Source organism: Canis lupus, chromosome 1, assembly GCF_048164855.1.
Source record: "Canis lupus baileyi chromosome 1, mCanLup2.hap1, whole genome shotgun sequence".
NCBI lineage: Eukaryota > Metazoa > Chordata > Mammalia > Carnivora > Canidae > Canis > Canis lupus.
The window spans coordinates 18,355,962-18,897,040 of record NC_132838.1 but is presented as its reverse complement, the minus strand read 5'-3'; the positions used below and the strand labels follow the sequence as shown (position 1 = coordinate 18,897,040).

General features: G+C 44.8%; 1 protein-coding gene, 4 long non-coding RNA genes and 1 pseudogene across 16 annotated transcripts; 3 read left to right on the top strand and 3 right to left on the bottom strand.

The window, feature by feature from the left end:
* The first annotated feature begins 33,418 nt into the window (after positions 1-33,418).
* Positions 33,419-34,233, top strand: LOC140603330 (lipid transferase CIDEC-like; annotated as a pseudogene).
* Positions 34,234-182,284: 148,051 nt separating this feature from the next.
* LOC140631060 (uncharacterized) lies at positions 182,285-186,621 on the bottom strand. The gene is made up of 3 exons (XR_012028733.1): positions 185,939-186,621; positions 185,320-185,426; positions 182,285-182,433 (listed from the first exon to the last, which is right to left on the bottom strand). It is a non-coding gene; the product is annotated as an uncharacterized lncRNA (long non-coding RNA).
* Positions 186,622-187,399: 778 nt separating this feature from the next.
* NEDD4L (NEDD4 like E3 ubiquitin protein ligase) lies at positions 187,400-525,886 on the top strand. Of its 12 annotated transcripts, XM_072822120.1 has the most exons (31): positions 187,400-187,552; positions 296,695-296,768; positions 375,242-375,323; positions 377,998-378,036; positions 380,435-380,488; positions 444,367-444,417; positions 452,461-452,522; positions 452,674-452,776; positions 454,487-454,653; positions 460,698-460,830; positions 462,144-462,320; positions 464,768-464,842; positions 466,478-466,537; positions 471,589-471,720; positions 472,186-472,305; positions 473,386-473,583; positions 479,034-479,111; positions 480,586-480,640; positions 486,236-486,294; positions 493,151-493,216; positions 494,985-495,214; positions 496,785-496,906; positions 499,420-499,490; positions 501,044-501,139; positions 508,158-508,231; positions 510,703-510,763; positions 512,366-512,425; positions 513,867-513,974; positions 515,399-515,495; positions 516,096-516,168; positions 520,982-525,886. In XM_072822120.1, exons 1-31 carry the CDS (start codon positions 187,505-187,507, stop codon positions 521,082-521,084), a joined length of 2,928 nt encoding a protein of 975 aa, XP_072678221.1. In that variant the 5' UTR covers positions 187,400-187,504; the 3' UTR covers positions 521,085-525,886. The 12 variants fall into 12 exon arrangements, with proteins under 12 accessions (XP_072678221.1, XP_072678231.1, XP_072678222.1 ...); XM_072822130.1 differs by lacking the exon at positions 462,144-462,320; XM_072822121.1 differs by lacking the exon at positions 466,478-466,537.
* LOC140631049 (uncharacterized) lies at positions 273,986-277,716 on the top strand. Its single transcript, XR_012028730.1, has 4 exons — positions 273,986-274,549; positions 276,331-276,421; positions 276,883-277,008; positions 277,554-277,716. It is a non-coding gene; the product is annotated as an uncharacterized lncRNA (long non-coding RNA).
* Positions 383,548-401,817, bottom strand: LOC140631066 (uncharacterized). The gene is made up of 2 exons (XR_012028737.1): positions 401,572-401,817; positions 383,548-383,948 (listed from the first exon to the last, which is right to left on the bottom strand). It is a non-coding gene; the product is annotated as an uncharacterized lncRNA (long non-coding RNA).
* On the bottom strand, positions 396,704-400,133 carry LOC140631054 (uncharacterized). Its single transcript, XR_012028732.1, has 2 exons — positions 399,450-400,133; positions 396,704-397,607 (listed from the first exon to the last, which is right to left on the bottom strand). It is a non-coding gene; the product is annotated as an uncharacterized lncRNA (long non-coding RNA).
* Positions 525,887-541,079: the final 15,193 nt, after the last annotated feature.

Here is a 541,079-nt window from a genome sequence, read left to right as displayed (position 1 = left end):
GGCCTGAGTTCCGACGCCCACCTGGGGGCTCGAGGAAGGCTTCTCCGAGCGGGCCATGCCTAGGATGGGGCTCAGAGGGGCGCCTGGGGGGCTCAGTGGTTGAGGGTAGGGATCCGGGGGTCCTGGGATCCAGCCCCCCACTGGGTGCCCCGGGAGGAGCCTGCTTCTCCCTCCGCCTGTCTCTGCATCTCTCTGTCTCTCAGGAATAAATAAATAAAATCTTTAAAAACAAAAAAACGAGGGGGCTCAAAGTTCCAACCTTTTAGGATTCAGAGTTGGGTGGAGAGGATAGTCAAAGACTAGGCCACTGTTTCATCTCTAGGTATATGTAAGATTCAACCCATATTGTTAAACCCTAAACTGTGCTGAATTTTTCATTTTTCATTAGACCAGCTTGATTTTTTAAGTATTTTTTTAGATTTTTAAAAAAGATTTTATGTATTTATTCATGAGAGACAGAGAGAGAGAGAGAGAGAGAGAGAGAGAGACACAGGCAGAGGGAGAAGCAGGTTCCATGCAGGGAGGTCGATGTGGGACTCAATCCCGGGTCTCCAGGATCACACCCTGGGCTAAGGGCACGCTAAACCACTGAGCCACCCAGGAATCCCTTTTAAAGTAATTTCTAAGCCCAACGTGAGGCTTGAACTCACCACCCTGAGATGGACAGTCACATTCTCCAATGGCTGAGCCAGCCAGGCGTCCTGCCACACGTGACTTCTGACTAGGTGGGCTGGTCTCTCTGGGCCTCAGTTTGCCCATCTATACAATGAGACTGGACTGGATGATCTCAAACGTTTCCTTCCATTTTCTGAACCCAGCACCACAGCAAAGGTACAGAAGCCAGAAAACACGGGGCCCGGCGAGCAACGAGGGGGAACACCAGGTGGCTGGCAGGGCGGTGGTAATCCGGAACGCTGGAGAGGGAAATGGAGCCTTTGAAGGCAGGTTAGGGAGTGTGGGCTTCCTTTGACAGCACCTGCTAAGCACTGAAAGCTCTTGATCACAGTGGTGACATGATCCAGGTTGTGTTTTAGGGGAAGTAATGGGACTCGTTTGAAAGAAGATAGGACTGAAGATGAGGGTACCACTTAGGAAGATAGTCAAGCAATGTAATGTCCCGAAGGAGTTGCCACTGAAAGGAAGAAGGAGAAGGAGCCTTCAGGGACAGCAGCGGAGACGTGGCAGGGCGCAGTGTGGCCAGAATCTGCAACTGACTGGCAGACAGAAACGCAGACATGAGCCAAGTGCTCCGAGGTAGGTGCTACAGTCAGAAGGAAGGAAGGCCTCTGAGGAGACCTCTGCCCTACCAGGAGAAAGGCCCTAGTAAGCTGAAGAATCAAGAGATGACTCTAGACTAAAGGAAAGATTCTGTTCTTTCTTACAGATCTACCAGCCAAGGGCTCAAGCTGTCCAGGAAAACCTTGCATACAAGAGAGACCACACTAAGACACCTCCAGTGCGGCCTACACTCAGATCTGATCAATAACGTCGCTGTGGCTGTATTTAACTCCCCCGGGGACACACTGAAGGTTTCCAGCTAGTTTGTTTTTCCTACAGGTCACACAGAGTGGGGAAAGGTGGAGATAAGGGGACATAATGGGCATTATTTTAAAGATTCATTCATTTAACAATAGCACATAGTAGGCACTGTTCTAGTTGCTTGGATACATCAATGAACCAATCAGGCAAATTGTATCTTAGAAGGTGACAGATGTTCTGGAAAAAAAAAAAAAAAATAGAACAGGACTGGCTGGGAGGAGGCCGCTGAGGGAGACTTCTAGGATGCTATGAAAATCCTATATCTTGGGATGCCTGGGTGGCTCAGTGGTTGAGCATCTGCCTTTGATTCAGGGTGTGATCCAGGAGTCCCCGCAGGGAGCCTGCTTCTCCCTCTGCCTGTGTCTCTGCCTCCCTCTGTGTGTCTCTCATGAATGAATAAATAAAATCTTAAAAAAAAAAAAAAAAAAGTAAGCCCTATGTCTTGATCTGGGTGATGGTCATATGAGTGTACACATATATAAGAGTTCACTGACCTTTACATTTAAAAATAAATAATAAAAATAGAGCAGGGCTAAGAGATTAAAACAGTCCTCTCCCCTAGAACCCACCAAAGCATGTTCAAACCGTGTCCCACTGAGTTTCCCTCCCATGTCACCTTCCCTGTCATTGAGAAGACAACTCTCAGATCATGTCAGCTGCCATGGCTGAGAAAGGAAATAGATGACCTGGACGTCCTGACTTTTGTCCTCTCTGAAAGAACCATGCCAAATTTCAGGGTGCCTTGCCAGGTCAATCCCTGGAAGTGTTTAATGAATGCGACAAAGATTGATTTTGAAACGTATCTTACATGAGTCACTTCTTTGTCCTGGCAGCAGCCCTGATCCCACCAGCCTCTTCGTTTCTTTCTCAGCGCACCTTGATGGGATTAAATAAGCATTCTGGTTTTATTTAGAAGCCACTCCCATTCCCTTTACCTTGCAAGGGGAAAATAATTCCATGCAGGGGAAAATAATTAACAGAAACCATCATTTCTAAATAAGGGTAACAATGCTTTTCAGCTTTTGTAATTTCCTGTTTCTTTTTGGGATTTTTTTTCTCCTCTCTCTCTCTCTCTCTCTCTCTCTCTTCCCCATTTCTTGGCAACACTCCTGTGTATTTTCATGATGTGGGTAGGAAGGCTGGAGAGGTTGCCAAAAGATCTAGCTCATTTTACTGAAAATTCATTTCCTAGAATCTTTTTCTACAAGCTAGGAGCTAAAGAACAAAAGAAATGTTTAAAGGGAGGTGATACTGCCTGTATTCAGTGCTTTACTAAGCTCAGTGGTCACTGAAATTAAGTATTTAATGCCAGCGGAAAGGTATTTATGCCCCACTAGGTGCTATTGTAACCTGTGCTTGGCAGTCAGGATCAACTCAGTTGGAAGGCAAATTCTTCCCAGCCGTTTTCTAGACCAGCTCCAGAAGTCTAAACATGGTAAGAAGGTACCTCGTAGGTGAGCCTGTCTTTGCACTAAATGGAATTAGAAGCTTCAAATAGGGTGTCCCACTTTCTTTTAAATGATATTTAAGACAACAGATATTAATGATAAAGTCTGTTGTCTCTGCAAAGATAATTTTCCAAATTCCTTCTGATTTAATATGCTGGAATTCCACCTCCTTTACTACTTACTGACTTCTTTTTTTCTGACCACCGTTTTAAATGAAAAGTTGGATTGCAAAAGAAACCTTAAACATCAGGGAACTAAAACAAAACAAAACAAAACAAAAAACAGGTAACTAAGTGTGTCTCGGTTATTTTGTTACTGCCCATGCTTAACAGGCAAGAGATGTCAGGGAGGTAATATTTCTCAGCACTTGATGAAAATTCACGTCTCTTTCTTTCATATTCATGACTATCTAAATATATAGGGTTAGTCTGCAGTTATTTTTTTTCTACAAGGGGATGTTAGTTACCTACTGTTATATATGAAAATGTCATGAACATTATGTTGAACTGAGCTGATAACACCAGTTAAACTTAATCCATATAATTAATCAACAATTATCCAAAATACCATTGTTGGTATATGTAGCCATATTTTTGTGTGATTGAAAGAAGTTTGTGTGTATCGCCTTATGTTCTGTTTTCATAATTTACCGTTGTGTCATGAAAACAGTTCACTTCCCAACTTCATCCCTCATCTCTCGCAAACTAAGCTCCAGCTATCCCAAGCTGCTTGCAGTTCACTGAATTCTAAATAGCACTTGATGGGGGCGCCTGGGTGGCTCAGTCACTTAAGTCTCTCCTTTGACTTTGGTCATGAACTCTGGGTCCTAGGATTGAGCTCCCCCACCCGGCTTATACTTCAGTGGGGAGTCGGTTTCTTCCTCTGCCTCTGCTTCTCCCTCCCTCCCTCCCTGCTCCTCTGGGCTCTCTCTCTCTCTCTCTCTTTTTCAGTCTCAAATAAATAAATGCAATCTTAAAAAAAAAAAAATAGCACTTGATGTTTCCTCTGTACTCCTGATTCATCTGCCTGGTCTCCAGCTCCAAAGTAACTTTCTCGGGGTAATCCTTGCCCCAGACACCCCCAGACAGTAGTTCCCATAGCTAGGGAAGCTATAATCCATTGTATTTTAGCTGCTTACCTGTACTCATTCCCCACTGCACAGTGAGCCCTTTGAAACCCGGAACTGGGTCCTTATTCTTCTTGGTCTCTCAGAACATTGTTCTGGCACCTAAGTGTCTATCAGTTCTTGTAGAATGGTGTGCATAGTCATCACTCTCAACAGTTGTATTTTCTTCTGCTCACAATTTATTTAATCATTGCTATTCTTTTTTTTTTTAACTTTTAAAAAATATTTTATATATTTATTTATTTGAGATAGAGCTAGTGAGAGAGAGCAGGACCCCGGGCGATGGGTAGTGGGAGGGCACAGGGAGAGAGAGATGCAGGCTCTCCGTGGAGCAGGGAGCCTGACATGGGGCTCTATCCCAGGACCCTGGGATCACAACCTGAGCGGAAGTTGGATGCTCAACTGATTGAGCCACCCAGGTGCCCCCTAATCATTGCTATTCTTGAATATTTATGTATTAACCAGATTGGCTTCCAGAAATATCTGACCAACTACAACCCACCACTATTTAAGAATCTTTTAAATATCTTCCTTTTCTCTAATTCTTATTATTTAGTGGTTGTGATTTGCCCTTCTTTAATTGCTTCTAGGAACAGCGTGTTGCCAGTACAAGACAAGCTTGTGTTTTATTAGAATTAGGACATGATTAAGCCTTTGTTGCCATCACTGGAGCAACAAAAAGAACGGTATTCAAATTCCCCCATAAAGTTATAGCAGCCTATGCTGTGTATGAATACTGCCTTTTTATTTTTCCTAAGCTGCCAGCCAGCAAGAATGGTTGTCCCTCCCAATTAAATGCAGAAACAAAACAGTAAGAAACAATTTTTCACTGATGACACTGGCAGACAAAAAAAAGTCTGCACTTGCCCTGCATGGACGGTGTTTTTGAGGAAACAGGCATTCATAGGCTGTTGGTGGACACGTACACTGTGCAACTCTTTTGGGAGGAAATTCAGAAACATATATCAAAACATATGTGACTTGTGCCCCAAGAATCCACATCTCAGAATTTATCCTAGAGATGTATTTGAGCATTTACACAAAAGTAAGTGTACATAAATATTCATTGCACCATGCTTTTCACTGCAAGAGTCCAGAGGTGAGCTCAATGTCCATTAATAGTGGTTGCAGCCATATAATGGGATAATAATCAGCCTTTTCTTTTTTTTTAAGTTAGAGACATCTACTTGTGCTGCTGTTTGGAACATCTCCCAGATTTATTTTTATATAAAAATGCAAAGTACAGAAGAGTGCGTGTGTATAAATAAAATATACGTGTGATGTTTACAGGTTATCTCCATTTGTGTAACATATAAATAATACACGTGTGTTTCATATGTGTGTGATAGGTAGGTAGATGGATGGATGGATGGATGGATGGATAGATGATAGATAGATAGATAACCTGTAGGAATGCACAGGAAATTGTTGACAATGCTCATCTCTGTGGAGGAGACTATTTTTTTTCACAAATGTCATTGTACAATTGAAATTTTTTTTTTTTGCTATATTCCTGTATAATTTTTGAATTTAACTCAGTTTGGTCAAAGTAATAAATACCTATAGTTTAAAAGCTCAAGTAACAACTACAAAGTTGCTAATGAAAGACAATAATCCCCCTGCCCCACCACTTCTCATGCTCAATGATGTTCTCCAGAGAACTTCTGGTTGGTTCTTGCATTTACTTTCATAATACCAGTAACATACTTATATTGCCATTTCTGATGTTTTTCTGTCTTAGACATCATCTATGGCCTTCCTGCTATAGGGGAAGAAGAGTTAACTGTCATGCATCCTATTCCCAGCACCCTCACTCACTCTCTCTCCCATCATAAGTAGATTGCCATTTATAGTTAAATTGTGTTCAGTAGATACAGTATTATGACTATGGAAATATTGTTGGCATCTAAGCCACATGGTATTCTATGATTACATTCCCTTTCTCATAAAGTTTTTGGTTTTGACCTGGGTTAAGTATTGCCTCCCCTCCCCAACCCCCCATTTACTACCCCTCATCTTTTTCCTACCATTAATTCAGGGCCCAAATTGCTCACATAACCACAAGGCTCCTCCCAGGACTGTCAAACACATAATTCATCAGTTTACATTCTTCCCCCTTGGGATATCCCCTGCTGGAGCCTTCGGTCCCCTGTTCCTGTGTAAATAGATTGTTGTTCTGCAGGACTTCCCTTCACCATCCTTCTAAGACGTCCTGTTGCTTCACGTTTTCTTTTTAGTTGGACCTGCTAATTCTGGTGGAGCACATCTGAAAAAGGAAACATTGGAGAGGAATGTGTTGACGCTTACTATGTCAGTTAGGATGGCTTTAGTGTTCTGGAATACAGATGGGTTGTTTTATCATCATCATCATCATCAAATCTGTAAGTGTCTGGAGAAGAAGGGTTCACAGTGTGATTAGTGGCTCAGTGATTCCATCAAAGCCCAGGTATTTCTCATATTTCTGCTCTGCTCTCATCACAGTGGTGGCTATGTCCCTCTTTCAGGTCACAGGTGGCTGCCACAGCTAGCCAATTACATTTGCCAGAAACTGGCCACCTGGATGATCCTAGCTTGGTAGGAGACTGAGAGAATGAGTATATGGCATTATCAGTACTCATTGTGGGAACTGGTCTCCATCAGTAAGAATGGAGTTATGGGCGAGTAACTGGGATAGGCAATCCACGGGGCCTGTACATTTCCACTTCTGGAAATGTCTTTATATTACTTTCATAGTTTAACTGAGTATAGAATTCAAGGTTGAAGGAGGGTTTTTTTTTTATTTTTTTTTAAGACTTTATATATTTATTCATGAGAGACAGAGAGAGAGAGAGAGAGAGGCAGAGACACGTACAGGCAGAGGGAAAAGCAGGCTCCATGCAGGGAGCCCAACATGGGACTCGATCCTGGGACTCCAGGACCATACCCTGGGCTGAAGGTGGCATCAAACCGTTAAGCCACCTGGGCTGTCTGGAAGGGCTTTTTAAAGAATTTTTTAGAATTCCTTAGAGTCAGAGCACCCAAAAGTCTCAGTGGTTAAGCACCTGCCTTTGGCTCAGAGTGTGATCCTGAGGTCCTGGGATCCAGTCCCACATCAGGCCTCCCGCAGGGAGCCTGCTTCTCCCTCTGCCTGTGTCTCTGGCTCTCTCTGTGTCTCATGAATAAATAATTAAAATCTTTAAAAAAAAAAATTCCTTAGAGTCTAGACTCCAGTGTTGTTGTTCAGATGTTTGATGTTATTCTGATTCCCACTTCTTTGCGGGGGATAAGCTTTCTACTTTGGGGGAAGTTTTTCTCTAGTTCTAAACTTTTACTGGAAAGTGTCTTAGTGTGGAACCCCAAATTCAGTCTCTTACCCTCCACTGCCTCACTCCAACCTGTCCTCATTGCCTTTTATTTGTGTGCAAAACTAACCAAAAACCAATGCTTACCTTTAGAATCAGGGTAGCAGCTTTATAAATTAATTCAGAGAGGTATCAAGAACTTGAAATACTTCAATGAGCTGTCTTTCCATCAAACATATAGGCCTTTGTGGTCTTCAGTATTTTTATCCCATATGAATTGGTAAAAGGTGGGAATTTCACAATAATAACTGATGATTAAGAGTTCATGTTTCCCTCTGAAACTAATTTAAAAAAAGTTCATATTTTTTTACTCTTCAAATCATATCTCCTAATCAGCTTCTAACACACCCTTCCTTCCTTCCTTCCTTCCTTCCTTCCTTCCTTCCTTCCTTCCTTCCTTCCTTCCTTCCTTTCTTCTTTCTTTCTTTCTTTCTTTCTTTCTTTCTTTCTTTCTTTCTTTCTTTCTTTCTTTCTTCTTTCTTTCTTTCTTTCTTTCTTTCTTTCTTTCTTTCTTTCTTTCTTTCTTTTCTCTCTCTCTCTTTCTTTTTCTTTTTCTAAGATTTTGTTTATTTATTTATTCATGCGAGACACACACACAGAGAGGCAGAGACACAGGCAGAGGGAGAAGCAGGGAGCCCAATGTGGGACTCCATTATGGAACTCCAGGATCACACTCTGAGCTGATGGCAGACACTCAACCGCTGAGCCACCCAGGTGTCCCTCTCTCTCTCTCTCTTTTTTTTTAGATCCCTGATGCATTTGGAATTTATGTCTTATGTATGATATAAAGTATTACTCTAGGGATCCCTGGGTGGCTCAGCAGTTTAGTGCCTGCCTTTGGCCCAGGGCATGATCCTGGAGTCCCGGATCCAGCTCCTTGCATAGGGCCTGCTTCTCCCTCTGCCTTTGTCTCTGCCTCTCTGTGTCTCTCATGAATAAATAAAATCTTTTTTTTTAAATGTATTACTCTAATTTTATTTTTTCAAGTGGCTAACCCACATCCCCGATTCATTTTTTTAAGCCAACATGTGCCTTGGTTACTTGTGATAACACTTTTATCATATACTAATCAAACAGTTCCATCTGTTTCTCTTCTACCTCTGTTTGCTTCTGTACACCAGCACCACACTGTGTTAATTAGAAAGCCTTTCTAGTTTTATTTCATATCTGTTGGAGCCCATGCTCTCTCATAGCTTTTCTACCCCCTGCAACCTTTTGGAAATATAATTGACATTTGCACTGTGTACATTTCAGGTGCACAGTGTGAGGACTGGATACGCATATATATTACGAAATGTCTTCCACAATGAGGTCAACTAACACAAGTTCTCCTTTTCTTTTTACAAATTAAAATTGGGTATCAAGAAAGGGTTGAAAGGGTGGAAGGACGCCTGGATGGCTCAGTTGGTTAAGCGTCTGACTTTTGGTTTCAACTCAGGTCATGATCTCAGGGTCGTGAGATGGAGCTCTCTATTGGGCTTCATGCTCAGCATGGAGTCGGCTTCGGATATTCTCTCTCATTCTCTCTGCCCCTCCCACTTGTGGGCGCATTCTCTCTCTCTAAAATAAATAAATAAAATCTTTAAAAATAAATAAATAAAAAGATTCTCTCTCACTGTCTCTCTCCCTCTGCTCCTTCCCCTGCTCATGCTCTCTCTCTCTCAAATAAATACATAAATAAAATCTTTTTTTAAAAGGTTGAAACAAAAAAAATAAAAATAAATAAAAAATAAAAAAGGTTGAAACATGTTACATACCTTTATTCAAAGATACTACACATGGGAATGATACAAAACACATATTTTTCTCACCATACCAACAGTTGCCAGAGCCTATTTGTTGTACATTTGACGTTTATTTCTCCCATGATTGATGCCTCTGACTCATCCTGCAGCCTTAAGACACCCAAGCTTACTGAGGGTTACCAGGAATTGCTCATTGAAAGGCTCTATGGCACGGGACACCAGGGTGGCTCAGCGGTTGAGCGTCTGCCTTCAGCTCAGGTCATGATCCCGGCTCCAGGGATCTGATCTGATCGGCCTGCATCAGGCTCTCTGCTCAGTGGGGAGCCTGCTTCTCCCTCTGCCTGCCCCTCCCCTTGCTTGTGCTCTCTAGCAAATAAATAAATAAAATGTTAAAGAAATAAAATAGGGGCACCTGGGTGGCTCAGTGGTTGAGCATCTGCCTTCGGCCCAGGCGTGATCCTGGGGTCATGGGATCAAGTCCCACGTTGGGCTCCCTGCAGGGAGCCTGCTTCTCCCTCTGCCTGTGTCTCTGCCTCTCTCTCTGTGTCTCTAATGAATAAATAAATAAACTCCTTCAAAGAAAAAAAAAAAAAAAAGAAAAAGAAAGGTCCTGTGGCGGAGCTCTGTCTCCTGATCAGCATAGGCCTAAAGCTTTGGGGTTTTGGTAGTGTTTCCTTTCTTGTTTCCTTTTGGAACAGGATTTGACTAGTGGAAATGAAACCGGAGGTGTCAGAAAAATCATCTCTCCTATGTTTTCCCGGTTGTGACCCTCACCCACTAGTGCAGATCCCGCAGATTATATACCCCACCCCACCCCCAGCCCCCAGGGGCAGCTCGTGAGAACGCATAGGCGGACCTAGCAAAGTACCTTCCGTTTCTTTCCTGCTGCCACCAGTGGCTTGAAGTATACTGCGTCCACTGAGAACTGCTGCCTGCTGAGAACTGCTGTCTGCTATCAGGCACTTCCCGGCCCACCCCCCACCCCCCAGGCCCTGGATCCCAAAGCAACGAAACCTCCCCCGAGTCTGTAAGAAAAGAAGAGAAATACAATCACAGAGGAAAGGCCTCTCCTCCCTCCACCTTGTTCTACTCAAAGGAGGGTGGGAGCATTGACCTGTGGACTCCAATATCTTTTTTATTTTAAAAGATTTTATTTATTTGAGAGAGAGAGAGAGAGCATGGGCAGGGGGAGGGGGAGGGGCAGAGGAGAAGGGGCCTCTCCGCTGAGCAGGGAGCGGGATGCATTGCTGATGGGATGCATGGTGCATGGATGCATAGGACCCTGGATCATGACCTGAGCCCAAGGCAGCCACTTCACCCTCTGAGCCACCCAGGTGCCCCATGGACTCCAATATCCAACAGCGTTGCAGGATTTCTCTGCCTTTAGTGCCCACAGTTCTTGGTCACGCCACTTTGAAGAATGAAGAGTGGTGGGCAGCAAAGCAAAGTTTATGGAGCGATAGTACAAAGCTCCCAGAGAGGGAACCCCACCCCCACCCCCAACCTCCAGGGTTGCTCCTGGAGTTTGTAAGTTTAAAGGGTTTTAGGAGCTCTTTTGCGGAACTATCTTAAGCTATCAGGGTGCGCGGAGTCGTGCCAATCAGGGCTCTGGTCACATGTCTGTCTACCTGTTAGGTTAAGGTCCACATGCTGATGGTCTTTTTTGCTGGCACCTAGGGGCTCATGTCTTAACCGCCCCTTGCCTGTGAGATCAACAAATGCCTTGTGGTTAATTGCCTTATTTTGGGAGCTTTTGCCAAAGTCATTTCGGCAAAGGCTGCAAAGCAGAACCCTAGCACGGTCCTGTCTAAGCTGCAGAACAGGATGTTGGTGCTGTTTTATTTTGGCCGTCCTGACTCAGGGCCGTATTTTCTTGTTGGGGACCCTGGCCCTGACACCCTAACTGTCTGACTCACTCCTAACAGCAGTAATTTTAGAACCCAAGAATGATCCATAAGGTCAAAGCCTAGAGCTACCTGATAAAACCCATGCTACCCTCAGGACAGCCTATCCTCTAGATTATTAAGGACTTGATAGTACATAGAGCCTGTTGCTCCAACTTTCCTTAGGGTGAGGACCTTCCCAAGATGTCCCTCACATTCTCATGCATTAAGATTTCGAGCTGACTTTCCCTCCCCCATCCGCTAATGAAAACAAATGCCAGTATTTAGAACACATGCCCCGCCCCCACAAAAGACTTTTTAAGGTATGCTTCACTTAAAAGTAATGTTTAAACACCTGTGTATTAAAATCTAAATAATCTATGACATCTGATTGTGGGGCACGTGATAAAAAATTACTCAAATTCCATCTTGTGAGTCAAATGTTACTGTGCTTCTCTAACTCTCAGCACTTAAGTCCTACACAAGCATATGTCCTATGACTCACTTAAAATTAATTTCTCAAAAATGTTGACAATTAAACATTGGCAGGTGATTAGGTCTATGCCTACTAGTCCTAAGCAATGCCAAGTGAACCTAACACAGAGTGGTGATTTTCTGTTGTTGTTTTTTTAAGATTTTACTTTTTTTTTAATGAGAGACACACAGAGAGAGGCAGAGACACAGGCAGAGGGGGAAGCAGGCTCCCTGTGGGGAACCCGATGTGGGACTCGATCCCAGGACCCTGGGATCACACCCTGAACCCAAGGCAGCCACTCAACACCTGAGCCACCCAGGTGTCCCAGGAGCAGTGATATTTAAACTTTTTTTACAAAATTTTCTCTCTCTCTTTTTAACTGTAACACCTTAAAGCAGGAGCATCATGTGAGGAGCTGACCTGTTTACATCAATGATGGGACCCCAGTGGCAGGTGTACCATGAAGTTAATGGCTCTCAGACATCAGTGATCCTCAAAAGGCCTTGTGCCTAATTTTGTATTTTTAATTTTATAGTTTTTTTAAAGAACCCATCCCTCCACCCACTGTATAAACCTGAGGCCCACTCCTCAAAACCTGGTTCCACCCCTGGCCAAGCCCCTGCCCTGGAACCCCAAGCCTCTGGGGAACAAAATAAAAAACCATCCATGAGATGATACAATTCCCAGACTGTGAATGAGGCAGACAGTCTGAGGCCTGTACCTGCTACGGGCTGCTTGTGCGCCTTTGTCAGGCCCCCGACCTTTCTCAGACTGGGTGTCACTGCACATAAAATGGGGGGGTGTGGCCAGATGACCATCAAGGTACCTTCTTGATCCAAAGTCCATGTGCCCTGTCTCACACAAGCATCCATACTCAGGCTTGTACTTCCTCCCTGGGATGCTAGAAAACCTCATCCCAGTCTGCTAACATCCCAGGCTTGGCCCAGGCTCGGCCCAGGCCCACCTTCTGCAAGCAAGGACTTCGGAGAGCATGATGGGACTTCAGAAGAGCTTCCTCTTCTCCTGCTAAATGTCAGTTGAAAGAGAAAAATGACAGATCACAGACGCACATGTGAACTCTTCAGGATTATCTTCATTTTACATAGAAGTTAATGTTTTATCTCCATGACATAACTCTTGAGTGGTGAGACTTGAGGCAGCGGTGACAGCCAAGTCTGAGGAGAAGCGATTCTTCTTGACCTCTCAGAGCAGGCATTCTTTCAGAACTCCTTAGTCACAAGAGGCCACCTGCCGTTGTTCCGGAAGCAAGAGACCAACCCAGGTTGAAGGACACAAGAGTCCTGTCAACATGGGTAGAAGGAGAACTTTATCTCCCTTGGAAGGTCACATGCACTAACACAATTGTTGGGGCCACGTACTACTGCGGTAGAGACTGCACTTGCTGAGCTGAACGTTCATTCCTCACTTTCTCCAGAGTCACACAATCTGACATTACTTGGGGCAGAAACGTGTTGGCCAAAGGACCCAATATCCCCAGCTCCTTTCAACTAGATGTGGCCATGTGACTAGGTTCTGGCCAATGACGGGGAGGCAGGCTGTTGGATGGGACTTCCAGGAAGGCCCTAACAGTCAACACTCCTTTCTTCTTCCTCTTCTTACCTGCAAGCTGGTCGCGATAACTGCTGAGCTGGTTGCCTTCTTGGATCCGAGGGGAGTTTGAAGATGGAAGCCATTTGCTGAGGAGGGTGGACCGGGAAGATGCGAGGAGCCTGGGTCCTTGAGGACATCACGGCACCACCTCACCAGCCCAGACTGCCTCCCTCTGGACCTTTTTATGTGAGAAAAGAAGACTTTCTATGTTTCAATCATTATTTTTCACTTCTCTGTCACTTATAGCTGAATACAATTCCTCACTGAGGTAAGATAAGACTAAAGTTTCCATTTTTTTGAAAAAGAGGCCAGCAAGCAAAACTAGAATGTATCCTATTGATGAGGGAGCAGAAAGCAAGTGGAGGGCAAAGCACAGGCTGATACCCCGCAGCCCCCCATAACCCCTACTCCCAGGTGGCATATGTGTGACATTCCTCAGGCACTACTGGCTGCCCTAGAACTAAGGGAAGAAAAAAAACAAAAGGTTAACCAATAGAGATCACAGTCCTGCAAGATATGAGTCTCCATCAGTTGACAAAGGTCTTACTGATTTACAAAAGAAAAAAAAAAAGCATTCTTATGGGTTTCTGGAAGTTAGGTTTCTGGTAGACCCATAACTCAATTTCCTGGAGCCCTAATGTCACCCTCTCCCTCCACAGTGACGTGGGAAACAAAAGTAGAAGGGAAGGTAAATAAAATAAAATTTCCTAATAACCTGAAGCCCACTGACAAGTACTGGAGGCAGACAGAGTATAAAATTCCTCCAGGAAACTCCCAACTGTCTTAAGGTTAATGCTTTGCTAGAGGGAAACACAACCTAAGCTTGACAATAGCCAGGCCCTCAGGTCCCTTGCGTCTTCTTTAACACATCAAAGTCCTCTGGGACCCCTCCCTTACCTTCCCTGGCTCCCCAGTAGGTAATCAGCCACCCCTCACAACCCGCCTGCAGCCGCTCATCCTGCCCAGAAGTCCCGCCCCTGTGCTTTTAATAAAATCATCTTCTTGCACCCAAGATCTCTCAAGAATTCTTTCTTGGTATTCAGCTGCAGACCATTCAAAAATCGGCGTCACTGTGAGATGGGTCCTGGGGGGCTCAGTTGCTTGAGCATCTGCCTTTGGCTCCTATTGTGGCCCCAGCGTCCCAGGATGGAGCCCTACATTGGGCTCCCTGCTTGGAGTCTGCTTCTCTCCCTGCCCCTCTGCACAACCTGCCTCCCCCCCCACCCCACCCTCATGCTCTCTCTCTCTGAAGTAAATAAATAGGGCAGCCCGGGTGGCTCAGGTGGCTTGGCAGTTTAGCACCGCCTTCAGCCAAGGGTGTGATCCTGGAGGCCCAGGATCAAGTCCCATGTTGGGCTCCCTGCATGGAGCCTGCTTCTCCCTCTGTGTCTCTCATAAATAAATAATAAAATCTTTTTTAAATAAATAAATAACAATCTGAATTTAAAAAAAAACCTAACAAACAAAAGAACTTACATCACTATGAGATGTAGAAACAACCTTAAAACCCTCAACCAACCAGCCATTTTATGGAGGAGAAACTGAGGCCTCAGGGGACGGGATGGAAGAGCCCAGCACAGTTCACTTGCTCTTTTAAAGTAGGCAGGTGCAACTTGTTCCATTAAAACATCAATGAGTTTTATTTATTTTTTTTATTTTTCATCAATGAGTTTTAGCCATTAATAAGCCAAAAGACACTTTATTGAAAATGGGGGGGAGGGGTGGGCATTTTGAACATCCGCAGCTCTAAAGAAACCAAAATAGGTTGGTATATACCGTATTCCTAGGAGAGGGGAACCACTCAAGGAGACCAGGAATTTAAACCCTGAGTCCCAGAACTTCAGCCTGTGTGTTATGGAAAGGAAAAAAAAAAAAAAGGAATGGAAACACCTTTGTATCAGCACTGACGGTTTATTGTTCCTCCCCCACAGGGTGGAAGAGGAGAAGTTGGTCATACAAGTGTCACCTGTGTTCCAACCTGGAATTGTTTGGGGAGCAAGAGAGATTCCCAAAGCTTGAGCAACGCCAAAGCGAGCCCTGCTCGGGGAAGCATGAGGTCACCGGCACGCGTTGATTCATGCTCTCATGGGGCTCCGGCGCTTCCCTCTCACCAAGCTGTCTTGGCTGCTGTGGCTGCAAAACCTTTCTGCACGGACTCCGTGCACCTGCCCCAGCTCCGGGAAGCTGGGTTCCCATCCTCTCAGGAGTGGACTCAGGGCCGCGTGCGTTTCATTCCTTCCCCAAAGGCTCCCCGGACACGTCTATGCACGAGCCCCTGCAGCTGAGCTGGGGGTAGAGCCAGGCACAGGCCCCAGCCCGGCCCTGCAGGAGGTGACAGCCCAGGGGGACACGGGTAAGGATACAAGGGATCTGAACCCACCTGTAGGTAAGGTGGGTAGGATGGCAGGAGTGGCCCTGACCCCTCAGACATCACAGAAGGCTTCTCGGAGAAGGTGACATCTCAACAGAGATGTAGAGGGCGAGTAGGAGTTTGTGTCCTCCCCTTAGTCACTGTTGAGTGGCAGCTGCTGTCATGGGACAGCTCCTCACTCCAGGTCCATAGAGCCAAGTTGCAATGCGGTGGCTAGAGACCTAAAATGCCCTCCCTCCTCCTTCCCTTGAGGTCTGCAGACAGGACCATTTCATTAGCTCCAGAAGGAGCCAGAAGCCGGGGTGACAGTGGGGCTAAGGGCCAGGGATGCTTTCCTCCTCCGAGGACACGGAGTCAGAAGTGCCAACCTGAGCACCGGGGAGCTCGTGCCCTGGGCTGTTCTGGCTGTGGGCAGCAGTGTGTGTGCCCACGGGTCCTCTTCCCCCGTCTTGCTCCCACGTGCCCGTGTCTGTGACTGCAGCCGAATTATACGCGTATCACGTTGCATGAGCTTCAGATTAGCATCTGGGCCAATCATCAGTCCTTTTTTTGTTTTTTTAAAAGATTTTATGTATTTATTTATGAGAGATGGAGAGAGGCAAAGATACAGGCAGAGGGAGAAGCAGGCTCCCTGCAAGGAGAGCCTGATGTGGGACCCGATCCCAGATCCCAGGATCACGCCTGGAGTTGAAGGCAGACGCTCAACTGCTGAACCACCCAGGTGTCTCCAATCATCAGTCCTATACAAAAAATGCCACTGATTCATTGAGTTATTCTACAAACATGTGTAAAGCACATACCATGTGATGCCTACAGCTTTATGTCCCCAAAAGGTTTCCAACTCCTGCCCATGTCACCATCTTGATCACCACCACTGCAGTCTACCACCATCTGCCTGGCAAGAGAACCTGCCCAGAGTAAAAGGTTAGCCTTCAACAGTGGCCTCTTCACCCGCAATGGCTTCTCCTGGTCTCAGAATAAAGACAAAACTCCTGGGTGTGACCGAGTACCACCCCCAGCCCCAGGCTGGGCCTCCCTCACTGCCATCTCAGCTTCTCCCTGTAGGCTCCAGCTCCTATCTTCCCTGACTCTCTTACTTGCCAAGGACCCTCCGCCTGGAGGCCTTTCCCTGGAACAGTATTCTCCTGCCTAATACCTGCTCATCCTTCAGATCCCAGGCTGGTCGTCCCTTTCAAGAGAAACCCTTCCTTACAGTCACCTCCACACCCTGATAATTCATCTGATAGCACTCTGTATCTTTCCTTTGTCACAGAGCTTAATCCCAGGTCAACTGGACATTTATGGTTGTTCGATGAAGATCTGCCTCCCTTCTAGACTTAAGCTCTTTGAGGTCTAGTTTTGCTCACCTTGAGTCCCTGTGACTTAACAGTGTACTAGAAACACAGAAAGGATGTAGGTACCAAAATTTATAAAGTATGCCCTATAACCAGAAACTTCTACCAACTGTATCTCATGTATCCTTACACTAACTCTATTAGGAGGTATTGTTAGTTTTGTTTTACCGATGAGATCAATGAAGCTGAGACAATACAGATAAATAAGCTGCCAAAAGCTGGTAAGGGGCAGAGGATTCTCTCCTGGGCCTACAGAATTTTCAGTTCTAAGATTTTTTTTACCGGGTTGTTTCTGGAATCGAGAAGACAAATCCCTCCCATCCAAGAATTATTTAATAAGCCCCTGTTCACAAATACCAGTTAAACACAGAAAGAGAGCAACAGGGCAAAATGTACCCTCCAAGGAAAACATAAACCAAGGGTTGCAGAGCTCCCAGGGATATTCTATGAGGGCCTTCAGGGGGAAAGCTTCCTGATACTTGAGACTCAAAAAGAACCTCCCCACTGTTTGTCAGTTTTGTTCTTATTGGCTTACTGGAAGTCTGTTTTCACATTTCTAAATGGAGCTGAGTATTTCCTTTGGAATTTTCTTACATTGTTTTATTTTTGGGTGTCAACCTCTTTCGTTTTGGTCCGGCAAAGAATTCACTGTGCATTTCCTTTGGGGGATGTTTTTTCTCTTTTTTTAGGGAGGCATTACCACCACCAGGAAAAACTGGTTACCAGAGCCAGCCCCAGAGGTTGGCTGTCTTTGCATAGTTGTCACTGAGGCATGTAAAGGTTCTCCATCATTTTGATGTGGCCTCAGAGCATGTGACCCAAGGTTCATCCTTGATCACACCCTGCTGGACCTGGTCCAGCAGCTGCAAGCTTTGTCATCATAACTCAAGTGGCTGACTTCTTGATGACATAGTTATGTCATTAATAATTCTTTCAAATCAGGAATTTCTCAATTAATGTTAAATGGGCAGAGGATGGTCAGGCGAGGTCCTTGGCAGTAGGCCATCTTCCTACTACAAAGGACAGACAGCCCATTTAAGGGAGTGACTTTTGCCCAACGTAACAGGTTCCTTTTGCTCTGAGGCATGTTCTGGGTATGTTCTTCTGCAGCCAAAACTGCTGTTTCCAACAGAGATAAATTTACTAAAAAATAATGTGTCTGCACAGACAATTGAATATTATTCAGAAGCCTTAAAAAGGAAGGAAATTCTGACACATGCTATAAGATGGATGAAACTTAAGGATATTACGCTCAGTGAATTAAGCTGGTCGCAAAGGACAACTACTCGGGTGCCTGGCTGGCTCAGTCGGTAAAGCATGGGCCTCTTGATCTTGGGGTCATGAGTTCAAGTCCCACATCGCGGGTAGGGTTTACTTAAAAAAAAAAAGGACAAATATTATAAATATTATATGATTCCACTTACAGAGATTCCCAGAGTTGTCAACTTCACAGAAAGAGAAATCAGAATGGTGGTTGCCAGAGGCTAAGGGAAGGAGGGGAAATGGGCAGTGCGTTTTTAAATGGGTACAGATTTTCAGTTTAGGAAGATGAAGAAGTTCTGGAGGTGGATGATGTGACAGTTGCAAAAACAATGTGAATGTACTTAACGCCACTGAAGTGTACATTTAACATGATAAAAATGGTAAATTTCATGTTCATGTGGTATATTTTACCGCAAAAAAACAATGTGTCTGCGAATTTTTTTTTTGAAAGTCTTGGCTGTTGTCTTTCTAATTGTTCATCAGTTGCACTCTGGTGTAGCGTGCCTCCTACCGCCTTGAACCTTGTTTTTCAGAGTGAGGTCCCTGGACCAGCAGCCTCACCGTCAGCTGGGTGCTCAGGCTCATCCGGGACCTACTGCAGTGGACTTTGCATTTAACAAGATCTGTGGGTTTTGGGAGGCACTGCACATTGGAATCACCGGGGGAGCTTAAACATACTGATTTCCCTGTTGAGTATGGCCAGGCAGCAGGGTTTGCAAGTCCCCACCAGGGGATTCTAATTTGCAGCCAAAGCTGAGAAATACCCAGCCGGACTCTCTTCTAAGACTGAGCACTTCAGCATTTTCCTGATTTTCTTACCTCAGCCCTGGGACATTATTTCTGAAAAGAAAACTCTGAGATTCTGTTTGGAAAGTCTTATCATTTTGAGTTTTTTTTCATAATCTAAATTCATATGACAGAAAATCCTTGTGACCTCTTATCTAATTGAACTTATCAGTGGGGCATGAAAAATTTTATATTGCTCAGTTTTCTAGATAACCAAAACTTACCCCTTTTGTGACAACATTTTTCTAAAGATTTTAAATCATTTGGCTATAAATATTTCTCTCTTTTTAGAAAAGATTTTATTTGAGGGAGAGAGAAGAAGAGTACACAAGGTGGGGGGGCAGAGGGATAAGCAGACTCCCTGCTGAGTGGGGAGCCTGACTCTGGGCTTGATTCCAAAACCCTGAGATCATGATACAAGCTGAAGTCAGATGCTTAACCCACTGAGTCACCCAGGAACCCCTGGATATACATATTTTTAGAGTGAACCTATGTTTCCCTGATAGAATTATTTTCACTTATTCAATTATTTGTGGGTATGTTCAGGTCTTATTCAATATTTCTGGTGGTATTTTTTCATTATTAGCATTCCTAGGACTCTGAAAATCAGGAAAATCAGTGCTAATTAATAGAAAATATTCGGTAACAGAGATGTCATATTCAATGAGGACTTCATCTTGCTAGGAAAAAAATCCTGGGCAACTTTTAGTTAGCCAAATGCATTTGCCTCATTTGTCATGCCTGACAGCTGAGGTTTTCTCCAGGAAAACACAAATAGACCCATCTACTCCATGATAGTAAAGATCAAGGGGTGTATTGGTGAATTAGGAAGTCCTTATCCTCACCAAGATGCACTCCAGTTGGAGAGATGGACAATAAACAAGTTATCAATTCATTATCAGTATGTGTGTGTGTGTGTGTGTGTGTGTGTGTGTGTGTTGGGTATTAATAAGAGTCATGAAGGAAAATAAAGTAAATTAGGGCTGGTTTGGCGGGTGCCTGGCTGGCTCAGTCAGAAGAGCATGCGATGCTTGATCTTGGAGTTGTGAGTTTAAGCCCTAGAAACTGGGTGTAGAAATTACTTTCATAAATAAAATGTAAAAGAAAAAAAAAAAAAAAGAACAGATTTGAGAGCTGCCATCCATCAGTGAGTCTCAAACTATCTGTGGTTAATTTTTCTTTTTTTTCCCACTCTGTTTTGGGCCAGTTCTTTAACTCATCAGCAAAGATCAATTAATAGAAAAATTAAAAGTGGGAAACTCAAAGACATTTAAAATACAGGCTCAAAATCTGATTAGGGTCAGACATAAAAATTTTTTTTAACATTTTATTTATTCCTGAGAGACATAGAGAGGCAGAGACATAAGCAGGCTCCCTGCGGGTAGAGCCTGATGCGGGACTCGATCCCAGGGCCCGGGGATCACGACCTGAGCCAAAGGCAGACGCTCAACCATTCAGCCACCCGGGCATCCCATAAAATGATATTTCAATAAAGAAAATCAGACCAGGGGAATCCCTGGGTGGCTTAGTGGTTTAGCGCCTGCCTTCAGCCCAGGGCATGATCCTGGAGACCTGGGATTGAGTCCCACGTTGGGCTCCCTGCATGGAGCCTGCTTCTCCCTCTGCCTGTGTCTCTGCCTCTCTCTCTCTCTCTCTCTCTCTCTCTGTCTCTCATGAATAAATAAATAAAATCTTAAAAAAAAAAAAGAAAATCAGACCATAACATAAGGATAACAATTAGAAAAACAATGACATTTGTTGCTCCTTGAAAGGATGTGAGCAGGCATGATGGAGAATATGGAGAATCATCATTAAATCCAAAACTTGTTCTGCAAATATAAAACACAAAAAGCCACAGGGGAAATAGTGATTCGGAATATCAAATGTCTGTCAATAACCACACTTTGAATATAGATCATGGATATCTATCTGCTCTTAGAGTTTCTAATGGGACTAGTGAGATTGTTTCTTGTGTTTCAATTTATTTAATCTAGATGGGACGGATGCAGGAGATAATATGTTGAGATTGTTTCTATGTTTTGTATTGAGGATATTCATGGGAAACCATCTCATAGATGTATGGTGAGGGGGATAGAAGAAAAAATTTTAAAGCAACTTTATTAGGCTTAGGATATTCATTTTTAACTTTACTCCAGAAAAAAGATAAACTGTATTTTAAAATTTAGTTTTGAACACTTATCAGTAGACAATTCCAACAGCTCATCTTGTAAAGTTATAGGTCAGTTTAAATGATCTCTTATGAAAGAATTAGGTTCTAGACCCAAGTATTTCCTATTTGTGTGCCTTGATTTGATAGAAAATAAAATTCAAATCATTTTGTCAAATTCATAAACTATTTGGTGACACTGTTTCCCAGATGTGTAACATCAAGATGATCACCTATTTTATTGATAAATATGGACCACATCATCACAATGTATCATCATAACATCTATGGAAACTTGGTGCTGGGAAGCATCTAGCTTTCACTTTTGCCTTCTGCTGAAAAATATGTTGCATTCCTTTTTTTGCATGAAAGCATTAAAATTATTAAAAATCCTGAAGATATGGGGCGCCTGGATGCCTCATTGGGTTGGGCGGCAGACTATTGAATGCGACTCCTGGTCCTGATCTCAGGGTCCTGGGATCTAGCTCCTCAGCGGGGAGTCTGCTTCTCTCTCTCTCTGCTCCTTCCCCTGCTCTCTCATGCTCTCTCTCTTTCTCTCTAAAATAATAAGTCTTCAAAAAATGTTGAAGATATCAGACAAATATACATGTTTCATGTTCTAATTCATTCTTTAAAAAAAAAAAAAAAGATTTATTTGAGAGAGAGAGAGAGAGAGAGCATGAGCAGAGGGAGGAGCAGAGAGAGAAGCAGCCTCCCTGTCAGGCGGGGATCTTGAAGTGGGACTGGATCCCAGGACCTGGAGATCATGACCTGGGCCGAAGACAGACACTTAACTGACTGAGCCACCTAGGCGCCCCCTAATTAATTCTTTAAAATTTTGAGACCTACCTAGTTTCTCATCTTTCAGAGGCACGAAGTTTGTTTCTTAGTTCAAACATTTTTGACATAACTCCTCCTCTTGATAAGACTAATCTCAGTTCTTATTTAATTCATAATTTTCACTATGACACTAGTCATGCATTTTTTGTTTTTTTTTGTGGAAAGACTTTGATAAAGGAATGTAAATGTCAATTTACATTGTGGAGTAAAACTCTTAATCCATAGAATACTCCAGAAGTTTTCTGGTCATTACAGCTATGCCATCAAAACTCATTCCTGCATAAATCTTAAACTCCAAGCTTCATTTAATTGCCAATAACTCCCTCAGAGTTTTATATAGTTCAGAGCTAATTGTGTCTGTAGCCAACGAAGCTGAAAGAAATAATTCCCTTACAATACCATTGTGTTCAAAATATATTTTAAACATTATCATTAGCAATTTCTGTTCATTTATCAAGTTGCAATGAAAACATGAGCTCTACTTGTTCAGTTACTTGGTTTATAGTATTAGTTCCTGAAAACATTGAGCTATGGTAACCTAGAAAAATGGTTCTTGAACTATCTTCTTTGCCACACATTCACCTATTTCCAAGCAAACCTCTTTGATTCAGTCTTTTGCTAGCATCTCAGCAATTATAGTTTTTGAAATTTTATTTTATTTTAAAGTAACCTCTATACAGGGGCACCTGGATGGCTCAGTTGATTAAACTTCTGTCTCTTGGTTTTAGCTCAGGTCCTGATCTCAGGGTCATGAGATCAAGTCTGCTTCTCTCCCTCTGCACCCCCACCCCCACCCCAATCACGGGCTCATGGGCTCTCTCCAATAAATAAATAAATCTTAAAAAAAAAAAAAGTAGTCTCCACACCCAGTGTGGGGTTCAAACTCATGACCCCAAGATCAAGAGTCAGATGCTCCACAAACTGAGCCGGCCAGGCACCCCAGCAATCGTATTTTTTGATCTGAGTAAGCCAAAGTGCTACTTCATAAGACATCTGCAAAGTACCAGTGTTTTCAAGTGAAATACTGTGCAGCTACTTCCAACAGCTTTTTAATCTGTTACTCTTTCCTTAAAAGGGTTTTGAACTGTTCATGTTTTGCATGTAACTGCTGCTTGTTTGGGTGGTTCCATTGGTTCATCAGAATGTCCATTTCTACAAATAACACATCATCGTTTCAGCATTTTCCCGTCAATGATGCCTACAAAATCAAAACCAATAGACCAACAAGCATATCTGAGCCAAATTAGTATTACTATTCCAGTTCTCCTTTCTTTGAAGTAACTTCTGTTTTCATCATTTGGTTTCCTACTGCCACCGCTTTGGGAAAAAGTGTGTCTTTCCTTGACAGAAATAGTCCAGTGAGCTTATCTCACCATCAGTAAATTCAAGTTAAGAAATCGTACTCTCACACCAAGATCCTCAACTTAATCACATCTGCAAAGTCCTCTGTGCTGTTACACAGATCCTGGGGAATGGAACATGAATATTCTTGAGGGCTGCTGGTCTATCTACAGATGGACATGACTTTCAGGTGATGCACCTTGCAGAATGGAGTACAGATTAGTCAGCGGGGTCAGGGGGAGCCAGGTTGGATCATGAAAAGATTAACAACCACACATTGAAGATTACAGAGTAATCCAGGTAGGAAAGTGATCCCTGATACGACTGGGATTGCCATACGAGCTTGGACTTCCAGGTGTCAGAGAAATAAACCTCTACCTTACTTAAGTCCATATTATTTGGAGCCCTGTCTATTAGAGCAGTGGACCTGGTATCCCAATTAAGGATCAAAAGGAAAAAAGACCATCAAAGGACCATCAAAAGGAAAAAAGGGACAGGGGAGAGGAGGGGAGGGAATGAGGGACAGAGGATCAAAAGTCAAATTTGAGTCAACCTCATAGGTTGGCTCAAAAACCATGTCGACTATGTGTAAGAATGTGGCAACTAACTATAATTCATCAGAGAAATAACATTCCTCAAGTGACAAATGCCTTTACTTTCATTTCGTCTCTTGTGAATTGGTCAAGACTCAGATCCACGTCCCAATGGCCAGCTCATGTCAGTGACCTCTGCTCTCAGGGTAGAGTTTGGCAATCTTGTCCTTTGGTCTCTACCGGAAGGATAGATGCATGGCCAGTGTTTTCACTGGCTCAGGGGTTCCCGAATTCTCTCATCTCAGCATGCATTCCTTAAGTCTGTAGTGTTGGCCATCTTATGAAGCAGATAAGCCTTGTGTTTCGAGTGGGCTTTTTTCTACACGTGATCCTGCACAGTTTCACTCCAGGGTTGAGTTGAAGGTGAATGACCAAGAGCTTATCTGGTTGGAGTTCACATTCCACATGGCACTGCCAGGCGACTATGGAGGCTGAGTCATCAGACATGGTTTTTGACAAGGTGGTTTCAAGCCCCGCCTTCCAAAGCCTCTCTTCTCCTCGGGGGTCTGCTGTCAGGAGTGGGGAACAGCACGTACTGATTTCCTACCCCCTCTATCCTATGCTCTCCTAAGAGCAGAAGGATTGTACCAAGCGGATGGGTAGAAAGAGCTGCAGGTTCATGTCTAGCCCTTAAGCACTCTGGGGACATACAGACTTGACTTTTTTATGTACAGGAATCCTATCTCCACCCTTCTTTTATTTCTTGAGGTTTTCCTCCTGAAGTAGAGTCCTTAGGCTCACTTAGCTTTATAAGCTATTACCAAAATAACAATAGTAATAGTAGTATTAAGATATGGTGATTTTTGTGGCACCTGGGTGACTCACTTGGCTAAGCATCTGCCTTTGGCCCCGGTCATGATCTCAAGGTCCTGGGATGGAACCCCACATTGGGGGTGGGGGGGGTCCCTGCTCAGTGGGGAGCCTGTTTCTCCCTCTCCCTTTGCCCCTCCTCCCTGCTTGTGCTCTCTCTCTCTCTTGTTCTCAAATTAAAAGATAATAATAGCAAGATGTTTTTCCACATTTCTAAGGAATTTGCTATGAAACATTTAAGACATTTGTAAAGGGGTAAAAGGTGCTACAGAAAACATGCATGTACCCACCCCAAGCTGAAGTAATAACATATTGCCACCACTCCCATTTCTTTCTCTCTGAATTTAGCTTACCCTTAATTTAGGATGTATCATTCCCAGGCATTTCTTTATATTATATTTTTAATACGTATGCATGGGGGCACCTGGGTGGCTTAGTGGTTGAGCGTCTGCCTTCGGCTAGGTTGTGATCCTGGGGTCCTGGGATCAAGTCCCATATCAAGCCTGCTGCTCCCTCTGCCTGTGTCTCTGCTTCTCTCTGTGTGTGTCTCACATGAGTAAACAAATAAATAAAATCTTTAAAAAAAAGTATGCATGTATTTCTAAATGTATTATTTAATTTTATATATTCTGAATGTGAATAGAATAGGATAAGCATCCTACAGCAACTATTCTTTCTATTCAGCATTGAGAGGTCCATCAGCTTGATATGTGAAGCTCTAGTTCATTAACTTTTTTGCTGCTATTTAGTATGTGTATGAATATATACTACAATGTATTCTCCTGTGGATATGCTCATAAACATGTCTTTTAAAAATAAAATAAGTTTCTTTGTACACAGTGTAAATTGTGGCATCTGGAACTGTAGCCACAAACCATGTGTGGTTACCAAACACTTGAAACCTGCCTTGAAACCTTGAGATAGATGCCAGATATAGAAGACTTAGTTTAAGAAAAGGCAAGTAAGATACCTTATCAGGAATTTTTACATTGACAAACTCTTGGATATATTGGGTCAAACAAAATATATAATTATAATCAGTTTCCTCTTTCTTTCTTTCTTTTTTTTTTAATTTATTCAGAGGCAGAGAGAGAGAGAGAGAGAGAGAGAGGCAGGCAGAGAGGCAGAGGGAGAAGCAGGCTCCATGCCAGGAGCCTGATGTGGGACTCGATCCCAGGTCTCCAGGATCACACCCCAAGCTGCAGGCGGTGCTAAACCACTGCGCCACCGGGGCTGCCCCTTTCTTTTTTTTTTTTTTTTTTTTTTCTTCTTTCTTTAATACTTTTTAAAATGTGGCTAGAAGGGAATTTAAAATTCCATGTGTCAAAAATAAAATAAAGTAAAATAAAATAAAATAAAATAAAATTCCATGTGTCTCACATTTCTGGCTCACATTATATTTCTGCTAGTCAGTTCTGCTCTAGATGGCCGTTTGTGGCCTGGGGCCTCTCCTCTGCCTGGCTCATCACTGTAAACCCAGTGCCCAGAACAGCAATGGAACAAGGATGCACCTACTGAATAAATGAATGAATCAGCAAATGCCCACATGAATAAATGAAGGTGATTGCTTTCATAACGCTACTGGGTTAATCTTTCACTCTCAAGATTATACAAAGTTGTCTCAGAATGAAATTCTTCTAGAAATCTCCACTTGTCTGTTTTTGTCACTTGACTCCTAGGCAGCCCACGGATGGACGTAAGACCCTGCTCCTGCCCAGGAGGGTGGAGGTTGACCTTTGTCTCCGGGGAAGGTCCACCAGCCACAGCAGCCTGGTGCAGCTGTTTGCACTTGTGCTCAAGCCTGTTGCCGTGTGGTGTCACCAGGCCCAACTCTGTGTGTGGGGGGGGGGGGGGCGAGGTAGGTGGGAAAGTGGGGATGTCTTCTTGCAACAACTAAACTGTCAGAGGACCATCTCCTGGAATCTGCTGGTTCTTTCGTTCTCACGAACATTTCAGTCAAAAATTATACTTTTCCCTTTGCCTGTCCTCAAGTCATTCTAATTTTTTTAATACTAGTTTTTGATGCAACTTTTGGCAAGAAGATCAGTCCTGCTGCTCTCTCATAATTTCAGTGTTTTCAAAATAGGTGGAGTTCCCGAGCCACATGGGCAAAGGCATTCAACCTCTCCTTTGGGGTTGAAATTTGGTTTATTTTGGTTGATTATGGGGAGTGGGTGGCCGATCTACCATTCTCTTATTTTGCAAGATCTCCAACTATGAGTGTTCTTGCTTCCTATTGTAAAAAGAGTTCAAAAAAAAGTTCAAAACCAATGACTCTATCAGAGAACCTTGGGCAGACTCTCCTGTTTAAAACATCAAAATAATGACTATTCCTCTGAAGCTACTTTTAGATCCTTAAGCAAATAGTCAGTTATCTGCCTCACGAGCCAGCAACCCCCAGCACACCTGTCCCTTCATCTGTTTCACAGATGGCAATGTTTCAATACCAGGGAAGGAGGGTGTATGGCTGGAGAGGTGGCTGCCTGGACAGTGGTGTGCTTGGTGTATGGTGCTAGAGGGTTTGAATTTAAATTTAAATGTACCATGTAGGGACGCCTGGGTGGCTCAGTGGTCTGCCTTCAGCTCAGGGCGTGATTCTGGAGACCTGGGATTGAGTCCTGCGTCGGGCCCCTTGCATGGAGCCTGCTTCTCCCTCTGCCTGTGTCTCTGCCTCTCTCTCTGTGTCTCTCATGAATAAATAAATAAAATCTTTAAAAAATTAAAAAAAATAAATGTACCATGTAAATCTAAAAACTATTAAAAATGTACCATGTAAACTAAAAACTCCTCCTAGAAAAATAGGAGGAGATTTATGGAATCTAAGATTAGATGATGAGTTTTTAGACTTGACACTGAAAATACAATCCATAAAAGGGAAAAAATTGATAAATTAGACCTCATCAAAATTAAAAAGATTTGCTTTGTGGAAGAGAGGAAGAAGGCAAGCTATGGATTGGAGGAAAATGCTTGCAAACCACGTATCTAACAAAGGACTTACATCTAGTATAAGAAGTTCTCAAAAAACCGAAACAATCTAGTTAGAAGATAAACAGATATTTTACTGGAAAGCATATACAAATGATGAATTTATTAAAAAGCCAAACAATCCAATTAGAAAATAAACAGATATTTCCCTGCAAAGCATATACAAATGACAACGCACACAAAAAGATGTTCAATATTATGAGCTTTTATGGGAATACAAATTAAAATCACAATGAGATATCCTGACAAACTTAAGCAGAATCACTAAAATAAAACATACTGATAACACGAAATGCTGGCAAGGATATAGAGTCACTGGATAGGAATGCAAAATGGGCCAGCTACTCTGGAAAATAATTTGTCTGTTTCTTTCTTTTTCTTCTTCTTCTTTTTAAAGATGTTATCTATTTATTTGGGGCTCCCTCCCAGGACCCGGGGATCAGGACCTGAGCTGAAGGCAGATGCTCAACTGACTGAGCCACCAGGCGTCCAATTTCTCAGTTTCTTAGGGAACTAAACACGCCCTTCCTGTATGTCCCAGCAATTGTGCTTTTTTCCATTTATCCCAAGAAATAAGTTCACGCAAAACCTGTACACAAGTGTCTGTCGTGGCTTTATTCTTGGTAGCCGCAAACTGGAAACAGCCCAGGTGTCCTTCAATGGGTAAAACAAACTCCCGTGCCTCCATGTGGTGGAAGAGAGCTCAGCAATAGCCAGGCACCAACTGTTGATACACACAGCAGCAGGGGCCTAGGGAGTTAGTCTGAATGAAAGAAAGCCAAACTCAGAGTTACATATTGTATGATTTCATTTATAGAACATTCTCGAAATAACAAAATTATAGATAAGAACAGACTAGTGGTTGCCAGGGGTTAAGGCTGGGAGTTGGGAGGATATAAAAGGGAAACATGAGACAGCTGTGTGGTGATGGAACAGGTCTGTGTCTTTTTTTTTTTTTTTTAAGATTTTTAAAAATTTTATTTTTTTTAAAAAAAGATTTTATTTATTTATTCATGGATGACAGAGAGAGAGAGAGAGAGAGAGAGGCAGAGACACAGGCAGAGGGAGAAGCAGGCTCCATGCAGGGAGCCCGACGTGGGACTCGATCCTGGGTCTCCAGAATCAGGCCCTGGGCTGAAGGCAGGTGCTAAACTGCTGAGCCCATTTGGCTGAGCCAAAATTTAGGGGCTGCCCTAAATTTATTTATTTTTTTGACAGAGAAAGAGAGCACTAGCAGGGGGAGCAGAGGCAGAGGGTGAGGGAGAGGCAGGACTCCCCACCCCCAGCAGGGGCTCTATTCCAGGACCCTGGGATCATGACCTGAGCAGAAGGCAAATGCTTAACAGACTGGGCCCCCCAGGCGCCCCAAGTCTGTATCTTAATTGTACGGTGGTGGTTACATGAAGCTACACCTGCGATAAAATTGCACAGACCTACACACACAGAGGAGTGCTTATAAAATTGGTGACATCTGAATAAGCTCTGTGGATCATATGTGCAGTCAGTTTCCTGGTTTTGATACCATACTCTAGATGTTACCACTGGAAGAGGCTGGACAAATTTCTCTGAAGCTCTCTGTTTTTGTTTTTGTTTTTTTTTCCTACAACCTCTCGTGAATCTATGATTATTTCAAAATAAAAAGTTTTTAAAAAATTGTACTTAGGGGACACTTGGGTGGCTCAGTCAGTTCAGCGGCTGCCTTCGGCTCAGGTCATGATCTCTGGGTCCTGGGATCAAGGCCCAGCATCATCGCCTCCAGCTCCCCACTTCTCCTTCTGCCTCTCCCTCCATCGGTGCACAAGTGCTCTTTCTCTCTTCTCCCTCAAATAAATAAACAATATTTTTTAAAATAAAAAAATACATAGAAACTACACTTGGGTATGAAACAATTTTTTAATTTGGAATTCCCTCAGGTATATATTTATAGAACTCTATTTTGTATCTAATACTAATTTGCTTTGGTAAGTGTATCTACTTAGAAATCTATCCGGCCAGTCAGTGCCCTGTTCTGTTCTTTTAAACATAGTGTTTATGGCATTTTCCGTATGACAGTCATGGACTGTACTATGACTTCCTAGGTTTTTGCTAGCAGTATCTAGAAATTATATGCATGCACAAAGTGGGTCAACTGGTTTGAACGAACGTGGTTACCTTTGTAAACATCTCACGGTAGATCCAGTTAGAACACATACAGATTGTTTGCTTCCCCATGATGGTAGAAAACTTGCTTGGCCTCAGGGGGTTGGAGGGTTATGAGTATTTTTCATAACTACTACTTCCTCAACTTAACCTTTATTATATTTTCCATATTTGCTAATACAGGATATACTTGAAGTGTGTCTTTAAAATGGTGTGACTTTGAGAGGGCCTGGGGTGGCTCGGTCAGTGGAGTGCGCAACTCTTGATCTCAGGGTTGTGAGTTTGAGCCCCACTCTGGGTGTGATTATTTAAAATAAAAAATAAAAATAAATACATAAAATTATGTGACTTTTTAAAAGCTCATATTACCACTCTGGTCTCCTATTATGGGCCACTTTTTGCACATATTAGCTTATTTAGGACTCACTTTAATCCAATTGAAAATATGCTCTCTTCCTTTCCTAAAACATAAACATGAGAAGTTATTTATCTAAATAAATGGTCCATGAACATTGTTATTCCAGCAACACTATTTTTGCTCACAGCACCGTTGAAACTCTCCTTTGGGGCTTTTTTGGGGTAGGTGGACTCTGTGGCATATTCTTTCAACTGCTCTCAGTTGTGGAAAACTTTCACCTTTTAAAGTTTAGAACTTTATCTACCTACCTACCTAGATCTGTCACCAAAAGTAATTCAACACAAACTAAAGCGAGGTAGTATTTTCTACTTGTCGGCTTGCAGAAATTCATCTCCAGTACCAGCAAGGATGCTGAGAAGCCAGGAGCCCTCTGCACCACCAAGGACAGTATGACTTGCTACAAGCTTTTGGAACGAATTTGGCTATATATATATATCCAAAGCCTTTAGAAATATCCAGACATTTTAAGGAGGCATTCTACTTCTGGGCATGTATCCTGTATTTTAAACTTTATCCAAAGTGATGTCCACTGCCACAGATATCTAATAGAGGATAATGGAAACCTAGTCCATTGCCTACAGAATATGTTCTAACCCCCGATTTACTGTAAGGTTACTTCTGTTCTCCCCTGAGGAGTCCTGGGAGAGCCATCAAAGGCACCCATTATGCCCTGCTGCAGGATCTCAGCTAGAGGAGCTTGGGAAAAGTACACCACACCCACCCCACTGCTGGGGAATTTCATTTGCATCTTTAAGTAGGAGGTAGAGTCACCGCCAACTTCTGCTTTGCATGTGTAAAGAGCCTGGGGCACGTACTGCAGTAAGAGTTCAATAATTCTGGTTTCCAGCATGTTAATCATAAATGCTCACCTCCTAGGACCACTATTTTGGTGTAAGAATCATGTTAGTGTGTACACTCTCCTGTGCTCGTTTGCAAATCAATCCTATTCTTCAATGGCATTGTTAGCTTTTGCCTTTCCTTCTCAGCTGTTTCTGTTTGGAGGTTTTGTGGAGTTTTTTTGTTTGCTTGTTTTTTGTTTTGCTGACATCTCACCATTCTCTTCCATCCTGTCCCCAAATTTAGCCTATTTCAAGGGCTTAAAAGTATTTATAGGGACACCAAAGTGGCTCAGCGGTTGAGCATCTGCCTTTGGCTCAGGGCGTGATCCTGGAGTCCTGGGGTCTAGTCCCCACGGGGAGCCTGCTTCTCCCTCTGCCTTTGTCTCTGCCTCTCTCTCTGCTTCTCTCATGAATAAATAAATAAAATCTTTTTTTAAAAAAAAGTATTTATACTTTTAATACTGGATGCAAATTAATCCCTATACACATTTTAAAGGGATCCTATATATTTCAACATCGATTACTCACCCCCTATTGTTTATTGCCCCACCCCCAGCCCTGTACAATGTCCATCCCTGTTCCTCTCTTATTTTGTTAGATGTGTGAAATCATTCCCCCAAGACACAATCCCTTCTTAGGAATGCTTCTGTTCCCACAGGCCAGAAGCACCACTCCTACCTGCCCATTACTACAAACTAGACCCCCTGTGAACTGGATCCTGGTGAATGTAACCTAAATTGGAAGACATTGCACTTGTCCCAGGAATTTGGAGTTGAGGCGGGAAGGTTGTCTCTTCTGGATTTGGACATAGGGGCTGAACAAATGATCTGTGAAGGACAAGCTAGAAGACTAACAAGACGTGGGGTTAAATCACCACTTGGGGACAGTGCAAAGATGGGAGGCCAGGGAGGTGGTGGTGACCAGGAGAGAGGAGGAGAAACGGAGGGAAACCGCCTGGAGTTGATATTCCCAATCCTGAAGTTCAACTGGGTTCCTTGGGGCCTTGTTTGTCGGCACTAAAGCTCCCTCTACATGAACTAGCATAATGAGTTTTAGTTAATGACACCAAATAATCCTTGAATCAGATTCTCAGAGGAGATCTTCCAAACAAAGATTGTATAAACTAATGAATAAATAGTAACCATATTAGGAACTAATCCCATTCATTTTTCATCTTTTTCTGCTTTTAAAAAAATGAGAAATATGTCATCCATACAGAAGAGTGCACTCAATTTATATGCAGGGTTTGAAACAACCTCTGCTTGCGGAGCCTGGGTGGCACAGTTGATTAGGCATCTGTCTTCAGCTCAGGTCCTGATTTCAGGTGTCCCTTGGTACCTCCTGTTACATCCAGGGATTGAACCCCATGTCAGGCTCCCTGCTCAGTGGGAAGTCTGCTTCTCCCTCTGCCTCTCCTCCCCATTCATGCTCTCTCTCAAATAAATAAATACAATCTTTAAAAATAAATTAAAATAAATTAAAAAAATTAAACAGCCTCTGGTTGAAACTATGCACATGTTTTATAAATTCTTCTGGTCCAGACAGTAAATATTTCTGGCTTTGCAGGACATACAGTCTTTGTCAAAACATTTCTAGTCTGTCTGTAGCACTAAAGCACATAATTTATGTGGTTGTATTCCAATAAATTTTATTATAAAAAAGGCAGAGGGCTGGATTTGGTCTGTAGGTCATCATTTAAAGACTATGGCTTACAAAAGAATTATTATCCCAGGTTTAAAGAATTTTAAAGCAGGGGCACCTGGTGGCTCAGTTAGTTAAGCGTCTGCCTTCAGCTCAAGTCATGATCGCAGGGTCCTGGGATGGAGCCCTGAGTTGGGGTGGGGATGAGGTCCCTAGTCTACTGGGAGCCTCCTTCTCCCTCTCCCTCTGCCTGCCAGAGGGAGGCTTGTGCTCTCTCTGCTTGTGCTCTCTCTCATTCTGTCAAATAAATAAATAACATCTTTTTAAAAAAAGAATTTTAAAACAATGTTCTGTACAACCACCGCCCAGGTCAATAACAGATAACAGTGGAGAAGTTTCTGCGTGCCCATGCTAAACGATGGCCCTTAAAGGCACAGCCACCACTCTGACACGTGTGATGCACATTTTCTTGCATTGCCAGCTGTGTATGCCTTACTACAGAGAGTAGCTTCTTTTTGCCCGCTTTTGAACTTTTGATAAATGGAATCCTACTTAATGCATTCTTTTTCTTTTTTCTCTCCTCCTCCAGGATTACACAATCTCTCCCAGACATTAAGATGGAGGAAATGTTTCCCAGAGGCAGAACCATAAGGACATTAGGAGGCTGTGGGGGGTGGTACAAGGCACTCCAGCTGAAGGAGGATGGAATATGCCATGAAGTTCCTCAACTTTTACTATCTTAAGTCCCTCTCCAGGTGTGTGGAAGTGAGCACCTTGGTGGTGACCCTGTAGCCACTGCTGGAGCCCAGTCTGGGGCTCTGAGGCTCAGCTCTGCAGGGTAAGCACTGCCTACCAGAGTGTGCAGAAGGGCATCATGACACAGTCTTGAGGGTCTCCTTCCAAGTCTGGGACAGCCTGATGCTGGCAGACAATCCCTCTTCCTGCTGGAGGAAGACAGCATGAACCGTAAAGACAGAGGAGTATTTCCAAACCCTGATGGACAAGACAATGTTCATGGTCCTCCAGAAGGAGCAGAAATGGCAGTGTCCATCACGTGGGGTCCTACCTATTGGGGGAGAACATTGAAAGCCTAGAAGTCCTTAAGGGATGCTAATAACTACATCCCTGTCTTGATGCAAAAGACTAGGTATTAATTCTCCCTCTCCCATAAGTCTGCCAAGAAGATCAAGGTGGCCTGCAGAACCTTTGGCTTGGTCAAGGTGAGTCTACTGGACTTCATTGGTTGTTTGACAGTGAAGGCAACTCATGATGGCACATACTCCATTTCCTAGGATATGCACTGCTACGGGATAAGGTTTATCATGAAGGAAGTTCTTTATTGGCCCCTCTTCGGCATATAAACCATGTTTCTTGGCACCTTCTGTTACATCAAGCAACTCCTGGATGCCACAGAGGGAGGGCAGCCCAAGGACAAGACCTCATCCCTCATCTCAACCAGTCTGAAGACACTACAACGAAGGCCCAAGTTCTTGGAGGTCTTCCCAGCCAAAGACTAGACTGGGGACCTAAAGCTCAGCTGGTAGCATCCACAAGCCTGGCAGCTAGAGATCTTCTTCTTCTTCTTCTTCTTCTTCTTCTTCTTCTTCTTCTTCTTCTTAATAAAGATTTATTTTATTTTATTTTGAGAGAGAGAGAGAGTATGCGTGTGAGGGGGGGGAGAGCAGAGGGAGAGAGAGAGAGAGATAATCGTCAGTAGATTCCCCACTGAGCATGGAGCCCAATGTGTAGGGCTTGATCCCAGGACCCTGAGATCATGACCTGAGCCAAAATCATAACCTTGGATGTTCAATTGACCAAGCCATCCAGGTGCCCCTAGAGAGCTTCTCGCCTTCTCACGCTCCCTCTTCCCAATAAGACCACGAATTAAGAAGCAGAATGAAGGGCCAGAAACCTTGAGTAGGCAGGCTAATGGAGAACTGAGGATTCTTGACCTTGCCTAGTTCTCTCCTTCCCAGCATAGCTTAGCTGATCAAGGCTATGGCATAAAGTCTGCTCTTCAGCAAGCTGTCTTCACACTCTACATTTTCATTACACTCTCTACCTCCTGACCTTCCATGCAAAGTGCTCCTGAGTGAACTCTCAAGCCCACTAATGCAACGTTAGAATGTTTACAGTAAGTTACTTATGCTGGGGGAGAGCACCAGCTCTCCTAAAATGCTCACCTCATTTTATGAGCCTGGTATAAATTTGATATTAACATTTGACAATACACTGTGAGAAAGGATAATTGCAGGCTAATTCCCTCATGAACATTAGATGTAAAAATCCTATACAAAATATTTACAGATTCTAGCAAAATGCAAAAGGTCAATATACATCGTGATCAAGTTGCTTTTTTCCCTCAGGAAAACAAGATGTATTTAACGTCATAAATCAACCATTATAATTCTCTATATTAACTTAACAGGAGGAAAAAATTGCATAATCACCTCAGCAGGGGCAGGAAAACTTTTGATTAAGGTCAGCATCCATTTATGGTTAAAAAGAAAGCTTTTATCAATCCAGGGAGTGAGATTACTTCATCTCATTTTGAGCATCCACAAAAAAGTTTATAGGAAACACCATAATTAATAGTTAAATGTTGGGTAGCCCGGGTGGATCAGCAGTTTCGCACTGCCTTCAGCCCAGGGATTGATCCTAGGGACCTGGGATCGAGTTCCACATCGGGCTTCCTGCATGGAGTCTGCTTCTCCCTCTGCCTGTGTCTCTGCCTCTCTTTCTCTCTGTGTCTCTCATGAATAAATAAATAAAATCTTAAAAAAAAAAAAAAAGAAATTTCCTTTAAAAAATAGTTAAATGTTAAAATTTTTTTCTTTTGGTTTTGAGAATAAAGTGTTGACTAATCTCCAAGAAGCAGATGCCAAGATGGCTCTGGAAATGCAGCATATTTGTTGGAGGTGATACTTGTGAAAGACCAAGAGGGAGCAGGACAGGGCAGAGAAAGCCACAGGCCTCAGTGTGGCTCTGACACCCATGGCAAGGAGAGGGGAGGGAAGAACATGAGATAGAATTTAACGAACTAATTCTAAATATCTTATCAAATGCAAAGGTCTAAGAAGAGACAAGGTAGGGGGCACTAGCTGGCTTAGTAGGAGGAGCATGCGACTCTTGATCTGGGGGTCGTAAATTCAAGCCCCGTGTTGGGTGTAGAGGTTAGTTAAAAATAAAATAAAAAATAATAGACAAAATATTATTCAAAAATAAGGTGGGAGAGCATGCTTTATGAAATATCAAAACTTATTATAAAACTACAGTAATGAGGTAGGATAGTGCTGGTGTTAACAATGGATAAAGACTAATGGAAGAGACTGGATGGAGACTCCAAGAACAGACCATGCAATATGGACAATGGATTTATGACAAGGATGACACTTCAGAGCAGGAGGGGAAGGTCTTTCCAATCAACAGTACTGGGCAATTGGATCTTCATATACAGAAAATGAAACTTGACCTTACCTCACATCATATGCAAAAGTTAGTACAGGCTGATCATAGATTGTGCAAGGCAAAACAACAGTCTTTGTAGAGGATAATATAGACAATAGGGAAAGACTTTTTAAAGCAAGGCACAATGTTTTATTTTGGGGGGGGGAGATAAGAATTTTTTATTGTAACAAAAATAAATAATTTTAAAGTAATTTTAATTTTTTTAAAAAAGGCCAAGGTTATATGCAATCCTGATGATTTAAAAGATCTATTTTTGCAAATTTTGTAAGGAGTGAGACAGACGCATGAAAGGGTTTTACTGGTTATTGTTATTACAAACAGCTCTTTTTTAAAAAAGATTTTATTTATTTATTCATCAGAAACAGAGAGAGGCAGAGACACAGGCAGAGGGAGAAGCAGGCTCCATGCAGGGAGCCCGAAGTGGGACCCAATCCGGAGACTTCCAAGGTCATGACCTGACCTAAAGGCAAACGCTCAACCGCTGAACCACCCAGGCATCCTTAACAGCTCTTTTTTTAAAAAAAGATTTTATTATTTATTTGAGAGAGCAGGGGGCAAGGCAGAGGGAGAAAATTAATAAATTTCTTTGAGCACAAAAAGCCAGCCACAAAGTGGCAGGAAATATTCGTGACACATAACCGAGGAGAGCTTATAGTTGGAATACATGCAGAACACGGGTGCAGTTCCATAGGAAAAAGACAATAAAGGGGGAAATGGGCAAAAGAGGGGATATCCAAATAGCTAAGAAATGTGAAAATGTGTTCAACCTCATTAGTAATGAGAGAACCGCCAAATAAAACTACAATGCAAGGGCACCTGGCTGGCTCAGGTGGTACAGTATGCAACTCTTGATCTGGGGGCTGTAGCCCCACCTTGGGTATAGAGACTACTTGAAGATAGAATCTTTAGAAAAAATAAAAATACATAAAATTACAATGTAAATGAACACTACATGCACAGAAAGACGAAAATCAAAAGGACCAAGAAGAACACAGCATCCATTATACCATATCTTTTTTAGTTTTCATAACCTAACTTAATCATGAAAAACATTAGACAAACACCAACTGGGGGACATTCTACAGAATAACTATATTTTTCAACAATGCCAATATCATGAAAGACAAAAGCTGAGGAGTGGTTCCATTTTAAGGGAAACTAAGAGGAGGGGCGCCTGGCTGGCTCAGTCGGTAGAGTGTGTGAGTCTTGATCTCGGGGTCATAAGTTTGAACCCCATGTTGGATGAAGACATTACTTAAAACCTTTTAAAAAAAAAAAAAGGAAAACTAAGGGGACATAAAAGCCACATGTGTTGAGTGACCCTGGATTATATTCTACCCAAGAAATAAAAATTGTTATAGAGGAGGATTTCCGAGACAATTGGTGGAATTTGGGTAAGATCCATAGCAAGATAATGGCATGGTTCAAGATTCTATTTTTTTTTAGTATATGTGCTGCCGAAGCGAGCACAAGATTCTATTTTTGATTTTAATAATTGTACCACGATTACTTAAATGAATGCCCTTGTTCCTAGGAAATAATCTTTTCATCTTTTAGGATTAGGGCCTGATGTCCACAATTTAGTTTTATGTATGTTTAAAGATATGTATATATAAAATAATTATATATATTAATTTATATATTTACATATCATGTAACATATATATAATAAAATTAGATAGATGCATAATAAGACAAATGAGGCAAATGTATTCCATAGACTAGATTGATCAAAGATACTGAACAAGGCTTTTTAAAAAATATAACCTATAAGTTAATACTGATTTATACAAACAATGCTGTGAAATCCTACTCAGGTAAATGAGTGTCTTCAGATATATTGAGAGAAAAAGGGCACCCCACCATTGCTTCCTTAGCAATTCCCATAGATCTCTTCTATGGCTAGTTACCAATGGCCTTTTTAGACATTCTAGATGTCTAGAGAGCTCTCCCAACTCAGTCATCTCACTTTGGATGGTAGAAAGCACATTACGGAGGCTCAATAAACTTTGGCTAATGGTAGTGGCATTTGCAAGCCACACAAGAAGGCTGGTTGACGAATTCATTCTGGAGATTACATCTGATAGCTGTGTCTTGCTTTGCAAATTTAGTTTAATAATCTTGAGCCACAAGTTAAGGCTGTTCATTTATCATCAAGAAAAGATTAGAAGACATCATAGTCCACATGAAGGTAATCATTAATTCCTTCTTTTTGCCTGGGAGCTTATACTTCTCAGAGCGCTGACACATCCATCCCCAATTCACAGTAACAGATGCGTATTCTCTTTCTCAACTGAAGCGCAAAAAACTAAAGTTCAGAGTTGTATTTTAAACTAAAGGCACATCTATTGATGCCTAGCCAAGCATTGGTGAGTAAGCTGGACTATCTCTACTATTGCTAGAAAATTTAAACCATATAATAAGGTTCAGTATAATAATTTTTCTTACACCCAAAAGGGAAAAAATCCTGGAAAAAGATCATTTCCACAAGGTATGGTGTTCTTTAGATGATCCACAACTTAAAATACACATGAGGTCATGCATATATGCTTCTATTTGCCTAAAGAAGTTCTGAAAGACTATCCCTGAAACTGATACAAGTAATTAGTGACCTGTGAGGTCTCAGAGATGGAAACAGCACAGATGAAGGACCCAAACGTTTTCACTGTAAAGTGTTTCATATTTTTAAGTTCACGAAGTACGTGAATTATTTATCACTGAGAAAAGAAATCCATAGCTAACTGAGTGGACCCAACAAAGACACAACTTTGGCTTTGGAGTGCTGTAGTGTTCATTTTCTGCCCCTGAATGCCTCTTTTGTTAGCCCCAGCTCATCATGCAGGTGTTGGTGACAAAAGGGCACAGAATAAGCTGAAGTTTATGAGGTTATGTGCAAATAAAGGACACCTGCCCTCCTCACTGTTCCTCTGCAATCTTCCATCTAAAGATAAACTTGATACATTACAAATGAAGTTTGTGGCACTGCTCCAGAGGGATAGGAATAAATGAAATTTTCTCAGTGCCAAAAGGAATATTCTTTAACTTTGATTTTTTTTTAATCACATGAAAGAAAATACCAGAGTCTTTGTTATATTGCATTTCGGATTACAAAAAAAATGAAATAGAGATTGTTGTAGGAATTTTAGAATACCCAAAAATTAAAGAGGAAATTCACTAACATGGATGTCAGAGTTTAACAGGGGTAAAGTTAGCTTTCCTCCTTTAGAACACATTTATGAGTCAGAAAATGAATTTCGACTCAGCTGTGATCTGATAGTTTATTTTTTCCTAATATGGGATGTGATATATCAATCTGAGTGTTGGCAGGAACCGCAGCCTCTTATTAAAATTGGAAATCAGCTGTCTCAATTTATAGACATGTTGTGATCCCAAATCCACTTGGAATGCAAAACACAATTTTCTCATAGAACAACATAAAAATGATGGCAAGATTCAGAGGCAAACAACAGAAGTCCACATAATTCACAGTGACTCAGAAGGCCAACAGTGCTTTGTCACACTGAAGGGAAAGAGAATAAACCTTTCCTTTGTCTCAAAAAAAAAGTTTATACAGAAAGTATATTGTTACACTGATATGACAAATATATAGCAGGATACCCTTTTATCAATTATTTATCCAAAGGGTTTTTATGCAGGGATGCCTGCATGGCTCCGTGGTTGAGCGCCTGCCTTCAGCTCTGGATGTGATCCTGGGGTCCCAGGATCGAGTCCCACGTTGGGCTCCCTGTGTGGAGCCTGCTTCTCCCTCTGCCTGTGTCTCTGCCTCTTTCTCTCTGTGTCTTTCATGAATAAATAAATAAAATCTTAAAAAAAAAAAGGGGGATTTTATGCCTTCCTATTTGCTCCATTACTGTTGGCTTTAAAGCTTTCCCTGTCACCCTTGTTCACAATTACCCTCTTGTCTTCATTTTTAAATGCTTTCTCCATTTTTACTATCTTCATTATTGTTCATCTTAACTTTGAATTCAAATTATCTTCAATTTCACCCATGGAATTTCAAGATTGAAAAAAATCTCATGTCAGATTATATCAAGCTAAAGACCTTCTGCACAGCAAAGGAGACCACCAGCAAAATGGAAAGACAACTTACTGAATGGAAGAAAATATTTGCAAATTATGTATCTGATAAAGGGCTAATAGCCAAAATACATAAAGAATTCATACAACTTGATAGCAAAGCAACAAACAATCAATTAAAAACTAGGCAGATAGGCAGATGGGATCCCTGGGTGGCGCAGTGGTTTGGCGCCTGCCTTTGGCCCAGGGCGCGATCCTGGAGACCCAGGATCGAATCCCACGTCGGGCTCCCGGTGCATGGAGCCTGCTTCTCCCTCTGCCTTTGTCTCTGCCTCTCTCTCTCTCTCTCTGGGTGACTATCATTAAAAAAAAAAAAAAAAAAAAAAGCTAAGCAGAGGATCTGAATGGACATTTTTCCAAAGAAGACATCCAGATGGCCAGAAGTCACATGTAAAGTTGTTCAACATCACTAATCATCAAGAAAATGCAAATCACAACCACAATGGACAGACTTAAATAGAGAGAACAAGTAGATGGTTGCCAGCAGGGAGAATGGTGAGGAAACAGTAAAATAGTTCAAGGGGATTAAGTACAAATTTCCAGTTATAAAATAAATAAGTCACAGAAAGGACAAGGGAAAGCAATCAATAATATTGTGATATTGTCATATGGTGACAGATGGTAACTACACTTAATGTGGTAAGTATTGAGAAATGTATAGAATTGTGGAATCAGAGGGTGCCTGGGTGGCTCAGTTGAGTAACTGACTCTTAGTCTCAGGTCCTGATCTCAGGATTATGAAATCGAGCCCCACGTTGGGCTCCATGTCAGTGAGGAATCTGCTTGGGAATCTCTCTCCTTCTCCCTCTGTCCCTTTGCTTGTTCTTTCTCTCTCAAATAAATAAATATTTTTAAAAATATTTTAAAAAGTTGTTGAATCAATGTTGTACACCCGAAACCAACATTTTATATTAATTATACTTCAATAAGAAAAACAAACAAACAGGGCACTTGGGTGGCTCAGTGGTTGAGCATCTGCCTTTGGCTCAGGTCATAATCTCGGGGTCCTGGGATTGAGTTCCATATTGAGCTCCCTGCAGGGAGCCTGCTTCTCCTTCTGCCTGTGTCTCTGCCTCTCTCTCTGTGTCTCTCATGAATAAATAAATAAAATCTTTAAAGATACACAAATCAAAACCACAATGAGATACCACCTCCCACCAGTGAGAATGGCGAAAATTAACAAGACAGGAAACAACAAATGTTGGAGAGGATGTGGAGAAAGGAGGACCCTCTTGCACTGTTGGTGGGTATGTGAACTTGTAGAGTCACTCTGGAAAACTGTGTGGAGGTGCCTCAAGAAGTTAAAAATAGAGCTACCCTATGACCCAGCAATTGTACTACTGGGTATTTACCCTAAAGATACAGATGCAGTGAAAGACCAGGACACCTGCACCCCAATGTACATAGCAGCAATGTCCACAATAGCCACACTGTGGAAGGAGCCTCGGTGTCCATCGACAGTTGGATGGATAAAGAAGATGTGGTCTAGGTATACAATGGAATATTACTCAGCCGTCAGAAAGGATGAATACCCACCATTTGCTTCGACATGGATGGAACTGGAGGGTATTATGCTGAGTGAAGTAAGTCAATCAGAGAAGGACAATCATCATATGGTTTCACTCATACGTGGAATATAAGAAATAGTGAAAAGGATTATAAGGGAAAGGAGGGGAACTGAGAGGGAGACAAGCCATGAGAGATTCCTAACTCTGGGAAACAAACAAAGGGTTGTGGAAGGGGCAGTGGGTAGGGAGATGGGGTAACTGGGTGACGGGCACTTGATGGGATGAGCACTGGGTGTTATACAATATGTTGGCAAATCAAACTTAAATAAAAACAATGTAAAAAATTTTAAAATAATAATAAAAAATCTTTAAAAATAAATATTTAAAAAAAATTTTAAACCCACAATAAGATATAATCTCATATCTGTTAGAATGGCTGTTCTCCATAACATTCTTGTTTTCTAGAAGACAAGAAATAAGTGTGGATGAGGATATGAAGAAAAAGGGAAACTTTGTATACTGTTGGTGGGAATGTAAAGTGGTGTGATCATGGCAAACAGTATGGAGGCTTCTCAGGAAATTAAAAATAGAACTACCATATGATTTAGCAATTCTATTTCTGGATATTTATCTGAATAAAATTGAAACACTAATTCAAAAAAAGATATGAACCTCCATGCTCATTGCAGCATTATTTACAATAGGCGAAATATGGAAACAATCTAAGAGCCTGTTGATATATGATACTATCTATCTACCTATGTATATGATAGAATATTATTTAGCCGTAAAAAGATGAAAATCCTGCCACTTATAGCAACATGGATGAATCTTTCTTTTTTTTAAAGATTTTATATATTTATTCATGAAAGACACAGGAGAGAGAGTCAGAGACATAGGTAGAGGGAGGAACAGGCTCCATGCAGGGAGCCCCATGTGGGACTTGATCCCAGGACCCCAGGATCATGCCCTGGGCTGAAGACGGGTGCTCAACCGCTGAGCCCCAGGCGTTCCAATATGGATGAATCTTGAGGGCGTTATGCTAAAACAAATAAATCAGAGACGACAAACACTATATGATCTCATCTCTATGTGGAATCTGAAAAAGAAAAAAAAAAAAGAAAACAACCCCCAAAAAGAGCTCATAGATATGGAGAATAGATTGCCAGCAGTGGTTGCCAGAGGTGGTGGGGGCAGGGGAATGAGTGAAGGCCCTCTCTCCAAATTCAATCACACTGGGGGTTGGGCCTTGAACATATGAATTGGGGGCGGGTGAGGATACAGTTTAGCTGTATCCAGTAATATAATCCCGCCCTTTATCTCTACCCCACTCCCCAACCCAGACCCCTACTGTAGCTGGTGAAACACCTGACCTGTGCTGGGTTTTCTGGGAGTTTGGAATCAGGTAGAGATGCTGGCTATCTGTGCTGATTGCTTCCTGGGAAGAGATGTGAGACCGAGTTGGGACAAGCATGACTGGCAGGTCTACACAGCAAGAACACCCACACATAACTTCATATGCAGCCCTCCATGTTTAATATGTATAAGATTCTCATTCTTGCAATAATCCTATGAGGTATCATTATTATTTCCAATTTATAGTCATGCAAGTAAAAGAGAGAGAAGTGGAATAATTTACCCAAAGCCAGAATGTTAGCTTTACATAAAGACGCAGAAAAAAATATGAGAGAGAGAGAGATGAAGATTCACAAACCAGAAAAGGCAGGAACACATGCAGTCAGATGAAGAAAAAGACAGCTAGACAGACATTGGTACTTGGGGGAAATGGGTTTCCAAACTCCGGATAATATGGGAAATAATGAGACAAATGTCCTGGGTTGTATTCACAAGCTGTGGAGCCTGGACGTACCTGATGATGTGTGTGAAGTGCCTATCACAGCACCCAACAGAAAATGAACAATAAGTGGGTGATGGTGACACTAATACTATTGTCTTCCACTCTTCTCGAAAGCAAACATATTGGCTTCCACTTGGGAATCGGAAAAGCTCAGCGAATAGTCATTCATTTGACAAATACTAAAAATGAACACTGCGCAGGGCCCTGACCAAGACGGGGCAGTGACCAGTGAGGAAGACTGACACGTCCTCTGCTCACCCACCGAGCATCGGCATGTGGCCTGGAGGGGAGACAGAGGAGATGGGCAAGGACACCTCAGTGTGAGAAGTGCCATGCTGGCACAGGATGTGGTGGGAGCGTGCAGGTTGGCACTTCCTATGCTTTGGGAATCGTGGGAAGGCTCCCCGGTAGAAGGAACTGCATTATGAGCTGGGCAAGCAAGACATGTAGAATGGCCCTTTAATTCTGTCCATTAAATCTGTCCATTTAATTTTTATGCATTTCCAAAGGACCTTTTAAACCCAAGGCATTATGCTAAAGCTAGGAAGACAGCAACAACAGAGAAAGATGTGACCTTGCCCTCATGGTACTTACAAGGTATCAGGGGAGACAAACATTAAAAAAACAATTATACCAAGAGTAGGTGGGAGAGGGACCACTCCAGTCTACAGGACCTGCCGAAGCAGAGGTGTAGTGGCGAGAGAGTGTCTGTTGGAACATTCCATTGAGGAATGAGGGAGGATGAGGCTGGAAGGAGTGCCAGGGTGAGATGGCCAAGCACCTTGGAAGTCATGCTGTCAAGTGTGGGCTTCCTTCCGCTCCAGTGGAGATTTCTTGCAGGGAGTCATCAGATCTGTGTTTTTAAACAGTTCACTGGGGCTGCTGTGTGGGCGCTGGATTGGAGGAGGGGAGCCAGAGGGGAGTCCAGTCGGAACACTTGCCCCAGGCCTGGTACAGAGGGATGGTGGTCTGGACTAGAGTGTGGTCTGCCACAAAGGAGGGGACAGATAAGGGAGAGATCTTCAGGTTCTAAGAGAGGATGAGCGCCCCCATCCCTTCTCCCCCACCCCTGAAATGAATGGGTGCACTTAGGGAGGGCGGGGAGCGGAGCCCTGGGCCAGTAGAGGGACCTGGGCTTCATTTCCAGTGCTACCACCGTACGTCTCCTTGAGCCTGTCCCAACAACTGCCCGAGCCCTTGGTTTTCTCTGTGGTAAAGCCAGAGGCTAAGTTAAAATCCCGTAGCCTAGAAGCTAGATTTCAGAATAACATTTGCAGAAAAGAAAGTATCTTCTGAAGCTGTGTTTACTTTGAGGTTTGATAAAAAGAACATAAAAGGCTCTGATTGACACTATTTAAATATTTATCCCAGGACTGATATTTGCATTTAGGGTGAAATGAATGGATGGATACACATTTTTTATGATTAACTCTGAAGCTCAGGGGAAGAGGAATAACATATGGAGTCAAGAGGCAGTTAAATCAGCCTGATCATGAGTAAAATAAAGCCCTTGCTAGCAGCTCTTCCTCCTACTAGCTAACTCTATCTCCATCTTGCTTGTACATTTTCATGTGGCTCTGAAAACTTAATCTTCATTGCTTTCAAAGGTTCTACAACCCCTAGGGGGGAAGATGCATGAGATTGAACTACACAGTAAATAGTAAACACCAATGCCCACCCCCCCCCAATCCCCCCTTGAAAGGCTAATGGTCTTCGAGAAAGGTCTTCAACAGATTCCACTTAGCAGCTAATATTCTCCTGCTAATGGTCAATTCACTTTCAGCAATAAAGATCAGGGCAAATGACCTAATTTTTTTTAGAATAACAAATAACAAAGGGTACAATAAATGGGCTGCAACTTGCTCCTTTCTCTGTAAGCAACACTCTGGGGTAAAATTTCAGATTTCTAATGGCCAGAATACTGGATGAGTGGGGATTTTCCTACTGAGGGATCAGAGAAGGTGATGGAAGATAATGGCTTTCACAGAGAGGCTGGAAGCTAGGGGAATTAAGTCTTTGGGTCTGTGGCAAGATCTGATCTGTGAAAAGAGTTACGATCAGAAAATCGTCTAGCCTTCTCTGCATTGGCTGCATTGGCTGGGGAAAGTTCTGATTGCCGATTGCTTGTCTCCATGTTATATTGAGACCAGAATCAGATCCACCACTGCAACCAAAAATCCTGGATAAATGTAAAAGAATCCACCAATCTTCCAGGGGGAGTACGTGAAAATCACCTTTTTTGCACGTTGATTTGTGAAGAAGGGGTACACACATTTACACCATTCACATATTCGACTCGCCCAAAATTGCTTGATCAATACTACAGTTTTCAGACCCTGTCGTCACCTAGGTCAGGGCACAAACTAGTTCTTCTGATGGAATATGAGCAGAAGGGATGAGTCTTGGTCCCAGGCTAAGGTTGTTAAGCACCTTCTTTACCCTGCTCTTCCCCATCTGGCTGTGGGAGGATGGCCAAGAGTAACCTTGGAAGCCACTTTGCAGATGACAAAGCCTCTGTCAGCTGGGTCCCTGAATCACTGTGTGTAACAGAGCCCCTCTGATACCGTGGCCAAGAGCACCGCTTTGGTCTTGACATGAATGAGACACAAAAGTTTGAGATGGTGACAATTATGTGTGAAACTTCTTCTCACTGGTCACTCCTCCCCAACATCCTTTACGGTTTCCCCCTTCTTCCAGACCTCCACATGTTGGAGTGCTCCAAGGTTCAACTTTATTTTTATTATTATTTTTTTTAATTTTTTTTTCAAGGTTCAACTTTAACATGTACAAAACTTGGGTCTTGATTCTACTTCCCCAAATCTATTCCTCCTCCAGCATTGGGGGAAAGCATAGGCTGTCGTGCCAAAGGAGGAGCCTCTAACACAGGCCATAGTGGTAAGAGAAAGTTTTCCAGAAATAATGGCACCAGAGCTTCATCTTAAAAGAGACGCAGAATTATTGAAAGGAAATGGGGTGGTTGAGAGCACCCCCATCAAAAACCCAGAGGGAAGCAGGAAAGGTGAGTGTATCAGATGGTTTGGAGAGTAAGTTGTTTCAGGAGGAAGCTGGTTGTTGGTGGGGCTTTGGTCATACCCAACAGGCATATCATATCAAGATATACCTAGAAGGCCATACTGAGCCAATGGAAATTTTAACCAACAGTTTATTATATAATTCCTGATATCCAAGCAATGGTTGTTATATAAACTTGAACAAAATTGAGGATAAAAATTAATTCCCTGCACCCCTGTCATCCAAGTCAAGCTCCCGACTGCACGAGAAATGAATCCCACCCTTGGTGGGCAGTGGGCCATGTCAGTGTCTCACAAACCAGCCTGCCCATCAGAACCATTTAAAGGTTTTTTTTAAAGGTATACTCTAGATTCTGGGCCTTCACCCCTGACCTGCCTGCTTATCCTGCACCCTGTTCTTGGAAACCACAGAGCTACATGCCCCTCTGGCCATGATTCCATGATTCCATGGCTGACCATATTCCCGACTACAATTCCATGACATTATGGGTCTATCACATACAGTTGAGGGTCTGAGAGAACGAAGTTCCTGACTTTTCTTTTCATCTAACAACTTCCACACATCCTAAAGGGAGCTCAGGAAAAACTGCACAAAGATATGCCTCCTCTGCACAGATCCTGCCCCTATGCATGTGCCTCTTTGTCTAAACCATAGTTTTCTTGTCTAAGTAAACTGGGATCCTGCAGTAAGTGTGTGCATATGCATGCATGCGTGTCCTCTTTTCCCCAACTCCCACCCCGGTCTACACCACCATGCTGCAGGGGCCCAGCATGGACATCCCAGATGGCTCACCATTGTCTTTTATTCATTACTGCCCCTCTCCCCTCCTCCGGCTTCAGTCCCCAGCCAAGGAAGTCAGAGGAATGTAGTTCTCGTGGAGAGCTCCAAAAGCAGCATACAGAGAAGGAGCCTCGGGCAAAGGGCTGAGCAAGTTCTGGATTTCAGTTTTATCAAGTGTACAATAGGACATATAGGACACTTGGCCCAGATGCTCTCTAAGGAAACTTGTGGAGCTAAACTCCATGGGTAGTGTTTTATTGCTTTTTTACACTGGGTGTAAAATACACATAGTGAGTAGAGTTATGTAAAATTACGTATTGCCATTCAAAATGATAAAGGTACGTGACCCTGTGGAAAGTTTTCGCATTGGGCTATAAAGAAGCCTGGGCGAAAATAGTTTAAGTTGCGTAACTTGTTCTAAACGTTGTTTTAGTAATAAATATTTAAACAAATTGAAATGATAGTGGCTTAGATGGACAATGCTACACCAGGAGTTTTTCCTGGATATGCAGAGTGTGGGGAGAGACTGAGTAGTGTACATTCCAGTTACTCATTAACTATGACTGGAGCCCAATACTATCAATGCTGTTTGAGAAAAAGCTTTTTTTTTTTTTTTTTTTTTTAAAGAGAAAAAGTTTTTTGAAAGACATCTATTCTAATTCTCTCTCTCTCTCTCTCTCTCTCAGGCTGAATTTGGCTTATTCCAGTGTTCCTTTCTCAAGATTTCTTTTAATATTAATATTCTTTAAAAATTGTCAAAAATTTGTATTGACCATGGAATGAAGATAGATGCTCTGAAAGCACAAAATTGATTTTTTAGCAGTAGAGCGTCAAGGGTTTATCCAGGTTCATTTGGGGAGGGTTTGAATCCTTTCCCTTCTTCTCTGCGTCCCTAATTTTGAAAAAACTGGGGATATTTTGAAGTAGGCAACTAATCAAGCAGGAAGATACCTTGTCCACAGGGGCACTTGACACATTTCATATTCTCAGTAGTAAGAAAAACAAATGGCTCCGTAAATATTTGTTGAATGGATGGATGAAGACGTGGTATGCACATGAAGATGTGCAAGTGAATATATGGAACTATATGGAAAGCTTCTGTGGAAATGTATTTATCTAGTATCTGCCAGACTTTCTGAGCTTTGTGGTCATTGGTGAAATACTCATTTTTTTTTTCCTAATCTCACTTTTCACCTGCAAAACGAGGATGATAGAACATTCATCATTTATACAGTTCCAGTTGAGAGGACGTGGTACCTGGCATGTCATCTGGCATGTGATCGACATTGAGAGCTAGAAAAGAACTCCTTTTCCTGTCCATTCACAATTTAAAACTACGTATTTTCATAAGTGAAGGGGATCTAGCATTCTCTTTGTCCCTAGCCAACTGTCACATCAGCTACTGGAGTTGTGGACATTTTGGTAGGAGTTCTTTTTAACTCTGTAATTAATGCAAATCTCACAGTAATGCAGAAGTCTATCTTTCAGACGAGCCTGGTATATGCTAAAACCTGATAATCTTCAATCATTCGAGAATGATTTGTCCCTAGCTCTTTGTATTGAATAAGAATTTGGGGGGTTGGGAGGAGAAGTCTGTGTTTTTTCCATAGCTCTCTGGGGGATCCAGAAGCATAGCTGTGTTTGGAAATTCCCGGTCTGGCTTTGCATTTCACAGGTGGGGCCTGGAAAGAGTTGTCCACAAGTAGTCAAGGCCAAGAGTGGTTTCTTGTTGACCTTTGGTCCTCTGCCAGACTCACTAGATCGTTCATCCAATTTATCATCTTAGTGCAGATTTTAACCCTGTCTCTCGTACTTTCTTGTGATTTTGTTCCTGGGGCTGCTGTAACCAGGGAGGAGAGACACTCTCCTAGCTTTGAGGGCCATGGGTGGCCTGCACCTGGAGCTGGTCTCTGGGCTATGCAAATTTAGCTGATGACTCCAGGCCGGTAGTTAAATTCTATGAAAACAAGTCAACATCTACAGTTGGGCAAGACCCTTCCTCTGCCTACTCAAACACATGACCTTAGAACTCCTGAGCCAGAGACCAGTCACAGGCATTGTGAGTGCTGCTGGAGACCCTCAGGCAGCCCAAGGTGGTGGTTCAGAGCCCGGGTTCTGGAGTTGGACCACTGAGCCCATGTTCCAGCCCCTTCTTTACTTTCTCTCTCTCTCTCTTTTTTAAGATTTTATTTATTTATTCATGAGAGACACAGAAAGAGAGAGGCAGAGACACAGGCAGAGGGAGAAGCAGGCTCCATGCAGGGAGCCCAATGTGGGACTCGGTCTCAGGACTCCAGGATCACACCCTGAGCCAAAGGTAGATGCTCAACCTGCTGAGCCACCCAGGCACCCCATCCCTTCTTTAATATCTGTACCTCCTTGGGCAAGTTTTCTCCTCTATAAAATGGGGATAATAACATTACCCACCTCTTACAGTTGTTATGAGGATTAAATTGGCTAATACTTATAATGAACCTAGAGCAGTGCCTGGCATTCAGTAAGTAGTTGGTAAATGCTGGGTAAGTGCTTTATTAGATGCTTTTCAAGCACTTTCCACCTGTCTTGATAAGGGGTCCCTGATGTCTCTTAAAGGAATGATGGATTAGAATCTACCAAAACACATGCTGCTTTGAAACATGACTTTCTTTATTGGGTCCCTCTGGTATGTTGCTCTTCCATCCACTGAGAGCCCCTGACCCAGGCGCTGGTCTTCCTCTAGTGCGACAAGATGGGACCCAGCTTTCTTTGAAGACACCTAAGCTGTTATATTAGATCACATCCACCCTTTTCTACACTCAACTTGTACCAAACTGTGCTAGATTCAGGAGAAACTTGAGTCCTTAATGCCCTCTGTTACTGGACAGGTGCCATATGTAATGCTCTGGGTGTCCAAATGGCAAGAGCTGACAATGAAGCTCACATATTCTGCAAGTCAGTGTTGTTAAGTACAGTCCTTGTATGCAAGAAGAAAAGAGCCAAATTCAGGCTGCACCTGTGGCGCTGGAAAATTAATGTTTAATCAGACCAATACATCACATTTGACCTTCCCTAAGGTCCTTTAAAGCAATAAGAACAATTGTTCTTATTGTTCAGTGGGGAAATGGAAATCCTAAATTGTACTGGCTTATTAACAACTTCTTTTTTTTTTAAGATTTTATTTATTATTTATTTGAGAGAGAGAGAGATCATGGGTGCATGCAAGAGCACAAGCAGGGGAACAGTGTGTGCAGAGGGGTTATGGGGGGAGAAAAACAGACTCCCCACTGAGCAAGGAGCCTGATGCCGGGCTTGATCCCAGGACCCTAGGATCACAACCTGAGCCGAAGGCAGACGCATCACCAACTGAGCCACCCAGATGTCCCTGTTACCAACTTCTTACTTCAAAAAAGTAAGAAGTAACCACCATTCCAAATTTTAGGCTAATCATTCTTTTGCTTTTTGTTTTAGCTGTACCTGAGATGATATACCCTAACATCTATTTTTTTTTTTTTTTTTTTTTTAGTGTTTTGCATGTTTTTGAACTTTCTCTAAATGGAATCACAGTGTATGTGCTCTTTTGTGCCTGGCTTCCTCAGCTTGATGTTATTACTTAGTGTTCGCTGCCATGTGGCATCCCATCGTGGGTACCTCACTATCTATCTGCTCTGCTGTCGACAAAAATTGTGATTGTTTCCATCGTTTGTTTGTTTGCTGTTAGAGGTCAGATGCATCCCTACAGATCTTGCCTGAGGCCCTCGTCTCAGTTTCGTAACTGTAATTTTTACGAAGATGATAAAATCTAGTAAGTGGCTGCCCTCACATTCCTTCATTTGGACCTCAGCATACCTTTGTGTGATGGCTCTTCTCCCACTGAAGACGATGAAAGCTGGAGAGAACACTCTTCTCACCCTAACAATAGGAGAAAGTCGGGTAATCTACATCAGAACTTTTTTGAGTGCTTCACACAGCAAATGATGCAAGGCAGTTAAGTAGCTGGAATTCCAAGAAGGGAAAGGGTCCACCAAGTAGAGATAGATGCATGGACTATTCTATCTGTGGCAGAGCAGGGGAGGGAGAGCCACTGGACACTGAATAAGCAAGTAAGAAGAAATCAGCTAAAATCGCGGAAGGATGAGTATGTACTGGTATAACAGTATAGAACCTCTGAGAAACCCAAACACAAGGGAAGTTGGCACTCATTTATATAGCTCTTTTCCAGCGGCTTCCACTGGGTGCTCACAGGAACACAGGGGACTGGGTGGGAGACGAGAGAGAGGCACTGGTGTGGGCCTGTGAGAGGGGTTTGGCCACTACTGTCATAGGGCATTAAGCTTCCCTGCTGGGACTCTTCTGCATTATAGAGCAAAAATTTTAAGCTCCTGGGGAAGGAGTAAGAAACCTCTACCTCCAAGACCTAGATAAGGACCCATCACCTCTGGGGAAAGGAAAGAACAAATCTACCCCTGGAGGATGCATGGGAAAGAGCCCTGGTCCAAATCCTGTGCCATATTATTCCATGTCTCTCTCTCCCCTACTCCTTCACCAACCCCCCTGTGCAGACATAGAAAAAAAGGCCACTGAGGACACAGGGAGAGAGCAGCCATCTGTAAGCCAGGAAGAGAGCCCTCATCAGAAATGGAACCTCACCAGATCTTGATCTCGGACTTCCAGCCTCCAGAACTATGAAGCATCAATTTCTGTTGTTGTAGCCACTGGGTCTATGGTACTTTGTCATGGCAGCTTGAACAGACTAATACAAAATATAAATGTATGCTTAAAAATAGTTAAAATGGTAAATGTTGGGGCATCTGGGTGGCTCATTTGGTTGGGTGTCTGCCTTCAGCTTGAGTCATGATCCCAGGGTCCTGGGATCAAGCCCCACATCGGGCTCCCTGCTTAGTGGAGAGCCTGCTTCTTCCTCTCCTCCCTACTCATGCTCTCTCTTGCCATCTGTGTCATTATCTCTGTCTCTCAAATAAATAAATAAAATCTTTTTAAAAATGGTAGATATTATGTTATGTGTATTTTATCAATATGGTAATAGTTGCCAGCTAGACCACAGAGCTGGGTTGGACACTAAACAGTGTAGAAAGCAGGTACCCCCCACCCCGCCACTGCTGTTGAGAAGCAAGACATACAGCATGTCAACAAACCAGCTCCAAAGGAAGATTTTTTTGCTTCCAGAAATATAAAAAAATTATGCCTAATGGGTGGGTATATAAGAAAATGCACTAAGGTAGGTAGAGTTCTATTCAACAACTACACATTATGTAGAGCCGGTCTAATAGTATGATAACTATATATTTTGGGGACACCTGGGGGGCTCAGTCAGTTAAATATCTGGCTTCAGCTCAGGTCATGATCTGGGTCCTGGGATTGAGACCCACTTCGGGTTCCCTGCTTAGCAGGGAGTCTGCTTCTCTCTCTCTGCCCCTCCCCCTGCTCGTGCTCTCTCTCTCTCTCTCTCTCTCAAATAAATAAATAAAATATTTTTTAAAAAAGTATTTATCTGTTTAGGTGTAGGTACACACTCAAACATCAGTTGGGTTTGATCAGGGTTTGGTTTCCTAGGTGTACCAGCTAGGATGTTTTTGTTTGCCAGTAACAGAAAACCTCTCTCAAACCAGCTTAACAATAAGAAAATGAATTATTTAACTTAAAGGGAGGTTCAGAGGTAGGTCAAGCTCCAGGGATGGTTGATTCTGTGGCCCAGTGATTTCTTCAAGGACCCAGGTTCTTTTCACTCTGCTCTGCTGTTCACATATTGGCTCCTTCCTATGGCTTGTGTCTTGTGGTTGTGACATGATTGCAGCTGGCAATTCGGTCCACTTGCTTCCTCGTTAATGTGGAGCAGGAGAGAGAGAAAAGCTTTCACCAGTCAGGGAGCACAGGGCATTTTCTTCAGATCCTGACAATTACCATGGGACGAGGGCCATGGATTTACTAAATGGATTTAGACCTGTGGCTCTCAATGTGGGATTTTTAGCATTAATATCACCCGAGAACTTACTTACTAAGTAAATTCTTGAGCCTCTGTGGAGATCTTTCAAGTCAGAATAGGTGTGAGGGCCTGCTAGCAACCTGTGCTTTAACAAGCCTTTCAGGTGATTCCGAGGCACGGCAAAGTTTCTGAGGCATAGGCTTAGGATAGTGTGGTGAACTCCATGAACAATATGAGGGTTCTGCTAGAAGGGTGTAGCGAATAGACATCTACTAGAATCTGCTAGGCCAGATGAGCATCCAGAGGGAGACAGGGTCAGCAGACTGCGGGGTATTTACAAGAAAACCATTATAGGGATGGGCCCTGAAATCTAAATTGCTTGAGAAGAGAAAAGAGGACACAGAGGAATGATGGATAGTGGAGAAGTGAAGTTAGCAAACTTAAGAGTCAATGAGGCTGGTGAACAAAAATGAGCTGGAAGGATCAAAGGTGTGATGACCATGAGACTATATGCACAGATCTCCAACTACAGGGAGCATAAGTGACCCATGGCCCTGTGTTTGCCCCAAGACCACACTTACCGTGGGCTGTTCCTACCAGCAGATGAATGTAGCAAGGATACTAAGACTGGACCCTTTGGGAGGCACACACTCCTTAGATGGTGAACTTTGGCTACAGGACCTCCCCATCTCAGCTCTGATGAACCTTCCTTAGAAGACAGTCCAAGAATCTTCCACCCAACCTTCTTTTCCATTCTTCTTCACTCACCTTAGACTTATCCTAAGCTCCATCCTACAGCTCTCCCAGCCTTATCCAACTGCCATTTTTTCCTCACACAGGCACTTCCCCTGTTAAAATCCTTGCACATTTAATCCCAGCTTGGCATTTGCTTCTTGGAGGACCTAGACAAACACAGAGGTAATGGTTCTTGAGTTGAGTTTCAAACTGTGATTATGTGAGAGAGAAGTAGGAGATGAAGGGATCCCTGGGTGGCTCAGTGGTTTAGTGCCTGCCTTTGGCCCAGGGCGCGATCCTGGAGTCCCACGTTGGGCTCCCGGCATGGAGCCTGCTTCTCCCTCTGCCTGTGTCTCTGCCTCTCTCTGTCTGTCTATCACAAATAAATAAATAAATCTTAAAAAAAAAAAGAAGTAGGAGATGAAGATTCATAACTGATCATTGCAGGACAGTACAGGAAGATCTGTTGTAGGGTCTACCCCGGGCAGTCCCAGCCACCCTGAAGTTGACTTGGGCATCCCTTGAGGTGGAGGGAAAGATGGCACTTTTGGTACAATGGATATCCCACCAGCTGAAAACATTCCCATTAGTCTGGTGACAGGCCTGGTGTCCAATTGCCAGCCTCTGAGGGTTCCCCACAAAAGCCTGGGTAAGTATAGCTCAGCATTTCCACTGAACAAGCACAGCTTCCATGGATGTCACCTCCTCAAGGCATTATAAGTCAATTCCTACTTTTGTGTCCCTTCAGTGTCACCACCAGCAAATGGCTTCATGGGAAAGAAGAAGAGGGGCAAATGTTTTCTGAAGATTTGATTATGATAATCTGTCCCATATTTCCATTAGTGGCTGTCACCCCCGCATTGAGTGGTTCTGCCCTTCGTGATCACACCAGAGGGTGGGTGGGGAGGGGTCAGAGAAAATGCTGGTGAGCTACTCTGAAAACAGTAAGCAGCTCTAACATGCACGTCCTTATCTTACTTTGGCTACACACACACCTAAGGAGTGGAGCCAGCTGGTTCTAAGAAGGCGCTGCACTCCATGCTATGGGGCATATGGGACCCCCTGTAGATTCTTTTTTTTTTTTAAGATTTTTATTTATTTATTCATGAGAGACAGAGAGAGAGGCAGAGACATAGGCAGAGGGAGAGGTAAGCTCCATGTAGGGAGCCCGATGTGGGACTCGATCCTGGGACTCCAGGATCACACCCTGAGTCAAAGGCAGATGCTCAACTGCTGAGCCACCCAGGTGTCCCCCCACCCCGTAGATTCTTAACCTGGAATCTAGGGACCATGAATGCCTTTTAGGGAGACTGAATCTCCCACTTAGCGCGTGCACTTGTGTGTGTTAGTGTGTGAATGTGCATTTGAGGGGCAGAGGAGGGAGTCAGATCCATCGTTTGCACTATTTTCTCAAGAGTTTGTGACTTCAAAAAATATATATCAAGGGTAAGCCACTTCTTTTTAAGAGAAAAGTATTCAAATCAGATCTTAGAGGGTAAGGGTCTGGCCTCTGAAAACTTCGCCATCGGAGCAGATCTGTTGCTGGAGTTCCCATTTGGAAGGCCCCTCTAGCTTTGTGGTAATGCCCTTGGGACGCCTGGGTGGTTCAGCGGTTGAGTGTCTGCCTTTGGCTCAGGTCGTGATCCCGGGGTCCTGGGGTCAAGTCCCACATCAGAGTTCCTGCTGGGAGCCTGCTGCTCCCTCTGCCTGTGTCTCTGCCTCTCTCTCTGCATCTCTCATGAATTAATAAACAAATTAAAAAAAAAGACATATTACACACTGTACGGGATGGTAATAAGAGAGGGCTGCCTCATGGCACAAGGGGAACCAACCGATTTTTCTACTTGATGAATCCTGTGTCTTAAGAGGATTTTTACCTCCATAGAGCAGTCTTGGGAAGCTAAGAACAACAACAAAAAAGAAGCATTATAGTTTCTGTTTTCTTTCTTTTTTTGTAGACGGCTAGTCTCAACCATCCTACGTGTTCTTGTATCACCACGTGGAAGGTTTCATAAAGTGAAACCACTTCATACAATGGCTGATGGAAAATGCACGACAAGCCTGTGTTATAAAAATGCAAAACAGTTTCCACAGCCCAGATTTTTCCTGAGCTGAGAAGGGAAGCCCCACAAACAGTAGAGGGAGCTGCAAACCGCAGAGCCGGCTCCCTTCACCCGCAGGATCCCCTCCCGCACTGTTCCTTGGGTATTTACATTCATTGCACGGAAATAAGCAAAACTACAGAAGAGGAGGGCCTGGTTCCATCTGCACCCCTGTCGGGAGGGGCCCAGCATGACCTTGCAGGTGTCTGCTCAGGTCTGCAAGCTGCGGCCGCCCTCGGGGTCTCCTGAGCTGGCGAGGCGGGCGGCCTGTCCTGATGCCTTCCTCCCACTGCGCTTTCTCAGGGTGAAAAGCCAGCCACAGTTCCTTTCTTGACAGGTGACTAAGCTGGTAGATTAATAGACACACTAACAGATTAGTGAGCATGCTCAGGCACTGCTGCGCTCTATTAGGAGCTGGTCTACCAGGGGGAAATGATGACGTACGTGGGAGGCTGACATTGGGTTCATTTACTTATTTTAATTCACAATTTTCTACCACCTGCTCTATGCTGCACACTCAGTGGTTATATTTGAAGTGCCCTGACTCAGGCATTGATGGTAACTGGAGGGAGGTCTTTAGAGCCGGCCTTTGAGTGGTTTTTTACTTTTTTAATTGTGGTAAAGCATAACATAAAATTTGCTGTCTTCTGGGTTATACAAAAGAGACTAATTTACCAGAAAAGATTTCATCTGTATAAAGTATTTGTACTTGACTAATAAAAAAATCAAGTGCAAGGGCACCCGGGTGGCACAGTTGGTTAATTAAGTAACTGACTCTTGGTTTCAGCTCAGGTCATGAGCTCAAGGTCATGAGCTCAAGCCCCACTTTGGGCTCTGCCCTTGGTGGTGGGGGGGTCAGCTTGAGATTCTCTCTTTCCTGCTCCCTCTGCCCCTCCTCCCGCTTGTACTCTCTCTCAAATAAATAAATCTTTAAAAAATATAAAAATGTACATATGTATATAGATACACACACACACAGACACACACACACACACACATATAACCAGGTACACAGTAAAGAACTGGAGATCCTTGACTTACTAGAGAAAGATGTGGTAATTCTTAACAGCAGCCTAAATATGACTCGACATTGTGATGAATGAGCCTAGAAAAAATTGACTGTAATATTAGACCACATCAATAGGAACAAGCATCTAGAACATTGCTTCTAAGTCTTGGCTGCACATTAGAATCATCTAGAAGCTTAAAAAAAATATTGATATCAAATGCTCGAGGAAGCTGATGTAAATGGTCTCTGAGATACGATTTTTTAAAAGCTCCCAGGTGATTCCAGTGCACAGCCCAGGCTGAGCCCCCGAGATGTCCCTGTCATGCTGGGCTCAGGCCCAATCACACCTCCCGCTCCATCCATGTGCTCCACTTGAGGGAAATAAAGACAAGCCAGTTCCTATTCAAGGAGGAGTCAGAATTGTGAAAGAATAACAGTTTGTTTTTATAAGAGGAACAATTGAGAAAGTAAACATGAGGGCACTAGAGAGAGGGTTGGGAGGGAGTTTAGAGCTGGCATTCAGCATTTGAGAGCCTTTTCATGGAAGAGACTTCTTTGTCTGGCAGGCTTTGTGTGGTAGTAGCTATTATTATTTTATATATATATATAAAATAAATGTTTAAAACAACACTATTCAAAGATGGATGTTGCCCGGGGAAGAATGGAGTCCTGTTTTGAGGGGCATGCTGAAGGATCCCCCACCAGATCACAGGCAGGGATGCCACAGAGAGGTTCTGGAAGTAGAGTGGGTGACAGTTACAATCAAAGTGACCTAGTCCAAGCAGGAGCACTGACTGGCACTTTCGAGTGCCAGGCATTGTGCTAAGATACTGCACTCCCTTATTTTCAAGTTCACACTATTTCCAGGGAAGGGACTATTATTTTTCCAGTTCATACTGGGAGAAGTGGAGGCTCCAAGGCCCATCCAGTGTCACCTTGATGGATGGTCTTCCAGCTTGAACTCCTCTGATTCTAGAACAAACAATGTATAAATAACCAGAAATACAGGCCGAGCTTTAGCAATAATGAGGCAGTATTTAAAACAGCCTCCCTGGCATTGACCTATGCAGATGAAAGGTGGTATTTGAAAGCTTTCTCTTTAGAATCTCAAATGTCAGCGCTTCAAAGAAGGTGAGAGGCGACCTAATCCACTCCCCCATCCTCAGTTTACAGATGAGGAAACAGGCTGAGAGTCGGAGTCTCATCCCGGGTTACAAATCTAATATTCAGATCCTTTGAGACCAAGGAGAGCTTTCATGCTCTTGTGGCCCTAATTGAATGGTCCTACCTTTGCCCAAAACACTCTGGGAGCCCGGCTCCTCTCAGGGACTTGCTTTCAGGGCCAATTCAGCCAGCACACAGGAGAATCAATTTCTTCACTTTATTGATAGAATTTTGACTTTGATTCAAAACAGCATTACTGAGTCTCTGCTTTATGCTCCAGACTTGACTCTGAATGACTCATGGCTAATTTGCAAGAATTAAATCAGCCCACAAAGAATGCACATTGCCACCATTGAAGGATTTATAGAGAAAGATCTTTTGTTCTCAAACTGCTTTCAAAGTGATTTCTAAGGAAGAGTTGCCAAAGATGTACTGAGCAATGTCAGCATCGCTGACACAGGGCACACCTGCCTAGGGAAATTCCACTGCAGAGCCTAGCGGTCCCTTGATGGCCACATCTCAGGGTACTCGCCCCAGATGGGTCACACTGCTGCCACCCACCAGAGAAGCCACCCTCTGGGAGGGGGCTGTCAAGCTAGGATGACATTTCTCAGCACCCACCTCTATCCATCCACCCCAGACCTCACCAGTCTAGATCTTCACCAATGTAAATAGAGATGTGTGTCACTTCTGAGCAAAGGTGACTAGGAGAAGGGAGTGCCTCCTCTATTACTCTGGCACATTTCCTATCAGGAAGCTGAGTAGAAATGACTCTCATGCCCGCCCCTCCCCCCCGGGGGAGGGTGGAGCCACAAGAGGGAAAGAACTTGGGTCAGAACCAGTTTAACGTTTTATCTAATTAAGAAATCAACTTTTACCTATTAAGTTGTTAAAATATGGATATGGGGACGCCTGGGTAGCTCAGCGGTTGAGCATCTGCCTTCGGCTCAGGGCTGATCCCACGGTTCCCAGATCGAGTCCCACATTGGGATCCCTGCATGGAGCCTGCTTCTCCCTCTGCCTATGTCTCTGCCTGCCTCTCTCTCTCTATCTCTCATGAATAAATAAATAAAATCTTAAAAAAATATGGAGATATATCTGTCATAGCGGCTAGCATCACCCCAAGACAGCTGTCAAAATCAGATTTCACCAAAACCTAAATACATAAACACAGAGCCCATCGCAGTGCCTGGCACACTATAGGCACTCAGTAAATGCGCACTGGCTAAATGAATACATGAATCCTAAGAGCGTTATTTAATGGTATACTTTGTTGAATGGAAGTTAGGAAATGCTAATAAACAACTTTTAGGGGGTGGAGGGTGTGCCCCTGGTTCTTCAGCTGCACATAAGAATGAGGAAAATGGATTATAGCTAGCATAGAGAAAAAGATAGCCACAGCCCAGAATAGACTTCTTAGTCAAAGAAGGTCATCTCCATGCCTGGAGAGTTCTGAAAACAGACCACCAAGTCTCTCCCGTTAGGTGAATTGAAGGCTCTTGGCTGGCTCTTGGGTAGATGGACAGCCTCTTGAGGACACAGTGTAGCAACCTGGAAATGCTGCTTCCTAGAACCTCAGAGCTGGAAGTTGCCAAGTCCCTGAATAGTCCTGCGTGTTACAGACAAGGAAACCACAGCTCGGTGAGGTAGACAACTCACCCAGGGTCTCTCGGCCTTCTGCGGGGTCCACCGCTGGAGGTAGGATAGTGTGGATTAAGGGTGAGGACGCTAGGATCCAACTGCCCTGATCTGAATCCCAGCCACACTCCTTGCAAATTATTGAACTTCCCCAGGCCTCTACTTCCTCGTCTCTAAAATGGGGGTAGTGGGGATCCTTGGGTGGCTCAGCGGTTTAGCGCCTGCCTTCCGCCCAGGGCATGATCCTGGAGACCCGGGATCGAGTCCTGCGTCGGGCTCCCTGCATGGAGGCTGCTTCTCCCTCTGCCTGTGTCTCTGCCTCTCTCTCTCTCTCCCTCTCTCTCTCTCTATGTCTATCATGAATAAATAAATAAAACTTTAAAAATAAATAAAATAAAATGGGGGTAGTTTGAATAGTACCGACCTCACAGAGCCGTTATGACTATGAAATAAGCTACTATATTAAAAGGGCTCCACACGGGGCCTGGCACACAGTAAGCACCAGGGAAGGGTTAGCACTTGTCATATCATCATATTGAGTTCAGATTGCCTTGCCCTATGTCAGTGTTCTCAGGCTTCCAGAATGAGGTCGTTAAAATGATGAAAAATGGAGAATCATAATGAAACAGAGGATGCCAGGAAGTTCTTACCACATTTCTAGAACACCCAGCCTGAGAAACCAAAAGCTTACTGTGGAATAAAGCCTATGAATTGATACTTGGCACACATGGAATCATTCATTATGGGAATGAAGAATTCGGGCCTTATTCATGTCTCAGGAATGCTCTAATGAGAGTTTAAGTACATATTGTTCTTCAGTGTATAGTAAAGGAAAAGAAAATATAACGAGCGAAAAATTCATCCTAAATGAGAGACAGAAGAGGAGAAGCAGCCTAGGAAACGAACGTGGTCAAATACCACTTTTCTCTGGTTTGGGTGGTAAGATGTTGAAGACGTCAACCGTTACGGATTTCATATTGCAAGAAAGTTTGTCAGGTTTGGGGAAATCTTAGAATGTCAGGCTTTTTTTTTAGAACTGCCTAGAATCGGCTAGGGCACATATATCCTCTCATCAAGTTCCCCTGGCCCAACCCTCACTCCAGGGCGGAATTCCTTATTCTATCCACTGCAGATGGTCTCCCAGCTTCTGCTTGGATGCTCCTTGGTGGGAGCCCCAGGGAGCCTCGGGGCCGCCCACTCGTCACTGGGCAGCTTACACTGTTACTGAATCCTTCCCTAGACAGAGCCAACAATCTGCCTCCCTGGAATGTTGGCCCTTCGCCCTTACATTTATCTTCTGGTGTGAAACGTAATAAATCTCTTTGCCTTCACCCCCTTGATGGTGCTACCGTGGTGCTAGACCTCCCCAGGTGGAGCGCTGGCCTTGACATTAACTACTTACATGAGGGCTACGGGCCCTCATATAAGTTCCTGAAACTCTCATTGCCTTGATTTGCTTCTCTTTAAAGAGGGGCATTGACTTTTCAGAAGGTTCCTGTGAAGGTCAAAGCCAGTGAACACGATGTAGACAAAGCATGGAGAATAGAGTCTGGAATGGAGCAGTTCTCCAGCAGTTGGTACGGTTATGGGCCTTCCCCCATCCTCCACCCCAAGTCTTCTCTATGTTCAGTATCTCCATTTCCTCCAGCTGTTTGCACCTGCTTGGGGGCCAGCACCTGCCCCCATTCTGGGTGCCTCTTCAAATGCTGGTCTACAAGCTTTCTTTCTTCTTTCCTTTGCTCACTCTCCATTGGTCCTCGTCCTGGAGAGGCGGGCAATGAAGATAGACTCAAGCAAGAAGGTGTGCAGCTCTTCTGGAGTAAGAGGATTATAACTCTGGGAGCTGGGCCATGCTGGTGGAGGAGGTCTTTGGGGTGCCCAGGAGGAGGTCAGGTTTAGGGTCAAGGGAGAGGTGGCTTTTCCAGGATTCTGGTGTATGGAGGGAGAGAGAGCTATAGGAAGAGATTTGCTCCTAGAATGTTCAAGCCTCCTCCAGGACTCAGTGAAGATACCCTGCCCACAAATAAGTGACCGTGATATTGGAAGATACTTCCTTTATCTTGTGTCTCTCAAGACCCTGGCCTCAGTTAATGGGGTATAAGAGGGACCGTCTTGCTAAATTGGGTCTATTTATCACCCTCAATCTGGGCATTACAGTGTCATGCAAACAGCCTTAATTTGTACCCCCCCCCCTTTTACAGCCACACCTAATGATCATGTTACTCATTGACTAAGCTTTGGTGACTGAAACCCTTTTCCTTTTTTTTTTTTTTTCATAAGGACCAGTTTTATTTATTAAAACATTTTTTTCTAAGATTTTATTTTCAGGTCATCTCTACACCCAATGCAGGGCTCGAACTTACAACCCCGAGATCAAGAGTTGCATGTTCTGTCGACTGAGCCAGCCAGGTGCCCCATGAGAACCAATTTTTCTTTTTAAGATTTTATTTATTTATTTGAGAGAAAGAGAGAGAGTGTACGAGCAGGGGGGAGGGCAGAGGGAGAAACAGGCTGAGGAGGGAAGCCAGGACCCTGAGATCATGACCTGAGCTGAAGGCAGACGTTTAACTGACTGAGCCACCCAGACACCCTGACAACCACTTTTAAACAGGTTGTCCCCATCCTGAGCATCTATTGCTGATTTTGGAAATCAAACAGGAAAAGTGGATACGTAACTATCACAGTGCCTAGCCAGTTGTAAATGCTCAATAAATGACAGTATTTTATTAGCAATATTAGTATTATCGTTGTGTGGTTTAATTTTCCTGGTTTCAACAATCTAGGTTGTTGAAGTTAGGTAGTAATTCTATCATATTTACACACACACACGGACACACACATACACACCCTCCCAACTTAGACCTAAGCCTACATTGCCCAGTGTGCATCTGTCTCAGAAACTAACGTGATGATAGAATCTGATAAAGACTGGTATGCGAAGTATGCACCCTGGGGAAGGAATCCTCCCGCTCTGTTTCCCCCCTCCCAGCCAGAAATAGATCTCTCACCAGCATCCAACATTTTACAAGGAGAAAATCGTGCACTGGTGTGGCACTATCCCCCTATTATTCAAATTTAAGCTGCAAATATCTGGGAGGAAGCGCATATGAATCCCTTAAAACCTTAGACTGAATTAGTCACGAGCATGAGTGTCTTTGGTCAAGGAGGGAAGGCAAAAGCAGATGGAGGCAAAGACGAGACAAACCGGGAAGTAAGAGGCAAAGAGGCAGAGCACGGGTTTCATTTACATCCCACACTTGTTCTGGGAGGAAGTTTTCATGACACTCCACAGAGAGTGGAGTGAACTGAAGGCTGATTCCCTCCTAATTCCTGGAGATTGTGGCTATGACCTTTCTTGGAAAAGGGGTCTTTGCAGATGGTAAGTAAGTTAAGGATCCTGAGATGAGATCATCCAGCATTATCCAGGTGGACCCTAAATCCAATGACAAGGGTCCTTCTAAGAAAGAGACAGATGGAAATCTGAGACTCCAAAGAAGGCGATGTGATGAGAGGCAGAGGCTGGAGACCCAGCAGAACAGGGAGAGGCCAGGAAGGATTCGCCCCTGGAACCCTCAGCAGACATGTGGCCCTGCTGACACCTTGATTTCAGATGTGTGACCTCCAGATCTGTGAGAGGATACAGCTCCTTCTTTTTAAGTCACCAAGTTTGTGATAATGTGTTAAAGCAGCCACAGGAAACGACTGCAGAGCATATTTGTCCTCCCTAGGGAACGTGTCTCAGTCTGAAGGACCCCCCCTCCCCCGGAAGACATAAACCCAGCAAACCCAGCTCTCTGACATTCTCACAACAATGCAGAGATAGGATGAGAGCTTTAATATTAAGTGGACAAACCCAAACAGATGATTCAGGAATGAATCTGTCACAAGTCAGATGATAACATCTAGGTGGACAAGAGGCATTCCTAGCTCAGAACCATCAAGGCCTGATAGGCTCTGGAGAGTCACTGACAGGTCTGGCCTGAAGGGAAGAAATGCTGCCTGGTTGACTGGTGTTGCCACCTTGGATCCCAGTGAGGTGGGAAGGTGACCAAGCTGGCTGGAATGTGCATGTGACTGGGAGTCACCCTACCTGGGACTTTCCTATTGGCCGGAAAGAGACATTTATCTTCTCTAGTCTTCAGCTTCCTGAAATGGAAAAAGAAATAATGATATTTCAGCTCTAAGAATACTTCTGTGGGCTAATCTATTCATGCTTGCAATACATGTAACTTTTTTTTCCAGTAAAGTCCCTAGTGTGGTTTCTAATAGGGCCATAAATATGGACAGACAACTCTATCATTTCCAGTCTACAGATGATTGGTTTTTTTGTGTCAGGATAGTCTGGATTATGCTGTGGTAACACCCCTCCCCCCAAATCTCAGTAGCTTAAAACAATGAAGGTTTCAAATTGTGTCCTTTCAAAATTTCACATGTTGAAGTGCTAACCCCAGGTACCTCAGAATGTGACCATAATTGAAGATAGGGTCTTTATTTTATTTTTTTTAAGATTTGATTTATTTAGTCATGAGAGACACAGAGAGAGAGAGGCAGAGACACAGGCAGAGGGAGAAGCAGGCTCCATGCAGGGAGCCCGACGTGGGACTTGATCTTAGGACCCGGGGATCACAACCTGAGCCAAAGGCAGATGCTCAGTCACTGAGCCACCCAGATGCCCTGAAGATAGGGTCTTTAAGAGGTAATTAAAATGAGATCATAGGATGGGCTCTAATCCAATATGACTGCTGCTCTTATAAGAAGAGAAAATTTGGACAGAGAAACACAGAAGAAAAACGATATGAACATAAAGAGAGAAGATGGAGAGAGTCTTGGAACAGATTTTTCCCTCTCGGCTCTCAGGGAGAACCAATGCTGCTGACACTTTGCTCTCAGACCTGTAGCCTCCAGAACTGTGAAAAAATACATTTCTGTTATTTAAGTCATTCAATCTATAATTTTTTTTATGATCGCCCCGAGAAACTACTGAAAGGCTTATTTTTTGCTCATGCTAAGCATCCACTGGGGACTGGCAAGAAGGCTTTGCTAATCATATGGTCACTTGGGAGCCAGAGTCAATGGGGCAGCCACCATCCTGAACTCACAAGAGACGTTGTTGGGTTAGAGAGCTCAGGTGGTCTTGACAACTAAATGCTCTAGCTTAGAATGGCACACATCACTTCTGCTCACACCACTCACTGGCCAGAAGGAGTCACAAGGCCCCCTCCAACCATCAGGCTGAGGGAGGAATAGGAGATACAATCCAGCGTGTATTGGGAGTGGTATTATAGGAGCGCACGGGTCCTGGTCTAAATGGGAAATGTGGCTGCTATGTATGGAGCCCCTCTGAGCTGGTGAATAGATTCAGTTCACAAATTCCTCCAAAGAGAGAGATGATTCACTTTGCTCTGCTTTTCATAGTCATTACAATACTCAAAGCCTGCATTTCCTGTAAATAACTTTAAAAATATTTCTCAAACTGTCATCCATGTCCCCTGCATTTTCTAGGAGTAATTATACGTTCTCATTTTGAGGAGAGCCTATAAAAATAACATGAATACAATGTATTTCATCTTGATTAAGAGCTATCAAGTTTTTCATATAAAGGGCCAGACAGTAACTATTTTAGGCTTTTGGGACCATGTGATTTCTATTGCAACCACATAACCCGGCCTGGAGTACAAAGGCAGCCATCGACAACACATTAATGGCATACGTGAATGGATATGGCTGTGTGGCTGTGTTCCGATCAAATTTCTGTCACAAAATCAGGCAAAAGCCCAGATTTGGCCCATGGGTCATAGTTTGTTGATCCTTGATCGATGTGATTTCAGTACAGAGTGCGCGATTACATTTTTAAACTATTTTAGCCCAAGAAGCCAAATGGCAGAAACTTTGATGGGTGGATGGATGTTTCTCAGTTGTTCCAAGAGAGAAAATTGGTGAAGAAATGGAGTCATGGCAGGGCACCAAGTGTAATCATCAACCCAGATTATGAAGTACCTACTTTGTGGCAGTTGGCACCACATTCGATGGCAGTATCATGGTGGGGATTCGGACTGCACCTCTGGAGCCAGACTTACCCGGGTTCAAATCCCTGCTCTGTCACTTGCTCTGTGTCTGATCTCAGGTATATTAGCTGCTGTGTCTCAGTGTCCCTTCATCTATAAAGTGAGCCTGGCAGAAGGACCTGTTTTGAGGGGTTGTTGGAGGCTTGGCTGAGTTGATTTACTCACTTAAAACAGCTCCTGGTACTTACTAAGTATTAACAACTGTCATAATCACACGCTAAGATGCTTATTGTACTTCTTTATGCATATCAATTGTCAAGACAGTTCATTAGGAATAACTATGGTAGTAACTAGAAAAATATTTTCTGCTCTTAGTACCAGCAGTATTTGGAAAAGCTACCATTCAATGCTGAGTTTAATAATTCAAGTTGGCTAGCCTTATCTTCGGATGCGTAAGATAGTTTTACAGAATAATCAGGTGACCCACAACTAAAACTGGCATTTGAAGTCTGCTTGCAAGACAGCTTGGTAGAAGTGTGAAGTCTTAAATCCTAAACTAACGAAGTCTTGATCATATTTATGTAATTCTTCATGGTACACTTAATCATTAGCATTATTGAGGTTAAAACATAGAAAAAAAGACAAAGTATAGAATCAGATTTCAGGCTCTCTTTAAACCCCATGAAGTCAATTTGAATTTAGCACAATCATGTAACTTGCCTCATGAAGTTGCAGTGTTCATTTGATCAACTTTGTAGCTTTGTAAAAATCTGTAAATGCATTTTGGTCTTATAGTTCACATACAGCTTATGTAAGAGCTAAAAGCGAAAGGAGGTAAAGGAGATTGGATATGTGCTTGTATGTGTTCAAGGTTATTTATCCTTGACTAGGATGGGGGATAGAGATTTTTGTCTTTTTTTGGCCATTGCCTTCTCTCAGGACCTTAAAAGAGGATTATGTTCTAGATGCTTAATAGATGCTTAAGAAATATTTGCTACATTGGGTTGAATTAGCGTTATAATAAAAATATGAAAGTCAACAATGGATATTTGTGAGGATAATATCTTCAATGGATATCTTCAAATGATTTCTCTGAAATAATCATTACTGGGGCACATCAGTGGCTCAGTAGGTTAAGTGTCTGACTTGATTTTGGCTCAGGTCATGATCTCAGGGTACTGTAATCAAGCCCTGTGTCAGGCTCCTCACTTATTGGAGAGACTGGTTGAGATTCTCTCCCTCTCCCTCTGCCCCTTTCCCCCACCTCCTCTCTCTTTTTCTCTCTCAAATAGATAATTTTTTTTTTTAAGTATGAAGTAATAATTACTGACGTGGGGAGACCCTGCTGACTTGTGTCACTGAGTCCTTGGTGTAATTGGCTGGAGTTGTGTGTGGCTCCTGGCCTTGTCTCTTGCCCATGGAAGATAATCCATGCCTGTCTGGGCTCTTCGGGATATTAAGTGACAAGAACCCAACCCAATTCAGTTTAGAGAAAAAGAAGGATTTTTTTTTTTAAGGAATTGAACAAGTCATAGTAAGAGTAGGGGATCCTTCTGGGGCTCAGAAATACCTAAAACCTGGGATTTCAATAGCACCAGGGATAATTGCTCACTCTCTCTCAACTCTATCTGTGCTTCTTTACAACTTCCCTCTCTCTTACTTTCTCCTACTGTAGACCAGGTTCCTCCAGACAGCTCCCCCCTGACTGCTGGATCCTCTTCTTGGTTCTAATTTGGGAAACACTGGAGAAACACTCTGATTGGTTCACCTTGGCATGGCACCGCTTCTGGCCCAATCCACTGTGGCCAGAAGACTGACTTCTCCAGCCCAAGTCGCTGGGGTGTTTACTTTGTCTCTTAGCTGTAGGGCTGTTAGCTGCAGTCAGGGGGTAGGGTTGTAGAGCACAGGCAGGGCCACTGGCTGCCATCTTTTCAGTATTCATTGAAAGAGAAACTAAGAACCCACCACAATTTATGTTTACAAACAGACCCTTCCCTTTACTTGGCTTCCTGTTCCTGCTTCCAAGTGGATTCCTTAATCACCCACCACAGCCGGCTTACAGTAACTGACCTCACTGTGCCTTCTGAACCTCGTCAAGAAATTTCCTAAACTCCCAGAAGTGTCTGATCCTAATACAAAGCCTGTGCCCACCACGGGCTAGACACATCTAGGATTGGCAAGACTCAGGGCTAGGAGAAGAGCCACATCTCAGGTTGGCACCCGGTGGGCCTCATACACAGTGTTTAACAAAAGGTCAGAGCAAGAGCCATGGCCATAGAGCTCCCACTTTTTCAGGTGGGACCCGAAGTCTGGGTCAGCCCATTATGTCCTTAGGGAATTTCTCATTATGCCCCACTCTTCCTCCAGTACACTATCATGGTTGAACTCTATGGATGTGGGGCTGTGGGGCTGCCCCCTCATCTCCTCCCCACTCCATGAGGACAGGCATTCTTCTTTTCACACCTTATGCCCTGCAGGGAGCACACTGCCTGCCATATTAGATACTCAGCTGAATGAATACATGAGTGGGCTGGGGGGTGATAAGAGCCTGGGAGTGCAGCAGGGGAATCTACACTAGACTCAAGGGGCAGGAAAGACATCCCTGGAGGAATGACCTGAAGGGTGGGCCCTGACATATAGGTGAGGAGAGTCTGGTAGAAGGGTGAGGCACCAACTCCAGGCAGAGAAAACCACCGGGTCAGTCCCATGAGCAGAGAAGTCATGTGATAAATTAGAACCAGAGCTAGCCCAGAATTTGATTCTGCACTCCCTCTGATGGTCAGGAGAGCCCCAGGTTCAGGTCTGTTCTAGAAGGATTGCTGTAGGTCACTATTTTTTCAGCTCCAACATGATTAAAATCATTACCCAGACACTTGCACCCAATCAGAAGACTCTTAATATTTAATATCCCCTTGATTCTCAAGAGGGAACTGTGATTGCCTATTAGTGGTGTCGCAGCTGGTGTCAATTTATGAGGGACAGCACACTCTGTGGTGCGTGTATGTGTGTGGTGGGGGGGCTGGGAGGGATGCAGAGATGGATAAAGGAAAAGCCAAAATGGCTTGGAAGTGTTGAGAAAATAAATAAGTAAAAAAGATGAGCAGGGAAGAAAAGCACAGAGTCGTTTATTCAAATTATTTGATTGATTCAGAATGGACTAGACACCACAAATATGCTCCTAAACCCACAGAAAACCCTTTATCCACCGTCGGTGTTGGTTTAGAAGAGGTCAGTGCTAACCAAAATACAATGCGAAGCTGCCCAAATTAGAGCCATAGAGTTCTTGTGTAGCCCATGCCAGGTTGGAATGAAATCTATAATTGACCACCTGAAGTTAAAAATGTTTTACATGGCCGAAGCCCTTCTTTCTCTAATGGAAACACCAATGCATTAACAAATATTCATTGGGGGCTTACCACGTGTAACGTACTCACAGAGAAGTGTCCAAAAATAGCTGCCCATTTTTGTGGCTGTTCTGACATTTAATAAATAATCGCACCAATGCATCGAAGAACTGCCCCTCAGAGCTGTTGACCAGAAGCACCACATAGATGCTCTATCAAGGGGCACAGATTCTCCATCAAGATTTTGTAACATGTATTTTTCGCCCCTTGGCTTTTTTTCTCCAACAGCATCCAAAAAAACAAGTAGAAGCTCATGCTCCCCTCTGCTTCTCCCTGTTCCCTTCTTCTCTCTTTTCTCCCCAGATTATCTTGTCCAACTGGGCCCCTTTAAGAGTCATCCTATGGCCTAGAAAATTGTCACACGTCCACACAGAACCCCTCTGGGGACACCTGGGCTTCCAAGAATCCCTTGCCATTATAAAATGGCACACTTGGGATAGAGCAGTATTTGATGAAGGAGTCCCCTGTGGACTTATGGACCCACATCATTCCTTCCCAGAGCAAGTTTTGGAACCCATTGTCCTACTTCCATCCACACCTCCCTCTAATAACAAGTGTCTGGAACATTGTCCTCCAGATTCCTATCTCAGGCAGACAGCTGGAGTTTGAGGGGCCATCAAGCAAAGTGTTACTGGTAGTTGAAAGTAGCAGGACACATTAAGGAACCCAGAGGCCAAGCCTATAGGGGGATGCCTTAACCAGGGGCCACACAGTGGATGAGTTTCAGTTTCTAATGGACAGCTTCTTACAACCTGATTAACAGCACTTCACTAGGCGGGGTAGACTGTTTCCGGAGATATGAGGCCTTAATCCCCTAAACCTATAAATGTTATGTTCTTTGGAAAAGAGGTCTTTGCAGATCTGATTATGTTAAGAATCTTGAGTGGCGCCTGGGTGGCTCAGTCAGTTAAGCATCTGCCTTTGGCCCATGTCATCATCCTGGGGTCTTGGGATGGAGCCCCACATTGGGCTCCCTGCTCAGCAGGGAGTCTGCTTCTCCCTCTCCCTCTGCCCTACCCTCCCTCCTGCTTATGCTCTCTCTCTCTCTCTCTCAAATAAATAAGTAACATCTTAAAAAAAAAAAAAGAATCTTGAAATGGGAAGATTATCCTGGATTATCTGTGCCCTACAGGCTGTCACCGTTATCCTGATAAAGGGAGCCAGAGGGAGACTGGACACACACAAAGAAGACAATATGAAGAGGGAGGCAGAGACTGGAATGATGCAGGAAAAGTAAAATTGCATTTGAAACACATATCTCAATGGGCTACGTGAAGCTGTGTGTTTGTTTTCCTCCAGTGAACGCAGGCACATGAGCTTTAGCAATGATCGTATTCTTACCCTTCTCTGTATAGATTCAGGTGCTGGCAAAGGCTAGTTTACATAAATAGGGAGGTAGGAGCAGAGGATTTATCTCACAGTGGTCGCACTCAACTCCTCAAGCTCCCTCTTAGGCATACGCCAAAAATCATATTTTTCATCTCTCAGTTGACAGCTCAGTTAAATATTCCTTCAATTTTGCTCAAGGCAGAGAATTGGAAACCATCTGACTTGCAAAAGGATTTGCTACCTAGTGATTAGAGTCATTCATTTTTCTCCCTGTCTGGGAAGTACACCAAAAAAATTTTCCAAGATTTACCAAGTCACTCTTAATTATACCAGTTACCCTTACTTTAGGAGCATATTTGCATTCCTAACATGCTCAGAAAAGGTTGGACAAAGGGAAACACCATTAACTTTCAATTCTTGTTTAACAATATGCTTAAAATATACTATTTTTTTGTTGCATGCTTAAACATGTGGGGGTTTTGTTGTTGTTGTGTGTGTGTGTGTGTGTGTGTGTGTTTTTTCCCCCAAACCTAGGAGTTGCAGGTTTAGCTCATTCAATATACAGAAAATGTCTGCCACATAATCCAAATGACAAGGCCAGTCCCCACCATCAAGTCAGTCGGCCACATCAGACTTACTTTCCCCTAGAAAAAGTCCAATTTTATTTTTTAATTTATATCATCCTTTTAGCCTGTGTCCTCCACGGTGGCAACCTTGGATTTCAGATTCCTCCACATGAAAGAGATGGAGAGCTAAGGCGTGGAGCCTGCCGGGAGCACGGTGCCTGGGTGACAGGAAGGCTCCACTGCCATAACGAGCTTCTGTCCAAGGAGGAGAACCGTCTTGGACAAACAGGGTCGGTGTGTCACCTGGGTTCTCCAAGGTGCAGATGGCAAGATGGGCTTGAACGTGCAAAGACTTTATTAGGGAAAACCTGGATGAGAGGAAGCAGACAGACCTTTCAGACCTCATGAGGCCACATGAAGGAGAGCGGGTAGAAGTGTCCTAGGGGGCCGTGTAGTCTAATAAAGGATTGGAAGGCCATCAGAGAGTTCTGGAGGCAGAGCTGGGTCTTCCAGGACCAGGTCTGCCTCAGTATCCCGGTCACACCCAGTGGTTGGCGGAGTGCAGCCCATGGGCAGCGTGGCAATGGCTTTCAGAGCAGTAACGTCACTGACGGAGCCACCTAGAGTTGCAGGACCATGAGGGGGCTTCTTGTGGTCACCCCTGGAAATATTTATATGAAAACTGTCATTACTTCTCATGCCCCGGTCTTTAATAGATCAGAAACAAGAACATGATGGCACGGGCCAAAACACCCCATTTCTTAACAGCAATATGCTTAAGACTGGACCAGTCTCGAGCTCATCATGGTGGGGTTCAGGACACACGTCTCCAAAATAAGGCACCTTGACATATTGCATATTTTAAGTTGAAGGAATCTGAGAAATGGCAGGAGCAAGAAAGACTTTGTGACCTTTCCCCAAAGCAGGTCGTAGACCCTCGTGTGAGAGGTGTCCCGCCCCGCCCCCCCCCATATGTACCTGCGGAAAGGAGCATCCTCATCTCTGAGAGGGAGAGATGCCAGAGGAATTGGGACAAACAGGCCTCACTAACTGTCCCCAGTTTCTTACACTGGCTCATACTCTGTCCTGTCCTGTCTTGCCACAACTGTCCACACTTCTCCAAACCCAGCAATAAAAACTCTCAGGTTTAACCATTTTTTGGGGTCTTTGTTTCCTTATGAAAGTTCCCAAGTCACATAAAACTTACATTAAATACATATATATGCTTCTCTTCTGTTACTCTGTCTTTATCAGTTTAATTTTTAGACCCTAAGGAGTCAAGGAAAACCTTTGTCTCCCCTACAGGAGTGTGGTTTCTTGTTTTAAGATTTTATTTATTTATTCATGAGAGACAGAGAGAGAGAGGCAGAGACACAGGCAGAGGGAGAAGCAGGCTCCATGCAAGGAGCCCGATGCGGGACTCGATCCCAGGACCCCAGGATCATGACCTGAGCCGAAGGCAGTCGCTCAAATGCTGAGCCCCCCAGGCGTCCCATACAGGAGTGTGTTGATTGAAGGACATAAATGCTGATATTCCAGGTTGTCCTTTTGTTTGGCAGCTGGGACCTTTTAATGCCCTGGGGCAGAGTTCATAGTAAGATTCTGGGGGGGGGGGGAAGGTATCTCTTTATTTCGTGCAGTGGGAAAGGGGTGATTATGAGGAGGCAGATGGGAGAGGACCCCTTGTACGTACCCTGGGCTAGCCTTCCACAGACATTTGCCTGGACGTTCCAGAGGGTCTGTGTCAGGTTGGGCCCTTCCAGGAGCAGATGCCAAGATGGAATGAGCCGCCCAAGGGATTTCTTGGGGCCGTGTCTGTGAATGACAAAGGAGACAAGGAGCAGGGGAGGTGGGGAGAGCCTTTAGAGCAGGACTCTGATCTGGCACCTGTGAAAAGAGAGGGGACAGGGAGAAGGAGAAGGGAGGAGGGTGGCAGCTGGGCAGATGGGGAGCCCTGGGTCAGGTGTGACTGGCAGGGTGCTCCCACCAAGTGGAGTCATTGGCTGGTGGGAGCCTGGGGAGGGTGGTTGGTGGGAGGGAGGAAGCCCAGAGTGAGGCTGGGGCAGGTCAGGTCAGAAGATGTGGGAGCGGTGCCACGTGTGGCTGCCACAGGGTCCCCTCATGGGTACACTTTGGTCCTCCCCATTGCTTCCCCAGTTCCCCCATCCCCATGCCGTGTGGATCCTTCAATATCTCCTCTCCCTCTGGTCTCAGGAACCATCTCCTGAGCCATCTCACTCCACCCACCCCCTCAGTCTCCATCCGGGCCATGGAAGTCAGGCCCCACCCTGCTGCAGAAGCCACAGCTGCTGTGTGGAGGGGAAGGGGGAGACTTGCGCCTCAGGATGGAGGAGTAGAGAAAGGAAAATCAGATGGCCTTGATGCCACATGGCTCTTCCTGATTTGTGTGTGTGTGTGTGTCAGCTCTGGACATCTCCAGGCGGAGTGGTCCTCTGACACTGTGAGTGTCCATCTCCGCCACTAGCCCTCCCCAGCCCTGTAAGAGCTACGTCCTCCTACGGGTGGGACTTGCGCACAGCACGTTTCCAGTAGATGCATCATCTGCAGGCTGAGTTGCATTACAACGCTGTGTCCCGGCGACATAACCTTGGCAGGTGTCGTACTCGCTGCTGGGTATTTTTCCCTTGTGCGTAGCAGGTGTCATGGGGGAGGACTGCCTAGACTGGCAGCTTCCTCGAGGTCACACTAGAACTACGACTCCTGTCTTTGGGCTTTTAGATCACACCTCTATGCTGAAGAGGAAGAAGAAAGCAGTGTTTAGCACGACTGTGCCCTCCATAGCTCAAGAGGACAGTCTGCTCTAGGAAGAAGCTCAGGTTTCTTAAATATCAAGATCTGCTTGCAAGTCAAAGACCAATTAACATTTATTGTCTACAATAATATCAGATTTTTCTCATCCAAGGGTTTAATCTCTCTAATCATTATGTTCCATACATTACTCAAACCTGGAGGTGCCATGGAGAGAAGAAGATGATGAGCTCACACAGGGTGTTAACCCTAGAGACCTCTGGAGAGGTCCCTTAGCCTTTGGAGCAGGGGTTCTTTAGCCGACCACACACTAGAATCACCTGGGAAGTTTCTAAAAACCCTGAGGCCTAAGCCAGATCCAAGACCAGTTGCATCAGAATCTTCTGGAAGTGGAAGCCTAGCACTGGGAGCATTTGAAGCTCTCCAGGTGATTCCAACGCGCAGCCAAGAATGGGGACCAGTGCGCTAGTGCCCAACACAGAGCCACTAAGTAAATATGTGCCAACTAGAAGGGTGAAAAAGAGAGAAACAAAGTAAGAAGCGATAGATGGCCTTCCTCTGATGGAAGACCCTGTAGATACCTACAGCCTTCAGTTGGAAGTAGTTGCACTAACGTTAGTGCCCGGGCTTCCCAGGCCACAGCAAGATGACACAGGGAAGATGGGACTCTCAGAAGCAGATTCACCAACAGCAGCAAGCAAGAAAAATGTGGCTGAAAAGCCAGGAAGAAATACAAACCCTACAGAGCAGGAGACAGAACTCCAAGGAGAGTTGTCTGGGGCCATTTGATAGGGCAAGCTGACCCGCCCCGCCGTGTCCCTGAAGGCCCCGGATTAGAGCAGCTCGGTAATTCATGTCCATAACGATGGCTGAGTCATCTCACGAAGGTGCTCTTCTGTTTCGGGGGCAGAAGAGTACAGGGCACACCACTGGGCTTGATCACACCCCAGTAAAACAGGCTGCCCCCACTAGAGCCGTGTTCTGTTTTTGGAAACCTTGATGGGCATGGCAGCTGGTGAAAGCATCACTTTGAAGTTAGAAGTGGTTTCTACTTCCTAAGAGGTGGATATGAAATTTCCCCTTTGGGCAGGTTGTCCCTTCTTCAGAGAAACCCCTTGCTGAGTGCAAGGCAAACGTAGGGCTAGTGATCCACAGACCTCTTTGGGGGAAAAAAAACCTGTACTGAGCAAAGTGGTCCAGATACGGATTTCTCAGACTGCAAAGCTAAGCTTTTTTCTTGCTTTTGTGAACTTTTTTTTTTTAAAGTGGAGATTTGCTATTTTCTTAGAGGAGATTTTATTTTTCTCAGTAGGGAGTTACATTGTTCAAGTCTGTACTATATTGCCTATTCTTGAGAGTTGTGTGTTCTTGAACAAGCAGGAGATCCAGATCTGGGTTTCCATGGGAACAGGAGGGCTCTGCAAGACTTGGACTTGACCTCACATGAAAGGAAGTGGACATATGGTGGACGCAGGGTCATTCAAGTCTGAATGCCCCAGAGCATAGGGATGCTGGGCTGCCAATCTCTGGTATAATTTCATGCGTCCCACTCGAGGCCATAATACAAGCTCTTGTGGAGAAAGAGGGACTTCCCTGAGATATGTGGCCATTTTCCTTTCAACCCTACCCCAGGGACACTGGGTCAGGAGATGAGATCCTGAAAGGCGAACTTTAGACAGAGGGAGGAAGAAAAGTCCCTTTTCCCTCTGCAATTCCACATCAGTTTTTCTGGCCCCCATGTACTGCTTTGCGGGGGCAGGCAGGCACTCAACATTTGGAAGTAGGTTGAGAACCAAGCATGGTTTGACACTCTGATGGGTCCAGGCTGAAGCTCAGCAGGTAGCCACACCTACTTGAAGTTATCAGCTGTTCTTTGGGCTGCGTTTTCTTTTTTTCTGTCTCCTGAGTAACACGTGAGTGAAGCTGGGTTGAAAGTGAGCCCCTTGGGCTCCTGAAACGCCTCCGGAAGAATAGGGAAGGAGGGTCCCATTATGAAATGAAGCAGCCAAGGTGGCCAGAGGTGCTAAAATCAGGGGCCCCCAGCAGAGGGCAGAGGTGTGCAACAGCAGTGAGCTCTCCAGGGTGTTAGCCACTGAGGGTGGAGCGGGATGTGTCATCTAGGATAGGCAAAGTGGGGTGCAGCCCCAGGATGCTCACAGAACTCTCTGGAAGACACAGTGAAGGGTGCTAATTCCTGACGATTAGCAAGATAGGATCGAAGCCAATGTAATTTGAGTATTTGGTGGAAACAAACCCTAATTATAAACCACTGGGCTTAAACATTTGGGAGAGACTTGGAATCAGAAGACTGTTCAACAATACCGGCTATGTGATGTCAGGCAATCCACCCAGGGCCACTCAGGGTCGATTTCCTTACCTAGCAGGAGGGAGATCTAACATTTACCCTCCAGACTTTGAGGTTGTTTTAAGGATCAAAAGAGGTCAGCTCAAAATATTATGCAAAGCATTATTTCATCTTTGAAAGGTTTTCAACCAAAATAATGAAATGTTAAAAAATTTTTGCTTTTATTGATGAGCCGTGTCTCTAACAGTCACTCTGAGGGACTCGGTCCAGCAGGTGTGGGAAACACAGGTGGCACCTGTCCTTGGTTATTAGTTCCACTTTCCCCACCTGTGGCAGCATATGGACAGACGGGGAGGCGGAGTGTCTGGCATACTCATCCCTGACTTACAGGAAAAATAGAAGTTGCCTCTAAAGCAAATAAATAAAATACAGAAAAAACAGCTCGGCATATACCCAAGGTAACAGAGCCCAGAAAAATGTACTTTTTGGGCAGCCCTGGTGGCTTAGCAGTTTAGCACCACCTTCGGCCCGGGGCGTGATCCTGGAGACCCGGGATCGAGTCCCACGTCAGGCATGGAGACTGCTTCTCCCTCTGCCTCTCTCTCTCTCTGTGTCTCTAATAAATAAATAAAACAATCTAAAAAATATATACTTTTTGAATCATATAATGACAGTTTAAAGCATAGTAACATTTCGAGTAAAAATTCATGAGACTAAATTGGACAATTGATTAATCAACAAGATTTTATTCAATTAACCTTAGTTCACCAGTATTTGATAAGCAGCCCTTTTGGACAGGGCACTCTTGAAGGTACAATGTTAAACAGATGTCCACCTTGCCTTTGAGGAGCTACAACTTTATTTTATTTATTTATTTTTAAGATTTTATTTATCTATTCATGGGAGATACAGAGAAAGAGAGAGAGAGGCAGAGACACAGGCAGAGGGAGAAGCAGGTTCCATGCAGGGAGCCCGACGCGGGGCTCGATCCCGGGTCTAGGAGCTACAACTTTACAAAGGAAATACTCATGTGCAAAGCGGTGCTATGCCGAGCGCGAGCAGGAGGTCCCACATCATTGCCGGCCCGAATGCGAGCCAGCCAGGAGCCACATGTGGCTACTGAGCACTTGAAATGTAGTCCATGTTGAGAGGTGCCAGGTGTGTAAAATAGGCACCTGCTTCCAAAGCCCGGAACAGAAAAAGGAATGTAAACTACCTCATCAGTAAATTTCATACATGTTAGAATATCCTGGGGTATGATGGCTTAAACAAAATATATTCATAAATTTTTAAACTTGCTTTTAAATAGACAGGAATCCGTTATCTGATCATTTTATTTATGTGGGAGCCCTCACAACTGAATGATGTTTAATTAGATGTCACTGTGCCCGGGCTCAGTTTCATGCCATCCAGGGAGCACCATTCTCAGGAGCCCCCCTCCTGCTTGGCACACCTATTTCTCTGCCACTTTGCTGCATTCCTTAAAAGGGAGCTCAAAGACAGAGACTATTTTCACCTGAATTTAATCGAATTCTGATTCCCATCAAGCTCCATATAAAATGCTTGTTCTTTATTCTAGCATTTTCCCAGGCTCAGAGAGTGATACAAAACACATACCTACCAAGAAAAAAACAAAACAAAACAAAACAAAAACCCACATACCTACCAATGGCAGATTTCTGTTTCAAATACCCCCCGGGGGCCAGGGACACTTTGGTCACTATTTGGTTTCCTCGTGCAGTGGGAACTCCTTCTCCTTAGCCATCTGGTACGGACGGTTGACTCATTAGATCAAAACAGCCTATTTCGAATCTTTTAAGCTTCCTGATGCTGTGTACCGTGCAGTTGTACCTTTACCACGCTTCTAACAGCGCCGGACACATCGCAGGTGCTCAGTCAGTCGTTGCATTAATGAATCATAAATGTTGCTTTCTTTCAGAAAGCTCAAGTCCCCTCACAAAAAGAAGCATGAAGGCTACAATGTTCTCACTTTTAAACCGTGATGAAAAGTTAGCCCTTTGGAGATTTCGATTTCATTCTGCTTTTGCAAGTGGCACCAAGTTGAACTTCACACAGGGACAGAATCAGCCCTGTGTTGACAGAGTGCCGGTGCCCTTGTCACCACTTTCCCTCCCTCCTGGGCCGACCTGCTCTCCCTGCCAGCCCGTAAAACACCCACGTCTGGTCCCATGCAGGGGCCGAGGCTGTGAGCTCTCTGAGCCACACAAAGTGTTCTGGCAGATGCAGGCCTGTTCACTCAGCAGTTCTAGAAGATGCTTTGTAATAAGCAAGCAGAAAGCATGTAGACTAGCAGGGAAGGGGTTGGAAGACTGAGTCTTCAACTACAGGATGAAGCATTTGATATCTGGTCCTCCCCACATAAGAGAGAGAATGAAAAAAGCCTTGAATGACTGACCAGATGAATTTCATGCAAGAATTTTATTTTATTTTTTTAAGATTTTATTTATTTATTCATGAGAGACACAGAAGAGAAGCAGAGACACAGGCAGAGGGAGAAGCAGGCTCCATGCAGGGAGCCCTACGTGGGACTCGATCCCGGGACCCCAGGATCACGCCCTGGACCAAAGGCAGGCACTTAACCGCTAAGCCACCCAGGCGTCCGTCATGCAAGAATTTTAAAAAATGATTAGCGATTTGAGCACTTTGCTTGTGGCTTTTTTGGCCATTCATGCGTCTTTTGTGAAGTAACTGTCAAAGTCTCTAGCCATGTTTAATTGGATTGCTTATCTTTTTGTTGTTGATGTATAAGCATTGTTTATATATTCTGGATACAACTCCTTTGTCAGATATATATGTTGAGAGTATTTTTTTCCCAGTCTTGCTTGTCTATTCATTTTTTTTGATGGTATCTTTTCCTAAGCTGAAATTTTAAATTTTGATGAAGTCCAACTTATTATTTTTTTAACGGTTAGTGCTTTTCGTATTCTGTTCAAGGATTCTTTGCCCATCCCAAGGTCATTAAGTTATTATGCCTCATCCTAGCATCTTTGTGTCTGCAGGTGTTACATTTAGGTCCATAATTGATGTTTTTTAAGATTTTATTTATTTATTAATGAGAGACACAGAGGGAGAGAGAGGCAGTGATACAGGCAGAGGGAGAAGCAGGCTCCCTGTAGGGAGCCCAACGTGGGACTCGATCCCAAGACTCCAGGATCATGGCTTGGGCTGAAGGCAGGCGCCAAACTGCTGAGCCACCCAGGGATCCCTATCATAATTGATTTTCAATTAGCATTTGTCTATGGCGTGAGATAGGGATCAAGGTTCATTTTTTTCCTCTACATATATATCCGGTTGTTCTAGAAATATTATAAAAATTATTTTCTTTTCTCCATTGAATTAGTGCCAACATTGGAAAGAATCCAAACGTCAACTGACAGATAAATAGGTAAATAAACTATAGTATATTCATGCAATGGAATAAGACTTGGCAAGAAAAAATAACAAAGTATGAATACATGTAACAACCTAAATGAATTATTCAAAAACATTGAGTGAAAAAAAGCTAAATACAAAAAAGGTTATTACCATATGATTTTACTTATATGACATTCTAGAACAGACAAAGCTAATTCTACAGTGACGAAAAACAAATCTATGATTGTCTGGTTGAGGATAGAGATGGAAACTCTCTGGTGTGATGGAAATGTTCCGTATCTTGTTTTGGGTGTTGGATATATGTGCATTTACAATTGTCAAAATCCACCTATCTGAATAGTTGAGGGCCATGCATTTCATTGTATGTTAATGATACCCCAGTTTAAAATACATTAAAGAAAAAAAAATTAGAATATTAACCTCCCTGGACTTTGCCCAAGGAAAAGCAAAGTTCCTCTGTCTCTGCGGAGGCCTGTGAAAGTGGGAGGAACCCAGGCAGCATACTTTACCTCTCCCTGCTCCTGAGACTGTGGGATAGACTTTTCAAAACATTGGCTAGGAGAACTGCATTCAAAACCAGCTGAGTAAATAATAGGACTTTGGTGAGCTGTTTTTTTCCCTCTGTGTTTGGAAATTTGAGCCTGGTGTATCTTTCCCAAGCACATTTCATTTAGAAGATAATTTACATTTGCACGAAATCGTGGCTATAGCCCATCTGCTCAACAATTATGTAAAATCCAACACTCAATAGAATGTGACGTGCGTTGATCGTAATGAGCATAGGAACTCGAATGCTTGGGATTCAGGTTCTTCTAAAATAATCTCCAGCTCCATCCACACACCATAGCCTGTCATTTCTGACATTTTCTTTGGAACATCACACAGTTAATACCCATTTTGGGCAATTGCATCATGGCGGGTTGGGGCGGGCTTTAAATCCCCAATCGCTCCGCTGGATCTTTTACTGTAGTTGAACAAGATTGTGTTGGCAGTTGTGGAAGGTTGTGGCTAGAGGGGAGATGTTTGGTTATTTATACTTGATGGTTTTATCACCGAAGATGATTTGTAACAATGAAACAGCTGGAGCAGTAACATGATTCATATTAATGTATGCATGTAAATGGGTTAGGAATGGAATTAACATAATTTCTGTGCTTTGGTTTCCCCTCAGAAGTTGAGACTACTGGTTTATTTACAGTCTGCAGTATGCACAGCCAGGCAGCTATGTTGCTGCACAGATGGTAGGGAAGGGAAGGCCATGTGCTATGGATCAGTGGGTGAATGTTAACATTACAGTGTATGGGTACAGCTCTTCAAAGAGGCCAGAGCCCAGAGGACAGACGACGCAGATGACAACAAAGGCTCTTTCCTCTTGCAGAGTTCTTAACCCTTCCCTTTGGTTCCTTTGTTCTAGTTTCTCCTGCCAAGACTTTAGAGAGAAGGGGAATGGGGAGACACAGTGAAATCCCAGGACCAGAGTGGCCAAGACAGAGACTTATGGGAAGCAGTAAGCAGGGAAGGGGTCCCAGCCAGCAGGCTCCAGGGCATGAGGGGGAAGCGGGGCCTGTGATCCAGTGGGAAGGGGAGCTCTGAGATGCTGGCACCAAAGGATGGGCCAGAAGGGTCCACAGGCCTGACAGACTCTGAAAGCCGACATGGTGGTGGTGAGAAGGCACAAGAGTCATTCTGGTCTCAGAGTAGAAACGTGGCCAGGGAGACAGGAAGTGTCTCTGCTACTGAGAGGCAGCGCTAGGTCATTCTGGAAAGAACAGAATTCAGTCCCAACACTGAGAGGCCTATGAGTGGAAAGCAGGGCCTGGCCAGAAAGTAGGCCTAAGGAGGCAGCCCACAGGAAGTCTTCTGTTGGGGCACCTGGGTGGCTCAGCGGTTGAGCATCTGCCTTTGGCTCAGGTCGTGATCCCAGGGTACTGGGATCGAGTCCTGCATCAGGCTCCACCCAGGGAGCTTGCTTCTTTCTCTGCCTGCATCTGTGCCTCTCTCTCTGTGTCTCTCATGAATAAATAAATAAAATCTTAAAAAAAAGGAAGTCCTCTGTATTTTCCCCTCTCTGTCTCCTGTTATAATTCCTCTTCACCTCAAGGGTGCCTGGCTGGCTCAGTTGGTAAAGCATGCAAATCTTGAACTCAAGATCGTGAGTTCAAGCACCACATTGGGCATAAAGCCTGCTTTAAAAAATTTAAAAAAATTTTTTTGTAATAATTTCTCTCCTCAGACCAAGTTCACTCCCACTGCTGGAGAGGTAAGCCCCCTGGTATGCAGGGAGAAAGTGTCTACCCCCAGCCTAAGTCTCTCTCTCAGTTATGTATATATGTGTATTTATATGTATGTGCATGTATGTGTATGCATGTGTGTGTGTCTATGCATGTGTATCTCCGGGGGGAAAGTGCATAGAAAGATACCAGACGTCACACTGTTACACCAGTGGTTGTCTGGTAGGGAGAAAAGTTTTCCTTGACCCTCTCATAGCCCTGGATGGGTCTGAGAATTTAAATGACAAAGATAGACTAACAGGAGAACCATGTACAGGTTTATTTAGTATGAATTTTATGTGATATAGGAGCCTTTATAAGGAAATGAAGATCCAAAGAAGCAGCTAAGCTTGACTGTTTTTAGGCTAGATGTGATGAAGATTAAGCAGTCATGGTGGGATATGAAAGGACCAAGAGTATGAGGTCAGTGTAGTGAATGGGGGGAAACCCAAGGCCTGCTCAGCTTCTCCTGGGTGTTCCTCTGTCTTGGGAGATAAGGATGCTCCTTTTCTCTGAGTGTAGACGGGGAGGGCACCTCTTACTTACATGAGGCCCATGAGCTGCTCCAGAGGAAGACCAGAGAGTCCTTCCTGCCCCTGCCATGTCTCAAGTTCCTTCATCTTGGGATATTCAATATGCCAAGGCACCATATTGGGGTCATGTGTCCTGAACCCCAGCATCTCTCACATGGGAACATGAGGCAAGGGGTAAGGTAGCTTCAACCCCATCTGACAGCAGGGTCTCGAAACACGTTTTTTTTTAAGATTTTATTTATTTATTCATGACAGACACACACAGAGAGAGAGAGAGGCAGAGACACAGGCAGAGGGAGAAGCAGGCTCCATGCAGGGAGCCTGACGTGGGACCCGATCCCGGGTCTCCAGGATCATGCCCTGGGCTGAAGGCAGGCACTAAACCACCGAGCCACCGGGGCTCCCCAAAATACGTATTTGAATGGATAAACACGTCATTTAAGAGTATTTAGTAATATGTTTTCATTCTCTGTAGGCCATCTTTATAGCTCTATTTTTGTAATATACAAAATCCTCCTTTAAAAAAAAAGATTTTATTTATTTGTTTGACACAAAGAGGGAGAGAGAGCGCACAAGCAGGGGGAGCAATAGAGAGAGGGAGAAGCAGACTCCCCACTAGGAAGGGAGCCTGATGTAGGGCTTGATCCCAGGCCTCCGGGATCATGACCTGAGCCAAAGGCAGACACTCAACAGACTGAGCCACCCAGGTGCCCCCCAAATCCTCCATTTCTTGGGATAGAATCTGCTGTCTCCTAACTCTGCACTATTGTGAAATGCGTATGCTTTCACACCCAGTATAACCATCTTTGGAAATGGCCTCCACATCACATTGGATGTGCTTTCCTCTCCCCTGTTCTCTAAGCTCTACTGGGAGTGCCTGGGCCTATTCCTTCCTCAGGTCCCTGCTTCAGGCAGTAATCAAGCGGATTCGAGCATGCAGCTGTTCTCAAAGTACCTTAGCATCACCAATGGGCTCCTATGGCAGCTTCCATTTACTACTGAGCATCTACCATGGGCTGGCCACAGTGCTGTGCACTTTACAGATATGACCCCTTTAGTACTCCTGCCCACCTGAGAAGGTAAACATTATCCCCATTTTCATATGGAGAAACAGACTCAGGAAGCAAGAAACTCATTGGAGAGCAGAGTTGAAATTTATATTTAAGCTCTATTCCAAAATCTGTTCTTTTTCCACTATGCTCTTCAGATTTCTCCATCATAAAAGCCTTTTAGTTCTCAATAGTTTCCAATTAAAATTAAATGCTCTGGTACAATATGAAACCCTAAGAGCTGATGTCTTGGTTATGCCAACTGAAATACAGGCTGGCAGCCAATGGAGATAACGGTGTAGACAATTGTCAGGGGACAGCTGAGGGGCAAGGAAGCCATAATGGGGAGAAAGGAGAGAAACGATGATTAAAGTTGTTTTGTTCTAGCCTGCAGAAGTTCAGGAAAAGCCAAAAAATAAATGTGATGCTGCAAGAGTCATTTGTTCTTCTCTGGCAGCTTACCAACTGACCCATCTCCTTGTGTCGGGGGTTCTTCACTTACGAATTTGATCTAACAACCAACATGGAAGTTACTGATGTTCACTATTCCAGGCAGCTTTGCAGCTGAGCATAAGCACATGGCCTAGAATCCTCTAATTGGACACTCCACCCGAGGCACTAAATGGGGAACTTTCTAGAGTGGCAGCACGTTTGACTTCCCGGGGCCAACAGGGCACTCAAGGCACTGCCACATGCAGCCTCCAGGATGCAGGGATCAAGACTGGCTGGGCTTGGGGGACCAGTTCTGCAGCAGACTCTGGGCAATGTTCCCAGTGATTTGACCCTGAGCATGGTTCTCAGCACTTCCATAATTCTGCGAACCATCCCGTTTCTCTCTCTCTCTTTAAAATAGCTACATTGATATGAACTTTATATAGCATAAAATTTATTAAGGAATACAATTTGGTGGTCTTCAGAATATTTTCAGATCTGTGCACTCATCAAAACTATCCAGTGATAGGAACGCCTGGGTGGCTCGGTTGGTTAAGTGCGGGACTCTTGATTTCAGCTCAGGTCATGATCTTGAGGTCATGAGATGGAGCCCAGAGTCTGCTTGAGATTCTTTCTCTCTCCCTCTGCTCCTCCCCCCACTCACACACACACTGTCTCTAAATAAATTAATAAATATTTTTTAAAAACCTGTCCTATTATAGACAATTTTAATCATCTCCCCTGCAAATTTCATACCGGTTAGCAGTTTCTCTCCATCGCCCCTGCCCACAGCCCTTGACAACCACCAATCTGCTTTCTATCCCTATGAATTTACCTATTCTGGACATTTCATATAAATGGAATCATACAGTATGTAGCCTTTTGTGTCTGGTTTCTTTCAGTTAGCATGATGTTTACAAGGTTCATTACGCAGGAACATAGATTAGTGTTGTATGGAAAAATCAAAATTTGTTTATCTGTTCATGTATTGATGGGCATTTGGGTTATTTTCAGTTTTGGGCTATTACAAATAATGCTACTATGAACATTTATGTGCAAGTTTTTGTGTAGATATACATTTTCAAATCTCTCCTGTACGCACTGAAGAGTGAAATTGCAGACTCATATGGTAACTGTGTATTTAACAAGAACTGCCAAGCTGTTTCCGTAGTGGCTGCTCCATTTTACTTTCCCATTAGCAATGTGTAAGAGTCCTGATTTCTCCACTTCCTCACCAACACTTTTTCTTCTCTTTTTTCTTTTAGCCATCCTAATGAGTATGAAATTGTGGGTCTTATTTGCATTTCCCTAGTGACAAATGGGCTTCTTTTTATGTACTTGTTGCCCATTTGTAGATCGTTTTTGGAGAAGTGTCTGTTTAAATTATTGCCCATTTTTAAATTGGGTTATTATTTTTTTTTTGTTGAGTTGAAAGGTTTCTATATATATATTCTTGATACAAGTCCATTATCAGATACATGATTTGCAAATATTTACTCCCACTTTGCAAGTTTTTACCTTCTTGACAGTATCCTTTGAAGCACACATTTTTAATTTTGGTGGATTCCAGTTAATTAATTTTTTTCTTTGATTGCTTGTGCTTTAGGTGTCCTATCTAAGAAACCATTGCCTAGTGTTTTTTTTTAAGATTTATTTATTTATTTATTTATTCATTCATTCATTCATTTATTTGTTTATTTATTCATGAGAGACACACAGAGAGAGGCAGAGACACAGGCAGAGGGAGAAGCAGGCTCCATGCAGGGAGCCCGAAGTGGGACTCGATGCTGGAACTCCAGGATCACACCCTGGGCTGAAGGGAGACACTCAACGGCTGAGCTACCCAGGCGTCCCTAACCATTGCCTAATCTAAGGTCATAAAGATAGTATGGTTTCTTCTAAGAGTTTAATCGTTTTATCTTTTACATTTAGGTCAGTGGTCCATTTTTAGTTAATTTTTGTATATCGTGTGAGATGGGGTCAGAATTCATTCTTTTGCTTGTGGTTATCTAGTTATACTAGGACCATTTATTGAGAAGACTATTTTTTCTCCATTGAATTGTCTTTGTAACCTTGTCAAAGATAAGTTAACCATACGAGTCTATTTCTAGACTCTTAATTCTATTCTATTGATCTAAATGTCTATCCTTCTGCCAGTACCTCCTGTGAAGTATCAAGAGGCAAGAGAACAGCAACAGAAGGGTTCTTAGCAATGGGAATCCACCCAAGCATCCAATAGGGAAAGTCTCAGCATGAAGCCAGCTTTCCACGATACCTTTTTGAGACTCTAAAAAGTATCAGAAGAAGATATCTAGATGCATTATGGGAAGGCGATGGGAGACTTGGAAGGGAATAGATTGACTTTTTTTGTGCTCCCCTTACCAAAAAGAGGAGGCAAGCAAGCATCTGCACCCAACTCGGGTATATTAGTTGTACCCTACACAGTGTCAAATGGTATTCTCGTTACATACAGGATGAGTATAGGACCAGATTGCAGTGTTGCTTTGACTTTGGCTACCAGATACTTTTCTGATGCCCACTCTCCTCTTTTTCCAGCAGGTCTCAGGCTTGCAGTTTCAGCCTCTCTCTGACTCCACGTTACAGTGAAGTCCACAGTCCAGGCCTGCCTGAATACGTAATGGCTAATGCTTCTCACATGTTGGACCATTTTCAAATTGATATTTCCAGGTGTATTCATTTCCTATTCCTGCTGTAACAAATTGCCACAAACTTAGTGGTTTAAAACAACACAAATTAAAAATAAAATAAAATAAAATAAAATAAAATAAAATAAAACAACACAAATTGATTTCCTTATAGTTATAGAAGCCAGAAGTCCAAAATTAGTTTCACTGGACTGAAATAAAAACGTCTGTAGGGCTGGTTCCTTCTGGGGAGAATCTGTCTCCTTGCCTTTTCTGCATCTAGTGTGGCCTACATCTCTTGTCACGTTCCCTTCCTCTACCTTCTAAGTCAGCTTCACAGTATTTTGCCCCCATGGTAACATTACCCTCTCTCTTCTATGGTCAAATCTCCCTCCAGTCCCTCTTAATACCACTTGTGATTACATCTAGGGCCCACTCAGACAATCTAAGACAATTTATCTCAAGATCCTTTTTTATTATTATTATTATTTTTATTTTTATTATTATTATTTTTTTTAATCTCAAGATCCTAAACTTAATCGCATCTGTAAAAATCCCACTTTACTGCAAGGGAACATTCAGAGGTTCTGGGGATTAGGACGGGGACATCTCTGGTCACCGTTATTCAGCCTACCACAATGAGGTGTGACTGGTATGGCTGTACTGGCCGATTAGAGCTAGGGTCTCCTCTGACTGGTTGGGCCTCTGCCATTTGTCTGTATTTGGGCTATATTTTGACTCTGATCGGTTGCCAAGTATTCTGAATATCGTCCTTGTTTTCAACCTTCTTTGTTAAGATGATCAGTAAATATGACTTTGTAGGAGGTTGAAACTGACAGCTAGTGAGCTCAAAAATGTGTGAAACTGGTGCTCACCTGTAAGAAAATCAAGTGTGAGTCAAGGAAAACCAAATACAGGAAAAGTCCAGGGGTCGATCAGTGACATAGTTCTGAATATCAGAGACAATTCAGAGAAAAGCCACAGGACAGTAAATAATAACATTCTTGACCCACTGAGCAGGTATCAGGCAACTTGATAGAAGGCTTTCTGGAGTTTCAGTGTGATCTGGATCCCAACTAGAGAGGCAGCCTGGGAAGCAACCAGGAAGAGCTTGTTTCTGTGCAAGAAAGAGAAGTCAGAGTCCAGCCCAGGCCCAGATGTAGAACTCTAGATGGGACCAAACAGGAACAAACCAGAACTTAACATGCAAATACAGTGCACTTATTTCCTACACGGTTTCCTGAGCCAGTGCTACAAGCCTATGACTCGCCTCCCTCCTTCGGTGGCAATGCCTAATCAGCTGCACTGGAATCACTTAGTAAAATGCAGGATCTGGACCTCTTCCCATAATAATAGAAGTTTCTGGGAACAGAGTCCTGGAATTTATATTTTAATAAGAAGGGATAATAATTCTTAAGTGCTGAAGTTCCCAGCCAGGCAGGAGCATTATAGCTGGGATATTTGGGGAAGCTCAGGAACACTGTATTTTCATAGATATTCCACAGATTATTTTGAGCCACCCATGAAGACAAGTCAAGTCATCATGACCATCAACCAAGAGACCCCAGAATCATGGGAGACCCCAGAGGGCAGATAGGTTTCAATTCACTAACCAATTGTAATCGATTGGTAGTGGCTGCCTAGATCACAGTGTTGAGATAAATTCTGAGGCTTTGCCTGGGCTTTGACAGGAAGAGAGCAATGCTTGATTAGTAATGTCTGCCATGGCCACAGTGGTACACAGTATGTGCCTCCTGTTTGCTATTTTCTCCTAGAAAGACCTAGTTATTCTTTCTCATTTTAGGTTGAGGTATAGTGTACATACAAAAGACTAGATGGAAACATATATGTACACTCTAAAGAGTAAAAATAAAACACATTCTTTTAAACATTTTTCTAGATAGCAGCTTCCAAAATCTCCTTGGGTAACACGTGGCATTGTCTCACAACTTGTTAAATGTCTAATTTAAATAAATCCCTTTTGGCACAATGTAAGTCCAGTCCCTTTCATTCTAGCCTCAGAGAAAAACAGAACAGCTGCTCCTGCTCTCTTATTCAATATGCCTCCCTATTTTTAAGAATTCAGTTCTCCAGAAAAAAAAAATTAATGAGGCTCTTCTATTTTAATGAGTTACTTGTTTGGTGGTTTGGCATTTTTCTCCTCCCCTAAGCCCAACATTGTTGGTTACAGAGACAACTGAGAATAGGACATTGAGAATAGAAGGAATTTAGATACCATCCAACTCTTACTTCTCACAGATGGCGCAAGAGGCTTAGGGAATTGGAGGACTTGGCTTCCCACACAGCTAAACCAGAGCTAAGACTCAACTCTCCTACCTCTTAGTTCAGAGTTCTTTCCTATAGACCATGACATTTCAACAATAGGTGTATTTTGAAATGAAAGACAACACCCTCGGGGAAGCCCTGGGTGGCTCAATGGTTTGGCACCTGCCTTTGGCCCAGAGCGTGATCCTGGAGTCCCGGGATTGAGTCCCGTGTCAGGCTCCCTGCATGGAGCCTGCTTCTCCCTCTGCCTGTGTCTCTGCCTCTCTCTCTTTCTGTCTCTCATGAATAAATAGATAAAATCTTTAAAAAAAAAAAAAAGACAACACCCAGAACCGAACACATATTGGGGCTCACTTTCCACACACATCAATGGCTTCCTATCTCAAGTCCTATTTTTTTGCCCAAGAGCTTCATATCTGTGCCTCGGGCAGACCACAGAGTTGAGGGATTAATTCCTCAGAAACAAAACTTACCCATTGAAGGACTGGAATGGATGGATAAATAACCCTGTTTCCTCACCATTTCTGTAAAAGAACAATTCTGAGATAATCTGTTGCCAGTCTCTAAGGCTCCTCAGAAGACTGCGTCCTAGGTGCTCCACCAGTGACCCTCTCATTAATGTGCCCTTTATTTGCTTTCCTCCTACACTCTTTCACTGCCCTGCTCCCTCATTATGCTTTCTGTGATTATCTCCCAAATAAACTATTTGCACCCAGTTCTCTATTTCAGGATTTTTCTTTTGGGGAAAATCAAACCACAACCATGCTGTACAAGAAAAGAGCTTTACAAGAAGCTCAGCAAGAGCTGCGAATTCAGGAAATAGCCTGTAAGTGCATTTCCAATGATGAGTAATCTTCAGGGCCAGCTTTATAATTTATGGAGCCCAGCGCAACATGAAAATGTGAGGTGCTGTGTTGAAGAAAATGTACTAAGAATTTCAAGATGGAGACAGCAGAGTGTTAAACCAAGGACAGAGCTTTTTTGAGAGTAGGCTTGTGTCACAGGCCACACACCCATCAAGCTGGCCCTGACGATCTTTCTATGTAAGAATGACAACTGGCACCATTTGTTGAGCCCTTACTATATGCCCGGCAATATGCACCATGCCATGTATTTCTTGCGACAACCCCATGGAAAAGATATCATTTATTGGAAAATATCTTGTACAGCAGGAGGAATGTATGGTGAGATGCTGAGTGGAACTTGTCCTATGGTTCTAGAATCATGATTAAGATTGAAACCTACACACACAAAAAGGTACCAAGTATATCCACTACGGTAGGCAGAATAATGGTCCCTCAACATGGTCACATCCTAATCCCCAAAACCTGTGAATATTTACCTAACATGGAAAAAAGACTTTGCAGGTATAATTAAGGATAAAGACCTTGAGATGGGGATAAAGATACTTGATTATTCAGCTGGGCTCAATACGATCACATGAATCCTTAAGGGACCCTTTCCTTATGGGGGTCATAGGACTATGGAAGACTATCAGTGAGATGCAACACTGCTGGCATTCAAAGGGGAGAAAGGGAGGTTCATGAGCCAAGGAATGTGGGTGGCCTTAGGAAGCTGGAAAAGACAAAGAAATAGATTCTTTCAGAGCCTCCAGGAAAGAACTCAGCCCTGCTCTGTAAGGCAATAAATTTCTGTTATTTTAAGCCATTGAGTTTATGGTGATTTATTATAGCAGCCCCAGGAAAATTATACACTCACATTCTAAAGAAGAAAGCCAGCATTCCTGCAGATACCTCTCACTGAGCTCAGGAGGATGCTGTGAAGCGGACAGCATCACCTCCCCACACCAAGACCCAGCCGCCCCTTAGCCGTGGGGCTGGGGGAAGAGCCATGACCCCATGACAGGCAGGCAGGATTCCCACAGAGGGGAGGGGCTTGTCTTTCTCCCAAGGGGATGCTTTCCCTTCTCCAAACAAGTGAGGGGGAAACTTCCAGGGGAAACATTTTGCCCAAGCTGAGCTCCCAGGATGCTCTATGCTGCTTCATCCTGAGCCCCATGTCCACACTGTGCCTGGTTGGTCATAGTCCTGCTTCCTTGGCTGGCACCAGGACCTACCATCATGACCTGAGCTGAAGGCAGACACTTAACCATCTGAGCCACCCAGGCACCCCAATAAAACATATCTTTAAGGGCCCTTGGGTGTCTTTGTCGGTTGAGTGTCAGACTCTTGTCGAGTGTCAGACTCTTGTCAAGATTGGGCTCAGGTCATGATCTTTGGGTCCTGAGATCAAGGCTCTCTAAATAAATTAAAAAAAAAAAAGTGGTGCTTAGGTGGTTCAGTCAGTTAAGCATCTCCCTTCAGCTTAGGTCATGATGCCAGGGTTGTGGAGTTAAGTGCCACATCCAGCTCCCTGCTCAAGTGGGGAGTTGGCGTCTCCCTCTCCCTCTGCCCCTCCGCCTACCCTTGCTGGCACACTCTCTCTCTCAAATAAATAAATTAAAAAAAAATCTTATAAATCAGTGATAAAATCTTTTTAAAAAACAAAAATAAAAAATGTATCTTTAAGAAAGTTAAACCGATTGTTGATTTTTTCCCTGTAAATGATGTCTGCCCTCATTATGAAACTAACTCATTCATGCGCGTTTTCCAAAATATTTGTAGAGCACAGTAAAGAACATAAAATTCACCACTATGTAGCATCAGTCTGTAAATATTATGTTGTTTCTTTCTAGTCTTTCATTTACCATGTGATCTTACACATCTCCTTTTATCAAAACAAAGATGATATACGGCCTGTTTCATTGAACAATAATGTTAAATTACTATTTTCCCACATTAGGAAAGATTTTTGGAAGACTTTTTTGAGTAGCAGCTATCATTATCTGACATGTGGACAGTAATTTAAGAGATCTGTTTCTGTTTTTTTTTCCCAATGTATCAATTATGCTGTGATGAGGAGTCTTGCACTCCCACCTCAATATAAGGGCCTCACACCATATCTTTTCCTTTCTTCTTTTAGAGGTGGAAAGGTTATCTTTGGATATATCTATTTATCTCCTTTATCGATTTATCCTACATGCTGAAGAGTATATAAGCATATATGTGGGCTTAAAAGATGAAAATGAATGCTTGTATCTCATTAAATCACATATCGATGATAGAATAGTATTTATATCATTTATTTATTTAAATAGTATTTATATCATTTATTTATTTATTATATCGTTTAATTTATTTACTCATGAGAGACACACACAGAGAGAGGCAGAGACACAGGTAGAGGGAGAAGCAGGCTCCTGCAGGGATCTCAATGCAGGACTCGATCCCAGGACCCCGGGGTCACAACCTGAGCCAAAGGCACATGCTCAACCACTCACGCAGACGCCCCAAGATTTTTATCATTTAGAAACCCTCTTCGGATCTCTCTCTGATCACATCTGCCCACCCCCACCCAGGGAAACCACTACTGTGAATATTCCCTAAGTTTTCTTCATAAGTTGACCACGTGTGCATATCTGACTGAATGTATATGATTTTCTCCTCTTTGTGATCAGAATGCTATTTTTGGGTTCTTCTGTAACTCACTTACTTTGTCCCTGTGACATTTTGGTGGCCCCCTCTTGCCTGTCCGTGCTGCTGTGGGGCATTCTTGTTCATGACTGTCTGATACAGGCCAGCAATTTACCCTAGCTTTTTCAACATTGACATTATTTTTTTTTTTTAATTTTAGTCAGTTCCGTAGGTGATTATTTCAAGACACATGTAAGAGAGAAGTGTTGAGTCATGGTCCAAATTGTTGGAATAAGAGCTCCAAAAGGTGGCTATCTGAGAAGGAAACCACAGACATGTAACTAGTTTAATATGTGCATTATTATTTTTGAGATTTTATCTTTTTATTCATGAGAGACACAGAGAGAGAGAGAGAGAGAGACACAGAGAGAGGCAGAGACACAGGCAGAGGGAGAAGCAGGCTCCACGCAGGGAGCCGGACATGGGACTCAATTCCAGGACCCCAAGATCAGACCCTGGCCGAAGGCAGGCGCTCAACCGCTGAGCCCCCCAAGGATCACCTGTTCTAACTTCTTTAATCAGCTTTGAAAACTTTAGAAAGATTAGTCCTAAACAGTAGTAGATATTTTTTTTTCAGTTGTGCGATTTTCCATCCCTTGTTTTTTGTTACGTTATGTCTGAACGCCCTTCCTGGTGGGCAGCAGTGCCACTTCTGAGGCCAGAAGGCCTCTCTCCGTTTCGGGAGACAGAACCCCAGTATCCCCTGTAGTTGCTCCAAGGACAAGAGCCCGGGGTGTGAGCCGCTGGCCGGGGCAGCAAGGTGTCCGGCAGCCCAGGGGCACCCAGAGGTGCAGAGGCCCAAGCCACCTCGCTGTCAGCAGATCTTGGCCATGTGCCCGGTTGTTGGTGCCTTCTAGTCCCAGCCACTTCCCGAGCCCTGTTCCTCTAGACCCCGGGGATTCTGTGGGCACCTGTCATCCTTTCAATACATTGCTGTTCCTACTTACGTTTGCCAGAGTGACCTCTATTGGCTGTCACCAGGAAACCCAGACTGTCACACTTGTCAATTAGGGTGTTTACAACGATCTCTTTTTAAAACCAAGCAGCAGGCATTGATTAGGACTCTCTCCATTTCCTGTTAAAACTGGTTTGTAGGGAGAGGCGCCTGGGTGGCTCAGTTGCTTAAGCATCTGACTCCAAAAAAAAAAAAAAAAAAAAAAAAAAGCATTTGACTCTTGGTTTCAGCTCAGGTCCTGATCTCATGGGTCTGGGGACTGAGCCTCACAGGGGGCTCCATAATGATTATCTCTATTTTTGCCCCTCCTCCGTGTGTGTGTGTGCGCACGCGCGCACACGTGCTCTCAAAATAAATAAATCTTTTTTTTAAAAAAAGATTTTATTTATTTATCCATGAGAGAGCGAGAGAGACAGAGACACAGGCAGAGGGAGAAGTAGGCTCCATGCAGGAAGCCGGATGCGGGACTCGATCCCAGGACCCCAGGATCACACCCTGGGCCAAAGGCAGACGCTCAACCACTGAGCCACCCAGGCATCCATAAATAATTTTTTTAAAAGACTTCTATTTATTTATTTGACAGAGAGCACAAGCAGGGGGAGCTACAGAGGGAGAGGGAGAAGCAGGCACCCCACTAAGCCCGATGTGGGGCTCCATCCCAGGGCCCTGGGATCATGACCTGAGCCAAAGGCAGATGCTTAACTGACTGAGCCACCCAGGTGCCCCTCAAAATAGATAAATCTTTCTTAAAAACCTGTTTTATGGGGAAATAAGATGGACCCACAGCATGCTGTAAAGGATCATAACCCAGCATAAACACAGCCTATTTATGAACTGAAGTTTTGGCTTCAATATAAGTACAAAATTTCATTCTGTTGCTGCTGCCTGAATGTCTTTTACACAGACTACATTTTGAGAATTAGCCTTTAAAAAGGGAAAATCAAACCTGTGTCTTAGACTTTGTGACACCTTGGTGCCCACATCCCATGCTCAGAACCCTGTGTGCTTCTGTAAATTTAGCTTCCTGATTCTGCTGCCGGCTCCTAGGACTTTGACCACAGTGATTCTGTTCTTCCTAGCCATCGAGGATTTCTCTGAATTTAATCCCCTTCTACCAAGTGTCCCTCCCCTCTTCAAACCGGGTGCCAGGCCTGACTCTCCTGATAGCACTGACCCTCTTGACTGTGTGGTTTTCGCCCAAGCCTGGCATGGCAGCAATGACCAAAGAATCCTCTGTGGCCAAGTGCTTATGGGTTTATTACTAACTAAGTATAGATGTTTTATGAGCATTCTATCAGGAAAGGTTCTCCAAGAATTGGTCCTATGAGAGGGTATATCTGGAAGAACAAATGTGCACGAGCAGGATGTTCAGGAATTTTCTGAAAGAAAAGTAATGGAAGGGACTTGTCCTAGCAGCAATGATAATATCTGAGAAAGCAAACTAATGTAAAAAAAAAAAAGAGAGGTATCACAGTAATAAACAGGGCAATGGAACAGAGCTTGCAAAATGAGAACCAGTGTCAGGAGGGAAAGATGCATGACTTAATGGGTAGCATACGTGGATAATTGACCAGCCATTTGGGAAAAAAATTCAGCAGGCCCCACCCCAACATGGGAGCAGGGGGTGCTTGATGGGAAGATGCCAACAAATGTAGCCAAGGGTATATAAACTTTCTTTGATGGCAGTGATACTGAAATGTGTCTGAAGACAACAGAGCCATACCATGTGGCATTTAGGGCATCATGGTCCCAGGCGGATGCTTTCCCAGACCCCACGCCCCCCATGAGAACCCACAGATGCCTAGGACACCTCTGTCCTGGTGAGAGAAGCACGTACCCTCTTGTTCCTGGGGAGTCCTTATGCCCCGCCTGCTGAATTCTGCTAACTGTCCTGGAAATTCTGAGTCTGTGCCTAGTGTTCATCAAGTCTAAGTAACTTATTCAAAATGGCTCCTGGACTTTCCTGATTGTTCACTGCAAGACACGGTAAATGAAAGATCAACTTCCAGGCCTTAGAGACGTGACTATTCTCTGGCAGGACCAGACCTCAGGCCCATCTCACAACCCTTCCAATAGACCCACCCCCTCACTCCTTATTTTAGAACATCTTCCAGCCAGATCAAAGATCTAAATATAAATAATATTAGTAATAGTCCTAATGGAAAAGAAAAAAAAGCTCTGAGAGAAGCATGAATGACGCATTTGAAAAATGGACAAAAGATATGAAAATAATCCAAAGAGGGCAAAATGCAATGTCAAATACATGTACAGAGAGAGGCTGGAATTCTCAAAGAATTATTTCATGCGTTTCCAAACAATGAATCATAACGCGTAATGATCAGATTGGAAATGATGGAAAAGATTATCAACAATGTTGGGTAGGAAATAGACCCTCTTATTCACTGTTGGAGGGTGTTGGTATAGTTACCCTGGAGAAGAACTTGGTAATAAGTATCAGAAGTTTACCAATACACTGCTGGTAGGAACCAGAAAATGGTACAACCTCCTTGAGAAGTAGCTGCTTTCTTCCACAGTTAAACATATCCATCATATGACCCAACCTTACCCTCCTAGGCACCCCAGGAACACGAATGCATGTGTCCCCACAATACCATGCACAAAAATATTCATAGCAGCTTTACTCATTACAGCTCAAAACTGGAAACAAGTCAAACATCTCCAACAGATAAATATGTAAACAAATCACGGCATGCCCCTCCATCCTTTCCAACCACCAGAATACTACTCATCAATAAAAAGGAATTGCTATTACGTACAACAACGTGGATAAATCTCAAAGAAGCCCAAATACCAGAGTTCCTACTGTATAATTCCACTTTTGAAAAAAAAATCTAGAAAATGTAGGCCAATCTATACTAACAGAATGCAGATCAGTGCTTGCCGGGAGCAGACAGCGGATGGAGGCACAGATTGCAAACAGAAAAAAAGGGGGATTTGTGATGAAGGAAATATCCCTTATATTAATTATGAAAGTGGTTTCACAGATATCGATTTTCACAGGTGTGTGTATATGTACACACACATATATATATATAATTTGTTAAAACTCATTAAACGTTTTAAATAGGTCAACTTACTGTATATAAATTACATCTCAACAAAGTTGATTTTAAAACTTTGAGAATGCAGGGGCGCCTGGGTGGCTCAGCGGTTGAGCATCTGCCTTCGGCTCAGGGCGTGATCCCAGGGTCCAGGATCCAGTCCCACATGGCGCTCCCTGCATGGAGCCTGCTTCTCTCTCTGTGTCTCTCATGAATAAATAAATAAAATCTTTTTTAAAAAAAGTTTGAAAATGCATTCCCTTTGATCCAGCAATTCAGCTTTAGGAATTCTTTGCACACTTGTGCAAAGATGTATGTATAAGAATGAATTGCAGGGGAGATTGTAACCATGAAAACATTGAAAATGGCCAACATCCCCAACCACAGGGCAGTAGGTAAAGAACCAAATGTTGAGCAACTGTTATACCTCCAAGGGGCTGTTGTGAACTCCAAGGGGCTATATCGCCACGCCTTGCCCAGGGCCTGGCACTCAGCGCATGTACAGACATGGAAGGAAATTTAAGATATAGTAAGCAAAAAGGAAAAAAAATCAACTTTCAGGATTAGATGCTCCCACCTCGAGTTCCTTTGGGGTCTTTCAGGCTCTGTGTCAAGACTAAGGGTTTGGTAGCGAGATTGTTCTCAGGTGAGGCTGGGCCATCCCTGAAAGAGGTGAGGCAGGATGAGACCATAATATGTCCCAGGGAGATCCAAGGAAGAGTCACAAGCAGAGGGTGGGAGCTTAGCCCAGCAAGGGGGAGGGGGAGACACCATCAGTAGTTCCTGGGGACCCATGCCTTGCTCAATGCCGGGCCCCTCCAGCCAGTCCCCGGAGGTAGTGATGTGCCCTCAGGATTCCATATCTGCCATGCTGGGACAGGAGGCCTCTTGGAATCACAGTGACACAGGGCTGATGGCAAAGATGGGGTCCTACACCCCATCGCTGCGACCTGGTGCTGGTGGACCCTTGCAAGGTAGAGAAGGCGGTGCGGGCAAGGGCAACAGGATGAACCAAGTAGAGAGTACGGGACCCTGGAGCACCAGGGATGGTTCTCGTTGTCAGAAGTTCCCATGCAGTGGGCGGAGCAGGCAGCTGTCCCACGTGTAAATCCAGCAGAACAGGGCTTGGCAAGAGCTCGGGCTCCACGCTGCAATGAGGGAGACAGGAAATAGGGTCCAGAGGGGGCTCGGGGCACTGGGCAGGGCTGCTGGAAGTGCTGTGAGAGAGGAAGGGGGCTCAATCCCAGGTGCATGGGGAGTCAGCCTGAAGGGGGTGGGGAGCCCCCCTGGGCTCAGCCCAGTTCCTTGCTTAAGAGCACTGGGTGGTGTCAACAGGATTTCAGGCTTTAGGGACAAATTCAAACTCAGCCCTTTCAGGTGTGACTGAAGCACCTGATAGGATTTCTTTCTGGCCACAGCTGGTTAAGAAGCTGGGGCAGATCTAAGCCTCCAAGTCAGGGACATGAGTGTTCCCACTGGGAGGAGTTAAGGTCAGAAATAACAGAGGAAACGAAGCAGGGGGTGAAGAAGTGCATTCCCACCAATCCCCAGGGTCATGTCTTATTCTTCTTTTGAGGGATGGATTTCCTGCAAGAGAAATTTGGTGGGTTTTTGTTTGTTTGTTTGTTTTTGAGGATTTTATTTGTTCATTTGAGAGAAATCACAAGAGAGAGCATGAGCAGGGGGTAGAGGGGAGGCTGAGGGAGAAGCAGAATTCCCGTGAGCAGGAAGCCTGATGTGGAACTCAATCTCATGACCCCAGGGTCACAACGTGAGCCAAAGGCAGATGCTTAACTGACTGAGTCACCCACGAACCCCATGCAAGAGAAATTTGATTGGGAGACAGCATTCATCTCTTGCCAAGGTCCCTCCTCCAGTGCAATGCTGAATGGTTAGGGGAAGGACTCAGTGCCTTATTCCAGGCCTGATCCTCTGGATGGTGCCCTTTTTTTAAAGAAAGGGGGGGAGGTGCGGGGGACTGGAGGGACAGAGGCAGAGGGAAAGAGAATCTTAAGCAGCCTCCACGCCCAGTGTAGAACCTGACTCGGGGGCTCAATCTCACGACCCTGAGCTCATGACCTGAGATGAAATCAAGAGTGGGGTGCTTAACTGAGCCACCCAGGTGCTCCTTAGATGGTACCCTTTCTAGCTGATGAGGCACTAGAGTGGTCTCAGCTGGGAAGAAGTTGTATATTTCAAACTCCTATGTCCTTCATTTGCATGGAAGGTGATGGTTTGCATTGTTGGGATCAAATTATCATCCCTCAGAAAGCATTCTTGGTACATAAACTTATGGAGAAGCAATAATATATGTTGCTAGATTGAAAGCCTTAGTGCTAGAAGAGAGTCCAGGAACTTTTTGGAAGCAAACATAGAATAGAGTCCATTCTTGTCCATGACCTACCACTTTCAGAGGTTCCCAGGGGCTACTGTTTGTTGATTGGAGCTCTGAAGGCCACTTTGACCTATAACTTCACCCTTGAGATCACAGAATGTTCCAAAACATAGTTGTCCATGGCTGTGGCACTGACCCATCAGCTGGTAAAGCTTTTGGATCATGTACTGGGTTGAAGAGTGTGCCTCCCCTCCCCCACCCCCACCCTGATTCACGTTCATCTTCAACCTCAGAGTGTAACCTTATTTAGAAACAGGACATTTGGGATCCTTGGTTGGCTCAGTGGTTTAGCACCTGCCTTCGACCCAGGGCATGATCGTGGGGTCCTGGGATCGAGTCCCACGTCGGGCTCCCTGCATGGAGCCTGTTTCTCCCTCTGCCTGTGCCTCTACTTCTCTCTCTGTGTGTCTCTCATGCATAAATAAATAAAATCTTTAAAAAAAAAAAAAAAGAAACAGGACATTTGTAGATGTAATCAGGTTAAGGCAAGGTCATGCTGGATTAGGTGGGCCCTAAATCCAATGGCTGGTGTCCTTGTAGGGAGAGAGAGAGAGATCTGGAGACCCAGAAAGAGACACAGACACACAAGGAAGAAAGTCATGTGACAACGGAGGCAGAGACCAGAGTACTATGGTTACAATCCAAGGAAGGCCACAGTTGCTGGCAACCATGAAAGCTGCAAGAAGCAAGAAAGGATTCTTCCTAAAACCTTCAGCGGGAGTGGGCTCTGCCGGCACTTTGATTTGAAGCTTCCAGCCTCTGGCACTGAGAGAGGACACATTTCTGTTGTTTGAAGCAAATAGGTTTGTTACGGCAGCCCTGGGAAACTAAAGCACAATGCGTAATAATACTAATAGGTAATAAAACCATAGTTCTTGAGGAAGGAGGTATAAAGGATGACACAACATTATTTATAAGGGTAAGCAGTCGTCAAAACAACCTGAATTTTAAATTACTAAATTTTTGGAATAAGTAAGAATTCGTATCCCTCTGGGGTGTCTTCTAGTGTCACATCAGCAATCAGAGTGGAGTTATGGGTCTGAGGGACCTGGATTCAAGACCTGGATTTGTCACTTATCACCTGTGTGGCCTTGAGGACATTCCTTAACTTCTCTCTGATTCAGCTTTCTCATCTTTAAGTCTAGAGTTATCATAGTTCCTACCCAAAGGGTTGATGTGAGAATCAAGTAAAATCAAATCCATGGAGATTGTGTGGGCCTGGCCCCTTGAAAGTGCTGTAAATAGTAGTTCCTATTATGTTTGGGACACAGTGATTTTTCTTCAATAAGCCTGCTTCTGTTGCCACAGGAAAAAAAAATTTTTTTTTTGAACAGACCAGCTTGTGCTGGCAAACACAATCTTTTCTAGAATTCATGAGATTCCAAGACCCCTTTGTCAGGGCATTAATGTCAGATCCCAGAGATCCAATCCTCTCTTCCACCATCTATGCAGACCGCCACTTACTGCCCATAGACCCACCCAAAGAAGCAGCTAACAACTAGAAGAAGCCCTTTGGTTTTCTGCCAAGAACATCAACACCAGATTGCTCCTAAGTATCTTCATTCCATGTCTTAAGTGGTTCAGGCCCCGGCTGACTCTTAATACCACTTCCACTCAAATTGGAGAAGATGTGTCTCCACTGGACAGGTTCACTTTCATGTCTTTCAGTGGGACACTGACATTATTCCAGGGAATAATAATAATAATAACAGAAATATCTCTGCTCTTTGGAGATTGAGAATGCTCAGCCTCCTTTAGACTGCTGTACGGTGCCACTTCTTCTCAACATTCAGAACCCTATGGTGGGAAAGAGCCCTCCCTATACTGGTTTTTTAGCTTGTAATTTGTAGCTTCTTGCTTATCTTCTTTCTCCATTGGAATATGTTTTTCTACTGCCCATTGTTTTTTTATGCTGAATTTCCTAAACTCCTTTCTAATGCTTTTCCTCAAGAATTGCCTCTTTAATGAATCAAGTACTATTCACGTTCTCTGTTCACATTTGCCACCACCTACTGGGAAGATCCAGCCAGGCCCAGCACATACCCCCACTGGTTACTACAACACTTTCTCAGGATTTTCATTTATCCTGGATCTATATATAATTTAACGTCCCCTTGAGCTCAGAAAAGTATACATTCCCACCTGCTGACATGGTTTCCATGCAAGATGCAGGGCTCAGACCCTAGTTCTCTGACCAATTAACATGTAAGTATTAGCACCTTTTCTTTCTTTTGTTCATAATTGAAAGCACAGGAATTTACATGGCAGGCCATCTTTGTACCTAGGACCCAGACTTAATGCTTGTTAACATTTAGCCTTATTTGTTTCAAACATCACAGATCAATGGGAGCCCCCCCACTCTTGCCTCTGCATCTTTTCTTGCTCCCTTGGAGGTAAACACCTTTATATCCTGCCCAGAATTTTTTTTCCTGCACTTGGTGGCTGAGGGAATGGGGAATTGGAATTATATTCATTCACTTTTTCTCTTTTCCCCTTCTTTTGGGAGCATGGAGGGAGCTTTCTGAATGGGAAAAATAAACCCTAAGAGTCAATTACTAGAGATGTGGCTTATAAGGGTCTTTGTTCCAGTTGCAAATAGTCTGGATTTAATTTTAAAAAAGTACTGAGTTACAATAGATGGATCTGGTCCTTTTGACAGATCCTTTGAGTCCCCAGAATACTACCAATATCACATAAGTCCACAGGGACATGTATAATCCTACATCAGCCTTTGAAGAAAAGTCAAATCAATTCAAGCCCACAAGATTTTCTAGTGCAAACTCTGCTCAATTCTGGCTCAAGCACCCAGGGGGTTACAAGTAAATAGTGAAACGCCGTCTTTTGAGGAGCTGACATATGCATTAAGATAAAAACATTTTCTAAAGGGAACAGTAGGAGACAGGTTATAATCAAGCTTGAAATAGAGTGGGGAAAAATCTGAGAGCCAAAGGCAGTCAGAAGAGTGTGCTGGGCTGCAATCAGGATGCGAGTGGGTAATAGGGCAAAAGAGCAGCAGAGTGAGGAGGAAAATCAGGAATTGTGAAGGTTACATGATAGGTCTTTTGCTTTTATTTTGCTAAAATCCTTTCTCTGCTTCTCACAGCCCTTAGCAGAGTGTTATTTTTGTTTTTAGACTAATTAAATAAATATCAATTGTAGCAGCAGAAAATGTCATTAAGAATTAAAATGCTACTATTCTTAAGACATTGAACCTTCTTTCCTAATGTCATTTGGTAAGTGTTGTGAGTGTCCTGGATGGGGACTTTGGTGTCACAGAGCAAATCCTTCAACATTACCCAAACAGCTGCTGAATGGTGAGGGGGGGCCACTAGAGGAACAATTTTCTCCTCTGCCCTGCATCTCTTTCTTTTAGTTTCAAAGGCTCCTTTAGACAATTTTCATGGGACTCCAAATATAAACTTACATTGTAATTTTTACTGTTTCCCATCAACCCCTTCTTTTATAGTCACTAAAATTCCTTGTTTACCTTATAAATTTGACTTAAATTTCAGTAAACTAAATCTTATCATTTACCACCTCTTATAAAATTAGAGGAGCATTTCTTTGAAAAAATGCTTTTAAAACCTAGATTTGCAAACTGTATGTTCAGAATGATGAGTTACAGAGCTACAGATTGTGGCAAACCAACATCCTTTAAAATTAGCATTAACATTTTTTCTGATATTAAAAATGATACATGTAATTGCAGAAAGATTGAAAAATTTAGGGAATTACTTTATTTTATTTATTTTTAAAAAGATTTTATTTATTTATTCGTGAGAAACAGAGAGAGAGAGAGAGGCAGAGACACAAGCCGAGGGAGAAGCAGGCTCCATGCAAGGAGCCCGACGTGGGACTCGATCCCAGGTCTCCAGGATCACACCCTGGGCCTAAGGCAGCACTAAACCACTGAGCCACTGGGCTGCCTGGGAATTATTTTAAAATAATATCAAAAGTCACAAAATTTGTGAAAAGGAAAAAAGATATATAGATAACCATTTGTAATTTTCTCATATATATTGTGAAGTTTTTTTTTTTTTAATTAAGTAAGCCCTACACCCAATATGGAGCTTGAACTCATGACCCCAAGAACAAGAGTCACATGCTCTACAGACTGAGCCAGACTGGCGCCCCTATTTGTGTAAATTTTTAATATGGTTGCGATCATATTGTATGCATAATTTTGTTTCCTGCTTTTTTCACTGTTTATTATTTCATCATCACTTCCTACGTTTTAAAATATTATTTAAAACCATGATATTCAGTGACAGGATAACATCTTCTAGTATGGATATATAATTAATTTAAGTAAAACTATTATTGGGCATTTAGGTTGTTCCTAATTATTTGCTACAGCAAATATGCATATCCTTATCATAAATACCTTTGCAAAATCTCTGAATATTAAAAATCTTTTTTTTATTTGAGAGAGAGAGAATGAGTAAGGAAGCATGGATGGGAAGAGGAAGAGGGAGAAGCAGAAGCTGCTTCCCCAGGCACAACCAGGGGGAGCAACAGAGGGAGAAGGAGAAGCAGGTTCCCCGTTGAGCAGGGAGCCCTATGAGGGGCTCTATCCTGGGACCCTGAGACCATGACCTGAACTGAAGGCAGATGCTTAACTGACTGAGCCACCCAGGTGCCCATTTGTAAAATTTTTAACAAATAAAAATGATTTATATTTAAGATATACTACGTGATATTTAGACATATGTCTACATTGTGAAATTATTATCACATTCACACTAATTAGTATATCCATCACTTCCCTTAGTTACCGTTCTGAATATTTCTGTAATGTATATTCCTAGAGATGGGAATAGAGGGTCAAAGACTATGGACATTTTTAAGACTCAACAGGTATTACCAAGTTGAATTATAGAAAAGTTGTACTAATATACATTCCTGCCAACAGTTTGTAAGATGCAAATGTCCCTGCAGCCTTGCCACCAACAAATATAATTATAAAAGTGCTTTTCAATCCAGAACTTTGAGATGGCTCTAAGAGTTGGGGCTTCGGAGGCTGAATGCCAAGCTCAGCAGGCCTGAGTGAGGTTGTGAAAGGGGAGCTGGGAGCACACAAGAAAGGTTTAGAAGGGTTCTGCAGATACTCTAATGCCCCTGGATATCTTCAGAGACTTTTCATGAGCCGGCAGGTGAGCAGCATGTGCATAAGTCTGTTGGGCAAGCTTAGAGGTACAGAGCAGAGGCAAGTGCTATAGGCATTTCTTTTTGACATTTCTTCTTCTTAGGCTCTGCCTAATTTCTCTTGCCTTGGCCTTCGCTATAGTTACTCTCAGTGTAACCTACTGACAGCCTTAGAGCAACCACTTCTGCTTCAAGCCAGTCAAGCAAAGGCATGATGAACCCAAACATTCCATTGGAATTAACACCCACTCACATCCCCAAGAGTGGTGTTTCCATGTCACATCTTGAGTCACCTCCATTTCCAAGCAGATTCAGAATCTAATGCTCAGGGATACGGGGGAGCATACAGTGGTCTCCTGGTACTTCCCTCCTCTCTCTTTTCCACCCATCAGTGGTGCATTAGAACCGGCTTTTACCAGCTTGTGAGAGCTGGTGACTAAATGCTCAGGAATTCTGAGAGCCAATTGCTAAATATAGTTATTAGTAAAGAATTAAGGTATATAAATACCACCAAATACCATTAAAAACAAAGGTGATAAAGACCCAAAACCTACCACTTGGTTATCTTACTACATTTTTTTCTTATTTACATGTGTTGAGTCTGTATGGTGGCAATAACATATAATGGCATGCTACTGCCCAACCCTTTTCAACTCAAAGTTCAGCAATGTGACACTGGCAGCTCGAAGTAGGCTAAGGTGGAAGTGCTTACACTAAAGGCAGTGGCCAATGCTGTAAATTGGGACTTGATTTATTGTCTTCCCCATTGCCTAGATTTATGAAAGTCTAGATAGAGAAAATGTTAATAACTGAGGATTACATTTAAAAGTGCTTCCTTGGGGTTTCTGGTTGGCTCAGTTGGTTAAGTGTCTGCCTTCAGCTCAGGTCATGATCTCAGGGTCCTGGGATTGAGCTCCGCATCAGGCTCCCTGCTCGATGGGGAACCTGCTCTCCTTATCCCCTGCTGCTCCCCTGATTGTGCTCTCTTTGCCAAATAAATAAATAAAATCTTTAAAAAAATAAGTAAGTAAAAGTACGTGCTGTCTGTAGCTATTACATTGTGGATAGCACAAAAATATTAAGGAAATATTCTTCTGGTATTGAAAACTCTTACCTGATTTAGCAGAGGAGCCACTCATGCTATAATGAATGAATGAAGTCCCAATTTGCACTGATGTAAAGTATAAACTGAAAAATATGGTGAGCATTTTAGCTTAAAACTATTTTATTTCTAAACTGATATGACAGAAAATGGAAGACTCCTAACTCTGGGAAACGAACTAGGGGTGGTGAAAGGGGAGGAGAGTGGGGGGTGGGGGTGACTGGGTGGCGGGCACTGAGGGGGGCACTTGATGGAATGAGCACTGGGTGTTATTCTGCATGTTGGCAAATTGAACACCAATAAAAAATAAATTTATTATTAAAAAATAAAATAAAATGATATGAAAAAAATTATATGAAGAAACCATTGACAGAAAATTTTATAGTAACCTTCAGGTGGTATTGTGACTTTTTGCCAGTGTGACATACAATTACTTTTCAGATTCTAATACCTAAAATACCAAAATGACAGTGACATTGTAGTGAAGCTGGAGGTTTTACTGTAATTAATACAATGTTACAAGGCTGAGAGAAAGCTTAACAGTAGATCACCTATCAGAATTAATGAGAATAGGGACACCTGGGTGGCTCAGTGATTGAGCGTCTGTCTTTGGCTCAGGTCGTGACCCCGGGGTCCTGGGATCGAGTCCCACAGAGGGCTCCCCACAAGGCGCCTGCTTCTCCTTCTGCCTGTGTCTCTGCTTCTCTCTGTGTCTCTCATGAATAAATAAATAATATCTTAAAGAAAAAAAAGAATTAATGACAACAAACTTATTGGAAGAATTCTGATTTGGGGTGCAACTCCATGCAATCAGTGATGGCTGATTTATACCCAGGGGTCAACCATGGATATGAGAATTTGACAAAAACACGAATACTTTCGGTAAGCATCAAATAGTTATATGGAACTGCTAATAAGGAGTATTATATATATTAATGTTATTTATAAACTGTGTGCTACCCATCCTTTATATCAGCAAAATTTATCAGGTAAACATATATTTTTTCACAGAGCTCATTTTGAAACATTTACCAGTTTCCCTCTGCTTGTCACCCACCTCCAGCCTATACTGACCACACCCACCAGTAGGTTTGAGTTCTGTCCAGAGTCCCCCTCCAGGCCAATCATGCCGAATATTATAGGCACCTGCCTTTAGACCAGCACTCTGATACCAACGCTATCATAATTGGGAGAGGGCCGTGGGCATGTCTCGGCTCTGCACAGCGCCCTACTCTAGTTTTATCTGGGCCCCAGGGCCCCTCAGGTCCCTAGCTAGGTTCCTATCACTGCAGAGAGCATTTTCAAGACCCAGTTACTGTTCCCAAATGTTGGGTTCTGAAATCCCTGACTACATTTTAAAATAGTCGCACAAATGTCATACCACGTTTTTTTCCCCAGAAGGAGCTGCCAACTGTATATTTTCTAGCCTAGAGAATTCTTACATTAGATGTTTTAACTTGTTGTTTTGACAATGTTGACTTCTACCTAGATGGTGATCAAGTTGCTTTGTTTGTGGGATCGAGCAGGGTCTACTTAGCCCACAGGGGCAGGTAGGTGCTGGTATGAAATGATAATTAGTGAGAACATCGCTTCCCTGAGCCAGTATGGTTTTATCAACTTACTCCAACAGTTAAGTCTCATAGGGCTTGGTAAGAAATAACTACTCCGCACGATTGAGAGACTCTTAAGAAACGAGGAAGGCAGGAATAATCTCAGAGCCTTTATTTCAACCGCCTCTTCTTTAGCATTAAATTTAGCTAAGATCGTTGCCTTACACAACTCCAAACTTTATTTTATTCTTTTCACATGGACTTATTTCCAGGATCACGCATTCCCACGGGAAGCCCCAGGGAGCTGTGTTGGTGTTTTCAGAATTAATTTATGGGCCTCTGAGGGCACTTGACACGGTCTCCTTTGCCCAGGTAACGCAGGAACTGGCCAAGATTTTGTACGAGACAGATGTCGCCTGGAACATGAAGTGAAATGCCAGTGCCACAAAACAAACTCCAGGTCTGAACAAACAGAACAAACCTATCATTTAACCACGTACACGGCCCGCGGGGGAGGGGGATGGGGGGTGCAGAATTCATCTAGTTCCTGGACCATTCGCATATTATTTTTGTTTGGTGACTATATTAGCTCCGAATCATTTAATTTTTAAGAGTAGTGTGCATAAACCATCTTGGAGCTCAACCTGGGGGTACACCAAGCATCCTGAATAAACACGCACACCTGTCAGAGATAGAGAGCTCTAGATGAAAATTCAACACCTCTTCCCCCTCCATCTAGAATGTCAGGGAGAACTTGGAAGACTGGGAGGATAAAGTGTTGGCTAATTTCTGTCTCGTCTCAGTAATGGGATGAAGGTGACCAAAAACTGAAAGTGCGTGACACACCATGTAAAGAAAACAAGCCAGGAGTACAGAGTCTCAAGAAGGGAATCCTTGCAACGATTTCATTAAGAAAATTAGCCTCATTGTTAATACCACCTATTGGATCCTTCCTCATGTAATTCTTTTGTTGTTCACACAAAGAACTGCACATTCATACTCCCAAGCTGAAAAGAGCAAACAACATATGGTTGACAAAAAGCTCGTACCTAGAGCAAGATTTTTCAGAGAGAATGTTCCCAGCAAGCATGGTGTCGCGGTGGCAGTTCCAAATGCCTTAAGAAGATAGGTGCCATCGGCGTCAGGGCCAGGAAGCCCAGGGGCTGGTGCTCCCCCTGCCCATGTTTTTTTTTTGGGGGGGGGGCTTCTTTTCCACCCTTTCCTGTTGGATTCAGTGCCACTCAGGCCCTACTGACCCTTGTCCCATAAGTCACTGCCTATTGATCAGTGCTCATGAGGGAGATATTTCCAGCATTTGTTGTTGGGGTGGGTTAATAAACCAACAGGTGAGTGAAGCTGCTGAATGCATGCTAAAAATCAAGGTTTTCTGTCCTCTTCTCTACTTTGTCATCATATCCTGACACTATGCAAGGGTATCTGAAGGTGTGCACATGCTCACGTGCGCACACACACACACACACAAAGGTCAGTCTGGAGTCAGGAGCCGGGGCTTTTTGCTACTTCTCTGCCACAAACAGCATGGTTTAGAACACCTCGCACATCTGAGACCACTTTCCTCTTTTGTAAAGTGAGGGGGTGAGATTAGATGATCATGGGGTCCAGCCCAGCTCAAACAGCTCAAGGGCCAGACCCGCTGCACCTCATACCTATGAAAGGAGACAGACAGAAGGGCTCAGCAGTGGGGACAACGAGAGTACCCGTTCCACCCCACCGATGAACCATCGCCCTCCTGGCATGCAGTCCCCAAATCGCTCTTGCATTCTCATTTGGCCCCTCCTCTTCAGAGCATCTTCTGGGCCCGGTCCAAATGCCTGTGATTAATATCACAGCTCAATTAAGGTAGTTAGCAGATGGTCACAGAGGAAGAAAGGCATAGAAGTTTTCCTGGGAGATCTTTTTCAGGGTGATTTAAGAGGCTGAGGCCAGGGAAAATTAGAACAATTGTTCTTACTGGAATTTCCCAGTAAGGAGCCCAGGTACCTACCTCCCAGAGGCCTCTGTGAATCCCAGGGATGCCAAAAGGAAACCCAAGGGGAAAGGAAGGCCAGCTACTTTTCTGCTCACATAAAGAGCTGCTTATGTAAAAATAGATACCCCACTGTTCCAGTTATCTACTGTTGCATAGAAAGCTAGTCCAAGATGTACTGGCTTAAAACAGCAACCACTTTATCGTATTTCCCAATTATGTGGGTCAGGAATTTAGGAAGAGCATGGCTGCTGATTATTCCATTTCACGAGTCATCTGTAGAGGTCATTTCATTGTTGCTGGGCCGGCTGGTCTGGGCCAGGGCAGGAGGAGGGGTGCCCAAGACGGCTTCTCTTGCAGGTATGCTGCTTTGGTTAAGGATGGCTTGGCTCAGCTGGGACCATTGACTGGAGCAGAGTGGTCTAGGTTTCTTGATTTTCTTACTCAGCAATCATGGCTCCCACAGAGAGTATTTGAAGAGGCCAGGTAGAAAATAAAACTTATGATCTTAGCCTTGACGTTTCCAGAACATCACTTCCACTGCATTCCACTGATGAAGGAATTCACATGGCCAACCCAGATTCAAGGAGTGATGAACTAAATTCCACCTCTCGGTGGGAGGAGCAAAGAATTTGCAGCCATCTTTAACCTACCACACCCACCCCACACCCCAAAAAGAGAAATACCTATAGCAGGTCCATTGGGTTTTCAGCTACCATGCAGGATGCCTGCTTCAGTCAAGGGCACTGGGCCTTCACCTCCATGGACATAACACTTAACCCAAACGCTGGTGACTTAACTCTAATGACCAAATCCTGTGGCCTATTTTCTCTTTGCTGCTTGGCCCGTAGTATTTCTGTGTCTCCTCATTCATCCTTCTACTTTTTCTGTTAATAATAAATAATATGGTGTTTGTCTGAATTCCTTCAGGCTGCTATAACAAATATACGTAGACTGAGTGGTTTCAATAACATTTATTTCTCACAGTTCTGGAGGCTGGGAGGACCAAGATCCAGTGTCTGGCGAGGGTCTGCTTCCTGACTTGTAGACACCTGCCCTCCACGTATCTTTACATGGCAGAGAGAAAAAGATCATCTCTCTCATGTCCTTTCTTATAAGGGTGCTCATTGGATTCAGGAGGACTCCACCTTCTTGATCTAATTTTTTGGCAAAGGCTCCAGCTCCAAATATCTGTCACCTTGAGAGTTAGGCTGTAACATGAATTGGGGTGGGGGTGGGGGTGGGGATGGGGGCTGTGCCTTCGGCCCATAGCAGTGTTCTTTTTAATCACAAAGTAACACATGCTCACTGTAGAAAATAGAAGGATGAAAATGACTCATAATGCCACAATCTGGAGATAAGCACAAGTAACACATCCCTCCATTCTTTCTTCTGCGCATACATATTTACATTTGTAGCTTGCATTATATATAGTTCATATCTTGCATTTTCAATAAATATCTTGTGTCCACTTTGGTAAATGGTCAAATACTCCTTCCATTGTATTTTAATGCTCACAACGCTTCCATTACATGGAATGCCCATAATTTATTTAGCAGTTTCCTAATTGCAGTTCATTTAGGTTTTTCCCAAATTTTGACTTTGATAAATAATACTCCAAACATTCTCACATATCAAGCTTTGGCCATGTTTTATTATTTCTTTATGGGAGACTATGAGAAGTGGAATTCCTGGGTTGAATACCCTCACCCTGAAATTCTTCCTTCCATTGATTTCTGGTCACTTTTTCCTTCAGGATCCTATTATCTCTAGATAATCAGTCCTTAGCATAAGGCTTCGTCCTTTCCACTGCTTATGGCTGGTGGTTAAGTCCTAGTGATGTAGAAATTGTTGGGGTTTGGAGCCCACAGCCAAGAAAGAATTCTTGAGATGTCTTCGGTGCACAAAGGTAGCTTTATTAAAGCACAGTAATGGGACCCGTGGGCAGGAAGAGCTGCACTGGGGTCATGAGGGGTGGCCCATTATAGACTTTCAAGTGGGAGGGGGTTAGGGAGAGTGGAAGTCTCCCAGGAATTTTAGAAGCAAGGATTCCAGGACCTTGAGGGGCTAGCTATGGTTGGGAAAGGGTCATTTATTACTGTCTAGTAAAACCCTACTCCTGAAACCCTACAGATGTATATTGGTTGGTCAAACGCTTGGGGGATGATTGCCGACATGTATCTTGGGAAGTAGAGATAAAGGAAGTTTCCAGAGGAATTGTTATATGTTAAAATAGACCTACAGGATCCTGGGGGATTGGGCTAAGACCATCTGTTGCCCTTAGCAAATTGTCGATATCCAGGCAGCTGAGTTCCTAGAGGAATGTCACTCTGCCTGTTTCCAGGGCTGTAGGCAGTAAGGAAATCAATTTTTTTTTCTTTTGCCTTTGTTTTCCATACCACTGGGACCTGGTAAGAAGGGCCTGAGTTTAAAATCCCAGAAAAAGAAATAAAAATATTATTTTCAACTGGCAAAAATGTATTCTTAGTAAACCCAAAGAAGGAAACACAAACATTAGTAAATATTATTTAAAAGTTCATTAAGGGGGAGCCTGGGTGGCTCCGTTGGTTAAGCATCTGCCTTTGGCTCAGGTCATGATCCAGGAGTCCTAGGATCCAGCCCTGAGTTGGGCTCTGTGCTCAGCAGGGAGTCGGCTTCTCTCTCTCCTTCTGCCCCTCCTCCCTGCTCCAGCTCTTATATCCTCTCTCTCTCTCTCTTTCAAATAAATAAATCTTTTTTTTAAAAAAGTTCAACAAAATGTCTGGTTGTGAGAGTCATCTTCAACTTTTAGTACTATATGTAAAAAGAAACTATAATTAAAATAGTATAATTTTCATAAAGGCCAGCAAAAATATAAAATAGTTGAGAATCTACTGCCACTGGAGCAAAATACCATGTTTCTTAAAAGAGAGAGGAAACATGGTAATATAGCCATTCTCTTTAATTCTAAACCAGAGTTTTAACACTATTCTAATTAAAATTCTAATTGCATACTTTACAGACCTTAATATAATAAGCCTAAAATTCATTTGGGAAAAATGAAAGGAATAGTGATAAAAAGAATAGTGAGAGACAACTACCTTTATCTGAAAATTGATCTTTTTATAATACTCAAATAGTCAAAATGATGTTTTAGAGATTTGCTCTAAAACATAAGCCAACAGAACCAAAGAGAAATGGAATAGTTTTAATTTATGTATAAAATTTAATATGTAAGAAATCAAAACAAACCACAGAATTATTGTTCATATAACAATGGTTATCTGTGTGATTAAATATCAGTAAGTAGAAAAATTCATTTGAACCCACATTTCTCATAGAGGATATTAAAGAATAAGTTTTTATTTTAAATGTGAAGATTAACAAAAATACAGAAAATGATTAAAGAATTAATAAGCATTTTTCAAGCAATAGAAAAACTTGTCCCCCAAAAGGGACATTTTTAAAAATATTTTATTTATTTATTTGAGAAAGAGAGAGACAGAGCAAGGAGTGAGAGAGCAGGAGGCGGGGGTGGGGTGGGAGGAGGATGTCGAGGGAGACAGAGAAGCAGACACTCAAGGCAGACACTTAACCGACTGAGCCACCCAGGTGCCCCCAGCAAAGGACATTTTTAAACAAATTCTTAGAAGATCAGGGGAGAGGCCTATTCTATATGTTACTTTCCTTATGAAAGAATGTATTATTTCATGATCTGAAAGGTTCTGGAAATAACTATACCTCTGGGTTTCGGGGAACCATAGCTGCTTAGTTTCAGGGGGATGGAGTATATATAGGAGAGGTCAAAGCTGCCCAGGGACCTTCCCATTGGTGACAGGAAGCCTGTCCAACTTTAGGTACCAGCATCTGAAATCATCTCGGTGACCAGCTTAGCACCTGAGGCTTTCTGTTTCAAGATAAAGTGGCTACTCTCCGAGGAAAGGGAGGCACCAGCAGAGAGGTCTGTGAGTCAGCTTTTTGAGACATTAGCACAGGAGGCAAAAAAACAACAGAGAAACTTGTCTGTGGATACAGGGAGGGCCTTGGAGGACCCTTCTACAACTGGAAGTCAGGTTCGGGTTGTTTCTCCATTATACCTCTTATGACACACTGGGAGTGAGTCTGGACCTCAGGCAGTTAGCTGGGGTGGAAAACCTATGGCGAGAAGAGAAGCCCATCAGATCATCATTACCCAGGACTGTCAAGGAAGCCACGTGTTCGCTGGTTATCTTCCAGGAGAATCCTAGGGCTGGGTGCCAGCTGTGCTGGGAAGCGGGCTGTGTCATGCCCCAGTTGGTCCCAGCAATAACAGAACATTCACGCTTTGTCTATTTCCTTTATGGCCTGAAAGCGAAGAGAAAATACACCCTGTACCATTTCCCAACTCAACAGACATCTTTAAAAATGCAAGGGCCTCACTTGTAAGAATAACGCGTACTTTAGGAGACCTACCTTTATGTATCAGATATATCAGAGGCATTAGCACCGTGTGCTGTAAGAGGACATTCTAGTTTAAACACACGCAGGGGAGAGGGGCTGACTACATGAGGGAACCCTACGGTGAACCATTTGTCAAGCAAATAATCATCCCCGATGATCTCTCTCTGAATCTGGATTTTCATATTCCAGATCAGATTTGCTTGAAGGAAGTGCTCTCTACAAATTTATCTTCTGTTCAAATTAGAATTCGTCGGTATCCACGCAACCTTTAGAACAAGACTTCTGTGACGAGCCACCAAACGGGTGTGTCGTAGTGATCCAATGCCATCAACAACTTCAGCTCAGTTTTTGCCTTTTATCCATACTTCAGAAAATGAACATACCCTGTTGAACAGAGGTATATTCTGTTTCTTTGTAAAACTGTAGGGCTGACTCCACAACAAAAGAGGGATGCGAATATGCGCGGAGAAGCTCAGGCTCCCTAGCGATCAGAGAAATACAGATTAGTGTCCCCTGGACACCTGTCTCTTCCGGGTTTATGTTCTGGGTGAGGTGGCTGACAAGTTTGGGAAGCGAGGCCTCAGGGCAGGACAACCTCTCTGTCTCTTAGTGGTAGCCTGGACGGTCTCTGCTAGAACAAATGCTAAGTAGTTTTAATTTGTGGAAAGGAAATGTTATTTGGAAAAATAAAGTTCTTAGTGCTTTTACACTGTGCTAGGGCTTGGAGTGCTGGAGAAAGCACTTTGAGAACAGCAATCCAGCCACATTATTAGTAATTCATTTGCTTTAGCACATATGGGAGATAATGAGCTCCTTGGCCCTGTGGTCCAGGTGGTCAGCTCTGCCAGCAATGATCTGGAAGTGCTTCTGAGCCGAGCACCATGTGGGCCACTGCAGGGGGTGAGGGGGCCTCCCTCCTGCTGCAGCTGCTCCAGCAGCTGGGATGGAGGCTTATCCTTTTGTCTGGTTAAAGCAAGTGTCCAGGTTGAGCAGACAACCTGCAGTTCTGCAGCCCGGACCACTGAATGAATGAGGGAATGCTCGCAGATGCCCAGTGAGCCATTTCCGGTGCCACAGTGAGTTTTCCTTGTCCACATAGGACCTGATTGAGCCCAGCTCTTGCATCATTGAAAGTCCCCTGGTGTCAGGGCCCTCAGGTTGGGTGGGGCATCGAAGCTGTGCATTACATCCAGAGTGGATCCCTGTGTGTTTTCTGCACATTCTGTGCTAGACTGTGAAAATGAGCCCTCTACAGTAGAATATAATAATGCTTAGTAAATTCACGTGGAGCATGGATCTTAGCAATCTTAGGTAGACCAAACAGATAATATGCCAAATATCTACAATGGCTCAATGTCTCTTTAATCGTCAATGGTAAGGGAAGAGAGCAATACTATAACTTTCTTACTGTAAACCCAGATATCTAATGAATATTCTTCACTGGTTATTGTATGTATCCATGGTTGATAAAAAAAAAAAAAAGAAGAAGAGGAAGAAAAAGAAAGGAAATAACCCACTAGTTCATCTGTAGAGTGGGATTGCATGAAATGTTCTCTCACAGTTGGTGTGCCCTTCTTTTAATTGTGTTGCTGGGTTGGTGCTGAAATGAGCTTACATTTCTCAGTGTGCACTAATTAATGCTACAGAGAAGTGGCCAGGAAGTATGCTGCCTGAGAGAGGAATTGAGTTGGGGATTAGCATTTGAACAGCATTTGCTGGGGGAAGGCAGAGGCAGCTGGGTTTGTCGCCCATGCAGAAACCTGCTTTGCTTACATTATCATAGCACTTTGATTCTAACATGTAAAAAAAGTCTTTCATCCATTCTTTTGTATCAGTTCCCCTAACAGGCAAGCGAAAGATGTGATGTCACCATCAAGATGCCCTTTTCATGGTCACCGATTAATGGATCAATCAGGGACCAGTGCCATCCAAGTGGCCTATCAATCACCCCCACTGAAGGACAGGATTAAGATCATGCTTGTCCAATCTCTAGCTGGTGGAGAGAAAGGAAGAGACCAGAATCTTGATATGTCAGCCCTGCATTCATCAGGACCATGGGAAATCCAAGCCCTCTGTGAAGCTTCCCTAATTTATCTGGCCCCCCTAATGTCCTCCTTCTGTAATCTCTAACTGCACCTGTTGCATTGCACCTCCTCTCAACGTTTACTGCAGTCACATGGATCCCATAATGTTTCATGAGTGCTTGTCTTCACTCATTCAGTGGTGAGATACAACCTTGGATGGCATGGTCAGGCCCGTGACAGGTGAAACTGGGCTGATAGCTCCATGGTGAGTGTTGCTGGTCAGGTTCCTCAAGAAACAGACTCTGGATGGAAATTAGCACACAAGGCAATGATCACAGTGTGTGCTTGGGATCAACCCCCACAGAACGGAGAGAGAGGAAGCAGCATTGGCAGATACAATCCCATAAGGCCTCTGGAGCGGAGACGGCCTTTCAGAGTGGCCCCAAGCTAGGGCAAGAGGGACTGTATGGACTACTCCAAAAAGGAGAGGCAGCTCTCCTACTGGGGCAACTCCCAGGGGCACTGACGGCTGCTGGGCTATCTGCCCAGCAAAACTTTGAGCAACTTGAGCAGCAGGTCTTTCAGTTCTGAAGAGCCCTCTTCTCAGCAGGGGGAAACAGCATCCACAACAATGAACGTGAATATTTGGAGGAAGAACATGAACATTTCCGGTAGAGGAAAGAGCAAATTCAAGAGCTCACTCGGTGTGTAGAGCAACAGAAAGGAGGAATAAAAGTATACTGAAGAGAACATGGTCGAGGACAGGAGTGGAGAGGGAGGCAGGAGCTTCTGGGCCAGGAGTTCTGTGTCTATTCTGGTGGCAATGGGAGCCATTTCAGGTCTTAAGCAGGAGTGAAACGAGATTGATGTGTACTTCTGCAGATCACACTGTCAGGTATAAGTGGGCTGTGGGGTGAAGAGTGGCAGGAGGGAAGCAGTAAGGGGTTGTAGCAGGTTGGGTATGAGAGCACAGTAGCTTGGATTAGGGTTATGGCAGGAAAGCTGATGAACAGTAGTCAAAATCAGAATTTATCTTAAGAGTAGAGCCAATGGGTCTTGCTGATTGGTTGGGTATTGGGTTTGAGGGGGAAAGATAATTAAAGGGGACTCCTAGGTACCGTAGCCTGCCCAAGTGGGGAGATGGCTGGAGAGTAGGGTGGGGGAGATGGAAATAGTTTGGGTGTGGCCAGTTATGAGTGGAGGATAGAAGGGCAAATGAGTTAGGATTTGACTTGAATTGGTAAGTTTGAGATTCCCGTCTTAGTCTCGGTTCCCCAGAAACAAATTCTGAGACAAGAGTTTGAGTGCCATAGTTTAGTCAGAGAGGGTCCAAGGAAACACAAATAGGGAGAGAGGGAAGAGAAGGCAGCCCATAGGGTGTACTTTATCCAGCAAGTTACTGATGTAGAGACAACCGGAGCTTACAATTGCGAGTGAACTCTAGAAAGCAGTATAGAGCATGTTCTGCAGAGTGGTCCCACCCAAAAGGTAAGGATGCTGGAATATTTGTCGACCACTCTTATGTGTGCTCCTCAGTTATTAATTCCTTGGCACTTTCGGTCAGCCATACGTTTGAGCAGAGTGGTTTCTGTCAGCCAGAAGAAGTCCCCAGGCAAAGAGGCAGCTGCTGGCCACCAGAAGTCAGGCTGGTAGGTGCTGAAATGGTATATTGATGGGAAAGACTAGAAACAGAGTCGGGACCTAGTTAAGTCACCAGATAACACAGGTGCTAGTATCTAAGGGAGCCAAGCCAAAGGGCCAATTTCATAGTTGACTCTAAGGTCACAAAGAAAAAAGCACATAACCAGATGAGGCAGTGGTCTGATCCGAGTGATGACCAGGAACAGAGCTTATTAGCACTTGGCACAGCTTTTGAAGGTCCTAAGTCAATAGTAGTGGATGCCTCCAGTTCTGGAATCTCAGTAGGATTGAATGGATCATTAAGGGATGTCAGATTTGCTTCTCTGGGGAACTTGCTGCCTCAACACTGATTAGGTAACTTTCTCAAGGTCATCTATAGACCTGAAGTTCTAGAAATGTTTCTCTTCTACAAATGCTGAAGCCGAGGTGCAAGAAAGAGGAGGGCTTCTCTTAGACTCTCCAAGTTTGCCAGCGTCCCCAGCTAGAGAACACCGCACACATAAAAGCTCATCTCAGTAATTGTTTCCGTGAAGGAGGCGTGGCGATTTTATCAATATTCATGAAAAATGATTTCTTAAAGCTAATAAGCATGTCAAAACATCTCAAACCGGAAGGTCACATTATTCAGAATCCTTTTCTTCTCCTCGAGTGCTTTAATTGGGTGTCATCTTTCTGTGACAGTCCAGCACAAGTTCCCAAGCAGTAGCAATTACTCCACTACTTAATCTAAGTCCCAATCAATTAGGGACTACTGTCAAATGTAATCATCTATTTATTTTAAACAGGCTGTCTTCTCTTCACTAAAGTCACAGTCAATGGAAGTGTTAGAGTTTTCCTGAAAATGGCTGAATGTGACCTCATTGCTTTCTTTCCCAGCCCCTGGTCATCTTGTTTTAATGGATTTTCAAGGCAGGTGTCTTCCTTAACCAAAGGGGAGACAAGGGGTAGGGAAGGCAAGTGTTTTGCAATTTAAATCTCAGCAGCCTTCAATTTGGAGATGCTCCTGAAGCTTCTCCTAGGCACACGGGAGGAACCGAGGTCCCCTCAGGTCCGAATTTTGCTGTTAGCAATCTTTACTTGGGTCCTTCATGTTTGCTTGGTTTAAGTGTGCTCTTGAGAAGTGTTTATGATCTTGCCCAGACAAACTCCATCCTTTCAGTTCTCATTAACTCCCAGTCAGAAGTTCCTAACCTGAAGCCCATGGAGTCCTAAGAATTCATAGATTCGTTTCAAGGATTCCACAGACCATTTCAAATTATTCCAAATTTGATGTGGCTCTGCATTTAAGCTATTCCAAAGTAAAGATTTTTCTACAGCTTCTCAAAGAAACAGGTCCCCTGAAACAAGACTGAAAACCCACCTTTTTCAGTTTGCAAACAAATAATTTTCCTTTGTTCTGTGTTTTCCCTTTGATCCAGCTCTTCATTCAGGGCATCCATCAGGCGGCTCCCCCTTCATCAAATCATCCAAACTGCCTTCTACAATTATTTTTTTTATTATTATCCATGCAAGATTCCTCATAGTTATACTCCAAACCCATACAGTGAGGTAGGAAATTATTTCTTGCCTTCTGATTCTTAAAGTGGTTAATTTTTCCCCCCGGAACAGGCATTAAGATTTTGTTTTTTCCTCATTTATTTATAAACTGGAAACTTAGACTCTGCTCAAATAAAGATGTTTGAGGTCACCATGTTAGGGAACAGGAAAATTATTTTTTTTAAAGATTTTATTTATTTATGAGTGACAGAGAGAGAGAGAGAGAGAGGCAGAGACACAGGCAGAGGGAGAAGCAGGCTCCATGCAGGGAGCCTGAGTCTCCAGGATCACGACCTGAGCCTAAGGCAGGTGCTAAACCACTGAGCCACCCAGGGATCCCCTAAATAAGATCTTAAAAAAAAAAGTATCCTGAGATCCAGCCCAGCATCTGGCTGTCTGCCTAACGGGGAGTCTGCTTCTCCCTCTGTCCATCCCCCTGCCCACCACTCGTGCTCTCTCTCTCTCAAATAAATGAATACAATCTTAAAAAGGAAAAGAATCATTCCAAAGCTGGTTAGCTGCAGAGGATTATATATATACAAAAAAGGGGAAGGGGTGTATGTGTTTGCAAGCAATTCTCCAAACACTCGTGGGTCGCCAGGTATAACTTTTCCAGTTGTATAAACTAAGATTTATTGCTTTACACACAGATGCATGAAATACCCTTAAGTCATTGTAACACATTATGTTTTGATAATGATTATTCACAAGTATGGCCTGCATGCCTCTGCTTAACAGGTTTTCTGATTCTTATTTATGGATTCTCCTTGAAGTCACTTGAGATGGTTACAGAAGGCTGACAATAGTTTCCTATTTTCATGCATTATGGTTTTAGTGCACAAATGCTATGCATTTTATATTGCCCATTTAAAAGTGTTAATGTGAAAAGGGGTTCATAATATAAAAGAAATTTTAATTTAGAAGATGGGAGTTTCAAAAAAATAGAAAATGGGAGTTTCATAAAGAAAGATATCAAGACAAAATTAAAGAAACGAAAACAAGGAAAGATTTCCAGAACTGAAGGACATGAATTTCTAGATTGAATGGCGCCTCAGGGTGCTTAAACCAATACATGAGGATCCACATCAAGATCTGGAAAGTTGCAAAACCTATGTGATGAAAACCCCGAAAATCTTCCAAAGAAACAAAATAACTTATGAAGAACTGGGCAACAGGAATCCATTGGACAGCTCACCTGCAACACTGGAAACCAGAAGACAATGGAGCAAAGTCTTGAAAATTCTGAAGGAAAATTATCCGCAGTTCAGAATTCTACATGCAACCAAATTACCAATCTTAAATGATAGTGAGTGCACACTAAAGCCTCTGCTTCAGCAAAATGAAGGAAGAAATCACAAAAGTACAAGACAGGGATCCAGCAAACTGGTCATCCAACACAGGGGAGAAATGAGATTCCCAAAATTACTGAAGGGTAGTCCCAGATTAATATCTCTACAGCAGTTCTTCGGAGCATACAGGAGGATAAAGGGATTTCCCAGGAACAAATGCAAATGGTAGTTTACTTGATGTTTCAATATATTGGAAGATTTAATCTCTGGCAGAGATTGAAGGATAAATCAGTGACAGCTACTTTTCAAACAAAAAAGAAGGAGAGGGAAAAGAAAATGTTGTAGTTTAAAAACTATTTAGAAATGTGGAGATTAAATACCCAAAGAAACAGCTACAAGAATGGTTGTACAGAAGATAACAGAGCTTCCCCACCTTGGCGCTGTCACTATTGTGCACTTGGAGAACTGTTTGTTGTAGCGGGCTGGCTAGCCCATCCTTGAACTCTACCTAGTATATGTCCGTATCATCCCCCGCTTCTAACTGTGAAGATCAAAAACCTCTCCAGATACTATAGAGGTCCTGGGGGGTGGGAGGTAGGGTGCAAAATCATGCCAAGTTGAAAACCAGAATAGGGAACAGATGAGTGTTTTTGTTGTAAGTCTTGTGAAATTGACTTTCAAAGTCATGTCCAGGTGCTACTATGATAAAAATCAAAATTAAATTAAAAAAGTCAACAGTATTCACAGATTCCAATGATAACCAAGTATAAAAGTATATTGATAAGAGCAACAAAAATTGCTAGGTGCCCAATAATAAATCTCAAAGATGAACAAAACCAAAATGGAAAAAGTCATATCAGCTATTAATGAACACAGGAACACCTGAATAAGTGGACATACATCATGCTCGTATATGGGAAGAGAAAACTTCACAAAGATGGAAACCGTTCCAAAAGCAATTCATAAATTTGATTGAGTTCCGATAAGAATCTCTACAGGGTTTTTGCTGGCTCTACCAAGTTGATCTTAAAATTCATACAAGGAAGAAAAAGAGTTAAAAATGTCGAACTACTGGAAGAGAACAGAGATGAATGCACTCATATTTGAAACTTGGTTTGTGGCAGAGGTGGAATTGCAAACCTTTGGAGAATGGATGTCCCACTCAATAAACAGCCCAGGGAGAATGAGTTGTCTGTATGAAAAAGTAAAATTGGATCCCTATCACATATAGAAACCAATTCTGGGTGTATTAAAAGCCTAAATCTGAAAAGTGAAATCATAGATGAATAGGAAAATATCTTACCTATGTAAGAGCACATAAATCATAACAGAAGTTACAGGTGTTTGACTAAATTACAATTTAAAATTTCTTAAAGGGGGGAAAAATAAAATAAAATTTCTTATAATCAGGGATGCCATACATATATAAAAAAGACAAGGCCCTTTGGAAGAAGCCACTTGTAATCCATTAAGTGACATAGGGTAGTACCCAGTGTATTTAAGTAACTTTTACAAATCAGTAAGATTAGCTTAATTGGAAAGACGACAAAAGAATAAGCAGATCATTCCAGAACGGGGGAAATGGGAGTGGTCAATAGCTTATGATATGGTGCTTACCCTCATATTAGTCACCAGGGAAACACAAATTAATCACAATAGTCTACCACTTCATACTCATCAGAGCCTTGATTTTCTGCTAATGTCCATTTCGTGCCCCCAGTCTCAGGTAAATCATGGTTTAAAGCAATCACAGCTAACAAAGCCACAAGGCGGCATCTGCTGTGTGGTTCTAGGAAAGGTTTATGCACTCTAAGAAGAAAAGTCATGTAGGGAAGTAACAATCTTGGATATTTTGTGGTCTCCCAGAGATGCCTGGAGCTATAGCAGCCATCTTGTCAGGGTGTGTAGAGTGAGTTTTTTTTTGTTTTTTTTAAGATTTTTTATTTATTCATGAGAGACACAGAGAGAGGCAGAGACAGAGGGAGAAGCAGGATCCCTGCAGGGATCCCAATGTGGGACTCGATCCCGGGTCTCCAGGATCATGCCCTGGGCCAAAGGCAGATGCTCACCCACTGAGCCACCCAGGCATCCCAGTAGAGTGAGTTTGAAATGAAGACCCTGAGGAGCACACCGGAGAAAAATGCAAGAAACCTGGTCCTTAAGGATTTGGTTGAGTCAGCCCCCACCCTAGTAATGCCAAACCAGATTTTGTATGTGTTTGAGGGGGAGGGCTTTGAATAACAAATTCCCTTATTGTCCAAGACATTTTGAATTTGGTTTTCTAACAGTTGTAGCTTACATTATCCTAAGTGTCTCTGACACTAAACTGCAACTGACTCAAAAGAAGGGGTGTGTCTTGTTCACTTTTATCCTCTGTACTAAAAACCCTGCTAGATAGGGCTCAAAAATTGCTTAGATAAATGAGAGACTATCTAGTCAGGATGCAGAAGGTAAAGGAAATGAATTCTTAAAAAATATTCCTCTTTCTTGATCCCCCTTCTCATCTCTCCCCTCCTATATATTCCCACCATGCCCATAAGGCCCCCTATGTTCTTCTGATGCAAAATGACAGAAGACAGCATTTTTCTCCCCTTCTCCATGCCCCTTATATTGGCCTTCTCTCCAGAGTCCCACACACTGCAAACAATATTATTAACCAATTGCACCAAAATAATTAGTTCCTCAATTTAGATTCCGCCCAAATCACATATCCATTTTTACAGCTATCTGCAAATGCTCAACCAAAGAGGTCACTTGTAGGGTTCCCAGACCCAGTTCCAACATGGCGGGGGAGAGGGTTCCACCATGCAAGACACCAAGCAGTTTTCTCAGACATCCTACTGGTATCCAAGAATTCAAGTCAATTCTGATGCCATTTACCCAGAGATAGCATCAGATCCCACAGCTAAAGGATTTGGTCCCACAAGACTGCTCCCCCCCTTACAGAGGCCAGTTATAAGCCGTAGGCTGTTACTTGTGCTTCTGACCAACTGGCTTCAGATCGGCTGTTCCAACGACCTCCTCTTAGGTTGTCTTAATTTGCTAGAGTGGCTCACCGAACTCAGGGAAACACGTTTACTTGTTTACTAAAAGATAGAATAAAGGATACAAATCAACGGCCAGGTGAAGAGAGATGGAGCAAGGTCCTGAATGGAGGAGCTTCTGTCCTCAGTAGAGCTTGGAGCCGGCTTGGTGGCACGTGGGAGCCTTCGGGCTCTAAGAGTGGAAGTGCCCCGAAAATAAAAACGCTTTCCTCGGCAGTTTCTAAGGAGGCTTCATTACATAGTTGTGAGTGAAGTTGTGGCCATTGCCTGATTCAACCTCCAGCCCGTCTCCCCCCAAGAAGGTCTACGGGGTAGGCCTGAAAGTTCCAACCCTCCATCCGTGGTTGGTGCTCCTGGCAACCGGTCTCCACCCTTGGGTGGGGTCCAAAAGTCACCTTCACTAATAAAGAAATGCCCACGTCACTTCTCCATTAGAAGCACATTCGGGAACTGTGGATGAAGACCAAATACATCTGAATGACCAAATATATATATTTCTCATAATTGATTATATCAAAAGACCAACAGCGGGAAGACGGAGCCCAAGGGCAAAGTTATAAGATATTGGGGGTGTCAGGGTGTTTTTCCAACACCTCTTCACACCCACCCTACAGACGGTTGTGCCTCTGGCTTTCCTGTGGAGCTCACCACATACAGGCCAGCTTCAGCACATGACCGAGGGAGTGACCCAGGCATCTCCACCAGAGACCTCGTGAGGAGTGAGACAGGCCGACCTCATGCTATACCCAAGGTGGTGGAACACTAGCCTGTTTCTGCTCAGAGGGATGATAAACGTGAAACTAATCATACATCTGATTTGGGCCAGCACTTGAACCGTGGCTGACCAGCTGTCCATGTCCAGGTGGCACCATTCACAGGGAGTTCTACTCACAGGGGAGCCTGTCACATAAACCAGGGTGAACAGTGCCCCCTGAAGTTGTGTGAGGTTGTGCTACTAGATTGGACTCAACAATTAAAATAGACATGCTGGCCTAGAGATGATCTCTCTTCACTCAGTGAGAGGAAGAACCCTCTGGGAACTTCCAGCACAGCCTCTTGCTGGAAGTCCTTTCGTGATGAGACAGGACAGCCAGGGGAGCCATGCAGAGTAGAGACTAATACCAGGACACATCCCTCTGTGGCCAAGGTCTCAGCCCTGGCTGCATACTGGAATCACTGGGATGCCATGACAACACTGAAATGCGAGCTGGAGCATCTGGGATATTGAAATGACCCCAAGGGAGCCAGTGAGCAGCCAGGTTGTGAACTCTTGCTCCAAATCTATTTTTGCTGGCAACTCCCACCCCCACCCCCAAACCAGTACCCAAGCCCCAAACCCCATCTTGGACCAGGTTCATGTTCTCTAATGCTGTATACTCATTACTTAATCTACATGATGTGCTTGTAGGGCAAGTCAAGGCAAGTTTGCCCCCCGTTTTTAAGTAGGCTCCACACCCAACATGGGGCTTAAACTCAACTCTGAGATCAAGAGTCACATGTTCTGCTGACTGAGCCAGCCTGGCGCCCCACTGTTTGCCCGTTCTCCATAGGAAGTAATGAAATTCTGAGAACACACTGCCCAAGTTAAGGATTTACAAAATGCCTTTACTTCTAGGAGATCTTTGAGATTGTTTTTTTTTTTTATAAATAACTTTTTTTTAAGATTTTATTTTATTTATTCATGAGAGACACACAGAGAGAGGCAGAGACACAGGCAGAGGGAGAAGCAGGCTCCTCGCAGGGAGCCCGACGTGGGGCTCGATCCCGGGTCTCCAGGATCACACCCCGGGCTGAAGGCGGCGCTAAACCGCTGAGCCACCCGGGCTGCCCATCTTTGAGATTGTTAAAGTGAAAATGTTCTTTCTGCCTATTCCTTGAGGGCAGGGAGATAAGGATTTGAGTCTAGCACCAAAGGGTATGGTGATTGGCATTGACAAGTGGGATTGTTAAATGTGGAAACGGCTGTGTTTAGGGAGACGTGAGTCTTATTTTATAGAGACCTATATTTTAGTTCAAGATACTCATATTAGGGTAAGAGAATTGACCAAATAATCTCTCATGGATTTTTTCCAAATCTTTGAATTACGAATGCTACACATACAGTTTCTATGGCTCTCTGTGTTTCTCTCCATAACACATTTGCTATGTGGGAGTCTACACATATCTGTTTGTATATGCGTGGGTCTGGACTTGTGTGAATGCTCTTTTAATGCAGCAATTTCAACCATTTACGACAGCATCTCATACTCACCCCAGGATTATGTCTTTATATCACTGAATGCCAAACCTCTTATTTTTTTTTGATGTTATTCTTTTGTTTTTTTTTATTAAAGATTGATTGATTGATTGATTGATTGATTTGAGAGAGAGAGAAAGGTGGGGGAAGGACAGAGGGAGAAAGAGAATCTTGAGCAGACTACATGCCCAGCACAAAGCCCAACACGAAGCTCGATCTCACAACCCCTGAGATCATGACCTGAGCCAAAACCAAGAGTGGGGAACCCAACGACTGAGCCACCCAGGCACCCCAGACCTCTTATGTTTTAAAGCAGATTGACAAAATCTTGCACATACTGTGTAAGACAGATATACTTAATTATGAGTTAGAGATGCTTATGTATAACAAAGGTGATCAAGAAGAAGAGTTAGGGAGGTTTGATGAACACAAAACAACTTTAACTTTTTATTTGGAAGTGATGCCAAACTTAAAAAAGTTGCAGAAATAAAAATGTCCCAGAGTAGCCAGTGTATCCTTTGCTCAGATTCACTGATTGTAAACCTTGTGCCCTGTGTGCTTTATCATTTGCTCTACTGTTTCTCTCTCTACACACACACACACACACACACACACACACACACACTATTTTTTTCTGAAGGATTTGAGGACAAGTTACATGTCATGACCCTTTACCCCTAAATACTTCAGTGCGATTTCCTGAGGTTAGGGATATTGCATTATGTAATCATAGCACAGTTATCAGCTTGATAAATAAATTTTCACTGATCCAATACTCCACCATTCGTGCTCCAGTTTCATCAGTTAACCTAATAATGCCTCTAATATGCCCCTTACTGCAAGATCCAGGCTAAGGTCAGTTATTCCATTTAGTTTTTATGTCTCTAAGCCGCCTCGAGTCTGGAGCATTTCCTCTTTCTTTCTCTTTCATTTTTAAAAAAGATTTTATTTATTTATTCATGGGAGAGAGAGAGAGAGAGAGGGAGAGAGAGAGAGAGAGGCAGAGGCAGAGGGAGAAGCAGGCTCCCTGCGGAGCTGAGAGCCCATGTGAGGCTCCATCCCAGGACTGTGAGATCAGGACCTAAGCCAAAGGCAAGTGCTTAACTGACTGAGCAACCCAGGTGCCCCTTTCTTTCTCTTTAATATTATTAACATTTGTAAAGAGTATAGTTACTGCCTACCTCCCCCCCTCCCCCCCGTTGTGTTTTTTTTTTTTTTTTTTTTTTTTTGATAGCACATTCCACATTTGGGGTTTGCTTGATGTCTCTTTAGAATTAGACCGAGGTTACGTACCCTTGGCCGGACCACACAGATGATGCTGTGTCCTTCTCTCCTTCTCAGAGCATCATACTTGTGATGTAGTTTTTGGAATGTTGGTGACGTCCAGAGCTGATGGCCAAGAAAGAATTCTTGAGACATCTTTGGTGCAAAAAGGGTGATTTTATTAAAGCAACAGGGACAGGATCCGTGAGCAGAAAATGCTGCTGCACTGGGGTTGTGAGGGGTGGCTGATTATATACTTGGAAATTGTGGGAGATAAGGACAAAGGGAGGTGTCCAAAAGGACTTTCATCTGCTACAGAAGTCTCAGGATCCTGAGGGCCTGGCTATTGTCAAGCGGAGATTGTGTTTCCCTCTAGCAAAACATTAGCATTAAGACAGCTGGGAGCTTCCTGGGGGAACATCACACGTGTCCCACCCAGGGGTGGGGGTGCTCAGGGTGTCAGCTTGTGCTTTGTCCGCAGCTTGCCTTCTGCTCCTTCATCACTTGGAGGTACAAGGCACCCCTCTATTTCTCCTTAGTGAGACTGGTCTTTCAGTCTACGGTTGCCTGAAGTTTCCAGTATAACTTCTTCCTTCCTCCCGTAACTATGACAGCTTCTCTGGGAAGACGCTCTAAGGCTGTACATCTACTCCGCTCCTCATCAAAACATCCCCCTGGCTTTAGCATTCGTTCAGGATTCATGTCTTTCCCAATCTTCACCTTGGTGCTTGTGAAACGCTGATTCCTTAGAAGACATGTTCAACTTCAGCACTCTCTCCACATTTACCGGTTGGCCTATAGCCCTGCTCTTTTTTCCTTCCCTTCTTTCTTTCTTTCTTTTTCTTTTTTTCTCTACCTAGATTCACGAATTCCTGTTTTTTTAATGGTTTATAAACTGTTACCTTGCTTAACCATTTTTGTGCTCAGATTGGGAGACTCTTCAAGCTGGTTCCTGTATCCTCATGATATGCCCACCGTTGTTTGGAGCACTTTCTTACTTTCTGGCATAAAGGAATGTTCTAGACCAGTACTGATGTGGGAAACAAGGGCAGAAGGAAAATTATTAAATTTCCATACTACCTACTGCCTATCAACAAGTCTTTCAAACAGGCAGAGTGACATTCCTCTAGGAACTCAGCTGCCTAGATGTTGGTAGTTTGCTAAGGGCAAAAGGCAGTCTTAGCCCAATCCCCCAGGATCCTGTAGGTCTATTTTAACATATAAAAATTCTTTTGGAAACTTCCTTTATCTCTGCTTCCCAAGATACATATTGGCAATCATCCAAGCGTTTGACCCACCAACATACATCTGAAGGGTTTCACGACTCAGGTTTTATTAGACAGTACTAAATGACCTTTACCGAAGCATAGCTAGACCCCTCAAGGTCCTGGAAACCTTGCTTCCAGGGTTTCTTAGAAACCCTGAAAGTTTCCAGTATATTATAGGATATTATATTATATATTCCAGTATATTATAGGAAGAAAATTTCTTAGAAACTTCTGCTCTCCTTAACCCCCTCCCAGCCTGAAAGTCTGTAATAGGTCTCTCCTCATGACCCAGTGCAGCACTTCCTGCCCACGGGTCCTGTCTCTGTGCTTTAATAAAATCACCTTTTTGCACTAAAGATGTCTTAACAATTCTTTCTGGCCCTCACCTTTGAACTCTAACATCCTTCCTACATCAGTAGCATCCTTAGACCCAGGGAAGCTCCAGGTCAGGGCTTTAGGGGGTCATGTGCTTTAAGGCCACCATCTTCAGGGGCACCTGGGTGGCTCAGTGGCTGACCATCTGCCTTTGGCTCAGGTTGTGATCCTGGGGTCCTGGGATCAAGTTCCATATTGGCCTCCCTGGAGGGAGCCTGCTTCTCCCTCTGCCTGTGTCTCTGCCTCTTTATCTGTGTCTCTCATGAATAAACAAATAAACAAATCTTAAAAAAAAATCACAATCTTCAAGCTTTTCTAAGTTCTCCTCTGACTCCTAATGATCTGGAAAATAAATGTAAATAAAACGAAATGCCCTTGTAACCAGCCCATTGACAAATACTTGAGATAAGCAGAATATAATCTTCCTCCTAGGAAACTCCCAACTCTTCTAATATTAATGTTTTGCTTGAGGGAAACACAACCTTAGCTTGACAATAGCCAGGCCCCCAGGTTCCTGAGGGTCTTCGTTAGCATATGAAAGTCTTTTTGGACACCTCCCTTTTCCTTACCCGGCCCCCCACACTCCCCACATATAATCAATGTCACCCCTCACAACCCCAGGGCAGCATCTCTTTCTGCCCACAGGTCCCATCCCTGTGCTTTACTACCCTTTTTGAACCAAAGATGTCTCAAGAACTCTTTATTGTCATCAGATTTGGACCCCAACACATTTCAAAAACTCTATCACTAGAATCTCCCAGGGCCAGCAGTGCAGGCTTGGGCAGAGTACCCTGTCTTATTTCTTCCCTGTGTTATACTTCCCCAACCTCAGTCTCATCTCTTCTTACATCCTTCATGGGGACACTCAGGATTGGGCCACAACATGGTGCTGACATGCTGATTTGGGGTGACACGCACTCATTTGGACACAGGTTGAGTTCAGAGATGTGGGCTACCTACTGTCCCCTGCAGGCTCTTGGGCTGAAGCCTGATGTATGCGCCTGGGCATCAGCTCCCACCCACCAGGTTCTGATCATGGGCCTTGCTTATCCCTGAGGAGGGTTTTTGAGACCCTTGCCCTGTAATCAGAGTTAGCCAAACTGCAAGTTCTGAGGGAAGTCCCCACAAGACTTCCCTCACTTCTGACACCAACTGTAAGTCTAAGAAGATCCTATAACCACCCCCATGTTTGACAATCTAATAGAAGGGCTCAGAATTCACTCAAAACTATTATATTTGTGATTAGTTTTTTTAATTTTTTTTAAAGATTTTATTTATTTGAGAGAAAGAGAAAGAGCACAGAAGGAGAGGGAGAGGGAGAGAGAGAAGCAGACTTCCCACTGAGCAGAGAGCTCGACATGGGACCTGATCCCAGGACCCTGAGATCACCACCCAAGCTGAAGGCAGACGCTTAACTGACTGAAGCACTCGGCACCACTCATGGTTACAGTTTATTACAAGGAAAGGATACAAATTGAAGTCAGGGAAGGGGAGAAGCCCAGGAGGGATCCAGACATGGAACTTTGGTCATTTTCTCCCCGTGGAGTCCTGGGCAGCATGGCCTCCTCCCAGCCGTGATGTGTGACGGTCCATCTAGAGGATGCCAACCAGGGAAGGTCACTTGAGACTTCAGTGGAGGGAGTTTGTGCTCATGTTCGGTCACACACTGCCCACACGCTGACCTTCAGTCTCTCGTTCCTCTAGAGGTAAGAACTGGTACGGCACAGCCCAGAGCCCCTTCCACAGATCCCATTGTTAGAGTGTCCAGCAGCCAAGGCTCACAGGTAAACAGACACTCCCAGCAGCCAGGACATTCCAGAGCCCCAAGATCACCTCCCGGTAACCGAAGGGAAAGGCTGCCCTCTCCCAGGGTGGGGTTAATCCTTCACTACACACCCCAGTGACCATGAGCCTCTCTACCCTCTGTCATTCCTTGGCCTCAAGGGCGTCTCAAGCTGTTCTAGAGCACGGATAAGCATTTCTCGCATGAAAGGTGCTGCTCTTCTTACTCCACCCATGGACTCTTCGTGGACCCACCTCCTGTTGATGGTGTGTGCAAGGCAGCGGTGCAGGCTACACTGAAAGAGCAAATTCCAGGAATGCTGAGGGTAAGGCCTGAGGAGTTCAAGCGATGACATAACAGGAAGACATGTTATTCGACCTCATTCTACATTCTACAAAATTCAGAATGGAAATTTAACATGCCCAGAATATATAAAATAGATCCTATTTCTCTGCACACTTCAGGCATCATGAACATCATCAACAGAGCATCTTTGGAGGAATCACCAGAAGTCAGTATTCACGGGCTTGCTCAATGGATGATCCAGCATCAGCAGCAAATGGTACCAGGGAGATACAGAGGCAAGAAAATCTATATTAAAGAAAAAAAAAAAAAAAAAAGAAAATCTATATTGTTTCAGTAAGAACAGGTTCTAAAGAGCCATGGCTCTTGCATTTATGGGGCTACCTTTTATCTTGTGGTGAGACGCAGGAGTTTAGCCAAGGAGAGTGCTTTTGGCAAACAGGAAGAGATGGTGCCCAGATCCTAGGAAGGATCTTCCTGTGTGTTTTGATCAATCACACAAAGCTAACAACCTCTTTTCTATCAGTTAGCCTAAATCCTCATTGAGAAAGCACCATACCTTATGTGGTCTTCTGAATTTTGCAATACATTTTTTTTTAAGATTTTATTTATTTATGCATGAGACACACAGAGAGACAAAGAGGCAGAGACACAGGCAGAGGGAGAAGCAGGCTCCATGCAGGGAGCCCGATGCAGGACTCAATCCCTGGATGCTGGGGTCACTCCCTGACGCTCAACCGCTGAGCCACCCAGGTGCCCCTGTAATACATTTTTTAACCAAAATTTTATATAGACAGCCCTCAGCACTGACTGGCCTGATGCTCCACATACTGGAGGGCAGCCTGTTCCTGGCCACCTTGCTCCTGCTCTGCTCGAGCCCTGGAATCAGTCTCCATAGCAGAGACCCAGATCTCAGCTTTAGTTTGTGAGCTTGATAAACAGAAAACTTTGAACTTGGGGTTAGAGTTAACAGTTTCTGGTCTTTCATCAGACTCACTATCTGCAGGTAGTGAATAATTGGCATTTTGGGCAGTTCAGCATCCAGCCCTCTCTTCCTCCTGCTACTACCCCATCTTCTGTGGGCTGTCTCTGTTGTGTATAGTTAGTGGGAGGTGGTGATATTATCACTTTATCACTAATGGAAAGGGCCATTAGCTCCTCCTTATTCCCAGAGAACCACATGATTAAGCCTCAGTCCCTCGGATGCTTTCCCCTGTGAGTTTAAATCCTGAGCAGATACTGATCACAGGAACATAGACAGCTGGAGGTGATCCCCAAGACAAGAGTGTGCAGTGCAACTTCTCCTCGGGTTCTGCTTGTCCCACCCTCCTGAATCCCCTTGGCTTTTTACCATCTCCCAAGATAAGTTTCATCATTCACCTGTTGATTTTCTGAGACTCTTCTGAGCCTTCTTGCAATAAATATTCTTTTTTTTTCTTTTTGCATAACCTAGTATTGGTTTTGTTTCTTAAAACAATGACTCCTGACTGAATCAGCATACTACTTATTTCTGGTGGTTTTTGTTGTTGTTGTTTGGTATCAAGAGGGTTGCAATATTCAGTTAAGTTTTGTAAATGGTAGTAATTTAACAGCTTGTCTTGCAATCTCAGGATACACAGAAGTCTTCCAAAAGCCTGAGCGTAAAGTTAGAGGAAATTTCCATTTCAACATGGAAGCATGTAGCGTATCTAAGAACAGCTCATAATCCTTAGTTGGTGATTGTTTAATTTTGAAAGTGTTAATGAACAGCTTTCTCAACCACTTAAAATTTTTGCTGTTCATAAAAAATTCTTTCCAAATATATCTTATAACATGAAATGTTCAATGATATAAATGAAAAGAAACTCAAAAATCGCAAGGTTCGTTCGTGACTCTTAAAAGTTTTAAAACAATTACATTTATTTTGTCTTTCCGTATTAAATTTTATTTCGCTTTTTCATCCTTGGTGTATTATTTACACTTATAGGCATATAATAAAGAGATTGGGGTCAGCACGAAACAGTTCAGCCTTTTGGCACAGCTAACACATTGGCTGCCTCCCTTATGTTTAAATCTGTGTCTGTCACATTGGAGTATATGCAAATGTGTGCTGATACACTTCCAAAAAAATAGTAGGAAAAAATCCATTGTGAAAAATAAAATTTGGATCATAGGCTTCTATGAAGAATCCTAAAAAAACTGCTGGAAACAACAGGTCTGCTGGGAATACCCTCCCTGTCCTGTTTTTTTTTTTTTTTTTTTTCAAGTCCTATGTTTCTAGGCCAGGAAGGGCCTCTTTCCTGACTTCTTCTCTATGCTCAGCTCAAAAGAAATATTTCTTGGGACATCTGGGTGGCTCAGTGGTTGAGCATCTGCCTTTGGCTCGGGGCGTGATCCTGGGTTTGGGGATTGAGTCCCACATCAGGCTCCCTGTAGGGACCCAGCTTCTCCCTCTGCCTGTGTCTCTGCCTCTCTCTGTGTGTCTCTCATGAATAACAAAATTTTTTAAAAAAGAAACATTTCTCTTCCTGGGTGATGCAGTCAGTTAAACATCCAACTCTTGGTTTCAGCTCAAGTCATGATGCCAGGGTTATGAGATCCAGAGCCACATCACACTCCACCCTCAGTGTGGGGTCTGCTAACGTTTCTCTTTCTCTCTTCCTGCACTCACTCTCTCTCTCCAAAATAAAGAAAAAAATCACTAAAAAGAAATAACTTGAGGGGATCCTTGGGTGGCTCAGCAGTTTGGCGCCTGCCTTTGGCCCAGGGTGAGATCCTGGAGGCCCGGGATCAAGTCCCACATCAGGCTCCCAGCATGGAGCCTGCTTCTCCCTCCTCTTGTGTCTTTGCCTCTCTCTCTCTCTCTGTCTGTCATAAATAAATAAATAAATAAATCTTAAAAAAAAAAAAAAAAAAAAAAAAAAAAAAACAAAGAAAGAAATAACTTGGGATCCCTGGGTGGCTCAGCTGTTTGGTGACTGCCTTTGGCCCAGGGGATAATCCTGGAGACCTGGGATCGAGTCCCACATCGGGCTCCCTGCATGGAGCCTGCTTCTTCCTCTGCCTGTGTCTCTGCCTCTCTCTCTCTCTCTCTCTCTCTCTCTCTCAATCTCTGTCATGAATAAATGAATAAAATCTTTTAAAAAATTAAAAATAAAAAAATACAAAGAAATAACTCTCTTCTATGTGCTTAAAGCAATTATTTCTCTCCTATAGAAAAGAAGAAGCAAAAAAAATAATAATATGTTCCCAGATGGTTATGGGATATTATGACATGTGAATGCCTCCAGGTCTGCACTAGGGACACTGAATGGATGAAGGAAAATCTTGCAAATATCTATATAGTTTTGAGGAATGAGGTGGTAGGATTTGTATATTTTTGTTCCTTTCATATCAGATCTTTCACATTTTTCTTCTCTTTTTTTTAAATATTTTACTTGGGATCCCTGGGTGGCTCAGAGGTTTAGACTGCCTTCTGCCCACGGCGTGATCCTGGAGACCCGGGATTGAGTCCCACTTCAGGCTCCCTGCATGGAGCCTGCTTCTCCCTCTGCCTGTGTCTCTGCCTCTCTCTCTCTGTGTCTTTCATGAATAAATAAATAAAATCTTAAAAAAAATAAAATATTTTACTTATTTATTCATGAGAGACACACAGAGAAAGGAGAGACACAGGCAGAGGAGAAGCAGGCTCCCCATAGGGAGACCGATGTGGGACTTGATCCCTGGATCGGTGATCATGCCTTTAGCCAAAGGTAGACACTCAACCGCTAAGCCACCCAGGCGTCCCTTCACATTTTTCTTTGATGATGTCAAGAAATAAAAATTTTCCTTTATCAATAACAAACACTTATTTTTGTGGTTTTCACAAAATTAAGTTGTTTTTTGCAAATAGTACTATGTTTCATTCTCTATGTGTTTCTGCAAAGTATCATTAGTTCAAACATTCAAAATAGGATGTCACTTTTCAGAGACTAATATTTTTATTAGTAAACTGTGTGAAAGACAGAAAGACCTGTCTTTCTGTCTTAGAAGCATTTTTTAAAATTTTGTTTAACTCCTTACAAACCTATGGAAATCTGGCCAAGCAAGCATTCAAACTATGTATATTTAAATTCTCTTTCTAAAACCTCCTTCTTCGTTTACCGTTTTTCCTGATGTCTTCTTTTTTGTTTTATTTTTTAAATTTATTTATTTCAGAGATGCCTGGGTGGCTCAGCAGTTGAGTGTATGCCTTAGGCTCAGGGAGTGATCCTGGAGTCCCGGGATTGAGTCCAATATCAGGCTCCCTCTGCCTGTGTCTCTGCCTCTCTCTCTCTGTGTCTCTCATGAATAAATAAATAAAATCTTTAAAAAAATTATTTATTTCAGTTTTTATTTGGAGATAATTACAGACTTACAAAAAGTTGCAAAAATAATACAGAGAGGTTCTATGTACCCTTCACCTAGGTTCCCCCACTAGTAGCATCTTGCATACTCATAACGCATTATTAAAAGGAGATAATTAATTCCTTTCTATCTTCTTTAGGTTTTTAGTTTCTTTTTATGTTTGATTGCATCCAAAAATTACCATTTGGTAACAATTTTTTTTTTGTACTTGATTTGGCTCTTCTCTCTTTCCTAAATTAACAAATGACAAAGTCAATAAACTTGTCACAGCACTCATCTGGAATTACAAGTTTACTAAAAACTTCTGTTTCAGCACACTTAAAAGGAAGTAATTTCTAAGATTTCTGTGCTTTTTTTTCATGCCATGTCATTGTGCCCTGATACACCTGTAAATATATGAAGAAGAAGAAGAAAGAAGAAGAAGAAGAAGAAGAAGAAGAAGAAGAAGAAGAAGAAGAAGAAGAAAGAAGAAGAAGAAGGGAAAGAAGAAGAAGAAGGGAAAGAAAGAAGAAAAGGAAGGAAGAAAGAAAAGAAGAAAGACATGGTCTTCTCTGTTCACATTTGGACTTGGGAGACATTTATTTAATTCTATTTTCATATATAATGCCTTATTGTCTCAAATATATTTTAAGCTCCTCAAAGTCATGAGCCAGTTCTTGCACAGATATTTGTCACTTGACCAGTATTAAATTCCACTTTTGTCCTTCAGACTCATTCTCATCTTCTTAGTGGAGTGTTTCCCAAGTCATGTCACCTGCCACCTTTCTGATATTAACTCATCTTCATGCCACAGATGCTATTTTAATAGACTTTTTCTGTGAATTACTCCCTTTTTAAATCTAAATTAACTTAGTTTTTGAAGATTTTATTTATTTATTTGAAAGAGAGTAAGAGAGAGAAAGAAAGAGATAAAGAGCACAAGTAGGGGGAGGGGCAGAGGCAGAAGCAGACTCCCCACTGAGCAGAGAGCCTGATGCCGGGCTCAATCCCACAAATCTGGGATCATGACCTGAGCCAAAGGCAGATATTTAACCAACTGAGTCACCCAGGCGTCCCTAAGTTAATTTATTTTAAAAGGAAGCTTTCTGGGGCACCTGGCTGGCTCAGTCAGAGCATGTGACTCTTGATCTTAGTGTTGTGAGTCCAAGCCCCATGTGGGTATAGATATTACTTAAAATCTTTAAAGGGCACCTGGGTGGCTCACTCAGTGAAGCCTCCAACTCTTGACCTCAGCTCAGGTCATTTATTTATTTATTTATTTATTTATTTATTTATTAAGATTTTATTTATTCATTTGAGAGAGACAGTGCGCATAAGTGCAGAGGAAGGGCAGAGGGAGAAGGAGACTCCCTGCTGAACAGGGAGCCAGACATGGTGCTCAATCATAAGCACCATGAGGACCCTCTGATCATGACCTCAGCCATAATTGGGTCATGAGTTTGATCCTCATGTTGGGCTCCATGCTGGGCAACAGCAACAACAACAATAACCCATAAATCAACAAATAAATAAATAAATAAATAAATAAAGTAATCAATCAATCAATTAATTAATTAAAAAGCTTTCCATAAATAGGAAACCAGTATTGTTTGAGCCAAATTGAAGGTAACAAAAAAACTATGTTTCTAGAGCAGCACTTATTTCCTAAACTCTAGCTGGCTACTGCTGCCTTTGGGCTTTGAGGCCAAGGAAAAAAGGAAGATCAGTGAATGTTAGAGCCATTTTTCCTTAACTAATCAGAGGGACTTGGAAAGAACATTACAAAGGGAGTCCATTCTTTGTCACCATGGGACTCAATGTTATTGAAGTCATCCATATCATCTAACAGCATCCTGTGTACCATGGGAGGCAGACACCCACTAAGTTGAGAAATACGAACAGAAAGAGGGCAGTTGAAGAGTAGTAAGAAATGTCTCCTGCTCCGTGTTCTTGCTTTGTGAGTCTCCACAACTCACTCTACAAGTTCTTCTCCACTCTTGCTTGCAGGATGGGACCGCACGGTGCATTTCTCATTACTGACTGAGCCATAGGTTCTTATCTATCAAATAAGAGAATTCTATCAGATGCTCTTTCTGGAGGCTTCCAATCCTGACTTTACCAAAGTTATAATCACTAGGTCATAAGCATTCGTGGAATCTGGGACATGCACTCCCGTTTGCCATCACCACCCAGCGATTGATCACTATTTACCAAATGTTCAGCATTGGCTCAGTCATCTTCACCAGGAAGGAGGATGGTGGCCATTATCCTCCTCCTTGACAAAGGACCAGAGTTAAATACAGGACAGATCCTTTCTCCCCAGAAAAGCAAATGCTCAGGGAATACAGAGAGCTTTGAGCTTGCTCTACCCCCTAGAGTTTCCATTGTTCCAATTACTCTGACTCTCTCACATTTTATTTCCATAAAGGGAAGGGAATCATCCACAAGCTAAATATATTTTAGCATGTAATCCCAGTTTAAGTTAGCTAAAGGGCAACGGAGCTATAAAATCATGCTGAAATCACCCAGAAATCAGTTTTTAAAAGCAGAGTTTGGGGGCCTAGTAGAGTTGGTGAAAGTCAGAATTTGCAGATCATAGACCTGGTCTTTCCCTCTTATGGCAGCATGAACTTCTGGAATCCCCAGCTTCTCTATCCATTACATGAGGGATCTGGGCTTCACTAGATTACCTTCATTCTGTCTCCTAGCAATTACCTTAAACATTTTCAAAAATTCTAGTACTGAGAAAAAAAAAATCAGGAATCAACTTCATAATTGGCCCTAAAACCACTAAATAGTACAAAATGCAAATAGGGGTTAAGATTTGGATGGGGTGCCTGGGTGGTTCAGCAGGTTAAGCTCCTGCCTTCAGCTCAGGTCATGATCCCAGGGATCTGGGATCAAGCCCAAAGTTGGGCTCCCTGCTTAGTGAGGAGTCTGCTTCTCCTTCTCCCTCTGCCCCCCATGGTCTCTCTCTAATTCTCTGTCTCAAATATATAAATCTTAAAAAAAAAGATTTAGAAATTATCTTTTATATAATAGTTAACAAAAAAAACTTAGTTGAAAAAATTAATAAGAATTCTTTATAAAATGGAGAAAATGGAGGTGCCTGGATGGCACGGTTGGTTAAACATCTGACTCTTGGTTTTGGCTCAGATTATGATCGCAGGGTTGTTGTGAGATCGAGCCCCTTGTGGACTCCCTACTCAGTGGGGACTCTGCTTAAGGTTTTCCTTTCTCTCCCTCTGCCTCTCCTCCTCTCTCTGTCTCTCTCTCCAAAATAAATAAATAAATCTTTTTAAAAGATAAAAAAACCGGTTTGGCGCCACCTGCAAACTGGGGTGTGATCCTGGAGACCTGGGATCGAGTCCCATGTTGGGGTCCCAGCATGGAGCCTGCTTCTCCCTCTGCCTGTGTCTCTGCCTCTGTGTGTGTGTGTGTGTGTGTGTGTCTCTATGAATAAATAAATAAAATATTTTTTTAAAAATTAAAAAAATTAAAAACATAGGAAATGTACCTCTCCATCATGGTATATGTTAATACATACCAGTCATCATTTCATTTAATGCAACCTCTGAATGAGCACCTTACATTTTATTCCAAGCAATATTAGTAATAAAAATATTTGCCTGCAGATATGTATTGGAAAACTGTTGACTATTTGTCAAAATATTGTCCACACTCAACACTTAAACCTACAAGCCTAGTTGGGAATATGTCATATTTCAACACTAAACACTTAGGCCAGCTCACCTGCCTAGCCTTTAGCCAACAGGAAAGATACAGGGGCAGTTTGCAATCATGCCAGCAAAGGTTAAATACAGAATTTAGATACAAACTACTGTGGGGAAGGGGAAAAATCTTTTCCTTCTACCCATCTAGGTTCTCAGCTGGGGCTCTGTAACAAAAGACAGGGTAATAGGAGAAAGGCCTATGCATTTATTTAATGTAAGTTTCACGTGATACTGGAACTTTCCTAAAGAAATGACCCCCAAAAATGGTTCATCCTGGGTGCTTTATACTAGGTTAGATGAAGAGTGGGAAGTGGTGGGAAAATGTGAGGGGACAAATAAGAATGAGCTAAATGTAGTAAATTGAGGACACTTAGCAAAGCCTATTTGTCTGGATTCCTCTTGGAGTCCCTTGTTCTGGCAGGTTAGGATGTTCCTTTCCCCCAGGTACGTTTACGGAGGGTGCCTCTCACATGAGGGTCTATGACCTGCATCAAGAGAAGGTTGGACAGTCCTTCCTGCACCTGCTGTTTCTCATATTCCTTAAGCTTAATTATATTTGATATGCCAAGGAGCCATATTTTGGGGCAGCATGTGGTCCAAACGCAGTCACTACGTAGTGTGTACACTCACCACCCTAGGAACGTTGGAGTGTTTCAACAAAAAGCAAGCCTCTGGAGTTCTTAGGCCAAATAAACTCCTGAGGGAGGAGTGAAGCTCTAGCCACTTCTACCGTTATGGGAAATGAGAGTCCAGGCTTTTGTTACCGACTCTCATGTTACAGTTTCTGATGGAGAAGGCATTTAGAAAGAGCAGAGACTGTAATTTTATCTAATAAAATTTGTCCCTGGGCAGGAGCAGCTTGAAGTCCATCCGCAAAATGAAGCAGGCTTCCTATGACTTTTTCTCTTGCCGTTTTAGTCTTCCCAATTAATTAGAGCCAAAAAACTGGTTTGAGTTATACATACTTTCTCTCCACTTCAGGAAAACCTTACCAAAAATATATGTATTTCATCAAGCAAACGAATAAGGTAAATAGCAAAGAGGAAGCAGGAGGAGGAGGAAGGTGGGAATTTTAAGGACTATAGAGAAGCAAACTTTGATTACTCTAAAGTGCTTTTGAAGCACTAACTTCTTTTAAAGACATCGGGACACTGACCTTCTTTGTTTGTCAAAATGGATGAACTATGGGATTACTGTTCTCATTACTAAAGACTCACGCACAATTCCTAGAGACATGGGACACGGAAATGGAATATAACTGTTTAAGAATCTAGTCGAGGCATCGAGGGAGGGGTTGGTACATTTTCTGTGAGGTGCCAGATTGCCAGAGGGGATAGTAAAAAGCTTGCAGAGATGATGTGATCTCCTGGGATCTGAGGTCTCTCCTCCAAGGCGACCTGGAGGCAGGAGGAGTGGAAATACGGGATATGAATGAAACAAGATTGGTAAAGCGTTGATCGTGGTCGAAGGGCTGATGAGGACCCAGGGGATCAGCATATTATATTCGACACCCATTTGAAATTGTCCATAATGACATGTTTAAAAGTCCTTTAAAAAATCTCCCAGAGGAGACCCCTGGATGGCTCAGTGGCTGAGCATCTGCCATCGGCCCAGGGCTTGATCCTGGAGACCTGGGATCGAGTCTTACTTTGGGCTCCCTGCATGGAGCCTGCTTCTCCCTCTGCCTGTGTCTCTGTGTCTCTCATAAATAAATAAATAAAATCTTTAAAAAAACATCCCATAGAGGACAAATGGTCAGGAAACTGAGGCGGACAGCAAAGATACAGACAGCAGTGTGGCTGAAGGGAAAGCTTGTGTTGAGGGAGCCAGCAGGTCAGCTGGGCAAGCATGGGCAGCGACTCGGTTGGTGTTTGAACTTGCATTTTTTTTTTCCCTCCATGGCAGGAAGGAGTGACCAGAAAGTGTTTGCGATGCCTGCCCTGAGTCAGACTGTGAAGCCTTCCATGCTCCCTGAAAGGCTCTGTCCTGGAGTCTCCCTTCGTCCTTGCAAGACTGTGTTCTCCATGCACATTCCAAGGGCACCCCCTTAGAAATCCCCTCGCAGAGAGACTTCTGAGCTCCTGACATTAATATTTTTAAGAAACATGATGGTTTTTTTGCATCTTTGTGTTTATGACCTTCTCCCTATTGACCTATCTGTACAGGCACTGGGGGGGAGGCGGGAGCGAAGGAGGTGGGATTCTAACCAGTGGAGGGGGTGTTACAACAGAAGTGGAGAGAGAGGTGTTGTTCAGGTTCTGGCATCTGAAATAGGATTTTTGCCCAAGTGCATAGTGTTACAAGCCACGTTGTGTTAAGAAATATGATTCATATTTTATTTTGTTTCCTCCAAGAGAATACCAGGAGCCTGGCCCCTGGCACCATAGAGTTTTAGGTTAGAGAGCTCCCACCAGCGTGTAGGGGAGAGGAGAAAGCCTGTCCCTTCCACCCCAGAAGAATGTGGGGGAGAAGTAAGGGGATACTCAAGGTAGAGCCGAAGGCAGAAGCTAAGATCCTCATTTTTTCTTCCTGCCCCCTCAAGGAATAGGCTGGAGGCAGCTTTAGAAATATCTAGAAATGTTTTAAAAAGCTGGAAGGCAGCAGGGCATCTGGCCTGCTTCCCATTTATGGCTGTAGGCTGCCTGCTTTTTCCAATTTGGGGATTGTTTCATCAAAGTGAACGCAGGCAGGATGACAGGGTCCAGCAGAGGGAGGGAGGATGTAGGTACTAATGGAGCCTAGAAGGCTCCACCTGTATGGGAGGCTGAAGGGGGGAAATTAAAGCTTAGAGAGTTTAAGTAACTTGACCCCAAATAGTAAGGGGCGGAGCTGGACTTTCAGCCCTTAGCTCTTAACCCCCACAACAGCTTCCACTTGCCTCCCCTGCAGCTGCGTAGAACAAGAGCAGGGCTTGCCCGGTTGGTTGAAATGTCTTCCAGGGTCCAGCCAAGCGAGTCCCCTGTTGCCCCCTTCGTCCCACAGCAGTGGTTGCTGAAGTCCCTGCATGTCTCACATCCTTTGTCATGCTTCTTCCACCCTTCCCCTCACAGTCATGACTCAGATCACAGACATCACCTCCCGGTTTGTAGAACTTTCTATGGCTCCCCATGGCAGTGACTCGTTCCCTGCTGTGTGTTCCCATTGCATCTCATATGGAAACATAGTTACATACTTAGAGGACAATCACCTGAGCTGGACTGGGCGTCTTTAGTGACAGGGAAATGCCATAAATCATCTCTGAGTTTCTAGCCCGGACAGGGAGGGGTGGACTGTGGGCTGCCTTACTTACGACTCTTCATACTCTCAACCACTGTGCCTCCCAGTACAGCAGAGGCCAGGAAGCAAAAAATGCCATTCAAAGTTAGGTTTCCCTGATTAATTTGGGTCCTGCCAGTCATGTATTCATGTGAGACTCTGAATTAAGACTATGTTTTGCAAAAGGCAAGGGGCAGGGCTGGGGTGGATTTTGGATTTTAAATCATGACACCGATTCCCTGAGTCAGAGATCTATACACAGATGTAATGTAATCCACACAAATTTGTCGTGGGGAATAAAAGAATAGACTTAATGAAACTGCTCCCTCAAAGATTGCCAACAACCTCGAAGGATCGATATCAGTCCCCCTCTGAATTACCTGGTTAACCATAACCTTCCCGCTTGTCTTTTCAAAGAAAGCAGGCTTTGTGTTGTATTTGATCCAAGTCTTTTGGAAATTCTGTTCAATTTGCCACAGATTCTAGCTGTTGACAAGAGAATAGGAAATAATAAAATAGAACAACAGTGTAAGCAAAACAATGAACAACAGTAAAAGATTATTACTGGCAGCAAAGTCCACTGAATTCCCAAAAATCACACCAAAGGGATATGAATAGAAGCTTCTATGGAGCATCCAGCCTTGAGTTTTATTTATTTAACTTCGATTATATTTCTTTCCACCTTTGGGATTCTATGCTTCTTCAACATCTATGATTTACAAGCAAATTATAAAATACACCAGGAAAGCTGTGGGCATGGGGGTGAGGATGGAGTAGAAAGTCTTGGTAGAATTTTACCAAAGGGAAAGAGAGGCTCAGTGATTTGGTGAAGATCCCAGTGAGTTGGTAACCAAAGCAGTTCTCTTTCTACCATGCACCCTTATAAAGTGGCTGTGTTTTCGATAAACTTCTTGGTAGGAGTTGAGAATGGCTGCAGCAGTCACCCCAAAGCCAAGAGGCCATGCCCAGTGGAATCCTGCCAGGCTCCAGCCACAGAACTAGAAAGGGCAGCAAGTTGTTCATGGCCTTTGGTGCCTCCCGAAGAACAATGGCGCCAGGGATGAATGTATATTTGTATGAATCTTAGTTTAAGAATCATATGGACCAGCAAGGATTGGTCCTTTGCGGCTCTATACCCAACGCTAAAAATACAGTCTTAGTTTCAAAGTGGTGCAGACCTTCTGCACTGGTATGCAGGGGCCTCTCCTGGGTGTGACCACGCACATTGTGTTTTCAACACCACTCTCAGAGGCGCTGTAACAAGCAATTGGGGTACTGAAAAGATACCCGAGTACCCACACGGGGTTCTTTCTTCAGTGTTAACATGCCAGGAGCAAGCCCTATGGCCTCTTCAATAATACAGCAGCCTTTTGTGACCTCCTCTTCCTTAGTCAGCTCTGGACACCAACTCAATGATCAGGTTAGAGCTTCAAGGAACATTTCAGATGCTACTCAAGTATTCATCCTCCACCTCACCCCCACAAATGATATAAAGGGAAATAATAAAAGACACAATTTTAGAAAATATAAAGTAGAACAGATGGTTCTATTTTAGACCGTTAAGTGAAAGTGGATTAATGTTTTTCTTTTTTTTTTTTTTTTGTTCAAGTTTAATTTGCCAGCATACAGTATGCCCATGGGGCTCATCCCATCATGTGCTCTCCTTAATGCCCGTCACCCAGTTACCCCATCCCCCCACCCAGATTAACATTTTTTTTCTTAAAACACATTTATTTGAGAATTTCAGATCAATTCCTGCATCGCTGCCTGGTACTGAATCTTGCTTTTTTTCTAATCTTGTCTCTCCAGATTCACATCCTCTTCTTTAATCGCAGTCACTGCCGTGGGTCTGACCTTGTGTGCCTGTCACTGGACTAGGTAACAAACATCCCCAGGAACAGTGTGGAGTGGAAATGTTTGAATGTCTTGATACCCCTCCACATGACCATGACCACATGCCTACCATCATTGCCCCACACCATGCCCATTGGCAATACCTCACCCCTTCCCAGGACCCTGCTGGTCAGCACCTGGGACTACCCACTCTCTGCCTTCACATCTTTCCCATTGCCTGGGTCTTCCCTAACAAGGTCAGTGCCAAGGACTTTGACTTCCTTAGGCGTGTCTACATTTTAAAAGTAAGATGTGGGTCACCTGCGCGGTTCAGTTGGTGAAGTAACCGACTTGATTTTGGCTTAGGTTATGATCTCAGGGTCCTAGGATCAAGGCCTGCGTGGGGGCTCCCACTCAGCGGGGAGTCTGCTTGAGGATTCTCCTTCTCCTTCTCCCTCTGTCCTTCCCCCTGCTTGTGCTCTCTCTCTCTAAAATAAATAAATAAATCTTTAAAATAAATAAATAGATAAATAAATAAAAGTAAGCTGTTTATCCAGAGAAACAAAAGGCAACAACCCAGAAATGTATTTAGTTATAAAGGTAATGAATCAATAGTAAACAAAAGCTTTTTCAGTAAAAAGAAAACATCCTCCTCTCCTTTCCCCATTCTCCATCCTGCTGCTCAGGAAAGCTGCCCTTGACCATTTGCTGTTGTAAAGGAGGAAGTACCCCCATAACTCTATTTTTTTTAAAGATTTCATTTATTTATTCATGAGAGACAGAGAGAGAGGCAGAGACACAGGCAGAGGGAGAAGCAGGCTCCATGCTGGGAGCCCGACATGGGACTCGATCCTGGGTCTCCAGTATCACACCCCGGGCTGAAGACAGGCGCCAAACTGCCAAGTCACCTGGGCTGCCCACCCCTGTAACTCTAAATAATGTGATATACTCCTGGTTCCTGATTTATCCTCTAAATAGCATCTTCTGACTTCTCATTATGAAAATGAGGAGTTTACTTTGTCTTTTCTCCTTTTCCTACTTCACCAAAGTTTTATCATATTTTTATCTTTTGGTCCTTCTATGAGTCAACTGTGGAAATAAGTGAAGACCAACCAAATGAGAAAAGCAAAGGCTATTTATTCTGAGCTTGCTCTAGCAAGGGAGTCAGTCACCATCACTTGCATTTTGGCAGAAATTCAAAGGCAGCCAGAGGAACAGTAACGCTTTATAGTGGAAAAAAAAGAGAAGGCTTCAGAAGCGTCCTGTTTGGGGGCTGTTGGTCTGGGAAGCTGTCGGTGAGCCAACTAGAAGTGGGGCATCCTATACAATTGGTTAAGGATGTGTTTGGCTTCTTCTGATTGGTCTTAAATTGAACAGAGGGCTAAAATTAGGGAAGCTATCAGTTATTAATCATCCTGGCCATTTTGAGCTGATAGGTACAGAAGTTATTGGGTCGCACCCTGAATTATTACTAGAGATAGGACTCTGGCTTCCTGCAAGCTTAACTTATAGCGGGCTGGCTTCCTTATCATAAATAAGACATTGGCTCCCTAGGCTGCAGGTTGTGGATCTAATTTTTTTTTCTTTCTTTCTTTCTTTCTTTCTTTCTTTCTTTCTTTCTTTCTTTCTTTCTTTCTTCTTTCTAAAAAGATTTTATTTATTTATTCATGAGAGAGACAGAGAGCGAAGCAGAGTTGCAAGCAAAGGGAGAAGCAGGCTCCCTGTGGGGAGCCTGATGTGGGACTTGATCCCAGGACCCCAGGATCACAACCTGAGCCAAACGCAGATGCTCAACCACTGAACCACCCAGGTGCCCCTCAAATTTCTATTTTTACATATGGTCTGCCCATTGTCCAATTTGTATAATCAGACTCTCAAAACTTGTATCTTAAAATAGAATTAAATTTCTATTTCTTAATCCTTCAATTGTAAACAGTCTCTCTTTCTCCCCTTCCCTAATCTCATTCCTTCCACCTTTTGCCAGCTATGCTATTATTTTTATGAAATAAAGATTTATAATATTTTGATCTCTTTCAGTATGTGTAAATATCCTATAATGTATCTGCAGGTCAATTTTGAAAATCAAGAGCCAATAAGCAACATTTACAATACTATAATTATGTGATGAAAGTATAAATAATACATAATTAGATAACATAAATATTCTTTGCTACTTGGGGATCCCTGGGTGGCGCAGGGGTTTGGCGCCTGCCTTTGGCCCAGGGCGCGATCCTGGAGACCCGGGATCGAATCCCACGTCGGGCTCCCGGTGCATGGAGCCTGCTTCTCCCTCTGCCTGTGTCTCTGCCTCTCTCTCTTTCTCTCTCTGTGACTATCATAAATAAATAAACATTTAAAAAAAAATATTCTTTGCTACTTGAAAAAATATAGTGAGATTCTATCCAGAAAGAAGGAACAGTGGTTTTACGTCTCTAAACCTAGGTCAGGATGGTGTCTTTATGCTTATTATTCTGGAATCTCATGAGGATGTATCTAAGAAATTCTTTTGGATGAAAGTCTGAAATCATCCTACCAGTTATTTTGCCTGTGACTAGGGCTGGCCCTCTTACCAAATTATCAGAATCTTCCAGAATCTCCTCCCTTCAGACAAAGAATCTTTAGATTTTAATCACTAAGTTTGCCTTGGAAGTCCGTGCTTTGACTATGCCATTCACATTTCAAATAATTCCTCAAGAGACAGCATGCTGGGGCACCTGGGTCATGATCCTGGGGTCGAGTACCGCATCAAGGGGAGCCTGCTTCTCCCTCTGCCTGTCTCTCTGTGTCTCTCATGAATAAATAAATAAAATCTTAAAAGAAAGAGAAAGACAGCGTGTTATAGCAGAAGAACTATGTTAGAGTCATGGAAACCTGAGTTCAAACCACAGCTGTGTCTTCCTACTGCCAATTGGGTGTTTTGGGTTTTCCATCCCTGTAGAATGTTCCCCAGTCATTTCTTCAATCCTTCTAGCTAGTTGAAGAGATGAGTAGAATAGATACATAAGGTGCCAACATTAGTGTTTCTGCTTCCTCCTCATTCTCAATCCCCAGTGTTGGGGTGGGTCCCATTTAAGGCTGGTAAGAAAGGATGGTAGTCTGTGTTGTCAACATAGAGCTAGGTGTTCAACAAGTTTGAGGTTCCTCCTGTCTCAGCTGCTTACTCCCTGTGTCTTCGTAAGAAAAAGTTACTTGATCTCCCCAAAACTTCATTTTATCATCCATTTGATGAAGATAAAAACTCTCTTTCTTAGGGTTGTGGTGAAGCATAAATTAAATGAGAATTTGCATCCAAAGCACATATCGCAACCAAGAGCTGTTGATTTTTGTCATCAGGGTAGATGTCCTATCTGCTCAATAGAGTTAGAGTCTGACACTTGTCATTGGGACCATGTGTAAAATGGTAGGAACAAAATGCTCATAAAATACCCATTCCCCAAAAGGATACATCTATAAATATAAAAACTGGCCCAGTAGATGTCCTTTTATAAATGGAAGAAAGCTTAAGTATGGCATTTCTAAAGGGCAGAAGAAGCTCCCCAGAATGATTTTCAAAAGCGCAACTGAAGATTGTAGAGCTCCAACCAGGTAGAAATGGATAACTGAGCCAGATATAGGCTAAGCAGCAAAAACTATCATCTGGGCCAAGTGTGAGCAGATGGTGTCTGGGAAGGTGCATGGACCTTCTTTGGAAAAACAAGCAAGAGAAGAAGGTGAAGGAAAGTGGCATTGAGAGAGAAATGACCTAGGAGACTAATGAGCATGTCTAAGCAGAGAAGAGCTAAGATAGGGAGCATAGCATGCTTGTGTGTGTGCATGTTTCTGAATGTGTCATAGGCCAGGTCAAGGGAGGAAAGGAAATAGTGATGAAAGTAATGAGTGATGACAGATAAAGTCTGAAATGGATTTTGTAGTTCTGAAACATAATTGATAAAGTGGTAACTAGGAGCTTTTAAAAATTTTTTATAAAGGAAAATTTCAAGCATATGCAAAATTATAGAGAACAGTTCACCCCTCATATTCACCACTGAGCTTCAAAAATGATCAACTCGTATCCAATGTCAGCAATCACCCATTATTTGGTCTTTTGTGCCCGGCTTCTTTTACTTAGCATCATGTTTTTGCGATTCATCCAAGTTGTAGCATGTTCCATTATTGTATTGCTTTTGATTGGTGAATAGCATTCCATCATATGGATACACCACTTGTGTTTATCCATTCACCAGTTGATGGACCTGTGGATTGATGTCGAGTTTGGGGCAACTGTGAATAATGTTGCTCTGCACATTCACGCATAAGTCTTTGTGTGGACATATATTTTCATTTTTCTTGGGTAAGTTTCTTGAGTAAATTTGATAGTAGGCTTGTGTTTAACTTTTTTTACAAGCTATCAAAATTATTCTCTCCAGCAATGTATGAGGATTCCAGTTTCTCTATGTACTTGGTTCTCTCTCTCTCTCTCTCTCTCTTTCTTTTTTACTACCACACTCAAGCACCCTTGCTCCCCTGGTATTGTCTCTTTTTATTATAGCCAACCTAGTGGATATGAGGTGGCATCTTAAAGTAGCTCTAATTCCCATGTCCGTAATGATTAATTGTGTTGAGCATCTATTCATGTACTTATTAACCATGTGTATGTCTTCTTTGGTGAAGATCTATTCAAGTATTTTGCTCACTTTTAATTGGTTTATTTGACTTTTTAAAAAAAGATTGTATTTATTTATTTGACAGAGAGAGAGCACAAGCAGGGAGAGCACCAGGCAGCAGAGGGAGAAGGAGAAGCAGCCTTCCCACTGAGCAGGCTCAATCCCATGACCCTGGGATCATGACCTGAACTGAAGGCAGATACTTAACCAACTGAGCCACCCAGGTACCCCAGGCTGTTTATCTTCTCATTGAATTGAAAGAGTTCTTTCTATATTGTGAATACGAATCAGATATATGATTTGCAAATATTTTCTTCTAGGCTTGTCTTCATTTTCTTCATGATATCTTTTGAAGCATTAATTTAATAAACTTCAACATATCAAATTTTTTCCTTTAATGACTCATGATTTTAGTGTTGTATCAAAGAACACTTTTCCTAGCCCAGGTCACAAAAACTTTCTCCTATGTTTCCTTCTAGAAGTTTGTATTTTTCACTTTTCCGTTTGGTCTATAATCCTTTGTATATGGTGGAGGTAAGTGCCTAAATTTCCTTTCTTTTTTCTTTTTTTTGCATATAGATATGCAATTGTCCACCTATCATTTGCAGAAGAGAAATATCATTGAAGTGTTTTGGCACCTTACTGTTCCATTAATTTTTCTATCTTTTTCTATCTTTACATAAATATTATATTCTTAATTGTAATTTATAGTAACTTTTGAAATTAGATAGTATAGGTCCCCACATTGTTTTTCCTTTTCAAAATCATTATTTTGTGATAAAGTGATCATTAATACCAAGGTACTTTTTAACTTAAAAAAAAAAAAAGCTCGAGATCAAACACACTGTGATCGAGCCTTAACATGGATTAATTTCTCAACACAGAGACATTTACTTCTTCATCCACCAGATCTCTAGTGGACAAGTCTTCTCTGGGGGAAGCACAATAATCATCATATTGAGATTCAGTCTCCAATCTGCAGGGTTCATAGTCTCAGACAGAGACATGCATATTCACAAAAAAAAATATAGCACCTGTTGAAGTCCTAAAGTTCAAGTGCATACACATCATGCACAAAGAGCATAGGACAACTTGCTCCATTGGATATGGTCCCAGAAGGATTTACATAGACATGACAACTGAGATAGGCCTTGACAAATGGGTTGATTTTACCAAGATGGGCTGCAGAAGTTCATCCAGGACTGGGAAGGACATGGGAAGACGCAGCATGGGTTGAGGGCAGATCAGAGAGGGGTCATTTTGGAGAAGGAGCTAGGGACAGAGCACAGTGCTAGACAAACAGAGCCTGCTCTTGAGGCTCAGGAATCTCGGGCAATGTTTGGCATAATTGAGGGAAGCAGGGACTTAGGGGGATTACAAAGGAGCTTACCTGCTCTGGGCAAAGACAGTCTGCCCCTAACTCTGTGCAATCCTCTCAAAGAACAGACTCTTCTAGTAGTGAGGGGACAGGGAGAGAGTGAACAGCTGACACAAATCTGCTTTTACAGAAAAAAATAAGTAGAAGGCATCCTACCGATGTGAGTCATCAATATTATCTTTGGAAATAAATGAACAACATTTTCTTATTATTGTTTTTTAACCTGTACAACTGAAACCTAAAAGGTCTGAGGTTACTCAGGCCTGTCTGACCACAGGATGACGTTTGTGCCATCCCGCCCATACCTATCAACACCGCCTCAAGGTTTATGCTCTTCTCTATCTCCTTTGCAAAGTCTGCTGGATATTTTTTAGGACAAGCTGTTGCCTCTAGAACCTTCCTTCCAACCACTGTCTGGGGCCAGAGTGCTCACAATAAATGTAATCTCTCTCTTCTGGTAAATGTTCACTAGCTCTAGTCTAATACTGAATGGATTATGTGTGTTTTCTGAACCCTTGAGACCATTTCTGCTTGGACTGGAGACTGAGTCTATATTTCAGGAATGGCAGGCTCACAGAACACAGCCAGTGTCTTCATCATGGATTCATAGACCCCAGTTGGGTTCTGCTTGGTAATAAGGGCCCAGGCACGGGAGATCATCGATCCCCATTGCAGCCATCCGGGGTCCCCAGGGCCTATGCACAGCCTTAGCACTGCTAAACGAAGCTCCCCATTGGGGTAGCTGTGGCACAAAACGTTGAGGTCGGACTTAACTATGTAAAGAGAGGAATTGGGCAATGCTAGATCATCTTTCCTCCAATTTTATCACGTCTTCTCTCTTTTTAAAAATTTTTATTTAAATTTTATTTATTCATTCATTCATTCATTCACTCATTCATTCATGAGAGACACAGAGAGGGAGAGGTAGAGACACAGGCAGAGGGAGAAGCAGGTTCCCTGCAGGGAGCCCGACGTGGGACTTGATCCCGGGACTCGAGTTCATGCCCTGAGCCAAAGGCAGACGCTCAACCACTGAACCACCCAGGTGTCCCCATCTTCTACCTTTTGATCCTGTAAGGACTTTGAATAGAGTGAAATTCAGAATGTTTGTGATGTAAGAGCCTTTGAGGGTAAAGAGTTAGAATACTTATGGTTGACTGGTCAGGTGTAATACATATGGCTAAAACATCACCACTCCAGTCACTTTCTTCCTTGAGTTACTTCCTCCAGAGAACCTGAAAAGGGAGATCCCTGACTAGCTGACCATCCTTGCAGCTAGAGGCAGTCATGTGACCCAGCTCTGGTCAAGGAGCTATGCAGAAATGTGGGACAGAATCTTTTGCAAAACTTACTTTAGGAGCAGACATCTGAGGAAAAGTTCTTTTATCGTTAGTTGTTGCCTCTCCTCCACCGCTTCCTGTTTTGGAATTCTGTTGCAATGTTGGAAGCTGGAGCAACCATTTTGTAGTCCTGAGGCCTCAAGCACAAAGATGCAAAACCAACACGTGGAAGATGGTGGACAAGGCAAGACAGAAAGAGCCGAACTTCTTGATGCCATCACTGAGCTGCTCATCCAGCTCTGGTCTGCATTCCTTCAGACTTCTCATTCGGTGAGATGATAAGATGCCTTCATTGCTTAGTTCATGTTTAATAGTGTTTTCTGTTGCCGGAGGCCAAATATATCATAGAAGGTATGACCTGACTTCTTTCTCTTTCCAAACTTCCTTGCTTTTGCTTACACTAAAATGTACAGAACTCTTCTAGTCCCTGCCTGCAAAATCAGGAAAAAAAAATAGCCAAACTTCCAGGAAAATACCCTTGTGATAAATGATTAAATGATAAAGAGTCCACAATAGCATTGAAGAAGGAGAGTAAACAACTAGGGAGGGACCCACTGGGACAATGGCCCTTGTCCTGGTTATTTCATGAAGAAACAGAAGGACCACTGTTTTGTTGTGCCACCCTGGTAAGTGAGTGAGTTTAATAGGGACCAACTAGAAATATCCATCCCACACAAAGCGGAATGCCAATGTTTATAGAAGAGATGGAAAAAGAAAGTAGTAAGGGAGAAAGGATGGAGAGAACAAGGAAGGATGATGAGTGCGATACAGAATTGAGACTATGGGACGCCTGAGTGACTTAGCAGTTGAGTGACCGCTGTTGACTCAGGGCGTGATCCTGGGATCCTGGATGGAGTCCCACATCGGGCTCCCTGCAGGGAGCCTGCTTCTCCCTCTGCCTGTGTCTCTGCCTCTCTGTGTCTCTCATGAATAAATAAATAAAATCTTAAAAAAAAATAAGGGAAAAAATGACAGTAAAGGGGAGCAAAGTATGCCATCCCCCAATATGCCATTTTGGCTTAAAGATTATTCTGACCTAAAGATATTTGGAAAACAGGAGGTGTGGGAAGGGCACTCTGACGCCTCCCCCCCCCCCCCTTTCTCCCTGAAAGCAGGAGAGAAAAAACTTCCAGGAGAAAGATTTTCTTAGAAGGAAGGAAACATTCCTATCACCAGAGATGGGAGACAAGGCCAAAAAAAATCTGTACAAATAGACCTTGTTAAAATGTCTTTTTTTTTTTATTACTCTTATATTCCTATAGTCTCCCTATACATGTTAGTTTCTTTTCTATAATTGTTATTCTTTAATGGTATGGGAGCTCTTGGGACTACCCATTGGGGTCTCCGTTTTTCTATGGGGCCCCCATGTCCATGTAAGAATTTATTACTCTGTCCCATGTCCATGTAAGAACTTGTTACTCTGTCTCATATCAATTTCCTTCCCGGGCCCCATTGGAGACCCTCAGATGGGAAAGGTAGAGTTTTGCCTCACCTACAGGGAGAAGCAGGGCTGAGAGAGTGATGGGGCAACCAGGAAATACCAGGATTAAAATCAGAGGTGATAGAGTGAAATTTGGCCTACTGGGAAGTTGCGAGGATTGAAAGCAGTCACCTGAAGGGACAGGAGAGTCCCTTGCAATGGAATTTGTCCTGCAGGAGGCTGAAAATAAAAGAGAGAGTGCCTCGAAAACTAATTCACAAAAATCCTCTTTCTTCAGGATTCAAGGGCTTTGAAAAGCTCTAGCCTATTTGGGAAGGAGGCAACACAACCTGGAAAAGAAAATACCCAGTGAGGGACCAGGTGAGCAAAAAGTAGTCCCAGGAAGGAGTGATGTTAGTAACCAGCCGGAGCACCTGCCAGGTAGATAATCGTGCAAATGTGCCCTCTTTGCCATAGCACACCTCCCATCTGAGTTTAGAAAGAACGGGTGAATAACTGTAGCACCATGTAGGTTAAAACGCAAGCTGAACTGGGAACAATGTGGCCAACGACTCTGGGCTAAGGACAGGAAATTGGAAAGAACTGTCATTGGCAGACAGGGGTGGCCTAGGGGAAGGGGCGTAGCATCTCTGTAACCCTCATCAGCCACTTCCCTTCCCATGCACAACTGACTGATGCTTAGGTTCATGTAAAATGCTATCTATATTCAGCCTAGTGACGTCACCACCTAGTGACGTAGCCAGTTTTCTTAGAGCCAGTTTTCTTAGAGCAAACTGTATTCATTTGCCAGGGCAGAGGGAGAAGGACAAGCAGACTCCCTGCTGAGGAGGGAGCCTAACACAGGGCTCAGTCAATGTTTTCTTTCTACCTGTTTACATCTTTCTCTCTCGTGGTTCACTCACTCCTTTTGGGAGAGCACATCCTCTAGCGTAGCACGCTCCAATAGAACTTCTGCAGTGATGCGTTGGTTCTTCCTCTACACAGTCCAATGCAGTAGTCAGTGGTCACAAATGGCAACGGAGCATGTAAAATGTGAAATGGTGCAATAAAAAATTAAATTTTAAATTATATTTAATTGTAATGAATGTAAATTTAAATAGCCACATATGGCAAGTAGCTATCATATTAGACAGCATACCACTAGTAGTTTCCAGTGAAAGTGCCCTAGGGAGGTAATTTTTTGAGACCTTATACTCCAACAATTTCTCTCTCTCTCTTTTTTTAAAAGATTTTATTTATTTATTCATGAGAGACACACGGAGAGAGGCAAAGACATAGGCAGAGGGAGAAGCAGGCTCCCTGCAGGGCACCCGATATGGGACTCAATCCTGGGACCCTGGGATCCTGGGATCAATCACCTGAGTAAAAGGCAGACACTCAACACTGAGCTGCCCAGGTGCCCCTTCAACAATTTCTTTATTGTATCTTCACAGTTTATGGTTTGTCTAAGAACATAATTCTAGTTTAAAAAATAATTTTACCTTAAAATTGGGAAGATAATACTCCATATCTTTCTAGCTTCTAGCACTACTTTCATTGTGATCTGTTGTTGCCCTCTGAAAGTTTCAGGGTTTCATCTTCCTCCCAATTGTTTTTACACTTCCTGATGCGGTACTTTGGTTGTAGTTCTATTAGCAACCATTGTTCTGGGCACTTGATGGGCCCTTTCAATATGGAAATTCATGTCTTTCAGCTCTGAGAAATTGTCTTGGATTATTTCACTGATGCTATCTTTCCTTTTTTTTTCTGTTCTCTTTTTCTAGAAGTTCTATTATGCAAATGGTAGACATCTTGTAATTATTCTCTAATTTTATTATGTTATTTCCTCCCTTCCCAGCTCTCTTTTTGCTTTGCTTCCTACAAAAGGTTTCCAGCTCGATTTTCTAACCCTTCTATTGAGTTTTAGATTTATGCCCTCAATTTTTAAATTTCTAGCAAATATTTTTGTTCTCCACATGTTCTCCTTTGATAACATTCTGTTCTTATTACATGGTTACAATATCTCCCTTAACTCTATAAGAATATTGATAGATTTTTATTTTTTATTTTATTTTTTAAAGAATTTTTCATTTATTTTTAGAAAGAGAAAGAGAGTGCATGTGTGAGCTGGCAGAGAGGCAGAAGGAGAGGGAGAGAGAGAATCTCAAGCAGACTCAGCACCTAGCACGGAGTCTGACGTGGTGCTCAAACTCATGACCCTGAGATCATAACCTGAGCTGAAATCAAGAGTCAGATACTTAAATGACTGAGCCCCCCAGGTACCCCGATAGATCTTTATTTTTTTATTTTTTTATTTTCCTTAGATTTTATTTATTCATTCATGAGAGACACACACACACAGAGAGAGAGAGGCAGAAACACAGGCAGAGGGAGAAGCAGGCTCCATGAAGGGAGCCCAATGTGGGACTTGATCCTAGGACTCCAGGATCACACCCTGGACTGAAGGCAGTGCTAAACCTCTGAGCCACCAGGGCTGCCCCCAATAGATCTTTAAAAATAAGTTTTCTTCTACCTATATAGTTTCTGTTTCCTCCAAGTTGCTTTTGTTTGTTTGTTTGCTTAGGTCTCTGTCTTGTTTGAGGCTTTTTCCTGCCAGTCGATAATCCTTGGCTGTTGACTCAATGGTATTAGTTGGGACTAAAATGTTCTTAGAAAGCTCTGGGACATGCTTGGGGTTTATCATCCATTAACCTCACTGGGGAATGATCTGGTTGGACCATTTAATTGGAAAACCTGCTACATCTGTGTCTTGAGGTGTTTCTTCCTCCGCTGGTAAGATTCCTCACCCCAGACTCTGCTGCAGGTTCTCTTAGTCTCCTGTGGGAAGCCGCTGGCCTGGCTGTGATGTTTCTGGTACCCCAGAGGAGGAGAGCAGAGGGAGTCAGCATGCTTGGCTTCATTTAATCCTCCCACTGTTTTTAGTTCAATACTCCTGTCCTTAATCCAGAGACCATCTTCAGAGTAAAACCCCAAGTCTTCTGCTAGGATGGGCAAATAATGGGGCAAATCCATGCTGCTAACTGCTTTTCCAACAGGCGTTCAGGCCAGCCTCCTTACTTTAGCCACAGCTTTTTAGCCTTCAAAGGTGCCTGCTGCTGCCAGTTTTGGAATTTTTGAAGCATTCATTCTATATTATAAGTCAGGTTGGGTCTTAATCTTCCCCACTGCCAGCTTAGAATTTTTTTAAAAGATTTGAATCATTTATTTGACAGAGAGTGAGAGCGAGCACAAGCAGGGGGAGCAGCAGGCAGAGGGAGGAGGAGCAACAGACTCCCCGCTGAGCAGGGAGCCCAACAGGGCTCCATCTCAGGACCCTGGGATCATGACCTCAGCCGAAGGCAGACGCTCAACCAACTGAGCCACCCAGGCGCCCCCCTTTTATTTTGGTTTTCAAAGCCGCTCTACTGGCCATTTCTCCAACTTCCAAAATGTGCTTGCTCCTGTCTCCCGTCTCATGTTCCCTGTTCTGGTGGGTTAATGTCTTTTAAAAAAATCCCTCCACTGTCATTTTAATGAGGTTTCAAGAGGCAGCAAAAGTAGCTGTATAATCCCACATCCTTTTATACGCCAACCGGAAAATGAGTTTCTTTTCCCCCCTCATTGTCTTCCCCCCCACCCCCCGCCAGTCTAGCTGTTCCAAAGCACAGGACTTTAATTACACATTTACTGAGCAGCTACTGTGTCTCTGATTAGATCAAGGTCATCCAAATGAATAGACCCTGAATAGAGATTTGCTGAATGGCACTGCAGCAACATGGGAGTTCTAAAGAGAGAGACCCGGGCTCGCTGCCAGTGGGGGGTGGGGGTGTGTGTGTCTCCTGGTCTTTGAGTCAACTCTGACTCTTGCCCATTCCCCTCTGCGACCACACTTGGCTCTCCTTAGGCAGCAGCCTGTCTGGATTCTGGGCTCCATCCTACAAGGCATAGGACAGCCCCACAGCAACAAAGTATCCAGGCCAGATGTCACTCATGCTGGGAATGGGAAGCCAGGGTTTGGGGCCTGTTGATGTGCTAGTCACCGACTTGCTCAGTTAACGTAATGTCACCAGAAGTGATGTGTGTCACTCCTGGGTGAAAACTTTAAACAACACCATATTTCCTTTTTTCTACTTTGGCCATCCTGGAAATCTTGGAAGCACAAAGATGGAGCTTCTCCCAGCCTGGATCTTTCTGTGAGGATAAAGCAGAACAGAGCTCTTCGCATGACCAATGACAGGTAAGCAGGCTGAGCCACTAATATCCTATGTACTTTAAAGCCCCTAGGAGTTTGAGTTGGTTCTGTAGGTGGTTCTGTAATGTCTCAGATTACCCTGACTGATGGCTGCCATTTGAATGTTGGCACATACCTCCCCGTTGCATATAACTTTGCTCAGGCCCTTCTATTCTGGGTAGAAGGGCCCGAGCATCTAACCTGTGCCCGGGTTCCTCCTCAGGTGAAGGGTTTCCTGTGCCCCAACTGTAAGGCCTTATCACTCTTCCTGCATTAGGAGTTTTGCTTTGCCACTGAGCTAAACGTCTAGATTCCATGATGATGGACTTGTTTCCCATTTCACGTCATGACAAACTTCTGACATATGTTGCATAGTATTCATTGCCGTAACAACTGTGCAATTCAGATTTCCCAAGTTCTTTCACACACACACACACACACACACACACAGACACACAGACACACACTTGCTGTTCTTATCACACCTCAGCTAGCTCTGATGAGGTCAGAATTACCTTTGCAATATCTAGGATTACACAAACTTTAAATCCCAAGAGGTATGGGCGGGCTTTAATCATGGTATTCTACTTTATTCATAAAATTCAATGCTGAAGAAATTTAAATGTTCTGGTTTTACAATTTGTAGATCTTACTTCGTATGTCAAATCAATCTGTTTAGTGATGAATTGGAGTTTCACCCAGTGTGGACTGATACAGAATGAATTTATTATAGCACTAACAATGTAATGAATAATCCACCCTAAAATGTATTGTTTCCACTGACAATAAAATCTGGATACTCAATGTGAAATGGGTCTAGATTATAGAGTTGAGGCCACGCAAATAAACAAGTGCTTATGAATCCAGTAGCCATGAAAAGACAGTAGAAGCAATAGGCCATACCTACTACTTCTCCCTAGAAAAGAATTTCTGTCAGGAGCGTCTTTTTATGGTCTTTAAAATGCCAGTCTGCTCCTCCTCTCCACCCCTACGTAATTTTCTCCTCCTGTTCTCCTAGCTTGAAATGTCCTCCGTCTCCTTCAACCTCACCCAAACCCAATAAACCTCTTCCTAATGTCAAGTTCAAGTTTCTTCTCTTCTCTGAAGCCCTCCAAGCCAATACTACTCTCTTTCCTTTCATTTATAATTTGGGGGATGTCTTTTAATCCTGAACTGCAAGTTCTTCATGGGCAAAGTTCTTATTGTACAGATCTTGAATTTCCACATCGTAAGATAACCTAGATCTTTTCATTCATTCACGCAGCAGATTGAGCATCTATATCCTGAGTTAGATACAGAATTACAAAAGCACTGACCTGGAGGAACTCATGGTCTGATGGGGCTAATAGCTATGGAAATAGGTAAATACACGATGATAAATATCTAGAAGAAGTAAGACTGAGTGTCATGGGCTGTCGGAATCTTATTTGTGCTCTAAGAATGGTTCTGTTGGATCAAAGTGGGATTAGCATACAAGGTATGGGACACAAAGATAAGCCTGCCAGACTGGTAACCAAGATCCAGAAGCCAGAACACAATATCTAACGGGAATTCAATACCAAGAGGAAAGAAGCCATTCTCAAAAAATAAAAATAAAAAAAGCAAAAGAAAAAAGAAAAGAAAAGAAAAGAAAAGTCAAGGAAACGCACGAGCAGATAAAGTTAAGTGGGGAGCTGGTCTAGAAAATCACCTATACCTGTTCTGGTTATTATGGCTACATAACAAATGACTCCCAAATTTAGTGGCTTTAAATAACAACAATTTTATTATTTATTTTTAAAAATATTTTATTGGGGATCCCTGGGTGGCTCAGCAGTTTAGCGCCTGCCTTTGGCCCAGGGCATGATCCTGGAGTCCCTAGATCGAGTCCCACGTCAGGCTCTCTGCATGGAGCCTGCTTCTCCCTCTGCCTGTGTCTCTGCCTCTCTCTCCTCTCTCTGTGTATCTCATGAATAAATAAATAAAATCTTTAAAAAACAATTTTATTTATTTATTCATGAGAGACAAAGAAAAGAGAGGCAGAGGGAGAAGCAGGCTTCCCATGGAGCAGGGAGCCCAATACAGGACTCGATCCCAGGACCCTGAGATCATAACCTGAGCTGAAGGCAGACACTTAGCCGATTGAGCCACCCGGGTGCCTTAAACAGCAATTTTAATTTTTCTCATGAATCGACAGTTTTTTAAAAAAGGTTCTACTTATTCATTTCAGCCAGAGAGAGACCATGCAAGCAGGGGTAGGGGCTGAGGGAGAGGGAGGAAAAGAATTCCAAGCAGACTCTGCACTGCCCCTGAGATCATGACCCTGAGATCATGACCCCAGCTGAAACCGAGAGTCAACTGACTGAGCTACCCAGGCATCCCGTGAATCTACAATTTGGACATGGCTCAATGGGGACAGCTTGTCTCTGCTTTACTCAGTGTCACCTGAGGGGGCTCAAACTCTGAGAACTGGAAACATCTGAAGGCTCATTTACAAGTCTGGTGGTTGATGTTGGGAAGATGCAAATGGCTGGGGGTTGAAGCCGCTGAGGCTCCTCGGTCTGTCTGTTTATTTCCGTGAGGCCTTTCCATATGGTCTCTCCAGCATGGCGACTTCAGCATGGCCAGCTGAACTGGTTTCCTATTGCCGCAGAGCAAATTGCCGCAAACTCAGTAACTTAAACACACACATTTACCTCACAGTTCCCATGGGTCTGCATGGCTTAACTGGGTCCTCTGCTTCAGGTCTCACAAGGCTGCAATTGAGATGTTGGCCGGGCGGCACTCACATCTGAAGACTCAACTGGGAGAAATATGTGCATAAGCTCATCCAGGTTGTTGACGGAATTTATTTCCTTGTCCTATTTGACTGAAAGTCCTGGCTTCTGGCTGGTTGTCAGCTGGAGGCCATCTTCAGCTCCTGCTCAGATACAGGGGGAGGGAGAATAGATCCCACATCTCAATGGAAGTGGTATTTGTTGCCTCCTGAGAAAAGCATGTGGGAATGGGTATCCGTTGGCATGGCTGTCTTTAGGAAATACACTTTGCCCACTGCTTGCCTTCTGGCCACAACAATTCATGTGCCTCCCCCAGGCAAAATACACTTCTTTCTTCTGTTCCAGGCTTTGATTTGCTTTACCAAGATATGGCATGAGGGAGTACTGCTTCATAGTAACAGCCAATTGGGAAGCGCATTATGAACCTAATCTGGGAGAAAACCTTTTTTTTTTTTTTTTTTTTTTTTTTAATCTGAGCTGAATTTTGAAGTGGGAATTCGTTAGTGGTATATAGGAGCTTGTGAAGTGAAATTCCCTTTGGCACTGAGCATGTAGAGTCTGGTATGGCTTTCTGCTTTGTGCGCACCTGTTTCATCCCCCTGACCAGACCATTAGCTTCTAGAAGGAAGAGCCATTGTCTTTTGTGTCTTCTATATTCCTTGAGTATTGCTAGTCCCCAGAGAGGGACCCCGCTCATTGCTTCTAAATACCTGAATTCCTGAGGCCCCTGTGTCTAAACGATCACCAGTTCTTGAAAAAGTCTATTCTGAAAAGGTGTCTGTCAATCCTGCTATCACAACATCCTTTTACATCAAGATACACAGTATGATTTTGAGAAGGCGGCTGGATGTCTAATGAAATTTCTTCCTTTCAGGAACCCGTCTTCACGAGGAGTGGGAGGAATTAAGTCAGGAGACACAGGCGGGGGCATTCGGCTGTGCTCACGGATGCGCGTAGCTTCCAGGGTAGCTCTCTGGAAGGTTCGGTCTTGAAAAATGTGTTCAAGGGCCTCCTTCCTCCCGCCTCACCCCCAGCGGAAGAAGTTTAAAGAGTTGAACTGGTGAGAGGGATCAGAGAGCAATTCCATTGCTTCATTGTTTGGAAACATCTTTAAAGGGATATTTCTGAGCTGTTTTTTCAAGTATTTGTAAGTCAAAGCTAACCCTTAGCACAGCTTTGATAAAAAGGTTTTTCCCCGTGCTTTCTGCCTTCCCATTTGTGCTGTGTTTTTCCAAATTTACCTCCCTCCAGCACCACTCCAAAATTCCTTCTTGTGTTCAACCATAGGCTCTTCTCCTTCATCCTCTTAAATATAATCAGCAGTAAGCAAAGAAACTGAAATCGATTCACATGAATGTATGAATGACTGGTAGTCGCCCAAAGCTACGTTCTCAAACTTGACAGTGTGTGAGAATTACCTGGGCAGCTTGGTAAAAATGCAGATACCTGGCCCTAGCTGAGGTCCCCAAATGAGGTTCTGTGCCCTAAAGGGCCCACCCGCAGCTGCTCATGCTCCTGTAGGGAATTTCCTTTATCTTTCTCCACATTCCAGTTTTGCCTTTGAGAAGAACAGCAAACAAAGGGTAGGACTAATTTATGAGGATCTTTCCTGCTCTAGAATCTATGATTCTATTAATTATATCTGCCCACAATTCCCAAACGTTCAAAGCCTCCCTACAAGATTGGATTTTTCTCTTGAAACCAAACTCAGCAGCCACATATGTGTTCTAATTTCACAGGTTCTGTTCCCTGTGGAAACATCTCTGATTAAACCCAATTCCCCAGTCAAATTAAAAAGTAGCATTAGGGATTGAGATAAAAACTAAAGAGGATCCCAAATTTGCTAATTTTTCTCTCCTCTTGGGGTCCCTAGTACCATTATAGCTTTGCTAATAGCACCCTTCACTGACTCATCTTGCAAGCAGGGTAATCTGAACACCAATAGCTCAGGTGCTGAAAACACCTTTCACTGCCCTCTGGCCAGTAGCTTGTGTGCCATCCCCTGGAGATGTGAATCTCGTGGTCACCACTGCCTTCTGTGTGTCTGATTATTTCCTATTGTCCTATGCTAGGAATCACTCATTCATTTATTTATTGCACCAACTCTTCAAAGGATGATGAAGGGAAGGATGGAAAATAAAATATGTCTTTGTCTACAAGAGTTTATACATGCTCCATCCATAAAGCTAGAGGGTGTGGTGGGACCCATTCTCTTCATCATAGCTAAATACAGATGACTAGGGAGAAAGAAAAACTAGGTTCAAGAATTTTGTAACTGTTTCCATGTATTATAAGGATCAGTAGACCAACATGGATATAAGTGGCAATTCTGCAGGTGAAGAATCAGACTCAGAAAGATGAAGTGACTTGCCCAACATCATGCAGCCTATTTTCTCCAAATCTGTAACTCTTCCTACTATAGCAACAGGCAAGCCTAAAGAAGCCAGTACTTGGCTTATATTTACCAATCTTTTTCATCAAAATCTTTTTGGTTATCCATGGGGCACCCATGTGGTTTGGTCGGTTGAGCATCAGACACGTGATTATGACTCAGGTTACTATTGCTATCTCAGGGTCATGAGATCAAGCCCCATGTTGGGCTCAGTGCTGGGTGCTGAGTCTGCTTAACATTCTCCTTCTCCCTTTCCCTCTGCCTCTCATCACCCACCTGTGCCCATGAGCTCTCACTGTAAAAAAAAAAAAAAAAAAAAAAAAAAAAAAAGAAAGAAAAATGGCTGTTTTTTTTTTTAACTTTATATTTATTGTACCTCAATAACAGTTTTTTAAAAAGAGAAAACACAAAGAAATGAGCAGAGGACAATTTGGTCTGGTCATTTGTACTCTACTTGTCATTTGTACTAGTCTTATCATTTGACCCTACTAATTTGTCCCAGTCACTTTGCCTGAAACAACTTTGATCAGATAAAATATTCCCTTGGCAAACATTTCCATCACATTTTTTGGGGTAGGCAATGTAGGAGAAAAAGTGGTAATCATTACCAGCCATAAACTTCAGAATTTACGAGCCCCTCCAGATTATCTCTTCCAACCACTCCCTTTACAGATCCAGAACACAAAGCCCAGAGGGCTGGAGCCCAGACTCACACGGCTAGGCGGGAAGGGCAGAGGTACACTGGTGTCCAGGAAATCATGAGTCTAAGTACATGACACTTCCTCTCTGTTGTATCTGTGAAAAATACATCTCAGCATTGACTCAAAATATTTTCAAAAGACTTTGTCACTTTTTTTCCCTAAACTGTATGTATTTGTACCAGGCAGTGTTGTGTCTTGAGCTGTCAGATTTTCTACCTTAGTCCCAGTACATGGTGACATGTCTCGACAGTAAGCAGGAATGACATTAAAGGAAAAATGGCCTAAAGATACTTTAAAAATCTCCCTAAGAGATTATAAATTAATCTCTTAGACATTATTTCGGAACACAAGAGCCTGCAGCAGATTTAATACTTGGTATGATGTCACAACGAACTCAAAATCCACATACAGTGAGTGAGAAAGGGGCACCATGGATGGATGCCAATAATGACCCAGGGAGAACAATGTAGAGCACATAACACCGACAGCCCTTTTGCTCAATATGGTCAGAGGACAGCAGCAGCGGCTCACCAGAGCCTGTTAGCAATGCCAAATCTCGGGCCTACCACACACCTGCTGAATCAAACGTTCCTGAGGGGACTTGCATGCAGATAAAGTTTGAGAAGCACTGGGTCTGCAGCATTTTCCCATTAACGACAGAGCAGTGGGTGGCACAAAGGGTTGCAGAGTAGATGGAAAGCAGGGCAGCTCGGAGTCCTACAGATTTAACCTCACCTATTTTTTTTAAGATTTATTTATTTATGAGAGAGAGAGTGAGGGAGCAAGCAGGGGGAGGGACAGAGGGAGAGAGAGAAGCAGACTCCCCACTGAGCAGGGAGCCCAACACAGGGCTCGATCCCAGGACCCTGAGATGTAACTTGAGCTGACAGCAAGAGTCGGACACCCAACCGACTGAGCCACCCAGTTGCCCGTAACCTAACCTTTCTGAGGATCAGCTTTCTTAAGTACAAACTGAGGCTTTGGTTGATAAGCTGTTGTAACAAGCTTCTGACAGAAAGCTTTTTTCAGTCCAAATTGTGTGGGATTGAAGGGTGACTGACATGTACAGCACACATTTGGTACGCTCAGCAAATGCGGGTAATAAAAGTGTGAGTCACCAATTTTACTCCCATTTACTTCCCGTCTCAGGAAAGAAACTGTACGCATTGCACACAATTCGTTGAATTGGGCAGCTGGTGTCTACTCTTCCTTCTAAAAAAAAAAAAAAAATTCCTGAGAGCCAGTCCAGTGTCGGCTTCACCAGGAATCTGGTCAGGTTTCCAAAACTAACCTGTTGCCAGTAAAAGTCAACGTGTGATTTTTTCAGTTTCCTCATTACGTTGCTTCTATTCCGCCTTGTCAAGAGCTTCTTTAATCTGCAGGCTTTCAGCTCCACCTTTAAAGTTTTGACTTGAGTTATTGATCCCAAAGTAAATACTGACTAAGGTGGTGGCAAAGTCAACACATTCTTTGAAAGGCGAGTAATCTGGGTGTTGAATGAAATCAGACCGTGCTCGTTGTTTCGGTTCCATGATACAATGGGGTTTAGAAGAATTCCTTTCTCCGGGTAGCTACTACATGATACCAGTTCATCTGGAAGAGGAATGGAATCTATGTTTGGCAAGGACCGAAGAATATTTGACTTCATAAACCAATAACTATTCTCAAAGCTACTATTGACCTCTGATCAGCAAATCTAACAACGAGGAGAAGTTACGGCAACTATTTTCCTGGCAAAATGCAAACCTGTGGTTAAACATTTGCTGAAAGCCCTGCCAGTGATCTCTGATAAAAAATGAACCTAATTTGGCCATGTGTCCTTGCAGTGCTCTGGAACGTCGGGAGCACTAACTGCCAGACGCAACCCAGCCTAGCTCCTGCAGGAGAGATTCCTCTGGGCCATGAGCACTAGCAGAGAGAATTCTTTCCTCGGTTTCTTTCTCTATCAGGGGGCTCAAGGTAGTAGGATCTGCTAGGAGATTTTATTTTGTTTTTTTTAAAGATTTCGTTGATTTATTCATGAGAGACACACAGAGAGAGGCAGAGACACAGGCAGAGGGAGAAGCAGGCTCCATGCAGGGAGCCTGATGTGGGACTCGATCCCAGGACCCCGGGATAATGCCCTGGGCCAAAGGCAGGTGCTCAACCACTGAACCACCCAGGCGTCCCTCTGTTAGTAGATTAAATTTTTTTTTTTCCTTGAGGCACGTGGGTGGCTCAGTCAGTTAAGTGTCTGACTCTTGATTTCGGCTTAGGTCATGATACCAGGGTCCTGGTATCAAGCCCCAAGCTGGGCTCTGAGCTGAGTGTGAAGCCTGCTTGAGACTCTCTCTCTCCCTCTGCCCCTCCCTCTGCTTGTGCTCACTCTCAAATAGATAAATAAATAAATAAATAAATAAATAAATAAATAAATAAAATATTTTTAAATTTTTATTTATTTATTTATTCATGATAGAGAGAGAGAGAGAGAGGCAGAGACACAGGAGGAGGGAGAAGCAGGCTCCATGCCGGCAGCCCAATGTGCGACTCGATCCTGGGACTCCAGGATCGCGCCCCGGGCCAAAGGCAGGCGCTAAACCTCTGAGCCACCCAGGGATCCCCAATAAATAAAATATTTTAAAAAATTATTTTATTCTTCTCAAGCTTGCTCCTACCTTCACATGAAGGGTACAAGGGTTTACATTAGTCCTTCATCCCCCTCAATGTCTAACATAGTGCTTTCTACACAGTAGGTACTTAATAAATACTGTAAACAATACATTTTTAATTGTTTTTTAAAAGCAATTTTAGGTTCACTGCAAAATCGAAAGAAAGGTGCAGAGATTTTCCATATGTCCTCCTGGCCCCCATCCCCTACCCTTACCCAAAACACACAGAAATCTATAGCCTCTGCCATTACCAATGTCCCCCACCAGAGTGGTACAGTCTGGTACAGTCTATGAGCCCTACGGTGACATGTCATTATCACCCAAAGACCATAGTTTCCATTAGGTTCACTCTTGATGTACATTTTATGGGTTTGGACAAATGTACAATGACCTGTATCCACCACTAGAGTAGCATATAGAGTCGTTTCACTGCCCTAAGAATCCTCTGTGCTCCCCTTATACTCTCCTACCCTCCCCACCACAACTCCTGATTTTATTGTCTCCATAATTTTATCTTTTCCAGAATGTCATATAGTTGGAATCAGCCAGTATATAAATTTTTCGGATTGGCTTCTTCCAGTTCGTAACATGCATTTTGGTTTCCCTCGTGTCTTTTCGTGGCTTCCATTTACCTGCTGAAGGATATCTTGGTTGCTTTTAAGCTTTAGTAAATATGAATAAAATCGCTATAAACATCTATGCAAATAAATATTTTAAAAATGGATAGATTATACTTTCCACTGTGCTTCAACTATATGCAATTATCTATTTAAACACTACCATATTGAATTGTATTATCTATTTATATGTCTATTTCCCTTTCAGTGCTCTGTTTTTTGAAGAAAGAGTCTGTGTCTTATTTATCATTATTTCTTTTGGCACAGACACGATGGTTATAGGTTCAGCTAATCCTTTTGTTGTTGGGAAAGTGCGATGACAGATGAGAGCAGGATAACCCTGCCTACAAATATCTTAGTGATGGATTTAACAAGCTGTTCTTTATAAATAAAAATACAGTAAGACCTCAACTAAAAGAGCAAGATTCGGGATTTCCCCCATAAGAAGGAAAGTTAGGAAGTTAAACACTTTCAGCTTTATGGTAAAAGGAGAATTGGATCCCAAAGTTTAAAGGGATTCTATGAAAGCCTTTATTAATATTTTCCGTGTTCATGGAGAGAAAAATAGGCAGCCTGAGAGCATCCTCAATAAGAAAATACCGACAACACATTATACATCTTTAATTAGTGCTAATGGGTGCTATACGTAATTAATTCAAGTTATCATCCCTTCTTTAGTGGAAACATTTCCTTTCCTTGCGGTTTCCATGGGATGCCATACATGTGTCCTCATGTGCTGCAAATAAGATGCTTTGGTTTCCTGACTAGCAAGTATTTGCTGCCTTTCTGATCTTATGGGTGAGCGCTGGCCCTTGGAACTTTGACAGGAGAGTGACCCAGAGATTTGGATGTTTGGGGGAACTTTGGTTTTCTCTAGTTAGCCTAGTTCAGGAGACATTTCTCAACTCCCTTTTTCAAGACCTAGGATTGAGCAGATGTCACTCTGTTCCCACTAACTACGCAGGGACCCATTTCTTACCCAGAGTCCAGCTTCTCTATCCTGACAGACACCACAGTGAACTCCAACTACCTACTTTCCTTTCCTTTCATATAATTAGCACCACATTAACGTCTTTATTTTCTACCACCAATTCCTATTCTGAGGGTTGTAAACTATCTCAACCTTAACAGTCCCTCTTTCATAATTCTTAGGTTGAGTATTAACCACCATCTGTCTTTCACCAAAACGCATGTGACATAACGCATCAGCTGATGAAATGTCCAATTGCTCTCTTGATCAGAGACTTCAGACAAGGCACAGGGACAGGAACACGGCCATCTCTTGGATGTGATCATTAAAGAAAATAGCTTACATGTTCTAGAACGCAAAGCAATGCTCAAAATTGCATCACGTACTCCACAAAGATGGGAAAGAAGATGGAAAAGAAGATAAATTTTCTTTTCCACCCAAAATGTATTCAGGAGGCATGAGAAGAAAAAGAAAGCCGCGATGGAGGAAGACAATACAGAACTCAGCGTAAGGCAAAATCCAGGTCAAGAACGTAAAATGGCTTTAATCAATCCCCCATGAAATAAATAAACATGGATGTGTGTTATCATTTCTTAACAGTGTGACCTTTTGGCTGCCTACAGGGAAGAAAAGTCTGGAAATCTGACCTTTGCAGAAATGATGGAAAAATGTATCTGATATCACTTTTCTTTGGGAAAATCCATTTTCTAAAGTATATCCAAAAAGAAAAGCTTGCAACCCATTATGCCAGGCCCAGCACTGGGAATAGCCATACAGTGTCTCTGCGGGAGTTAGAAAAGTGCTGAGTCAGGTGTAACCCCTCATAAGCATCCTGGTAAATAAAACACAAGGCACATTTTAGCCCCTTTGCCCCCTCAGCCAGACACTTTTGAACAGCAAATAAACATAACCTTTTATAACAACCCCACTCAATGCTCTACTTGAAATCTTTCAATGATTATTGATCTCAAGATAAAATTCAGGTTCCGTATTATGGTCCCAATCTTGTCCTCCTCTCCTCTCAAGCTCTGATTAGACAAATGTGAGCTCTTTTACTCTGTCTTCTGTGTCTTTTAATTTCTTATTTATATTTTCCAGCTCTCTCTGTGTTACGTCCAGCATCACGTCTTCAGATCGATCTTCTAGCACATTAATTCTTTCTTCAGCCATGCCTAATGTAATGCTTAACATGTCCACTAAGTTTTTAATTTCAATCGTTGATTTTGCCTTTAGAGGTTCTAATTTTAAAATCTGCTGTTAGTTGTTCCCACCACCAGAAATTATATTTATGTGACACGTTAGTGTTAGCTAACACAACAATGGCAATCATATTGTGAAATAAACGTGTCAAATGAATATACTGTCCATCTTAAACATATACAGCATTACACATCAGTTATAGCTCAATAAAAAAACAAAATAAATAAATAAGAAAACAAAAAATCTGTCATTGTTTTGTTAGTGTTTCCTATTTCAAGCTTGCCTATTTCTCATCTAATAGGCATAGTGTGTTTACAAATAATTTTATTTTAAAACAAATAATAATTGCTCTTGGATAAATTTCAACATTTGAAATTTTACAAGTCTGTTCTGTCCTGTTTTTTTTCCTATTGGTTTTCACACATGGTACCTAGTTTACTTGATTGCGTGTGCATGCATTCATTTATTATTATAAGCTATGCGTTCTCCTTAAATTATTTGAGGGAATTGCTTGAGGCCAAGGATGAAAGCGTGGTTCCCTGAGATGTACATTTGCTTCTGCTGGGTTCCGAAGATACTAAGAGTCTGGGACAACTTTAAAATGAAGTCATTGCTTGAGGCTTTCTCAGTTCCCAGGTGATGTTGAATTTGGCCCACGAATCCATGAATCCACAACCCAGGAGTTGTTTTCTATCATGGCTTTTCTGGGCCAGGGATTTATTTCCTCCTGATATGCTCAAGCCCAAGAGGAATTTCCTAGGGGGGTGAGGGTGAGAGGGTTGAGTTATTTCTGACTCCTCATTAGGCATTAGGGGCATAGGTCATTAGGATCCCAACACGTGCAGATGTCCTGCTAGACTCCTGGGCTTTGTCTTTTGTGCCTTTTTATCCAAGAGTCCCTGACAACTGAAGTTGAAGTTCAAACATCCCCCACCAGTGAAAAAGCAGCCTCCATGTTCCACTTACTCATCTGGGTCTCTGCCTTTTCTTAGATTTTAGCTTAATAGTTCTTTTTGGTCATATCAGTTGTTAAATGTTTTCAAGAATATTTTTTTATGAACTAGGGGTGGTAGAAAGGAAGGTGGGCAGGGGGTGAGGGTGACTGGGTGATGGGCACTGAGGGGGGCACTTCATGGGATGAGCACTGGGTGTTATTCTATGTGTTGGCAAATGGAATACCAATAAAAAACAAATTTATAAAAAAAGAATATTTTTTAAATGTGTATTTTATTTAGGCTACTTTTATTTTTCATTTTTTAAAGATTTTATTCATGAGAGACACAGAGAGAGAGAGGCAGAGACACAGGCAGAGGGAGAAGCAGGCTCCCTGCAGGGAGCCTGATGCGGAACTCGATTCCAGGATCACGACCTGAGCCAGAGGCAGACGCTCAACCCCTGAGCAACCCAGGTGCCCCCAAGGCTATCTTTAGTTGTTTTCTGCAGGACGGCTGGTCAGAACTGCCATCAGCCTTGGTGCTGGCAATGAAAGTCTGATCTGAGTGAGCCACCTTGGGCAGGTTACTTAACCTATTTGTGCTCAGTCTGCTCCTCTGTAAATTGGAGACCATAAGTGTGCCTAACGCAAAGAACCCTTGTGACACACGCCTAAGATGACAAATGTATGATGCTTACAACATGCCTGGCACATAGTAAACACTCAGTGCCTGTTGTCTCCTGCTTTCCCAACCTCCGATGAGCTCCTCCACCGCTGTCAGCTGTTCTCACTTCTCACTCAACATTCCCTCTTGGCTTTTTGTCACAGTTGAAAGGAATGGCTTCTATAGCTCTTATGTAACATCTGTTCCCCACTCGTGTTTAGGAAGGAGGGCCCATGTCTGTCTGGAGTGCATATGTACAGTTTCTAGTGTATGGCATGACCTGTTTTAGGCACTCACCAAACATCTGTTGAATTAATGGACATGTACTTCTAGGTTTTTGAGGGAGTACATATGGAATGTGGACAGTCTCTACGTGGAGGGGGCTTGAATGGGGAGCTGCTAACTCTGGTTAAGCGTCTAGCTCTGGAATCAGGGCCAGGTGTGAAGATACTAACCTTTTGTATCTCAGTGTCTTAGTCTGTGAAATGGAGACAACAGCACCCATCTTGTAGGTAAATAAGCACCCAGTATGGAGCCCAGGCTGTAAGAACATGACAAATGCCAGCTGCAAGTATGTCCACTGTCCTTTCTTTTTTTGGTTACTCAAGAAAACAGTCCAGTGTAAGAAAGCATTGGCTAAAAGAAATAAGGATCAGGGATCACCCGTAAAGGTGGAGTATGGGCGATGTTTTAGCTTTTCTTGTTTCTGGAAAATATGGGTGACACGGTGTCTGGATGAAAGGCAGAAAAGTGTAGCTCATGCACCCATGCTGTTATTCTTTTCATTCTCCAGGGTGTTCATTTTAGCGCTTAAGCTAGAGACAACATACACACATTTATAGAAAGAGCTTGGGGCTTCTCTTATGCCATTGGGTTCCACCATTTGAATTACATTTAGTGAAATAGATTATAAACTTTTATAAAGAGTCACCAGAGCCAAATAATGGAGTGTCCTGAGGAACAGGAGGAAGAAAATACACTTCTTAGCTTGGGAATACACATGCCTCCCAGGCTTGTGGGGAATAAGACCCTAGTCACGTTAAATGCAAGCTGAAAATACTGTGGTTTGTCTATGTATCAGCCTCAGTCAGGTCTTATAAACTTACAGATCTAGGTTGGAGTTGATTTGCATTTGTGTGGACCTTATCATCATTTCAAATGTCATCGGTGTATATTGCCACCTCCGAATCGGGGGTTTCTGTGTCATATTTACCTGTTCAGGGATGTTATGCAAGTGAGTTCTGTCCTCAGGTGTATCTCAGACCAGCTTTTCCTACCTCAAGGTCTAAAGAAAAAAGGAGGAATGATATAAAGCAGTGATACTCTCCTGTAGTAAGGCCGGAATGTGGTGGTTATTTGAGTTGAGATGAGCTGCAATAAAGCCAAAAAAAAAAAAAACGAACGAAGACATGTTTTGCCCATGCTGGAGGAACACCCCCACGTACTGTGTCAGCCAGCTTGGGGCAACAATCACACTGCCAACGTGCTGCCAATCACAACCAAAGGGAAGAAATAGCATGCTTGTGGTTATTTGCAGAGGTTTCTAAAAATCCTGACTTTAAATTGATGAATCATGATATCCAAGCCAAATGAGGACTCACTGTCCTTAAAATTACTTGAGAGTAACACTTCTCACCTTAACTGCCCATCAGAGTCACCGGGAGGATTTTCAAATGTCCTGATGCCTGGGTCCCACTCCCGATGGGCTTAGATTAGAATTATAGAGGTAGCGCCCCTCCTTCCCATACTGACGTCCTTAAGTCTTCCCAGGTGATTGTAATGCGCCGCCAAGGCTGATAACTGCTGACCTAGCCTCTTGTTATTGTGAAGAAAATCTGAATCGCCTCTAGGCTTGACAAGCATTTTCCCAGCTGATGGTACAAGAGATGTTATGATCCCCAATTTACAGACGGGAAAACCAAGGTCCAAATTATCTACAGGTTTATTTAAAGTTTAGCTTACTCACTGCTCAGTATCAGAATGTGATAAATACCTTTGAGGAGAACACCCTTCCTTAATTTTTCCTTGGTCCTCAGTAAAAGACACTTGACTCACAGATCTTTTCGACTGGGCAGGACCTCATTTGAAGTAAGTAAACAAGGCATTGGAGAAGAGCAGGAGCTGATCTCAGCCACCCTCATGTCTCCTGCACTCCCTTGGACCATGCAGTAAGAAAACATTTGATAAGTGGGACAGGGTGACCAAGGCACACAGCCCCCACACCTGGCCTCCAGTCAATGGGTGCACTACACCTACTCCCTCATTTGGAGGCTGCATGTCCCTGTAAGTGTATGGGGATCACAGCTCCTGCATTGTTATGAGTGAGTCAAGGTTTTAAATGATTTGTCTCATTCTTCCTAAAGTACATTTATTTCTCAAGTAAGTAATGATTTTTTTTTAAGTTTCAAAAATACAGTAGCTATCTACAGAACAGAAATATTTGTTACTAAGTTAGGGTCCAGGGACATCTGGGTGGCACAGTGGTTGAGCATCTGCCTTTGGCTCAGGTAGTGATCCTGGGGTCCTGGGATTGAGTCTCGCATCAGGCTCCCCATAGGGAGCCTGCTTCTCCCTCTGCCTATATCTCTGCTTCTCTCTCTGTGTCTCTCATGAATAAATAAATAAAATATATATTTTTAAAAAGCACTCATTAAATTCCCCAAGTATAGATTTTTGTATTTGGTACTGAGATAAAAAGAGATTTACAAAAAGAAAAAAGAGGGTGTATATATATTGTGTATTTGGTTTGTATCAGCCCTGGGTGGCTCAGTGGTTTGGTGCCTGCCTTTGGTCCAGGGCGCGATCCTGGAGTCCCAGGATCAAGTCCTGCGTCAGGCTCCCAGCATGGAGCCTGCTTCTCCCTCTGCCTGTGTCTATGCCTCTCTCTGTGCTGTGTCTCTCATGAATAAATGAATAAAACCTAAAAAAAAAAAAGCCAAAAAATCCTAAAGCGAACTTTCTTTTACTGTGTTCATCTTATTATCTGGCAGTCCACAATAGAATGTAAAGATAGTTAACATTAATTATGGCCTTTGAGGGTCCCTTCTGAATTGTCAATATAAACAGCAATGTTCTATTTAGTATAGTTTATTAATTGTTGTCTTTATACTGAATTCTTATTGTTAGAAAATTAATAATTTGAGTGTGTTATATGATGTCTTCCTGCTTATTTGAATATTTAAGTAATCTGAAAGTCAAATTTAGGAACTGTGCTGAAGAATTCAGAGTTGCAAATATGGTTCCATTTTCTAAATCAGTGAAAAATGGGAGTAGAAGCAAGAAATGGAATCAGAGCAGGGATTCTGGGTGTTTCTCTAGAAGGCTCAAGAAATTTGTATGTTGTGACTTTGTAGCTGACAGGTTGTGTGTATGTGTACGTATTTCTTTTTTTAAAAAAATGTTTAAAGATGTATTTATTCATTCACGAGAGACACAGAGAGAGAGAGCCAGAGACACAGGCAGAGGGAGAATCAGGCTCCCTGTGGGGAGCCTGATGTGGAACTTGATCCCAGGACCCCGGGATCATGACCTGAGCCAAAGGGAGACGCTCAACTACTGAGCCACCCAGGCGTCCCTGTGTATGTATTTCTTAAACTAGGATTCAGGAGATACTAATGACATCACTTCAAAATGAACTCGTAGCTACTGAAATAAAGGATTTTAGAAATAAGAGCTAAAGTCCATAAATTACAGACCCAAAGTGGTCAAAGCACATTAGATTTTTATTTTTTATAAAACTGTGGTAATGACATTATAAAATTCTGCAGTGTTCTTTCACTTTACTACCTCAAAAAAAACTTTGCAATCATGAGCTAATAAATCTTAAAATCACTCCTATCAGGAGTGATTTATGACTATCAGGACCTCTATTTACTGCTGGGAGGATGGGAGATAGAGTGATTAAGTGATACATTTAATTAGGGGTCAGGAGTCTTGGATATTAGTCTTCGATATTAACTAATCAGAAACATTATTTGGTAAAAACAAAACAAAACAAAACAAAACCCCAAACAACTCTTGAATAACTTTTTTTGCAGAACAGTCTAGTCATCAAAAAGAATTCTGGCATTTTCTTCTCATCATAAAAACTGTTGCCATGGAAATACTTCAGTTCCCCATGTCCTTCAGTTGCCTGCATCTGAACAGGTCATAAACAAAAGCAGATTAACTGGGGTCCAAGCCGAAGTCTCTTATGATGGAAGGAAGGTTTGTAACGGGCTACACTGCAAAGCTTTCCCAAGTGCATTTCTTTAGGATCAGGAGAGAACGATGGGACTCTGTGAGGCTGTGTTCTCTCACCATGCTTTCTTCTGCTAACGCTTAGATCCCTGCCTCCTTCCAAACCAAATACACAAAATCCATTACTGTTTCCCATGCAGAAGTCTTATTTTATATTGATCGGCCAATAAATATGAAGTCCTATTTGCTAAAAAATGCCGTGGTATCTCTTAGAGACTATTTTCCCCAAACGTTGGGAATTGGTGATATTTTTCCAGGCAGTTGGGGCCATTGCTTGCTTTTTAATCAAATGATTTTGTTAACTGATAACAGGCGTTCATTTCATTCCTGGGGGACTTGATGACTGCAAAATTGGCTTTTGAGAGCGTGAATGCTACCTGTATCTTCAAGCTTATATGTGTGGGAAAGCAGGACGTGGGAAGGAAAGGCGCACAAATCTGTAGGCACACACGTACACGTGTGTACTCAGAGTTGGGCCTGGAGCAAAGCATGCAAAGGATCATGTCTCTGCTTGAAGACCAAGACAAGAAAGGTTTGTCTAAACTTGCAGGATTCATAACATGATAAATGACTCCTCAACGTCCTTCTAGTGCTGGAGCTGCAGGGTGAGGATGAAGAGCTCGTGGGCCCGGGTCACATGCTGACCCCCAAGCCCGTGGTCTGAGAGCGGCCCAGGAGGCCTATGCAGTGGGACACTGTCATTGCCCTCGTGCAATGAACTTGAAACAGTAAAGGACCCTGGTGACCTTCCCATCAGGTTGTGGTACTTGATAGGTGTTTGCTGTGATGGTAGAAGCCCCTCTTATCCTGTCCTCCACGCCCTCAATTAAACAATATCTGGAGTTTCTCTTCGTTCTGAGGCTGTATCACTTCTGGGGCTGAGTTTCAGAAGCTTACTGGCCATGGTGTCTAATATAAAATGACTTCGTTTATGCTTCAACAGGTGTTCTCTGGACGTGTCCTTTTGGGTGTTCTGAAATTTAGTGAACAGACTCATATCTCTCTCTCTCTCTCTCTCTGTCTCACATGTTCGTGATTTTATGGGTTTCACTCCTTTTAACTTGACCCTTTGTTTTTCCAGGCTGGAGACTCACCATTTTCAAGAGTAGGTCTTATGTAAAAATACATCTATATCAAGCATTTACACAATGTAATTATCACGGAGAGGAACGGGCCTGGATGTGTATTATAATAAGCACACCCTGAAGTCTACTGAGTGTTTGGAAGCTAAAAATACAGTTCAGCCTTCAGAAATACTATCTCATTTATTCTGGTAGCCTCTTTATGAGGCAGGAAAAGGATAGGCTTATGTTTAAGTGGTTGTTTAAAATCTTTTTCTTCGCTTTATCACTTCCTAGCACGCATACCCTCACAGATTTCCTTACAGCTCCTACATCTGGCTTTTGCATTCAGGCTTCTATGTCTCTGAGCATACTACTTGTTTGGTCTGGGGATTATTTGGGGGATGGGTTGGTGGGGGGAGGTGATAGGTTCAATGGGGTACATACTGAAATTTGAGACATCCTCCAGTGGTTATGCAGGCAGTTCATACATTCAGGTGTGGGCTTTTTTTTTAAAAAAATATTTTTATTTTTTAAAGTAATCTCTACATCCAATGTGGGGCTTGAACTCACAACCCCAAGATCAAAGGTTGCATGCTCTCCCAACTGAGGCAGCCAGGCATCCCTAATTTGTAGGGGTTTAAAAATTTTTTTTAGATTTTTTATTTATTTATTCATGAGAGAGAGAGAGAGAAAGTCAGAGACACAACACAGGCAGAGGGAGAAGCAGGCTCCATGCAGGGAGCCTGACGTAGGACTCAATCCGGGATCTCTAGGATCATGCCTTGAGCTGAAGGCAGGTGCTAAACCACTGAGCCACCTGGGCTGCCCTAAAAAAAATTTTTTTTTAAAGCATACACTCAGGTTTGGAGATCCAAAAGAAGGCCTGGGACAGGGACGTATATTTCAGAGTCTTTGGTGAAAATACAGTAATTGAAAGCAGAGGAGAAAAGGAGCTCACAGGGGACATCATATGGGGTACAAAGAGGGCCCAGCAGTGAGTCCCCTTGGGAGCTCACTGGCTAGAGGACAAAGAGCCCACGATGCAAAGGGAATAGGAGAAGCCGTAAGGGTTGGGGGGAAACCAGGTGAGTGCACCTGTCAATGAGCCCAGGAAGCATAACAGAAAGTTTCTGGAGGAAAGAAGAGCATCTGTGGTGGACGCCATTAAAAGAACAAATAAGAACAAATAAGAAAGATTAAAGAGTATCCAATGGCAGGTCTTTGTTGAAATTAGTAAGAACCAGACTGGAGGGGTCAGGAAATAAATGGTTGTGAGGAAGGGTAGACAGCAGGTGTAGACATTTGATAGTGAAGGGAAGAATGGAGATAAGCTGGTAATAGGAAGGGGAGGTGAAGTCCAGAGAAAGCTTTGTCTTTACAGTTTGGTTTGTTTGTTTGTTTGTTTTGAGTTTTTTTATTTTTTATTTTTTTTTTTGACGTTGGAAGAAAATTTAAATGATGATAAAAACGGATCCAGTAGGGAAAAGGGGATAACTGGGAGCCATGGGCTCTAGGCCTCATTGAGATGAATGATCCCTGACAGAATGGACAAGGAGGTGGTAGTAGGACCTGCCCGTGGATAAGGAGGTGTTTTCAGGTATGACAGTGAGGGCCCTGTTTGATGGTGTCTGTTTTCCCCTAGAGCCCTTTCTAAAACGCAAAGCAAAGCCATCCGCTGAGAGGGATGGGGTAGGACGGAAGTCAGGAATAGGGGAGCACAGCTGAGGCTGGCAACTGGGGATCCACAGGGCGGGGAAACTCTGGAGCTTCTTTACATTCTTCAGTGATTCTCAGCTACCCAGGTTTAGGCTGGGGGAAAGCAGAAAGAGCCGGGGACAGGGGGCAGACCCAGCTACAGCACAACTTGGACAGAGGGAAACACCCACAAGGGACTGGAATTTCAGCCAGACCGGGAAGGTGGGGCATGAAGCCCGGAGGTCTTAGAGCTAGCCAACAGTAGGCGGGACAACGGTCTTGATGATGTCTGAGGACTTGTGAGACCCCAGATTGGGGTGGGGGGAGGCTGAGAGGAGAGAGTTGGTCTGTAAGTCACTGATGTTTGAGGTGGAGTAGTTTGGGATGTTGACAAAATCTAGGATGTAGAGAAGAGAAGACTGTTTGAAATGGGGAGGTCAAGGACCTGAGAAGCCAGGAGATGGGATGGGGCATCTCCACAGCTATTCATTAAATCCCAGGAGGACTCTAGCCTGGGCACTGAGGGGATGCAGGCACGAAAGTCTTTGTTCAGTACAGATGCATGGATGGAGGGATCTGAGGCCCCCCTGGCAACAAGAAGGAAGAGAGACACAATGACACAGGCCTCAAAGAAGGGATTTACAATATTAAACTTTAATGGTAAACTACAAAATGTAATGGAATGTATTTTTAATGTGCTGCAGTTTTATTTATTTTTCATTTATTTTTAGATTTTATTTATGTATTTATGAGAGACACAGACAGAGGTAGAGACATGAGTGGAGGGAGAAGCAGGCTCCCTGTGAGGAGCCCAATGCGGGACTCGATCCTAAGACCCCGGGATCACAACCTGAGCAGAAGGCAGATGCTCAACCGCGGAGCCACCCAGGTGTCCCTGTGCTGCAGTTTTAACATAGGGTAAACTGGTCACAGATTTTAAAAATCACAGATTTCTGATTTTAAAAAAAGAACTTGAGTTCAGGTGATTGAGTAATTTATGTTGTAAAAGCACAGGAGATGTTGGTTTTCTAGTAATTGACGTTGAGGCACCATCGAGCAGATCCTGGGGGCCACGCAGAGCGAGTGGCCACTAGCTAGCGGGGCTTACTGGAATTAGCTATCAAAAGGTAACAAGGGCTTTTTCCCAGGCACGGTTTCAACCATGGGAAGCAGAAGATGTCTCTACCTGCAGTCCAAAGATGTTTGGTTTTAGGAGACAGAGAAAGAAAGGAGGAGAAACTGTTTTTTGTACAATTCCATAAAAGTAGTTTGCAAGCATGCTCTTCCTACTGGAACAGGTGCGGAGCCTCCGGTCTGAGCTGCTCAGCCATCACAACCTTTGGATGCCCAGGAATTCGGCTGTCACTTGGATGCTTTGCCAGTCTCTGTAAATGCTACGGTGGGGGCGGCAGCCTGTGACAAGGCTTGCTGGAGGCTCTCAGCTTGTCCCAAAGTGCTTCTGAGGTCATCAGCCTTCTTCCAATAAGCCACATCTGCCCCTTCCTTACAGCTTTCCATTACAGCAGCTGGCCCCAGAGAATCCCAGAGGCATCCACACCGGGGAGGCAGAGGGAGAGCTCTCTGGGTGTGAAACATAACACCCAAAGCTGTTTTGTCCTTGTACAGGCGCGGGTGCTGGTGTTTTGATCCCACTTTCACAGTTCAGTATTCACTTTCTCAATTCCTGCTTTGTTTCCAGGCAATAGGCTTCAGATTCCCAGAAAAATCTGGTAGGTGAAGTGGAGAAACCAGAAGCAAACTATGATGGAAACCCCAAATTAACTCAATAAATTGTTAGGAGTTCTTGCACATCAGGTTTGAAGAAACGTTTAAACAGCTGCTTCTATCTGATACCCCCAAGGGAAGGAGGCTCAGCTATTCCACAGAATTTTGAAATATGAACAAACTTTGAGAGGGTCTCTTCCCATTGTCTTTTTTTTTTTTTTAAGATTTTATTCATGAGAGAGGGGCAGAGACATAGGCAGAGAAAGAAGCAGACTCCTTGCAGGGAGCCCCACGCAAGACTCGATTCCAAGACCCTGGGATCACACCCTGAGCCAAAGGCAGATGCTCAACCACTGAGCCACCCAGGTGCCTCCCCATTGTCTTATTCTTAGAGGTCTGAGTCTCTAGTGGGCTTCTCTTGTCCTTCTGTGTTCAGTGGCCCCATTTCATTTGGGGACCTTCCCTGCCATCATGCCATCTGGTCCTGATGGGGCTGTTATCACTCTGTCCTCTTCTCCCCCTTGCACAGGGGTGGGCCTGTGACGCAGGCTGGGCCTTCCTTCATTGATTGATGAGCCGGGGCTGTGAGCAATCTTCTCATTTGGAAAGAACCAGACTGCACAGTAAAGCCAAGCAGAGCCAAGCATCAGAGCCCTGATGACATTATCTGTACTTCTGGACTCAGGCATGTTTTCCTATTTGCATATGAATGGTAACCCAGAATAAACACAGTTCTGCACTTTGGTTTTTTTTCCCCGTTTTTAGTTAAACAACATGTCCGTGAGATTACTCTATGTCAGTGTATGAATAGCACCCTCATTTATTCTGAGAATTACACAGTACTTCATTGTGTGGATGTATCAATCACTGATTCAATCCCTTTTCTATTGATGGACATCTGGGGGTTATTTCCAGTCTTTCAATATTTCAAATAAACAACACTTCATATTTTTCCAGTGCCTATTTTAGTCTTAGAAGTGGGATTACTGGATTCCTGAATCAGTGTAATTTTTGTTAAGACATGAACCATTTTTTAAAAAGATTTATTTATTTGAGAGAGACCAAGTAGGGGAAGAGGCAGAGGAGAAGCGGACTCCCCAGTGAGCAGGGAGCACGATGTGGGGTTCGATCCCAGGACCCTGAGATCATGACCCGAAAGGAAGGCAGGTGCTTAACCAACTGAGCCACCCAGGTGCGTCTATGAACCAATTATTCTCCACAGGGATTATTTTGCATGCTCACTAGCAACGTGGGAAAATTTTGTGTCTCTACAATCTGGTCAAGGGAGTGTGTAGTCGAACTTTTGGCTTTTTTCCTCTCCAGCATTTTTATTTTTTTTAATTTTATTCACTTATTTTTTTTTAATTTTTATTTATTTATGATAGTCACAGAGAGAGAGAGAGAGAGAGAGAGAGAGAGAGAGGCAGAGAAATAGGCAGAGGGAGAAGCAGGCTCCATGCACCGGGAGCCCGATGTGGGACTTGATCCCGGGTCTCCAGGATCACGCCCTGGGCCAAAGGCAGGCGCCGAACTGCTGTGCCACCCAGGGATCCCTTAATTTTATTCACTTATTCATGAGAGACAGAGAGGCAGAGGGAGAAGCAGGTTCCCTGCAGGGAGCCCGATGTGGGACTCGATCTCAGGACCCCAGGATCACGACCTGAGCCAAAGGTAGACGCTCAACCACTGAGCCACCCAGGTGCCTCCTCTCTCCAGCATTTTAATCCTGTTCTCTCAAGTCTTGCCCTCTTTAGAAAGGCAAGGCAGCTTCTCACCAACATCAACTTGATAAGACTATGGAACATTCACTGAGTTCTGTTCCAGAGATGCTGGCAAAGCAAACCCAGAGTGGGTTATCTGTGTTTTGGAGCAGATCGTGACCTAACTGTGATACTGCAGAGTAGCCTAGGACACTGGAAAGAGACTGGAGTAGAGGCCAGGAAAGTGGTGGCAGGGAGCACCACGGGGTTACACTGGGAGGTGAAATTCGGGAAAAATTGTAGAGAAAACATAAGATGTTTGCTCCCTGCTAATAGCTGTGCGAGTTGGTTTGGTTTATCTCCAGTGCTAACTCATCGAGTGTAAAACCACTGGTAATTTAAGAATATTTCCAGTATGTGAAATTGTCTTTCTCTTTTCCAGTCTTTTGGGAACTAGATCTTTTGGGAAATAATCCCAATGTCCCTTGTCCACTTCACCATTCCTCCAGCACACAGCAGAAGGCTGTATCAACATTGTTAGGGAAATCTTTGGCACTGCGGGTTGAGTTCAATGAGTTTGCCTCAATTTTCCTGTTTCTAATAAAATATTAAACGCAAAGAATGTCATTTTAGAAGCATACTTTTAAAATTTTATTAGTGGGGTAAAGGAGTTCTAAAATGAAACGTAACATTTCACCTTTTAAATTAAGTAGTTTTCAGGTCACTCAGGTTTGTTTTTTATTTTAAACAATCAATGAACTTGTTAAAATTGTTCATTAAAGCAGCTGTTTCAGACCTTCTACCACTGAGTTGAAGGACATAATTTATTTTGCTTCTGGCAAATGAAAATGCTAATGTAAGGAGGAAAAAAAATTATTCCTCTTTCTACCAAGAAAAAAAAATAGATCAAATAATTGAGCATTTGTGCCACCCAGAAAAGTTTAGACTGAAATTTATCACCACACTTTTTGTGGTTGGCTGAATAACTGCATCCAAAAATATCTAGGTCTTAATCTCTAGAATCTGTGAATGTTACCTTATTTGGCAAGAGACTTTGCAGGTGTGATTAAATTAAGGCTTTTAAGGTGAAGGGATTTTCCTGGGTTATTTGGGTGAGCCTTAAATGTAATCATAAGTGTCCTTTTAAGAGGGAGGCAGAGGGAGGCTTGACTATAGGTAGAAGAGTAGAAGGAGGCAGGATGATTTCAACAAAGAGGTTTGAAAATGGGGTGGGGTGGGGTGGGGCAACCCTGAGCAGAGGAAGTCAGAAGATTCTCCCCTTGAGCCATGGGAACCTTGGTTTCGGCCCAGTGCTACTAATTTCAGCCTTGTGGCTTTCAAAACTGTAAGAGAACAGATTTCTGTTGTTTTAAAACACCAAGTGTATGTGGTACTTCTTTTTTTTTAAGATCTTTTTTATTTATTCATGAGACACACACACACACACACAGGCAGAGACACAGGCAGAGGGAGAAGCAGGCTCCATGCAGGGAGCCCGACGTGGAACTCGATCTCGGGTCTCCAGGATCACGCCCTGGGCTGAAGGCAGATGCTCAACTGCCGAGCCAGCCGGGCTACAGGGGCCATAGGCAACTAATACACTTCCCAGTTTCTAGGAAATAAGAACTGGGTCTTATTTGGGTCTCTGATTTTAAAATTGACCAAATCAGTGGGCATGAATAAGACTGTAAAGGCATTATTTAAAAGAACAGATTTCCTTCTTTTAGGCAGAAACACATAACTATATTAAAATTTTTTAAGTGCTTCATTTGTAAATAAGGTGAGGAGCTTCCTCACCTGGCAGGATGGTTGTTCAGCTGCTCAGAAGGTTCTCCCTCCTATAAACTATCTTGACTATTGTGTTCTTATTTTTAGTTTTTTTAGAGAGCAGGGAGGGGCAGAAGGAGAGACAGAATCTAAGTAGGCTCCATGCCCAGCACAGAGCCAGACTTGGGGCTCCATCTCACGACACTGAGATCATGACGTGATCTGAAATCAAGAGTCAAACACTTAACCCACTATACCATTCCGGCGCCTCCTATCTTGACTTTTTAAGTGCATTGTTAGGCTGGCAGTTATAACATAAATTAATCCCCAAGGGTTCCATATATTAGCTTAGGCTTCAATAAAGATGTGTAGCAAAAATCTCAAAACCTCAGTGGCTATAATATTTACAATATTTATCTCTGATTCATACTGTATGTTGGCAGCTAACTTGAGTGACCCTGCCCTAGGATGCAGGTCAGTTTTAGGTCTGTTTCTTGAGTGTCATGATGAGACTGCGGCTTAGGAGCAACCCTCAGCTGAGTTATGATGTTCTCAATGGTGCAGGGTGGGAGCATAAAAGAACTGGCAAAGCCTCTTATCTCTGTTTTGAACTGGCTTTTAGATATTAGCAAAGCATAAAAATTAGTTATGACTTGTTTAATGAAAGCTTGGGACACAAACTATCAAATGATGAGGCTAATTAGAAAAAGAATTAGAACTTTTAGATATTAACAACAATTATTGAATAAAAACCTCAATTGATGGGCTATATGGAAAAAAAATAAACTCAACTAAGTAGTTATTTAACAAAGCAGAAGAGAGATCTGAATAAATCCCTCAGAATGCAGCACAGACGGACAGGGAGATGGGATAAGTTAAAGAGGGTAAGAGACCCTGACAATAGAATGAGAAAGTCTACATGTGATCATTTGGAATCCCAGGGGGACAAAGAGCATGGAGAAAGAGCAGCAGTATTTGAAGAGATGAAAGCTAAGCATTTGGCAGAAATAAATAATAAAAAAACTTTATAATAAGGTGCAAAATATATTAGGCAGGATAAATAAGAAAGCCATGTGTAATTTTTTTTTTTAATTTTGTTTGTTTATACATGAGAGACACAGACACAGGCAGAGACCCAGGCAGAGAGAGAAGCAGGCTCCATGAAGGGAGCCCAACGTGGGACTCAATCCCGGGTCTCCAGGATGACGCCCTGGGCTGAAGGCAGGTGCTCAACCGCTGAGCCACCCAGGCGTCCCTGTAAAAACAAATTATGAAAAGTTCAGAACACCAAGAATGGAAAGCAGCTAACTAAGACAAATGACCTGCAAAGGAAAAATAATTAAACTAAGAGCTGCCTATTCATCACTAGCAATGGAAGCCAGAAATCAGAGGAATAGTATCTTCAAAGTGCAGAGAATGAGACCATCATTTTACTTCGGAAAAGACAATATATTGAGTTTTTCTTTTTTTTTTTTTTCCTATTGAGTTTTTCTTAAGGTTTTTCTGTCCCCCAGTCACCGCAGAAATTATTCACAATCTTAAGACTTTAGAGTGGTGGGTTGATAAAATGGGTGACACTAGTCACACAGAGAACATAGATTTACATCTTTCTACATCCCATAACCACTTTGAGTCTGCTTCTAATGTATAATTTTCACCATCTTCCATGTATGGGGACATTTCAGATAAAGTTTATCACCAATGAACCTTTACTAAAAAAGTTTAAAAGTATGTTCCTCAGGAGAAAGGAAAATGATCTCAGATGAATGTCTAAGAAGCAACAAGGAATCCCTAGAAACGAAACCACAAAACACATTGCTAAACCTAAAAAAAAAAAAGTATAATATTAAAATACCTAATTTGGTGGTTTAAAAAAAATGACAGAACGAAACCGGATAGTAATATCATGGAAAAAGTCAATGAATAGTGTTTTAAGCTTCATTGTTCAGATGGGGGATTAAGATACCAACTTCTGATTTGTTAAATTAGGCACACATATTAAATGTTAAAAGTAAACAATAGAAATGCATCAATCGACATCCCAACTGGGAGAGGAGAAACAAATACAGTAAGAAAACAACAGCACATTTCAATAAAAAGATTCATTTAAAAGTAAGGAAAAGATAAAGTAAAAATGTGGAAATTTAGATATTTTAGAAATATTAAAAAGGAAAATAGCTGGGTGGCTCAGTTGGTTAAGTGTCTTTGTTTTTGTTTTTTTTTTTAAGTGTCTGTCTTTGGCTCAGGTCATGATCCTGTGGTCCTGGGGTTGGGCTCCCTGCTCAGTAGGGAACCTGCTTCTCGCTCTCACTCTGCTACTTCCCTTGCTTGTGCTCTCATTGTGTCAAATAAATGAAATCTTAAAAAAAAAAAGAGAGAGAGAGAGAGAGAAACAAAGAAAATAGCTAACATAGTTAAGAGGAAAGAGTTTAGTCACACTGGGGAAAAAACAGGAATCTAATATCTACGTCTCAGACATTTTTTGGAGCACTAGAATGAAGGGCACCTCGATGTTCAAGATGTGGTTCTTTAAAAGTTTAGCTATTTTTTTTAAATTTTTATTTATTTATGATAGTCACAGAGGGAGAGAGAGAGAGAGAGAGAGAGAGGCAGAGACACAGGCAGAGGGAGAAGCAGGCTCCATGCACCGGGAGCCTGATGTGGGATTCGATCCTGGGTCTCCAGGATCGCGCCCTGGGCCAAAGGCAGGCGCCAAACCGCTGCGCCACCCAGGGATCCCAAGTTTAGCTATTTTTATACAAAAAGGTTCATTATTTACACGCCCCTCGTTGCTATCTACCTCTATGCTCAGCAGTTTGAAGCATGGTTTATTTCCGTGTGTAATTGTAAACACCTTAAACGTGTAGGACTTCTCTATGTGTCAACGAACGCAGCCAAGTTCCAAGACGGCACCAGTCTTTACAGGTACGTGGCCATCTTCAAAAAGGCCTGTTTCACCAGCTTTCTTTTGAAAGAACCCAAGTCCCCGCAAAATGGAAGAGAAAAATGTCGTGGTATTTATATGAAATTTATGCAAATAGGTGTCACTGTGTTTTCAGCTTTGGGTTCTTCCCAGGCTCAATTAAGGTACACATAGTTAACTAAACCAACTCAATTTGTAAAGAGGCTTAGTATTAGAATGTTCCCTATTTGTGATCACCTGTTGTACTTTAAAATTGTTCTTGCTAATTTTTCATTTCTGATGACCTAATGAAGAGCATTCACCAAACACCCACGGTATCAAATCTTAGATGTTTAAAGGCAGCCTCCAAAGGGAACAAAACGGAACAAATTCTATGCTAATTGTTGGGTAGATGGGAACCTGACTGGAGGATGCAAGAACACTTTGGCTTTGGACGAGAATGCCAAATAGTTTCTCTTAAGGGTTGTCCTCCCCACACTACCTACCCCCCACCCCCCCAAAAAAAGTGGATTGCTATTCTGAGACTTCAGGGTGCTAGGGGGCATGTAGAACTGGGCAGTCCATAATAGTCCCATTAAGTACATATGTTTATATCCTACCTCCTTCCACAAAGGATGTATGTTTATAATATGCAGTTTTCTCTAAATTAAAAAAATCAGGATCATAGAAAATATGTAGAGAGTAGGCTAGAGATCCCTACATTTTGCTCTTAGAATCTCCTGGAGCGCCTCTATAAATCCTGATGCCCACGTGGCACCCCACATCAACCAGATCCGTGTATGAGGGAGGGAGACAGAGAACAGTAGTTCTAAAGATCCCCAGGTGTTCCCGTGTACAGTGAAGTTTGGGAACCACCGGCAGAGGCTGCCATTCTCAACACAAACATTAGCATCACCTGGGAAACCACTGGAACTACTGATGCCTGCACTCCTCCCCTGAACCAATGTTATCATAGTCTCGTATGCTGGCAGCTGAGCACTTGGTATTGGGCACTGGATCATTTTAAAGCTCCCCAGATGGTAACAATGTGCATTCAGCATAGAGAACCACTGCCTTGGGGGGAAGCCGATTCGTAATTACAACGGGTACTGATTTCAATTTTTTATAGGTTCTCTTATGGCTCACAGCCTTAAAATTGGTCCTGAGTTTCCTGGTGGCCAAAGTAAATAGAAAAACAATCATTTGAAATAGTTCTCCTCATCGTATGTAAAAGCTTACCAGTTCCTTGGAAGAAAGAAAGCTTTTCCTCATAGGTCTGAAATGTCTCGAGTCTTCTTAACAGGGGCCATTGAATAATGGTATGGATCATGGTTTTATAAGCACCCCTACAATAAATGACATATGGTCAGTCGCACATCGTAGTTTCTAATTGCCATCCCTGAGGGAAAGCCAAGGATATGACCCAAGAGTGCCAGTAGTGTAGGCTGTTGGGGTGGGGCAGGGGAGCAGGAATGATGAAGAGGGGATAAGGGAAGTATGAGACACCTCTATGGTTTCCAGAAGTTATGGCTTTCCCCAGAGATAAAGCCTGGACCTGTGTACCCCCAGGGTGCAGGAAAGGTGTCCTATATCATTAGAAATTACAATTCTCTATTTGAAAACTTTAAAATCTATTACGCCCCCTTCACCTCCCAGGGTACAAGGCTTGGCAAAGTTTTGGGGTAGTGAGGGTAAAGAAGCAGTGAAGCCTATGGGAGTCACAGGCACCATGTTAAAATTTGGGGGGGGGGGTGTATGTATGTGCACAGGTGTGCATGTTAGAGAACCTTTTGTTTATTAAAAGAAAAACAATCTAGGTCTGAAAAAGTGAAAAAACTTTGGCCCAAAAAGAACAGACCGGTCATTTCTGTTCCTCCATAAAGGTAATTTTCTTTTTTTCCCCCTCCGTTGGGCTTTTCTGGCATCTAAGTTCTGTTGACTAAATAGGACACGATTTGCAGACAAGAAGGCTTCGCGGGACAGTGCTGGCTCCACGGGGTTAAGTCTTGCAAAGAAACCCACCATACAGACCCATACAGACGCAGGGCACAGGGTTTTAAGCCACAGCAGTGTCACCGGGAGGCCTAGGTGGGGGCGGTAAGGTGGGGGATGCCCATTTTCTTTCGAAAACGATCTAGCAGGGCCCACAAGCAGATATTTTAGCAAAGTAGCTGGAAACAGGCATAAGGACGCTCATGGATCACGTGAGTTCTCCTTTCTTCCTCGAAACATTCTAAAAGCGCCCTGTTCATTCCAAAGTAGACATTCTGAGTGAGGCTTCTTTTCAAAGGAAAAATCGCATATTGTGCTTATAAAAAGACAAAAATTCGCAACTGCCTTTACCAGCTAAATTTAAGGAAAGGCTTCCCGGAAAAAGTGGAGGGATGCATTTCTTTCGCTTATTTAAAAGTCGTCGGTGGCGTCCCTATGGGTCTTGGGGGTGACCAGGAGGGGATGTGCTCCGGGAGGCACCGCGGCCGGGACGCGGGAGGAGCCCGCCCGGGTCTGCACGTGCGGGGGGCGGGGGCTCCCCGAGCTGCACGGTCTCCCGCGGGGGCGCCCGGGCGAGCGGAGCCGGCTTTGCTCAGGGGGGCGGGTGCGCGCCGGGGCGGCGCGGCCTCGGCCTCGGCCTGCGCCCCCGAGCCTGACCCAGGCAGTGGCGAGCGGCGGCCACACCGGGGCAGCCTCTCCCCCGCGGGCGGCCGGCCGAGGGGTCCGGAAGCATATGCCCGCCTCCCCCCCGGACCATCGCGGCGCGCTCGGGGCTCGGGGCGCAGGGAGCGCGAAGGGGGTGGCCCGGGGCGCCCCGGGCGCCCCGCCCCCGCCCCCAGCCCCCCACGCCCAGGCCGCCCCGGCCCCATTGCGCGCGCGGGGAGGGCCGGCTCGGGGCGCACCCCCGCTCCCGCCCCCGCCCCCGCCCCGCCAGCCCTCGAGCGCCGCCCCCGAGCCCCGCGGGTGGGGGGGGCCTGGGCCCCGAGCCCCGCCGCGCGGCCTCTGATTGGCTTGGGGGGCGCGTGCGCCCGCCCCGGCGAGCGGGGAGGGTCCCCCCGGGCGCCGGGCGGGGGCGGGGGCCGGGGCGGGGGCCGGGGCGGGGAGAGCGGGGGCCGCGGGGAGCCGGGCTCGGGCGCGCGGAGAGCCGCTCGGAGAGCGCCGGGGAGGGCGGCCGGCGGGCTGGGCGCGCTCCCGGGGCCGCCTGCCTGCACCGCCCCGCGGCCTTCCGGGAGGAAGCGGCGCCCGCGGCGGCCGGGGCGGGCGCTCGGGGCGGGCGCTCGGGCTCCCTCACCTGCCGGCGCCCGGGTCCCCCCGCAGCCCGCCCGCGGGACGCGCCAGGCCGGGCGCCGAGCCGCGCAGGAGCGCAGGAGCGCAGGAGCCGCCGGCCCAGCCGCCCGGGAGCGCCCCGCAGCCCGCGGGGGGCGCCGGCTCCATGGCGACCGGGCTCGGGGAGCCGATCTACGGACTTTCGGAGGACGAGGTGAGCGGCGGCCGCCCGGGTCCCGGCGGGCGCGGGGTCTGCGGGCGGGGTGCGCGCCGCCCTGGGCCGCGGGGACGGAGACGCGTGCGCCCCTCGGCCGCGCTCCCGGGCTCCCGGGCAACTTCCCGCCGCTCGGCCCTGCGGCCCGGGAGCCCACGCCGCGCGTCGCGGCCGGGTGTCGGCGGGACCTCCCGGGGCCGAGCGGCGGGCGCCCCGGGGCTGCGTGCGCGCAGGGGCAGGGGCAGGGGCAGGGGCAGGGGCCGAGGCCGGCGCGCCCGGGGGTCCCGGGGGTCCCGGGGCGGGGGCGCGGCCAGGGGCGGCAGGTGCCGCCGGAAACTTGGAGGGAGCCCGCAGCCCTGCCATGTCTTCTTTTCTTTTCTTTTCTTTTCTTCCTTTTTTTCCTCGCCCCCCCCCTCCCGGCTTCCGAGCCCGGCACCCCCGGGGTAGGTGGAGAGACAAAAGCTCAATCGCTCCCCCTTATTAATAAAGCAGATGCGGGAAGCCACGCCCCCGAGGCTGTGGCTGCGCGGGGTGAGCTTTGTTCGCGGCCTCCGAGGTGTCCCCGCGGCCCCCGCCCCCCCGCCCGCCCGGAGGGGACCCCGCGCCGGCCCCGGAGGGCGGGGACAGGTAGGGGGGCCCGTCGGCGGGGCGCGGGCGCGGGGCTCCCGGGGGCGCTTTACGGCCCTCGGTGCATTACTCAGCGGGGAGGTATTTCCTCTCCTGGTCGTGCGTTTCATGAAAAGTTGATGCCTGGAAATTCGAGGGTTTCGGGCTTTCTCTTTCTTCCCCCTCCTTTCTTTTCCGAGGTCCCCTCTTTCTCGGGTGCTGGGGGTGGGGTTGCTGGAGAGGCTGTTATCCGGACCTGCCCCGTGATGGCTTCTCTCTCTGCAGCTTTCCTGCCCTGGTTGGGGGTGCGTGTGTGTGTGTGTGTGCTTTGCAAGTGTGTGATGGAATCGTGTGTGTGTGCTTTGTGACTAATGGAATTGTGCGTGTGTGCACTTTGCAAGTGTGTAATGGAATCGTGTGTCTGTGCTTTGTAAGTGTGTAATGGAATAGTTACCTGGGGGTGGGGAGAGTGTTTGGGGGTAGGACTTTTTTTTTTTTTTCTTTCTTTCTTTCTTTTTCTCTCGCCAGAGCTACCTAAAGCTTGCCTCGGTATGTATTTTATCAAAGAATGATCACAATGCAAATAATGTGTGATTTACGTTTTCGATTATTTTGCCCTGCTGTGCTCAGGGCGAGGTAATTTCCCCCTTTTTTGAAGGGGGGGAGGCAGTTACCTGGGGATGGGTGGTGAAAAGGCTCCTTGTTGCTTTCACCCAGGGGTTTCTCCCCCTCCCCGGCTCCTCTACCCTTTTGAGGAGCTTTCCCTTTCATTCGGTACTTCTCCATTTAATTAGCAGCCCTAGATGGCAGGCAGTGAGCTTTTAGAAAGGTGCTGAGATACTGACATTCCTAAACAAAGGGCTTTTTGAGGTATGGTGGGGGGAAGACAGCTGCACTTCAGCTTTGGTCTCTCGTAAATTTTAAATTACATGATTCTTAGCGCACCAAAGAAAAATATATTAAGAGTGTTTGGAGAAATTCAACTTGATGAATGGATTCTCTGCGTGCCCCTGTTGTGTGTTCTTTGTTTACATTTATATCTAGTGTCACCATCTACCTAGGGCACATCCTGCCTCTTTAGTTAACTCAGATCTCCTTAACTGGTGTCCAGTGTGAAAGCGAAGGGTGGAATATAAACAGAATTGGTATGTGTGTGTATATACGTGTGTATGTGTATGACTGGGTTTACTCCTGCACGTCGCTGGACCGGTGTTTAGGGCTGGTGTGGGGAACAGCCCAAGGTGCTAAGGCCATTTTCTTGATTGAGTGATGGATATGTTGCTGGGACTATTAACTTCCTTCCGCACATTAGATTACAAAAGACAAGTGGCATCTGTTGTCTTTTTTCAGCTTCTACCAGTGGGGGGGGAGGGGGGGAATAAGGCAAGACTGTTTTGATGACTTCACATTTCTATGGTGTTTGCTTTTTTTATGGGAGGTATCGCACCGTCAGGTTAGCCTTTGGAAAATCAGGGAATGCCTTCGTAGAATATTAACAAATTGTTGAATTTGCACAGCTTGTTTTGTCTCCCTGAATTAGTCTGTGTAAGAAAACAAATGAAAGATCTTAACAGGCTCTTAAAGCAGACTGGCTCATGAAACCAATGGCAGGGTTGTTTTTCCAAGGCGTGTTAAGTATGAGTGCACTTCAGTTCACACACTTGGTGTGCTGCCGAACATCACACGTGAAGATATGTTGATTGCTACATAAGAGCTATCTTACACATCTCTTAGCAAACTAGGTGTCCTTATACCTAGCACATTTCTTAAAAGTGAGTTTGTATTTTCATTGGAAGTTGATGGAAAGCATTGCGTGTTTGGAGCGCACTTAGCTTTCTGTCCCATCTCAGAAAGATTTTTTAGCTCTAAGTACTACTGGTGATGAAGCATTGCAGGGGGATGCCAAGACAGGATCTTGCTCCCAGGTCTCTCCAGCTTGTAGAAAGAGAGGAATTAAATATGGGCTTTGCTTGTGTGAGTGCGTGTACTGTTTATTTTTTGTGTGTCTTGTTGAGGTTCCTCAGTGAGCTCAAGCTCCTATTTACTGATTTGAATCAGGTCACCTTAGGGAAACCAAATTTGAAATTGCCATCAGATGAAGGACTTTGGTGTTTGAGAGATTAGCAAATTAGCAAAACTTGTGACTCTGGGCCCAGCATCAGATTTGGTTTGGAATTAGAACAGTTGGACTAGTTGCTGCATCTGGCTTGGTTCCTGGGCAGTTTTTTTGTTGTGCTTTTTGTTTTTATTTATTTTGCTTATTTTTTTTGGCAATCTGTAGCACATTTTGGCAGTTTACTCCGGAGTGTTACTGTTAACCTTGTGAAGTCTTTTTGTTGGAACATCTTAGAAAGGTATCATTTATTGAAAAGATTTCTGGGTGGAATACTAAAGTCTGAATGACAGCTTATTAGATGCGGCAGTTTTTTGGTGGTTACATGAGACAGATGGCCGGGCTGATGTGGGATAGCACTTTGACAGCCTTCCTCTGCATTATATACAAACAAGAATAGTTGGCTAATGTTTCATATGCTTTCTCTGCATCTAGCACCGTGTTAGCAAACTTTATGTACTTGCTGTCTCGTGTAATCCTCACGAACCTCCTAAGAGGTGTGCCAGGATTTACAGATGAGGAATAGAGGCTCAGAGAGGTTAGGTGACCCTTAGAAGGACACACAGTAAGTACGAATGGAGTCAGGATTTGAACTCCATTCTGTTGATTGCACAGGCCTGGTTTGTAGCATTCTTCCTGTCTTCCAGGTATCATGAGATGTCTTCATAGCCGGGTTGTTGAAGTTAATTTGCAGTGGAGATAAACATCAGGGGTTGTAAACTGAAGACTTGCAGGTCTGAGTTGACCAGGAGGCTGGCTTAGTATGGTCTTCGCTGTGCTTTAAAGCTCGGGAAGTTTTACAGAAAATGGCAAAAATCTGACCTCACTGGGGCTCCATTCTCACCTGGCAACAATTGTGTCCACGTTGTGGGGACAATGGGGAGGTGGTAGCTGTGCTGCAGTTCCTGCTACCCCCTCTACTGCTTATCGTTTTAGGGTTCTTTGAACTCCAGAACAAACATTTAAGGTTAACCTTTGGCCTAGGTATATTATCTTGAAGATGCTGTCAACCTTAAGATGCACCATTATCTTCTGTACCTCTAAGAGAGAAAAAAGTTGCTGTTGCACTATGATACACCGCTCATTTTATTATTATTATTTTTTTACACTGTTCATTTTATGGAGCATCCTTATTTCAGGCTGTTGCTGAATTCCAGACTCTCGTTAAGGGCCAGCTCTCGGACTCGTACCCCAGTCCTTCACTTTGAAGTCAGTTGCCAGTCAGATCGCTGCCTTTCTGTTTCTGAGAAAAGGGGTAGCATAAGGGAAATGCCCTTCACTGGGCATTGGCGGAGAAGAAACAGGGAGCCTATGAGATAGGCCACCCGAATAGCCATCTGTAAGTAATTGAGGGTAGCTGTTAATTTTTAAAAAATGGTCCATGTCAAGAGATTCCTTGAGATCCTGCGTGCCATCTTTGCAGCTGTGCAAAACAATTGCAAGATTGCGTTTGGAAATTAGTTTAGATATTGTTTGGATCTATAGGTGGTGCTGAACAGTTTTGTAGAGGCAGGTAAGACTTGCCCAGTTGTTCCAACTCCAAATGCCTGAGTCCAGCCTTGCAGAGCTGGCTGATGTGCTTTGTGCCTAGGTTGATGTGCTTTACTCCAGTTACAGTCTGCATCGCGATTGCTAACGTTTAAGAAAAACCCTAAAAGGGGACTAGGTTTTGTTGTGACACTTAAAAGCAATTTTATAAATTGGTGAATATAATGTATTGTCTTAAATTCTACTCTTATTGAATTTTTATTTTCTTCAAGGGTCCTATGGAATTTATAGAAACTGACGTCTTAATTTATGTTCAGTTTTATTAAGTGCTTAATTTTCTCATTACTGAAAAACAGTTTCCTTAAAGAGTAAAAATGATTTTGTTCAAAGGGGTGAGGACCGTGGCAAAACGGAAATCCCCAGACGATCTTGGTTTCTTTACCGTAGCAGAACACAAGGGAACTGGTTGGACATCTCAGTGCAGGGAGGACCTACATCTCCAGGAAACTTCTTGCAAAGTTGTTTCATGATACTGGGAGCATCAACATGCTTGACATGCATTCAGGAGGAACCTCCAGGAAGACATCTGTGCTGTTAGAGAATGACGTCACACATCACTGCAGCAGTGCTTTTGGGTTCATATTGCTGTGAGGGAAGAAACTTGAGGCTTATTGCCAGTTTACTCGCCTTTCTGTGTTGTGCAGTTACTCAAACAACATAGGAGCGTGGCCATATGTGACTGGTGAGAGAAACAAATCAGTTTCTCTTGGACCGATTGAGATCATCCTAAAATTCTTATTTTAAGTTAATAGGTCTGTTTGAACAGATTTTATTGGTGCCCTTGAATTTCAGGTCCTAGATGAAAATGGGGAAAATGAGATTTTAACTTAAGTGTTTTCGAGTGTTTTTGATGCTGTAGGTGTTTGAAGTGGTTTTGCCTCACTGATCTGTTTAATTGGTAATAAAGCCAACTATGCCTTTGACGATCCATGTGAAAGAGGATCAAAATAATATACGAATAATGATGAAAGTAAGAATTAGGATAGTAGGATTGGTGAAGGCCACGAGGAAGGTGGCCAAATGTTACTTTCTGTTTTTCGTATTGTTTCTCTTCCAGGTCACCGTATCAACAAATCTATCTCACTTTCTGACTATAGGTGGCAATGTTTGTACTGTTTCATGATGCTACTCTTGTTTGGGAGTTGCCTGTTGGCGGAATATAGCAATGAGAGCTGAATTTAGAGATGAAGATAAAGGAACTAGATTTAGAAACCAGTATTTTCCTACAAACTAAAAAAAAAAAAAAAAAAAAAAATTAGCAAAAGCACCGAAAGTGATGTTTGTCAATGTGATATTTCAATCAAGAGACATCCTTTTATCCCTGGCACATTTAACTTGCAAGAACAATAGGCGTTTGGATCTAGGGGAAGAACCCCCACAAACGTGCACACAGAAACGTTCCTTTGAGAACCACGATCTTGTCCTTTGTTCTTGGGTGTGTCGGGACTTCTAAAAAATGCTAGTTCTGTGTGGACCATTCTGGAATTGCTGTCGTTGACTTTGAGAAGGTCAGTGACAGCAATTATCACCACTCCTGAGTATTTGATTGCTGGGGAACTTCTTGATTCCTGAGGGCAGACTGTGGCTCAGGCTCTATCTGGCAGAGAGAAAACCAGTGGTGGAAAGATCTGGGACACTTACTTCGTGAATACCTAGGGCCTCGTTATGGTTATGATGATTTGTTCTGAACCTGAGTGGCCTGGATGCCGGCTATGACTGTAAGCCCTTTAGGTGAGAAAGCTATGTTCCATTAGCAAATCTGGGGTAACTAGCTTAAATTTGCCCCACTAGTCGACTTTTTGTCCTTGACTCCAAAGTCCTGTATTGATTTAGAACTTGCCAGATTTCGTGGTGAGACTATCTGATTCCCTCGCTGTCATCAAATTCAGTGTTGGGTGACTTCTTGGCAGGCAGGCGGCCACTGAGAGATTTCATAGTTTTATACCTCCTAGTCACCAAGAGAAAGGGGCCATTCAAAAGTGACTTTGTTTTTAGTGTGAGAGGCTGTGATGTGAAATCCAAGATGGAATTTGGAAGGGCCTGTAGGGATAGTGGGCCCACGAAGAGGATGGACTCGCCATCACCGGTCAGGGTGCTGTTCCATCACCCGGGATGTGTCAGGGTGCTGGTGGACCAAGGCTCCCGGGGCACACTGAGTGATGTTGTGATGATGGCCTGGGGGGCTCAGGCCCGTGTCCACCTCGTGTCCCCTGGGAAGAGGCCGTGTACTCTTTCTACCCCAGAGGGGACGCTGTGGTGCAGTGACCAAGGCCAAGCTGTGTGCACCTGTGAGTCTTGGTCTTAGCACAGTTTGCACTCTCCCAGTTTCAGCTGCATTCAAAGCCTGCTGTCCTCGTTCTCCTTGGGTGCAGCTCTGGATCACCTGTCGCAGCGTGCCTTTTAGAGCACTTGGTGAAGCTGGGCTTCCGTTGTGCATGAAGCGTCACGGTGGTCCTCGTGGCAGGAGAGAATGGCCCTTGGGGAAGGTCGCCCACACCTGCCTACCTGGCAGGAAGTCCCACCAGGTCGCCTCTGCGGCACATCTGTTCAGAACTGACGCCTTAACATGCAAACTTGGCTGTGTTCAGTGATCTGTGGGATTTCACGTGTTCCATGTCCATTTTGGCAACGGTGTTAGAAGTCACCAGTGTGAGGACTCTAGTGGAGACAAGCTTGGGTCACAGGTAACGTAGAAGATGAGGATCTCTTTGGAATTTTTCCTGTTCAGGTGAATATGTTTATTGAATAGGTTAGTTTTATGTACGTGCGTAGGTCTTGTGTGCATGTGTGTGTGTTTTTTTTTCCCCTAAATATTACAAGTTGTTTTGGTCTGGTGTTGTACCCCCCACCCCCACCCCCCAACAGAAGCAAGCCTAAGCTATTTAGAGAATTTGCTTCGTAAGCTCTCAGTGTGTATCTCCTGGAATTAAAAGCTCCACATACTTACTCTCAAATCTCCCAGCTACCTTTGGAACCAGAGCATGAAAACCCGAGCTTACTTTTTTCCTAAGGCTCCATCTTTTTTCTCTCTCCAGTTAATAAGTGATTCATCTTCGGGTGCTTCTCCTGGTGCCAACTCCATCTTTGGCAGTTTGGGTTGGAAAGGGGAAGGAGTGTGTGAGGTTTAAAGAAAAAGCAAAACTGAGAATCTGTTTGCTTCCTTTTATCCTCCTCCACTTCCTTTTGTGCTTTGTGGCTTGGGTGTGAAAATTGGATGCAAGCACCAGTGGCAGTCAGGTCTTTTCTAAACTTTGAACCGGCTGTGTGTCCCCACCCCCCCCCCATTTGTTAATAACTCCAGAGGGTAAATGAATGTGACTCTTGAATTAAGCTCTGTCTGGAAGGAGCTGACCCCTGTGATTTTTGAGTTCTAGAATATGTTTATGCTGATATTGGAGAAATTGGTATGTGCCATGCTTGCCCACCTTTGGAAGGATGTCTTCATTTCACTGACTTATTAGCGAAAGAGAACACTTTGGCCTTGGACTAAGAGCTTTTCCTTCCCTTCTTTGAGAAGTGAGGTAGAGAGGCGCCCCTTGCAGCCATGGGGGGTGGCTGGCAGGGTGGGGAGGTATTGGAGAGTATTTAATACGTGGAGATGCCACTCACATCCCTGGAAAAGGTGGGTTACAAGATCGTGGCTGCAGTACAGTCCTCTTGTGGTTAGAAGTATATCTGGATGGAGACAAATGACTGGGCGTGTATCCCAGGATGTCCACGGTGGTTATCATTGAGCAAAGGGATTACAGGTGATTTTCATTGCCTTTTTATGTTTGTCTTCTATTTTTCCACAGGGAGGTTTTTCTTAATGTAAAAGCTAAGTTTCAAAGTGAGATGGAAAGAAACCTCCCAGACCCTTGTAGGACATCAGGCTTTGGGTAAAAGCGAGAGCACTTGCTCGGAACAGATGCTGATGGTGTGTGTGCAGGTGCGCAGATGTTCGTCAGGGGCCCGCTGTGTGCCCATTATTTAAGGGTATCAAGGTCTCGGGATTGCCACTTGTGCTTTTTCGGAGCTCCCCGCCGAGGTGGGAAGTGGAGGGACAGGTGAAGGATTGGACACTTTTCAGAGTGACCAGGAAATTAGACTTCTTTTCAACTTGCAGCTTGTAGGACAGAGCTTTCGTTTCCTCCACTGCGGACACTTAAAATTTTGTAGTTTCATCCTTCTGTGCATAAGAGTAATTTAAATCTTTCAGTAGCATTGTGTGTCCTCTGACCTTGTGCGTGTGCTGTGAAAACCCAACTGAAATCTGTTTTCTCTTTTTGTGTCTTTGGGTTTTGCTTTAGAGTCTTGGTGTATCCCTGAATGGTTTTAGATGTCAGCGTGGTACTTGCGCACACCTGTAGTCATTGCTGCAAATATCTGAGTGTCTAGAAGCTGTCCTTGGTTTTCCCTTGGAGCAGACCTGTAATCGGCGTGTCCGTGTTTCATGGCGGTCCCTTCTCGAACAAAAGGGAAAGTTATGTGTCATCTGACAATGGTCTCTGCGTGTGTCCTCTCCCCTCCCACTCCTGCTGCTCTTAATATTTCTGACCTAAGGATGTGTCCTAGGGTTGAGACGTGTGTGCCATGTGGCGTGAGTTCCTTGCACTCCTACCTGCTTGCCCCCAAAGGTGCAGCCTACAGAATTGTGGTGCTTGAGTCGTGGCCAGTGTTAATTTGTGCACTGGGGCAGCCTGTGTATTGTGGCGGGTTATTGATAGTGGTCATGGAGACGAATGTTATCTCTCGTTCAGTTACGAGGTGTCTGTTAAGCGCCCACCTGGACAATGGGAACATGCGTCAGCCCGGTGATGTCATTAAGGAATCAAGTTCCATCTACTCCACCGTCTAAAGTCTAGGCCTTTTCAGAGACCTTCTTGGTCTGAGGCTGGCTGCCAGTGGCCATCAGAGCCATGTTCTTTTTTCTTATTTGCAGAAGAAACAGAGTGGCTTCCTGGATCTTAGGATTATACAAGTTTCATTCCCAGAAACTTCGATCCCAGGCGATCTTGGTGTCACATTTGCCACAGAGGCTCCCATCTGCTTCTCTCTCAACTAGCCAGTGCCAGGGAAGGGATGGAATGACCTTCATTCTAAGGGTCTACCTCTTGAGCTGAGGTGAAGTCCATGATGACCCTACAGTCCACCCGTTGGATAATTCATCTACCTTCAGATCGATACACTTCAGAAATACCCATGGCTCTGTGAAATCATGCGCTCTCTTTCCCTAGGGAGACAACCCAAATATTTGTTGAATTATTGCGAGGATCTCTGGGTTACACATTGTCCCTTCTCTTATGTTTGAAAGTTTTTTTTTTTTTTTTACTGGTCTAGTGACTTACACCTAAATAGGTTAGGTTCCCCCCCCCCCCCCCAAACATTAGCCTACAGTAGTGAAGAGAGAGCAGGATACAATAAATCCCCCACTTGGAGAGGGGGAAAAAGAAGAAAACTGTTGTAGCTGGCAGCCAGGACTAGCAAGAAGTCCTTGGCTTGGTCGGCCAGTCTTGCAGCTCCTGGCTCTGCTGGATTGTACCCAGCATGAGACTCTCCCATGGTCCCTGTCCTTTGCAGCTGCCCTTGGATTGAACTGGCACTGGCAGACTGCCTCTTCTTGGGCCCTACTGGGTGTGAGTTTGGGGCTTTAGGGTTGTGTGTCTAGGGGTTGAACAGCCTTGGGCTAGTGTCATCTGACCTGAATATTTGGCAGTATTACTCCTGTGAAAACTTAGCATCTGAGTTTTTTGCTTCTAGTCAATTCCTTGGACTGGTAGCAAGAGCCAGTGACCTTATCTAAGCGAAGTCTCTGGTTCTGAGAATTTCTGTTCTTGGTAACTGGTCTCTCTGCCCTGTTCATTCCCATGGCTTCTACCTCAAGGCAATTTGAAAGTAGCCTTGAATGAAGAGGCACACGGTTTGGGTCCAGCAGCCAATCGGGCACTTGAACCCACTCTAGCTTTGCTCTGTCTATTCAGAATGACCAACTTCCCTAGACTGGGATTGTGGGGCCCATAGGACTCTCTACCTGCCCCCTGACTCAGCTATTTCATTTTATTTATAGCACTTCTTTTTATACAAGATCTGTTATAGTTAGGGCTCTTGATTGCAAGCAACAGTGACTAATTCTGGTGAATTTAAGTACAAAGGGATTTATTGAAGGCATTTTATTTTATTTTTTAAAGATTTTTGTTTATTCATTCTTGAGAGACACAGAGAGAGGCAGAGACACAGGCAGAGGGAGAAGCAGGCTCCACACAGGGAGCCCGATGTGGGACGCGATCCCAGGACCCCAGGATCACGCCCTGGGCCGAAAGTAGATGCCCAGCCGCTGAGCTACCCAGGCATCCCGGCATTTTAGATAGCATAGGAGTACCTGTCAAGCTGGAGACCCAGGCCTAGACAGCAGTCAGGGACCAAGGGAAGCTGGGCACCCCAGATCACAGCCAGAGAACCCCAGCTCCCTGGCCCTGAATGCCACCTATGACCCCATTCCAGATCTGTCTTAATGCCGTGTGGCGACACTCCTCTGGCTGGGGCTGCTCCAGGTCTCCTCTTTCTTACCCATTTTGGGGGTGCTCACAACCAGTTGGGTTCGGTGATTCAATAGAAGGACTCACAAGACCCAGAAACTGTTATACTCACAGTTAGAGTTTATTACAGTAAAAGGATATAGAGCAAAATCAAAAGGACCAGCTCCCTGTAGTGAGCAGAGGAAACCCCAGATTGCAAACTTCCAAGTGTCCTCTCCCAGTGGCGGCACACAGGATGCGCCTAATTTCCTCCAGTGGCAGTTGTGACAACGTGTATGAAGTGTTGTCTACCGGGGAGTCTCAGTAGACCCTCCGCGCCCAGGGTTCTTATCGGGGACTGCTCATGGAAGCTCCCTCTGCCCAGCACGCACGACCGTTCCCAGCTCCAGGGAAGAAAGTAGGTGTTCAGCATAAACCACATGGTTGGCACCGTGCGGCACGCTTCTTATTGAGGGAACATTTTGTATCTGTGGAGGGAACTGTTTACCATTCAAGGTCTTAGACACCAGCCAAGGGCCGATCTTGAAAGCAGGCCTTTCTAAGGAGAGCAGTCCGGGGCCTGCCGCACGAATCTGTTCTGCATCCCGCCTCCTGGAGGCCCTGGAGGCCCATGGCCCAGCCACCGTTGCTGGCAGGGGAGGGGATATGAGGGGCTTGTTCCTCCGTTCTTCAATTTTTGGTTTCAGTAGTGGGACCCGGGGCTGGCCTACCCGCCAAAAGTCACACTGTGGGGGATACCCAGACATAGGGATTATTTTCAGATGCTTCTTCCCAAAAGAAGACCCCACTAAGCATGAATTGGGCCCGTTATGAATGTTCAGTGAGTGGTTGCAGTAGTGAGGCGACGTGGTGTGTGTTTGGAGCATTTGCCATCCATGCATCAGGGAGATGCCTACGATGTGTTTTCATGTCCTTGTTGGGGGCTGAGTGCCCCCTCCTTCCTACCCCTGGGTGCTTAGAGGTTCTGGCCCTCTCCAGAGGCCTAGGGGTGATAGGGGATAGACGAGGGGTGGAGTTGAAACTGGATGAGGTGTTGCTAGCTCCTCGAGGTTTGGAGACTGACTATTCCAGATGGGGGCGCAGGGGTGAGGGGCGCTTAGCAAACATGAAGGCCCCAAGATAAAACCAAGCTGGAGGAACCAAAAGGAAACCAAAGTGGCTGGAGCATGGGGGCCTAGCAGGCGGTGAGACAGCAGATATAGAGGGAGGAGTTGGAGCAGTGAAGGGGTCAGCCTGGGCAGGGAGGTTGGCGTGATCCTGCTTTGGGGTTTCTGGGTCTGCATTCAAAGGCATCTTTGGCTGTGTAGGCAAAGGTGGCCCTTCAGCCGTCTCAGGCCGAGGAGGTGAAATGCTAACATTGTCAGCACTGTCCTCCTCCTGCCCGGCGAGGCCAGACGATGGTGGATGGAGGTCACGAGTGTAAGTGTCCTGCAGTTGAGGAGGCGCGAGCCCTGGGTCAGCCCCAGACGCGGTGGAGCTAGCACAGCGCTGGGCCCCGGAACCGGCCTGGGGCAGCCAGCTCCACGGGGGTACCCCTAGTTAATGCCTCCTGGATGAAATCCCAACCAGAGACTACAAGTCAGCACAGAGGGGAACTGAGAGAGGTTTTCCCACCTTTTAAATCTGAAGAGTACTATTCTAATGAGTAGTTGGTTGCCACAGTGCCCTTCCTGGGGTCTTCTGACTTTCTCTTTCCCCTGGCCCTGACTCTTTAAAACACCTTTATAGTGTTATATTTTATATATTTTTTAAAGCAACTGCAGTTTTGTTAGAATGAAGTTGGCTATTTATTTATTTATGAGAGCGAGAGGCAGAGACACAGGTAGAGGGAGAAGCAGGCTCCATGCAGGGAGCCCGATGTGGGACTCGATCCCTGGACCCCTGGGCCGAAGGCAGACACTCAACCACTGAGCCCCCCAGGCGTCCCGAGGTTGGTCTCAATACACAAAAAGGTTAATAATTGCAGGAAAGGACAGCAGTGCCCACTAATGGACAGTTTTATGGATAGGATGGGGGTGGGTGGGTTGGCAAGTCCAAATTCCATAATGTCCCTGTTGCTCCAGGAGGGAGCAACTGATGGGTTTCCCAGTCTTATTATTGTGGTGATTTTTAACTCCCAGGCAACCAGGACCATGCCCTTCTTTGCCAGGCAGCCTGGATTCTGGTGTCTGCAAAATGGTGTTTCAGGCAGGTGCTCCGGTATGGACAATGACAGTTGCAGCCTTTGTTTTTGCCCTTTTAGAAACTTGTGGAAAATAAAACCCAGGGTGTGTCGAACGATCAAAGGCGAGTCAATGGCCTTCTGTCGAATGAATTTGCCTCTTTGGGGCTTGAAGAGGCAAGAAGTCTTTTCACGTAGAATTTTGCTCTTAACCTCTTCTCCTTCCCCACAATTTGAAGTAATGGCATAGACTAGAAAAAAAGGGATAATCTCTGTGGCATGAACAAATTCGGGTTCAAAAAGATCTTAAAACTGATTTCTTTTTTTGGTAGCTGTATCTGATGAGATTGATGTGTGAGTCTTGGATGGAGCACACAGTCTCAGGGCTGGATGGTGTGCTGGGCCCGGGGAGGGCCAGGGAGGGCCCGTGGCCTGCAGCTCTGGCTCCCGGGAGGTGTCTGATCTGAGACAGGTGAGTAAACAACGACTGCACATGCTGCGGTCTGTGAAGCAGCAGAAACTGTGCAGGACACCGCTGTGGGGTCTGGGGTGTGAAGATAGGTGGAAAGGAAAAGCCAGGGTGTCCAGCCTCACACAGTGATCTTCTGAGCTGAGTTTAATTTTTTTATTTTTATTTTTTTAAAAGATATATTTATTTATTTCTTCATGAGAGACAGAGAGAGAGAGGCAGAGACACAGGCAGAGAGAGAAGCAGGCTCCCTGCTGGGAGCCCAATGCAGGACTCATCCCAGGATCCTGGGATCACGACCTGAGCCGAAGGCAGATACTCAACCACGGAACCACCCAAGTGCCCCCTGAGCTGAGTTTTAGATGAAAATAAGGGAACAACTAAAGTTTGAGCACTTTCCACCTACTAGGTGCTGATATAAAGGCCTTAGAAAAATGAACACTCATCTTCATGTCAACTCTTTGAGGTGGGTCCTTCTATCTCCATTGTACTGCAGCCAGGCGAGAAACTGAGGCACAGAGATGTGAACTGACTGGCTCAGAGTGTCACAGAGCTAGTACGTGGCAGAACCAGGACTTGTATCCAGGCAGTCCGGCTCCCAGGCCCATGGGTGGAACCAGCACGCTGTGGTGTCTCAGGGCACTTCATCAGGAAGGGGGAGGAGGATGCTGCTGAGGCCCTGGGGGCCAGGCCGAAAGGCAAAGAGGGGATGGCTGTATGTGGAGGCCTGTGCATCTTGTCCAGGAACCAGTCCTCTGGGACAGTTTGGGAAATGGTGTCGATTTGTGTTTGTCTAGCACTCCCCGTGCAGGGGGAGAGTGGATGTGAGGTGAGTAACGGTAGGCGGTCATGCAGCTGGCCTGGCCAGGGAGGTGGTGGGAATGAGGCCACCCCCCGGGGAGGGGAGCGCGGGGTGAATGCAGGAGGTACTTAGGATGCAGGTGGCATTGGATTGGTTACTGGTTGAGAAAAAGGAAGGACTCTGGCATAATCACCCACCTTTCTTGTTTCAGGGAGCTGCATGGATGGGAAAGGAGAAACCTACATTTGTTTTTTTAATTATTATTTAAAGATTGATTTATTTTAGAGAGTGCATGCGAATGGAGGGAGGGGCAGAGGGAGAAGGAGAATCCTGGAGCAGACTCCCCTCTGAGCTTGGGGCCCGAAGCGGGGGCTTGATCCCAGGACCCTGACATCATGACCTGAGCTAAAATCAAGTCAGTTGCTTAACTGACTGAACCCCCCCCCAGGCACCCCAAAATCTGCATTTATTTATTAATATTCTTTAAAGATTTTATTTATTCATGAAAGACACAGAGAGAGAGGCAGAGACACACATAGGCAGAGGGAGAAGCAGGCTCCTTATGGGGAGCCTGATGTGGGACTCGATTTCAGGACCTCAGGATCATGCCCTGAGCCGAAGGGTGATGCTCAACCACTGAGCCACCCAGGTGCCCCCGAAACCTACATTTATTAAATACCTACTATAAAGGTTCTAGACTGGGGGACTTGCCCTCCTCCAGCATTTTGCTGTGTCACGAGATATTTTTGGTTGTCACAACTTGGGAGGTGCTGCTGGCATCTAGTGGGTAGAGGCAGAGGATACTGTTACACATCCTACAAGGTGCAGGGCATCCCCCACAACGAAGAAATACCTGGCCCCGAAAGCCAGTCGTGCCCAGGCCGAGGAGCCCCCACCCCAGTGTGTTTCAGTTTCACATAGCTACCTAACTGACCCCATAACCAATCACAAGACCTTAGAAATCCCGTCTTTCACATTTTTCCAATGAGAAAACCAAGGCATAGAGGGAAACAGGGGCCTAAGCCAGGGAGCTAGCAAGTGCCAGGGTCGGAATTTGAACCCGTGTCTTCCGTATGTCAGAATGCAGACACGTCTTTTCGGTTCTCCCTGCTGCTTTCATTCCTCACACTGCTGTGTGTGGAAGGAAGAGGCACATCGGACCATGGGGTTCTTTCTCTGTGGCGCTGGCTCCAGACAGGAGGAGGCAGGAAGGAAGGTGGTTATTTATACTCGGCTCTGCCTAGGATCGAATAGCTCTGCATTTTCCGATGCTGAAGGTCTTACAGCGAGGGTTTCACAGAACTGTGATCATTTAGATGTTGGCTTCCCCTGCAGGTCTAAATATGGGAACACATACTATCTTTTCCCTTAAAAAGACTACTGTTAATTTACAGTAAGATAAAAATGCGAAAATTTAATTCCAAGCCCAGTTTATTGCTTGTGCGTATGAACTATCGCAGCCCCTCCTCTTAGTAATTTAATTACTAACTATCCCTTTGGGAAGGGATAACATGAAGAGGGGAATTTGGAAGACCCTCCAGGACTGCTCTGGATTTAGAGATAAATATAAAAATACATTGATTTGCCAGAGGTTAAGGAGCCTCTTTGAGAATCCGTTTTAGCATGGTCTAGAGTGACCAGATTGCTTTTGGTAGCTAAGGATACAGTGGCTAATTGCTAATTTTCTAATGGGGTTTCTAATTTTGCCAGGGGCTGCCCGTTTTCAGTGGTTATTATCCAGCTCCCAGGCAGATTTTGCATGTATTCAAAGCTGCCTTGGTAGCTTGTGACATTAGAGCTTTGAGACCAAGTTCTTACTGTTGAACCCTCCAGGATATCATATTATTGATATTTTCAAGGTTATGTATTTTAGGATACAGTCTTGGATGGTGATGTGAAGGAGGCTGCCCCACTGAAATTGGAATAGCAGCTTTTATGGGCATGAACTGTTTGTTTGAAACAGTCTTTGGGTTGTGTAATCTTATTTTTTGCTGGCCACACGATGCCCTAGTGGTTGGGCTGCTGGGACCGTTTGGTGAACATGAAGTCTCTGTCCTTCACCCATTGAATCTCTTGGCCTGAAGCAGATGGGGCTCTTCTGCTCAAGCTTTGGGGAAGTCCTATTTGCTGCACCTGCTAATCTGTTGTCGGTTCTGCCAGAAGTAGATGGTTAAGAGGGTACTGAAGGGTGAGCCTGTCCTGGAGTTTGGGAAGCCAACAGCAGAGCCACAAGCTTTATGTTGGGAGAGTTCATGTTCTCATGATGGCACCGATGGATGTAAAAGTGGGGGAAATGAGAAAAGGAGGACTTAAAACTTTATTGTTTGCTGCCATCTTCGTGTTAAGGGTTGCTAGCCTGGATTATACCACATTCAGCCTTGAACTCATGTAGTTTCTGCTTTTCAGACCCCTGGTTAGGTTCACAAGCATAATTCAAAAATAGAAGTAGGAAGTTTTGATAAGTTGAGGGCATGATCAGTGAAAGGAACGCTTATAAATTTGGCTCAATATTGAGGCATAACCATCAAGATAACAAACGTTTATTCACTATATTGACGTTAATATTATTCAGTGGTTAACTGGTGGGGCTTAGCTTTTTTTCTGCCCAACGATTTCCCCTTGAGGAAGACCTTATTCTGTATTCCTTGCCTTGGGAAGAACAATTAATTGTGTTTCCTTTTTGGGCTGGGAAGACCACAGGCAGCATGATACAGTATTTTTTAAAGCTTTTCTAAAGCCTTCCTTTATTTTTATTTATTTATTTATGAGAGACCCACAGAGGCAGAGACATAGGTAGAGGGAGAAGCAGGCTTCCTGAGGGGACCCCAATGCGGGACTTGATCCCCGGGCCCCAGGATCACGCCCTGAGCTAAAGGCGGATGCTCAACCACTGAGCCACATAGGCGTCCCTAAAGTAGACCTCCTTTAGAGAGAAAACATTAGTAAGAACTCCACGTTGCCTTAAATTAGTTTGTCATATAATGTTTCTTAAAATATGTCTAAACATCAAAGGAATAAACATGTTCGTAATGAGTGTATCACCATCATGATCCTGAAAACCAATGTACAGATTCATTACAAATCTAATTCTCAACCTAATTCATTTGAACTGTGATTTTTAAGGTGACAGGTGATGCTGTTTTGTTAAAACCACAGCTATCATCTGTGCTCAGGAAGTACTGGCTGCTAGGACAAGTTTTCCTTTCCTGACCTACCACATGTGGGAAGTTGGGGGGGGGTCATTACTTACTGTTTTCCTTTTTTCTGTTATTCAGACTTCTACTGTACTCTGTGCCGGAGCACGAAGACTTGGACTTAAACTTTGACTTCTAGTCCTGTTAGCTGGAAACACAGCAGAACTGCTGCCTTCTTGAGCATGAGTACAAGCACCAGTGGAAGCTCTAGAAACCATTGGGGTGCCCAGTTACACGAGGTGGCCATGTAGACGATCTAGAACGTGCTTGTATTAATGTACGAAGGTCATCATTGCTGGAGGCTTCTTGTGCAAGGTGTGATCCCTGCTCTCACGTAGGATCCAGCAGGGAGGGAATTCTTATGGTAGGCGGTGGGGCCTCTTTGGAAAGCTGATGTAGTCTGTTGGCTCTGCCCTTACACAGCTGTGATGGGTCAGAACGTGGAGGACTCTCACCTGGCCCCAGCAGCGTGCCTACACTGAGATTGCCAATTAGATCTAATACACCTTAAGCATTTGTTGCTGTTTGATCTTACACAGATCTTGCCTTTACTGGTACTTTACGTTTGGTACTGAAAATTTCCCTGGTAAAATAATTCATTCAGTCTCCTCTTTCCGTTCCTTTAGCAGCCTTTCTTCCACTGTCACCATCAGATGACCTTCCCGATTTTCCAAATAGTAAATGCTTTTGTTTTATTTTGTTTTCTCCAAGGCAGCCAAAAATCAAGCACTGGCTCTGGAGTCCCTTGCATGATGTAGCTTGGGTCTCTGTGCCCTGCATAGTGGTAGCTGAGGCACCAGCTACACACAGTTGCACACATTTCCTGAATAGTTTTGGTATTCTTAAAATAATTCCCCTCACCCTTGGCTTTCAAGCTATCTTTTTTTTTTTTTTTAAGATTTTATGTATTTATTTGTGAGAGACACACAGAGGCAGAGACATTGGTAGAGGGAGAAGCAGGCTCCCTGTAGGGAGCCTGATGTGGGACTTCATCTTAGGACCCCAGGATCACGACCTGAGCCAAAGACAGATGCTCAGCTGCTGATCCACCCAGGCGTCCCTCACCCTTGGCTTTTAACTAGGGATGACAGTAAGGAACATTTTCTTAACAAATATGCTGGATGCTGCTCATCCAAATGAGCATTGCCATTCAAGGTGGGTTCTTGGGAGGCCTCATCTTGACTCTTCACAGGTAACTGTAGGTCAGTGAATTTCTTGGTAATCCTCATTCTTTCAAAACTGCTTTCTCAGCCGGGTTACTGTCCACATCAGCCTCATTGCCTTATAGTAACACCTCATTAAAATGCTCTTAACTGGATTGAACACTCGTTTTAGTCTTCTATGGTTGGCTTTGAAGCTGTTTCTAGAAATTTAATTTATCCCCTGGGAGAAGCATACTTGTCCACCCCTCAGGGTGTTGGATATAACGGGATATGGGCTCTGATGGCAACTCCTCCAGTAGAGAAGGTCTGAGAAGGTGCTAAATGAGGACTTTCTATTGAAAAAAGTGTTCAGAGTCCCAGGGTGGCTAGGATGGCGCACCAGAGTTATTTGTGCTGTAATTCAGAAAGAACCAGCCACGTTCTTTAAGATGCATATCTTGTAGGGTTAGTATCAGGAAAGAAACTTCGCATAACTCTTTAACAAAAGTCAAAGCAAAAAAAAAAAAAAAAAAAAAAAACCAAAACAGAAAAACATCAAAGCAGAAACTACCTGATTCTTACACAGAAGTAAATACACATCCCCCCTCTGCCCACCACCCCCTTCCCTTCCCAAGTCAGTTCAGTTGTTTGTTTCCTGTTACATCTCATGATATTTTTGGAAGCCTTTTGTAAATCCTGTTTTGAAGCCTCTGTTTTCATAGAAGTTCAATGGTTCTTTGGGGCTTTACTTGGGACATTGATTTCTAGGCACTGGGAAATTCGGTAACTGGCTGAGAGAGTGCTTTTCTCATCGAGTGCTACACGCTTGTTTGGGGATTGGGTTGATTTTTGTGAGGTTTCTAAACTTAGATCCCTCATACACGCCCACGGTGGATTCAGAATTTGTCATCTTTAAATGATCCTCAGTACGCTCACCAGTGTAAGCATCTTAAAGCCCTTTCTTTTAAAGTGAACTTAAATGCATTTTAGTTTCTGCCAAGACCCAACAGCAGCAGAACAGGTGAGGAGCACGCACCACCAAGCGTGGCTCCGTGGAAGCAGAGTGGCATGGAGACTCTGGTGCGGCGTCTAGTCCTGGTTTACAACAGGCCTAGATGAAAGTCCAAATTCACATACCACACTTGCATGTGTTTGAACCCACCAGTGAGGATGTGTCTATGCAGCTGATGCCATGAAGGGTGACAATGAAGGGAAATGATAGAGTATCCTGGTATCACTGCTCAGCTCTCGGATACCCTTTGTTCTTGTTTGAGGGGTTTTCAGGGTATGAACTAAATTGAGTCAAAGCAGTGGCTAGAGGGGAGGGTGAGGTGAATCACTGTAAGGGCCTGTGGGAGCACACCTGCCTTCCCTGGTACCCTCTAGCACACCTGGTGGGGGCTGTGGGGGCTCTTAGGGGACATCTGGATCACCTGGTGCACTTACAGAATGGAATGGAGTGGGGTCTTTTAGCTCAGAAATGAGCCTGAGCTAGGAGGCCAGAAGCTCTGTGAGGACTCTGAGTGCTTTTGTGACCGCCCACATATATTGTTCTTTCTCTGATATCTAATTCACGTCCCATGGAGCTGTTGAGTAGTGGCAGCTGGAGAGAGAAGTGGCTTACTGTGTTATGCAGATCGGAGGTGAAGTGAGGTGACCTGGGCATTTGGCGCTTGTGAGCCAGGCTGGGAACGAGGATTCTAGATGACAGCTGGTGGTGGCAGCAGGGGAGTGCAGGCGGGCCGTGTCCAGGTGGGGAATTGGGCCCAGGGGGGTGGAGCTTCCTGTAGGCAAAGTGGGATCACACTGTTGGGCAACCAGGCAGCACAATTGTTAAACACAAAGAACAGAAGCATCCCCATGGCTGTTCTTAATCCTGTTTGTAGTCTTAGCAGAGAGAAAAATGATGGTTACTTGCAAAGTAGGGGGTGCTAGGTGAGGAAAAAAGAGTGAATAGGATTCATATATAAGTGATAAAGGAGATAAAAAGTTTACAGATTCTCTTATTGTCCTGTGTTAGGTGTTGGCTTAGAATGTCTGTATGAGAGACGGAAAGGAAACCTGCAGGGAAGATGGTCACTCCCCATTTACTCTCTTTTTTGCCCATTACTCCTCGAAGAAAGGTGGACACTTCAGAGAGGTCAGTGAGGTGGATGGCTGTGGACCAGCGTTGGGCCTGATGTGATGGCAGTGCCCAGTTGGTAGGAGACAGAGTGGGGCCTCCAGGAGCACTGGCTCTTTCCTTCTCCTTTTGAAAAGGATGTGTTCCTCTCCAGCTCCTGGTTACATTCTCTTCTCTAGAATGGTTTATCAGGAATTAGGACCATCTTCTTATGCCCTTCCTCAGCAGGGTTAACGGCATGAGGAGTACGACTGTGTGGAAGGCTCTATTTCCCCAGCTTTTCAAGTAGCTGAGCAGTAGCAATGTTAAGAGTTGCACTTGGGGCCATCCTGCCAGGAACCAACTCTCAGAAATTGAAGGCGATATAAATTTAGCAGTGTGGGAAAATTCTTATTAAAAGTACTGTAGATTCTAATCATTTTTCTCTTTCCTAAGCTGAGCTCTAGGAAGTGGTCGGTTCTAGGGAGTCGCCGGGAAGAAAGTTTTGCTGGATAGAAGGCAGTGATTATAAATTTTCCACGTCTTTCTTGTGCATACTTTTAAAAGTAGCAGTCTCCCAGAACACAAATAGGAAGTGTGAATGTTGTAATGCTGGGTGACACAGTTATACTGAGTTTTAAATGATGGTAAATACTCCGCTAAGATTTCATGCAAACATAAAGAGAAGGCCTCTGGAATTCCAGTATGGGCAGAGTAGGAAGGGCCTCTGAAAGTGTGTGCCACCACCAGTGCGTTGAGAACAATGGCAACAGCTATCAATACCAACCTTCTCAGGACTTAGCTAAAGACTTGCAACAATTTGAGGAATACTTATTCAAGAAAAACCATGAGATCTCTCAGCAGGAATAGTGAACGTCAATAGGAACGGTGGTGTTTTAACTTGTGCCAATCCCACTCCTCACCTGGCCTCAGCTGCACTGTGGCTTTGAAAGCTGACAGCCTTACGAGTGTGGTACTTGGGGAAACTTCGAGTAGCCACCGGATGGGGCAGAAAAGAAGGTTGGAGCTCCCTCAAAGCCTGCTCCTCCAAGAAATGTCCCGATTTGACTTGCCTGACAGCTTGCTTAAAAGCTCCAGTCTTGGGGATCCCTGGGTGGCTCAGCGGTTTAGTGCCTGCCTTTGGCCCAGGGCGCGATCCTGGAGACCTGGGATCGAGTCCCGCGTCAGGCTCCCTGCGTGGAGCCTGCTTCTCCCTCTGCCTGTGTCTCTGCCTCTCTCTCTCTCTCTCTCTCTCTCTCTCTCTGTGTGTGTCTATCATGAATAAATAAACAAAAAATCTTAAAAAAAAAAAAAAAAAAGCTCCAGTCTTAAGGCTTGTCTTTACTTGACCTGATTTAGAATTCCCTTTGTGTAGGGGGTGCTACGCAGTGTTTGTTGTCAACAGTCAGATGCAGTTGTTTAATCTCGGCTCTCTGAGATGGTCTTGCTGGTTAGGGGCAACAAGTAACTGAGCAAAATATGCTACAAGAAAAACCTGAGAGTGAAATGTCCATCAGGGACTTTGAAAAACTCCAGAAACCCAGTTTCTGGGAATTCACAAGGCTTTGCACGTGCCCAGGGAAGACCTGAGAAGGCCCGAAGTTCTCACTTGGGGCTGACCCTGATGCTCTGTGCAAGCAGAAGGGAAGACTAAGGCGGTTACAAGCTGTCGGACAGCACGGAAGGCACACCCCAGCAACATGCAGAAGCCCTTGGTAAAGGCTGGAAGGTTTTACCGGTTCAGAGTTGTCCTGTCATTGGCAAACCACTGAGAGACATCAGGAGCCGTGTATGACAAAAATACAGACTTTAGTGATTTTCTTAGACTAATTCTGTAAACAGCAACAATAATAACAAACTGCTGGATCTGTGATAATTCTGGAAGCTGATTTCCAGAATTGAAACATTATATTCTTGAAAGTGTTTAGGTTTCAATAGACAATTATGGGATATCCAGAAAAGAAAGGAGAATATGGCCAGTCCATACAAGAGGGGGAAAAAAGCAATTAATAGAAATGGTCCTGGAGGAAGCCTGGATGCTGGGTGGTCTGCACAAATCCTAAATCATCTATGATGGATATGTTCAAAGGACTATAGGAAACCATGTCTAAAGAATTAAAGGAAAAAAGTGGAGTGATTTTTCACCAGGTAGTGAATCTAAGGAAAGGTACAGATTATTTAAAAAATTCTGGAGTTGCAAAGTACAGTAACTGAAAAGTTCACTTAGAGGGACTAGCAGCAGATTTGAGCTGGCCCAAGAATGAATCCATGAATTTGAAAGCAGGTCAATTGAGATCTTCCAGTATGAGGAACAAGAAGAAGAAGAATAGAAACATGAACAGAAGCGTAGTGACCTGTAGGACATTGTCAAGTTTGTGTTCATGGACTGGAAGACTTACATCGTTAACATGGCAGTACTCCTCAAAGTCATCTACAGGTTCAGTGAAATCCCTATGAAACCCCATCTGGGTTTGTTGTTTTTTTTGTGTGTGTTTTTTTTTTGTTTTTTTTTTTTTGTAGAAACTGACGAGCTTGATCTAAGATTCACATGGAAATGCAAGGGACTCAGAATAGCCAATCTTGAAAAAGAAGACATGGTTGTAATCACAATTCTCAATTTAAACTTCCTACAAAAGCTGCAGTAGTCAGCCATATTGATCAGTGGAATAATTGAAAGTCCAGAAATAAATCCTTAGGTTTACGGTCTGTTGTTTTTCAACAGAGTGCTAGGACATGCATGAATAAACAAAATGTGTTCTCTCTGTGCAATGGAATATTATCCTGCCATTAAGGAGTACGCAACAGATAAATGGTACAGTACGGGCCAACGCTGAAAATACTATAGTAGATAGAAGAAGTCAGGCATGAAAGGCCACACATTTATTTGAGGTTCTATGTTTTTTTTTTTTTTTTTTTTAAGAGAGAGAGAGAGAGAGAGAGAGAGAGGGCTCATGACAGAGTGTGAGGGTGGGGAGGGGTGGAGGGGGAGAGGGATCCTAAGCAGGCTCCATCTCAGGACCTTGAGATCATGACCTGAGCTGAAATCAAGAGTCAGGCACTTAACCAACTGAGCCATCAAGGTGCCATCTCCACATTGATTTGACGTGATCATAAAGGCAAATCCACAGGGACAGGCAGGTGGTTTAGTGTTTATGGGAAGTTTCTGTAAAGGGTATAGAGTTTCTTTTGGGGTGATGATAATGTTTTGGGATTATCTAAAGGTGCTGGGTGCCCAGCTTTGTGAGTGTATTAAAAATCCATGAATTGTAGGGATGCCTGGGTGGTTCAGTGGTTGAGCATCTGCCTTTGACTCAGGGCATGGTCCTGGGATCGAGTCCTGTATCGGGCTCCCTGCAGGGAGGCTGCTTCTCCCTCTGCCTGTGTCTCTGCCTTTCTCTCTGTGTCTCTCATGAATAAATAAATAAAATCTTAAAAAAAAATCAATGAATTGTATACTTGAAAAGGGTGAACACTGAGTTAAATCTCCGAGTTAAGAGTAAGGGGACATCACATGCAGCTGAGGTGTCAGGAAAACAGTGCGTTAGGCTTCACTGTCTGGCTTGTGCACACTTTGGGCATTGTTCCTTGTGCAGAATTCTTAAATTTGCATTTTGTTTGCCCTGTCCTCCCTACTGCCATTGGCAGGGCCTGCTTCTGTGTCACTGGATTAAAGGAGCAGCGTAGCGATGTGCTTCCATTCTGCAGTTGAGAGGGACCTAGGGGCCGAGGGCCACTGGTGCACCTCTACCTAACACGTGAACCTGAACTGCCTTTGGTGTTGGATATAGTGATGTTTCTCCCCGTTCTCACTATACGTAGTGAATCATTCTGTTCTTAGCCTCCCCAAATCATGTGATACAAAAAATTAGCACAATGAGGAGGAAAAGCTGTAGAGATGGTCTTAGGTAATTTGAGGCTGTCAAAAAGCTTCTGCATGATGGATGCCATGAGACCCCAATGCTCAGCAAATGATTACAAAGTAAGCAAGGATCATTTTTTTAAAAATATTTTATCCATGAGAGACACAGAGAGAGGCAGAGACACAGGCAGAGGGAGAAGCAGGCTCCCCATGTGGAGCCCAGTGTGAGACTCAGTCCCAGGACCCTGGGATCATGACCTGAGCCGAAGGCAGATGCTCAACCACTGAGCTACCCAGGCGCCCCAGGATAATTTTTTTTTAAAGATTTTATTTATTAGAGAGTGTGACTGTGAGAGAGAGCGCACAAGCCAGGGGGATGGACAGAGGGAGAGGGAGAAGCAGGTTCCCCGTTAAGCAGAGAACCCGACATGGGCCTTGATCCCAGGACTCTGGGATCATAACCAGAGCCAAAGGCAGACACCCACCCAGCTGAGCCACCCAGGCACCCTGGATGATTTGTTTTAAAAACTAAAACAAAACAAAAAAACTGAAACAGATTCTTGTCCTTTGCTAGTTACCCTATGGGGAAGAAATGCTGCATATTAAGGCAAGGAGATGAAGCCCAAATGACAGGTACATAGAGGATCCAAGGATCTCCAGCCAGTATTGGCTGTAAAGTTTCAGTATGTGACACGTGGTTGGCTCAGGGACACATGGGAAATGTGAAAGCAGGAGGTGCAGGGAAGGAAGACTTCTCTACTGGTGAATTGTTGGATGGACAAACGGTTGGTAAGACATAATCAAAAACCTGCATGTATTTCCCAACCTTTCTGTGTGCACTTGAGAAGAAGGTGTTCTGCTTTGGATGGAGCATCCAGCGTGCATCTGTTACGTCCATCTGGTCTACAATGTCATTTAAAGTTGATGTTTCCTTAATGATTTTCTGTCTGGATGATCTATTGATGGAAGTGGGGTGTCAGAGTCTCCCAGTATTACTGTATTGCTGTCTGTTTCTATCTTTAGGTGTGTTAATATTTGCTTTATATATTTAGATGCTCCTAAGTTGGGTCCATAAATATTTACAAAATGTTATATTCTCTTGTTGGATTGACCTCTTGATCATTATGTAATGACCTTCCTTGTCTCAAATACCTTCTATTATGGGCTTCTCTTCCCCACTGCTCTCTTGGGAGGGAGAATGCTTTGCTCTGGTCCCCTTTATCCAACAGCATCAAGAGCAGAGAACATCATGGTAGCAGGGATTTCTTGTAGTAGACAATGAAAGGGCGATAAAGGGATTAAGACTCCAGGAGGTGGTTTTAAGAACTTTTTTCTCAGGTAGCTGATCGTGGACTTCGTTACTGTTTTTCCTCTGGTTGAGCTGCACAAAGTAATCAATCATCAGGTTGGCACAAAGCACCGTGGAAAATAACCATTGCTGTTACCAAGAGAAATGATTATGCCATTTGATAAATGTCAGGCACTAGATTACCAAAGTGTGTTTCCCTTGATTGCTTGAATTGTGGTTCCGTGGAAATGTTACCTGTCCGTCCACTTTTTTGTGGTCAGGATTTTTTGGTAAGTTGAGAAGCCCACAAGTATGTGAGCCTGAGATGGTGTATTTTGGGCCGAAGCCAGACTGGCGTGGTGTTAGTAATTTGAGTTGTATAAACTGCAGTGTGGGAGGCGGAGTTAGTGGCTAGTGTCTTATGAAAAGCAAACCCTTCCTTTCTAAAATTGAGGCACAGTGAAGGATTAAAGCACCAGTAGGCTGTGAAGAACCTGCCTCAGGCTTGGGGCTGTTCACTAGAAAAACTAAACAGAATTAGGAAAGGCGGTCAACCTGGTTCTGCTTTATATTATAATATTCCATTAAAATAAAAAGTCGCAGAGGGGAAAGGGCCAGCCGACTTTTAAAAATCCCGTTTGAGGTTTGGATCCACTTTTGTGAATTTCTTCAGTTACCTTGGCTTACTGTGTAATGAGTAAAGTGAGAGGTTAGATTAGGCCTGTGTCCTTCAACCAGAGAGAAGTTGGGCACACTTTGTATCAGTGGTTTTTCAAATCCTGCTGATCATCAGAAGTACTTCCGCACCCCCTGCCCAGCTTTTTATTATGAAAAATGGCAAGTCTGCAGAAAAAGTGAGAGAGTGTACATTCATATTCCCACTTTCTGGATTTTACAATTAACATTCTACTCGACCAGCTTTATTACTTATTTATGCCCCCTGTCCATCTTATTTATGGATCTATTTTACTTATTTCTTAAAAGATTTTATTTAGGGCAGCCCCAGTGGCACAGCGGTTTAGTGCCGCCTGCAGCCCAGGGTGTGATCCTGGAGACCCTGGATCGATTCCCACGTCAGGCTCCTTGCGTGGATCCTGCTTCTCCCTCTGCCTGTGTCTCTCTCTGTGTGTCTCATGAATAAACAAATGAAATATTAAAAAAAAAAGATTTTAGTTATTTGAGCGAGAGAGAGAAGGAGCGAGCATGAGTGGGAGGCAGAGGGAGAAGCAGACTCTGTGCTCAGCAGGGAGCCCGATGGGGCGGACTCGATCCCAGGACCCCAGGATCGTGACCTGGGTTGAAGGCCGATGCTCACCCGACCGAGCCTCCCAGGTGCCCCTTGTGGATCTATTTCAGGGTACACGATACACCTCAGTACACTGGACTCCTGTGTACTGCATGTGCTTGTCCGTAAGTACAGTTTGGTATTTGCTTATGGAGCTCTTCCAGGAACTTTTTTTTTCAGAATGAAATTCTCAGGTGTCAAAGCTTCTGATTTAGAAGGGTGAGGGCAGGCCAGGAATCTGTACTTTGAAAAGCTCCCAGGTGCTTCTCATGGTGAACCAGCCTTGGGGTTTTCTGCTCCAGGAAGTGCTTCCTGGTTACTTCAGCCTCCACCTAGGGTACGATTCTGGAGTATTGCCCTTTTCTTGACCATGCAGCTTCCATTTTTGGCTTCCTTGGGATCTTTTGCTTAAAACACTGGTTCTCAACCGGGAATGTTTTGGTTGTCCCACCTGGGGAGGGAGGAGCTGCCGGCATCTAGTGGGCAGAAACCAGGGATACTGCAGAACATTCTGTGCTACATGTGACAGCCCCCACAATGAGGACTTGCGTGGACTAAAATGTTAGTAGTACTGAGGTTGAGAAACTTTTTTTTCTTTTTTTGCCTAAAAGAAACTAAACCATGAGATGGATTTCAGGGTTGGGTGGGACCTTTGCAGATGGTATTATAATCAGCATCTACCTGTTGTCCACAGAACACGGATTTCTCCAGAAAGTTCCTAATTTAAAACCTGACTCCCAAAAGCTTGTTTCAAAGGTCAGTTACCTTGAGCTTTGAGTTTGCCTGAAAAAAAGTAGTTTTCTGTGGCCTTTCAAGTTTCCTTTAATCTAAAAATATTATAAGCAGAGAAAAACCGTGTTTTGGGATTGCAGTAATTAGCTTCAAACCAAACCGTTTTTGCATGTGGCTGCGCTCCAGGGCCTGTCATGCAGGTGGGCAGGGAAGTGATGAAGGTGGGTGAAGGAAGACTGGGTGGGGGCCGGGGAGGCATCTCAGTAGTTATTCTGGGGTTTCAGAAGTTGATGGGGCTGTTCTTCACAGACTCTAATTTGACTTCACAATGTTTCTTGGTAAAGATGCATTTCTAGACTTGCTCTGGCTCCTCATCTATATTTTACTGGTCTTCCAGAAAACAAAATGTAAAACAAAAAAAGAAGGGTTTTTAAAAAGCATGGGGGAGATCATTCCTTGAGGTGAGAATGCTTGGTCAGGTGAGAGACAGGACTTGGGCTGGCTCCAAGAAAGAGCGGGAAGATGAGGGTGAACAAGCAAGATGGGAGCCAGATGTTCCTTCCTGCTCAGTTTCCGGATCTGAGACAATATTGGCAGAAATGAAAAGCTGGCTGGGTTGGATTGAGTGAAACCCAGCTTTGCTTCTGGATGGGTCTGTTCATTTGACCACTTCACATCTACTTTGAGGAAAAAGAGCAACACTCTATGGCTGTTGCAAGATTAAACAGGATGTGAATGTGAGTTGATAAAATATACTTTGCTGGAAGTTCTCTGTGTCTGGGCAGAGGGAGCAGCTGGGGCTGTGTGGTTATGGACGAAAACTCTGTACCTGCAAGGTGTGTGGAAGATGTACCTGGGTCACTGTGGACGAATGATAGCCTGCTGGATGTGCTGCAGGGAGTGTTCATGAAGTTAACCCCCTGGGTATCTTGGCTCGGCTTTTTAATTATTTAAGAAATAATTAAAAAATAATCACGAAAAAGAGGGGAAGCAAGAGAGCAGAGGCAGAGGGAGGGGGCTTGATCCCAGGACCCCGAGATCCTGACCTGAGCTGAAGGTAGACTCTGAACTGACTGAGCCACCATGTGCCCCCCTGGGCTTTAATTATAGTGGGTCCTTGGGCAAGTTCACCTCTCTCTTCTTAACTTCCTTCATTTCTTCATATCTGAAGTGGAGGTACTTGGGACCATCCTAAAGATCATTTGTCTTTAGCGTGCTGTGGTGTTGAGCTTTCTGGAAGGAAAGCTTCTGGGAGTGGAATGGCAGTAATGACCAGAGTGGTCATAGATGGCGTGCGCATACACTTTCTCTTCTACTTAACACAGTACTTCCTGTGTTCCACACCCTTTCCTCAGGACTTTAGAAATATCCTTTTTAAAACTCTATAATGAAGGTATTACTGTTATCTCCATTATATAGATGAGGAAACTGAGGCTCAGAAGCTTATGACTCACTCCCGGTCATAGCTAGTCAACCACTGAGCCACCAGGCGCCCCTGCTTCTGGATCTTAAATACTTGGCCCTTTCCCTGCCTGAGGTCCCTGAGAAGGCTGAAGAGTTGGGGGGCCTTGTGAGCTTTGAGGGTGAGGGTTGATGGGGTGTGTGGGGGGGTGGGCGTGTAGAATTTGAGGAGCTGTTTTGCAGTGGGTGGGGTTATAGAAGTTATTTTTGTTTCAAGCTGGTTGAGGTGTGAGTATGTAGGTACTGAGAATGTGTCAGTGGGGAGGGGGATGGGGGGGTGTGGTCCCTGGGGAGTGGGAGGGCATGGGCTCCAGCCCTCCCTTTAGATGTGGGGGGGGGTGGTCCAACTTGGACACCTGGCTCCAGAATGTGCACAGCTGCTTCAGATGAGCAGCAAGGCTCCCTCAGGTTTCTGCGTTCTGGTAAGACCTTTAGGTCTGACGTATCATCTTTGAGATTTTTGGTTCTCGTGAAGTCGGATAGACTGAAGCTTGTGGGTTTGATGGGGAGAGTCAGGGGAGATTCTTTCTGTGAGCTCAGCTCCCCTAGAGACCATTTTGGTCTCAAAAGGTGTGAGAAGCCATATATGCCTTAGTTTGAGCCACCTCACGGGTAGCCTGTGGGAGAGACACAGCTGTGGGGAGACTTGTGTCCCTCCAGAGAGCAGAGCCAGGCGAGGGAGAGCCGCAGGAGCTGCTTCATCCTCATACCTGCTGCTCATTTGCAAAGCGGACCCCCACATGTTGATAGGAGGAGCCACGCTTGGCCCTCTCTTAAATAGGATTTTTTTTTGGTTTTGTGTTCAGCCATCAAGTAGAAGCAAGCAAGAAGAAGGAAACAGTCCTTTAGTAGCCAGTAGAGTGAGCTTTGGAGCTTGGGGGCTGACCCCTCACCTGGGCCAGCTGACCTGTGTGAGGGGAGATAGAAAGTTCTGGTGGCTGGCCTGGCCTGTTGGCGGGGACCGGAGGCAACTGTTCTTTCCCCGACTCTCCTCCCAACCTCTTGCAGGAGGAGAGAGCAACAGGCCTGCAGAGTGGGCTCTCAAGCTTTTAAGAAAAAAAAACAAAAAAAACAAAAAAAACTCTCCTTGGAGGTGGGTGGGTGGGAGCCCCGGCAGATGCCCGGGCTGTGAGCGGCCGGGCCCCAGGCCTGCTCACTCCCCGAGGAACAGCTGTGGGGGCCTCAGGGTCTCGGCCACCTCCAGAGGATGAAGCGTGTGGCGCATCGGCCACGGTGGGAGTTAAAGACAGTTGTGGAAAAAAAAAAAAAAAAAGAAAAAAGACAGTTGTGGATCAGCTTTGGAGATTTCATGTGTGTTTGGGGCAAATGGATTCCAAGTTTCAGATACCGAGAAGCTCACAAGGGAAATCGTGGAACACGGTGGGTGTTTGGGAGCAGGGGGTTTATCGCTATTTGTGCAAGAGGCCTTTTGAACAGGTGTGAGTCTGAATGCTGGAAAGAACAGGCAAAACAAAACACAAAAATAACCCATCCTGTCTCTCCGCTGCCCTGCTGTGAACTTCAGGCTTTGTTTATTTTCATTTTCCCACTTGCTACTTCTGAACCTGTGTGAACCCGTGTACCTGCCTCCGAGCCTTTGCCTTAATTATTAGAGAAACAATTAAGAGCTGGCTGACTCGGCTCAACTTGCGGCTTTTTCCAGGCTTTTCTCCCTCCCAGGTGTGTTTTGCGTAAAATTCGGATTGCCAGTTTCCCCAGTGACCCCTCACTTTATTTTTTTAATTTTTAATTTTTTTTAGTGACCCTTCACTTTGGAGTTGGTGGCGACCACCTAATCTAATCATCCCTCCTTGCATTGGACAGGCTGTTTATATTTTAAGAGTGAAGTAATGCATCTCATTTATTTATTTATTTATTTATTTATTTATTTATTTATTTATTTATTATTTTTAAAGATTTTATTTATTTATTCATGAGAGACACAGAGAGAGAGAGAGAGAGAGGCAGAGACACAGGCAGAGGGAGAAGTAGGCTCCATGCAGGGAGCCCGACGTGGGACTTGATCCTTGGTCTCCAGGATCAGGCCTTGGGGGCGCTAAACCGCAGAGCCACCCGGGCTGCCCAGTAATGCATCTCTTTGATGTTAGACAGGAATGGCACAGAAAATGATGGAGACCCAGGACTAAAAGTGCAGCTCGACATCTCAGCTGTTTGTTTAGCTGGATTTTGAAAAATGGTTTTAGCTTCAGCCCGGGGAAGTGTACTGTGCTCGTAATTTATCCATTTCCTTCCTTATCTCGGTATTGTACGTTCCACTGTTCTTTCTTGATTCTGTACATTCTGCTTTTCTCACGTTTTGTTCTATTCACTGTGTCACTTGGTGACCCATCATTTGGGAGACGGGACTTTTCCATGAGTGGGTAGCGCAGATTGGTCTTTGAGTTGAAGAGACCAGAGATGCGTTGTACAACACGCGGTGGTGGTTTGGTGGAGGGGGCGGTTGGTAATGTGGAATTTTTTGCTTAAATGTAAGAGGCTTTAGCATCACAGCAGAGACAGTAAGTTATGTGTCACAGTAAGTGGGGTAATTTTTCAAGCTTAAGAACTGGTTGATAATGCATTTTATTAAATGCATCTAGTGTCTATTGGGTGTATGTAGCTAGTAATATGTGCAAAGGATGAGGGAAACGTAATGACTTAAGTGGTGATGATTTCTGCCTTGAAGGAGATTACTTAAGCATCTTTGGACCTTTTACTGTAAAATATAATACACGGAGAAGTATATGAAACAAAAATTTCCAGCTCAGATGTGCCACGGTGACCTTGACCCCATGTGTCCACTGCCTGCACTTCTGTTGGGGTCCCATCCTGTTGGGACCTTTGCTCCTAAGCTTTCAGATTTAGATAGAACTCCAGTTCTAAACAGCCTGATGTTTTTAAGGGATATGCTCTGGAAAAATGTGAGAGGAGGAAAAAGAAGAGGGGAGGAAAAACCAACAACAAACCAGAGCCCATGGATGTTATCTCTCCTCTCCACCCCACCCCACCCCTCCCCTCCCCTCCCCTCCCCTCCCCTCCCCTCCCCTCCCCTCCCTTTCTTTCTTTCTTTTCTCTCTCTCTTTTTTTTTTAAAGATTTTATTTATTTATTCACGAGAGACACAGAGAGAGAGAGGCAGAGACACAGGCAGAGGGAGAAGCAGGCTCCATGCAGGGAGCCCAACATGGGACTTGATCCCGGGACCCCAGGATCATGCCCTGGGCTGAAGGCGGCGCTCAACCGCTGAGCCACCCAAGTTACAAGTTTTCAGTGCTTCTAGTATTCTACACATTGACATGCCTCTATTGATAAATTTTTCACATTACCTTTTTATAAAATCAGTGTTTAATAAACATTATTATAAATGATAAACTATTACATCATATGGATGTTCTCTTATTTACTTGTCTCTTACATATTCTTGGACTCTGGTTGTTTCTGGTATTTCCCATATTACAAAACAGGCTGTGGGAAGCATTTTTATTCATCATCATGTTCTTCCTTTTGGATATCCTTTATCAGTTTCTCTTAATAAGCCAAAGAGCATATTTATTTTTAGGAGGAACTTAAATTTGAAGTATAGTTGACCCTTGAACAGTACAGGGATTATGGGCACTGAAATGGGCACTGATTATGGGCAGTTTGAAAAGCTGCATGTAACTTTTGACTCCCCCTGGAACTTAACTCCTAATAGCCCACTGTTGACCAGAAGTCTTAACTGATAACATAAAGTTGATTAATAGATATTTTATATGTTACATGTGTTATATACTGTATTGTTAGAATAAAGTAAGCTAGAGAAAAGGTTACTAAGAAAATCATAAGAGAAAATAAATTCACAGCACTTAAAAAAAATCCTCCTAAAAGTGGATGCACGTAGTTTGAACCTGTGTCCAAGGGGTAGCTGTAGAAAGTAGCACATGGGGTGCCTGAGTGGTACAGTCAATTAAGTGTCTGACTCTTAGTTTGGGCTCAGGTCCTCATGGGTGGTGAGTTCAAGCCCTGCTTTGGGCTCTGTGCTTAGGGTGGAGTCTGCTTGAATTTTTCCCTCCCTCTGCTCTTCCCCACGTTCTGATGGTGCCAGTGTACCCTCTCTCTCAAATAAATAAATCTTAAAAAAAAAAAAAGCACACAATAGATTAAGATTTATAAGGGTAGTTAAGGCATCTGTTTTATTGACAATGTATAGATCTATCATGATGCTTTAATGTAGCAGGTTAATAAATAGCTTAATAAATGACTGAGTGGATGAATGAACCTAAGACAATGATTATATAGAGGACAATTGAATACAGGAAGTGCTGCAGTGGTTCATAATAGGATACTAGGTAATGCTTACTCTGTAACAGTTTGACACTGAATATTGACCAGTGATTTACATGTTGTCTTCTGGGATTTGGGGAACGGAGGGAGTCCACTTCTATTGTTCACATTCTAGGGAGGAAGCAAGACTTAAAAAAAATTAGATGGACTTAAATAATGGAAGCAGTGCAAATGTCTTTTCAGCTGTTGAATAGATGAACAAAATGTGGCATATCCATTCAATAAAATATTAGCAATGGAAAGGAATGAAGTACTGACAGTTGTTAAAGCATGGATAGACCTTGAAACCATTGTGCTAAATGCAAGTCAGTCACCAAAGGCCACATACTGTATGATTTTATTTATATGTGATGTCTGGAGTAGGTGAATCTATAGAGACAGATGAGTGGTTGTTCAGGGGCAGGGGAAGAGGGAAATGGGTACAGTTTTTATGTTGGGGGATGGAATGGTCTAAAATTATGATTATATAACTGAATACACTGAAAACCATTGAATTGTACACTTTAAATGAATGTATGGCATGTGTGTATACCATATAATCTGTATACTTAAATTATGGCATATTTTTGAAAAAAAATCAGGTGAGCTTTAGCATTATGGAAGGTAGGTGGGGATGGTTATATTAATTTGCTAGAGCTGACATGGACTAGTTGGTTTAAACCATACCGTGGACTGGTTGGTTTAAACAACAGAAATTAATTGCTTCCCAGTTCTGTAGGCTAGAAGTCTGAGATCAAGGGGCTGGCAGGTTTGGTTTCTCCTTGGCTTGCAAAGGCCAGCTTTTCCCTGTCAACCTCATGTGTCCTTTGCTTTGTGTATGCACATCCCTAGTGTCTCATTATGCCACTGAATTTCCTTCCCCCCTCTCCCCACCCTATGAATGCCAGTCAGATTGGTTGGGGCCACCCTATGGCCTTATTTTCATTTAATCATCTCTTTAAAGGCTCTCTTTCCCTATACAGTTGGATTCTGAGATGCTGGACATCAGAATTCCAGCATATGAATTTTGGAGGAGGGGACACAGTTCAGGCCATTACAGTGGTTACCAGGTTGAGGTGAGGAACCTATGTGAGTGGAGATGCAAGGAAAAAGGGGTATGGGCCAGTGACCTGGCAAATCTTTCTGGGGTCAAAGGATTGACAGTAGTAGCAGGGATGCATGGATGTAGGGCTAGTTGTGGGGGGCTGATTACCACAGTCAGCAGTGTGAACTTGGGTCTCCAGGCAGTGGGGGGCCAGCAAGAGGAGGATGAACCAAGGGTGATTTAGTAAAGCATACTTGAGACAAATCCGTGCTGCTCAGCAAGGTGTGCTGCAGAGGGAAGAGGCAGTTAAGTACAGGATGATGAGGCAAACATAGGAGAGGTACAAGGACCGAAGGCCTTGCAAAGGCAGGATTCAGTACCAAGGAGTCTGAGTTGACTTCAGAGTTTTAAAACTCGGCATTTGCAAACACAGTAATGTGAAATAGGGAAATGTGGGCGAATAAAAATATAGATCCCGTTGTCGATAAGGTATGTAAAAGGTTATTTCCTCAGGGTGGTGTTTGTACTTTAAAAACATAATAATGTAGAAAGTTTTGTTCCAGGCTGAATCTTTGCAACCAATTATTTCCTTTCTGTATTGAAAAGAAGGTCTTTTATTTTACACCAACCCCAGATTCTCCTAGAGTTTTCAGGAACCCAGCCCTTAGGGGTGGAATGGAGACCAGTGTATTTGTTATCACTTGCATTCATTAATGTGGTATAGTTGAGCAGATTTTGCAGCTGGTTCCTTAACAAGTGATAGTTAGCGTCACTCCTACTTTTTTTGTTTAGCCTTGTTTATAATTCTCAGAATGGGGGTGTTGGGGGAGGTATACTCCTTGGTTTGGGTAAGCTTTGCTGATAGCTAATGGGAGTTCGAGCTGTTGACTTTCATACATACTTCATTTTGACTTTTAATCCTTTAAAACATTTGACTCGAAGTGCATCAAGCACTGTAGAACATTCATCATCCAGATGCTTGTCAGAGTATAGAGCCTTGAATGGACAGCTCTCCACTAACTTAGAGTTCCCTGAGATGTAGAACAGTGCATAATAGATACTGCCTGTTTTGTCGGGAGAATATAGGGTGAGCTTGTCCTATTTCTATCTGTAAGAAGGAACTTTGGAAGCATTCCCAAGAAACCTGGCAGTAGTGGTCTCCTGTTTCGTGTGTGGGTGGGTTGGGGTTGGGGGCTGGCAGGATGGGGGTGAGGGTGAGAGGGATGTTTTGACAGTATATCATCTTACGTAGTTTTTTGCAACTATATGAATATACTAATTTAAGAAAACAATTTCACTTCTGAAAAATGTTATAGAGGGGGATCCCTGGGTGGCTTAGCGGTTTGGCGTCTGCCTTCAGCCCAGGTAGTGATCCTGGAGTCCCGGGATCGAGTCCCGCGTTGGGCTTCCTGAATGGAGCCTGCTTCTCCCTCTCCCTGTGTCTCTGCTGCTCTCTCTCTCCCTGTGTCTCTCATGAATAAATAAATAAAAATCTTCAAAAAAATGTTATGGAAAAACTTGAGTCCTTGGTTTTTAGTTTTCAGGTAGTTTTGTGTGTGTGTGTGTATTTTGGTTATATCATACAGGACAGAGGGTCACCTTCCTGATTTAAGTATGACCAGACTGTCTACAAATTCACTTATTGACTTTATTCATTTCTAATCAAAAAGGCATTTTTGAATCCAAGGGAGTTGGAGGAATAATCTTCATTCTATGTTTTGCGGAAAAGTAGATTATTAATATGTAATATTAAACAACCTCAAAATTTAGCATCTGAAAACAGTTATGTCCCATATCACCTTACTTTTCTGTAAAAGCCTCTGTTTCCAGCTGACTAGATTTTTTAGCTTCTTGCCAAAGGAATTTTATTCTGTACCGTCTCTGTGCCTTTCAATTCAAGCTGATGTTCCTGCAAGTATAATTCCTTTAAAAACATTGTGGATACCCTATGAATCTTATTGGGGTTCACTTGATTAGGCAAAAGCCACATCTGCAGATCTGCTGGAGAGACATAATCTGTTCTCTACATTGGGTTACTGTTGGGTGCTGGGGGCAACACTATTTTCTTTTTTAAGATTTTATTTATTTGTGAGAGGCAGAGACACAGGCAGAGGGAGAAGCAGGCTCCATGCAGGGAGCCCCATGTGGGACTTGATCCCAGGACTCTGGGATTACGCCCTGGGCTGAAGGCAGATGCTCAACTGCTGAGCCACCCAGGGATCCCAATACCCTTACTTCTTAGAACCTTTCTTGTTTGCCTGAGTGGCTCTCCAGGGTTGTGTGGGTGGTTTTATTTTTGAGTAGTTAAAAAGACTTTATGGGGGCACCTGAGTGGCTCAGTAGTTGAGTGTTTGTCTTTGGTTCAGGTCGTGATCCTGGGGTCCTGGGATTGAGTTCTGCATCAGGCTTCCTGGAGGGAACCTGCTTCTCCCTCTGCCTGTGTCTCTGCTTCTCTCTCTGTGTCTCTCGTGAATAAAATCTTAAAAAAAAAAAAAGACTTTATGGGGGCACCTTCAGCACTCAGCATGGATACCTCCTGAGGTGGAGCCCCAGGTTTCATTACATACATTTTCACTTTTCACACTACTGTAGGCAAGCAACAGTGTTGCTAAGCTTTCCAACAGTAGGTAACCAGGATTTCTTTTACTCCAGATTCTGATACTTCCCTCACTTGACACCATCCCTCACAGTTGCCTCAAAGGCCTGGAGGGCCATGCTTTCAGCTTTCTCAGGATGCTTCAGGCTTTTGCTAACACTGTCGGAGTCCTCCTAGCTTCCTTCCACGGCCAGGCTCCGAAGCCACTCTCGCATGTTAGGTTATGACAACAGCTCGTCAGCTGCAGCTGCCAGAACCTGTATTACTTGTTTATTGTTGCAGGAAAAATTAGTCCAAACCTCAGTGGCCTTAAACCATGGACCTCCTCATTTCACACTCTGTGCAGGTCAGCGGACGCGAGAGTGCTCCGCTGAGGGACGACGGCCGAGGGTGTCTCCCGAGGTGGTGATGTGGTGTGGTGCCCGGGCCTGGAGTCATCTGGAGGCTGGAGTGGGGCTGGCGTTCCCGCTTCCTCCCGTGCCTGGCAAGTTGGTGCTCCTGGGCAGGAAGCCTCGCTTTCTCTCCACGTGGACCTCTCTGGACTGCTTGGAGGTCTTTGTGGTGTGGAGGCTAGCTTTCCTCAGAAGGCAAGATCCAAGGGAGACAAAAGATGCGATGTGTTTTGTGATCTAATCTCCGAAGTCACACTTTGTCATTCCCACGTTATCCTCTTGGTTCTAGACCAGTGCTTGCCGTGGAAGGTGACCACACAAGGCCGTGAATTCACCTCCGCCACGGAGACCTCGAGATGATGATGTCAGCCTCGAGACCAACACCATTTCTGTGAAATCCAGTGATTGAGGACAGCTGATTGTGGAAATGTCTTGCTTTAAGCACGGGTCATCTAGTTTCTGTCATGTTACTTATAAGCCCAAAGCTTTTATGAATGGATGCCACGTGAAAGAAACCCATGAACTTCAATATTGCGTTTTTAATAAATGCAGATGAGCACATTGTTTATATTACTGGTGCCCATTGTAGATTGTATAATTACTGGTTTTCCCCCAGAAATCGATGTAAGCAAAAGCTTGATTTCCGTTGTTGCTCTGGCTGTGAGGGAACTAGAAGTGGTGTTTGTTCAGATGTGACAAGGATCTTGATCCTTACTTACTTGGAGATTTCTATTACTACTTGATGTTTTGTTGTGAGATATTTCAGTTTGTTTTTTTTTTTTTTTTTTGTAGGGTAAAAACCAGATACACTCTCTCTCTCTCTTTTTTAAAAGGCTTTATTTATTTATTTGACAGAGAGGGACAAGCAGGGGGAGTGTAGGGAGAGGGAGACGCAGGCTCCCTGCTGAGCAGAGAGCCCGACGTGGGGCTCCATCCTGGAACCCTGGGATCATGAACTGAGCCAAAGGCAGATGCTTAACTGACTGAGGCACCCCCAAACATGCTTAAATGTAACAAATCCCCCCCTCTCTCTCCTTTCCTCCCTCCCTCCCCACCAGAGAGAGAGGCAGAGGGAGAAGCTGATCCCAGGACCCAGGGACAATGACCCGAGCCAAAGGCAGATGCTTAACCGCTGAGCCACCCAGGTACCCCTGCAACAAATATTTCTTGAACTCCATTCATTTGCTGGACTGTGTTCCGGGAGCTGTGGATACGAAGTGTACAAGCAGATGAGGCTCCACTGTCCTCTGGCTCACAGTCCAGTAAGAAAAAATACAGCCTCCTGCGCTCTCGGAGGATTCAGCCTTAGAAAGCCTGATTCATATCTTGCTTTCTTATCCATTCAGCTGTTATTTCCTAATTCTATAGTTTGCTCATAGAAAACAACGATGGGAGAAAATTTAGCTAATACAAGTAGCTGATTTTGGACAAGGCTTTTGGAAGTGGCTGCCGGGTGCTGGATAAAGGGTGTGATGTTTACAGTAATGACATTCAGAATCTTTGGAGGTCCCAGATTTGAACGGTTTGCTGTGCATTTCAAGAAGGTAATAGGTAATGGGAGATACCATCCATTGAGAATAAGAGTTGCCACTGAGAGTCACTAGCCTTTGAAGAAGAACGTAAGACCTGTGGGATTTGTGCTTTGTTCCTGGCCTGTGACTCCCTTCATGCTCTTAGGATCACATGCCATTCCTTTTCCTCTGAGGCTGTTATACTTGGTGGTTGTTGGCCGTGGCTCTCAAGGCATATTGGTTGAACTGTATGTGAATAGTTGAGAAGCAGCTCAGCACAAGTACTGCTTTAAGTTTAAATCACTATGGCAGTGGGGGAACTTGGAAGTCCTTGTCACTGGATCGTGATGTGTATTGAGCACAGCTGGCACCACCTCTTCCTTTTCTTTGGCACATGAACTCCTGTGAACTTTGGTTGGTTCCTTCCATTCTCTTGGGTGAATAAGCCTTTCCCATCATGGTGATATTATCCAGATAACGCCCATGACTCATTGCATTTGCGATTTCCAACTTTGTCTCTTGTTCTTTCTGTAGGATTTTTTTGTACAGAGGTATTTTGTTTAAAAAACAAAACAAACAATAACCTAAAGCACACTGATTGCTAGACTTTGACAGCTTGGGTAAGAACCTAAAGATCTTACAGCCTAGCATCCAGACAGGTAACCTCTCCGTTAAGTGGTCATCTTGGTTATGTATGCTGCGGATGCTTGCGTTTCCCTGCCGACTGGGAACTTGCTACCTCCTGAAGCACCTTATTCCATCCTTGGAGAGGGGTAGGAGGTGAAAAAGGTCTTTTTTATTTTGAGGGGCGTTATGGGCTGAATTAGTCCTCTCCATCTCCTCTGTGCGTCCCCCCCATTGAAACTCTAGTTCTCAGTTTTTCTAAATTGTGACTGTATTTGGAGATAGGGGTGATTAAGTTATATATATATATTTTAAAGATTTTATTTATTCCTGAGACACACACACACATACACACACACAGAGAGAGAGAGAGAGAGAGGCAGAGACACAGGCAGAGGGAGATGCAGGCTCCCTGGGAGCCCGATGTGGGACTCAATCCCGGGACCCCACGATCACGCCGTGGGCCCAAGGCAGGTGCTCAACTGCTCAGCCCCCCAGGGGTCCCAGAGGTAAGTTAAAATGAGGCCATTAGGGTGGGTCCTAATCCAATCTGACTGGTGTCCTTAGAGGAAGAGACACTAGGAAGATTCAGAAAGGAAAGGTCCTGAGAAGATCAGTACAGCAAGAAGGTGGCTGTCTGCAAGCCCGAGACAGTGGTCTCAGAAGAAATCAACCTGCCGGATTCCTCTTGGACTTCTGTCCTCTAGAACAGTGAGGAATAAACTCCTGCTGTTTGAGTCACCCAGTCTGTGGAGTTGTGTTATGGTAGCCCTAGGAGACTGATACGGGGGCAGATCTACCTTCTGAAAACTTTACACACCAAACTCTAATCATTGTAGGAGCCAAAAGAGAACCAGGTTGAGCCTTTTGAGAACCTTCTTGCTCCCCTTGCAGTTCTCCCCATTGGAACTCAGGCCCCTTAACCATCCTCACTGCCCTTCACCAACTGGGTACCAGTTTGTATCTGTCTTCAAATGTGGTGATCAGTGCTTGGCATAAAAGGGAAGGTGCTGGAGCTCTGGGTGCAGCAGGGTAGATGGAGCTCAGGCCTTGGAGTTCCTTAGATTTTTGAGTTTATTTGCACTTTTTTTTTTTTTTTTTTTTTTTGCCCCTGGACGAATCTTTGAACCTTTGTGCACCTGCATTTCCTCATTCATAAAATGGAGATGAAATGAGATAAAGTGTGCGTGGTACCTTATGGGCACGCGGGTGCGGCTGGTGCCCAGTGTGGAAAGGCAAACAGCTAACAGCTGTTCTGGTCATTGCCTGGCTCGCTCTGTACCAGGTACTGCTGCTCAGGGCTTGACACGGATTTACCCTTTAATCTTCACTCCAGCGGGAGTATAGCTAGTAGACTTAGCCTCATTTTACAAATGAGGCATTTGAGTCTCCAAGAGATTATGTAACTTGTCCAGGCTTGTGCAGCTAATAAAAGGAGGAGCCAGGTTTCTGTATGACTGGAGGCCTCTGGGATCTGCTCCCCTAACTCGTGCTGTGTTTTACTAACAGACCGGGGCACCGGACTTTGTGTAAATAAACATGTGATACTGTCACGAACGGTGCCTAAGATCACAGAAGCTCTTTTGGCGACCACATAGGACAGTGGGCTTGTCCGCTCTTAGGAGATTCAGGCCCCTGCAGGCCCCAGGCCCTGAGTTACTCTCCCACTGCCCCCACACCACCGTGTTTTGGCTCAAGTACTGGATTTATCAGTTAAATGTCATCTCTGGAACTTGCGATTCTGGCATTCTGTGTATTAGGTGTTTTCTGTTGCTTTGCTCCAAGGTAAAGATGTGGATAAAAGAGGAGATGGCCTGGGACAGGGGTCCGGGCAGGCACTGTGACTTGCCACCAGCATCCTCCTTTCAGGGTGAGATCTTAAATCGGATACTAGCTGGAAGGCATTGGCAACATAGATAAAAATGTGGGTGCACCAGCTGCAGGTTTTGCAAGTAGGGATGGGCCACAGGACCACCTGTCACATGGGTCAGGTCTCCGTGTGGGGAGTTGGCAGGCCCAGGGTGGGGGGATTGTGTGTAGAGCCCAGGAAAGACTGCCGAGCATCTCGAATTTGGGGTTGGGATGCAGAGCTGGGTGTGGTGGGCCACCACACTCCTAGGTCCCAGGCACCCACGAGGTATAGCGGAAATGATGGTGCTGGCCAGGAGGTCAGGACCAGAAGGAGGACTGAGACTCTGACCCGGGATGGGGAGGGACAGACCTCTTATGGGAAATGCTGCTACCCTGCTTGGGACGGTAGCGGGGATTCCGGCCGCAACTTGGCCCAGCACTGTGCCTGGTGTCACGGCCAGAGGCGGAGGGGACTAAGGGAGAAGCTCTTGATCTAGAAGAGCTGACAGTTAAAAAGCATAAAAGCAATAGCGGTTTATTTTTCTTTAAGATTTATTTGAGAGAGAACGAGAGAGAGAACAGGAGCACATGAGCCGGAGGTAGAAGGGGAGCAAGAGAGAATCCCTGAGGTAGACTCTGCTGAGCGCAGAGCCCAGTGCAGGCCTGGATCTCCCAACCCCAGGATCACGACCTGAGCCGAAACCAGGAGTCAGACGCCTGACTGACTGCACCCCTTCAGCGCCCCTAAAAGCAATAGCACTTACCTACATGCTGTACAGATGGCCAGTGTTTCCACTTACGTGGAATTTAAGAATCCAGATTTTTACAAAAGTCCTCACCCCGGTATCAAAAGAAAAAGATCTCTGTATTTCCTCTTTTGAATGGGGTTTCAGAAATATATTCAGATTCACGTTTATTTTTTTGGTAAGATTTATTTATTTTAGAGAGCTCTAGCAGGAGGGGCAGAGGGCAAGAACCTTAAGTGACCTCCATGCTAAGTGCAAAGCCGGATGTGGGGCTCAGTCTCATGACCTTGAGATCATAACCTGAGTTAAAATCAAGAGTCAGATACTTAACAGACTGTGCCACCCCGGTGCCCCCGTTCAGATTTGGTTTGAAGGGCAGCCCGGGTGGCTCAGCGGTTTAGCGCCCCCTTCGGCCCAGGGTGTGATCCTGGAGACCCGGGATCGAGTCCCACGTCGGGCTCCCTGCATGGAGCTGCTTCTCCCTCTGCCTGTGTCTCCGCTTTTCTCTCTCTCTGTGTCTCATGAATAAAATAAATAAAATCTTAAAAAAAGATTTGGTTTAAGGCACATGGTGGAGGGGGGTTATAGTATGAGTGTCAATTAGGCAAAAGGACCTTTCAGAGCAATGGATATGGGAGTATGTTCCTTTATAAAAGGGTTGTAAGCTTTTGGGAACATGGACTTTGCTGAACATAGTGATTTAGTTTTTTTTTTTTTTAATTTTTTTTTTTTTTTAATTTACGATAGTCACACACAGAGAGAGAGGCAGAGACACAGGCAGAGGTGATGTTGTCTGGTGATGCAGAGGCCAAGCACTGTGTCACTACTCTCAAAATGTAATGAAATTTTGACACACTCAAGAAATCCTAGTATATATTATAAAGGAGAGTCCTTTAAAAGCTGATGCATGCTCCACACTCCACACCACGACTGAGAAGGACTCACAGCGCCAACCAGGCTGTGCTGTGGCACAGTGAGGTCTGAGCTGGCCTTGCGGGGGTGGGGTTGGAATTTGAAAAGTGAAAGGATGAGCCCATCCTTTGGGTTACTCATCCTTTGGGAGTAGCTAAGCACAGGCGGAAGGCCGGGGAGCGACCGAGGCCCTGCAGGGAATGGTTGACAGGGCGGTGGGGCTGAGAGCAGGCCTGGGCAGATGGTGGGACTGGCCGGCCGAGGCCTCCAGGGGCTCGCTCTGGCCTGGAGGCAGAAGGGCCAGGGCCAGGGCCAGAAGCTGTGGCACGAGGCCCGCCAGTGTCTACCTCCCTGAATCCCGTGGACTCCTCACCCTCCTGGACTTTGAGACTGTAAGGGCCTCAAATCCTCAGGGTTAGACATCTCTCCAGGCTCCCTGTAATTGTGTACATAATTTCTTCTGTTTCTTAGGAGCATTTTCTCACATTAAACCTAAAGTAAGGTTGTGCCTCATGCTTTAAATTCTACCAGAAAGGGGTGCCTGGGTGGCTCAGTCAGTTAAGCATCCTACTCTTATTTTAGATTGTACTTATTCATGAGACACAGAGGCAGAGATATAGGCTCCCTGTGGGAGCCCGATGCGGGACTCGATCCCAGGACCCCGGGATCATGCCCTGAGCTGAAGGCAGATGCTCAACCGCTGAGCCCTCCAGGAGTCCCCAGCATCCGACTCTTGATTTCGGTTCAAGTCATGATCTCAGGGTCTTGGGATCCAGCCGTGTGTTGGGCTCTGTGCTCAGCGTGGAGCCTGCTTAAGATTCTGTTTCTTCCCCTCCTTCCTCTGCCCATATGTGCATGCTCCCTCCCTTGGGGGAAAAAATTCTGCTAGAAAGCTTCCACTTACATGGTCTAGAGTTTTAGGCTGTAGGTTTTGCGGATTTGCCTTTTTGGTGTCTGCATTTTGGAGCTGTGTTTATTGGGATGCGCTCGCTTCTCCCCCAGTGGGCACTCCTCGGTAGACTCTAGCATTTGGTACTGTGTTCATCTGCGGGGGGGCTTTACAGCCGGCAGCTGTGTCTCTGAAAACATGGGAGAATGTTTTTTGAATCCTGCATCAGGGAGGTTTGATGAGAAGTCATTCTGTGGTGGTGCTTATCTTAAACGTACCTGTGCTTCCCTGTGAATCTAGATTTCACATTGTGGTTTTTGTTTAAAACAAGGAGTGCCAGTGAATTCAGAAACCAGGTCCATGCTTCCACTTGCTGTAATGGGTTTTTCCTTTACAATGGAAAAATACAATTGATCCGTCCTGAAGGCCCATAAATCCTGGAGTGCCGTGTGTCGGGATGTGGATTCTTCTAAGCCTTGCAAAGTCATTATCAATGTTGCAAATTGACATGTGGAGCAATAGCAGGTGGCAATTAGAAGTTCGAGATTTTTCTCCTCTACAGATTTTGCAATAGCCAATTAAGGTTCTAATCTTCAGACTAGTGAGGTCGGTGCTTCATAACATTTCAAACCAAGGGGTGCCTGGATGGCTCAGTCGGTTAAGTGTCTGCCTTCGGCTCAGGTCATGATCCTGGGGTCCCGGGATTGAGCCCGGCATCGGCTTCCCTGCCCAGTGGGGAGTCTGCTTCTCCCTCTCCCTCTGCTCATTCTCTCTCTCTCTCTCAAATAAAATCTTTTAAAAATATTTCAAATCAAGCCATGGCATCTCAAGAGGCAAACCATTTAGAATTCTTCTTAAGTTATCAAAAAAAAAAAAAATGAATGCATGAGGACTGTTTTGTTTCTGAGACATATGACAGGCCCTGTGGCTTTTATCCTGATGGGAGAGAAATATGGCCATTGTAACTTGCTGTCAGGGATAACATTTTAGTGCCAGCTCTGCACTAAGTGCTGTTTAGAATGTGGAGAAGCTGCTGAATCATCCCTGGGCCAGTTTGCAGTTGGCAAGCGGGTGGTTGATGCAGGGACCATTCCAAGTGGGAGAAGCATCCCAGTCCCACGATGGGTGAACAGTGAGCCTAAAGCAAGTGATGTGTAGTTGAATTAATACCGTACCGGGCCAAGGCCTCACCTTTTAATTGGTGAAGGTCATCAGAAGCAAGAGGTCAGAGCCATCTCTCGTTTTATCCTCAGCTGTTTGCAGTCTGGGAGCAGGAATTCTCAGTTCTTTATCTGGACCCTGTGACATGTTATCTGAAGTTTTATTTGAGCCCGAGGACCTTAACTTCTAGTGGACACACACCGAAGTGAGATGTGCAGATGGTAACAGCCAGAGAGGAGCGGTTTCAGATCCCTACCCTGGCGGAAGTAGTTGCAAACTGGAGAGGGTTTACGAGAAGCATTTAGAAGCATGAGACAACAGCCATCCTAGTGAATGGTTCCCTTTTCCCCGCCCAAGCCTTAATTTTTTTTTTAAATTTTTATTTATTTATGATAGTCACAGAGAGAGAGAGAGGCAGAGACACAGGCAGAGGGAGAAGCAGGCTCCATGCACCGGGAGCCCGATGTGGGATTCGATCCTGGGTCTCCAGGATCGCGCCCTGGGCCAAAGGCAGGCGCCAAACCGCTGCGCCACCCAGGGATCCCCCAAGCCTTAATTTTACCCAGAAAACAGCCCTAGAATAATGGGGAGGAGTCTGGCAAAGGTGGGGTGCAGAGCCGTGAGAAGGGGAGTTGTAGGGTCACAGTCCAGCAGAGGAGGACTGGCTGTGAAGTGGGAAGGGAGGCTCGCATGGCCCAGCGGTCCAGGGGGAGTGCCAGCAGTGGGACAGTTGTGGGGGTCAGATGGTGTCACTGCATCCTGCAGGTGCGCAGAGGGTGGCCGCAGTGGCCGCATACATGTTGCTTCCAGGACACCAGATGTCAGTCTGGTGTCTCCCTTCAGGTCCCATGTTCCCTGATGAGGCTCAGGCTCCTGGGTCTCTAGGAGCCTAAGAGATGCTTCTGGAACCCTGCCCCCACCTCCTTCCCCCTCTTCATGTTGTGTTTCCTTCTTTTCCCGAATAGGTGCTGCCTCTGGGCCTTTCATGATGGCCTAGGTACAGAAGCCTCGTCCTGAGTGGCCGGGAGCAGGAGTCCCCAGGCGGATGGTCTGGGTTCCAGCCCTGCCTCTGCTGCTTCTGGCCGTGTGAACTCTGCTCTGTTTCCTCCCATGAACTAGGGACAGAACAGTACCTGTCTTTCGGGGAGCTGGAGCGATACAGGTGTTGGCTGTTGCTGTGTTCATCCTCTGTCTCTCCACACGAACCCACACCCTTCCCTGAATCATCTCTGGAGCCCCACCAAAGGACACGAATACCCTTTATTCTCCAGTCCATTCAGGATGCTATACTCCAAATTCCATAGACCGAGTGGCTTATAAATAGCAGAGATTTGTTTCTCATGGTTTGAGGCCGTAGGTCAGGGTGAGGAGGACTGGCATTGTGTTTCAGAGGCCACTATCTTCTAGCTGGGTCCTCACCTGGGATCACTTCCTTTTTTTTTTTTTTTTTTTTTTTAAGGATTTCATTTAAAAGAGCACAAGCAGGGGTGGGGGTGAGGAGAAGAGGGAAAGGAAGAAGCAGGCTCCCCACTGAGCAAGGAGCCCGACACGGAGCTTGATCTCAGGACCCCCAGGATCATGACCCGAGCTGAAGGCAGACCCTTAACTGACCGAGCCACCCAGGTACCCCTGGGATCACTTCTATAAAGACACTAATCCCATTCATGAGGGCTCTCTCCTCATGATCTAATCACCTCCCCAAAGCATTGGGAATTAGAATTTCACATGAATTTTGGGGAGAAGCAAATACTCAGCCTATGGCATTCCCTGTCGGGGCACAGAGGGTCGTAGAGTCAGGAGATGATGGTTCATGGCCATCATGCTGTTCTTACTAGGCTTAGGATCTTGTCAGGTTGCTTTCATTCCTGAGCCGCTGTGTCCCCACGTGTGAAAGAGGGCTGGTGATCCCCTGCCCACCTCTGTTAGTAAATGCCAAGCTACAGTGCAAGCGGAGATTCTTAGTAAGCACCAGGTCACTCTCATTAGAAGACTTGTCCCGAAGAGTTTTACTTTCCAGTTTGGATTATGGTTGTGGTCTAAGAGAGGTAATATTCCATTTCTCTTGCCTGATAGTCGGCCTGCCATAGAAAATAATCTGAGATCGCTGATACTACCAGTATAGGCCCAATAAAATGAGAATGGTTGATGGAATTAGCAAGGAAGGGATATAAAATGGATTTGGGGTGGCTAAGGGTCTTCTGGCAGCTTGGACAGAGGCAGCAGCTTGCTGGGGTGACGCATCCTCAAGCTACATGGAGAAAGGGTAGAGGGGTCCCTGCCCTGCAGGCTGCTGCGGGTTCAGGGGAAGAGATGCTGGAGTCTCCACCAGCCTGCACCTGCGGGCCAGGGCTGGGGTGCGTTCTTGGGCCAGCAGAGTCATTAAGGCCCCTTAGCCTCCTGACTTATTCTGAAATTCCTTTTGGAAAGCTGAGAATTCTAATCTTAGACTGTAGCCTCCCACAGCTAGCTCTCCTGCAGGCCCGAGTAATGAGTGAGTATAATGTAAATTATCTGGATCTTTCCACGCCAGCCCATTAGCCTAAACTTATGGGTAGGACTGAAACACCCTTGGGAACCCTTCCCACACAAAGAATGCTGCCTGGTGCTCCAGGCCCGAATACCTCCCTGTCCAGGCCCATTGCAACTTGGCTGAAATCTTCCAAATCTCTCTTCTGGGGACTCTTCTAAACCACTCTCCCTGATGGGGAGGAAAGGCCTAAAACAGAACCTTGCTTTTTGGCTTGCGTTCGAACTCTGACGGGAGTTCTTTCCACCCACCTAGCTGATAGGGGAGTTGATGGAAGTGGATGTTGCAAAAGTTCTTATCAGGGTGCAAAACAGAAACAATGGACTTCAGATCGAGGAAGTTTATAGCTTCAAAAAATGCCTGCCAGAATGCACATCTTCCTCATTCATTCATTCATTCATTCAAGGAAGATTTTATTCATGAGAGAGACAGAGATCACTTCTATAAAGACGCTAATCCCATTCATGAGGGCTCTCCCGGGATGAGGGTCCTGGGATGTGGGAGCCGATCCCGGGACCCCAGAATCACACCCTGAGCTGAAAGCAGAGCTCAACCGCTGAGCCATCCAAATGTCCCACATTTTCCTCTTTTAGAAGTGAAATTTCAATTTTTCGACGGGATAGAGCCAACCAAGAGGAGGAAGCTGATTAAGGAGACTGGGATAAGTGGAATGAGACGTTTCTGGTTGTAAAGGGAGCACGGCTTCTCGGTGAGCTCAGCTCGACCCAGCTGTGTTTCCCTCCCAACGTTGTCCTCCTTAGGGTCTGTGAATGGCTGAACTTAGAACAAGGCTTTTGCAATCTGTGCTTTGTGAATACGGTTTTTGTTCTGCTGGTTTAATTTGCATTTGGTGTCTGGAGTGCCTGGTCATGGAAAGAGCCAGCGCTTTGTTTTGGGTAATGAGGGCTGAGGTTTCAAATCAGTGTTTCTCGGTTTACCCAGTGTCAAGTGTTATTTGAGTAACAAGCAACTGTGTTGCTTATCGCTCTGAGGTCCTGCGAGTTTCCATTTACAGATTAGATTTTCGCAAACCCCCGCATCAGTGGATTTCAGAATGATATCATGAAAGAGAAAACTGTGTTCACAAATGGAAGTTCTCTCCCTATTACATGCATTTTTATTCTGGGACAGATGTCTTTTTAAACCTCTTCAGATGCTCGTTGCTGCCCTTGTCAGTCAGTTCATCTCAAGGGTCAGTGGTAAACCAAGAACGGGAGGAGCCAGGGAGGAAGACTTTCTTTCTGTTGAATGGGATCATGTTGGGTGCTTCTTGGAAAGTGGGTGAATTATTCATGATGAAATGAATGGGGGGTATTATTTGAAATTGTGTAGAAGCAAATGGTTAGCCCATTTATGAAGCCACTAGTGTTGATCTGGCTGCCAGGAGGTGTCAGAGCTTTTGCGATGTGCTCCTTGTTCTTGTTGTTTTAAATGTATCTACTTAACTGACCTCCAAGCCTAATTTTATCCTTTTCTCCGTTTTTCTTTTCCTAAACATTTTCTTAAGCTTCTGGTAATTCATTTTGAAATAGGACTGGGGATATAGTTCCCTTTCTCCTCTTCCTTTTCTTCCCCTTTCATCACTGCTGCCATCCTAATGGCATTCCTGTTGGGTGCGAAGAGGCCTTCCCACTGGGGGAGGGTTGGGTACTTGGAGGACTGTGGCTCCTCTGTTTACAGAGGCACAGGTCCTAGGAAATCTGACTTTAAAAAAAGAAAATCCAACTAGCGCAACAGCTCACCTATGCCAGATACTTATTTTATAACCTAATCAGAACCAGAAAGTGAACAAAATTGGCTCCTGAAACTAGGACAGAATTCTGTATGGTAAACATACCCTGCACTTTGCTTTTAGACAGGTCTCTCTCAGGGCCCTCCCTTAGGACCAATTTTTGCGTCATTTTGTTTTCCTTCTTAGAATATGAAATATAAAATAAAATGTTGTGAAAAACACCGAAAGTTGGATCATGTGGCAATCAGTTCCTGTTTTCCGGCTGCTCAACCTTTGCTGTAGGCTCAAAACGGGCATGTGAATTGGTGTCTAAGAGCACAGCAAATGAGAAAGGTCAAAGGCGCTACTTCTTGACGGGAGGGCCGTTCTGACTTGTCACACAGGAGCAGCTCAGTAACTGTACCCAGAGCACCCTGAAGAGAATGGAGGGGAGGCACTGGGCCTTGCACGTTTATTTCTCTGTGGAGCAACGGTCTCACTGATTTGTTGCAATCTACTTATTTTCAAGCTGTTTACTATATCTAGTAATGTCTGTGTTGTGCAAATATATGTGCATATATGTTTATTACTACCTGCGCACGTATGCAGGCAGTCCTCACTTGGTGAAGTTCTGATATGCATGAATTTCAGTTATCCCCCTTTATAAATGTCAGTCCCCCAGCAGTACAGTTCACATTTCAGGTATCCCAGTGGGTTACCTAAACTGAGAGTAATTGCATAAAGTACACAGATTTTGCTGCGACTGTGTCCACGAGTTACTACGTGTATAGCTGACGTCAGTCGTGATCAGTAACCCATCGCACCCCTTCTTTCAGAGTCTGTCAGTGATTGGCCACTGCACCTGCTGCTCTGTTCATGCACAGGCAGCAAAGTGTGTAGTTAGTTTGCTACCTTGTCTTCCAGCAGTACACCAATATGACATTTCACAAAAATAGCAAAGATTGAGAGGGGATTGGCCAACAAAGAACTGCTTTTAATGCAAAGAAATGTGTTAAAGCAGTTCCAAAATGCTGAAAGTGACATTCAGAACCTACATGGAATTGTAGAAGAAATAGCCTTCTGTTTCTTACCTGGAAATGTTGCTGTTCCCGCCGTTGGAGGAGGGATTTGGAGTGCAGTCTGGGGAAGGTGAGGAAAGTGAACTATCCACATAAATGAGGAACATGGTTGTGAAGGAGAAAATAAAGGAGATCCTGGAGGAAGCAAAGCTGCCACAACATCAAAACAAGAAACACTTCACATCAGAGGAACTCTCAGATTACTTCCCAATGTAGAAAATGCAGTAGATAAAAATATGTGTATTCCGTCTTAGGAAGGACCATGACCTGCGTTGCAACAGTATTCACGATCGCCAAAGGCTGGTGACAACCCCATGGGTCCATCAGTGGATGATGGGGTAAACAACTCGTGGTATAGACACACGATTGGGATATTATTTGGTCATAAAAAGGAATGAAGTACTGATACGTGGTACAATCTTAGTGAACCTAGGAAACATGATGCCAAGGTAAAGAAGCCACGTATAAATATAAAAGATCACATGTTGTATGGTTCCATTTATATGAAATATCTAGAGTAGGTAAATCCATAGAGCTAGAACACCGATTGGTGGTTGTCAGGGGCTGAGGAAGGTTAAGTAGCTGCTTAATGGGTTCAGGGTGTCCTTTTGGGGGAGCTGAAAATATTTCAGAACTAGGCAGAGGTGAATGTGCTCAGTGCTTCTGAATTCTTCACTTTAAAATGTTTACTTTTGGGATGCCTGGGTGGCTCAGCAGTTGAGCGCCTGCCTTCAGCCCAGGGCGTGATCCTGGAGTCCCGGGATCGAGTCCCACGTCGGGCTCCTTGCATGGAGCCTGCTTCTCCCTCTGCCTATGTCTCTGCCTCTCTCTCTTTCTCTCTCTGTGTCTCTCATGAATAAATAAATAAAATCTTTAAAAAGTTTACTGAAACCATAAAAATCCTAGAAGAGAGCACAGGTAATAATTTCTCTGATATTGACCATAGCAAAAATTTTCTAGTTTCCAGAGAGAAGGCAAATAAAGTAAAAAATAAACTCTTGGGGCTACATCAAAATAAAAAGTTTTGTGCAACAAAGAAACTAATCAACAGAATTAAAAGGTAATCTGGATTGGAGAAGATCTTTGCAGGTGACATGTCTGATAAAGGGTATCCAAAGTATATAAAGAACTTACACAACTCAACACCCAGAACACAAATAATCTAATTTAAAAATGGGCGGAAGACATGGATGGACATTTCTTCAAAGAAGACATCCAGATGGCCAACAGACAAAAGAAAAGATGCTCAACATCACTCATCAGGGAAATGCAAATCGAAACCACAATGAGGTATCACCTCACACCTGTCAGAATGGCTAAAATCAAACACACGAGAAACAAGTGTTGGTGGGAATGTGGAGAAAAAGGAACCCGTTGGTGGGAATGCAAACTGGTTCAGCCACTATGGCCTATGGAGTTTCCTCAATTAAAAATGGAACTACCCTACGATCTAGCAATTGCACTACTGGGTATTTACCTTAAAAAATGCAAAAACACTAATTCAAAGGGATACATGCGCCACTGTGTTTATAGCAGCATTATTTATAATAGTCAAATGATGGAAGCAACCTGAGTGTTAATTGATAGATGAAGAAAGGAGTGGTATATACGTATGATGGAATATTATTCAGCCGCGCCATTTGCAATAGCATGGATGGAATTAAAGAGTATAATGCTAAGCAGAAGAAGTTAGAGAAAGACAAATACCATATGATTTTTATTCATGTAGAATTTAAGAAACAAAACGAAGGAAAAAAGAGACAAACCAAGAAATAGAATCTTAACTTTAGAGAACTGGCTGATGGTCACCAGAGGGGGAAGGGAGGTGGGTGAAATAGGAGATTAAGGAGAGCACTCTGATGAGCACTGAGTAAGGTATAGAATTGTTGAAGCACTCTCTTGTACACCTGAAACTAATATAACACTGTGTGTTAACTATACTGCAATTAAACATAAATGTAAACATTTTAATTAAAAAACGATTTCATTATTATATGAATTTCAACTCAATTAAAAAGGAAGAGTATAACAGCTTGCCAAAGCTGTAGAAAAGATGCTTTCTTTGTGTTGTAAATTATGCTTCAAGAAGAAGGTAAGCACTTTTAAACTGATAGAAATTAAAGTGTTTGATTTCTTTGTTAAAAAACCTAAGGTTGTAGGGCAGTCCGCCTTTGGCTCAGGGTGTGATCCTGGGGTCCTGGGATCGAGTCCCACGTTGGGCTCCCTGCATGGAGCCTGCTTCTCCCTCTGCCTGTGTCTCTGCCTCTCTCTCTCTCTGTGTCTCTCATGAATAAATAAATAAAATCTTAAAAAAGTAAAAAATAAAAAAACCTAACATTCTAAATGATGTTTTACTTAAATATTCGTTTGACTTTTTCCTTTTCCCTGTACAATTATAAGTGACAGGAAGTTTTCAATGTTTTGACTAACATTTAAGGGTCACAGGACAATTGCAACTTTTCCTGTTGATTAGTAGGATCACTTAACACAGCTTCAGGTCCGTGGTCATTTTTATAGTCTCATGCCACCGTGAAGAATTGAGGACTGCCTACATGCATATTGTACCATATATGTAGGTACATGTAATGTTTGTACATCTTCATCATGGTGCATTGTTGCAGTGTAAACTGTTGACTCTTCCATGGAGAATCCTGAGATGTGTCTAATACAGCATGCATATTTTCACAAAGGGCTTTGTGGAAGGAAAAAATATGAAAGCTGGCCCACAAGAAATCATCTGGTAGCAGTCCCAGGCAGTGATGCTGGCTGTGCTTGTAAAGCACACTCTTTGCCATTTCCAGGGCCAGCCTTCCAGAAGGTTTAGATTTCAGGAACTGGCTTGAAAAAGGAAACTCTGGAACACCCAGCAAGTAATGACTACAGCATTTAGCTGTGGAGTGAAGTTCACTTTCTGCCATGTAGAAGGAGAACCGTCCCTAGGTTGGCTGACCAGAAGGACAGGCCTGCTGGTCCCTGGAGGTCTGATCCCAGGTATCAGGTGGCTCTCACCTAGGCACAGCTCCTACATGGGGGCATTCTTGCTGCAGAGGTGGCCTGGGATCCTCGAGAGACTGTCCAGATCAGCTTTCACACTGGGAGCCTGTGTCCGGAACCATGGATAGAATTTCTTCTGGGGTCGTGGAAGTTCTGTTCAGTCTTACCTCTGACTCCAGGTCAGGTTTTTAAAATCCTACTACAAGCCTAATTTATCTATAGGTATTTAAGATAATTTTGAATTTATCACTAAGTGAAAAGATAACAAAGCCAACCAACCCTAAAGTCTGTTGCTCCTGGGGAGGTTACAGCTCCCCCCGTTCAGTCTCTTGAGTGCCAGGCACTTGTGGGTTCAAGGGGGAGAGCAAGACACAGACCCTGTGCTCTGGGGTGGTGGAGTCTAGCACAGTGGTCATCAGGACGGAGCTGGACTGCTGGGCTGGAGGGCCTGTTCTTCTCAGATGAGCTCTGACCTTGGGCAAATCATCCATAAAATGGGCTAATGGAGGGCCCTTCTTATAGTGTTGTTATGAAGATTAAATAATTTAATATATGCAAAGTGCTGAGAGCAGTGCCTGGCTAGGTGGTTTTTTTTTAAATTAATTTATTTATGATACACATAGAGAGAGGCGCAGAGATACAGGAGCAGGGAGAAGCAGGCTCCATGCCGGGAGTACGACGTGGGACTCCATCCCGGGACTCCAGGATCGTGCCCTAGGCCAAAGGCAGGCGCCGAACTGCTGAGCCACCCAGGGATCCCCGTTTTTTTGTTTTTTTTTTTTAAGATTTATTATTTTTAGAAAGAGGGAAGGAGGGAGTGTGAGAGAGGGAGGGGAGGGGAGAGGAAGGGAGAGAATCTCAGGCCCACTTCCTCTGAGCACAGAGCCCAACTATGAGGTCGTGACCTGAGCCGAAACCAAGAGTTGAATGCTTAACTGACTGAGCCACCCAGGTGCCCCAAGTGCTAAATTTCTTTAATGAAAAATATTACCATAGAATTAAAGGATATTCAAATTCCTGATCACGTTTAATCCTCAAAACGATCATGTGGAGTAAGTGGTGTCTCATTGAGTGTCTCAACCACGTGGTGAAAGTCACGCTGCTGGCAAGGGGCTGAGTCAGGGTGTGAGCTTGTCCCCACACCCTTTGCTCTTGGTTTTTTGACTGACCTGGCAGGACAAGATTAGGGAAGGTGTTAGTCTACTCCGGTGGCCGTGGTAAAGGATGGGGGGCTTCAACAGCTGGCATTTATTTCTCACAGTTCTGAGGTTCAAAGTCTAACAAGATCAAGGTGTCGGCGGGGTTGATTTCTTCTTAGGCCGGTCTCCTTGGCTTGTAGATGCCGTCTTCTCCCTGGGTGCTCACATGGTCTTTTTCCTGTGTACTTATGTCCACACTTCCTCCTCTTAAGAGGACGCCAGTCATGTTGGATTAGGGCCCACCCTGATGACTTCATGTGAACACCATCACCTCTTTAAAGAGCCTATGTCCAAAGGCAGTCGTGTTCTGAGATGCAGGGGTCTAGGACTTCAACATGCGAATTTTTGGGAAACTCAGTTAAGCCCCAAACAGGAAATGATTAGTGGTAAAACCTGAGAGGGGTCGAATGCCTATGTCAGGAATTGGAGTGGAGGCAGAGTCAGGAGCAGATGGTTGGTCTCGGCGATATTTGAGTTTTGATTGCAGAAGTGGTTTTCATTTTTTTAAAAAAGATTTTGTTTATTTGAGAAAGAGATAGGGATAGCGAAAGAGAGAGAGAGAAAGAGAGAGAGAGAGAACACAAGTGGGAAGGAGAGGGAGAAGCAAGTCCCCCAACGCGGGGAGCCTGATGCGGGGCTCGATCCCAGGAGCCATGACCTGAACGGAAGGCAGATGCTTAACCAGCTGAGCCACCCAGGCCCCCTGTGGACATGGTTTTCAAAGCACGAAGAGGAGTGGACTTTGTGTGGGTGAGAAGAGCATCCCCCGAACTCACTGATCTGGACTGAGCAGAGCTGTTGTGGGATCCTCAGGCACCCTGATTTGGATAGAGGCGGGTGAGTGGGAAAGAGGCAGTAGGTGGGAAATGTGAGCCTGAGAAATCTGTATTTTGCTTTGTGAGGCATTGGAATCCTTTATCAAGCCAAGGCTTTACGGAGCACCTCGTGTCTAGTGACGTAGTGCGGCTCTTGTCAGGGGAGAGAGAATTTGGGTCTCAGGGTAGATCCCTCAAGGTGGCTTCTAACGCCAAAAATTGTTTTGGTCTGTGATTGTAGAGAAACAGATTATGTAAATCTTCTAAAATTAAATTTCTCAAATATGCCTTAATTTTATTAACAAATGTTATTTTAATCAGAAAATTGTGGAGTAGTCGAGATTAAATTTAGAGCTGAGACTGACTGGGTTTTCATCCTGACTTTGTCATTTACTAGTCTTGTCAGATTTATCATATGACCTAAATTGGCAGAGGTTCAACTTTCTCAGCTGTGAAAAGTGGATAATTATACATATCTCATTGAGTTGATGGAGAGCGTGCATGCAGTAATGTATGTGAGGGTTCTAGCCTGCGTCTTTCCCATGGTGAGCACTCATCATAATGATATTTGAAGGAGGGTTATGGCTAGGTAAATTAGGGGTCTTTTAAAAAGACTTTTTTAATAGAGGAAAATAAATAGCAGTGAACTTTGGATGAATTAATTCATTCAACAACAACAAAAAGGTCTGAGCACCAGCCAGTGGTTGGGTGCTAGGGAGTAGAAAAAGGCAAGGCCCCTGCCCTCAGCAAGTTTCCAGGCCAGGTGAGCAAGACCAGGAGGCTGTGCCAAGTGCTGCTGACAGGTGTGCTCACATTGCCATGCAGGTGTTGAAGAGGGTTGCTTTTCAGGAGAGAGGATTTTTGCCGGAGGTTTCACAGCGGAGCATATACTAGCATTAAAATTTGAATTTCTGGGGAGAAATTGGTCACCCAGAGGAGTGGAAAAGTTATTTTAGACCAGATTGATGGCACATGGAGGAGCCTGGAGGGCATGGCATGGTTAGGAAACAGCAGTGTGGGGTGGGGGGTGGTATGACACAGGGGAAGTGAGTGGAGGAAGGCAAGACATGAAAAGGGGACAGATCTCACAGGCATTGGGGACCCGCTGCAGAATTTTCAGTTGGGAAATGACATAACGATACTTGCAATTGAGGAAGTCTCACCTGGTGGTGGTGTGGAGGATAATTTGTAGAACAAGCAGGGTGGAGACCCAGGAAGAGATTTAGAAAGAATTTTTTGATGATCCATATGAAACTGAGATCTTGAACTTTGGCTGCAGGTGCAGGAGCCCGGAGGAGAGGACAGATTTCAGAACTGTTAGTGTGGTTGCAGTCAGAGTGGATGTGGCTGGAGCTGGGATGACTCTGGGTTACTTCTAGCTTGGATGGCTTGGAGGGGGGGCTAACGGTGCCATTCATATACATGCTGGGTGTATGTGGGAGGTCAGCAGATACTGGGATCTTTGATTGAGTTGGAGATGTCAGGGGGCAGCACATGTTTTCCTTTCTCAGAGGTAGCTGGCCCTCCTTGGGGTCTGGAACCATCTGCATAAGAAAGGACAGTGGATGTGACTGCCTCTCTCTTCAGAGACTTGGGCGTGGGGAGGAGAGGTGGAGATTTGGTATTTGTGGCAGTGGTTACGATTGCTCACAAATGTTTGGACCTTTCTTCTTCAGGACAGGGCGAAATTAGGTCTCCCTGCCCCAGTGAGCTCAGACATGGTCATATGACCACCTAGAAATGAGTTAGAAAGTGAACAGATGAGACTCCTGTTGATTTTGAGCCAAGACAAGACTCATGAGCGCTCTTGGGTCTGTTCCACAGGGCAGCTCAGCTGTGCAGGGGGCCTGGGTCCCGAGCGAGGTCAGTGCCTGTGTACACCAGACTCCAGTCCACACGGGATGACCCTGCACTGAGGAAGAAACCTTTGCTTCAGGCTTCTAAAGTTGTTTTACGAGAGGCTGAACCTTGCTGGTTCTCGTTTCCTAGACTGTAAATCAGACTTGAATGGACTTTTTGGCCAGTCTGCGCATGCGAGTGAACATACAGATGGAAAACTACAGCTGTGACCAAAAGCATTCCTTTGTCACCATTATACTTTCACTGGTGTTTTTAAATGAATTAAATGTCAGAAACTCACATGCTCTTTTTTCAAAAACAGCTTTATGGAAATATCCTAATTCACATGGCATACAATTCACCCATAGAAAGTGTACAGTTCTGTGGTTTTAAGTAGGTTCCCGGATTGGTGAATTCACATCACCATAATTCTACATTTTCATTACCCCCAAAAGAAACCCCACTCCCCAGTCCTTCCACACACCCCCCTCCCCAGCCGCAGGCAAGCTCTAATCTACTTTGCACGGATTTCCTCTTCTGGACCTTTCATATACAGTGAGTCATATAGTGTATGGTCCTTCGCGACTGGCATCTTTCACTTGGCAGGATGTTTTCAAGGCTCATCCGTGTTGTAGCTTGGATCATTATTTCCTTTTTTTTTTCGCTGTCAAAGAATATCCCATGGTATGGAATACAGTGTATTGTAAAACCATATGGTCTCTAAAGTTGGAAGCAGGGCTCACACCTCTAGAGTTATGGGTATCCATTCATCAGTTGATGGGCATTTGAGTTTCTGCTTTTACTGTCATGAGTCATGCTGCTATGAACATCCGTGTGTGTTCTTGGATAGTCTTGTTTACGTTATTCTGTGAACATGTTTTTGTTTCTCTTGGGTTTATACCTAGGAGCAGAATTGCTGGGTCTTATGCAGACTCTACATTTAACTGTTTGAAGAGCTGCTAGGCAGTTTATACCATGTTACGTTCCCGCTAGCAGTAGGTGAGTGTTCTGATTCTCACCAACACTTGGTATTGTTTCTCTTCAATTAGAACCATCCTGGTGGGTGTCACATGTTGTTTTACATCATCTAACGTGAAACTTCGAAGCCATAGTTCTGCCTTCTTGTCTTCACACACACTTTTTCATTTGCAGCTTATGCTTTTGTGACTTTATGTTCACTTATTCGTGGTGTCAGTGTGTATGTTTTGTAGGGACATGCTCACCTTCCACCAACAGACCTATATTCTCAGTTTAAAATGCGGTACTTTGTTTAGTGTTGTGTTCTTTGGCTTCATCCACTGGTGGACCCAATGGCTTCTTCTGGTTGAGAAACTTTGAAGCTTAAACTGAAATGAGAATTAGTCTTGTTAGAGCACGAAGATCATTTCCCATCACTTAAGTGAGGAGCTTTGGTGGTGGTTTCCTATTTGTCTTCACTCTTGAGCCTACTTCAGGATATGATGGGCAAACTCCAGTGTATTTTCAGTTTATATTTGAATCTTTGTGTTGTAAAGTCACATGGTTTCTATAAATGGGTGTGATTCTAGAAATGAGGATCCCCTGCAGTTCAGGTGCTAAATGAACAGGCCCTTTGAGTGACTTAGTCTGCCGATGGTGTTGATCAGGGTCTGTGCCTTCCTGGGGGGTCAGGTCTAGCTGGGGACAGATCTTCCAGGAATAAAGGCTTCACAAATCATGAAAGGGCTGTCAATGCAAGGAGTCCTCCGTAGGAGAAAGACAGGGGCTCCCAAGTTTAGTTTTACTTTCTTTTTGGTGGGGGATATGTCAGGAAAGACCTCTGTGAGGAAGTGACACTTCATCTGAGACCCAGGGTAGGTCACTGTGACCGTGGGAGGCAGGGAAGCACTGGCAGTTCAGAGGAAGTATGGTGACATCGGGGTGGTTGGAGGGTGGTGAGAGCAAGAGAGGAAGCCTGAGACCAAGGCCAGATTGGGCAGGGCTCTTGGGGATGTGCTGATAATTTGGACATTATTCAAGATGCAGTGAGGTATTGTTGAAGGGTTTTAAGCAGGGAAGTGGCATCATCCAATTTAAAAAATACACTTTGGTTGCTGTGTGTCAAATGCATGGCAATTTGGGGGTGGGAGTGGTGGCGAGAAGGGGTGCAGGGAGACAGAGGGTCAAGGATCCACCTGCCCAGCAACCCCACTGGAGGCGTCGGAACTGGGACTGTGAATTGGGGCTCCAGCACCCTTGTTTTAGTCCTCATTTTCCATGAGGGCACACACACTCATGCTAGTGGCAGGTCTCATCTGCTAGTCTGTGTCGCAGGGAGCTGTCTCTATAACGTTTGTCTTTGTTGCACACGTGTTAGAAGTCTAGGCAGAAGTCATCTTTGAGCTTCTAGGGCCATGCTTTCTCTTAAATATTTGAGTGACCCTTCCATAATTAAAATTCCTCAACCAAATTAGAAAATGTGTTTTTGCAAGCTTCTGACACGTGGGCAAATTTGTTATTTTTTTGTGGGGAGCTGAGGTGTGACTTCTAGTGACAGTTGTGCCGCTGGGCAGTAGTTGTCGGGTAAAGATGTTTTTTCTTTTGGAATCGATTGGGATATATATTTTTTAATGCCTTTATCTTACTCTCTTTTGGTTTTAAAAATCCAGGATTTCTTTTTGTAAGCATGTAGCATAGATGATAAGTCATTCTGGTACTCAGAGGACGGAGCCATGGACCTTCTGTAGCATCAAAGGTAGGTTTCCTATGGCTGATGTAGATCATCACAAACTTTGTGGCTTAATACAACACAGATTTAATTATCTTACAGTTCTGTAAGTTAGAAGTCGGACAGGGCCTCACTGTGCCAAAATCAAAGTGTGAGCAGGGCTGTGTTTGGAGGCTCCAGGGCCAAGACCACTTGCCCTCCTCCAGCTTCTTTCTGGGGTAACCGATGTCCCCTCAGCTCATGGCTTTCTTCCTCTGCTTTCAAAGCTCCCTGGGTAGCCTCTCTGACCATTCTGTGTAGGCACCTCTTATCTCCTTCTGCCTCCCTCTCCCACTTGTACAAGCACTCATGATTATGTTGTGCCCTTCTGAATAGTCCACAACAGTGTCCCTGTTTTAAGGTCAGTTGTTTACCAGCCTTAATCCTCCTTTTCCATTTAAGAGAGTCATGGGTTCCAGGGACAAGGACATGGCCAACTTCCGGGGCCATTGCTCTGCCTCCCGTAGGGATAGACTTAAGCTTTTTAATACTAGGAAATGGGCTCATTGATTCCTGCTGGTGTTGACCTTAGATTTCTCCCTGCCCCTGTTCTGAGCACACAGTAGGTGCCACAGTAGTGGCATGGACTTACCTTCTGGGAATGTGTATAATTCTCCACTGAAATTCATTTGTAGTTAAAATGAGAGAGGTTTTAGTGCACATGGGTGCCTTAGTGGCTGCAGCATCTGCCTTCGGCTCAGGTCATGATCCAGGGGTCCTGGGACCAAACCCTGGGTAAAGCTCCCTGCTCAGTGGGGAGTCTTGCCTTTCCCTCTCTCTGCCTCTGCCCCAGTTCATGCTCTCTCTCACTCCCAAATAAATAAAATCTTTTTTAAAAAAATGAGAGGGGTTTTTAAAGCAGCCTTAGGGGAGATGGCAGGCACCAAGACTTGTCTGTTTAGGAAACAGTGGGTTACTTTGGGTTTTTCTCATTTATGCAGCATATTAAAACCCTACAGGGAAATCCCAAGGATGGCCGCCCTCCCATGCTTAGTTTGAGGGTTTATCGTAATTATAGAAGTTTATGAGAAGAAATTGGATTCTAATTTCCAGTGCTTGGGTTGGGGGAAGGGGCTGTGACACATCCGTAATTGAGAAAGGAATTAGGACCTCTTGAAAGAATGACTTACACTTTCATTATTAGTCCTGTTTTAATCGCTCCTTAAATGGAAAGGAGGTATGTTCTGGATGTGGCGTACAAGAATGTATTTGGAAGGTTGGGACCTAAGCCAAACGTTGATAAATGAGAGAACATCCGTGAATGATATTAACACAAAGTTTGTGAGTTTAAAGTTGACCTTTTGTGCAGTCTTGACATTACGGATCTTGGGGTGGGATTCTTTTTCCTCTGCTAAGGGGTTAGAAAAATCAAGGCAGTGTGTTTATTTGGTGGGCCCTCGCCCGAAACACTGCATTTAACTGCACATTTGGGTTGGAGATGGGGGGTTGTTGGAGGAGAAAGATGTTTAGACCCAGTGATTTTTAGGTAACTTGATCATACCGAGCCAGCACTGCCAGATTTTCCCCAGAGCTGCTGTGTCTCCTGTCCGTGGGCTCTGGGTGACTCAGGCTGGCGTCTGGCTGAACTGGTGACGAACTGGTGTGTCTGGTTACTTTAAGCACACTCAGGCTTTCATTTCTCACCTGCTGTCTTCCTGTCCTGGGAGCGTTTTCCGTGGGTCACTGAATCGACCGTAAAAATCATTTCATCTTACAGAAATGGAAACTCAGATTTATTATTAACATACTGTGCTTTTAAGCCCAGAGGTGAAGAGCCATGAACTTACCTCAGAGGCTTTCTCCAAGTGTGGTTTTGGTTTAGCTGTGGTTGTCGGAAGTTGCGGATGCCTCAGCCCTCCCAGGCTGGCTTCTTCAGAATTTATGGGCCTAGGTCTTGGGAATTTGCATTTTAAAATAGCCTCTCCAGGGGCTCCTGGGTGGCTTAGTGGGTTAAGCTTCTACCTTCAGCTCAGGTCATGATCTCAGGATCCTGGGATCAAGGCCTGCATAGGGCTTCTTGCTCAGTGGGGAGTCTGCTTCTCCCTTGGCGCCTCACCCCTGCTTGTGCACACCCGCTCTCTCCTCTCTCTCTCTCCTGCTCGCAAATAAATAAAATCTTTAAAAACATAAAAATTAAAAAAAAAAAAACCCGCCTCTCCAGATAGTCCTTTGTACTCAAAATTTGGACCCACCTCCTGGCTTCTGAACTCCTTGGCTTGTGCATAGTATAGTGCTAGAGTTCAAGAGGTCCACCCAATCCACCGCATCCTCTGACTCTAACGGAAGAGTTTATATTTATAGTTTGTCTTTACCAGTGCTAAAGCTTGACACAGGAGAATGTGGCTTATGTGGCCCAGCAGTGGACTTGGTAATGCAGAATTGGGCAGACTTAACACCTCTTCATTCCCATCTGGTCAGTGCCATCATGGGCTTGGGTCACTTTTTTTAAGTAGAGGGAAGATCTCTATCTGGTGGGTAAGATGGAAACAAAGGAAGAGATTTGGCCTAATCCACACTCCATGCATTTCTCGCCTTTGGTTTGGCCTGGTTCCTTATCCACACTCTAGGCATTTCTTGCCTTTGGGTGGAGTGAGCGAAGGTAAAGCAGAAGGAATATAATATGTTGGTTGGTGTTCCCTCCATCTAGAAGGGAGTTCCAGGGTGAGGAGGAAGCATTGCCCAGCCTCACTTACAAGTGCTTAGTAAATATTTGAAGAATGAACTAAGAATTAGAAAAAGTAGGTTTTCCTGGTCCACAGCATTTGTAGAACTACTTCTTCCATCAGAGAGCTTTGCTTTCTCCAGATACATTTAAGGTCATGGTTCCAGATGCTAATGGAAATGAGCACATTTATTATTGAGGATGTAGGAATTTATCTAGGCTCAGGTCGCCTTTGAGCAGGAAAAATAGCCCATCCTTATTCCCAACTAGAATAATTTATGTTGAAGATAATATGCAGCCAATTAATTTTTTTTATCATTTCCAGATTTGATTTAAGTATGTTTTTGAGTTTGGGTGTCAGCCATGTTTGCTCTTATACTTTAATCTTCATTTTACAGGGAAGCTATCAGCCATTTTTTGCTCTTTATTAGAGAATCCTGTCCTAGTGGAAAGGGTAAAATTACATGCTCATGAGACTGGGTCCGTAAGTATGAAAAATCTTACAGTCCACAGTCACTGTTGAATGTTTCCCTCCCATTGTGTGCAAGGATGCGACTCTGGTTCTGGTTACCCCAACACCCTTACTTGTGATGCACACAGGAAGTTTCCTCCCTTCATTAAGGCTGTCCTAGAAGCCTTCTCTCCGCCTCTGGGTAATGGCTGCCTGTCCTATTATCAGGTGTCTGTTTGTCCATCCATCCATCCATCCTTCCTTCCTTCCCTCCCTTCCTTCCTCAGCTGTTCCAAACTTAGTGACTGTGCACCCAACACTTGAGGCTGCACCACATCCTTAACTAGTTCACTTCTCATTCACGAAACGCTCCCCAAAGCACAACACGAATTACAAAAAAGTTCGAGAAACCTAAAGCGTGATATGCCTTATAAATTCACATCTGTTGTTAATGAACACATAGATGTGCTCAAGGAACGTGTTGTTACCAAGCGGGACACCGTCTTGTGAGTCCTGCACGATGCACTTCCCATTCCCCATGAGTCCCGCTGGTGCTTTCTTCGTGCCTGGTGTGTGTAGGGTGAGGCTGTTGGAGACAGCACGTCCTTGGCCATCTATGGCTAGATGAAATGCTGAAGCAAACTTGGCCTTTCATGTTTTTTCTTTTTTTTTTTCCATCCCATTTACCGGCTTCACTGGAAGTTCTGCTTCATCAATGTGCTAAAAACAACAGTGTGCGTGTAGTCAGAACATGTTTTTCTTATGACAGGAATTTAAAATCTTCCCTCCCTTTGATGAAAAAAACGTTGTCAGAACGGCTCTATTTCTAGGCCTGCTCACTACTCTGTGAACTTGTATTCCTCTTTCACTTGTGTTTTGTTGTTGTTTTGGTCAGATAATCTCTTCACCAAATCTTTCAGAATTTCCTGAAATACTTACCGAGCCATAGGCCACTCGGGCCTAGGAGAAGCCTGATTTCCTAGTTTTCCAGCTGAGGGAAGCTACTGCTCCTTCCACCTAAATCAACTGTGAGGATGTTCCTCCCTCGCCCCCTCCCGTGGGAGCTTGTCTTCCTGCTGCCATGTTTCTCGCCTGCCAGTGCTGGATCCGGTCACCTTTGGCTCCCATCCTGAGCCAGGGTTTCTCGTGGAGATCCTGACCAACCTCACCACACACACGCACGCCACCTGCTATGCCTCTCCCAGGGCCGCACCTCTGCATCCCTTGCTCAGTTTACATGCCCCCCTCCCCTTGCACAACCTTGTAATGGCCTCTGATATTCTTGAGGATGGGTGTTCTGATCCCCTGGCCTTGTAATCCCTCACTCAACTAAGTCCAAAGGTACTTCTCCTTAATCTAGGCCCTTGTTGCCTTTGGAGGCCCTTCAGCTCTGCAGCCTTCCCTCCCTGGCCTTACCTCTGTGCTCCACCTTTCTCTTGTCCTATCTCAGTGGTCTCAGTGGGACAGAGGTACCAGAAAAACCTGGGAGACCTTCTCAAATACCAGAATAATGGGGGATGTAGAGGGAAGGTGTGGCCTAGGCCGTTCTGACTTCCCTGCCTGCCCTCCAGCTTCGATTCTCCTTGGATTCTGTCCCTCGTGTTCAGGCCTTAGCTCTGTATTCAGCCGGGACTCCTTCATCGCCTGCTGCCACAGTGACTTTGCACTCCCTCCATACTCTTTAACTCTTGACCCACTGACCTGCTGTCCTGGATGACCCTGCTGTGTTTTTCCTGCTCCTAGCTGCAGAAAATTGCTGGTGAATGTCACCAAGCTGAGTTGTATGGCTTTAGAACAAGTACATGCTGCTAACTTTGGACTGGTTCTGAGACTTTGCAGTCCTGCCCACCTGCCCTTTATTACTGCAGGATTTCAGTCCTCTTAGCCATTGGTTTGGCCCAGTGGCTCTTAATTCCAGCTGCACGTTAGAGTCACCTGGGAGAGGTTTAAAACTTTATTGAAGCCCTGGGGCTCGCGCCCAGAAGTCCTGATTTCACGGGGCAGGCAGGCTGGGCTCTGGTGGGTGTGTTTAGAAGCTTGCGTAGGTGATTCTAAGAAGCCAGAGTTGAGAGCCAAGGTCTATTCTTGTCTGCTCTTTAGCCTCCTTTAAGAGGATTGCTGGTCTTTTAAGATCTCTGCTGATCCTTTGAGGAAGATATATTTTTCTTGTCCACGTCTGACCTTTGCCTGCCCTGGATTCCCCCCTCCCCCCACCTGCTGTCTTCAGGATCTGGGACTGAGAACCCTTTTTCTGTCTCTGTTGACATCAGCCACATTGGACAACCTAGATAAAAATGTCAGTCTTGTGAAAGCAAGGGCAGAGAGTGGTGGGGAAGGAAATGGGGTGCATATCAGGGAAAGCAAAGAGGGTGCCGACTGATCTCCTTGCCAGGGGCTAGGACCAGAGGAGAGGTGCATTAGGCAGTCCTGGGTTGGAATCCTGACTCTGCTACTCACTGCCCAGCTGTGGTTTTCCTCCCTCTTTAAGGAAGTCCATCATAGTTACCACATTGGATTTTTGATGATGGAATGTGGTAGCAGCATAAACTACTCTTAGCACATGCCTCGCCCAGAGTAAGTGCTCAGCAGATGCTCCTTAAAATGTGTCCTTCTAATCCAGAAAGATAATTCCTTAGTGCAACACCTGTAATATTTCACCCCCTGTTGAATCCCTTTATACTTGAATGGTGATTACCATATTCCACTTGTGCTGTTTTAATCAACTGTGGGTAAGATGAGGACTAGGTAATTTTTTTTTTTTTTTAAAGATTTTTTGAGAGTGAGCATGGGAGAGTGAGCATGAGCGAGCATGGGGGAAGAGCGGAGAATCTCAAGCTGATTCTGTGCTGGGTTTGGAGCCCGAGATGGGGCTCGAGCTCATGACCCTGAGATCACTCTCTGAGCCGAAACCAAGAGTCAGACACTTAACCAAGTGCGCTACCCAGGTGCCCTGGGACTAGGTAGGTTTCTAGTGTTTCTGTACTCTAGTCAAGTGAACATGATGTATTCCACCAAGAGATGAAAATATCAACCAGTATTTGTTAAAATTAAATTTTAACTGAAGGAAGACGTCTACCGTTCAGGTACATGATCTCTAAGTGCCCCCTGCCTGCTTTGGGCGGGGAGAGAAGAGGGATGGGAGTGACCATGGAGAAACAGAGAACTGGTTGCTCAACATTGAGCACTGACTGTTTTAATGGAGGACGAGACAGGATTCCCACGTATTAGGATCCTGGATGAGACTTGGATGTTATTTTAATTTTGCCTGTTATTTGAGAAAATTACCTAATCCTTCTGGGGCACTGTTTTCCTCCAGGATGAAATATAGAATTAGGTGAGATGGGTTTTAGATCCTGATTGCTGCTCAGTGCTGCTCTTCTAGCCTGATGGTCACGAATAGTGTCTGCTGTTATTCCGACTCTTCCTAAAGTTTGCTTCCTGTAATAGGTTTTCTGTCGATAATTGTTACCTTCCAACTTTTAATAGTTTTTATTTTTTAATCTTTAAAAAAGATTTTACTTATTTATTTGAGAGAGAGGGCGGGTAGTGAGAGAGGGAGGACCTCCAGCAGACTGAGTTGGGCGCAGAGCCCACCCAGGGCTTGATCTCAGGACCCCAAGATCATGAGCTGAGCCAAAACCGACAGAGGCTCATCCGACTAAGCCACCCAGGTGCCCCTCATTTTTAATGTATTTTTAAGTGAGACAAATCACATGTGAACGCATTCTTGAGAAATAATCCACAGCGTGTAGATGAAAAAGTGAAAGGGAGCCTTTTGGTGCACAGCCCCTCCCCTTGGGCCAGAGGAGAGCCAGTGTTACCTGATTTGGCGTAAAGCCTTCGAAACCTTTTTCTGGACCTACCCATACACTTGGTGCTTTCTGTGTTTTTGTCCTATTCCATGCTTGGTTCAGTTTTGACTGAACCAAGTGAAGTTTGAACTTGAGCGACATTTCAACCAGCGTCGCCTCCGGCTTAAGAGTTTTAATTAAAATTTGTGCCTGGGAGTTGCTCGGGTCTTTGGGCTGTGTCGCCCTCTAGTGGTGGCTGGGTCTTTGGGCTGGGGTTGCTTCCAGGTCAACAAGCAGATGACAGGGTTGGCTGTTGGCAGGTGCTCCCGTACTTCAGTGAGCCCCGGAGGTGCCATCACCTTTATACTTCCAGCCTGCCCTTGAAGCTCGTGGGAGCTTCTCAGTTGAGGCCCCCTGAGGTTCCTGGGAATTAGGAGGCTCTGCCTGCTGGGCGTCCTGTCCACCACCAAACCAGTAGTCAGGGGATGCCGCCTATTCCAACGACTGTTTGCACTTTTTGCTCTGGTGAAAACCTGGCCTCCTGTCCCCAGAGGACACTGCTTCCCTTCCAGTCTCCCCAAGGACTCATTTCTCCCTGTTGCTCTTTCCAACTAACCTGTCTCTCCCCTTCTCTCACCTGAACCCTGTTGGAACTTGTGCTACCGCCTGTGGCTCCCCTTTGTCCACCTGGTTCCATGCTTGCCTCCTGGGCAGTGGCCCTCATTCACAGATGACCCCCTCGCCACGTGGGAGACCTCGGTGTGCACGTTGGTGATTCCCCGATTCCCCCCCCCCCCCCACAGCCAGCAGCCTCGGGCCTCTCCGTTCTTGACATCCTCGGCTCCATTGGCCTGTCCCCTTGTTTCAGCGACCCTTTTTAGGTCTTGTCCTGATCAGGATCAGAATGGTGATAACAGCACCTCCCTTGTCAAGCTTCCGTGTCAACCTGTCACTTCACCACTGGGCGTCCTGAAGAACTGTGGACCTCTCCACCCACCCACCCCCCTTTCACCGCTGGACACCACCCTTAGGTGGCTTCTCTCCACAGCCTGGACTTCAAGGTTCTCCCCTGTAATCAGCTGAGCCACCTCAATCCTCTTACCTGATGAGACCCCCACCAGCCCCGGTTAGAGTCTCCACTGTGGTTCAGCTGGTTTTTGCAATTGTTCCAAAATGGCGCCGGCGGGTCTCCTGTCACACTTGTGACCTCCTGCCTCAGAGGGGCATCTGACAGGCGTCTTTGTATACTTGCTGAATAATTTCACCACCTCTGATTGCTCATCGGTTCTCTCGCACCTGCCTCCCCCTTTTCTTAGCTGATGACTTTGCTGCTTGTTTCACTGAGTAGAGGAGGCCATTTGGGGAGACCCCCTTCTTGTCTCTGCCTCGTCACCTAAAACCGCAGAACCAGTGGTCTGTTCTTGCCCACAGCCACCCCTCACCCCGAGGACTCTCCTCCCACCCCCTCGAGGAGATCTCTCGTGCAGTCAGTTCTTCCTTTCTACAAGATCATTCCACACGGCATGGAAGTAGGCCTTATAACATCTCTCTTTTAAAATTACTGCAAAAATTTTCTGTCCCTCTCTGAGTGTTCCCGCTTTTGTGCTTCACTTCATAGAAAGTGTCCTTCAGAGGATAGATTCTCTGAAGGGATAGATTCTTCTTTATGGGCCACGTCTGGCCTTCCCCTTGCAAGCTTGGAAGCGTGTTTATTCCTCCTCTGATGACTAGCATGATCAGTGGTCACTTTGGAGAGGGCCCGAGGATGTCACCCGGGTGGGCTATCAGACCTCAGCACCCACAGGCCCTGTCCTGCGTGAGCCCGGAGGCTTCCGTGTAGCACTTAGCCCAACCCCTGAAATTGGAAGTCTGTCGCCCCTCTCAGGAATGTCCACCTGCAAGGCCCTCCTCCTGCCATCTTGCTCCCCTTCATGCTGGCACCATAGAGTTTTTACCTCTCCAGCTCCATCCTGCCTCTTTGTTGACTGATGAGCACATTTTCATGGTTCTCTGCATTCCCGTCTCCTGCCTTTCTGGGCTGGGCAAGACCTGGACGGCTCTTTGCTCGTGTGGTCTATCTACTCACCTGCTGATGCTTTGGTGCTTTTTCTTCCGTAACACCGTATAGCATGGCATGCTCCGCCACTTGCTGGGAGTTAGAGCTGTGCCTGCCAGTTGGGAAGCACTAGCCACGTCAGGCTAGTCTGTTGAGATGAACCAAAACTAAATAAAAGTTAACATTCAGGTCCTCCTGTTGCCTTAACTGCTCTTCAAATCCTCAATAATGACATGTGGCTGGTAGCCATCATGTGGGGCATTGCCAGTGTCATAGAAAGTTCTGGACAGTGTGGTTGCAGTTTTAAATACAGTAATTTGGCTGCATGAAGCTTTAAGATAGACATTTTCCATGATGATTCACTTAGTCATCTCAACATCTCTGGTTGTGATTATTCTAGGAAACTTAACAGGTGAAAGAACCCAATCTCTGTAATGGTTTTAATGGGGGCGGGTGAAGATATTTATGTCCAGCTGCCTCTGTGTACATGATGCAAGCATCCAGGCAACTGGAAGTTTCAAGTCCAAAAATGCGAATTCCATAGTATGGTCAACAAAATGCAACCTAAAGCATGTTCTCTGTTTCCTCCTTCCATTGGGTACCCTTATTTTGTTCTCGAGGGTCCCACCTGACCCATGACCAGTAGAGGAGACCTGGCTTTTGCCTGTACCTTGCCTTTCTAGGTTTGGAGGCAGGGTATGGCTGGATAGTACTTGCTGTTTCCATTATATAACGCGGGGATTCCACAGATTAAAAACCTTCCCTGCTTAATGTGCTGTGGCTGAACAGCACATCAAAATGCCTGGAGCGTAAAATGCCGTCTCTCTCGGATGTTGGGGGCAGTGATGCTTTTGTTTTTCCCTGGTTGATTTTGGCCTTTGGATTACAGAGAGTGATCTCACTGTACTCAGTTAATGATTTCCTACTTACAGTAAGCCGGTCTGCTGTGCATACATACCCAATATGCGGTGGTTAGTTCCGAGCTATGAAGTGCCTGTCATGCGTGTATAAGATTTCTCTTATCAAAAGGGGAGGTTTTGCAGGGGGGTTTAGAGTTTCTAGCATTTTTTTTTTCCACAGAAGTACTAAACCCAGGTTCTACATGGGAGGGTTTTTTTTTTTTTTTTTAAAATATAGCTGTGTGCTTTATTGGACATGTACATGCAAGGTTGGTTCAGCCCAGATTGCTGATGGAGAAGGTCTCCAGAAAGTGGTCTGGCCACTTGCTTTTGTTTCATTCCGCTCAAATCTAACCAAGGAGGCCATGGCCCCACTTTGCCTTGTTCTCAGTTATCAATAGTAGGAGGGAAGCAGAACTGTTGATTTTTTTTTTTTTTTTTGGATGAGCAACGTAAGTCATCTGCTTTTGGCTTCAGTATGCGTACTGCCCTGGAATTCGAGTGTAGCTACGTGCATCATGTCCTGGGATCAGACAAAAGAATGGAAACTCATAGTTCATCTGGCTCATCATTTTGCTTGGTCGTCTTCTCCATTCTAGAAGCTTCTCCACTTCAACAAAATACCCATCTTTAGTTCCCACTTTTCTTTCTGGCCCATCAAGTATTAGAGTTTTAAAGTAATTTTCCTGGTGGGAGAGGGCGATCCATAAGTGATTACACTAAAGTGTGCTTGTGTGTGTGTGTGTGTGTGTGTGTGTATGTTCTTAATGTAACTCTTGGAAGATTTGTCACAGACAAACCCTCAAATGGACCAACAGTCCCAGATTCATTTTGTGCATCTGCAGCTTCAGCTTCTTTGTAATTTGCTTGCTTGTTAGCAGAACTGCTGATGCTAGAGCACATGGCCCGATGCTTTTCACCAAGCCATGCTCTTGAATTTTTGTTTTGTGTATTTTTTTTAAACAAACAGGTGCTTCCTGAACTCCTATGTTGATGTATACTTGGAAAGTTGTGCGAAGAACAATCTAGAATTTTGAATGTGTTTCTTAACAAATTGATTATATTTTTTGAGACCTGTTCTTACGGCAAAAGTATTCTGAAAAGATGGGAGAAAACATGCACTTTCTAAGACAGGTCCTCTTCCATCTCTCAGAGGATTAAGACTAAGTAGCTTTAAAAGCGCCAGGTTAAGGTGAGAAACAGAAGATTCTGTTTCTGTTTAATTGAACAGGCTGGCTGATTGACCAGGTCTCCAAGTTCTGTTCTCCCCTACTGGGTGTTCTAAAAGCTTTTCAGCCTCATCCCACCCTCTAGGCTCTTACCGCTTGCTTGAAAAGGTTTCATTTCTGTGGTTTTTTGTTTTTGTTTTCCACTTACTTCAAAGGGGATTATGAAAGGAAAACTATGGGACTTCCATAGGGTGAATTAAATGTGGCTTGGCCACATGGGATGGGTAGAGGAATAGAGTATTTAAATGATTATTTTGCAGATATGAATTTATTTATTTTTAAAGATTTTATTTATTCATGAGGGAGACAGAGACATAGGCAGAGGAAGAAACAGGCTCCCCATGGAGAGCCCTATGTGGGATTTGATCCCAGCACCCCAGGGGATCATGACCTGAGTCAAAGGCAGATGCTCAACCACTGAGCCACCCACATGCCCCCTGCAGATGTGAATTGAGTATATAATACTGTGATTGAATATTCTCCTTTTGGGTTGCAGCATAACAAAGGGTACTCCAGTGATTTAGGGCCATTACTTAAGAACTTTCTACCGTCAGATGGGGCGGTGGCAAGGTTACTTGGTTCTAGAGCACTCTTAGTAAATAATCTATCCTAGTTTCTAGTTTTCTCATCCCTAAAGTGGCATAATGAAATGATTCGACGTTCCAGAATTTATAAGCTTTTGCAACTTGGTGGTGGCAAATGGCAGGTGCCTTTCAGAGCTGTCGAGGACTTTGAACTGAGCAGTCAGTGGTATTCTCTGTTTTTTTTTTTTTTTTATTGTTTTGATTTGATTTGTTTCTCCAAGGTGATGAGATTATCTGTGATCTGAACTTAGAAAAACTAAACTTTTGTGGAAAATGCCAAAGTTAAAAGGCAATCTGTGAAAAGTGATTTTTAACCGATGCGGTAGCTAGCGGTTTGTGAACCTTAATATATTAAGAGGTGAGAGAAGTCCATTAGGAAATCATTAAACTCAAATAGCAAATGTTAGTTAACTCCTAACATTAGGAGTTCACACTGCCTTTAACAACCCGTAGCGTGGATTCCAAAACCAGACGGAGGGGCCTGTTTGTGGATTTTGGTTATTCTTGGTGTTAAGGGGCTTCCTCTTCTTACCTATCTGATACTTGGTACTCAGGAAACATTTGTTGAGTGAATGAATGAATGAATGCATGAAAGAAAGAAACACGAGTAACAGCTGAGAATTGGATGTCTCTTCTGATTTTTTTGGGAGATAACATGGTTTTGACCCTCATAGAATTCTTACGGGTTTATATGCTTTAAATGCTACTGTTTATTTAACATGTTAAAGCTTTGAGGAAAGGGATAATTGGGAGAATGGGCTCCTTTCACTTCTCTAATGTTTGCACAGCCCCAGGGTTTACAAAGGGTTTTCTCCAGACCCACATTGAACCTTGCCCCTGAGAGGTAGATGTCACTACCCTTTTGTGGAGGAGGTTGGAGCTCAGAGGAATATAAAGAGTGGCTGGATTTGGACTGGAATTCACATCTTCTTACTTTAGATCATATGCTCCTAGCATTAACCTCTGCGTGTGCGTGTGTGTACATGGAAAAGAAGTGCATGTATTTAAATGAGTTTAAAACTGCAAATTGAGTTTTTCCTTAATCTTCCAATCCAGTGAAGCAAACGGATCTTTCCCTTTCCATGCACGTAGGCTACTTCCTTCAGTATGTTTCACGATGGTGAGGAAAATGCTAGCATAGTGAGCGCTCACTCTGTTCTGTGTTCTAAGTGCTTCACAAGTGGAGTATGAGCTCCTGTAGGCCTCCTAACAAGTCTCGGTATTAGTTTTGTACCCTTTGTGGGGGATGAGATTGTGAGGTATTAGGGAATTAGAACTTCATTTCTTGAGATTCAAGTTTTGCGGTCCTGTGTCCCCCAAATCCATCAAAGCGATTCCACGTGCTAAGTGGAATTTCAGAATTATGTTGTCTTTCCATTCGGAACTGCATTTGCTGTGAGGGGATTGTACTCCACCCACCCACCCCTTTTATTTATTTTATTTTTTTTTTATAAACATAGAGGAACATATATCTTTTTTAAAAATTTTTATTTATTTATGATAGTCACAGAGAGAGAGAGAGGCAGAGACATAGGCAGAGGGAGAAGCAGGTTCCATGCACCGGGAGCCCGACGTGGGATTCGATCCCGGGTCTCCAGGATCGCGCCCTGGGCCAAAGGCAGGCGCCAAACTGCTGCGCCACCCAGGGTTCCCTTACCCCCCCCCACCTTTTAAAAAAGATTTCTTGCTGAGGTATTCCTGGCTCCCTGGAGGCAGTGTGACCCCCTTGCCAGGATGCCTGCCTGGAGTAACCCCTCCCATGCTGTGTGGTGAATAGGAGTGACCGAAGGAGAAGTGAGTGTTGAGCCTTCTGGATGAGGAGGGAAGGGCTGATGATGGCAGATTGTCCCTGCATCTTGAGATCCGTGGTGACTTTGGCCTCCTGCTGGAGCTTTATGTCTCTCTCTCTCTCTCTCTCTCTCTCTCTCTCTCTCTCTCTCTCTTTCTAAAGTGCAGTTCACTGTAATCACCAGTGTTTGTGTCTCCTCTGAGAGGCAGGGCTGGGTTGTGTTTGCGGGGCCTTCCTTCTTGGTTGGCCCTTCTAATTGTCTATTGACCTTGAGGTGGAGGCCATCTGACCTTGAACTCAGAGATCGAAAAATCACTTTTTCTTTCTTCCTATAAGTTCCGTGAGTGCCAAGTGTGAAAAATTCCAAGTTGTGTGATCTTGAGGCATTCTGCAAAAACTAACCTTTGGCATACTTGGCTGCAGCCGACCTCTTTCTAGTAAATTCCCCCCACTGGTTCTTGGCTTTTCTTCTGGAGTTAATGCATTGAGAAAGTTTTCTTCATTGGTATTCCTGGTGTGTGGCCTTGAGTGTTCCTTCCCCCCTCTTGATTTGTGGGGTGGTTTTGTTCGCCTTTGGGTTGCACGGTGAGAGAGGAGCCAGAGAAAGCAGGGGAATAACGGGCCTGGTGTAGGGAGATCCCAGCTTATTCAGACAGCCTGCGCCCGTTTCCTAGAGAAGACACTGGACTTCCAGTTTGCTCATTGATGTCAGCAGCCCTCGGCGAGCTTGGCCGGGAGCTACACGCTCGCCCTGCCTGCCCCGTCCCCCACTGACGCTGAACACAGGTAGTTGGACGGGCAAACCCGGGGCTCGCTGCATCCGCTAGGGAATCAAAGGGAGATTATAAATGCAGGCTCCGTGTGAAGCTTTTTGTGTCTTCGAGGTAAAGCAAGTAAATAAAGGAGAGAAGAGTGCACATGCTGAGGATGTCTCCTGTGCGTTTATTGTGGAGCTTAATGCCAATTTTGGCTCTCAGTGGGAAGCAGTTTCCAGCATTTAATCACTTGGCCAGAAAAAGGGGTGATTGTTCTACAGGCACAGAGAAAGTGGGGTTTCAAGGAAGAACTTTCCACCGAGTCCTGCGCCTGAGTTGAGATCACTGTGCCTGAGTGAGCTGCCGGCAGAGTGGCTTTCGTGACAAACGGTCTGCTTGTTCGGGGCCTGGCACAAGTGCCGCCTTGTTCGTGTGCTGAGTGCCCTCTCCCCACAGAGCTGGAGCTGGGTGCGGGGAGAGGCTGGGGTGACTCTGGTTCAGGTCAGGTCCTCTGTCCTTCCTGAAGCGATTTTGTTTGCTCTGTGAAACAGGAGGTGATAGCAGTGGACATTCACAGAGGGGGACGGGACCGGAGAAGGGTCTGAAGTAGCCATGGAAAGGTTTATGGAGGAAGAGGGATTTAAGGGAGCTTTTCAGGTTTGGGGTAGCTCTAAGCCAAGGAGCAAAGGCATTCCAGAAGGAACCAGAGAAAGCCAAGGAAATCGGCCATTGAGATGTGGGCGATGTGAAGAGAGGCCATTCCAGACCTGGCTCTGTTCTAGTAGTTTCCTTTGGGCACATTTTTGTTCCCTTGATTCCCATCAAAACTGAACTGTTATCCCGCAATGCTGCGTCCACTGGATGGCAGGTTTTGCCACTAACATGGAATCATAGCCCGATTTCCTCCCTCCCTTCCTTCCTTATTTATTTTAGAGACTGCAGTGAGCACAAGTGGGAGGGGCAGAGGGAGAAGCCGACTCTCCGCCTAGCACAGAGCCTCAGTGGGGCTCGATCTCACCACCCTGAGATCATGACCCCCTGAAACCAAGAATTGGAGGGTCAACCTTCTGTGCCACTCAGGTTTTCTTAATTCACACACGCAAAAAATTAATAAATGGATCAGATTTAAAAATTCTCAAGAGTTTCTCCTGAGTACTTAAACATTTGGTCACCTGTCACTGTTAACTACAGACCTCTTCTACTTAGAGTGGGGTTACCTGCTGATAAACCCATCGGCTGGGATGCCTGGCTGGCTTAGTGGTTGAGCGCCTCCCTTCGGCCCAGGGCGTGATCCTGGGGTCCCGAGATCGAGTCTCACGTTAGGCTGCCTGCATGGAGCCTGCTTCTCCCTCTGCCTGGGTCTCTGCCCCCCCCCCCCCCCGTCTCATGAATAAATATATCTTAAAAAAAAATAAACCCATTGGGAGTTGAAAATATAAGAAGCTGAAAATGCATTTACTACCCTAACCCCCAGACCATCAGAGCTCAGCCAGGCCTCCCTCACTTGGGCTCCCAACACCGACACGAGCCTGCAGGTGGGCAAAGTCCTCGCACACGAAGCCTGTTTGAGGGTCAGGTGTGGACGGCCTCGTGTCACGTGCCGACAACCCCACTGTGGGGCCAACGGAGCGCTGCTGGGCACAGAGGGGGGCAGCAGCTGGGTTGCTCGCTGGCCCCCTGGGAGCCGGGTCGCTGCCCCTGCCCAGCGTCACGGGAGGAGGCCCCACTGCACGTCGCTGGCCCGGGCCGAGATCCACAGTCCAACTTCCAGTAGGTTTCTACTGACTGTGGATCGCTCTTGCACCATCGCCAGGTTGAAAAATCCTAAGGTCGAACCATTGTAAGTCAGGGACTGTGTATATATTTACGGTGAATTCAAGGGCGATAAGGGGTGCGATCTGGCAAAAACAGTTATTTTGAGTGTGACAAGCAATATTTAGTGGATTTCTAAAAGCAGAGAGCACCTCAAGTCTTTTTTTTTTTTTTAAGATTTTATTTATTTATTCATGAGAGAGAGAGAGACAGAGAGAGAGAGAGAGAGGCAGAGACCCAGGCACGGGGAGGAGAAGCAGGCTCCGTGCAAGGAGCCGGATGCGGGACTCGATCCTGGGAATCCAGCATCGGGCCCAGAGCCAAAGGCGGATGCCCAACCGCCGAGCCACCCAGGGGTCCCGAGCACCTCGACGCTTTCGGGAGTTAACCTTGGTGGGTGTGAGGTTCGGTCAGGGTGCAGGCTGTGGCCGGGGCTCTGCTGGTGAGCTGTGCACCTCGTGTCGTGTCTGGGCCGTGTTGCCCACCGGGCTTCTCTTGTTAATATGGGAAACTGGTTCCTCGGACTCGGTGTCCCAGCCCAGGCCGCCTCAAAGACTTGGGGGGGGGGGTCTGCTTGCTGGGGGTGTTCAGCAGGGCCTGGTGGGGCAGCCCTGGGGCCCTGGGAGGCCCGGGGCCCCGTGGGGAGCCTGGGTGCGGGAGGCAGGGGAGGGTGCACACCAGTGGGACGTGGGCCTTTCTTGGGGGGGCGCGGAAGCTGGGAAGGAGAGGCTCGCCGCTGACAGGTAATAACGTGGGGGGAGAGAGGGGAGCCCCTAAGTGCGTCCCCGCTGCCCGTCTGGGAGGTGGCCACTCATCGCCGGGGACCGTGCTTGTAGCTTGTCTCCAGCTCTCCGCGCGGTTTGGTGGCCTCACACGGGATTCCTGGTTGGGAGGCCAGGCCTTGCCCCCCGCCGCCCCCGCAGCCCCCGTCCGTTGCCCTGGCGGTCAGGTGGCGCTTCGTGGGGACCTTGCCGCGACTTTGTCTGGACTGTGACCGAGGAGTGTCCTGCGCGGCTGTGCTTTCTCCTGTCCTGGCCTGTCCTTATTCCCCAGCCCTTCCTCAGGATCCCAGTCCCAGGAGGTGTTCTGTGCTGGTGAGAGCCTTCCAGACCCTTCCAGGCCCCGGCCTGATCTGGACGGGGCCCTCTGCCTGCGTCCCCCTGGCCTTGGGGCCTCTGCGGGATGGTGGCTCCCCTCTCTTCCGTGCGTGCTGACTCTTTCTGGCTTAGTGCTGCTCATTTACTCTCTTCTGTCTGGTTCATTAAATAGGATGCGCTAAGCTGATTTCATAACCATGGGTTGTGTGGCTTGTGTGTTGAAAACACCAAGCTAGGTGACCGCTTACGGCGATGCTCTAGGTTTGCTGCGGTGAGTCCCTGTGCCCTCGCCTTCCATCCCCCTCCTCTCCTCCCCCTCCCTCTTCCTCCTCCCACCCCCCCCTCCTCCTCTCCCTCTCCTCTCCTCTTTTCCCCCTCCCTCCTCTTCCTCATCCCCCTTCCCTTTCCTGCTCCTTCCCCCATCCTCTCTCCTCTCCCCCTCCCCTTCCCCATCTCCCTAAAGCTCTTCAGAAAGAACAAGTGGCAGAGCTAAGAATCACAGAGGAAATAAACGGTGGTGTCGCCATCACTGTGTGGACTGAGTATTGCAGGGAGCTGGGGCACGTGCTGGGGCTGCTGTAGGGAAAGGCGCTCCAGGCGGAGGGCTCAGCATGTGCACAGGTGAGGATACTTACTTGGCCCGACAAGTGAGTCCCTTTACTCTTTTTGATAAATTACTAACTGTAGGAAATAAGCATCTCCATCCCCTGCCCTCTTGCTCCTTGGCTAAGGGGCAGGATCGGGCACCATATGGCTGACACAGCACGATCCCAGAATCTCACGAGGACCTCTCTGTCTTGTTTCACAGGAGCCACCAATCACTGCCGCCTGGTGTCTGCTTGTTCTCTGGACCATCTCCTGTGTCCTCGTACTCTGCCTTCGGCTTGCTGGTGTAGCCCTTAAAGCTGAAGTGCTCATACTTACTGACTTTCCCTTAATATGTTGGTCATTTAACAATGCAAATTAAACTCCTATTACTCTGCTTAAAAGGCAAGAGCTGCACATTTCCTAGGGCCGAGCTGGGAGAAGAGGGTAATTTGGAGCAGATAATCGGGTTCCTTATTGCCTCTCTCATGCCAAATAGGAGATCCTCAATGACATTTCTCAGCACCCTCCGTTATTCATTTCAAGGGACATGATCCTTAATGAACTGAAACTTTGTTTTGATGACATGGAGAGAATGAGGCTAATCCACTTAGAGAATAATCCATTTTATCATTTTAATACATCCTATTGTTTTGTAATAAAGAATTATTTTATGATACCTTAAGGGGCTCCTGGGTGGCTCAGTGGGTTAGGCGTCTACTTTCGACTCTGGGATCCTGGGATCAAGTCCTGCACTGGCCCCCCGGCTCAGCAGCAATTCTGCTTCTCTCTCTGACCCTCCCTCCTCTCAGGTGCTCTTCCTCTCTCACTCACTCTGTCTCAAATTAATAAATCTTCAAAAAGAAAAAAATATGCTTAAAGTAATGCACATCTGTTGAAAAAACAAAAACAAATACAAATAAAAGGGGAAAAACTCCTAAATCTGGTGGTAGGTAGGGACAGGTGAAAGATGTCTGTTGTCTAAGTTACTTGATAACAGAGTCCCTCTGCGTTCTGGTAGAGCTGTCCGGATCTGGCTGGGTAGAGCCAGCACGCTGCAGAGCCCCTGTGTTCACACATCTGCTTCCTTGCTGACTCCAGGAGAGGGGAGGCTTATGGCCAAAGCGCAGAGTGTGGGATGAAAGCAGTGGAGCAAGGCTGGTGAGTGATACAGGTGAGGTCGGGGCTTTGTAGACCTGTCAAGGGCCCCTGGAGATAGAGTCTTTTCCTCAGGGTGTTGATTTCAGATTTATATTTTGATTCCCTGGCCTCGTCCTGGAGGAGGGTGAGAGCAGAGGCAGGGACATCAGCTAGGAGCTGGGCAGGTCATCCAGGTGAGGGATGGAGGGAGCATCCAGAAAGTGGACTCAGCTCTAAAGTATCTGCACCTGGCCCCAGCAGGCTGGCTTCCTGGCACATGTGTAACAGGGAGATTCAGTTGCAAAGATCAAGGACAGCTCAAGTTGGATTTTTTTCTTTCTTGATGAAAATCCTAATTCCCAGGGCTCATAAAAAGCCCCCTGTTTGTCCGGCGAAGGGCTGCCACACTAGGAAATACACAGCCTGTCCCCTGGTCGTGTTACAAAAATGCAGATTGGTGCTGCATGCTGCAAGAATTCCAATCAGATTGGTTCCTTTGTATAGTCATCAGTGGATTCTTTTGTACACTTCTGGGCAAAGGATTCCTTTCCATTTTTAGTGGTGTATTTTCAGTGTTTTTCTCGAGGAGAAGGACTGGCTTCCTTGTGTAATTCATCCAGTCCCCACCACCCCCTGCAGCAAAGTTCGGCTCTTGAATGGTTGAATGGATCCATTGTGCCACCCTCTGCCACCCGCAGGTCTCTGCCAGAGATAAAACAGGTGAAATTGCCTTTGCTCTGAGTCACTGCTGCTTTTTCTCGGTTGCTGGAGGCCTGTGGGGGAAGCATTCAGGACTTCACCTTGCTATAGATGACTGTCACACTGGTGATAACCGATGCTGTCTTCAGAATCCTGGGGAGGAGGGTGGGCTTTGTGGGCAGATAGACCTGGCTGTGAGGCCCCGCTGCCCCACAAGTTCCTTAGGCTCGTCTCTCTCCCCTGGGCCTCTGTTTTCTCCTGCGTGGGAGGAGGACACTCACTGTCTTGGCACAAGTGGCCGATGCCTAGGCTAGTGCTCATCAGCGGATGAGGGGCTTCTCTTCTTTCCTGCTAGTCATCTGGGTCTTCACCTTACAGGACATGCGGTGGTGAATTTTAAAAGCTGCTTTGATTGTCTCCCACCCATGAGGCTGTGAATTATTCAGAAAACAATGTGAATTATTCAGGTTAGAGAAAAATAGGAGCTCTTGCATGGTGTTATTATCACTGAGAGGCAAGTAGGGTTTGTTGGGCTGTGGCGAAATAATCTCAAGTTACAGCATAAAGTAAGATTCCTCTAATCCATCAGGGGTGGGGTTGGAAATGAGACAAAACATTGCTCCTTTCTTTGAACATCCAGCTACAGAGTGCCCTTATTTTGAACACTGAAGTGCTAGATCACTTTGTTCGGTGATGGTTTACTCTGGTCTCGTCATTCCTACTCCCGAGTATGAAAGCTGGTCCCTATTTCCTATACAAATAATCATAATTCATATGAAGTTCTACTTTTCCCCCAGACACTATAGTGTAATGTGTGTCGTGACTAGTATTAGGATTACATATATGTGCGTTTGTGTGTGTACATGTCCTTTAGATTGAATGTAGCTAGTAGGGGTATTGGAAAATTTCCCTAAATTCCTAAATTGAATCCTGGAGCCTGCTCCTGTGGTTTGTGAACCTGGCTCGGTGCTCGCATTCCCAGCCGCTGTCTGATGAGACTCACAGGGCTGTGGAAACAGTGCTGGACCATCCTGTGAGGACAAGAATGAGGTTGTGGTCATGGCAAATTCCAGATGCACGTAGTGCAGGCAGGCACAGGTTTTGTCACTCTTTCCCCTGCAAAATTTTGTTTTTATTTCTATTTTTTACGTATTTATTTGCGAGAAAGAGAGCTTGCACATGAGCGGGTGTGTGGGGGGGGTAGGGTCAGAGGGAGAAGCAGACACCCCACCAAGCAAGCGGGGAGCCAGATGTGGGGCTCTGTCCCAGGACGCTGGGATCACGACCCGAGTGGAATGCAGACACTTAACCAACTGAGCCATCCAGGTGCTGCCCCCCCTGCAAAATTTCTAACTGAATTTGAATCACTCACTTTTAAATTCTGATTCTGACTTCACATCTGCAATTTCCTTCAGTTCTCAAAAGGAGTACCCTGTGTCTTCCTACTGGGGCATAGAGGAGCGGCATGTGGTAGCCTGGTATCTGGGCGATCACATGCTGTAACCCTCCGGTGGTTTCCGCGTGGCAGGATTTTAAACTCCAGCTGTATAAAAGGAGTTTTGGGAATCTCACTTGCACTCTATTCTGTTTTGTAGAAACAACTGCATTTGATAAATTTCTCATTACTGGCATAACCAAGCCTGTTTGTTCAGGACAAGATCTTTGCACTTAGCATTTTAATGCCAGGTATTTAAGGAACGTTGAGGCTCAGATAATGAAGAGCCTTGAAATGAGAATTTAATTTTACATCTTTTGTGCAACAGCAGAGAGAGCTTGAAAATGACAAACCTTGTCTTTTGTTATTCTCTCTAATAGTTTTAACTCTTTTTTAAATTTTTATTTATTCATGAGACACACAGAGAGGGGCAGAGACACAGGCAGAGGGAGAAGCAGGCTCCCTGCAGGGAGCCTGACTTGGGACTCCATCCCAGGTCTCCAGGATCATGCCCTGGGCTGAAGGCGGTGCTAAACCGCTGAGCCACCCTGGCTGCCTCAGTTTTAACTCTTTTTAAGAGGAATCTTTATCTCGGGTGTTTGATTATCAAGCCACCAATATTTGGATTCAGGCAGAGTCTTTAGAAGCCAAGATTGGGAGAGGGGAGATGAGGCTTCAGGGTTGGATCGGCATTGAAAACCACCCCGTTGATGGAGAGAAGGCAGGAGGCACAGGGGGGTTCCTGGTTAGAGGTCGGGAGGCCTGGCTCCCAGTTCTGACTTGGAAGTGACCTGTGCTGTTCGTGGCGGCTACTAATTGTCCTACTCTCTTTGTAAGTGGCATCCCAGCGCTCCCAGGTAGAGGATTATATCCCCGTTTGCTGATAGGGAAACTGAGGCTTAATACCATGCCTAGGGCTACAGAACTGAAAAATACGTCTCCACTGTTGATTTCACGTGTAACACTTGACTCAGCCTTGTTCGACAGATCTCAGTTGCCTTGATCTTGCAAAAAGGGTTTGGGGACACATCACTGATGGTAACTCCTGAACTGGACAGTTCTAAGTATTCTCAAAAAGGCAATTTCTTAACTTCCATACTTCCTCCTTTTCTGCAGTGATGACAGCAGGCTCTGGAAGACTAAAGGTCTCTCTTCTTTCAGACCCAGTGCCGGTAATGACTCGGTGCTGTTCCAGGATTAGAAGTAAGCTAAGAGGAGAGCGCCCAGCAGGATATTTATGTTCTCTGAGCTCCAGTGAACTGTGCTGGCCTGTGTTCTGCATCCAGGTCCGCAGGGAGGCGGTGGATGGGCTGGTGAAGGGAGGCAATAGGAAGTAGTTGATCCCTCCTGCTGGCAGGGTGGTTCGACACCGTGGTCGGCTCTGCGACGGGCCAGCCTGGGTTTCCGCAGCCGTCGGAGGAAGGGAAAAGGGAGGGATGGGGGGCCAGCTCAGGGTTCTGCAGGTGCTGGTCCAGAACCACGAGGCCCTGTTATCTCACACGTAGGGAAGGAGAGGGTTAATGAATACATAAAATGGGCAGGCCTTTCCTCTGTGGTCTGACGCGGAGTGTCTCAAATACCACTTTAGGTGTTAAGTCATAGCTTTCTGCTGAAAAATAGCTGGTGCTTCGGTTAGTCTTTGTTGTTACTGTGATGGCATTTAGGAACCCTTTTGGTTTTGTCCTCTCTGTCCAGAACAGACTGTTCTATCCCAAATACGGCTGAAGGACCATGGTTATATACAGAGAGCAGGGTGTCTCTTATTTTCCAGGCTAGTCCTAGGGCCACCTTACTGATGAAGCATTATGGAGAGGAAGGTTTACTTTTCTACTTTATTTTAAAATTATTTACTAAATTTTCTGACTCTGAAAGTAAATACTAGGAGAAAAAAAAAAAAACCATAGAAAAAGAAGAGATAAAAATGAGCCACCAATCTCAGTAGACGGAAGTATGAGCAGCTAGTTGATCTTCCAGCATATATGAACCCCATTCTCTGCAGGCAGGCAGACCTGCTTGTGAGACGTCTAACCCGAGAGCAGAATGGGGCCTCTCTTTCCAGGTGTGTGTCCCAGGTGCCTGGAGGAGCCCCTGGTGCGAGGTTAGGAGCTGGGAGTGTCCCCTACTGAGCAGCTAAGTGATTGTGTGCTCGGTAGTGTCAGGCTCCAACGGAAAAGAACTGCTCACACAGGTGTGGAGGATGAACGGAAAGGGGGTCACCCTGGTTATCCGAGATAACCCAGAAATGGTATCTGTAGGAAACAGGTGCCACCCGCGGGGCTGTGGGAATGAGGGAAGAGCTGGGGTGATCTGAACCACAGACAGGGCTGGGAGGAGGCCCAGCAGGGAAGGGTGCTGAGCCACTGGGGGACAGAGGGCATGTGCTCCAGCCTCTGGGGGCGGGCGGGCTCAAGGTCAGTGCTGGGTGGAGTTGGAGTCACTGCTGATGGCAGGAGACAGGGACAGTGGGGAGGCAGGAGGGACAGACAGGAGGACACAGCCTCTGGGCCCTGACCGGGAGCCACCTGGAAAGAGCATCAGGAAGTGCAGTATGTGGGGTCCTAAGCCAGGTGTCAAAGAGCAGAGAAGGGACAGTGGCTTTGGAGTGGAGAAGACTGTCAGTAGCCAGCACTGTCATTTTAAAGAATTAAATCTGCAAAAAAAAAAAAAAAAAAGAATTAAATCTGGAATCGACTTCTGTTCTAATGTCGCCTTCTATTTTTACTGTGAATTATATATATGTCAAGGGCATTTTCCGGTACCAACAGATAGGACATCTACTTTATCTTTTCTGTCGTACAGATTCTGGGGTCAGATTCCAGCTGAGCTACTCATTATGGCCTGACCGACCAGTCTGTTACGACTTAGGCAACATTTTCCTTGTTTGTAAAGTTCACCAAGTTGTGAGTATTAAATAAAATTAAGTCCAAGTGTTAGCAGTGAACCCTGGCTGGCATAACAATACTAACAGTAGTCATGATAATTATGAGTCTAATGGGTTTAACCAGTCCCAGTAGATGATGTCTAGTGAATTGTTTGGTTTTTCCCCTTAATGAATATTCTTGTAAATGCATCTTGGCCCATTTGTCTGTGTAGCTCTGTCAGGTGGATTTTTCCAAATGGACTGTTTACATGAGGCTCTTTGCTACTTAAGGCTTTCATATGTTTTTGCCAAATTGTCTTCTAGAAATACCATATCAATTTTCTGTCTTCTAACAGAGTGCCTGTCCCCTCTCCGAGATTTTCATCAGCCTGGGTATTGTTGCTCTTTCTTGCTCTTTGTCAGTTTGCTGAGCTGAAAACCTATACTCTTGTTTTTTATTTGCATCCCTTTGATTATTAGTGATTTTGAAAGCATTTTTCACTGACTCCTGTGGAAGCAGTTGTGCTTTGTGTCCAAGCTCTGGGAGCCTGGACTGCTCACTGGCTCAGTTGTCAAGAGCGGTTTTCTCAAAATCTCTATTTCATAGGGTGGAGACGGTAGTAGCAGTGCCCATCTCGCAGAGCCATAGGACTGCAAGACGCGATGTAGAAAAATGCTGACTCTGTGTCAGACTTTTGGAGTGAACCTTTAATTAACCCTGGAATTAACTTCACCTCCTCTTATTTGGTTGCTCTCTTGACCCTCAGAAAAGGGAACTGGGGACACCTGAAATTTGGGGGGTGGTGGTGGTGCTGGGGTGGTGGTTGCAGAGGCTGGGCGGTTCTGAGCCCTAGTGAAGACCAGCACAGCTGTGGGTGGTTGAGGCCGAATGTGAGCCCAGGTCTGGGGCTCAGAGGCTATTAGGTAACCGAGGGGGCCCCACCGCGGTGGGCCCTGACATCATTTAAGATCATGCAGGATTTGGACCAGTGAGGAAGATGGTGACCCAGGCTCCAGTGTCCCCTTTGAAGAAGGGACAGGATACAGGGGTGTTGAGTGATGGGCCAGGTGGTCTGTGGATAGTATGGCAGGAAGCCTCTTACTGACCAGTGGAGGAGCAGGGGTTCGGAGGCTGCTGTGGAGTCGGGCTTGGCCATCAGCCCTGGCCCTGGGAAGTGTTGGGACAACCGTGGGCCTCCCCCTGGCCTGTGTTCCATGCAGAGCCCAGCTTCACGTGTGGCAAGTGTGGGAGCGCTTGGGGGAAGGATGAAGGAGAAGGGGTCCTCGTGGGTTGGGTGAGAGGGGAGGGGCGGCGGTGTGTGTTGGCGCAGTGGCTCGGGCCCCCACTTCCTGCGAGTCCGTACCAGGAGATCTCAGCAGAGATAGCACCTCCCCGCAGCAATCAGAGATGTCTCAACCCATGGACCAATTCCCCTTTTACAGCCGAGTCGCCCCCCTGGTTGAGCAGCACTGTTGTAGAAAGATCGGCGTTTCTACTTAGCCTCTGCCTCTCGCACCCCGTGATCTGGGACCAGTTACAGCCTTCCCTGAGCTTCAGCACTCCTGTCTGTGAGTTATCACGGTGGTCATTATTTATACCACGGCTCTGAAGGCTCATTTTTGCATCAACAGCGTTGTTAAAATGGTTCATTTTTTCCCTAAATTCAGAGGTATTAAGTCACATTGTAATGTGAATACAGTGAGGAGGGAGATGGGCCACTATTTCCAGTGGGCATTTGCTGATTGTATAGCACAGGCTTGGTTCTTCCTGCCTGTTGTCCAGTTTTTTTGTTGGTCATTTCTCACTTGGGGTTTTGAATGTCCTCTTACTGCATGTGGCCTCCCTTTGTTACCCCTTGTCTTCTCCGCCAGCGCATCCCATCCTATCCTGCCAGCCCCCACCCCGCCTGCGGGGTCTGCTCCTGGCCCTGGTGACGTCTGTGCCCTGCAGAAGGGGCCAGGCTGACAGTGGGGCTCAGCTGTCAAGGCGTGTGCCTTGGACCTGAGGCGCTCTCCCCTTGGCCTCCTGGAATCACCTGTCTGTTTGATGTTACATCTTACACGTGTTGTCTTGCTTAACTAATCTGTCACTTGAGTCTTGTTTTCTCTTCCCAACCCTATTAGTCTGCTCAGGCTCAGAACAAAGTACCCCTGGCTGGGGGGGTGTAAGTACCAGAAATTTATTTCTGGAAGTTCTTGACCAAGGTGCCAGTGGGGTTGATTCTTTGAGTCCTCTCTCCTTGGCCTGTAGATGCCTGTGTGCTCCGTCTGTCCACAGGTGGCCTTCTCTGTGTGCGTCCACGTGGCCTCTCCTAAGGAATAGCAGGCAGGTGGGATTCCAGCCACACAAGCGACCTCCTTTTAACTTAATCACCTCTCTCAAGGCCTGTTCTCAAAATACAGCCACATTCTCAGGTACAGGGAGTTGGGGCTTCAACATATGAATTTGGGGGAGAGGTAGAGGTTGTCATACAGGTCAGCCATGACACTAAATTATATGCTTTTTGTGGGAAGAGGCCAGTGTGCGGTGGATCATTAAATTTTTCTTGGAAGAAAGGTGAACCTTTTTTTGTTTGTTTGTTTGTTTTTGTATTTTAAGATTTCATTATTTGATTTTGCTTCTAAGAGGTTGGTAAGAACTTCAGCGCCCCTTCACCAAGTGATACTTATTAATAGTCTCGCACATACAAGGAACCTCATGTGTTCATCTCGAGTGGGACAAGGCAGATTGTTTCTGAGAAACCTCCAGCCAGTTGTGTGATTGCACAACCTGGAAGTAGCAGAGGAGGAAGCTTTTGCAGAGGGAAAAGCTGACCATTGAAAGCATTACTCCCAAGAAAGGGTCACCGTTTACAGAAGGCGGAGGCGCACCAACAGCTGATGTCACCTGCCCGGAGTGCAGGCTCCGGCTCCCGAAGAGGTAGCCTTGCAGGGCTCGGAGGATCTCGGGTGGCCAAGTGGTAAGTCCTGGAGGCACCTGCTATGTGACCGGAGATGGGCAAGAGTGCAGGGTTTGGAGAGGAGCAAACCAGAGGCAGGCCTTCCTGGGGGGCGAGTCGAGGTGCCGTCCGTCCACCTGTCACCTGGCAGTGGAAGGTGCCCCTCCGTGGCAGCCGAGCCTTCTGCATACTCTTCAGAACTGCCGCTGCCCTCGGGTGTGCCAGCTTCACCACCTGTAACGTTGAGCGTATTTGCAGTCTCCTAAATGAGACTCTCGCGTGTAGGGGATGAATGCCACCTGGTAAGACCTGCCTCGGTCGGGGAGGTGGCTTTGCCTTCCCGGGACACTTTAATAAAATTGGAAATTCTTCTATGGTCATAGCAGTGTTAGGTGACCTCAAGGTTCCTGAGCTGGTAATTCATCTCCAACATACTTGACCTAGTTTACTGCTTTCTGGAAGGATTTTGTTCAGGCCTCAGGATTGGGAACTTTTTTTAGGAACCAGTCTAAATGAGCCTGATTGGTTTTCTTAAATGGAGATGTTGCTTGGGGGGGGGGGGGGTGAGGTGGGGAGAGAATTTAAGAAAATGAGTGGATTTAAAATGTACGCACACTGCAGAAGTTGAGAATTTTTCTTGAAGGAGGAAGAAATGGGCACCTGTGAATGTTTCTCTTAAATTATTTGAGAATTGAAGCTTTCCTGGGGATGGGAGTTTCTGTGCTTTTTGTCTGAGTAAGGCTCTTCCCAGTACTGAATATTGAATTGTTATTTTATTTTTTTTGGAAGAAAGATAGATTTTAAGTTTTAAATGTTTCCTTATTTGTTAAAAGATTTTCGTGAAGAATTAAATGTAAATGGCTGAGTGTGGGGTGGTGCATTTTCGTTCTGCAGTGGGACACGTCTGCTTATCTGTTTATTACCCTGCTGGCCTGCGCCATCCACCTCTGTGTGGGGAAATTCTAACTACTGGTTTGAAACCTTTGTTTCTAGTGCTTAAATGGAGGAGAAAATGCAAAGCACCAATTATTTGGCCTGACAAAATGCATTTTAGATCAGAGATAGCTAGATTGCTTTGAGCATTTGCTTAGGGGTAGAGGGAGAAAAGAGCTCCCCCCAACCCAAGGGTACAGGCATTCATCTCCAGGTGACTGGTCCCTCTGAGCAGGCCGGCCCTGCTGCTGGTGGCTGCACGGTGGTGGGGGCTGGCGGGCATCAAGGCCAGGGCACTATTTTCCATGCGGGAGAGGCCTTAGCTCATCGGGGGTGGATGACCTTAGTTCATCAGGGCCAGCGTGACCCTCTACCCCTTGCCTCCCCTGCCTTAGGTGAGTTAGTGTAAATCCCAGACTCCCAGCTACAAGGGGACTTTGAACTTTGACTCTTAGGGAATTCAGGCCACACCTCAACCAGGCAGAGAGAGATTAGAATCTAAACCCACTTTTTAAAAACCCTACCAGGGGTTTCATAACTTCCTAGGGTGTCATTTTCTGCTGCCCAAATGTGATTTTTGGAGTCCCTCCTTTGCCAAATGTGCATTCCTCACATGCTCGCCTAAAACGATCGTAAATCCGATGCCACCTCTGCATACAGACCACCGGCTCGGAGAGGGGGCTGCTGCAGACTTGCCCTCCCTGTGTCTGCTCGGCCCGTTCACCTTTTCTCCTCCTGTTTCTTTCTTCTCTGGGGTTTGTCCCAGCTCCAGTCCTCTTACTCCTGTTTCGATGATCCCTGTGTCACGGTTTGCTTCAGGTCAGGGATGAACTATATAGTAATTCAGAATTCAAATTTCTGCTGCATAGCAGGTTTTCCAGGAATGGTTGCTAAATACGAAGGCCCAGTGAAAATACAGAACTCACCACAGCTTGGTAGCTTACAGGATGGCTTCGAAGGGTGAGTCTGTAGACTGGATTGGCCTCACTGGACTACTGTGTGGGTACATGCACATAGAGAGAGGGGCAGCCTGGACAAGGCTTACTGGTATTTTAGTACTGATGGACACCTTGGGTCAGGTGTTATTAGTAATTCAACTGAGTGGTATGAGAGCGCAAAGAGGAGGTTATGTGAGGTGAGTCTGTGCAAGGGAGAGCCCAGGCAGGATTGGGGCGACCAGGATGCCCAAGTGTTCGTGGCTGGGCCCACGGGGAGAATGAGATCACAGCTGTATCACTGCTGGGGGAGGGGGTGTGTGAATATACTGCTCACTCACTTTTGATGGCATTGAGCAATCTATTCCATGGGATAGAAAAATGTCATTGGTGTGATTCGGTAAATATTGGGTGACACAAGAAGCTGTTGGGGCATAAAGTGGTTCTACTTCCTCATAAAAACCATTTCATTTCTAATTTTGAAAGTATAATAAATGCTCTTCAGAAGAATAAAGGTTAAGTGAAACAACAGTTCAGGCGTGATAGAAAATGAGACCCAACATGGAAGCCTTCTCTGTTCTCACCCCGTAGAGGAACTATTGGTAATGTTTGGTAGGTGTGTTTTCCCAGAGGGATTCATGATAACAGTTATGGGGTGGGGGTGAGGGGGCTGCACGTGGTTGGGCATCTGATTCTTGCTTTTGGCTCAGGTCATGATCTCGGCTGTGGGATGGAGCCCTGTGTCAGGCTCCACACTCAGTGGGGGTCTGCTTGAGATTCTCTTCTCCTCCCCCTCTACTACCACCCCCACCCCCAACTCTTAAACTCTGCCAGGCCTTGGAGCAGAGGAATGAGGAACATGGGATCTGTTTGGCTTTTGGCATACCACCCCAGTCATTCTTGCCAACACTGCTGGCTCAGAGATGGACTGATTCAGGGCTGGGTTGCCGGAGGAAGAGGGTTAGGGTTGATACAGATCTGGGAGTCCTTGGCATTTAGAAATTTTGTTAGCTCTCCACACACATTTCCTTGGGTAGAGGGGACTGAGCTCGTTCCTGCAGATAAGTCCAAAGCAGCCAATTGCAAATGGGAACTCTTCGAAACTAGTGCAAATTACCCATTTTTACTCCATGGTATTTCCTTGTTTTTTTAAATAGGATATTGCTCCTCGGGCAGCTCAGGTGGCTCAGCGGTTTAGTGCTGCCTTCATCCCAGGGCGTGATCCTGGAGACCTGGGATCGAGTCCCGCATCGGGCTCCCTGCATGGAGCCTGCTTCTCCCTCTGCCTGTGTCTCTGCCTCTCTCTCTCTCTCTCTCTGTGTCTCTTATGGACAAATAAATAAAATCTAAAAAAAAAATAGGACATTGCTTCTCAAAGTTTATTGTGTTTCCAAATCACCTGGAAGCCTGTAAACATACACCATTGGACTTCAGCCCAGAGGTACTGATTCTGGAGCTCTGGGTGGAGCCTGACCACCAAGTTACCAGGTGATGGCGGTGCTGGTAGTCAGGGGTCCACACTTTGAGAACCACTGTCCTACTCATTGAGACTTCCAGAAAAATCAATAATCCAAGAAGATGCTCCCTGCCGGTCCTGTAGCTTTTTAGTACACCATCCTACATAGAATCGTGCAGGGAGCTAGTAGCACTTGTCCATCATGGCAAATACACAGATTGTACAGCTGGTATTAATGTTCTTTGATTGTGAACAGCACTCGGAGGGTGGCTCATGTTCTTCATCCTCAGGGTTTCGGGAGAGAGGAGGCTCAATGAGCATGCAGGGCTGTGGAAGGGGCCTGGCTCAACCGCTCTGGAGGGTGGAATGGTTTTACATAAGAAGCTTTATCATCCTGTGGGTGAATCGGTATCTATCTTCCCACAGTTTCTCCTTTGATAATTAAAAAGACCACCCTCATACATGTAACAGGCCCTTTATAGATGGACCTGAGGAACAGCAGAGGTACAGAGTGTGTCCCAGGGCTTGTAATTGTAAAGATTTAAATTAGAAGTGGGAAGAGGTTGACATTGGTGCTTGTTGGAAGGTGCTTGTTGGAAGATTCAAAGGCAAAGTCAACAGTCTAAACGCAAGTACAAAGTGCTTGGCATTAAAATTAAACATTAATTTCAAACAACAGGAAAAAAAAAACCAGCATTCAACAGAGGTAGATTGACAAAAGAATGGAATACAAATATTCCATAGAAAAATCCTTAATGAAATGGACATATGATGTGGACCTTTAAAAAAAAAAGCCATAAATCCAAGGAAAGTTCCCTATGGTGAAAACCATACACATTCAGGCCTTGCTTTGCACAATCCTGTGTTAGATAAACTTGGGTACATTCAGGGCTCCATGGACCCCTCTGCTGCTGTCGCGAGTAGAGTGCTTTCAGAGTGAGCGAACCACGGGGTGAGAAGGGAGCTGCAGGATGGTGTGCGGGAACCACAAGGGGTGGAGTGACAGTCACAGCTCCCTTGCACACCTGCTGAGTCCCAACCGCCACCTGGAACTGGGAAGCCACCGAGCTGCCCAGATGCTTGGAAGCTGCTGCCAGGGCAGGATCGGCTAAGCCCACGCGTATCCACAGTAGGCAGTGGCTCATCAGACAGTTTTGGACGCTGTTTGGATGTGGGACAAGTGTGTGCCAGCACTTTTGAAGGGACTATTTCCTTTTGGACTTTGTTCCCTCCCAGGAGAAACCCATATTAGGACAATTCAAAAATAATCAAACTTCATAAAATATTTAAAAAACCATCTCAGATGGTCTCACGTAGAACTGGCGCACCAACACAGCCTAGCATCCTAGGCTGTGTTAAACCTAGGCCTAGCATCACTGTTATTTAAAAAGGAATACCTTAACATTCCTGTTTACCTTTTCCTCCAAAAGCATTCTGTTGGGAGGCACGTGGGTGGCTCAGTGGTTGAGCCCCTGCCCTTGGCTCAGGTCATGATCCTGGGGTCCAGGGATCGAGTCCAGTATCAGGTTCCTTGCAGGGAGTCTGCTTCTCCCTCTGCCTGTGTCTCTGCCTCTCTCTCTGTGTGTGTCTCATGAGTAAATAAAATCTTAAAAAAAAAACCCACAAAAGCATTCTGTTGGAAATAACATTTGTATTGTTCATTTTAGTACTACGTAGTTAAACCTCTTTCAAAGCCGTATGTAGCCACGTAGTGATTGAGATTATTTTATGTTTGGGAAAAAGCTGGGAAACTTGACTTTGGTAGTTTTAAATAAAAAAACAAATCAAAGCGAGTACTGAGATGAAATCCTTTGGTCTTTTTTTTCCCCCCCATGAGGAAACAAAAAAAATATAAGCTTTCTGTTTTTAAAAATATTAAAAATTCATGATTCAAAACACAAGGTAAAATTCCAATAATAGAATATTTCAGTCACTATCTTAATGAGTTATTAATGTTAGGGCTTTGTAATAAAATGGCATTGCTGGATAATGAGGCTCAGCTGAAATGTTAAATCTGATAATGCACATTTGCACATTTTAAGGCTGTAAATTCTGCCTTAGAAGAAGCAGAGATTCTGGACGACATAAGATCGAACATCTAGCGTTGTCTCCTTTTATTTTTTTTTATTTTTGTTTTTTCAAATATTTATTTTAGAATGAGCAGGGGGAGGGGCAGAGGGACAGAAAAGGGGGTTGCCCGCCTTGGGGCTCATCCCAGAAACCTGAGATCGTGACCTGAGCCAAAACCAAGAGTCAGAGGCTTAACCAACTGAGCCACCCAGGAGCCTGACTTGTCTCCTTTTAAATATGAAGCCAGTGACCATGAAGGTTTTGTTTTGGGTACATTGGTCTGAAATGAACACCTTTCAGTGTTGGGGTGACAGAAGGAGAGTGAGGAGGTAGGATGGATTCAAGGTAAGGGGCTGCGTCCTGGGCCTCAGGCCATGAATGGTTACACAAATCCTGTTAGCCTTGTCACCTCAGCATCTGCTGTCCTGTGGTTGATGCCTACAGCATTCTAAGATTTGTGGCACTGGGTACTGTGGCTTCTTGAAGTTTCTGGTGGGACCACATCTCAATTCCATTTGCAGCGTCTCCCTAGGTGAGGTTCATCTCGATGCTCTCATTGGAGTTGGCGGTGTTGCTTTTCTGTGGTGCTCCAGTTGAGCTTTTTGTAGCAGCCAAGCCAACTTCAGCTGCTCCTTGTACCAGCGACCTCTCACCCTTTTATATAGCGTTATCTCCTAGAATGATCCCAGTGACCAGCGCATCGTAGGTTCGATGTTCTTTATAAAAGGAATTTTAAGCATCTTGTGTAAGAGCCAGCTAAGCATCGTAAACCTTTTTGGAATAAGATGTGGAATAAGAGCAACAACCAGTGGAACCAAAAAATGTACTGATCACATGTGCTCTTATTTCTATTATTTCATTCATGGTGTTTTGAAACTGGTTGCAAGTAAAAAAGCATTCTGATTTATGAATGATCTTATGTGTTTCACTGTGAGAGATGGGATTGTAATTACCATTTTTGGAGAGACATTACCCGTGCGTGTGTGTGTGTGTGTGTGTGTGTGTGTGTGTATATATATTGGAAGTGTTGTGTGATCTTGCATAAACCTTCTCGGTCTGAGTTCTTGGCTTCTAAAATCATCCCACAGTTGGGAAGGGACATCGGGGACCATCTGGTTCATGGTCTTCCTACCTGGTGATATTTCTAGCAGGTGGCAGGCCTCAGCTCTCGTGCTGGTGCTAACTGGTCAGCTCTTGGCCTCAGAAAGCCACCTGCTCTGTGTTTGACCAGGCTTAACAACCAGAATTTCCTTCTCTCTGTAAAGCACATCTGCCCTTCTACAGCCTTCACTCCTTGGTTTGAGGTTTGCCCTCTGCAGCCTTGGAACAGAAGATGCCTTCTTGGCTTCCACCACCCCGCCCCCCTTCCCAGGGAAGGAGTCTGGTCATTGTTGGTAAACCAGGTTAAACATTCTCGAGTCTTCATGTGCTGTTTGCTTGCTCATTAACTACCCTAGGTACTCAAAAAACATTTTTTTTGAGTAGTTAATATGTGTAGATGGTTTTAAATTAAAGCATAAGGAAAGCTTTTATTTGGTGAGACATCTCCACGTGTCTCTCACATCCCTCGGTCCCTAGCCAACTTGCTTTTGTCCTCAATCCGTCGGTGGCACCAGTCTCTTGTGTCCTTACAGAGCTTACACACATGCCAGCAAGTATTTGTGTCAACACATACACACATCTCCTTTCTCCTCGTATGGAAGACGGCGCACCCCACAAAGTCTTCTCCACTCAGCCTTCTCACGTGACTGGGCGGCTGGAATTTTCCAGGCTGTATGTAGAGCAGCACACCTTCATTCTTACGGTTGCCTAGTGTTCCGTTGTATAGATTTTGTCCTGAAACAAAGCAAAACAACAGTCTTCTAAGCCTGTTAGTCTTCTAAGCAACAGTCTTCTAAGCCTTGGAATCGAACATCATGCTGACCCAGGGTACGGTATGACCGCATTCCCTGCTCTGGACTTTGGATAATGCAAGTGGTTTACTGACACAGTGTTGAGTCATACTGAACTTAAGATAAAATCCCCAAGATTTTTTTTTTTTTAAAGTTAATGCTATGCCCAACTTGGGGCTTGAACTCATGACCCTGAGACCACGAGTTGCATGCTGCACTGAGTGAGCCAGCCTGGCTCCCAAAACTCCAAAGATCCCCCCACTTTGATGCTCTTCCATCCTGTCCTCTACATTGATTCAGGCAACCAAGCACACATACCACTGTAAAATCCTATCGTCAAGATTTGACCTATCGCCCATTCTGATGAAATCTCTTTTGGATTCCAATCCAGTTTTCTGACATTTTATCAGTTGTGTATATCAGATACAGATTGGATTAGCCTGCTCTCAATATCCTCTTCCAGATTTTCCAGGCTGACCGTGTTGCCTGGGATGGAGTTAATAAGAAGAGTCCTGTGACCTAACACTCCTTCGACCCCACCTCCCTGGAATTGTCTAATGGTTATACTTTGGATGGGAGTAGTTAACGAGGTATAGCTGAGTCCCACCTAACTTTAGTATCTGTTCACCCTCATGTCATCACCTTGTCGAGGAATATGATCGTGGTTTGGCCAAAGTCTCTGTATACTAGGTATGTAGCAACCCCTGGAGCTGTAAATCTTATCAGAGAAGGAAATACGTTTGCATGTTTTATTCTTGGCAGACCTTAGCTGTAGATTGTTTTACTTTTAGAAATGCAAACTATTTAGTAATTCATTCTAGAACTTTGCTTTGGATTGGTGTCATTTATTCACCCAGTCTTTCACTCCCCTTGGAACATTTGGGTGTAGAGTTCTTTCCTAGAGTCTTGGAAAGCTGTGCTAATAAGCAGACTGAAGGATTTCTCTGTGGCTCTCTGGCCTCGAACAGGCTGTGTGTGGAACTTTATTCTTGTCACTCCCTGTGATCTGCTGTCTAGCCCCTGCCTTTTGAGAGCTTCGTCTTTGGCGCAATATCTAATTTTAAGCTTTTATTTTTTTCATCTCTACACCCATCGTGGGGCTCGAACCCACAATTCCCAGATCAAGAGTTGCATGTTCCACTGACTGAGCCAGCCAGGCGTTCCTCGATAGCTAATTTTAAAAGCAGTGACAGAAAAGGGTGAGAAAAGAAATCTAGGGCACTGTGGGAGCCTTTTGTGGGAGGCCTAACTAGTCTAGGAGCCCTAGAAAGACATTTTCAGAGAGCGTGTTATGTTACCTGAGGGCTGATGGAGAAGTAGGAGATAGGAACCAAAGAGCAATTGGTGGCTCTGGCAGTGGGAAAGCTGTCCTAGCTCAAGCTGTATAATTTACAGTATGTTTCATAGCTGCTTTTCTCTCAAAGTTGGGACATTTGCCCGTCCCTGGTGTCTCATTCCTTTGGGATGATTGCAGATTCTCTTAGCCACTGTGGGAGGTGACTTGTTGGGATGAGTAGTAGAGCCAGGATGTCCTTGAGTGTCTTCCTAGTTCTGCTTTGGGGCCCTGGTTCTCCCAGTCCCCTTCCTCCCTCTGGCCTCAAATGAAATCAGAAGCATGAGGGCAAGAAGACTTGAAGCTGGAGCACAAGAGTGGATAGTTACGTTAGCAGATCTTCCTGTCTCCCTAGGAATAGTCATCGGTTGAGGTTTAAGCTAGGAGCAGATAAGGTATTTGTGGGAGCAAACCAAGGAATGATCTGTAAATAGGTGGCTGGAGAGTTTGGGAACACCCACAATTCCAGTGGAGGTGACTGGGGTGTGATCCCCCGGGGGGTGAGGGTGGCATTCGTTTGCAGTCTGTGGAGGGGGAGCCTCGTCACTTGCTTTGCATGGTGGGAACAGAGCCTGGCAGTGGGAGGGGAGGGAAGGGATGGGCTGGAGCTCCGGAAAAGGAAGGCTGGAGAGGTTTCTGTTTGGTGTTTCTGTTTGAGAGCCAGTCCGGAGCCTTGGAGCTCAAGCACTTGTGAGTGGCAGGGTCACCCTGTTGTGGAGACAGGTGTTTGGATACTCAAACTCAGTCTCATTCTCAACACACAGCCTTCTGATGGATTATTATTTGCATCTGTTCAACTTGCCTACAGAGTAAACGTGCCAGTCCTGAGGCTTCAGATCCATGCAACAAGTCATTTCTTCACTGTAAAATCTAAAATTCAACACTAAAATGAGTTTCTTATCAGCTTTGTTCACGTGTGTCCTTTTCAAGGTTCTAGGAACCCTTGGCACATTGACATGAGTCAGACTTCTGATCCTACTTGGTGAGATTCAGATCTGGGACCATGGAACTCACTCCATGGATTGTGTTCTTGGGGGCCCTCAGTAGTCCCTGTCGCCTGAAACCCAGACCTTTTCCAGATCCTTCTAGTCAAACTACAAATTCCACCCAGAAACCCAGACTTCACTTTATTGAAGAGGAGAGGTCAGAGTTATGATTGCCATGAAAAATACAGAATTTTAGATGTTGAGCTATGATTTTTGGCTTTCAACAAAGTGCAATTGTTTATTATGATCATTTTTAGAACGATAAACACAAGATAATTCTTGTGTTAGTGATCTTGGGGGAATTTAAACATGTTTTCCTGTCTTGTGATTAGAGGTTGGGAACAAAAGAACCATTGATAAATGGATTCTTTGAAGACCTTTTACATGGAGTTTTACCAACTCTTCTGGTAAAAGGAGAATTTTTAATTAGTGGAAGAGAATGACTCTGTCCTTTGAGTTGGAACTCTTGCCAGCTCATTCATTTCATGGACACTGTTCAGCGGCACCCTCTTTTCATGTCTGCATGATCGCTGAATTACTGTGGATTCTTGGCATTCGAGAATTGAACATTTCTCATTGAGAGCCATTCTAAAAGTCTGTCCTCACATGGAAGGATTTACATTCTTGCTGGGGTGTACATTTGAGTCATGTTAGGGATGCGGCCCATGGGACTGTGAATGTCGCTCAGCATGTGGCTGATTCCTGCCACCTCCCACTGCTGACTCCTCAGCCTACTGCTAACCCTGCCTCCTCTCCCATCTCCTCCTCTGTAGGGACTCATTTTCCAGGTGAAATGACACCGAATGGTGAGATCTACAAAGAACCTGGAATGCCAGGGCTCGACTCTATTCAGAAGCCAGAAACCAAGACATCCTAGGCTGGCACTGAAAGAAATAACTGGAAAGCTGGCACTTTCAAAGCATGGGTGAAAATTGTTGTGGGAGGGGGCAGGGAGGAGGTGAGATTCAGTGTGAGCCGTGGGGCGTTGGCATGAGGCTTGATGGGTGCTTCCCCCCCCCCCCCCAACAGCCTGGAGCAGGTGGTTGTGGCTTCCAACCTTGTCGTGAGGTCTCCTGTGCGGTCTCCTCCTCCCCGCAGGCCTTCAGTCATCTGGTTGGCCTCCCTCTAGGCAGCACTTGGGTTCCCAGCCTGTCAGCTTCTCACCCTCGGCTGGTTTCACTACCTTTTTCTACTTTCCCTTTCCCTCTGAGTAATCTCCAGGTGTCTTCTCTTAAAGGGGCCAAGAGCAGGATGGTGGTGGGATTTCACCTCTCTTCTTGCCTTCCAAATGCATTTCCTGTGAATGCGGTGCAAGAAGGTGCAAGATGGAGCAACCCGCTTACGATTCTGGCCTCATCAGCTGCACTCCCAGGTCTTGGTCATTCACTGGCTAAGGCCACCATCCCTGCTCTTTCTCTATTTGTATAGAGATTTTAAAAATGTCTGGATGCAGAGACTCTACTACACTGTATAGTAGGGGCTTTATCCAGTGTAAATTAATATCCAGCAGGAATTAATTTGCAGGCTGGTCTTTGGAATTTCAGAGGAAGTCTTGACCATGGAACATGGGACTACACTAGCGTGTGTCTGTGTCCATTCCCCCCTCCCCCCCCCCCCCATTTCCAGGTAGCCTGATTCCACGGTAACTCTCCTGGAGCATGCCGAGTTATAGTTGGGCTAAAGATAGGGGTCCCTTCCTCCCTCTTTCCCCTGCCTTCCTTCTTTCCTGTCTTCCCCCCTTTCACCAGATGTTGTTCAAACCCTGCTTGGTTCTCGCGTGGAGCCGGGGCTCTGAGAGCGACACTGTCCAGCAGAGCCTCCCATGATCGTGGCAGTGTTCCGTGTCCGGCGTGGGAGCCAGCCACTAGGCCCGGGGCCTGTTGGGCACTTGAAACGTGGCTCACGTTACCAAGAACTGCTTAATTGTAATCGACTTGACTCCAATAGCCCCGTGTAGCTGGCGGTTACCGTTTGGTCAGCGCGACCGTAGAGTGGAGTTGAGAAGATGAGGCTTCCCTACAGGGAAGAAAGACTACAGTGATTTGTTACTTAGATGCCAGCCTAGTGGTCAGTCCGAAGCCAGGCTCGGGGGAGAGGGCTGGGCCTCCCACGTCCAGTGTCCTTGTCCTTTTCCTTTTCCTTTCCCTTTCCTTTCCTTCCTTATTTTTTTTTTAAGATTTATTTATTTATTCATGAGAGACAGAGAGGCAGAGACACAGGCAGAGGGAGAAGCAGGCTCCATGCAGGGAGCCCGACGTGGGACTCGATCCTGGCACCCCAGGATCATGCCCTGAGCCAAAGGCAGACGCTCAACCACTGAGCCACCCAGGTGTCCCTTTTTTATTTTTATTTTTAAAGATTTTATTTATGTATTCATTGGAGACACACAGACACAGGCAGAGGGAGAAGGAGGCTCCTCATGAGGAGCCTGATGCAGGCCTCGATCCCTGGACCCCGGGATTGCGACCTGAGCCAAGGCGGAGGCTCAACCCCTGAGCCCCGCAGGTGCCCCTCAGGCCCCATTTCTGACCTCTGTACGGAGCTCTGGTTTCTGCCTGCCTCTTGAACATCTCTGGCTGCACACTGCAAGGTAACCTCATGTCAAGAAATCCACATTCTCAGGGCTCCCGGGTGGCTCAGGGGGTTAAGTGTTTGCCTTCGGCTCAGGTCATGATCCCTGGGTCCTGGGATCCAGTGCTGCGGAGGGCTCCCTGCTTGGTGGGGGGTCTGCTTCTCCCTCTGCCCCTGCTCATGCGAGCTCTCTCTCTCTCTGTATCAAATGAATAAATAAAATCTTAAAAAAAAAAAATCCCTGTTCTCTTACTTCCCATAGCCTCAGACTCCCTCTCCTTCATTTGCCACCCCCGGATAGCATCAGCCCCCGCTTCTACCCTAACGGGGAACTTGAGCAGGTGCCGCCTTTGCCTGCCGAGGCAGTCTGTCGCCCAGCCTGCTGGGCCTCCCCCGCCCCAGGAGGAGCTTTGGAAGCGGTCCCATGTCCTCCGTCCCCAGGGCCACCACACTTCTCCACCGGAGTGAGCGGCGTAGCAGACCGTGTAATTCGTGTCCTGTCCTCCTGTCTCTGGACTCGACTCTCTCTGCCCCCGTTACCCGGTGAGCTCGTGCCTCGTGGGCTGGATCGATGTGCTGCTGGGCCCCACGGACGAGGACGCTGGGCCTGGGCCCCTCTTCTTTCCTTGTCTCTCTGCACGTTGATTTGCTCTCCACCTCGAGGTACCCCCGTGCTGCTGCTGCAGTCTGAAGGATCGTTCCTCCCTTTTTCTCAGTCTGTAGGGCCTGGCCCCAGTACCTGCTCGCCTGAAGCTTGCCCCAGCTTTCTGGCCGGTTTCCTTCTCCCCTCCCCTTACACGTTCTTTCTGCTCTGAATTCCCGTAGGTACCACTCACTGCTGCTAAGTTCACTGTGGCGTCTTGTGATTGCGTATATGTTTCTTCCTGGTCCACAGAGAGTAAAGTCCTATAGGCTTGAGCTCTTCTCAATTCCTCATTCCTGTACTGTTGTCAGAGTAAGCGCTTTGGGTTTCCTGACTACGTGGATGTGAGGGACCACGGGGGATGAATGGGTTCTGGGTGGGCAGGTGCCGTGCGGGAGGGAATGGGTCCCTGCGAAGAGCACAGGTAGTTCAGGGATGAAGCAGGTGGTGGTGAGCCTGCACTGCTGTGCGGAGGGGATTGAATTAGACCCATTGATCTGTGGGGGAAGACCCACTGGAATAAGGGAGAAGGGACATTCTAGAAAGGTTGGACTGATGAGGTGGCAGGTGAATTAGGATGAAGAGAAGCTGCTGCACATCAACATCAACCTCAGGGTGGGCACCTAAGAGATGCTCAGTAGCTTTTGGAAGAAGGAGCAGTTGAGGTGATGCTGGTTGGTGTTGGATTATCCCCCTAGAAGTAGAACTTAAAATGAGGCTGTGGGATGAAGAAGAGGTGAATTTAGAGTTGTTTCAGAGGCAGATAGAAGTTTCACAGCTATTCTCTTATGTTGTCATTCTTTCCAGAATTAAAAAAATCACCCTGAGGATCACATATCCTAAATTTTCTGGAGTTGTCTCAGGTTGAAATATTGACTGTACTTCTAGAGTTCAGGGTTCTTTTTTTTTAAAAAAAAAAGATTATTTATTCATGAGAGACACAGAGAGGCAGAGACACAGGCAGAGGGAGAAGCAGGCTCCATGCAGGGAGCCCGACGTGGGACTCGATCCCGGGACCCGAGGATCACGCCCTGGGCAGAAGGTGGTGCTAAACCGCTGAGCCGCCCGGGCTGCCCCAAATGGTGTCCTAATATGTAGGAAAATCTTGACTTAACCAGGAGATGAATTAGACGCCAGTTATTGCAAGGGATTCTCCACATGCCCTGGTTCTCCGTTGCTGTGTTACAGAGGATTCCTGGGTTTGGCAGCGTAAAGCCACAAAAATGGCTTCCCTGGGTGGTTCTGACACATGCCTCGCCTAGTTACTGGGGTAGGGCAGGCCGGGATCTGCCGTGAGGTGGTAGTCAAGTTGTCAGTGAGGAGTGCCACCATCAGAAGGCTTGCCTGGGCCTGGAGGACCCACTTGAGGATGGTTTATTCACAAGGCTCTTGGCCAGGAGGCCTCAGTCCTCACTATAGGGACAGCTCCTGCATAGGGCCTCTTGGGTGTCCTTGTAACATAGCAGCAGCCAGCTTTTCCCAGAGTGAGTGATCTGAGAGAGAGGAGGAAGCCACAGTACCTCTAATGACTGAATCTTCAAAGTTACATGCTGTCACTTTTTCTGTATTCTGTTTCTCAGAAGTTGCTATGTCCAACCTCCAGTGAGGGAGGAAGATTAAGCCCCGCCACTTGATGAGGGGAATTTCAAGAATTTTTGGACGTATTTTCAAACCACAAAACATAGGGGTACCTGGGGGCCTCAGTCAGTTAAGTGTCTGGCCTGCTTTTGGCTCAGGTCATGATCTCTTGGGTTGTGAGATCGAGCCCCCTATCGGGCTCAGTGCTCACCAGGGAGTCTACTTGAAGATCCTCTCCCTCTGTCCCCACCCCTCAAATGAATAAATAAATTAAAAAGCCTCACAACATAATTTCTGTAAGTTAGTTACCTTGAGCATTAAAATTATAATTCTGCTCTGGAGGGCCATTTTTTTCCTTTCCCCGTTTGTGAACTCCCAGCAGGCATAATGGCCATAATCTAGCTAGAGGTTGAGAAATGGAGGTTGTGCACAGTCCTGTGTTTCTGCAGTTTTCTCCAGAACTCATATCGCTGGGGCTGGTGCTTGAGAATGTTCTGTGTTGGGCTGACAGTGGCGAACAGCGACAGAGGATAGGCCTGGGAGTGGGGCTGTTGGGTGTCCTCAGGGTTTATCTGAGCTCGAGCTGGACACGTAGTTCAGTATTGGGCTCCTTTTTCTGTGTCTTTGTTCTCCCCCCACATCGCAGGTGTTGTATTACAGGTGTAGTACAAGTGTGGATGTCTAGCCTCCGCAACTGACCATAAGCCCCTTCTGGGCAGAGTAGAAGGTGTGTGGTTGCCTGTTGTGTTCTTCTGGTCTGTTCGCGTGGTGCATTGAACGTAAATGTCACTCAGCACTTTTTTTTTTTAAGATTTTATTTATTCATGAGACACACACACACACAGAGAGAGAGAGAGAGAGGCAGAGACATAGGCTGATGTGGGACTCAATCCCAGGACCCCGGGGTGGTGACCTGGGCCAAAGACAGACGCTCAGCCTCTGAGCCACTCAGGTGTCCCTGCACATTTTGGGGGATGAACCATGAGAGGGTCAGAGTGGAGAACTGTGAGAGAGTGAGAAGATAGGGGTGGCAGCAGCATGAAGCTGGGGACCCGACCCCTCAAGGGAGTGAAGAGAGGAAAGGCTTAGAGAGTCGGAATTGGGGTAGAAATACAGAGTAGGGAAAGGCAGAGCTGAAGAGGACAGGCCTAAGGGGCAGGTTGGGCATGACAGGGGGTTGTGCGAGATTTAAAGAGATGGCTGGAACAGGATCTTGGCTCATGGCTGGAGCAAGAGGAGGCAGGAACTGGAAGATGAATGGCATCTGTGGAGCAGGCACAGTGTGGTTACTTTATGTTAGCTTATTTAATTTTTAAAGCAGTGACCTTAATGGACAGGTCTGTAACTTAGATATTTTAGGGTATAAGAATATTGATGGTCCTTTTAAGCCAGAGGGTGGTGGCTGCGAGCCTGCAGTTGTTACGGGTAATAGAACTGTAGGTACGGTGTAGGGTATGGGAGGCAAATGCACAAATTACTTCACTGACAAATAACTTACGATGTGCAAGTCCCCGACTTAGGTCTTCCTTGTCCGCAAGAAGGCTGGTGTATGGGATACTGGGGTCACTGGGGATCCTGTGGAGGAAAAACACTACCTCCTAACCCAGATAGTGCCTTTCGGTTGGGGGAAGATCAGCTGCCATTGTGAAGGGTCAGGGATAAAATATAAATATAAAAAATATAAATTTTCCTTCTTAGGGCACCTGGGTGATGCAGTCGGTTAAGCGTCTGACTCTTGGTCATGATCTTGGGGTCCTAGGATCGAGCCCTGTGTCAGGCTTCATGCTCAGTGCAGAGACTGTTTGAGACTCTTTCTCCCTCTGTCCTCCTGCCCCGTTGGACCCTTGCCCTTGCTCGCTTGCTCTCTCCCGCAAATGAATAAATACAATTTTTTAAAAAGTTATCTTCCAAGGTTGATTGCAGGGAGAGAATATAAATTCTAGTCTCTTACTTTGAGTTGGAACTTGAGATTTAATTTATCAGAGGAGTAATTTTGATAGATGATGTCTTTAGTAAGCTTTGTAAGTAGGCGTGGGAATTAGGTGACCACTTATACACAGTTTATATGAGCAGGTGTCTGAGTTGGAAACTGCTGCCTTACAAACGAGCTTTCGGAATACCCTCTGTTTATAAGTTGGAACTTGGGCGGTGCTGTTCGTCTGTGGCTCGGGCACTTTATCTTGGTTTAGGCCTTCAGGGAGAATTAGAAAATGAAGTGGGAAAGAAAAACACATGTACAGTGCATAGAATCATCCCTGTTGGGCAATGACCATGCAAAAACAGTAGAGGAACAGTAGCCAGAAGAGACCCTGAGAGTCATAAGAGGACCTGCAGTTGTTCGGCCTCACCTCTTCTCTGCCTGTGCTTTCTCTGCTGCACACAGTCCAGCTCTAAATAATATCATTGTTGTCATAAGCCACTTTAGTTAAATATTGATTCTACTGGAGTCATAACCAGGGCCCGAGATGTCATGTGTAGATTTTATGAAAGTAATAAAACGCCTCAGAAAGTACAGTTGCTCGACTTGTCGCCCATTGCATCTGATAAAGTAGTCACACACCTGATCATGTGTTTCTTTGCAGGGTGATGATGGCTGCTTATCTGTATGCACACTTACTATTGAGAGGAAACAAAGATAAGATGTTTTGGCTGTACGTCTGAAACCCATGTGTAAAAACAGTTTTTACAGAGCAGCATTCTCTTTCCTGCTGCCTTGCCCCATAAGTTCAGAGGGAGGTAAAATTTCCTGTCACAGCTGCTTGTAAATAATAAGTGCTCAATAAAGGCTCTTGTAACTAGTAAGTGCTCAATAAAGGCTCTTTCCTTCTTTCACCTCCCACCTGTTACCTGTGTGTTACCGAAGAGTGTCCTTATCACGTCTCCCGGAGAGACCACTGGATGCCTTTGTGAGTTGGCTGAAATACAACTTGTAGCTTTTTATTATGACAAGAGGTTTATTTGTTTTAGAAATACAGAAGCCTAGAGATGCCTGGGTGGCTCAGCGGTTGAGTGTCTGCCTTCATGATCCTGGAGACCCGGGATCGAGTCCCACATCGGGCTCCCTGCATGGAGCCTGCTTCTCCCTCTGCCTGTGTCTCTGCCTCTCTCTCTCTCACTCTCTCATGAATAAATAAATAAATCTTTTAAAAAAATATGGAAGCCTAGATTCCTAAGCCTGTGATTAAAAATTTTTTTCCTTCTGTATTATTTGAAGTTTCTACAAAAGCTGAATTCCCAAAGAAAAATATTTAATGTTCCAAAAAGAAAAAAATGTAGATAATCAGGAAGTTATCCATTATTCAGAGGTAATCGCTGTTACTCTAATCCTTTATATGTCTTTTTCTGTGCTTATACAGAATCGATATTTATTGCAAATTGAGATTGTATTGCATACGAGCAAAGGTCGCCTGCTAAAGCAGCCTTCAGTACTCAGTGGCAAGAAATAGTACAAGTCTGTTTGGAGCTCAGTGTCCTGACAAGGTCAGTCAGGTGATGGTGGAGGGGGCAAGGTGAGGTGGAGATGCATGATGAGTGGGAGAGCCAGAAAAAGCTTACATTGTTTCTGTGCACCTGCCACCGGCTAGCATGTAGTCACATGACCACCCAGCTGCGAGGCATGCTGGGAAATGTAGTCCAGGTGGAAAGGGGCTACAACTGTAGATTGCCTTGCTTATTCCTAACTCAACTGTATAACCCGTTTTTGCAACTTTTTTTTATAAACCAAGTTGTTTATTTCGAACATGATGCCCTCTCCATCTCAATCCTATGGGAAGCTATCAGCCCCCTGCTTAAAACATTCCAGAGATGGTTGGGACAATGCCCACTTTCTGCAGAGGCTGACCGCTTGGGTCTCAGGCCCCACCGTACCACTCTGCTCTCACCTCTCCCTGCAATGCAGACCTGCTCTCCAAAGCCTCGGGATGTGGTGTCACCCCTGCATGAAAATCCCCACCCCCAGCATCACCCTTTGTCTCCTCTGGGTCCAGCTCAGATGTCCGCTCTCCAAAGGGGCCTTTCCTGATCATGGGTCTTAAATATCCTCCCCCTCTCCCTCTACTTAGTTGCTTTTATTGAGCTTAGTTGCTTTTATTCATCTTGCTGTTACAACACTTGCCACCATCAGAAATTCCTGTTTGCAATATCTATGTTTTGTCTGCCTTTTTAGATTGTTGGTTCCTTGAGGCAGGAACTCCATCTTGTTCATATCTGTGCCCCCAGATAACGTGTCTGGCACATGGTGGGTACTTAGCAAACACTTGTGGAATGAATGAAGGTCATTACAAAATCTCACACTTTTTTTTTTTTAAGGTTTTATTTATTTGAGAGAGAGTGCACGAGCATAAGCAGGGAGAGGGGCAGAGGGAGAAGCAGACCCTCCCCCCCACTAAGTGGGAAGCCTGACACGGGGCTCCACCCCAGGGTCCTGGGATCATGACCTGAGCCAAAGGCAGATGCTTAACCTACTGAGCCACCCAGGTGCCCCAGAATCTCACGCATTTTTAATGACAGCTCATCGCACAGAATTGCTGTGAACATTGAAACATCTACTTTAGAGGGACTTTTTTTTGATTAAAAAATGCTTTGGTGACTGTCCTTTTAGCTGTTCTTTGGTTTGCTTTGTGCACATACCTGTGCTTATTTTCTTTCTTTTTTTGTTTTTCTGTGCTTATTTTCTTAGGTTTGATTCCCAAATGAGACTCTGTTGAGTGAAAGGATGTGTGTACATAATTTTAAAATATATGTTATGTATTACCCTTTGCCCTCCAGAAGCCCGATTTGTGACCCCATGTAGTTGAGAGGCCCTTGTATACAATGAACTTTCAATAATACCAGAAGGTGGGGGGGGGGGGGCCGGGGGGCATAGGTGTTTTGTCAGTCCGTATTGCTGTGTCTCTAGATCTTAGAACAGGTGCTCATGTTTACCAAATGAATATTTATTCATTTCTGTTAAAAAAAATTCTACTTACTCCTTCAGTGACGTTTATTTTATTCATTTATTCATATAAATGTTATCTGACTTTAAAATGTATGCTTTTGAAGAGTAGGTCTGCCCAGTGTAAGAACATTCACCGGATGTTAATATAAACCTAAGGGAACCAACCGGGTATGAGCTGGGCTTCTCTTATTCTTTAGAATCCAGACAGGATACAGTCAAGCCCACTATGAAGTTGGTGGAAAGTCCGGGACACTGCCTAGGAGTTTTGAGAATCCCAAGGGTTATGAGACAAAGAGACTGTTTCTTACCAGAATTCTTGTGTTTGCTCTATGACTGACTGTACATTGGTCGCCACCCTAGACAGAGTCCCTGGTTTATCTTCCCTAACTCGACGACAAGTGCAAGCCTGGGGTGGAAAGATTGCTGCCCTGCCTGTGTTGGTTATGGAGGGAGTCACTGCCTGACAGACCAGATCCACCGTCTCCTTCTTCAGCCAGCACCCAGGACTGGCCTGGAGACTTAGCACTTCCTTTAGCACTATCCGCCATCCGACTTCTCCCCTCTGTAACAGTGGTGATTGGGCGAGAATTGCTGGTTGGGCGTCTTTGTCATGGGGGTGGGGAGCGGATGGAGAACTGGGATGGGGAAGGCAGGGAGGCAGAAAAGAATGCTCCCTACCAGCTGTTCCCTGTCCTCATTTCTTCTGAATTGTTCCTCATTCCCGCTCCGGTAGTCTTAACCTCTTAGTGTGGCAGACACAGATTTTGTCTTCACCCACGATCCTCAGTTTGTATGTGCTAGTGGGCCTTGAACTCTTCCCAGGTGTACTGGAAACTCTATGAAGGTGCTGCCAAATTTTATCCACGTGTAAAAAAATGCATCTACTGTGGCATTCCTTGGGTTGAGGTCATCAGAGAAGGTCATCAGAGAAGTCTGATGATGGGCACTGGGGTGCAGTGTGCTGGCAGAGACAAAAGAGCCATAGGCCCGATAACCGCTGTGCTAGCAGACTCCTTGATGCCTGGCAGTTGGGGTGTGTAAGGGAGAAATGTCAGAGCAGTCAGTGCCTGCTTAAAGGGACCAAGGGAAGGGCACCTAACCCGGAAGCTTTGGTAACCACTTGGAGACACTGCTCGCCGTAGCAGAGTCACGTTTTAGTTACCCCTTGCTTGCCTGAACCCTTTCATGAAGCCTGCCAAGCACAGTAAATCCAAACGTGAATGCAGACAGACCTCATTTGGAAAGGGAGCCTAAGCACGTACAAGTTGCTAAACCTTTTTTTAACCTCTTTGTCTCTGCTGTGTGTGCATGTGGTCGGCCCCACGTCGGGATGGTTGGATAGAAGAGTCCTGGAAAGTGACGTCTCCAGCTCAGTTCCGGTTGCTCGCAGGCCTGCTCATTGTGTGAGCTAAATGACACCAGAGCTTGGTGGCCTCCTCTCTTCATGTTTTGACATAGTTCTACGGAATCATCCTGCCTCCTTTGACATAGTCTACAGAATCATTTGGGTTTTCTTTCCTTCAGCCAGGTCTTGACCAAACACTTGGATAGTTGGCTTTCACCGTCCTCTTCTCTTGCCCCCTCGGTGCTTGCATGCCCAAGAGCTCCACCCCTAGCCATTTCCCCTCCTCACCCTTCCTGAATATGTTCCTCTGCATCTGTAACCACCAACTACCACTCTACACTGGTCACCTCCCCGTGACCCACATCAGGTGTCTCTCCCATTTACCTAGTCTTTTTTCACCCACCACCTGGTGGTTTCATAGACACCTTGAATTCATCTTATTCCTGCCTTTCAGTCCACGTTAACACTTAGTGACCCAGACCAGAAACTTGAGAGCAAGTCAGCTCCTCTAGCCTGAATGTCTTAGCTCTTAGCTACTGCTCTAACCTGTGCCTTTTGGTGCGAGCCCATCATGGGGTCTTGTGCTATATGTGTTCCTGTCCCTTGTAAAACTCTTAGTGTATTCGTATCTATATTTTAAGATGTTGCTCAATGCCCAGTGCAATAGGAGCTGCTTAGAGAATGTTGGAGTGTATAAAATAAGCAGGTGGATAAATGAATGAGTGATTTCTGAGATGGTTTGGGATGATTTCCATTTACGACGATGCTTTTTTTTTTCACAGCAACTGAGGAATTACTTTTGCTTGTTTAATACTAACATTATGAAACTGTAATTTTGAGAAAATGATATACCACATGAAATTCCTCTCTGTCTCAGGCTATGTGCACAAATATATACATTTCCATAGAGGAATTATTTCTTAAAGTTAAAAATAAAAGAATTACTTATTAAGTACATTTTTCATTAAAATTAAAGATCCAGATGGTTTCAGACATACACTGTGTTCTTGGTACAACTGGGAAATCTTTTACTGGCCCATATAATGGATCTGCATGATGTAGTTTGAATTAAACTTGTACTTAAATTAACCTGGATGGTCTAAATTTTTTAAAAAGATTTATTTATTTTTTATTAGGGCATGTGGTGGGGAGGGGCAGAGAGACAAACAGACTCCCCGCTGAGCACAGAGCTGGACTTGGGGTTCGATCCCAGGACCCTGAGATCATGACGTGAGCTGAAACAAGAGTCGGACACTCAACCGACTGAGCCACCCTGGCGCCCCAGGGTGTTTTAAATTTCTAGGGCTGTAGGATTTTAGAGCTGGAATGTTGCCTTTTGAACTTCAGTGTAGGGAAGAACTGCTGTGCTGAGCTGATGGGCTCTGTGTCCCCAGTACTGGTCTGAACCAGAAATCATTTGCATATTGGGTAAGATGGTGACCCATTGAAGGTCCATTTCTTAAACTTTTTTTTTTCCTCTTCCAACAGGGAGAGTCACGTATTCTCAGAGTGAAGGTTGTTTCTGGAATTGATCTCGCCAAAAAGGACATCTTTGGGGCCAGGTATGTTTGTTTAGTTTTTGTTTTTGTTTTGTTTTGTCAGTGTCTGATGAGCAAGCAAGCACTTTCCAAACTCAGACATGCATCAGAGTCACCCGGAGGCCTTCTTAAAACTAAGATCGCTGGGCCCCACCTACGGAGTTTCTAGTAGGTGGTGCTAAGGCAGCTGGTCCAAGGTCTACGTTTTGTGCAAGGGTCTTGCCTTCCATCTGGGTTGATTTCACAAGGAGCCTGGATTCTGATGCTTCTGTTTTTCACCATAGAAAAATACAGTTTGGGTAATGTGTGTTCATTTTAATACTTTCCTTTAAAAAAAAATCCCTAATTTAGGGGTGTGTGTGTGAAAGCATTATTTTGTTCCTACCAGAAGTGGGTATTCCCTGGCATGTATAATCTGAATTGAGAGATTTGGTGATGTGAGTGAATTTAGGGATTCCTGTGCCTTTTCTGGAAGCACCAGCAGGCTGGGATTTCTGGGTCTTTAGCTTTTTTGAGTACTGTGCCTGATATTCCTGTATCTCGAAATCAGCTCTTTTGTTCCTGTTGGCCCTGTGGTGTGTTGCAGTAAGTTATTGGACTAGTAGCCAATGAGGTTACAGCCACTTATAACTGGGATTTGGATCAGATTTGGGGGAATAAAGACATTAGACGTGGAGGAGACAGTGAAGGTGTTCCAGTCCAACTCGCCTATTCTATGGTTGACAAAAGTTTATCCAGGAAGGTTACTGCTTCCCCGGGCCACACACGCCAGTACCACTGGAACAAGCCCCTAGCTCCCCTGCCCTGTTCACGTTGGGTCCACTGTAAGGCTGAGAGAACATTCATTTCGTCCCATCATCCCCCCAACTGTTGCCCACAGTCACCCTCTGGCATCAGGGCCTCTGTGTGATGCTGGACACTTTGTAACAGGACCTCATTCTGTCCAGCTAACCTCCCCTTCCTGTTCGCCCAGCAGGAGCCCCTTTCTGCTGTGGGTAGGCAGACCTTTTGGTTTTCTGTCCTGTTTTCATGGACATTTTTAGTTTTTCCCATCCCGATAAGATACTCCAATAGCACCTAGAGAAATTATTAAAAATACATAAATAAAGTTGATGCAAGGTGATATCCATGAGATCTTAAAAACTCCCCATACTTGGGGCACCTGGGTGGTACAGTCAGTTAAGCATCTGACTCTTGGTTTCAGCTCAGGTGGTGAGCTCAGGGTCATGAGATCGAGCCCTGCATCGGGCTCCACGCTCAGCGCAGAGTCTGCTTTGGGACTCTCTCTCTCTCTCCATCTGCCCTCTCCCCGCTCCAATAAATAAGTCTTAAAAAAATGTTCCCCATACTTCTGTGTGCCTCGGATGACTGATGGTGAGGGTTAGCTCTCTGAGCTATCACGGGAACCGTGCACGTGTGCACCGCTGTGAGTTGCTGGTGGTGTGGGAGGGAAGTACATCTCACCTGCAGGTTCCTTCTTAGCACTCATGCCCATGTGATTGCCCTAATACTTCATTTGTCTGTCTCCTACTAGAGTACAAATTAACAGGGAATTGGAGACCTCTCATTTCTCTTGCTTGCCACGCAGCGCACCATGAACAAGATGGGCAGATTGTTTTTTAATTGAAACATCTGCATGCTGACCAGTAAATTGTGCTCTTATGTCCAGAATGCTATTGCTCTCACTCTTTTCCATGAATTTTATAGTTTTGAAGGAAGAGGTTGGATTGGGAAGATTTCAGCGGCTTTTATTTTGGTCGTTTCTGTTTTAGCAAAGCCCTTCATAAAAAAAATGAAATGGATTCAGATTGTATTTCTCAGCCTGTTAAGATCTCAGGTTAAGGGGCACCTGGGTGGCTCAGTGGTTGAGTGTTTGCCTTTGGCTCAGGGTGTGATCCCGGGGGCCTGGGATTGAGTCCCACGTTGGGCTCCCTGCATGGAGCCTGCTTCTCCCTCTGCCTGTGTCTCTGCCTCTCTCTCTCTGGGTCTCTCCTGAATAAATAAATAAAATCTTTAAAAAGAAATCTGAGATTAAAATTGGTATTGGGATTAGGCTTCAAATCTTAGAAGAGCCAGACAAATCTGAGCCTTGAGTTTTTACCTCTTACATGAAAAGAGGCAGCATCATTTCTTAGCAGCAGGGTGTAAGAGGAATTACAGAGACTACCTCAAGATGATCATTGGAAAGAGAGTGTGTGACTTAATGGACCAAATGCTGGAAGGTGAGCCATAAATTCTGGATCCTACTTCTGCCTTTCAGTTTTTGTTTTTTTTTTAATATTTATTTGAGAGAGAGGGAGTGAGAGCAAGCGGCACAAGCAGGGGAAGGGACAGAGGAGAAGCAGACACCTCGCTGAGTAAGGGAGCCCATATGGAGCTTGATCCCAGCAGTGATTCACCCTTAAGAGGCTTGTACCTGAAATGCCCTTCTTTTCTGCATTTCTCTGTCCCAGTCTTGCACCGAGAGAGAATACAAGATCATTTTCCAGCTTCTTTCCAGCAAAATGTAACTTCATTAAAAGAGCCTTTGTTTAGAGAAGATTTGGTAATTGAGCTGTTGGTCTTGAATGTCTGAGCATTTGGTCCATGTGGAGATGGTACTCGTAGAGAAAGATGTTTTCTTCTGGCCACACCTCCAGGTCAAAGAAGGGCAGCCGCATAATCTGTTATCTAAACAGGGACACTTTTGTCTGGAATAGATGCTAAGTCAAATGGGAGGTCAGAACATAGGATGTATGTGGAGATGGGTCACCCCAGGTAAAAGACCTCCAATCTCGATGACCCATACTATGAAAAAAAATAAAGTCACGTGATTTTTTTTTTCTAAAGCTTAGGAAAAGAAAATCTAACTCGAAAGAAAAAAAAGCACACCACCTGTAAAATGCCAATGTGACGTCAAAAAAGAAGTAAAACTATATTGGAAACATGGCATACGTGGAGTACCTGCTTCCATCTTGGAAATGGGTCCGTTGTCTTCGTGAGGGAGAGTGTGGTGTTGGGGGAATCCAGGAGAGCCCCCCCACTCCAGCTCCCACCCCAGTCCAGATCAGATTTTATTGCTCTTTCTAATGGTAGGTTCAGGCTCTTCCCAAATGATAAACATTGAGCCGCTGGGTAGACCATTGGACTACATGACTGTTCGGGTCTCTCTAAAACCTGAAATTCAATGGCTGAACACTTTTTAAAAGCAGATTTAAGGCAGCCCAGGTGGCTCAACAGTTTAGCACCACCTTCAGCCCCGGGTGTGATCTGGAGACCCGGGATCAAGTCCCACGTTGGGCTCCCTGCATGGAGCCTGCTTCTCCCTCTGCCTGTGTCTCTGCCTCTCTCTCTCTCTCTCTCTCTCTCTCTGTGTGTGTCTCTCATGAATAAATAAATAAAGTCTTTACCAAAAAAAATCGGATTTAAAGAACTACCTATGTCTTCTACGGACCAAGTTCTTAGAATTCTAAGTGAATAGCATAAAGTCGTTTGATGTAGAGTGGATCTACTTTGCCAAGTAAGATCTTAGTTTATGTGTTTTCTTATTTTAAACTCAGAATATCTTTAAGTTTCAAACTGTATTTTTCAGGGAAGCTTGTAGCTCAGGACATCTAACTTTTTGTCATGGGCTTAAGTAGTAACTGAATTAGGTTTGTTTGTTTGTTTATTTATTTATTTATTTATTTAGAATTAGGTTCTTTTAAATACAAGTTTTAGGCCTACTGTCTCCCTTTTCCTCCTGAATTGTGACCAGTTGTTTGAGGTTACTTGGACTCATCTGAGACCGTAAAGCTGCTCCTGAAAATTGAGCAACGCTGGCTAAGACAAACCTGCTCTAGAATTTCATGCTTTTAAATGAAAGATTCCAAGACTCTCATTTCACACTTGCTTCTGTGTATGTTGTGCATTGAGCTATTAGCATCAAGTTACACCTGTTTGGGTTGCTGTCATTTTTTTTTTTTTCTTTTGACCGGCAGTGATTTGACATGTAGAACATACACACACTTGGGGGCATTGAGGGATGTGGCAAAAAAAAAAAAAAATCCGGTCTGCTGGTGATGGAGACTTACTGCCACAGTGTGATGGCTCTGTGGCCCTGCCTCACCTCTGTCCCATTATCTAGATTTAAGTTGTCAACATATTGCTGCATTGGCTTCTTCAGTTGTTTCTTTCTTAATTGAAGTATTCAAAAGTGAATTATAGACATCATGACATCTAGCCCCAAAGTACTTTAGCCTGCATCTCGAAAAAATAGCATATTCCTTTATAACCACAATACAATTTTTGCAAAATTAACAGTAATTGGCTAATTCTCTTCCTATCCCTTACCTGAATCCCCCCAACCGTTCCTTTTACAACAGGGCCATTTAGAGAAGAATTCAATTGAGAATCATGAGTTGCATTTAATTTTGGTAAGTCTCTTAAAATCGTGTTAATCTAGAATCCGTTCTCCCCTCTTCCCTTTGTAGATAACCTGGAATGGTCAGTGGGTTGTCTGACCACATTTGATCGTTGGCTGTCGTATCATTTAATGTACTCTTTCCCCTCCTGGGTTTCCTGTTTGGTAGAAATGGCATCTAAAGGCTTTATCTGGGGTGCCTAGGTGGCTCATTTGGTTCAGTGTCTGACTCTTGGTGTTGGCTCGGGTCATGATCTCAGGGTCATGTGCAATCAAGCCCCATATTGTGTTCTGTGCTCAGTGCGGGGTCTGTGTAAGGTTTTCTTTCTCTCTCCCTCTGCCCTTCCAGCTTGTGTGCACAGGCTTTCTCTCAAATCTTTTTTTAAGAAAAGACTTGATCAAATTCAGTTTCAACATTGGGGACAGGACTAGGAATGGTGTTTGCTCAGGAGGTACACAATGTCCGGTTGTCCTACAACCAATGGTGCTAAAATAGGACGGATCCCAGTCTTAATGTGGGGCTATTCCATTCCATCCACAGTCATTACTTTTCCCTCAGGTGACCAGCAAGAAGTGGGTGAAGCGATCTTTTGGCTACACGCTGTACACATGTAAATTTTAACTATCAATTCCCTTTCTTTCCAAATAGGATTTTTTTTTGCCGTTTTTTGAAAACTTTGCCCAGAATAAGTTTCCTTTTACCCAACTGGGAAACCTTGAGGCTCTAAGTACCTTGAGGGCCCCCTCAGGTCCTCTTGATAAACTGTAAGCACTTCTAGGACATCATTCAGCCAGAGTTTGCAAACTGTTGGTCCCTATGGACTAAACAGAACTCACAGGTGTGCTTCTTTGGCCATGGAGCTCTAAGTCGAAGAAATGAAAACCTGGAGCCAACATCTGGAAGATTTTCTATTAAAAATCCATTATTTCTAGGCTTCTGGAAAATCTTGGCCATCTAGACACACGAGGCATAGCCGGAGGTCTTATCTATAGGATGCGCTCGTTGTATGTGGCCATGACCTCCTGGGCACCCAGGCCCCACGTTTCCTGTTATATTCTGTGCAGCTGACCTCCTTTCCTGGCACAGCCCTGTGGCCCCTTGAGGGACGGACCTGTGTTTGGTTTTGACCCCTGCACTGGTGGTCTTTAACATAATGAGCTGCTCTCCCCATCCCCTCCCATTGCACAGGCATCTCCTCAGGTGAGTTGCACAGCACCTTACACTCCGCTGGGACGGTGCTTGTGACATGCAGGCGCTTGCAAACCTGCCTCCTCTCTGGAGGCCTTCACTATCCAGGGCATTGCTGAGAATCACAACATGAACACTAATGGCCTTTGAGCCAAGTATTTGTCTTAAAATCCCTGCACCTAAGAGCTCATACAGTGACTCATGTGAGAGTCAGGGAGCCTGACTCTATTTATTCCAACTGTACACCTACCCCGATAGGACTTTAAAGGATAGTACCCTCCTCCTCTCGAATAGAAATCTCTTCTTCTTTAAAAACACACACACACACACACACAGCCTTTTATATGCTCGTATTTATCTCCTAGTCTTTGAATGCATGAATATATATGGAATATCCTTATAAAGTATGTCGATCATAGCTTGCACACCATGCAGGCTGTGCGGCTTCCCAGAGGGCAACATTAGAAGTGGCAAATGGGTCAGTGTATAGGGCCAGCGTGTTTCTATTCTGCGCCAGGCCCCAGGGTTTGCTGTACTCCAGCCAGTGTCGTAATATTATTTAGAATGATCTTGAATCACTGAAAAAGCTGTGCTGTGCAGGGATTGTATGATAATTTGTAAAACTGTCTGTATAAACTGGTCTTGGTGTCATCCCAGTTTCAGTAATGAAGGAGCCAACGAGACAGGCCACACTTTTATCCCATTCTCTGATGTGTTAATGAGAAGCCCTCCTTCAGAATCTTCTGCTTTGCCTTCACTCTTGATGCATGAAGATGTTGGCATCATGAGAGGAGCCTTTGCTCTGCCCTATGGTCCAGCACAGAACAGAGGGAAAATTGGAGGACACCTTGCCCTCATTGTCATCAGAGTCTAGAGCAGTGCTCTCTGGTCACTGAGTCTGTAAGGCAGAGAATTCGAGGTGTTTCAGGAAGATGAGGGACATGGGTACATAATAATGGATGCACGACAAATTTTGTTCATCTGGTCAGAGTGGAGCCTGAAAAAAATTGAAAAATTAAAGCTGCTCAAGAGCCGTGGGCACTATTTTAATCAACTCATGTAATTACAGAAGGCACCTCTGGGGATTGGTGAAGAGTGGATGTCTGTGGCCTTGGTAAGGGGGAGGGGTTGCCCATCCTCGCTCTCCCTCCCGGCTTCCTACCCCTCCTTCTTTCTTCCCCTCATTCCTCAGCTGGGATTTTCACATGGGGGTACCCCCTCCCCGGCCTGTACCCCTGCAAGACCTTCACTCTTGCTCTATCCCAAAGCATTCCATATTTGTCTCACCATGTTCCTTGCTGGGGGGAGGTGGGAAAGAGTGTAAGAAGCTGAAGTATAAGCAAGGCAGCGGGCCAACTGGAGATGAGTCAGAAATGAAAGCATTTCTAAGTGTGTAAGACAATGAAGACAGTATTTATTTTACAAAAACTGAACTTAACCACCAAGCCTGCGGAAGCATGGCCAGAAGACCCCGTGTGAGGGAGGTCCACCCAGCGCTGGGAGGGAGAGGATCTCCACCACCCTTTCCTCATCAAAGGAGGAGGGAGAGGTTTCTGTGTCAGGCAATGGTTCCCCTGTTTCTGTTTTTTAAAGATTTTATCTATTCATGAGAGACAGGCAGAGTCACAGGCAGAGGGAGAAGCAGGCTCCCTACGGGGAGCCCAGTATGGGACTCGATCCTGGGACCCCGGGTCACGCCTTGAGCTGAAGGCAGACGCTCAACTGCTGAGCCCGCCCCCCCCCCCCCCCAGGCGTCCTGGTTCCCCCGTTTTTAGGAGGTGAAGGCAACTCGCCAACACGTTGGGTGGCCGGGCCTCAGAGAGGCCTTGGGAATAGTGTGGCCCGGGCCCACTCTGCGTCTGTGTTGACAGCATCGCTGCCACTGAAGGTGAAGATACCCTGGTCTACCTAGAAGTTATGCTTTTAAAACTGGACACATGTACAGCCCGGGTGGCTCAGCGGTTTAGCACCGCCTTCAGCCCAGGGCGTGATCCTGGGGTCCCGAGATTGAGTCCCACGTCGGGCTCCCTGCATGGAGCCTGCTTCTCCCTCTGCCTGTGTCTCTGTCTCTCTCTCTCTCTCTCTCTCTCTCTCTCTCTCTAGTCTCATGAATAAAAAACAAAATCTTTACAAAAAATAAAAAATAAAAATGGACCCATGTCTCTGGAATCGCCAAGCGTTACTACATTCCTCAGATACAAATCTCCTGTGTTGTCACGTTTCATCTTCTAAGAAACATTGTCAATAGATTTGATCAGATTCTTTCTACTTGGGGTTCATATTTGGGGGAGGGACCTGGAAGATAAAATGTTTAAGATGGCTTATACCCTGAGTGAACTGGCAGGTTCTCAAGTGGGAAGCAGAGCCTTCTCGGAGGGCCGTGTGTGGTTCTCTAAGTCGGGGGCCGGGGGCTTCTCTGAGAAGGGCCCGATGGTCCAGGGCGTAGGCTGGGCCGGACTTGCAGTCCCCGAGGAGCGCAGAGGCAGGGGGGATGGTGTGTGATGGGTGCGGCCCTGTGCCAGGGCCCCAGGCCCCCGCCTGCCACCCTCTGAGAAGTAGAAGTTACTGATTTTCTACAACATACATATTTAGCATGGGGAGTGCCAGTATTATTTGGTCATGATTTTCAGATTCAACTCTTCCATAGAGCTGCTGGTTAGTCGACAGACAGGCATTGAGTCAGTGTTGACTTTTTGGGCGCGGAGGAATGGGATTTTCTAGATAGTGCAGGAGTATTTTTTTTTTTCTTTCTTTCCCCCCCTTCAAGGGCAGCATGATTACAATATGGCTTATGGAACTCTCTAGATGTGCGCTGTGGATTTTGAAGTCTGCAAATGAATACAACTGCAAAAATGTTTCTGTCCTGGACAAAATGATTCTCACTGCTTTGTCTATCAATATGTGAATAATACAGTTGAGTTTCTATGTGTACAAGCAGATGGGCAGTCACGTAATTTAGTGTATCGTGGGACGCCTGCGTGGCTCCGCAGTTGAGCATCTGCCTTTGGCTCAGGGTGTGACCCCAGGGTCCTGGGATCGAGTCCCCCATTGGCCTCCCTACGGGGTGGGGAGCCTGCTTCTCCCTCTGCCTGTGTCTCTGTCTCTCCCTGTGTCTTTCATGAATAAATAAATAAAGTCTAAAAATAAATAAACAAATTAGTGTATCGCAATTAAATATTGCCCGATTGCTCCACTGAATATTTTTGGGACTTTGGGACCTTGAGTGCAAGTAATGTTTAATAAGGAATCCGCAATATGGAGCTCCTGAGTCAATTATTAAAAGAACTGGTATTTCTGCTGTATAATATCAACACAAGTGATATAACAGACGCCTTGCCTCTTAATGAGCTTGTGCTAGCATTCCTTCTGGTGTGCCGAATGGCATGGGTAGTAAATGTGCTCTGAGCGCTGTTGTTTGCATTTCTTGCCTTTGTTGATCAAGGTGCACTATTGTGCTTCCGCTTTTGAAGAACTGATTGTTGTTTCAAGTCTCTGTTATTTTTAGATGCTTGAAATTCTAAGCGTTCATGGTAGGAAAACAGTGAAGTCTTTGAAAGAAATGCTACCTTTCACGTTTGGGGGCGGCCGACTGGGAAATCAAAACGGGTGAATCTTAAAAATGTGATCCTGGTTTCTTTCTGGTTGTTTTTGCTAGTGAGAAAATGATAGTGTTGGTTGGATATTCTCTGCCTCTGACTTGTCAGCTCTTGGGTGTTCACTGTGAACGGTGGCTTTAATTTTGTTGAAGTGATTCTTAAACGTTACCTAGGTAGTCTGGCCAGTAAAAAAGAAATTTGCAACACGGGAAAAAGAAATTTCCAGAATGGGTTACGGGCTCCCTGCAGTGTGATGTCATTTTCTCAGTTATTAAATATATAGTCTGACCATCCTGAGATTTGAATGACTAATGAGGTCGTATAACTCAGGATCTTTGCTTTGCTCCTTACACTCTTTGCCTGGAACGTCAGAATATTTGAAACTGTTCTTTCTCTGCGGTGATCTGTCTTAGCTGGCGGCTCCCACCACAATCGAGGTGCCTGAGCTGGGGACCTGGGAGGTGTCCTGGGTTCTCTCCATCCCTCCTGCCCCCCAGCCTCATCTCCGTGGGGGTAGAGGCCTTCCCAGGTGGTTTTCGCGTCTGCCCTCTCGCCCCGTCCTTTCTCACATCTATAGAATTGTCTCTCCAGCACAGACCGTGTTCTCCTGGCCGAACCTTTCAGGGATCAGTCATTGCTGTGGATTAAGTCCTGGCTCCTTAACCTTGACAGAGGAGCCCTCCGTGTATCCTCCAGTGTGTCTTGGCCTCCACCTCCCCAGGCAGCCACACTCCCTGTCCTGTGCCTTTGCTGGTGCCCAGACGACCACCATCTCTCTGTCTTGCACAACAGCCGCCTTATTGTCCTTCATGCCTACACCCCCCCCAACACCGCCCCGCCCCGAGCCCCCCCCCCCCCCCCCCCCCCCCCCCCCCCCGCTTCCCTGTCTCCGCTCACTTTGCTCAGATCCCGGGGCGTTGGCTTTGTTTGCTCACCCCATGCAGCTGCCCGTGGGCGCATGGGGCTATGCTGTTGGAACTTCCCTCTGCACCCTGCTGTGGTCCCACATTGGCCCAGGGCCACCAAACCATAACTGCCAACACCCCCCACCCCATCTCCACCCAATGTGCTTGGCAAACTATTGCACGTTCCTCTCAGCCCCTTGGCTCTTGGCGCCCTTCCTGCCACTTGGCTGGGTTTATTTCTCCTGCTTTTGTGCACTCCCAGTGATTTATACGTGGCCAGATCTTCCTTACCCACTCATTTCATAATATTTATTTTATTCTGTATGTATCTTTAAGACCCTCCTCCTTCTTGTGCACATTATCAGTGTTAAGAACACAAAAATCCTCTACTAGCACGTGCATTATTTCCAGCTCTTTCTTCCTTTGAAATTGCTACAAATGCAAAACCTTTAAGAAATCCCTCACCCTTAACTCCTCTGTCCAGTTCGCTGGAGTTAGAGGGATTGCGAGCATCCCTGACCTTGAAGGCTTCCCGGGTGGCTCTTTCTGCGAGGCCACCAAGATGTATCGGGGAGTTAGAACTCCCTCTGGTGGCCGTATCGTCGGGTGTGTGTTCATTCTGGACTGAACTTGGTATTCAGGTCTAACAGTCCTTTGGAGTTCTTTTTAAATTTAATGTTCTGATTTTTAAAATTAACTCAGATCTTTGCTTTAACAGGTATTTAAGTCCCTCTCGGATCATGACACATGGAGGAGAAAGAATTTTACTTTAAGCCATTCCTACTTTTTTACATGGTTGGTTTTAAAGTAAACAATAAGTAGCATTAACTTTATTTCCCCCTTTTTCTCTTCCTTTCTCTGCCCAATAACTTCCTAAGCTTGTCATATCATTAAAATAAAATGTCGCAGATTGCAAAAGAATAAGTAACTGATACTGGGAAGAAATGAAATTCTTCAAATGAGGGGTACTGTGTTCCAGTATGGAACAGGTAGCATTCACAGTCAAAATGAATTATACTGTGTTTTTAGCCTCACACTTGGATGGATCAGAACTTAGCACTCTGTTTTGTCAAGAAAGGGATTTCCAGGCTGACATGTTTAATATAGAAAAATAATCATTATAAACAGTACCTCTTTCCATGCTAATTATGGGAAACAGGTATTGATCATCTCAAAAATATTTGTATTTGGCTCTGGAGTTAAAAAAGACCCTTTGCCTGTAATTGTGAGGTGGTTGAGAAGTCTTTACCACTACAGAGAAGTTCATGGAGAAATTCATGACCTGAAGAACTAGATTCAGAAAAGACGAGAGGTTTATTTAAATAAAAAGCCTTTTTTCTCCAGGCACCTGGGTGGCTCAGTGGTTGAGTGCCTGCCTTCTGCTCAGGTTGTGATCCTGGGGTCCTAGGATCGAGTCCCACATCGGGCTCCCTGCGGGGAGCCTGCTTCTCCCTCTGCCTGCATCTCTGTGTCTTTCATGAGTAAATAAGTAAGAAAATACTTTTAAAGCCTTTTTTACTTCCCTGTAGCTAGATTGCTAATGATGCACATAGATAGCACTACTTTTCAGACTGATAACCTTCCAAAAACAGTAGCAGCACTTAAAAATATTTTTTTAAGTGCCAGATTGGCTAATTTTCTCCCAGGTGTGCTTGAGGGTTTGATTTTTGTTTTGATGCAGTTCTGTTGGGTGCCCACGAAGCTGTCGGGGCAGTCTGCCAAGGGGGTATGTAACAGCAAAGGACTGACTTAAACAGCATCGGGGTGGTTCAAACACCCACTGAAGAAAATGGCCTGGGTCATTATCTGCTCGTGTCACAATCCTGTTCTTCTCTCCCTTTGCCATTTCTTGGGGTTTGCAAATGCTGCCAAAAGGCAAAAACCAGAGGAAAGCCACGAATGCTTTCTGTGGAACAGAAAAACTGGAAGCCGCCAGGGAGAAAAATGAGGGAGATGAGTGTTGGTTTGAGCAGATATTAAAATAGTTCATTTTCTTTTCAGTTGAAGGCCGAGGTGCGTTGTCCGACTGTTTTCCTGAGATAATGTTTTCTTGTGACAGCCCCTGCTAATGCTAAAACCGTAGAACCATAGATAAATGCAAAGTCCTACAGTTTTCTCAAGGCACCTCCCGCTGAAGAACATGCCAGCCGCCAAAGCAGGCAGGTGAATAAAACCAAGAGACCCGAAACCATCTCAAGTGAGAAGATGCTGTTGAAGTGGCAGGGTACCTCTGCACCCCCTTGTTGGGTGGAGAGCCTGAGAAACCTGATGACGCCTCTCCCCCCCGCCCCCCCCCCGGGTTGCAGAGAGAGGGCTGGTAGGGCGGAGGGTGTTGGCCACTGTCATCACAGAGGACACTTGGGTCACTGCGGCTCCACCCTCAGGCAGCTTTCCCCAAGCCTTGCTCTAACCACACTGTGTCATCTTGGGCATTTGTGTAGTATCTGAGCCTTGATGTGCAGGGTAGACGACACAGAGAGGGTCCCTAGTAACAGTGAGGCATGGCAAAAGAAGCGTTGCTGGGCCCGATGAGGTTAGAAATACTACCAGGGCCTATACTTGGGTTGCAGCCTTAAGGACGTACGTACTGAAGACGACAGTTTGAGTGTCCATTGGAGAGAGATGGATCGTGTTCCTGCTCCTCCCAGACAAGGAAGCCCAGCTGTGCTCCTGGGCAGCACATCATAAATTGTTTCCCGGGTTAATAATGAGAAAGGTCGATGCGAGTGTTTTGGTTTACTTTCATATTTGCATGTTGGGGCACCTGGGTGGCTCAGGGGTTGAGCGCCTGCCTTCGGCTCAGGGTGTGATCCCTGGGTCCTGGGGTCGAGTCCCGCATGGGGCTCTCTGCGGGGAGCCTGCTTCTCTGCCTGTGTCTCTGCCTCTCTCTGTGTGTCTCTCGTGAATAAATAAATAAAATCTTAAAAAAAAAATGCATGTTGAGGACAGCTGGAAAAAGCTGCACGTTTGTTGTGGAACCTCAGCAGCCCTGTAAGAAGCAGAGGTAAAAGTCCCTCCTGCTTGGCCTTCCGCCCTGGGCCTGCTGTGACAGACAGGCGCTCTGAGCACAGGCCCCCAGATCTTTTGCGTGTCTGTGTCTGTGTCTGTGTGTGTGTGTGTGTGTGTGTGTGTGTGTGTGTGTTGAGGGGAAGGCACAACAATGACATCATACGACTGTAATGGCGTTAGACTCCACGGTACCTGTAGAAAGCACTCCAGGCGCCCTGTAGAGCTCAGTCTGCCTCCTCTCTGTGGCCAGGGGGTGCTGGGGAGTGCAGAAAAGCTGCTGTGATGAGGGGCGCATCACCCTCCTGCAGGCCCAGAGTGGACAGGACTTGGAGAATGGCCTCCTGGATCATTGGGCCCGAGGTGACCTTGGTGGCCCTCCTGGCCGCAGCTCAACGCGGGCTGCTCTGTGCCTTGATTTTTTTTTTTCAGATGTTGTTTTTAGCTCCTTAGTGGTCCAGGCCCTGTAGAGGGAACTTAGGGTCCCTGTCTGCTCAGAGTTTATAATCCTTCACCTCCCTTCATCTTCTGCATCTTTGGCCAACTGCAGAGGAAGCTACTTTGAAAGATGCTTCTCCCCTGACCCCATATACTACCTCATTTTCTGACCCCATCTCCCACCCCTCCCTATGCCGTCCCCACCCTGGGCCCCCCTGCTCTGGGAGCCCTGGCTGGAGGAAGCTTACTCCCGTGACCTGGTGTGCTACTAGTTACAAATAAGCTCCCCAGGGAGGTTGCCCGTCCTGGTCTAGCCACCTTCGGGGTGCACATTGGCCCGGACAGTGTGCTTTGCTGGGACCCAGCACGCCCCATCTGCAGCATCCTGCAGCACCCTCTCCAGGCCTGTGGGTCTGACCACAGCTTCTGCAGGGCCCTCTTGGCTGAGAGCTCTTCCTCTAGCACCTTCTTCAGGGGACTGAACATTCACTCAGAGTCTCTGTGCTGCACTGTGGGCCTGTTCCCTACAGTGGGCACTTGTGGGTATTATTTAAGATTGCTTTTTCGATTTTGAATTCCCTCAGTTTTACACTGACTCATTTAAGTTTGCAAAAACATTTTTTAACCTAGAAAAGTTTCTTTGAAAAAAATTTTCACCCCTACACTTTTCTTTTTTGGGGGGAGAGAAGGGGTAGGGAGGAGCAGAGGGAGAGAGAGAATCCAAAGCAGTCTGCACTCAGCATGGAGCCCGACATGGGGCTCAATCTCATGACCCTGAGGTCATAGCCTGAGCCAAAATTAAGACGCTTAAGTGACTGGGCCACCCAGGCACTCCTACCCACAGTCCTTTTTATTCACATCGACTTCTGATGTCAAAAGAGTTCCAACTTCATTTCTAGAAGTTAGTTATAAAAGCCGCAACAACTGTCTAAAGGAGGTGGGCTTGTGCTTTGTGGGCTTCAGGATTGCCTATGTTGGTAGGAGGGGCTTCCAAATGGAAGGTTGATGTGTCTGGTTTCCTCAGGAGCTGCCATATTGGGGAGTTGCCTCTCACGAGCAGGTAGTCCTCAAGTTTCATAGCAGTCTCCCCTTCTCGCAGGGCTTTTCTGCTCTTGGCTTCTTACCAGAAGCTGCCTGAGATGGTTTTGAATATGGAGCTGAGGCAAGGCGTTGCCTCAAGAGGAGGACGTGTTGCCAGGGTAATCTCAGGGGCTTGCTGGGTCCAAGAAGGAGCTTGGGTGGTAGCTCAAGAAGTTTCCAAGGAGACCTGGGTCAGTTTTTAAAGTTTCTCTAAAGGCATAGCATAGTGTATTCTAGAAATATTTTTCATGGAGTCTTGCTTTTTGGGTCCAAAAAGGTATTCTTTTGCTAAGCCCTGCCCACCCTTTTCCTGAAACAGCATGGCCACCGTGCCAGGGAGACAGGGTTACGCGCCATGGTTGATTATGGATTATTCAGCACCAGTGATGCCAATCAGTGATGATCCTTAAGGATGGCCTTGTTCTCAAGGTACCTGTTTTAGAGCCCATCGTGGGGATGCAGTTCAGCAAGGAGCACAAGTTTTGCTAGTTGCCACTGGAAAGGTAGGGAGGCCTTGACTGCCAGGACCCAGTTGTGAGATGACCCACATCTGTGGCCCGGATGAGGCTTGCTTCCCTGTGAGTTTCTGCTGCTGAACTCAGAGTGAGCAGGGTCTCTGGAACCACATTTCAAAAGGACTAGTACTTTTCCACAATAAACATGTTGTTAAAAGTAACAATTTCCAGGACACTTGACTGGCTCAGTTGGAGGAGCGTGTGTACCTGTTGATCCTAGGAGTCGTGAGTTTGAGCTCCATAATGGGTGTAGAGATTACTTTAAAAAAAAAAAAAACTTAAATTTTATTTTCGTTTTTTGAAGATTTTATTTAAAATAAATAAATAATTCTCATTCATGAGAGACACAGAGAGAGAGAGAGAGAGAGAGAGAGAACGAGGCAGAGGCATAGGCAGAGGGAGAAGCAGGCTCCCTGTGGGAAGCCCGATGTGGGACTCCATCCCAGCACTCTGGGTTCAGGACCTGAGCTAAAGGCAGGCCCTCAACCACTGAACCACCCAGGTGCCCAGAAACTTAAATTTTAAACTAACAATGTTCACAAACCTCAAGATTTTTTTTGGAATGCGTTTACAGTCTCTTCTCATCTCACTAAAAAAATGAGAGAAGGGTTAAATGACCAGAATGATGAATTTGTCCAAAAAATATGTATGCATGGCAAAAACATGTCATGAAGTTAAAAAAGGGGTAAACTGGAGAAAAATAATGCCAGTGTCTATCACAGAGAAAGAGCTAATTTCCTTAATACATAAGGAATGTATCAATAAAAAGCCAGTAACCTAAACTGAAAAATTATCAGAAGGTACAGCAGTTCAGAGAGAGGGGAATACCAGTGACAGGTGAGCATGGCGATAGTCAATCTCACCAGTAAGTAAAGAAATAGTGACTTAAAAACCCAATAAAATACCATTTTCAAAGATCATGTTGCCAAAAATGAAAGTTTTATCAGCACATGCTAGAGAATAAATACTGTAATAACATGTATGGCAATAGATGGAAACACACCTGTGTGGTGAGCACCGGGGGGTGCTGGGTAGAGATGCCGAATCACCGTACTATCCACCTGAAACTAACATAACACCGTGTGTCAATTACACTTCAATTAAAAAATTTTTTTTCTAATTATTTATTTTTATTTTTAATTTTTTGACATTAAAACTAGTAAGTCAGATTTATTTATTTATTTATTTATTTATTTATATTGGAGTTCAGTTTGCCAACATATGACGTATCACCCAGTGCTCATCCCGTCAAGTGCTCAATTAAAAAAATTTAATAGCATAATGTGTTGACAGGAGTGTGAGGAAATGGGCAGCTTTAAACTCTTGGAGGACAAGTAAGTGGTGGAGCTTCTAGCAATTTGGGAATACTTCTCAAAGTGACCAGTGCCTGTTAATCTGTCCATTTGTCCAACAGGTGACACGTGTACATGTGTGAAGTGAAAGGTATGCAAAACTAGGCGTTCCCTTCTGAGGTTGGCAGAAAAGATGAGGCTTTTCCCCAGAAGTGTTCCTTACCCCAGGGAGATTCTGTGCTGGGGCTACGGCATTGCTTCTGCTCCCCCACTTTCCCTCTCCCCTTGGCTGCTTTTTCTGCTGGTTTTATTTTCAGCTGGGTTTTCTCTTTTGGATGGCAGCCCTGGGTTTTCATTCCCAGCAGAGAGAGGGCGGCCCCAGCAAAGTTTGGGGCTTGCCTTTTGTTGGGTTCCCCCCCTTACCTGTGAGCAGAGGAATGGAATGTTCTATATGTTGACCTAGAGCTGAGTAACTCTCATTTTTATTAAAAGACAGGCTCCAGCTCTATGATTCGCAGCCCCTCCCGTCTTCCTTCCTACTTCACGTTCCCCAGCGCATCTTTGCCCTGTGTTACTGTGTTCTTGCCTTTTTACAAATGAAGCAGCGGAGTCTGAGACTTACTGCAATTTTGAGATACTGTGGTTTCGTGTGTTACTATCAGATGATAGTCATCACCTCAGTCTTAGGAGGCAGACATCGTTTGCATTTTGCAGATGAGAAACACTGTGGATCAGAAAGGTGAAGCACTTTGTCTGAAGTCACAGAGCAGGTAAGTGGCAGAGCTGGAGCTGGACCCAAGTCGTGGGCAGAGACTCGGTGCTTCACAGGCAGTGAAGCACCTGCGGTGCCCTGGCCTGGCTTTCTGACATTCTCATCTTAGAGCATTGGCTTTCTGCACTCATTCCCTGGAAAAGTTGCTCAACCAGATTGGGGAGGAGGGGGGTGGGGGGCAGGAGTGAAGCTTCTGGGCAGAAATCAGCAGGTAGAGATGCAGAAGTGGTGGGTACCAGAGAGGAAGGCTTAGGAAGGGAAGGTCTGTCCTAGGGTTCTTATAAATCAGAAGAGTTAGAAGAAATTCAAAATTTAAAAACTTTGTGATTAAGATTTGAGTTTAGTACCCTTCATTACAGATGAACATGTCACACAATATTTTTCGAAGGAGATGAATGCATGGAAAGTGGGACCACTTTTGTTTCCTCTTCCCACAAAAAGAGATTTTTGTGTTCTCTTAAGTACATTCTAAGATTAATTATGAGAATCAAACTGCCAGACACTTCAGATAGAAATGTATGGTAGTGATATTCAGAGATGATTAAATGCTATTTCCTCTTCTCATGTAAGAAAAACCCAAAACAGACTGAACTTTATGTTCTGGAATCCAGCATGGATTAACAAATCCGAAAACCCCCGCTCTCTGCCCCTCAACATGTGATTCATCTGTCTTTGGTCTGCGCTCATGGCAGAGAGAGTATGAAGGCACTGCTGCTGGGGCAGTCACACCTTCCAGAGGGCCTGCTTTATCTCTTGGGTGCATCTTTGCGACCCCCACTTAACCCAGAGAGAGCAGCAGAGTAGGGATTTTCAGAAGTCTTCTGAGGGATAGAAGAAGGGCCCTTGGTGATGAGCTAGGTGGTGTTCAGAATAGAAAGAGTGGGGCAAAGAGGCATTTGCTGAGGGCGTTATGGTCTAGCCAGACCCATGCACTGCATCCAGGGTTCAGGCTGACCCACGGGGCGTGTGCAGTGTCTCTTCCTGTCATCAGGCAGGTCGTCACTGACCCACTGGGAGAAAACATGTAAGTCGAAGCGTTCATCTAGGATGTTAGGGCTCAGAGCCCCTGAACCAGCCTGCCTGTACATTAGAATCACACTGGGGATTGCAGAAAGAGGCCGGCTTAGGGCTTGAGCCTCCTGACTGTGGCCTGGTTTCTGTTCCAGCCACCCAGGGGACTCATCGAATCTAGCCCCAGCCCTGTCCCCAGGCGGGGTTGCTCAGGTCCCTCTGTCTTCTCTTGACCTTCCAGCCACATCACACTTCTGGGCGGGGTGCTGGACCAGCCTACTGGCCTCCAGCACCTGGTTTGGAATAATGGATGTTGAGTTAACACATACTTGGATTAGACAGTGGATAATAATCTATATTATTATACAACTAACCCATAGTTGTTATTAATCTCTGCTTATTGTTAGCATTGCACGGGGCTTCATTCATTCATTGGCTTCCTAATGCAAACAGTTGTGCACAGTCTAATATCCTCCCTGCCAGTCTGTGTGGCCAGATAGATAGAAGCCGGGAGTATTTCTCTGCATTGCTCTCCTGCATCTGAAACCAAGCCCTGACCTTCTCTCCCAGGCCCTTTGTCATACAGCAGGGATGGGAACAAAAGACTTTTATTTCACCTGCCCAGGGCGCCAGGCACAGCAAAGGAAGCCCTCCCCAGGCTTTGCAGTTCCCCAGCAGCTCAGCTCAGAAAGCCTTTATCCTCTTCTGATATTTACTCAACACCTGACACCTCCTGGGAATCTTTAAAATTGTTCTTGAAAGAAACCATTCTGCTGCAAGTACCTATTTTTAGACTTTGTAAAGCTTTTCTGTCTGCCTAGCCTGCTGTTTGAAAGGCAGCAGGATCTTTTGTCTTTAAAAGTTCAGCACCCTTGGGCTAGTTCTCCACCTGAGCCCCCCATCACCCCCCAACCCTGGAATGCTCTGGGGGTACATCTCTTCATTCTGACCAAAACCAAAAACCACAGGTTTGACCTTTACACCAGAGTGGTTGAAATTACATAACCAGGGGGAAGGAGCTTCTTGTAAGCAGTGAACCTTGGATTAAAGTGAGTATGAATTGGTAGGTCTTGGAACTCTCCATCTGCCCTGGACACCTTTCACCTGTCAGCTGAACTGGTTTGAGTTCTGGACCTGACAGTTGACCATCCGGGTTCAGCCCAGGTACACCTGATGGTTACTAGCTTACGATGGCAGCAGCTCTCAAGTCCTGGCACAAACTATGTAAAATGCGATTAAGACGTTAATGTGGGCGCTGAGCACATTCTGGTCAGCCCTGGGGTAATCTCTTTGGCCGGAAGGTTTTTTTTGTTTTGTTTTGTTTTGTTTTTCATGACCCCATAGGTTGTAACCATAATGGCAGTGATGATTCAGAGTGAAGCCCACAGTCCAGGGGCAGTGGTAGGGGTAGTTTCAGGTCTTCTCTTGGCCTTTTCCTGTTTCCCACCTTGTCCTGTTCATGTTCTCTCCCTCCCACCCTCCCTCCCTCACTTCATGCGGGCCACAGGAGAACTGAAGCGTCTTTAACTTCATAGTGTGCACTAAAGCTTCAGGAGGGGACTGTTAGCCTTCTGTGACCCTCTCAAGTGATCTCAAGGAGATCTTAAAAACAAGAAGAACCAGAAAAGCAGCTAAGCAGAGGCATGCAGGCAATATTTTGGAACAATCAGATAATGATGGAAATGTATTAAGATGACCATGTCTGTGCGGAGATCAGTAAACTCTAATTTTTACAACCAGATTATACCTTGTGGCATGCAAATATTTGGAGAACGGCGTGCAAGCACGTATACCTCTTTACCCCTTTTGCAGGTAGAATTCCCTGTGAAGCCAGAGAACTAGGTTCTTGTGTCACAATGTCCAAGAATGAATCTCACGGACAAAAAGGAGTGAATAAAGTGATAGAAGTTTATTAAGCAAGGATACAGAATAAAACTCTCAGGAGCAAGAGGGATCCTCACAGGGTTGCCACCGGGGGCTTGTAGGATTGGTCTTTTTTTTTTTTTTTTAAGATTTTATTTATTCATGAGAGATACAGAGAGGCAGAGACACAGGCAGAGGGAGAAGCAGGCTCCATGCAGGGAGCCTGATGTGGGACTGGATCCCTGATTCCAGGATCTTGGTCTTTTATTGAAAGCCAACCAGGGAAACTAAATCCTTTTAAGATCTGTGTTGGATATCACCATTGAGTTAAGGACTAGTGATAACACCTTCAATGGCCTCCTACTTAGGGTCCCGTAATTCTTTTTAGTCACATGTGGCTGTAATAACAAGACCCTACCTCTGGCACTTAGGACAGAATGGTCTGGTTTGCTTCTTTATCTCTGGTTTCCTTTCACCTCCACATTTTTGGGATTTTTGTGAGCCTGATTCCCTGGCCCCCTATCTAGCCCCATCTGTCCCTTACTCACCTGTAGCTGACAGGCTCTGGAGCATCAGGGCAGCCTGAAAGATACTGAAAGCCTGGGCCACAGTCCTCAGGAAGACCATGAATAAAGTGTTTATTAACTTACTTTGAGGTTGCCTTTCTTTTGGCCCACAGTAGGACTTCCCAAATAAATGTTTGATTCATGCTATTAAAGTAGATAAATTGAATATTTCCTATGGAATTCTCTTAATTAAAACTCTGAAAAACCAACCAAGTGTTCCTTTAGGCACAGTTTTACTAAAATTTGGGAAAAAGAAGAACATACATACATACATACATAGAAGAGCTTGGAATGGGCTCACCATAAAAAAATTAACACCTATCAGGGGGGGTAGGGATACCAATTATTTTTGGTTTTTATATTTTCTAAATTTTCTTAAGTGTCTTATTGAATGATATTGATATATTGAAAGAAAAATGTACATCCCTGATGATCTACCTAACCTACTTCAGAAGACTGTCCTCCTAAGGAAATAGCTTGGAATGTATTATGTCTGTATATCCTAAGGATATATGTATATGTTACACACATATGCAAGATATATGTTTTATACAATATTTATATTTTACATATACATCCAGAGGATTAGCTCTAAGGATGGAGCCGTCAGGGAGCAAGAATGTCCCGTCGCTTTCAAGGTCCTGCTAGCCAGACTAAAAGTCAGATTGACATAAGACAGAGTAACAGGAGAAAATCAGCTTTAGTAGGGTAAGGGGAATTCACACAGACAGGGAAATCCCAACGATAAGCACAGGGAGGTGTATGTGTCATTCTGAACTAAGGAGAAGGGGGTGGGGGGCGAGGGGTCTGGGCTTCCAAGGGAAGGACTGTAGTTCACAAGGAGGTGAAAAAGAGTCAGTGGTAAATACATGTTTCCTGGGCCGCTCAGAGACAATGGGACACAGAGGACTTGATCAAAGAGACCTTGCTAGGTTAGGTTCCTCTTTGTCCAAAAACTCAACCCGGTTCATAGAATACTGTTGTTATCTATGTTGATCACTCTGTTCCTGGAGCAGGCCCCTCTAACTCCTTTTTAGGTAGTTGCGGGGGAGTTAAAGAGCTTGTCCTGAATCTACAGGGTTTGATAGCTTTTTAACTCAAAATAATCATCATGTCAAAGTGGCGTATTTGGGTGCAGCATGCCCTTGGTCCCTACAAAGCATTGTTTATCATAATGATGGTTAAAACAGTCTAAAATAGTTGAATTGTAGTAGAGCTCTAAAACAGAATAGTATGAAGCCGTTAAAAATGATGCAGGTATGTGATGACATGGAAACATAGCCAATGAAAAAGTCAGTTACGGATGGATCTGTATAATTTGAACCCATCTTTCTATAGGAAACCTACACATAAACAGAAATATAGACGATCTGAAAGGGTAGTAACGTGCTAACGTGTTAATAATCCTAGAGAAGGGGATTCCTGGGTTTCCTTCACGTGTGTGTGTGTGTGTGTGTGTGTGTGTGTGTGTGTGTGTGATTCTCCTGTAAGGAGTCTACATTGCCTTCGTAAAGGTCGGAAAAGCTTCAGTTTTAGAAAAATAAAATTACTTCTTTAGTGAGTGAGCACCTGTGATTTGAACCTCATGATTGACCTTTTACCTCTGTTGTTTAAATCCATCTTCTTGCACCTTCAAGAGAACTAAAGCAGTGATTAAAAGAGCTTAAAATGACAAACTCAGTTGCTGAGTGGAGTACTGGTAATTATAATGGCTGAGATTTTTAGTTGACATTTGATACAATGGATACTTTTTTTTCTTTACTGGTAAGTTTGGATTTTTTTTAAAATATTTTATTTATTTATTCATGAGAGACACAGAGAGGCAGAGGGAGAAGCTGGCTCCCCAAGAGGAGTCGGAAGCGGGACTTGATCCTAGGACCTCGGGAATCACAACCTGAGCCAAAGACAGATGCTCACCCACGGAGCCACCCAGGTGCCCAGTATATTTGTATTTTTATAGCAGAAGCTGCAGTGTTTACTACACTTTATTGAAGATTAGAAGCTTGATCTTTGTAATGGGAAGCTACATAATGAAGGTGTTCAGAATGGTGCTGAAGTAAGTGAAGCTCTGAGCCCAGAGGCCCAGCGATGGTGGCCGCAATTTCAGAGTTCAGAAGCTGTTTCTCTGTTTGGGTTTTGCAGCTGACTTCCCTGGGCTGAGGCCGTGAGAAAACTGGCTCCGGGATAATTGGCAAATTACTAAGGAAGACATTGCCCTTACTCTGTAGCATAAAGTGTTACTGGTGAGATGGACTCTTCAGAAAACCATTACATTAATGTAGAATGTGGTGTATGAGCTAAATCCTAAATTGTGTGCACAGATGATACATATTGAAGGCATCAGGCAAATAAGACCCAGATGGCCGGCCCTTCCATCCCGGAAGCCCCAGTGCCAGCATGGTACTCCGCACACGGCAGCAGCTTGATAAGTGCTTGCTGAATGAGATAGCATCGGAGTTGGATTTTCAAGCCTGGGTTCCTATATGAGCCTGGATCATGAAACTGCAGGACAAGGGACTGTGTGCCTTACATACGAGCATTCTGGGATCAAGAGATTAAATATGTGCTCAGGATCACAAATGATTCCCAGTCTTCAGCACCATTGACTGTGCGTAGGGTGCCCATTGATTGAGTAGCACGAGGGGAAGGTGGCGGGCAGATTCCTCTACGACTCTTGCTGATTTCAGGAAGGGTAAGATGTTAAGTTGCCTTAAATCAAGCAGAGAAGGTAGTTCATGGCATCATCAGGGTTAGTTTGCGGGTCTCCTGACTCCTGGCTCATCCAGGCTAGAGATTGTACCGCTCGCCGTCATGGTCTTCGCTGGGCTTCCTTGACACGCTCCAGTTCCTTCGTTTCCTGCCTAGCCCGACGCCTGTGTCGCTGCTTTTTCCTGGGTTGGTTGGTGGGAGTGCAGCCCCCAGGCCCTTGCTTCAGTCTTTCCGTGAAACTTCCTAACTGTCTATTCGAGTCCACGGTGATGTGCTGGGAGCCAGAGAACACAAGAGTTTCGGGCCTCCAGGAATTCGTCATCAGCTGCTAATCTGAGCTCAGCGTGGCCCTTGAACATAGGCCATAGATTTCCAGACATTTAAGAAGGGGGGAAACGTGTTAATGCATGGAGTTGTCTTTCTGCCTGCTTGCTTAAGTTCTGATTATTTTTAAAGAATCAATATTTAAGTTGGATATTGTCCTGTTCCAGCATAACACAGCAGCCTGTAGGGCCTCGGGGTGTGCTTGTGATCGCCACCGAGGTTCCTAAAGTGGCTGAAAAGAGAGCAAGGCCAGTGTAATGGGTGGTGGAGGACTGTATGCGGACTGTATTTCTTAACAAAAGCTATTTTATCTTTTTTTCCAGTTTATATACATGGAGACACTTAGGAGAGAACTAATTGTAATACTAGCGAGCTATTTTATATACGAGAATATATAAAAATATACATTTGATTGGCAGACAAGGAAAGCCACCTCTTGAATTAATCTGGTACAGGCATACCTGCTTTGCTGGGCTTTACAGATCCTGCTTTTGAACACAAAGCGGAGGTTTGTAGCAACCCTGTATCAAGCCGATCTGTTGGTGCCGTTTTTCCAACAGCATTGGTCACTGTGTGTCTCCGTGTCACATTTTAGTGATTCTCCCAATATCTCAGATGTATTCTTTATTATATTTGTTATGGTGACCTGTGATCCATGGTTACAACTCACTGAAAGCTCAGGTGATGGTTAGTGCTTTTTAGCAATAAAGTATTTGTAAATTAAGGTATTTGCATTTTTTTAAAGACCTAATGCTATTGCACACGTAGTAGACTATAGTCTGGTGTAAACATGACTTTTATATGTACTGGGAAACCAAAAAATTCATTTGACTCCCACTATTATGATACTTGCTTTACTGGGGTGGTCTGGAACTGAACCTGAAATGTCTCCAAGGTATGCCTATAGAAAATAAAGCTAAATTTTGGTCAGGTACTTAATGTTTTAATTGTTGCAGGTAACCTCTGGAGGTAATGTAGGTAAAAGAAAGGCCATTTTACGAGGTATAAAGTCCTGAGAAATCCTATCTGCATTTGTAAGTAAGGGGGACGTCTTCTTTTATACTCCAAGCAGCTGCTGCTACTATATGAAGAAAGATGTGACCAGCTGTGGCACAGCTGGTCACCCAGGCCTTTTACAGCTGCCTATAAAACCCATGTGTACTGTCTTTTCCAGTACTTGCTTAGAAATCCCTTCTGTTGTTGTAGAGCATATCTATCCCATACCTCCTTAAATATGAATTTTTCTTTTCCGTGGTCCTCACTTCTTTGGCATATTTTCCCTGAGGTTGTCACCTGCTTTTGAAAGCCCCCTGGACCTAAATATATTCACCAGGGATGGATGAAGTCTTTGGAGGAGTGGAGTGGGGTAGGAACAATTTTTTTTTTTTCAAACATTACCTGATGGGCCGCTCTTTGTGACCTGATTTCCAGCACATTCTGTCCTCCAGCCGCACAGAGCAACTCCCCTGAACCCATTTAAGTGTTGCTCACTGGCCAGGGCTTTGCTCAAAGGTAGCCTCTTCTTCGTTATGTCCTGGGTCTTCAGCTGGTCTCTTTCCTTGATAGTGATACCTGCCTGTATCTTCCAGTTGGCTCTTGGCTGTTGTGTTTTATACCGGCTCTTTGCTCCTGTTTTCTCTGTCTTGGGGATGTCATTCTTTGTAACCCAAATCATCAGGTGCTGGATTGGAGACAGAAGAGATAGGGACAAACAGAACTTTATCCTCCCCCTTGTAATTAGTAGCCTGATCAAAAGTCTATGGAAAAGAAGGAGGGTGGGGGAAGAAGATGTGGGGAAGAAAAAAAAAAAGAGGGGTTGTCCTTGAGCAGCCAAACTCATTTTTCAGAAAGTCCGTAAAGCAGGAATTCCAGCAAGCCCCCTTCTAGAAGGATGGGTTGACGATGGTGTGGGGCCCATGACTGCAATATGCAAGAGTCACCACCAGATGGTGATGACAGCTTCTTGGCCCCGGCGGGACTCTGGGACTCCCCCTCCCATCAAAGGTCTCTATAAGCCCAGCTCCGAAGAGGGTACTTGGGCCATTGTCATCCCTATGAGAGACTAGTATACTAACCAGCCCCTGAATTCATATGAAGAAATCATTCCCTTTGAAAAGGAAGTATTAAAGAAAAAGACTTCTGGCTCAGTTAAGTGCTTTTTTCCCCCCATCAACATTCTCGACTCTCAGAAGTGGGCACGTGAATGTTTTTGGCCCTGAAGCGTGGAATGTTACAAGGAATTTGGGTCAGAAACTTCCTCTAACTATGGCTGCAAGTTGGTACACCTGCCAGGGTGTGGACTTTGGGGCCCCGTGATCTAGCTTTTGCCCCTTTGGATGCCAAAATGATTTTTACCTTGGCACCCCCTAACCTGTTGGAGATGTGGGTTAGAATAGAGAGTGGGAGAAGCATCTCTTGCTGTTGGATGTGTATGTGGATCAGCTTTTACATCAAGGGTTGGTAAAAGGAGTGATTAGTTGAGGACAGTACGATCAGAGCCACAAGCTTTTGGGAGGGTACGTGAATGTGGACGGGGCCACAGGCCCATGGACCGGGATCAGTTTCTCCCCGCAGGGAGAATGGCCTGTTGTTGAAAGACCAGTATCCAGAAGGATTTCTTCATTTCCTTGAGTGTCCTTCCTTTCAACAGCGGCATGAATGTTTTAAGGGGAAATGCCATTGATTTTCAAAAAGGGACATTCTGTGTGCCTTAGGGTTCCTAAGGTCCCCGGGGTCACCTCGGCCAGGCCAGATGTGTGCGTTTCTCATAGGCCGGCTGGCTGTCAGCCTTCCTGATGGGTGTTCTGCTGCGGGGGCAGCGTCGTGGGACCGGGTCTTCTGTCTCTTGAAGCCACCGAGTTGGTCCTGTAGTCATTGGTTCTGCCGCCTCAGATGAGCGGCTTCCCCTCTTCCCCACATTTGAATTTGCTCCTGATTTGATCGAGGCGCAGGCATCAGCAGCAGCTTCCAGCCCAGACAGGCTCCGGCACAGCATCAGCCGGTAGGGCTCGGGGTGCCTGGGGTGGGTGGCCGTGCCCGGAGCCCCACCTGGGCGGTAGCCCCACCTGGGCCGTAGCGGCTGCGGAGCCCTCCCCTGGAAACACCTCCCGCCCAGGCTGCTGATCACCTGTCAACGGGGGGAGCGGCAGAGACCGGGATTTCTCCTCCCTGCTGCTGTTGTCAGGGGAAACAGACAACCATCTGCATCTACACCGGCCTCTCCCCGACTCTCCTCTTCCTGCCCAGAATCCGGTAAGTGCCACAAAGGGCTCCGCTTTCCCTGGTTAACGGCAGGAGAACGTTCTCTTTATAATGGATCTGTTAGCTTTGATCTAAATTATGTCAGAATTGGGGGAATTATTTGATCTTTTTTTTTTCCTTTTGTGCCAATTCAACACGCTTGGCATGATTCAGAAACCAAAATCTATACAGTGAAATATTTTAATTATGTGTTTAACCTGTGTCATCCTGGTTTGAGACCTGTTTTTTTTTTTCCAATGCTCTGAAAAACTATTACAGATAGCGCTCTTCCGCCCCCCCAAACCCTTTTATGAAGAAATTACTGCATTTGTCATCACTGTGTTCCTGAAATGTCAAAAATAGACACAGTGAAGGGATCTGTCGTGCAGAGTTCGGAAATTTGGTACAAAAACTCCAGGTGAAATGAGGATAGATGTTTTATCTAAAATGTTTTCTTGTTAGATTTCATTGTTAAGTTTAATTTAAACGTAGCAAATGCTGTCAGATAGGTCATGGTGGGACAGGCGTGCCTCTTCATTATTGTAGATTGACCTCCTCGCACACCTCCTGGATTTGTTTTATAACCTTTACAGGAAATGCTTGAGGATGAGTCACATGACTCCTAACTTTAGTTTTCCACTTGTGTTCACGCAGATTAAATGATTTTGCTCTTCTGTGGATGGATATCCTCTTAGGAACTTTGCAGAATTGTGAATCAGGTGACTGATCATCTTTCCCCCACATTTTCCGGGCTCCAGGCAGACAGACTTGTATTCCCCTTAAGAGAAAATAAAAAGCCAGCACTTCCATTTTCTGGACTCTTAAGTTAAAGAGTCCTTGCGTGAAAGGCTGTTGCAAATACCTACAGAGATCAATCTCCATGAATCCGCTGTCTGTCCGTCTCAGATGAATCTCACTAGCAAGAATTGGTGTGGTTCTGGTGTTTTTGTTTTCCTTTTTACTTCGGTCACAAAAATGCTTTATGGCAAATATCTAATTGGAGGGAAATTGAATTATGTAATACCAGAATAGAAAAGCAGGGCAGTGCTTGCTCTTTTTGGGTGGGTCCATAGCAACAAGGAAGTGTGGGGCTGCCTGCACCCAAGGGTGGCCGAGGAGCTGGTGCTCATCTGAGCTGGGGAGGACGGTGTGCGTGGAGGAAGCCTGACCCCGTGCAGCCACTTGCAGTGTGTCAGAAAGAACACTTGTCAGAAGTCTTCAAAACCGTGGCTGTTTGTAATGTGTGAAATTGAACTTCTGACCCTGTTTGCTTGATGGTGGCTTGTGGTTTTACGTGAGAATTGAGGGCTGCTGGGTCCCTGGAGGTGGGAGAAAAGGCAGAGAGCAGCTTCGTGAACAGGGAAATGCCATCCTCCTCCTGTGTGGCTCCTAATCATGGAGTCGAAACCATCGCCTTAAAAGGAGATGTTTCGACCAAGAAATGGAAAATTGGAGAGACAAACTCCTTACCTGGAAACTGCCTTGCACATGAGGTGACAGCTACACCTCCTAAGGGGTAGGGAAGAAGAAAATAAACCCTAAAGAATTAGCTGCGGCTCTGGGTGGAGAACACTCTGGAAGAAAAGAAAAAAGTGCCCCCACCCCACGCCCAGCCCTCGCCAGATGCCCCTGTTTGGTTCTGGGCCTTCCGTGCCATTGAGGTGCCCTTCTCCTGAAATGACCCAAATGCTGTGTTTGGCAACAAGAGGCTGGGACTTTATCTAAATGCATTTTTTCAGCTTGTGAACTCTCATTCTTTGCCAAGAAGCCTGAGCTCCTGGTTAATGATCTTTAATGTAAATGATCCTATGCCGTGATTAACGTTTAGCTTGGTTAGTACCACACAGGCTGAACTCCCTGGTCCTCCCCTGTGGTTTATTCTCTGCCAGCCATCTGCCCACCTGTAGAAACTGGGCACAGCCAGTTCTCTCGTTATGTGTGCTCTTTCCCTGGGGGTGGCTGGCTGGCAGGGGGGTGATGGGGTGTGCAGATTTGGTGTGAGCCAGATGGGGTGGAAGCAGAGATACTCAGTGGAAGGCAGCAGCTGCAGAGGGCTCCTGAAACCCAGAGATCCATCTAGAGAGCCCTGGTGCTAAGCCTGCTTCCTTCCTTCCTTTCTTTCTCTTTCTTTCTTTCTTTCTTTCTTTCTTTCTTTCTTTCTTTCTTTCTTTCTTTCTTTCTTTCTTCTCTTTCTTCTCTTTCTTCTCTTTCTTCTCTTTCTTTTCTTTCTTTCTTTTTTTTTTTTTTTGAGCCTGTGTTCAAGAGGGCTGTTAACACTCTCCTTCGGGTGGTGGTGATGATGTTGGGTGAGCAACATCTCCCAGTCCAGGAGCCGATGGCCTGGGTCTCTAAGCCACCTTGGCAACCACCTGCTCTCCTCACCTTCTTTCCAAAAGGACATCCGTGGACTTCACCTCCTGAAGGGTAGAGGCCTTGGCATGGCCTTGCGGCCAGAGGCTGCATAGAGTTAACTGTTGTCTCCTGACCTAAATACGTTGTGGTGGTGAGTTGTACACGTTCACATTGTACACCAAGGAGAAGATAAGGAATAGCTTTCATGACCACAGAAATGAGGGATGTGTTGATGGTTTTTAAGAAACGGCTTTCACAACCAGTAATTAAAAAAAAAAAAAAAAAAAAGCCAGTGGCAACCAAACCTGTAGTCTCTAAAGAACTTACTGGTCCTATTTCACTGCTGATGATAGAAGTATTTCTCTCCTCTCCACCCCCAAATGAAGCTGAGTGACATGTCGGGAGCCTCGGGACCTTAGCCTGAGGCATTTATGAGACACACACTTAAATTAGCTCTTTCTTCTTTCCTTGGCCTTAATCTTCTTTTAGGGAATGGGGTCTGTTTTAATCGCTGGTGGCAAAATGACCCTCGGGCGGCGTGCCCATGGTCCTCTGAGGTGGAATGTGGGTAGGTTGGGTGGCACCCAGTGGTCATGAGTTGTCCGTTTTGGCTTCTTTCCCAGACCAAGTGCTTTGTGCTTCATCGGTTCGGCTGCTGCGTGTAGAATCTGATGTTTACTTTAGAATCCTGGGATGGAACGGATTAAGAATGATTTCTAACCCCAATTCCTTGTTTCTGGGGAATTATCAAGTCTATACATTGTATTTATTTCTTGTTTTAAAAAGTACTAACTCAATAGTGGAAGGAAAACCTTAATTTTGCCTCTTCAGTCATTCATGGTGATAATGTTTTCTGAGACGATATGGGTAGAGATATGGACTGGGTAAAGGATTTTTTTAAATGTTATTTAATCTCTATTGAAATCATATTGTATTTATTTATAGATCTCTTGAATTCGTTTAAGGCAGAGGTTCTCAACCAGGGACAGTTTTATCTCCTCCCTCCCAGGGGGCATTTGGCAATGTCTGAAGACATTTTTGACTGTCTTTTAGTGGGAACAGGCCAGGGATGCTGCTTGGCCTTTCACAGTGCACAGGATGACCCTCCACCATGAAGAAGCGTCTAACCAAAGTGTCAGTAGTTCCAACACAATCCTTGCTATAAATACAGGACATACAAAATTTAAAATGTCACCAAAAAATCTGAAATCTCTGGGTAGCCTCTCCATGAAGGAGTTAAAGGTAGTTTTTTGTTTGTTGTTGTTTTGCAAAAGTGCTCAATGGGGCCTGGTCGAATTAACAAATTAATGGAGCATGTGGTTTATATAACAGAGCTTCGAGATAGTAAAATGTCTCTTAAATTCAGATTACGGGCAAAGGCTCTTATTTGAACGTAGTTTATCTAGTAGTGACTAGATAGTTTGCTAAGCACCATCGGCCTGAGCGGAGGATTCCTGATTCCTGTTCACCTGTCAGGAGAAGCTCCCCGTGTGTGGAATCGCACCTCGGCAGCTGGTGGGGAGACCTGGTTGTGTGCGTGCCTCAGAGGCCTTCCGTGACCCAGACAGGGGCAGGTGGCTCTCTTGCTAACCCCACTGTGCTGTTGGCAACCAAAATGAGAAGACATTGTTGAATTTTCAACACAGAAGGGGATTAAAAAAAAAAAAAGATTTTGTTTATTTATCCACGAGAGAGACAGAGAGAGGCAGAGACCTAAGCAGAGGGAAAAGCAGGCTCCCCGAAGGGAGCCCAGTGCGGGACTCGATCCTGGGACCCCAGGATCACGACCTGAGCCAAAGGCAGACACTCAACCGCTGAGCCACCCAGGCGCCCCAGGAGGGGATTTCAGAATCCATTTAGTCTAATACCTTCTCCTTTGAGACCAACTCAAGCCCAGAAATGTGGGCTTTCCTTTTCTAATAATTCTGACGTGGTTTCTTCCCTCCCTGTTTCAGTTCTTAGGGCAGTTTGTGCCGAAGCACTTAATGCATTCACCTCCAGTTAATCCTGTGCTCATCTCCCCCACATGAGCATTGCTCATCCTGCCTTGCTCTCTGAAATCTTTCAGGTTAACTTTCTATCCTTTTTTCCTTCCGACTTCTTCATTGGATCGAATTAACTTTGGGGATGGGGCAGTGGCTGACATGCCTTTGGGGCCCGGCAGTCCCCACAGAAGCATTTTGCATTTTGTATTTTTCTGACTCCAGGAGTTGGCCTGAGTTAATGATACGTAAGCCTAGCATGACTGGCCCAGCCTTGGTATCTGAACCTGACTTCCACATTGGTGTTCCTGATACCATAACTCACTTTTCACACCTGGAGATTCATTACCTATTCGACAGGTTCTTTAAGAGGATGGTCACTGGAGCTCTAGATCAAGGTTGGTCTGTGGAAGAGCTGATTCTTGATGACGTTTCATCCAATATTTGCATTTCTCTGCCCCTGAGAAGCATCCTTTTAGTCCTTTATGCTTGTATTTGTCATATTTGCTGAAATAACCTTCCCAGGCAGTGAATTTGAAATTGTGGGAAAATCAAAATTGCGTCCTGGAACAGGGAAAGGACATTAGGGGACAAACAGGAAGTCTGAATAAAGCAGGGATTTCAGTTAATGATAATGTATCAACCTTGATTCATTAATTGTAACAAATGTACCAAACTAATGTAAAATTTAATAATGGGGGAAACCAGATTATGTGGTATATGAGCGCTCCCTGTACTATCTCTGGGATAATTCTGTAAGTCTAAGCGGTTCTTTTAAAAAGGTCTAATTTTTTTTTTTAAACTACCATTTTATTAAAGGACATGGTAGTAAATGTTAGTGATTTTTTTTTTCTTCTTTGGGATAGGCCGCCGCAGAGCTGAATTCCTTGTTCACCTCTCAGCTTTCTGCTCAGGGATAGCCATGAAGTACCTCTTTCCAAAATGCACCCAAATCGGTTTGAGCAATTTCAAGCCATGTTACGTGATGATAATTGCCTGCCATCGCACTGACTCATTTCTAGGTGGTATATTTAAAAGACCAGACAGAAATTTCAGGTTAAAAAGTTACATCAACAGAAAGTGTATTTGTAGGTGCCAATTGAAACACTGTCGGCTGGGAATGCTACCAGCAATGTGCTAGTTGGACAATGGGACGTGTCCCTTTTTTTTTTGCTGGGCCTCCAAAGGCATCTGGGTGACAGATGTCACTGTGCAGCCTGGTGTAATTCAATGCCTCTGAAACTGGAATAAGGAACGGTGGTTCCTGCGTTCATAAAGATACAAAATATACATGGGGGCCTATTTGATAAGCCACTAAAAGTGTCAAACGTGTATATATTCGGTCGGGAATGAAAATCGGCATGCTTATTTTAAAGTTGGACCTGCAGACTTGCAGTTGCTGGTGGTGCCCTGAGGCTCCTGGCCCCCACCACCCTCCTCTGCTGGTGTGGGTACTGGACGTGAAACCAAGGGACCTGGACAGAGGAGAGCTTGGGATTGAACCAGTTTGAGCCAATTACCTTAGTTTAGCAGTGCGCTAGTCATCAGAAATTTTGTTGTGAAAACAGAATGAGGTCATACAAAATGTATTTGAATACGGTAAAGTCTGTACAGATGTGGACTATGTTACGTTGTAGTAGGGGGTCAGCCAACCATCCCTTCTCCCCTTGCCTACCTGCATGGTACATTTTATATTAAGAACCTTGACATTCGGGGATCCCTGGGTGGCGCGGCAGTTTAGCGCCTGCCTTTGGCCCAGGGCGCGATCCTGGAGACCCGGGATCGAATCCCACGTTGGGCTCCCGGTGCATGGAGCCTGCTTCTCCCTCTGCCTGTGTCTCTGCCTCTCTCTCTCTCTCTGTGACTGTCAAAAATAAATAAAAAAAAAGAACCTTGACATTCACCTTGGACTAAGGTCAGTTTTGCTGCCCAGCTGTGTGCTTTCTTGCATTCTCCCCTGGTGTTCATGTGTGTTAACATTAAAGGTTACTGGAAGAGTCGATTTTAAAAAAATTATTCAAGTGTATACAAAAACAAGAGGAAATGGCATGATAGCCAACAGCATCATGAAATCCCATCACCCAGCTTACGCAGTTACTAGCATTTTGCCACTTACTGCTATTGGATATAGTTTAATGTTTCTTTACAATTCTTTTTACCTTGGGGTATATCCCATTAGGGATGTACAATAAAAACACATTTTAAAGTCAAGTGAGGTGATGTTTCTGTATATGATTACAGCGCCAACTTGATATATTGTTAGTTTTTGTTCCTTTGTTTTTTCACAATTTTCTTACTATCAGTATATAGAGAATTTCCTCACATATTTTTACATCTGTGCGGTACACCCCAATATGAATGTATTAGAATTTATTCAGTTAATCCCCTACTGATGGACATTAGGGTTATTCCCAGACTTGTCCATTGTTTTTCAGTAGATAGCCTTGTGCACACATCATTTTGTATTTTTGTCTAGGCATTCCAGTGGGGATAAAGGGATAAGATGAAAGAGGCAAGTAAATTCTTCCAGTCTTGTCTGGGTAGAAGTACAACCGCTTGGGAAGCTCACATTCCCTCAAGCTCTGGTCTCCTCTTCAACACCTGACTTAGGAGGTGTAGCTCTTCAGACTATCAGCCTCCCCTTCTGCCCCAGGTTTTTAAAGCTGGAAAGATACCTTAGAGATGGGCTCGTTCTTCTGGTGTTAACAGATGAGGGGCTGGAGACCCGGGAAGTGAGAGGAGAGCATGAGCCCAGCTCCCCTGTGCCCTGCCCAGCAGTTAGTTGATGGCCTTTCTGTTAAAATCTTGCTCTGCCCACCACTAGCCAGGCGGTATGGTCCATGGACCAGCAGCATCACCTGGGCGCTTGTTAGACGTGTGGAATCTTGGACGCTGCCCAGATGTGTACTGAGTCCGTCTGCTTCTTGCTGGGCTCCCAGGTAACTCATGCACAGTCCAGTTTGGGGGTGGTGGTCTGGTGGCCTCCTTCAGGAGGGGACACAGCTGTGTTTTATTAACAGGGACAGTGCAGGCTCCTTCTCAGCAAATAGGTTCTGTTCCACGCCAGCCTTTCTCAGCCTTTCTCACAGGGGGTGAGAATTAGTCTCCAGGGCTAAGGTCCTTTCTGGGTGGTGCTGCCCTCTACATTTCCTTCATGCACAGCCTTCATCCTTCTGGATTTCTCTCTTACATCATGTGTCACATGTTGGGCAAGTACCTTTGCTTTTATTTCATGACTCTGTGCGAATTGGGGTGTTTTAATTTTTTTAAGTTTATTGCGCATTTAAAAAAAAATCAATGTTAAGAGCTTTAAAAAGCTTGCTAGTGGTGGTGCGTACCACCGTGGAAGAGCTCCCTCATCATCATCATAGTCATCATCATTTGCATTATTATTGGTTTCTTTGCTGCTGCTGTGGAGTGTGTGTGTGTGTAACTGATAATATTAGGCCTCAATGCATACTTTAAATAAAAGCCTAATTGGAAATTACTCCTTAAATTATCCACAAACTGAGTTGGCAGCTAAAGTGACTACATTTTGAAATCATTAGCATAATAAAAATAAAATCTTTTACTGCTGGATTCAGGGTTCCCAGTGTCTCTTACAGTTCAGTGCTGGAAGGTCAGTTTCTGGAAAGTGGAAGTGATGGTCTAGGTGCAGTGCTGAGGTTTAGACCATTGGAGGAAAGACTTTTGTTTAACATGGAGTGTTGGTAAATGTACAAGAATAAGAAGTTTTCTTTTAAAGGCAGCTTTTTATACTAAGAAAGCAGATGATCTTTTTTTTTTTTTTTTTTGTAAACTATGTTAGCTGTACCCAAATTAGTGTGTGTTAAAATAACTATGACTGGTAAAAAACATTTTTCGAATTCTTTTTACTTTTTATATAATTACATGAAATTCTCCTTTTGGTAGTTGATCTCAGATAAATTAAGTCCTGCCAGACTGTCTGAGAAGACACATAGTGAATCAGACCCTAAAAACTTGTTGCATTTGAAAAATAACAACTATGTACTGCAATTTATAAGGGCGTAATTGATTAAAGAATTTTTTTCCAGTACTTTAAAATTTGTACTAGGAAATCTTAGCCTGGTTTAAGTGAATCCAGTTCAAATCAGCTGCTGTGAAAAAGCCATTGTTTCTAGCCACAGAAAGTAACCAGAAGGACTCTAAATAAAAATTCAGCCTTTTTTGAGTTGGAAGTCTGAATTGACCTTATTATGAGATTTGTCATGGCATCCCTCTGCACATTACTTTTTAGGCACTCATACATTTGCAAAATAAGGATGATTTAGGTCTTTACAAATAAGCATTTATTTTGCTTTTAGTGTCTACATGACAAGTGGTTATGTGGAATTCAGAGGATTAAGTCCCCTAAACGTCAAGATGCTCACAGTCTCATAGAAACCTTAAAATTTCCACTGGGCAGGGATCCATGGGGTTGTTACAGCCAAGAGAATGGGTAGGCATCTGGATAGATAAAAATTACTCTTGGAACTTTACAGATATTTAACGTTATGTTGACTGGTGATGGGTCATGATACTTGGGTATTGCATCTGTTTTTTTGTTTTTGTTTTTGTTTTTGTTTTGTTTTTTGCATCTGTTTTTGAGCTTTAATTAGTCTTTTTAAAAAATTTAGAATTTCCAAAGCATTTGTAGCAGAATACATCCATTACACAAAAGGTTTCATAAATGTTGTACATCTTTCTGAGAGTCACATGTAAAAGTGTAAGAGGAAGAAGGTGCTAAAACACTGGAAAAAAGGGATCGAATGGCTTGTGAGATGAAATGAAACCATCCAACTCTCGAATCTGACAATACAATGAAAGAAGAAAAGAAAAAGAAAACATAAAAGGAAAGGAGAGGAACTCAGCATTGTATTGAGCAGAATGTGTGTCAGGTGCAAATATCCACTAGGCTATGAGCGTCTCAACACAAGATTTGAGTTGCAAGCTAAACTAATTGATGAACATCACTTGATGGAGAATCACAAGATGTTCTAAGATGGTCTTCGTAGTCAGTAATATAAAGTCAATTAGAGGTATCCACATTTTTGTGGCCTGTTTGTGTTTCCTGCTATTATATTTAGACCCCTGGTCCTCTTAATGGTAGTGAACTAATGTGGTTTTACGGTCACCAGCTCCTAGCTGGTACTTAAACATCGTGGGTCAGTAGGAATGTGAGCAGTAGAGCACTGAGCTAATACCCCTCATAATCTGTTGTGCTCACAAAGGGCCAAAGGACTAACAGAGATGAAAGAAAGATAAATATAGTCACCTGGCAAAAATATTTGGCCTTTCTCAAAATTATGGAAGTTATATTTAGGAGAAATGTTTTTGGTAAAAATACTTGAAAGTTTGTTTTATAATCATAAGTAGCTTGGGCTGTTTTGACCGAAGTGAGGGAGGGGTACGTGCGTGCGTGAGGGAGGGAGAAGCAGCTGATATTTGGATTTGTCAATTGGGATTTGTCAATTGGGAGAGGGAAACAAGATGATTTAAGTTAATTGGTAGAGAATAAGAATAGAAACCATGTAGGCAGGAGAATCGTGAAATTTCAAGGCTATTCATTAGTCATTAGTCGAAGGCTTATGAGACAAGGTGGAAACCACCAGTAGTTAGGAAAGGAGAGAAAAAGATTGTGACAAAAGGGCCCCTCCCCTTCCACGGTATTCAGGCAGCGGTGGTTCTAGTTCAGCCAGAGACCCCTTCACTCCCTTTTCTACCTGCTTTGCTGCTGCCAAGCTGAACTGCCCAGGACCCCTGGATGTTTGATGCTCTCCTCCCCGGCCATTCTCCACGCTGTAGCCCTGGTGAGGGGGTGTGGGGAGGGGAGGCCAGGGGGATGCGCAGAGCACCCTGCTTACCTGGTGAGGTTGTGCCCAGACAGCAGCCTCCCCACCAGGAGGTCTCCCTCGGGCCTCCCAGTCCTTATGCTGCAGTAAGGCAGCTCTGTGACCCACTCGGGTTGCTCCCTGTGTGCAGAGCGCAGGACCCTCCCAGACTCCCAGGCTGCGTGCAGGCCGATCATCATCACGGCAGGTCTCCCCCTGGACGACCCCAGGCGCCGCTGCCTCCTCCAGCCTGAGGTCTGGCATTCTGGCTGAAATCTGTGGGAGAAACCACGAAGTGGAGAGAGACAGAAGATGGGAGGCAAGGGGAGCGAGCAATCACACCACTGGAGCCACGGCATAGTGACTGGCGAGGCCGGGTGGCCATGTGACTGGGGTCACGGTGAGGTCCATGACCCATGTGACCTGCATCCCCACCTGGGCACCCCTACCCGGCACGGCAGCATGATGGGAAGTGGGGGTGATGTGCAAATACTGGCCCCCCACCCCTCCTTACACAGGAAGAAGCCTCTTTGGGGCACCAGCGGGCCTTCTGGCCTTTGCCTGATGAGACCCGCCTCCCTCCTTCCTCTTTGAGCCTTAGCTTGTAGTCTTTTGCTAGGAATGAGAAGAGTTAGACAAATTTCCACCAACAAGTGAGATTTAAGTACTTCAAATGATAAAATGAGAATCTTTGGCCCCACCAGTTTGGTTTTTTTTTTTAAGACTATTTGAGAGATTGAGCAGGGGCAGAGGGAGAAGGAGACTCCCGGCTGAGCAGGGAAGGGGGCCCACCTCCTAGATCTCCATCCCAGGACCCTGGGATCACGACCCAAGACAAAGGCAGTCACCTAACCGACTGAGCTACCCAGATGCCCTGCAACCCCCAACCAGATGATTTCTTTTCTTTTTTAAAGATTTTATTTATTCATGACAGACACAGAGAGAGAGGCAGAGACACAGGCAGAGGGAGAAGCAGGCTCCATGTAGGGAGCCCGATGTGGGACTCGATCCCGGGTCTCCGGGATCATGCCCTGGGCTGAAGGTGGCACCAAACTGCTGGGCCATCAGGGCTGCCCCAGATGATTTCTTAACCACAACAAGTAGCTGCTTGCCACTGAACCTTGGAAACAAGTTATTTAATTTTGACAGATGAAAAGCCATGCATGAGGGGGAAAAAACCAGCAAACCAAATACCCCTTAGTAAAGACTTTTCTGGGAAATTGGGAACAATTTGTTTATAAGTACTGGGCCTTGAATATGAACTGGGACTCCTAGGTCTGGAGTAGTAACTCCCCCCTGAAGAAGGGAATCAGGCAGTGAGGTGATATACATGCATGCCAGGTGTAGGGGACATGGTCTCCAGGACTGTTTTTTCTGGGGAAGTAGGAACTTTGGAAGGTACTTGGGTTGCCAGTCTAGTGCAGAACCAGCCGGAAGATTCTAAGGGACCTGAGAGCTCGGGGCCTCTGAATCTTAATCCACCTTGGTAACATCTCTATGACTTAGTAGCAGCAGTGCCCGTGCCCACCTTCCAGTAATGTTCTTGGGGTGCAGTCACACACATGACCCTCTGCACCTGGCACATGCACTAGTGCCTGACCTCTGAGTGTTGATCAGGATCTGCAGGTTACTTAAACAGGATGTTCATGTAGGGTGTGTAATTGTGGTCCTTGCCTGCAAGCAGTGCTTGTAACCCAAAGAGAAGGGGGATGTATTTTGTCACTGGTTTAGAGACCCTTGAGAACATGAAATGGCTCCTACCTCTGAATGATTCCTGTTTACTAATAGGAATGGGGGGTTTACTAATAACCTCTTACTTACTGGGATCACTGGGGAAAACATTCAGTAACAAAGTAAAAAGTTAAATGTAGAAAACGTTCATTTCTTTTTGGTTTCGGAAAGGACTGAGGGTAGCAACCCAACTAGAAGTATGTGCTTTAACCAACAGATTATTAGCACGTCGGTTGTTTACACATGAGTCAGAGCTTCTAAAATTTGTTCCCATAAGTAGGTTGAGCCTCCTTCTCTGCCTGTTGTCATAGGGTCTAAAAATGGAAACCTGAGTCCAGACCTTTCCAGATCATAAAAATAATTCTGAATTAGTAGAGCATAAATGAATGTGATTTTATCTGAGTGTCATCTTCAATTTCCCCAGGCCAGGTTGGGACCTTGTAAGTCTTCTAAAGTTCCCTGTAGTGAGGATTACGGAAATAGCAGCTTTGCTTCTGGCCTCAGATACTTTTCTAATTAGGTCAGAGCCACTCATCCTGGGATACGCAGACCCTCTTTCTGTCCCTTCGGCATCAATTTTTAGGAGTTGCTGTCTGAAGCAATCACACAGACGAGGTTGCTTCTTGTATGGCACATTGCTGAACCTGGAAACGGAGTGGGTTCTGGATGATGAGTTCTTCTGATTACCTGGGAAGGTTTACATCCACCTGTCCCGAAGATGCATCTCAAAGGCATCAGGCCACATTCTTACATTGGTAAGTTTACCATCGTGACCTAACAGTCCATTTTTGTTGGTGCATAATCTGTGGTGCCCTAGATTTGGAACACTGTTCTGATTACAGATAGAAGTTTTACTATTAGGCTTGAATGTATACTGACTGTGGCATTTATTCTGGTGGTGATATTTTTTTAAATTTTTATTTATTTATGATAGTCACACACAGAGAGAGAGAGGCAGAGACATAGGCAGGCTCCATGCACCAGGAGCCCGACGTGGGATTCGATCCCCGGTCTCCAGGATTGCGCCCTGGGCCAAAGGCAGGCGCCAAACCAGGGATCCCTGTGATATTTTTTTTAACCTACATATGAATCCAGTCACTTTTCCAGAATGTGTGACATGCGAGGTGGAAACCTGACAATGCAATAAGATAGAATTTTTTTGAGACTTGGCCTGTACTAAGGAAGTGAGGACTCTTCTTCCTCCTGTCTCTGCTGGTTTATTAATCCTTTGCTCTTAGCATGCCAACTAGCAGATTAGTTCTAATGCTTAATTATATTGTGGCTCTTTAAAATTTCATTTTAGATGTTTTTCTTTCTTGTTCTTTATTTTTTTAAAAAAAGTATAAGTATTGTAGATTACTTCAAAAGGGAATATCCCCTAGAATAGGAAAGTTACCTTCATTATTAAAGCAGAAGGAAAATGAAGAGATTGAGTATGCATCATAAGAAATTTGAAAAAGAACATCTTAAAAAGCTAGGAAGGAGAAATGAAGAGATACCAGAGGTAAAAGTTTAAAATTAATTAAGCAGAAAATCTTAAAGAATAAGTAAACCCAGTAACTAGTTATTTGAAAAGGCCAATAAAATAAACTCTCATCACCCTGAGGAAAAGGGAGAGCAAACATAGGTAATAGGAATGAGGAGAAATACAGGAGGGATTGATAGGCTTTGTAGGAAAGCACTACATGTAGCCCCCTGGCAACACACATTAGAAAAACACAGGGATGATTTCTTAGTAAGCTACAAATTACCAAAATTGATCCCAGAAGCATGGAAAACTTGAAAAAAAAAACCCCGCAATTAATATAGAAGTGATGGGAAAGGTGATTGAAAAAGCCACCAGAGCTCCATGGGTTGCCAGCTGAGTTTAAATCTAACCTTTAAAAAAACAGAAAATGTGTTATTTATAGTATTTGGGGATGTGGCAAATCCGAAAAGGTTTGAGGTTCATTTTCTAAAACCAGCATAATTTTAATACCTGATACATTTTAAAGAAGAAAAGTACAGACCAATGTTATTTATGAAAGTAAATGGAAAAATGGAAAAATTCAAATTCATTAACAGACTCTTGAGTACATCAAAAGGCTAATGCACTATAATCAATAGTTTATTCCTTTGGGGTAAATACCTACTAATGCAATTGCTGGGTCGTGGAGTAGCTCTGTTTTCAACTGTTGGAGGGGCCTCCATACTGTTTTCCGAGTGCTATACCAGCTTGCATTCCCACCAGTAGTGTGAGAGGGTCCCTCTTCTGTGCATCCTTGCCAACATCTGTCATTTCCCGAGTTGTTCATTCTAGCCATTCTGACTGGTGTGAGGTGGTACCTCATTGTGGTTTTGATTTGTATTTCCCTGATGATGAGTGATGTTGAGCATCTTTTCGTGTGTCTTTTGGCCATTTGTATGTCTTCTTTGGAAAAAATATGTGTTTGTGTGTCTCTGCCCATTTCTTGATTGGATTATTCTTTGGGTGTTGAGTTTGATAAATTCTTTATCAAGATCTTGGTTCAAACGTAGGTCTTGGATACTAGCCCTTTAGCTGATGTGTCATTTGCAAATACCTTCTCCCATTCTGTAGGTTGTCTTTTGGTTTTGTTGACTGTTTCCTTTGCTGTGCAAAAGCTTTTTATCTTGATCAAGTCCCAGTGGTTCATTTTTGCCTTTGTTTCCCTTGCCTTTAGAGACGTGTCTAGCAACAACTGGCTGCAGCTGAGGTCACTGAGGTTCCTGCCTGTGTTGGCTTCTAGGATTTTGATGGGTTCCTGTATCTACCTTTAGGACTTTCATCGATTATGAGTTTTATCTTTGTGTATGGTGTAAGAGAATGGTCTAGTTTCATTCTTCTGCATGTGGCTGTCCAATTTTCCCAACACCATATATTGAAGAGACTGTCTTTTTTTCCTTTGGATATTCTTTATTGCTCTGTCAAAGTTTAGTGGACCATAGAGTTGAGGGCCCATTTCTGGGTTCTCTATTCTGCTCCATTGATCTGTGTGTCTGTTTTTGTGCCAGTCCCACAGTGTCTTGATGATCACAGCTTTGTAGTAGAGCTTAAAGTCCAGCATTGTGATGCCACCAGCTTTGGTTTTCTTTTTCAACATTCCTTTGGCTATTTGAGGTCTTTTCTGGTTCCCTGCAACTTTTAGGATTGTTTCTTCCAGCCCTGTGAAAAAAGTTGATGGTACTTTGATAGGGATTGCACTGAATGTATAGATTGCTCTGGGTAGCATAGACATTTTAACAATATTTGTTCTTCCAATCCATCGTCATGGAACATTTTCCCATTTCTTTGTGTCTTCTTCCATTTCTTTCATGAGTCTTCTATAGTTTTCTGAGTACAAATCCTTTGCCTCTTTGGTCAGGCTTATTTCTAGGTATCTTATGGTGTTTGGTGCAATTGTAAAGGGGCTCAACTCTTTAATTTCTCTTTCTTCTGTCTCATTGTTAGTGTATAGAAATGCAACTGATTCCTCTGCATTGATTTTATATCCTGCCACTTTGCCAAATTCCTGTATGAGTTCTAGCAATTTTGGGGTGGAGGCTTGGGTTTTCCACACCGAGTATCATGTTGTCTGTGAAGAGTGAGAGTTTGACTTCTTTGCCAGTTTGGATGCTTTGTTGTCTGATTACCAAGGCTAGGACTTCCAGTGCTATGTTGAATAACAGTGGTGAGGGTGGACATCCCTGCCGTGTTCCTGACCTTAGGGGAAAAGCTCTGTTTTTCCACATAGAGCATGATACTCTCTGTGGACTTTTCATGTATAGCTTTTATGATACTGAGGTATGTTCCCTCTATCCCTACACTGTAAGGAGTTTTAATCAAGAAAGGATGCTGTACTTTGTCACATGCCTTTTTCTTTATCTATTGAGAGGATCCTATGTAGTGATCCGAAGGGGCACCTGCACCCCAATTTTATAGCAGCAATGTCCACAATAGCCAAACTTCGGAAAGAGCCCAGATGTTCATTGACAGATGAATGGATAAAGAAGATGTGGCATATACACACAGTGGACTGTTAGCCATCAAAACAGATGAAATCTTGTCATTTGCACTGGTGTGGATGGACCTAGAGGATATTATGCTAAGTGAAATAAATCAGAGAAAGACAATTATATGATTTCACTCATGTGGAATTTAAGAAACAAAACAGAGGATCATAGGGGAAGAGAGGGAAAAGTGAAACAAGATGAAATCAGAGAGGGAGACAAATTAAGAAACTCTAAATCATAGAAACAACCTGAGGGTCACTGGAGAGGAGGGTGGGGGGGGAGGATAGGGTAACTGGGTGATGAAGGTTAAGGCGGGCACATGATGTAATGAGTACTGGGTGTTATATAAGACTGATGTATCACTGAGCTCTAGCTCTGAAACTAATAATACACTATATGTTAATTAATTGAATTTAAATTTAAAAAATAGTTTATTCCAGTAATAACTAGGGTGACTATTAGGACTTTTATCACCATCATCAGTTATTGTACCTCAACATAGTAGAGGAGAAAAGTTGAAGAGCAGCTTAAGAGAGCCTGAAAGCCATATTTGATCAAGTTAAGAAGCCATTCCTAGTATAACACAATCTAAAAAAGCAAAATAGGAATAAAAACAAATTACTTAAACATAAAAAAGGCTATATGTTACAATTTAACAAAAACACCTCCATAACAAATGTTTCCTGAAAAGGTAAAATACTAAAACTGTTTCAATTGTAATTAAGAATTTTCCAATGATGTCTGCTTTTACAGTTGTTTATCATTGTCTTAGAGGTTCTACTGAATGTAATAAGACAATGAAGTGTTTGTATGTCTAGAAAACTTAAGAATCCCTAGTTTTAAAAAATGTGTATGTGTGTATGTATATATAAAACCAATAGGAAAAATTGCCAAGGTAACTGGATGAAAAAATAAGTCTAGAAGTGATCCATTTCTGTTTTGAAAATGAGCACCCAGAAATGCAATTCCAAGTACTCGTCTTCTCAATAGCAGCAAATGACCTAGGAAAACATTGAACAAGTATGGGACTTGTATCCTTTTTAAAGATTCTGAAATAGAAACATGCAACACATAAAATTCATGTATTTATTACAGTGCCACTTAGAATTTCCAACGCAGTGGGTTTTTCCTTTTTCTTTTTGAACTGAATAATCGTGAAGAGTAAATGCATAATACTTGAGAAGAGCTCAGACAAATACAGAAAAAAAACACTGATCACAATGTGCTGAGAAAGTCTTTGGATCAAATCAATGCGGTATTGACACAGGATAACATAAGTAGTTCAGTGGAACAGAATAGAGAATCCAATGCTATGTTTAAGTAGGAGAGCGGGGATCCCTGGGTGGCGCAGCGGTTTGGCGCCTGCCTTTGGCTCAGGGCGCGATCCTGGAGACCCAGGATCGAATCCCACGTCGGGCTCCCGGTGCATGGAGCCTGCTTCTCCCTCTGCCTGTGTCTCTGCCTCTCTCTCTCTCTCTCTGTCTCTCTGTGTGTGTGACTATCATTAAAAAAAAAAAAAAAAAAAAGTAGGAGAGTGTAAGATATAATAAGATGAGTAGTTCCTACTGTTGAGAAAAGAATACATTATTTAATGGGTGGTACTGCCAGAACCTTTGTTCATTTTCCTTTGGGTTGTTAATTTTTCATTGCCATAACCATCTCTTTAAGGGGGGAGGGTAGATAAAGATAAATCTATATCTTACATTATAATCAGAAGTAAATCCTAGAAACTGCAAAAACTTACACAAGAAGTTCAAATTTATAAGAAAATGTAAGAAAGCACTTGTAATCATCTTGGAGTGAAGGAGAATTATGAAATTCTTCAGTAGGATTTGATGCCCACAAGCTTGACACATCAGGGGAGGGGTGTTTATCTTATGTATGACAGGAAAGGGGTTACTGCCTCTAAGATTAATAACTTACAAATTGGCAGGAAAAACATAACTCCAGGAGGAAAATGGACCAAGAATACGCAATTCATAGAAAGCAAATGCAGACAGCCGGCAAACCTATGAAAAAGAAGTCACATTTGCTGAAGAATGCAGATTAAAACCACAATGAGCCATTACTTCAAACCCATCAGCCTGGTAAAAATAGAGGAGAGTAACACTTGCTAGCAAGATGTGAATTTCTTTGGAAAGCAGACTGGCAACGCATATTAAACTAAAAATTAATATACTTTTCTAAGCAGCCCTTCTCCTGGATATCTGTCTTCTAGAAATAAAAGTGTACACAAAGTCTTATGTATTTGGATGTTTGTTGTACCATCATAGTGGCAAAATATTGAAAATACAAATGCTCATTGCTTGAAAAGTGGCTGACTTATGGCCCAGGATGCAGCCACTACACAGAATTAGAGTTATGTTACTGTTGGCTTGGGGTGGGCATGGGTTTCTGTGAGAAATTGCTGCATGAGAAGCAAGGTTCAGAAAGTGTATAATACCCAGTTGTGAAGACCAGTTCTCCTTCTCTTTGCCCTAGTGCATAAATGGGGGCGAAGGGGGGGCATGGAGAAGCAGATGAAAACTCTGGTTCTCTAAGTTTAGAGAGAGGGAGTGGAGGTTGAAATGGATGATGGGAGGGGCGGGGGAGAGAAGGGATTTCCAGGCCGCCGCCGCCTCCTCTCCTGGCTCAAATGTAAAAACCCATCCATGGTTAGGTGTCCACCACGTCCCATATTTTTTTTTTTCCCTGTGGAGAGGAACCTGCAGAGCACTATGCTTTAAGTTAAAAACCCTGGTTGCCTTTTTTTAGATCTTTCTCTTTTTCTTTCTCACAGCAGCCAGTATTTGTTTTGACACCCCGGTGCCCTCTCAGATTTTTTTTGAGAGTATTTCTATATATATTTAAAATTATTTTTCATTCCCAACACTGGTGTTCCCTTGGCATGCGTGTGCCCCTTCTTCCACAGAGCTGTTTTTATCCACCCCCCCCCCAATTTGGTGATTTTTTTTTTTTTTGTCTGCTGGCCTTTAGATTTGTGACTCCTGCTTGCCCTTTCTCATCAGAGCAGCCTGTCGCTGGTATTTGCCAGTTTGGGGCCACACGTGGGGCTTGGTGGCCTTGTAGGTGTGGCTACCCTCTGTTCCCCCTGCCCATCTTCTGTCTCGATTTCTTGTCACAGGACCACACTGCTTGCACCTGCATGAAAATGGTAGCCACAGGAAGAGCTAGAGGACATGAGGTTTCCTGATTAATCAATCATCCTGATTGTTGCCCCCCCCAACCCCCCCACCCCGGATATCTCCAGCCCATTGTGTCCTTGGACTCTTGACTTTCTGGTGCCTAGAGAACACTTCACCCATACAGCAGCTCTCCTCTGCCTACTGGGAGGCTCTGGTTTTGTTCTTCTGCCCATCTGACCCATCCCATTAATGCTCAAGTGACGACAGCCTTCCTACTTCCCTAGGACTCTTAGGGATGGGATGTTTAGTCTCTGTGGAAGAAGAGTGGTAGAAATGTGCCCTCAGGGGCATCTGTTACCTTCTCATCTGTGGAGCAGGGATAATAAATACTCGTACTTATCTCCGAGGGGTACAGTGAAGAGCAGAGTCAGTGATGCTCTTAGGGCTTAGAATAGCACCTGGCCTGCCATACAGAAAGAGTTCCATGAAAGTTGCTATTTTTAAAAAAAATTGAGACCACACCGAATAAACTAGATAGTAACATGCTTTTTCCTCCTAGTTGATATGTCAGGATGTCTTCTGAACCGTGTTTTAAGTGCTCTGTGGTGTTTGTATCTAAGTGCAGGTGTTTCTGTAGATAAATTCCTATAATTGACTTATAAATTCCTATAATTGACTTAATGAAAGGACATCACTGACACGATGTTCATAGGTCCAAGAGCCTTGCCCTTCCAAGTATCACACTAGTGTCCACCCAATGGTTGATGAGATGTCAGGTTTTCCCGTGGTGAGCATTACTTCATATCATCCATCTTTTAGTCTTGGCCATTAGGAAGGATGTAAAAGTGTCTCGTTTCCTATCTTTAATCAGTGAAGTTAAATGTCTCTTCATATATCTCCTTTTCTTCTTTTACCAAGTGCTAATTTGCATCCTTTGTTCATTTTCCTTTGGGTAATTTTTCATTGGTAAGAGTTCTTGGAAACAGGATTTGTCTCGTTTGATTTTTTTGTATATTTTGTAGAGAAGCTTGTAATTTTAACCTTGAGCTTTTGAATGTCTCTTCTGTGGTGGCTTGGAAAGCTAACAACTATGTATCGCGTTTTATCTTTATGGTAAAAATGAGGTTTCCCCCTCCAGTTGTGAAAGCTATGCATATACAATTTTCTAAATCTGAAAAAAAGATGAAAAATTAGAAGGAAAAACAGCTACCAGCAACAGAAAGGACATCGCTCTCAATATTTCGGTATTTTCCTTTTACTTGCCTTTGGTGGAGAATGTGTATCCATGGACTGGATGTATACGGGATAAAGAGGAGAGTCCAGTTGGGGAAATTTTAGCTTGAACAGCTGGTTGGCTGGTGGCCGCTGAGTTGGGGAACCAGGTGCAGAACTAGTTTTCTTAGACCTTCAGGAGAAGATGTGAAGATGACAGTTCGAGAGAATGGAACTTCAGGACCAGGTCCGGGCTGCATAGGCCCGCCGGAGTCATTGGCATTGAGATGGTCTCCACAGCCAAAGGCAGGGGACGGGAGCATGGAGGTTGAGGCATTTCTCCTATGTGAAATTGTGTTCAGGATCCTGGGTGACACAGCCATTTCATAAATTAGGAAACTTTCTGTAAGCTGTCAGGTTATAAATACTTGAGGCTGCCAATCATCAGGCGTTGGCTAGTGCCTCCAGCAGAGTAGAGATTCACAGTATTATGTTTACAGACTGATGTTTAAAGATTCAAGACACCTTTCCCCTCCTTGATGAGACCATTTTCATTTCAGATATTTTGGCAAAATCCCTAGTGACTTGATATTATTAACCTGTGAAGCATGTAAATCACACGCTGTCCTCTTTTGTAGCTTTGGAAGAAAAAGCTAATCCAGGTTAGGAGGATTTAAGACCTTGTGAGGAAATTCAAGACTTGGTGTCATAATCCCCAAGCCTTGCCTATGTTATGTAAAGTTTTTTTTTTTTTCCTGTGTCATGTCATCCTTGTTCTGTTCACTGTGAGTCCTCCCCCTCCAAGTGTCCTAGTTTCCCCCCTCCCCCCCACCTGTAACTGATTTTGAACAAAACAGGGAAACTTGTCTTTTTTCCTGCCTAGTATTTGGATTCTTCATATGGTTACTCATTCTTTTAAAATAAATAGTAATACATTTTAGCAATCAAAAATTTTTTTCTGGTTGTAAAAGAATTAGACATTGGGGAAAATATTTATAAAACAGAGGTCTACCTGTAATTGAATAGCCAGAGAAAGATGAGTGGTTGCTGTTTTATTTTCTTTTTAGTTATATGTGTAAACTGGCTTACTTATATATGTAAATGGAAATAGTTTATTTAGAATAAGTCTATAATATTGCTTGGAATGATGAGCATTTTATGATAACTTGTAATATTATTAGAAAGATGATTTTTGAAGGCTGCAGAGCACATGGTAAATTTACAATGGCTTTTAAGGAAAAAAAAAGTTAAGATGATCTAAGTAATTGGCAAATTCTGCTAAGATTAAAACCAAAAACAAAATCTCTGAAAAGTCTTTGGAATCCTACTCTGAAGTTCAGATTTTGTGTTATTAATAAGATCTCGTTATGAATGAAATCAGCCTTTTTCCTTTTGGTTTATATTAACTTAAAATTTGCCTTTTCTATACTTCCTCTGCTTTCCATTGGCACATACTGATCCATTGTGACCCTTGGTGGTATTTCATAAGATCCCACCTCACATCCAATCCCAGTCTTCTAAGTGTAGTAAACAATATTGAGCAATTTTCTTGGTAATATGTCAGAATTGCTGGAAGCCATACAAATACACATTTAATTGTAGGCAATGCAGAATTAAAGGATTGCCATGAATTTTAAACATTATTTTGAAATTTTAATTTGGAGAAAAGGTCCCTAAGGGAGGTAAGTGAGAACAGAAGCAGTCTTGCCTATTGGCAAACTTCTGGGAGGATGCTCCCCCTCCTGCCCCAACCCAATTCACAGGCTTCAAGGCTTCCCTTCCATCGGGAATTCAGGAAAAGAATCCCTTCCTTTTGGGATAAGTGCATGTTGCCCACACTATGGAACTGAAGTCTCTGTCTTAAGACACCGACAGCTTCCTGTTCATCAGATCCAGAGACCTATACTTGCTCAGCACATTCCTCCTCATCCTTTTTGTAGTCCTTGACTGTCTTAGTTCCTGGCTCCTCTTCATTCCTCTCCGACCACTCCTTTTGTTAGGTCTTCTCCAGGAGTCTAAATTATTTAAGATTTTTTTACCTTGGAAATCTCATAGCGTCTGCTGTTGCCTTAGTGGAGATTAAAACTCACAAGCTATAAAAATGTATGCATGTAAATATGTAAAATTTAAAAACTAGACTAGGTTCTATATAGTTTTATAGCCTCTGTTCCTTAACATTCTGTTTTTCCCATGTTGTAAAATATTCTTTGAGGACATGAACGAACAGATAGCTGTAATTTAGTTTCTCTACTGTTGGTCATTTAAGGTTATGTCTAGTTTTTTAGTTATTGTAATGAATTTATGGGCCTATCACTTGACTATAGCTCTGATTATTTCCTTAGGAAAGATTCCTTGGATTGGAATTATTAAAGGGGAGAGTGTCTCTAGCCTCTTAGACTGTCTATAGGATCTCAGTTTTCCTTTTCAGCCATGCCCCTTTTCTTAGGCTTTCCTCATCTTTATTCTGCTGCGGCAGATTCCTTGTTGACAGGTTCCAGTAACCCTAGGTTGCTCTGCCCACTGCTGACCACAGCATATCTGTGGCACCCCGCGTCCACACCCCTTTAGGGACCCCAGTTGCATTCATCCAACCAGCTTCCTTACCTTCTTCCTGGATCCTCCACCATGCAGGTGGGAACCTATAGTTTCACACATGCTGGGACTGCTCTGAGTTTGTGGGGCAGTCTTCCATCAGACTTCGGAGCTGCCCTTCATCCCTTTTGCTCTCTAAGCTGTTCCAGACTTCGGTTCTCTTGACGCTCTTGAATCTGTGATTCCCTCACTCCCAACCCATGATCGGGTCTTCTGCTTCTTTGGAAAAAATAAAGCAAGAAATCGCAAAAAAGCAACCGTCAGAGGGAGAAATACTGCCTGTATTTCCCTGTCTACAGGGAAACTCCTGTCCCTAATTCCTGCCCTGTCTACAACAGCATTTGTCATTTATTCTTCTATACCACCTCTATACGCTCTCAGAAGTGGCTCCCCCCACTCCCCATCCCTTCTCTAGGGCCACCAACGCCTCCTCTCTGCACAAAGTCCTCTTCTTTTAACCCAGTGCTTCTCAATTTTGCCTCCCAGGGGACACTCAGCAATGTCTGGAGACATGTTTTTAGTTGTCACCCCTGGGGGAGAACTCTGTCTAGTGGAGAGAGACCAGGAATGCTGCTGAATACTCTACAATGCACAGAGCAGCCCCCCATAATGAAGAATTACCTGACTCTGAATGTACCCAGGTTAAAAAACAAAATCCTGTTTTTTTGACTTCCTCTCCGACCTTGGCCACACTCCCTTAGTTCTCTAACATCTATATCCTTGTCTCTGCACTACAGCTGCTCTGTAGAGCAGTGGATTTCCTTTTTGGGGATATTGGAGAGATTTGATAATTTCAGGCTATCCTCAGTTAATAGTAGAGTGGGGCAGCGATGCTAACACTTCATTAGGACTGACTGACTGGGTTGACTCTCCATTAGCATTTATTCCTAGATGGTGGTGCTGCTCTCGTTGGGTTCCAGTTCCCTCTTTTAGACAGAGGGACTTGAACTAAGACTTCTAACATTTCCTCTGTTGTTAACAGTTCTTAATTCAGGGCTAAGACTGCCGATTCAGTTGCCGATGGTTTTAGTTGCATTTTAGTGGAGGTTGAGCAGAAGCTGATTTCTGTGGGTCGAGGAGAAAGATGTAGATGGAGATCACTTGGTCAATGAGTTTGACTGTTCATGTAAGCAGGAGAATTGGAATTGGAAAGGTCCTCTGTAGACCTTTTTTGGTCCTTCAGCCAGAATAAGGTTTTCTCTGCGTTATTCAAGGCAGAGCCTCAGTAAACAGGGAGTAGAAATGAAGCGCTTGGCTATGAGAGAATAGTTATTAATCAGAAATGTGAGATCTGTGGGGTTTTTTTTTGTATTCATAGTTAGATTTAAGATTGTTTACTTAATGTATTAGCTTGCTAAGGCTACCATAACAAAGTACCAGACCAGGCGGCTTAAACAACAAGTTGATCTTCTCACACTTCAGGGAGCTCAAATTCTGAGAGCAACGGGTCAGCAGGGTTGGTTGCTTCTGAGGCCCCTCTCCTTGGCTTGCAGATGTCCATCATCTCCCTGTCTCTTCACGTGGTCTTCCCTTCGCTCCTGTCTGTGTCCGTGTTTTCTCTTGCGAGGACACCAGTCATATTGGACTAGAGGCCCACTCTGAAGGTGCCATTGTGGCTCAGTTACTTCTTTGAAGACCCTGTCTCCAAACATGGTCACGTTCTCAGGACTAAGGGTTAGAACTTCAATGTAAGCAGTTAGGGGACACGATTTCAGCTCAGAACAGTTGAGTAGCATTTGATGGCAAGGGATAGGTACTTTTTATCTTTTTTTTTTTCTAAGTTTATTATTTTCAGTAATCTCTACACCTAACGTGGGGCTTGAACCTGCAACCCCGAGATCAAGAGTTGAGGGTTCCTCCTACTGAGCCAGCTTGCCACCCTGGTGCCTCTTATCTTTAATGGAACGGGCAAATTGCTAAATAACTTATTCAGCTTGTTTATGTGTATTATAGTATATTGTGGTTCTTATTTAACCTTCCAACCAGTGTGTAAATGTGAACCAGCTTAACTTTGTAATTTTAGATAGAGTCAAAGTTGGAGGCGTTGCTCTTACCACCTTGTGTGTCCTCACCTGCCAAATACTAGAAGCTTAGGGCATCTCCCTTGTTGTTTCAAGATTATTACTAAAAATGGTTGCAGTGTTCAGCCGGTCTGAAAGGGGGTATTCGGGGACAGGGTTTCTAGTGGTAACCCGGGGCCGATGTTCTCCAGCAAGCCCTCAGTGATCCCCCAGCCACGAGAGGTCGCTGACTCCCCTGGTCATCTGCCTCGCCCCAGGACTTCGGGGAATCCCAGCCTTTGAGCCCCTGTGGGAACTTGAAAGTCTAGTTTAGAGGTGCTCTGCTGACGTGCCAGGAGGACTTCATGAATGAGCGTGTCACCCAATTTGAGTTTAATGTAGAAAGTTTGCTTTTCCTACAAGGGGGGCACTTCCTATCTCAGCCACACCTGCTGGGCCTGTAGACCTGGGTTTCCATGTGGCTTTGGACGAGAGTAGAGAAGTGGAGCTTAGTGCCCGTCACAAGCCAAAGAAAGAGCACATGTTTTACTTGGTCCCTGGGTGTCCAGTAAATAAAGGGTGGTCAGGGCTGTAAACTGTACCCCTCCAGTGGGACACAGTGCTAACATAGTACCAAGGTGAGCTCTGCTGGCCCTCACTTAATGCTCTGGGTCTATACCAGAGGACACCCAGCTGGTTGATCTGAAAATCAGTTTGCACACCAGGGATGGTGGATTGGTGTATAGGGTGGTGCTATCTCTCCGGTGACACCCGACACCCCCCTGGCGTGTCAATTCTGCATGGTGTTGTAGTTTGCATCATAGTTACCTCTGCTTCGGCCTCTTGCCCCCTGCAAGACTTGCAGCTTTTGGGCTGCCTGGCCTGGCTCAGTTGGTGGAGCATACGACTCTCGACCCCCAGGGATGTGAGTTTGAGCCCCACGTTTGGCATAGAGATTAATTAAAAATTAAAAATAAATAAATATTTAAAAAATAACTCTTTTCAGCTTTTGAGGTCCAGCAGGTGTTCTCTAGCTTGCCTGGTGTGTGCGGTCCCACCGGCGGAAACTGGAAGGAGGCCGAGTTCGTTGTGAGGGAGGAGGACAGACCTCTCCTGTCCTCCCACCCCCGTCTTCCCAGGAAACTCAGTTGCAGTTTTAAATACACAAAACAGCGCAGCCCCAGTTACGGTTCTTAACAGCACCAGATGCTCCCAGGTTAGGGTATCGCCCGTGCGCTCCTCTACCTCCCCGGGTGAGAAGCCACTTGCAGAGGCCCTGCTGCAGGTAACCTAACGTTAGGGCACCGGGTGGCTGAGGGAGCTAATTGCTGCGCCCGGGTGGAGTTACCTAATCCTTACGGTAGGGGTGGAGCTCGACTCCACTCCTTTTCCACCAACAAGCACTTCTTTCTAGCTGTCATTGAAGTGAGTCATCCGTATAAGTAGCGAGCTCCCTGCGTTCCTCCTCAGTGCTGTTGGGACTTCCTGGTGGTCCCCGCGTGCCGGCACAGGTGTGTGCGGGGACAGCTTTCCTGCCCGGGGAAGGAGGGGCCAGGAGCCCCCGGGGTCGTCCAGGTAGAGTCCCAGCCCTGTGACCGCACGGCCGGCCCAACCAGACGCTTCCCGGCGGGACAGATGGCTTGTTTTTCATGAGCCTTGAGGACAATTACAGGTAAGAACAAAGATGCCACTGTATGTTTGCTATAGGAACGTGTAACCTCTGTTGGCACGGAGTTTGATTTTGGTGTAGGGCTGGTTGTGTGTGTGTGTGTGTGTGTGTGTGTGTGTGTGTGTGTGTGTGTTTAATATCTGTGGCATTTTTCTAGCAAGATTTCCCGTGATAAATGACTTTTCAGTGTTCAGAGTTGGCTGGAGCTGATCACTCACACCCTTGCTTCGTGTAGACGGGATGGTCGGCGAAGAATGAAACTTGGAAAGAGTTGTGATCTGAATTCTCCCTATTTCTTTTTTTTTTTTAATTTATTTATGATAGTCACAGAGAGAGAGGGAGAGAGAGAGAGAGAGAGGCAGAGACACAGGCAGAGGGAGAAGCAGGCTCCATGCAGGGAGCCCGATGTGGGATCCGATCCCGGGTCTCCAGGATCGGGCCCTGGGCCAAAGGCAGGCGCCAAACCGCTGCGCCACCCAGGGATCCCCCGATTTCTTCCCTTTTGCTTTCTTATCTCTGTCTTGACCAGGAAAACGTACGCTTTTTTTTTTTTTCTCAAAATGAAAGCACGATGGATACCTTTGTTTTCTTTTTGAAAATAATGGAAAATGTAGACCACGTCGGTTCTGTGGATGTTCTCTCGCTTAGAAGTCCGTGGTGTAGGAAGAAACAGTTGTCTTTCCTCCAGTTCTCTTGTGGGTCTCTCCTTGAGTATTTCTGACTTAGAAATCTCCCTAGCGGAGAGGAGGACTCCAGCTCTACTTGGCTTCAAATGAAAATAACATCTTAGGTTGGAAATGGTTGGCTTGGAGAATGATTTATGGTTTCTATCTGAATTGTGAGTTGGCAGTGAGAGAAATCTTTCTCCCCTTAGTATTTGGCTCTCCTAACTTATCCTGAATACATTTATTATCGCCATTGTGGTTATGATTGGTTTGAGAGCCTGTATTCAACTGAGTTTTTCCTTGAGGTTTTGCTCTCATTTTCCCACCCTTACTACTCATATGTCGGAATACACTTTATGATTAACACGTGATTTTTGTTTCTTTACTGTCTCATTTGATGGTGATTCATAAACTGTTAACTAGTTAGCGTGTTGGTGAGTGTTGTCAAGGCCTGAAATAAATTGGAGTGCAGGCCACACCTTTATATTAATGAGCCAGGTTGCTTTCAGACAGGTATTCCTAATGTTAAATGTTAAGATGGATGGAATTTTAAGACAATAAATAAAAGTGTATCAACGATGTAAGATGGCAAAGCTTATAGTCAAATCTTAGTCATTCTTTAATAAATTATTTCACATTGAGAAGTATGTTGTTCACAGGTGTTAAATTGTGCCAGACAAGTGAAAACAAGCAGCCAATCTATAAGAGAAAAGGGGATTTAAAGAACCTATGTTTTATTGACCCCCCCCTCCTTTAAATATTCATGGAGAGGACAAGGTGAACTTTAATTCCCGTAGGAATTTGAGTAAGCTGGTGAAATGAGGTGAGGGGGGAAAAAAAGCTTTCTATTAGGGGAAAAGAAAGCGGAATGATTCTTGCAGATGTTACAGATTTTTTTTTTTTTTTGAGTTCTGTATTGCAACTGAATGTTGATGTAAAACAGCATGTTTAGGACATTCTCTTGCCAGTGTGGAATATAATATATAAAATGAAGGCAGGGGTGGAATGATAGGAATTTGCTATCGGAGGAACATAAACATTTTATCTTAAAGTGGTTTGGGTGGGTGGGTGCGGTGATAGTGGGGAGCCCTGTATACTTATTGACAACATCTTGGAGGTAGTTGATGATAACACGGGGGCTTTTATGATCACGACAGTTGTGTTGGGATAGCAGGGTGGTTTTGATTTCTTTTGAATTTCATTCCAGGCAGTATTTGCCCTACCATCTATACTGTATAGTGTTTTTCCAAGTCAATTTTCAAGTGAAGGCATTTCTTTTCATTTCTTTTACTTTGGCAGAAATCTGTCCTCCTGGTGATTTCCCTCCTTGCTCATTTTGGGTTAGCTAGCAATGATTTAATGTGCTAGCAATGTAGAGGATGTCCCATTCTATAGGTCAGCCCAGAGCCAGCCAGCTAATCTCTCACCTTGGATCTCAGAGGCTTCTGAGGTCATTCACCTTCAGGGTGATGGCAACAGCACGTGTTCTCAAGTGTTTTCAGAATCTCCCTCAACTATGTTCTCGGTGGCTCAGAATTCCAAAGAGAGTCACGTGGCACACCTTCACCTACTGTAAATATTTGTGCTCCTTGTGTGTTTGGCCTGCTTTTCTTGGAAGCACAGGAGCACAGGTTAAGTAGGAGCACAGGTAAACAGGAGCACAGGTAGGCAGCTCCCCGTGTGATCCTGCCCACTGGCCAGGACTTGTGGTTCAGGCTTGAGGCGCGACTGCCCTCTTGAAATCAAAGAGGACTTTGTTTCTGACTCCTTGAAAGGCCCAAGGTTCCAGATCTTTTAGAATGTTCCTCCTGCCCTGCTGTTGTTGTCAAAACTGGATTAGCCCAAATAATCCTGAGATCTTTTCAGGTAACCATGAGCTGTAGTCTCTCAGCTGAGACCAGTGTTTGTTCATCTTATAGGTGATTACAGGAAGAAAAGTCAAAATTCCATCTCCTAAGAGGATACTTGTTGTGATGAGCACTGAGTCATGTATAGAATTGTCGAATCATTATAGCATATACCTGAAACTAAAATATAACATTAATTATACTTGAATTTAAAAAGTTTAAAAAGAATTCCAGCGCCTGATTGACATCATTCCGGAAAACAAAGGATTGATTTTCTTCTAGATCATAGAAGACTCAATGGAAATTTTTGGAATGGCACATGAGACATGTGACATATCTTCACACCTTAGAGGCAGTTAACAGTGTCACTTCACACTAAGTGGAAACAGAGATGACAGATCCAAGTTGAGTAGATAGAGCTTCATAGACATACATAAAAAAGCACCACTTGCAGTGATTTGGGTTGTCCTGCTCATCTGTTACTCATTGAGCCTGCTGCAGGCAAGGGATCACATGAAATTCTAAACCACCTGTGACTCAGGTCAGTACCTGGAAACCCCGTCACATTATGAGGGCGTTTGGTCATGGATTCTGGAGCAGAGGCTGTGCAGAGTCCTGGGGCTGTGATCTTCAGGAGCATGTGCCAATTGAAGGGATTTGAACCTTCAGCTCAGTTAACAAGGTTGAGTTTATTGTGGCCAAGATCAGCTGTGCTAAGCAGACAAGCTTGAGACTCTGTGAGGTCTCTGGCTTCATTAAAGAGAATGGTGTGGAGGCTTTAATGTATTTTAATATATTCCTACTCCTCCCTCGTTGCCCTTTTGGGTTGAGGTTTGAACCAGTGTTCCTCACTGAGCCGCGTATCTGAAAGAGGTGTGCTCTCTTTGGACAGTGTCCTATCTGGTGTTCTATTTGTATGACTGTTTTAACTCCTTGACCAGGCTATTTAAGACAGGTGTAACATCTTGTTCATTCCTTTAAATGATTCCTCTTATTTTTCAGCCTGTCAGTTACCAAATATTTATTAAGTGTCTTTCTGCTAGACATTGAGGGCTTCTTTTTTCCTACAGTTGGCATTTCTTGCTGAGCTAAAATTCTTTCAAGGTTGATTTCCACCACCACCCCCTTTGTTTTCACCTCATGTTTAAAAAAAAAAAAAAAAAACTTTCACAGCCGTTAAGAACTGGGCTGAGTGAAGATGACAATCAAAGTCAATTAAGACTTAATTGATTTGTAAGATTCATGAGCCCAGGAAAACAGGTTCCCCTAATTATGTGAGCTGGTTGAAAACATTTTTTCAAGTCTTTGTTCATGGATGAGAAGCCGCACACCAAAGGCAGAGTAGTTTTCTTTCCGTGTGTGCTGATGGAACTCGCTTTGCTGGGGGGGACAAATGAACCTGATGGCTAGAGAGGTTATGTAAAGCAGGGAGGTGTGCGAGTCAGAGAGGGGGACCCGGAAGAGGACTGGAGGCACTGTCACCTGTGCGGAGCTGCAACTCCCAGGAGATGATACATCACCCCTGAAATGATCTCGTTGTTTAAATTCGGTTTTTAGCATGACACAGCATGGGGAGCTTTGATGAGAAGGCCAGCGTCTTGGCTTAGCAAGAACCCGTCTAGGTTTAAGACCCACAGACTCAGCAGTGGGGTCCCTCTCTGGGCAGGAGCCTCTGGCCTCTTCATCTGCCTGGAGCAGCAGGTCCTGGCCTAATCCTAGGTGTTACCTGCGTCATAATTAACTCACCCTTTTGTTGTGCTTGGGCACATCTATATTTGGCCCTGCTGTTTTGTTATTTTAAGGGAGGGGAGATGTGTGGGCAGAGAACAAAATGAAAAGCAATCTGGGAGCTCCCCAACTGAGCATGCACCAGTTAGAGCCTGAATGGCCTCCCGGTGTTGAGGTGAAACTTATTTTCTCAAGTATGCCTTGGGCACCTCAGGGGCCACTCAGATTCCACGTGCTGGGCAGGCTGCACAGCCTTGTGTGGCCACCTGCCCCCCCGCCCCCCGCAGTCCCCCTCCAGGAGCTGTAGCCTGGTGGGAAGAGACCAATAACCAAGTGGACAGTTTCTGTCATTGGAGGCATGTGAGAGTCTTTAAAGTAGTGAAATCAGAGGACACCTTGGTGGCTTAGTCGGTGAAGCATCTGCCTTGGGCTCTGATTGTGATCCCAGGGTCCTGGGGTTGAGCCTCAAGTTAGACTCCTACTCAGGGGGTAGCCTGCTTCTCGCTCTCCCTCTTCCTCCTGCTTGCTCTCTCTGTCTCTCTCTCTCTCTGTCTCTCTCTCTCACACACACACACACATTCTACCTCAAATAAATGAATACAATCTTTTTTTTAAAAAAATCAGGAGGGGAGGGTATAACAATTGTGCAGTTATGTGAGCTTTTTTCCTTCTGCATGGGAATTCCAGATACTTCCCAGTATGATTGATTTGGGTTAGTATGGAAATTGTGGCCAATGTGAGGGTAGTGGTGGCTTTGAAAATCCTGTAAAACATCCTTTGCCTAGAAAACTATACCTTGTTGTGCCTAGAAGGGTAAGTGGTCAATGATCTTAGAGCAAAATGAAAAGATACTTCTTGGGGGGAAAATGTCCATCCATCATTTTTTAAAAAAGATTTTATTTATTCATGAGATACACACTCAGGCAGAGGGAGAGGCAGGCTCCTTGTGGGGATCCTGATGCAGGACTTGATCCCAGAGCCAAAGGCAGGTGCTCAACTACTGAGCCACTCAGACAGACGCCCCTCAAACATTTTCAAGTATCATTTAGTCTGATTGGAAACAAGAGGCATCCACGTCCATGAAGTGGCTTAAAAGTGAATTATTCCTATAACAGGTGTGGTGGCCTAAATACACAGGCAGAGGGTTGAACTGGTGGCCACACCACTGACAAGATACAAGTTTTGTCATTTGCCGAACAGAATCGTTAGGTAATGTGACCTCCGGGAGTTTTCTTCTTTTCTCACGTCAAGATTTGTTCTAGCAACCCATGGAAGCAGACCTCGTAAACTGGCAGTGTGTTAGAACCTGACGCTAACAGTGGAGAGGGAAGGGGAAGGTGAAAACCTGCGGAGCAGCCCCCTTCTGAGCTAGGGATCCCCTAACCCGGCATCGCTGGGGATGGGGCTCCCGAGGTTTCCTGGCTCCCAGGCTGTGAGTTTCGGGGCCCTGCTTGCGAGCAGGGGAAGCCCTTGGGACCCGCTGGGGTCTCCTCGCTGCGCAGGATGACAGCAGCTCACCAAGTGCAGAGGGAATGTGGGAGCCTGGTGGTCGCAGGTGCCTAGAGGTGCCCAGTGAGGTTTCCGGGAGCGGGGGCAGCCTGTGGACCGAGCCTCCCCAGGGCCTTCCTGGTCCTCACTTGGCTCTCCTGGAGGCTGTGGCTTCCGAGTTGTCAGTGCTTGAGGTGAGTGGTCCAGAGGTCCCCTCGCTGCATCCTGGGCGGCAGCCTGATGGGGTGATGGGGTTGGCTGGGTGGATCTTGTCACTTTGGGATCAGATCTGACCGGAGACTCTGGGCCATGCTTTTCCTAAAGGTCCGGGCTGAGCCTCCCGGCGTCTGGTTCAGGGCGAGGTCTGGCCCCGGGGAGCAGCTCGGGGGGCTCCTTGCAGCTCCTGGCCCACGTAGCAGGTGCTTTCCCGCGGTGGCTCTGTCCTGTGTCGTTGCCGCTGTGGGGTTCAGCGTTCAGCCGGCTGCAGCCACGTGTTCCACTGTGCTTTTACTTCGCCTTAATCCTTTATTAATTGCCTCTCGTTCCAACTCCCTGAGAGCAGATTATCCTGCACTTTCGGCTCCTACTCCATGACTATAGGATTTCTTTGTTTTCAGCCAGGACTTGAGAAAAAAAAAAAAAAGAAATTGCAAATGAGGCTGTTTCCATCCAGTGTACTCCTTTGTTAGCAGCATTTTACCTGGAAGTACTAGGGATGGCCATCGTTCAGCCTGTGAACCTCTCGTGTCCCACGATCCGGTCCGTGATGTGCCAGGATCTGCCCACCAGAGCTATCCCGCCCCTCTGGTGCCCAGGGCCCCGCAGGCCCAGCCTGCTCTTGGGCCATCACGATACCCTGAAAGCAGTTACTTACTGCAGTCCTACCTTGTGACTGGAGTGTCATACAAGTGACTGAGACATGGATGGCTTGTTAGGATCTTCCGGACCAGTAGCCAAAATGGACACATCAGTAAAGGGTGACTATACTGATTGGCCTCTACCAGCAGGAGAGGGGTTTGGGGTTAGGTGGCGTTCTCAGAGACTGTTGAGCTGGGCTTTAAGGATGAGTGAGAAAAAAAAAAAAAGGATGAGTGAGGACCACATGGAAGCAGGGTGGGCTCAGGGTGTTTCCAGCAGAGGGAAAAACGTGGGTATGCTTGGAGAACTAAAAATCATCCCCCCTCCTCGGCTCAACGTGGGTGATGGTATTGTAGAGGCAGATGGGGGCCAGGGCCAGGCAGGTGGTGTATTCTGCAGACTTCGTCTCCGGGGTTACAAAGAACCAGCTCCCGGTGGGTGATTCCTACGTGTTGGGCTTGGGCAATTGCCTTAATATTTGGCTGCATTAGCAAGATGGGGCGTAGAGGAAGTTGGGGCTTGCAGTGAATTTCATCTTCAGGTGTTTAATCACGGAGATTGGATGGCCAGAAGATTCCTTCATTTGTTTGCCTAGTGCTCAAGCCTTAGGTCTTCAAAATTATAGACTACAGAATATAGAGTATAAATCTAATTAGCAGGTAATAATTGGTATTTGGCTAGACTACATAGTTATCCCCACGCATAGCATTTCTCAAATTTAGATTGCATGTGTCTGGGTAGGGTTTTGTGTTCACTCATAAGGAGTCCTGCTGCTACCTGAACATTAATTGCCAAGGTCTCAAACTGCTTGCCCAGGATGGTTACTGAATAATATTTCTGCAGAATGGGAAGTGCATATGCATGTTCACCTTGCTGGGGGTAAAGTATCGTACCTTATCCCCTAGTGACCCAGCGAGGGGAGAGGTTATGTCTTGCTTTGTGGTGATACCTGCTGCATCCGGAAGTGGCAGATAATGGATTTTACTTGCGATCACCGTTGAATGGCATTTCAATCCATACCAGCTGCATAAAGATTTGAGGTTAAGAAACTTGAGAAATCCATGTTTTGGCAGCTCAGGCAAGACACGTTTCCAAACGTGTGACCCTGGGAAGAAGTTACCCTGTCATAGTGGTGGGTAGGAAGTCCAGCAACCAGGAAGCATTTATTGAGGGTTTGTTCTGTGGGTGAAAAATGCAGACCACCCAAGAAGGTAGATAGTGCCCTTAAGTGACTTGCACTTAAGAATGAAGTTTACACACTTGAGGAAGGACAAATGATACAGAAAGGCCACGTGATTTGGTGCCAAAGGAGTGGTCTAAACAGTCACAACTGTACGAATGTAGAGCGTGGGGAGGCCGGTTAGTATATGGTGGTTGGTTCTGTGAAGGAGAGAGAGAGGTGGTGCTGGCTCCCTGGATTTCCCCTGAAGTGAGGGGAGAAAACCTAGGCACCTGTAGCGAGCGTGCAACCAGGGTAAGAGGGCTGAAAACTTTGAAGGCAGTAGATTGGCGTATTTGAGGAATCACACAGGTGTGGATGTTGGTGACAAGTGGCTAAGATTCTGTACTTACTGCCTGGTAGAAATCCTTAAGCATAGGGTAAAAGGAAAGCAAGGATCCCATGTCCTGATTCAGTATAATAGACGTCTGACCACTACAGTTATTATGGGAAAGGTGCATTTTATTGTGAAAATTCTCTTAATCTGTTCTGTGTGCCCTCACCCCCTGATTATTTTAACACTTCTCCAGGGTCCCAGGGACCAGGAGAGACACATAGAGCTCTACAACAAAGTCATCTAGCGGCATAAAACCTCAATGCTCCAACACCTTCTGTGATGTGGGATGGTGTGAGTAGGACCAATACTTACCAACAATTCTAGAACCTGCCCTAGGCTCTCTTTAGAAATCCTTCAATAGCCAGTCTCATCTAACATGGTTACCTAAGGGAGGATTTTAAAATACTTGAGCACAAGGGGAAATCTCCCTATGTAGCTAAGCTTTGGAGATGTGGTCGGGGGTCTGGTGGTATTCACCCCAGTGAGGAGCAAGCAGGTCAACTTGAGAGGTTTCATACTGATGAAGGCTTTATTTCTTCTATAAACTCCCTTTCTTCTTGACAACATGCAGGCCGGGAAGTCCAAACATGGGTACCTGCAATACATTCACTGCATCACTGCAGGGGAAGAAAAAAAAAGTGTCCCCCCTGTAAGTTCTCTCTCGGGAGCATGAAGGTGGGGGCATTTTCATCACCTGGCCCACTTCCTATTGACTATACTTGTTTTTCTTCCTGTGGTGATAACTGTGAAGCATAATTGTTTTGCCTCTCTTTTAAAATTTTTAAAAAGCCTTGTGGTGACACCGTATAAAACTCAGCATCATGGAAAGGTCAAGGGTCTAGTGGTTTGTGTGCATGTGTCATGTAGCCTTGGAGATAAAACTTCATAAAAATTATTTTGCAAATTTTTTTTTAAAGAGTTGAGGGTGTATTCTGTTTCTGTGAGGAATTGCAGATTCACAGGCAGCTGTGTTTCTGTGAGCAGCAGTCTGGACAGGATTGGCGGGGGGTGGGGGAGCTTTAGGAGGACATGTATCTTACCTGGTGGTCTACGACTTGGAACAGGTACATAATCCCTAATCTGTTCAGAATCCTTCCTTAAGCAGTTTCAAAATCCAAAAAGCCCTGGCAACTGGGACTTTTTTTGTAGTCTTGTGGGAAGCTCCTTTGATGGCAAAACCTGACCTGAACAGATTTGAGAGTGTTTCTGGGTTTTGTGTAGAACACTTACTATAACTATTCATACATAGAGCATGGATCTAAGATTTGATTATGGATCTTGCTCCAAGCCTCTCCTGGGAATGTTATGTAGGAATTCAGACAGGGTCATCTCTCTAAAACAAGAGGAAAGTGAGAGTTTTAGGATACATTTGGGTCTCAGGGTTTCTGAGAAAGACTGGCTTTAATGGGTTCTCGCTTCCCCACGGTTACTGTAATGACGTCCCGCCAACTTGGTGGCTTAAAACCTAGAAATGTATTATCTCTGTTCTGGGGGCTGCAAGTCTGAAATCCAGGTGTCAGCAGGAACTTGCTCCCTCCACGATCTCTGGGAAGGGAAACTCCTTCCTTGCCTCTTCTCCCTTCTGGTGTTTGCTGGTTATCCTTAGTGTCCCTCGGCCTTCTAGATGCATCCTTCCTGCCACCTGGCCATCTTGTCCCCATGTGTCTTCCCATCATCTCCCTGTGCGCATGTCTGTCTCTGTGCAGATTTCCTCTCTCATAAGGACACCATCATGTTGAATGAGCGCCCACCCTAAGGACTTCATATTACCTCAGTTAGTATGGCCTAAAGGCCCTATTTCTTTTTTTTTAAGATTTTATTTACTTATTCATGAGAGACACAGAGAGAGAGGCAGAGACACAAGCAGAGGGAGAAGCAGGTTCCCCCCGCGAGCCTCATGCATGACTCGATATCAGGACTCTGGGATCATGACCTGAGCCAAAGGCAGATGCTGAACCACGGAACCATCCAGATACCCCAAAAGGCTTGCTCTATCTATCTATCTATCTATCTATAAAAATTTCTTTATTCATAAGAGGCACAGAGAGAGAGAGAGAGAGAGAGAGAGAGAGAGAGAGACAGGCAGAGGGAGAAGCAGGATCCCTGCAGGGAGCCCGATGCGGGACTCAATCCTAGGACTCCAGTATCACACCCTGGGCTGAAGGCAGGCGTTCAACTGCTGAGCCACGCAGGCATCCCTAAAGGCCCTATTTCTTAATAGGGTCACATTCTGAGGCCCTGGGATTAGGACTTCGACTTTTCTGTCTTTTGTTGGGAGGGGAGCACAATTTAGCCCTAAACACAGGGAATGGTTCAAGATGAGGAGCTGCTTTCTTTATTCATCCAGGTACAAGTAGTCGTCCTTTTTTTTTTTTTTTTTTTAAGATTATTTATTTATTTATTCATGAGAGACACAGAGGGAGAAGCAAGTTTCCTGCAGGAGCCTGACGCGGGACTGGATCTCGGGACTCCAGGATCATGACCTGGGCTGAAGGCAGGTGCTAAACCGCTGAGCCACCCGGGCTGACCGAAAGGAGGTTCTTGTAGTGACAGCTGCACAGTCTTGGGGTTGGCTCCCGCGTGCCACTGTCACTCCCACCCCTGAGAAGTGCAGACTCTTACTAAGTAGGTCTAAGGAAAGAGTCTACAGAAAGTGTTTGGGGCAGTGCTTGGCGCAAGCCAACATGGGGAGGGGTAGAGAGGGTGATGTCTGTGTGCCTAGGACATGGGGGGCGTACAGCTGCCTTGGGGTCCCCTCACACACTTCCCTGTCTGTCCCAGGCTCACTCGGGGTGGCATCCCCTCTGCTCCACCTTCGTTCCCGGGCATGGGGGGGGGGGTCTCATCTCTGTGCCCATCTCGTGATGGCCAAGGGGTGCTGAATACCTCCCTTCCTGTGCTGCCATCAGTCCCAGTGGCCCCGGAGGGTGTGGTGACAGCAGACGGGCGGCCCAGCCATGGGAACCAGCACTCTTCAGGGTTCATTACAACTACTTTTTGTCTGTTTAATCAATTGGGGCCGAGCTCCCTGACTCGTTCTCTACTCGAGAATTGGCCGTCTTTTCCAGGGCTGCACAGCTCCAGGTTGATTGCCCCTGTGGCAGCAAGTTCAGGGTCCCTCCCTTTGATCAGCAGGGCTCATTTTCTATCACAAAGACCCAGGTGGGATTAGCCAAGGGGTGGTGTCACCCATGGGTGACGACCCTGGAAGTCTGGTCCCATCCTGGCTGATGGCATTGCCGTTCTGTTACTATGCACCTGTGTGTGTGTGTGTGTGTGTGTGTGTGTGTGTGTGTGTGTGTGTGTTGGCTACTGACTTGATAAATTGGGGGTAAAGGGATCTAATTGATTAAAAAAAAATATTTGAATTTTTGTCTGAAGTTCAAATTGAATTGACCTTTCTCTTGAGCCATGAGAGAAGTCCATGAGCCGGTGCCACTGTCCTGTCCGACTCCCCTAAGAACAGAGAGGCTGACCAAGTGCCTCGTTTCAGATTTTTCCCTTGTTTCTTTTAGAGCTGAACTTGCCCTAGAACTGAATTCCTGACAGGCTCATGTTTTTACAGGGTACCTGTAACCATTCTCTCGTTAGACAGTGGTGTGTGTTCAAATGGGCGAGAAGGGACTTGCCCTGCTACCCCCCCCCCCCCGTTCCCCTTGAAATAAACAAAAAGCGGTACCGACTGGTTGGTTGAAATCACAGGTAGGCCCGTGGGCTGCCCTTCCTGCAACCCAGCAACCAGGGCAGGGTCAGCGACAGAGACCTTGGCAGCCAGTAGAGGTGAGGCGGCCCCTCTGCCCACCCTCCCTCCTGCAGGGGTGATTGAGGGGGGTGGAAACACGGAGTTGAATGAACCCCCTTGTCCGGGATCCTGGAGAAACAGAGAGAAGTGGAATATCCTTGCTTCCCAGGCTGGGGCCGGGGGACCCAGAGGAGCACATGGTGAGAAATGCAGACTGCCCTGTCCTGCCTCAGATCAGAATTGGAAACTCAAGGATGGGAGCCCAGTGACCCGGGTGTTTACTTGGTCAGCCTTCCAGGTGATTCAGATGCCCACCGCAGCTCGAGAACCTCTGGAACCCCTAATCCCCAGGTCCCAGCCAAGGTGGTGGTGCCCGCACTAGGGCATGGGCCTGTCTGCCTGTGAGCCCTCTTAGGGCTCAGGTGGTTATTCTCGTTGGCCGTGAGCATGGGCCAGCACCACCAGAGCGTGGGCACCAAGTGAGAGCAGAGCAAAGCCTTCAGTAGGTAACCTGGAGCAAGGGGAGGAGCAGGCTCGTGGGGTGGGGGAGCTGTCTTGTGACAGGATGTGGGGCTCGGATGGGGACTATTTGAAGATTTCCCTGATGAATCTCACTGACTTCTGCAGTATCCTCTGTGACACAAGACTTCTTACGTGGAGCCTTTGCCTGGGTCCCCCGTAGATCGCCTTCTCTGGCCTGGATGGTTACGTAGATTGAGCAAATTTGTATTTCTGCTAGAGTGTAAACTAGTGCTTAAATAATAGAGTTGGACTGTATGGTTTTCAAAGAACTTCTTTGGGGATGATTGAGCACTTAGGTCCCAGAATCATTTAGGATCCGTAGGACTTGTAAGACTCAAACATGTGTTCTTCCCGCTCCGGATCCCGGGTGTGAAGGAAAGTTCTGGAAGGAGGGCGTGATTCTCCTCTGGGATGTTAAGGGCGAGAGCCATTCGTATTTGCAGACTTCATTGATAGCCGTGTACGCATCCGTTATGAACTTGTTTCCCCCTCCCAGAGAGTTTCCGCGTGAACTACTTCTTGGAATTCCTGTCTGGTTTACTTCTTTGGAGTTCTAGAAGCTTTATAACTCTTGGTGCAAACCAATTTACATAAACATTTAGAGGGCATAATACTTTCGCAGGCAGGAATGAATTCTGTGGAGAATTCTACGGTAAGTGAATGTACAGGTGTGTTAGAGATAAATTGGTCTTTGAAAACATATGGCTTTGGGGTTATGCTAATTATTCAGTTAAATAAGCAGAATAGCTACTTAAGTGTTTCAGATCAGTGAAGACTAAGGACGTAGAATTTAATTGTGTGATAAATTTGAAAGTATGCATTTTTATACGGAGGCTAAATTGTCGTATGGGTTTATTACCCCCCGGACGTTCCTCTGGGATCTTTTTTTTTTTTTTTTTTTTTAATTTATTTATGATAGTCACAGAGAGAGAGAGAGAGAGAGGCAGAGACACAGGCAGAGGGAGAAGCAGGCTCCATGCACCGGGAGCCCGACGTGGGATTCGATCCCGGGTCTCCAGGATCCCGCCCTGGGCCAAAGGCAGGCGCCAAAGCGCTGCGCCACCCAGGGATCCCTGGGATCTTTTTTAAAATGAATTAAATGCGCACATTTATCGACAAAGACCAAATGCTCTCTTAACAGTAATAGGGCTTGTGTGCGTGCATTTTTAGAAATGTGTGCACATTACAAAATTTGTTTTCCAGACAGAATTTTCGTTCATGGAACCATGTCTGGGACTGTGGTGGGAGGTAATGGGAAGATGATTCATTTCATATATTTGTGTTCAGAGCATCCAAGGAGTATTTAAAGTTACGTAAAGTGAACCTGAGTTACATATTTTTGCTGTACGTGCCAGACTCCTATGCTTATGGTTATCTAGGACCCTTAAAATTAGGGCCCTTGTGGATTTGGGATATTGTCCACTGCTTTACTTGGGGCTGGTCCTGGGGAGGTAACAAATGTGACTAGGCACTAAAAGTTGAAGAAAATGATTAAAAAGTACCTCTGAACTAATCATGACCATTTGAAATTAGTGGATGCAGTTATGTTTGATATAATGGTCGTTCGGCTGAAGATTTCCATGTTGAGAGACAAATAAGCACCATATCACTTGAGGACGATCAAAGTTGTTTTACTTGGTGGTTTCATTCCTAGTCTGAGAAGTGCACATCCTCACATCCTTTGATCTCTAGATGGATTATTTCGAGGTTTTCACTTAAAATGGGCAGCAAACCCCCCTAAGCTTTCTAGACACTCTGGGGCTGTGGCATCCTGCCCCATGTGGGTATGTGGTTTGTATGTGCACGTGCCCCCCCGCACTCCTGAATGACCTTCTCAGAAGAGAGACTCTTGTGCGAAGTCTCCCCTCATCAGTTCGGAAAATGAGTTCTTTCCCTCCTGAGCACGTGGGTTTGATTTGCTCCCTCCCTCAAATGTGCGTGGGAAGACAACCCTTGAGGCGTTTGGCAGAATGTTTCTTAGAACCTCCTAAAGAGGTAAGAAAGGAGATGCCCTGGCCTGGCAATTAAACATTACCTCATTGGCACAGGCCCCACAGGGAGATGCGTGCTGGTGCAAGGGTGATGGAGCATAGTCCACCAACAGGATGTTGAACGTAGATGCCATGGAACTTGAGATACTCCCTGTCCCTCCACTTCCTGGGTTGTATGCCTTTCTTTCAAGGCCCTCGGGGACCTTTTTACCCTCTAACTTACCTAACTCTGGCTGTTAAATCAGAGATTCATGTTGAAGTTATAAATGACCCTCCCCACACACACACACACCTTCTTACTAGGTACGCATACAATACTTTTAACTTGAATTTTCTAGTTGCTGCCATTTGGAACCATTTCCGAAGTGGGGGGTGGAGCCCACCGTGGGGCTGGCAGGACTAGCTGGGTCGCCCTCCCGTCTCAGCGTCCCAGCTAAACAGTGACACATCTCTATTATTTGGAATATATGGAGCAAGGAGAGGAGATGCTCACGGTCTCCTTAATGTGGTAACACTAGTTTATAGTTTGGTATATTTATAATGCAGTAGTTTTATTTGCTTTTATAGTTGTGGCAATATACAATTTTTTTAGACTTTCTCTTTAAAGGCACCTGAATCAAGTTCATTAATACCATTTCAGTGGCTGCATAGCATTTCATGTGTATACATATATATGAGGACAGCTTTTCCTTATTCATGAAATGAGGATACCAACCTCCTCCTTGCCAGGACTGTTTTAGGGATTAGAAATGGTATATGCATAAGGCATCAAGTACAATGCTGTTCACCCAGGCAGTGCTTGATAAATGTTACTGGAAGTTACTGCTTCTGTTCATAAGCTGTTCCCTGCATTTCAGATGGTCTTAGAATGATCATAAAAATTGATGAGCTGCTTTGAGTTCCTAAGATACACAACCAACTCATAAAGGCAACACCTACGCTTCATACATTCATCTGACTCTGGTTTCTCCAGAGGGGAGGGGTAGACAACCTCTTTGAGGGCCCCTTCTCATCTGTTGTCTATTTGTCTGTATTCCCCTGTCACCCACTTCTTTGACCTCCCCCATGGGTGCCCCACAGTTCTTTGCATGTGATGGACACTTGGTGACTATTTGAGGAATTAAAGCAATTATTAGTTTCTGAAAAGGGAGGTGTCTTTGTTTTCCCCTTCTGCTGTGGCTTTGTGAGCTGCTCTCCGCTCTGCTAAAGCATCACTAGAAAGAAGTGTTTTCTTAACCTGTGGTAGTTGCATGTATATGGGGGGGAAAGACCTAATAGAATATGCTGGAGATAAAAGCAAGTTGTAACTATTCACTTCCTTTGGCAGCTATATGAACTTTTCAGTATTTTGTAGGTGAAATGGTTTTTAGGGACAATAGGAAATGAACGATAACAACAACAACAACAAAAAAGAAATGAACGATAGTTCTACTATTAGAACATAAGGAAACATTGGTTTTACACAAAGTTGTGGTTTTTTAAAAAAATTCCTTTAAAAAAATTCCTTTAGCTTGAATATTTTCAGGGGCTGTTGCATGTCTACCTAGATAAAAACGAAACTGTGTGTTAGAGACAGACATATGGGCCTACATCCCCCCTGACAGGCTCTCTGGGGTTCTCACATGACCCAAGTTTGGGACCTCCCCTGGGGACGGCTGTAGATGGCAGGGGACCAGGAGAGAGTCCATCCTGACCAGCATTTTCAAGGCTTAGGTGATGGGGAAGGTTTTAGGATAGAGGTAAGCCACTAGTTGCTCCCAACAATAAAATCATAACTGAAGCATCAAAAATTATATTCTTTAGCAGTTTCACAGAATACGCTAAGCTGTAAAATTTTAATGCCTCTCTTAACCTGCCTTCAACCAACATAAGAATTCATTTGTCTGTAAATGGATCCATTGCTGTCTTATATTTGTTGAAAGATTGTATAGAGTGACTCATTGCCACTCTTGGTGATGAGTGATGTATTTCGTTCATGCCTTTCATTAAGTCTCATGGGCTGGAATCTATATGCATAGTCTTTCAAAAATCTTCAGTACTCATCCGTTTAAGGCAATTTTCTGAGCAGAAAAAAATTTTGAAGCCCTTTTGGGTTTGTTACTGTAACGTAGATTAGCCATGAAATTACAGGTTTCAGTGTCTCGTTGAAGAGTTTATTATGGTAGAAACATGTGTGTAACTGTTATTGGTATTTTCGTGACTCTTTTTTGTATATAAAAATAGTACTTGCTGGGGCGCTCAGTCAGTTAAGTGTCTGCCTTCGGCTCAGGTTCATCATCCCAGGGTTCTGGAATCAAGCCCTGCATCTGGCTCCCCAGCTCAGCGGGGAATCTGCTTCTCTGTCTCACTCTACCTCTCCTCCTGCTCAGTTCTCTCTCAGATAAAATCTGTAAGAAAAGTACTTGCTCACAGTAGAAAATCTAGGAAAAAAAAAAAACATAACTCATAAACATACCTAGAGAGGAGAACTATTAACTTTAGCTGTATTTTTCTCAATTTTTCTCATATATATGAAGAATTTTTAGATCCTGCTTATTCCTTAATGTTACACCATAATTATTTTCTCACATTTATAAATACTATTTGAAAACATTTTCATGGTTTTAATATTCTAGCCCATGATTGTACCATAATTTATTCAATCATTTCTCCATTGGACTGAAAGGTTGCTACTAATTTCTTTTTATATGTGATGCTGTGATGAGCATCTTTTGTAGGTAAATATCTGTTTGCACATCTGATTATTTCTTTATGATTAATCCTTAGAAATGGGCTTGTTGAGTTAAAGGCATCAGCTCTTTATACTGGATACCTGCTACCATGTTCTTTTCCAGAAAACTTGGAGTAATTTCTTTCCAGTAGAGAGTATTCAGATGTCTGCCTCTTCAGAAAGTGTTACACCTTTTTTCCATCTTTGACAATTTGTTAGACTAGAAACTTCAGGTTCAATAATATTGCTAAACTCATGTGTTTTATTCTCTCACAGTTTCTAGGTAATATTTTGCCTTATTTTGTGCTATTTATTACAGATGTCAGTAATTTATGCAGCACTGGCTATAATAGCAGAGAAAATAATGAGGAAAACCTCCAACATGTAGATTTTCCAATGAGACTTTCTCTGGGTCAGCTAAGTCTTTGTGTGTCAGATCCATCAGGCAGTCAAAACAAATTTGATCTACAGCACGATGTAATATGCTACACTATCCCTCTGTTCTTGGCTAATAGGGAAGCTGTCCCAGTGGCATATTGGGCAATCTCATGTTACAGGAAAGAATTATTGCTTCCTTCAGGCTACAGTTGTGTGTTCCCTTAGGAGGGAGAAACGGTCGAAAAATAAAGACCTTTCTCATTCTTCCTCTGATATCCAAATATCTAGGAAGGACACTTTTATAGCTGGGGGACAAGGCCTTGTCATTCCAACGACAGCCTGATCGTAAGCCATCTTGACTACTCTGCCCAGTGGAGGCAATTCCGCCCTCTTGCCACCTGTTGTCCTCACTGCCCTGCCTCCTGTAAAATTCATGGATCTCAGCAAAGACCGTTGAGTCTGACAAAGCTAAGTAAATAATCTGTTGCAAGAGGATTTGCCTCTACACAGTCTTGTTTGTCCTAGAACACTTCAGCCAGTCAGATGGAGAGGGTCAAGCATCACTCCATTACTGTGGCCTCAGACTAAGTGTCCTCCTCCGCCGTGGCCCTGGAGGCCGAGCATTGGGCAAGCCCAGAAGATCTTATTTTCATCTCTCTCTGGGAAACAGCGAGTCTGCACTGTTTCCGCTTAATGGTGACAAGGTGGAATGAGGCCCATCTCTGAATTCTCTGAGAACAGACCATAGCCCTTGTGATGCCCTTGCGGACTTAGATACAAATGCAACATCGTGGGCAGGAAGCAAAACATTGCCGAGCCTCTTGTGTGACGGCCCAAAACTTCCAAGAGCTGTGTTAAAGGACTTTGGTTATAAAGGCAAGGCCATTGGTGATGCCTTGGAATTCATGGGCTTCTCCCCAAATGGTAGAGCTGCCTTGTCAGTGGGTGCATCCCACTTGTCCGTGGATGATGTTTCTGGCCCAATAAGGGATTAGAGCCCCAGTCCCATTTTGTAGTGGGAGACTGCACATGGTCATCCAGGCCCGAAAGTTGGCAGTTGGCCTGCACTCCTCCCCTGACCTCCTCACCACCTTCAGTTAGCCACCTCCCAGGTGTTTGCAGTACGCCTTCGGGCTGCTCCCTGTCCTTTGTTTTTGATCCTCACTGCTTCTGTGTTCAGCCCTTTTTCGGTCCTTGGTGCAGGAGCCTGCTATTGGGGCCTTCCACCTACTGTTTCATCTTCTTGTAATGAGTCTGAACAAAGAATCACCCCTTCAACAGCCCCATGATGACAGCGCTGTCATCAGAGGTAGCTGACACGTATTGGGAGCTTACTGTTTACCAGATACTATTGTTACTTCAAGCCTCCTTACAAAAGGAAGTACTGCTAGTGTCCCCATTACATAAATGGTAAAACTGAGGCACAGAGAGGCTACAGGGGTTTTCTACAGTCATACAGCTACAAATAAGGGGAGCCAGGATTGACACGCGTCCTCACCCACCCAGTGGCCAGCTCTTCAGCTGCATACAAGGCTCCCTGTGGTTTGAGCTGGGAGTCCCTCTTCTCCCCAAGCCCTCCAGACTACAGCTGTGCCAAACACCCTGGCTCTAGCCTGCCACTGGACCTTTGCTTAGGCTCTCCCCTTTGGAGAAACGTCACCTAGCTCTTGGTGCTCCCTTCTTGGCCTCACAGATCCCTCTCTGGGAGAGGGGCCGAGATTGACCAATGCACGGAAATCATTCCATGCTTGACAAATGCAGAATCCCAGGTCCCACCCCTGGAGATTCTGATCTGGTGGTCCTGGGGTGGGGACAGGCACCCGATGACAGGTAACCTTGGTGAGCACGAGGCCAGGAACCATCGCCGTGGAGTGCTATATTCCTGGGGACTTGGCACACCCTGTCTGAATCATTCTTTGCTCCTCTGTGCCCCATTCACCTGGGAGTAGGGACAGCATCTTACTTGCATCGCTTGTCTCCTTGCCTGGAGGACAGTGGGCGGTCAGGAAATAGGATGCATAAGTCCTACAATGAATTTGTCGTCTCCTTTTAAGGCTGAAAAGGAAATAAGGTGGTGCCTACACCATTTTACTGTGCAGGGGAGGCAAAGGTCTGTGAAATAGAATTTCTCTTCTAATCCACAAAGAATGGAGCTGCTTAGAGAGTAATGCTCACGCTTGGCCCTGAGTTGTCCTACACACCAGCCGTTGGGACCGAACTAGGTGGCAGGAGTGAATTCTGAGCTCCCACTGTAAATACCATGAGCAGTTTAATGGTCTCCACCGGGGTCCCCATGGAGCTGCCTTGCGGTGCGTGTGATGAGGAAGTGCGGAGCTCAGTGTGCTGTGGTCATTGGACCCCAGTTTGCACGAGGAGGTAATCAGTGGCCAATCAAATCAATCACAGCAGAAGTGGGGGCCAGAAGGAGCCACAGAGAACCTCAGAAGTCTCACAAGAGGAAAGAATAGGATCACTATCACAGTGGCTGTCACTTGTAGGGCACTTGTACTGTGTGGCTGGTGCTCAGTGGGTACTGATAGTAACACACAATTGTGTCTGATCCTCGTGGTAACTCTCTGAGTTAAAAATGGTTCCCATTTCATTGGTGAACAGTCTGAAGTTAAGAGTGGTTGAGTGACTGTTGGAAGGTCACTCAAAGAGTTGGTGAAACAGATTTGGGACCAGCGGAGATGGTTAAGGGCATCAAATGGAGAAAGTACCATGGGAGGAGGGAGGGATGGTTGTCTTGCCTCTTTCCCTCCATGCCCCTCCTATTCTGTTGTGTTTTCTTCTAAGTATTAGTGTTAATGGTTACCACCACCAACAAAATCTTCCAGCCGTGTATAAGGGGTAACATGAAAACCAGAACTGTCTACATCAATCCCTGCACCCTGTATCTACTCCCCAGATTGGAAGCTTCTGATGAGCTCCTAGTGGCCTAGGAGTGGGGGGTTAAGTCTTAACATTAACCTCAGGACTGAGTTGGTCTTTTGTAGCAAAGGTATAGGGGGGCGTTTTGAGGATCTGAGAGGTAGAACTTCAGAGGGCAGAAGGTTCCTCTGCGACTGCTGTCTTTATTGGAAGGCAAATCCGGAGTCAGGTGTGAAAAAGACTCTGGACACAGAATTCTCGCTGCCTTTCACCACTTCTGCAGAACATCGTGTTCAGAAGTGAAGGCCATCTGGGGACAGCAGACCTGACCAGCAGCATGTCCTCAAATGCTTGGATGTTGCTTTAAGCCCAGAGAGCCTTCAGTTCCTTGCCCGGGACTCACATGCACAAGCATACACACGCCCCTTTTGTTGTGCTTGTTGTGTAGTTAGTATGTTTTTCCTAGCAGGTAGGTTGATGAGAAGCTGGGAACACGTGCAGGGAAATTTTTAGCACAGTGGTGATCGAGAGTGATTTCGCATACTCAAAACTGTGGCCTTTGCCCTTCATGCTCTGATAGAGAAAACCTCTCAGTAGAGATTAGGGCTTTATTCCCTCTTCCTCCTCTATCTTTAGGTAGTCGAGCTGCATTTACTTAGGGTGGACTCACCTGTAGCTCTAACGAGTGATGAGAAGTAAGCTTGAATTGTTCTGAGATTCAGAATATCCTAAAAGGGATCATGCCGTCCGAGAGCTTTAAAAGTTCTTAAAAATGTATTTTTAAAGATTGATTTCTTTTAGAGCATGTGTGCGTGAGTCAGGGGAGAGCCAGAGGCAGAGGGGAAGAGAGAATCGCAAGCCGACCCGGCCCGCAGCCAAGAGGCAGGGCTCCATCGTACAACCATGACATCAGTGACCTGAGCCAAAATCAAGTCAGACGCTTAACCGATGGAGCTACCCAGGCACCCCTAAAACTTCTTTTTAATTCCAGAACCCTGTCCAAAAAAAATTTCTAACATGGAAGCCCAATATAGAAGATGGTAGTCTGGCGTTTCCCTGAGATGGTTAAGCAGAAGTAAGGCTCTGTAGAATCTGCAATTTGAAAACCACCGATTCAGTTGAACCCCTTTATTTTGGAGATAACAAAAATGGAGGTTCAGTGTGTTACAGGGACTTGTCCGAGGTATACAGCTAGTTATTCGGGGGTGTTGTGAGAAGATCAGATCTCAAGGTGTGGCCTTCCCCAAAGGGTAGACACTCAGCCCAGGCGTCTTGCTCTTCCTCCAGACACTAGAGCAACAAAGATAAAAAGTAGGTCATGATAGCAGCCCCAGTACAAAATGTTTTCCAACTTGGCAGAATTTTAGGGACTCTTGGCCCCCAGACGTTCCTTCCAGCCAGCTCTGTTGGTGGTCAGCCGGGAGCGTGTTGTGGCAAGGCTGGGTCGCACGCGCTGGGAGAGCTGGGTTCTGGAGCAAACAGCTGGTGTCCCCTCCCACCTCCCCTGCTTACTCTTCCACCTTGGGCAGGCTGCTTGATGTCTCACAGTTTCTCATGAAAAACGTGCCAGCTTCATAAGTTGCCCTGAGGATCCAGGGGGATCCCGCACAAAGCTCGCGTGTGCCAGCACAGATTGGGTGCTTGATGGCAGTGGGTGCTGGCCTTGTGGTGGTGAGGACGGTAGTGGTGGTACTGGTGGCACTTAGGCTCAGGGTCGAGCTAGTAGTGATTGTTCCTGCGGCTCTGGCATCTTCCTCCTCATTTTCTGATGCTTAATGCCCTGGCCCACATCTCAGCTGCATCTCAGCTTCGTGCTCTAGCGTTCTCCTTGCTGGAATAGGGAAACTGCCATCATCCTCACTCAGCTGAGCAAAGTAGGGCAATTCATACATGCCCTGTGGTGGCCTTTGTTGTTTTAATCATCTTTGGCTTTTGTTTTTCATTCCTTTCCCCAGCTCCCTGGCACTTGTGTCTGCTCCTAGCAGAGTCCTTGGAATGTGGTTGGTGATGCGAATGGTGCTGTTCCATAAGAAAGGAAATGCCGAGAACCATTGTGGGTGACTGTCCCGCACCTCCTCACCCACCACCCACCACCCTTGAACTTACCCCCTGCTGTCTTGCCAGCAGCCAGCTCATCCTGTGCCTTACACTCCCTCTCCATATACTTACGTCTCACCATCCTTATATCAGTTTGCACGCTTTTGGATCTCTCTCCCTGCTGCGTTCTCTTCCAGGGAGTTTCCTGGTTGATCTTTCATGCCGACACCCTATACCTGCCTCTACCTGGATGAGCGCCCGTGACATGCTTAGACATGCCTTGCTGTCCCAGCTGGGAGACCTTGGCCCCCTCAGAGACCCCACTGTCAAGTCCCTACTGCTTGTGTCACTTACTGTGGATTCTTCAGGGGATTCAAACCAAAGCAAATAAATGATTAGTAGAAGGATATGGGTATCCTATTAAAGCTACCACTTCAGGCTTTATTGCAGTTATATGATGGCAGCAGCCATGATAGCCAAGGGCCATGAAAACAAGAGATGGCAGTCAGCAGAGTTTGTGGTGTCTCTGTAATACGGGATTGTGGGTGTGAGTGTGTGCATCTCTCTCCATGGCATGCTCAGAGCCTGTTTTTGAGATAACAGGGATAATCAGACCTTGAGCTTTTTTTAGCAATAGCTTGGTGGCTGGAAATAGAAAATTAGTTTCTATAGCTAAAAAATACCCTTTTCTACCTGGAACTACCTGGAACAGTGGTTCTCACCGTGTGGTCCCTGAATCAAGAGCATCAGCATCACCAGGACTTTATTAGAAATACAAATTCTAGGATCCACCCCCCCCTTACTAGATCTTGGGAAGGGGTGGTGTCTTTGGGTTTGGGGCCCAACAATCTGTGTTTCAATTACCCCCTCCTCCAAGTAGTTCTGATAGGCTAAAGTCTAAGAGCCTCTGACCTTAGAAATAGACTTGTGATTTATCACCCAGACCATAGTTCTAATTCAGAAGGTGTTCTTAGGAGTCTTTAGGCCTAGATTAAGTAATAGCTCTTATTCACTTTTATTCTGAGGCTGAGAATGTCCAGATAAGGAGAAGCAGGTACATTGGTTTCAATATTCTTTAATCAAATAATACTTAGAGTTTATGGATAAGAGGCAAAGGATTGACTAATACCTTCTTTAAGCCAGAATGTTAAAAATATGTACTGATAATAGAGTATAACCAAGCAAATTCTGTTGCTGTTTTGTGTGTTTTTTTTTTTTTTTAAGATGTTGTAGCTTCCATTAAGATGCATCTTATGGGTAATAAATACTGTATATACCAACAATGTTTTTCACTGACTTTTGATTTCTGTTTTGGATATTGACTCCTGTTACTATCAGACTTTCTTTCTTTCTTCAAAGGATTTCACGGCATATTTATTGAAGTATTTATAAAAATCAATCCAAAGCATTTTATGATGCTCCGTGTAATCTTTGGAAATATCCTAAAAGTTGCAAAATAAGGTTAATAGTCATGGCATAGCCAATAAAGGATAATTTTCAAATTGGATAGAAATAAATTATTAGTTATGGGTCATTAGATGAGTGAAAATTTGGGAGTAGATTGCATGTGAGCCCTATCTACAATTTTCAGGATTTCCAGTGTGAAACAGAAGAACCTGGGTTTTAGACCCTTGAAGAGTGATAGTTTAACTAGTATCCCAGGTTTAGTAAGACTAGGACATATGAGTGGACTTAGACTCTTAGTAGAAAGTCTACCATCAGTGGTCCTTTTAATATGCTTCTTGCTAAAAGTGATCAGTTAATCGCGACCTTACTGAAATCTGTAACACTGGGCAAATCTCTCTTGATTTCCTGGTCTTTAGTTTTTTGGATTTTGAGTTGTTTTCATCTGTAAAAAGGTAGGTGTTGGTTTAGATGAACAATGCCTGTTTTACCTTCATTAAAGGAACAATAATTTTTACCGGTATAGTAGAAATCAGAATATAAGTAAGATGCACACTAAATATTTTGGCCAGATTTTGCTAGCCAGCTAAAATTTTTTTGTGCCTTTTAGTAATCTTTCTTGTAATCTTTTTAGAATCTGTGTTTAGGAAAAGAAATATGGCAGATTAGTTCCTTTGAATTAATAGTTAAGATGATTTTTAAAGTTAACATAGGGGTGCCTGGGTGGCTCAGTCTGTTAGGCATCTGATTCTTGATTTTGGCTCAGGTGATGATCTCAGGGTTATGAGATCAAGCCCCACATTGGGCTTGAGAAAGAGCCCCCTCTTTCTCTCTACCCCTTACCCCTAAAAGTAAAGTCAGTGTATGTTTCATATGCCTCATGATATTTTTATGCTTTTGTTTGTTTTAAAGATTTATTTGAGGGGGGTAGGCAGTGTGAGCAGGGGGTGGGGCAGAGGGAGAGGGAGACAAGCAGATTCTCTACTGAGCAGGGAGCCTGATGGGACTTGATCCTAGGACCCCAAGATCATGACCTCAGCCAAATGAAGAGTTGGATGCTTAATAGACTGGGCCACCCAAGTGCCTCTCTTTTTTTTAAGATTTATTTATTAGAGAGTTTTGCTTTTAAATACGTATCACTGGCTCTGGTTGATAGAAACTTTCCTTGTATATTTACTTAATAGACATGTTGAAAATGTTAGTGCTTAGTTTGTGAAATTTACATAAACTGGGTCATTAAGTGGCATTTTCATTTGGGTTTTATCTACTTTTTTTGTATTTTTTAAATGAAAAGTATAATCTCACTAAATATGAAATATTTTCTTACAGTGATCCGTATGTGAAACTTTCATTGTACGTAGCAGATGAGAATAGAGAACTCGCTTTGGTACAGACAAAAACCATTAAAAAGGTAGGTGCCCATCCTTAATTAAACTTCATCTAAATAATAATTTAATCCAATTAAGTACTTTGGCTCTGTAGAAGTTTATATTTTAAGTTTGGCAGTATTTTTATTTTAAGCATCAGTATTATTAATATTATTTAAATTTGTTTTTAGTATCTCCCAGTATTAAATCTGTAAATTTAACATAGACCACGCTTTTCAGGATTAACCCAAGATATCCATCCTGGCTTTTAGTTAAATGACTGTTAAAAGCAGTATTTTTAAAATAAGTATTATTACAAGTAGCAATTTTTTTCCTTGCAAAGAATACAGTAAGACAAGGGTTTGTTCTTTTTTTTTTTTTTCTTTTTTTTTTTTTTGACAAGGGTTTGTTCTTGTTGGCTTGTTATCTTTCATGAAGACTTTTAAAATAATTTAAAATACATTTAATGAAATGGAGTGGCTTGTGAGATTGGTAGACACAAAAGGAATGGTTTCCCTTGAAGCAAATATTACTAAAAGAAGCAAAATGTTTGCTTAGTTACTAAACATGTGTATCTGTTTTCTAAATCTTAATTACATGATTTCATTAAAGATGTTTCCATAATTCTATTTTAATTCATCTACCACCATGTTTCCCTGTATGTGTCTGTATGTGTGTATGTGTGTAAATCTTAAGTATTTACTCCATATTTGGGGCATTTATTGAAGATGGAATTTCTTTTTTAATCCAAAGAACTGTTCTTATCTGTGCTTGAGTATTATTTATCAGACAGTGCTATTTTCCCCATCACCTTTGGGGAGCAGATAGTCTAATACTCAGTGTGGTGACCGTACCTTGGAGAACATGAGGGCTTTAAAAAAATGCTCACTCCCTGCCATTGTGCAGACACCTGGGCCCCTTGCCCAGGTCATTCTAAGTAAGGAGCAGCCTTTGTGGCTCGTCCTCCACCTGGCCTCGCGAGTGGCGTTAAAAATCTGTTGTGCAAACAGGAGCCGGTGTTGTGATCAGTGGGGAGGACTCCGGAGCAGCTCGGAGCCCATTGTTCGCGGTGTCAGGCGCTGTCCCTGCTTCTGCGGGCGGCGGGGCGGGGCGGGGCGGGGGCGCGCCCTGCAGCGCAGGCGGGAGGTGCGGGGCGCGGGGGCCGCGGGGCGCGGGGGGCGCGGGCCGGACGGAGCGGGGCTGGGGGGCCGCCGGGCCACCCCTCGTCGCCGGAGCCTCCCCCTCCCGGTTAGTATTGCTGCGCTGAGCTGCGCGCTCCGTTTGCTGCTTTGCTGCTTTGCTTTGGGAGCTGCTGTCCCCCTGCCCCGGGAGCTGGTCCCCTACCTGCCAGGTGCCCCTTGCATTTCTGGGCGGCCCGGGTCGGGGCTGCATCGCCCCCCAGGCCAGGTCCTGCCTACCTGCCCGGCTGGGCTGCCCGCCTGGCACCTCTCCCTCCCCTCCTCCCTCCCTCTCTCCCTCCCTCTCTCTCTGTCTCTCATTGCATCTCTGTCTCTCATTGCATCTCTGTCTCTCATTGCATCTGTCTCATTGTATCTCTCTCTCTCTCTCTCTCTCTCTCTCTCTCTCATTGTATCCCCAGCTCCATTCACAGCTTTAAAAAAAAGTGTGAAACCCCGTCCATTCGGATCGGATTCCCTCCTGAGCTGTGGGTGGGCAAAGTGCTGATTTTTTTAAAAATACCAGTTCATGGTTGTGTGAATTGCGTGTGCGTGGTGGTGGTTGTTACGGTGCATTTGTGTCCTATCTCTGCTTCCTCGTGCTGGTGTGTTAAAGGGGATAGATTGATAAAGGCAAATCTCGTTCAGACTAAACAATACCTGTAGCCCTGGGTGAGGTGGTGGGTTTTTTTCTTTTTAGTCTGCACATTTGGTTTTTGAGGGACGTGTTAAGGGTCTTAACGCCTGTCCAAATGCACAAACATGCCTATATGTATTCTTGCACAGTGTCTGTTTCATCTTAGTTTGAAAGGATGCTTGGCAGCCCCTCTTTTGTCCATCTTGAGGACAAAAGTATCCTTTCCATGTTCTTGTGAGATAGAGTGCTTGATGGATATGGAGATGGATGGATAGACAGGAATAGAAGGAGGAGGATAGAAGAAAATGAAGGTGAAGATTTTGAACATTGGTTATTTTGGAGGATAATCCACTTTTGATCTGAAGCTGGCAGGGTTTTTTTTTTTTTTTTCCATGTACTATAATCTGACCATCAATATTTTTCTTGATAAAATATTCTTCAGATTTCAGTATTTATATAAATAGTGAATACTTTTGCCTTTCTGCCAGCTGCTTCCTTGCTCTCCAAAACAGATTTGTGGTAGGTTGAGAGAAGTGAACAAAGTTCATTTCCTTCTTGATGAAATAATCATGGGAATGTGAATTTCTTGAAGAAAATCTTTACATTTTTTCATGATGATGGCTCTTTGTAGGTCCCTGACATTATTCCTTTTGGTGGATAGCATGCAATTTATGGTTTCTTCTCTATGAATTCCCTGTTTCATTAATACACCCCTTCCCATGTAATTTGATTTACAGAACAGTCTCAATTGACTAAACGCTTTTCATTGTCATTTTGAATATCTCTTAGCACTTATTTGTAGTCACAAAAAAAAGTTCAAGCAAATCTGTGGACTGTATTGTACTAGTAACTGTTCATGTTTCAATGACTGTAAAAGATATTACAAGATAATTTCTCTTCCAGACGCTGAACCCAAAGTGGAATGAAGAATTTTATTTTAGAGTAAGTTTTTCATTTTTTTGTAATAATTGTTGTTGATAACTAGATTGATAACACAATAGATTCATATTGAGTGGAAGCTGTTCAATTTTTATGTGAAATTCTTTTTGAAAAATGACTGGGTAGCCACCTTTACGTGTCCTAAATTTTCAAAGAATGACTAGTAATAGCAAAATACAGACTTGTTTCACTTGAAGATATTTTAGAGACATAGAGTTACCCAAGTATCGTGTTTTAGCTTTTCTACTTAAATTTTCTTTAAAAATAAGGTAAAATATAATCAAAACAATCTTTCTATGAGACCTGGGTTATGAATGATTTTAGAGATAAAGCAACAGAGACAACGTGATTAAAAAGAAACCTAAAAATAACCAGTCATGTTCTAGTCACAGAGAGTTTTGTGATTCAGTTATGTGGTGTGCATGTATTTAGGTAAAATTTCCCCAACCTTGTATATTTAACACCTAGAAGTGCTATATATAGAAATGATAATTTTCTGAATTAATGGAGATTACTTTTCAAGAAGTTTTTGTGGTGGTTGCTGTATTTTTTGTACTAAAATTTTTGAAAACAGTAAACTTCTCAGCTTTTGATTGGCAAGGAAGGAGGGCTTTATCCTCTTCTAAATGAATATATTTTGCCTGCATAGCTGTGATATTAAAAACTTCTTTACCTCTAGAAATGTTCCAGAAGAGATCTTCAGATGAGTGTAGTTTCCTAAAGAAGATTAATACCGTTGGACCCTCACAATTGGTCCTGATTTCTTCCTTTCAATCACAATAGTATTTTACGTGCTCCGAACTTCAGTCACTATATACGACATCTGTTTTCTATTCTGTTCAGAGCTGAAATATGGCATCGATATTGCAATACTTGGTGGATCCTATGTGTAGCCTCTACCAGATGCATTTTAAATTACTTCGTGAAGGACCGAAAAGCTAAAGGGTGCAGAGAGATGTTATTGGCCCTTTGTGAAGTCTCAAATACAGGTTTCTACTTGTAAAGCTCCAAATTACTTAGTCTCCTTTCAGTTTAACACCTGGGTCACATTCATGTAAATTTTAGTACATCTAAGACTTAGTCACTCACCTTGGCTCTAAAAGTTTGTAAAAAGCTCTATTTTCTCCAGCTTTAAAAAAAAGAATGGGGGGCTTTGTTTTATTCTTCCCACAAATCTCTATTGAGTGCCTACTGTGTGCCGCTCCTGCCAGAGCCTCTGTGGATGGGTGCATTGGTCAGCCCAACATTCACAGAGCTTCCAGATGGATGCATTGGTCAGCCCAACGTTGGCAGAGCTTCCAGACGGATTTAAATCCCCTGTCCATCTGCTTGCTCTATCACTACGCTGAGGGCAGGCCAAGGGGCAAGAAACCCAGGACTTGCTCCGTGATGTACTGTCAAACTTTGTTTTGTTCTACTTTCCGTGGTGAAGCAGCCCAGACTTAGTAGCAGTAGGCCTGAGTCCCATTTCTGGCTCTACCACGTACAGCTTCCATGACCCTGGAGCTCCGCCTAAAGATAGGCAATCACTCAGGAGAGAGGAGTCCTCTCTTGATAGGGGTGTTTCAGGACTTATATGCAATGATGTAAATCAGAAAGCCTACTACCATGTATCCCATGTGTTTGGTACTTAATAAATGATAATTGAGCCTGAATGATGATTCTTGCCATTTTGGTGAGGTGTTAGTAAAGAGATAGAAAGAAGCAAAAAGACACTGACCTCACGGTTGCTGGAAGTAGAGATATCTTTTATTTCTTTGTTCTAATTTCAAAGTGCGGGCTCTGGAGACCAGCAGGTGAGACCTGGTTGGGGGGTCTCGGTTGCCCCGCATTGTACCCCTGGGCTCCAGTCCAGGGGCAGGTTCCTTCACCCTCATCGTCTCAATTCCTCATTTGCAAAATTGGAGGGACAGTTACACACCATAGGTTGCTGTCAGGATTAAATGAGGTCATGTGTTTTGATATTTAATAAGGAGGTAGTGCTCCCAAATCAGCATGCAATAGTAAATAGGTCCTTTTACTATTTTCTTCCTTTTTGTCACTGCTATTCTCATTGTCACTATGGGCCTAAGAGATTTCCTCAGGCATAGACCTTTGTGAAGATGTCACCTTGGTCTCGTGCCTTGTAGGGGAGATTTAGAAACTCTCTAAAACTATTTAAAATTTTCTCTTTGTAGCCAAAAGCGTTTTCTTCTTCTGATGTGCCTAAATATCAGGCATCGGATAATCTAGAAATCTATAATATAAAATGGTTTATAGACATAGGCTTTCCAGGAGAGTAGGTTAATTATTTAGATTACAAAATGATCTGGGTGCATTATAAAGCATTTCATTCTATGTCTTTTATCCTTTGCATCATTTCTGCCCATTTTTGAAAATACGGTTTTTGTCCCCTTTATAGGTAAACCCATCTAATCACAGACTCCTGTTTGAAGTATTTGATGAAAACAGATTGGTAAGTGGGTCCTAGTTCTTGATTTTTGATTTCATTTTTTTAAAAACTGAATTTGAAAGCTTCATCTTCTGGACCTCTGCTATCTGTGTTGTACTTCTGGCAGTACATATGCCTCCCCATCCCCCCCAAAGACTCTTTGTCCTATTACTATTTCATGATTCTAACAAATACTATTTTATGGCTAGGACAGAAAATTTATTTGTATATGTGTATGTTTTCATCAGAGTCAATATTAGTGAAGATCACATTAGTGATACATCAAACCGTATGCCTGAGCTCTTATGTTGGGAATACGCAACGGTAGGCAAACCTGTAAAGAGGCCATTACTCATGTAAACAAACCTTAAATATAAGTCAGACTACACTACCCAGTCAGTAGTGAATCTGTGGTGATTCTCTTTGGGAAAACCAAAATCTAATTAACAGCATATAGAAAAAAGTGAATCTATATTTAGCAGGCAAAATTAAGCTGTATTTTAAAAGTGGTACTTTCTCAAGGGAAATTCATGGAAAGTACCTTTAAAGAAGGAAAGGTATGCCTGAGTCAGAAAACTCATACAAACATTTTATATATACGTTGATACGTAAGATGTGGACATGTTACGTAGCTAGCTATCTGTATAATATATATACGTAAGATTTCATTTTAAAAATGGAATTTTAGCATCAAATCTAGCTTAAAGCATTTTGGCAGAATCAACTAACTAGAGTGTATTCATCAGGTACCCACAAACCAAGTGTTCCAGCTATGAATGTGAATCCGTTATTACATTCTGGGTAAGCCTTTTAGGAACTCTAAGAAGTGGAATCATAACTCCCTGTAGTCTGTTGTTAGTTGGACCCAGATTTACTTTCCATGAAACTTGTGTATATTTCTTGGTTAAAAGATGTGTTCTTATTAGAATAGAGTCGGGGCGGAGGGCAAACCATAAAATAGACTCTTGATTATAGAGAACAGACTGAAGGTTATGGAGGGGGAGGTGGCAGATGGGCTAGATGGGTGGTGGAGATTTTAAGGAGGGTACCTGTTGTGATGAGCACCGGGTGCTGTATATAAGTGATGAATCACTAAATTCTAAACCTGAAACTAAGATTACCCTCTATGTTAACTAACTAGAATTTAAATAAAATCTTGAAACAAACAAGTGTTCTAGTGAACCCTTCTTGCTGCTGATTTCAGCTAAAACTCTTCCTAAGTTTTTGATAGATTAAAAACTTAATATTTTAGGAGGAGCCTTAGAATACAACTCCTGTAACTCCCCATCCTTGCATATAGACAAGTGAGGTCTAGAGCCTTTGCATAATTTAAACACATCAGCCGGTGGTAGCACCCTGGTATAATCTGCTGTTCTCCTGAGTCCTCAGGCCAGTGGAACTCGGGAATGTAGTTAATCTCCTGTGTTTGGTGTCACTCTCCAAATTGGAAAGCCAACAGGTTCTGGCCTACTGTATTGATGCCTTGTCTATTAAAAAACACGGGATCTTGGTGGCTTCATGTTGAACTCAACGTTTTGTATCTTGGGTGACCATTAGTAGTACCAAATAACTAGATCACTTTTGCTGTGTATGTGAAGTTATTTTCTTGTTAAATTGAATGAGAGATTCTGATGAGGGTGCAGTTCTTAGCACTCCATCTCTTATCTAGCAAATACCCAATCAGGCAGTGTTGAGTATAGAAGCCAGTCCCTGAAGACATAGATACATCCACAGACTAGTGTACCGAGCATAACACCACTTCTCTGAGGTGAAGAAAGGGTCACATTTGAGGGAAAATTGCCTCTTGTCAGATGTGTTCTCATTCATTATTTAGTTTTATTTTTCCTAAGAGAAATTTGCTGTAAATATTTGTTTCCCATTTCTATTACTAAGACAATGACTACTGTTGAGGTGACCTTACCATGGAACCTAAACTAGACTTCCAAACCCAAGAAGGCCTTTGAATGCAGAGCTCTAAGAAATCATGTGTGAATACACACTTGATCTGAAAAATTGTGTTTTATGATACTAATACCTATGTTTGCCCCCAGGCTATTTACAGTGGGTCTTTTTGGTTGGGGTTTGTGGTTGGTTGTGTTTTGTGCGCTTTTTTTTTTTTTTTTTTTAACTCTGCACCGAATGCTAGTGGTGATATTTGTTTCATTGGCTCTTAATCCAGCTAAATCAATACATGACTGTAGTGGTACTTGTCAGTTTGAGCATTTCAACAGACTAGCTTCCATTCTCCCATGGAGAGCAGTTTTGGCATTTAAAGCACATGCTTTTGGAAAACAGGTTTGCACGTATGTAAACACAGGGTTAATCCTCCACACCCTCAATTCTAGAGCTGTTGACAAAGTCATGCTTTGTGGATTTTAAAATAAACTTTTTGTCACTCTTTACAGCTTAGTGTTTCCCCCCTCCCATTTTTTTTTTTTTTTTTTTTACTCCCTCCTAAATAAGCTTCTTTGTTAAATAACTGATGTTTCTGGATCATGGAAAATAGAAAGCTTGAAACACACAGAATATATCCAAGTCGACAACAAATCTGATGACAGTTTTTGGAACGCTGGACCTTTATTTATTACTTGGGTCCTTTTTGGCCCTTCAGAGAAATGGTAAGATTCCATGCTCGTGATAATATTGCTGACTTCTCACTGGAAAGCTGTCAGCTCTGGGCAGCCTTGTTTCTGTATGGTATTTAAGTTAACTCACTACAAAAACCACATTCACACCCTTCCTCAGTTTTCCTTCCTTTTTTGTGTCGGAATGGAGAAGGGTGGGGGGGGGGTGTATTTTTTTTTCCCCCCCTGTCTGGCATATAGGAGAGAATGTTTTCTCCAGCTGGGCTCCTTTTTTCTCCTGCTTCCATGTCTGACAATCCTATTATGAGTGAGATCGCCACATACACGCGCGTGCACACACACACACACACACACACAACCTTATTAAATGAAAAATCTAGTAGTGGGCAGACAGCGAACTGACAGTGTTGTAAGCTGGGCCTCCCTCCCCTTAGCTATTTTGCTACTTGTAGATCATGGTCTAATTATTTAGCATTAAAGGGACACTCATTCTGTGGGGTGTGTAATCATATTTATAGTACCTTTTATTAGTTTGCATTCCATCGTGGTAGTGTGGTGATATCATAAATAACAGAGAAACAATATCCGATGCTTGTGGAAGGGTTTTCTTGCAGCCAGGGCCTTTTTTTCCTCGTGGTCGTCGGGTGTGCCGGGGGGAGCCGGGGGAAACGCGCCGTGCGCTCCTGGGTCCAGGGCCGCGTCCCCGGGCTTGGTTGGAGAGCCCGAGCGCCCTGCCTCGTTCGGAAAGGCCCGTCCGGTGGATTCGACGCGGTTTTAGATTTATAGCAGCAGGGCTTGGACTGCGTTTGCTGCCTTCGTCAGCTGTGAGAGCTGCCTGCTGGGGCCACTCCTGTCTGATGGAAAAGCAGCAGCTGGGAAGGTGCTGTTTCAGGCTCTTGCTGTTTAAAAAAAAAAAAAAAAAAAGTGAGAGCGAGAGGGAGAGGGGGGAAAAGTCTGCAGAGCCCACAAGCTGGCATTGGAGGGGGAGCCCGCGGTCATGTGGCCCCGGCCATCCTACCCTCTGCCCCAGGGCGGATGAGGGCTTCTTGCTCTTATCCAATCATGCCTGGAATGCCGCTCGCCACTTGGGTTATTTCTGCTATCTGTCGCGCTCGGGGCCGCAGTGCTCACGGTTTGGCAGATGGGACGCTTTTTCTTGGAGTTTGCGTCTTCGGTTTTTGACTTCTGGCAGCGCCGGGCCCCCGCTTGCCGCTCGCCCGCCGCCTCCCCGCCCCCCCGGGCACCATGGCCCATCGGCTTCGGTTTCATTTTGGCTCCGGCCGCAGCAACACGGCCCCCGAGTCCGAGATCCCGGACCGCGAGGGGGAAGAGGACCTGGCCGCGGCCTTCCACACGCTGCCGCGGCGCAGCGGCCCGCACGGCCTGGCGGCCCCGGGCGCGGGGCGCGGCCTGCACGAGGCGGTGGGCGCGCTCAAGCGCAGCACGTCCATGTTCATCCCGCAGCTGCTCGGCCCGCTCGACGCGCGCCCCACGCGCAGCTCGTCCGTGCGCATCTCGCTGCAGCGCAAGGCGGCCGACGGGGCCCCCGAGGCCCGGGACGCGGCCCCGCAGCCCGCCGAGCCCCCGCAGCCCGCCGAGCCCCCGCAGCCCGAGCCCGAGGCCGAGCCCCAGCCCCAGCCCCCCGGCAGCGCCCGCGGCCCGCAGCTCAACGGCGCGGACGCGGCGCCCAGGCCCGCGCGGGGCCCCGAGGGCGGCGGGGGGCCGCGCGCCCAGCACCGCGCCTCCAGCGCCGACGTGCGCCAGGTGCGGCTCACGGCCTGCGGGGCGGACGGGGCGGCGCCCGAGCCCCGGCGCTGGTCCCTGCAGCACGTGCCCGATGCTTCTGGAAGCCCCGGCAAGCGCTGCTTCGTCTTCCAGCTGCAGCCGCCGCCGCCCGGCGCCCCGGGGCCCCCCGGGGACTTGAACTTCGGCTTCACCGGCACCAAGGGGGACCGGCTGGTGAGGTACCCGCGCATCCGGCTGGAGCGGAGCACCTCGTACCCCACGCAGCCCCGAGCGGAGCGCGCGAGCCCCACGGAGGAGCGGGGGCGCCCGGACACGCCGCCGCGGGGCCGCAGGGGGGCCCCCGAAGCGCGCCGCACCAGCTCGGGGGAGCGGGCGCCGCAGGGGCAGGGCTGCACCTTCAAGATCCGGCAGGATCAGAACGCGGGCCAGCAGCACTTCAGGATTCTCGTGACGCGGGGCCCGGAGGAGGCCCCCCAGGGCCCCGCGGAGGAGGACGCAGGCGGCCCGGCCGGCGCCCCGGTAAGTCGGCGCGCGTGCCCCGGGGGCGCGGGGTCGCGGGGGGCGCGGGGGCCGCTCCCGCAGCTGCCGGACTCCGACCCTCCGCCTCCCCTTCCGGGAGCCTCCCTCCTCCGGGCTGCCCTCGCGGGTCTGGCCGAGCTCCGGGGCCGTGATTTGCAGCCCAGGTCTGGGGCAAGGCCCCTAAAGCTAGTCTGCGTCCGGGACGGTGCGTTGTGGATCCCAAAAGTCCGATGACTCCCGCTGGGGGATCCAGATGACCGCTCCTGCCTGCTTGCCGCAAGCCTTCCGAAATTAAAGAATTTTAAAAATGTCTTGCTTGAAATCAGTCTGTGCCGGTGGTGTCCCAGCGTGTGCATGTTGGAAGTGCATGTAAAAGCTGCTTGCAAATAGAGCCCGGGATAACGTTTTGCTTAAAAAATAACCGGTTCTCGTGAAGGGCGGTTGTCACAGGAACTGGAGTCTCGCCTCCTTAACAGTGAAGTGCACGTAGGGTTGGTCAGTTCCTCCGAAGGGCCTCTGTGCTGTGGAGGGTTGACCCTTGTTAACATAATGTATGGTCTTTGGGGTTTGTCCCATTAAGGTGAACAAGAGTAGTCATCCTTGTGGGACAGTAAGAAACGTGTTTTTGAAGCAGATTGGCTTGTGGGCCCGAGCTGGGCAGGACTGCTTGGGGACTTGCTAATGGTCAGACTGCGGTGGCCGTGCAACTTAACACTGGCCACTTGAATGTCTACCCGGGAGGCTGTATATAGAATAGCTAAGGGCCCTGTCTCCAGCTGTGGAAACAGGCGCCCTGCAACAGATTTTGGCCTTTATTTCTCCTGTGTTCTCGATCTCTCCCTCTGGGTGAGACGGAGCATGGAAAGACAGCTGCTCCTTTCACCAAGCAAATGATGACTCTGCAGCTTTTGTGGTTTGTAGTGGGGTGAAAAGTTTTATCACTTAACTTTCTCTTACGTAGCAATGACCAGCCCCTGAGTGTTCTATCTAAACAACAAGCTCCCTACATTTTGAAATGGATTTTTTTTCCCCTGGATTTAGTTGATGACCAGTTTGGGGATATGATGGTGGACATCCAGGGAACTTTTTGTTTGGGTTTTTGGCTGTACGTTGTGACTTTTCAAAGTGGATGACTGAGTATTAGTGTGGAATTGCATTATCTTTTATTGCTGTGTGTTGAGAACTGTTTTTGGCTGCTCGAGTGACCTTTATCACACTGCTCCACCAGTGGTTTGCACCATTTTGAGGGTATAATCAGATGCTAAATGCAAATAAGATACTCTTCTAGAGTGTTCTGTAAATGTTTCTTCTTTCTCTTCTGTGCATCCTTTTATCTCTGACCCTTTTGTTAGGAAATGTGTTTGCGTGCTTTGTCTTGATCCGAACTGATATAACTTTTATGTAATAGTACAAATTTCAATAACATTTTGATATTACGATACTTCTAAGCTTCTCCTCAAGAACATACATCACAACGGTGGTAGGCTCCACTGGGCAACACAATTTCGTGCCCAACTTGCACCACCTACCAGCTGGAGTTTGATAAACAGAATGCATTCCTAAAGTTTCGGTAACTATTCCGTTATATTACCAAACACTTAAGTCATTTTGCAGTTAGATGTTGAAGACAGATGGATTTATATAATTAAAGTCTCATTTGGCTTGAGATTTCTAATGTAATTAGGAAACAAATAGGATGTACTAAAAATCATGCGTACTTAGAGACAAGGACTACTCTAACTTGAAAGGACTGTTGGAGCAGAAAACAGATTTCTTCCAATTTGAAAATTTAAAGTCTTAGAATAAAGAGCCTTGCTTAAGTTCTCTTGTGTGAATTTCATAGGTGTCGTTTGCATGTGAATTTCTATATACCTGTGTATTTTAGTTCATGTGCAGAAATTAGTAAATGGTAAGTAGCTGGGTTTTCTTTGTCTTCCTTTTTTTTTTTTTTTTTAAGCAAAAACTTCTTTCTTTAAGAAGCAGAAACAAAACTCGTCACGTAACAAAACCGTCTGCTCCATTCAACACTTTGTACGTGTTTCATACAGGCAGGGGTGTTAAGTGTAGGCAGCAGCTGCCCTGGCCTTATTTATCTTGAGGGAAAACATTCACTGGGGCGTCTACAGTCTGGCTGCCACCAGGCTTTTTTGATGGTTCACATATCTGCTGTTTTGGTCAGAAGGGTAACTTCATTATTAGTTTATGTGAAAAATTAACTAAAATCTGTTGCAGTCTGGTTTTTAAATAACATCAGAAATCTTTCTTGATTGGGCAAACTGCTCAGGATGCCTTTTACAAATGCATCGTGTCGCATAGTCTGCGCCTTAGACCTTATTTCAAGGTTCCCCTGTTGAGTGTTTGTCTGTGTCTCTGTCTCCCAAACATCCTGTGACAAAGAAGTCTCAGATGTAACATGACTTCAGAAAATGTTACCCAGCTAGATTCCTGGGGGGGAAGAAATAGGTAGCAACCCCTTGTGCTGATGGTTCTCCATCTGGTGTGCCACCCATTCAGTAAAGTAGAATGGGTTCTTGTAATCACCAGTTACGTATTTCAGAGGGCTTAAAACTGAGGAATTCCATTTGTGGCTTTTTAAAAAGATTATTTGTTTGAGAGAGAGAGCGGGAGAGAGAACGAGCAAAAGCGGGGAGCAGCAGAGAGAGAGAGGGAGAAGCAGACTCTCCGCTGAGCAGAGGGGCAGCCCACGTGGGGCTCGATCCCAAGACCCTGAGGTCATGACCTGAGCCAAAGGCAGACACTTAACCGACTGAGCCACCCAGGCCACCCCCATTTGTGGTGTTATTAACGGTATTTTAACGAATGACTTGTTTTCTTCGTTTCTGACTTACTTAGTTTGGTTGTGGAAGGCTTAACTGTATTCGAGTCTTTCTGAGGAAGTGGGATCCCTGTTTCCCAGCATTGGTGCCCCCTTTCAAAAACAGTTTCAGGCATAATCGCTGCCACGTTCTGCATTCTGCAAGCTGAATTTTCTGATCCCCTTAATGTCATTAAGTGTGTAAGGCCTACTGTGTATATAACATTACGCTGGGTGCTTGGAAAGTTTCTGGGGCTATCTTCAGTTGCTTCCTGACACGGTTTGTAACATAAACGGAGGAGGACCGGTGGGGACAAAAATAGGGTTTCTCCTGCCCACTGCATGTATCAATAGGGAAGGGAGTGTTTCTCCTTTACTTCGACCCTAGGTTCTCTGCACTTTCCTGTGTCCTCTCAGTGGACATACACTTTGCAAAAGTAGTGTAATCATCTGTTGGGATTAAAAATTAATTTTACTATAAAAACAAAAGAATATTCAAACTATTTTTATTTGAAGATTTTAGTGTGACTATCTTTTAGAGATCATGATTTTACTGCACAGAAAAGCCTTGACATTAGTACATTAGTAACTTTTTCACCCTAAAAAATAATTATTTTTATTATTATATGCATAAACCACCCTTTGTTTACAGACAGACCAAGAACACTGTGATGAATAAGCAAAAAGCTACTATTTCTTTCATTCCCTGGATTTCTGATTGGATTTTATAAACATGTTTTCCCTTGAACATAGTAACAACCTCCTAATTAGGTTGTATGAGAATATTCCAATACTGTACAACAAAATTTCAACTATTCCCATGGATGCTTTGATGTGGCCTTGCTCAGAGTTGACACTGATAGGAGTTGTTAAAAGTGTCTCTGTAGTACGTCATCACTTGAAGAAGGCTTTCATTTATTTCACTTAAAACTAACATCCCATTGCAAAAGCATTGCCTCACTCAGCCTTCCTTGCTGTTGTGTGAAATAGTGGTATTTTTCTGTTTCCAGTGAAGGTAGGTGATCCTGTCCTTAGGTGTAACTGCCATATTATATCACTTTGTGCATACTGGGAATTTTAAAAAAATATCTTTGCACAATTTAAAAGTCTGTGTAGCCAAGAGGCAGTTAAATGCTTCCAGCGATGTGACATTTTTGCTGAAAATTTCGGAGATGGTACCCCCAGTTGGTGCTTTAGCATAATGGAGAGAGAGGGCAGCTTTGGAGACCTGAAGAGGCAGCTCGGCAGTTTACTGACATGTCTGGGGAGAGCTAAGTCCCTTTTCTGAGCTTATTCTTCAGTGAAAAATGAGGATAAAAACATCCAACTCCCAGGTTTATGGTGATGTTTAAATGAGGCAGCATATGTTGAAGGACCTGATCCGTGTTAATGTTGGGGTGGTTTTCCTTCTTAACCAAATAGTTGTACAAATTTTTCTTCTTCAAGGAAGCTAATTGAGTTAACTGGAACAATCAGTTTTTGATCAGCATTAGGCACAGCATGGATTTAAGGCATGCCTGGAAATATTTAATAACTAACTTTGATACGCTATCCGATGTCCTCTCATCTGTCCTGAGTCTTTGGCTGTTGGATAAATCAGCATCGCAGATCCCCAACACCACCTGTGATAATTGGTCTTAGAAAAGACTTGAATTCTTTCATGAGCTCTGCATTGTAGAAAAGGACCTTTAATTGTATTTGCTGTATTGAAGTTTGAAACTTTAAAGCCTTTTTTGGCTTCGTATCGCTTTGCTGTAATGCTTCCATTGGTTTAGGCTGCCTGCTCATAGGTTGAGGCTTTTGAGCAGCAGTCTGATGTTATCTGTGCAGGATCTCCACGTTGTGAGATTTGCAAATTAGGGTAGTATTTTGGAATTGGCCTTATCAGATACTGCCTTTTAGAGGGTATTCATAGATGCCACAGCTGCTTCTCTTGGCTGAGCCTGGAGCCGGAGTTCCTAGGCGTTGAAATTAATCTATAATTTTGTAACACGTGTTAATAAGAAATCTGTTATCTCCACATAAAAGTTCACAAAACCAGCAGAGATTTACTCCATGTAAGAATTATCTTAAAATTTAATAAATGTTGGGTGTCTGTATAGTTGGTTTAAAAACTGATTGAGGCTAATCTAAATGTTAATGTATTTGTACAACTTGAGATGATAAAGCATATTTTTAATAAAAATAAGTAAGCACATAGTATTGCTGAGCTAGATTACTGCCCCCAAAATTTTTACCTTTTTTTTTTCCTTAGCTCTTAATGATACTACCAAGACATTTGCAATAATGAGGAAAAAGCAGGAAATTCACAGTGTCGAAACTATTGATCAAATGCGTGAATGTCAGAATATCTTAAGTTTCTCCACTGTAATTGCCAAAAGAAGCTTGGAAAGCTTAGTACATCTAGTGATTATTGAGAAGTTAGGATCCTGTCTTTGATCATCCGCTTCCCTTGATTCATACGAGGCAGCACAATATATCCCATATCCTGCTGTATATGTCCAGCTCCAGTTTAAAGATTAAAAGAGCCTAAAGGGATAGAGTGTTGAAAATATTAGTTATAAAATGTATTTCAGGAGGTCTGTGATTTTTCTGGACAAATGGAGGTTAGTGAAAGTATTTTAGCTTGATTCCTTAGGCATCCTGGGTGGATAATGTTCTCGTGGATGTTCCTTTTTGAACCTTGTTTATTCTGCTAACAGCTTATTTGGGCGAACTGGAATACGGAGGAACTATAAAAGAACAAGTGAAACAGGTGGCCTGAGAATAAGTGGTTGATGTCCTGGCCGGTTTTGTGCTGTCCTGAGTTGACACTTTGGTGGTCTCTAGGCATCACCACGTCGCTACAGGAAGTTGAGCTTTCAGTATGGAGGATGAAAGAGATTGAATTTCAAGAAGCCTGCTTTTTATACCCTGATCATTTTAGAACCATGGGCTGTTCTGACACTTTGGGACAAAGTGCTTAATGTGAGCGGGGAGGTCCTGAAATGAAAACATTAGAAATTGACTTGGAAAGGACCCTCTTTTCTTCAGATTGGCTGTGGTCCCTACACTCAGTGTTTAGATACTTTGTATCTATTCCTTTAAGCTCCTTCCTTAACTACCTATTCTTTGAAACCATTCTGTGTTTATTTTAGTGTTAAGTATTGTGCTATATTTTGCTTACTGGGTAAGCCCAAAGAGAGGGAATTACCCCACGGAGAAGAGATCAGCATTTCCCCTAGCAGATCTGCCTTTCAGAGCCTCTGAAATTTGTATAGCCTTCTTTCATGATTTTTTTTTTAATTTTATTTATTTATTAGAGATAGAGAGAGGCAGAGACACAGGCAGAGGGAGAAGCAGGCTCCATGCAGGGAGCCCGACGTGGGACTCGATCCCGGGTCTCCAGGATCCCGCCCTGGAACAAAGGCGGTGCCAAACCGCTGAGCCACCCGGGCTGCCCTTTCATGATTTAATTTTTATAGACAGGAGTGAGCCAAGGGGCTTTTATTTTTATTTTTTTAAAGATTTTATTTATTGATGAGAGAGAGAGATGCAGAGACACAGGCAGAGGGAGAAGCAGGCTCCATGCAGGGAGCCCGACGTGGGACTCGATCCCAGGTCTCCAGGATCAGGCCCTGGGCTGAAGGCGGTGCTAAACTGCTGAGCCACCAGGCCTGCCCCCCAAGGGGCTTTTATATCCCTCATACAGTAACTCAGGAGTCTACTTTCAGTCTGCGGTCTTTGGTCTTTCATCATATTGCTTACCTCTTTCTTGGGGGAGCTGCTGGGGCAGGGTAGGATTGGTACAAGGCTATTAAGTGTTTGGTGATTCTAAATAGTTGGATAGATTCACAGTTTTGTTTTCTTACTCTGTATAGGTCAGCCCAGAACTGACAGACCTTTAAAATGGATTTAATGACCCACATGTCATAACTCCTCTATTTCCTTGACTTTTTAAGGCTTCACAGTAAATTGTACTTCTTGACCATTTTTATTTTCATATTCTTTTAAAATACATGATTTAGATATTTGACTCTCTTGAAGGAAGGGGAAAAAGCTGCTTTGGTTCAGGTTTTTTTAAGTTGAATAGAAAAGTGAAGTTGGAGCAGAAATATTGAAATGTGTATATTAAGCTCCAGCCAAGAAGCTTAGCACTTCTTCAAAGCAGGGGGCTTCTGGCTAGGAGTTACATTGCACAACTAACAAGCCTTTTTTACTTTCCTGAGGAGTTTGGCTGGTTTGACCACTGCTACACTAACAGCCTAGCTCTGGGGTTCTTTTGTATTCTGCTCATGAGTGAAAATGCCTTAATCTTGGGATCAGTTCAGTACGTACATACTGATTGTGTTTTCCACTTGAAAAAGACACTAAATTGTAATAAAACTCTAAACTTTTGATGCAGTTTTAATATTTAAGCTGATTGAACTTCTTACCATAGTCGAAACCATGCTTTAAAAAAAAAAATCCTGGTACAATATTCTACATTCTGCTCATTCTAATTAGCATGCATTATTAGGGTGCCCAATTACCATACTGTAGTAGAGGACAAAGCAGTAAAAATAGTTCTACATAAACACAGTGTGCCTGAGGGCCTGCCTGCATCCCCAGTTGAAATTATATTAACAAGAGATGCTCCTATATTTTATAATATGGCATTATTCTCTAGCTAATATATGCAGGAGTCATTTTTGAATTTTATATGCATAAACATTTATAGAGCTGTGAGTTCTCTTAGGAATAATGTCAGCCAGTTCCTTTCAGTTTAAAATGAGAAAACTGAGCATTATTTTTGCAATTACAGAGAACATTCTTTTTATCTCAGAAGTATGAGATGATTATTGTTTCATAATACCACATGTGTACTTCTTGTATATATACTGTACTTCTTGTTAGAAATGTGAAAGCTTGGGAAGCCTGTGTCTTAGAGCTTTCTAGGCGACAGCCAGGACAGTGGACATGAGGCACACCTAGCAGAAGCGTCATGTAGGTCCCACTCTCGTGCTGGTACCCAGCATAGACCATGGGTAACAGGTTGCTTACTCATGGGATGGGATGCTCTGGGTCATGGTGCACAAGAACGATGCCACAGAGAGGAAGATTGAAGCCAGATCTAGAAAGATGACCAGACTTTGTCACATGGCACAGTGGGAGGGGCTTTGTTTGGAATACCGAAGGTAGAAGTGACTGCCGTGACGTGCTTGCCTTCGTTTTCCCAGGAAATTCCTTGACCATGATCAGCAAGTGTCAACAAATTGTTTTTCAATGTGAAACATTGAAGAGTTTTGCAGTGTAGTTATCAGCATGAATAATTCTTGTCCTTCCCATCAAATGTTGAGTTGAATGAACTCCTTCCTTGCCTGTCTGCCTGCCTTCCACAGAGCTGTTCTATGAGAAATCTGCCTGGTCCAGGTGGAGGACAGAGAGATACCAAGGCAGTTCCTGCCCTTGAATAGTAGTAACAGAAATTAAACTGGTGCCTGTAATCTTTAATGTAATCTATCATAGGGCCATAATTCAAACAGGAATAAGTAAGCTTGATTCTTATTAATTGTCTGTATATGTGCTGGAGAATTTATTCTGAAGAAAGGCTGAAGAAATGAATACTGTCAGCATTATTCTGACTTTCTATCTGTTCGAAATGACATTTTAACATAAGAAAATGCTCATCTGTAGTCTACATTATGATATGGGAACTGTTATGTATAGTATATGCATTTAGATATCATATGCATTTTGATTTAACAAAACAAATCCAGAAAATAACCCCACTTCCACCATTCACATTAACCATATTCACTTATATGTGGATACGGTCACTAAAATAAAATTAGTAATATTGATGAGATCTAAAACTTGAACCGAGAAATAAAGCTCAAGATTTATCTAAATCTAGGTATAAATAATTTCATATAAAGTATTACACACCATAGAATAAGAAGCAGTTAAAAAAAAAAATCAGAGGGTGCCCGGGTGGCTCAGTCAGTTAAGCACCTGATTCTTGATTTCAACTTAGGTCAAGATCTCAGGGTCATGAGATGGAGCCGCACGCTGGGCTCCCTGCTCAGTGGGGAGTCTGCTTGAGATTCTACCCCCATCATGCGATCTCTGTGTCTAAAGTGAATGAAAAAAAATAAATGTTTAAGAAACAAAACAGAAACCAACCAGATCTGTGAAAGATCACTCCTAACCTTGGAAGCAGAAAGGGGAATCACCAAGAAAAGATGGACAGACTCAGCTATATACAAGTATTAAATTTCTAAACCATGAGAAATATTAACTCAGGAAAACAACAGATGTTTTTCTTAGTGATTAATACGACTTTCTCTCACAGTATATCTTCTCAGTGTCTGTGCTTCTACTTACATAATTTTGCTAACAGATTAATGTCTCTTGTAAAAGTTCTAGTGGATACCGGGAAAACAGTGAAGTCCCCCATTCTCCTGTTTTTCCCACTTCTGCCCTGGGAAGTAGGCATGTGCAGGTGAATCACACAGAGGGATGTTCGAGAAAGGCCTAATAGCTCATCCCCCAAGCTGCATCACTCTGTACCTTTCACATTATAAAAATGGTTAATGTAAAAGTGGGAGACTTTGTGGTTGCAAATAGTACACTGGCATTGTTGGTGGTATTCATGCACATGACTTTAGAATGATTGTCGTATGTCTAGGCGTTTAAAAATGATAAGGCAGGTTCTAGATACTGAAATTTGTGTGTTGAAATATTAGAGTTAATCGAGAGGAAATCATGAACCTAAACAGAAGCCTCTATAAAGAGATGTTTCTATTTTCTGCTTTTTCAGTAGTTTGCTTTCTGTATCCTTTACAAAGAACAGATGGATGGAAAGAAGGGCTTTTAAGATTACTGGCTACTGTTAAAATAATTTGGTGATTGTGCATTTGCATTCAGGTCTCAGCCATTAGACCTTTCAGAAAATGAATGCTCCTTTAATCCCTCCTTGAGTACATTTGTCACCAGAATTTTAAAATGTGAAATTTTCTTTTCAGCCCATACGTATAGGAAATAGCTAAATTGAGTTGTGTATGTCATTATTTTTTGCTCCTGCAAGCTAATCTCATAAGAAGAGGCTTCCTGAAGTTAACATAATTAGGTACTCTAAAATGTTCCGATTCTAGTTGGATTAATACCCCCAAGTTTAGATTGCCACTTGGAGCTTACTTGGCAGTTTACAGAGAAAGTGGCCTATATTTCATGTTTGAAAATCAAGGAGCCTAAAATTCACATCCCTTCAAATGAAGACGTGTTGCCCTAAGAGGTAATGCTGGCATCATTCATTAGAATCAGAGACACTTCGTAAGGAGCTGAGGCTTGTGTTTCTAGGGGGCTCGCTGAACGAGTGATGTGTTCTGTGTCTTGGCAGAGAGATGCTTTACTTTGCACACATTTTAAACTTGTGAAGGATGCCTAGGTTTGGGGGTTATAGGGAACTGTGTTTGTCCCTAAGGAGCTGATCCTTTTGATGAGAAAAGGAGAATCACATAAACCAAGGACACAGTGATGGAGGTCGTATCAGGATGGCTCATTCCCTTTCTCGTTTTATCCCTGTCAGCTTCTGACCTAACACAAAAACACCGAGAAAAGTCGAAGAACAAAAAAACCATCATTGGCCTCATCTGGGGGACCCTGGAAGGGGCCATGTGTTTAGATTGGAGATGTAGATAGATAGATAGATAGATAGATAGATAGATAGATCGATAGATAGATAGATCGATCGATCTGGGGACCATGACACAGCAGAAATCCTGTAAAGGCCATTCATTCTGTGATCCTCTGGAGCCAAAGGTAGATGTGACTGATGGACAAGATAGCTTGTGGATGGGGTCTGGAAGGAAGCAAAAGTATTCATCTTTGAGATCAAAGGTCCTGGGTCCGTGGCTTAATCCAGAAGGAAAAAAAAAGCTTAGGATCTTCTCTCTCGCATGCATGCGAATACTTATTAGGAAATTTTTGGGAACAGGTTTTCTGTGGTTTCTTTAAAGCAGAGGCTAGAAAAAAAATCTGCCGGCATACCCCCTCCCCCAGTCGGCATGACCTTTGCATTGAAGGATAACCCTAGCCTGAAGTGCCCAATGAAGTCAGTGCAGTTTTGCACTTCATGTCCTTATCCTGGTAATAAGGCAGAGAAAACCTGCAGGGTTCTAGATGCTGGTGATCTTAATTTCAATGCCTTTGTTTAGAATCGGCTTTGGGGTGAAGGAGATGGTCTTGTGTTTCTGACTCATGGAAGCATAATAGTCATTTACACTTTTCTAAGGCTCCCTGTTTCTCATAGATGAAACCTTTTTCTTTCTTTTTTTTTTTTTTTTTTGGGCTATTAGAACAGATGGGTGGAACTCCTCCGTTGGGCTGCCTGGAGACTGGTAAAAATAATTTGTGAGGTTGCTAGTAGACGAGATGATAAAGGTTTATGCAGTGAATTCATTGGATACTTGCTGCGTGCCAGACAGCATTCTAAGTTCTAGGTATACAGCAAGGAACAAACTCCAAAACCCTTCGCCCTCATGCAGCTTACATTCTGATAGTGTGGAGAGAGCAAAATAAGTAAAAAAAAATCCAGATCAGTTCCATGGAGACTTAGCAGGGAAGGTGGGTGCAGAGCACTGCCTTTACATTTTATTTTAGATTTTTTTTTTTATTTTTTTAAGGAGGAGCATGAGGCCAGGACGGGGGCCCACGGGGCTGAGCTGCAGGGATGTCAAGACACAATGGTGAGGGGGGTGGACAGGTCGTGGAGGGCTGTGAGGAAGGCTTTGAGCAGCAGAGTGATGGGACCCCGACTCCATCTTCGTAGACGGGCCACCGGGCTCCTGTCCCCAGGCTACAGGCCGCTTGGTGTGGCGTGTCGCCCGGAGGTGCCAGAGCTGGCTGGCCCACGTGCTGTGCCCCCTCCGTAGGTCTGTTCTTCCGGACACTGGGGCAGCCCTCACTTTCTCAGGAGTTCGTCTAACCTCAGCACTTAGGCCGTCAAGCCTTCATACTTAGACTGTCATTTTCACGTTGCAGTGCCGAGAAAATGGGAAGCTTTTATTCTCCTTAAGCGAGTGTTATTTCAAGATGCTTTCTGCTGCCTGTGTCATGCCAGGACGTGGGCGGATTTATTTTTGCAGTTTTGCACCAGGGAGTCTGCTTCTGATTTGCAGATTGCATTTATTATAAGGCATATTGTCCATTGATGAATAATGTGTGGGCTACAAAGCAGATCCTCAGCTTTTAAAATAGCTCATTTATCCCGCGGGGCTCACCCCCAGAGAGAGGCAGCCCCTTCCAAAGTGTTGTCCAGGAGCAGGGGTTTATCCATCTGGTTTCCCATTTCCAAAGTCCCTGTTTTTGCTCTCCGGCTCATCGTTGTTTCCCTGATGGGCTGAGGACGTGAAGCAGACCCACACGATCTCAGTTCACGGAGAGGATGTGAGGTGGGGAGAGAGAACTTTTAAGTCAAGGAAATAGATGCTTGTTGGTCTCAGCTCCTGAAAATTTCCTGTATAATGTGGTTGAGAATAAAGGGAAATGCCAGGCGTCATGCTTTGTCCTGAAGCCCTGTAGCCACAGCCAGTGTATATCCTCGTTGCTCTGAACTGACCAACTGAGGCCCTGGGCAGAGGCTCTGGGTTTGGGGGCGGGGGAGGCTGAGGATTCCACAGAGAGCAGAAAGTTTCATTAGTGAGAACACTCGTGGGGACATTCTCACCACCTCATGGCCACAAAAGGGTCACAGGTGGGGGGGTGGGGGAGGGGGTAGGGCATGAAGTGGTTCCAGGCCTCCTCCCTACCCGGCAGAGCCCTGCGATGCCAGTGATCTTTGCTCTCAGAAACCTCCCCACAGATTGCTTTTCCTTTTGAGCAGGTTTCTTGTTTGGCCTGGGATGTTGCAATCGGCTCTCAGTGGCCAGGTGGCATCTGTTGGAATGCTGGTGTGTGTTGCCAAGCAAAACAGATGCAGGAAGATTTGCCTGAAGTGGAGGGGAAGCAGGGAAGGCGAAGGGGGGAGGAAGTGGGAGGTCGTGCTGGGGACGAGAGTGGGATTAAACCATATTTATCTGTACAAGGGGAGGGCATTGCTTTCTGAGTCTCAGAAAATCCTTCTCCTCTCAGAAAATCATGCAAGTATTTCCAAGCCTGTTGAATGCCTCTCTTTCATGGCCCACTGTGCATTCAGAATGATGTGTAAATGGTTCAGTACAGCAGAAAGAATTATTGACCTTCTGCCCAGTGCAAGCCACTGGTCATCAGGTTTTTAATTTTATTTTAATTTATTGCTGTTTCTGTCTGTTAATAGGTTGACCCTTAACAGGATAGAATCTGCCAAGGGTAATGCAGACTGGATAAAAAAAATTTCACTGATTCTCATCATCCAGCTCATCAAAGAATCCTGTGGCCATGTGCGGTTTTATTGATGGGAGGGCAGTGGTTGGGGAGGCCACTGTACCTGGGTGATGCTGACGTGTAGTCGGGGGGTGAGAACAAGTAGTCTAAAAGATTCATGCTAGTAAGAACCTAAATCTTGATGTTCTTAATTAAAACCTTGGTGGCAGTGCTGACGCAGTGTATGCATTTTCACCTCCAGCCCCAATCCACAAAATAAGTTTCCTTTCAAATGAGGCTGTACAATACCACCTGTGCCTTAAGAACAATAGAATGTTCCAGCTGAATATTTGCAAATGTATATGGGAAAAAAAGCTTATCTCCCAAAATAGCTTAGAATGAAAGGGATAATTTTCTCCTCCATTTCCAAATGCAAGAAGTAAGTGAAAGTGGGATTCTAATTCTAGACTGGCAAGACCGGTCTCTCCTGTTCTATCTTACGTGCAAACACCACTTTTCTCCAGGTAGCTAAAGTATCTTCCTTCTGTAAATACTGACTGCATGCAATTTTGTGTCACTTGAAAACTCCCCTTCTTAAAAGTGTTGACCAGTCGTCCAGGGTTCATGAGTTGCAGAGAAGTGGTAGTAGGCAGTCTGGTAATAGGTGGTCTCTCCTTTATAATATTTAAAGCAAAGTATTAAAAATGCACAGGACCTTAAAGGTCACGTGGGCCAGTGTCTCGTTTTTTAAACAGGAAAGTTTGGTGTCTTGTCCAAGGGCACACACCCAGGAAGGTGGTAGTGGAAGTTGGCTATCAGGTGGCCCGATGCCCAAACCACTGGTCTTCCCACTCCCCCAGCACAGGAGACAATTAACTGTTGCTCAGTCTTGGCCATTGGGAGTCTTTTGCAAATGAACTGCCCAAAGAGCATTCACCCTCCTCTGCTCTCCTTCAGACCTTCGTAAGGACAACACTTGGAACCTACATCAGTAAGCTTTTTTTTTTTTTGGACTCACCGTTAACCCTCTGAGCCATGGATTATTATATAATCTGGTCGTCTTTATGTAAATAAGTACTTTTTAATGATGCCATCAGGGTCTGATGAGGTATATAATCCACTTTTCTTCATCATGACAGTTCTCAGGACGCCCGCGATCTGTGAGAGGAGCTTGCAGTGACCACTTCTTGGGGGTGTCACTGCACTTGGCCCACCTCCCTCACCTCATTGGCTGCTTCTTATCTGCCGAGGACACAGAAGGTGTCTGGGTGTGCTTGGTAGGACTGTTTATGAGGGAAGAATAAATAGGCTGAGGGTAGGGATTTGAGTCATGCTCTTTGAATTGAGTGCCTGCGATCTGTTTTTCTTCCTCCCCCACATCCCTTTGCCTGTTAACGCTCCTCTTTGTCCTCTCGGAGCACGTCCGGAATCAGATAGGTTATTGTAAGATTTAAGTTTAAACATTCAGCGGGATAATCTGTGCCAGCTGTAGCATAGTTCCTGGCACATATTAGTACTTAATAAATCTTAGCTGTCTTTATTGTTCTCTCCGAAGGAGATGATGTAAATTCTTCACAGATGTGTAGAGATTGGATCGGTTCACTGCCTATCAGCTGAATTTCTACTGGCAAACACATTTTTCAGTTTATCTTCGTTTCTTAATGGCTATCTGGATTTTGTCCCTCTCCTTGAGGGTTAATAAATTTTCTACTGTGCTGAATGTGAGAACCACGGAAAAAAACATCAATAAAAAGCATTCGTTAAAAAGATTTTATGATTCGTTAGACTAACAGGTGTCAGCAACTTTTATTTTCATGACTAAAGAGGACTTTAAAGACTTAAGTGGTTTATTCGCTTTAAAAAAATTATTTATTCATGAGAGAGAGAGAGAGAGAGGCAGAGACACAGGCAGAGGGAGAAGCAGGCTCCATGCAGGGAGCCCAATGGAGGACTAGATCCCAGGACCCCAGGATCATGCCGTGAGCCACCCAGGCATCCTTTTTCTCCTCTTTTTTAAAGGCCAAACCAAGATTGCTTTTTTGGTAATGCCTGCCTTTCCCCTGAATGTATTTCTGAAAAAGTTCTTTGATATTCATTAAACTCACACAGAGTTGTCATCATTTAAGAGTTACCCTTTAGATCTCTGTAACTTTTTAAAACCAAATCATAAATCAAGATTTGCAGGTGTTTGGGGATCGATAACCTCATCGACAGTTATATAATTGCACCTACTGATGGTGTAGTTTGCTTGTGAGTAAGATAAAAATATAGGCAGCCATCCAGTAGTTTCCCCCATTGGTAATCATGGACCGTTTGATAAGAATTATATTAAAATCTTTTTTGTGCATCTTCCCTTCTTCACACTGAATGTGCCACTCTAATCTGAATTTCAGGAGTCTATTAATAAAGTGTGTGTAAAGAATTAGTTGCTAATTTTGGATGTGCTTGAAATGAGATTGTCAGCAAATTACAACTTCAAATGTAGGACTGCAGTTTGTTAAGGATTGGACATCATCCGTGGTGTGGAAGATAAATTCCAAACTTAACGAAAAATATGTAAGCTTTATTACTTCTGATTTTTTTCCCCTCTATTGGACCTTCCTTGATGTACTTTTAAGATGCTTCAAGCATCCTAGAAGATGATAGCTTTTCTGTCCAGACTTACGTTAAGATGTTACAGTATTCAACCTGTTAGTTAACTCTTTACTGATTAAAGAGTAAACCTAAATAACATTCCTCCACCTGAGTCAGTAGATAATAGCTGTGAAATGGGCTACAGTTCAGTGGTAACACTGGCAGAAAATGAATATTACTTAATTCGGCCTCCCCCAATTTAACAAAAAAGAATAAACTAAGTCCAGGGAGGTTGTGTGGTTCATCAGCTGTTGCCACCTTTGGAAACACTGACAGTCAGGATAAGTGACCCTCCTGAATGCCTTTCGCATTCCAGGTACTGTTCTAGAGTTGCAAGTAATGAGAATAGAGATGTGGCCACTGCTCCGAGGCAGTTTAGGTTCTAGCTTGTATAATGATCATGAATAGTACAAAGATACTAATAAGTAAAATAAGTACATATTCTCCTAAGTATGCCAAAGGAAGTAGACGGGAAGCTGAGACAGAGAAAAATAATAGAGGCCTACCTGAAGAAGGGTGCTCGTGACAAACCCCTCCTGAGCTGACTGTACACCCAGGAGCCGGTGGTGCGGGTGGAGCCACGCCAGGGTAAGTGCAGTTGGGCAGGAGGCCCCAGGACACGGAGGTCCTGCTTTGGGAAGAGAATTGCTCTCACAGTGCTGTGAGAGTGGGCACTGAGGGGAGGAGATCGGGACCCAGGATGATTTCAAGGAACAGTCTAGATCTCTAGGTTGTTCACAGCACAGAATCTATCCATTTGTCTGATTGTAAATGACATGGGGGCCCCTGGGTGGATAAAAATAACTTGAATTAACTCTGCTGCTCTGGAACCTGGAAAATAAAGCAGCTATTCAGAAAAGTAGCGATCCTTGGTATTTCTAGAAGGAAAGAAGAATCCCTATTTCATGTTACCTTTGAGATTACAGAGGATCGCTTCCTCCCATCATTCCTCTCAGGATAAGAAGCTACTTTTTTGTTTTTTGGTTTTTTTTTAAGATTTTATTTATTTATTCATGAGAGGACACAGAGAGAGAGAGAGAGGCAGAGACACAGGCAGAAGGAACAGCAGGCTCCATGCAGGGAGCCCCACGTGGGACTCGATCCCGGGTCTCCAGGATCACACTCTGGGCCGAAGGGAGGCGCTAAACCGCTGAGCCATCCGGGCTGCCTACTTTTTTGTTTGCTTTTCAAAATTCTCTGCCATGTATTTTGCTTCTTCTGAGATCCGGTAAAGGCGGTGCAGTCAAGAATGCATGTGAGGCCGTAAAGATTTCTTTCCACATCCTTAGACTCCACCTTCACTTGAAACATTTGGGAGAGAAGTGTAAGCTGTTTTTGTTGGGTTGCTGTTCATTTTCTGGGCACACCTAATTTGTCCAATATGCAGGCACCGTGTGGTTGGTGACCGTGGGTGCTCTAGATGGGGCTTTGTGACCACATCACGAGTTGAGCACATGCACTTGTCGCGCCTTCAGCGAGCTCTCGGGTAACGGGCAAGGTCCTCTACTTCAGACCAAAGTGGTGGGCTGCGTGGCCTTCAGTGCGGATTGTAGGTCCTGCCCTAAGACCATTTAGAGTGCATATCCATATACCCTTCTTAGAGCGAACCCAGAAGACAGGCAGAGAGATGCTTGATCTGCCCCAGCAAGGGCCAGAGTGTATTTCCCCTCCCCGGTGAAGGCGGTGGTAGTGAGGCTGGGCTGGTGCCACCCGTGTAGCCGTTGCAGGCTGGCAGCCTCTGCTTGTCTCTTGGGAATGAGTGCTGGTTGGACCCAGCTGCCAGGCAAAGCAGCCCTGGGGAGCCACCTAGAAGTTGCAGCTTTCCAGCCGTCCCCACCAAAATGCCAGACAGATGGAGTGAAGCCTTGGATGTGCCAGCCCCAGTCATGCCTGACCACAGTCCCAGGAGAGACCACAGGCTGCCCGGTCAGTCTACAGACTCGTGAGAAATGACAAATGGCTGTTATTATTGTGAGCCCTTAATTTTGGACTGGATTGTTAGCAACAGATAACCAAAAAAAGAAGAAAAAACTCCATTTCCTTAATACCCAGTCCTGGGGAATTGAAACTTGGCTCGTTCAACAGAGCCACCTCCCGTAGGTAAGCGTGGTGGGGTGTGGGACGGTGGAGCGCTGGGACAGCTGTTTTCCCGGAAGCTGGAGCAGGGTGGCTGTGTGCAGGATGGGCACACCAAATAGTTGAGGGATCCACTTGGTGTGGACAGCTGACAAACAACTGCAGGGGCCCCACTGAGCGGGAAGAGTGGGTGTTTGGCTCTCAGCGATGGAATTATTCAACTCAGAGGGAAAAGACAGTTTCAAGAAATGCATCATATCCTTAGAGGCTGCAGAGGAGAAGCTTGCTAAGCCTAGGCCTGCTCCAGCACCCGGTTCTCTGTTCAAATCTGGTTTAATAGGTGGGTAGTAAAGGACTCCTTCCCAATAATAAAGAATGGCTTGATGTGAGAGGTCATCATCCTCATTCTCTTGCTTCTCCAATGCTAGTGGGCTGCAGTGTCAAGTAGACTTTTATTTACCGTGTCCCGTGGGCCTTTGTAGCTGTAGCACTTAGAAAAGTGCTTTGCACAGAGTAGGTGCTCAAGAAGTGAGGTTAATTTAGTTTTTATAATAATTCAATTCCTGTTAACATGTGCTTTAACCAGATTTGCTCCAAATCCGCTATTGTGTTTAAAGTCACAACAAACAATATCAGTTGCAAAGCATACCTCTGTACTCTAACACGTGCTCTCCATGTTATGTGATTAATGTGTCCCCCTGCCCCCACTGCCACACACAATTTCAGACCAAAAAAACTGGGGGACAAGCAAAGGATTTCCTATTTTCTTGTGTAATTTGAAAAGAAAAGCTACACAGCAAGTGCTACATCCTGAGCGTAAAGGTGTGCACAGTCCTTGGGCAGTTTGATGCTCCATCTTCGTTCCCAGGGAGTCACAGTGTGGCAGCTGTGGCAGCACCTCCCTGTACCCCAGCATGGCCTAAGTCACCTGTACCCTGTGAGGGCTGTTGTTGGCCAGCCTGTCCCTGCAGTCTCAACAACCGTGGGGCCACACCCCTTACCTGTGACCTGGCCCTATGGGTCATAGGTCTTTGATCTGGAGAAGGATGAGGACAGGAAAACTTTGAGCATCTGGGAATCGCAGCCTTGGCTGTTCATTAGACTCACCCCCTGGGCAGCTGATGGCAACGGTGACAGAGTCTCATCTTGTCCCTCCTCCTTCTGGCACTTGATGGACCCATGCCAGCAGCAACAACTTGTGATTTGAAGTCTTTGGTCTCTTTAAATTTTTTTTTTTTTTTTATGATAGTCACAGAGAGAGAGAGAGGCAGAGACATAGGCAGAGGGAGAAGCAGGCTCCATGCACCGGGAGCCCGATGTGGGATTCGATCCTGGGTCTCCAGGATCGCGCCCTTGGCCAAAGGCAGGCGCCAAACCACTACGCAACCCAGGGATCCCAAGTCTTTGGTCTCTTTTCACACTTCTTGTACTAATGTTCTGTTAAAGATCCTTCATCAAGTCAATAGGAAGAAAATGAGTACTGACTTTAGGTTTTGTTTACAGTTTAAAAAAAGTCTCCTGGAGTATATTAAATAAAACAGTAGATTTAAGGTCCTTTTTCTGCCACTGCCGTGACCCATTACAGTTTTCAGTGTCCACTTCCATATGTGTGAGATGACCTCACTTGCATTAGAGTCTCTGCGAGGAGTAAGTGGCATATTCCTTTATACACATGTCCTTTTGCTTTACAGATGTGGCTCATTATATTCGTGATAATAGGCTTACTAGAAAATGTCCAGGTTTTGTGGGGGGGGGGGGGTCGTTTGTTTTTTTGGCCCTAGGATGAATTGAGAAGGATTTTAGGCTGAAACCATTAAGGAAGGACACACGCTGTCATGAACGAAGTCAGCCTGAACTGTGCACACATCGCTGGCCCTGAGTATGTCATTGTTGGAATGTGTTGGGTGTCTATGGTTACGAGCTTTGATACAGTCGTGCTAAGGCATTTTGATCCTGTAGACCATGTCCTGCTATTGATCAAACATTTCTGTGTAGAGGGACTTTGTTTTTTCCCTGGAGAGTATTTATTTCTCAGTGCCAGGCTCCAGGCTGGCTGTGTTACCCGAGGCTGTCGCTTGCCAGACATGCAGCCGGGTCAGAAGGGGGAATTTATGGCAGGTCTCCGTGAGAACACTTGTTGAGAAGAAAGGGTACTTGGCTTTTGAAGGGGGAAGTATGTTAGCCTTGGCTTCTCTGGGCCCACTCTGCCCTTGGGGGCTTTGATCTGAACTCATCATGTGGGGCCCTCTCGGTAGAAAGGAAAGAAAAACGCTTTGAAAATATAAGCAACAAATAAAATAGAGGGTGGTAATTCTAGAATAATCCCCGAGGTAGCAGAGAAAGGCAAGTTCTAGCTTGCTGGGGGTGGAGGTGGGAAGGGGCACGTGGGTGGAGCCGTACACTCCCAGATGGGACTGTGTCCGGTTGGTTAGAGGAAGGCTGGTGCAGTGAAAAGAAAGGTTGTTGACCAAGCTACTTGTTAATGTGGTGGATCTTGACTTGTAATTGTGACTGTTAGTCCTTTTCCAATAGGTAGTTGCTAGGTGTTAATTGGCCAGGTCATTGGTTACATTTGCATTTCTGCCCTGCTCTTAAGTGGGTATAAATGGGGTGATTAAGAATGAATAAAAATCTTTAAAAAAAAATTGTGGTTTTCAGGCTTGGCTGCTTCTAAGGTGGTTGTTATTGTTTTTTTGTTTTTTGTTTGTTTGTTTTTTTTAACATTTATTTGTTCAGGAGAGACACACACAGGGAGGCAGAGACCTAGAGGGAGAAGCAGGCTCCCTGTGGGGAACCCGATATGGAACTCTGGAACTCGATCCCACAACCCCAGGATCATGACCTGAGCCACCCAGGGTCCCTGCTTTTAAGGATTTGCAGAAATTCACCAGAATTTCATTTTTATTGTTTTTAACTTTTAGCAGCTATGGAGGTGGATATTCTACATTTACACATATAAAATGTATAATGATAAAATATCCTGTGAATATATTTTATATTTTGAGATTCTTTATATGCTGTTTGAAACACACTGATATATTCTACTAGCTTATTTTCAGCTTCTTCTGGATCCCTGTAATATTTTAACTGGTTGGATTAGCTAGGGCAAGTTCTAGTCAAAAACGTCAATTTTTATAAGCACCCCAGGTGGTCCCTGGTCCACTTCGAGAAACCTTAGTCTAACAAATATTGAACGAAAACTCATAAAAAAGACTCATAAAGACTCTAAAAACTTAAGAAATACTTTCTTCCTAGATTTCATTTTCAGCTACAGTGTCATTGTTAGAGAAATATCAAAGAAGCCCTTTTTTTTAATGACCAAAAAAAAACAAAAAACAAAACAAAAAACAACCCGTTGAAGTGCGTCCATAGTCCTGTCCAATTCTTTGATAGCATTGAACCTCAGGTAGGCCTAAAAAGTTAAGAGGGGGCTTTCTCTTCATTGGAAATCTGCATATTTCACAACTGACAGCTTATAATGTAGTTGGTTCTGGAATTTGGGGTCTGACTTTTTTTTTTTAAGATTAATTTATTCATGAGAGACACAGAGAGAGAGGCAGAGACATGGGCAGAGGGAGAAGCAGGCTCCCTGCAGGGGGCCCGACATGGGACTTGATCCTGGATCCCCAGGATCACGCCCTGAGCCAAAGGCAGATGCTCAACCTCTGAGCCCCCCAGGCGCCCCTGGGGTCTGACTTCTAAGGGTGGCCAAAGCCATTTGAAGATCAGGCACCTTAACTCTTTATCCACGTCCACCCGGTGGCCAGGCCTTGCCCGTTGTGCTGCTTCCAGTGGCCTCTCCCCTCTTGACCCCTCACCACCCCACCCCCCCACTGTGTGGCAAACTTCCGAGCTAGGGCAGTGAGTGGTTTGCTAACTGGGGAGTCTCCTAACCACCTTGGCGGATGACCCCTCTCATCCTTCTTGCATGTCGCAGCCCAGGAAGGAGCATGATGTCCCCAAGCCCACAGTCCACAGAGTGGCAGGCCCTTCCCGCTGAGGTCAGTCCCCCTATGCTTCCCGCACGCTCCTCCCCGCATGCACCCCATGGCCTGTGCTCTCGGTGCCCCCCTCCCCTCTCCCAGGAGACCGTGCTCCCAGGTGTGCCCCTCTCCTTGCTCCTTCCACCCCATCGATGTGTGCAACCCCGCCTTCTCTCAGACTAGGTCAAAAAGTTTAAAAGACGAGTTTGGAAGTTTTCAGAATAAACTGCTCACGCAGCAATGATCCGTTTGGCTTCTTTGACTTAAAAAGTAAAACGTGGGGATCCCGGGGTGGCTCAGTGGTTTAGCGCCTGCCTTGGGCCCAGGGCATGATCCTGGAGTCCCAGGATCGAGTCCCGCGTCGGGCTCTCTGCGCGGAGCTTGTTTCTCCCTCTGCCATGTCTCTGCCTCTCTCTCCCTCTCTCTGTATCTCATGAATAAATAAATAAGTAATCTTAAAAAAAAAAAGTAAAACGTGTATTAGTTCTTCCTGTGCGGGAGTCCAGGGTGGTAGGGCCCTGGCGGCAGAGAGCTCCCACTGGGGGAGAGGCAGACACAGGGACGCGCAGGACAGCGGAGGCTCTGGACGCAAGTGGCGTTCAACCCAGAGGACGACCAGGCTCCAGGCTGCGGCTCCGCACAGCCGAGGGTCCAGCAGGCTGCAGAGAGCGGCGCGAGTGGGTCTTGAACGCGTGGGGCTTAGACCCGCGGACAGCGCGTCTGGCAGGAGGCCTGGGACGGCGCATAGAAGCCCGGTGGGCCGGTGGGGAGCGAGGTGCTGGGCGACAGGCGGGGGCGCCGCGGACCGAAGTGGCAGCAGGTACAGACAGAGATGCCGATGGCCAGGGTGTCAGCTTGGTTTGTGGGCGCCAGGGCCTGGGAGCGCCCCTGCGCCCTTCGAGGGCTGCCCCTCTGCGTCGTTGCCCAGGATACGGGATGGCGTGGAGTCCCCTCGATTTGACCAGAATTTGTTGTGTCTTCTAATTCAGGAGCCCGCAGACTTCCCTGTGCAGGGCCAGAGCGCACACAGGTCAGGCCTCTGTGTAGAGTCGTCGAGAACAGCCTGCTTATTGCACATGGTTGGTTGTGAAATACACAGATCGTGGAGAGGAAGCCCCGGAGTTTCTGGTCCGTGCCCTAAGCGGGGCTGGGGGTCCTTGGCAGGAATCTGCATCCTCCATCCCCGAAATGCGCGCTCTGCAAACGGGGTTCCATTGCAGCTGAGGGTCTGCAGCGCATAGGACTGACATGGGTGTCAGTTTTTTAAGCTAGGCAGGGCCTCCCAGGAGGCTGTGCAGTGTGCCTGCGGACGGCGCCCTTGTCTGCCCGTCGCTGGCACGCAGAGCGCGGGGAGCGAGCGCGGGGAGCCGGTGGGGCCGGCCTGGGGGCGGGCGTGGGCCTGGCTGGGCCAGCGCAGGGCACCGTGCAGAGCACGGCGGAGGTCGGAGCAGGTGCCAGGCTTCCTCCTCTGATTTGAATCAACAAAGAAAAGCCGGTGGGCACTCCAGAGGGTGCTCGGGTGAGGGAGTTAGGCATAAATACAAGCCTCTGGGGTTGGGGAGTCGTATAGACTCCCCACTTGGACAGGCTGACTCATGGAGCCCTTCCAGAAAGCTGCTGGTGTGTTTTTTTCGGTGGGAAGTTAGGGCAGCAGAGCTGGAGGCAGAGGGAGCACAGAGAATTGTAAATGAGGGCTGAATCCGGGAAATAGTCCTTTTAAATTATATTAAGGACATTTTTCTTTTTTTTTTCTGCATCCAAACACGATGTATGTTCATCGTAGAAAAATCCAAAAGTAGGAAAGCCAGCATTGCTCATGCTCCTATCACTCAGGGGTGATCAGTGTTCCTCCTCTGCTGCCTATTTGAGAGGAAATTTCAAAGATGGAGTTTAGTGGAAGATTAATCAAAAAATGGTCGACTTCATAATTAATTCCTTTCTACTTCTGTCACACTTCCTAAACTCTGCTGTAATTTCAATTCTGTACTTCTGTCCTTTTTTTTTTTTTTTTTTATCTGGAAGGAACAGGCCCAAGGAAATGGCAAGACTTCCAGGGGAAGCGTTGCTGTGCAGAATGTTAAAACCCATGGAGGTGGCTTTTGTTTCCTATTCAGTAATTATCTGCCTACTTTCCATCTTGGTTTTCTCTTCACTTTGACCTCCTGATCCCCTTGTTCATAAGATTTCTGTCAATCATTCGGCAGTCATTTCTCCTCCTAGCCCTCCATGCCTGCATACGGTCCTGGGTGAGCAGTGTTTCTTGAATGAATTGGCAAAAATTTCCCCGTGTCTTTGGAAAATCATGTTGGAGGAAAAAAAAATACCTGTCGCCTTTCTTAGTACAGTACAGGGACCTGTTGAAACAATTTTAAAATTAAGTTTAAGAAACTTAATTTTTAGTTTAAAAGGTAAAGTTGGTGGAAGTCTTTATTTTATAATTCCAACAAAATGTCAGAGTGAGTGGTACTTAGTTTCTGCCTATTTTTCCATCTGTTCATCGGATTTCTGGCAACAGGGAGTGTTTGTAGCCTGGTTAAAATGCCATCTTTCGGCTGGTAAATCGAGTTCTTCCACCATAGAGCAGGGTCAGGAGCTCTTTCTAAAAAGCTTGACCACTTCTCATGATCTTAAGTGAACTATTTTTCCCTCTGTTTGGTTTTAAATGCCACTAAAATCTGTACTCCAAGAAACTTGAATGTTAGTTGCAAAAAAAAAAAAAACCCAAATTATTATTTGCAGTGACTAAAATTCAGTAAACGCTACGTCAGTACCTTTGGGATAAGATCAATTAAGTAAAAAAATTGCACCCACTGAGTGGTGGAGTGAGTGAACAAATGAATTTTGGTTTTGCGTGGCTTACATTAGGGAGCTCACCTGACGGGGCTTGATGCGTTTAGCTCTCTTGCAGGTTTGAGTGTCTGGTTGGGTGTGAATGTTCTCCGTGGGTAGAGCAGAGTGGCTCAAACTGGTATAACATTCTGCAGTTAGGTCTGTTAACTTTGTACGGATTCATGTGCTGGACTTCCCCTCCCTGATTACGTAAGAAAGAGAAACTCAGGGAATAGGGAATTCCCATCTGTTTCGGACTGTGTGTTGTGCTTCAGAAACAAAAATCTCAGTGGAGGGGACCCCAAAGATTTATTTCCTTGTTCATGATACGCGTCCAGCATTTGTTAGCTGGGGGACGGTGTTCTTCGTGGTCACTGAGAGCCCCCATGGTCGTGACCTCTAATTTTAGTGTGTGCTTCCACCAGCACTGTCATAGGGGAAAGAAACATGATATATTGTCCATTCCTCTTGAGGGCTTCTACCTAACTTCAGGATGGGGAAGCGAACGCCTATCATTGCCCAGAAGGAAGAGAAATGAAATATTTGAGAACAGCCTTTATGACCGCAATACACCCCATCCATCCACCTTACTGAACATGAGGCTCTAGGGCAATAAAAAATCTTCCTCTTACTACAAGGGTCCTGGCAGGCAGTCTCCCAGCCAGGTGCTGGTGCTCCACAACATACACTTGATTCATGAGAAATCCCTTTCTAGAAAGCAGTTTACCTAGCCACTTCATCATTATTAGTTGTTGTGGGTGGAAGATAGGTTGAAGTCCTAACCTCAAGAGCATAAAGATGTGACCTTATTTGGAAAAAAGGGCCTTTGCAGATGTAGTCAAGTGAGGATGGGACCGTTCAAGTGGGCCCCAATTTAATAGACCTGGTGTCTTTATAATAAAGGGGAATTAGGGCACACACAATGAAGACAGAGGTCAGGGTGATGAAACAGAAGCCAAGGGTCACCAAAGACTACCAGCAAACCTCCAGGAGCTGGGGGGAACAGGCAGGGAACCCATTCTCCTTCATATCCCTCAGCCAGAACCAGCCCTGCCGACACCTTGATCTCAGACTTCCAGCCTCCAGAACGATGAACCTGTGACGTTTCTGTTTAAGTTGTAGAGCTGGTTGTACTTCAACCTTAGCAAACTCATCCTCTCATCAACATGCTTTGTATCATTTTTCCTGGGTCTGGCAAGCATAACTGCTGGGGAAATCAAGACAACAGCCACCTTGGGGAAGTTTGAGTCCCGGCCAAGATGAAGACTAATGCTGCTCTCGGAGAAATTCTGTTTGAGTAATCTCCTTGATTTATTCCCCCATGAAAGTAGCTTTTAGCAAATGTTCCTCATCTCACAACCCTGAAAATGAAAAGTAAAATATGTTAGTGAAAACTCAGTCTTAGCGAGAAGAGGAATTTAGGGACCGTACTAGCGACGTGAACCATCTCTCTTTATTATACTATTGCAGGTGGTTATCAAGAGAGAAAATGTTTTTGTGGGATCAAAGCTTTGGGCGCCTCCATGATGGGGGAAGGCAGAAATGTATATAGGTACAAGTGCCAGCGGCTTCCATCTGCAGTGCTTTCTGTTGTGGCAACATCTGGTCTTTGGGGCAGGCTGATTTTGCATCATCTGTTACTCTCCGTAAAGAGGCTTTGCCAAATACTTAATTTATTGCTTTGAAAAACTTTTATGTAATTGATGCTTACAAATTAAACTACCTTGCTGAACTCTATGTCTGGATATTTTGTTTAATCATAAACCTACTTTTTCACTGTCACCATAGAGAAGGATGCTGTGGACACTGCCGGGCATCCCACTTTTGAACCTCCAGGTCCTGTGTAAGCCGATTGCTGCATGACCAGGTGCCAGGCTGTTAACTTCTGGGGGCTGGGCACCTCCTGTGGTCGTGTGTGTGTGTGTGTGTGTGTGTGTGTGTATGTGTGTGGTGATGGGGCATTCCTATGCTTGCTTTCCTCTCTCTACATACATCACTTATGCACACAGTGTGTCCCTAGAATGCGTGCTAATATCTTTCAGGGTCAGGATCTACATAATATAAAAAATTCTGAGTAGATGCTTTAAGCAAAGGCTTTGTTCATTGATCAGTGCTAGGAAAGGAGGTGCTAAGTGGTTACCAAGCTAACCCCAGATTTCATGTGTCTCCTTACCTGATGCTTCTGGTGCTGAGGCCTCCTGACTAGTGGTAAAATGGTTTGTCTCCAGTAAGTGGACCATTCTGGCTGTCCCGAGAAGCAGGCTCAGCAGTGAAATGCTGTACACAGACGGGTTTTGAAGCACACAAAATCCATGTGCACCTATGTTCTTGATGCCCTTGTATCCACTGATTGGAAGTCAACATTTCAAAGTGGTAGATAGAATTCTTACTGAATTCCAGATGTGTTTGGATGGTGCCTGGATTTTTTTTTTCTTGTAAAGATCTGCGTGTATTTCTTTATTTTACTCTTTTGGGGTTTTTTTGTTTTTGTTTTTAAAGACAAGTTGTATCTGATTATGTTCCCATGACCATCATAATGAATGCTTTTTAAAGTGAGTAAATGCTGTTCTGTTGGTTAATTCCTTACCGTTTTAGAGTTAATAAGTTAAAGTCAATAAATTCTGGTCTTTTTTGGGGATATATGAGCTTTCCTGAAATTACATGCCCAAGCTGTTGTTGAAATACTTTTGTTTGTTCTAATTAACTAAATACATTAGACTTTCCTTCTAGCCACCAAAGAGGAAGGGATAATATAGCAAGAGTACTTCTCGAAAATTTTCTCAGCCAGGGGTGTGATAGTTCCTAGTGGTCCATCTTGCGCTAAAAGAGTGGTAATAACAGCAATTGGACTCATTGGAAGAGAGCATTATAGGCTAACGTAATTATCCTGCTTTTCAAACTTAATTGCAAAGCATCTCTTGGTTGTCATGTTGCAGAAGCTGATTTAAAGATTCAGTTTGAGGTTTTACATGGCTGAATGATGGCTGAAAGAATCAAGTGGGCTGTTTCTTTGTAATTTGAGATCATCTTTTATCGTTTCTCTTGATGGCCAAAATGAAGATTGATCTGCATGTTGGCCTGTGGCTAGGTGGTCTTCAACCCAAAAACTTGGCTAAAGCTCTGTTGGGCCCTTCCTCATTCCAGTACCGAGTTTAATCAGGGAATTGTAGCATAGTCACTTAGGGCAGGGAAAGTGAAAAAATTTAATTCAGGGATTCTAAAATGTCTTTGAGAAATAGCAGGCTTGTTCTTACACTGTTGAAGCAATTCCTTGGGATATTATAGCGCTGTTTGGAATTCTATTTCAACGGTGTTCGTATATTTCTTTTTGTACAACCTAAGGATGGCCATTGGGCACAAAGTCATCCCCTTTGTGAAGGGGAGCTTCTGTTTTGGCCTCCTTCTGCTCTTTTCCACAGAGGCTGTGCTTCTGCCTCACATACCTCTAGAGGATTATTATGTACCAAGGATTGTGGACTCTTTCTCTCCTTTAACTAGATACCACTTGGCTTTATCACTACTTGGGTTTCTATTTTTTTCTTTGTTTGTTCTCATTATATAACCAACCAGTCGAGCTGTCTCCCTGTTACTAAGCAGCTCTACCCAAGGAGCACTGCGCGCACTCACAGGTGAGGAGTTTTACTGCATTCGCAATGAACGTGTCTTCATGGCAGTCTTCCTGGTTCATGACTTTTCACTGTCATCATTCCAAGTTGAAGGAGTAGACCCTGCACTCAAGAAGTGGGCGTGCTATTGGGAAAGCTAAGACTAGCATCCCAAACGTTAGATAACATATACTCGTTTGTGGAACTCTACCAAAGTTACGGCTGTCCGTGTGTATACGTCCGTGCTGAAAACCAGTATGTTAAGATGTATCCTTTGTTTTTGCCTTACTGCCCTTAAACTGAATTTCAACCCTCTTGTTTATTACTTAAGGAAAAAATATAAAAACCCAGTTCATACTACAGCAAATTATCAAGGCTTTATAAACAGTTATTCTGAGAGCTATAAGTTTGATATTTTGAGTTTATACTGATCTAGTGGTGTTTTCCAGGAAGCCTGTGAACATTTCTTTACAGTCTGATCCTCATTGCATTTCTTTGTGATTTTTTGGTCATGTGAAGAAGTATCTTCAAGATGGGATATCCTTGTATAGTGGGCTTATTGATGTATTAAATCTACAACCGATAGTATTCTTACTAATTTTTGGTGTTAAGTTTAAGAGAAGTCATAAGTGGGGGGTGGGGGGTGGGGGGAGGGCTCCTTAAAGTAATTTTTAGTGAGCTGAAATTTTTTTTTTTTACCAACTTCAATTCCTTTCCCTTGCTGTCCTAGATAACTGAGATTTAAGGTACATAAGATTTCTTTAGATTTATCTTAATTTTATAATTATTCTTAATAGTGCTGCTTATTCTTTCCATCTAGTTCTGTGCCCCTCTAAATCTCTTTAATCCAGCTGTGTGGGGCACCTGGTGGCTCAGTCGGCTAAGCATCTGACTTTGGCTAAGATCGTGACCTCGGGGTCGTGAGATTGAACCACATGTCGGTCTCTCTGCTTTGCAGGGAGTCTGCTTCTCTCTCTCAAAATCTTTTTAAAATATCGATCTGTGCTATCACATTACTGTTTTAAGTTAGGTGTAGTCATTTCGGTGTACTCCAATTAACTTTCTTCTGGTTGGAGCCATAGACCTGTTTCTGTTTTCATTACTCTGACCCACATGATGAAAGAAGTAAATCTGTACATGGAAAGAATGTTGGTGAAGATGCCCAGGAACTTTCTGGGTTTTATATGCAGGTTCATTCGTTCTTTTGTCTCATTTTCACTCATTTGCTCAGCATCAACCTCACTTGCCACCTAGTACTATGTATTGAAGGTAACACAATAAATACTTGTGGATTGAAGGAATAAATGAAATATGTCTGTGACCCTTAATGGGAAAATGCAGCTCTTTCTATGTGTCAGTCTCAGGAAAAATGATCTTTTATTTCTTCAAGTTTTTCTGCGAATGCCTAAACTTTGCCATGTTGTAGGAGTGACTATGAGTTGTTACTTTTGTTTTGCTATCAGGAGGTTCGGGGGTGGGAGTACCTCTTTAGGTACATGTGTTTACTATTCTAAATTGCTAGGATTGTTGGAAAATACCCAAAAATCACCGGGCAAACTGACATCTTTTACCTCCTAGATTTTTCTAATATTGGGTTACTTCTCATGTCTTCAGCCTTCTCCTGAGGCCAGGCTCTGGTACCGCTCAGTTAAGACAGAAATCAAAAGTGGCGGCTGCCGGGGTGGCTCAGTGGGTTAAGCATCCAGCTCTTGATTTCAGCTCAGGTCGTGATCTCAGGGTTGTGAGTCCAAGCCCTGCTTTGTACTTTGCTGGATGTGGACCCTGCTAGGGATTCTCTCTTCCTCTCTACCCCTTTTCTACCCACCCCTCACTCATATGCTCTCATGCTCTCTCTCTTAAAAGAAGAAGAAGAAGAAGAAGAAGAAGAAGAAGAAGAAAGAAATGGGTGCCTGGAAAAAATAAAAATAATTAATTAATAAATAAATAAATAAATAAATAAATAAATAAATAGGTGCCTGGGTGGCTCAGTGGGTTAAGCATTTGACTCTTGATCTCATTCAGCTCAGGTCTTGATCTTGGGGTTGTGAGTTCAAGCGCCACATTGGGCTACATGCTAGGCATGGAGCCTACTTTAAAAATGACACAAAAACGTAAAAAAAAAAAAAAGATTACCTACAAAATCTATACAATAAATAGCTCTCATTCAGCCATACTGGATGCTTCTAACTCCTATCTAGGAGAAATTCTAGATTAGTCCAATTTGTAAAACTGACTTTCCCCACGCTAGAATGGTTATTAAAACCTGTCCTCATTTTTCCAAATGATTCTTTCCAAGAATCAAACACTTTTCATCAAGCTATTTTATTAAAGCAGATTATGGAAATTAAATACTAGGTGAGCCATATTTCTGGGTGGTGGTTCCCTTATGTTTTTCAACACTTTACCTTATATGTCTCATTCAGCCAGTGTGTTTAATGAGCAGTTATCTTGATGACACCCTAAGTAGAACATTTATTAAGTATAGTCTCCTCACTTCTGAAAAAAAATTAACTTCTCTGTAGCAGTACATAATTTCCATTCTTAAAGCTCTTAAGTATTTATGCACATTTCAGAAATACCAGAGCGTTTTGCGTATAGGTACACTTTCTTATCTAAGCAGGGTCAGCAAATTTATTTAAGTCTAGAGTGATAAAGAATATACATTTTGGTCATTGAAACCTTTCCATAGTCAACCCTAAATTATTTTTTGCTAATTTAAGTATATAAAATAAACTCTACAAACATTTTCTGAATATGTCTCTACAGAAGTGCTGAGTTCTGTAGAATGTAGGAGAGTCCACTCTCATCCTCAGACTTTCAGGGAACCATCAACACTCCAGTAAAGGTGTGATGTTCCAGACATTTGACATCTGTGGAACTGTGCTGTCCATCTCTGAAAAATGAATTTTATAAAGTAGTTCTTAAACAGTTTATATAAAATACCACGTTCTTTCAATTTTTTCTGCTTGTTTGCATTTAATTTAGTCAGCAGCTTGTGCCGATGGATGTGTCTTAGAAGGGCATTCTGTGAAAATAATAAATCATCCTCATATAGTTTGTTCATCTTTAAAAGATTTTATTTATTTGACAGAGCACAGGCAGGGGGAGCTGCAGGGAGAGAGAGAAGCAGACCCCCCACTGAGCAGGAAACCCGATGGGGGACTTGATCCCAGGACCTTGGGATCGTGACCTGATTCCAAGGCAGTCACTTAACCGACTGAGCCACCCAGGCAACCCTTAGTTTATATTCTTTATCCTGTTCATACCATGGCCTCTAATAACAAAGTGTTCCAGCATGCGGAAAAGTGAAACCCAACACACACAGGGCTTCACAAAGTTAACAATCATCCCAGTGGCTCTGGATGTTGAGTTGATGGCCAATCCACAGCCCATAGTCGTGCTAATGAGATGAGTCCCTTTAAGTAAGCTTTCAAGTATTAAACAGCCGCTATGCTAGACACTGGGGCTGCAGTGATGAAGACATGAGCTTTTCCTCATATGTATTACCTGCATTTGGGATTTTCATGTATGGGAACCAGTGGAGATTTTCCCAGAAGGCCAAGGATATATGGGAACATCGAATTGTTCTTTGATGGTAATTATATAAGCTTTTTTTCTGGTGCAGAATGAGCAACTGCAGCCTAACATTGACACAAAAGGAATTTGGTGTGCTGATATTTAATTGAAAAGCTAGGGGAGCTATTTTAAAACCCTTCTTTAAGTTTTTAACCGAACCCTTATAGTTTGACAGTGTTCAAGTTTAAGTTTGTCCTCATTTAACTTTATCCTGTACAAATGCTAAGGAGCTTAAGCAAGGTCTATATGTTCAAAAAGGCAGCTCTTAACCCAGCATGAAATTCCATTCTTATTTATTTCTGTTTGCCCACTGCCAAAGAATTCAGACAACTGCATGCTTGACTTACAGACAAATAGAGGACAAAGCTTTGGTCAGTAATCGTGTTTAAAAGATGGAGCTGAAATAAGTTTATGTAAAATAAATTCACACGAGGAAAGAAAGCAAAATACACCATTACTCTTCTAATATTTGCTTCCTGCCCATGGGGTCCATCGAGTGGAATTGATGTAGGCATCCCAGAGGATGCCATCAACCTGTAGGTGACATTTGTCCACCCGATCAGGAGTTCACTTCCATACTACAGGACATTTCTGAGCAAATTAATTAGGTTCTGACTTTATATCTCAAAATCTAAACTCCAGTCCACAGTGCTTTTCATGTTCCTAGGCTATCCCCATACAATTTTGGTATGTGAATATTTTTGAGGGGCACCTGGCTGGCTCAGTGAGTGGAGCACATGACTCTTCATCTCAGGGTCGTGAGTTTGAGCCCCATGCTGGGTGTGGAGCCTCCTTAAAAAAATTGTAAATATTTTTGAAACCGAGGCCTAAAAGAGTTTTGTAGTACATACTTCCTCTTGCTTCCTTATGCAACATACATTTTGTCAAATAGAAAACCTTAAAACCGATAGACAATTGACTCCGTGTGCTGGAGTTTTCATTCTGGTGAACATCCTTTTATAAGTCGTGTGTGCACGCGTGTCTTTGTTTTGCTGGGAAGAACAATGAGTAAGGGGACTCCTGGGTGGCTTAGTGGTCTGCCTTTGGCTCAGGTCATGATCCCGGGTTCCTGGGATCGAGTTCCGCCTTGGGCTGCCTGTGGGGAGCCTGCTTCTCCCTCTGCCTGTGTCTCTGCACCTCTCTCTGGGTGTCTTATGAATAAATAAATAAAATCTTAAAAAAAAGAAAGAAAAAGAACAGTGAGCCAAGGGGAGAGCTCTTTTGCTCTTTCTAACACAGATGGTGGGAAGAATTCTCCTAGAACTGTCAAAAAAAAAAAAAAAAAAAAGGTAATAATGATAATCATGTGCCCTGTTCATCCTCTAGATTCATTTACAGCCGAGCATGATCTTGAATATTACAAGGAAATAAGCTTTTAAAATCGAATTATGGTAGAACTTTGCCAATTCATGCCTGACTAATTTGCCCACCCAGTAAGTAGTTCTTACTGAAATCTTGCTGTTCTTCTACTGACTTTGAGAAAAATGTAATAATAGGCTCTGGGGAAGGCTCATGTTCCTCCTCCTTTCAAGGTTCATTGTGGAAAATATAATGCTATACCTTAAGGTATGATAAACAAATAAAAGAGAACACAAATCTTATCTAGCAAACCATGAGGGGAAAGAAAGCATCTGCTGAAAGGCTGGGTTCTGTCTTCTATCTTATTTTTAACTGTAGGATGTTTTTATGAAAACTGACCATAAATTTTCATATTGTAAAATAAAATTATATAAAAGCAATAAACTGTAGAGATAAATGTCAGAGAGCTTCTGTAAGGCTGTGAGGTTGCTTTTAACATGATTTAGTAAGACTTTTATGACAGAATTTTGTTCTGTGGTGAAAGTGACTTGTCTATAGTTTGTATGTTGCCTGCTGAGATCTTTGGTTTGTTGTTCACAAAGTAAGTTTTGATTCAGTATCAAAATTGACCTCATTTCTAAAACTCTAGTAGATACTAACCAAACATGTACCAGCAGTAAGGTTTTTAAATTGTATTTTATTGAGGTCCTAATTAAAGTGTCTTAAACCTTGAATAGTCACTGTATAACTTTTTCTGCAGTGGAGAAAAATATTACTAACTTGCTACCAAAACCCTAAAGGCTCAAATAAGTAATGTGATTTATACTTTCTCCAGTTAGAAGATTGAAGTATCAGATAAACAAGCTCTTCCAGTTATGCCATGTTCCCAGTAGAGATTCAGCTTGATTGCATATAACACACATCCAGAGGTATAAAAATAAGTGTACAGACCAAAGAAAAGGCCCATAATTAGGTACCATCCCTGGGTCCAAGTATAGTTATAATGTAAAGTGTTGGCTATTTTTTTAAAGGTTTTATTTTTTATTTATTTATTCATGAGAGACACACAGAGAGAGAGAGAGGCAGAGACACAGGCAGAGGGAGAAGCAGGCTCCATGCAGGGAGCCAATGTGGGACTCGATCCTGGGTCCCCAAGATCAGGCCCTGGGCTGAAGCGGCGCTAAACCACTGAGCCCCCCAGGCTGCCCTAAAGTGTTGGCTATTCTGAGAAGTGAAACATTTCTTCTGCAGTACTGCTTAGTTCATTTGCATATTCATTTATCTCAATCAGCTATAAAGATGACCTACATTGCTGCATTGACAGGACTGCTAGATCACAGGTGAATGCTTCCCCCCAGTACATTTGACAGCAGACTGCTCATGTTTACAAAGGATCACTTTTTGCAGAAAGTAGCTCATAACCAAGACCTTTCTCTGATAACTTGACTCTCCGGTGCATCTCCAAAGATACTGAGTGAAGGGGCAGAGGGGAGGGAGCAGCAAATGAGTAGTTTTCTGTCAGGAGATGTCTGGGAACCACCGGGTGCTCTTGGGGTGCGGGGCCAACACGAATGTCATGTCCAGGTAAGAGAACCAGCGAGCAAAAGCGTTCCATTTACTGAATTCTTAGCAGGATGATTACTAGAATCTGCTTTTTAAAGAGCTTATAAATGAAGGTTACAAATAGAAAGTGTGTTTTGCCCACAGTCTGGGAAGAGTGTGCCTCTCGAGGTGTAAGATGAGTCAGCCACACACATTCTCAAGGGCCCATTCCTTCCAGCCATGGAAGCTGCTGAGGGTGCTAGCAACTGCAGTGAGAGAAGTCTTCAGCAGTGAGGGAAGGAAGCTTCCACTTGACACCTCATCACCACCAAGTATTTATAAAGCATCTTCAGTGTCCAAGGCCTTCTGTGGATTTTACGTGTTTTAGGACTATCAGAGTTATAACATCCCGTGAAATTTGTATGTGCTGAGTATGAATATCCCTACAGTTCTTTATAGGGTTTCAAACTCTGCCTTAAATTATTTATGTACGTGTGTGTGTCATCTCTGCACCCAGCGTGGGGCTCAAATCAGGGCTGCAAGGTCAAGAGTCGCATACTCTACTGAGCCAGCCAGGCGCCCTTCAAATTCTACCTTAAATTAAATTCTACCTTAATTACTGTCATCAGTCTGCAGTCTTACCCCAGCACCATATACCACCGATATTCATCATTTCCTTAGTAAAACTAATAGAATTGACTTTCAGAAGCATCATTCCTTATCTCTCAAGTACCCACGTAACAATGAAAAGTAAGATATTTAATATCCATCTGCTTGTGTTACTAAAACAAATACCCATAACTGCGAAGTCTCTACTGGTTGAACAAATATTTTAATAAATTAATATTACAAACCCTTAGATTGGCATTAGACTCTGGATACTTGGAGCCTATTACATTCTTAGCACAATCAGGCACAATAAATACTTGGATGAACGAGTAAGCAAAGAAGTGACCAGTGGGGCGAACCACTGATAGGAGTTCAGTAATCGGGAATTTCAGCAGGGACGTGCAATGACCAGATTCCTTCTGCTAATCTTATTAGCGCAAGATATTATAAAAATAGGTCTGCATTCATTGTTTGGATGATCTAAAATAGATCCAAACCAATTGTTTGGCCTTCCTAACGGCGGGACAAAATAGATCATACTTCCTGTCATCTGCACGATGCACTGCTCTTGCTGAGAGAATCTCGCTCTTGGCAAATGTGGAACAGTGACCAGCATGAAAACTTGAAGGTCACTCCAAATGTATATAAACAACATCAGCCAGGCCCAGAGCTCGTAGAGCATCTAAAAATAGATAAGTAATCCCTTATCTTGTTGCATATGAAAATAGTGTTTATATGAAGCAACATTATTAGAAATGACGTGTGGGAAAAGTATGTCTGCAGTGTCTTCTACAGTGTGGAGCGAGAAAACATGCTAGTATGACTTTGAAGCACAGGATTAGTACCCCTGGAACAGGGGCTGAAATTGTAGCCAGTTTCCCTTTGATGAAAAGAAACTGTTGATTCCTGCAGACATGTAGCATGCTGTCTTGTAGAGACTTGTCCTCTGGCCACAAAGTAGTGCCATGGGAAACCAGCTGGTGATGGTCATTGAAAAAGAGGTATACCAGCACACCGCCACCCCCCAATCTTAGCTGAAGACCCCAAAGGTTTATTACTCCTGTGACCTGCCAGCCCCAGGTCCGCAGTCATTCTAAACCACATGGTCACACAGACCCAGACCAGCAGGAGCTTGCAGAGGAGCTTTACCCAACCTCCACTCTCTGGTGACACTCGTCACCTCTCCTCAGAATGCATTGGCCAAAACTAGTCACCTACCCGACTGCCAGAAAGACCTGGGAAGCGTAGCCTTCTCTGTGTCTAGAAGGAGAGAGAACTGAAAAGTGGTGGGCAACTTTTGCAGTTCATGAACAGTATTTTTATATTAGAATGAGAATATGGTGTGATAAACTCTTCACCAGAGGTTCCAGTCTTAAATGGGCCCATTTAAGTCCAATTCCACATCAATTGGCTATTTCCTGAGCCCTGAGAAAAACTGAATATGGCTAATTGCCCGCCGTACCAACTGGCACACAACAAATGGATTTGCGCCTGTGGCATACTGTTGGCCTAAGAAAGCATTCATTTTTACGTTTGGTATTTTCCAGACATAATCTGATCTATCAGTTTTTAAAACTGAAGAATGGCTGGGTACAAGTAAGTGGGGACAAAAAAATTGCCATTGATAATTGTTGATAAACAGGAATTTCCAAGGATTTTCCCCCATGCATACAGTGAACATTTGCCAGCAGCCAGGGGTGGCCAAGATAAAAAGTATTTAATTTTTCTTTCCCGCCCCTCCTACAAACCACAGCAAGCACGTGCACGCACACACCCTCTCCCTGCTTATTTAGGAAGAAAAATCCAACTTCTCCTTTCGTACACCGGACAGAGCCTTCTAAGAAGCTAGGTTGCCTAAGTTGAGTGGCCATCAGTTACCTGTGAGCCTCACGTGGGAGAAGCAACGTGAAAGAACACAGGCTTGGGGGTTCACAGGAGGCTCCGTGAGAACCTGGACTCACAGGTGCTAGTTGGTGCCTTCCAGTGTGCGCAGGAGGGACCCGTGGCTGCCCGTGGCCTCACCTGTGAAAGCCTGCAGGGAAATTAAACGGTAAGTTCTCTCTCATTTCCCTGTGGCCACCGGGACTTTGTAGGATGAGCTGACCTCGAGTGATTTCCCACACTTCATCCTCAATGCTGCCTCTCTGACTTCCCAGTGCCCTCCAGTTGGAATCCAGTTGCCTCCAGGTGTCCTGGGTCTTCTGTGCTCAGGTTCACCACGAGGTGGGCGAGCGTTTTGCTTTTGGTTCTCCTGGGTTTTCCCCTTCCCAGGAGGGGATGGGAGGAGAGGGGGCCTCCTCTCTGCTGCCTTCTCATCCTGCCACCCCATCCCCATCCCCATCCTACTTCCCTTTCCTTTCCAGGGGCTCCCTCGGCGCCTCTGTGGGCATCCCTGCCCGAGCCTCACTAGCCCTCTCTGCTGCCCTGTGGTTACTTTACTTTTGCCTTGCTCGTGGGCTCTTATTACACCCGAGTGCTTAGAGGTATTTCTGTGTAAGTCCCCTTTCACATCCTTTTCTTTCTAAGCTCCTGCGAGCTTCAGTAGTTTTTGGCATTTTCTCGTACTTCATACTGTCTACTGTCATGCTTTATAATGTGACTAAATGCTCGTTTAAGTATTGAATGAATTCATTACATATGACTCTCTAGTATGAATAAGTGTAGGGAATGTTAGCTCCTTAATATTTAACATTCTTTGGATGCTTAGATTACATACTGTGTACTTAGAAAATGAATGTCTCTAAAACAGAATTCAGTCTGGAAAGTGAGATCGTTTTAATCCATAGAATTATTCATCTTAAAACACATGAATTGACACCTATGAAATTTTTTTACTCCCTTCTATGAGTTTAGCTTATAGCAGCCAAAAATAGACTAGCCTATCTTTGGGATAGGATATACCTAAGTAATATTTTTCTCTCGAATAATTTTCCTGGGTTTATCCTATCCAGCTGGGTGATATCCAGGAATGTGAGAGGAGGGATTCAGAGGAACTGGTCAAAGGAGACAGGAAAATTTGTGCTTGACCAGCAGAATTGATTGGTGATTACCTGATGCTCAGATTTGTTTTTTGGTTGTGTGATCATTGCATCCTTGGATTCTTCATTAACTGTTGGATCATGTTTCTTAATAAAATTATTTATGAAGCTAAGATGAGAACTGGCTTGTTCTGTTCTTGGCAAAATCAGTGCCAGTGTAGTTAATGCACCAATCTAGCTGGGTTTTAATTTAAAGAACAAATTACCTCTAAAATAGTAATGAATCCCCCTTTGAAATAGCAAGAAGATGTCAACTCTTACACATGGAGTAATTATCATGTCATTAAAAAGCACAGTAATTTTAATAACCCAGGTTGTGTGCATTAAAGCTCTTCTTAAGAATATATCAGCCATGTGCTATGATCATGTAATAATAAACTTCTTTTTATTTATGCTCTTATTTATTTAAGGTTTTAATTAACATAACCTAGTCTTTACAAAACATCTTATTGCTTTTGACTCACATATTCTCTGGTGTGTAATAATGGGTTCTTATGATTTGTTTATTTTAGATCTCCAGCTTACTCCAAGTAAAGGGAATTTTGATACTAGGAAATTTTTCTTTTTTTTAAAGATTTATTTATTTTAGAGACAGCATGTGCACAGGGGCGGGGGGCCGGGGAGAGGAGGGAGAGGAAGGAAGAGGAGAGAAGCATACTCCCCACTGAGCACAGAGCTGGCAGTGAGGACTCAGTCTCACAATCCTGAGATCATGACCTGAGCTGAAATCAAGAGCCGGACACTTAAGCAACAGAGCCACCCAGGGCCCCTAGGAAATTTTTCATATACCATTTGTCTTTAGTGATGTGAATGCCCATTTCTTTTAAAGGTTTTAGTTAAGTTCTCTCCACACCCAGTGTGGGGCTTGAACTCAAAATTCCAAGATGAGGCTCATAACCTGCATCCTCCACCGACTGAGCCGGCCTGGCACCCCAGAATGCCCATTTTATGCTGACCTTTATAACCTTATACTGATTTCTCCTGTTAGCACAGGGGAAATCTGATAATGAGTCAATATTATGGAAATGTGTGGCACACTTTCTGCTTGCTGCTTTTTCTCAAAATAAACTAAAGGATCCCCTTTCCTGTCACCTTCTGGTAATATTTTCTCAATTTAGGTAACGAAGATAATGAGAAGGCTTTCATAATCCATGGTGGGATGTCTTATTAAGACTACTGAATTTGGTTGTACTTGGAATAATTTTGGGATTCCCTTTTTTTTTAGAATAAATTGCATCTGGGCCTGAGAGGAAGCACTTTGACTGATTGGCTTCAAATTCAGTGTCTTATTTTTCAACCAAGCAGCTGTTCATACAGATTTCTTGGAAATTGGCTAAATAAAAATACAGCAGTTCTGAAATGAACGAAATAGTTGCTGTATCAAAAACCAGCAGCTGCCAGCATGTGATTTCTGTGCTGTATTTGTTTTTCCTAGACATCCTCATTGTCATATTTGATTAAATTATTGGACCAGGTAATTTCTTTTCCCAATTTTTAAGATCCAGATGAAAGCAATTTAGTGATTTCACTGTATATTTTGTCTTCCGTTTCTAACTAATGATCACCATTATTAAGTGTTACTAAAACAGCAACACAACAAAACCCACAGCAGCCACAACAAAACCCTCAGGTCTTCGAATTTCCAGTGGAACTTTATTTTAAAAATAAACCATGGTTCAAATAAAATTTAAATGCCTCAATACTCCAATCTCAAGTAGTTGTTGGCCTCAGAAACAACGATGAAGGGAGCACGGAAGCATGACAGGTGACAGCATTAGCTTCATGCTTACGTAGTAACATGGCGAAGGACAGTTGTAACAGACTTCTGTGGAAGTAGATGTACAACCAGATGGCTGTTCCTGGGCTCTTGGGGCAAGCAAATAAAAATGGGGGAGAATTTTGGATGTTGAGAAAGGAAATTACTGGCACATAATATTGAGATTCTTTTCATCCTGTAGGTGTGTGTGCGTAGGGGGGGGCATCATTGTTTTAAACAGACTTTTGAAAGGGTTAGCAGTGGAAAAAAGGTATTTCATCTTTGCTTGTGTCATCTTTGTGTTTCCTGGTCTACAACCACAGGTGAAAAGCATTGGGCAGGACGGGAAACTTATTGGTGCACATCTCAGCCCTGTTAATGAGTCCGTGGTCAAATGATGTTGGGGCCAACCTCCACATGGTCTCCTGACCTCTCTTGCAGGATCTGGGTTTGGCACATGAATAGCGTTATTATTTGGGCCCAGCGGTGGGGGGTGTGCCCAGAATAAAAGTTTGTATATAACCTCACAACATTGTTAGTCGGGAAATTCTTTTTTTTTTTTTTTAAGATTTATTTATTTATTCTTTATAAAGAGAGAGGGAGAGACACAGGCAGAGAGAGAAGCAGGCTCCTCCTTGCAGGGAGCCTGATGTGGGACTCATCCCCGGACCCGGGGTCATGCCCTGAGCCAAAGGCAGATGCTCAACCGCTGAGCCACCCAGGCGTCCCTTGGGAAATTCTTTAAGAATAGGATTCTGCAGGCTGGATTCACAGCAGGAGGATTGTGGTCAGTTGATCCAAGGGCAAGGCCTCTCCTAGGCCTTCAGCTCTTTTCCTCCTAAACAGGTCTTTGGGTTGGCCTTTGTCCGCGTATGCGTTTTCTGTGGCTGCCTTAACCATTTACTGCAAACCTGGCTTAATGCAGGAGGTTACTCTGTCCCCATTCTCGAGGTCAGAAGTTCAGAATCATCATCACTGGGCTGAAGAGGGGATGTCAGCAGGCCTGCGCTCCCCCGGAGGCTCTGTGTGAGAACCCGCCGCCTGCCTCCTCTGGCTTCCCCCACTGCCAGCATTCCCCACCTTGTGGCTACGTCGCTCTGGTCATGTTGCCACCCCCTCTGCTGTGTCAGATGTCCCTCAGCATTTCTCTTGTAAGGACACTTGTGATTCCATTTCAGGCCTACCTTGATAATCTGGGGTAATCTCCCCACCCCAACATCCTTAATTTAGTCACATCTGTAAAAACCTTTTCCCATATAAGGTGACATATGCAGGTTCCAGGGATTAGGACCTGATATGTTGCAGGCCATTTTTTTTTTTCCCAGCTTGCTACACCCCATTTTTGACAACTGGGACGGCTCACAGAGCCAAAGAGTTCAGATTCTATCCTCCGGGGGTCATTTTACTCTGCAATTAAACTGAGTGATTATTGAGAACATACTATGTGTTGGTGCTGTTGCTAAGATACAAAGACACACAAAACGAGGCCTGCCCAAGTTTGTGATTTTGCTGAAAGAGAAGACCTGTACATGTAAAATGAGTCCTACAAACAAGGTCACGTCGGATCCTCAGAACCAGAATGTGGCACCGACAGCGATTGTTTGAGTCCCCAAGCCCGCACGCTTGGCACGAACCCGTCCTGTGCGCCGGAACATCTGACCCCGGGAAAATTGAGATAATCGAGACAATCGGCTCCAGCCCACACCTTGACCATTTCCCATCCCATTGTTTTTCCTGCCTCTGGGTCTTTTCCCAGGAGCTGCCTTTTGCAAGCAGACCTTCCTGTGTGTATTCTTCTTTCCTGTTGCATTCCATGGTGCATTGTCTATTCTTTGGCTTCTCTTTATCCAGTAAAAGCGGTTCAGATTCTTGAAGGTGGATAATTCATTCTGTGCTAACAAGCAACAGTAGAATCACCTCTGTGAATCCGTGATGGAGAATAAGAATAAAATCAAGGAATCTTAAATTTATAGTAGAATTCATCTATTACAATGCCCTGTTACATCATTTGGGGTCATTTGAATTTATTCTGGCTCAATTCACCTGCATGAACATTACCTATCTTAGTGAAAACTATGGAAATAACCCAATAAAAAGAAAAAGAGCGATTTTTTTTTTCTGAATGTATTTAAAGGGCACCCAAATTCCTCTGTGTTGCAAATGGCATGACATTGGTAAGAATTCATGGATGCATGATGTTCAGTTTATCTCTGGGACCCTGGTCATCTTAACTAAATGTGCAGTGACAGCTTGGAAAGATGAGCTAAGCCTGAGTTTGAATGCTGGGTCTGGTGCTACCTGGACGTGGCCCTGCTTATGGGTGACTGGAGCAGGCTACCTAACTTTTCTAAACTATAATTTGCTCATTCTTAAAATAGAGCTAATAATGGTACCTGCCTGGGGCTTTTTGGGATGATTAAAATGAGCTAATGCATGTAAGGTGTTTAGACCACTGCCCTAAAGTTTTTTTTTTTTTCCTTCTCCCCTTTTGTCTTTAAAAAAAAGAAAAAAAATCAGTTTACTGGCTCTGCTGACCACATTGCCCCAAGTAATCAAATACTGTCCTGTCTGGTCCCACCCGACAAGCACATGATGACAAATTCAACATTTCTTGGGATACCATTTCATCTTGGATATAAACCAAGCTTCTAAGTTATATTTTCTATGACAATGTGTCCCCATAATTTTCATCTCCAAGACTTCTTGAATTGCAGCATAGCATGTTTCTTCCAGTAAAACTCAAAATTAAATAAATAAATGGTTAAGTTGTGAATCGTAGCTAATAACGATTTGTGCCATAGCTGAGGATTACATAGCTCCTACATTTAATGATGACAGTTGCCTTCTAATACTTAACCTTTAACCAGATCACTTGAATGTTTGCATATGCTTTTGCTTCTCAACTATAATGTGTGGATGTGTGCGTGCACACGTACACACATCTCTGTGAGAGGGTTGGAGAAAGCATGTGGTTGAACACAGTTTGATCTAGTTTGACCAGTAGGTGTTCTGGAGTTGATTCTTATTAAAATTCTCACTTGAATTGCAAAGAGAAAGAAGATTCCTTCCACACTAAGCCACTCACACAGGAGACACGATTAGGGAAAGTATTATCCAAGTGCCTACACCAAATGCCGTCTTGGGTCTAAAGGCCCCTTTGCAGGGAGAGGGGCAGAGATCGAGTTTCACTGAAACAAATAACTGTGATAGATCTCTTGGCTAGTTAGACACAGAGAGAGACGAGAGAGAGAGAGAGATGTGCACATTTACTGATCAGTGCGTAAAAAGAAAAATGGAATATGTACTAATGAATCAAAAACATTTTTCCATACCGTTGTATAAGTTCAATGAATTTTGGGTTCTTTTTTAAAATTTAACTCCGAAGCTAGTCTCCCATCACTGTGGCTTTGAAATGCCCTAAATTATTTTCTGTGGGTGGGTAGACACCCATTTAACCACCCATTGGCAACTTTACAGCTAGGTCCTGAAGCAGATGTAATTAGGTTGTATTTCATAAATCAGTAGATAAGCACAGTCGCCTCCCCCTGCACTGGCCCCTTATAAAGATACATCAGGATTAGCAAAGTGGAGAGTTTTGAAAAAACTCTGCTGTTGATAAGATTCTAAGAATCACATGGTTAACTCTTCACGGTCTTCTTCAAGATGGCATCCAAAGTGAGGCTCAGATTTGTAATTCTCAAAATGCAGTTGGTTCATTTATGATCTGCTGCCACATGTCCTACGTACTAGTTCCTGAAGGGACAGGTAAAGATATGTTAGTGTCTGGGTAAGATTTTTATCCAGCAAAAAAATGAAGAGAGGAGAGAATTGAGGGTTTTAGTTTGAATATGGGCAGCCAAGCCTGTGTGACTTTCACATTGTCCATACATGTCGTGTAGGGGTTCAGACCTTGGCTTGCCACTGACTACCTGTCTGACTTTGGGCAAATTGCTGAGGCTTTCTTTGCTCTTGTTTGCTCGTCTGTAACCTGGATTATAGAAGGATTAAGGGAGATGAGTCGTGTGAAACACTTAGAATGTGCTGGGTAGGGTGTGAGTGTATGCTAATTGTTGTTGATTTATGGCTGAAAATGAATCGTGTCATGCAGACATTTAGGGAGGTTGACTACCTCCAGTTTATGTAGAAGATTTTACTGCACTTTGTACCCTTGAGAAATGTATTTCGGTTGAATCCTGCCTTCCATGTGATGCTTCTGATAAAGCTCCTGTCCTTTCCCCACAGAAGTGTTAGCCTCACAACCACTTCTCCATGTTGTTATCCCCACTTTACAGATGAGGAAACCGAGGCTCAGATGAGTGGGTTTTGATCAATGGGAAGGAATTGTGTGGCAGTGTAACTCTATTTTCATGTATCTTTTTTGTATACACCTTTGTTCGGTTTAGGGCCGTGAACACGTGCACCAGCTCCTAAGGACAGTCTCTAGTTTGTGACTCTGGTGTTCCTTCGGGGAAGTTCTATGTAGGATGACAATCTACTTGTCACGAATCTCCTTTACTCAATGTCTTGTGCTTGGTTTATTTGTACTGTTTTCACAGTTCTAGTGATAGTGCGTTGGATTATATACATTGTCACACACACACACCCCCCTTTGAGGTGCTCACAGCAGTGATGGGTATGTTCCAGGTCAGCACCCCGGAATAGTTCTGTCAGGGTCCCTGCAGGTGCGGGGGCAGCCTGTGCTTTTCAGGCTGATGAATGGAAATCACAAGGTAAAAACATGATGAGTACCATGAAACCATAGTTTGACTTAAAGGTTTTTACAGGAAAATCATGACTCTTGTGTTAAGCCCATGGAAGTGTCATGGAGTTGAATGAATTCTTGTTAACATTCAGGATGCCCACAGACTGTGCCCTGTCCCCAAATCCAGCTCTGGAGGAGACCCACCTCTGCTGCCAGCTGTGGCCCCCAGGCCCTACCGTCCCTGCAGTGACCTCCAGAGCCTGCCCTTGTGCACTTGGGGCAGAGGTGGCAGTGTGATGATGTCAGTGGGGACTTGTCACGTGTGCTCAGGCGGGGGGGGGGGGATGGGATTAGCTAAGGAGCTCGGTGTGGTGGGCAAGCGAGACTGATGTCCCTGGATTAGTGCTGCTTCGTGCCGAGTTACTTCACAGGCTTTGTTGGCTTGCTACCGTCTGCCTTGGGATGACTGCCTGTGTTACAGTTTTCTACAGGATTGTAGGGTTAACATTCCAACCATCCAACATATACGTGTAAATGGACTCTTGGGTGTAACTTCTTTATAAGTTGAAGAGCCTCACAACAGATCAACTTTTTATTTTAAAGATTCCTTATTCATTTGTTTTATGGGCAGCCCAGGTGGCTCGGCGGTTTGGCGCCGCCTTCGGCCCAGGGCCTGATCCTGGAGACCCAGGATCGAGTCCCACGTCAGGCTCTCTGCATGGAGCCTGCTTCTCCCTCTGCCTCTCTCTCTCTGTCTGTGTCTCTCATGAATAAATAAATAAAATCTTAAAAAAAAAAAAAAAACCTTTAAAAAAAAAAAGATTCCTTATTCATTTGTTTTAGAGAGAGTAAGCATGTACAAGTGGGGAGAGAGGTAGAGAGGAGGAGGAGGAGGAGAGAGAGAGAGGTCGAGAAAGAGAGAACTGAAATAGATTCGGTGCTGAGTGGCGGAGCCTCACACGGGGCTCGATCTCACAACCAGGAGATCATGACCTGAGCTGGAACCAGGGGTTGGGCAGTTGACTGATTGAGCCACCAGGTGCCCCACAGATGAACTTTTTGAAAATCAGGCAGAGGCATGTCTGAGCTTGGACCAAGCTTTGGTCCTTCTTTGGTCTTCATCTTGTCCTTAACATTACATTTCATTTCATGTATTTATTTTTTTAAGGGATGATTTTTTTTAAATAGTCCATTCTGTTTCTAAAGCTCTTTCGTCTGTTTTGCCCTCACAGGATAGAACACGGTTTCTCAAACCATATGTGCTAAACTCTTGGCAATACAAGTAAAGGTTTTTTTCTTGACTGATGGAGCCTCCAACTTTTCTGAAAATAGCTGTTTGCTTTCCAGTTGGCCAGGATAGGCAGGGACTTCACTTCTCCTACTTTTCAACCCTCAGTTTAAAATATTCATTAATGGGGCACCTGGGTGGCTGAGTTGGTGAAGCATCTGCCTTTGGCTCAGGTCACGATCTCAGGGTCCTGGGATCCAGCCCCACGTCGGGCTCCCTGCTCAGCGGGGAGCCTACTTCTCCCTCTCCTCCCGCTCATGTTCTCTCTTCACTGTGTCACTATCTTTGTCTCTTTAATAAGTAAATCTTTTTAAAAATAAAAATATTCACTAATAATAGAAGCGTCATAACATTCAGTGATACCTTGCCCAAGATTTCCACATACACTTTTTGAGGTGTCTGCTTATGGAATAGGAGGTACAGGTGGTCACAGCCCTATTTTCCCCTTGAGGACCCTGGTCCAGGAAAGGCCTAGTGCCCAAAGTCCTCCAGCCCTGAAGTTAGTCCCTGAACCAGGGAGACACCCAGCAGTCTGACCCCCAGATCTCTGGGGGTTCCCTTCGCTGGTGCTTCATAGCCACACCTGGAATTGAGAAGACAAACTTCTAGACTATGTTCTTTTCACGGACCTTACCGCCCTCTTCATCGAGTTGTTGATGCAGGGCAGACAGTGTCCCCACCATTGGGTTTCAAGGCCAGGACCAGGGTGGCCCCACGGAGGCACGCGGGCTCAGAACTTAAGTTGACACCACCATCAGCATTGGGAAGCCCTGCTCTCGAGGCCAGACTGGTTACTTCCTACTTCTGGTGGGCCTCACAAGCGACCAATGGATGGTAGTCCCTGTATTCTTAGAAAAAGTCACAACTTCCACTCCTAGGTTTACCTTTGTTTTGAGGCATCAGTAAAGACTGAAACTCTGGTACCTACTATGCTAGTTCTGCCTTCAGTGGTTTGATTGTTCAATACCTGGTGTGGCATCGAAGGGAGATTTTTCTCCTGTGATTTTTTTTTTTTAATGTTTTATTTATGTGAGAGGAAGAGAGAGCACACAAGTTGGGGGTTGGGGAAAGCAGAGGTTAGAGAAAGGAGCAGGGAGCCTGACATGGGTTCGATCCCACGACCCAGAGATCTTGACCTGGCAGGTGCTTAACTGACGGAGCCACCCAGGCGCCCTTCCCCTGTGAGTTTTATCTGATGTACGTGTTCTCTCTCTCTCTCTCTCTCTCTCTCTCTCTCTCTCTCTCATTCTCTCTCATTCTCTCTCATTCCTGGGCCTCCCGGCTTCAACACCAGCCCCCTGTGCACTCCCAGTTATGGCCCTATACAGCTACTTGTTCTGGGAAGGTTTTTGGCTCAGAGCTTCAGTTCCTTCCTGAGTGATAACTGCATAGCTTTTGCTGTTGTTTTTAAACAGCTCAGGCAGGCGGGGCGCTCAGCCCCAGTCTCAGCTTCTCAGGATTTTCCTGGCAGCCACACAGTGAATGAACTGTCACACTCTCTGCTCTTCCCATTAATTAGGAAATAGTCTGGTGCATGTAGCTTGGCTTGCAGACCTCTCTTTAAAAAAAAAAAAAAAAAAAAAAAAAAAAAAAAAAAAAAAAAAAAAAAAAAAAAAAAAAACTCTGGAAGGTGGAAGGGAAACCAGCTGAAGGAGAAGAACATAACTTTCTTCAGATAAGGGATTGAGCTGTTCCATTCCCCATGTGGAGTGATTAGCCCCTAAGAAATGATGCAATATTATAGAAACAAATATTATAGAAACAAACAATATTATATAAAAGTGTTGGAGTCACACTCTGGTTCAACTCTCTGCCACTTTCTTGTTATAGAAAGTTCTAGTTAGTGAAGCTCTCTGGTGCTTTAAGAGAGTGGGAGTTTAAAAAAAAAAAAAATCACCAGCAGATTACCAGAACTTTCTTCACAGAATTGCCCAAAGGTGGCTTGAACACCTTACAGAGCATAGGGGAAAGTAGGAGACTTGGACAGTGCTTCTCAACTGGATCCGTCCACCACCCCCTCACCTAGACACCCCCCAGATACATTTGATGACAATGTTTGGAGATATCACTTGGTTATCAGGGCTGAGGGAGGGGGATTGCTACTACTTGTAGGTAAACTAAAAACTCTAAAAAACATAAAATAGCCTCCCAACAAGGAATTATTTAGCCTCCAAATGCCAGTGGTGCTGAGACTGAGAATCCTTGGGTTAGGAATAACACTTATTAAATTTAATTGTCCCACTTAATATCCAGTCACTCTGCAAGATGAAGTTATTTTCATCCTCATTTTACAAATGAGAAGATTGGCCTTTGGTGATGATTAAGAAATTTCCCTTTGGTTATTCAGCTACTTCTAGATAGATCTGGCATTTTAATAGTAGGCGTATATGCATCCAAAGCCTGTGCCCTTTCTACCGGTCTCAGTAGTGAGCACCCCACTCCATCAGGGATGGTCAGAACCAGACAGGGTGAGCAATCACTTGAGAGGGATGGATAGAGATTCTAGTCTCAGATGTTTGCACTTTGGAGGTCCCTCCTGAGAATTCCTTTCTCTGATTCGGTTTTGAAGTAGGATTTATCTTTTTAGCCCCAGAAGTAGAGCAGCAGGCAGGGAGTCCTTGGCCACGACCAGTGAAATCCCTCTGCTTTGTGCACCTGTGAGTTTCATTCTTATTAATATCTCAGCAGTATCAGACCAGAGGGCTAGGGTTCCAAACAGGGGCAGCCAAAATGCATCCCCCTCTCCCATCTCAGCCACATCCTAGGCCCAGCCAGGCAGTTCTTTTACCAACATGCGTAAATGGATCCAGCTAGTTCTCCTTTGGGAGGACAGTAGAAGCACAAATGAGGGGAGATGGGGAGGACAGTCAGGGGAAACTATTTTATGCTTTTAGAGATTGCAACTTAATGTCCAATTGCTGATGAGGATAATTCAGCTCACAGGTAGAAATTTGCAAGTAATCAACAGTTTCTCTTGTGAACAACGACTGAGAGGTTGACTCTGTAGCAGTCAACCCTGGCCACAGATAAGAATAAGCTGGAGAGGGTTGTTTGTTTGTTTGTTTGTTTGTTTGTTTCATTTTTTTTTTTTAAGGGAGTGCGTGGGGCAGAGGGAGAATCTTAAGCAGACTCCCCACCTTGGAAGTTTTCCTCTCCACTCTATTTCTTACCAGCATTGTTTATAGAAAGGAGGTGATTCTTGCTTTCAATTTTTGTTTTCGTTTTTACTTTCATTGCTATCTGAAAATCCTGTACCCCAGAAGAGGAAACTTAAAATACTTAATAAGTTTTGAGCAAAACTTTTTAATGACAGCCTAGTTAGTGGCTTGACGCTATGATAGATTGTATACTTTAAACTCTGGTCTCCGGACATTTTTGCTTAGTGAACCCTGTGGAAGAATTTGGAAGAACTGTGTGTCACACATTTAAAAAATTATTTTTCTCATACTTTTTTTTTGACACCTGTAATTTATCAGTAGCTCCATAAGTTATTATTTTAGTAGTTGCAAAAAACGTAGTTTCTTGTGTATGGATAATTGGAAAAATTTGGAGTTTGTCATTTTGTAATTGTAGACGTGGCTCATTTTATGGGAAATGTCTGCCTTAAAATTAACAAAATTATTCCTTATTGTTTAAAACAGTCAGCTATATAAAGCTTATTTCCTGTCAATAAAAATCTGACTTCATTTTAAAAATCAAATAGGAAAATTGGGTGGATGAATGGTAAATATGCAAGACATTGCCATTCCATGAGCCTATCCCCCAGGCAGTGGTGCAATAATATGTCTCTCTGGATGCTTGGGTGGCTCAGTGGTTGAGTGTCTGCCTTCAGCTCAGGGCATGATCCTGGGATCCAGGATCAAGTCTCACATTGGGCTCCCTGCGGGGAACCTGCTTCTCCCTCTGCCTGTGTCTCTGCCTTTCTCTCTCTCTGTCTCTCATGAGTAAATAAATAAATCTTTCTTTAAAAAATGTCTCTCTCATGTTCTCTCCACTCTGCTCCCTCTGAGGCTGTGCATTTTTCAAAGCCTCCCCTTCATTCTGTGCTTTTTATACCCAGCTAAATGCACACTGGCGAGCTTCAGAATGGGTGAGACGTACACCTTTCTTTGGAAAGCTGGAGTGGAGGAGGGTTGTGATTTAGGTAAGAGCACGTGGGAAAGGAAAAACAGCAAGACAGACACTGTTCTCAGATCAGGTTTAGGGAAGAGAACATATGGAAGAATGGAGAAAATTATTTCTTGAAAACCACCCATGCCCAAGTTCCCGGAAAGTCTTTGTATATCCCCGGAGGTGTGCATACTCCAGTTTAAAGAGCTCCACTTTGAAAGATATGGGAGGGTGAGGGTAAGGGGGTGGTTAGTAAGAATAAAAATCATTCAGCTCCATGTCATTTCCCTTTCAAACTTATGCTTATTTCATGTTTTATTACAGTACAAATGACAGAGGAAGATAGCAAGAATATGCACATGACAAAGCCCAGATTATGTTCCTTAGAAATTTGCAGGTTGCAAGAACTGACTCTGGCAGATGTAAGATGTAACCCTGAAGAGATGTGGAGTTAGAGACCCAGCATAGCAAAACTAGTATTTTCTGAAGGGAAGGAGGGGAAACCAGTTCAGGGTTTTCCCTAAGACCCGGTGTATGAAGTTACAGGCTCTACAATGTGGTGGTAAGAGCGTGGACTCTGGAGCCAGACTATCTGGGTTCACATTCTGGCTACTACTTACAAGCCAGCTCACTTAACCTTGGGCAAGTTTCTAAACCTGCAAACAACAGTTTCCGGCACATGAGAGGTGAGCTACACAGCTTATTATTTGCAATTTTGAAGTTCTTTACCAAATTGTGGCTGGAGCTCTTCCCTCAGCAAAACTTTGATGGGGTCTGCTGGCCAGAGATGTGAATGCGGCCAGAGTATGGCCAGTGCTGAAAAGAGACTAACCAGGATCTACCTGGGATGCCAAAGCTCACTCCAAGGCTGTTTTCTTTTTTTTTTTTTTTTTAATTTATTTTTTATTGGTGTTCAATTTACTAACATACAGAATAACCCCCAGTGCCCGTCACCCATTCACTCCCACCCCCCGCTCTCCTCCCCTTCTACCACCCCTAGTTCGTTTCCCAGAGTTCGCAGTCTTTACGTTCTGTCTCCCTTTCTGATATTTCCCACACATTTCTTCTCTCTTCCCTTATATTCTCCAAGGCTGTTTTCATGGAACCTTTATGGAAAGTCCATCAGTGTCCTTGTGTAAACTGTAGAGCTCTAGGTCACAGTCCTCACCCATCAAAATTCCAAGAATGAGACCACACTGAGTTATACGTAGTCTCCTGTTGCCTGAGTACAGTATTCCACACATCCAAACCCTTGGCTGGCCAGGCACAGAGATCTATGAGGAAGAGTTTTCAGCAGGATCCATGCTAATGAAATCAAACGTTGTACTTCTGGTTACTTAGGTTCCCTTTTCCCCAATATCCCAATCATTCCTTGACCCTGCTCTGCTTGCTAAAGGCGGATGTCGTGAATTTCTTTAGGTTACTCAGGTCTGTTCTTTGATAGCTAAGTTCAGAGAGAATCCAAAAGTATTCTCACTTTTTTTTTCATTTATGCATATAATCTATTATTTAAATTACTTGCCCCAAATTTTGATTTTAAAACTTCTCCAGAGAAGAAATAAGATACTTATCTTGAGAGAATTATTCTGCAATCTTGAGAAATTAAAACAGGGATCCCCAGGTGGCTCAGTGGTTAAGCTCCTGCTTTCAGCCCGGGGTATGAACCTGGAGACCCGGGATCGAGTCCCATATCAGGCTCCCTGCAGGGGAGGGACCTGCTTCTCCCCTCTGCCTATGTCTCTGCCTCTCTCTCTGTCTCTCATGAATAAATAATCTTAAAAAAAAAAAAAAAGTTGTAGGATAAAACCAGAAACACAGCATTTTAAGAAACCATCAGTGTCATTCATATGACTGGGCAGCTTTGCAGCAGGTGTAGCGGATAAATGTGATGCCGGGCTGTGTCCCAGACCCTGTGGGGTCGGGGGGTGATGGGCCATGGCCTCTTCATTCCCCCAAAGAGACGAATGAGGCCATGGTGTGTTCTCCTAGGTCTGTGTTACTAAGCTTGTCTGGACTGACTGAAGGGGAAGACTTCTCTTTGCAAACAGGAACATAGAGGAGATGAACCTCAGGGTGACCCACAGTGTGGCACTCTGCAGGCAGCCCACTGCCTGGATGGCACGGCGGCCTGGCCGCACCACCTCCCTTCCTCGGCCCTTTGCTGCTGCTCCTCGTGCATTTGCTCTGTGTCACTATCAAGTCAGCGACAGCGCTGTCAGTGTTGCGGCTTCGTCCACAGTAACGCCGGCTCGCAAGTGGCCCTGATGGGCACTGTCGTGGGGACTCGGCATCCGGGATCTCGCCTGTCCCCTCGTCACACAGCGACGAAGGCACGTCCAGGAGCAGGACGCTCCCGAACGAGCCCAGGGCGTGGTCCAGACCCTCGGCCCGGCCCTGCTTGTCGCCCTGCTTCAGATCCCATCCCCTTAGCCCCGGGCAGACTGGGTCCCTCCCCTCCAGGAGGTCCCGTGGTCCTGGTTCTGTGTGCCCCAAGTACGTGGTGGCGGCTGGGCCGTGGGGTGCCCGCATCCCAGAGCTGCAGGTACATGGGCCCCCTGGAGACGTGCGTGGTCCAGATCGAGGGGTGCTGCGGGCCACGCGTGCACACCCATCTCCAGGGCTTCGTGAAATGAATGAGTGTAAGACACTTCAGTAATGACCTTTATGTCCGTCACACATTATGATGACATTTTAGTTGTACTGGGACAACTACACTGCATCATTAGAAATAATGTTAACTGATTTTTATTTTTTTTTTTTTTTACTTTTACCTGCGACTGCTAGAGTTCTTTCTCTTTTCTTTTTTTTTTTTTTAAACATTTTATTTATTCATGAGAGACACAGAGGCAGACACACAGGCAGAGGGAGAAGCAGGTTCGCCACAGGGAACCCGATGTGGGACTCGATCCCAGGACCCTGGGATCACGACCTGAGCTGAAGACAGACGCTCAACCACTAAGCCCTCCGGGCGCCCCCAAATTTTTCAAGTTCTCTGTGCAGCTCACATTATCTTTCTGTTGTACAGGTTTGGTTAGTTTCTCTCCCAGGGGGACCTTGTCTCTGACCCTTTAGGGATGTCCCATTTTGTGTGTCCAGCACCCACAGTTCTTTCCCAGTCTTTCTACCTCTAGAGTTGATTGGACCCTAAATTCAGATCAAGTGCGCCTCCTGCAATAAGCTGTGATTTCTGTGGCCCTCCTTTGACCCGTGCTCTGGAGTATGCTTATGTTTGGAGCAGGAAGCGGATGGATTGTTCTTGAGCCACCTCCGCCCACTGAGGAAAGAGGGGACATTGAGCACGTCTCATCTGCTCCTGTGATGATCGGGTACCTGCAGCAGCTGGGAGGCCCTTGGAGCCTGCACACGGGTGCCTTCCCACAGCTGTTTGAACTGGGCGAGCTCTGCTCCTGGGTTGAAGCCAGTCTGCTCTTGCGGGGCCACTTCAGGCTTTGCCAGCACAGTGGTTCTTTGCTCTATTTACCCCCTTCTGTTTTGCACTCTGAATTTTGAGCAAAGTGTCCTTTAAAATGGCTCATCGTCACGATCACACATTCCTCCAGCATGATTAAGCTCTGTGCGTCTTCCCAGTGTGCTTTTACAGGAGCCTCTAAAGGTCCTGTGGGTTTGCCCTGACATCTTGTTGACATGGAAATCTTGTTTGTTGTCGTAAATAAGAGCCAGCGTCTCCAGGACACACCTTGCTCTGTTCTAGCGAACAGGAGGTCTCGTCCCTCAACTCAAAAAACTAAATGGCGGTGGGGCTGGCAACATGAAAGTCTTATGTGTTTTACGGAAAAGTTTGAGTTGTGTTTGGTTGGACGTTCTGGTGCCAGTCGAGTGAATTTTGGCAAGAGCGTGTGCATTCAGACAGCACTTCATTGTTGCATCTTTTCATCTGTGGTAGACTGGTCCTGGAATATTTGATGAAGGTAAGTTTGGCGACATATTTGGAGCAATTGACCTCGAAAGCCAGAGGCACCAGGTGGGGGACATTAGATTTTGCAGTGCATGGTGCCGGGGAGGCCAGACCCGCCCTCTCCTTGTGGGTCACAGCCGTTCTGTCCGCGTGGCCGAGGCCGACGCGTGGGACAAGGGAAGCAAGACAGTGCTGCCGGCCTCGTGCGTGCGATGGCGAAGCCGGCCTCGTGCTCTAGTGGGGAACGAGATGGCACCTGCAGCGCAACGTGAATTAACATTCCAGTGACTCTCCAGATCCTAAGCTGTAGGGTTGGGGTATTTATAACATTTTGCCTAAAAGCTTCTGTAAAAGGTTCTCAAGCCATTCATTATTCAGATCATTCAGAGTGCATACTTCCCAAGTCACCCTAAAAATAGAACCCGTTTCCCCCATCAGCTCCGTCCCGGTGCTGGGGCGCGGGCCACGTGCTCTGAAGGAAGCAGCAGACGGGGAAGTCACATTTCATCATTTCGTGGGAAAGCAAAGGGGTTTTTTTCTGGCTCAGTGTTAGAGCTGTGATGTGTACCTTAGCTTGTAATAGACAAAAATCCAGGCCTGCTGTATCTCTACTCCTAAATTCTTTTTCCGCAGCTTATGTTCTGACTCCTCTGTATGTCTCTTCCATTTGTCTTAAGAAATTCTAAATATAATCTTCTTGAAAGTCACTACTTAATGGTTTCTAGGATAAAACCCCAGGCGATCGATCGGTAGTACCGGATGGTTTCCACTTAATGTAGTTGAGAGGCTTTTAAACTTTTGATCGTGACGCAAAAAGAAATTTAGATCATAACTTAATACACGTTCTCACATGTATATGACAGAAAGTTTTCTTGAATCACTGCATTCATGTGAGGCCCTGGCGTTTGTGAAAAATGCTTCTCATGAGCTGCCAGTGGAATTGGAACTCGTGTTTAAAAATCAGTCCCCAGGGCACCTGGGTGGCGCATTTGGTTAAGGATCTGACTCTTGGTTTCAGCTCAGGTCGTGATCTCAGGGTCCTGAGATCGAGCCCCACGGCAGGCTCTATGCTCAGCAGGGAGTCTGCTTGAGATTTTTCTCTCCCTCTACCCCTCTCCATTCTCTTTCTCTCTCTCTCTCATCAATACATCTTTAAAAGAAAAAAATCACTGCCCAGCCATACCAGCGCACACCCCTTACTTGCTTCTGGTGCTTTTCTCCCCACGTGGTCTCTGCTCCCCTTCTGCTTTGATGTGACACGCAGAGTCCTAGCCCTGTTCTCCCCACAACCTCTGTGCTACTCCTCACGTCACATCCTTCGAGGACAGTTCTAACCTAAAGATCAAAAATCTCCTTTGTTTCTTAGATGGATGTGTTCTCTGAGAAATCGAGTCTCATTTATTTTGTGAGGGCAGCGGAGCCTGGCGCCCACTTGGGCACTTGGGTGCTGGCTGGAGCTACCAGCGCTCACCCAGGGAAGCCGGGGAGAAGCCCGAGGGCTGTCCTGGGGTTTCACCGGAGCTTCAGGTTCCAGTGACTCACCGTGGTGGCACGATACTTCTCCATGGCGATGTCACACGCTTGTCCCTTTGCTTCTTATTTAAATGGGAATAGTTATTTTGAAGGGGGGAAGGGCAACCTTCGATACAGTTAATCATCTCTTAGCAAGCTCCCAGTAATGGAATGGAAGTTTCTGCTTCGCCTTATCTGACACATTTCAGGGCCTCCGTTTTGCCTTGTCATTATGTTGGAAAGTAATTTGGTGGCTTGTCAGAAGGGAACACTTACATCTGTGTCACTAACCTGCGTATCTTCGGCCTCCGAAAGAGTGCGACACTAAGTAAGGCTGAAACTGACAGCAGTTACCCCCGAAGCACCAGAGATGCCAGTATTCACTGGATGAGCTGAAACTGGTTTTTGTAGGCTCTTCTAGTTAACATGATGCTTGATGGAAATAATTACATAATACAAATTATAAAAATTGGTTTGATTAATGTATTTTCATGACACTTGTGTAACGTCAGGACGTTGTGGTGGCCTCACACACTGTCCGTGACCCAGATGTCCTCGAGATGCTCCTGCTTCTCGTGTTGGCGTAAAGGCCACTAGTAGGCTCTCTGACCCCCTACTAGAGATCTTCTGTGGCACCAAAGACGTGTTTTGAAATTGGTACGTTGGTATGTTGTCATTAAGCTAAATACTTTATATTGCCTGAAGTTTCTATAGTTCTGGCAACAGTGGGATGGTTACCAATATGTTCCATGTTGTGAAATGTTGGTTTAAGCCAATTTCTTGTGACCGTGGGCTGTTCCATACTCGATCCCTATTTTTTTTTTTTTTTTTTTTTTTTTTACAACCTGGTTTTTTATTACAATCACACTTGATGCAAACCAGAGAAAGCCTTCGGTTTGCCTTATGGGTGAGGTTGCTTCGTCTTCGGCTATTTTAACAACTGTGTGTGCATTTGAGTGAGAAAGCCTGTCAATGTCCAAATGAAGCTGCTGAGCTTGACCGCAAGTGCCCCGGGTTTCCAGTTACTGCTGTGTTTGAGGAAAGCAGAGGCCCAAGAGGAGATACTGTCACAGAGAACGCCCCAAAACGGACATTTCAGTAGGACCCCACCATGTCTCGTCAAAGTGCCATCATCAGAGTCTTAGTACAGACCCACACTGTATTGAACCAGGGTCCCAGCTAGAAACCTAGGGCTGGTGCATCGCTGTGTTTCCCTGCCACTTACTAAGATGCAGGACGGAGTACTAGTTGAGAGCCTGGACTCTGAAACCGGTCTGATCAGATAGGAACCTTGAAGAGGTCACACCCCTGTCTGGGCTCTAGGTTCCCTGTCTGTGAAATGGGCATCATATTAATGCCCACCTCCTACTGTTGCTGTGAGGATTAGGTGTGGCCTGAGCACACCACCTGCTTTGCTACCATAGCCCTTAGTGGCAGGTGCCTGCACCAAATTGAAGGCACTTGACCAGTTCACAACTCTCATGACCTCTCCCCAGCAAAACAGCATGGGCCTGTTAGGTGTTTTGTGAATGTTTATTAAGATGCACTTATGCTAATGATGGGAGGTAGCCTTTCAGAGATGGGAGGGTGTGAGACCCCTTCAGGTGAGCACACCTTCGGTTGTTTGCATCTGTGTCCTCCTCCTTCACTGGTAGCAGAGGGGCCGGGGGCAAGTGGCAGTAGCACCACTCACATCAGGTAGATGTCCAACTTAATGGTCGGTAGTCAACACACTTCTGGTTTTTGATAGTAGAGTCAACTAACATTCCCGCTGGCTTTGTAATTAAACCAGTCAACCAAAGAGCAGAAATGTCCCCCTGTCTCTTTAGACATCAACGATGCCTGCCTTCCCTGGACCTTCTGCTGACAGCTGCTTTTGTTCAGATCTACGGCATTAACAGGCACCCGTAGGTTTGCACTAGATGGGGTCTCTCCATGGTGGGTTTTAGCAGATATAGCCAAGAAAATCAAAGGAAGGAGAAATCCCATCGTAAGGATTGGGGCTAGGCTCATGCTTCACATACATCCGACCAGTGGTAGATGATATCTTACTCTCCTTCATGCATCATTTAGAGAAATAGGTAGCTTTCTAGTTAATCAGATTTTTTTTAACTACCTAAAAGGAAGTCTTGAGCTTGCAGCAAAGCATTTCAATGAATCTTTCATATTTACCAGCTGCTGCTTTTTACAAGCAAGAAAGAGAAGCTTTTCAAGTACATTTAAAAAGTAGTTTCTGTAAATTTAGAGAGTTCCTCGGTAAACCAGGGAAGGGTGAAAATAAGAGCCCAGGATTTGGGATTAGTAGTTTGGATTCTCTCTTGGGCTTTTCCTCAGGCTAGCTGTGGAACAGGTCGGATTACACCCAAAAGAATTTTTGAGGCATTTTGAATATGGTAGAAGCAATTACATGTTTTTATATGACGGTAACAGACTTACACCCTGGGGTCACCTAAATGTCAGAAGCTATGACACGAGCACCTCTACAGCAGGACATCGAGACAGCAAGACCTATCGGACACCCTGTGGTCCAGGCTCGGTGACTCCTAAACCTAAATTATGACTTCCAGATGACTCCCAGAGTCTGAAAGGGGGCTTGTGAGCTCTCCAAGTGAATCTCCTCTAGGCCTCAAGTCAGAAAGATGGATGCTGTGGGATAGGACAGAGACAGGGGGAAGAAGAGCAGTATGTCCAGAAATGAACCAGCAGACTAATCCATGAACTTGGATTCAAAAGTAGTGTACTTGGAAGATTGAAAACTTGAGGCCATTTTTTTGATGAGAAGTAATTTCTAAGATTTCTTAACAACTAGATTATTGTTTTTTCCCTGGACTCTCAGCTCCCAGGAAGCTCTTTACGGCACCATATTCGAATGTTCCTAACATTTCATTACTGTCGTCTCTGTAAACTGGGCCAGCTGTGACCCCAAAGCCTCTGTGGACCTGAATGTCCCTTCCCTTACTGATTGCATGCTCCCCAATTCCAAGAGTTGATTTGTTTGCTTTCGGGTGGGCAGCAGACACACTGCAGGAGCTCAGGCAGCTAAAGATCTTGTGTACAAGGCCTTGGACTCATGGGTCTCCAGGCAGTGGCTGTCTGCCACACGCTGGGGCCTCTGCCTTCTACCCAACCCTGCTGTACTCGTGTCAAGCCCTCCCCCTTTGTCTCTATTAGTAAAGAAACATTTTTTTTCAATGAAGTGTAATTGACACACAGTATTACAGTTAGTTTCAGGTGTGCAACATAGTGATTGCACAAGTCTATACATCATGCTGTGCTCACAAGTGTAGCTGCCGCCTGTCATCATACAGCACTATTACTGTACCCTGGACCCTGTGCTGCATCTTCCATCAGAGACTCATCCCAGAAACACTGTATTAAAGAAACATACCAAACATTTTTTAAGAATGCTGACACTTAATGGGTACATGAGGATATTAACTCTTTGCTCTTTTCTCAACAGACACGAGACGACTTCCTGGGACAGGTGGACATACCCCTTAGTCACCTCCCGGTAAGGACCATTACCTGCTTTATGGTGCATGTTGTGAGCAGCGGTTTCTAATGGATTCCGGTTAGGTATCTTTCAGAGCAATATTTCCTCAAGGCAGTGGAGCAGGGTGGAATGAAGAGCATGTGGTCTAGTCCTGCCCCTTTCTAGAAAGTGGCCGTTTCAGGAGGATGGGAGAGAGCTTAATTGTAAAAACCAGCTGTATCTAAATCATCCAAGTATGCCTGTCTGCACCACCAGCTTCTGGTCTTCTTTTGTCACATCATATAAAACAGCTCCCTTTCTCTCTCAAACCCTCCTTCTTGTCATTGAAATGTCTTTACTTTCAAATTCATCCTTTGGGTCCATTCAAGCATTTGTTCCCTTTGTCTAGAATGACACACTCTATTTCTCTTGGGCTATATCCATATAAGCTAGTGCTTCCCAGATTTGGGTGTATGGCTTTTCTCAGGCAGCATGGAGACAAAAGATGCTGTCGGTTCCGAGTGAACTTGTCAGCTGGAAACACCCCCTCCAGCTTTAAAAACTGTACTGAGTTAGCCTGTGTGGTGTTGCTACCGTTCCTCTCTGCTCAGATGAGTAGCAGAGCAGTTGGGGCTTTTGACCAATAATTGAGGCTAAAGATCTCTTCACGCTTCAGAGGGTAATCTAGGTAGAGTGGGGAAGCAGGACCTGAAGGCCGTGATGAAAGGCGGATCAGCTTGTAGTTCAGCTTTAGTTTTCTAGATTGTTCCCTCCCTTATCCTAGCCCTTCTTCCTTTGGGCAGCACAGAGTGACTCCAGTAGCACCTAAGAGAGGATCAGTCAAATGTTTCTACCTTCCAAGGGCATTTTGTTAATTTTTTTTAATGCTTTGAGCAAAGAGCATAAATAACCTACAAACTAAAATGCCTTAAATCACCTAGTCTCCGTCTACCGCTGCAATGAAATCATGGCTATTACTGTATGTTAAGTACCAAGAAAGACTATGTCTTACACAGGAAGTTCTGAAGATGTATTATGAAGGCATGTGATAGCAAGCAATTTATTATTTACTCGGGGGAGCTATTAAGGAAGAAAGGTTTCAAGCACATTCCCTTCTGAAAAATTGGAAGCAAAAGTGATATTGTTAAAATATTTTTGTTTCTATATAAAAACCTGAAGCTCCAAGGTACTTGCAGAGAGTGCACGTGTGTGCATGAGACTGACTCCATAAGCCATCAGAAGCCTGATTCTCCTTTTAGAGTCTCAATGAGAGAACATAGAAGTCTCAGCATTGGAAAGGAAAGATTTCACCTGTTTCTACATCAGTTGGTCCTCTGTTTAGGCTCTTCAGGTTGAAACTGTAATCTCACAATTCGAGGCAGTGTTGGTTAGCCAGTTCTTTGACGGGATCCATGACCACCTTTTTCCCTAACAAAACCCAAATCTCGGCAAGGCAAATTTATGTACCTAATACTCTCTAAGAGGTATAAGTGGAATCTTTTAAGCAACCTGTTACGACAATCCCTTGTTTGAGTGATTGAGTGCAAATTGGTTTTGAAAGGTTGGGTGGGACTCCCAGAGAATAGAAGTGTGTTCCTTTTCAGAGACCAAGTCAGTAGAGGGAATAATTTAGCTTTGGGTTTGGGTGGAGGCAAGAGTGAGCTTTCAAAGAAGGAAGTGGTACCAGAACTGGAGGCTGGAACAGAAACCAGCCAATGAAAGAAAGTGGCCAGTGACTGCCTGGAGGGAACTGAGGACTTCTACATGACCTGAGCTGGTTGAGTGATGGAGCCACCCAGTTTGGCATCTGCCCAACCATTAGCTTACATTGGAGTGCGATAATCTCCACTCTGCTAGCTTCGTGGAGCCAACAGCAGTCTGGGAAGTGGACCACAGAGGAAGCAGAAGGAGAGGAATGAGGGTGCATTCTTCACCTTCCAAGTGGTGGAAGGACCCAACCAGCATCTTCTGAACAGACGCAGCTTTGGGACTCAGGATTTGAGGTGCTGTCGTGTGTCCATTTGATTGTACCTGAAAGGCACTCATGGGAAAATTTCACAGTGTCCTTATATTTTATAGATCACGAATGTGAGTGAGAGAAATGGATGTTAGCATTTGAATATATTTTGCAGTCCACGGCGGTCACTCTTTTCTTGATGGCTTCCTGAGTATTGTGGAAGCCTCGGGAGTCCATATTGGTCAACATCATCAAATTTTAGATAAAGAAAATTGTCTCGAGCAATGAGAGAAGATACAAAGAGCAGTGATGTTGTGGTAGTGGTACATTTGCCATTGCCAACCTGTGCAAGCCTTTTCCGCGTTGAAAGTATTTGACCGAGTGTTTGATTATTGATTTTGTGCAGCCCCAGTAGCTGATGGAGAATGTATTCCTTCAATAGCTGTTTGCTGACGGACAGGATTCTAGTCTCTGAGGAGAATCCAGGGAAGCAGCTTTCTCCCTCACGCCAGCCTGGCATTGTCGCTCATTACAGTAGCCACATGTGGCAGTTGGGCATTTGAAATGTGGCCAGTATGACTGAGGAGCCGAATTTATCATTTTATTTCGTGTTAATTAAAATTTTAAAAGGCACCTGTGGCAGGTGGCACCATATTAGATAATACAGTGAGGGTGAAACAGTTCCCTGGCATGGATTTAAAAAAAAAAAAAAAAGATTCAGATTCTCTTCTCCTCAGATAATAAGTATAGCTTTTATTTTTTATTTTGAATAATTATAGCTTTTAGAGGGAGTCTCAACCCCCACCCCCACTAATTACTTAGTGATTTTTCATTTCGTTTCCCCCCCCTACCTGGACTGTTTCTTGCTAGTTCTGTGCATCTGATATACCAAGAACGGTTATGTAGTAATAAAAAGCCCAGGTCATTTAAATCATTGAAACTAAAAAGAGGTGATTTTTGTTATTTTTTTGAAATCTATGTTAGCAGAACACCTAATTGCACGTGGCTCTATGTTAATGCACACACACATTTATTTATTTTAAGATCTTCTAAACCGAGAATGAGGCTTTATCTTACTGTCAGTGATAATCAGGAACCTTTATTCCTTTAAAAGAAAAAAAAAATCTCTGTCTTGATTCTGGTTTAAGAAGTTGCCTTCATTTGAATGAAGCTCTTTTCTAAATCAAGAGCCTCATGGAGCAGATCCAAGTAGCAGAACTAAACTTAGTGTAATCCCTCGTGATTGTTAAGAAATTATTTTTGATAGTTTAAATCCTAGTCTGTGTTTTGTGTATGTTTGCAAAATAAATATTTTAGATATAATAATTGGTGTTTGCTGAAGAAGCTTCTCCCTTGCTGATATTCTAGAGGCATATTGGCTCCATTGCCAGTGGATATTCGTGCCTGTTGTGTAAAACCTTGCTTTTAGGATCTTAGGAGCAGCTTACCTGAGCTGTCATGACTTGGCAGCTGTAAGTTCACTGACCACAGGAAGACTGGAAGGTCAGGGCGACCCTGCCTCTCAGTGGACTAGTCCAGAAGCAGCCCCTTCCAGTGGTGCACAGCATGAAGTTACAAGCACCGTGGCATCTTGGACCTGGTCACACAGGTCCTGCTCGGCCTCCTGCCCGATGTTGGGTCCCTGGAGTAGTTGTGAGCCCTGCTGGGCCCTGTGGGCCGTTGTGAGGGGCTGAGTTGGATTTCTGCCAGGGTGACAAGTGAAGGAGGCCCTCGGGACAGAGCAGGGGGCTGTGTGAGACCAGGTGTACCCTGCGTGTCAGTCACCACCTCAGTTACCCACCACAGTGACCAGTGGAGCCCAGGGTCTGCTCCATCCCTGTCCCCTCAGCAGGGAAGAGTAAGGAGTGATCATGTGAAAGAAAAATAATCTTTTTCCCGCTCTGATGATGGATCCCTCCGTGCTTCATACTCCTCACATGCTTTCAGAGGAAAGCGAGTAATTTTAGACTTGTGATTCACTTTCATCCTTCCTTGGCCCTCAGCGTTGGCTCTCCCAGTTTTATTTATGGAAGAAAACGTGGAAGGGGCACCTGGGTGGCTCAGTGGTGTGAGCGTTTGCCTTTGGCTCAGGTTGTGATCCCAGGGTCCTGGGATCGAGTCTCACCTATGTCTGTCTATATGTCTGTCTGTCTCTCTCTTATGAATAAATAAATAGAATTAAAAAAAAAAAGTTAAGCATGGAAAGCAAGAGGACATGGGAGCTCAAATGGGAGAGACCTCTCTTTCCTTTGCTCCCATTCCAGGTTTACCACTCATCTTTCATACTTGTCCATTTTATTGGTTTTTGAGGGTGGGAGCGAGGAAAAGGATGAGGGGGGGAATGGGGCAGAGCCAGTAAGGTTGGTGGCCCGACCTTTTATGCAGAGCCAAGCATTAAGAAAACATCAGTTCATGTTCACACAAGTTTCCAAAGGTCAGGCTTTAAAAGATCTCTCCAGAATGGTTGAGTCGAACCTGGGAGATGGGCGAGTCACCCTGGTAACCTTAAGAAGTTAGTCATCCTTCCTGGGCCTCTGCATTGACACCTGTAAAAGGAGGCTTGTGCTAGATGACACCGAGTTTCCACCCCGCTCTGTGAGAGCGCGTCTCTGCTGCTCTGTGGCTCCCTGAGCAGAGGCACCGGCAACCGTGATGACGTGCCTGTCACCTGGGAGACTCGGGCGGCAGGGCTGGCTGGAATTGGGGAGGGGGGAACGCCAGCCCTAAGCTCAGCCGTGACTCTCATTCTCTGGCCGATTTTTCCACAACTACCATTTTTACATCTGTCTGTGAAGTTCAGTGTGACGGTGGGGGTGTCATGTCAAAAATTTCATGACTTTTATGTTCAAGTGCTAGGACTTCAAGCTTATGACTTGCTTTTAGTAATTACTTAGATACAGAACCGCTCCAAGACCCGTATTAACAACAGAAGGACGTTTCCTGGCAGGTGCTTGCCTGTTAGGCCTCTGAAATTTTTCTCGCATCTTCCTTCCACTGTGTCGCCCCAGCGCACCCAGCGCACTCAGCTATAGAAGCTCTGGACCCGTGGGAAACAGCCGTGGTACAGACAGCTAGTTTAAGAACAGTAATTTCTCCTGTTTTAGTCAAGTGCTGCTTGGGGCCGCCGTCAGGGTAGCTTTGGATTTCAGTTTTCGAAGCACTTTCAGGGTGATGGTATTGGTTTTAGCACCTTAGCTGTGCTTGAAGGCGACTCAGGTGATGCAAGGTCTGCAAGGTCATGGTTCCCGCTCACCTGTAGAATTCAGCAGCCTGGAGCTTCAAGGGACCTCAGATGCTGTTTGTCTGCTCCTTGTGTTTTACGGATGAGGATACCTGGGATCAGACCTGAGTCTCCAGCACTGATCGGTGATGTAGTCAAGAGCCTGGGCGAGGGGTCAGAGGGGGCTTACTCTAAGGCCTGGGGGCTTTTGGTTTTGAGTCTAGCGTCCTGATGATTCTGTTGGCTTCCATTTGCCCACAAAGCTGGTTAACTCCCTGTATGTTAAGCAGTTGTGGTTCTGCTGAAAGCTACTACCCTTTTTAAGATGAAAGTGCTGCGCGTCCAAAAGATTTTCTTTGGAATGGCCAGTGTCCCAGAACAGGAGGCAAAAGCGTCCACTTTGCCCAGTAATTCCATCAGCATCAGTCTGTTTGAGATGGCTTTCTACCAGTGCTGTCCTGGGAACCTCCACTGGGCTTTTTTCCAGCAAATAGGATCAAGCGGACTGTGGGATAACGCCAGGAAGAGTCCTATCACTCTCTACAAGATCACCGTCTTGTTCACATGCAAAAATGTCCATGGAGGTGGATTTTCATTTTTAACGCCCTGCCTTTTGTTGGAGCACGTTGAGGTGGCAGTACTCACAAGTGACAGACAAATGAAGAATTAGCTGACGATGATAAGTGGCCAGCGTGTGTGAAGTGAGCCAGGCACCCTTGCAAGGGTTTAATCCTCACAGCAGCTCTCTGAGATCCTGTTACAGCCCCACTTTTTTAGATGAGGACACTGAGGCACAGAGAGGTAAGGGGCTTGCCCTTGGCCACATGGCTCTGTCCGTAAGGAAGCCCAGACGCAGACCTAGAAGGTCTGCCTCTTGATGGTGTGGTGGTTGACATTTAAATTGCACAGCGTGTGGACGGGTTCATTTTCAGATTAGTTCCTCCAAGCTCTGTGGTCCCCTCTGCTTATTGTCTCTTGCTCTCTGCTGATCCTAGAACCCTCCTGCCTGCTTAAGGACCTGGTAGGTTGGTTCTTGCTCATTTCCTCAGCTTGAACTATCCTTCCTCCCAATCCGGCCCCTGTCCGGACTTGCCCATTCATCTCAGAGTGGACCACACATCCCCAAACTGTTTGATCTCCAAGTGAGAATCCATGTCTGCCCTCCACCCTGGGTCCCGTGGAACATCATCTCAATGCGTTGGTGAATTTGTCCCACCTGAGGTTCAAGTTACCTGTTGATACCATGGCCCCTGCTATATACATCCTTGTAACTCTAAGGGAAGGCACCATGTCGTAGCCACGTCCTTCATATGGATATTGTTCTAAAACCATTTGTGGTTGAATAAATGCGAAGGGGAAGAAATGGAATAGTATTCTTGATTAATAAATTTTCTGTAATAAGTGGTATATGTTTGGAAACATCTTTTTTTCAGAAAATGTTTCCAAAATGGCTAACTTTATTGCCTGAAAGAGGACTGCCTAGAGAATCTGACTGACTTCCTTGGTGACAGTGAATTTTCATGGCCTTGACAATTTACTGTAGCTCAGATGAGTTAATCAGCTACTTGTACAAGTGCCTGCTTTGCACCAGGCAGTATTCTTGGCACCAAGGATTTCATGGTGAGCAAATCCAAGTCTCTGATCTCATGAGTTTAGTTCTGAAAGTGATAGATGACAAATTCATTAATAAATAAATGAGCAAGATAATTTCAGATAGCAAAAAGGGGGAAGATAAACGACGCTCTGATAGAGGACAGTAAGGGAAGGCTAATCATGGCTGTTAGGATGCAGCATCTGAGGATATGACCTGGGATCTCATACCTGGCTTGCAAAGTGGAGCCAGCCGAGGCCATTTCGAGGCAGAGCTGTCCAGCAGAAGGACCTGCTAGGGCAGGATTGGACATGACGTGCACCAGGAGAGATGAGGCCAGTACTGTTTGGAGCAAGGGGTGAATGGAAAGACTGGCTCACGGTGAGGTTATAGGTAGTGAAAAGCCAGGTTATGTTTAACCTTCTAGGAAAGAGTTTTCAGTTTATTGTAAGCAGAGTAGGAAGCCATTGGAGTTTTATGTAGGGAATGACATAAAACCTGTAACATTTCAAATAGAAATGCGTACATACACACCCCCCTGGGAAACAGTCAGTAAATCATAAAACCGTGGTTTGTCTCTCTTGCTATAAATACTTTATATTGTTGCTAATTAAAGAGCCTAGGCATTTGAGGTTTTGCTATGTATAGTATTTAAAAATTAATGAAATAGTAACGTTTATTTTTACAACTGCCGCCTTGATTTGACCGATGAATTTTGCACAACAAAATGAGGACTGATTTCTTTAAAAAAAATACCACAATTACATTTTATAGCTCCGTGAAGTAAGTGCCAGCAAGGGGCTGATGGATGGCACTACCTAAACTGGTCTCTGTGGAGGGGATAATCTTTCAGTTGTCTTAGGCTGGTGATATGATACTTTAATGTTAAAAATAAAGCAAAATTGCCTTCACAGGCATATTTTCCTGTTAACTCCATTTTTAGGTTTCCTGGATCACAGGGACAAGAAGGCACCAGTGACCACTGGTTCTCTGAAATTAATCATCAGTGAGATTGAGGCCTACACCCTGTAGTTAGAAATTAGACTTGGCAGTGACGACTGTAATTTTGTCATTTGTCGAAGGCTAGGGTTGGCTCCTAAAAATGGGTGTTGATGGTGACATCTAGTGGATCCTGGGTAGATAAAGTTTTGTGACCTATACAATAATTACTCATCAAATACTGGTTGAAGAACCAACCCCATTTTCACCTTTCCCACATTCAAACACAAGAATGTGGGTTCTCTGTAACCCAGTTTGGTGTATCTAAAATAGGACACTATCAGGAGTTTTGAAACTTGCTTTTTCTTCCAATAGACTGAAGATCCGACCATGGAGCGACCCTATACATTTAAGGACTTTCTCCTTCGACCAAGAAGGTGAGGCTTTGGGGTGCAGATGTCCTTCATGCTTTGGTCTTTTGTTTTCTCTAAGGAAGACTTCAGCTTCTTTTCCTTTTGTATTTTTAAAATGTCCTCATAAATATGAAAGATGTAACCAAGTCATAACCAATTTTCTTCTATTACGCAGTCATAAATCTCGAGTTAAGGGATTTTTGCGATTGAAAATGGCCTATATGCCAAAAAATGGCGGTCAAGATGAAGAAAACAGTGAACAGAGGGATGATATGGAGGTAAGTTGTGGAGCTCCAGGCCTTGATCTGTTTACCTTGCCCAAGATCATACTAATATTTCATTTAAGCCTTTATAACAAGGAAATAAAAGTGGACAGACCTTAACTATGAACAAACTCACCTGGATCTTTGAACCAGTGACCCTCTACCAATGTGGTTAGCTTTAGTTAAAAAAAAAAAAAAAAAAAAAACTACACACAAAAGATAAGCTTTTCATTTTATGTTACAGCACTGATAATTGAAGAGTCTCCTCTTTATAAAATGCTGTACCCACATTTCACAAGCAGCCCCCACCCGTGTGTGAAATTCTGCTCACCATATTTCATCCTCTTATTTCTTTGGACTTTCAACCCATTGTAAATGTGCTCATAGCACTTGGAATTGCTTCAAAGTGGATGAAATGATTGAGAAAAGCTTTTCCAAGTTTCTTAGGCGTTGGGCCAACAGGTGTTGCATTAGGAAAGCTCTCGTCTAGAAATACCATTTTGGAATTAGCTGTCCAGAGGATTTTTTCTTCCCTCCTGGCATAGCTACCTTTTATAACTCCTTAGTCACAGACCTACATCGTGGATGCCATTGTACCTTCCCCGAGCATGCTTCATACAGTGCTGTTGTCTCCTATGGTTCTGAAAATGTACATTACACAGGGCCCCTCTGGGGCTTACTCGCACATCTGTTTGCAGCTGTGGCATGTACGTGATTCGTGAATTATGTGTTATGGGCAAGTGATCGGAACCCTCCCCAGGCCAAGTGGTCATATTTCTGGGCAGTGTTTCACTCGTGCACTTTCTGTCTATGGGGAGGAGCGAAGCGGGTGGTAGGCATGTATGAATGTTAAGGTTTCATAAGCACATCGACAGATTTTTATCTCAAATCCAAGGAATTTTTTTACACTCTTGTAGCTTTCCAACTGCACTAACCAGTGAATTAATTTTCCAGTGACTTTACTCGGGGATGTTAGGAGGGAATACTTAATGCCTAAAATATGTGTTGCAAAAATGCAACTCTTAACTCTGAAGAGTTGCCCCCATGAAGCCTTTATGGGGTGGCGTCAAGTGGGAAGGGCCGAAGTGGACAGCAGCTTCCCAGACTTCTGCTCTCATGGTTGTACCTGTTGCAGAGGGGCAGCCCGATGGCCTTCCAGAGCCTGCCCCGGTGCCATCCTCCCTGGGGAGCCCACCTCCTGGCCCCTCGTGCCACGCTCTGTCAACAACACACATGCAGCATGGCTCATCGCCCCAGCTCCCTCTTACCTTATGGAGGTGTCGAAAAGACAACAGTTGGAACATGACCCATGTCTCTGGCATGACTCCGTACCGCCCTGGAGGCCTTCAGGTCAAAATAACAAACCTGAATGTGAAAAGAGAGTAACGTGACTTAACACACAACAGACCATACATATCCAAAGCTGTGTTGCTCTGTACAGTGAGGTCAAGTTTGAAGGCAGCACAATTACTTGGTCATTGCTCAGAGTTTATTGAGACTCTTCTAGAATTGATTTTTCTTTCTTTCCCTTTTTCCTTTTTTTTTTTTTTTTTTTTTTTTTTTTGGGGCCCTTTTTGGGAATTTCTTCACACATGGCATGTGAAGCTACTGAAAGAGCCAGAGTGCAAAGGAATAAGGATAAAGGACCCAGAGCACAGGGTGGTGGGTTTTCCTCCCATGTAAAGGGCCCGCCTCAATGATCTTCATTTGCTTTTTATTCCATAGCATGGCTGGGAGGTTGTGGACTCGAATGACTCGGCCTCTCAGCACCAGGAGGAGCTTCCTCCACCCCCACTGCCCCCAGGCTGGGAAGAGAAGGTGGACAACCTTGGTCGTACCTATTATGTCAACCACAACAACCGGACCACCCAGTGGCACCGACCAAGCTTGATGTGAGTACTGTCCCGTGGGCAGGAAGGCATCCTGGTGGCTCTTTGGGGCAAGAGGGGAAATCAATCCTGTATCAGAAAAAGCATGTGGTTGTTTGCAGAGGTTGTTGCAGAACCGGGTTCCTCTTCATTTCATTAAAGAGCACAGGAACCCGTCAGAATTCACATGTGATAGAGCAGCAGCTCTTGCCTTTGTATCCTATTCGCCTGCTTGAAGTATGACTGATTCGTTTTATCTTTTTATATAGGCTCATGAATACAGAGGTTATTTCTCCCAGATTAATCATAAGTACAGTGATTATATCACTTCCCTCCTCTTTGTCTTCCTTTCCTGACCCAGAAAGAAAAACAGCAGTCGGATTAGCTATGCAATTTTCTCTCAAGTTTTTAGATTATTTATTCCCTTTAGTTATTTGATTTGGAAGTGCAACTTATTTTTTTCCTTTTTGGGAAATTTATAAATCACCCCCTTGATCTAACTAGACACCCAGGGGGAGGGCTGCAAACTCAGAATTAGTCATTACTGTTTATTCTCATCCCTCACCAGCCTCAGGGATGTAGTGAATTGATTACTGTTTTGTTCACAGAGCAATTTTGTATTTGATGGTAGAAAATAAACACTAGTTAGACCTCAGCTACATTAAAAAAGGATTTAAAGCAGCTTGTTTTTAAATCATAGTATACAGCAAGGCCTAAAACTAATAGTATGCAATAAAAGGCAAAACAAAATAATTGAAGGAAAAGGGAAAAATTATCTTTGAAAATTTGAGCTCCCTAGCAGCCATGACAAGGAGGGTAATTATCAGTGAGTTATGTAATTTTCAATATGTAATAAAAGCAAGTATATTAGGTGAGATCTTTTTCTCTTTCACCCATGCTCTGAAAGAAATTTGCTAATGATGGTTTATATATAAATGGTATTAGCAGTGTGATGGATGGTGTTGTCAGCAAGCCTTTTTATCTTTAGAAGTTACAGAGATATTCCGCGTATAACCATGGGTGGGGAAGGTAGCCAAGAAATTTGAGGCTTCCCAAATCTGCATCAGTGAATCCAGTCCTTCCTAAGCCCCCAAGTGGGTTCCTATGGATATCAGCTGTGTTTGGTCAGCGTTAGCTCATTATTCACAGAACAGTGTAAATATCCAAACATCCAGATGATAATGAGCTGCTCTTTGTTGTAATTTTTTTTCCATAGAAACATAAATGGAAATGGTTTAGTTAATTCTTCTATTTGTATTCTGTTTTTTACTATTTCCATTTGATCAGTGACCATAGCTATTGTGAAACTAATTTAAGCCATTTGACTACTCTAGCTGTTTGTAGTAGTTTTTTTTTTAAAAAAGGGACCCCCCCCCCAACTTCACTACATGTAGTGATCAGGTATCTTGAATCAAGATTCTTGGTAGCCATACCCTAAATAAAGCACTCTTACCTTCCTTTGCTAAGCATCACTGGACATACGGCACTCTGTGGGGACCAGAGTATCCTATGACCTCTGTAGAAAAGGGACTAACAGCAGTTTACAAAGAAATACTGGTGGCCGATATATATATGGAAAAAATACTCGTCTTCATTAGTAATCATGCAGACTGAAGTCTCTTCCTTTGGCATAAATGGAAACCCTTGCTTACTCTACCTCTCAGAGTTGTGAAACTCCAATGAGGAAATTCCTGAGAAGAGACTTCATATGTTTTTGTAAACATACCACCTTGGTGGCAATGTCCCAAAGAACTAAACCAAAACAAGAGAGATCACTTGTACTGTGCTAGCTCATCAGTTGTCCAGAGAGACATGGGAAAAATGCAACTCTTAATCCAAGTTCAGGTTCACATGTAGTTTAGGGAGTGGTCAGTGGTGTGACTGTCCCCATCCGTGAGGAGCTATGCCAAAGAGGCTGAACCAGGAAGGACGTCAGCCCAGCTCAGGTGGGGCTCAGGGAGTTGCCTCCTTTCCAATGGGCATGGCTTCTAGAAAACAAGAGAGAAGTTAGATATGAAGAGTTCGTTTCCACCATAACCTCTTCATCCCATCTGAACTGTCCAGAGAATTGGAGGTTCTTTCTCCTTAACTTAGTGTGGTTTGGCCAGAAGCCCTCAAGCCTTCCAGAATTATTCCAGAGTATCGTTCTAATTTGAAAACAATTATTTTCATAATTCCATTTTTACAGAATACTGCTGCACGCTTTGGGGGGAAATTGGTATAAAGTGTCTTTATTAAGAGGCTCTTTCTGAGGAAATGAGACAGTGATGACCGTGTGTTAAAGTGAAGGAAAGATTTTTCCTCGTGGCTCCTCTTTCCCAGTTTGCTAGGCCTGTGCTCCAAACTTCAACCCCCTGAATAATCTTCAGTGACAGCTCGTTGCCCTCCGGCTGTTCTTGCAAGGTCCTTCTCCACCCTGTCTCTTGCCAGATTCCCACCCACAGTCATAAACCCCCAGTGCGTTGAGTGGCCAGACCATATGCAGCTGCTTTCCAATTACTCTCTTCTTGGCCCTGTGGATGCAATAATGCACTCCCCCCACCACCACCCAAAAACCGAAACAGAACTAGAATGTCCCCTTCTGGCTGCCTTTAGAGGTCAGCTGCTCTACCTTCCTCCGGGAGAACTGTACTTGTGTTCAGGTCCCCCCCGGAAGGTGCATGCTTCCGCTCTCGTAGCATGGAGCACGTAGTACTCGGGTTGCCACTTTGGGCCAGACAATGTTTTCTTACAGATCTACCGTCTCAGTGCCTGGCACAAAGTAGGAGCTCAGGAAAGTACTTGTAACTGAATGAATGACACAAATGAATCCCTTCTGAAAGTGATTATAGGAACACGGTTTAGTGAAGCATCTAGGCCTGGATATAGAACCTCAGGATGGAAGGCTGGCCACAGAGTGCTCCCAGCTCTCTCAAGTCTGAAGGTAGCTTTTAAAACAATCCTAATTTTAGAATTCTCCTTGGCCCTATTTTCAATGTCAACTGTAAGCTTTTTGCTTCAAAAAACACAATTTTATGGGTGCCTGGGTGGTGTAGTCAGCTAAGCAGCGACCCTTGTTTCCGGCTTCAGTTATGATCTCGGGGTCCTGGGATCAAGCTCCATGTCAGGCTCTGCGCCCAGCACATAATCTGCTTGAGATTCTCTCTCCCTCTGCCCTTCCCACTCGTGTTTTCTCTCTTTTTAAAAATAAAAATCTTTTAAAAACACAGTTTTAAAAACACGTTGAATGAATGGAATTAAGGTTGTGAATGAAGAGGAACTTGGGAGACTCAAAGGCTTAACTCTGTTCCCTCTCTTTCCAAAATGCTTTGTACGACTTCTGTCTTAGCAACCGTGTAATCGTGTATCAGTAACTCCATTCATTATTACAGCCCCTAATGTGTGTGAATGTGAGTGATCTGATACATTGATGTTAGTTGGCACTGAACTTGATAAACTGATGGATTTATCCTGCCTCTGTCCACTTGTATATTTCCCATGAAAGTCAAATAAAGAAAATATATATGAAATTAATGACTGAAGAAAATTGAAATAACCATATCCTACAGTATTTTCTTGCCCCCAATAAAATCATTTTCTCTTTTAATCTGTCAGCTCAGAAATATTTTTAAATGATCACCTTCCCATTAGTGACTCTTTAAATTTCCACTTTCATCAACCCTCTCATTCCATTGCTTAATGACATGCAAAAGGTCTCCTCTTCATGAACATTTTCACTTTATCACTGAAGACCCTAAGAGCCTACAGTTGGAATGTCAAAATCAGAAGTCTCTTTTCTATGCTATTTAGTGATTTCTGGTTCACACCCAATTACTAATTATATGAGCATGTGGAATAAGGAAGATTTGCGTGATTGATTTTAAATGTTCTTTTTAAAAAGTAAGTCCTTCTCAGAACAATGGAATTTTATGTACTTCTAAGAGATATAAAATGCAGGCATAGTGATACTAAAACCCCATTTCTTCTCAACCTCTCAGAAGTCCCTGTAACAGAGCAAGCATGTAATAGGTCCTGGCACATAGCATGCAAACATTAATCACTTAGTGTTGACTGAATGAATATTAACTGACCTTTCAAGTGAAGATTTACAATTTTGATGAAACTTTTATACACGTATTTTTTTTAATATGCATAAAGTATTTTAAAATAAGGGCCCCTGGCTCAGTCAGTTAAGCGGCTGACTCTTGATTTCGGCTCAAGTCATGATCTCAGAGTCATGAGATTGAGCCTACAACAGGACTCTGCACTCAGTAAGGAGTTTGCTTGAGATTCTCTCTCCCTCTCCCTCTGCCGCTCCTCCTGCTTGTGGGCCTGTGCATGTGCACTCACTCGCTCTCTCTGTCTCTCAAAAAATTTTTTTAAAGGGCCTGTCATTAGAAAGCAATAATGCTTCCATCCTTAATAAAAAGGGGAAGGATAATGTCAACTTCCTCTGCTTTCTTAGACACTATTAAAATATTTTATATATATCATAAAGAATTAATTCTGGTCACTTTCTAAGTATTTTTCTGTTCCGTAATAACTTACTACTCTTTATAATCATTATGTGTTTAAGAATTGAATGTCGTATAAAAATCACTGTGACAACACAAAAATCACAAATGTGATACTACATTTTCTAACCTGTCCAACAAAGTGTCATTTTTTTTATTTTGTTTTGATAGTTTCAGAAATGTATTAGTACCTTTCCCTGTCCTCTGATTTTAGCTATTTTCTCTATAGCCATAGTTTTGTCCATTTTTCTGAAGGTACTTCAGGGTACTATTCTAGTTTAGTTACACTTCAATATAACTAGAAAATAGGCAAGGTTTTTATTAGATTCCCAAAGTTTATGTACTGGGGACACGGGTACAGTAAAAATTCACTGATTCAGATTTTATTAAGTAATTGTCATTCTGATGTGGATTAAGTGGAAGCTAACTTTTATACTACCATGTTTACCTGCAGTTCTAATGTAAAGGTGTTTGTTGGAAGTACTTAAACTCTCTGAGAAACAGACATGAAAGAGTCACTATTTACTTGCGTGTGGTGCTATTTATCTCAAACTATTCACTATTACAGGGGCCCAGCAGGCTTTTTATTGGGATGTAGTATAAGTTAGCTTCAGAGCCTATTAGAATATTTTAAAAGCTGTGTTGTAGGAAGAATCTATAAGGACGGCCCATGATTAATAACTATTTAAATTAGTCTGAAACAGTGTTTTCAAATATTTTGAAAGGTTAACTTGCAACATCACTTCCGTTAAGTAAATTAGGGTGTCGTCTTGAGAGTCTGAGTTTTCTCTGAAAAAACGTTTTGACGTTCAAATTTCTACTCTAAAAGCCAGCAAGTAGTATTTCTCCCAAAGGATGATTGCCTCTAATGTACTACCAAAGTATTCAAGATCGAATTGATGCTTTCAGGTCCTGAATCAAGAGAGATGACACAGAAAAATAGAACATGAAGTTATAGTGTTCTTCAAATTCCTCTTGATTTGGGACATGATACCACCTGATGTTTGAATTTTAAGAAGTGGTTTAATAGGGAGAAATGCAGTGTCATGATTGAGATCCCATCAAAGCGAGATCCACAGCAGCCAAAAATCACGCATGTTGGATGAGGAGCACTTCTCTCCACATCCCAGCTTTGAGTTTGTACTGTTTCTGCGCTTCGGCCAGTTGTTAACGACCAAGGGTTTGCCGCTTGTCATTGCTAGCCCAGAAGGCTCACGATGGCTGGCCCCAAGTCTGCGGCCTGTCCTTCGAGAAGCCTGCCTCTCACTAGAACAAATGACTGCAGGGCTGTGATTCCTTAAAGTACCTTTTGCAATATGTGCTTGATAAATACTCAGAACATGGTGACTGATGCATTTAAACCCTGCATCTGTTTGATTGACCCGAACCCTCCTCCCACTGTGCTTTAGCCAGGCTGTCGTGGGGGAGACTCCTCCCGCTGTCTGTCCGGGTTGGACGTGACAACACTGATGTTTTAGTGGCCGTGAGGCCCCTGGAGCGCATCGGATTGTTGTCAGGGCATCGGTGACCAACGCCGGCCCTCCTGTCTCCCTTCCCCTCGCCCCCTGCTCCCAGGGATGTGTCCTCCGAGTCCGACAGCAACATCAGGCAGATCAACCAGGAGGCCGCGCACCGGCGCTTCCGCTCACGCAGGCACATCAGCGAGGACCTGGAGCCCGAGCCTGGCGAGGGTGGAGACGGCCCAGAGGTAAGCGGTCCCCACGCACCCCTCGGCAGCCCCCCTCTGACTCCAAGGCCTGGTCCTACAGCTGATTGGTGACCATCAGGGTGTTAATTGATTCAGGATGTGCTTATGAAAGTCATGTTTGATGAATACCTGTATCTGCTCATTACCAAAGGGAAATGACCTTATTTGTAATGCTGAAAATCTTCAGATGTTTTCACTTTCTAATTTACTTTTCCTCCCAGAGCCTACCTGTACTGTAGGTAGGCAACGTGGTTGTCGTATGTCAGCAATTGAATGAGCCCTGTAACTTGTGTGGGTACCACGTACTTTTATTGAGTGGTTTTTATATCAAAAAAAGAGATTTGTTAGCAAGAAAATTGAAATTTGGATGAATTTAGAGTGGTTTAGTATTTTTCCCCTTAAATGTTTACGGTAAATTACTGTGGGGATATTATGAATTGAACGACAAATTAGCAATTACCATAACTTGCGTGCAGCCTTAACTCTGCTTACTAGAAATCCATCCTTTTTAGGCCACGTGTTCTGAAGAAGATCATTCATAAGATGTTCCAGTGTTCAAAATTGGAAAAGCAAAATTAATGATAATAAATTCACTGAAAGTTACTTAATAGCACTGTTTAATTGCAGTTTATAGCATCTCCGCTGTTTTCATGGACTCCTCAGCAGTTAGAGTAAAAGAAACTCATGAAAATCGGGAGTGAATCCCTGAGAACATTTTAACCCATATGTGGGGTAGCTAGCGCTAGAAGTGGGTCACTGCTCAGAGAGGTGGTATGATAGAGTGGTTAAGAGGACGCCTGGGGGGCTCAGTCAGTGAAGCATCTGCCTTCGGCTCATGGTCCTGGGATCCAGCCCTACATCACGCTCCCTGCTCAGTGGGGAGCCTGCTTCTCCCTCTCCCTCTGTAGCTCCCCGCCGCTCGTGCACGTGTGCGTGCTCTCGTGCGCGCGCGCTCTCTCTCTGTCTCTCTCTCTCTCAAATAAAGAAATAATAGAAATAAATAAATAAAATGGTTAAGAGTATACAGCCCTTGGAACCAGGTTTCCTTAGATCTGTTCCTGGCCCTGCCACTTCCTAGCTCTCTTCTCTCTGGCAGGTTACTCTCTGTGCCTCAGTTTCCTCATCTGTGAATTAGGATACAGTTCTTCTGTGAATTAGGGTACACCTCTTCCTCATGGTTGTGGAGAAGATTATGTGCCTAAGTGCTCAGTAAATGTTAATTCTAGTTATTATAATGGTTATTGTTGTTGGCAAGGTGACGAGAGGATCGCTCGTTCCTGCCATTTACCCCAAAGTCTCATTCCTTGTGATAGCCTTGGGAGACCATCTCCGAAGAAGTGAACATCACGGGAGACCCCCTCAGTCTGGCGCTGCCCCCACCACCATCCTCTCCAGTATCTCGGACCAGCCCTCAGGAGCTGTCTGAGGAACTGAGCAGAAGGCTTCAGATCACTCCAGACTCAAATGGGGAGCAATTTGGTTCTTTGATGGTAAGTAATAGTCGTTTGAATGAGAAGTTGAGCAAATACTTAATCACTTCTTATTGCTTTAAGAGAATCTTACATGCAAATAAAGACCAAGGTTCTCTAGCTCCCAGAGAACTCTGACAGGTTCCCTAAGTTCCTCCTTTTCTAGGAGGACAATACCAAAATTAGTCCAAGCAGGTGAGGATCTTTCTTGATTTGTAAAACACTCAAGCAAATAAGAGTCCACGACTTCTACTATTATCAGCTTTAACCCTGAATTTCTTTTCCTAGTCAAACACTCATAAATCATACCTTCATCACAAAGGTGATATTTCATGCTGAGACCTAAGAGACATTGGGCCTCTTAATTTGTACTCTCTGCACACTTTACCATCCTCATTTCACAGCTGAAGGCATGATGTGGAAGGGACCCATCCAAGACAAAGTTAGAATGGGAGATGGAATACCTCCCCTAAGGCCCAGAGTACAAGTCCTCAAGAAAGATTAGGAAGTTGTGGCACAGACCTCAGGGTAGCAATTGAACTTGGGTTCTCAACCATCAGGGAACCTCTTTCTAGAAACTTTGGATGGGGCCACCCCCCCATTGAGAAGCAGCAAAACCAGTATGAAGACCTCCATGTTTGACAACACAAAATGTGCAGAAAAATCCATAGAAAAACACCCGCTTGTATGTAAAGTTGAGAACAAACAACTGAATGTTTCTCGAAAAGTTGAACTTTCAAAATGTGTTATAGTAAATAACAGTCATTCCACTGAAAACGGCATCCTAGCAAAATAGTCATTATTAGAACCAAATCAAATATAAGTGGATGGGAGGACCACATCAAATGTAAAAGCAAGTAAATGTTCACAAAATTGTTAGTGTTTTTATTTAAAGACTCTATTGGCCCATATTGTGTGAGCTGCAGTGAGTACTCAATTAATTTGAGTTTATATTATAATTCTGTAAGGGTTTTTCAGAAAGAGAAATATCACGGAGATGAAAATTTAATTCTAAAAGGGCAGGGGAAAAAATACATGTGGGATATTTGAATTGATGAAACTGTTGCTATGGAAACAACAGAAGCAATGAAACCATATATTTAAAGCCTATAAAATGTAGTAAGTAATGCAGGAGCCATAGCAATTTTCCACCTCTAATCTACCAAGTAAAAAAAATCATAATTTTCTTTAGCATCAAGTTAGCATCTCCAGTTATTTGTGTGAAGACTTGCCTGCATTTAATTATTCCAGGTGTATGAAATACCCTTAAGATCCAAGTTGGAGGGTCAGTATTATTTTAAGATTGTGTTGAGTTTGACTCAGCTGTTAGGTAAGAATGTCTTGGAAAAAATGATACGGGACTCTTCTGCAGTTTTGCTTGTCATGGTCACTCTGTATTCAAGGGACAGTAGCTTGAACTTTTACTTAAAGAAGGAACCCTTCATCCTAACCAGTGTGGAAGGACACAGTTAGGCCCCCATCACTGTTAGAGAGTCTTTCTTTGACCTTACCCCATCTTACTGGTCATCCCAAAATACTAAAAATGAGTAAGTGCTATGTACATACTTCTCCCGTGAATGAACCTGTTGCTGATTAGACACTTGGCCTTTGTGTGTGTGACCTCCTGCTGTTCTCTGATCGGATCTGTGAGGCGGTTTTTCTAACAATAGATATTAATACAAACAAATCAGAGGAACATACACATCACACACTCGATGTTTTAGATTAGTGTCACTATTTTAATCTTTTATTCCTGTTCAGCACAACATCAGCTCCATTGAGAAGCTAAAACATAAATACCCTTCAGAAGTAGCACAAGTCTATATGTGAGTTCTCTGGACTTAGACTCCAACTGACCTTTTGTCAATAGTAATACTCAATGTCTAATAACCATATTAGTATTTTTTCCTCTATTTACCCCCGCCGGTGCATCCCACAGCAAAATACAAGACTGCTAGCTTCCTAGTTCCTTTTTTTTTTTTTTTTTTTTAAAGATTCTATTTATTTCTTCATGAGAAACCCAGAGAGGTAGAGACATAGGCAGAGGGAGAAGCAGGCTTCCCATGGGGAGCACAACCCAGAACTGGATCCCAGGACCCAGGGATCATGCCCTGAGCCAAAGGCAGATGCTCAACCACTGAGCCACCCAGGAACCCCTGGTTCCATTTTTAAAGCAATACTTGAGCGTTCCATGGGCCTCTTCAGTCCCCTTTGTTTTTTTGGCCTTGTTTTGCTGTTACTTCTTACTAAGGACCCATCAGAATCTCAATCTGCCTGAAACTCTTGAAAAATACAAGATGACTCGACTACTTGAAGGATAACTCTCCTGGTTCAGAAAAGCTGGTGTCTCGTGTACTTACCTTTTGATACCAAAGTGCACCCAGTAGGCTTGAGTGACGTATTAAGCCAGTGAACCTTGCTTCTATGCCTAGGTTTTCACAATGTTCCATGTCCTTTCCTCCCTTCAGCAAAGAGAGCCCTCCTCAAGGCTGCGGTCCTGCAGTGTCACCGACGGGGTCGCCGAGCAGGCTCATCTACCACCGGTAACCCACGCCCCCTGCCAGCCTTCGGTTGGCTCTTGTGGCTTCTATTTGAAATCATCTGGGCTGCCAAAGAAGAGTTTTTCCTGTGCAAATCCATTCTCTGTCTAAATGGGACCTTAGGATTTCCTAGCAAATTGCTCACGGAGAGTGGATTTCCAATACAAAGAGTTACCACCATAGTGTCTCTGACATGCTGTAAACTTCATTGCTTTGCTTTTCCACTCAAATTAATACCAAATTCTGATGTGCTCACCTGACCTAAGCTACTTAACTAAAAGCATGCTTTTAAGAATTCTTTTACTTTTTTAAAACTTCATTTAGCCACTAATGCTGTGCTCCAGTGAGCTGCATCTTAAGAACATGTTGACCCCCTCTAAACAGGAATAACTCTTCTGGGTTTGCAGGGAGTGGGTTTTTCCCCATCACTAATGACCTCAACTCTTAACTCACAAGTGCCTGTACCTTCTCTGTAAAGGCAGCTCTACTGACGAAAGAATTGACTATAATTTGTTCCCACCCTCCCATAACGTTCATAACCCGCAGCAAATATGGAAGAGTAAGGAGTGTTTGACAATCTAGGGCAAAAATAAGACTGAATATTCGCATTGGAAGGCAGACCAGGACTGCCTTGGGAGAGGTTTGGTGTACGCAGTAAACATTTTTTGTGAATTTACTTCCTTTGGAGGAGAAAATATTTTGTGGTTTTTAGCATGTTCAATTTGTTGTTGACCTTGGCCAATTTTTTTTATTAGTACAAATCCTTGATCATTTTGAGGGTACTAATACTTCATCATGTATGAAATTAAAGGGAAAAAAAGATTATACTTAGAGTTTTGCAATCATGGTATCTTCCTTATGGTGTACATTTTTACTTCAAAGCATATTGTTGCCTGCATTTTAGTCTTTTATGGTAACAGAACGAATTCATGAGTATGCTGGTAAACTGAGAAATCAACATGGTAGATTGAGTTGTGGCGCACACAGAATGGGCTGGTTGTTCAGGAGCTTTTGACAAGAGCATCCTTTCTGGGATAGCTTTAGTACAGGCCTCCCCAAAAACCAGAGTGATCAGCTGTGATAGCCTGAGGAGGGGATCCTCCCCAACCTGATGATTCTGTGATTTGTTTTCTTGACGAATTAATGGCACTTTCCCTCCTTTTCAAAATCGGTGTCAATTTTATCTGCCAAAGAGCTCACTTTCCTGAAAATTGATTTTCCTCCCTCTTTCCTTGTACCCTATAAAGCTGCAAACTCACTGATCACCAGTGGCCTCTTAAGTTATGAGTTTGGCAGATTTAAGAATCTGCTTAATTATTTAACAGTAGGAGCAAAACCATAGTGGTTTCCAATTTTTTTTTCAAATAAGACTTCTCACATGACTGAGATTGCAGTTCATGTGTTTTCTCGAATCACGGCTACAACCTGAGCCCTCTCTGGGTCGGAGGGCAATTGTGTCCCTCTTTTTCTTCTGGTCATCAGTGAGTGGTTGCTCAGCTTTATCTGGACAGGGTGGATTTCAGGGATTCTGATTCATGGCCCCTGCCTTACTGGCTGTTGCAGCAGCTATTCCTGATTCAATAAGCAATGGGTGATGTCCTTAAGTGCATTTCACTGATGTCCATTGTCATTCAACAGCCGAGTGTCCCAACTAGGAGAGCGCGGTCATCCACCGTCACGGGTGGTGAGGAGCCAACGGTAATGATAACCCTAATCAGACATTAATAGCAAAACTGGGTTGGTTTTAACATTTTGCAAAATAGTGAATGTAACCTTTTTACTTTTTTGGTTAAGATCAGCCTCCTTATGCTGTAGAGCTGTACACGTTGCTTAGTGTAAAGCTCTCACTTTCACATCATTCAAAGGGAGTGGGTACAATAACAGGTTTTCGTCCTATATAGTTTTATTAAGAATACTGTCAAACCTCAATAAAGAGCATTTAATTTGACCATTTAAAATCTACTTCTGGGACACCTGGGTGGCTCAATCAGTTAAGCATCCGACTCTTCATCTCAGCTCACGTCTTGATCTCAGGGTTAGGAGCTTAAGCCCTGCGTTGGGCTCCACACTGGGCATGGAGCCTACTTTAAAAATATATTTCTGCCACACTTGGTTCAGCAGCACATATACTAGAATATATTTCTACCTTTAATGTTTATACTGCTGTTAAGCTTTTATTATTTGTTAGAATGCTTGGATAAAATAATTTGGAGGAGAAGAGGGAAGCCACACAGAAACTATACTCAGTTGTGCACATGGATTCCCAGCGGTGCACACGGCCCAAATCTCTTGTCTGTTTCCTGTACCAGATTTTACATGCTGGGTTAGATTTTCTGTATCATGAGCATGAACCAGTGACCCTGCTCTGCCACAAGGGTCTCTATCCACAGGAATGAACAAGTGTTCATATAATTTGGGGAGAGAAAGGAGGGAATATAATTAAGTTTAAACGGTCTAGGAAAAAAAAATAAGTTTTTCTGAGCCAAGTATCTGTTATTCTTACTCATTGTTTTAAATAATTTTTGGTATTCATGGTTTTGGGTAACTTGAATAGGACTATGTACTCTAATTGCCTGGTTTTTGCTTGACCCCTAAAGACATGTTAGCTTTTGAGTTTATGCATCGAGCGCTGCTGTCGCTCTTTGAAGAATTTTCCTTATTGTGTCACCATTGTTAGGTTTGTTATAACTGCTTATTACTTGAGAATACCTTTAAATACACATGCAATTGCTGATTTTTATGCAGGATGTGGACTTAAAGGAATAATTTAGTCATATTGTTAGAATTTAATGCTCAGCATTGTGCACAGGAAAATCAAATTGGCAGTGTGCCAAAATGAGCCCATTGTAAGGTATTGAACGATAGTGATTTATGTGAAAATCCTGTGTTGGGGTGGCCAGGCCTCAGCCTCCAGTAGAATTAAAGAAATTCTAAATGAATTGGCATATTTCCTACTGTGTGCTAGTAAATTCTACCAGAAGTAGAGCTGCAAGGTAGACAAGATCATTTCATTAAATAATTTTAATAGAATTCAGGGCTAATGAGCATTCTCTACCATCCATTTTTGCATTTTATTGGAACCCGGGAATCTTGTCCACATTGGAGCGTTGTGATAGCTGAGGGATATTAAGTGACAGGGTAAACTGAATTATGAGAGCACTGGGCTCCATGGTGAGAGGTATTTGGCAGGACAGCGTGACCCATCCAAATGAGGTCCTGTGGCCCTACCACTGCTGTGTTCTGCCTGCCTGTGCCCTCCCCCTCGCCCAACGATGAATTAAAAACATGAGTTTGGTTTTGTTGGTTCTTAAAGACCAGATAGTAGTCATTCCTAAACGCTTTTACCTATTCTCATGCTTCCCATGTACCTGGGGATCTTTCTGCTGCAGTAAGCCAATTTATCCAATGGCTACATCAGAAACCAGACAATTTTGAAAGTATGTTTTCCAGTTCCATCTCTTATCATATTTTCCCCCTCTTTTATACCCTCTCCTGCCCCTGCCCCTACCCCACCCCTGCGTGTCAGCCCCATACTGATGTGTACCGTCTCTTGTCCTGGGGCCACCCTGGAACGTAGCCTCTCACTCCAACGCCTGTGCTTCCACAAACATGCATGGTGTGGACACACCAAAACTGGGATCTCATATACACATCACCTAGCAACCTAGTGTTTTTCACTTGTGGTCCTTCCCCTGGGACCTGTTAATAATTACGTAATACTCGGTGATGGGAATGCACCTCAATTTCTATAATTATCCCCCATCAATGAACATTCAGCTCCACCCCCACCCCCTGGGCACTACACACCATGTTGCGTTAACCATCCTGGTGTACATCTCTTTCCATGGTAGTGCTTTTATTCTTGTAGCATTAATGAACAACCCCTGATTGTCATCTGTGGAACCATGACCCTTTGGTTTAGGAATACATACTGGTTGTATACACACAAATAATACTTTGTATTTGAAAAGTGGTGTCACTTTCCAGCTGGCTAAGCAGAAGCTGTCTCTGAGATAAAAGGAGAGAGAGAGTACAATCCTTCTGGACTTTGCTGTTATATACCTAAAAATACAGAGTTAATGGTATAGTAGGGTTTGAACGAATCTTGGAGAATCTGTAATGGTACCAAACTGATTGTCATCTTTAAAAGCATATTGAAACTTTTACAGTTTGCGCATAATTGATTTATCCATCTTAATGAAATAAATGGAACCACTAGGAAGCTGTAGTTAACTGGCTATTTGGCAGTGCAGAGCACGATAGTATATTTAGATGAAAAGCTGGGAAATTGTTAAATTGAGCTGCCTAGCAGTTTGTCTCTTGATTAATTAACTTGCCTCTTGAGGTCGTATGGAATGCACACGTGAATACACACACACATAGCAGGAGAAATCTGATTTCGGCTCTAGGGCTGGATCTCTTGCACAATCTACCGGGAGAAGCTGAGTCCTGCCTCTTCCCCTGCTGTGTGTGGAGAACAGTGTTAGAGTCACAAATGCAGTTGTTGGCACAAGTTGTTATCCCTGGTCACTTAGAAATCTATAAAGAAATATTTTAATAACACCATATCCCGTAAATGGAACTAGATTGTAGGTTGCCAATTCAATTCTCAATAGAAGGCATAATGAGCGTATTAATCAAAATCCATATTCTCCTCTATACTCTTGGTTCCCAGAAACTGATTAGTCCTATTAACTGGAGCTGTGAGAGGAACCTGGACTGGAGGGTCTGCAGCTTTTGAATCTGATTCTGAGATGAACCATGCACATCATGTTCTTTTAGTTTACGATGTCTCCCCATCAACATCCTTTCCAGGGATTTTGTCACTTTAACCTTATCCTGATGGTTTCCAGAACAGAGCTCTCCGAGCACATATCTGATTTCCACTCCCAAAACCTAACTCAACCGGGAGGAGGAAAACCAACAGATTCCATGTAGCGAGCATTCCACTGAGCCCAAGCAGTTTTAGTTATCAGATAAGCAATAGTAGGTCAAGGATTGATAGCTCATGCTTTGCCAAAAATGCAAACTGACCGCTTAGGTTACAGTGTGGGTTCTGACTTAGTTCAGCAGAGTCCAGTTTTTGTAGTGCCTGGATGAAAAGTAGCCTAGAAAGAGCTCTTTGGGATTAGTGCTTCAGCCAGGGAAGGAGGCGGTAAGAGCTTGAGGCTATGGACGAGTTCATCTGTCTTCACTCACGGAAGGATCAGGCCTGCATGTCCAGGTCCGTTCCGCTCCTGTAGTGGCCTCACACCTAGATCCAGAGCCCATAGGGTCTCTCAGTCTTGGAATTCCCATTTCAGGGCCTTCGGGACTTAATCTGGAAAACCATCAAGAAAATAGTTACTGTCGTTTTAGCAGAAAGTCCTCTTACAAATAGTCTTGCAGGGCATGGTGAATGTGTTAGAAATAACCGTTGAGGCAGCTGCTCCGTGGCTCAGTTTCTCTCTGGAACGTGCTATCTAGCTTATGGGGTAGAGTATTGAGCCTCATTAACTGAAGTCCCCAAATTACATGGCAGGATGGTTAAGCGTGCTTTTTCTAGTTCTCGATCCTGCAGGAGACCAGGGGGCGCTCTGTGGCCTCCTTGCCCCAGCACAGTCTTGGTGGTGACTGTCAAAGACAGGGCGCACACAGAGGAGTTGGGCTCAGAGATTGACATCCTCGCCCTGACATCCACCTGGTCAACCACCTGGAGGCTCACAAGATCCTAATTAGGGAAGCCTGTTGCCCCAAAAGAAGTGGCTTCCTTTTGTCACCTCGTGTAAGAGATTATTCCTGAGGTGTGGCCTCTCGCTGCTTTTACATTCTCCCAGGAGCCTTGGTGGCCATAGTTGGCTTATAATTCTGAGTCCCCGCCCTGAGGGTAGGGGTAGCGCCCTTTTCTCAGTTACAGATCTTATATGCAGCGTCCACATGCCCAGCACTTCTCGGGACAGCACGGACCTCAGACGTCCGTCTCCTTGTCTTCTGAGTCACTGAAACACGCTTGCTGGTCCAGTGTTTCTCCACCCAGACCGCATTTCTCAGACTGCCCCCTACAAGCAAAAGTGTCCCAGGAATCCTTCTGCAATCTAATTTGGACTTTGCAGATCCAGTCGCCCTATACTGAACATGTCTCAAACCCACGAACTGCGTGTTCTTCTGGAATTCTGACCTCACGTTGCCCAGTGGCTTCCCGACTGGGGCCGCTGAGCTGTCCTGGTCGGTCCTCATGACCGTGTGCCCTGGCGCGAATACAGCCGTCCTAGAGAGGAGACTGTATTTTTTTTTTCCTCCCTGAAAGCTGTAGTGGAAGGGCTCTAAGCTGAGGAAGACTTTGGGAGTTAGGAGAGCATCTCTGTGGCAACTCTGTTGAGGAAAAAACTATTCAAAGCATCCCTCTCTTGGTGACATTGGACAGTTTAAAATACCTTGAAACTCTCTGTGGCTTGACAGCAAAATCTAGTAACTGAAACAGATTGTACGTTTCTCTTAGGATCATGTTAGCCACGACCCTTTATGTTTAAGACTTCAGGGTTTTACCACTGACTTAGAAGATCTTGGACCTTGTGGCTGTGTGGGGGTCATCTCACAGTAGATTGGAAGCCGTTGGAAATCAATTGCCTTTTTTCCAGACGCTAATGTTTTTGGTACAAGTAAAATTAAGTTACCTGGTCTAGTAACTCTCTGCGTGTACATTACTTTTATTAAACTGATCAAAAAGAAAATGCAGGATATTAAATAATAATGATTTCTTACACAAACAGCCATCAGTGGCCTATGCACACACCACGCCGGGCCTACCTTCAGGCTGGGAAGAAAGAAAAGATGCTAAGGGACGCACATACTATGTCAATCATAACAATCGAACCACAACTTGGACTCGACCTATCATGCAGGTACGCAGATCGTCCTACAACCTAAAATCACAGGCTGTAGAAGCCCAAACGTATGTGAGCTCGGTGCTCCCGAGGTGAATGTATTGTTCTGAAAGAACCCGTGTTTAAGATCATGTTTCTCACAGAGAAGATGGGAACTCTAAGCCTAGTATTTGCCGGAGGAAGAATTCGGTCCTCAAGCCAGTCCACCCCTAGACACGGTTTAGGGAGCCCGTCCCAGGGTGGAGCTTCTCTCCCTTGATTTCTGAGGCTGGCGTTTACGCTGGGCTAGTGATTCATTTCTATTTCCTTTGACTGTACTTCTCGATCGTTGCCCCCATTATTATGTTTAATCATTTTCCTCCACGCTTGAAATAGGCCAGCCCTCTTATTATTGCTGGCTTACGTTGTTTGGGTCCACGCTCCTCATCACTCGCACAGGAGTCCTCCTCCTGCCAAGCTAACTTGTTTTTGCCTCCGAAATAGCTCGCCGAAGACGGTGCGTCCGGATCCGCCACAAACAGTAACAACCACCTAATCGAGCCTCAGATCCGCCGGCCCCGTAGCCTCAGCTCGCCGACCGTAACCTTATCTGCCCCACTGGAGGTGAGAAGGCCTCATCGGCTCACCGGCTCACCCCCTCCCGGGACTTCTCATCTCCTTGCTCACCTTACTTGGGTTTGAGTGGTTGCAGCCCCCTGTCCCCCCCTCCCCTCTCTCTCTGATGGGTCGTGGTGTTGTCGTGCAGCCTTCCTTCATGCTTCTCTGTGCCGCCCGGCTCGCACCCGTGGACTGCCCCCCTCTGATCCCCATTCTCATTCGGCTGCCCCCGCGGCTCCTTGTGCCCGAAGGGGGCGCCCCTCTGCCGGACACTCTCCATCTCTCCTTGTGTTTCGCTCTTGACTTGCACACGAACTCTTGCCGATACCAATGCTTACGTTGCGTTTCCAAACATAGCTGTCGCTTTGATCATTTTTCTTTTCCTTTCGACGGTAGGGCCTGTCACCGTGCGGGCATATGTGTTTCTGATGCACACGCACATCTCGAAGCCATTGCGGGGCATCTGCGGGTGCCTTCTGTTTGTGTGGTGTTGTTGCCATCCCTTCGCATCACAAACGTCAGAGTTAGAGAAGCCAGAGAGCAAGTGTGTGAAGTTCTGAGCTTGACGGTGTCTCAGACCTAGCTGCGGGCCCGTTCCCTGGGTCTGCGATGCTGCTGGCTGGGAGCCGATGGGGTCTGTTCCAAACTGGGATGGGAGTGCCGGGGGGTAGCAACCTGCTGGTCCGGACGGCTGTCTCTGTTGGTACGGGTTTTGCTTTCTGTGCTCTAAAAATTGCCAACCCCTTCTTCATTAGACTGTGAGCTCATTAAGAGCAGGGGCATGTGTTTCTCCACCCTCTGTAAAATTTCCATCCGTAACGTTCAATACAGAACAATACTTGGGGTGCGCACTGAATAGCTGTCCACGGACCTTGGGTATAAGTACTTAATATTGTCATGTGTTTAACCAACCAGAAAACTTTAAAGTTAGATGGGTTGAAAAGTAGATGAATGACAGAAACGGGTTTTAGAGCTTCTCCCTTGTACCTCTTCAGAGAGCAGTGTCCCTGTGTACCCAGGTACATTTTGACCCTCCCCCCGGAATAGCAGCTGGTAAGAGTTCTAATGCTCGTTATTATTCCTTAGGGTGCCAAGGATTCGCCCATACGTCGGGCTGTGAAAGATACCCTTTCCAATCCACAGTCCCCACAGCCATCACCTTACAACTCCCCCAAACCACAACACAAAGTCACACAGAGCTTCCTGCCGCCCGGCTGGGAAATGAGGATAGCGCCCAACGGCCGGCCCTTCTTCATTGACCATAACACAAAGACTACAACGTGGGTAAGGCTGTGCTTTTATTTGGTTCCATTTTCATCATGAGGTCTGGCATTGCTTCCTGGATTTCCTAGTTCTCGGAGAGGAATTTCACTGAGCCGAAGTATGGCCCCAGGGGACCTCCTCGGCCTACATCTGGACTCTGCACATCTGGGCCGGTGGGGGGAGGGTGGCTTCTGGGCGCAGGCTCGTGGCTACCTCTGGGCTTGGTGCCAGGCTGGGTTCCTTTTCTTCATAGGACCCCTGGAAAGTTCTAGTCCTGACAGTTTACCATATTGGGAAGAAAGGTGTAGTGGCTCCCCAGGGCCAGGAATTCGATGTCCCTGCTTCATTTTCCATGATGCTGTAACTTTGTTAGGGGGTCCTAATATTTTTTTAATCATTTCTCCTCATCAGTTTCTTTTTGCATTTCTATTGACATTATCATCTTTGATTTGTCCTTGTCATCTTCACTGTTCACGTCAGATTCGTGTTTTACACTCCTGTGCTCTGTCTCATTCCTTTAATTATGGGTGGAGAGATGTACTGAGGACTTTGGTTGTACATTTAATAGCTTTTTTGTGTGTGAACATTTTGTCAAAACTGATTTTTCTGATCGTGTTGCTCCTCCATGTGGCGCTGAATCCTATAGGAGAAAGGATCTGTGTTGTATTAGTGAGCACGATGAGAGTAGTCAGAGGTGCATACGCATCTCTCTCCATGTCTGGGTCAGTTCTTCATTCCTCCAGCTAAATTAGTGGTGTCTGTCTTAGCAGAGCGTGCAGTTCTCTTTTAGAAGCCAGTGGTATGTTTCTGCTGTGTGATCTCTAGACTTATGACCAAACCAAACTCGGTATTCTTGTTTCTATTTCTGATGCTATGGGAGGTTTGCTCTTCCTGTCGCTTGTATCCCTGTCTGATTCTCTGGGTACAGAGCTTAACTCTGCCCTTCTGTCATCTGTGCTGCTTGCTCAGAACTGACGGTGTGTGAAAGCTGGTTGAGTCCGGGCAATTGTCCCTGGCCCAGCCATTTGGTCTTGGGCTAGCAGTGAACACATGCTTTGGACTCCCATTTCTAGTGAAGATACCAAGCGTGCACAGTTGACAGAACGGTAGTATTGTGTAAGAAAGAGGCCTGGACCAACGTGGCCTGGACTTGTGTGTTCCTTTAGTCCCTAACGGGCCCACCCTCTGAAATCCAGTGGATGGTGCTACAACATGTCTCCACGATGACATTCTCTGTATTTGGGGCAAGGCCATGCCTTTTATCGCAGGGCATCTAGCATCCTTGGCTCCTGCCACTGAAGGCTGACGGCCACCATTCCTCCCCAGCCCCTCACCACCATAGGGATAACCAAAAATGCCCCCCATGGCCTCACTTATTATTGAGAACCACTCTAAGAGTTCTTCCTCTTCTGAAGTAAGGGGGAATTTATCATTGAGATCCGGCAACACTCATTTAGTAAACTCATAACTACTCCTAAGGCATATACTAACGCATCGCTTTGTTGGATGCGCCTTTTCACCTGAAGATCATATTTACAGGATGGTGGGCAGGGTTAGGCAGAAAGTTAGACAGCTCTTTGGAAAATACAGTAATAAAGATTGGATTTTAGCTCCTTCCCTGCCCCACCCCCCCGAGGACTCAAAGCCTGCGGCGGTCCTGCTGGTGTTGTACTGTTGGCTCTCTAGCCCTCTGCCCGAAATGGGAGCTCCAGAAATAGGGTGAATGTCGGAGGAGATGGATTAGCGTATGGAGCCACTGTGGCTTGCCAGCATAAGCTGCGATTGGAGTCATTTGAACTAGCTTAGCAGTCAGGGCTCCTAACCTTTTCACCATCCTTCACGCCACAAGTGCAGTGTAATTACAGCTGGGCAGGTTTTATTTTAAACAGCACCAGCTTTATTTATTGCCTGCATCGTTGCTGAATGAAACCCAGTTTGAATTTCCAGTTGCCCCTTTCCACCGGGATCCTCGCTGTTGACTCATGGACTCATTTAACATTTGAGTGTGTCAAACCAATATTTTGTTGCTACTGCTGCTGCTGTGGAAAATCCTTAGGGTAACAACTGGAAATTCCACCAGTGACTACCCTTCCTCACTCATCTCAGATGTGCTGGCACAGCTGCGTCACGCCTTCTAGACAAAGGCCTGTGCAGAGGAAGGCGGACTCCAAACCTGCCTGTTTATTTTGATATAAGATGGAGGGAAGCGTAAAGGCAATTTTCAGCTTGGAATCTGTTTGGAGTTGGTTTGGGGTTTGCTCTGTGTTATGTGTGTTTAAGAGAACAGCATAGCTAGCTATTCTTAGAATGTGAGCTTTATCATGGAAACAGGAAGAGAAAACTGGTAGGACAGGTTGAGAGTCCTGAAAATACTAGCCTTGCCTCCATCAGCCTGTGTGCCTTTGCTTCCTACGTTAGCCAGCAGCATGAAAAGATACAGGCCGGCATTTCCCTTGGATCCATTGAGAGGGGGAAATTCGCTTTGAAGTCTATTTATAAAACCCAGCCTTTCACACACACCAGTAATGCAGGCAGCGTGCCAGCATCCTTTCTGGGACAAAATCGGGCCACATCCAGCGAGCATCCCTCTGTTCCACCTGGGTCAGCATTGCTAAGCGGGGAGTGCTGGAGGCCTCCAGAGCACCCAAGCGCAGGGGACAAGAGGACTTGAGGTTGCCCATTCTTTCTGCTGAGGAAGCAACTGGAAGCATATATGTAAGAGTGCATTTATGTCTTCTACAGGACAAGGCATTGGCTTGTTTCTGTAGCAAGAAAGCCAACAACAGCCCTTAATTAAATGATAGGTTTGTTTTCTACCTGGGTCCAAACTAATAAAACTCACTGTAGCCCTCGTGGTTGTTGACCTCTTCCAGGAAGGGAAAAAGCTCAGCTGTTGTTTGAACCCGCCAGCCTCCTCATATTTTATATATTTCTAAAACTCTGCTAGGAATCCTTTTTCTCCCCTCCCCCAAGATGTGGATCTTTGCCTTCTGTTTAAAAATTCTTCTGACAGTAACAAGGGAGCAGTTGTGAAACGGTGGAAGAATGCGTTCATGGTACTTGAGGACAGGGAGAGATTCCCAAGTGGGTTTTGCATATTTTATTCATTTATATCCATTTTTATTTCTATCATTTGTAACGTCATTAGTATTCCTGCCTCTATTGTCATCCCTAAAGTTGTCACGAGTCTTGTGGGGCTTTGGCTGCCTTTACCTGCTCCCCCAGGTGGTGGGGGGGGGAGGGTATCTGCCACCTTTTGTTCCGGGGACTCACCATGGGGGTGGGCTCAGTTAGTGCTTTCTAGGTTGAGCCCTTAGAACTTGGTGGAAGGCGGATGTTGCTATTGTTATAATAAAATAATAGGTCCCCAAGAGCCTCCAACCCTCACATCCTACAAATTTGGGGTTTTCTGTGCAAGGCCATCTTAGCAGACCTGTAAGATTAGGTTTTATACTTCATGCCCCTCGTCCCCACCCCCTGGCACTTTTCTGTAACTTTCAGCTGCTGCTTTGTTTGTGTGTGCTTTGCATCACCAGCTTTTTCCCCATAGTTTCACAGTAGCCTGTGTGTATGACTCCAAGGCACGGCTGGTCTCGCATGCAGCGTCTGGAAGCCAGCATGGTCCGGGGGGGTGGGGCTGGGGAGAGAAGGGTGCCCTGTGGTTGTGGCATCACCGGGTCCAGCTCAGAGCCAGCACTGAGTGGGGAGCTTAGTGCTCCATGTCTTATCCTCTGTCCAAAGTCAGCCTAACACAAATATTTACCAAATCTACATCTCCTGGGACCTAAAAATCCAAAACCTTAGTGTATCTGTTGACTACACCATATGGGTTCCAGAATACAACAGAAAACCAGACCAATTTTATGCCTTGAATTACCCTTTAAAAAGGACAGCAGCAAGGTTCAGAGTCAATAGCCATCACGATAGCCAAACTGCTAACACGATTTATTTCTCCAGCTAATAGTTGGCTATAGTTAATAGAAAGCAAAGGTTGGTTTTATTTTTTTATTTTGGGGCAGGTTTTTTTTGGGCATGGGGCGGGGAGTAGACTTTGCCAGTTCCAAAAATCTGTCACTTTGTTATAATCCAGTGATACTAAGAGTTTATACTGTTGACTTAGGAAATTTTTCTAACAGCTTTCTTGAAGTATAACTCGCATGTCCTACAACTCACCTGTTTAAAATATACAAGTGAGTGGTTTTTAGACCATTAAATAAACATGTGCAACCACTGCCATAATCAGTTTAAGAACATTTTCATACCCATTAGCTGGCACAAAGTGAATTGTATTATTTTCCAAGGTTTATACCAATTACTTCATTTTCTTGTTGCCTTGGGAAAATGCTGAGGCAGGAAAACCTTTTAGTGATTTGACAGGAACAGAGGCTTTCATGTAATTGAAATAAAAGGATTTTGTTAGAGTTTTGTTTTTTTTTTTTAATCTTATTCGGTTGACAGTATGCTATTCTGAGTTGTATCATTTGTTTCATAATCTTCTGAGTTTCTAATGCAAATTCTCAAAGTTACATTGCATTTTTGTTGGGTCTGTATAATTGAGAGCCACTCCCAGACTCTGGGCGAGAGCCTTTGGGCACGTCCTCATGGTCTCAGCAGCTCAGTGTCCTCATGTTAAAGAAGCAGAGATCATGTGCACAGCCTCCTAACAGGGTAGTTGCAAGTTGACACATCCCTCTGTTTTCTTTGTCAATTATAAAGCATGACCCAAGATATCAAAGCACATACTACTCTTTTGTTGGTTCTTTGTAGTATCCCATGAGCCACATCCCTTAAGAAAAATCTTTGACAAACTTTTAAGTATTAAGACGTAAATGAGAATCTCATTTTGCAGAACTTGACCAGGAATCTCAGTAAAGTCTTCTAGTTAGGGATATGAGACATTACGTGATGGGGCCACCTAACTCCAGCCAGGATGGGACTTGACCATCAGATCAATTTCAGACTCTCTGCTGTAGATCAAGGAGTGGAAGGGCGCAACAGGAAACTCAGCACCTGTGGAAAGGCTCACTGCCCTCACCCACAGCTCAGTGCCCAAGAGAGATTTATAAACCATTGCCCCCCACCCCCAACACACTCTGCAGAGGAGATCCTCATCTGCCCTGGCACCTTCCATTCTTGGTAGGTTTCCATAGTAACGTCCCTGCTGGGACACTCTTCCTTCACCTGCTAGAGGTCTTGGGAAAATGCTTCACCTTTTATTGAAATAGTCTCATTGTCCTGCTTTCACCAAGGATGAGGAGAAGAGTATATAAAATCTTTCTTGAGTGTCGATCAGCCAGCCTTCCTGTACAAAGAGAGGTCCTCTCCTCCCCCGCACAGGCAGGAGTTGAGTGTGCAGCTCCAGGCACACACAACCTATTGCCTTGGAACACACTACTCCAGAAGGGCAGGAGCCAGTAAATGCACGCAGAGAATCACTCTTAACGTCTTCTGCCTTTCACGTTTTCTTGCAGGAAGATCCACGCCTGAAATTTCCAGTACATATGCGGTCAAAGGCATCCTTAAACCCCAATGACCTTGGCCCTCTTCCTGTGAGTACGCTGCAGACACATGGACAAGTCTGAAAATGTTTATCCATTCATATGACCCGCTGTTGATGGAGAGACCCTGTGGGCCTTCTCTTTCTCCAGGCTTTTTTGGGTCCCATTGGTCTGTAATCTTTTAATAGAATTAGGCGCATGGCTGGATTCTAGTAACACATATTAGAATTCATGTCCACTACTTGTAAAAGAGAGTTTTGAATTGTTAGCAGTGAGTAGAAAGTAGACCTTGTAACTAGGATGTAAGAGGCATTCTCTACATGCGACAGTTTAGGCAGCACACATTTATTATGTAACTTAGCAACCACTAGGTTCCATCCATATTGCTAATTTAGTCATTGGAACAGAAATATTAAAAACAGCAGGAGAAAAATGCCTAAGTAATCATAGACAGTTTCTGTAAGTCATTAGCCTACAGATATTTTAAGTTTTTCTTCCCTGTTGAGGGCTGTTTATATAATTTAATTTTTTATCACTTATTCTCTTTGAGGGCCCAAATGGGAGTTAAGCTATTTACTCCATATTAGATTTTGAATGAAACTTTCACCATATGTCCTTCTCAGCCTTCCCACCCACCCCCATCCCCCAAATCAAAAAGCCTTACAAGGACAGGAAGGTGAGGAGACTGGAGACTTCTAGAATGGAGGGGTGGTGGGCATTCTTCCAACGGGATTTTCCAAACTCAAGAACTTCACTGTTGCCTGGCATGTGGTATGTGATGGCACAGCTTGAATCTAGGAAGGTTAGGGTTCAATCTTTATTCATCAGGTTTTGCACAAGAATGCCTCAATCCCTAGAACTTTTTGGTTCCTGGGTTTAGATAGAGCCCAGAGAATGCCAGAGACCAAGATTAGACGTCAAAAGACAGCATGCTGTCCTGATCTGTTGGGATTCCTGACTTTCAGATAGCAAGTAAGCACCGTTCAGATAATGAGGGCGTACCAGCCTGACCTTGGGGAAAAAAATACCCAAATCCAATTGTTTCCTGAGTACGAATAGTGAGAGCCCACACCAGAGAATCTGTGTGTTGTTAGGTCATTCAGCCACCTGGTGATAGGACTAGAGCATCTGTCTCTGACATTTTTAAATTAACCTTCCTCTCCCTTCAGTACTTAGTAAATATTTATTTAATTAAATGAGCTATTCAATCCTAAACTCAACTGTTCCGTGGAATGCTGGAGTTGCCCTTTGAAGCTTTTGAAATAGCAAGCCCTGCTTCCTGTTCATCACACAGTGAGTGAAGGCTGCTAAGGCTGGTGAACATGTGATAGGGTGTTGCTAGATGTTGTCAAGAGTTAACTGGAAATGTTTGTGGTTTATTCTTAATGTAACAATATACCCTAGAAGAGAAGAGTCAAAAAGCATTCTTAGAGTGTTTAAATTTAGTGTTGATTTTTGGGACTCTTAGCTAATATATGTATTCATTCATTCTCTCTCTCTCTCCCTCTCTCTCTCTCTATACCAGCCTGGTTGGGAAGAAAGAATTCACTTGGATGGCCGAACGTTTTATATTGACCATAGTAAGTAGGCTCTTTTATAGACACATCGGCATTTCAGGAAAAAGGATGGGGGGACGAGGAGTCATTCAAATATTATAGTGAAAGGTTTGTCATTTTACTCTTCATCTAGGCAGCCAGGTGTTATGTGGAGAGAATGATGCCAGAGAATCAGTGCCCTCATACGGTACTATGATTTCATCCCAAGTTTGCTTGAAAGTAGCCCAGCAAGCTTTCACCCGATTTGATCTTGTGACCTATTAACTTCTTGGTTTTTTTTTTTTTTAATTAAAAAAAATTTTGGGGTCCATAACCCCTTGATTTCTGCGCTTTTAATAAATACACTCTAGTAATAGAAAATAAGGCTAGAAGTTATAATTGAGTCAAACAAATCTCTGTGTGAGCAGTGCTTGAAGCAGCATGTAAGTGTCTTAAACACTGCCCTCAAAGGTCTTATGGCAAGAAGCTCATTCTGACTTATTTTCTATTCATAGCATGTTTTTTTGCACCCAACACACTAATATATATGGAGTTCGTATCTTGAAATTATAGTATAGTTGCTCCAGCACCTCTGAATAAATGTGTGGTTTCTCATTTCAACTAAAAGTTAAACTAATAAAGATTTTGCTTTTAGCCAGTGGGGTTTTTTTTTAAGGCAACATGTTGTTCTCCATGGGAACATATTTGTATATCCCTTAGAACTTCTGAAAAAAATGTTTTTTAAAAGAAGTTTTCAATTATATGTAAGTGTAATTGGTAGTATTTTGATCTTTGTTTTCATTTGGTTCCTAAAGAGCAAGTCTGCACCAGGTTTCTCCAGCCTCACATTCTCTTAACTAATCAAAAGTATACCGAGGAGCCGGTTGCTGGGTAGTCCGACCACAGGGATCCTCATGGAAAGGGCTTGCCACTGTCTCATAGGTCTTGTGCCTCTTCTAGGGAAACCCCTAGAAGATACTGAGTGTATTATACACCTTTGCTTTCAGGCAAGAAAGCTTGAGAGGTTATTATAAATTAAGAAGACCAGTTCAGAATTAAACCAAAAGTGGAAGTCCTAGGTGTATTGGGGAATGGGCTACCCTTTGGTTAAAATTAGGTATTTCTATGTACGTAGGCTTAGTTTTATCCATGACCAGAAAAGTATTCAGGGTTTGCCTGCTTTCCAGAATTTTACAATTGCTACCATAAATGCTTTAAAATGTGCATACTCTTTTTTTCTCTGAAATGCCATTTATTTGTCATTCTACTCATAGCATAATTCATTAAAATAAGGGAGGCAAGCATACCTCTCTTTCCCACTAAAAACAAAACAAAACAAAATATTTCTTTTAGTTTTCATGCATTGCAATTTCAGTTTTCAAAGGTAGGTATGAATAAATAATGATCTTTTTCTTAAAACAAGGACTCAACCAGTAACACAACCTTGGTCTGCTACACACAGAATTTTTGACACAACATTGTGGCCGTGTTTTGACTGGTGATCTGGTGTTCGGGTCAACCTGAAAAGAATTTTATGACTGTTCTTTAATGCAGGAGCCCCCAAACAAGAAACACTATGTTGCAAAAGTCCATCCTAGTGCACATTAGAAATAATAAAGGTCATAGATTGGGTTTCTAGTGATGTGCATAGACCTAGTATAACCTAGAGTAGATGTTTGATAAGTGGTGCCGTGAAGTTAATTCATGGAAGGTCAGCAGTGAAGGCTGAGGAGGTTGACATCCTTGGTCAGAAAATGGAGAGAACTTGCCTTGGAGAAGCAGCAGCCATGGCTGCAGCCCCAGGTTGGCCCGTTTCTATGTGTTGGGAGGCAGGAGAGGTTAGTTTGGCTAAATGCCTGGGTAGTTCCTTGTTCCTGATCAGTCCATCAGTCCCTCCAGGCGTTGAGTTCACTGGCTTCCCATCCTCTTGCCAGGACAGACAGCTTGCAGGAGGCTCCTCTTGGCTTCCGGGACAGTAAAGACCACACACAGGGCCTGCTTGATCTGAGCTAGGAAAGGTGGTATTTGTGGTCATTTCCATGGAGATTGAAGTTTGCCTTTGCTCTACCCTACTGAAAGGTTCTCTCAACCAGATAATAGTGGAAATTAGGTGAGCAAAAACTATATGTTAAGAAAAACATGTGTTTAATTACAATCTCGTTTGCTGTTGATGCAACATTTCTGCCATTTCTCCCCAATCTGTCAAAGTTTGCTCCATTGAAAGTTATAAAGGGGCTATGTATCAATGAAACAGTTGAATTCCTATGCTGCTTCACCAAATCCCAGTCTGTGACGAGTACAGAATACCTGTCTTTTTAAGAGGTTTTATCAGGCCAACAGATACACTCCAAAATGCCTTCCACCACCTGGCAGGTGACGTTGAGGGACAAGCCTCTCCTGAGCAGTTTCCCCACATCTGATTACTTACAAGATTCAGCATCTCGGTTTGCTGGCCTACCGCGCGCAGGATGGGAACCAGGTCATTCCCGTGTGGTGGCATTTTCCTGTGCCAGCAGTTCTCAAAAGAGTCAGAGCCGTCTTGTCTTCCGTCATCCCCAGGACACGTGACTGCACATGGATGACAAATAACAGCAGTGCACTTGTCTTTTAAATAATGATGCTATTTATTTTTGCTTCATCAACTTTTGAGAAGTCAGACTTTTTTTTTTAAGATTTTATTTATTTATTCATGAGAGACACACACAGAGAGAGAGAGGCAGAGACACAGGCAGAGGGAGAAGCAGGCTCCACGCAGGGAGCCCAATTCGGGACTCGATCCCGGGTCTCCAGGATCACCCTCCTGAGCTGAAGGCGATGCTAAGCCGCTGAGCCACCCAGGGATCCTGAAGTCAGACATTTTTAAGATTAAAAATAACCATCTGAAAGCCGTAATTTCAGAAGAGATCAAGTATTGAACACATAGCCCCCATCTCGAGACTGGAGAACAAAGGTTAAGGGAAGATCTTGCACTGAGTTTCCACCTCGTTTTGGAATCACATGGTTCTTCTTAAAGACCAGGTATGCCCAGCAGCTGAGTCAGTGGCCACAGGTGTCTTGGAGACAAAGCTAGAAGAGAAAATAAGATTCCAAAAAAAATTTAAAAAAGAAAATAAGATTCCACTGAGGCTATAAAATCCTGTTTTAGTCTTTCTTGCCATCAGGCTTACCAAACCTGTTAATAGTAGCTACATTAACTGGCTCATTCTTCTCCTTCATTCTTGTCCCTTTATTTCAAATACAATGAAGACCAAAAGCAAGTTTAGATTTAGAAGTTCTGGGGAAAAAATGAGGAAATGGCCACTCCCCATTTATATCCTTTACTGACAATACTTAGGTATAAAATCGATCTGTATTGTAACCACATAGAAATTTGTGTGGTTCTGAAATCTTAAGACTGTTTTAAAAGGGAAGCTGTTTTCGCCATCAGCTTCGTACAGTCATTTTAAAAAATAACCTATTAGCCTCCTGTTATGTTCTGGGAAACGTGTTCAGCAGTGGAGAGGGAGCTGCAGAGATAAAGGAACACCCAGTCTCTGTCCTCAAGGGACTTATATTCTAGTAGCAAGCCTCAAGGGTATTTTCATTTGGGTAGAGGAATGAACCAGCTTTAAAGAAGCAGAAAAAGTGAATACCGCACCTTCTCGCTACGTGGCCAGATACCAGGGTTGGTGGCTGGCTGCAAGAGGACCATAGGAACAGCTTGCTTTTTGGATGGATTCCAAATGATGAGTCAGATTTATCTAGTAAAGCAAGAGGGGTACAACCCCAGGAAGGAAAAAACATGCAAGTGTATGAAAGTGTGTGGACTGTGCCATAGAGAACTGAGGTAGGGTGCAGGTGGCCAGCATGCAGAAGAGGCTAGCATGATACCATAGGTCAAGTTAAAGGGCGTCTGCCAGTGGTGGGATTTTGGGTCCCTTCTGCAGGCAGGAGGGGGGGAGTCCTGAGGATTTTTCGGGGTGGGGGGTGTCATAGTGGTCAAATTTGTTCCTTAGAAAGATCCTTCTGGCAGAACTACAAAGGAAGTCTTGAATAGGAATGAGTGTGCCCAAGGCCAGGGAAGCATAGGAAATAGTCCATGGAAGAGAAGTACACTCCAGAAGGCAGCCTTCTCAAGTGGGATATGGGGGGCAACTTGGTGAGCACCAGCCGAGAATGGCTGGGGAGGATAGGGAGGTGGCCAGTGTTGGGTGTGAGCAGGGAGTGCACTGTGATAGTGGTGTTGGGGGTATAGGATCACAGGGACGAGTTCTGGTCCTGGAAGAGCATGGGTTTGGTTTTGGTAGGGTTTGATTTGAGGGCGCTATGGGACACACCACCCGTCAAGGGTAGAACTTGGAAGTTGGGGTTTGGACAGACTCCTTGGGAGACGCCATGTGCACATAGTCATTAACTTCTGCTCTGACAGTTCCCAGGTGATAAGATTGTGGATCAGGGAGCTATTACTTAGCTATATTTGATTTATTTGGTTTTCCTTTGTTCTCCATCACAATGGCAACTTTTCCTTTCCAAATTCCTATTCATGAGGTAGGGAGCCTTTTGCTTCCATCAAAATTCTGTAAAACCATCGAAACATTTTACATAAACTTTCTGCCAACATGACTCAAAAATCAGGTGCTTTAGTAGTTTCATTTTAGAACTTGATCTTCGCTTTCATTAAAATAATTATTATACCAGGTTTGGAAAAATTCCTCGTAGGGTCACTAAAGCTAAATTTATTTGTCATTCTTACCAGTCTACTTACAGATTATACAGGAAATAAGCAAAATCAGTATTCTTAAATAATCCCCCACCTTTTTTTTTAAGCAACTTAGATATTCCCTAATACTCCAGAGAGTATTGCCCTCTCCATACCTTTCCCACAAGTCCATCCCTGCCTCCCCCACACACACAGTCACACACAAGCACAGTCATGAAACCCAAGTGCAGGGCAGCTACCGCACAGTATCACCTACACCACTGAAGCAGGAGTAGAGGCAGCAACCAACAGTCTTGGTGACGTTGACTCTTTGAGAAGAATGGACGCTGCTTCTCGCCACCTTGACCAAAAGGGAAACCTGTCTCTATGCTATTTGTCCGCCATATCCAGTGCTCACTGCTTTGATATTTGCGTGCATCTGAGTGACATGTGTAATGGATTATTCATTTGTTCAACATTCGGATTCTTAATGGAAAGCAGTTTTCCATCACCATGTGCAAAGAAAAAAGTACTTGAGAAAAATCGTGTGTGTGTGTGTGTGTGTGTGTGTGTGTGTTTTAACTTTTTAGGGGCTGAGACTTGTTATGCCTTTTTTCAATTAAAGGAAAATCAAGATCAAGTTATAAATCCTTGAAAGAACAGGGGTTTATAATTGAAATTTTGGCAGATTTTTCTTGCCAAAAACAGTGTGAATAGATGGTTTGGCTTTAGTCGTGCATTTTTGATGGAGTGTTTTTAACTAAACAGTATTGGGGGTGTGTGGAGGGCTGCCATATAGAATAGGGTTCTCTTCTAACCCTGAAATACTAAGTCATTTATTTAGGGGGTTGGTATGGGAGACAGAACAGCTTTTGAAAAATCCAAAAATCTTTTTAAAACATTCTTGACGTAGAATAGATTTGAATTAACATGCTGATTTTTTTTTTAACATTAATTTTCAGATAGCAAAATTACTCAGTGGGAAGATCCAAGACTGCAGAATCCAGCTATTACTGGTCCGGTCAGTATTCTCAAGTTTTAACTCTTCAGTCTAATATTTGGGTTGCATCTAAACATGTATTTCTTGTATATTATTGCTCACCTGGTGCCAGGGGCATGGTGTGGTTGGCTAGATTAGCATCGCTCCCATCTCCTCCTCACTGAAATTCCCGGGTGGGATACAACTGCATTTGCCTTTTTGAAGGGCTTTCACTTATAAAGGAACAGAAAGTGCTTTGCCAATAGTAACAAAACTATACATTTTTTCCTCCTGTGTAAAAAGGTGGATGAAAAGTATAACAATCAGAATGTCCTCTCCCCCCCCCCTTTTTTTTTTTTTTTTTTTTTTTTTTGCCAAGCCAAGCCCTCTATGTGTAGAGTTTGTCATTTCTTTCAGCCAAGGGTGGTAAATGCATGCTAACAATCTGAATCTCTTCCAGCATGGAACGTTTGGAAAAGCTTGGGTGAGGTTGTAGCCAACCTCTGAAGCTGGCAGGGTTAAGAACCTCTGTCTCTGCTGACCCACTACCATAGAGTCCCCACCTATATGCCCAGGGCGAAAGGAAGCTAGGTAGAGAGCCCTCTTAAAATACTGCCACATGTGGTGTTCAGCCCACCCCCACCCCATCACTCGGCAGTAACGGCTCCTTGGTACCCAGCACTGCCTGGGTCACAGTCATCCACAGGGAATGTACCAGCATCTTTGGTCAGTGTTGATAGGAGCCCGGGGAGCTAATTTGGAATTACAGGAAACCTGTGGCGTCACAAAACATTGCAGACTTGGGGATCTGTTAAAAACTGGAGGAGCCAAAGGAAATAAAAGCATATTGACTGCTGGGCTAAGAGGCCAATGGGTTTGGGTTTTTTTTAATACTGCTTTTGTGGCTTTAATCTGGTTCAGTTCAAATTATGTTTTGAGTTATTAAAGGTAAGTCTGTTTGAAAACTTAAAAGATAATACCATGCAAACCTCCCCTGATATTTGACATCCCCTAAGTTAATTTGTTGGATTTGTTTATTGGCTTTGTTCAGCTGCTTTGGTACCGTGTAACGCAAAGTGCCCAATCATACCTCAGTTAAAACAGCTGCTTTTTATGTGACTTCAACACCTGCCTTACCACCATGGCTTCCTTTTGATATATTCACAGTCACGATAAAGCGCTAGAGTCCTATTTTCTCTTCTGCATCATGAGAAACAAGGTATTCAGGAATCAATGCTGTTTCCAAGTGACAGAGGACTTTTGACATAATTCTGAAGCCTTTTGAAATATCTCTATCACTTACTGATCATCTGCCTTCACTCAAACACCATTAGTTCTTACTATGTTGACAATTGCTTAGCATCATAAGTCCAAGTAGATTTGACCCAAAGAAAGATCTTTTTTTTTTTTTAATTAAGAAAAGAGCCTTGTTTACTCTTTCATTAGTAGTGGGGGAGTCTTCTTTCGGGAAGAGCATGTATATTTAGGTAGTTAGCAACTTCGTGTAGACAGCTGGCTTTTGTTGTCATTCAGTTCTGAATATTTGGTAATTTCCATGATTGCTTTCTCTCCTTGACTTACAAGTTATTTAGAACGTGCTTTTCATTTCTATTTCTTAACTAATTTTCTAATTTTATTGCATTGTGGTCAGAGAATATTATCTATGGAATATTGATTACCAGATATTTGAAACTTCCTTGGCAGCTCGGCCATTTTTTTATATAAATGTTCTTTTTGTGTTTACAAAGAGTGTGTATTCTGTCTTTGTTGAGTATAGAGTTCTTTTTATGTCCATTATATCAAGTATATGGTGTTCAAATTATCCATTTCCATCACTGCTTTTTTTTTCCTGGCTGTTCTATCTAACCACGACGGTAGTGTCAGACTCTCCCTTGGCGAGCATGGCTTTATCAATTACTTTCTCTTCCTTAGTATTTGCCTGGTATATCTTTTCCCCCACTTAATTAGCTATGTTTTTTCTCTTTTCTTACCTTCTACTAGATAGATAAAATACCCTTTATTTTCTTTCATTTCCTCTACTTGCTTAGAAGTTGTATTTTCTATTTCTGTTCTTTCAGTGCTTACATTAAAAATTTGTAACCAACGTACTTCATGTCAAAATTGATCGCTCTGTTCTCCTGAGCAAGATGGGACTCAGGGGATCTCTCATACCATCCTTCCTACTCCCTTTCCATCGTTCAGCAACATTATAAAACTTTCCAAATAGCCATTAATATTTTAACTTTTTTCTCAGCAGCCAGTGCTTGTTTACGTCCCTTACATGTAAGCAGATTTCTTCGCCAACCATTGGTTCTTATACCTGCTACCTCTAGGTTTTCCTCTGAATGAAGTAGGATTCCAGATTCTTACAGTGTTGTCTACAGATCAGAATCATCTGGAAATTTGTTAGAAACGCAAATTTGGGGGTCCCAACCCAGGCCTACTGAGAATCAAGCAACTTTGGGGAGTGAGCCCTGCAAAATCTGTTTGAACACACCCTCCCAGGGATGGTGGTGCCCACCTGAGTCTGGGAGTGGAAATCTCTTAGTCTGAGAGAGAGGGTTTATATGACCTCTCCGATAAATGATAGCTCTAGAAGTCTTAACTAACCATTATTTTCCTAATACCTGGGAGATATTCTTTTCTTATCTTCTGGCCTCCAGAACTGTTGAGAAGCTTGCTATTGACCTGATTGTCATTTTTTGGTAGCTAAGTCTTTCTTTTCTCTGGCAGTTTTGAATTTTCTCTGTGACTTTGGCATTGTGTAATTTTACTGTCATGAACCTAAGTGTGCATTTCTTTATATTCTGCTTTGGACCCATTGTAATTCTTCAATCTGGGGACCCTTGTCTTCCCTCCATTCTGGAAAATTCTCCAGCTATTTCTCATATACTGTATCTTTGCCATTCTTCCTGGTTATCTGTACCAGTAATTCCTCTTGGGTGTGTGATTCACCTTCACATTCTGACTTCCTAATGTCTTAGCTTTCCTATTCTCTCTGTCTCCCTGTCTCTCTCTCTCTCTCATTGCTATATTGTGGGCTCAGCTCTTCCAGCTAATTCTTTTTTAAGCTTTTTGTAACCTACCCTTTACCAGTTCATCATGTCTATTATTTCAGTAACTGTGCTTAATTACTCATCATTCCATTGAGTCTTTTTCAATTTGCTTGGTCTTTTCAGTTACTGTTATTCTATCATGTTCTTTTATTTTTTTTTTATTTTTTTAACTCATACTTAGCTCTCAAATCATTCTTAAAATGCTTATTTCATATTCTCTTTTAGATTATTCTGTTATCTCTGGCCATAGGGGCACTAAATCTCCCATATGTTGTGTCTGTAGACTCCCCTCAATAGTAGTTCAGTTTAGTTCAGTTTATAAAAAGTTCAGTTTATAATTTGTGTATGTGCGCTCATCTTTTTTTTTTTCCTCCCCTATGAGGCATTTATAAGTCCTGACCTGTATTTACCGTTAACTTCTTAGCTTGGGATCATGCAGGCCCAGTTAATATAACTGTGGACTTCATACCCACTTTGGTGTAGGCTTAGAGTATGAATTTATTACAGGTCTGTTTCTTTTTGTTTTTCTCTCGTTTGTGGTCCTGGACAGAAGGTAAGCTTCCTTACAACTTTCCTGGGCTGGTGGGAAGTTTTCTTGTCCCTGTGTCAGATGTAGGTTTTAAGCAGGGAACTCTGTTTCTTACTCCCTAGCTCAGTCATACAGACTGTAGGGCAACTTCTGTGGCCCCATGTGAGGATTAAAACCCCAGCCCAAGCACCAAGTCTAGGTCCAATGCTCCCGTCTTTAATTTTAAGTCTTTCTGCTTATCTGGAACCTAGAGTTTCTCTTTCTCCCAAGTTTTAAAAATATCCTGATTAGGGGAGGGGGGGTTCCCTGTCTGTGGCAGCTCAACACAGCATTACTGTAAGTCTGTGTTACAAGCATCACCAGTGAAAGCGTTGGTAAAGTGCTGTCCGTGCTTGCTGCTCTTATGAATACTATCTCATGTTTGTGTAACGCTTTGTACTTTTTCGAGAACTTTATAAATCAGCTGCTTTGAAACTCAGCAACAGTCCACTCAGGAATAGGGAAGATGCTGTCATTCCCAATTTGTCAGGAGCTCAGAAACCCACCCGTGTTGCCATCCATCCCAGCAAAGGCCAGAAGTAGAACAGGAGCTATAGGTGTGCTGGCCATGCCAGGGTCTCCACATCAGACACGAGCCCCCCTCTGAGGAGCACCAGCATCAGCTGGACCGGAGCGATGTGAGAATGTTTAGACCCGACTTAGGCGATCAGTCAGGCTTTCACTTCTGTTCAGAAAAGAAAACATATATAATATAGAGCTAAGGGCTTTTATCAACAAACATGTTAAGTTTTGGAGCAGACTTTATGTTAGAAGTTAAATTGTACACAAGAAAATAATATGCCAAAATTTCAAAAGACAATAAACAAATACCAGACATGTACTCCACTCGTGATTCTCTTCAAAGGCTGCACTTGTAGGGAGGTCTTTGTCCAGGGAGGTCTTTGTCCTGTTGGCATTAGTTCAGGATGAGAGTATAAAAACCTATTTATTCTGCTGCTGCTTATTCATAAGAACTATCTCCAGAGAGAAAAGAGAAGTATTGGAGGAGGATAATGATTTTTCAGCTTTCATGCATCATTGCCCAGAAGAAGAAAGATCAGAAATATCTCAGCATTTTATTTCCACCCACATGCAGTCAGCACCTCCCAGGTACAAGTCAAACAGGAGAGTAGAGAACACAAGCTGGGGGCAGCATTTTAAAATATATCCTCCCTCTGTGATTTAAGACTCTTAAACTTGTATTTTAGGCCTGCCTTCAGCATTTTCAGGGAGGACACAAAAACAAAAAATAATTGCTGGGAACCACAGGTTTTTGGAAATGGAAGAGCCTTGAAGTTCATCTAGTCCATTTCTTCCTTGACTGTGAAGAAATTCTGTAGTCAGGAGGTTATGTCGCGGGGCTAGTTGGCACCGGAGTCTGCCTTAGAAGTCCGGTCTGCTAAAGCCAGCTTGAGATAATGAAAGGGCATTTTTTTCAACTTACTTTCCCTCTGACACAGTTAAGCGTAGCTAAAAGCATCAGCTGAACACTTTCCTTCTGGAGACTTTATACACACTGCTCCTGTCGTGGTGTCTTCCTTCCTGCCCTCTGGGTTCTGCTCAGACCACTCCTATAAAGGAGCCTACCGGCAACTCTGTTTTCCCTCAGTACATTTACCACTATTCATTTATTTATTTCTTACTGCCTGTTACACACAATAGCTTGCAAGCTCCTGGAGGGAACAGGAAAAGAAATCTTTGGTGGGTGTACCATTATTTCCCTAGCACCTAAAATGCTGGCACAGAATAGGAGCTCAGGAAGTATCTGTTGAATGAATCAGCAGAGGAACCACCAAAGAATCCATAAAACTGTACAGGAAATCTTAGTTTATGATGGGATATAGTATTAGAGCAAAAAACATCATAATGTCCTCATTGGCTTATGTCAGAACAATGTATCCTTGCCCTTACTTTGGTGGTCTCCTGAATATTGGCAAAATTTCTACCTTTTCTAGAATCAGGATTCATAATTGACTTCATCAGACTGAACACGGCCCAAAATAAATATGATAGATGGTCAAATCTAGTGTTCAATGGCAAATCCAATGAAGAATAGCTTAAAAGCTGAGATCCTAGGTACCATAAATTGTCTTAAGAATCTCCTTAGGATATATAAACACGTTGTCTTTATTGCTCTTGAATTACAAAGCAAAACACTGACATGATTATTGTTTTCTATAAGAGTGGTTATTTTTGTTTTGGCTTATTGTTTGTGTGATTGTGTCTTAAAATAGTATGAAGGAGGGAAGCTTTTGTTTGTCACTTCTCCTCTTTCTGAAAAAGTATAAGGTGTTAGGCTTGGAGTCTGGAGACACTTTAAGGATCAGTATATTTTATTAACTTAGCCCAAAATGATATCAGCAGAACTATTCTTGCCCAAATTCATACTATTTGTGGAAAAGCAACAAGTTTTCTGAGTACGAGGCTGTCACAGTTCTGTCCATGTGTATGCAAAAGCCAATCTTATCCGCTTTCTAAAAAAAATAATAAGCCTTTTCAGTAGCCTGAAGTCAGGCCTCTGGCTCTCAGATATTATAATTACTTTACACCATAGCAAGTAAATAGTATAAATGACGAAATTAAAATGTTATTACTTTACCAGAAGAGATTCCAGAACTTTTAAGTAATGATAGCCAACTCAGTTACTGAACCCATGCCTTTGGTACCATCACTCTGCTTCGTAGATACGCCACTCCAGATATACAGAAATCCCTGCCCAAGACCTACTAGTAAGAGGCAAACCTTCCATTCCTAAATCGAAGACCTTTCCAAAATGCTGTCTCCCTGATTTTATATTCCTTGCTATGAATATTCGTTCACTGGCCTTTCTTGTCATTTTATTTCCTCCCCATGGTTTCTAAAAGCACAGTTATTCTTTTCAAAATGACCACATAGGTGATTTTGGATTTTATCTTAAAGAATCCTAGCCAATGACTTTTATCTAAATCCCCTCCCCCAAAAAAAGGTTACACCCCAACTCCCATTTAGACAAAAGTCACGTGGACAGTGTATTTGGTTTATGTTGCATATCTCTAAAAAGGATGTCAATCCAGTTATTTTAAGGGGTAAAAGCCCCCCACTCAGTACTGATTTGCCACAATCATCTCTAGGCCTTTCTGTCTACACTATAGACATTATATAAATTTCAGTGATAATACGGAGAGTGAGAATTTTAAGGTTTATGATTTGTGAAATTCTGTGAATGTTGGCTCAGTAGACCTAAAATTTCTAGTGTATTGTGTACATTATCAATATGTATAAATTTATCTTCCAGGCTGTTCCTTACTCCAGAGAATTTAAGCAGAAATATGACTACTTTAGGAAGAAATTAAAGAAACCTGTGAGTAACATATCTTCCAGAAATGCTGTTCTAGTCATTTGTAAGTTACCAAAGTTACTTCAGTGAGAACGACTCGTGTGTTACCTTTATGTGTATACTAAAAATATTACCTTCCTTTTTCCATTGCACTTTGATCCACCTGGATCTTCAATCTGAATTTTCTTTTTTAAGAGACATGGTAAGTGAAGACTAACCTAGTATTACATATCAAATCAACCTGAGCGGTCATTTCTTATGTAATACATGAAAAGATAGAAATGATTTTAATGGGATATAAACCAATTCAGGACCTAGTCAGAAAATCTGGAGAAGCCTGTGCACTTGCCTATGGTCATCATCATAAAACCTAGACCCCACTTAGAAAAATGTTCCCGTCCTTCCCTTCCAATTCAGAAGTATAATTTTAATCCTGTTGCTAACATAAATACAATTTGTAATACTAAATTACAATATTTGGCATATTAAGAGCAAGTGTAAATTTTCAGATTAAAATTCTCAGTGGGAAACCCTGTAAGATTTTTACAAGACCGAGAAACCCTATGAGGTTTTTTACAGGCAGCATTTAAATCACAATATTACATTTTCTACTGACACATCCTCTCTGGGTCTTCAGCACTGCGTCTTCTGTTGTACTGCCTGACTTTACCTCTCTGGTCCAGGTTTTACCAGTTTTCCCCTCAATTTGAGCATCCGTGGTTTCTACACCAGCCACGGTTCCTTGGCTTCCTCCCCTCGGGAAGAGGAGAATATTGGCCATGGCTCCCCTCACCCCAGTCTGCCCAGCCTCCATCCCCTCAGCCAGTCCCTCTTTTCTGGGCCTCTTTGATGGGGATGCCCAGATGCACAAGACATGGTCTCTGCATCGGGAGCTCTCACTTTGGGGTTCTCTTCTCCCAGCGTTCTGATTCAAGTAGCTGTTGGATAACTGCCCTTGAAGTGACTTCGACACACACATGTAAAATTCCTCCGTGTTAACTTTGTGAGGAACCTACATTTCCCCCAGTAGCAGGGGATGACTTAGTGGGTAGTAGCCCATCTCTCCCCAGCACCTCCGCTGTGGTGTCACCTGCCAGGAGGCTCACTCTGCAGATCCACTGTCAGGGCGAGGCTCACCCTGGTCCTCCTCTGTCCAGGCAGTGGTTGTGCCCAACTCCAGTCAAGTACTTACTGACGTTCATGTTCATGAACTGTGACCTTTGCAATCCTTTCCCACAACTTGGCCTGATAACCGAGGTCCCGCTTCTGATGGCAACAAAATTAGCTTGTAGGCATCGGGGCTCCCATCTCCCAGCTGGAGTCCCTGCCAGAGTTGGACGTGTGCTCATCTTGGCCAGGTGGGGGTTGTTTTATGGGTTTCTGTGACCTGGACTAACATCCCTTCCTTTGACAGAAGCGATGTGGAGAGTTGACCATATTTCAGTGTCCCATAGGTGGATAAGTGCCCCACATGGTTTATAAAACAGGGAGAGGATGACGGTCTTCTCCTCAAACACACTTTCTTGTGCATCATGTGTTCCCGGCTGAATCTGCCAGCTGCTGGCACATACTCTGTGTATCTTATCCTGTCATAGTGGGGCTTGCTGTCTGTGTGAAGAAAATCCCTGAAGGAGGGAATCTCAGCTGGAACCCTTCATCACTTGTTTATTTGAAGACTGCCGTCATTTCTGCTCTTTGTTGTTGGATTTTTTTTTTTCTGTTCTTTTTTCTGTTCGAGAGTAAGGCGTGTGTTTACTGTGTGATTACAGGCTTGTTTTCTTCTTTCGTGTAGGCTGATATTCCAAATAGGTTTGAAATGAAACTTCACAGAAATAACATCTTTGAAGAGTCCTATCGGAGAATCATGTCTGTGAAAAGACCGGATGTCCTGAAAGCTAGACTGTGGATCGAATTTGAATCAGAGAAAGGTCTTGACTATGGGGGTGTGGCCAGAGAGTGGTTCTTCCTCCTGTCCAAAGAGATGTTCAACCCCTACTACGGGCTTTTTGAGTACTCTGCAACGTGAGTATGCGGAGGGCTCTCTGAATGTGGCCCCCACACCCCCACCCCCGCACTGAAACAGTTTTACTCATAACGAATTTAAATTTAACAGGAGAGTGAGTGGCTCAGTCATTTACGATGAATTAACAGTGCCGATTTCAGCCCCCCCCCCCCAACCCTCATAGATCTAGAACAGGTTCCGACTCTCCATGGTGAAGTAATGTACTCTGTGAACACCTAAAAATAATTTTTCCCTTGTCATCCGGGTTCACGTCATTGAAATTGAAAATGTGCTGGGTACTTATGGTAGGGAACAAGAGGCAATTTTCATTTGTAATGTTATGCTAATTCGAGAGGATTTGTCAGTGTCAGAATTCAGAAACTCATCAGGTTACAGATAAGAATAGTTTCTGAAGTTCTACTACTCAGAGGCAAATGATGCGAACCTTGAGGACCCATTCTTCGTGTCCTGGTCCTGTAAGGAAAGGAACAGATTCTCCCTTGCATTAGGATTTCATGATTGCCAAACATGGAAACTGAGGCCGGTTTAGTTGCCTTCTCAGGAATCAACACCTGCGACTTACAAGGCCACACATTCCTTCCAGGATGTAGAGTCTCCAAAGGCTTAGACTAGACCTGAGGCCCCAGTAGAATAGTTGACCTTGCTGAAAGGCAGCCTGTGCTCTAAGGGGACATGGCTTCTCCCACATTATCTACCTGGTGCTACTCTCCTGGAAGCTATTTTGGAAGCCAATCTTAGCATCCTCCTTGGTTGATCTAGCCAAGAATTTCCCATTTTGTTTACTGTTGTTCTCCAGTCCCTTGAGAAAGCCTGCTATGTGAAATTGGTAAAACCTTTGAAGTGGAGGGCAGGGTAGGAAGGTGAGACCCTAACCTCTCACCCACATTCCCAGAGAGAGAGAGAGAGAGACACCACCACCACCACCTCCATGCCAGGGGAATCTATGAAGCCCCATTTGAAACCAACTGATCTCAAGATTTTGAGACCAAAAAATGGTGATTAGATACATGTGAACATTTTGAGGTTTGCAGTGTTGAGACACCAAATGCTGCTACCAGTGCCCTTGTTGAGTGGGGGAGGGGGAGGGCACCTTTCAGGGCAGTGTGCGCTGGTCGGACCAAGGGTTGGGTCCATCAGAAAAACTTGAATCTCCAAACCAAAAGTCTCCCAAAGGAATTAACCCTCATCCTCACAGAGAAAACGCGGTACTCATGTCATTGGGAATCCACACATGGTTCCTCTGTGTTAGACGGCATTTCTCATCCTCCCAAGATATTCGCCTAAACCATATGAAACTGACATTTCTGTAGAGCAAAAAGTACTCAAATATGAACAGTTTCTTGAAGTGTAACGTAAGAAATGTAACTGTTCTGTTAGACCTCAATGGGTCACAAAGGGACTAACTAGACAGTGAGTCATGTCCTCTAGCTTATGCCTTGTCCCATTGGGTACAGAATGTTCGCAGGTGCACTGTGCAAGTCTAATGACAGGTGGCAAAGGAGAATTCACATTCTTGCATTTCTTATTTAAAAGTATGATTGTGCTTTTCCCTTCTATCCCTCCCCAAAGGGACAACTACACACTTCAGATCAATCCCAATTCAGGCCTCTGTAATGAAGACCATTTGTCCTATTTCACTTTTATTGGAAGAGTTGCTGGTCTGGCAGTATTTCATGGGAAACTTCTAGATGGTAAGTTACTGACATGTCACAAAGGAACCAAAATGGGACATTGCTGTTTGTGGTTCCTTATTAGGCTTCATATCTTTCACATCACAATTTTAAGCAAAAGTTTCACTGATTTCTCTAGAATTCGATAAATTAGTTTTATGGTTTGCCTATAAAAGGTGCTTTTCCCTGGTGTCATCCTAATTTGAGCACTGAAGACATAGTGTCTACAGTTTCAAAAAAAATTTTTTTAACTGACAGTGTGAAGCACAGAACATTCTGTATTTGCACATTTTCTGCTATCCAGAGTAACTTTTTTTTTTTTTTTTAGCAAGAGGTAGATTTGGTGACAGATGGAAAAGCTAATTGAAAAGTTAATGAAAATGATCTCATCCACCCAATATCCTGCTATTGTTCTCTTTGTCCTCAGATTATTATTTTTTAATGTGAAGGGATTGTAAATAATTTCAAAGCAATGCTAGAAGTTAGTGAAGACCTTGACCCTGAGATCACTGCTTAAACAGATGGCACAAAAGAATCTCATTATTATTTAGAGCATATAAGTCAGGGAAGGAACTTCAAGGTAACCTCGGAGTTAGAAGTCAGACTTCTTCCCTGGCTGGATCCGTAGGCTGATTAATAGTAGACACCTCTTCTGGATTCCATTACTTCAGGAGTACTGACTGGAAGGGGGGATTACAGAAATCCATCAGTGAGGAAGTGGAGTCAGAAATATTTTTGAAGGAGGAACCTGGGTGGCTCAGTTGGTTAAACATCAGACTCTTGCTTTTGGCTCAGGTCATGATCTCAGGGTCATGAAATCGAGCCCCACAAAGGGCTCTGTGCTCAGTGAGGAGTCTGCTTTTCCTTCTCACTCTGCTTGTCCCCCTGTGAGTGTGCACATTCACTCTCTCTCTAATAAATAAATAAAATCTTTTTAAAAATCTATTTTGGGCGGGGCCTGGATGGCTCAGTGGTTGAGCATCTACCTTTGGCTCAGGTAGGTCCTTTGAGGTCCTTTGGCTCAGATCCCAGGGTCCTGGGATCAAGTCCCACATTGAGCTCCCCTCGAGGAGCCTGCTTCTCCCTCTGCCTGTGTCTCTGCCTCTCTCTGTGTCTCTCATGAATAAATAAAATCTATAAAAAAAATTTAAAAATTAAAATATCTATTTTTGAAGAATGTGGGCATAACACAGTTGAAGATAGAGAGCAGAGAGTAATATTTGAGGTCAAAATTATAATTACCATAGAAAATGAGGTTTTCTGAGTAATTATGTTAATTGTTTGTGGAACTTTAGCTATTCCAGTGAATAATTGATGGCCCCTCTGTACTTCTCCCTTTAATATATCTTCACTGGTAATTGCTAGCTGATTTTGATCCACTTATTTCATGTTTTATTTTTGGTGGGGAAAGTAAACATTTTTTTTCCTGATTAGAAAGAAACTGCACTCATTATTTATGTATTTTATATATATATATACACACACACACACACACACACACACACACACAGTGGTGTGTGTGTGTATATAAACATATTTTAATTCTGCGACTTGGGAGTTACACCATAGATTATTTTAGCTTGTGTAGATCCATTTCAGCCTTCTTAAAGGTCTGTTTATTTACCTTCTGCCAAGTGAGAAGACATTCTTAGTTGCTGCAGAGAAATCTAGAAAGAAGATAAGATCTTGGCCTCAGTGAACTTCAGTTCTGTGGGAGGGGATGGGCGAATGGGTGAGGAGCAGAAGAATGGGGGCCTGTAGGAAGAGGGAGCGTGGGAGGAGAAGGCAGCCTGGCAGGAGGGTCTGGGGAGTGGACCTGTGCCACACCTCGAGGGTGGGGTAGGAGTAGGCATTTAGGAGCTGGGGTCACTAGAGAGCCAAGGCTTTTGTGAGAGGAGGAGTGGAGAGAGGCAGGAACACAGCAGGGAGGAGGAGACTGCCACAGAGGGGAGAGCAGTGTGCCTGGGAATTCTGGAGTCGAGAACCAGAGGGCCCACAGGTGTGTAAGGCCAGAAGGGGAGCCCCACCTCCCCACCCCCCGCAGATCCTGTGCACTCCCCCTCCCCCGGAAGACAGCACAGCCTTCTGGGTGGTCACCCTTGTTCCCCTCTTGCCCCCTTCCTGATTGTCTCCCCATTACTGCCCAAGCAGTGATCCCCAAGTGCAGGTGAATTTTCACCTGGCTTTTCCAGGACACCCGGTCCCCAGGCGGCAGCCTGACTCTCCAGCACCCCCTGTGGGCTGTGCGCTCCCCAGACCCCTCGCGGCCTGTCCTCGCCAGGGCTCCTTACCCTCTACTTCTCCTTTGTTCTCCCGCTCATGTGGCTTGTTTGAGCTGCAGACACCTGCTTGGCCTTCAAGAAGCTCTTTTTCCCTCCGTGCTGTACTCTCTCCCTTTCCTGAGCCCTGCCTTCCCCTAGGCCAGGCCTGGCCTCTCATCCAACCTGCGGGCAGCTTAGTTTTTTATTTCATGCTCTGATGCACAGCAGTATCAAAGCTTTGAAACTAACCCCTGGTTTTCCACCATATCTTAGGTTTCTTCATTAGACCGTTTTACAAAATGATGTTGGGAAAGCAGATAACTCTGAATGACATGGAATCTGTGGTAAGTGAATATAGATCGCTCCCATGGGCGTCACGGGCCACCTTCAAGAGAGGTAGCTGAGACCACGCTGTAGTCGCAGTGATTTTTGTGGGTGTCGTCATTCGCTATGAACAGGGAACATTGATTTGTCCAAGGAGTTAATTGCTCTCCCTGGCTTTTATAATAAGTAAATCGTTGTTCACATTTCCTAGATTCGGTGGTGCTTGAGGTGGGCAGACACAGATCTCGGCCACCTAACTTAACCCAGAACTGGTTTAACCAAATTAAATCCGAGGGTCATGTGGGGATCTCACTGCAGCTCCTGCTCTCCATCGAAAACTAATAATACGATTGTTTAGAGATCCATCTGGTCTCCCTCTGTTTTTTGATCTCAAAAAATGGCAGGAGCACAGGCCAGAAAACAGACAAAGGGAGGGAAGAGCATTTACCATCACCCCAGATGTGGAAGTGACCAGTATGGTCCAGGGGACGGGATGAACTCAGTTAGAAAATGATGCCAGGAGACACACTCTGCAAAGTGATTCGGGCTTTCACATTGCATTCAACTTACTCATTTTATCCAGGTTCACCATTTTAGGGTTGAAAGGATTTTCTATACAAACGAAAATGAACTCTTCTCATAACGTATCTTTTGCTTCTGTTTTTCTTTTACTTTACCCATAGCCCCACACCATGGAGCTCCAGTCGAGCATGTGGGTGTTTGCCTGAGTGCCTGCGCACTCACAGGGCCATCAGGAAGCTCTTTGTCCCTTTGGGATATTTGCAGCTCTGCTTTCATATCCTGTCTCCTGATCAGAAAGCACCTGCATTGCCTTGGCCCTGGTGTAGTGTTGATGGTGTCTCTTATATAGTTGGGCGTATGAGCCATGTTCTCATTGTCTACCAGCATCAGTCGGGTTCCTGCTCATCATCTCTGCTAGGAACATAGACATTTCTTTTAAAGTCTAAATCTTATACCCACCTGTTGATGGTCGGTGCACACATTCTCTCTTGCCTTCCCAGAGCCTGTCCGGCCCATCCACAGTGGTGGAGCCTCCGGGCCTGCCCCAAGAGAGACGAGCCCAGGGCCTTGTGGCTTGTGTTCTGGCTTTGACACCAGAGCAACCTTCCTGTTTGCTTATGGGACTTGCAGAGAGCAACCAAAGCACAGGAAAGGGGTATAAAATCATTGGTATTTAAAGTAGAACATTTTCTGTCTTTCCTGTTTTCCTCTGATGTTTTCACCCTTAAAAGATAGGAAGTATATTGATCTCTCCATGTTCAACTTGATAAGTTATTTCTGCCAAGCCAGGGCAGATTGCTTCCTCTACGCTTTACAGAAGGCAGGATTCAAGTCCAATCCCCTGTTAGTACCAAAACACTTTTTTGGTTTGGTTTGTGTTTTAAATTGAAGGAGAAGAGTAGGTTTGGAGCAGAGCAGGAAACCTATTAGTGACGAAGTAATTCTTGAGCATTCTGAAGGGAATTACGTTAGAAGGACTTAATTATTTGAAGAAGTCAAATGAGTTTGTATGTGGGGAGTTTGTATTTAATTTCTGTGTCATTTCTTTTAGGATAGTGAATATTACAACTCTTTGAAATGGATCTTGGAAAATGATCCTACTGAACTGGACCTCATGTTCTGTATCGATGAAGAAAACTTTGGGCAGGTACGTGCAGGCCTCCCCAGGATTCCCTCCTTGACATTTAGTCTTTGCTTCTTCGCAGAAGGGCTGTAACAGGACTCTGCTGGAAATTAAAACCACCTCTGAGAGCTTCACATGTTAATTAGCATCTCATTGTATCAGCACCTCCTTATCCTGCCAAGAAGCTAAGTTCTGATCACAACCCCCAAAGTTAGAGATCCTCAGTCCTCTAGGGCCTGAAGCCCATCTCCTTCATACCTAAAGCAAATCAGAATGTGAACATTTGGACCTTGGTTTTAGAATTTAAGTACTTCAAAAATAGCATGTTTACTTAGCGGTATAAGTACATGGGCTGGTTAGGTGATGTTGGGGGTGCCTTTAATGGTTCTGTGGTCACAGTGAAAACTGTCTTGTGGGGGGCTCAGCAGGCTTGGATTTTTCTAGCATTCCCTTCTGGCTCTGTGCCCACACTGTCATTAGGCTGAATTCACCATAAAGGTCAGTCTCAAAGATAAAATTGCCTGCTTGGAATTCTCATCACCATCCTAAAGTTCCTTAGAGTACGTTTGTCTTAAACCCTAAACTTTTAATTCATTTGTCCCTAATGATAACAGGGCTTTTCAGGCGGTCTGCTCACGGTGTTACCCAACCCTGCTACCTGCCCTTTCACAAAGCCCAAAGACAGTTCCCATCTCCCAGAGCAAATCTGCATGACCTTGAAATTAATGAGATCGTGGAGCCTGTCTGTGAAGGGTTGCCATATGGAAAATGAAACTGATCTTCCTTCTTGCTTCAGAGGTTATTAAAAGTGTTCTCCGCTATCAAAAAATACCTGTCGCTTTACATTGCAGTACTCAGTTGTATGGGTGAAGCTAGGAAATCCGGTGCCTGCCCTCTTGGGTTCACTGTCTTAGAAAACAAACACAGACGTGCAGTTTGTCTACTTAAAAATTCTTTGTTGACCCTCCTGTGACCTTCAGTCTGAAACCTTTTTTTTAAGCCTAGCTTATGACCTAGCACTGCCTACCTTTAGCCTTGTCTTTTGACCGCTCCATCTGCTCACCACAACAAGCATAGCGTCGTCCTATAACTTGTCCGCAGGGCCAGGTCCCTGTCTGGGGTCACCCTCTGCATTCCTGCTCCTTGTCATCTCCCCTCCCGTAACTCTCTCAGGCTGTCCCTTAATCATCTCCCACCTGCTATGTCCTGTGAGCCAACGTGGGTATTGCCTGCACTCAGCTGCTGCTGAGACCTACTGAAAGCTTATTGAGCAAATGAATGAATGGCACTAATCTAGGGGTTTTTTTTCTTCACCCTGTTAATAATGTTGTAACAGAAGCTCCAAGTGTGAGAAAACAAAATAGTTGCTGTGACTTCGTTTTTTAAGCTGGACCTATGTAAGGGTCTTAACTGCCAATTTTCAAAGGGTAACACATGGATAGTTCTCCTGGAACTGTGTCTTCCTTTCATTTTTAACACATGGAGAAAGGAGTAGAAATAAAGAACCAAGGAAGACTTAATATTGATCTTGTGTGTCGACTGCAAAAAAAAAAAAAAAAAACCTTATATCCACTTATAGAAAACCATATGACTAACAGCACAGTTCAGAAGACGTTAGCAATGCCAGTGCTGGAAGCAAATGAACTAGGAAAGCTTCCTTAGTCACAGTTAGATGGAACTGTTTCTGCCTAATAAATGACAACCAAACACAAGATGTTTGGATTTTTAAGTAGACCTCTAATAAAGATTTTGATGATCATTATAGTTCATATCAATTATTCATTAAAAAGAGTTCTCAGACCTCCTCATTTAGTGCTGTAGGCTCCTCTGCCTTTTGGATTGAATCAGGTAGAGTAATGTAGTAATCAAAACAGGCTCACAGGGGGAGTAAGAGAACAATTAGGTGCCCTGTTTGTTAAACTACTGCCTCCCCTTTTTAGAGAGCTAAGCTGATTAACAGGGAGCTAGTGTTATCTCTCTTGCATCCTGGGAAGAACTTTAGAGTAAATTAAGCAGCCACTTTCTGATCACATCTCCCATTTCCAGTCTGTCCCCAAGCCCTGTTCATTTTAACTCCTGGATACTTCTCAAATCCATCTGTTCTCCCTTCCCATTCTTCCAACACCCAAGTCTAAGCTACAGTCTTGTCTCATGGACTCCTAGCTGGGCTTTTATAGCCACCTTGGCCTCCTGTAATGGCAGAGTGGCCCAGCCTTTCAGGATGTAAGAATTGGCCTATCGTTCCTCTGCCAGAAACTTTGAAGGATAAAGATCCAGATCATTGATTGGCCCCATGAGGTCCCACATGGTCAGACCCCATCTGCCCTGTCTCCAGATGCATTTTGCATCACAGAGCTGCCCCTCTTGCTCTCTGGGTATGGTCTCACTGAACTTCTTGAACACTCCAAGTTCCTTCTGGCCTCAGGACCTTTGCTCATGCCATCCTATCTTTTGGGAACATACTGCCTCCCACCTGTGGTTAGACATCCCTTCCTCAAGGAGCTGGACCCTGACCCCAGGCCATAATACTTCAGAGTATGTCCATGTCTCCCTGTGGCATATAGCATAGATAACTGTGCATTTATTTGTATGACTAGGTGTTGGGCATTAAGTGCAGCCTGTTGGTGTCATCACTGGGTGTGCATCTCGCCACTACGCACGCACATGCACAGAGCCTGGTACTGGGGAGACACTCTCAACAGAGCAGTTGAGCCAGCGTGGGCATCCACTGATGTGCAAGCCTCTCCCCTCTTCCAGCCCTCTGCAAAACTGTTGACTGTGCATTGCCATTGACTTTAACCCAAGAGGAAGCTCAGGCCTCCCTCTGGCCAGAACGTTGTCATTTCTTCAATGGCATGGAGTTGCCACACATGGAGTGCACATGCAGCTGCCCTTCCTTGTGCTATTAGCAGTGTTTTTTCAATTCTCAAAACATCAGACCATCAAGTTGGGTGGTGGCTGTCATTTCACAGAAAGAAACTCCAGCTGTGGTCATGATCGTGCAGTGTTTTCTTTCTGGTTGATGAGAATTTGGAGCTGCTGGTTTCTGGGGCCTCACTGTGAGTTGAGTGTCTCAGATGAATAGATTTCAATATTTGAACAGTCATCCTATGCTAAGCAGAAAGCATAAACCAGGCACTTGTGCACACATATGCACCCATACCCTGCAGGAGGAGGCACTTTCAGAGCTGTAATCAGTAGAAAGTCTTTATTGTCGGTTCAGATCAGCATCTGATCAGATTGCCTTGAAGACCAGAGAAGTGAGAACTCTTACAAACCTGTGCAATAGAGGGGTAAACAATGGGCTGCAGCCTGCAGGAAAATTCTTTAGGACCTTGCATATATTAGGTTAAGGCATGCATTCTCTGCTGGGGTGTTCACCCCCGAGGGGGTAAAAACTAGTTCTTGGAGAACAGAAAGGTCTCAGCTATTACAGTGGTTTGTGGTGTTCCTAGAAGGCCACAGTATGTACTCAAGTGTCCGGTGGATCTGTTTATTAAGATTTACTGGGAAGAAAAGGGCAGGGAGAGAGGAGGGGGCCTAAAAGAGCTCTTAAGGGGTGAAAATTTAAAAAAAAAAATGCTAAGAAACTGCATTGGGGAAGGGAATGATGAAAGGCAGAAACTGGATGTAGGAAGGAAGGTGAGCAACCGGGCAAGGTTGTGGCTGCAGCTGGAAAGAACCAGACCAGGAGCCGACTGTGGAGGGGGCTCCGGGAATGTCAGAGGCTCTGGCTCCTCAAAGACCAGGTCAAGGAGCTAGAGAGATGACACCTGGAGGAGACTGCAGGAGAAGGGCAGGTTGGCTCAGCTGCCTCAGTACCATGGCTCACGTTCATGTCTGCTTGGAGAGGCTGGCGAGGATGAGGGAGGCCTAGCGCCTGACGCTCATCCCACAGGGATCGTGGGGCACGTGTCCTCTCAGCAGGTGGCTGCTGGCCCACAGCAAACAGCATCCAAGGTTGGGGCAGCAGGCAGCTGGACCTTGCTCTGTCCACGTCCAACTTACTTGATAGGATCCACACGATTCCTCGGCAAACTGCTCGGACACTGGACATAAGGCATCTCTGCAAGATCTGGGGGATGTTAAATCCGAAGTTGTAACCTGCCAAGAGGAGGGCCTAGTTCTGTGAGTCACATCTCCTCATAGCTTCCTCTGATCTAGTTCATAGTCTTTATGAAGAAGAGAGATAACATCATCCTCAGGCTAGTTGACTTAAATGGATTTTTCCAGAAGCACAGACGGAGCACCTCCTGGGTACAAGCACTGTGTTGGTGTCCTTCGTATTGGGTCCTTGAGCTCAGACACAAGACAACGATGACCCTGGCCCAGAAGCAGGTGTAACAGAGGAAGTACGTTTTCAGTGCAGTGGGGAGCCGTGGGGTGGCAGGAAGCCGCGCTCCGCCTCCCAATCGGTCTCCCTCTCAGCGAGGAAACAGAGAGAGTAGCACCTGCCTCACGGGGACCATTATGTGAGCCCAGCACTGCACCTGGGCCACAGGCCGCTGTCTGTGTCTGGCCCTTGGCAGCCACTTTAAAACGTGGAATTGGAGCAGCCGCTGCCACCCATTCAAGATGTTTTCTGTGAGAAGCCCAAGCAGGATGGAGACGGACCCTTGAAAGCTTGAGCTGGGACACTGGTTGCCAGGCCCTGGGAGCAGGACCTGGGGCCTGCCCTGAGCACCCCCAGCCCGCCTCCCCAAGAGACCCGCAGTCAGGGTCAACCACAAAACTAGACGGCTGCCCACGGACGGCTTGCTTGACCTCCTTACTTAACTCAGAGAGTGGGGTCCCCCCCCTTTTTTTTCTTTCAAAAACAATTGTATTCGTTTATCTGATGACAAAATACTAATAACGTCAGTAGTAAACATAAAGCCAGTACAATAAAAATACATAAAGGTCATCCGTGGTTCCTACCACCCAGAGAACATTCACGATTAAAATTTTGATTTCTGTCTTCCGGAATTACTCCCGGTAAGCACATGCACACAGGACTTTTTTATCTTTACAGAACGGAATTGTATGATGCGTACGCTTCTAACTTAATATACCCCAAGTGCCTTTCTGTGTCAGGAAATGTCGTGTGTACCATTCTGTGGCCCCCCGATTCCACGGGCAGCAGGACGATTGTAATCTTGGCATATACATCTTGTGCATCTGACCAGTTTTTCCGCTTGGAATAAATTCTAGAAGAGGAAGTATTACGACCAGGGATGCTGTGCATTACAATTTGATGCCCGTTGCCGAACTCTCTTCCCAAACGGTTGAAGCAATTAAGCCCCCACCAGCAGCGGAGGGAGGAACAGTGTCCCTGGCGTTGGCAGTGCGGGCTCGCTGCCCCTCTGTCGTCGGGTGTGGCTCCGGGAGGCCCCCAGGTGCTCTCGTCCCCACAGCCCCCGGAACAGACTCAGGGTCGCGACCTGGGCTGCACGCCTCTCGGCCCCCAGAACTGTGCTCGTTTGGCGTGGATCCGACGGGGGACTCGGCCACCCAAAGGGAACGGCGTGACAGCCTCTGGGGAGGGAAAGGAAAAGCCATCGGGGGCTTGTTTAAAAATGCGGCGTATCAACAGATCCCGGCCGCGAACCTCCGAAGAGGTTTTACCCCAAGGAAGGCCCCACGTCCCCGGCGAAGCTGCCGCGCGTGGCCGTGACCCGGGGCCGGGCAGGGGTGAGGGCAGCGCCTGGGAGCCGAGCAAGACGGTAACGAGGGACGTGCATCCGGAACCCGCGTGGGGGGCGGCGAGGAGTTGAAGTGGCTCGTAGAGCGGCGATCTGTCCGGGGCGGAAAGGCCAGACCCCCTCACCCCCAGCCGCTGGAGGTCTCGGGGGCCCTGCTGTCCCCGGCCTGGGGGCCCAGGAGGCGCGGCACCGGCCGTCCGCTGCCCGAGCAGCACGTGTCCTCGCAGCCCCGAAGCCCTTCTCCCCCGTGACGGCGTGACCCTGAAACTTAGTCTGGAAAACCTCCCCCGCGGGCTGGTGTGCCCCCTGAAATAGTCACGCGGGGAAAAGACCGGAGGGGATCCCCGCAAAACATCCGTGCGGCTTTCTTCAAATAGATAGGAGGCTTGCGGGAGGGGGGGGGATTTTTTTCCTTTTTTTGTTTCATTAAAATTTCTACGAGAGTAGACTTTATTTAAAAAAAAAAAATGAGGGTCCCTCCCTCCCTTGGCTTCTGCTGGGTATCGCTTTCTAGGGCCGGCCTGAAGCACAGAAGGCCACGCTGGTTTTCAGCCACTTTGTTCCCAATCCTCGGTGGCCCTGCAGGAGGGAGCTTGTCCGGGGGGTGGGGGGGGGGGTCTGCACACACATAGGAGGCCAGGCTTCTCGGAACACCAGGTAAATCCATCCCTCAGCTTTGCTTTTGAAGCTGCCTTTTTTTTTTTTTTTTAAGTCCCTGCATTTTGCATTTTTGAAAGAAAATCCATGGGGCACCGGGTGGCTCAAAGAGTTGAGCATCTGACTCTTGGTTTCGGCCCAGGTTGTGATCTTGTGGGTCCTGGGATTGAGCCCCAAGTCTGCTTGAAGATTCTCTCCTTCAGCCCCTCTGCTGACGTACACATTCATATTCTCTCTCTCTCTCTCTCTCTCTCTCTCTCTCTCTCTCCCCCCCCCCCCCAAATAAATCTTTGGAAGAAACAAAGCCATGCATCTTTTTTTTTTTTATGATTATAAAATCTAATTTTCAGAAACTAAGTGCATGAGAATCTGGATCTCTGTAGTCTTGATGAACATATCCTGTCTTTTCTATTAAGCATAATTTCTTGATAATAGATGCTCTTCTCCACTGTTGGTAATGTATGAAGAATAATTAAAACTCCTAAATAACTGCAAAATAATTCACCTTTGTTAACATCTTTAAATGTGTAACATCTCAACAATTTAAAATCTCATTAGATATTCTTTTGTATACAGAGCCCATTTGCTAGGAAATCTTTCTGAATGAATTTTGCTTATCTGCCTTCCGTAGTAAGACATTATTACTCCGTAATGTGGAAAATAACGTCATGATGGTGATCATTGTTTTATCTTTGCAATTACAGACCTATCAAGTGGATCTGAAGCCCAATGGGTCAGAAATAATGGTGACAAATGAAAACAAGAGAGAATATATTGAGTACGTATACACATATTTACAGCTTTTTCTCACTAAACTGAGCAGCCTGTTTGGTTTATGTCCCTTAATGAAACAAAACAGCTCATGACTGTTGTGGTGGACATGCTCTCAACAATCTGAGTTCCTTTCTGGCTTGGGCTAATAGGAAGTCAAATTTTATTTTTTTTTAAGATTTATTTATTCATGAGAGACACAGAAACAGAGGCAGAGACACAGGCAGAGGGAGAAGCAAGCTCCTCACAGAGAGCCAGATGTGGGCATCGATCCCGGGTCTCCAGGATCATGCCCTGAGTCCAAGGTATATGCTTAACCGCTGAGCCACCCAGGTGTCCCAGAAGTCAAATTTTAAGATGGAATGTTTGACTTGTAGCATATCTTCAGTGAGCTGCCTTACTTATAAAGGCGTCAAGAAAGGAGAAAAACGTGTACAGTATTAAGTAATACAGCAAACATGCTCTTAGAGTATGTGCTTATGTGTTCAAAAATGGAGATTTGCCGTATTGGAACATAGTGTCAACAACCAGTGGGGTAAAATTAAGAATGACCAGAAATAAAATATTTCATCTCTCTTCTGGCTTCTTTTTCCATAGTGAAAATAGAGGAAAATAGTCAAAATGGCTAGGAAAATTCACACATGCAGACATAATGAGTTACTTCTGATGTTTATAATTTCTTAACCCAATCTCAGCCCCAGTTGGTGGAATAAAATGTTTAATCTTTGGGAAATCCAACTGTTAGGTAATCCTAGGGCATTTATACTAGCTAGAAGACTTTAGTCTGTTGGACACATTCCGTTTTCCTCTTTGGTACATATGTGTGCTTCAAGCACCTGACTAGGATCTCCCTCGCCAGCCCTGGCACAGGGATGAGGTCAGTGTAGCAGTGTTTGGTTTCTGGGTCCCAGTTTCTGCATCTTGCTGGTTGCCACAGCAGCCTGAGCTCCGTGTCTGCCCTCAGCGCTCTATTTCAACAAGCTGGTTCCCTCCTCTCTCAACGTAATTGGTCAGAGGACTTGAATTTGGAGAATCAGCCTAGAGTCTTGGCATCTTTTAGGGTCATCCACAGATAAAGACCTATCCCTCATTAGAGAGAAATGGAGAGTCTTAGAGCCTCTGCTTAGAGACGCTGACAGAGCACGCAGTCTTACATAGCGGACTTCTCCCCGCCTCACAAGTTAAAAGTTAGCTATGCCTAAAAACAAATAAGATACTATAGTTCTTACCTGTTCACATTGGTTGGCACACTTGTTCTGAATTTGGACAATCTAAGCAGGCAGGACACCACCTTGGCAGATGCCATTGTCTTCATTTGAAAGTATAGGCTTTGGGGCGCCTGGATGGCTCAGTGGTTAAGCATCTGCCTTGGTCTCGGGGCATAATCCCGGGGCCCTGGGATCGAGTCCCACATTGAGCCTGCTTCTCCCTCTGCCTATGTTTCTGTCTGTCTCTCTCGTCTCTCATGAATAAATAAAAAATAAAATCTTAAAAAAAAAGAAGAAGAACAAGAGAAAGTTCAGGCTTTGCGTGGATTTTTTAAAACACTGCCCCTGAGGGCGATGAGGGTCAGAAGACTGAGGGTTTGGATGTTGTGATACGTATTATACCTCATTCTTTGCACTTAATTCTTTGAGGTTACAAATTTGGTGGGGAGTGGGCTTAGAGTTTCAGCTGGCTTCAGTGGAGAGGAAAGGATGACTAAAGTCTCCACCTGCCCTTGACACACGGGTCCCCCTGGCGCAAGAATGCAGTGACGGTTGCCGGGTGCGGTGATGCCTCGTGTGGCTGGGACTCGGACCGTTGCCATAGTGGCACCTCCCAGGGGAGAGCCCTTTATGACAAGACCCTCGTGCCATTTCACGACAAAATGCCTTAGCTGGAGTCCAGCACGGATTTGCCTGGCATTGAATTCTGCTGTGCGCTAAAGATCGTAACAGAGAAAATGGTTTCAGTACATTTCTGTTAAAGAGGTCTTGGCATTAATCCTTCCAATTTTAGTATTAAAGGATTAGTGTTTTGCCAACAAGTTATGTGTCGTTGAAAACCAGTACACCGGATACTAGAGTGAAATGTGTCACAAAATGTACTGGATACTCCTTTTCAAAATCTATGTACATGTTTTTGCACAGGTGGATGTGTATATGTGTGCATTTACGTGTCTACAGGTACGATGCACCTGTGTATTCACACTCCGCGATTTTTTTTATGCCTTTTCTCCACGTTGTCACATTCGTATGCAAGTTTCGTAAACTGAGGCTTGATAGGGGGCATAAAATATTTTTGAAATCCTGAGGTTTTAGGTTTCCCAGCAACTCCTGAGAGAATTACTGAGTAAACCAGGCTCTGGACCCTGCCTTCTGTCCGCTGGTTGCGGGGGGTTCCTCTGCCTTCCCCTCAGTGGGTGAGAAGGCGGCGGGAGACAAAGGGCGCTCGTGGTGACAAGGATGGTTCAGCACTCTCTCGTTTCTCCCACAGCTTAGTCATCCAGTGGAGGTTTGTGAACAGGGTCCAGAAGCAGATGAACGCCTTCTTGGAGGTACGTGGTCTGCCCCCAGCAAGTTGAGAGGGGAGGGCTGTCCTCCCTGGGTGGGGGAGCGGGGGGGGGGGGGGTGACCACCTGACCTGAGGTCAGGCCTGCTCAGCTCACACCTCCGCCCCGGCCCGGGGTCCTCAGCCACGCTTCTTTTGCTTGGTGTCTTTTGCTTGCTCTGCTTCTGCCTGAGTCCCTCGCAGACTTAGCTTCAGCGCAGGTCCACAGAAAACACATTTTCTTAGGCTGGGTTCTGTCTTCTACTGAGCCGTCTTGTGCCAGCTTTCCTCCCATTAGAGGGTGAAGCAGATGCTCCTCAGATCCAAATACTTAATGTCAGCAATGCTCCCAGGCCCCTGACAGAGCATGGGGGGGATTCATTATTTTTAAAAAGGGTTCCTTTTGGGGGCAACTGGGTGGCTTCGCCGGTGAAGCCTCTGCGTTCCATTCAGGTCATGATCCCAGGGTCCTGGGATCGAGACCTGTGTCAGGCTCCCTGCTCAGCGGAGAATCTGCTTCTCCCTCTCTCCCTCCCCCTCTCCCCCCTCCCCCTCTCTCCCCTTCCCTCCCCCTCCCCCTCTCCCTCCCCCTCCCCCCTCCCTCCCCCCTCCCTCCCCCTCCTGCTCCCCCTCCCCCGCTCCCCCTCTCTCCCCCCTCCCTCCTCTCCCTTCCCCTCTCCCTCTCTCCCTGTCCCCCTTCCTCTCCACCTCCCCCTGCTCTCTCTTTCCCTCCTCCCTCCCCCCACCCCAAATAAATAAATTTTTTTTAAAAAAAGTTCATTTTGGGCAAAAGTAAAATTCCTTTTTAAGTCTTGGTAACGGGTTTAGTTATGTAAAGAGAACGTAGGAAGAAGCCCCAAGTGCACAGTATGAATTTCCACTGAACCAGTGCAGAGTTCTCATTAGGCAACGCTCTCCTCAGCTTGCCCCAGCTCGGTCACCTGCGGTAAAGCTCTAGGCCCAGCAGAACACTCAAAAATAATTCAGGGACTTAAAGCATGAAATGTGAGTTAGACTTGCAAGAGGACAGCAGGTTTTATACTTTGTTTGCATAAGAAACCCTGGAAGCAGGGTCCTGGCACCCCTGCCCCCACCACGGTGATCCCACTTTCAGAACCAGATACCTGCGAGGCCCAGCAGCACAGAGCATCTCACCTGACCTCCCAGGGTTCATGGTTCACTCGGGAGCTAGCACAGGCTCTCAGCACTCCTCTCTCCTCTACTGGGTCACACCGCCCCCTTATGTAGCTCACGTCTGTGCCTTCGGTACCTTATTTTTAAACATGTTCTCTTGCACATCCGTGGCTCACACGTTTTAGGACACACTGACTCATAGCTGTTTCATAAAATGGTTTTGGAATGCGCCTGCCTACAGTCATCCACATTTTCAGAGGGTTTCTGAGATTGCTCAGATACCTGAACCTTCTAGATTCTACTTTTCTAAATTTTTACCTTGTGACTATGCTGTTTTTATTAGAACTACAGTTACAGGATACCATCGCTTTTATATAAATCAGCAAAGAATGTGTTTTGTTCTGGCTATTTTTTCTGTAAAATTTGTCTCTTTCAAGGAAAGAGGGTATTTAAGGGGATTTTTTTTTTCTTTCAGGGATTCACAGAACTGCTTCCTATTGATTTGATTAAAATTTTCGATGAAAATGAGCTGGAGGTTTGTATTTTAAACATTTTCTGTAAAAGTAGATCTCTTTAAATGGTATCTTATTACTCTCTGGTCCTAATGTCCTAGGGAGTAAGCTTGGCTGGATTCTACTCTCTCTTATGGGGTGTGTTCATGGATTTTAGAGTAAGGAATAGTGAGCTTAGCCACCTGTACATTCCTCACCCAGGAGAGGGTCGTTCTGGACACACCAGGCAAATAGAGGCCCACTGAGCTGTGTTGGGTTCATGCCCAGGTGTACCAGGTAAGGAGAATTGCTTCTGATAGGGTCATGGTTGGGACACCAGTTGGGTGGCAGCCTGCTGCCTGCGAGGCTGGACTGGGTGAGGTCCCGCACCTCTGCTCCACACGGTGGTAGCTGAATGCGACCTTTGCCAGGAAGTGAGCACCAGGGGCCATAGAACAGACGCCTCTACGAACCTGACCTGGTTTATACTGAGTAAGGAACAACTTCAGAAGATGACAGGGTCGTAGCAGGAAGCAGTTTGTATTAGATTGTTTCAGCTTCTTCGTGTTGACCGAGATGAAAACTAGCAACTTAAAAAGCACAGGGATCTCTCACCCTTTGTTGTGTTGAGAGAAATAGGAGGAGGAAGGCTGTGTCTGGAGAAACTGTTACCCATTTGTCCGGGCCACGTATCCGATGAAGCATTTCTCATAGTCTAGCCTTCTGTTCATTTTTCTTGAAATAGAAACTTCAAGACAGATGGTGTCAAAATCCTGTAGTGTGAGTTCTTTGTTTGATAAGTGGGGAAACTGAGGCAGGGAGCAGGTAAGGGCCTCCCAGGTTTGGGCATAGTCAGGCCTAGGATCTGTTCTCAGGCTTCTGGTTTAGTTCTAGTTCTCCTTCCATTTTTCTTTGCTGCCTCTGCAGGAATACCATGCTGACTTTTCCCCAGGAATCCTTCCTGGTTTGGGGGTTAGGCGGTAAGAGGAGCCCTGAGACTCCATCACAGACCTGGTGGTCACTGCCTTAGTACAGGTCTGCATCCACACACCTCTGGACAGGAGCTGGCCGAGAGAGGAGCTCTGGCTGCCGTAGTGCACAAATTCTCCTGGGGGCTGGGGGTTAGTTCAGATGTTGAGACCTACAACATCTCAGAAGGGGAAATGGCTGGAGTAATGAGCAGCTGTAAACGCAGCACAAGAGCTCAGATTGGAAGGGTGGGCAGGACACAGGCGTGGAGTGGCATCTCCACCACGAGAGGCTGTGGCCTGAACACGCGTCAGAACTGGGTCCCCCTCCTTACCTGCGCTGCCTGTGACCTGAAGTGGCAGGAAAATGTCGTCCCCATCATGTGTTTTTAAGAGCTGCCAGTTTACCTGCTTTCCTCGTGACACAGTGCTGGTGTTGAGGAAAGGTTCCTCCCTCCATGGCTGATTCTTCTGTGTTCAGACATGCCCTGCTCACACCCGCTCATCTCCCTCCTAGTTGCTGATGTGCGGCCTTGGCGATGTGGACGTGAACGATTGGAGACAGCATTCTATTTACAAGAATGGCTACTGCCCCAACCACCCTGTCATTCAGTGGTTCTGGAAGGTAAGGCCTCGGCTGTCTGGGTGCTCCTCGGCCTGGGTTGGAAGTGAGGACCCTGTGCTGCCTCCCCGCAGTCCTGCCTCTGAGACCCAGGGCTCTGTGAGTGTCAGGACCCCTGGGGACAGCTGCCCCTCCCTGCCATTTTCCCGTAGCTCTAATGGGCAGCTCCTCCTGCGTAGGGTCCATCCTTAGCAAAGCACTTTCTCCTCCTTGACCACCTGACTAAAGTGGCTCTATTTGAAGAGCCCACCGAGGAGGATCAAGTAGGTAGTTGCATTCAGGAGTTAGAACCGCCCGCCAAAGCGTAACTAAGAATATGGGTGGCTTCTCGGGGTGAAACATGCTTTGGGGCAGACTTCTCCAAGATGCCATTTTGGGTCAGAAAATCATTTTCCGCATTGTATTGGTTCATTCCAACAAACATTTTGTGATCTTTATATCCTTCAGCCAAAGATGCAAATGAAATTTGATTTACTATCTTAGGGCCAGTGTTTGCTTTCTCTTGAGCTTTGGAGAGAAGTAAAATAGGAATGAGTTGAGTCCCAGGGAGAAACTATTAACTGCCTTCCAAAGAACAGTTTAAGGTGGGGGGTGAAAGGCTGATGACTCACAAAACTAAGAACTCCCATAACTTGTTTCAATTTCTGAACATTTACTATTAATACAATTCAAGCAGTAGCAGAAACAAGAGAGAAAATGTTAAAAACAGACTCTTCGGGCAGCCCGGGTGGCTCAGCGGCTTAGCACCGCCTTTGGCCCAGGGTGTGATCCTGGAAAGCCAGGATCGAGTCCTGCATCGGGTTCCCTGCATGGAGCCTGCTTCTCCCTCTGCCTGTGTCTCTGCCCCTCTCTCTCTCTCTCTCTCTCTCTCTCTCTCTCTCTCTCTCTCTCTCTCATGAATAAATAAATAAATAGAATCTTTAAAAAAAAAAAAATCTTCAAAGCCCAGTCCACATGTCTGCTCGGTTCTTGTCGTAACTCAGATGTGCAGCATACACGGGGTATTTTCGAGGCCTATCCTGCCTCTGCTTTTCTCTCCTTTTATAAAACGTCATCTTCAGAGAATGTGTCTACAGCCGGAAACGTTGCCTCCTACCCTGGGTTCCCCTGGGGTTGGCGCTTCCCGGGCACTGGATCCTGTGCGCGAACAGGCCCCCGGGAGCGCTGGCACGCCTCGCCCGCAGAAACAGGAGCTCGGTGCCATCAGAGTTTGCTTTGTATCTCGTTTCTTTTGACCCGTTGGCAGAAGAAGAAAGAGCCACGGTGATCTCTCGTTCCCTAAGATTACCCAGGCAGTGTCCTGGTGCCCATTAAAAAAGAGTCGGTCGCAGTCACCTGGCTGGGGCTTATGCTGCGGTTGTTCTGATGAAGTGTTGCGGGGCTGTCGCGTTAGGGCAGCGCAGTGACCCCCCTGCCCCCCTCCCCAGGCTGTGCTGCTCATGGACGCGGAGAAGCGGATCCGGCTACTGCAGTTCGTCACGGGGACGTCCCGGGTACCTATGAACGGATTCGCCGAACTTTATGGTGAGCGGGGTACTGTTAGGTTCCCTGCCCCTCCTGTGACCTTTCCCAACCCCCCCGACCCCCAAGACACGGGTGTCACCTGTAGGCCTCGCACAAGGACTGCAGTTGGGGAGGTGGCCTTGTGCTGCCACCAGGGCGCTTTGTGCTCTTACTTTTGGGGAAAGGAGGGAGGGAGGCTTGTGGTTTTGTGCAGAGAAAAGTGGGTCTTTTCTGTTTTCCTTGTCTTCTATTTTGGTGTGTCTCGGAGGACTCCGTACCCCCCAGGACACAGACTCCTTGTACGGTGCTCACCAAGATGCTAGGACCAACATCACTCTGTGCCCTGCGTGTTAGTGGTCGCGTCTCATTCCCCCGCACCCCAAAGTAGCGTTGTGTGGGTGCTGCAGGCCTCGGCTGGAAGGCTGCACTTCTGCGTCCCGTTTGCAGCGTCGTGGAGCCCATGCCCTGAGGCTGAGCGGGCCCCTGGCCGCTCCCAAGGGCAGCTCCTCATCCTGTCTGGGAGGCGGCGAGGGTGTCCCCGGCTCCCCCCGGGTGTGCCCGCTCACCTTCTCTCCTTTCCTCGAAGCCCCACTCCAGCTTTGTTCTTTTTTTTTTGTCCAGGTTCCAATGGTCCTCAGCTGTTTACAATAGAGCAATGGGGGAGTCCTGACAAGCTGCCCAGAGCTCACACGTGGTGAGTGACAGGAGCACACCGTCGTCCACAAATAGCGTTTTACTTACTTAGCTGGGGCTGGCGCTGGGCTGGGGGTCACAGAGGGCTGTGTCCATGCCGACAGACTGAGTTGTAGTGCTGGTGAAACCCAAACCAGGTGCTGCATGGACCCGGTGTGTGTGGTCATAAAGGGCTAACCCCCCACCCAAGCTGTTCCTCCTCCAACCCCCCCCCTTCCCTCCTTCATCCAGGAAGCAGGGATCCACTGTGTATTCGCTGTCCTTGGGTACGACTGTTCTCTAACTCTGTAGACAGATTGGGTTTTTACTCCAAACTTTAATTGGTTTTTGTCCCCAGGCATAAAATTCCCTGGGAAACATTGTTATAATAGGCCTGTCCTGGAGGCACCAGGGTGGCTCAGTCAGTTAAGCTTCTGATTCTTGATTTCGGCTTGGGTCACGCTCTCAGGGTCGCAGGATCCAGCCCCGTGTCGGGCTGCGCACTCATTGGGGAGGCTGCTTGTCCCCCTCCCTCTACTCTTCCTCCTCTCTCTCTCTCTCTTTCTCTCTCATATGAGAGCGTAAATAAAATATTAAAACATAAAAGACCTCTCATGGCTACCAGTCACCTCTCAGTCCCTGGAATTGAGCAAAAATATGACTGGCTTGGGGGAGCCTGAGACAGACGCCCCCTCCCTGGGGGACAGGAGGGAGACAGGTGTGCAAGGCCCACACCAAGAGGAATGAAGCTTAGCAGCTCTCAGGGAGCTCCTGCTGCTGCAGGCGCCAGTGGTCCTCCTGTAGGTTTTCCCCCACAGACTTTTATTTCTTGCTCCTGGGAAGCCAGTGGACGTGGGCCCTCTGGCAAACGGTGAGCCGCAGCCCTGCTCTCCTCCCCAGCAGTGAGGCCTCCTGAGAGCCCCCCTGAGCTGCAGGGCGCGGGAAGCACCTCCCCGCCCTCAAAGTGCCAGCTAGGAAGGGACTCTCACGGATGCATATTTGTGGAAAACGGGCTGCGGGAGGTTCTCTGGTTCCTTCCTCTTGCCTTGCTGGACAGAGCGTAGCCCATGTTTACTGTTCCGGGGACTCTCTCTGCAGTGACTCTGGGCCTTGCCCATCTGGCCCTGGAAAGCAAGCGATTCCAGCTAAAACTGGCAGATCTCCAAAGCGGTGGTTGCCGTCGTTCTCTGCCTTTATTCTAGAGGGAGGACGTGTTGGTAGCTTGGAGCTTTTACCCCAGACGGTGTCCGAGTCAGCGGTGCCTTCGTGCAGAAGGCGGTCAGCACAGAGCCAGGCCCCGGGGCTGCTGGGATTGACACACAAGCTCCGGGCCTCGCGGTCTGCTGACCATGAGGAGGAGCTGCCTTGCCGGGCACTGTGGCGTCTCCAGGCGACGTTACGGGGTGCTGGCATCACCCTCGGCAGCGAGGAAGCTGGCCCTGCGGTCACGCCGCTCACAGGTGCCCGAGGCCCAGGATTTGAACTCTGCTCTGCCAGAGTCAGAGCCTCTGCGCTAACCACTGCGCTAGATCTGCGGCCCCTGTTCAGTCGAGTGTCCATCCTGTGTCCTCCCGTGCCCCCGGGGGCAGGTGTCTTCCTGTCGAACTTTTCTTCTGTTTCCAAGTCCACATGGCTTGGATCACAACCAAAACATGGTGTGCTGCCCAGATCAGACCTCTGAATTCCGTGGTTCCCAACGTCAGCTGCGCATTGGAACCACCTAGAAAGTTTTGTGGGTTTTTTTGTTTTTTTTTGTTTTTTTTAATCAATACTGATGCCAGGGTCCTGCCCCCAGAGATTTGGACTTAGTTGGTTTGGTGGGTAGCTTGAGCTGTAGGATTTTCAGAACTCCCCAGGTGGTTCTGGCCAAGCTAGAGCTTAAAATCCCTGCGCCTTCCCTAGGACGAAGCTCTGCCCCTGGCAGGGAGGCAGCCCAGGGGGCTCTTACCGGAGCCTCTTTGCTTCTCTGTGGGTCACAGAAATAAAGGGCCCACGAGTTTTCCTGCTGATGCTCTCTGTAGCCGGTGAAGGGGGCGCTGGGTGCAGGTGCAGAGCCTGATAGACATTGTCACAGAGATCGGTGAGGAAAGTGGGGAGTGAGCTTGCTGGCTGCACCAGCACCCGAGAGACTCTCTGTGTCCCAGGCACAGCTGTGCTGCGTCGGGGAGGAGGCCAGTATGGCCAGGCCGTTGGCCCCTGCAGCCTGGAGCTGATGTGCAGAGGCCTCTGTGAGTCCCAGCCTTGAGCCAGCCCCAACCGCGTTTGGAGTCTTTTATTTATTTTAACTATTTCTTCAACATTCCACATTTGAAGATGCAGATACCTCTTTCTTCCCTGAGTGTAAATGTTCTAGTATAAACCTTTTTGTTAATTGTAAAAAAAAAAAAAAAGGGGGGGAGGGTGGGGGGCTGTGTTCCCTGCTGCATGCCTCTCCTTCCGGCCCCAGACCAGACTGCTCTGGAGGAGCGAGCTCTGCTGGCTGCTCACAGCAGTGGTGCTGCCATCAAATTTAGCTGTAGACGTGTCTGATTTCTTCCATGTTTTATGAAAAAGCAAAATCGACAGTTAAGCTTCAGAATAAACACCTGGTTTACCAGCAGAGCAAGAGCTACTGTACTCGTCATAAACCTCACAGGTGTCTGATCCGTTTAAAGGGCTTCACCTCCTTGGTCTATCAGAGATCACTCCTTGGATGTTTAAAATTACACTTTACAAAGGATCCCAGACCCGCCTGCTCTCCGGAGTAGATTTAAAACGACCTCCCGCGGCCCACACGTCCTCTGTGTGTGGAAGTGAAGCTCACCGAGAACGCCGAGGCCACTCAGCAGGCCAAACCCTGGCCCCTGGCTGCTTCACGCTTACCCAGCATACGCTGTGCTCTGGGCACTGTCCTCAGCACTTGATGTGCGTTAACTCGTACGATCGTCATGATGATTCTAAGCAGAGGATCATACACCAGGGGAAATGGTCACGGATCCTCGAGAATATATCACCCAGGCCCCCCTAGGGACACCCGGGCCTGGACTGTGAAGGACCTTCTGTGACCGCGCAGTCTGCAAAAGTGGGGTTTTGTCCTTAGAACTGGTAAGGTCACGTTTGAGAGCATTACCAAACTGAAAACCCTTTCAGACGGTCTTCAGGATTCTCATGTTTCCGAGGACTCCAGTTTGAGAAGCACTGCCTTCTCCTCTGCTGTGACTTTTAGCAGTTAGTGACTTAGAAGCCTCAGAGCTCGGCGTGTCCTGTTAGAAACCTGCTAGGGATTTCTAAAGGGCCCACCGGGGGCGTGCGTGGTTTTCTTAAAGCTGCTGAGAGCAGTGAGGCCTTGAATTGTGAGGACTTGTTCTGTTGTTCTGTTCATATTCGGAATCACAGGTCAGTGCTGGGAGGGAGTTTTCAATCCTGAGGCACCACAAGCAGGGATTAGGGGCAGCCCGGGGCTGAGTTCTGCTTCTGCTGTTTACTGTGTGACCTTGGGCGAGTTACCTAACCTCTCTGTGCCTCCATTCCTCTTTCCTAAAGTAGGGGTGATTGCTAGCACTCACAAAGCTAATAGACGGAGAGTACTTAGCAGTGCTGGCCGGCACGCTCCATGGACGTCAGCTCTTAATCATCATTAGCTGCGGCAGGTGCCTACAGTCATTTTCTTGACGGGTGCACATCAGCAGTGCACACCCAGGGGTATGGGTTCTAGCTCCTTGGGCTCCGAGCAGGCAGTTGGTGAACGGCGAGTGAGCAATAACATTGCTCACTGTCAGGACGCCCGGGTGGCTCAGCGGTTGAGCGTTTGCCTTCAGCTCAGATCCTGATCCCAGGGTCCTGGGATCGAGTCCCACATCGGGCTCCCTGCACGGAGCCTGCTTCTCCCTCTGCCTGTGTTTCTGCCCCTCTCTCTGTGTCTCTGATGAATAAACAAAATCGAGGAAAAAAAAATTGCTCAGTCTTCAGGCACTTGCTTCATGGATGGAACACCTTATGTTGTGTTCTGATTTGACTTTCCCAACATCCTGAGAGCAGTCTGCCCACATCACAGAAAAGCAGATCGATTCAGAGAGTGAGGTGACTTGCCCAAGGTCACACAGCTGGCAAGTAGCAGAGCCAGCGTGTGACCCGGCTGCATAGACAAGTGTGCTTCATTGATCTGAAGGCCTCCCTGTCACCACGGTGATTGATCACACCCCCACTGAAGCCTTCAGATACTTGGGTTTTGTTTTTTTTTTTATATATAAATGGAGCTCTCCACTCCACATGTCCATGACTCGGTTTGACTTTGCTTCAAGAAGGCAGCTTAGTGTTGGGATTCTGGAGACACAGAGGGCCTGGTTTCCTGGGGTTGAGGGCTCTCGATGCTCCAGGCCCCGAATCTGGAGAAACCATTACCTGTCTCAGAGGCCTGTGGTGGAAACGGCATGAGTTACTATCCAGAAAAGCACTTGGCTTGGGTTCTAGTGTAGAGTAAGTGAGAGCATTGGAAAGAGAATCAACCTTGGTCCATCCCTAACATGTAAGTGCTTGATATTGGAGAGTCTGGAACTCGGCACGTGTGTCAGGGACCTCGCCTTTTGGGGGCCTCCCTCCCCAGCTGGGCTTTGGCCTCACATCTAGTTGTGGTAGAGCGGTTTTGTGGCCCATCAGAAAATTCTTTCCTCTCCTCCATAGGTTATCTAACCTCTTCGACGTGGATGGTTCACTGGCATTTATTTTTGCTGACTCAGAATTGTTGGGGAAGACTCTTCTATCCTCGTGTTCGAATACCAGACTCCCCCTTAGCCACACCCAGGAACCGTGGGGGAACAAGGCTGACCTTTAACCTATGCTTTCTGTTACTCCTGCAGCTTTAATCGCCTTGACTTACCTCCATATGAAACCTTTGAAGATTTACGAGAGAAACTCCTCATGGCTGTGGAAAACGCTCAAGGATTTGAGGGGGTGGATTAAGCACCCCCGGCCTCGGCCTCGGGGTGGTTGTTCGTCCAGCAAGTCCTGCTTGCACTTTTGCATTTGCCTAACAACAGACTTTGCAGAGACCAGGCGGAGGAGCAGCCCCGGCGTGGCTCCTGGAGCCGAGCCTTCGCCCGTGACTTGCCCAGGTTCAGACCCGGGAGCCCAGTCCCAGGTCACGTTCCTGCATTTTCCACCACGAATTATCAACTGGTTGATGTGTACACGAATTACATTTCAGGAGGACTTATTCTATTTATGTTGTGCCTCTGTAGGCAAAGCCCTTAATAAATATTTTACATACTTTATAATGACAATGAATGGAATTAATCACTCTACAGGTATAGTATTACAACTCATGTTTACTTTTTAAAAATGATTTAGACCGATTTTCAGATTTTATTTCATTATAATTAAAGATGTCTCGTGTACTTGGAAAAGTGAGCATATTTTTTTTTGTATTTGAATTTCATACCAGGTTTCATGTCAGTGACATTTTTATTTTTGAAGTACTTTGACTCCCCGCTCCCCTGCCCTACTCCCTACTTGATTAGCATTGGAAGACTGATTTTTGTCCAAAAACCTTCTACAGATAAGGACTTTGAAAGCATTTAAAATATAACCATTAGGCATAACGATCATTTTCTCCATACTCAGAATACAAACTGGATATTACATTGTTTTGTACAAATTTAGCATACTAGCTGCAGGCCGAGAGAATTGTAACTATAGCATGACAAATTCGGCGCTGACCTGAAGGAATCACACCATTACTCCTTAGAAGTAACTCCGTGTGCCAGAGCACATCTGAGACAGGATTGGACTCTCAGAAGAGACATGACTTCCCCCTCCTTGATGCTGTACAGTCCTTCTTTTATCACTTTTTTCTTCTTTGCTGTTTGTGGTAGAGACATTTGAATGAACCTTGGCACCGCTTGATTTGAAACTGTGGAAACCTGAGATCTGTTTGATGTCTTATCTGTACGCGTTCGCTAATGGTAGCCGAATAACCAATTTTTGTTCTAACTGCACCAATTCTGAAGGCACTTTATGTACTCCATGGAGGTCATACCTGGTTTTGTTTATGTTTTGTTTTTTTTTTTTATCCGAGACATTAAATGTGATGATATTTTTTCTCCCCGCACACATCTTTCCCGTGCAATATCTATCAATTGTGAATCTGGCTGCTGGTGTAGAAAACCTGTCTGTAAAGCTGAGCCTACAGACCTAGTCCTCGCCAATTGTTCTGTGATTTCTACGCAACTACCGAGATTAATGCACACTTAATTGAACCGGGTTTCGTGACCTAGGACATGTTGCATGCTTCAACACTGTGTACTGCTTGAGTGGTGTCTGTTCTGTGCTGCATTAAAAGCGAGCGGGAACTCTTGATTTGACACCCCCGCCCCCGACCCCCCCAAGGTCGGTCAGGCTGTGAAGCTGGTGGGGACCGGGATGGAGTTGGATTCTTTACCACTTTGTGAGTGTTCGTTGCAGGATTCCGTGGTGTGTTGTTGAGAGAAGGCCTGAGGGCCAGCGTGGGTGCTCAGCAACCCTGCTGTCCTCTTAACCTGGCTTGTCCTAAACCCTGTCGTGACAGTCAGGAGCTCTAGAGATCTGATCTCTTGCCAGTCCTAGATAAGACAGAAAATCGTGGTTTCAGGGCCCCTCCCTGTTTGTTACGTAAGAAGGACCTTTTGATGTAAGAAATTCATTTGTTCCCCAGCTCTGGGAGGCTTGTGAGAAACCACGAATGTTTGTGGTTGTAAGCGAGCTGCCTTAGCAGGTGCAGAGGTCGGAGCCGTCCGAAAGAAGGTGGGTTTCTACGGAGCTGAAGATTGGCTCCCTTTTCCCATTGATTTAAAAATCTCCAGTAGTGACGGAGAACTTAGATGTTGAGTAATTAGAAAAAAACAACATTGCTCATTACTTTTATCTATTTGTGGGATGTGTTTTCCCTTCAGTCACTATAACGTCTCAAGGCAGAAACCCCCTCCGTGAAGCCTCTCCTGGGCCGGGGGCTTTCTGTCTAGGACTGAGGCCGAAGGCCATGCTGGGATGGATTCTGAGAGCGATCCACGTCGCCATGGGGGAGGAAGCCCACGATTCTAGTTGAAGAACTGGGATTCTATCGTTCTGCAAACTGTATATTCAAAAAATCAGAATATTCGGTATAAATGCAAATTTAGGGAAGAGTTAAAAATACAAAAGAAAAATCCGTCCTAAGATCATTTCCGTGCCAGGAGCAGATAGGGATTGTCGAATACTTGAAAGACCGTAATTGTGACTGACCATTCATCTCCTGCTAACTGCTGGGTTCGGGGTTTGTTTTTGTTTTGTTCGGCTTTTAATCCACATAAGATTCCCTCATCTCAACAATTCTCAGTATTTCACTCTTCGTCTAAAATAGTCCTAGATCTTGTTTTCTCTGAATGCTGACAACCACTCTCCGACATCTTCACGACAGAGTCATGGGTGGTGGCTAAGAAAACAAACAGACTGCCGGTCCTTCCCATCAGCAGGCCCTGGGCAGCGTTGCCTCTTCTGGTAGTTACCTTCACTGGCGCTTCTCCCACGTCCAGGGGCTCTGCACCCTCTGATCTGACTATTTTAGTTCCCCGAAGAAGGTACAGGTTATTATGGGTCATTTGGCCACGAGGTTAAGAAGCTAGTCCCAGAGTTAACAACGGCATGTGAATGTGAGTTAGCACACCTGCCTGTCGGTCCTGGGTATTTCCGTCCCTGTCCCTTGGAAAGTCCAGATTAGCTTCCGAGTGCACTGCTTTCCTGGCAGCTGCCTCTGGAACAAGAAGCCATGGGGCATTTGTCTGTTTTAAAGCCCTATTCAGCTCTGAGACATTTTCTGTTACTTACTTCTCTACAGCCAGTCCTGTACCACGTCGCAAGAATGTAAGATGCTTCTTTGATTTTCGTTTACAAGGCCCTTTGGTCGAACATCAGATTTTCCCTGTGGTCAGATGACAAATGCTATAAAGCGACTGACGTGGGTTATTCCTCCCACATAAGGATGCAGTGACGGATTCTGAGAAATGGTTTGCAAAATATTTGAACCACATTCTACATCTCCCATCACGAGATAGACAACATGTGCCGTGGCTGTTTGATCTTGCCAGATCCGGACTGGCTCCCCTGAAAGCCAAGTCCATATGCAGCAAATTACGAATTGTTCCAACAGTTAACGAATTGCTTAACACCTGACTCTGGCATCTTCCTAGGTCTTGTATCTCACCTCTGAACTTTTAAAATCTACAGGAAGCGTGAGTTGATTCCCAAGCCCCTCCCCGCTGTGCTAGCCAACCTCTTCCTTTTTCCTCCTCACCCCCTGGTATTGACCCACCGGGAGAGGAGGGCACCACTGTCTGGTTATCATTTCCTGCCTCGTCAGTAGGGGGCGGTGCCGCGCAGGGTGACTGCCTGGCCCGCTCCCTTGCTGACCCCCAGGAAATCGAGCACTACCTCTTGTCTCATTATTCAGGCTTTGGGGTACATCCTGAGAAGTCACGTCAAAACTGCCAATTTCAGGTCTGAGATGCGTTTTTAAAAATCCTTACGAACTCCACTTTGTATTTTAGATTTTAAAACTGGGAAGACAATGTGATACACTTTGGACCATTTTTTAGTTTATCTAAGCCTTAACGAACAGTGTATATACACTTGCATATGCGCGCGCGCGCACACACACACACACCCCAAGAGTGTTTTCCGTGTCAGAAGCAATGCTGTAGCTTTAGGACGTGAGCTTGTGTAATGTTTTATTTCAGAAAAGGATAGCTTTCTATCGGTATGAAATTTTCCAAGAAAACTTCTCATTAGACATCTATCCTTTGTGAAAGATGCTGTGCGCAGAGCAATGCATGTTTAAAATGCATGTCTTCTTGTTCGCTGGGTTTATGTTTCTAGGGAGTATCAGTAGGAATCTAACAGCATTGGCTATAGACCTCTGTGTACTGCATCTCAACCTTGCGTCAGAGCATCGAAAGCCTTTCTGATGACCATGACCCTGTGTCTACAGACATCTGTGTTCCTGTGATCCAGTTTGCCCTTTCACTCGCTGATTTCACCTAGATTGTCACGGTTTCCTTCATGTTAACTTTGCAGAACTATGATTTTCCTTTACTCCTACTTATGTGAGATGTATATACATGTATACGTACGTATGCTGTCCAAATATATCCGTATATATTTGTATGGCATTTGTACACCTTTCTCGAGAAATCTGGTTTCGAATGAGAGTGAGAGCTTAGTCCTTCTACAGTTTTCTCCAAGCTGTGTCCTGAGATTTCTGACCCTCAGAGCCCGAGAGGACCCCAGGAAAATGATGCTAATGTGCTGTCATTCCATAATTCAGGATCTTTTACCAAATGAAACATGAAAAAAACAGTGACTTTTAAGGTGAAAAGAGTTTCAAGCATTCCAAATGAATTCTCAATGTTTCATAACTTTTTATTATAAACCCCACCTCCTCATAATACAAAGCCAAGTACTATTTGATACAGTGATTACAAACCAAACTACTTTGAAATTTTTTAAAGACAACTTCTGGGTAACGCTCCTTTTCACAATCAGAATGGCTTTAAAATACGGTTGAATTTGATACACACAGGAAAAGTTTTGTTTAAGAACAAATCCTTTTTGCTTTTCATTTTTCTTGAGAGATCTTAAAGAGAAATTGTTAGATTGTTTTCCTGACAGCAAAAGAGTAATGTGACAAAATGAAGTCGTTGTAAAGAAGTGATACAACTTGTCAAATATTTAATAAAGAATTATGGAAGCTGGAACGTTCTCTACATCGAGTATTATGGGTTGTCTGATTTCAAACTTCTCTCGATGCATTGTCTGAATTGTTTCGGGGGTTACATGCCTGCAGATGTATAGCCCTCATTTCCTTAATATCCCTCAGAGCCCCACACCTTTCAAACGTCGTTGAAGCCTCCCCAAAACACAAGGCTCACGCTCACTGGGATGCACGTCTGTTCTTAGCTGTCATCTCGTTACTAAACTTGGGAATTAATGACTTTATATAATACTTGCATAATTTGTGGGAGTCCATCCCTAGAAAGGCTTACTTTACCTTGTTTTGTTTTGGTCTTTTTTTTTTTTTTTCCAACCTCTGGTTTTTAACCATCGATTTAATGTGAGTCAAAGAGTCAATCATGAAGCCCAAAGAGGTTCTCAGAAGAATGATGCTATCAAAGTCCAGCTCTCCTGTCGATTCCCTGTTACAGCAATAGCCTCCTCTTGGTGGCCATAACCTGTCCCCTCAGGGACTGCCAGGAGGGACCATCCCAGCAGGGCGTAATTTAGTCCTTTTTGGGTTAGGAGTAGGTGGCATCTTGCTGGGAAGGTGTGCGCAGCATCTGCTGTGCTGGTGGGTAGAGGGCCTCCAAACTTGTATACGTTCTTAGGGAAAAAGACAAGTGATGGAATAAATAGAAGAATTAATTATAGTAGATTGCAGGACCCTGTCATGACCTGGGGGACACCCACTGGTAGGGACTGAGTGAGAGGGAAGGTTCCCTCTGTGGGGCTGACCTCAGGCAAAAGACGAATTCTGCCCCCAGTTGGCTTGTCCCCTCCTGCCCAGGGCCTCCGCAGAGCTCCACGGGAGATCGTGTCCACCTAGCGGGCTCTTCTCTATCTTCAAGTTTGAGTTGGCTCTTGTAGCCTCACGCCATTCCCAGCCAGGTGCCCAGCAAATTGGCCCTTTCAAACACACCATTTTCACGTGTAGATGGGGCACCCATCACCTGCAGTTCTGTGGCCTGGGTGCGTACAGGGTACACAGGCTACAGAGTGGCAAAGAGGAGGGTTTGGGGCCAGAGTGGTGGGAAGGGAGGGCACTGGTTTTCCTTGAAAGCCTTCTTGCCTCACCACATCCCAATGCTTGGGAAAAGCCTTTTTTTGACTCCCCAAGCCTACAGCTAACTTGCAGACCAGTTCTCTTGGAAGGGGTGTAGGGTACTGCATGCAGCAAGCGCACTGCCAGGACGAACCCACGAAGCACTGAAGAGGAGTGATGTGTGAGACGCACATTAAAGGGAAATTCTACTTTGGGGCGATTTCTAAGCGATGCAATGCCATGGGCATTGTACAGTGCAGGGAGTTTCCGGAATTAGAAAGTTAACCATTTGCAATCCTGCTTGGCCTTGTCCACCAAGACTGGATAATGACAGGAGCTAAAGAGAGAAACTATAAATCATCTAGACATAGACTTTTTAAAAAAGTTTTATTTATTAGAGATAGGTAGAGACATAGGCAGAAGGAGAAGCAGGCTCCCTCTGGGGACCCCGATGCGGGACAGGGTCCCAGGACCCCGGGGTCATGACCTGAACCAAAGGCAGGTGCTCACCCACTGAGCCACCAAGGTGCCCGTTGATGTAGCTGCTCTTGATAAGGAAAGAGAAGCTAAAGAACGGCCGAAAATCTCTCACCTCTCAGTAGAGCCCAATAATGCCATTTTTCCTTAGTACTAAAGACTTTGAGTCCCAAAGCACACCTTTTTTTTTTCCCCTCCAACATTTTGTTATGAGAACAAACATTCAGAAACGTTAAAAGAATTGTGTGCTGAGCCTCAGTCCACCCACCCCCTAGCTCGGGCGTTCCACTTACCCAGCTTGCCCTATCGATTCCTCTGTCTACCGATCCTTTAATCCCTTGTAAGCTATTGGAGCATTGCAAAGTGAACTGCAGGCCTCCTGTTCCTCCCCCAGAGACTTCAGCATGCCTATCATTACCTAGATTTTACCATTTAGATTTTTTTCTTTCGAGGTGTTAAATAAAAATTCAACTGGGTAAATCTGGAGATGGAATTGACTTTACCAAATGATTCATGAGTCAGACAGCAACCATCTCGCAAAGAGAAAGTCGCTCCACGGAGCAGTACAAAATGGAAGGTTCTTCAAGACAGAAAGCGGGTGGGGAGATGGACATTATTAGCAAAGATGCATTGTGTCAGGCAAGTCACCCTCCTAAAGGGAACAGAAGGGGTCTGTCCGAGAATTACCTCCTAGAGCTGACCAGGAAGTTCCAGGTTAGCTGGTTAAAGGTCACATTCCTGGGATGGGGGGAGGAGAGAGGCTGCAGTTGGGTATTGAGTCTTGGTTTGCTTAGCACGAGTGACTCCATCTTGGACCTTCTGTCTCCTTTTTAACAGAAGTAAAATTCACATGCAAAAAAGAAAACCTTAATACTTTCACTGAGTTTCAACAAATGTGTGCACCTCTGTAACCCAAATTCCCATTGCCCCAGAAAGTTCTTTTGTGCCTCCATCTAGCCAATCTCTACTCGGGTGCCCTTCCCCTGCCCCTCAACAACTGCTGTTCTGAATGTTTTTGCACCGTACATTAGTTTTGCCTGTTCTCAGATTTCACAGAAATGGAACTGCGAGATTTGTTACAGTAACTTTTTAAGTTCTAGCTGGTGTCCATATCGCCCTGGAGCCATAAAACCCATTTAGCCAATGGGTGGGAAGCCACAGGTCCTCACCAATGAAAAAGGTGATAGTTTCTTTTTTTATTATTTTATTTATTTATTCATGAAAGACAGAGAGAGAGGCAGAGACAGAAGCAGAGGGAGAAGCACTCTCCATGCAGGGAGCCTGATGCGGGACTCGATCCCGGGTCTCCAGGATCACGCCCTGGGCTGAAGGCAGGTGCTAAACCGCTGAGCCACCCAGGGATCCAAAGGTGATAGTTTCATACCCAAATAGCTTCCCCTCTTTCATATGTAACATGAAAACCTTCACTTTCCAAATGCACACAATCACCTTGTAGGATGTTCAGGCCTGTTGTTTACCTACAGGGATCATCTAGAACTTTTGGGTTGAAATCCAGGCACGTTTTGCTGTCATCAGTCACCAGTGCCTCAAGATGGAGAGGGTGGTCTGGATTGCTCCCCAGCTCCCTGGCCCCATTCTTCACAAATGCATCCTGAGGAGGGGAGAAGGCAAGAGCGTATCAGGGCAAATTAATGCTGTACCAAGGAAGCCCAAGCGGTGGCTTGATAGGATAAAGGTTTATTCCTCACGGGCCTGCATAGGTTAGAGGAGTCACTCCGCTCCAGGAGTCCCTCAGGAACCCAGGCACCCCCACTTCATGGGCCCACCATCCCCTGGGCCAGGTGGGCCTCAGCAGCCCCCAGGCAGAGGCTGGAGGGGGCCTGTGGAGACCTGCAGGATGGCCAGTTCTGGAGGGGGACTCTCCCCACTGCCCACCTCCCTTTGGCCGCACGTCACTCGTATGGCCTTACCTGACTACAAAGGAGGCTGGGAAACATCTGGTGGTGCCAGACGCAAGAAGAAGGAGTCTGGGGACAAGCAGTCTTGCTCTGCCCTAGCATATCACTCAGTAATGCTCAGATGCAGTGATTGAGAAGACCAAATGCATGACCCCTTCCAGAAGTATTTTCATTTTAACCAATGAAAATGGTTAAAATTTGAGCCAAGGGTGACACTTGGCTCAAACCCAAAGAAATAAAGACTGAAATGAAGTGCTTGGGCCTCAGCAAACCGAGTGGAGGAGGGTTTTTGGTGACAGGGTCCCTGCTTCAGGACATAGAGTTCATGGTATAGAAGGGACACTCCCCTGAAAAGCCAGCCTATTCTCAGAAACAGCCCCAACACCAGGCCCTCAAAGGAAGCCACGCTGCCTCTCCGCCTGCCGCAGCACAGAGCTCTCTCCACCCTCAAAAGCAAGTGCATATTTTCCAGATCCTTTCCAGGGCAACACAAACATCCCTTTGTCCCACAGAGTCGAAAGGCCATAAAGGACCAGAGACTGAGGGGCTGCTTTCTCTGCCCCCGAGAAGGATCTGAGGGAACCCCAGGATGTTGTTGAACTTTTTAAAGAGTTTCTGTTTGATGAAGGATTTTAGAGATTAATTTACAGTGAATATTACTTGTGGCAGAAAGTTTGGGTTTGGGATGGTCTTTTGCGTGCCAGCTATTTAGCTCTCTTCCAAACTCTAAGGGCCCCTCTGGGGTCTTCCCACTCTCTCCTCCCCCACCCTCCGCCTCCCCCTCCACAACCTTGGTCCCCACCCTCTCTTGCCTTCTTTGCTGTCTATATTGACTTAGAAGATCCTTGCTTGTTCATCAGTTGAGATTATCAGGGGGGCATGCCCTCCCCAACGTAATGAGTGTTTAAACAAAAGTCAGGCCTTTGAACCCTGAACTCCAGTTAAAAAATAACAGGCTGGCGACTGAATCAATGAGAGACAAATATTAGCTGTGGGACCTGGAGCGCCATGGCATTGGGAAATACCCATCGCTGGTGACATGGAAAGAACCGTGGTCAGACCCACCGTGGGGGTCTGGGAAACCCAAGGGCCCCAGGGACCTCAGGCCAGTCATTTTCTTGCTCTACGAGTTAAACACTGAAGCCACCAACCCTTAAGTTAGCTTCCAGAACTCCCTTAGTCAGGACGCCTGCAGAATCTTCCTGAAGGGTGTGTGCTCTTATTTCGCTCCCCTTCCTAGCCAACCTGCACTCCCGCTAGGCTGCCTCCAGCAAAGCTCTGAGCCTATCACTCTGCTATGTGCACAATTTGCACCAGTTCCCGTTGTACGTCTGCCCGGCACGCAGGCCATCAGGGGTGTCTGGGCAACAGGACAGCATGTCTCTGGGTGGCCACTTCTAGCCTCTCCCCAGTCATCAACCTCGCCTCGTTGTGAGGTGTTCGATGCTACAACCCTTTCCTCTTTCTTAAAATGCTCTGTGGTTTCCATGACATTCCACCTTCCTGATTGTTCTCTTCCTTTCCAACTACCCTGCTAGTTTTTCTCCTCCCCTAAATGATGCTCCCCAATAATTTGTTCTTGGTTCTCTCTCTTTTTCCCCCCACCCCCCACTCACCCCCTCCTTCTCTTCCTCCTCCTGTCAGGGCTTAAAATCATCACCTCTGTGTGGGCAATTACTAAGTCTACCTCCCATCCCAGAGCCCTCAACTCTCCTATCCCAAACCTCAACACGTCCCAATCTAAACTCACAGTGCTCTCAAACTTCTCCCTTCCTTCTAAATTTCTGGGAACTGTATCCTAGTTTCTTCTAGGCATCCACACTGGAATTGTCTTTGCCTTTCCAAATGGCTTTGCTCCCCAAGTACAAAGAGGGACAAAGTTCAATGTTCCATCCGTTTATTCAGCAAACATGCACTGAGCGGCTACCATGCACCACATACCTGTAGTGCTTAAAAATGAAACAACACAAAAATCCTTTCCATTAGGATTAGGAAGTCTCTATTCTAGTGGAGGCAAATAGGATTCAGATACGTAAATAAAATGTATGTTACATTAAATGTTGATGAAGCCAGGAATGGAAAGCAAGCAGAGGAAGGATTAAGGGAGCATGAGAGGGTCCAAGTCTAGACGGAGTGGGTCAAGGTGAAGACCTCATGGAGCTGAGAGAGTGAGCCGTGTGGCTACGTGAAGCACACTTGGGGATGGAGGAACAGAAACACAAAGGTTCTAAGCAGGATTGGGAAATAAGGTCAAGGCCCTTTTGAATATGCTAACGTGACACATCTGTTAGCCATCCAAGTGAAGAGGTCAAGTAGAAAGGTGAACATAGAAGTTCAGGGAGAGGTCCAGGCTGGAGATACCAACATAAGTGCCATCAGCATATCGAAGGGGTTTAAAGTTCTGAGACTGAAAAGGAGGGTCCCAGGATTGGCAGATGAGACCATCAGGAATGGAGCGGCCAGCGAGGAGGGAGGAAAACTGAGAGCCAGTGGGGTCCCAGAAACAGGGAGAGGCGAGCCTCTTTATGAAGGCGGGAGACCGTGTGTGTCAGTTACAGACAGTCCCTGACTTAATGATTTTTCAACCTGGCGATGGTGCAAGAGCGATCCACAGTCAGTAGAAACCTACTGGAAGTTGGACTGTGGATCTCGGCCCGGGCCAGCGACGTGCAGTGGGGCCTCTTCCCATGACGCTGGGCAGGGGCAGCGACCCAGCTCCCAGGGGGCCAGCGAGCGACCCAGCTGCTGCCCCCCTCTGTGCCCAGCAGTGCTCCGTTGGCCCCACAGTGGGGTTCTCGGCACGTGACACGAGGCCGTCCACACCTGACCCTCAAACAGGCTTCGTGTGCGAGGACTTTGCCCACCTGCTGGCTCGTGTCGGTGTTCGGAGCCCAGGTGAGGGAGGCCCGGCCGAGCTCTGATGGTCTGGGTAAATGCATTTTTGATTTGGTGATAACCTCAGCTCCTGCTGGCTTTATTAGGACATAACCCCATCGTGAGTAGAGGCAGATCTGTACAGCGGTTGGTCCGCAAGTTTCAGGACAGAGTTGTGACCTCTGGAAATGGCCATAAGGGTGACCCCGGTGAGCAGGAGCAGAGGCCCTGGTGGAATTATGGGGGGAAGGGCGAAGGAGAGGGGCGGAGGGCAGCAGGAACACCCTGCCCAGCTCCGGATCTGCACCCTCTCCTCCACCTTCCTGGCCTCTGAAACTTGTCCCAGTTATGATCTGTCCCAGTTATGACAGTGACCTCCTGACGGTGCACCCCCTTTCCTCCTCGCCCCATTCCCGATCCAGTTCACTCACAGCCCGGCCCTCATCACCACTGTCCCCTGCAGAAATCCTTCAACGGCTGCCAGTGCCCACTGGACATAGTCCCTGAGCCACCCCTCCAAGCCACGGTCAGGCTTCAGACTCACTTTCCCTTCCTGCCCCTCTATTCCCGTAGACCGGCTCCCCACACACCCCTGACATCCTTCCCTTCTTCCCTTTGTTCACACTGTTCCCTCTGCTCCAAGTGACCTTCCCATGCATCCAACTCTACTCAAAATTCAGAGTCCATCTCAGATGTCACATCAGCAAACAAAGTCTCCCCTGGCACCCCCCACACATGAGTTGCCAGCCATCCCCTGAACCTGCAGCCTTTGGCCCGTTTCTGGGTCTTGTGGTTATCTGTGTACTGGTCTCCTTCCTACACATCACCGCAAGCAACCAGATGGCACAGGGCTTCATCCGTGCTCACCATACCTTGGATGCTCCAGAAAGCTGGTCTAAAAGGAACTGGATAGGGGTCTGGAGAATGGGGTGAAGCTGCTGGTTACAGTAGCTTGGACGTTGTCTGTGGATTTCAGTTTCGAGAATCCTACTGTTTCCTGCCTCTATCCGCTCCCCAATAATCATCAAACATTGGCTAGGCTGGTGAGCATCTTCCACCCCATGACCCTGAAGAGAGACCCAGTGGATTGTCTGTAAAGAAGGTATTTGGGGTCTTTGAGGAGAGAGGAAGAACAAGGAATCAGCAAAAGACACTGGTCTAAGTAAATGGTCTAAGAGAGTCACACCGCCTTGGCTCGCGGGGGGTTTTGTGCCCCCCAACTCTCCTCGTTGCCTAACACGATGGCAGGTGAACAATGAAAGTGTGGCCTTTTTGCTTTGCTTCCGAGCCTTCCAGACACGATCTTCAAGCCTCATGGTATAGGCCACACTTTAGTTCTCAAGAGATGGCGTCTCCTTGGAGGCCCACGGGCACCCCAGCCGCACTCGGCTGTCTAAGCAGAGGTGCCTTGCCAGTGGCTTCCCCCGACCACAGGCAGGGCTAAGAGTCCCTTGTGTTTAGGAAAGGAGGCGGTCCCAGAGGAGGTAAGCCTACGCTGCCTTTTGGTGTGAGGGTGAGCAGCTGCACATGAGAACAGCAGCCTCCACACGGCTCAGATGGATCAGAAAATTTCAGGAATTCACAAACTGACTTCCCTATAGGATCACATGACTTCTGGGAGACAGCACCCAGAAGGTGTGGAACCAAACACTGCAAAATGCTGATCGGTGGGCCATCACTTGATTCCCCAGGAACTTTATTTGGCCTTGCCAGGATTCTTTTGTATAGGACCATTTCACCTAAAGATCAAGTGTCCCAATTTCTCGTGAAAAATGAGAAGGCCTGCCATCAATGGGCAGGAGCTGAGTAGGGGCTGAGACCTTCCACTGTCCACACCCCCTATTCCCTACTACACTGTGTCTGGCCCACCTAACTCATTAGCTGCCTGGCCGTGTAAGCGTTTGGGTTGGCACGTGACCAGAGGCAATTTGAACCAATGTACCATCTGGGCTTGAATTATCTAATAATTATCCTGTTTTTCTTCATTTAGAGCATGACCTTCTCTCACCTCATCACAATATATCATCCCCTGGGGGCTTTAACTCCTGTGCACTGGGAGCCAGGTCTCTCATAACTCTATCCAGGCCTCCACATCCTCTCCTCTCCTAATAACTCAGTTGGGAGCTGCCAAGATGTCTTTCCCACTGTCCTGCCCTGGAGTTCATCCTTTCATCGAGCCCGGAGGGTTGCATCTGGTGGAGGATCCTCTCCTTTTGTTTTTGTACGGGTATAGCTTTATCTTGGGGAAGGAGAAGGAAAAGAGAATCTAGGAGTGAAGACTTCAACTCATCCCCCCAGTCTTGGAAAGTTCTTTTATTAAAGATATGCCAATGCCCCAGAAATGCTCCCTCTTTTCCAAAACCCTGCTCAAATAATAGAGAGTAGAAGAGTCTAGCCATTTGAAACATAGTCTTCCCAGGCCCTGCTCATCCCAGCCTGGGGACAGCCTACCCAATTGCAGTCTTGGCCCCAAGGAGAAAGAAACAAAGAGCCATGTGAGATTAGTTTTACAAACCCTTCCACAAATGTCATGGAGTGGTGGGAGATGTCACCGAGAATAAGAAAGACAGGTACAGGGCAGCCCGGGTGGCTCAGCGGTTTAGCGCCTGCCTTCAGCCCAAGATGTGATCCTAGGGACCAGGGATTGAGTCCTGCGTTGGGCTCCCTGCATGGAGCCTGCTTCTCCCTCTGCCTGTGTCTCTGCCTCTCTCTTTCTCTCTGTGTCTCTCATGAATAAATAAATAAAATCTTAAAAAAAAAAAAAAAAGGAAAGAAAGAAAGCAGGTACAGTTTCCCTACAAGAAAGCATTCATTCATTCAAGCAATATTAACTCATCATTATTTACACCAAACATTTGCCCTTAAGCTTTTCATTTAGTGGCAAGGCAGAAGAGAATACCACTGGGACGCCTGGGGGGCTCAGCGGTTGACCATCTGCCTTCGGCCCAGGTCATGATCCTGGAGTCCCGGGATTGAGTCCCACGTCGGGCTCCCTGCATGGAGCCTGCTTTTCCCTCTGCCTGTTTCTCTGCCTCTCTCTCTCTCTGGGTCTCTCATGAATAAATAAATAAAACCTTAAAAAAAAAAAGAGAGAGAGAGAGAGAGAGAATGCCACTAATCAGAGCAAAACTTGCTACAGATCCACAAGCCAAACCTCTTGGGACCAGCTGTATTTTTGGAATGCAGAATTTACTTTTTTGTGTGTGTGTATTTTAGAAAAGCATGGTGTTATACGTCCCGTACATTATGTAGTATTGCTGGCAGAGTCTGAGGCAGCACGCTGTCATCACACGCATTAGTATTTCTACAACCAAGCAATCAAATACCTACACTAAGTGGAATAAATAAAGACTATAAATAGCCTCATGTCAGTTCAGGTCAAATTTTTGCCATCAAATGAGAGTTTTGCCCTCGATGAGATTGCTTTCTTCTTTTTTTTTTTTTTTAAGTTTATTTATTTATTTATTTATTTATTTATTTATTTATTTATGTCATCTCTACAACCAGCGTGGGGCTCAAACTCATGACCCCGAGTTGAAGAGTCACATACTCTTTGGATTGAGCGAGCCAGGTGCTCCGAGATTGCTTTCACATTTATAAAATCTGAATTTTGGAATGGCACATAAGGGCTTGTGCCCCTGGCCAGAGATATGTCAAAAAGTCAGGTAAGAAATTCTTCTTGGAGGAGATCCTGCTTGAGCTGAAACCTAAAAGATAAACAGGTCAAGAGGAAGAACTTTGCAGTGCACACCAGACAGCCATCGTCAAAGACTCAAGCAGGCCACAGGGCAGCCAGGGCCAACCATTAAGGCAAAGTGGGGTCCTGCTGGCCCTGCAGGGATCAGTGGTGCTGACAAAAGCCAAGAAGCCCTCGCCCAAAACCACCCAGAAAGTGGAGCCCTGCAGACTCCATTTACACTCTTCCCCAGGAGATTCTCATTCTTGTTTAAGTTCAAGAACCACTAATTTATTTGAAACACCCCATATGCCAGGCTGTGTTTAAGCTGCTCTAGAAGGAAGAACACATTTAATCCTGCAACCAGCCTTTCTAGGTAGGTGCATTATTATTCCCATTTTCAGATGGGAGAAGGAAGGTGAGGAGAAGGTAAAGAAAATCTCATCTAAAGTCACAGAGCTTGTTAAGAGACAGACCAAGAGGTCTGGCTCCAGAGTTTGTGCTTTTAACTGGAATGGAATACTGCCTTTGCGTTGATTCAGGCATCTGTCCCAAGCTACTGCCTCCCTCCACCTGCAGCCACAGCAAACCTGAGGTTTTGGCCACCTGGAGTACTGAGGAAGCATCCCTGGAAATGCAGATCACACCCTGGTCCCTCGCCCCGTGGACACCAGACCGTGCAGGGCGGGACTCAGGGAAGGAGGGGGGCTTTGGTCTCCCCCCGCCCCCGGGGGCTGGCAGCCACAGAGAGCTGACCAGTTTGCAATAAGACTTTTGGCCTTGGGGTTCAAAGCCCATGTTGCCCTGCTTTTTATCTGTGTTATTGATAATCTGTTTCCATAGTTTGTTTGAGAAGATGGAGCCAGAGAGCTGGGAGAGGGGGCTGGAGCCAGCTGACTGGATGGTCAAGCCTGGTGAGCAGTTTGCCCTCTTCTTGTGTCAATTCCAAAAGGCAGGGTTTGGAAATAAAGTCAACAGAGAGCTTTTCTTCATCTGCACATAAACAGCCATTCAGCAGTGTTTGGAGAGAGTTGGGCAATGCTGAAGGGAGTTGGGTCAGTTGAAAAGTCAACTTTGGCTTTTAAATCTCTGAAGCCGGCCTTGGTTTCCACGTTTCTAGCAGCACACCTACAGCTCACAGGAAAAAAGAAATGCTCCAGGCTTCTGTGTTCCCTCCCTACCCCCATCCACCCACCATGGAATTACCATGGGCATCAGAGAATGTTCTGGAACACTCTGCCTTCTCCCCTGACACTGAGTGTCTGTCATTGCTGCACAAACTGTCACCAAGCAACCACCTTTTGGTGGCCTCATAGTTCTTGCTCAAGGACAACTGCTCTCGAGCTTAAGCCAATTCAGAGCTGACTGGAATCACACATGTAGCAATAAAAGTGGCCAAATGCCATGAGTAGGCATAGCAACCATTTACTCGGAGAATTTTTAAAATAGAGAAGGAACATTAGAAATTATTTGCTCCAAACCCCTTGTTTTGCAGATGAAGAAACTAAGAGTTGAGGTGGGGCAAGGGTGGGGAGGGGGGCTTCTTGCCCAAAGCACCCAGTTAGCAAATGGTGGCAATAAATCAGAGCAGCCCACTCACCCAAACCCCAGCTGGTGGGAAGTGTCCCACCTCACTCTTTGGCCTCTTATTGGTCTTCAATACTTACTGGTCTTCTGGTACACATTCTCAACCATCTACGAAGCCTTTTATTTATTCTTTCTGGAGTCTTTTCTGTGTGCCAAGCAGTAGGCTAGAACTTGGAGATGAACCAATAATAAGATTCATCCCTTCCTTCGAGAGGCTCCCATAAGAACCCTTCCAGGTTTCTCCTTCCTTGCTCCCCCTTCCTTTCAGAAATGGCACGGGGTGTGCTGTCACCCTTAATGAGTTGAGACAGTATCTCTGGGGCTGAGGTCCAGACATCGGTAGTTTAAAAATCTCCCCCGTTGAATCAAACTTGAGGGCACAGCTTTGAGGAAGTCACAGACCTCAATTCCACTTGATGTGGCTCCTCGGAGTCTCTCTCCTACTGCAGAGGCAAAGCACGAGGGTGGCTGAGCACCATCACGTTGTCACTCTCCCTCACCCGTCACCTGTACAGAAAGGAGGCCAATGCAGCCTCCCAACAAAAGCCTGTGGGTCTGAGGCCACCAAAAAGAAAGAAAGAAAGAAAGAAAGAAAGAAAAAAAGAAGAAAGAAAGAAAGAAAGAAAGAAGAAGAAAGAAAGAAAGAAAGAAAGAAAGAAAGAAAGAAAGAAAGAAAGAAAGAAAGAAAAGAAGGAAAGAAAGAAAGAAAGAAAGAAAGAAAGAAAGAAAGAAAGAAAGAAAGAAAGAAAGAAAGAAGAAAGAAAGGAAGGAAAGAAGGAAGGAAGGAAGGAAGGAAGGAAGGAAGGAAGGAAGGAAGGAAGGAAGGAAGGAAGGGAGAGAGAGAGAGAGAAAGAAAGAAAGAAGAAAGAAAGGAAAGAAAGAAAAAGATAAAAAAGAAAGAAAGAAAGAGAGAAAGAAAAAAGTAAGAAAATAAAATAAAATAAATAAAATAAAATAAATACTTCCTGTCTTAGGCAGCTGTAAAGGAAAAGAAACAGATGAGCTGGAAAGGTAGCTGGAGTCTGAAACGTGCACAGAGTAGATACGGCAGGGCCAGTTCTTGGAACTTGGCTGTTTCCTTAAAGGGCACTGAGCCACAGTTTTGTTGAACTGATTTGGTAAATGTGTGATGTGGTGTCAGAAAGTACCAGGCAGCTTCCTGTAAAGTCGCTGAGAGGGTTCATGAGAGTCAAAAGTATGAAACAAATTAGCGAAGGAACGGGGTTCTGGTAAGATCCTCGCTCTCCCCCTGAATGCAATCTGTCATTCCAAATGACTCACGCACTGACAAGAAAGGCTAAAAATATTCAAGCATGACAGTTGCATCTATTGAATAGTCGTTCTGTCGCACATCGTTGGAAATTGGGTTTTCTGAAGGTGACTGGGAATCACCTGCCTCTGCTGCTGGGTGTTTGTGGCTTCAAAGTGAACTCCAGCATGGGAGATCCCCAGACGGACTCAATGGGCCTCAGCGCCAAGTCAAGTCCTTCGCTGGTTTATTAGCAGCATCTGTCAGATTCAAGTATTTTTACAATAGTTGGAAGAGGGCCTGGCGTTGCCCTTAGCCTGACCCAGGGGGAGGAATGAGTGCCAGATGACCAGGTGTCCTGCTATCTGAGCCAGGAGTGGAGCAGCTGTATTCCAAGCTCTGAAAAGCAGCTGACTTTTCTTTGCTTCTCCTTAAATAGGCGTCAGGTTTTCTTCTGGGTGCTTACGGTGAGCCAGGTTTTGCTGTGGCTTCTCGGATGGGGTCACCCAGGACAGTGAATTCAGAGCCCCTCATTCTGTAAATCAAACCTGGAGCATTCCTTACTCTGGTCTATTGCACAAGCGAAGGCTGGGCGGCCGTGGACCATCGCCTTCTTCCGTAAAACCACCAAACGACATGGGGTGGAGGAGCCAGAACTCAACCTCAAAGGGAACCAACAGTTAGATTTCTGCCCCTCAAAGATGCAGAGGGAGGAGGAAGTCCTTAAAAGTACAAGATGAGGCAGTTGGAAGAAATGGCCCATCGGGAGGACCTAGGATGCCTCCTAGACAGAGCAGAGACTGCCCCCACATCCCACACTGAGACAGTCTAGTTCAGGTCACCAGCAAGGGGGAGCAGTCTGGCCTTGAGGCACATAGCTGCCTACAGAGTTTGCGCTTTAAGACAGGACAGTGGCCTTCAAGGCCTCAAGTGGCTGCAAAAAGAAAAAAAAAAAAGGCAGGGGCTGTGTTTGGATTAAGAAAAACCTGGAGATGAGCTCTGGGGAATTTACTTGCAGATTGATTCAAACCAGACATGCGACCCTGGATTGGAGCAGGGAGTTGCAGGGTAGCATCATTTGAACTTGCAACAGGTGAACAAATGGATCCAGGGACCTAGTTAAACAAAGTCCATCCTTACAATGGAATGCATGGCGGCTGGCAGCGGTCCACTGAGCAGTCTCATGGGATGTAAACATAATGTCCCCCCCGAATCACTGCTTGCAGCTGGCCTGTAGATCATCTCCCTTTACTTTCCCGTAAGGCCAACGTGGGCAGATTTTGCAAATTTCCGTTATTGAAATATGTCCAGTTCTCTGTAAAACTCCAACCCCTTTAATAATTCACAACATTCTATTACTCAACCAAAGAAAGAGAATAGAGTCTCTGTGCACTGATACAAAGTGATCTCAAAGATACACTGTGAAATAAAAAAGCAAGGTTCAGAAAGGTAGATATTGGAGTCCCAATTTATATTTAAAAGGTGGCTATACCATACACTCGTGTGTCTGTGTTCATAGCCTCCATAAGAAATGAGTAACAATGGTTATCTTGGGGATGGGATGTGGGCCCCCCCTTTCACTGAAGGCCCCTATGAATGGTTCAAAGCAGGCACCCAGAGGCAAGCACCTCCCCTAAGCTGGGAAAAGAGAGAGAGAAGGCCAAATTAAAATACATTTACATCCATTAGCAAAAGTAAGCAATGAACAAAATTGAAAGGAGATGGACATCACCAACTCAGTATATAGCAGAGAAAGGGAACATTGGTGCCAACCAACCACATTACTGTGTCCTCTAAAACAAAGTTAGCGGTGTGGCACCAGCTTTTCTAGATGACAGTTTACAATGAAAGGTGCCAGTGATTTAATAGCCTTAAAACCAGAAGAAAAGAAACAAGAGCCAATGGAAAAGAGGAGCAGAGAAACCCCTGAATCTAGAACTTCGGCACAGATTCCACTCTCATGCTCATGTACAAGTCCTTGGCCATATATGCTGTTCCATTTAAACATCACAGCCACTCTGTAGATGAAGACACTTGGGTCAGGGAGCTGCTGTAGTCATGACATACACAGCTAGTAATTGGTGGAGTGGGGGACCAGACTCACTTTTTTTTTCCAATTCTGAATGTGATTCTATCTTCCACACGCAATTGTGGAAGTCATGTGCCCTGCAGGGAATCATGAGCCACCGGATGCCACATAAATACACAGTAACCCCCACCATGTGCACTCTCTCCATCTACCCTCCCACCAACTGATGCACGCTGCCTTTTGTAATTCCAATTTTGAGCCATGTTGGTATAATACCAACTCCAAGAAGTGTCAGAAATCTTACCAGATTTGCTCTCTGAT

Excerpts from the sequence above, each read along its gene's own strand:
- NEDD4L (XM_072822120.1), top strand. The coding sequence starts at position 187,505 with ATGGCGACCGGGCTCGGGGAGCCGATCTACGGACTTTCGGAGGACGAG. Across the intron at positions 296,769-375,241 it reads AAGGACATCTTTGGGGCCAG|TGATCCGTATGTGAAACTTT; the intron begins GTATGTTTGTTT and ends ATTTTCTTACAG. Across the intron at positions 462,321-464,767 it reads AGCAATTTGGTTCTTTGATG|CAAAGAGAGCCCTCCTCAAG; the intron begins GTAAGTAATAGT and ends TCCTCCCTTCAG.